Genomic DNA, 576716 nt, shown 5'->3' on the forward strand with positions numbered 1-576716 from the left:
GCAGGTTTCAGCCTTGACTCAACCACTTATTTACTGTTTCGAGTTGGCACTTTATTTAAATCTCTGTGCTTCTCTTTCCTCGTTTCGAAACTAGTAATGGTAACAACAGTGGCTGTTATCATAGGGCTGCTGCAAAAACTAAAGGAGAGTACAGATACTTAGGATAGTCTGCATGAGGAAAAAAATAGAAAAGGTTATGGAAAATACTCAGAGATCAGCAGCAGATGGAAGGTAGCCGGGGTACAATACTTATTTCTCCAATTAAATTATAAACTCGTCCAGGTATTGTCCCTTGCTTCCCCTAGGGATCTTTTAGGCTTGTCTTCATTGGTTATCTCATTCTGGTATGTTATGAAATGCTTGTCCCAGCAGATGGCAGAAGAGGACTGAGTCAGAAAAACCATCCAGGGCATTTCAACAGGCACAGCGAACCAAGTTAAAGCATTCACACCTCCGTGTACAGGCTGAAATAACTCTAGACTTTGATTTCCTGATCATCATGGATTTTTCCTAAGTTTGGTCTGGAAAATCATGAGAGCAGCAACTGTATCTAAAATACTCAAGAACATTCATGGGCTTTCCTGGTGGTCCAGTGGTTAGGAATCCTGCATTGCAATGCAGGGGACACGGGTTCAATCCCTGGTCCAGGAGGATCCCACATGCTGCGGGCAGCTAAGCTGCAACTTCTGAGCCCACACACCCTAGGGCCTATGCTCTCAACAAGAGAAGCCGCTGCAACAAGAAGCCAAGCACTGCAGCTAGAAAGTAGCTCCCACTCTCCACAACTAGAGAGAAGCCTGCACAGCAGCAAAGATCCAGCACAGCCGAAAATAAAAGTAATATATAAATAAAATTATTAAAAAAAAAAAAAAAAGAACATTCGTTCTCTGAACATCTCTGAGATACTGGAGACCCTCAGTGTTCTGTGTGCTCAGTGGTGTCTGACTCTGCGACACTTTGAACTGTACTCCACCAGGCTCCTCTGTCCATGGGATTCTGTAGGCAAGAATACTGGAGTGGGTTGCCATGCCCTCCTCCAGGGGTTCTTCCCAACCCAGTGATCAAACCTTTGTCTCCTGTATCTCCTGAACTGCAGGTGAGTTCTTTACCTGCTGAGCCACCGGGGAAGCCTCTGGAGACACGCAGATGAATACAAAATATCCCCTGCCCTCATCCCCACCCCCAGGGAGTTCACAGTTAGCTGAAATCAAGCAAGGAGATGACAGCTTGCATTTTGCCGGTCTGTCCCATCATGACAGCAACTGTTTGAACGTGACAGGATGCCAGGTTTGGGTTGCCTGCTTCACACCGTCTTAGAGACATGGATGGCCATCTCTCCCCAGCCCCACTGTCTCCAGCTCATCATCTCTGGCCCCAGTTACTGCAACCACCTCCGAACAGAACCCCCTTCTAGTCTCAGTTTTATCTCAAACTCATCCTCAGGGTAAGCTTTCTGAAATACAAATATAATTCTACTATACACCGTCTATGTAAAAAGATTCAATAGCTCCTCACTGTCCTCATAATAACCCCCATACATTTTATCTTCCTTATAAGGCTTTGCATAATCTGACCTCCGCTTTCCTCTCCTGCTTCGTCTGTCTTCCTCTCCCCAGCAATGTATCAACCCAAGAAATTACTTTCAATTTCCCAAATGCTTTTTATTCCCTGCTGGTCTGAGCCCAAGTTGTTTTTCTCTCTGCCTAGAATACCTTAAAACTAAAACCCAGGAGGCAAAAAAAAAAACAAACAAAAGAAAACAAAACTTAGGATTTCCTTGGTGGTCCTGTGGTGTTGGAGAAGACTCTTGGACTGCAAAATCAAACCAGTCAATCCTAGAGGAGATCAGTACTGAATATTCATTGGAAGGACTGATGCTGAAGCTGGAGCTCCAATACTTTGGTTGCCTGATGCAAAGAACTGACTCCTTGGAAAAGCCCCTGATGCTGGGAAAGATTGAAGGAGAATGGGATAACAGAGGCTGAAATGGTTGGATGGCATCACCAACTTGATGGACATGAGTTTGAGCAAGCTCTGGGAGTTGGTGATGGATAGGGGAGCCTGGCGTGCTGCAGTCCATGGGGTCACAAAGAGTTGGACATGACTTAGTGACTGAACCGAACTGCGGCTAAGACTCTGCAGTCCCAGTACAGGGGACCAGGGTCTCATCCCTGGTCAGGGAACTAAAATCCCACATGCCGCAACTAAGAGTTCACATGCCAAGATCCCCCATGCTGAAAATAAAGATCCTGCACGCTACAATAAAGATCAAAGATACCACGTGCCGCCGCTAAGACCCAGTGTAGCAAAAATAAGCTAATAAATACGTATTTCAATAATATTTTTAAAAAACTCATTCCCTCTGACCAGCTATTCTACTTAATCTGGCTAACTAGTATTTATCATTCAGGTCTCAGGGTAGATGCTATTTCCTTTGGGAAATGCTCCCTGATAGCACAAGACTGGATGGACTAACCCTCCAGGGTACCCCATCCACCCTCTGCTTCCATTTTTGTAGCATTTGCCATAGTTCTTTATACTAAAAATGTGTATATAGTCCCCTGACGACTCTAAACTCCTTGAGGGCGAGGATTCTCTCTTGTAACGTATCCACTTTTCTTGGCACAGTTCCTAGTACACAGCAGCACACAATCAAAATAAATTGAGTAGATGAATAAATACATCATAAAACACAGTTGACACCATTGAAGGAATCATAAGATTCTTAGGATTTGAGATTTTAGGAAAGCAGATCTTCTTGTGTATGCCAGCCGCAATTCCTTTTCATCAAGTTGTCAACCATACACCCTCAAGACAGGTTGTTTTGAGGGAGATAGTCTGGAGACAGATGATTTAATCAAGCTTTTCATCTATGCAAAGAAGTTCTATAAACTTCAAAAAATAAAAGTTAAAAGCAGGACTTCCCTGGGAATGCAGTGGATAGGAATCTGCCTGCCAGCGCAGGGGACATTGGTTTGATCCCTGGCCCAGGAAGATTCCACATGCGGCGGAGCAGCTGACCCACGTGCTACAGCGCCTGAAGCCCACACACCTGGCACCTGTGCTTCCACAACAAGAGAAGCCGCTGCAAGGAGAAGCTCCTGTGCTGCAACTAGGGAGCAGCCCCTGCTCTCCACAACTGGAGAAGGCCCACCTGCAGCAACGAAGACCCAGTGTGGTCAAAAATAAATAATAAGAAGTAAAGCAGTGTCTACATGTTTAAAAAAAGTAGCAATACAAAAAATTAAGAATTACAAAATTGTAAAAAAAATTTATAATTTATAATAAAATTATTTTTTTAATGTGTTATAAAATAAATAAAAGGCAAAGCAAAGACTTTAATGAAGCGACTACTCCTCACCGAGTTTCCTGCATGGGCTGAGGGAATACACAAGGCTTGGTAAAGGAGACTGACTAGCAGTGGTGAAAAGCTGTTACCACCCCCAGGGCCTCTTGAGACAAGAGGAGGAAATACTGTTAAGAGTCCAGTGAGAACAGGAACCCTGGCGGAAGGGCTGCTCAGTGGGTGCTGTGCTTCTGGAAGGATGCAACTACAGCCACAGGTCGCCAAAACTGGAAGACAGCAGAGAAGAAACACCCAGGCCTCTTTTCACTCCACCATTCATCTCCCCCAACACCCTGCCCTGCCCTCGACAGCTCTCATTGGCTGAGCCTGCAAGCCCTCTGGTAAGGGAGCTGAGTGACGCAGTCCACGTGACTTAGCAGGACTGAGCACGAATCTGGAAGGGGAGGAAAACAAAGAATAACCCACATCCTTATCTAAACAGGCATCGTTGAGAGCAGGACTGTATCTTTTCTGTGTTCTTGGGAAAATGTAATTAAATATAAAATATAGAGTTTAGTGTTTAATCTTTTCAATCCTTAAATACTTATAAAATACAGAGAAGTCCAGAAATAAATATAACAGATACTCACATACCTATTCAAATTCAGATGTAACACATGAATTTTTTTGTCATGATTCTTTCAGAGTTGATATCATTGTTTAAAAAAAAAATTGCAGATGAAGTTGGGAGCACCCTCCTTCCTGCCTCTAATCCCTCCCCTCTCCAATCTGCTCTGGAGATAATCACTAAATTGGTATGTATTCCTCCATTCACAATTTTGCTACATACACTTGTATCTATAAACGATATATAATATTGTTTGTATAATTTTGTAATTTACAAAGTGATCCATGCTGTGTGTGTCCTTTTGAATCTTATTCAAAAGCAGAGACATTACTTTGCCAACAAAGGTCCATCTAGTCAAGGCTATGGTTTTTCCAGTAGTCATGTATGGATGTGAGAGTTGGACTGTGAAGAAAGCTGAGCACTGAAGAATTGATGGTTTTGAACTGTGGTGTTGGAGAAGACTCTTGAGAGTCCCTTGGACTGCAAGGAGATCCAACCAGTCCATTCTAAAGGAGATCAGTCCTGGGTGTTCTTTGGAAAGAATGATGCTAAAGCTGAAACTCCAGTACTTTGGCCACCTCATGCGAAGAGTTGACTCATTGGAAAAGACTCTGATGCTGGGAGGGATTGGGGGCAGGAGGAGAAAGGGACGACAGAGGATGAGATGGATGGATGGCATCACCAACTTGATGGATGTGAGTTTGAGTGAACTCCGGGAGTTGGTGATGGACAGGGAGGCCTGACGTGCTGCGATTCATGGGATCACAAAGAGTCGGACATGACAGAGCGACTAAACTGAACTGAATAAACACTTTCACTATTTTTAATAAATTCCTTTAATAACAATATATGCCAGCAAGAATCATAACAATTTCTACCCAAATTGTTAAATTTCTAATTCTGTTTCAATAAAAATGTTCTCTCCTAAGGTAAAAAAAAAAATTTTTTTAGGAAAATGTTTTTGTCAAACTTTATATTAGTTTACATGTTTACTAATTGCCTTGTTTCTTATTTCTTTTTTCTGCGCTATATTTCCTTCTTCTGAAAGTGCATCTTTTAGTAATTCTTTCAGCAAGAAACTGAATGATCGTTTTAATCATTCTGTAAGTGCTTTCTTGTATTGTTTATTTTGGCTGCATCAAGTCTGAGTTGTGGCGCTGGATCCCAGCTGCATCACGTGGGGTCTTCACTGCAGCACGTGATTCTCTAGTTGCGGCGTGCAGGCTCAGCATTTGCGGCGTGCAGGCTTAGTTCTCCACAGCATATGTGAGATCTCAGTTCCCTGACCAGGAATCGAACCCAAGCCCCCTGCATTGTAAGGCTAATGCTACACACTGGACCATCAGGGAAATCCCTGTGTTTCTGTCTTTCCAAATGTGTTTATTTCGCCCTCATCCCTGAATGACAGTTTAGCTAGGATAAAATTACTGCAGTGAAAATTGCATTCCTTTAGCAGTTTGAAAACACAGTTCTGTTGCCTCTAGCCTCTACTCTTGTTGATGAGAAATCTGCTCCCCACTGATGTATCTCCTTTGTAGATAATCTGTCTTGTCTCTCTGGTACTTTGTTTTTGTTTTTTGGAATGTTTGGAAATAGTTTCAAATTAAAGAAAAATTGCAAAATAAAAAAGTATTAAAAATATTTGTATACCATTTCCCTAAATACATCCACTATTAACCTTTCACTCCATCTGCTTTATTGTTTGTTCTCCCTATATATCCATACATACACACACACTCACACATGTAGCACATATTTTTTTTCCTGAATAATTTGAGGATAAGTCATGCATATCATGCTCTTTATCCCTAAATAATTCAATGTACATTTCTTTAAAGACATCATCTTGGATAATCTCAGTATAGTTATCAAGGTTTAAATGATACATTTTTATTTAGTCTTTCATTTTTGTTCTGATTTTCTCAACTGAGCCAGTAATGTCCTTGACAGCATATTCTCCCCTATCCCCAGTCTAATCTCAGGTACTACATTTAGTTCTATTTTTGTGTCCTTAACCTCCACGAGTCTCTACTGCTTACATATCTATAAATCTGGACTGTTTCCTTGTTCTTATGACATTGACAGTCTTATTACACCCCTTCCCCAGTTGAGTGTTCCTCTTTGTGGGGGGCCTTCTGATGTTTCTTCACTAGATTCACATTATACGTTCTTGTCCGGAGCTTGATTACAAGTGATGTACACTCAAGAGTATCACATTTGGAAGCGCATCATACTCGAAGAGAAAGAACGTTTTCTCTTTGTGATTTTAACAAAATGTGCAAACTTCAATTGATTTTATCTTAACTGTGACTTGCTATGATTCAACAACCTGAAGATTCATATTTTATTGGTGTTTTCATTAAGCTAAACCCAGAAAGCTATAAGAAAAAAAATCACTTTATTCTTTCTTCAGTCTCTTCAAGCTTTCTCTGCAGTTCCTTCCCCATTCCTACATGAAATCTTAGATAATAACTTAATAAGTACTTAATTTAGGATGGTCCAACATAATATCAAATGATAAACTTATTCAGAATCAAATCTTTCTTGCCATGGCTCAAGAAGCAGGCGTCTTTTCCCACTGTTGGTCAAGGTGCAGCTCTATCCCTAGAGTACAGCCGCTGTTTGTCATTCTGCTGCCAGTCAGGAGCACCTCCAGCCATGGCCTCTTGATTTTAGATTTCTCAGGCATCAGGTATATATATTCCCTAGGATCCTCCATCTTCAGGAGACACATGTCAAGCTTTCCAGATACCACCACTGAAGTCTTGGTTTAAAATGAAGGGAAAGTATCTTCCTGCTTCTTCTCCTTAAGTGGTCATAAGAACATAGCATATCAGTGAGTCTTTCCTAAAAGCTCCCTCCCTAAGTCTTTTCACCTGTAACTTCTTATATAGATCCAAAGGAGACAATTGGCTCATACTATCAGAACTAGTTTTGCAAGCTATTAGCATGTCCTGCATTTGTGACCAAGAAGCAGCTAACTTTAAAATCTGGGTAATACTCACGACCTACTGAGTATGTTCTTGATCTTTCGATCCCAGGAGATAATAAAAATGGTCTTATTTTCACATCCAGCTAGTCATGTTGTTGTTGTTCAGTCGCCAGGTTGTGTCTGACTCTCCGCAACCCCATGGACTCCAGCATGTCAGGCTTCCCTTTCCCTCACCGTCTCCTGGAGTTTGCCCAAATTCATATCCAATGAATCAATGATGTCATCCAACCATCTCATCTTCTGTCACCCTCTTCTCCTTCTGCCTTCAAATGTTTCCCAGCATCAGGATCTTTTCCAATGAGTCAGTTCTTTGCATCAGGTGGCCAAAGTATTGGAGCTTCAGCTTCGGCATCAGTCCTTCCAAAGAGCATTCAGGGTTGATTTCCTTTAAGATTGACTGGTTTGATCTCCTTGCTTTCCAAGGGACTCTCAGGAGTCTTCTCCACCACCACAGTTCAAAAGCATCAATTCTTTAGTGCTCTGCCTTCTTTGTCGTCCAGCTCTCACATCTGTACATGACTACTGGAAAGACCATAGCCTTGACTATACAGACCTTTGTCAGCAAAGTGATGTCTTTGCTTTTTAACACAATGTCTAGGTTTGTCATAGCTTTCCTGCCAAGAAGCAATGATCTTTTAATTTCATGGCTGTAGTCACCATTTGCAGTGATTTTAAAGACCAAGAAGACAAAATCTGTCACTGCTTCCACCTTTTCCCCTTCTATTTGCCATGAAGTCATGGGACCGGATGCCATGGTCTTAGTTTTTTTAATATTGAGTTTCAAGCCGGCTTTTTCACTGTCCTCCTTCACCCTCATCAAAAAGCTCTTTAGGTCCTCTTTGATTTCTGCCATTTGATTGGTATCATCTGCACATCTGAAGTTGTTGATATTTCTCCCGGCAATCTTGATTCCAGCTTGTAACTCATCTGGCCCAGCATTTTGCATGATGTGCTCTGTGTATAAATTAAATAAATTGGGTGACAATAAACAGCCTTGTCATGCTCCTTTCTCAATCCTGAACCAGTCAGTTGTTCCATACTGTTGCAGTCACTGTTCCAAGTGTTGCTTCTTGACCTGCACACAGGTTTCTCAGGAGACAGATAAGGTGGTCTGGTATTCCACAGTTTTTATGAGTTTTCCATAGTTTGTTGTGATCCACATAGTCAAAGGCTTTAGCATAGTCAAGGAAACAGAAGTAGATGTTTTTCTGGAATTCCTTTGCTTTCTCTATGATCCAGCAAATGTTGGCAATTTGATCTCTGGTTCCTCTGCCTTTTCTAAACCCAGCTTGGATGTCTGGAAGCTCTCAGTTCACATAATGCCAAAACCTAGCTTGGAGGATTTTGAGAATAACCTTACTAACATGGGAGATTAGTGCAGTTGTCTGGTGGTCTGAACGTTCTTTAGTACGGCCCTTCTTGAGTATTGGGGTGAGGATTGACCTTTTCCAGTCCTGTGGCCACTACCGCGTTTTCCAAAGTTGTTGACATGTTGAGTGCAGCACTTTAATAGCATCATCTTTCATGATTTTAAATAGCTCTGCTGGAATTCCATCACCTCCACTAGCTTTATTGGGAGAAGTGCCCTCTTGACTTCACACCTCAGAATGTCTGACTCTGAATGAAAGACTATACCATCATGGTTATCTGGGTCATTAAGATCTTTTTTGTACAGTCTTGCCTGGAGAGTCCCAGGGACAGGGATGCCTGGTAGGCTGCCGTCTCTGTGGTTGCACAGAGTTGGACACGACTGAAGCAATTTAGCAGCAGCATCTGTGCATTATTTCCATCTCTTCTTGATCTCTTCTGCTTCTATTAGGTCTTTACAGTTTTTGTCCTTTATTGTGCCCATCTTTGGATGAAATGTTCCTTTGATATTTCCAGTCTTCTTGAAGAGATCTCTAGTCTTACCCTTTCTGTTATTTTCCTGTATTTCTTTGCACTGTTATTTGAAGAAGGCCTTCTTGTCTCCTTGCTGTCCTCTGGAGCTCTGCCTTTAGTTGGGTATATCTTCCTAGTTAGCCATGCCTTTCATCTTTTCTGGGAAATTCTCAGTCTTTATCTTTTTCAATACTGCTTTCCCCAATTCCTTTCTCCTTTCTTTCTGGAATTTTAACTGGACATGTAACACAGGTCCATCTCATTCTATTATCATCCTATTTCAAGTTCATGACCTCTGTTTCATTTTTTCCCACCCCATAATTTTTCTGGGTGGCATTCTGGGTAATTTCTTCACAAAAACCTTGTAGTCCACTGAACATTCCTTCAGTTGCATTTAACCTATTATTTAACCCTCACCACAGAGGGGTTTTTTAATTCCAACAACTATTTTTAATCAATAGGAGCTTAATTTGCTTTTTTCCCAAATATACCTTTTCATTTTTCAGAGTCCCATTCTCCCATTTCACTTTTTTTGTCTAAAATCTATTTGATTCTTCTAAAGATTCTAATGTTATCATCTCTCTCAGACAGTTACACAATTTTAAGTCCCTAGAGTGCTAATCCTTCCTCAGTTGTGCCAACCAACCCCTCCACATGATGGATAGCTTCACCATGTGAGTTGTCATTTTTTTGTCATGTGTGTGTGTGTTGGCCGCTCAGTCATGTCTGTGTGTGTGTGTTAGTTGCTCAGTCACATTTGACCCTTTGCTACCTCATAGAATGTAGACCGCCAGCTCCACCGTCCATGGGATTCTCCAGACAAGAATACTGGAGTGGGTAGCCGTTCCCCTCTCCCAGGGATCTTCTTGACCCAGGGGTTGAGTGCCGGTCTCCTGCACTGCCGGCAGATTCTTTTTTTTTTTTTTTTTAACCCCGGGTGGGACTGCAGGCAGATTCTTGACTGTCTGAGCCACCATGCACCTGAGGTTATGAAAGTGTCCCTTCAGAGGAGTTTGCATTTGCTTCTGTTGACTAGTCACAATTCATTGGTCTGGAGCCATTCTATCTATAACACTCTTACACTGTTACAGCTACAGACTATTTGGATTCAACACTCACATGTGGCACAGGAAAGATATTTCTTTTTTTCACTGAAGACTTTTTTCCTACCCAGAATATTAGGCATGGATTTGCTTCCTTACTGCTTTTGGGGAGATGATAGGAGGAGGTTTCTGTTTCCTTTTTTGGAGAAAGCAGCCACTCTCTGAGATCTGATTATGTGCAGGAGGCTCAGTTTTAGTTATTTGTGTCATAAGCCTCCTGTCACTGCAAGGGAGTTTAATCCCTTCCCCCAAATTCCTGGGGTCCATATCAAAGGCTGGTCTATTTCTAAGTCACTGTAGCATTGGCTGGTACACCTAATGCTCCCCTAATGCTCTCCTCTTCATTTCTGCCATCTCATAATTCCATTTTTTTCCTTTGAGTTTGCTGTATTTTTACTTTTCCCAATGTTTTATTCCAAAAGTTTTCAGTAAGTTAAAAGAATAGTATGCTCAACATTTATATGCTCTTTACTTAGATTCATCTTAGGTTAGAAGAGAGAGGGAGACTTCCTGTTTACTGAAGTACCTGTTAATGCTTTTGTCAACTTTTTCTGTTGAGCTCCTTTTCTTAACTGATTTATAAGAATTCTGGATGCAACTCATTCATCAGTTAGGGGTGTGGTGAATGCCTTTTCCCACTCTGTAGCCATGTGTCTTCACTCTCTTAATGGTACCTTTCAATACATAGACGTTAATTAATGAACTTAGGCTTATCAACCTATTCCTTTATGGTTAATTGAGATGTCTTTTTTTATTCTTCATAAGAAATTGCTCTTTACCTTTATTCTACGCATTTGCAATAGAAGCTGGGGATACCTCTTAGCTCAGTCCAGCGTTTTGCCAAAACCTACTATACAGCTTGTAAGGAAAACTCCATAGAAAGAGCAATAAACAATCAAGGAGCTTAAAGTTTATCCCTCATGACACCATCTAGAGTATTAGTATGACCTACTGACAATGACGTACCCCTCGTGTTGTGTGTAGCTCTGAGTTCAATCATTCTGTCACTCTACTACATGTCTTCAAACAAATTAAATATCAACTAGTTTCCCAGGGGCTTTGTTAGTTCAGACCCCAAATTTACATCATACTTAATGAGAAAAAATTTAAGCATATTTACCTTTGGATGTACTTCCTAGGGTAGGGATTAGAGAAATCTGTTGTCAATATTATTCAGTTATTATGACTGATGAAAAAGTTTAAAAGAGAAGAAAGTTCCTTCACTTCCAAGAATCTGTTTTCTCCTCCAAAGGATGATCCTATAATTTATTATCTAAGACAAGACATTTTGATAGTGAAAGGAAGTGCTCTTCATTGCTATTCTGGAATAACTGGCATAGACTGGAATGGTCCCCGGCACCTCTGCATGTGGTTGCTCTGCCCATTTGTAAAGTGGGGGGGCTGTACTCGATGATCTCAGAGATTCCCTGGCCTCACATTGTATTACCATAGGAGGGAAAAAAAGGAAATAGTTGCATTTCTTTAAACTCATTTCCTACTCTGATAAATAGGGATGTTGCTTCTTCTGTTACACAGCCTAATTTTTAATAATCTATGCTATAGTGAAAATTTTAATAATTTAGATAAACGTTCAGTTTGAGAAATATAAAATTAAGACAGGCTAATGTTCCCTTTTGCTTTTTTACTGAAAACATATAAGCAAACTCCAGCATGAAGTCTGATCATGGCTCGTAGTGAGAGGGCCAGTCCTGTGTCCGGAGTGTTCTCTGTCTCCTGGGTCTATCTCTGGTGTGTTCACTGGGAACCCAAGTCCCTCAGAATCCCAGTTCTTACAGCTGTGTTCTCCATGGTGCAGACACCTCTGGCAAACTTTAAAGTCTCCTCACAAACTCCTATGAAATAATGTTAAGTGAAGAAAATAGAAGAGGCACAGAGACCAAAAAATGAAAAAGTCCAGAGAACAGAATAAAAAGCATAGAAACAGACAGCAGACGCACTCCCATATGAATGGGAACTTGGAACTTGATAGTGATGGCGTTTGCAACCACTGGGGAAAGAAAACGCAGTTTAAAATACAGTACTGGGCGTCTCCCCGGTGGTCTAGTGGTTAAAAATCCACCTTGCAATGCAGGGAACTCAGGTTGAATCATTGGTCAGAGAACTGAGATCCCACATGACAGAAGGCAACTGAGTCCATGTGCCACAACTAGAGAGCTTGAGCATTGCAACGGAAGATCCTGTCTGTAGAAACTAAAAGCAGACACAACCAAATAAATAATTATTAAAAAAATAACATATAGTACTGATGTATTACTAATCTGTTGCTGCATTCAAAATTATCCCCAGATTTAGCAGATTAAAAGAATACACATCGATTTATCTCACAGTTTTGAGGAGTCAGGAAGCTAGATACTCTTAGCTGGTTCCTCAGCTTCCAGGATATCCCTCAGGAAATCCTGCTGGTCCAGTGGATAAGAATCTGCCTGCCAGTGCAGAGGACACAGGTTCGATCCCCAGTCCGGGAAGATTCCACATGCTGCAAAGCAACTAAGCCTGTGCGCCACAGCTACTGAGCCCACGTGCCTCAGTGACTGAAGCTCTTGCCCCCGAGAGCCCACATTCCACAACAAGAGAAGCCACCGCAATGAGAAGTCCATGCCCCGCAACAAAGAGAAGCCCCCACTCTCTACAGCTAGAGGAGGCTTGCACACAGCAATAAAGATCCAGGGCAGCCAAAAATAAATACATAAAGCAGTGTGTACATGTCAAAAAAAAAGTCAAAGTGGCAGCTGAGGCTGCCGTCATCAACTCAAGTTTCCACAGGGGCAGGACGCACTCCCAAACTCACCCAGCGGTTGTTAGCAGGATTCAGTTGCTTGCAGGTATGAGATGAGGATTTCAGTTCTTTGCAGGATGTTGACCAGAAACCATCCTTGTGTCCTGGTCATAACGTTCCTCGCCACCACAGCCTCTGGCTTCCTCAGAAGCCAGAAAAAAAGCAACAGGCTAATGTTCCAAAGCCTGTCTTAGTTTTGTATTTCTCAAACTAAAAGTTTATCTAAATTATTAAAATTTTCATTATAGCATAGCTTATTAAAAATTAGACCATGGAACAGACGAGGCGACATCCCTATTTACCAGAGTAGGAAGTGAGTTCAAAGAAATGCAACTATTTCCTTTTTTTCCCTCCTAGAGTAATAGAATGGGAGGCCAGGGAGTCTCTGAGATCATCAAGTACAGCTTTCCACTTTACAAATGCAAGCTAAGAGGGCAAGAAAGAGAAAGTGGCAGCAAGAGGGAGAGTCCTAGCAAGGTAGAAATCACAGTCATTTGTACCCTGATCGTGGCAATGACATCTCATTACTCTTGTATTCTATTTAGGAGAATATCCTCATATTGTCAAATTCTAGTCATGAGGTCTAGCCCAAATGCAAGAGGAGGAAATTACACAAAGTAACAAGTACCAGGAGGTAGAAGACATTACAAGCTATCTTAAAAGTCTGCCTACCGCTGGGTCTTACCATTAGTCCAAAATTCTTCTTCCTAGTTTTTCCCAGGAGACCTAGCAATGCAAACTGGACTCTCAATGACCCCTTCTGCTATCCTTAGTTCCACATGTGGCTATCCAGACACACCAGTTCCTACTTTCCAAAGTTATTCTCCTATCCTCTTCCAGTCACGCCAGCAGATTTAGCCTGTGCTTTCAGAAAATGAAAATGGCAGACAGACAAAAGGAAAGCCTATCTCAAGTTAGAAAAAGCATTAAGGATGCTGCTGGTTTCCAAGAGAAATTCTATCCCCTTGTGAAAATAAAATCCTTGTTCTGCTTGTCCAGTCCACTTGACCCAGAGCCCAACAAAGGAATATTCCTGTTCACACTCACTGAAGCCGCACTGTCTTCCTGAAGGAGTTACTTGGCCCTAGGCTGTAGCTCAGCTCCTACAGAGTGACTTAAAAGGAAAACAGCAGTTCTTGGTCCAAAGCAATAAGGAGACAAGTGAGTCATAACAGTCTGGATTCTCCACCAGCATAAGCAGCTCCGTGAATCGCCTCTATAAAAACCCTGCCTTTCTATCCCAAGCTGTTCCAAGTGCCAAAACCTTCCATTCAAGAGTTTTATAACTCAGCCCTGTGCTCACAAATGTCACTGCACATAAGAGGGCCTTTGATCTCTAGCCATACCCAAGCCCATAGTCTGCAGCGAAGCGTGGTTTGATAACTATCTGAAGAGAAAAGCGCTTGGGTTTCCTCTCGTTTCTTTCTATTCTACTTTTAATAGGCTGCTTAGCTTCAGGCATGTGCCCTCTGCCCTCCTAGCTTCCATCTCAACCAGAAGTGAAACAGGCCCATGGTTACGTGCTCTGAGAGCTCATGAAATAACAATGATGGTAGCAAATACTCGTAGAGGGCCCATATGAGCCAAGCGTTGTCTTAAGGAGTTTATATAGGCAATCCTACGTAGGAGGTTTTCACAGAGGAGAGGGAAGCACAGAGAGGCAGTGACTGCATGACAGTTAGTAAGGGATTTGAAACCAACCGGTACTTCCCCAAAGTATGTTTGCTGCTTTACTGTACACAAGCCTTCACTGAGAAGGCAAAATATGAAGACAGAAATGTGGGTCTATTTACTGTATGATCCTGCAATCCCACTCCTGGACATACATCTGGAGAAAACTCTAATTTGATAGGATACAAGCACTTCAGTGTTCACAACAGCACTATTTACCGTAGGCAAGACATGAAACAACCTAAATGTCCATCAATAGATGAACGGATAAAGAAGATGTGGTACATACACACAATGGAATACTACTCAGACATAAAGAAGAGTGAAATAACGCCATGTGTAGCAAAATGGATGCACCTAGAGATTATCATACGAAGTGAAAAAAGCCAGACAGAGAAAGACAAATATCATACAATATCACTTATATGTGGAATCTAAAAATAATGATACAAATTAACTAATATACAAAACAGAAATAGACTCACAGACTGAGAAAACAAGCTTATAGTTACCAAAGGGGGAAGGGTGGGGAGAGGGACAAATTAGGACTTTGGGATTAACATGCACATATTACTATATATAAAATAGAAAGCCAACAAGGTACCTACTGTATAGCACAGGAAACTCTACTCAATATCTTGTAATAATCTATAAGGGAAAATTTTTAAAAAGAATAGATACGAATATGTATAACTGACTCACTTTGATGTACACCTGAAACATTGTAAACCAACTCTACTTGCATTTAAGAAAAAAATAAAGAAACTCACAATATGAATTCTTTTTTTTAATGTGAGTTTCCCTTTAATAAGGAAGAAACTTTGAAATAAACTCCTTAGCTGTAAAAGCACTTTCTTCTTCCAGGTACTGTATCAGAAATGCCTTCAGTAAGAAGACTAAATGTACAAACCTTTGAACTAAAGTCATGAGCTGATTAATCAAATTGAACTGAAGACTAAACTATGCTTCGCGATGTATCTGAAGCAGCAGATTTCTTCTGTTGAAGTTTTTCCCTCCTGTTCAGTATAAAGATACAGGGCTCTATTATTGTCAAATTTCTTTAGTAGAAGAGGCTTTCATGACTCATCTGAATTAGAAGCCTCTATGTTTTTAAACTATGTTTTGTTAAGTGTGGAAATTTATGAAGTATGGCTAAGTCAGAACAGAACAGCAGTTCATAACTAAGTCCTAAGATGTATCATTTCAAGCATAACTACATTCAAAACTTAGATATTGAAAATTAAGTCCAAGAGAAGCTTCTATCTACAAAGAGCTGCTATAATGAAAACTACCTTCCTACTCTCAAGCCAGGTTAAAGGATGGATCTAAGCCCCTTCCTGGGAATAGGAGTAGGCACGTGTACTGTCCCCGGGCCCAGGGTTGGTCACATGGTTGTAACTGGGCCAATAAGAGCCCCATAATTTTGCTGGAATGATTGAGGAAGACTGTTTTTGGTTTTTTTTTTAATAATTTTGTTTATTGATTGATTTTTGGCTGCAGCAGGTCTTCATTGTAGCGCCAGGGCTTAGTTCCCCAACCGGGGATTGAACTGGCATCTCCAGCTTTGGAAGCTGGGTTCCCAACCACTGGACCAGTGGGAAATCCTGAGGGGGGTTTATTCTGGACTTTCTAAGCAGGTGAAATACAAGCTGTCGCTGCTCCGGGCCATCTCACTGGGGACAGCCTGCCTGTGAAGGGAGCCAATGTGGAAGGAAGCAGATAGAAACAGACGTCCTAATTTTCTTGGAGAATTTGGATCCAGGTGTACCTGAATCTGGAGAAGGCAATGGCACCCCACTCCAGTACTCTTGCCTGGAAAACCCCATGGACAGAGGAGCCTGGTAGGCTGCAGTCCACGGGATCGCTAAGAGTCAGACACGACTGAGCGACATCACTTTCACTTTTCACTTTCATGCATTGGAGAAGGAAATGGCAACCCACTCCAATGTTTTTGCCTGGAGAATCCCAGGGACAAGGGAGCCTGGTGGGCTGCCGTCTGTGGGGTCACACAGAGTTGGACATGACTGAAGTGACTTAGCAGCAGTAGCAGCAGCAGCAGTACCTGAATCTCCTCCTATGCTGTGTGGTTCACCAAGCCTATAAATTTCTTTTTTTAAAAAATGTATTTAATTGAAGCACAGTTGATATATAGTGTTGTGTTAGTTTCTGGTGTACAGCAAAAATGATTCAGTTATACATATATACTTATATATATATATGTATTCTTTTTCACCATCTTTTCCATTCTGGTTTATTGTAGGGATTTGAATCTAGTTTCCTGTGCTATTCAGTGGGACCTTGTTTGCCCATTCTGCATATAATCGTTTGCATCTGCTAGTCCCAGATTCCCCATCCATCCCTCCCCCACCCCGAAAACCTTTGTGTTTAAATCTGTGAATTGGGATTCTGCCCTCTGCAACCCAGAGTCCTAAACAGGACAGAGGAAATAGGTCAGCTGCCACCTCCTGCTCTGTTACTACTGACACCACAGGCCGAAAGAAATGAACACTCGTGAAAGTTGAGCATTTCAAAGGCACACCCATATCTTGGGTGTGTCCACGAAAGCAATCCAACAGCCGTGCACCCAGCTGGAGCTGACTTAGCTCCTAAGAAGGCCCACCCTACGGCTAAGGGTCATGCAAAGACGTTCTAGAGAGATAATGCAGTAAACAACACCACACACACACACACACACACCCATTAGGCAAGAACACCACGTACGTTCTTCTTAAGGGAAATAACCACAAGCAAAGGATGGTTATGAGTCAGTAACTGGCTATAATTAGGGGCTTTTCCCCCAACTAGTAATATCTGAATTAAGGTGGAGAGTATAGCACAGCCCAGCAGGCTGTAAAGAAGTAACCACATCTTGCTTGATGTTTCCATGACTCAATTCCTGAAGAACAGGTCCCTGCAAGTTAGGGGGGAAAAAAAAAAAACCTTCATAGGAGAGTTTAGTACCTAAGTAATTGGGAGTTTCCACCTCTATCAGAGTCAAAATAATTCCACCTTCAGTCGTCCAGTTTGGAGCCCAACATCTCTCAAGCAGCCACTCTAGAAATGTCCCATCTGCTGGACTTTAAGTCTGTTTTTTATTTCAAAACCTTTATTAATATATGTATAATACACAGAGAGGACTGTATAGAAATTATAGGTACCCTTTAAAATAACAGACCCTTTAAAATAACGACAACCCATCCACCCCCTGGGTTACGAAGCATATTGTGCTCTGTCACTAAGTTGTGTCCGACTCTGTGCGACCCCAGGGACTGTAGCCCACCAGGCTCCTCTGTCCTTGGGATTTCCCAGGCAAGAATACTAGAGTGGCTTGCCATTTCCTACTCCAGGGCATCTTCCTAACCTAGAGATCGAATCCACGACTCCTGCATCTCCTGCATTGGCAGTTGGATCCTTTACCACTGAGCCACTTGGGAAGCCCTAAAAAATATATTACAAGTCATTTTAAACACCACGGTGTGTCCCTTTCTAACTGCATCCTGTTCCATGGCACTCAGGCTTCCCTGATGGCTCAGAGATAAAAAAAAACTTTGCTTGCCAATGCAGGAGACATGGATTCAATTCCTGGGTCGGGAAGATCTGCCATAGAAGGAAATGGCAACCCACTCTAGTATTATTGCCTGGGGAATCCCATGGACAGAGGAGCCTGGCAGGCTATAGTCCACAGGGTCACAAAAAGGTCAGACACAACTTAACGACTAAAACAACAACCCTGTCACTCTTGAGAGAATAACCACGATCCTGATTTTAATGAAAACATGCTTCTGCATTAAAAAAAAATAACTGTGATGTGATTGTACATCTCCCTATACAACATATTATTTCATTTTAGAAAACTCAGTCTAAGCGTACCCTGGAAGGGGCAGGCAATATCACCTGTTTTAGATGAAGGCACCCAAAAAAGCAAAGCTGAACTGAGTTTCTGAGTCATAGTCTGGCTGTAACTTCCACCCTTTCTGGTGAAGGTAGAAAGGCCAGGTTTTGTTGGTGAGTCCTCAGAAATGCAGAGCTTGCCAGAGCTGGGGCATTGGGCAGGGCTGAGGTGTGGCCAGGCACAGGACATCCAGCATCTAAATGGACTATTGAGTGCTTTCTGCTTCCAAACCCAGTACTTATCACCAGCTGTCAGGAGGAAGTGGAAACAGAAAATTTCTGTACGGTGAAATGAATGTTCTCAGCACATCTAAGTGGTTGTACATGTAAGCATTTCATTAGTATGTGGTCAAGATAAGCCACAATCAGAACAGAATATGAAATTCCGACATGTTGTTCTCAAGTTGAAAAAAAGAGGAAACGGCAGTGGTGGTCTTGCTGATGGCAGCCCTCACCTGACTCTCAGGTCCACACCTCCCCCCTGCACCAGCTGGCTAATCCCGTGCAGCTCGAATTCGGGAATCTTCTCTCACCATCCTCCAGGGGACTCCTTCTCAGATTCTCTAACTGGATACCCTAATTCTTCTGTCCCATGTCTTTCCTGATTTGTTCTTTCATTTTTAGTGCAGTGCATCCTTCTTGAGATGAGCTTCTTGAAAAAGGTTTTGCTATTGTTCAGTCCCTAAGTCATGTCCAACTTTTTGTGACCCCATGGACTGCAGCACGCCAGGCTTCCCTGTCCTACACTATCTCCCTGAGTTTGAGCAAGTTCATGTTCATCAAGTGGGTGATGCTATCCAACCTTTATGAAAAAAGGTTGCATGAGACATAAAGGTCTCAAGACTGTGTGTGCCTGAAGATGTAAAATCGTTGAGTCTCAAACTTAAATGATAGTTTAGGTATAGAATTCTAGGATGGATATCATTTCCCTTCAGAATTTTGAAGGCATGGCTCTATTATCTTCTTACCCTCAATGTTACCATTGAAGAGTCAAAAGCCATTTTTGTTCACAATCCTTTTAATTAATTTATTTTTTCTCTTTAGAAGCTTGTAGAAACTTAGTATTTGTTGCCAATGTTCTGAAATATCACAATATGTGCCTTGTAGTTAAGTCTGTTTTTATCCATTTTGCTGTACATTGAATGGACCATTCCAATCTGGCTACTTATGTCCTTTAATGCAGGGTAAATTTCCTAAATTATTTTCTGATAATTTTGTTTTCTCTGTTCTCCCATTCTGGAAACTCATATTATTCAGATAGCGCATCTCCTAAACGAATCCTTTAATGTTCCTATATTTTTATTCTTCTTCCCATTTCTATATTTTTACTGCATTGGGGGGTGATTTCCTTTTTTTCTGTGCGTCTTGCACTCAGTCTCTCAGTCATGTCCAACTCTGTGTGACCCCATGGACTGTAGCCCACCAGGCTCCTCTGTCCATGGGAGTCTCCAGGCAAGAATACCAGAGTGGGTTGCCATGCCCTCCTCCCGGGGATCTTCCCCACCCAGGGATCAAACCCACGGCTCCTGCACTGCAGGCAGATTCTTTACCGCTGAGCCAATGGGAAAGCCCTCCTTTTCTTCTACTGAGTTTTTTTTTATTTCAATAAGCACATTTTGTCCTTTGAGTGCTTCTTTTTTATAACTTCATGTTCCTTTTTCATAGATGTGGTATCCTCTCCTTTCCTTCTAAGGATTTTAAATATTGATTTTTTTTTTTTTACTACATTCTTCTCCCTGTCCTGTCTCTGTATTCCCTAAGTTCTTATTGTTTCCTTTTTTGTTCATGTCAGCCTATCACAATAGTGACTTGTCTTAGCTATCTAATGTCTTTTGACCATCTACTCTGAATAACCAGGAGTGAAGAAAACCTGCTTGGAAGCTCTGAGCATTTGATGAGCTTTATTGACTCTGAGCTTCAATGTGGGATTGTATGGATGGTCCCTTTGGGGTATAACCCTGATCTCAATTTGTTAGACTGGTCAATATCTCGAAGAACAGCCTTCTAATCTCCTCCTGCCTGGAGGCAGACCCTTGTCCAATATTCTGGACACCAATTAGAGGAACAGGTCTCTTCATTCTGAATTTATTGTACGTACAGTCACTTTTGGAGTAGGAAATGGCAACCGGCTCCAGTATTCTTGCCTGGGGAATCCCATGGACTGAGGAGCCTGGTGGGCTACAGTCCCTAGCGTCACAAAGAGTCAGACATGACTGAGCGACTGAGCAAACACATACAGTCACTTAATTACTCTGTTTCTGGTACAGTGTTGACATGGTGTAGTGCCCCCACCCACAGATATGTCTGAAGTACCCTATGCAGAGGCCCTCTGTTCTAGCCTGAGACTAAATGTTCAGATCTCTGTCAGGATAGATAAAGGGCAATCGTGAGTGACAGGGCAACATAGCTTTACTGTTCACAGTTTTTCAAGTTCAGAGTCTTCAACTTCATTTCTCTTGCTCGAAGTAATTTCTTCCCATTGACTGCTGAAAAGCTACCCATGAATGTAAAATATGGTGAGTGTTTACATTAAGCCATTCTGCAAATGCCTTTTGCAGAACCACCCCTACAAAGATCGTGAGAAATGTGTATGAACACCTTCTCCAGCTGAGGTAGAATTCTTGGCTGTAGGTAGGAAAAAAGAAAGTGAAGTGAAAGTCGTTCAGTCATGTCCGACTCTTTGCAACCCCATGGACTATACGGTCCATGGAATTAATTCTCCAGGCCAGAATACTGGAGTGGGTTGCCTTTCCCTTCTCCAGGGGATCTTCCCAACCCAACGATTGAATCCAGGTCTCCTTCATAGCAGGCAGATTCATTCCCAGCTGAGCCACAAGGGAAGCCCAGAAAAAAAGCATTCCTAGGTTAAATGTTGCTGGAAAAATCTCTCTCATTATCCAAGACAATTCCATCTGTAATTGCTTCCCATGTCTTCTGTCGTCAAAAGGTCTTCCTGTGGTTTAAAAAAAAAAAAAAAAAAAGCTTTTCTAGGGATTTTTTGGCTAAGTAGTCCAGGTCCGTATAGACATGGTTAAGATGTTCGTGTACATCATCTCATTTGTTCCTTATAACAACAGTCCTGTTAATTAACAAGGTTGGGTATCATGATTACTGTTTTTACTATTATTGTTGTTGTTCAGTTGCAAAGTGGTGTCTGACTCTTTGCAACCCCTGGACTGTAGCCCACCAGGCTCCTCTGTCCACAGGATTCTCTAGGCAAGAATACTGGAGTGGGGTGCCATTTCCTTTTCCAGGGGATCTTCCCAAACCAGAGATCAAACCCAGGTCTCCTGCGGCTACTGCGTTGGCAGGTGTGATCTTTACCAGCTGAGCTACTGGGAAAGATCCGTTACTGTCACCCTTTCAGAAGTGAAAACAGGCTCAGAAAGGTTGGAGGACTCCTCAAAGGCCAGATTACCTGCAAGATACTTTCTTTCCTCCCCCACTCCTGCCAACTATGAACAAGATCAACCTTCAGAGCAGCAAGAGAGTTGAAAGCTGTCTCACCATGGCAATTCCCTTCGGTCTCTGTGAGTGATAGCTTGGTGGCTTCCAGAGTCCATTGTGATTAGGCTCAATGTGCCAGCATATAGTGTATCCAGATGAACCAAAAGGCAAGATTGAGATTAGATATAGCAAGTCATGCAAGGACTTGGGCATACTGGGCTCCTGGTTGCTTCTAAGGAGCTATTGCAGCCAGGACAATGGGAATCTATGGCAGTGCCCATGTTAATAATCCTGTGGTTTGTACTTGAAGGAGCTGAGTTCTCTGTGTTTTCTAACTTAGATCTCTAACTACACTCACTACCTTAGCCACACCAGTGGGATTCATAGCAAGTCAAACTTGATTCACAGAGGGTCAAATTTGTTAAGTTTTAATAATTCTGTTCATAACTTATGATTTTAATGTTTTGTTTTTGTTTCAGCTTTATTGAGTGTGTATGTGTGTGTGTGTGTGTGTGTTTCTGTGTGTGTCTATACTCAGTTTCTTAATTATGTCTGACTCCATGTTCCTCTGTTCATGGGATTTTCCAGGAAAGAATACTGGAGTGAGTTGCCATTTCCTCTTCTGGGGGATCTTCCGCACCCAGGGATCGTACCCGAATCTCCTGTGTCTCCTGCATTAGGCAGGTGGATTGTTTACTACTGAGCCACCAGGGAAGTTCTTGTTACATATAATTGACAAATAAAAATTATATGTATTTAAGGTATAAAAAGAACTATACAAAAAAGACCTTCACGACCCAGATAATCACAATGGTGTGATCACTCACCTAGAGCCAGACATCCTGGAATGCAAGTCAAGTGGGCCTTAGAAAGCATCATTACGAACAAAGCTAGTGGAGGTGATGGAATTCCAGTTGAGCTATTTCAAATCCTAAAAGATGATGCTGTTAAAGTTCTGCACTCAATATGCCAGCAAATTTGGAAAACTCAGCAGTGGCCACAGGACTGGAAAAGGTCAGTTTTCATTCCAATCCCAAAGAAAGGCAATGCCAAAGAACATTCAAACTACCGCACAATTGCATTCATCTCACACACTAGTGAAGTAATGCTCAAAATTCTCCAAGCCAGGCTTCAACAGTACGTGAACCAAGAACTTCCAGATGTTCCAGCTGGTTTTAGAAAAGGCAGAGGAACCAGAGATCAAATTGCCAACATCCGCTGGATCATGGAAAAAGCAAGAGAGTTCCAGAAAACATCTATTTCTGCTTTATTGACTATGCCAAAGCCTTTGACTGTGTGGATCACAATAAAATGTGGAAAATTCTTCAAAAGATAGGAATACCAGACCACCTGACCTCTTTGAGAAATCTGCATGCATGTCAAGAAGCAACAGTTAGAACTGGACATGGAAGAGCAGACTGGTTCCAAATTGGGAAATTAATACATCAAGGCTGCATATTGTCACCCTGCTTATTTAACTTATATGCAGAGTACATCATTTAAAATGCTGGGCTGGCTGAAGCACAAGCTGGAATCAAGATTGCCAGGAAAAATACCAATAACCTCAGATATGCAGATGACACAACCCTTATGCCAGAAAGTGAATAAGAAGTAAAGAGCCTCTTCATGAAAGTGAAAGAGGAGCGTGAGAAAGTTGGCTTAAAACTCAACATTCAGAAAACTAAGATCATGGTATCTGGTCCCATCACTTCATGGGAAATAGATGAGGAAACAATGGAAACAATGACAGACTTTATTTTGGGGGGCCCCAAAATCACTGCAGATGGTGACTGCAGCCATGAAATTAAACGATGCTTACTCCTTGGAAGGAAAGTTATGACCAACCTAGACAGCATGTTAAAAAGCAGAGACATTACTTTGCCATCAAAGGTCCATCTAGTCAAGTCTATGGTTTTTCCAGTAGTCATGTATGGATGTGAGAGTTGGACTATGAAGAAAGCTGAGCGCTGAAGAATTGATGCTTTTGAACTGTGGTGTCGGAGAAGATTCTTGAGCGTCCCTTGGACAGCAGGGAGATCCAACTAGTCCATCCTAAAGGAAATCAATCCTGAATATTCATTGGAAGTACTGATGCTGAAGCTGAAACTCCAATACTTTGGCTACTTGATGCGAAGAACAGACTCATTTGAAAAGATCCTGATGCTGGGAAAGATTGAAGGCAGGAGGAGAAGGGGATGACAGAAGATGATATGGTTGGATGGCATCACCGACTCAATGGACATGAGTTTGAGTAAATTCCGGGGGTTGGTGATGGACAGGGATGCTTGGCATGCTGCAGTCCATAGGGTCGCAAAGAGTTGGACACACCTGAGCAACTGAACTGAACTGAACTGAAAGGCGTAAGAAAAAAAAGATACATGCAACAAGTAAAGCCAAAATTATAATCCAGGTATCCTGCCCCACGGGTACCGCTGTCTACTACCTCTGTACTACCACTGCTGCAGATAAATTAGTATGGTCTTTGGGATGTAGCCACTGAAATTTTCCCAGGCCAATTTTACAGAGGAGAAAAATTGTCATGCACCTTGAATAAAGGTTGTAAGCTCTTTTCACAATTGGTACTTTCCCTGGGAGGCAGAATATATGAATGTTTCACTTCAAGCCCCTGGAGCTCTTGCCTTTGAACTACAGCATTGAAGCCATCCTATGATGTGGTGACTGAGGTGACAGCATGCTCAGTGGAAATTTATCCTGCAGACAATTACTGTGACTTCGTGGCCAGACAGGCGTTTCCATTTTCCTCTGTGCCTCAGCCAGGCCGGCGTTGCCCTAATGTCTGACTTCTTCATTTCCAAATTAGCATGACCAGCACCAAAAACAAGTTGCAACCGTCCTGTCCTTTAATTTTTACCTAATTACAAAGTATATGATTAGTATTAGGAAAGGCACAGATTTTACGGCCCTTCCAAATCCCTGGTTCCTTGAGTTTAACTATCTGGATTTCACTAAAGATATATACCTAGAAACATCTAATGAATAGGGCATGTCCAAAAAGCCATGTGTAAATTACTTTTTTTGCATATATTTCCCCATAGGGTAATTGTATTGTGCTTTTTAAAGGCATGACTAAGCCAAGAAATAAGTTGGTCCCAGGTCAGCACACCAAAGCCTGCTAGACTTGTTTTTAACCCATAATCTACTTAAAGTATAGTGTTAATACTAGAATATCAGATACATTTGGTTCTGAGCACTTAGTGTTGGTTTTTTATCTATTTTTAATGGAAGGATAATTGCTTTACAATATTGTGTTGGTTTCTGCCATAGATCAACATGAATCAGTCATAGGTATACATATGTCCCCTCCCTCTTGAACCTCCCTTCCACCTCCCACCCCTTCCCACCCTTCTAGGTTTTATAGGAAATCACATTCTTCAAGTAGAAACATCTCTAACCAAAATAAGGAAAGGCAAGAGCTCTAGTAATCAGCCTTTTGTGTCTTTTATCACCACTGGGGGGCTGTGCCAGGCAGCACGTGGAATCTTCCCCAGCCAGTGAGTGAACCCACGCACCCTGCTCTGGGAGCACAGTCAAACACTGGACCACCAGGGAAGTCCAAACTGTGTTTTACTGCATATCAGCTCATTCCATTTTCAGAACAACTAAATCTCCAAATGGTTAGTAGTATTTAGTGTGCATTAATAATACGTTCAAAAGCACATAAGTAACAAGTGGTGAAGCCAGAATTTCAACCCAGGTTTATCTGCTCTTTCTTCTAGGTTTAGGTACCACTCTAGATTTATGGTTCAAATATTCTGAACTGAGAACAAATTGTGCCCACTGGGGTGACATGAATGAAGGCTGGTATCTCAGTCTATAGAGCAGGGCATCTCAAACTTGACCATGTACCAGAATCACCTGCAAGGCTTGTTAACCAAGATTTTCTGGGCTCCACCCACTCATGTGTTTCTAATTCAGTAAATCAGAGTGGCATCTGAAATTTCACATTTCAGACAAGCTCTCAAGTGAGGCTGACACTGCTGGCCCAAGGATAAGAATTCATTGTTTTGCCTAATAAGTCATCTCAACAAATAGCCAATCCCTGAAGCATTGACCTTCATAGCTGGTAACATGGAATGAAATTCACTTAACTCTTGAAGATCTATAATTATGGTTAATACACAATCAACCCTGAATATTCATTGTAATTGCTGAAGCTGAAGCTCCAATACTTTGGCCACCTGGTGGGAAGAGCCAACTCACTGGAAAAGACCCTGATGCTGGGAAGGCTTCAGGCAAAAGGAGAAGGGGAGACCAAGGATGAGATGGTTAGATATTATCACCAATTTAATGGACATGACTCTGAGCAAACTGGGAGATAGTGGATGACAGATGAGCCTGGAGTGCTACAGTCCATGGGGTTGCAAAGAGTCAGATACGACTTTGCGACTGAACAACAATGATTCCTTAAAGTACTCAGACTTCATTTATTTGAAATGTTCCTTTTGTTTAAATAACAATATTTCTCTTTTTTTTTTTTTTTCAGTTTCTGCCAGACAACCTTTTATTACCTCAGAAAAGCAATGGTAGGTACTACAAAATATATTCTGACCAACTCTCAACTTTCTGAAATTAAATATGTATAACCACTGTAAGGTTTTAATGAACAAAACAGTTAAACACAAACTTTCATATGCAAAATAGATTACTATATAACTGGCAACAGCAGAGCCAAATACTAAATTGTCTTGTACAGATTTCAGTGGATAAAAAAATATTTTTGAAACTTACACCTTCCTATGATTTTAAACCAAGAACAAAAAACATGGTTTAAGTCTTTCTTGATTCTAGGACACATTACAGATATCAGCTTTTGGAATATTAACAATAACCAAAGGACTTATTGAGGGGTACATGGTTGTTTGCCCCACTTAACGTAACCCAAGTCCAGTCTTAATATTTGGGGGTTTTTATTCTATCAGTTGTCACTTTCTTAATATTTGGGGGTTTTCCATTCTTTATCATTCATCACTCTTTGCATTCAGGGTCCACTCCCTCCACTTCACATCTTTGAGTTTGCTGTTTCTTCTCTACTGTGGATTAGAAAACTCATACGTTGTAAGAGGCAAGACTAAGAGAAAACAGCTCTGACAGAGGTCCTGAGTTTCTTGCCTATGAATCAAGTGCTTTAGTGTCCGGCCGTTGTAACTTCATTTTTTTTTTTTGGTTGTGTTTGTCTTCGTTGCTGTGTGAGGGCTTCTCACTGTGGTGGCTTCTCTTGTTGCAAAGTACCAGCTCTAGTTGCGGCTCTTGGGCACTTGAGTGCAGACTCAGCAATTGTAATACCTGGGCCCCATAGCATGTGGCATCCTGAATCGGGGATCGAACCCGTGTCCCCTACATTGGCAGATGGGCTCTTCACCCCTGGAGCACCAGGGAAGTCCTATGACTTCATTTTTGACAAGCTCCCAGGCGATGCTGTTGCTGCTTGTCTGGGGACAAACTTTGAGAACTCTTTAAGGCTTCCCTAGTGAGTCGTCTCTACAAATATCTCTTACTTCTTCTAAAATATTTTCTCACTGAGGGCCAGTTTAACAGCTTTCAAGTATAAGTCCACTTTGAGAGGATGCTTGGCCGAAGCCTTCCAGCTCCTTCCTTTCTTCTTCTGGATGAGCTCTTTCAGGACCCTACTTTTATCTCCTGAAATTTTCCAAACATTTAATATAGGATAATATTCCCTGGCCATATATTTGTGACATCTATTTATTGATCGAATAAATAATATATCAATACACAAATATTGTTGAGCATTCCCTGTAATAGCAGTCCGCAACCTTTTTGGCACCAGGGACTGGTTTCGAAGAAGAAAATTTCTCCACGGGCTAGGGGGTGGGGGGTGGGGGTTGATTTCAGGATGATTCTCATAAGGAGCCCATAACCTAGATCTCTTGCATGCGCAGTTCACAGTAGGATTTTTGCTCCTATGAGAAACTAATGCCACAGCTGATCTGAGAGGAGGCGGAGCTCACACAGTAATCTGAGTGATGGGTGCGTGCTAAGTCACTTTAGTCATGTTCAACTGTGACCCTATGGACTGTAGCTTGCCAGGCTCCTCTGTCCATGGGATTCTCCAGGCAAGAATACTGGAGTGGGTTGTCATGCCCTCGTCCAGGGGATCTTCCCGACCCAGGGATCGAACCCTCATTTCCTATGTCTCCTACATTGACAGGCAGGTTCTTTACCCCCAGCGCCACCTGAAGCAATTGTAAATACAGATGAAGCTTTGCTCACTCACCCACCGCTCACCTCCTGCTGCGCGTATCCACTCCTAACATACCATGAATCAGAACTGGTCCATGGCCCCAGGGGTTGGGGACCTCTGCCCTGTAAGACAGGTACTATTTTGATACTTTCATTTGTCTCCTTTAATCCTCACACCCATTGTATGACCTAGGAATGAACAGCCCATTTTCTAAGCTGAGGAAACTGAAACTCAAGGAGATTAAATGATCCACTCATTCAAGGTCATATTTAGTAAATGGCATAGCTGGAATTCCAACTCATATCTTCAGATCCCAAAGCCAACATGCTTTACAACAGACTCCAGCTACTGCCCCACTGAGAATAAACTGGAATGCAGAGGAAGCTGGCAATTTATAGTTTTAAATGAGACAAACTCATGGCAAACATAATGGCCACTCTACCCCACACCCGTGGCAGACAGTGTTATTTCCTGCTGCAAATGGAATCCTCAGAACCCTTTTCAACCTAGTGTCTCTAGTAGCCAGAACCAATCCACTGGAATAGGCACAGAGTACAAACCGATACGCCTTAGCGTCACTAATTTGGACATTTCATTTTGTGGTATCCCACTTAGAAACATTCCACCTAGGAAGTGGAAAATAAGATGCTATTTGAAAAGACAGATAAAGCTAGAAAAGATAGACATTGAGTAGAACTGACAGAATATTCTTTATCTTAGATCAGTGTTTCTCAAACAAGGGCAATTTTGGTCCCCAAGATGTTATCTAGGAAATGTCTGGAGACTTTTTTTGTTGTGACAACTGGGAACTAGTGGCGGGGGCGGGGCAGGTGCTACAGATTTCTAAATGGTAAGAGTACAGATGTTGCTAAACATCCTATAACACCCAGGACACTCAGGTTCTCCCACAACAAATATTTATCCAGCCCCAAATTTCAACAGTGCAGCAGCCAAGAAACCCCGCCCTTGATCACAGCATAGGAAGAGAAGAGTGAGCAGAGCCCCTTGCAAATGCCTGCTGTATCTCTCATATTAGTAAAATAAAGTTGAGGGAACTGAAACCATGGTTCCAGGTCTCCTTCTGGTTGCTCTTACACAAAGTGCAGAGGCCACACAGGGTTCAGTGACAGCTAAGCTGCAGATCCTTTCATTTTCTTCCAGCCCAGATAACCTGAAGAAGCCTAAGATGTTACCCATACATCCTGGATCAACATAGCTTCTGGCTTTGCTTTCCCAGTTTCTCTCCAATCAAGACAACAGGAAAGAATATTTAAAAGAAAAGGGAAAGTGAAGGGCAAGGGGAAGAGTAGACCAGACTCTCCAAGGAAAACTCCTCCACAGCCAGTTCTCCGTGCAAGCGCGTCCACACTAAGCCCACGAGCATTCAGTCCTTTTGTTCCTATTTTTCCACAACCTCACCATTCTAAGGGTGGTGTCCGGAGCAGCAGAATCGGCACCACCTGGCGTCTCCTTAGAACTATAGAATCTCAGCCCTCCCCAGACCTCCTAACACAAAATCTGCATTTTAACAAGATCCTCCAAGTGATTCGTGTGCATATTCATGTTTCAGAAGTACTGCTCTAGGGTTTCCAACAGGCAAAATAAAACTGCAAAGTGAACAGCTGCAAAACAGATGCAAAGCAAATCACGTGGTGTAACATATGACTTCTCCAGGGGATTTATGACCCTCTGTGGACAATAACTTGTAATACAGAAAACAGAAATTTGAAGTAAGAATATGCACAAAAAGTCAATGCCATGTTATATCTTTGTAATTGCCCTAAAGGGATCCATCTTGGGTTCAAGAAAATGTAGTACTAGTACCTTAAACAGTTTCACATACCCAGTGAGTATGCAAGCGTTTGGGTGGTTTTTTTGTCTTTTGTGGTTTTTTGTTGTTTCGTTTTTTGTTTTGTTTCTCAATAGGGAACAAAGATAGGATTTACAATGATCTTCCAAAAATCAGAGGATTTGATTTGATCGTTGTGTCTAGCACATTTCATAATACCAGAATTTTGTAACAACCGGCAGAAAAGAGTCAGTGCTGCATGTTTTTAAATAACCTAGAAAATAGATTAAGGCGAATGGAAGCAGTTCAACTTCAGGTCCTCTTTCAACTTATTCAAACAGGCTTGCTTCACTCATTCAAGAAATACTAGGTCCCAGGATCCGTGCAGAGGAGGGCCTGAAGGCATGCAGCGACCAGTGCTGCAAAGCATTGCCTGAGATTAACCGCAACAGACAGCCCCTGGATAACTGAGGGGGAGAGGGGAACCGAGCTGGGAGAGGAGCGGGAGGAAGGGCGAGGGGAGGAGCTCTGGATGCAGCGTGGATAGGCGGGTGGAGCCCAGAACGGCAGGCGAGGGGCGGGTGGGGTCCAGCCTGACTCACACGCTTGCCGACGGGACCCGCCACAACTCCGCCGGGTTAGGGTTTTCCGAGGACCACGTCACGCAGTCCCGCAGCCTCTTGCCCACGTACCCGTGGCCGAGTTGCACATGAACCATCATGCACAAGGGTGTAAACTCGGGAGTGCAGGTGTAGGAGAGGCCGCTAGAGGCCGCGCGCTGTCCCTTCCCCGAGGAAGCGTAGGGCCGGGGCAAGCGTGTGTGTGGCTGGCTTTGTTCCGCCCAGCACTGCGGTTCTGTCCTAACCTCCGCGCTCCGCTTGCGACTCTCTCGGCGTTGACCTGCGAACGATCACACACCAACCTCGACGTCAGAGCACCCCGTGACCCCCGCATCACAAGGCCGGGCTGGGATGCTGGGTGGTCCCTCGGAGCCCCTCCTCCGGCTCCTGGCTCTCTTCCCAAGGCTTCCCCTGGGGCAGAAAGGTTGATTCACTGATAACAGGCATCGGTCCCCTCACTTCAGGCAAGCGGCCTCCTTCCACCCTGCCCCCCGCCCCGGGGGAGGCACTTGAGCCCTGGGACTGCTCCCCAGAAAGTCAGGCAAGAGTTGACTACAAGCAGAGCCGATGTAGAAGAGACAAACCAGCAAGGGAATGAAGCAGAGGTTTCTAGAGGCTGCCCCGCCCAAAAAAGTGTTCAGGGGCCACTGAATTCTTAAGGTCACCGAACATTTTTACTTGGCGAGCCAGGACTCAGATAAAGTCACGACAAGGCAAGCAGGAGAAGGTTGCACCTAAACTGTTTCCTGAGAACCTCGGAGCCAGTGGCTCACAGCTCTGCTCCAAAACAGAGAAAGACCCTGGCACTCCCATAGGGAAGGAAGCTCATCCAACATTTGTGGGCACTCCTCCAGGCTCTGGGCTTTCTGCTTACTGTTGCTCAGGGACCTAGCAGGCCATGGGGGGCAAATGTAAATATCTTCATTGCCCTGAAGTCAACATCCAGACTGGAAGATGTTAAGTAATTTTCCAGGATCAGCTGGTAACAAAGTGGCAGAGAATCATGCTTGTTTCTTTGATTTAATTTATAAACTCTAGTGGGTTTCCTAGGTGGTGCTCAGCGTGAAGAGTCCACCTGCCAGTACGGGAGACACAAGAGATGTGGGTTCGCTCCCTGGGTTGGGAAGATCCTCTGGAGCAGGAAATGGCACCCCTCTCCGGTATTCTTGCCTGGAAAATTCCATGGGCAGAGGAGCCTGATGGGCTGCAGGCAATGGGGTCACAAGGAATTGAACACAACTGAGCGACTGAACACAGCACATAAGCATATAATACAGTCACATCTTTCAAAATCATAAAGGCTAGAAAGAGATACAATAAAAGTCTCTCATCTAGTTAGGGAGTTGGGGATGGACATGTCTATACTGCTATTTTTAAAGTGGATAGCCAACAAGGACCTACTTACTGTCTAGCACAGGGAACTCTGCCCAATGTTATGTGGCAGCCTGGATGGGAGGGGAGTTTGGGGGAGAATGGATACATGTATGTGTATGGCTGAGTCCCTTCCATGTCACCTAACTACCACAACACTGTTAATAGGCTGTATTCCAACGTGAAATAAAAAGTTAAAAAAAAACCTCATCCCCACTGACCCGCAAATATCCAGTTGTCCTCATCTTGTCTATTTTGCCACATACACAGGTGACCACTGTTGTGTGTCCCTCGTCATAGATACATGTTCAGCATTTCTCTAAACATATACCAGTTAGTGAGAACTATATAGTCTTATTTTTCTTCCATGTGTACACAAGCATGGTACACGATATCTATTGCTCTGTGCCTTGCTTCTTTCACTTCACAAATTATCTTGTAGATCTTCCCACATCAGTGCATGAAGACCTTCCTCATTCTTTTCCTTTTACAGCTGCACAATATTCCATTGTACAGACATACTACAGTTTAATTAACCAGGGCTTCATTCTTGGTTACTGGGTGGTTTCCAATGTTTTGCTACTGTAAAAAAAAAAAAAAAAAAAGTTGCAATGAATTTGTTTTCCGTTGTTAAGTCCCGTCTGACTCTTTGTGTCAAGAGGAGCCCGCCAGGCTTCTCTTCTCCCTGAGGTTTTCCAGGCAAGAATACTGGAGGGGATTGCTATTTCCTTTTCAAGGGCATCTTCCCAACCCAGGGATCAAATCCACGTCTCCTGCATTTGCAGGCAGATTCTTTACTGCTGAGCCATCAGGGAAGTCCTGCAATGAATAACTTGTACCTACGTCATTTTGCACATGCCAGAACCAGGAGCCCACATCTTTCTAGCTCTAAGCAGTTTATGTTCCCTCCACTCCAAAGCTGACACAGGATCAATTATATGCCAGCTCTGATAGATAAATGCTCATATCTCTGTCTTCCCCCAACCCCCAATCTTCCTATTTTCCTTTTCTCGTTGTGAAGCCTATTTCCATTTGCAACAGCTACAGAGAGTCTGGACAGAGAATACTTGCCATTTTATCTCTTTCTGTGGTTGCTTCATTTCATTCTTCAAATACCAAGTGTGACTGTAACTGGAGATAAAATCTGCAGATGTTGTTCTGCATAAACATGGAATTTCTGCTACCAGTTGGATCACACTGTTTCATACATGTGCCAGGCAAGTTCAAAGCCTGCATACCACAGCCCACACCAGGCTTGGATCCCAGCTTGGAACTGGAAGGAGGATGAGCTTGAGGCAGTCTACTGCTGAGAGCCAGCATCCATCATCATTTCTGGCTGTTGACTTAAAGGGACATGAAATGAACAGCAACATCAGGAAGGCCCAAGGAAGACTGCCTTCCAGAAAAGATAAAGTGTATCACCCAGCCTTTCATCCTCATCATCTGTGGTCATTTTGTCATCTCTTTTTATGTTTAGATTTCAGGTTTGCCTTTGAAGGTAGCTTTTTGTTTCTCAAAACAGGATATGGCGATTAGAGAGAGTACTGGGCAAGGTGGGTGGGGCAGGAAAAAGAGAAGCTGGGTTTTTTTTTTTTAATGCATGTGACTCCAGCAACTGTCTGCATAGTTCACCAAGATGGGTTCACCCTGTTTCAGATGCAGGTTTGAGCCAAGTCCTCGTTCTGGGGAGCTTGCTGCACACCAGTAACTGTGTTGATGAACGGCAGAAGACCCAGATGCTCTGGTCTAAAAGGAAAGTCAGGCCCATACCAGATATTATGAGTGCAGAACAAGAGATCAAAGTGACGTGAGCCGTGATGTAGTAGAGAAGTACGCCCAGGGTCTTATCGAGCTCAGAGAAGAGGCGCTTAACCCAGAGTAGGGAGATGGGGAGATAGGGCAGCAGTTCAGGAAGACTTCTTTGGGGAAATGGTGCTGAACAGAGTCCTGAGGAATAATAGGAGGAGCTCCAGCAAAGAACGTGAGCAGAGAAAACAGCATAAGCAAAGGCCCAGACGAAGGAAGGAGTAGGGGCCCTATCAACCTGATGGAACTTTATTATTATTATTACTATTATTAATGTGGACCATTTTTTTAAGTCTTTATTGAATTTTTTTACAACACTGCTTCTATTTTATGTTTTGGGTTTTTTTGGCTGCGAGGGATGTGGGTTCGTAGCTCCCAACCAGGGATCGAACCCCTGCCCCCTGAATTAGAAGGAGAAGTCCTTACCACTGGACTGCCAAGGAAGTCCCTAAGTTTTTTGTTTGTTTGTTTGTTTTTGTATTTTTTTTAATGGGATAGCAAGCTAGTAGCCCACATAGAGCAAGTTTCAAAGGTGAAAACTGAGATAAATTTGAACTCGATTCTACAGTCCTTAAATATTAGCCATTCCTCTGTTCTTACCTTAATTGGATGGATCTTCAGCAATAAGCTCCCCCCAAATCTTCCCCAACCTCAGAACACATCAGGCAGACAGAGTTCCAGGCAAGCCTTTCTCAATTGCCTCGGCCCTTCTGTCTCTTATCTCTGACCCGTGACTGTTTTCTTGTAATCACAAGGACAGCCAGAGTTTGCCTTTTAAAAACTGCCACCAGCGCTCTGAACTTAAGGCAATTCCTTTATCTTTCCTTCCAGCTGTTTATGCCAGGACAAGTCAATAGCTTTCTGGAAGCCTGTTTGACAATACTTTACCTCCAAGAATGGAGACACTGGAAAGCTTACAGAGCCAGCATCATTCTGTGAATGGAACAGGTGACGTTATCATCAGCATAATCTCCAGGTATCATATGTCCAGGTATTGGTGGATATGCTAGATTTGGTTGAGGAATGCATGTGTTAGAGATTCTCTGCAAAGCATGGTTTTTCAGATGGTCTTCTGATAATAATAATACCAGTAACAGTAATTAACATGAATAGAGCACTTCTTATAATCCAGGTACTGTTCTAAGCCCCTTAAAGATCACTCTTTAATGGTTTTATCTGCTTTAATCCCAAGACTTCCTTCTTAAAACCTGACACACTGCCTTATTAAGATTCAAGTGTCTTTGGGTTCAAATCCCAGCTCTGCCACCTACTATTTTTTGTAATATCTTTAAACCTCAGTTTCCTCATCTATAAGTGAGGGTATTAATACCTTCCTCCCAGAAATAAGTAACATAATATAAAGTACCCGAGACATAACAAGCTCACTGTGAATGTCACTTCCTTTCCCCCAAACAGCTGATACTGTTATTGAAAATGCTTCTAGTCTCCTTTCTTTTTATGCTTCTGTTTTCAATAATTTCAGACAGAAGACATAGTCAAGTGTTTTTTGACAATGACATAATTATATCACATTATTCTTCAACACAGAAGAAAGCAAACCTATATATTTATTTATTTATTTATTTATTTGCTTCTGGGGTCTATAGTTCTTTAACAAGACTATGAATACAAGGATAGAATATGTGAGGACAAACCCTAGTGCCAGTTAAGGACACATTTCCTAATCTGAACTCCACCCATTCAGGGATCTGAGCCCTATCCCCCCCCCCACCACCCCCACCCCCATCCCCACCCCTGCCCTCATGAAGTCATCAGAAAAGGAAAGAACCGCTTGGGCTCTGAGATCCTGTCCAATTTTAGCTCTAGGTGTTAGGGTCATGTGGAAGTGGCAAGTTTTTGAAATGCTGACATGCTGACACTTAAGTGCATGGCTGGATCCTGTTATAGCTCAGAGAAAGTATATAAAGAACCTGGCCCTGGGTGAGATTTCCAGAATGAAATAATGCCCAGCATGATGTAAGTGGTAAGGCTTAAGGATGGAAAGCCTGGGGTTCTCAGCTTCACACTTCTCAGCTGTGTGACCTTGGGCATGGATGAATAATGTATTGTCACCTTAGACTCCATCTCTGGGCTCACCTATGAAATGGAGATAATAGCATCCTTCTCATGGCATCACTGTGCTGCTCAACTAATGTCCATTCGCTTCCCCTTTGTGGTAAAAAATTTACTCCACACAAATCTACAGGGACTTCCAGCTCAGCCCAGCTGCAACCCCGAACACTTAGTAAATCGTTGTAAGTCCACTTCCACATACTGTTTCGTGTTTTTTTAAGGGGTCTGTGCTGGAATTATTTCCAAGCTTGCAGCATTTGTCTGCCTGTGGAGAAGGAACAGGTTTCCTCTTAGCTCCTACTCGAATAGTCTCGCCTCAGTTGGCGAGAACTATTCCACGTGAACCATGGCACAGCAGTCACTCCATCACGCCCTCTGCTTCCCATCTCATTTCCACCATGACAGGCTTTCATCTTTCTGGAAAATGCCTCCGTCTCCAACTGGGACTCTCTTAGTCCCTTTATTGCCCGTGACGGGGACTCTCAGCCTCTATCTGTTTCCTCCTCCTTGGCCTTTGCTTTCTCTTGCATTTCCTGAGGCGTTCCCCTCTACTTTCAATGACTTTCTGGATTTCTCATTTGCTTTGTGTTGTTTTTTCCTTTGCTGCTGAGAGGGTTGAAATCCCACTGTCTCCTTTTTCTGTTGCTCATCCTGCTATATTTATTCCCTCATTCCTTCTCTCAAAGTAATGCAAGGAAGAACTGCCTTGAACATACCTCACAACCATTTAACTGGAGACATTACGGTGAAGAAATATAAGGAGCCAAGATGACAGAGAGGGAGTGCATGGAGTCAGTGTCTCTCCACACCTAGGATACTCACCAGACGCTGCTGGGGGACCTGACCTAGAAGGGTACAATGAGAGGGTGGGAGGGAGGCACAATGGGGAAGGGATACATGAATACATATGACTGATTCACGATGTTTTACGGCATAAACTAACATAACATTGTAAAGTAATTATATTCCAATTTTTTTAAAAAGAAATACAGAGAAAACAGAGCTTCAACATGATGGGCTTCCCTGGTGGCTCCTGATAATAAAGAATCCATCTGCAGTATAGGAGATCTGCATTTGATCCCTGGGTGGCGAAGATCCCTTCGAGAATGGAATGGCTACCCACTCCAGAATTCTTGCCTGGAGAATCCCATGGACAGAAGAGCCTGGTTGGCTACAGTACATGAACTCACAAAGAGTCAAACACGACTGAGCAGCTAAGCACACACACATATACAAAATTATAAACATTTTAAATGATGGGATAATCAATATTAAAAATTTCAATAAACTTACATCTTGGTAGAAATAAGTGTTGGTGAGAATGTGGAAAAAGAGGAATCCTTGCACATCATTGCAGGGAATGTAAGTAGGTGCAGCCACTGTGGAGAATAGCATGAAGGTTCCTCAAAAACATTAAAAATAGAACTACCATGTGATCCGGGAATTAATTCCACTCCTGGGTATTTATCTGAAGAACAAAAATACTGATTTCAAAAGGTGTCTGCTTCCTATGTTCATTGCAGCATTGTTACACTAGCCAAAATATGGAAAGAGCCTAAGTGTAAATCGGCGAATGAATGGGTGAAAAAATGTGGTATATGTATTGAGCTATTTAAAAGTGAAATCTTGCCATTTGTGACAACATGGATGGATCTTGAACGCATTATGCTAAGTGAGATAAGTCAGAAAGACAAAAACAAATACCACATGATCTCACTTATATGTGGAATATAAAGAAAACCAAGCTAAATTTATGGAGAAGGCAATGGCGACCCACTCCAGTACTTTTGCCTGGAAAATCCCATGGACAGAGAAGCCTGGTAGGCTGCAGTCCATCCGGTCGCTAGGAGTCGGACACGACTGAGCAACTTCACTTTCACTTTTCACTTTCATGCATTGGAGAAGGAAATGGCAACCCACTGCAGTATTCTTGCCTGGAGGATCCCAGGGACAGGGGAGCCTGGTGGGCTGCTGTCTATGGGGTCGCACAGAGTCAGACACAACTGAAGTGACTCAGTAGCAGCAGCAGCAAGCTAAACTTACTCCTTGGAAGGAAAGTTATGACCAACCTAGATAGCATATTGAAAAGCAGAGACATTACTTTGCCAACAAAGGTCCGTCTGGTCAAGGCTATGGTTTTTCCAGTGGTCATGTATGGATGTGAGAGTCGGACTGTGAAGAAAGCTGAGCGCTGAAGAATTGATGCTTTTGAACTGTGTGTTGGAGAGGACTGCAAGGAGATCCAACCAGTCCATTCTAAAGGAGATCAGTCCTGGGTGTTCTTTGGAAGGACTGATGCTAAAGCTGAAACTCCAGTACTTTGGCCACCTCATGCGAAGAGTTGACTCATTGGAAAAGACTCTGATGCTGGAAGGGATTGGGGGCAGGAGGAGAAGGGGACGACAGAGGATGAGATGGCTGGATGGCATCACCAACTCGATGGATATGAGTTTGGGTGTGGACAGGGAGGCCTGGCGTGCTGCGATTCATGGGGTCGCAAAGAGTCGGAACTGAGCGACTGAACTGAACTGAAGCTAAACTAAATGAACTCCATGAGAATCTTTGTATTCTGACTAGATGTATGTGTCTCCAGTCATTTTCCCCCGTTTTTCCTGAACTGAAACCCACCATGGCTTCATTTGCATCCCATGCACAGTGTTCTCACTCAATTAGCCTCCCAGAAGGGACCCTGATGGTGATGGTGATGGTTTAGTTGCTAAGTCATGTCCAACTCTTACAACCCTATGGACTGTAGCCTGCCAGGATCCTCTGTCCACAAGATTCTCCAGGTTGCCATTTCCTTCTCCAGGGGATCTTTCACATCCAGGAATCAAACCCGGGTCTCCCACATTGCAGGCAGATTCTCTACTGACTGAGCTACGAGGGAATCCCTAAGAGAAGCCCTAACACCAAATACAAAACATATCCACACATCCACACACTTCCCTTTCACCCCTCTGAGTTCTTTGCACCCAACCCAAGTAGTTGTTCAATGTACCTTGTCCTTAAATATGGCTTTATGACAATCTTCTGTTGTTAAATAAAACATCATTTGTGGCCCCATACCCTTTTTCCCTTGTCATAGGACTGTGTTATGGTTACCCTCATCCCCTCCACAATGCCAACACAGAGCCTGCAATGCAGGAGACCCCATTTAGATTCCTGGGTCGGGAAGATCCGCTGGAGAAGGGATAGGCTACCCACTCCAGTATTCTTTGGCTTCCCTTGTGGCTCAGCTGGTAAAGACTCCACCTGCAATGCGGGAGACCTGGGTTCGATCCCTGGGTTGGGAAGATCCACTGGAGAAGGGAAAGGCTACCCACTCCAGTATTCTGACCTGGAGAATTCAGGGTCGCAAAGAGTCGGACACGACTGAGCAACTTTCACATGTTTTTTCCCTGTCGTAGGACTGTGTTATGGTTACCCTCATCCCCTCCATAATGCCAACATAGAGTGCCTGACTCATGGCAGGTGCTCAATGGATGTTCATTTCATGGATAACTCTGACTCAGCTAAATTTTGTTTCCCTTTTTTCAGAGAGAGTCTGGAAGTCTCTGAAGAGGTAGCTAAAGCTTAAAAAGAGAAAGAGAGACAACTGACTAATGCTATAGGAGTCCTGTAGTCTGAGAGAGGAAAGGCCTAACAGTAGAGCCTTCACAATGGTAAATCCCTGTTTTCAAACGTATCCACTGTGTGTCTGGAGGCTGGAAGGAAGAAGACTTCAAAAACAGGAGAACGAATTATGAAATGAGATCAACAAATCCTGTAACTACAAAACATTTACTCAGACAGGCCTCCTCTCTTATCCTAGAGACCAGAAAGGAAATAACTCCTCCCTTTGGAAAATAGGACTCGAACTTGCAGAGACACCCATGGCCTTGGCCCAGAGCTCTAGAAGACCTAAATATATACTATATCGGAGGCTGTGTGCACAAGAGGCAGCCCATAAAAGGTGAATTTATGGATGTGAGAAAGAGATTGACAAGTGTTCTGTTCTAAACAAGTCATCAACTTCCAGATTCTAGACAAGCAGAGCTTCCCTAGAGAACTATAATAATAATATCAACCACAGACATGTAGTAAATTCTTTCTGTGTGCAAGGCATAGCTGTCAGTCTTTCCATGTATCAAGTCATTTCATCTGCATAATTGTTTTTTTAATATATTTTAATTGGAGGATAATTGCTTTATGTTATTGAATTAAAGTGTGTTAGTCACTCAGTCGTGTCCAAAACTTTGCAACCCCATGGACTGTAGCCCCCCAGGCTCCTGTGTCCATGGAATTCTCCAGGCAAGAATACTGGAGTGGATAGCCATTCCCATCTCCAGGGGACGTTCCTGACCCAGGGATTGAGCCTGGATCTCCTGCATTGCAGGCAGATTCTCTCCCATCTGAGCCATCAGGGAAGCCCACAGCATTGAATTGGCTTCTGCCACATGGCAGCATGCGTCAGTTGTAAGTATCCATATGGCCCCTCCCTCTTGACCTCGCCCCAGCCCCTGCCACATCCCACCCCTCTAGGTTGTCGAGCACCATGTTGAGCTCCCTGTATTGCACAGCACCTTCCTGTTAGCTCTCTGTCTTCCACATGGCAATGTGTACGTTTCCAGTGCTGTTCTCTCAGTTCGTCCCACCCTCTCCTTCCCCTGCTGTGTCCAAAAGTCTGTCCTCTATGGCTGTGTCTCTATTCCTGCCCTGCAAATAGGTTCGTCAGCACCATTTTTCTAGATTCCATATGTATGCGTTAGGATATGATAGTTGTTTTTCTCTTTCTGAATCTTTCCGAAATCTACATCTGCACAATCTTTGATGTAGATTATTTTATTGGGTTGGCCAAAAAGTTCATGCGTCTAAGATGATATGGAAAAACCCAAACAAACTTTTTGGCCAGGCCAATACAGTCTTCACTTTCTAAACGAAGAAATTTAAGAACAGGAAAGTAAAATGACTTCCCCAAGGTCAGACAGCTAGTGAGTGGTAAATGTGAGACGTGGAGAGAGAAATGTAAAGACTCGGTTTAGAGAAACTTGGGTTGGAATCTTGGCCCCATTATCTGTTAGCTGTGTGACCTTCTGCAAGCTACTTAAACTCCCTGAATCACATGCGCCTCATTGGAAAAAATCAGGTTAGCTGCATCATCGGGTTGCTGTGAAAGTTGGGTGAGTCCTGGAACTTTGAGTTTCCTGTAATTGAAGGACTAGTCATTTGGATGAACCCTCCTACTGAAAATAACTAAGCATGCTGGATAAATTTTCTTTTCATCTCTACAAAACCATCAAAGAACAGATAAAATATTTTTTAAAAAGTTCCAGACCTAAATCTAAAAGGCTGCAAGAACTCAAGAGAAGTAAGCAGAGGGTCAGCACCACTTTTCTTCTGAAGGCATCTGTTAGTCTGGATCATCTGAGCTGTGAAAATGAGCTGTGGTTTTACTGGCTTCTCAGGACAAGGGGGAAAGAAGTCAAGGCCAGGGATTGCCAGAGCTTCCACAGGCACTTTTTCAAAAACTGGTGAAACTGAAGTGAACCAGCCCTTCCCATAATACCCACCCTTGATTGCAGAGAGTGAGGTCTTGATGTTCAGCAAGAGTCAGGAGGAAAGAAGAGAGGACAACTGTCTCTAAGGGGTTGTCACCATGGGCTGGCATTTTTGCAGATGCACTGCCTAAATCTGCATTGCTGGTGGGGTTCAAAAGCTGTGCACTTAAAATTGTACTGCCTGGGACTTCCCTAGTGGCCCAGTGGTTGAGAATCTGCCTTCCAATACAGGGGACTCTGGTTTGATGCCCAGTTGGGGAACTAAGATCCCATATGCAACTAAACCCGTGTGCCACAACTAGAGAAGCCCAAACACTCCAACGAAAGATTGTGCAACTAAAACCTGACACAGCCAAATTAATTAGCTAATTCATTTTTAAAAAATTAAAAAAGAATACAGTGAGAAAATGGGAGGAGAGGTAAGAAAAGTAGGGTGGAGGACGACAAAGGCAGACACAGTTTGTGTTCTGTGCTCCACTGACTGGCTCCCGGTTCTTCACGCAATCACCTACATACACCTGCTCAACTCTGCACCAGCGGGGCCTTCCACTGTAGGCATCCCCATGGTCTCTGCAGTTGGATGGCCCAGGTTTGAATCCCGACCCTGCCACTTCCTGACTGCATGATGTTGGGTAAGTCACTTAATCTCTCTGTCCACTTTTCCCATCTGAATAAAGGGGATAGTCACAAAACTTCCTTGTGGTTTATTGTAAGGATCAGATAAGTTCATGTCTAAAGAATGTTTACAGCAGTGTCTGGCATAGAGGAAGTATAACTATATGGTAGCAGGGAAGGTGCTGATAATTAGGATGATTTTTTAAAATTATTTGGCTGCACTGAGTCTTAGTTGCAGCATGTGGGATCTAGTTCCCTGACCAGGAATCAAACCTGAGCCCCCTGCTTTGGGAGCTCGGAGTCTTAGCCACAGGACCGCCAGGGAAGTCCCTTAATGAAGATCTTCTGAAATGATAATTTGCCCCTTATTTAGTTGGCAAGATTTTATTAATCCTTTACAATTTGGGTCACATTACCTGCGCTGTCAGGCCTCTCTGTCTTGGTGTACCATAACCTCCACATATATATCTCTCCTGGGATCTTTATCCCAGCTATTTGCAGTGTCTGATTGACTTCTGTCTCCCCATGGCACTATCAGCTACTTCATGTGGGAACTAAGTCACATTTCATTGTATTCCCAGCTGCTAGTACAGAGCTAGACACATAGTAGATGCCTAGTTAATATTTGATGAGTGAAAGAATGTACTGATGATTTCCCTTGCCGTAGTGGAACAACTTCTCCTATAGGAACTTTCTTTTTTTTTTTAGTCTCCTGTCATTTATTCTGCCTTCACTTGAAACAGAAAACAAAATTCAGCTTGTTCTCCCATTTGAATTGTTTCTCTGGAATGCAGTCTTCTTACGAGCAGTCCCAGTATCTTATCTACTTAATTTAGATCTGCATGAGACATAGATTGTCAGGAAAATGACTAAACTACCATAAAAATGGTATTGGCAAACAAATTGCGCCCATGAGTCATGAGATCATGAACTGAGGTGTTCCTAGATTCTTCCTGTGGGGATGTGGACTTGAGTTGACTTCCTGGTGCTGCTTTGTTCATGGATCAGAAGGCTGGCTCTACAGTCCCAGATCCACTCCATTTTGACTTTGAGCAAAATGTATTCTCCCTAAAGTTCACTTTCCTCCTCTGCTAAATGGGTTTACTAATACCTACCAAGTAGAGATATCATGAAGCCAAGAAGGTCATGCAAGACATGTGAAGGGGCTTTATCAATGGCCATGTGCTTTAAAAATGTAAAAATGGCTGATTATATTTGTGCTAGAAAATTCCCAGTCATATTCTGGGTGGCCGGTTCTCACCCTTCAGTGGATGGCTTCTCGCAGAAGAAGCTTTCTATCAGTTTTATAAACACAGCAAAGAGCTTCACCTGGGAACAAAGAGACCTCATAAAACTCTAGAGACATCTCTGTTTGGAGAGTTTGGCAAGTGACTGAGCTTGGTTCCAGAGAAAATAGCCCTGAGGGGACCTGATCGGGGAGCACGTAGGAGAGTTCATGCTTTCCCCATGACTCGACTCGCTCTGACGCATCCATCCACAGTAACAAGTGGAAAGAGGTCGTAGACTCTCCCAGCTGGATGTTTGAGAGCAGAGGGAAGCCGCTGTGAAATGACATGGTGAAAATCAGCTCTGAATGTAAGAGAACAATTTCAGCTAGAGATTTAAAATGATCTTTCCCAACCAAGAAGAGTCAGATCGCGGTGGGGCAAGAGCGTTGGAGGCATCACAGGACATCACCTCCAAGTCATTAAAGGCCAGACTCTGCATCCTGAATTTAGTGATGTATTTGCTCATCCTCATTGTTACTTTCACAGAACTCTTTCCTGCCCCTTTTAGAAAGTCAGAGAAATTTCATAAAGGAATGAGGCAATTTCATTTTGGTATTGCCTGGGTCCATTAAGACCATATCCTGCAGCCAGGAAACAACTCACACGTTCGTGAAATTACAAGATACTAGAAGTTGGAAGGAATTTGGAGAACATTAATTGGAAGCTGAAACCCCAGGGTGAAGTGGCACACCCATGGGCAAGCAGTGAGTGGGACCAGAATGCGACATCTTCACTCCCAGCCCAGGGCGACAGAACCACATCCTCTCAACCTCCTAGAGCAGAAACCTCGAGAATCCAGCTGCTTCCGTTTGCTAGCTGTGGTCCAGAGATAGGGTGGATCTAGGTTCTAAACGCACTCTTTTATCTAAACAACCTAGGAACGCTGCCAAGGCAATTCATTCTGAAACCTGCTACCTAAGTAGGCTACATGATGTCATCATCTGTCTAGAAAAACTTCCAGTCATTACACTCATTGGAATTGCATCAAGCATCAAATATATTCACCCACTCAGTGTTTCTCCTTACCAAGCAGGCTTTTTCTTCTTCGTAATTTCTTCCAAACTGTCCTAGACCGTAAAGGAGCTGGAGAAGACCACCAAGAGTTGCTGACAGTGCTCAAGATCCCAGTTTAACTTTTATTTAACTGAAGAACAGGAAAAAATAAATTCAAGTACTTCTCTAAGCCAGATGTGTTCCATTCATCCCAGTTAATCTTCACAAGAGTTTGATAACTACAATTGCCAATTAAGGAGAATGAAGCAGGAGGTAAAATAACCTCCAAGACACAAATTCATTGAGTGATAAGGCCAGTGTGGAGTCCTTCCATCTCCAGTGGTACCTGATCTGTCGTACTGAAGGTTAACAAACACAGTGCAGTTCCTGTGTGTGCGTGCTAAGTCGCTTCAGTTGTGTCCAACTCTGTGCGACCCCATGGACTGTAGCCCGCCAGGCTCCTCTGTCCACGGGATTAGGGCTGCCATTTCCTTCTTCAGGGCATCTTCCTGGGCCAGGGATCAAATCCGAGTCTTATATGTCTCCTTTATGGAAGACCAGTTCTTTACTCCTAGCGCCACCTGGGAAGTCCCTGAATCATACCTGGATTTAACCTAAATTCAAGTCCATTCTGGGCAAGATAAATCTGTCCTTTGTGCTCTAGAGAAAAGCAGTATGCCAACTTCACCAAACGCTAAACTAGTCTAAGATAATTTAAAAAATAACTCTTTAGTTAAGTGATTACTGTGTTTCAGACACTGGGCTAAGCCTTTTAAATTACTTACTGCCCGGCAGTCATAGAAGAGAATTACATGACGGGCATGCCTCGTTTATTGCCCCTCACTTTACTGCACTTCATATGTAGATACTGCGTTCTTTACAGACTGAAGGTTTACAGCAGCCCTGCATCAAGCAAGGCTACTGGCACCATTTTTCCAACAGCATTTGTTCACTTCATGTCACTGTGGCCCATTTTGGTAATTCTTGTAATATTTCAAAATTTTTCATTGTAATTATGTTTGTTATGTGATCTGTGATCTTTCCTGTTACTATTACAAAAACTTATGACTTGCTGAAGGTTCAGATGATAGTTAGCATTTTTTAGCAATTAAGTATCTTAATTTAGTGCTTCTCTGGTGGCTCAGTGGTAAAGAATCCACATGCGGTGCAGGAGATGCCGGTTTGATCTCTGGGTCAGGAAGATCCCCTGAAGAAGAGAATGGCAACCCACTCCAGTATTCTTGCCTGGGAAATTCTATGGACAGGGGAACCTGGCAGGCTACAGTCCATGGGGTCACAAAAAAGTCAGACATGACTGAGAGACTGAACACACACACACAGAGAAAAAAAGGAAATCACCCCCAAAATGTAATTAAAATGTAGAAATGGAAACAAGAATAAAAATATAAGAATATTCAAGAAAAAAAAAGAATATTAAAGGATTAATTTAGGAGATCCGTGACAGCGATTAAAAAATAACAATTTTTTAATTAAGGAATGTGTTTCTTTTTAGTCATAATGCTGTTGCACACTAACAGGCTGCAATCTAGTGTTAACGTAACTTTTATATGCACTGGGAAACAGAATTTCATATGACTCGCTTTATTGCAATATTCGCTTTATTGCTGCAGTCTGGAACCAAATCAATAGTATCTTCAACCTTTGCATGTAATTAGATCATCCCTACTGTTGTTGCTGTCCAGTCACTCAGTCGTGTCCGACTGTCTGCAACCCCATGGACTGCACCATGCCAGGCCTCCCTGTCCTTCACTATCTCCCGGAGTTTGCTCAAGCTCATGTCCAGTGAGTCGGTGATGTCATCTAACTATCTCATCCTCTATCATCATCCCCTTCTCCTCCTGCCTTCAATCTTCCCCAGCATCAAGGTTCCTATTGTTAGAAGTCTAAATTACCCAGCCAGTAAGAAACAGAGCCATATGCCCAGAACCAGCATGCCATGATGTCACCTAGTTATAGAGAATAGCAGAGAGGAAGTTCTATTCAGAAGCTTTGGCAGGCTTGGGAAAATGAAACTGCAGACCAGTGTCCAGACATAGAAACCTTGTCTTCGGCATCCTCTATCCTGGACTGTGAGGGTAACAATCCAGTGACCTAAGCTCCAACAAGAGGCCACACCATGACTTGCTCTATGCTGAAATAACAGCACCTAAGAGACTTCTCACAGACTCGATGGACATGAGTTTGAGCAAGCTTCGGGAGTTGGTGATGGACAGGGAAGCTTGGTGTGCTGCAGTCCATGGGGTTACAAAGGGTCGGATACGACTGAGCGACTGAATTGACTGAAGAGACTTCTAGCTCTTGTTCAGTGCAACCCTACCCAGAGAAAGGTAACCTTGCCCCCTTGTAATAGTCGCCAGAAAGTTCACACTTCAATAAAACTACAGGGATGGTCCCCACCTTGTATGGATGAGAGTTTCAACTCTTCTTCCAACCAGTCTGTCTGGGGAGACTGTTTGGATTTGTTTTGGTTACCAGCACTAGTAACAGGTCAAAACACTGACTTAATTGACCTCATTCAGTTGCCTAAGAGCCTCTTGACTTGTTATCTCATTATCTCCATACAATCTTTCCTTCTGTGCAGGTAAATGGACATGTAGGAGATGTTTCATTCTTTCTCTAGGCTTCTGCTGGGGCCCTTTCTCCCTGCTAATCTCTGTCTTTAGAAACTTCCCTGGTCTTCCCTAATGGTCCAGTAGCTAAGACTCCACACTCCCGATTCAGGGCACCAGGGTTCCATCCCTCGTCAGAGAACTAGATCCCACGTGCCACAATTAAAGATCCCGTGAAGCCAAATAAATACATTTTTTTTAGGGAAAAAATAAAAGGCAAAAAAAATCTCCCTGACTTTTCACACCCAGCTCTGGTCACACCTTCATTCTATCTTGGCATTTGGCAAACAGGCTATTATTTTTTGTTCACGAGTTTTTAAAATTGCTTCTTTTGCATGTTTTATTTCTCTTAAGTCAGAAGCTTCTCAAGGGCAAGGATCTTATCTTTTATTTACTTGGTTTCCCACCCCTGACACATAGCATTCTCTTCACACATGACAGATTGCCTGGCCACCTTTTATTTCCTCTGGCCCAGCCTCCAAAATAACGAAAAACATCACACAAGCAAATAGGGGAAAGGTCTGGGCTTTCCAGTCTATAGAAAAATAGATAATTCTCTCTGGGCATTTCGTGTGAGTTTCTTGATTGCTAATCAGATTTCACTTAAGCATTAGTGGCTTTCAAAAACAAACAGAATTAAGACTTACTGAAGACCTCTGTGCCAGGTTCTCACACACATTATTTCAGTTATTCTCACGACAGCCATAAAGAGCAATAAATGTTTTTCTCATTTTGGAGATGAGAAAAATGACTCTGAGATATTTAAGTTATTTTCCCAAGGCCTTCTGGATTCAAAGCCCAATCTAATTCCAAACCCTATCGTCTTCTACTCAACTGCACAGCCCCCAGCTACGCCCCAGGGCTGACTTGCCCGACCTGCTCATTCCTCTTCATTGACAGGCTTATCTGTAAGTTGCATAACATCGACTCCGAGGGAGAATGATAATGGCCTCCTGATAAAAGGGAGTAGGGAAGACGAAAAAGTTTTTCTGAGACTCCACTGTGTGCCAGGCCATATGCTAGCTGCTTCTTTTTCTTCTTTGATAATCTTGTTGTTCAGTTGCTCAGTTGTGTCCAACTCTTTGCGACACCATGGACTGTAGGCTACCAGGCTCCTCTGTCTATGAAATTTTCCAAACAAGAAAACTGGAGTGGATTGCCATTTCCTACTCGAGGGGATCTTCCTGAGCCAGAGATCGAACCTGCATCTCCTGCATTGGCAGATGGATTCTTTATCGCTGAGCCACCAGGGAAGCCTCTTTGGTGTCTTAGCTGTTCATTTTTTCAAAATGCTATTTGATGAAGTTTTTTAGTTTAATATCGTTGAATCCATCAGTCTTTTCCATTATGATTTAAACTTTTTGTATCTTGTTTGAGAATTCCTTCTTTACTTTCATGATCATAAGATATTCCTACAATTTCAAGTTTGTTTTTTTTTAACAGAGAAGATTCAACTTTGACTCTTTCATGCTAGATCTGTTTCTTTGGCCGCTTTTGTTGTTATATTCACACAAAACGGCCTGCTGCAGAGAATCCTGCCCCTTTGCCTGACTGTTAAGCTAACATGCTTTCATTCAGAACCCTGGCCACCTATAGATGGCAGGAAGGAAGGAATGAACATATTTCCCCTGCCTGAGGCTTGCCATTCTAGAAGTACTTGCTAGAGTAAATGGATTTTTTACTTTGTTTTCTTACCTCCCCCCATCTCTGATACATGAAAGAACCTGGCATCTGGACCCTGAAGTGAAGTGAAGTGAAGTCAGTCGTATCCGACTCTCTGCAACCCCATGGACTGTAGCCTACCAGGCTCCTTGGTCCATAGCATTTTCCAGGCAAGAGTACTGGAGTGGCTTGCCATTTCCTTCTCCAGAGGATCTTCCCCACCCAGGGATCGAACCCGGATCTTCCGCATTGTAGGCAGACACTTTACTGTCTGAGCTGATTATTTTGAGACATTACTCTGCCATCTTCTCAGTCAGTTGGCTTTCCAAATAAAGTCGTATTCCTTGCCTCAACACCTCATCCTTGGATTTACTGGCCTCTCTGGGGCAAGCGCTGCCAGCTTAGACTCGGTAATACGTTTCCATGTATCCCCTCCCCTTTGCACTGCCTTCCCATTCAGATCACCACAAAGCGAAAACATGGAATGCTTCACATGTTCAAAGTTCAAGGTTGAAATTTGCATGTCATCCTTGTGCAGAGGCCACGCTAATCTTCTCTGTATCATTCCAGTCTTAGTATATGTGCTGCCAAAATGAGCACTATGCCAGCCCCAGCTTCTTTATACACATTTACCCTTCCTAGTCACCTCATTGTGCAAATAAGAAAACCCAAGCTCAGGAAGTCACATGACTTGCCTTGATTACCCCCACAAGTGTGTGTTAAGGTCCAGGGGGTTAGGACCATCTAACCCAAAGCACAGACATGGAACTTCCAGGAAAACAGTGATGCTCTACTAAAGTAATGGGCTCTGGGACTTCGCTAGGGGTCTGGTGGTTAAGAATCCACTTGCCAATGCAGGCAATATAGGTTCAATCCCTGGTCTGGGAGGGCACATCCCACATGCCTCGAGGCAACTAAGCCCATGCATCACAATTGCTGAGACCGCGCCCTAGAGCCCGTGGTCCACAATGAGAGACACCATTGCAACGAGAAGCCTGCACACCGCAGTGAGGAGTAACCCCTACTCGCCGCAACTCCAGAAAGTCCACGCAAAGCAACGAAGACCCATCACAGCCAAAAACAAATAAATACATTTTAAAAATAATAATTATAAGAAAAAATAAAGTAGTAGGCTCTGTTTTCAGAATTTAGGACTGAGATTTTGGCAGGTTGTCAGGCCCAATCAGTAACGTGGTATTCCATGTAAGTGGAATAAAACTCTGAAAGCCACAGACTGGTGACATTGATGATGTCAGGCACTTATTATGATAATGTGGCTCTCTGAAGACCACAAGAGGAAATGCATGCGGTCCCAAGCCAAAACCACACAGCCAGCCATCTTCCAGGGGCTGACTGCCCATGAGTGTGCTGCCCATACATCTGTATGGTGGCAAGAGACCCCAGAAACCACCAGTCCCACTGGATAAGTTTAAACAGCTATCCACAGGCCATCTCTTGGGGAGAAATCTCTTCCGAACCATCCTTTGGACATGGAGTTCACTGGATCAACATTGCACACAATGGAATAACACAAATCATTTTAAAATCAGAGATATAGCGAATACTTATTGCATTCTCTGCTTAGCAGTCATTCATTTCCTTCCTGAAACACCCCAGGTTTCCTCTGAGCCCCGCCCTTCCCTGCTGTCAGTAAGCTGACTCTCCCAAGGACACCAGGGGCAGGCAGGTGACCAGGCCCGGCGAATCAGAGCGTTGTGTTCTCTTCTGGATCACAGTTATATGTCCAGATGAGCCTGCAACCTATGATACCCAATGAGACTTTTGCTTGTGCTGTAGGTAGGAGACCCTCTCTTTCCTTCTGGGTTTTCACCTGGCAGGATGTTGACTTAGAATTGAGAGCAGCCAGTTTTCCTCTGTGCAGAGCTAGAGAATGAAGTCACCACAGAGGAGGGGCTTCCCTGGTGGTCCATTAGTTAAGACTCCATGATCCCAATGCAGGGGACTCGATCCCTGGTCTGGGAACTAGGATCACACATGCCTCAAGGCAACTATATATATATAGTAGAGCTAAACCATATATGTACATATTCATATATATATAGCTCTACTATTAAAAAAAAAATCACCACAGAGGAAAGCAGAGATACTGCTGTGGACTGAATGGTTGCACTCCTGTGCCAAACTCGTATATTGAAATCCTAACCCCAGTGTGACGGTATCAGTTAATGGGGCCTTTGGGAGACGTTTAGGAGCCCTCATCAATGGGTAAGGCTCAATGCCTTTATGAAAGAGACTCCAGAGAGCTCTTTTGCTCCTTTTGCCGTGTGAGGACACGGTGAGAAGACAACCATCTATGAAGCAGGAAGCCAGCTCGCATCAGACACTGACCTGCCAGCACCTTGATCTCAGACTTCTAAGCCTCCAGAACTGAGAGAACTGAATGTCTGCTGTTTAAGCCACCCAGGTGGACTTCCCTGGTAGTGCAGATAAGAATCCACCTGCCAATACCGGGGACATTGGTTCGATCCCCGGTCCAGGAAGATTCCACGTGCCGTGGAGCAACTAAGCCCGTGTGCCACAACCTCTGAGCCTGTGTGCTCCAGCTAACTGAAGCCTGAGTGCCTAGAGGAGCCTGCACTCCACAGCAAGAGGAGCCACCAAGATGAGAAGCCTGAGCACCGAAACAAGCTTACCACAACTAGAGAAAAGCCCATGAGCAACAGTGAATACCCACCACAACCAAAAATAAACTAAACAAAATAAGCCACCCAGTCTATGGCATCAATATTTCTGTTATAGCAGCTCGAACAGAGTAAGACAGATACAAATGAAGAAGGTCCTAATGACCTTGCTTTGCGGTTGCACCCTACGGGTTGCGTCCTAACGACATTGTTTGACCCTTAAAGCTGACCTTGACTTTTCAATTTCCTGAGCTAATAAATTCCCACTTTTTTGCTTAAGTCAGTTTGAATATATTTTTGTATTACTCGCAAGAGAAAAAGTCCTGACACAATGTCTTTTAAAAACAGAAGTCCCTCTCAGGGGAAAAAAAGTCCCTCTCCCTTGAGTTTTGGGGGCCTCAGAGTTAATGACAGTGTGATAGAACTGAATCTTTTTCATATCTTTGCTTAACTGTCTCCTCAGTAAGGCCTTTCCTGACTAGTCATTTCGATTATGACTTCATCCAACCCAGTAACCTTGTCCCCCTCCCTGTTCTGTTTTTAAGTTTTCACCATGCAATACACTACTTATTTTACTTGTTTTCTTTGTTGTCTGTCTTCCATAACTAGAATGTAAGTCATAAAAGTGGATTCTTTTTAGTCTATTTTATTCATTAAAGTCTCCCTTGGGCTTCCCTGGTGGCTCAGATGGTAAAGAATTCTCCTGCAGTACAAGAGACCTGCATTCCATCCCTGGGTCGGGAAGATCCCCTGGAGAAGGGCATGGCAACCCACTCCACTGGAGAATCCTATGGAGAGAGGAGCCTGGGGGCTACAGTCCATGGGGTTGCAAAGAGTCGGACACAGTTGAGCAACTAACACACTAGACTCAGACAGACCTGGGTTCAAATCTGGACTCCCCAGTGAATGGTTCCTTGCTCTACATAAGTTTTGATGAGATTCAGTTTCTCACATATAAAGTAGGGTGGGGGTAATAATCGATACTCTGAGGATTATTGTGAGATCAGATGAGATGATAAAATCCTTGCTGACATACTGTAGGCTCCCATTATAGGTTACCTACACATAGGGCAACCGACCAGAATGAGAAAGAGAAATCACTAAAATGATACATCAAAAGATCCTGCTCATCCTTTGTGAATCCATGATGACTGAGGAACAACCAAGGGTATGTATTTGACTTAGTATCACAACCAAGAGCTTTGTCCACTGTTAGCATGTCTACCTGGTTTTAGAGCGACTGATCCAAGAAAGAAGGCTTTGGATGGTGTGGGAATTCCTATGGGTCACAAATGATAAATTGCTGTCTCCTGGCAAAAGATGATGTGACTTGTATTATCTGCTTATGTATTTAATGCTGTGGATTGAATGTTTGTGTCCACCCTGAAATTCCTGTATTGAAGCCCTCTCCCCACAATGTGACGGTGTTTGGAGATGGAGCCTTTGGGAGGTGATTAGGGTTAGATGAGGTAATAAAGGTGGTGTCCAGGCTTCTCTAGTGACCCATTGGTAAAGAATCCACCTGCCAGTGCAGAAGACACCGGTTCAATTCCTGGTCTGGAAAGATCCCACATGCTGTGGGGCAACGAAGCCCGCGAGCTACAACTGCTGAGCCTGCACGCTTGAGCCCACACTCAGCGACAAGAGAAGCCACCGCAGTGAGAAGCCTGGGCAGCACGACTACAAGTAGGCCCTGCACACGTAACTGGAGGAAGCCGGAGCACAGCAAGGAAGACCCAATGCCATCAAAAATAACAAATAAAGTACATTTTATAAAAAAATAATAAATGGCTTCAGTCTTAATAAAAGGCTGAAGCAGACGCTCCAATACTTTGGCCACTTGATGCGAAGAGCCAACTCATTGGAAAAGACCTTGATGCTGGGAAAGATTGAGGGCTGGAGGAGGAAGGGATGACAGAGGATGAGATGGTTGGACAGCATCACCAACTCAATGGACATGAGTTTGAGCAAACTCCAAGAGATGGTGAAGGACAGGGAAGCCAGGTGAGCTGCAGTCCACGGGGTCACAAAGAGTCAGACACAACTTAATAACTGAACAACAACAAAGGAGGGCTTGCCCTTTATCTCTCTCTCCCCCACTTCCCCATCAAATGAGGACGCAGAATGAGGTGACCATCTGCAGGTCAGGAAGAAAGACCTCCCAAACACCTGACTGTGCTGATACCCTGATCTCAAGCTTCTAGCTGGCAGAACTGTGAGAAAATAGATATCTGTTGCTTAAGCCACCCAGTCTATGACATTTGTTATGGCAGCCCGAGCGGACAAAGACACTTGGGTACTCTTCCTTTCTTGTTGCATACACAAAAAAATGAGAACCTGTGTAATTAAAAGTAAAGTGAGAATAAAAAATGCCAGGGGCAAGGAAAGTGCACATTAGCAAAGAAAGTGTAGAGAAAGGGGAGGAGCATGTAGTTCATTGGGTAATAGAGAGTTCTAGCACTGAGATTTACATTTCTATGAGCTTCCAGTTGGCCAAAGAAAAGACATAGAGGGAGACATTGTAAGGGTCAGCAAAGGGCAGTTTCCCATTGGCTTAATCTCTAGGGGGTTAGAAACTTCTAGAGTTCAAGAGCAGCATCAATTATTTAGCAGTATATAAGGTTTGGCTACTTGACTCCATCATTATATGATTGGGGCCTTAACAAGCTCAGGTGAGTAGATTCAAATGAACATGTTGAACTTTAAGCATTGCCAAGGGAGCTCCCTGGCAGTCCGGTGGTTAAGACTCAGTGCTTTCACTTCCGAGGCCCAGGTTTGATTCCTGGTCAGGGAACTAAGATCCTGACCAGAATGTGATGTGGCATAACCAGAAAAAAAATGAAGAAAAACAATTGTTGAGAAGTTATCCAGTAGGCTGAGGCTTCCCTGGTGGCTCAGATGATAAAGAATCCACCTGCAATGCAGGAGACCCAGGTTTAATTCCTGGGTCTGAAAGATCCCCTGTAGAAGGGAATGGCTACCCACTCCAGTATTCTTGTCTGGAGAACCCCACGGACAGAGGAGCCTGGGGTTGGGGGTGGGGGGGTGGGGTGGGGAGGGGGCTACGGTCCATGGGGTGGCAAAGAGTTGGACACAACTGAGTGACTATTACTTTCACTTTTTCTATCCAATAGGCTGCCTGCTTTGGCTTATCACATTTAATGAAGTTTCTCTTTTGGTAGCAACTTCTTTATTATTTTTTATAAGTTCAAAAAAAATTTATTTGGCTGCACCAGATCTAAGTTGTAGCACGTGGCATCCTCAATCTTGTGGGATCTAGTTCCCCAACCCCCTGGAACCCAAACCCCCTACATTGAGATCGTGGCGTCCTAGCCACTGGACCGTCAAGGAAGCCCAGGAAACTTTTTAAAAATAGACTCCTCTTTGTCCTATGATAATGAATGTGAGTTTTTTAAAGAACAGTTCTCACCATGGAGCCCTTTAGATCCTATCCTAGTTACTCCATGAACCTTTCTGCAACTCACTCTCCTCGTAGGAATAAGCAATCCCAGCTCAGGAAGGTTAAGTAATTTGCCTGCAGGCTTCCAGCTAATACGTAAAATAATGGGAACCCAACAGCTTCTGCTCTTTTCATTCCATCAATGTTCCTCACGCTTTATTCCTGTATGTGTCTTCTTCACTATCTTTGTCTTACCCTCTAACATGCATGATTGTTTAACATTTTTCAGCAAATTAACTCTCTGTATTATAAGTTTAATTTTTCTTTAAGCAGTATTCATGAAATTATGAATTTGATGTGCTTGTTATGTGTATGTTATATTAACAATGTTATTGTGTGTGTGTATGCTCAGTCGCTTAGTTATGTCTGACTCTTTTCGACTCATGGACTGTAGCCCGCCAGGCTCCTCTGTCCATGGGATTCTCCACGCAAGAATACTGGAGTGGGTTGCCATTTCCTCCTCCAGGGGTCTTCGGATCCAGGGATTGAACCCATGTCTCTTTTGCAGATTTTTCATCACTGTTCCATCTGAGAAGCCCTATATTGACAATATTATTAATACACATTAATTATATAACCTATTAATTTTTAAATTTAAAGTCATGTGCATATGACCTAACATATTCCTCTAATGGTGTGCATATTCAACCTTTGGAAAACCTTACACAGTGTCCAGAAGTGGAAAAATGTGAACATTTCAATGAACAATACTGTGTGTTGTTGCTGTTCTGGGTTCTAGAGTAAAAAGACCAATCTTTAAGCAAGGCTCATCCACTGTCTCTGAAAGCAAAAAAAGGCTGAGACCCCAGAATGTTTTGAATAGCTACAATGTTATCACAAGAGACGTGGTTAGACAAAGACTGCAGTGAGGGGATACAATCACTTAAATAGCTAGGTTTTTGCTCTTCTGTTCAAAATAAACATTTCTTAATAGTTACACTTCAAGCAATGCCATGAATAAAAATCAAACAAAAACCTTTGGACTTTGATAACTACAAGCAGACTAATAGCAAATCATATTTAAATAAGGCCTTCATAAGTGCATCATGATGAAACAGAAGCAATAAGGTTAATTAAGTCTTTATGTTCTATTATATACCTAGGGAACCCAGCCTCTTTAGATTAAACAATATTAAAGATAGAAGGGCATGTGGTAAGTTGCATTTATCCTCAGTGTATCAACGAAATACTCTTCTTGGATTTTCACTGGTTGCTTTTAAAGTTGGTTTGAGCAGTAATCCCAAGAAAGGAATCTTTTGATCTAACCAAATGAAGGAGTAACCCGTTAGCGCTCAAGCAAGAAAGACATAGGACTTCCCAGGTGGCACAGTGATAAAGAATCCACCTGCCAATGCAGGAGATACTAGAGACTTGGGTTCGATTCCTGGGTCAGGAAGATCCCCTGCAGGAGGGCATGGCAACCCACTCCAGTATTCTTGCTTGGGAAATCCCATGGACAGAGGAGCCTGGCAGGCTACAGTCCATGGGGTCACAAGGAGCTGGACATGACTGAGTGCACTCACACACAGAGGAAGGCATCATCTGTTCGTGCAGTCAACAGCTACTGCATGGTTGCCTAGTGAAGCTAGGTATTGCACTAGGCTCTAAGATACCCTAATAAGATATGGTCCCTGACCTTGGGGAGCGCATAGCCTAGTTGGAGAGACAAACAAATCAAACAGAATGATCATGCTGTGTTGTGTGGCTACAGGTATTGGGTTGGGCAAAAAGTTTGTTCGGGTCTTTACATAAGATGGTACGGAAAAACCTGAACAAACTTTTTGACCAACCCAATACTAGGGGGTCCCAGCAAAAAGGAATTATATACAGCCTGAAGGAGTCAAGACAGGCTTCACAGAGAAGAGAAAGGGGCAGAGCTAATTGCTTATGGATGAACTGGAATTAGCGATGAGGCAACTCCAGGGAGAAGGACTAAATCACATTTGGGAAAGCACCTTAGTGAAGGACTACAGGATGGAGTTGAGGACGTGTATGGTGAACAAGTCATTCAATACGGCTTGAATGAAGAAGGGGAGAAAAAGTTCAAGCTGGAGATGGACCAGGTGATGACAAGCCTAACTGACTAGTTTATCCCGAGAGCTATAGAGCCATTCGAATGGGGTAAGCAGAGGAGACTTGGGTTGCCTGATGGCGGCTGCCAAGACTCCTCTGTGAGGGCTGCTCATCTCCATTCTTGGGACTTTCCCTGGACGCATTTGGCAACAGGGCAGCAGCTGCAATTCCTGACGGCTGGAAAACAGGGTCTCTCTGGCATGTTATTCGGGCAAGTGTAATTACGGATAATGGGCCTCAATTTGCCATCAGGAATTTGCACAGTTGGCTCTGTCACTGGAATTTCAGTATTTCACGTTGTGCTTGTGTACCAGAGTTAGACAGCAGGAGAAGCAGAAGCGGCCGTGGTTTCTCAGCAGTTCCGTGCGTTGACTTTGGAAATGGTCCCGGGCCTTTGTGAAGCAGTGGTCCTTCCTTGAAGAGCAAGCCTTGCCCTGAGCAAACCCATCCCCCCAGAAAAGGTTTCCAGCCATGCTCCTCAAGCACCGGGTCTGGAAGCTGAGCAGACAGGACCTGCTGGTCCAGCGAGGCCGAGGTCCTCTCCTGGAGTCCGCAGCTGGTAAGGAGGACTACGTCCGCTAAGATCCTGGTCTGTAACCAGGCTGACACACAATTTAAAAAAACAAAAAAGATGCTTTGAATGTGAATATTTCAGCTCCACTTAGGGCAATTGCCTTGGAAACTCTTGCTTCATTACTGTTTTTCTTCTTTAGGCTGCCTTCTGGGGCAGGGTCAACCAATTTTGTTTTCTACTATTCCAATTTTGTGTTCTGTTCTTGTCCCAGAACTGGCCTTACTATCCATTCTACACATATTAATATAGTATTTGGCCATATATCAAGTCATGGTCTAAAGGCTTCATGTGTATTAAGTCATTTATTTCTCGTAACAAAAGTATGTGATAAATACAGATAAGGAAGTTATTATACCCATTTTACAGATGAGAAAATGAAGCCCATAGTAGGGGAAATCAGATTTGAACCAGGCAGTATTGTTCCAAAGTCTTACACCAAACTTCACTTGAATTTCATACATTCCAACCTGTGTTTTCTTAATATCTGAGATTTTTTTTAGTGAGCAACTTTTTTTTGGTGCTAGGTATTTTACATGTGTGACTTCCTCCAGACAACTGAAAAGGACAGATACAGCTAACTGAACTAAGCCATAGTGATTTAAGCAACTTGCTCGTGATTATGCTGACAGTAAGTGGGAAAGCCGCTGGCCTCTGAGCCAGACAGAGCTCCTTATCCCCCCATCTATTGCTTCATTCTCTCTTGTACTGATTGTTTGGGGTATTTTGACAACTTGAGTCTGCCCTAGGACCGAACCACCATGATGACCCTAGACACAGCCCAGGCCCCACTCAAGGGGAGGCTATGACAATCCACCACAATCTCAGAGAAAGGAAATAGAAACCTGCAGTTACTCTGTGAGGCCTCATTCTCACTGCTTTAAAGGGCCTTTTAATAAACACAGCTCTAACAATTATAGTCTCCATTTATGAAATGCTTTCTAATGTGCCAGGAGCGTTATATATGATACTCCTAAGCAGCATGACAATCCTACAAGGTCAATATTATTACTGCTATTTTACTGATGAGGAAACAGAGGCTTAAGGAAGTTAAATAATTTACCCACCATCACCCAATTATTCAGATATGCTGACTCCAATATCCAGACGTTTTCTCCTGTACTGGCTTCTTGCGAGCTAGATTCAGAATAAACCTTTCCAAGGGCTTACAGAAAATACAGAGGGTGAAAGAAAATAGATTTAGCACGGATTGGGGACATTTCTTCGTTTATTTGGCTTTGCCAGGTCTTAGTTGTGGCACGCGGGATCTCTGGTCGTGGCATGTGAACTCTTAGTTGCGGCGTATGGCATCTAGTTCCCTGGCCAGGGATTGAACCCGGGCCCCCTGCATAGAGAGCACGGAGTCTTAGTCACTGGACCACCAGGGAAAATCCTGGGGGATATTTCTTTTTTTCCTTCCTTCCTCTCTCCTATCCTCCCTTCTTGCTTTCCTTCCTCTTTTCAATTAAAAATGACACAGTGGTTAACAAAGCTAACAGAAGCCCTGGACTTGGCCTCCTGTCATCTTTAAAATCCAAGTTCCACCCATGCACAATTATGACCGCTGACAATAAAATCCCAACCCAGTGTGAATCAGCACAAAGAAAAAGCAAAAGAGGGCAGGGCTGGGGCTTGGTGCTTAGAGTTAGCCCCAAAGTTATGAGTCAGAGAAGTCTTAGGATAACCTCCTGCCAAATTAATCCCAGGCCAGGGCTTGCCAAGGTGCAGCTGCTCTCACAAACTCCAGAGGACCAAAGTGGACTGCCCTGGGGAGAAAGAGCAGTTCTACTGGGCTGGAGAGAGACCACTGGACAAGTCATAGAAATTGTTGTCATTGACTGAATCCCATTGGTGCTACTGTGGCAGAAGACGGTCCTACAGTCACATAGGTGGCGGTGTATCTGTTTAATTCTCCTCTGCACTGTACCCAGATACTCGGTAAAGGTGTGTATAATGCATTCAAAATGGAGGCACAGATTTGTTTGTATTACTAATAGTGTTTGCAATGTGGACGAACCAAAAATAAAATGTCAACACAATGCTTGCGTGCTATCCTAAAAACAATGGCATGGATTTGTGAAAGCAAAAGTCGCTCAGTCCTGTCCAACTCTTTGCGACCCCATGGACTATAGCCCTCCAGGCTCCTCTGTCCTTGGGGATTCTCCAGGCAAGAATACTGGAGTGGGTTGCCATGCCCTCCTCCAGGGGATCTTCCCAATGCAGGGATGGAATCCAGGTTTCCCACACTGTGGACAGATTCTTTACCAACTGAGCCACCAGGGAGGCCCAAGAATACTGGAGTGGGTAGCCTGTCCCTTCTTCAGGGGATCCTCCCAACCCAGGAATCAAACTGGGGTCTCCTGCATTGCAGGCTGATTATTTACCAATTGAGTTACCAGGGAAGCCCCCACTTGGGTTTATAGAGACCTAAACAAAATGAAAAAATGTTTGTCATAGTTTGTCCTTGGTCTGGGTTCTCCACATCACCTCCAGGTCCACCTCTCTCTCTGAATCTGAACTTTGTGAGTAAATTCTTGGGTCAGAAGGTGTCAGAATCACCTTGTGCTCCAACTTCAGACAGACCTAGGCTTTTATAGAGAGACTAATCTGCACTTCTTTCAAAACACAGAAACTAGGAAATTTTCTCATATCCTTCTAGAGAAAGAAGAGGGAATTATCCATCCATCCTTGTGGAAAGAGAAGAGGACTTTAGAATCATAAAGATCTGGAAGCAAACTCTGCTATTTACCATCTGCATAAGCATTGGGCAGTTTATTGATCTGTAACAATGAAGAAAATGAGACTTAACCTTGGAAAGTTGTTGAGAAGACTAAGTGAGAACGTACATGTTAAAATGCCCAGGATGATGGCTGGCTTGTAGTTAATTAGATCTTCATCACCCAGTCTCCTTGGCTGACCTGTGCTTCTTTCTGTATTCCCAAGTCCTTATGAGAGTCCTAGCACCATCTATTCTTTATGATACAGGAATCGTTGTTCAGAAATGCACCAAAGGCCACTCTAGGATTCTCTCTTGTATTCCAGAAACAAAAACGGGCAATTCAATTGTGCTTTTATTCCATAAAATGATGAAGCACATATTCTGGGTTAGGGACTGAACTAGGAGCTGGGGATGTATAAATGAGCTGTGGACCTTGGTTTAGAGGGGGAAAACAGACGAATCAGACTATACTTGGGATATCAATAAGGACAAAAGTAGAGTTTGTGCATATCCCAGAAAGAGTATTTAAATGGGATTCTCAGGAACTGCTTGAGGGTGTGTGTATGTGTGTGTGTCTGTTGAGAAGTTAGGCATGAAGGAGAGGGGGGCAGGTGGGAACCTAAAAGGGCAAGCAGGAGCAGACCAGGTGAGGTAGGCAGGTGGGATTGGCTCTGCAGGTAGAGAGAACAATGCCAAGGCAGAGTGTGAAACTACCTTGGATTCTGATGATCAAGGGGACCAGAGCATATTAGGGGGTGGGGCCCGGACAGGGGGCGGGGTCAGGGCAGTGCCTGGAGAGTTGGGCAGAGGTCAGATTGCAAAGGGCCTGGGGAGCTATGCTATGCAGTTTTTGGCTTTTAACAGGACATGTACAGTGAGTCCTTGAAGCATTCCAAGTAGAAGGGTAACATGATCACATTTGCTTTTCTAAATTGCCATAACAGGGACTTCCCTGATGGTTCAATGGTTAAGAATCTGTCTTCCATTGCAAGGGACCTGGACTCCATTTCTTCCAAAGTAGGAACTAAGATCCCACATGCCATGAGGCAGCTAAGCCCCTGCACAGCCACTAGGGAAGCCCATACACTGCAACTTCTGAGCCTGAGTGCTCTAGAGCCGCAGCTAGAAAGAAGCCTTGTGCCACAACAAACACCCAGCACAACCAGAAAAAGTTGCCATGACAACTTATGCCCACATATTTAACTTGTTTTTAGGAACTTATGACATTACCTACCCCACTACCCTTCCCAGGCTTCCCAGGTTGCTCAGTGAGTAATGAACCCACCAGCAATACAAGAGACACAGGAGATGCAGGCCAGATTCCTGGGTCGAGAAGATCCCCTAGAGAAGGGCACGGCAACTCACTCCAGTATTCTTGCCTGGAGAATCCTGTGGACAGTGGAGACTGGAGGGCTACAGTCCATAGGATCGCAAAGACTGAATCAACTGAGCAAAAAAAAAAAAAAAATCCCACTACCCTTATCCCATGGAAAGAGAAAATTATATCTTCAAAAATTAAAATTTTCAAAGAACCACATGCTAGGTGGGATTTTGGTTTTGTGTTGAGGGTGCTGTTGGGGGTGGAAAAGACTGGGTTTGAATAGGAATATTGACTTTATGCAGCTTCCCAGGTGGTGTTAGTGGTAAAGAATCTACCTTCCAATGCAGGAAACACGGCTTGGATTTCTGGGTCAGGAAGATCCCCTGGAGGAGGAAATGGCAACCCACTCCTATATTCTTGCCTGGAGAACCCCATGGACAGAGGAGCCTAGCGGGCTACAGTCCATGTGGTCACAAAGAGTCAGACACAACTGAAGTGACTTAGCATGCACACATCACATCCCTTCCCGGACTAGTGATGAATCTGTGTCTCGGGTACAAGAGGCGGATTCTTCACCACTGAGCCACCAGGGAAGCCCCGAGTCCATGGTTCTTATAAAATGAACAGGAGTTTTGAGATTTTTACCAAATCTGGAGACAATGATATTTACTCTAACAAATGAATTCTCAGAGGCCTCTCCAGAGTGAAAAAGCAGGAGGGCTGTAACCCAACCCTGAAATTTATTAGCAGAATCAGTTTACGACTGTCAAGTCTCACTCTTAAGGCACCCCAGTGCTTGCCTATTTCTGGCCCTAACTAACTGAAGCTGTTAGCTTCTCACTTTCAAAAGCATTTAGCTCATTCAATTAAAAAAAGATTATGATTATGAGAAGTCTAATCATAATCTGAAAATCTGATGACTTCATTTTTTTTGGTAAATCCACAACATTCGTGATGACTTGTTTTTAATCATTGTCACTTCTCTTGATCAAATCAACTATCAGGGTTTTGGCGTTTCAAGGGCAGTTTATCCTACCAATCAGGACCCATTATCTGAGGCTCTGTCTCTGTAACTTCAGTACAACACGCCCACATATCATAAAAATCCCAACCTCAACAGCAGGCAAGATCTGGAAAGCAGACTTAGAAAGTGGATGAAAAAAGAAAGCACAAACTTTCTGTGTTGCAATCCTATATTGCCCTCATTCACTGGAAGGCTTTTCTAATGTCACATTTGTCTTGGCAGATGAAGTGTCACATACTAAGCAGATGATAAGTGGCATAACTCAATGGAAGCATTTGGGAGAGCAAGTCAGGAACAAATAAGTAGCTGGAATGTGTAACCACCAGCTCAGACAGGCAAGGTCCCGATTTGGCCACCCGGCTGAAGTTAGACGGGTTAGAGCTTACTCTCTATTTTTTTTAATTGTATTTATTTATTTTTGTCTGTGCTGGGTCTTCATTGCTGCACTGGCTTTTCTCTAGTTGTGGAGAGCGGGGGTACTCTCTGGCTTCAGTACGAGGGCTTCTCATTGCGGTGGCTTCTCTTGTTACAGAGCATGGGGTCTCGCGAGTGCCAGCTTCAATAGCTGCAGCTCCCAGGCTCTAGAGCACAGGCTCAGTCGTTGCGGTGCACAGACAAGTGGACCCTTTACCACTGAGCCACCAGAGAAGCCTAGGTTTGAGATTACTTTTAAAATCAGTCTCCCCAGGAGTGCGCGCATGTGCACGCACATGTGTGTGTGTGTTACACAGCTGTTGTCTTTCTGTCACTGAATACTTAAAGTAGAAAATCAGGAGGTAATGTCATACTTAAAATGAAGAGAGAAACTAAGATCTTCAAGAGAAAAACAAAAGGAGGAAAGCAGATTTCCAAACTGACCTGATATCCACTTCAGGAGACCGGCTAAAATTACTCCAGCTACAGTGTCTTGTGTCCACAGGCTTTGTCCCTAATGTACGCTGAGGCCAAGGCCTCTGCAAGCAGCGTTTCTAGTCACAGCTCAGCTAGGAATTATACACCCTCCGGGGTCTGCAGGTCAAGATTTAAGCGCATGAACAAAGGACCTCTTCAAACTAACGTGACAGAGACCCATCCCGTCCGAACTGAAGCCAGAAAGGGGAAAGAAAACAAAATTAAATGGTTCTTTCATAAATTTCATTCAAGTTTCACAAGCTGAGACACAGATGTGAAATTTAAAAAACATTCTCCGATGCCTTCATTCTGGATGAGTAGGTTTCTCCATTTAGGCAGTTTTGGCATTTGCGAGGCACTTGCTTTGTGTGAGGGTCAACGAGTGTGGGGACAGGAGAGAGAGAAGAGGGTGGTGGAGGGCCAGCTTTTGGCCTGTACCTGGTTCCAAGGTTTCCTAGGTTCCCCAGATCTTGGTTTAAGTGCTCCATTTAACTGTGAGAGCAGCTCCCAACTTAAAATGAGACCCAGGACTATCTTCCGGTGTGTCAGTTACTAATCTGACTCTTCCCTAATTGGGAGCTTCACAGAGGTGGTGTTCTTGAGCTAATTCTTAAGACTTATCCAGGCAGTGATGCAGTGGAAGAGTTTTGGGGTCGAGGCAGCTGTAGCAACAAGGGTGGGAAGGAAAAAACCAGAGGAAATGTTCTGGACATGTGAAGATAAAGGACTGAAAGGACTTGGCATCAGTCTGGATGTTCGGGGCAGGGCAGAGGGAGATGTTGGAGGTGACTTGCAGGTTTAAGTCTAGTGGTGACGTTTATTGAAGAATGGAATAATAGGAAAAGGGATGAATTTGGAATGGGAGGTGGTTGTGACAGATATCTGTTGATTTTGCCTTCCCAGCATCTATCTCACATCCTTCTATCCATGGTACTTCAATCTTCCTTCAAGCAAACGCCCATCCTGTATCCTCTATTTATGTGGTTCAGGTGTAACTGACGCCATCTTCAGTTCAGTGGGTAGACGCATGACCCAGGCCTGACTAATCAGGACTTCATCTCCCAGGCCATCAGGACTCTATACTTTTATATAAAATTGCTAATAGATGCTAATGTAATGGTGGGATGGTGGAACTTTGAGCTGTGTTCTCATAGTGATTTATAAGATTAAGAAATCACCAAAAATAGGTGGATGGTGTGATTACAGGGGAGCTAGGAGAAGGCAATGGCAACCCACTCCAGTACTCTTGCCTGGAAAATCCCATGGACGGAGAATCCTGGTAGGCTGCCGTCTATGGGGTCGCACAGAGTTGGATATGACTGAAGCGACTTAGCAGCAGCAGCAGCAGCAGCAGGTCTACTTCAGTGACCTGTTTGCAGTACTATGCTGCCAGTGCTATTGATTCGGGGATGAGCATGTGATCAAAGCTGAGCCAATGGAAGATAGTCCTGAGACTTTTGATCAAAGTGTTGGGAGCTCTCATCTCAGTGGGGGTCCAAAGCTCATGAAATGGGGGCCTGGAGCTTCTGGTAGTTACATTGTTACTATAAGAGAAGAACTTTCTGAGAAAGAACCCAAGATAGAAGAGAGCAGAGCCGGGAGAAGGATGGTGAAAGACAAACAAGGTGATGGGGAGGACAGATGTCTGCTAATGTCATCACTGAATCACTTGGAATCAGACTCGTTTGGAGTCTGTCACTGCATTTAATTCTCCTTTTTCTTTTTTTCCTTGAACCAGTGAACCAAAAAAGTCTTAATGAATATAAAGATGTTATTTTTTCCTCTTTTTTTTTATTTTTAAAATTATGAATGCAATATAACACATTTACTGGAGACTTGGAAATTACAGAACAAATGTACATAGAGTTCCACTTTATAGTACAATTATTTTTTAAGTAGGTAAATTAAGAGTTTTAGCTGAAGTTTCAATATCAAACTCTCAAAGATTAATATAATAAATATACAGAAAAGTAGAAGAATACAGTAGACTTGAAAAGCACCATGAACCAATTCAACAGAGTTAAGATTTATACAATTTTCACACAACAGTAGGATACAAATTTTATTCAAGTTCCCATAGACTGTAAACTAGGAGACATTGGAACATATTCAGGGACATAAAACAAGGCGCCAAACTTCACGGTCTAAAGGTATTGAACTCGTACAGAGTCTGCTCTCTTATCACTGTGGAAGTATGTTAGAAATCAACGTAAGGATGCCATTTTAAAACGTTTATTTATTTTATTTTTGGCTGTACTGTTTCTTTGTTACTGTGTGCAGCCTTTCTCTGGTTGCGTTGCATGGGCTTCTCACTGCAGCGGCTTCTCTTGTGGAGCTCTAAGCCTGTGGGTTTCAGCAGTTGCAGCTCTTAGGCTCAGTAGTTGTGGCAAACGGGTTCAGTTTCTCCACAGCACATGGAATCTTCCTGGACCAGGGATCGAACCTGGTCTTCTGCATTGGCCGGTGGATTCTTAACTATTGGACCACCAGGAAAGTCCTGAAGAAGCGATTTTTGGACAGATCTATTTTAGGTTCTGGGAATCACCCAGACAGTTCAAAAAACAGAGCAAAACTAGTGCCGTGGACACTTTCCTGGAGCCTGAAGACAGGGTTTTAAGAGTCGTTCATATGGTTAAAAACAAAAAAGCAGTAGTAAGAGCTAAGTGTCACATTTTTGCTTAGTGCCAGGTATTGTTCTAAGGGGCCTTGTATTTATTCTTTCATTTCACCTCACAGAAACTATGTGAGTAAAAAGCTGTTATTTGTATTTTACTGAGGAGGACATTAGTACACACACTGGGAAGGGAAGTTAAGTAGCTTGCTGTGGTGGCCAGACTCCAAGACTACTCTCATGAAACCTGCCTCTCCTTATTCATGTCATTACTCCCTTCTCCCTTCCCCCTAGCCCTTGAGCAAGTCACCTACTGACTTGCTTCTATGAATAGAGAAAGACAGAAGTGATGGTGTGTGACTTGGAGACAGTCATTAAAATAGTATAGCTTCTATGCTCCTCTCTCTCATCACTCATCTCGAGGAAAGCCATGTTGTGATCAACCCCACGAAATGCCTCATGAGGTGAGAAACGGAAGTCCCTAGTCAATGGCCATCAGAGTGAGTTTGGAAGTGGATCTTCCATCCCCAGTCAAGTTTCCAGAGACTATAACTTCTACTGATAGCTTCACCTCTTGAGAAACTCTGAGCCAGAACCACTCAGCTAAGCCATTCTCAATTCCTGACCCTCAAAAACTGTGTAGATAGTAAGTCATTATTTGTTTTAAGCGGATGGGCTCATGGCTAATTTGCTACACAGTAGCAGATAATTAATACAGATTTTGGTACCAAGAATGGGGTGCTGATGTAATAAAAATCTAAGATGTCCACATTGTTTTGGAAATACAGCTTGAGTGGAAACTAGAAAAGCTGTAAGGATTTTGAGGAGGGTGTTAGTGAAAGCTTCAGTTCAGTTCATTTCAGTCGCTCAGTCGTGTCCGACGCTTTGCGACCCCATGAATCGCAGCACGCCAGGCCTCCCTGTCCATCACCAACTCCTGGAGTTCACTCAGACTCACATCCATTGAGTCAGTGATGCCATCCAGCCATCTCATCCTCTGTTGTCCGCTTTTCCTCCTGCCCCCAATCCCTCCCAGCATCAGAGTCTTTAAGGGCCACAAACACACAATTTGTAGAATTATGGACTTCGAAGAGCCCATCAGTAAAAGTGTAAAGAAAAATGGAGAAAACCTTATTAGAAACTGTATAAAAGGGAGTCTTCATTATGCATAGCAGTGAGTTTAGTAATATCATTGTCTTCAGTGATGTGGGTGGTAGAAAATGTAACTGATTAACTGGGTGATCAAATTAAGGAGATTTCCAGCCAGTGTGTTGAAGGTGCCACCTGGTTTCCTCTAGCTGCTTATAATAAAATGCAAATGAGAGGGATACACCAATGGAAGGATTGTTAAACCAAAAAGGAACCGAAGGGTTTGACGAATCACATCGTGAGTAGATGCCAAATGATATCAGCATTTAAAAATGGCTTCCGAGAAAAGATCAAATCCAGAGTACTATTGGGAAAACCTGGTCCAGAGATAAAGCCCAAGGTGTGTCTGTAAAATGCTTTGTTAATACTTGGAAAGCTTAAAGGTTTTGCTCACAGTACTATTCAGGCAAACAAAAAGCCCTCTAAGATGTTAAGGGTGTGACTAACAGGTCCTCTCAATCAAAGAATAGGACTTCTTAGAAGCTTAAGGGTATTGTCTTTCCCTAGGATTTAAAAGTAGAGAAGAAATATATCAAAGAGATTTGTGAGTGTGGCTTTATTTTACTAGAGTGGACCCCCAACAAGATAGCAAAGGATGGGAAGCCTGGCATGCTGAAGTTCATAGGGCCGCAAAGAGTCAGACACAACTTAGTGACTGAACAGTAACAACAGCAATCAGCAGAAATACCATGAGATTGGACTAAAAAAGGTGAAAATTGTACAAAACGTAGAAAGGATCTTGGGCTCTTGAAATTCAACAAGACAGAACCAAACTGAGGAAACTACTTGGTTTCAGATACACGCTACATTTCATTAAAAAAGGAAAGATAACTCAGACCATGGAACCAAGAACTATGAGAAACATTCCTGGGCAGAGATAAGACTGAGTCCAAATCTAGGTATCCATAGTATTTTCCAAGATGGATTTCAGAATTGCTATGGGCCAGTGATGACTTTGTGCCTCCTAATTTCTCCCTTTTTGAACAGGATGTCTGTAACCAATATCCTATACCTGTTATGCATTGGGTGTGTACTCTGGGGTGGGGGGAGGAAGATGACTTGTCTATTTCATAGAACTCACAAGTTTAAAGATTAAGAGCTACGCTCAAGGAACTATACTTAAGGTCTACACCTGAGAAGCCATATTCATACCCAGACTTCATTTAGGTTATGAAATTCTAGACTTTGATGTTACAATGGTCTAGAGCCTTCTGAAGACCTTAGGATGTGATGAGTATATTTTTCTCAGCCTTGGGATATAATGAGTACATTTTTTATGTGAGAAGAATGTGAATCAGTGGGAGATAAGAGAACAGACTCTAAAAGCTTCCAAAATGACTCCCAACGGAGCTCCTAATGGTCCCCATCTCCTGGAAATCAGTCCTTCGTATAATCTCCCTTTCTTAAATGTGGACTGGACTTAGCACCTTGCTTCTCTTATTTATGTATTTATAGCTGCTCAGGGTCCTCACTGCTGTGTGCAGGCTTTCTCTAGTTATGGGTGAGCAGGGGCCACTCTCTAGTTGCGGTGAGCAGGCTTCTCACTGCAGTGGCTACTCTTGCTTCAGAGCACAGGCTCTAGGGTGCTTGGACTTCACTAGTTGCAGCGTGAGGGCTTAGTTGCCCCACAGCATGTGGAATCTTCCTGGAGCAGGGACTGAACCTATGTCCCCTGCATTGGCAGACAGATTCGTAACCATGAACCACCAGGGAAGTCCCAGCAAGTTGCTTCAGATGAATATAAGGAGGAAGGCATGTTGGTGCGTGACTTGGAGACTATGTCATAATAAGCACTGTTGCTTCTACTATCTGTCTCTTTCTCTCTGTGTGTCTCTCCTGTTTTCTCTGTTTCTCATAATTCACTCTGTAGGAAGTCATACAGTCAGCATTCCTATGGAGAGGACCAGGTGGCCAGGAACTGAAACCTATGGCCAACAGCCAGGAGACTAAACTTGGAAGGAGATTGTCCAGCCCTAGTCCAGAGACTGTGGCCCCAGCAGCCAGCTTTACTGCAACCTCAAGAAAGGCCTGGAACCAGAACCACCCATCTTAGCACTTACAGAAAATGGCACCCCACTCCAGTACTCTTGCCTGGAAAATCCCATGGACGGAGGAGCCTGGTAGGCTGCAGTCCATGTGGTCGCTAGGAGTCAGACACGACTGAGCGACTTCACTTTCACCTTTCACTTTCATGCATTGGAGAAGGAAATGGCAACCCCCTCCAGTGTTCTTGCCTGGAGAATCCCAGGGACGGGGGAGACTAGTGGGCTGCCATCTATGGGGTCGCACAGAGTCGGACACGACTGACGCGACTTAGCAGCAGCAGCAGCAACCCTCAGAAACTGTGCAGGTAAAGAATGTTTTGCTATTTTATAGCAAATCTTGGGATCATTCGTTACACAACAATAAGCAATATACTTGCCAAAGGCATAAACTCTCTGATTTCATATAAATGAATATTAGGGAAGGCAAATCTAAATTGTCTGGGACCATAGGTGGTGGTGGGGCTTGACAAGATGGGTCACATGAGAACTCTTGAGGATCATAAAAAATGTTCTATTTTTTTTGTTTATGAGGGCAGTTACACACCTTGTCACACTAGCTGAATTGTACACTTAAAATGGGTTTTATTTATTAAATGTTTATTTTCCATAAATAAAATTGACTTTAAGAAAAGAAGGTTGTTAATGAGGAAATGGAATCAGTGACTATAGGTGAAAAAATATAATGGGGAAGGAAAGAAGATGGGACAATGTCTTAAGAATGTATTTGTGTTGGGATTTATCTTTTAAGGTAATAAAAACTTGAATAAGTTCGAAGGCAGAGGATAAGGACTAAAGGTGTAAAACAAAAAGTTTAAATTATAAAATAAAGTTCTAGATGGGACAAATATAGCTTATATTAAGTAGGATTTGGGGGCGGGGGGTGGATAGTGAAAAACTTCCTGGAAAAGGAAGAGTTAGAAGCTTTGACAGGGACTTGGGTTCAGGTAAAGAACTCTAATATAGTTTTTGTGCAAATTGACACTGGAAGTCAATTATTTTTGGATTGTCTTCTAAGGTGTTAAGTCTTATTCTGTAAGCAACTGGGAGCGATTATAGTCTTTTGATAGGGGAAGCAACAGGTTAGAGCTGTGCTTTAGGCAAACCACTCTGTAGCAGAGAGAAATATGGACTAGATGGGAGATACCAGGGCCAAGGAAACCCATTACAAGACTATTGAAACCATTCAGTCACAAGTTGGCAGCTGATCACGAGAGAAGCAGAAAAGAAAACTTGGCTTTTTGATTTGTAAAAGAGATGCATGTGTGTTAAGTTGTGTCAGACTCTTTGTGGCCCTATGGACTATAGCCTGCTAGGCTCCTCTGTCCATGGGATTCTCCAGGCAAGAATACTAGAGTGTGTTGCCATGCCCTCTTCCAGGGAATCTTCCTGACCCAGCAATCCAACCCGTCTCTTACATCTCTTGTATTGGCAGATGATCTGGGAAGCCCTGTAAAAGAGATAGAGGAATATGAAAAGGCAGAATTTTGGAAATGATTAGATGGAATTGAGGGAAGGGAAAAGCAGAAAACGGAGCAGTTGAGGAAGAGAAGGAGACTTCACTTTTGGAATAAAGTCTGAGGTTCAATAGACTGTCCAAGTGAAATGGTGTTTGCAGTGGGTGGGACTGCAAGTAGAAATCTCACAGCAATAATTGGATTAGGCTAGAGTTGAGATTTAGGAAGCATCCGTTTTCCTTTATTGATGAAAGAATCAAGACTCTGAAATGGATAACAGTGTGGGTGTATCAGTCATCTTGGGCTACTATAACAAAATACTGTAGACTGGAGAAGGAAATGGCAACCCACTCCAATATTCTTGCCTGGGAAATTCCATGGACAGAAGAGCCTGGTGGGCTTCGGTCCCTGGAGTGACAAAGAGTCGGACACGACTGAGTGACTAACACTGATGATAGACTGAGTACCTTAAACAGGAGACATTTATTTCTCACAATTCTGGAGGCTGGGAAGTCCAAAATCATGGTGCTAGAAAGTTCAAAATTTGTTTGCTGGTGAGGGCCCTCATCCTGGCTTGCAGATGGCTGCACATCTCTGTATCCTCATAGTGGACAGAGGAGGCTCTGGTGTCTTTTCTTCTCACAAGGGCACTAATTCCATCATGGGGGCTCCACCCTCATGACTCTTTATATTTAATTATCTCCCAAAGGAGATATCCCCTTTATCTGATATCTTAATGTTACTTCCTCTATCTTCAACATGTGATTTTTAGGAGGCTCAAACATTTGGTTGACAACAATGGATAAATCATAAATAATGCTTCAGACTTAACCACGTGGCTCAGTGATAAAGAAAGAAAGGGAAAGGGAAGTCATTCAGTTGTGTCAGATTCTTTGCAACCCCCTGGACTGTAGCCTTCCAGGCTCCTCAGTCCATGGAATTTTCCAGGCAAGAGTACTGGAGTGGGTTGCCATTTCCTTCTCCAGGGGATCTTCCTGACCCAGGGGTTGAACCTGGGTCTCCCGCATCACAGGCAGATGCTACTGCTTGCTAATTTAGGAGACACAGGAAATGCGGGTTTAGTCTGTCAGGAAGATTCTCTGGAGTAGGGGATGGCAACCCACTCTAGTACTCTTGCCTGGGAAATCCCATGGACAGAGCAGCCTGGAGGCTACAGTCATGGGGTCACAAAAGAGTCAGACATGACTAAACATGCCCACATACTGTTCTTTCTGGAAGATGAATTGAATGAATTCCAGGGATCGTTTCTCAAAATGTTTCCTTAATGCAATATGAGATAGTAATGCATTTTCCAAGAGAAATTGGTTTCATGATGAAAGAAGTTTGAGTATTAAAAAAAAACTAAACAGATTTTTAAAGGCAGTTCTTCTCAGAGTCTTCATACGTAATGGTACTATGCACAGTGAATTCTCAAGAGGACAGGACTACAGAATATAAACCATTTCTCATATTAGCTTAAATAGACAGTGGTTTTTCTTAGGAAGAGTTCCAGAAACTAATGTTTTAAGGACAGCATTGTAAAAAGAAACTAGTTTAATTATATGAATATAACATCACCTATGTAGTATTCTTATAAAAACAAATAAACCACCCTCTTCTACCAAGGAGGGATCAAATCCATTTATGCAAGAAACTACAAACAACGTAGACTCCCGAAATAAGTCAATATCATGGAAGACAAAAAGAAAAAAAAACGGAGGGGGGAAAAGTTTCTAAATTATGTGAGTCTGTGCTTAGTTGCTCAGTCGTGTCCAACTCTTTTCAACCCCATGGACTATAGCCTGCCAGGCTCCTCTGTCCATGGGATTCTCCAGGCAAGAATAGTGGTGCGGGTTGCCATGCTCTCCTCCAGGGGATCTGCCCAACCCAGGGATCGAACCCAGGTCTTCCACATTGCAGGTGGATTTTTTACCATCTGAGCTATCAGGGAAGTTCTGATATGAAAGTCTAAAGAGCTACTGTTAATAAATGCAATGAATGAGCTTTGTTCAGATCACTTAGGGGACAAATAAGCCCAGCTGTAAAGATCCTTATTGGAACAACCGGTAAAGTTTGAAAATACACTGTCATTAGATAATACAAAGTAGAGGAAAAATAAGATTCTGACTCAGTTACATTCTATTCCCCAGGTCTTTCCCAAAGTACTTTGGTACCTGGGAATCTATAGTGTAAGACCTGCAAACATGACAGTCATAAGTGGTATGTGCCACGTGCTCAGTCGTGTCCAACTCTTCTGTGACCATATGGGCTGTAGCCCACCAGGTTCCTCTGTCCATGGGATTCCCAGGCAAGAACACTGGAATGGGTTGCCATGGTCTCCTCCAGGGCATCTTCCTGACCCAGGGATCAAACTCGCATCTCCTATGTCTCCCGTACTGCTGGTGAATTCTTTATCCACTGATGCATCGGGGAAGCCCAAGTAGTATGTTAGTTCCACGTAAAAAAATAAAGAAAGAAAAGGAACTTCCCTGAAGACCCAGTGATTAAGCCTCTGCACTTCAAATGCAGGAGGTGTGAGTTCAATCCCTGGTCAGGGACTAAGATCCCACATGCCCCTTGATTGAAAAAAAAAAGAAGAAGAAAAAGAAAAAAACTATTTTAAGCTGTACTGACACTGTAGTTATTGGGAACACTTGTGTGTGCAAATAAAGACTTCTTTAAAAACCCCATACAAGTTAGGGAACAATATTGTATTAAAGATAAAAATCTTTTAAAAATCTGCCCAAGAAAACCTAAGTTTTTGCAAGATCGTAAATCAACTATGCTCCAATAAAAATCCGTCCCCCCCCCCCCAAAAAAACCCCCCAGTTTAGGTCTCTCATGAATTGCTGGCGTCCTTTTTCATTAAATAGTGTTTAAGGCTCAAAAAAAAAAAAAAAAAACCCTTGGTGTTTCTTTAACTCCAGCTTCACAAACCTACCATTATAAATAATTGGGGATAATTATGAGAGCAGCTGAATAAACTGGAAAAGCCCAGGCACAAAGAAAAAAACCATAGGATGAAATGTGCAGTGCTGGAGTCAGCCCATAAATCTCTCTGCAATCAGAATAACAGTTCCCCGTCTTCTCCAAACTGGAACGTATGTTTAAAGCAAACACCAAAGCCAACCTAACCAGATCAAAATTATGCTACCCCCCAAAGTGAGTCTGGTTTCCTTTTACAGTTATAGGGAGAGAATCTCTGGGCCCTCAGATTAAATTCCCCTGACTCCAAACTGAGAAATATGGCAATAGCTTTTGTTGGAGGGCAGAATGTCCCTTAATCCTAAAGCTTTGGGGGCTCCCTTTTCTTCCATCAACCCAGCAGCCCCCCAACTCTTCTCCCCTGGGAAACACAATGACTTCAGAAGCTTACTTTGATACCGTGAGCAGACTTTAGCAAACCTGTTGCTGGAAGGGTCATATGGAGAAAAGCAGGGGTTCCAGAAATTAAATAAATTGTCTATCACTAAATGGTACATCTGGCCGATATTAATTAAAGACTGGGAAGCCCTTTGGGGCAAGAGAGTAGGTGGCTGCCACATATATTGAGAGAGAGATCAATACATGACAATATGTACTTTTTGTTGGAAATTACCATTAAGATTGTGACAGAGTCCAGATTTCCTGAATTTCTCTAAATAGCACTTTTTTTTTTTTGCGTGATCAGGTCTACTCCTAGAGTCTTTGCTTATTGTCTGTAAAAAAAGAAGTGAAGGAGGGAATTAAAGCTGGCAGAGCACTTGCATGGCACCAGGCAATGTGCTAAGGGGTATGCGGAGACTGTTTTCATGTATTGGCCATTGTGTGGCTAGTGGGTGTGGGTGATCGCTTTACAAAGAATTTGAGTGTCCAGGATCTGAAGCCAGCCCTGGGATGCTTCTAAAGTTCTGGTCTTTCTGTCTAACACAAGAACTTAAATCAGGACTTAAATCAGCACGCTAACACCTTCAGCGAAAGAGGCGTAGTGAAGACATTACGGCCTTTGTTGTTCAGCTGCTCAGTCGTGTCCGACTCTTTGTGACCCCGAGGGCTGCAGCACGCCAGGCTTTGCTGTCCATCACCATCCCCCGGTGTTTGCTCAAACTCATGTCCATTGAGTCAGTGATGCCATCCAATGTCAGGGTCTTAAATGAGTCAGCTCCTTGCATCAGCTAGCCAAAGTACTGGAGCTTCAGTTTCAGCATCAGTCGTTCCAATGAATATTCAGGGTTGATTTCCTTTAGGGTTGACTGGTTTCATCTCCTTGTTGTCCAAGGGACTCTCAAGAGTCTTCTCGAACACCACAGTTAAAAAGCATTGATTTTTTGGCGATCAGATTTCTTTATGGTCCAATTCTCACATCCATCCATGACTACTGGAAAAACCATAGCTCTGACTATACAGACCTTTGTTGTATTATGGCCCAGGCACATGTTATGGTTGGAGCAAATGCCCAGAGGGACACTCTATCAGAATCAGTCAACCTGAGCTGTGTTGTCCAGCACAGTAGCCACAGCCACATGTGGGGTTTTGAACATTTGAAATGAGGCTAGCCTGAACTGAGATGTGTTGTAAGTATAAAACACATATTGTTTTCTTTTGAAGACTCAGTATGATTTAAAAAAAGAATACCTCGGACTTCCCTGGTGGTGTGTGCATGCGTGCTCAGTCAGGTTCAACTCTTTGTGACCCCCATGGACTGCAGCCCACCAGACTCCTTTGTCCATGGGATTCTCCAGGCAAGAATACTGAAGCGGGTTGCCATTTCCTCCTCCAGGGGATCTTCCTGACCCAGGGATCGAAATGGTGTCTCCTACATCTACTGCATTGGCTGGCGGATTCTTTACCACTAGCCACCTGGGAAGCCCTCCTTGATGGTGCAGTGGATAAGAATACACCTCCCAACACAGGGACACAGGTTCAATTCCTGGTCTAGAAGATCCCACATACCTCAGAGCAACTATTAATAAGCCCGTGCACCACAACTATTGAACCTGTGCTCTCGAGCCCAGGCGGGATCCACAACTAGTGAGCCCACGAGCAGCGACTACTGAAGCCCACGTGCCTGGAGCCTGTGCTTTTCAACAAGAGAAGCCACTGCGATGAGAAGCCCTTGTACAGCAATGAAGACTCAACGCAGCCAAAAATAAACAAACTAAAAAGGAATACTTCTTCTCAGCCATAAGAAGGAACGAAATAGAGCCATTTGCAGAGATGTGAATTAACTTGCTGCTACTGCTAAGTCGCTTCAGTCGTGTCCGACTCTGGCGACCCCATAGACCGCAGCCCACCAGGCTCCCCCGTCCCTGGGATTCTCCAGGCAAGAACACTGGAGTGGGTTGCCATTTCCTTCTCCAATGCAGGAAAGTGAAAAGTCAAAGTGAAGTTGCTCAGTTGTGTCCCACTCTTAGCAACCCCATGGACTGCAGCCTACCAGGCTCCTCTGTCCATGGGATTTTCCAGGCAAGAGTACTGGAGTGGGTCGCCATTGCCTTCTCCATGAATTAACTTAGAGACTGTCAAACAGAGTGAAGTAAGTCAGAAAGAGAAAAACAATTATTTTATAATATCGCTTATATATGGAATCTAGAAAAAGGGTACAGATGAACTTATTTGCAAAGCAGAAATAAAGACACAGATGTAGTGTCTGTGTCTACTTATGGATACCAAGGGGAAAGGGTGTGGGATGAATTGGGAGACTGAAATTGACACACATACAATACTAGTATAAATTAGGTAACTAATTAGAACTTACTGTATAGCACAGGGACCTCTACTTAATACTCTGTGGTGATCTAAATGGGAAGGAATTCCAAAAAAGAGGGGATATGTATACATATAGCTGATTCACTTTGTTGTACAGCAGTAACTATCACAACATTATAAAGCAACTATACTTCAAAGAAAAATTTAAAAACAAACCAAAAATTAACCCTTTCTAGTTGAAAATTGAAAAAAAAGAATATCTAATTAATAAATTTTCGTCTGTATCACATGTTGAAATGACCATGTTTACATTTGTTTAAATATAATACCACTAAAATTGATTTCATCTGTTTCTTTTTAAATGTGGCTACTAGAAAATTTTAAATCACAAATGTGGCTCACCATATATTTCTACTGGACAGGTTTGGGCTTGATATTGAGAAAGAAAATTTCTCTCAACCACCCAAGAAGTGAAAAAGTGTTAGACGGCAATACCTGCCGCCTGGAGCCCAGTTTCTCTTCGAGATTCTCCTGTTCCCCACCCTCATCGTCAGTTTAAACACATGGTATGAAGGTGATCTTCCGAGATAAAAATCTGTTCTCATCCCGGTTCCATGGCTTAAAATCCTTCGGAGTTTTTGCCCTGGCCTTTCAGGCCATACTCTTTAGCAAAGCAGTGTAACCTGGCCTTGGCTGACTTCTTCCAGCTTCACTTTTTACCCCTTATTGCTCTAGTTTCCTGTGTGTGTTGTGTTTCTGATACCTCTTCCTTTTCCTGGGAATGTCCTCTCTGCTTGCCACACATACCCAAACCTCCTGCACTAGCTATATCAACCACTGTCCTTTAACTGGTGGATTGTCCTCCAAGACCTAGTTTTACAGTTGCTCCTGTTGGTGCCTCCCCTGAACTTTCACCCTCTTAAGTGTTCTTCTCTAAGCCCCCTAACACCCTACATCTGCTTTTGTGGAGGGTGTTCTGATTTCCTGCTGGGTCGATCGTCTGCCTCCCTCATTTGACTCAGTTCCTTAAAGCCAGGAACCTTGTTCTTCATCTCGAATCCCAGGACCAAGCCTAAGCCTGGTACCCAGTGAACATTCAATAGCTACTTGTAAGTGAATTGAGAAGCAGGTCAGAGAACTGACCAGGGATCATCCACTCCCAAATGGTGTATCAATTAGAACTCTTGTGGATGCAAGTGACAGAAACCTCCACTCTGACTGGTTTGATTGTCTTACAGGATTGAAAAGCCTGTGTGTTGTTCTAGCTTCAGGAATTGCTGGATTCGGTTGTCCAATCATTGTCACTGAGATGTTGGTTTTTTTTTTTTTTTTTTCTATTTCTCTACCTCTCCACTGTGCTGGTTTTCTGTGAAGAGATTCTGTCCTTAGGGCAACGAGATGGCTGATAAGCTTATCTTCCAGTTTCCAGTTGAGAAAAACAATGTTAGCCACCTTGATAGTTTGAACAGAGGGTAGAATTTGCTCCTGCTGCCCCTAATTGGCCTGTCTGGGGGTCATGTGCCCAAGTCTGAACTAATAATTGTTGACCTGTGGATGAGAAACATTGATTGGCTCAGGTTGAATCATATGATGAAGCAATGGAATTGAGACTGTGGTGCCGGTGACTTCACCCAAGCAACAGACTGAAAGCAAAAGCTCCTAAGGGCAGCAGCAGGGTACTCTTTGTATTCAAAGGGGGTAAAGGGACCGCTGCAATGAAAGAAGAGCCCCGAGGCAAGTTGGTTCCAGAGTGCCTCCTTTTGCACAAGTAGACGTTTTCGGGACCACGGATCTCAAGAGAAATTCATCTTTTTACAACGGCACTGATTTTGTTTTTTTCCCTTGCTTTTGCATTTTCAAGGGACCCTGTAAAATGGGGGTTATTCTTGTTAGATGTACAGGTATCATGTGCTGAGCTGTGCTCGTTCGTTTCAGTCGTGTTCAACTCTTTGTGACCCTATGGACTGTAGCCCACCAGGCTCTGTCCGTGGGATTCTCCAGGCAAGAATACTGGAGCGGGTTGCCGTGCCCTTCTCCAGGGGAATCTTCTCTACCCAGGGACTGAATCTGAGTCTCCTGCATTGCAGGTGGATTCTTGACTGCTGAGCCATCAGGAAAGTGAAGTCGTTCAGTCATGTCCAACTCTTTGCGACCCCATGGACTGTAGCCCACCAGGCTCCTCTGTCCATGGGATTCTCCAGGCAAGAATACTGGAGTGGGTTGCCATTTCCTTCTCCAGGGGAATCTTCCCAACCCAGGGATCGAACCCAGGTCTCCCGGATTGTAGGCAGATACTTTAACCTCTGAGCCACCAGGGAAGCCTTGTGTAAATCAACTGGAGAGCTATGTAAGTTGACTAGAGAGACAGGTTAGAGATAGTTGAGAGACACAAAATCCTACTGCTGCTTGATAAGACCCTGGTATCTTTCCTGGCTTGAAAACTTACTCAGGAAAGTGAGAGAATGACTGAACTCCAAATCTCTTTCTGGTGAAATGGGGCACACTGAATGGAGACATTTGGTGTCCCTCGGAAGAACAAGTCTTTAGTATCAGGGACTGTCAGTTCCAGGGCACCTCACAGTAACTCCTTCTGTACAAATTCATTCATGCAAAACTTCTGAGTGCCTAACTATTCCCATTGGCAGTCTGTTAGGTAGGAGAGAGAGAGAGGTAAACAAAACAGATTTTAGGGAGCTCACATTAGAGAGAGCCAATAGAAACACAAATAAGATACTTTCACACTGAGATAAATGCTATGAGTAAGTTTGGGAGATATGAATGAGAGGGACTAAGAGTGAGTTATTTTAGATAGATGTTTTCTCTGAGGTGGGATGAGAGCTGGTGCCTGGAGGATGAGAAAACGCCAACCATGCAAATCACTATTTAGGACTTCCCAAGAAGATGGAGAGTGTAGCTGGGAAATGTGAAGTAGCGCCTTGCTCCTCAAGGGGAGATCCCAGACCAGCAGCATCAGAATCACCTGGGAGCTTATTAGACATGCTGAATCCCAGAACCCGCCCCAGCCCTACTGAGTCAGAATCCACATTTAATGAAGTGGCCCAGATGATTCGTAGGCATGGTAAACTTTGAAAAATGCTGGACTCTTGATCTTTTCTGCAGCTCACTAGGAAGGTATAAAACCTGCTGAGGCAGGGAGTAGGGAATACTGCTGTCAGCAGCCACTAGAAACGGGAACATTTGCTGCTGCTGCTTCTGTAAGAGACCAGCCGGGCTGCTGGAGAAGATCATGAGGTTTTCACGTGTTAGAGTCCTAGAGGTTTTCTAGGTTAGTTCCCTTGCTTTACAGGAGACTGAGGTTCTTGGAGAAGGCGTGACCTGCCCAAGGTGGGCGCCTCTGGGCAGGATCTAGGATCTAGGAGTTTCCTTTCTCTGGGCTACCTTTCAAATATTGACAGGACAGATTAGAGTGAGAATGGAGGAGGGGATGATAAGGTGATTGGGAAATACTTTCACATGCAGCACTGGAAAACAGCTGGCCTTGGTGTTTCATTCTGTGAGGCAGAACTAAAAAAATATACATGAGAACCAGGTTCATTTACAGGGAAGCAAATTTCAGCTCAAGGCTAGGAACCTTTCTAAGATTTAGAGCCAAACAATTGAAAGTGCCTCATACAGGCAGTCAGTTAGTTCAGTCTCTCAGTCATGTCCGACCCTTTGCTACCCCATGGACTGCAGCACATCAGCCTTCCCTGTCCATCATCAACTCCTGGAGCTTGCTCAAACTCATGTCCATTGAGCCGGTGATGCCATCCAACCAACTCATCCTCTGTTGTCCCCTTCTCTTCCTGCCTTCCAATCTTTCCCAGCATCAGGGTCTTTTCCAATGAGTCAGTTCTTCCCATCAGGTGGCCAAAGTATTGGAGCTTCAGCTTCAGCATCAGTCCTTCCAATGAATATTTAAGGTTGACTTCCTTTAGGATTAACTGGTTGGATCTCTTTGCATTCCAAGGGACTCTCAAGAATCTTCTCCAACACCACAGTTCAAAAGCATCAGTTCTTCGGCACTCAGCTTTCTTTATGGTCCAACTCTCATATCCATACATGACTACTGGAAAAACTATATCCTTGACTAGATGGACCTTTGTTGGCAAAGTAATGTCTCTGCTTTTTAATATACTATCTTGGTTGGTCATAGCTTTTTTCCACGGAGCAAGCGTCTTTTAATCTCATGGCTACAGTCACCATCTGCAGTGATTTTGGAGCCCAAAAAAATAAATGGTGTTTATTTATTACTGCCCGTATGGGAGACCGGAGAAGGCAATGGCACCCCACTCCAGTACTCTTGCCTGGAAAATCCCATGGACGGAGGAGCCTCGTAGGCTGCAGTCCATGGGGTCGCTAGGAGTCGGACACGACTGAGTGACTTCACTTTCACTTTCCACTTTCATACATTGGAGAAGGAAATGGCACCCCACTCCCGTGTTCTTGCCTGGAGAATCCCAGAGACGGGGGAGCCTGGTGGGCTGCCGTCTATGGGGTTGCACAGAGTTGGACCCACACCCTGTGCCGTCAGGTGTTTTAATGGCGTTTAAAAAAATAAAGTCTCTCACTGTTTCCCCTGTTTCCCCATCTATTTGCCATGAAATGATGGGACCGGACATGCCATGATCTTAATTTTTTGAATGTTGAGTTTTAAGCCAGCTTTTTCGCACTCCTCTTTCACTTTCATCAAGAGGCTCTTTAGTTGTTCTCTTTCTGCCATAAGGGTGGTGTCATCTGCGTATCTGAGGTTACTGATATTTCTCCCAGCCATCTTGATTCTAGCTTGTGCTTCATCTAGCCCAGCACTTCGCATGATGTACTCTGCATGGAAGTTAAATAAGCAGGGTGACAATATACAGACTTGACAGTACTCCTTTCACAATTTGGAACCAGTCTGTTGTTCATGTGGGGTTCTACTGTTGCTTCTTGACCTGCATTCTTGATTTCGCAGGAGGCGTTTTCCTTCCCAGGGATTTGGGGTGGGGAAGGCTTGTCTGGGGCGAGGGCTGGTGAGAAGCCGACTGGCTGGCCTCAGATTGCTGGGGCCTATGGACAGGACCGCGCAGGGTGTGGGGCTGGAGGCGGTTGGGGCCCATTCCTGAACGCCCCCGCCGAGACTGGAGAAGAAAGAGCCCGGAGCTGCAGCGATAACCGGCCAGAGGCTCTGTCTCCCATACAGGCAATAAGTATCCACAAAACCCCCACTCTGGTAGGAGCTTGACTGGATCAGGGTTTCACAAAAGATAGTTGTTTGCATCTTCACATTTTTGTGGGCCATATCATTTGTAAGTATTTTAAATTGACATAAAAATATGAATATGTGTAAAGTACACTAATCTTCATTGTACACTGGATGAATTTTCACCGTAAGTCTATACCTTTGTTATCTACCATCCAGATCAAAATACCAAACGTGCCCAGCACCTGCCCTACACTTTTCAGCCAATAATGCTTCTCTCTCTAGATAACCACTGTTCTTGCTTTGATTACAATCAATTTGCACATTTCTGAACTTATATGAAGTTCATATAAAGTGTGTCCATTTTTTACTTAAAGTTTTTCTCTAAGTAGATTCATTTTTACAACTTATCTAAGAAACAACATCAATGAAATCGTTTGATGTGATAGATGTTTCCCCCCAATATACACTAAAACACACAACTTGCAAAATGAGCTTCTTCGTGTACCAAGAGACCACATTTTGCTTCTCAAAAGCCGCCAGATGATTTTTTAGGTCCTTGCAACTTGAAGATTTGAGGTGAAAAGCCCAAAGTTTATGGAATACCCTGTCACAATCCCAATGCCATCATAGGCCAGCGACTCATCTAACTAAAACACTTGTTGAATACCTAGCAGCGACTCTCAAGGCACTGCACTCCACTCTCTGGAAAAGACCCCACTTTCTGATTTCCAGGGGAGGGAAAGAGAAAAGTAAATCATTTCAGGGTGTGTTATGGTAAGTGCTGCAGCTCAGGTGAGCACCCTGACACAGAGGAAGGGCGGTTTCCGGAGTCAGGGAGCAGAGGAGAGGGTGGGTGAGCATATCAGTCAGCACCTCTACCAGCCACCCGACTTTGATCACTTTGCCGCAGCGCAGCAGCTGCGGTCAACCTCAGCCTTCCTTAGCAACCTGAGGGGCCGCACAGGCGCCTTCCTATTAGCCGGGAGGGGTTTGATGGGCAGCTCTGCCGCGCAACCCCGGAGCGCGGCTCCTGGCGCCGCGCTCACTCACGGGCGGGCTCGGAGGCATTACCGCCCCCCGGGTGCCCCGCCCACCTCCCGAGCGGCGCGCGGCGCATGCGCAGGCGGTTTGGGGGATGTGTGCAGGGCTATCGCCGAGCCGGAGTAGCTGCGGAGAGGCTCCTGGGCTCCGCCGAGGTCGCCGCTCCCGCTCCTCGCTTCGGCCGCCGCAGTTTCCAAGCAGCCGCTGGGGGAGCGGCAGCTTATTGTCTTTCTCCGCGGCCAAGGTGCGGAGCTGCTCCAGCTCGGCCCGCGGGGGAGCCCCGGGAGCCGCACGGTGAGAGCGCGACTGAACTCGGCGGAGTTGGGGGAAGTTTTGCGGTTAGAGGAGGGGTCGCGGCGGGGAGCGTGGGCCGCTCCGGGCTGGGGCGCGGGGCTACCCGGGCGCGGCCTGGGATGCATGGGCGCCGGGGATCGTTCCCCGGCTCTCCGCGCCTCCGCCCGGGCCTCCCCATCACGCATTGTCTGCCCTCGCCGCTCCCGCAGCCCAACCCCGGGGCCGCCTCCGCTCCCGGGCTGGGGGGGCGCGGCCGATCCCGCCCGGCTGCGATGCCCCACCTTCCGTGAGGCATCACCGCGGGGCCCGGACCCCCGGTCTTCCCCGGGTCGGCTCCTCCGGGAACGGGGGCCGCAGTCGCTCCCCCGCGGGAACTGCGGCTGCTCCGCTGGTCCCACCGGTCGGGGAGCCGGCGAACAAGTGCCGTGGACGCGAGGGAGCGGCTCTCGGGGGCCGCGGCGAGCGGTAAACACGCCGGGCCTGGCCGGCCTCGCGGGGGCGCCCTGGGCGCTTGCTCCCGGGGGCGCGGCCGGGGCGCCCGCGAGGGGTCGGAGACGTGCAGCCCGGGGGGAACCCGCCTTGGGACAGTCGCCTGAGCTCCGCTCTCGTCGAGTTCAAGTGCAGCCAAACTTTGAAACCAAACAATACTTTTTTTTTGGGTAAATACCACTTACTGAACCCCTCTCCCTTCCCCACTCTCCCCCCCACCCCCCGCCCCCAAAGTCAACCAGTAGGTTAAACTTTTAAAATAAATATGGGGGAAGTCCTCAAGAGTTTTTCTATCAGAAGAAAGGATAGGGTTGTTTTTTTTTTTTTTCTTTTTGGTAATAGTGCTTAGAGCAAAATGACTCCATAGCATTTAGTTTTCTAGATCTTACCTGTGAACTCAGGAGTTCACAGATGTAAGTTGGATTGAGCAATATTTGGTGTTCAGTCTTAGCTTTAACACTCCTCAGTGAAGTTATTTTGAGAGTTTGTTGCCGCAGGCATACGGAACTAAAGTGAAAAACAGTGCCTTTTTTTCTCGTTCAGCAACCCCCTCCCCCGTTTTAGTTAGTTTCATAAGTAGCTTTTTCTATTTTTTTTTTTTTTAATCGTTGGATCGCCCAGATCAGGATAAACGATGGAAAAATCACTTGGAAGAATCATTTTCTGCAAGTTTGTAAAGGAGCTGTGATAAATCATTGTTACAGTCCCATAGCCTTCCGTGGTCTCTTGGGAATTTGCAGATGGCAAGCCCTGTCGTCAAGCTTTGGGTGCTTCGTTCTGCTGAATTCAGTTCATTTGGCTTATGAAGTCAGAATGATTCTGTTTAAATCCCCACGGTGGATCCAGCGTAAATGTCTGTTAGATTGCATGGTGGAAGAAAATGACCAGAATGTGTTTCTATCAATTGTTTGTATTCCTTTGCCGTCTAGTAAATTAACAAGAAAACTTCGAACCAAACACCGTGCGGGTCAGTTTGCGTTTCAGTTGGTTTCTCCTGCTGAGTGACCGATGTGAGGTGTGCCCTGGGTTTTTCTGGTTTCCTTGGCCTCATTTTGCAACTGTGTTCACCTGACAAAGCTAAAGAAAAATGTCCTGATGGCATAAGCTTGGATTTTTGAAGTACAGCCACAAGTTTGGTTTTAGGAGTCATAATCCGTGCCCTTTGGGTTTTCCTTCCCAAAGTTGTGCAGGTTTAGGTGGCTTGTGTGTAGGGGTGGGGTGGGGGCTGGGAGGAGGGGTTAACAGAGGTTGGAAGGAGTTGTCAGGGAGGGACAAAATGTAAACAAACACTGCTTAGAACCTTAGGTGACAAGCAGATCTGTTCCTCTGCCTCTCTGATAGCATGTTATACATACCTTTGTTTTAGGGTTTCTTGCACTTCATTATTTTTGCCTGACGACTGGCAACTGCATATGTGGTATATATATATATATGGACTCCTCTTCCAGCCTGTTAACTCCGGAGGGCTGTGATGAGTCTCAGCTGTGTGCCTCCTTGCCCAGAAGGAGTCTTAACACAGCGCAGGTGCTCAGGAGGTATTTGTATTGGGTGAAGTGGCTTGGTTGGTGCTTCACCCGAACATGGGACCCAGGGAACCACTGAACCTGGGGACTCGTTAACGGTGGCAGCTTACTCGCAGGCCTGTAATGCGATTTACTGTACTTCATACAAGGATGTCTGACCTTTCCTGTTAACCCGTTAATTACTTCTTGAAAAGAATCGAGGTTTAAATCGTGTGCTGTGGATTTTGTAAACTGGTTTCTGATTGGGAAAATTTCTCCCCTTTTTGTTAAAATGACTAAGACTGCCGGACACATCCATTCACTCCCCTGCCTGTTGATACCTCTGTTGTGACTTGGGGAGGTAGCACAGTGTCGAAGAATGCACATTCTTTGGAATTAGGTAAACTTGAATTCAAATCCCCACCCTTCCGTTGACAAGGTGGGTAGCCTTGAGCAGGCAGGTCCCTTATCCACTCTGAGCTTCGGCTTCCTACCGTGTAAGGTATAGTAACATACTTTAGAGCATTCTTAGAAATAAATGAAGCTGTGTGATGATCTTCATAGTATGCCTGTTATCTGGTAGCTGTACTGACAGTGATTTGGGTACTTTTTTGTATGGTTTAAACCATGTTTAAAAGTCTGATGCATCTGAGCATAGTGGTTTAGCTGTTTTTCATAGAGGGAACGCTTCTCAGGGCACTCAAAACCAGTGCTATGGGACAACCCAGAGGGATGGGATGGGGTGGGGAGGGAGGTGGGGGGGGGTTCACCGTGGGGGACACATGTACACCCGTGGCTGATTCATCTTGATGTGTGGCAAAAGCCACAATTCAATTAAGATAAATTTTTTAAAAAGAAGAAATACATCGTGGCTGTTGTGGAATAATATTTGGTATTCCTACTGATACTAGTATATATAATTATTTGTTATGTTCTGCTTTGTTAACTCTATAAGTAAAAGTACTGCCCCTAGTATAACAATTAAAAAAAAAAAGAGGGAATGCTTCTGGGAATTGAGTCTTAAATGCAGTTTTTTAGAAGGTGAAGTTGAACTGAACGTTAATAGAATTAGCAGTTTTATTTTTATCTTCTAAATCAGTTGTTAATCTTTGAGTGGGCCTGGCAGTTTGGCTCAGTAGGACAGAACTCTGCATTTATAGTGTTTAGGAAATGGTCAGAAATGGGTTGTTTTCAAGACTTGGAGTAGGGTATCTGAGTTAGTTAGTTCCAGCTCTTCTTCCTTATTTTACCTTAATTTTGAAAAATAGTTGATACGGATTATGACTACATTTCTCACACTTGCTTAAGATGGAACTGGCCTGTGGGTTAACAGGTGGTATTACTTCCTCTTCAAAAACACTTTTGAAGGTGCCACCATCTGTGGGAGGAAGCAGTGCTTTAAATCAGTTATACCAGCGTATTTTGAAAATTCACAATACCAAGTGGAATAGATACATTCTAGAAATATTAACCTGTCATGGCATTTCTGTATATTGAATCTTATCTTTCCATTTTTTAATAAAATAAAGGCAAAAAGTTAATCCTGAAGGATTACAGTAAACCTTTAAATATTATATTTGACCAGACTCACAGATTGAGGGGAAAAACCAAAGCTGACAAAGCTAGATGAACCCACTTGGACTTTTGATAATCCCCTTTTAAAGTTAATGTTGCAGTGCACTTGAATACACAGGGTTATTACTGATGGGGACAAGCATCCGTTTGGAAGCTGTGCTCCCGTCACTGTCAGGCTGTCTTACCCGCCGTCCGTGGGGAGAGAGGAGGAAGCTCTTGGTGGAAAGAAGTTGGCTTCCTTCACGTGTCTTCGCATCTGTGGTTCTGTAGCCCACCTCGGGGTTGATGGGGACAGATTGAGTAGAAGATGGGTAGGTAACCCATTTTGGTCCGTCCTTGCTCAAAGAAGGCCCCAGTAGACCTGATACCGAGATACGATGATTGTTACGAATGTTTGTGTAGGACAGTGGTGTGTTTTCCTTTTACTTATTCAGAGCTGTGTTCAGAGCCCTGGAAAGGTGGATATCAGTGTGCGTGATGTGGCTTTTGGGGTGGGGAGAAGGGAACAGTGTGAGGGATTTACCATTTATGTCACTCAGTAAGCTCTCCTATTAGTAATCAGTCCTTTTGAATTTTTGCTTATGATCCTATCGTAAGCCTGTGTTTGGCCACAGAAATCGTCTTTACCACTTCAAAAGGCTAATTATTCCTGAATGGTTAGGAATTAAGTATGTTGCACTGTAATGAGTTAGTCTTTTAGACAACTGAAGATGTCAAGCAAGAGAAAAGTACCTTGGAGTTATGCAATGTAGTGTTCCATCAGCCCAAGGTAATTGCTGGTGATGTCTGCTGAAAGCATGTGATACAGGACCGCGTGGCTGACTTCCTGAGCTTCACCAATTATTGGCAGTGCGTCCTTGAGGAGGCCACTTCGTGTGTCTCAGACTTAGCATCCTTACTTATAAAATAAGGACAAATTCGATATTGTCATCTAATCTCCTGCCCTCTACTGTCAATGAGAAACTCCGGAGAGAAAACACTATACAAGTGCTTTGTCATGTTGTAGTTTTGTTGGTTGGCTACTGGTTTGGATAAAATTCAAATCTTAGTATAAAATGGGAAAACATCTAATGAAGTTTGTTGATTTTTTTTCTTTGTAAATATTATACCATTTCTTTTGCCATTCTTACTTAGGAAAATGGATACTGCTCACTTTTGCCTCTTTACAGATTTCCTTTTACAGCGTATTTGTTATGGGATATTTTTCTAAATTCAGTGCTTGCTGGGAGACCCACATTACTCTGAAATCACAGGAACTGACATTGGATCCCAGTACTTGAAGTCAGGTGAAACCACAATAAACAGTGAACAAAGAATGGCAGAGTGTTTCAGAAGGGTACAAAAGAAGCTAGCCTAGTCACTGTCTGATCTTCACTGACTCATTTTCTTAAAAAAAGGTTTACTCCAGTCAGGGAATGTGCCTCTTACGTGTCAGATGTTATACAGTGTGTCTTACATTTTATATATGGCTGAGTTGTGTGGCATGTAGGATATTAGTTTCCGGACCAGGGATTAAACCCTACATTGGGGGTGTGAACTCTTAACCACTGGACCACCAGGAAAGTCCTACATTTATTTCATTTTTGAAACAAATCAATGAGGCAGGATTATTGATTCGTTTTAGGAGGGCTTCCCTGGTGGCTCAGATGGTAAAGAATCTGCCTCAATGCAGAAGACCCAGGTTCGATCCTTGGATTGGGCAGATCCCCTGGAGAAGGAAATGGCAACCCACTCCAGTATTCTTGCCTGGAGAATTCCATGGACAGAGGAGCCTGGCGGGCTACAGTCCATGGGGTCGTAAAGAGTCAGACATGACTGAGTGAGTAACACTTTCAGGAGGAGGAAACACCCAAGAAAATGATTTGACAGTGGTCACATAGTTTTAAATTTTGGTGTTAAAATTTGAATATCTGAAGTCACTTTATTCTGGCTGCAAAGGGCATGCTTTTCATATCACTAATATCACCTGAAAAGAGTACAGTTTGTAAACAAATCAGGTTTATTGAGTTGTTGTTTATATGATAAAATGCACCCATTTTAAGTGTATAGAGTTTGACACGTTTTGACGAATATATTCATGCATGTAACTTAACAGCACAATAAAGGTATAGAATGTTGCCATCAATCCAGAAAGTTCATTGTATTCTCCAGAGAGTTCTGGCTTCGCCCCTCCCTCTGCTGCCTAGCTCACCATAGGCAACCACTGCTCTGCTCTCTGCCACCAGTTTTGTTTACAGACTATGGCCCACAGACCAGATCTGCCCTACTGGTTTTTTTATTTTTTTATTAAGCTTTATTGGGACACAGCAGTGTTGCTTTGTTTCCATATTGTGTGTGGTTGCTTTGGTGCTACAGTGACAGCAGTTACAAGACACCCTGTGATCCACAAAGCTGAAAATATTTACTAATCTCCCAGAAAAAGTTTGCTAAGCCTTGTTCTATGTAACTAATTATAATGATGACATTTGAACAATTCTGTAGTATTCAGTGCATATTCAACTTTTCCTGTTTGTCCTCCAAATAGCTTTTTGTAGTTAATTAAAAAAATCAGGATATTATTCCATTGCGTGTGTGTGTGTGTGTGTATATGTGGGCACACGCACATTCGGACATAGTTCTATAAATAGTGTCGCTGTGAACATTGGTGTGCATGTGTCTTTGAATTAGAGTTTTAACTTTTCAAGTTAGTTGTCTTCTTATTATCCTGAAAGTAAAAAGACTTCGCTCTGTATTTTTCTCCTAGAATTTTTATAGTTCAAAATTTTACAGTTTAGGTTTATGAATCACTTGAGTTAATTTTTCTCATGGTGCAAAGTGTGGATTGAGATTGATTTTTTTTTTTTTTTGCATGTGGGTGTGTAGTTTTTCCAGCAGTGTTTTTTGAAAAGACATCTTTCTCCACAGAATTGCCTTTGTACCTTTGCTGAAAGCCAGTTGATCATGTATGTGTGGGTCTGTTCCTGGATTCTGTCGTATTGCTCTGTCTTTCATTATTCTTTCACCACACTGTTGATTACTGTATCTATATAGTGAGTCCTAAAATCAGGTAGTATGAGTTCTCTAATTGAGTTATTTTTCAGAATTATCTTTGATTATTCTAGTTGCTTTGCCTTTCCAAGTACGTTCTATTTACTTATTTTTATTTATTTTTTGGCTGCACTTCAAAGCTTGTGGGACCCTAGTTCCCTGACCAGGGATTGAATCTGGTCCCTTGACAGTGAAAGCGTGGAGTCCTAACCATTGAATCTCCAGGGAATTCCCCCCAAGTATATTTTAGAATCAGCTTGTTGAGAAGAATCCTGCCAGGATTTTTGATTGGCCCTGTATTGAATCTGTAAATCACTTAGGGTAGAATTGACAGCTTAGTCATATTGAGCCATGAACACATGGTTTATGATGTTCTATTTATTTCGACTTTTTTTTTTTTTGTTAGTGTTTTGTAGATTTTAGTAATTGGATCTTGCATGTTTTTAAAATAAGATTAATATGTATTTCATATTTTCTCGTGGTGTTGTGAATGATGCTTTTAAAATGTCAGTTTCCTGTTGTTGATTGCTAGTCTGTAGAAATAGGATTGACTTTTTTTATGTGACCCTTTGTCTTACAAACTTGCTAAACTTACCTGGGCTCTTGTTCGTAGACAGTAATGTCATTGGCGATACGGGGAGTTTGATTTCTTCTTTGCAGTCGATATGCCTTTTATTTGTTTTTCTTTATTGAACTGGCTAGGACCTCCTGTGTGATGATGAATAGGAGTTTTGAAAGTGGACTTTTTCCTGATGTTAAGGGGAGAACATTCGTGTTTTCCCATTAACATGATGTTCTTTATAGTTTTTGTTTTTGTAGTTGTAAAGGTGTTCTTTATCACGTTGATAAAGTTCTGTTTCTAGTTTGCTGAGTTTTTATCACGAATGGGTACTGAATATTGTCACAGGCTTCTTCTGCATCTGTCGAGGTGATCATATATTTTTTCTTCTTTAATCAGTAGATATGGTGAATTACACTGCTTTTTCAGTGTTGAACTAGCCTTGTATTCTTTTGATAATCCTCAGTCATGATGTATTTTTAGATATTGTTGAATTCAGTTTGCTGCTGTGAATCTTTTTTATTTTCTTTTTTGTCTATTAATGTTCCTTTAAAAAGTTCTTGGTCATATGTGTAATACTCATATCATAGTTGATAAAGTCCTAGCTCATTAATTCCATTATTTGTTTCTATAGGCCTTTTCTTTTTTCATTTTTGGGTCACATCTTGGTAATTTCTTGTTAAATCCTAGAAATGGTGAATTTTAATTCGTTGGTTGCTGTCGACTGGTCCAAGTTAGATCAACCCTGCTGCTGCTGCTGCTAAGTCACTTCAGTCGTGTCCGACTCTGTGCGACCCCATAGACGGCAGCCCACCAGGCTCCCCCGTCCCTGGGATTCTCCAGGCAGGAACACTGGAGTGGGTTGCCATTTCCTTCTCCAATGCATGCAAGTGAAAGTGAAGTCGCTCAGTCGTGTCCGACTCCCAGCGACCCCATGGACTGCAGCCTACCAGGCTCCTCTGTCCATGGGATTTTCCAGGCAAGAGTATTGGAGTGGGGTGCCATTGCCTTCTCCGTAGATCAACCCTAGCTGTATCCTTTTACTCTAAGACTTGTTTCGCCCCATTATTAAGGCATGAAGCCACCATAGTTTTCATTGAAGAATGGTATGTTCTCTGTTCTCGCTGGTCTGAGTCTCTGCCAGCCCTGTGTGAGCTCTGGGGTTATGTAGCATATAGTCCTTGGGTCATTCTTTGCCTGCCCTTGTAGATTTACAGTATGCACACACAGCTTGTTATTCGTTATTAGACTCAGGCAGGCCTCTGTGCTGAATTCTGGAGATCCTTCTTCATGCAACTCTCTCCTTTCTAGTACTCTGGTTTTTAGCTTCCTGAGCCTTCTCATGCTCTTGGACTTCCTACTTGACAAGCCTGCCTTGCTCTGCTTGGGCTCCTCAAAGCACATGGTCCAGGATGTGCCTCCAGGCTGAGAAGGCTGGTGCATGTGTGGAGTTCCCCTCTTCCCAGTCCTGTGCTGCTGGTGGTCCAGTGACTAAAAGACGTTGCCATTTTGCCGTCCATTTTTTTGGTTGTTGGTGGGGGTGCGAGCAGGAAGGAGTCTGGATCCAGGTACTCCATCACGGTTGGAAATTGAAATCCTTTGAAAGAGTATAATTTATTGATGATGCTTAAAATCTCCTTACAGGAGTCTCCAAGTCTTTGTGGGTGTAAATATCAAAGAAATATTTGTTAAATGTCTATGTAGCTAGCCTTTACTCTGTAGGGAATACAGAAGAAGTCATGTCCATCTGTTTGCGACCCCATGGAATGTAGCCTGCCAGGCTCCTCTGTCCATGGGATTTCCCAGGCAAGAATATTGGAGTGGGTTGCCATTCCCTTCTCCAGGGGAATCTTCCCGACGTAGGGATCGAAGCTGGATCTCTTGCTTGGCAGGCGGATTCTTTACTACCTCTATAGAATATACGTGAGATTAATCAAAGATGTGAAATGCTCTAGTGATGAGCAGAAAAGTGGTGTGATAACTTTCGTATAACGATTCGTTCTTTTACATCTTTGTTTCTTAACCTGTATTTATATTTCCTTCTATGGCACAGGATGGAGTGAGTCAGTGGGTACAGAGTATTGGCTCTTTCAGATGTGTTTGGCGACTTATTTGCTCTGTGGCTTTAGATAAATTGTCTCTGAAAATCAGCATTCTCTTTTGTAAAATAGGCACGTGACATACCTTGTTGGGTTGTTTATTAATTTATTCAGCACATGTGAGGGGATTTCAGTGACAAAAGGCAGTTGCTTCCATCAAGGGGCTGACATCTTAGCAAGAGAAGCAGAACATAAACAGGTAGAAGGCCGGTCGTGATAATTGAAGGAAGAAGATGAAGAGCATTCAAAACATTGGGGGAGGATGTCAAACTTTCTGAGATGAGGTTTCTGAGAGAGACCCGAGCGAAGTGACAAGAGCAGACCTGAAGGGCTCTGGATGTTCCGAGTGGAAGGGGCAGCAGGGGCAAAGGACTTGAGGGGAGAGTATGAACAGGGAGGCGGAGGATGGGGCCAGAGAGAAGAGCGATACGTATGCAGGTATACACATATATATACATAAAATATACATGCACGTAGTTGTTGCTGCTGTGGAGTCGCTGAGTCGTGTCTGATTGTTCCCCATGGACTCTCCAGACTCCTCTGGCCCTGGAATTCTCCAGGCAAGAATACTGGAGTGGTTTGCCATTTTCTTCTCCAGGGGATCTTTCTGACCCAGGGATTAAGCTTTGTCTGTTTCCCTGGCAGGCGGGGTTAAGCAAGATCTGTTCAGTCGCTCAGTCGTGTCGGACTCTTTGCGACCCCATGAATCGCAGCACGCCAGGCCTCCCTGTCCACACCCAAACTCATGTCCATCGAGTTGGTGATGCCATCCAGCCATCTCATCCTCTGTCGTCCCCTTCTCCTCCTGCCCCCAATCCCTCCCAGCATCAGAGTCTTTTCCAGTGAGTCAGCTCTTTGCATGAGGTGGCCAAAGTATTGGAATTTCAGCTTTAGCATCAGTCCTTCGAAAGAACACCCAGGACTGATCTCCTTTAGAATGGACTGGTTGGATCTCCTTGCAGTGCAAGGGACTCTCAAGAGTCTTCTCCAACACCACAGTTCAGAAGCATCAATTCTTTGGTACTTAGCTTTCTTCACAGTCCAACTCTCACATCCATACATGACCACGGGAAAAACCATAGCCTTGACTAGATGCACCTTTGTTGGCAAAGTAATGTCTCTGCTTTTGAATATGCTATCTAGGTTGGTCATAACTTTCCTTCCAAGGAGTAAGCATCTTTTAATTTCATGGCTGCAATCACCATCTACAGTGAGTTTGGAGCACCCCTCAAAAATAATAAAGTGTGACACTATTTCCACTGTTTCCCCATCTATTTCCCATGAAGTGATGGGACCAGATGCCATAATCTTAGTTTGCTGAATGTTGAGCTTTAAGCCAACTTTTTCACACGCCTCTTTCACTTTCATCAAGAGGCTCTTTAGTTCCTCTTCACTTTCTGCCATAAGGGTGGTGTCATCTGCATATCTGAGGTTATTGATATTTCTCCCGGCAGTTTTGATTCCAGCTTGTTCTTCATCCAGCCCAGTGTTTCTCATGATGTACTCTGCATATAAGTTAAATAAGCAGGGTGACAATATACAGCCTTGATGTACTCCTTTTCCTATTTGGAACCAGCCTGTTGTTCCATGTCCAGTTCTAACTTGCTTCCTGACCTGCATACAAATTTCTCAAGAGGCAGGTCAGGTGATCCGGTATTCCTATCTCTTTCAGAATTTTCCACAGTTTATTTTCCACCCTGTCCAACACCAACTCCTGGAGCTTGCTCAAGCTCATATCCATCGAGTTGGCGGTACCATCCAACCATCTCATCCTCTGTCATCTCCTCTCCTCCTGCCCTCAGTCTTTCCCAGCATCAGGGTCTTTCCCAGTGAGTCAGTTCTTCGTATCAGGTGGCCAAAGTATTGGAGTTTCAGTTTCAGCATCAGTCCTTGAATATTCAGGACTGGTCTCCTTTAGGATGGACTGGTTGGATCTCCTTGCAGTCCAAGGGACTCTCAAGAGTCTTCTCCAACACCACAGTTCAAAAGCATCTGTTCTTGGTGCTCAGCTTTCTTTATAGTCCAACTTTCACATCCATTCATGACCACTGGAAAAACCATAGCCTTGACTAGATGGACCTTTGTTGGCAAAGTAATGTGTCTGCTTTTTAATATGCTATCTAGGTTAGTCATAGCTTTTCTTCCAAGGAGTAAACATCTTTTAATTTGATGGCTGTAGTCACCATCTGCAGTGATTTTGGAGCCCCAAAAAATAGTCTGTCACTGTTTCCATTGTTTCTCCATCTATTTGCCATGAAGTGATGGAACTGGATGCCATGGTCTTCCTGTTTTGAATGTTGAGTTTTAAGCCAGCTTTTTCACTCTCTTTCACTTTTATCAAGAGGCTCTTTAGTTGTCCTTCGCTTTCTGCCATAAGAGTGGTGGTATCTGCATATCTAGGGTTATTGATATTTCTCCCAGCAGTCTTGATTCTAGCTTGTACTTCATCCAGCCTGACACTTCGCTGATGTACTCTGCATATAAGTTAAATAAGCAGGGTGACATATACATCCTTGATGTACTCCTTTTCCCTGTTGTTGTTGTTCCATGTCCAGTTCTAACTGTTGCTTCTTGACCTCCATACAGATTTCTCAGGAGGCAGGTAAGGTGTCTGGTATTCCCACCTTTTGAAGAATTTTCCACAGTTGTGATCCACACAGTCAAAGGCTTTGACATAGTCAATAAAACAGAAGTAGATGTTTTTCTGGAACTCTCTTGCTTTTTCAGTGATCCAAGGGATGTTGGCAATTTGATCTCTGGCTCCTCTGCCTTTTATAAATCTAGCTTGAACATCTGGAAGTTCACGGGTTCACATACTGTTGAAGCCTGGCTTGGAGAATTTTGAGCATTACTTTGCTAGTGTGTCAGATGAATGCAATTGTGCAGTAGTTTGAATGTTCTTTGGCATTGCCTTTCTTTGGGATTGGAATGAAAACTGACCTTTTCCAGTCCTGTGGCCACTGCTGAGTTTTCCAAATTTGCTGGCATATTGAGTGCAGCACTTTCACAACATCATCTTCCAGGATTTGAAATAGCTCAACTGGAATTCCATCACCTCCACTAGCTCTGTTCGTAATGATGCTTCCTAAGGCCCACTTGACTTGCATTCCAGGATGTCTGGCTTCTAGGTGAGTGATCACAGCATTGTGGTTATCCGGGTCATGAAGATCTTTCTTGTGTAGTTCTTCTGTGTATCCTTGCCACCTTTTCTTAGTATCTTCTGCCTCTGTTCGGTCCGTACCACTTCTGTCCTTTATTGTGCCCATCTATCAGTGATCTTTAAATGTGATGCAGGGGTGTATCAGGGCTTCCCTGATGGCTCAGATGGTAAAGAACCTGCCTGCAATGAGGGAGACCAGGGTTCTATCCCTAGATTGGGAAGATCCCCAAGAGGAGCGCATGGCAACCCACTCCAGTACTCTTGCCTGAAGAATCCCCATGGATAGAGGAGCCTGTTGGACTACAGTCCATGGATTTGCAAAGAGTCGGACATTTCTGAGCGACTAAGCAAACACACACACACACAGACACACACACAGGGGTTGTGTGTGTAATTTTTACACACAAAGTAGTTTGGAAGGAATTTATCACAGAGTGTTAACTGTAGTTTTGTTTGTAGAGTGAGATGACAGTAGAATTTTTTTTTTTTTACCTCCTAAATGCTTTGCTATATATGTATCTATCTCTGTATATGTTTTAATTTTTCATTTTCAAGTAGAGGTGATGCTTGGGAGCGTCTGCCCGCTTGGTGAGTCTCTGGGCTGATGCAGTTTCTTTGTTTGTGGTTGTTCACACTTCGTCCTCCACAGATGGGTCTTTGACTGTGGTCTGTTGTCTTGAAAATTTGAGCCGTTGATCTCCAGCGGGGACGTCAGGGGAGAGTATGGGTGGTTTTGATAGAAGAGTTCACAGCAGCTTCTGTGAAAATTGTTAGCACATGTTCTCCCCACCAAGCTAGTTGTGGCACCAGTTGTTCAAAGGGGATGTTGTGTTGTGTAGTGTTCGTATCGTGGTGGGCAGGTCACTTCAGGTGAATTGACTCAAGCTTGAATGTTTTTCCCTTAAATCTGAATGATAACTTTCAGTACCAGCTTAGATCGTTAGAAGCATTCCTTTTCCCAGGTGATAACAGTGCCAAAGGTGGAGTTTTTGCAGATTTGACATTTTCTGTCGTTGATGAATCACCTCTGAAAATACAGCAGTAGAGTTTGAAATATGTCTGTAAATCAGTCCACGTACCTGGTGTTGCCCGTTGAGTTCTGCCCTGTTTAAGGTAGTCGCGTTTCTGGAGGTGGAGAAGAGACCCATTGTGGCATTGTGCGGGAATCATTTCTTTTACTTTTATGATCTGTCTGGAGGACAGCGGGTTTTTTTTTTTTTTTTTTTTTTTAATCTTGCGTTCTTTGTGCGGAGAGGCTGGGCTCTTTGTATTCACAAAGGAACTCTGCTTGTGGCTTTGTCGTTTGGGAGTTATTTAGGAGGAAGACGGGACAGCTCAAGTTTGAGAAGCAGAGTTCTAATTGTTCACTTGGTCACATGCAGCCTTGGGGCCTGGCCGAGGTGCTTTCTGCCTTTGAGGATTAAGAATGTATATGGGTCAGTGGACAGGAATGACCAAAAGTTTTTGCCTGGGTCCTCCTGCTAAACGAGTGCTGTGTGTGTGCTTAGAACCTAAGCTAGTGTGTATTTAAAGGACTTTTTCATTCTAGAGAGATCTTTTGCTAAAGATCAGGCCATTTCCCAAGAAGTGTCTTCTAAAAAGTGAAGTCACTAAAGAGAAGAAGAAACTGGTACTGGATGCCTGCATATATATTACTGTGTGTTGATTTACATTCTCTCAATTCTTGACGGTAATCCTGTAAGATAGGTTTTATCCTCCCTGCCTTTTTGATGAGAAAAGTATGGTTCAGAGCTTTGACTTTGCCCCTCTCAGGTTAATGGACTATAATTTTCATCCAGGGCTTTGTGACTATAAACATACTCTAGTTTTTATTATATATGGCATAAGTCACATTTTTTATTCATTCTGATATAATTATACCCAACACAGCTGGCTTAAAATTCCAGCTTGTTCTTGTTGTAAATAGAAATCATTGTGGTCTGCCTTTCAAGTTTTCCTAGAATTCCTAAAAGCTTGCTGGGCTTCCATGTTTATACCTTGAAAGTAGCAGAAACTTGCCTGGAGAATTGTATTTTACTTCAGATGCAGGGGCTTTGTGGATCAGCATTAATAATTAACATTTACATACTCTTTCACGACTTCAAAGTGTTTTACAAACAGTTAATTAGTTCATGTTTAACCTATATTGGAAGTTGAAAGACCAGTTTTTTAGGTTCATTTTTAGCACTCCTGAAATGTTAGGAACATAAGCCTTCAGTAAGAAAAATGTAGGTACGAACTGTGAAACATGAAACATGTCTCCCGAGTCCCTTAGTTTTGCGCCCAGCTTAGCTCACGCCAGGAGTGTTTTTTGGGGTGGTATGCACATCTTTTGCTTAATGCCAGGGGATGGAATTATGTGGACTGTTAAATACAGGGTGCAAAGATCTGGATGATTCTGTGAACTGTGGTGCAGCTTTCTTTCCTGCAGTCCCTTCGATGTGAATGGTCCTTAATTCCTGTGGGGTTTTGAAGTGATTGCGAAGTGACTGGCACAGAGACTCTGGCAAGTGAACAGAGTCGTAATGCGTGCTAATTTCTGGGAAAAATTCTTTTCCTTTTCACTCCTGGCTTAGGAGATAATAACTCTGTAACTAAAGACCTTGCTAGTCTCCTCACTTGTCACGCGATTCCTTCTCCTCCCCCAATAAAATGGCATTTAACCCGGCAAAGTTGTATAGCTGCAGAAAGATTGGAAAGGAAGATGATAGTCAGTTCAGCTGTGTTTCTGTCACCTAACTAGCTGTGTGACTTTGAGCTGGTTACTGCTCTTCTGCCCTTGAATTCTTTTGTTCTGTGAATAGTGTGTTGAAGTCACCTTTCATTGAGTCCTCGCAGGGTGGCTGGCAGGATGCTACAAAACATACGCCCTTGGACATGAAATGGAACAGGTGGCATTTTCACATCAGTGAAGATTCTTCAAAGTTGCAGTGTGACTTCGTTCTTCCTACTTCGGTTTAGATAATTAATTTTCTTAACTATTGTTGCCAATCACCCTGCTGTACTTTAAATATCTCCCTTCCACCGCCCTTTGTCTAATACAGAACAATAAATAGAACCCTTTGGTAAATATTGTGTCTGCGTTATTTCCTTAAGACAGGATGTGCAAGTTCCTTGTCATCATTGCTTTATAGCCCTGTCAGTCAGAGGAACCTGTTGATGAATCCTTGTTGAGCTGATCTTGCCCGAGAAACCTTAGTCTGTGATGACAGAAAGGAGAAGGATTCTGAGAGCTTGGCATGTATACGTAACAACGTTTTTATTATGGATGTGAATCTGTCCTTTTAATGAGGCTAGGTAGGAATGGCCCTGAATTTTTTAGTCTGTCAAATCATGTTTTTCAAATCTTTTTTTCCACTGCCCTTTTCCTTCACTGAAAACTTACAAGTGAGATGAGTTGGCCTTTGAACCTTTTTATAATGTTAAATACACCCAGGTTTAAGCTTTTCATCCTGTTTGACCTAAATTTTTGGTAACTTGGAAGGAATGTTTGTTATACAGCTGAACCTTACTGTGAACTTTGAGCAATTGAGATTGACTTAGAAATGTTGGAACCCACCATGTTGTTTTAGAGGATGCCTGCAGGGTAACATGTTAATTAATACTTTTTTGAAAAAGGAGTCTTTTGGGGCCAAGTTTTGTATAAATTGGGCTTCACTGGTGGCTCAGATGGTAAAGAAACCGCTTGTAATGCTGGAGACACAGATTCGATCCCTGAGTTGGAAAGATTCCCCTGGAGAAGGTACTGGCTGCCTGCTCCAGTATTCTTGCCTGGAGAATCCTGTGAACAGAGGAGCCTGGTGGGCTACAGTCCACAGGGTCTCAGAGAGGCAGACCCAACTGAGCAACTAACACTTGTATAAATTAGACAAGATAGAAGTTTTGGAAACTTCAGATGGTTCTGCAAAAGACCCTGTTGCTGGGAAAGATTGAGGGCAGGAGGAGAAGGGGACGGCAGAGGATGAGATGGTTGGGTGACATCACCGACTCAATGGACATGAGTTTGGGTAAACTCTGGGAGCTGGTGATGGACAGGGAGGCCTGGTGTGCTGTGGTCTATGTGGTCGCAAAGAGTCAGACGTGACTGAGCGACTGAACTGAACTGATGGCAGGTATCATAAACTACAGAAATAAATGAAGTTTTCTAAGATACTACGCCAGCAACTAGGTGAAAAGAATGTTCTTCCTGTTTTTTGAGTATCTTGGATTGTACTGTTTTCGGTGCGTTCTTTAATTTTTATGTATTTTCTTTGCCCTCTGTTTTCCCTCTCCCAGTTAGTTCAATAGGATTCCTTGTCACATTGCTCACTGACTAGGTGGGCACAAGGTAAACCCACGTATCTGTATTTCCTCCTCGATTATAAGGTCGGGGAGGACAGACTGTATCTGCTTTGTTCGTTGCTGTATTCCCAGTACGTGGCATTGTTCATGACACATAGCAGTTAGTTACTCCTCAGGACATTAACTATATATTAATAACGTGCTTATTATTGATATCGGGTTGGCCAAAAAGTTTGTTTAGTTTTTCTCATATGATGGTATGAAAACTGAATGAACATTTTGGCCAACCCAATATTAATAAAATCTATTTTTTGAGACTAAATGAACAGATTTCTTTTTTTTTTTTTTAATCCCAGCATCAACTGTAGTTTGATTATGGTGAGTTAAATTAGCCTTTTGGGGGGAAGCGGAGGGCACTGTGTTAAATGGAAGATTGACCAGCGCTGTGACCTGGCCTGGCAGTGGTGTTTGTTCAGCTCTTCCTTGTTTTCTCTGTCTGTCGTTTTATATTTTAACCTGTTCCGCAGCTTCGTCACTGTCATATTCGTGTGGCTCACACGCGGGTGTAGCTGTGGGTTGCCTGCCTAATTTTTTAAAAATGTGTTTAAAAATCATATTCACAATAGAACACAATTGATCCCTGCAGGCCGATTACTCAGATTCTGGAGAATTAGTGAAATTTTGCCATTCTCTGCCACATCCCTTTTAAAATTACATACTGTGATATAATCTGTATAGAATAAAACAATATGTTTACTCCAGTTGTTTTGAAAGTTCCTACCAGACTTATTTTCTTAACAGTGAATTTTACATCAGACTTTCACTCCAGTGTTTAATGCTTGTAAACCATGAAATGTCTCTTAAGTCATGGCATGGTATGTTTCCAGGATACAGATCAGACGACTTTAACTCAAAGCTAGTGAATGCTGAGTAGGATTTTTTTTTTCCCTTTCAATAGAATCATTTCAGAAATAGGATCATAAACCTTCTATTAAGCACTTTTGTGTGCAATCTGAGGTTTCTGTGAAATTAGACATGGAAAATTAAACAGAGCTGCACAAGTTACTGATCTTTGCAGTTTCTGAGTTCTCCCTTAGGTTTTTTTCCCCCTTCAAATACTAGTACAAGAATGTTACAATCTATACAAAATTATTGTTGGATTCATATCAGTAGCTTTTCACCACCCCCCCGTAGAATTTAATGGTTCTTTTTTTCTTTTGAGAATCTATTTTTTCTTCCTAAAATGCATTCCTATTTATTTTGATTTTTTTGTGAAGGAAATACTTTTCAGGTAATTGAATATCTTCATAAATTTAGTACTTCCTTAAGAATTCATTTGGCAGTGTACATAAAGGTAGTGTTGATTTTAGAGTTGCTTCCTAATTCAGATTGTCATCTTAGAAGCTTTCATTTGAAGCCCGAGAACAATTGATCCACTGTTTTTCATGGCCCCTGTTTGTATACATTCTGTCCTTAAGCTCCTGAATTCTCTGAAATACCACCCCCCTGCCTCTACCCCCCCCCCACCCCCAGGTGCTATTTGGGTGCTTTGCCAAAAGCACTTGTGGCTGGCTGTCTAGAGATTTACCACTTTAATAGTTTCCTCTCTAGGATACGTGCCTGTAAACGGAGAATTTTCTTTCCTGAGTCTGAATAAAAGTAATGATTTACCTGTGAGATACCTCAGGACCCAAACAACCAAAGGAAACTCGGAGGAAAAATTGTATCTGTCCTGTCCCTTCAGTCTTGATGCCTGTGGAAATGTACAGGGCCCTGTTGCGGAAGACAACAGCTATCATTTAGTGGGAGCCTCTTGAACTGGATATCTTATGTTTATCAGTTCTCACCTCTGCAGGGTGTTCGTATGATTTTGCCAGAGAAGGAGATTGAGGTCCAAGGAGGGTAATAAATAAATTAATTGTATTAATAGGTGTACTTAATCAGCAGACATTCAGGGTAACTTACTAGGTGCTGGGGGTCCAGGGGTGATCAGAAATAAAGACAACGTTCCTGTTCTTAAAGTGCTCTTGATTTTGTTTCTTAATTAACGTGTGATAGCAACAGTAATAGTAACAGCTGCCGTCATTTGTTACAGCTTTCCCTGTGCCAGGCTTAGTCCTCTGTGTTCCTTACAGCCTTATTTCATTTTAATCCCCAGAGCTCTAAGAGGTGGGGTCAGCTACGCACAGTTAATGGATGAGAAGACTTGAGGCTCAGAGGGGCTGGAGAACTTGCTCAGGGTCTCACAGCATGTGGAAGAATTAGGACTTGAATGCCGGTCTCTGACTTCAGGGCCCAGGCTCTTCATGCATCAAGAACATTGCTACCAAGAGTTGAAATAAGTAATTATGTGAAAGGAACATCCACTGTGAGCTCTGATTTTGGCAGAACTTTGTGTAACTTTGACTTTGCCAGTAGATTTATTTTTAAAGTTCAGTTTCTGGTATATAATCTCTTATTCTAGAAGTCATCAGAGTTTGCATGATTCATGAGAGAGATTTTTTGTTTTATTTTTACTAACAGCAGTAATGTACAGTCCCTGCAGAAATTAAGGAATTATCCATAAACAAAAAAGTACACATAAGAATAAATGACACTGCCTGGAAAATATTTTGGGTACAACTGGTGTTTTTCTTCCCAAACTAAATTTGTAGAAGGTGTATGTGCATTTATGTATACCATATGTGATTGCATTTTATATGCTCTTAAGTATAAACAGATTATTAAGTATATTTCACAACTATACTTTTACACAATGTCAAGTGAATATAATGGCTATACAGTATTTCATTGTATGGATTTAGGTTTATCCTCTGATCACTCATTGCCTTTTTAATTTTTTTTTCCATTTTTTGACCATGTCACACCTCTCATGGGATCTTAATTCCCTGATCAGGGACTGAATCCATGTCTTTGGCAGTGAGAGCCTGGAGCCCTAACCAGTGGATCATGAGGGAGTGCCCTCATTACTTTCTTAGGAGTGGTGTTTCTTTTCTCTCCCCTCTGTCCCTCCCTTCCCCCTTTATCCTGTTGTAAACACTGCTGTGATGAACAGCCATGTACATAATCTTTGTATTCTTGTTTACTTATTTCTCACAGAAGTGGAATTGCTAGAGCAAAGACTGTATGTTTCAACAGCTTTTAATAAATATTGTTGTCTACAGAAAGCTCATTATCATTTACACTCCCACTGGCAGAGAATGAGTGCCTGTTTACCCTTTACTTCTCATCCTTTCTTTTTTGCCTGCACTGTGTGACTTGCAGGAGGTTAGTTTCCCCAAGCAGGGATGGAACCCAGAGATTGAAAGCTTGGAATCCTAACCACTAGGCCACGAGAAAACGAACTCTCCATAATCTTAAAGCTGTTGTTGTTGTTTTAATCCAGTGTTTAAAAGGAAGTTTTAAATGCCATGGTAAAATTACTAGTAGAAGTACTGAACTACGGGCAACCAATTATAAGTAAAAGAACTCTATTTCTGAAAGAATAGAAAGAAGCTCGTGAAACATACTCCCTACTCTCTTAAGCACTGAGAGTTAATCTAAGTTGGTTCTCAGTATTAAAAGGCCCATAAGGGAACTTTCAAATAAAGTCTCTGATGGTCATGTTCTTCGGCAGCACCTTAATTAGCAGTCCTAATTAACTCCAGGAATGAGGTGCAGACGTGTTTCAGATAAGATTTGTAGAGATGATATAGAGTTAGGTAACCTTCTGCATACTTCACAGAGAAGCCGCGGGTGACAGAGGGTGAGATGGTTGGGTGGCATCATTAACTCAGTGGCCATGAGTTTGAGCAAACTTTGGGAGATGGTGAAGGACAGGGAAGCTTTCTTGTTCAGGCACTCAGTGGTGTCCAACTCTTGGCAATGCCAGGCTTCTCTGTCCTTCACCATCTCCCGGAGTTTGCTCAGACTCATGGTGTGCTGCAGTCCTCGGAGCTGCAGAGTCTGACGTGACTGAGCGACTGAACAACTAACTACACAGTGATCCATGAGAGGATCTGTGGCCATTTTGGTGCACATCCAAATGCATATAAAAAGCTTTAAAAATCAATATTGTGTCTAACAATGGACATGCAGAATTTGCATATGTGCTCCAAATCACAGTCATGTGTTGACATTGTGGTTTAACCAAGAAAATAAAAATCAAATTAAAAATTGGTCCATGCTCTTGACGTACTAACATGGCCACATAGTTTTCTGTGAGACAGATGAGTTAACTGGTCTCACCTATGATAACAGTGATTTTTAATAAGGTAACATTTGTCAGAATTTTCAGTACTATAGGTAGGAAGAATCAGTTGCATAGCAAGTTATAAGTCAGGTAGATTGTGTAAGTTGGTCTCAGGCACTGTTGATACATCAAAGTGTGTCAGTTCTGTTGGGCATTCTTAGCAGTATCATGTGGCTGATCTTTAGCCTAGTCCTGGTTATAGAGAAAGATTTGCTGGTTGACTTAGTAGATAAATCATCCCTAGAAGAGTTGATTTATGAAAGCTCTATAACAGTGTTGCCTGGAACCTGTAGATTGTTATTCAGTTGCGGGTGAACAGCTGTGATCTTCTTGGAAACACCCAGTTTTTTATGTAGCATAGCTGATTCTTGAACTGTTCAGGTTTCATCGATATGTCTGGGTGTTTTGGTTTCATAGGAACCCTGTTAAGTGGCGTTTTGAGGACATCTTCTCCGCTGACCTGGATTTTCTGAGGGCTACTGCTTTGGAAATCTTGCGGGGTCAGAAGAGTTTTCACCTTCTTCTTTTCCCTGTTACAATCACATTGCTTGGACTTGAGTCTTAAAAAGTGTGCCATCCTGCATTCACTGTTTTCTCCCCCTTGGCAACTTGAGTCATTTTAATCCTAGCTTTTTCTTGACACACTGCCCTTTGGGAGATAAAAAGGGGAGTGACAACATTTAGCAGATCAGGCGAGGACTAGGATCTCAGCCTGTAACATTTCAGAGGATTTGCCCCTGGAGCCTGGGTTACTTTTTCTTTCTTGGCCTGTGGTTTGGGGCGTTAACCTAAAAGGCCTGGTAATACAGCAGTGCTAGGAGTTACGTGTTTCTCTGCAGTTGTTCTGGGACACATGGCAAGGTTACTGGGAACAAAGTAGTGAGAGAATAGACATGATATAAATAAACTGATTTACCAAACAGAAACAGACTCAGAGAACAAGCTTACGGTTGCCGGGAGGAAGGGGTAGTTAGGGAGTTTGGGGTAGACACGCACATACTGCTCTATTTAAAATGGATAACCAGCAGGGACCGCTGTCTAGCACAGGGAACTCTACTCAATGTTATGTGGCAGCCTGGATGGGAGGGGCATTTGGGGGAAGAATGCATTCAGGTATATGTGTGGCTGAGTCCCTTTGCTGTCCACCTGAAACTATTACAACATTGTCGATCGGCTGTACTCCAGTACAAAATAAATACAATTTTAAGATTAAAAAAGTATTAGCAGAATGTAATGTGAGAGTAATAGAGTAATATAAAATTAGTAAGAAAGTAAGGATGTCAGATATAAAATTTGAGAATCAAAACTGTTGGACTGTGATGTAGGTAAAGGTAAATTTTGATGCAGAGCATTCTGTAGATGAGAAAAACTTGATTGTTAAGTGGACAGACAGGAGATTCGGGATTCAGTAGATTTGGGTTCCAGACTTAGTTTTTTTACCGACAGTCTGGGGCAAGTCACTTAGACATACCCGTCCTGTCCCCAGTTTCTGCCATTAAAAGTGAAGTGCATCCATTTTTGTTTTTTAGTTTATTGTCTTTTTTCAAAGATATTCTCAATCCCTCGGGATTCCTTAGAGTTACATCAGGGGTCCAAGTAGGGTTGGGGCGGCCATGAGAAAGAGACCAAATTGTTCCCCATAGAGTAACTCCACTTGAAAAAATTTTGTGGGTTTCTTCTGACAGTTCCTTTGAAGAAGGTCCCATTGCCAACATCAATTTGGAAACATCTAGACTGAAACATGTTGAAAATGCCGTTGGATGCTAAGAAGCAGTGTTTCTGAATACTCTTGCATAGTCTCTGTTCTTGGTGTGACTCTCAGAGGTAGGGAGATGCTGGTTCCGGTTCAGTTGTGAAGTCACTGTGCAGAACGGTGGATAAAAGTGTGCTCTTTGTCTCTGCTGTGATGCCCCCTTTATGTGAGAGGCTTCTCAACTACACAGTTAGAAATCCAAAGTGCTTTTTACCTCTCCTAGCTTGGAGAATCTTAATAAAATGGTAAAGAAAACCGTATTCCGTGCTTATCAAAACGTTTGTACTGCCTGCCGCTTCTTTGAGCATCTGCCTTATGGCGTTTCATGTAGGTTGTCTCCTTTAACCCTGGGGTGGCCCTCTGAAGCAGCTGGGGTTAACTGTGCTGTTGGTGTGGACCATCCAGCTTCACGGAGACCGTGTGGCTTGGCCAAGCTCCCGCAGTTAGCAACGGGGAGAGCTGGGGTTTGAAAGTAGGATTGCGCTTCTAAAATATGTGCACGCGTTGTTGTTAGCTTGCCTCTCCTACATTTAGAGTAGACTTGTAGCCGAAGAAATTGTAGCACCGTGACTACTCATGGTTACTCATTAGTGAAATCAGGCAATGTAAGTAGTTGGCAGCTTTCATTGTTTTTATTTGTTTTTGCCTCGCCATGTGACTTGTGGGATCTCAGCTCCCTGACTAGGGGTTGAACCTGGTCCATGGCAGTGAACGCTTTGAAGTCATGAGCACTAGATCTCTAGGAAGCTCCCTTGCTGTTCTTAACCTGCTTTGGATTATGCCAAGGACTCTTAATCAGAGGGCAGAAATGGTTTGATCAGACTGAATATATATATTCCTTATCCATTATCTCCTTCCAGATAAGGAATAAGTGAGACATTTATCAGATTAGAGCAGGATGAAATAGTCTGTATGAAAGCTTGGAAATGATTCCTGAAAGAATAATAGATGTGAAGACAAACAGACTTCTGCAGTAGATGATGCTGAATTCTTTTATAGATTACATTAGTTCATAATCAGCGTGAGATTCATGATATCCATAAAGCTAGGGAAATTTGGTGATAACTTGATGCCTCGAGAACAAGTTTACTGTGATATTACTTAATTGCGAAGAAACTAGGCTTTTTTTTTTTTTTTTCCTTCAAAATGTAATAATTGATTACTGGGCATTGTAAAGACACCACCTGGTGATGCTGCTCACCAGGGTTTCTAGCTCTTCCTTACTCATGTGAGAAGATGGATCACCCAGTCTCAAGTCCACCTGTGACCGGGTGTCCTGCTGCAAGCAGTGAAATTGAGCAGAAATGACACACGTCACTTTGGGACGAAAGCATTTAAAAGCCGCTGTGAAATCTTCTCTCTTTCCCTGCTGTTGGGATCCCGCCACGTGGCTAGTGCAGAGGGAATGCTGAGTTGAGAAGGACAGTCTCTGTGAATTTCCTGGGACCCGTGCCGATGAGCGAGAAATGAACTTTGAGTCCCACCTGCACCACCGTCGGGCTGTCTGTGTACTGTAACCTGGCCGGTGCTGATGTGACTGCCTGTGGGTCACTGCATGCGTGTCAGTACTGACTGGTGTAGAGGACTGCCGAGGAGAGGCGCTGACCGAGAGCAGAGCCAGGTTCGTGCGGACGTAGGGGAACTCGGTGACACAGCAGCCAAGCTGCTCTTTCAGCTGTCACCCATTGTATGCTCTGTCAGTGTAATGCTTCCAGAAATACAGCTTCGGTGCTGTCACTGCCCTGCTTGAAAACATTAATAGCTCCTCAGTGCCCACAGAATAAAACCTCAGTCCGGCCCACCACACGCTTTGAACCTGTTCTCTTGCCGTGTTGAACTGGACATGCCTTTGCCCATTCATGCGTTTGAGACACCCTTGCTGGTCACTTTGCCTGCCTGTGCTGAGATCTCACTCTGGGAACACACAGAATGTTCCTTACCATCTCCGCATGTCTAGATTTGACTCGGCTTTTACATGCGCCTTGAAGGATACTTCCTGTTGAAACCCTGCTTCATTCTTAGTAGTGGTGTAGAGTTTCTCCTTCTGACTTCTCAAGCCTTTCAGGCGTGCCGCTGTCCCGTGTTGTGTTTTTCCGCTGCGTCTCATTCCCTCTCCTGGGGGTTATGGCACACCTTTCCCTAGCTCCTAGCATAGGGTAGGGACTCAGTGATATTTACCGAGTGAGTGGCTGTTAGAGGGTGATTGTGTTGAAAACTCAATGATTAATTTGCTTCTGTTTGACAAGTGGTGTTATTGTTCGTTACTTTGCCTTCTTTGCTTGCGCTTTCCGCCTCCTGGCTTCTGGGGTTAAGTAGTAGGACCTTATGTGGCAATGGCATTAAAAAAAGAAAAGCATATCTACAATGCTGTATCCTAGAACACACTGGACACTGAGTCTTCTTTGCCATTGTGTGAGGTCTGTCTTGTGTTTTCTTAAAGAGTTACCTTAGCACTTCTTGATGTGACATGTGGGATAATTCTAGGGCATAAGAATGTGTGGGTCAATGTTTTAACCAGCTCAAACTTTTTTGTCTTGATGTTTTGCTGTCTCTATTGACGATCTCCTGAAAAATACGTGCCACTGATTCAGAATTTTGAAATGGGTGGTGAAAAAGACCCAGATCCTCCTCTGGTTTGGCTGTTAGCTAACTGTGGTAGTTTTGGTCATGAACTTGGTATCCACAGAACAGGTGGGCTGGACAAGACTCTGTGATTCTTTTTCTGATTTTGCAGAGGACCAAGTACTTTGAATTCTGATCTGGTGTGGATGCAAGAATTGGAGACAGCATCCTGCTACAGTTGGGACAGGATGAGGGAGCCTGTGGATTTATGGATTTATTGAGTGCTTACTCTGTTCTGGATGCTGTCTGTTCACTGTCTTGTGAGGGAGTTTTTATTTCCATGTTTCAGTTAAGGAATTGGGGGCTCCAAGAAGCTGTGAGGATCCTTGTGTAGGCCACACAGCTGGTCAGAGCGGGATCCAGAACACTGGTCCAAATCAGTCTCACTCCAAAGCCAAGGCTCACTTACAAAGCCTGTTGTAAATTGCAGGCAGTTCTTGGTTTTGCTAACAGAGTGGCCTTTGGGGCAGAAAGAAGGAGGGTCTGGATGTGTCTTGAAGGACGCACTGCATGTTGCATATGATAGTTGGTAGAATAATCTCAGAATACAAAGGAGAGTGACTGGATAAACTCTCTTTTCCTGGATCTTCTGTTACCCTGTGTACCTTGTTAGAGTGGAGTCATGGCCTTTGTTCTTGTGCTTTACGTCCTGAGAGAAGGAACTTGACTGAAGTCCCCACAACTTCGTGTGGGTTTTAAGTTTTGCTTGCTCCTCAGTAGTGTTTGCGACGTTGGGCTGCATACAAAGCCTTTTCGAAATGTAGTTTTTGTGTGTGTAAAATGGAGTAAACAATACCTGCTATAGCATGCTGCTGGATTCCGTCTGTAGTTGCAGCTGTTATTGGGGAAAAAAGTTTTCAGCACAAATCATGGTCCAGGATGATGGAAGATAAGAGAAGACCTACGCAGAAGGCACTGACTTTGGCCGTGTGCTTTCCTGTTAAGAAGTAAGTTATTTGTGTCTTCCTGTTTCAGGACACAAGGGTTTCCTAGTGCCATAGTAAGTTGCTTGCAACTTGTTTCATTGCGGAGTATTGTAAATACAATTAAATGTAATAATCAACATCTCAGAGCAGAACTTAGACACTTTGAGGGGAAAGTATATGAGCATGAAACTAACTTTCTAGGGGTAAATTACCTGGGGATTCTGTTCAGCAGACATTTGAAGCATCCTGTTATGTGCCAGGCCCTGAAAGAACCAATGGAGAGTAAGACACAGTCTCATGTCACTAAAAGCGCATCTCTAGAGGGTAAGCATCTTGCTCACAAGACAAAAATTAATGTTATGCCAGTTGTAAGTAGTATTAGCACATTGAAGAAAATGAGCAAAATGAATGGAACCAGCCACTAGGAATGCAAAGATAATTTTTTTTCTTGACTGCGCTGCACAGCCTGTGGAAACTTGGTTCCCCAGCCAGGGGTGGAACCCACACCCCCTGCCTTAGAAGCCTCGAGTCGTAATCACTGGACCACCAGGGAAGGCCCGCAGATAATTTTTGAGTGAGATGGAAACTTATGGTATGAGAGTGATACCTAAAAAGCTCTAAGGGACACAGGTGAGGGGTGGGATATTTGGATTGGATCTTAAAGCGTGCATGTAGGAGTTGGCCAAGCGTGGGTTGAGGAGAGAAGGAATAGAACAGTGGCCCTGTGGGACAGCGTCGGGTCAGAGAAGCACAGCCGGCCCTATGCTTGCGCAGTGGGTGGCGTGTGTCATGTGGGTGGTTAAGGTAGAATGGGTGGAGTGTCTCCGTGTCACGCTAGGAATTGAGTTTGTCCTCCTGAAGCTAAAGGGAGGAGCCTCGGTTTTTATTTTGGATGATTCGTTCTGGGAGCAGTATGGGTAGTGACTTGGTGACAGGGGAGCGCTGCCCCCAGAAGAGGGGGAAGAGACAGTCAGCATTGTCTGTGGCAGCAGTGCTGAGGGGCTGGGTGGTGCAGAGAGGAGAGGGGCGTCAGCAGATCCACTGGGCGTTGTCCAGGTCGCGTGGATTAAGCTTGGTGAGTAGGTGGTGGGACGGAGTGGGTCCAGGGTGACTGGACGGTTGCAGCTCAGGCTGCGGGTGAATGACTGTGTACTGAGCGGCCTGATTCACCCTGGCATGGTGGGTATGGAGGAGCAGGTTTCCTAGAGGAGGTGACATTGGAGCCGAGCTTAGATTACCTCTTTCCTTGGTTTTTGTTCTTGCTTACACTCCTTTAGAGGTCATTTATTCATCCAGAAAACACTGTCAGTTCACTGTGTGCCAGTGATCTTTATTTTTTAAATTAAAGTAGTTTTGGTGAAATACACATTGCGTGAAATCTGCGATCTTAACCATTTTTAGGTGTGCAGTTTGGTGGTGAGTGAAAGTCATGTCTGACCCTTTGTGACCCCGTGGACTACACAGTCCTTGGAATTCTCCAGGCCAGAATACTGGAGAGGGTAGCCTTTCCATTCTTCAGGGAATCTTCCCAACCCAGGAATTGAACCCAGGTCTCCCGCATTGCAGACGGATTCGTAAGTGCATTTACGTTGTTTTGTAACCATCGCCACCATCTGTTTTCTGAAATGAAACTGTACCTATTAAACAATAACTACTTGTTTTCTCCTAACCCCCAAGCCCCCACCATTCTACTTGCATCCTTTTAGTTTAGCTGTTCTGGGTACTTTATGGGAGAAGGCAATGGCACCCCACTCCAGTAGTCTTGCCTGGAAACTCCCATGGACGGAGGAGCCTGGTGGGCTGCAGTCCATGGGGTCGCTAGGAGTCCGACACAACTGAGTGACCTCACTTTCACTTTTCACTTTCATGCATTGGAGAAGGAAAGGGCAACCCACTCCAGTGTTCTTGCCTGGAGAATCCCAGGGACGGGGGAGCCTAGTGGGCTGCCGTCTATGGGGTTGCACAGAGTCGGACACAACTGAAGCGACTTAGCAGCAGCAGCAGCAGGTACTTTATATAAGTAGAATCATCATAGCGTTTGTCTTTTTTGTCACTGGCTTGTTTCACTTAGCATCAGGTCCTCAAAGTCCACTTGTGTCTCAGAATATCCTTCTGAGGCCGAATAGTATTCAGTGTATGGATGTACCGCGTTTTCTTTCTTCATTCATCCACCAGTAGACTGTTCAACCAATAGAGTTGCTTCTGCCCGTTAGCTGTTGTGAATAATACTGCTGTGGACATGGGCATGCAAATATCTCTTGAAGTTCCTGCTTTCAGTTCTTGGAGTGTATACACCTATAAGTGGAATTGCTGGATTATATGGTAGTTCTATTTTTAATTTTTTCAGGAACCACCATACATTTTTCCCATGGTGGTCAACACTGTCTCACATTCCCATCAGCAGCGCCCAATAATTCCGATTTCTCCACGTCCTCTTGTTTTCCCCCCCCTCAGTAGTAGTCATTCTAATGGGTGTGAGGTGGTATCTCATTGTAGTTTTGATTTACATTTCTCAAATAATTAATAATATTCAACATCTTTTCATGTATTTATTGGCCATTTGTTTATCTTTCTTGGAGAAATATTCCAAGTTCTCTGCCCATTTTAAAAAATTGGGTTCTTTAAATTTTTGTAATTGAGTTGAAGGAGTTCTTTATATATGCTGTATATTAACCCCTTATTGACTGCAGCCATGAAATGAAAAGACGCTTGCTCCTTGGAAGAAAAGCTATGATCAACCTAGACAGCATATTAAAAAGCAGAGACATTACTTTGCCAACAAAGGTCCGTCTAGTCAAAGCTATGGTTTTTCCAGTAGTGATGTATGAATGTGAGAGTTGGACTATAAAGAAAGCTGAGTGCCAAAGAATTGATGCTTTTGAACTGTGGTGTTGAAGACTCTTTAACAGTCCCTTGGACTGCAAGGAGATCCAACCAGTCCATCCTAAAGGAAATCAGTCCTGAATATTCATTGGAAGGACTGATGCTGAAGCTGAAACTCCAATACTTTGGTCACCTGATGTGAAGAACCGACTCCTTGGAAAAGACCTTGATGCTGGGAAAGATTGAAGGTGGGAGGAGAAGGGGATGACAGAGGATGAGATGGTTGGATGGCATCACCGACGTGAGTTTGAGTAAGCTCCGGGAGTTAGTGATGGACAGGAAAGCCTGGCGTGCTGCAGTCCATGGGGTTGCAAAAAGTCGTACATGACTGAGCGACTGAACTGAAACCCCTTATTGAATATGTGATTTATAAATGTTTTCTTCCAGTCTGTTCTTGTGTTTGTGGCCTTTGATGCAGCCAGTATTCTTTTGGGTTTAGTCACTCTGTTGTGTCTGACTGTTTGTGACCCCATGGACTGTAGCCCACCAGGCTCCTTTGTCCATGGGATTCTCCAGGCAAGAATACTGGAGTGGGTTGCCATTTCCTCCTCCAGAGGAATCTTCCCAACCCAGGGATCCAACCCACATCTCCTGCATCACCTGCACTGTTGGCAGGTTCTTTACTGCTGAGCCGCTGGGGAGGCCCGGCATTGCACAAGCAGCGTTGGATAAGACTGCTGGTGTGCCAGCCTGAGCCTTGGCGGGGGTGCTCAGGTGAGTTTGAGTAGTCATGGTAACTGGAAAGTTGTGTGCTCTGAGTGAAAAATAATGTCGGTTTTACTTAACGTTCTCCATGAAGCAGGAAATTTTCACTTTTATCAAATCTCAGCCTTTATAGTACCTTTCTCTCCCCGCCCCCACCAGTGCTGCGTGGCGTGCGGGATCCTAGTTCCCTGACCAAGGAATCAGACTTGTGCAGGTCAAGCCTGGAGTCCCAGCCACTGTGCCACCAGGGAAGTCCATATGGTACCCCATAGATAAAGGATTCATTCAGAGTGAAAGACCGATGACTTTAATAGAGGGCTTACCACTAACCTATGAGGAACTACCTACCATTGTCAAGTTTTAGTATAATATCAAAGGAAAATACTCACAATTATTTGAAAAGGCTAAAAAACTCTTTTCCTAGCTGTGGATCTGAAGCTGAATTTTTTTTCATATACTTCAGTCAGAACTTCATATGTTACGTCGTTTGAATGCAGAAGCAGACATGAGAATCTAGTAGTTATCTTAAGCCAGATGTTAAAGAGATATAAAATATATGCGAAAATATAAAACAAGCCACTTTTTCATGAAACTTATGTTTTGGGGAAATACAGTTATTTTTCATAAAAGCAGGTTATTTTAATATCTCATGATTTCGTTCTGTATAGTGAGTTTGTTCTGTATAAAGTTTGAGAACACTGACTGTAGGTTACAGGTGGGAATTAGCTTCTGAGGGAAATCTTTAGATCCCGGCGTATCTGGAAATCCGTACAGGAGCCACACACAAGAAGAGAGAAATAGTTTCTGTTTTATTGTGCCGAGTTTCTGGGCACTTAACATGTGTCTGGCCCTGCGCCAAAGTACCTATATTAATTACTTCCTCTAATCTTTATCTTGCAGTGCATATATTTCCCCAGTTTTACAAATCAGGAAGCAGAGGCACAGAAAGACAGAGAGGTTAAGTCATTGGCTCACACTTATTCAGGAGGTTAAGTAGCAGAGCCAGGCTTTGGGGCTCGCTCAAGTCTGATTCAAAAGCCTGAGCTCTTTGCGATTCTCTACCACCGCACAGAAAGCTGTGTGTCATGAATCAGTACCATAAACATGCTGCGGATCAGTTATTGGAATAAAAGTGCATTATCTTTTTTGGGGGGGCTGTGCTGTGGCAGGCAGGATCATCTTAGTTCCCCGACCAGGGGTCAAGACGAGTGACCCCCTGCAGTGGAAGTTCAGAGTCTTAACCACTGGACAGCCAGGGATGTCCTGAAGAGTGCATAATCTGGAGATGGCTCATGGAGGGCTCCGGCTTGGCTAAAGGTCCTGCCTATGGTTTGTTTTTTTGGTTTGTTTTTGAACCCAGGCCGTAGTCTGCTGCTGTTTCATGGAACCAGATCCTTAGAAGGTGAGCAGAATTTCACAGCAGACCCTGCCTGGAAGGCTGTAGGCTTTGTGTCTTTGTTTTATTTTGCAGATTGGTTTATTTTTGGCTGTGCTGGGTCTTCGCTGCTGCACATGGGCTTTCTCCAGGTGCTGCGAGGAGGGGGCTCCTCTCTGGTAGTGGCTCCCGGGCTCTAAGCACAGGCTCAGTAGTTGTGGCTCACAGGCTTAGCTGTTCTGTGTCATGGGGGATCGTCCCAGACCGGGGATCGAACCCGAGTCTCCTGCACTGCCTGGCTGATGTTTCACCGCTGAGCCACCAGGGAAGCCCGGCTTTATGTCTCATAGGTAGTAGTCTTTAGTATGTGGTATAGCTCAAGGTGGGGGAGACTCAGGGCGGCTGTAGTTCAGAGACCCTCGCTTGGGCTAGTTGCTGCTCCTGGTTTCACTCAGGGGTACAGGAAACTTTGGTTTGGTTTGGTTTAGTCACTAAGTCATGTCCGACTCTTGTGGCCCCATGGACTTTAGCCCACCAAGCTCCTCTGTCCATGGGGTTTTCCAGGCAAGAATACTGGAGTGGATTGCCATTTCCTTCTCCAGAGGGTCTTCCTGACCCAGGGATCTTCTGCATTGCAGGCAGATTCTTTACCGACTGAGCTACGAGGGAAGCCGCCAGGAAACTTTAGGTCATCAAAGTGTCGTTTTGGATCAGAGGTTGGTTTCCCCGCTGGCAGAAGAGGAAACGGGAATGGGGTTGAAGGCGGTAAATCAAGGATAGTGCTGTGTGTCTGATTCCGGGCTCTTGGGTGTTACTTGCTGAGAGCATCGGGTGACCTCAAGACAATCAAGTGTGAAAGCAGATTGACAAAAGGGGGAGCCAGCGCACCCAGGCACCTCGCACAGGAGCTGCATTGTTGTGGTTTCCATTCCGGATGTGTGCGGCCCGCTCGTTGGGGATCACCCGCAGATCCCTTGTTTCTGCCTGGTGGGACGGTTTGCTGCCGGAGAGGGCGTCACCAGCGCTTGCACTCTCACCTCGGTGTCCCAGATGCTCGAGCAACTGGGCATGCTACTGTTCAGATACTTCAACATTGTCTTTGTAAACTTGTTCTGAAATTAATTAGAGGAACAGTTTTATTTATGCTCCACATTGTAACGCTTTATTAAAGAGTGTGTATATTTTACTTTGTGCCTGTGTGCTCAGTCTCTCAGTTGTGTCCAACTCTTTGCTACCCCGTGGACTGTAGCCCACCAGGCTCCTCTGTGCGTGGGATTTCCCAGGCAAGAATACTGGAGTGGGTTGCCATTTCCTTCTCCAGGGATCTTCCCTACACAGGGATCGAACCCAGGTCTCTTGCGTTGGCAGACGGATTCCCTGAGCCACCGGGGAAGCCCCATATTTTTTATACTCTATTATAATTAGTAAGCTCTCATTGTTTTCTTTCTTTTTAACCCCCTCCAAGGAAATGGAAATGAGTATCTGTTTTAGCCCAAAAAGTCCGGAAAGGAGGTGTACTTCTTTTTTCGTAGTTTGGTCTTGACCAACTCTAGCTTTATACCCAGGTTTCTCATACTGTGCCTTCAAGCCAGCCTTACTTTTGCTCAGCATTGCTGTGGCCACATGTAATTGGAACTTGTCTTTTGGACTTTTGTATTATGTAAATAGGCTTTTACAGGGGCAAATTTAAACTGTTGCGAAGATTGCCTATTCATTTCTAAAACTGTATTTTGTGGTGGAATTGAATTGCTAAATTGTGTTGAAGGAGTTTTAAAATGAGGGGAAGACAAAACAAGAACTTATGAATAGTTGCACAGTTTAAAAAAAAAATGAAGAGGAGGAAAAGGAACATTGTGCTTTTTCTCCTCTGAACTGGTCAATAGCTATTTATTCCAATGATCATTAACAGAAAAGATTCCCAGACATAATGAAAATGAGTTTTAGTGAGATGTAGCTGATTATATATAGAACGAAGATGGAAAATGTACTATAAATACAAACGATACGGCTTCAGAGTGTTCCTTTATTTAGTAATTTGGGAAGAGTTAGGGAGCTCCAGAGTTGGATAAGCAAGTTGGTGGACTCCGTGTTTCGTTAACTCTTATGTCAGAATGCCTTTTCTTCATGTGGATGGGTTTCTAAGATGAATGGTTAATTTGTTCTTGGTTCTTTTCAATGACTGTCTTTGAGCAAATGACAAATTGAAAAGATGTCCTAACTCTGAGACTCTTGGCATCTGTTTGAATCTTTTTCTTCATCCTTCCCGTTGTATTTGGGAAGTATATGACTGGATGAGACTTGCATGGCCTGGGAGGAGGGTTAGTTTTCTGTTTTCTAAAGTTGATGCCAGGCTTTGTGTTACATAGGTTTTCAGCTTTTTGATGAAGGGAAAAACCTACTTGGGAGAAAGGCTATATTATGTGAGCTTTCTTGGTTGAGTTCTCTGGAATTGGGATGTTTCGTGTGTTAATTTAGTTTCAGATTTGGGGTGGTAGGGAACTTACTCTAGAAGTCTGATCATTTTTTTCTTTGCTTGGTCTTCTGTGAAATTTCAGAGAGCAATGACTTTTTAAAGTGAGATATGCATAGATGGAAGATTAGCTCCGAAAATGTGACAGGAAGTTTCTGAGAGAACTGGTGCTTTGACTAAGCTTGGAATTTGTGGCTCGAGATAGTTATAAACAGAAAGATGTTGAGTCGGTATGGTAAAGGGCAGTAGAAAGATTTGAACAAAGGTGGAGACATGATAGAACAGCTGTGTCTGCTTTGAGAAGGGAAGTAGAGATGACTTTGAACAACACTGATTGGAACTACATGTGGATTTTTTCAGTAGTAAATATTATAGTATTACATGGTCCACAGACATCGAACCGTGGATACCGAGGAACATATATGGTGGGCCGACTATAAGTTCTGTGTGGATTTTCAGCTTAGCCCAGGATCAGCGCCCCTAACCCATGCTTTGTTCAAGGGTCAGCTGTTGCAGTCTGAAACCTCGAGAGTGTTAAAGAAGAATAGGATGAGATTATCCTTTTATAAACTCAGGAGTTCACTGGACTGCCAGATACTTAAGAGATACTATTCTGAACAACTATTTGTTGTGCAGTTTATATTTAGCTCTGTGATATGTGCTTGGGGAAAGAGTCACAAAAGAAATATATGTTAAAATTACCTCAGTAATTTTGGAGGGGTACTTTGTAAGCAGCCTGATTAGCTTTGGGTTTAAGCCTCACTTGTGGGTAGCCAGGGACTGTGGCAGACTGGTGCCTTTTTATTCATTCTGTTAGTCTCCCCTCTCCCTGCTATTAGTTCACTTGGGAAATCATCCATCTCCTTAATGTAAAATCACACCTTATACCCCTCGCTGCGAGTACCATAGTCACGGCTGGTAGCCACAATAATTCAGGACCTTCAGTGGTCAGTGAGTGTGCCCGAGGTTCTTAATTTCTTCTACGGCTGACTAGTTTTCAGTGGGGAAAAGGAAATCTGAGAGCATTTGGGTAATTGGCTGTGACCTGCAAGACATATGAAGTATCACATCACATCATGATAGATTATGGGAACTCTGGTGTCTGTTGGAAAGCTAGAGATAGCGTCAAGGTCATTCTCCAGAAAACTGACCCATCTGAGGACCAGTGTGTTCGCTTAGTCCGTTCTCACCAAGACCACAGTTTCCTTGTCTCTTCCTCTTCTTCCTTCTCCACTTAAAGGTAAATTTTAGGCATTCTACACACAGGCTTCCTTAACAGTTTACTGGAACAGGGAAGATGACCTGTCCTCCTAGGGTTATATACTTACTAGAATTGGCATTTGTTATCTGTGGTGGGGTTTGATATGTTGGTATCGTAGAGATGTGTTAGATTTCAGTATGAGATATGGGATTTTATTCACCAAACGGTCTTGCTTCCCTTCTTCCCAGAAGATTTTATTAATGCTTAGCTTGAACAACTTAACTTGATTTTTGTAATAATTTTTTCTTACAAGCTTGCTCATTTACTAACAGCAGGTCACTTTTTCTTGCTGTTTTTTTTTTTTTTTTTAATGCTGAGTTGGTCCTAGAGTAGTATTAGAAATATTCATGTTCATTCTAGGTAGGGGTGAGGTCTTTCCTCCCTCCTAAATAGATACCAAGTAAGTTCCAGTAGTTTTAGACTTTGAAATTTTAGAAACCTCATTTTGTGTGAGATTTTGACTGCTTTTTTTTGTCTTAAAATTGTTGTGTATGACCAAATGAATCTTTCTGATATGTTTTGATAAAATTGGAACAGCATTCAAACAACAGACCTTTAGGTATTTATGTAAAAATAAACCAGAAATCACAGAAATATGGTTTTGGAGCATTGGTCAATGTTGCTGAGTTAATCAGTATGGTTGAGGGGTATTTTTCAGACACAGAAATATTGAAATGCAATGACAGGTCACACAGTGTTAAAAGAGCAGTCCTTTGTTAACCCATTGACAGGCTTTTTGTGATGCTTATTTGAGCGCAGTGGTGTCAGAGGCAGGATGTGTTACGTATGTTTGTTTGCTTGCTGCCGTTCACTGCCTTTCTCCTGTGTTCTAGCGGTTATGTCCTAAGTACCCACTCACCCACCAGTGAAGAGGATGACATTATTGTAATTTCATAGAAGGAGGAATTAAACCCAAATATTGGTCAGATGTTCAGATTGCACAAAACCAAGGGAGTTATTGATCTTGGGAGTTAAACCTAAATCTGTCTGGCTCCAACTTAGCACTGTCTGATAGAAGTACAAAGTGAGCCTCATGGAATTTAAAACTGTAGTAGCAAAAAACAAGTGATGTTAATTTTAATATTTAACTCAAAATACACAAAAATATGATTTCAACATATAATTAATATGGAAATTGAGATATTGTACCTTTTTTTGGCACTGAGTCTGAAAGTCAATGCGTATTTGACACACAGAGCACATCTCAGTTTGGACTGCCCCCCCTCCTTTTTTTTAATGGGGACCATTTTTAAAGTCTTTATTAAATCTGTTACAATATTGCCTCTGTTTTTCTGTTTCGGTTTCTCGGTCCTTGGCCCTGAGGCAGGTGGCATCTTAGCTCCCCCCCAGGGATCGAGCCTGCAGCCCCTGCACTGAAGGGTGAGGTCTTAACCACTGGCCCACCAGGGGAGACTAACTGCCTGGTGTGGCTGGTGCCCCTGGACTGGATGGTGCAGTCCTAGCGCTTGTGATGTTGCTGCTGTTCTGGTTCAGCGTCAGCCCAAGCTGTGCATGTTTTTGATGTCAGCTTAGAGCTACAGTCGTAGCATTGACTACTCAAGCGTGTTTCTGGAGGTTTTCAGGAATTCAGTCACATACTTGTCCTTAATAATAAAGACCACAAGTGGCTAAGAACGCTTTTAACCACAAAAGGGGAACAGCTGAAATAGTGTACATGGGTTTAAGGTAGATAATTAAATTCAGCAGTCTACTTTCAGTGTCTACTGGGTGTCAGGCATTGTTACATGTTTAGAGATTAAAATAAGAAAATAGACTCTTACTCAAGAATCTCACTCCCAAGAGTTTAATTAGAACAGTTGTTTCCAGAAAGAAAAAAAAAATTTCCCCATCTGATTGGTATTGATGGGAAGAGTCCAACTGTGTATCTCTGTGTGCATTTTAAGAAAGTATTACCTTGAACTGAAAGGGTTAAATTGCGAGCCCCAGAACAAGTTTAAAAAATGCTGTTCTCCTTCTGATAGTCTGTGGCTTGCCATTATGTTGCCACATTTCTGTTCCTGATAAATTGAACTGTGGTCATGCTGATTAACTTGGTGTGCATTTCCCCCTAAGCTTTTCATACAAGTATAGTCTTGAGTGTGATTGTATGTCAGTACTGAGCTGGATATCATCATGTGGAGGGTTGTTTGGTTGCCAGGTAGATGGAAGTAGAGGTGCTTCATCATTTACATTTCAAGAGTTGGTTGCATTCTGGTTTACTTGAGTTGGGAAGGAGAGTAATGTTTTTCCAAATTCACTCTTTTTTCTGGTGAGGGGAAAGGGGAAATGAAGAGAAACGATGAATTAATCAGCACTTAATTGTTGTAGCAAAAAGTCAAAAGCTCTTAAAGATGATATACGTCTTTCGTCCGTGGTAAACACGCACGTGTGTCATGCTTCGCTTGCTAAAGGCCACTGCCGCCAGGTGCATAGGGCGCTGAGAAGGTCACTTCATGTTCCCTCTGGGGTTATAAAGTGCAGCGGATGGGAGAAAGAAGACATACCGTTTATATTGCCATGTCACTTCTGGATGCCCCGGGGTGTCTGGCCCTCGAAACAGCGTCTTTACAGGGCAGTGGTAGCTTCAGTACGCAGACTGTTGTCACTTCATTTTTATGATGATCTGCAGAACAGCTTCTTGGAAAGTCTCAGTTTAGTCCAGTCTGACCCTTCCTGCTTGAAGGAATGGATGTGGAGACCATTGCCCAGCTAGTCAGTTGACCATCTGCTGAGACAGTAAAGGCCAGTACAAGTTGGAAGTCGATACTTAAAACGCATGCGGTGACTGGGATGTGGAGCGGGGAATACCTCACTTTACCAGAGTACGCCGCCAGGAAATGCTGCTGAGGGTAAAAATGAAGGGCTAACGAGTCCACTCTGTTACGTAAAAGGAGAAGTTACCTGAACAGCATGGAATTGTAGGAAGAGAAGCTGAAACATAGAATAATTTTTCTTTTCACTCCTTTCTTTTTTTTTCTTTAAGGGACTACACCTAAAAAATGAGATTTCACACTTAATAGGGTTATGACTCACTGCTAGTTTTTCACAGATTAGGAATCTTGAAATATATGGAAGTCTGCAAGCCATTTCCATTCTCATTAAACAAAGGTGCAAATGGACAGTGACTCAGAAATCCTGACGATAATGATTTTGACTATGTTTATTTGGTTTCTTAAGTTTTTAAAAAATGGTAGCTGAAAAATATATAGCACAGCAGTCTCATAAAGTAAACAAGTCTTTTGTGAGATCCCTAGGTGTCAGAGCCTGACGCACATAGAATTGAGGTCAGTTAAGGGAGAATGTTGCTTTAGATTGCCTTAGAGCTCTTGTAGTGTGCTAGAGACTCTTAAAGGGTGGGCAGAGCTAAACCTAAAAATAGATGGAGGCTTATCTGCACATTTGAACTTTTGGAGCAGCTGGAGCGGGTCTCCCTACCCCTCCCAGCCGAGTAATTCTCACTCTCCGTTAGCAGCTTCTTTGAGAAGTCTTCACGGGCTCTGAGGGCATTTTTGAGAAAGGTGTGAAAGGGACTTGGGCTGGGGCGCAGAAAGTGGATTGAGTAGCATGGAACGTGGGATGCTTTCTGCCACTGTCAAATAAGAGCAAGATTTGATGGGAGAAGTTGCAAGAGAGTAGCTGATGTTTTGATGGCGGAGAGTGTGTGTGTGTGTTCACGTTCACATTCTTTTTTTCTTTTCCCTTTGCCTCTCTCTCTTCCAGTCTAATGCTCATTTTTGTATAGACTTTGACAATGTAATGGACGAGACAAAGACTCCCCTCTCAAGTGAGGTGCATGGAGGGTCCTGGAGGGAACTTCTTCCTTGGTAGGTTTATTAATACTGTTTTTAAACCTTTGAATCAGAGCTTGTTTCTCAAGTTACGGCTTTTCAGTTTGGATGCACTGTTCAACAGCTGCATGTTGACTAAGGGCCTCTTTGTTCTAGTAACGCCACTGCCACTGCTCTGTGAGTGAGGTCTGCCCTCCCCTCACCCCCTTTTCATATCCACCTCCCAGAACACCCTGCCTGGCACTAAAATAGGAGCTCCTCCAGCACACATCAGTGTTCCTGAGGCCTTTGTTACACTGCAGCTTGAAGGACTGGCGTGAGTAACACACGTGATGGTGGGCCCGACCATTGCTTCTCTCCGCAGATGGTTTACCCAGTCATTTGAATGATTACTATATACCAACCAGTGTGTGTGGTCCTGGGGATCTTCATTTTGGGGACCTGTTCTCACCCTCAGGGTGTTTGTATTTTAGTAGGAGAGGCTAGACTAGTCACCCAATGACTAGAGTATGGAGGTGCTATGTTGCGGTTTGAAAGTGTGCTTTGGAGAGTATAGAGGGGGGCCACTTTGACCCAGTTTTTCCATGCACTGAGAGCATTGGTGATGGTTTCCTGAAGGTGATGTTTCTTCTCTCTTGTCCTGAAGGAGGGGGAGGGTTAGCTGGGGGAGAGTTGGGTTGGGGTGGGGCAGGAGAGGCTTGGAGGCGAGGAGGCCTGTCCCTTGCGGAGCAGAAGTGCTGTATTGCTCTCAGGCTGCCTACCAGTTTGACTCCTGTGTAAGGAGTAATGGCTTCGTTTGGCTTTCACTCGTCTTGTAATGTGAACAAAGTTCTTCCCAGTGGCACAGGTTTAAGAAAGAATAAGTTCTTTATCAGTCTCCAAGCTGAGTTGTGCTATTACTGTGAAATATACATCGAATTTCAAGGCTTAGGAAATAAAATAGGTAAAATGTACCATTTATTGTTTTATGCGCTATACATGTTGAAATGTTAATATTTTGAATATATGGAGTTAAATAAAATGAATTATTAAAATTAATAATTAATAAGTTCTTTTATCAATCCTGCTTAACCTAGTCAAACCAAATCAGTCATTGCATCCTTCCCATTATATTCCTGTACATGATTTTAAATTAAGGAGAAAACCCATTTCCGCTATCTTATGGGTTAGAAGTTGTGTTATTGTACACTTATATTGGCAGCAAGTCCACTGCAGGAATGTGGGTGCTCTGTAGTCAAAAGGATAACTGAAAAATGCTTAGTGTCATATTTTCCTATATGATATTGATACCTTATTAATTCTAATACAGTGCATAGCCAGTGTACAAGTGAGCTACTTGAATATTGTACAATGTTGTATGTTCGGGTTTATTGTATTTTTATTGAAATTGCCTTTATGTTACTTATAATGAAAAGCCTGATTACAAGCAGTAATTTGGGGAGCATGTTTAAATTATAAAAGATAAAAACTTTCAGTTCTTGGGAAGTAATTTGTGGAGTATCAGACAGTATTTTGTTCATTTAAAAAAAGTCCTCTAGAGACTTTAGCCCTTGGAAGACTTGTCATCTTCATTTCAGGACAAAGCCTCTTTCAAAGTATTAATATTAACTGGGAGGATAGATATGTTTTTGGGGGTGAGAGATAGTTTTGGTTTTTAAAAATAGCCCCAAAGATATTTAGAAACAAGATTCAATAATAAATTGCATAAGAACGGTTTTGTGCAAAGAAAGAAAATAAGAGACGTATCTATAAATATCTAATGCTATTTGAAGATTGTTGTAAAGGAGAAGATCCAAAAATGCTTTGAACAATGGCCAGTGCTGGTGGAATAAGAACTGTTGCTTCCAAAAGGACTTTGAATGGGACGATCCATGGTTCATTGTTCTGTTTCCAGTTTTGAGTGCTTGGTGTACTAAATGGCTAATTTGGAAAGAAAGTGTGGTGGTTCTCTCGAAGGCCTCCCTTTTCAGTTAGAATTCTTTGTTATCAAAATCTTTTAATATTCTGTATTGGTTTACTGAGCAATATTAATGGGTAGTTTCCTTAACTAATGGAAATGTAAGGTTTCACTGCTGTGTGGGGCCTTGATAATTATTAAGCCAAGTGCTAATTAAAGCAGAGGAGCAGTGTTCAGTGATCATTAAGATGAGAACTTAATCATCTTACAGTGAATGAATGAGCCTTTACTGTTGGGGGCCTCTGACATTATCATCAAGGATCGTATGAGACTAGGTAAAAATCTAAGAGTTAAGTTTTTGTTTAGGCAGTTTCACTTGTATGTATTAAGTTAACATAGTCTGTGAATTTTTTTTAGCGTTAACTAACAGTTGTACATATTGCATTGGCAGGCGGATTCTTTACCTGCTGAACCACATTTTGTCATTTAAAGTCCTAAGAGGAGAGACTTCTAGCCACAATTCTATCCCCACCCCTAACGGTTTTTTAAAGGGCGGTGCCCTGCAGGAGATTTTGGCTTTCTTCTCTGCCAGACCCTCTCCTTCATCACCATCTCTGAGGAGTTTTCTTTTTGGTAATTCTTGTGGACATCTCTTGTGTACATCGTTACTTTGAGTAGAGATTTAGACTGCACGTTTGAATTCCTGTTTCAGCACGATCTTCTGGTTTACATTAAAACCTTGTTCTTCATGCTTTAATAGTAGAGAATCCTGGTCATCAGAAATGGTAGGATTTGTTTTTCTTCCTTCTCCCAGTATAGGATGTTTGGAGAAGGTTATTCTATCCTGAACTAAAAGCCAGTTAGGGTGGTTTTAGACAGGGGCATGAGAGGCACGCAAAGATAATGACTCCTTTAGGCAAAAATCTGTAGCTGTTTGCGTTTTTTTGTTTGTTTGTTTTTATTCCTTTGAAAATCCTAGTGAAGTAAAATTGCTTTTAAAGTAAAGCGTTTGGCATAAATGTTTGGTAAATGCTAAAATATAGTTTTAAAACTTGAAGACATCACCGAAACCGTTTTGTCCAGTTTGTTCACTTCATTGATGAGAGAACTAAGGGTCAAAGGAGTGAAGAGAGACTGAAACAGCCTGCCAGATCTGATAAGACTAATTATATAGAAGTATGTGTAAAGATCTGCATTTGGGTCCAGAAAACCAGTTGTGCAGGTATAGATGGAGGAGGTCTTGATTTAATTAGAGTATTAATTGACTATAATAGGCATATTTTAGTCATGAGTGACATGGCCATCAGAACCTCTGAATTCACCTTGAGTTGAAATAGTCATCTTGAATTGCAATAGTAAAAGCATGTCCCAAAAAAGACTTTGGTGGTGTGTTAGAGAGAAGACCGCTCCTGAAGACTCAGGCTATTCAGGTACTTAGCTCTGGGTTATCTGCTTTCAGAGAAACATCGACAGATGAGTTGTCTGACTGTCCAGTTGATACTCCTGAGCGCTGCCTGAAACCAGGCGCCCCAGGCAGCTCCCCAGGCGATTGACTTCGGGTGGGGTTCTGGCCACCCGAACAAGGCTGGCTTCTTTCTTGTTTTACTTAACAAGATTCTCTAGCCTTGTCTACTGCCTTAGGATCACAGTAACGCCTTTTACTTTTCTCCAGGATTGCTTAGGACCTGGTACCCTGATTTAAAGCTGTGACGGATAGAAGATTGTTTAGCAGTGTCTTGTGGAGTCAGGCCCTGGACCTCAGTGAAGATGAGGCCTCTTTGCTTTTTTGGGGGGTGATGGCTGGGGCGCACGTTTTAAATGGTCACTGTGGGTTTGTAGTTCTGCTGTTAAGGTTTTATTTCCAGAAAGGACTTTAGAGATTCCTGGACATTACCATTACCTTTTAGCTTCCCCGGGGCTATGCATGTATCAGAGATGGTAGCTGAGGACAGCACTGAGGAATGACACAGCTACAGGAGTCAGAACACGACAGACACCCAGAGGACACATTCACATGATGCCGAAATGACCACACAGCCCTTTTCTGCAAGATAATCATCGTCTTTTATTATCTGACCTTACGAATTTCCACCTGAGGAGGAAGGGAGCTAATCTGCATTGAGCATCTGGATACGAAGCCAGATGCTTTACAACTATCTCTTTATCTTCTAATAATGGTCTTACCCCATTTACAGGGTAGGATAAAGAAACTGGCTCATGAACAGAGTCACGCCAAGTAGGTACTGGAATTCATTTGTGTCTTGACTCAAAAGATCTTCAGTTCAGTTCAGTTACTCAGCTGTGTCTGACTTTTTGCAACCCCATGGATTGCAGCCCAGCAGGCTTCCCTGTCCATCACCAACTCCTGGAGCTTGCTCAAACTCATGTCCATCAAGTTGGTGATGCCATCCAACCAACTCATCCTTTGTTGACCCATTCTCCTGCCCTCAATCTTTCCCGGCATTAGGGTCTTTTCCATTGAGTCAGTTTTTCACATCAGGTGGCCAAAGTATTGGAGTTTCAGCTTCGGCATCAGTCTTTCCAATGAATATTCAGGACTGATTTCCTTTAGGATTGACTGGTTGGATCTCCTTGCAGTCCAAGGGACTCTCAAGAGTCTTCTCCAACACCACAGTTCCAAAGCATCAATTCTTTGGCGCTCAGCTTTCTTTATAGTCCAACTCTCACATCCGTGCATTACTATTGGAAAAACCATAGCCTTGACTAGAGGGACCTTTGTTGGCAAAGTAATGTTTCTGCTTTTTAATATTGAGTCCCGTTTATTTTATGAGCAAGGAAGACAAATTAGTATATTTTTCTTATTTAGAATGGCCTAACAACCACCATTCTTTTCTATCCAGTTTTTTTCCTTTTATACTTCTTAGGCCCTTTATCCATGTTTTCCCTTTTTCCCTGGTGAATTTTCTTGAATTTTTAATGTTTTTGAGTTTCTAATTTAGAATTTTCCCGGATTATCTTCCCGCTTCCTGTCTCCCTTATAAGACGAATGGTCCATCTGGGAGTTGTTTTTCAGGCCAGGGAAGAGGGAAGCTTGGGAGGTAATTCCCTAAACTGCTTCTTAATATTTTGTTTTTATTGGCCTAATTTCCTTTATTGACTGAGCATCTGGTATGGACATGATGTGGCCCGACATGCCCTCTGGAGATTTAGGATTTAGTTTGGGAGCTAACAGGCTTACTGGTGGCTCAGTGGTAAAGATTCTGCCTGCTAATGCAGGAGACATGGGTTCGATACCTAGGTTGGGAAGATCCCCTGGAGAAGGACATGGCAACCCACTACAGTATTCTTGTCTGGGAAATCCCATGGACAGAGGAGCCTGGTGGGCTGTAATCCAGGGGGTAGCAAAGAGTCAGGTGTGACTTGCCGACTGAGCACATACGCACGCATTGGGAGCTAATGTGGTAAGTGAAGGCACTTGGTTGATTGTCTAACAGCCAAACAACCCAAAACCAAACAATTGTTTAGAAGGGGAAGGGGCATAACTTAATATAGATATTACAGAGAGGCCGTGGTTCTCAATCCTGACTTAGGATCAGAATATTGGGGAAGATTTTAATTCACTAGGTATGGTGTAGGGCAGGAATCGGTGCTTCTGATATGCACAGTGATTTATGCCATTGAGGAGAATCTCTTGTATCACTAAATTCTCAGAAACAGGTTTGTCTTTCTCTTCTGAATAAACTTTTGCATTTTCCTCTAGCCTGTACTTTAAGTTGAATCCGGGTGAATTTTGGCTTATTCCACTTGTCTAGTTTGTAGATCTGTGAATGTGATCTGTGGCTCACTTAACAGAATTTCCAGAGTAGGGTAGAGGTACATTCCGTCTTTTAAGGAGTTAAATGTAGAATGTAGTGAGGTAGACTTCGTTTATTTGTATATCTTTTGGGATTAAATTCATCTGTTTAATAGCAAAGCATCATCATATTCTGTAAAGTCTCATTAATTTGGACTCTTAATTTAAATTTGTATTTTGGAGACAGACGGCACCACTGTTTACTGAGTGTGCTGATTGCATGTTTTAATATTGTAGCAGGTCAAATAGAACCTCTTTTTGATAATTTATTGCTTCCCAATTTCCATTTATCTGCATTAAAGTAGTAAAGCTTTCTAAATTTAGTCAAAACTATTAAGGAGCTTATCTTTCCAAAGCAGTTTGAAACTGGTTGAAGTTGTGAACTGTTTTCTGTACAGAAATGTGCTGACACTTTCTCTTTAATTGTAGAGAGATGCTGTGTATGACTCAGTCTTTCCAATCAGGGGAGATAAGTGATATGTACGTTAGTGGCTATTGGTGGGTTTGTTTCTTAAAAGCAGTACGTTGTGTTTCACTGAACCAGCCTGTCTGATTTCCAGCTGTAGAGCGTGTCTTGCAGCTCTTAGTCATTCCTGCACTTGGGCTTGAAGTGGGACTGTGGGCCTTGGCCGTGCTTCTGTTTTTCATCCTGTTTTAACATGTCTGACAGTCACTGTTGATCTGGCCGCCTCCATTCCTGTTCCTAATCATTACACGTAACAACTAGCATTTGAATACTTACTGTTTACCAGGCTTCGTGCTTGATGGCTTTACACTTCCTAGCTTAACATTCATAGTAATATTAACACCTGTGTGCATAGTACTGTTCGCCATATTTTGCTCATGAGAAAGTTTTGTGGATTTAAATGTTTGCCTTAGGTCATAGAGGTAACAATTAATGCAGATTCACATCTGTGCTGGGAACCCGGAGTTGGAACTTGGCTGTACCAGGACCACACTGGTCTTCATCTTTGGTATTCTTCTGCTCAAATTGCTAAGCATCAGTGCTCCTTCAGGAGCCGTCTCCTGGTGACACTAACAGGGAGAGATTACGGTCAGTGACTAGTCAGCCTTTTTTTTTTAAATGATCACTGGGGATTGTGATTCCAGGGGGGATGGAATAGCCAGCCACAAGTGTATTACTTCCCAGACATTCACACTGATGGGGTCGAGGGTCACGCTTAGTCCAGGACAGTCACCATTAGAAAGTTGTGTAGAAGTACGTGCTCAGTCCCTCAGTCGCGTCCAGCTCTGCGACCCCATGGACTGCAACCCACCAGGCTCCTCTGTCCATGGCACATTCCAGGCAAGAATGCTGGAGCTGTTTGCCATTTCCTTCTCGTTTAGTAGAAGCATATTTGTTATAAATGTAGGAGTTGGGTGTATCAGTAAACTCTGCACTGCCACTGGTTATGCCATTGTAATGGTTAAGAACTCAGCTGGGGAGCTGAGCTGTTTTACATTCATATCTTAACCTCTGCCAGTCCTGTGACCCCAGGCAAACGATGCAACCTTTCCAGTCCTCGGTTTCCTTACCTGTGAAACAAGGGTATTACTAGTACCTTCCTCCAAAGAGAGATTTTGAGGATGAAATAAGATAGTATGAGTTACCCAGAGTATTTTGCAAATAGTAAGCTTCACATGAAAAGACTGATGCTGGGAGGGATTGGGGGCAGGAGGAGAAGGGGACGACAGAGGATGAGATGGCTGGATGGCATCACTGACTCGATGGACTTGAGTCTCAGTGAACTCTTGGAGTTGGTGACGGACAGGGAGGCCTGGCGTGCTGCGATTCATGGGGTTGCAAAGAGTCGGACATGACTGAGAGACTGAACTGAACTGAAGCTTCACATATTGCCTTCCTGTTGTGAGCCAATAGGAGATCATGGTATTGTAGTACTAAATTTAAATTATGTAAAAGCTCTGAGGTGGACATGATCGAGTTTGTCCCTTAGGGTTAAGCAGACTCATGTCTGTGGCCTTAAGGTCTTCTGTTTTACAGCCTTAAATAGTCATTTCAGGAATATAACAATTCCAAGTTCTAAAGTATTTTGAAACACTTTAGAGTGGCTTATGTTTAAAAATATTCTTGTTAATATGATAGTGAAGTAAATGGTGAGGAAAAGGATTACTAGGTTCTTTTAGTAGACTGGCTGTAGGATAGCTGAAACTCGAAAAAGATGAAGTAGAGCTGTTGTGTGTTCACTTGGAGGGCTGCAGGGAGGAGCTATGCGCAGTGACAGTTACTGACCAGAAGGAAGGGTTGATGGAATCGTGCCAGTTGTGGGGTTTGCTGTATGAAAAAGATGCCTTTAAAGTTAAAATGACTTTGAGAAATAGCATTTATCTAACCAAACTCGGTCTTCTCTGTAATATTTAAACACATCATACATTTTCAAAAGAAAGCCATTAAAGAAAACTGTCTTGCCATAAAAGGTGGGGATGGGAAACCATTTACTTCTTAGCAAAGTCCTCTGAGCCACGCAGAAATTCACTGTAGGATCTCCGACTTAATGATAACTTGCAAATGACTTAATTGGTGATTTTTTTGGTTTCAATTTCCATGTTTGAAATTATGAACATAGACTGTTTAAAACTGTTTAAGGAGCAGCATACTTATAGTATATATTGTGGTCAGTCCAGGGAGAAGGAAACGGAGAATGAAGTAGACAGCAGAGCGCTGGGAGCTGTTGGCTAACTCTTCTGTAGAGTGGTACGTATATTCATAGCCTTCATCAGATGAGAAAGTGACAGAGTGCAGTGTCACCCCCATCTTCAGGCTTTTTGTCAGTTAAAGGATAAACTTGTGTAGCATTTTTACAGTTGCAGAAAGAGTGACAATTTTGCTGGTTGTATCTGAATCAGCTGATGAGCTGGAGCAGGACGATACCTAAGAATCTTTCCAGCTCTAGGATTTTTATGATTGTTTGTCATCATCTGATGGAAATAATGACTGAAATAGCTGAATACTTGAAAATTTCGAAAGTTCAATTGATAGACTTTTTTTTTTTTTTTAAACTAATTCTGAATTTGGTTAAGAGGCAGTTTAGATCAGGAGCTCTTTCCAACTCTGTTTCTGGAATTCTGTGTTTTTGAGTATTGAATGTTGCATACCAGATTAGTTCTCTCTCTTTTCCTTTTCAGTAGACTATGTACTTTACTTAAGAACAATAGAAAACAGCTTTACTTTTAGCTGTCTTAACTCATTCTAGCCTCCTTTCTAACTTAACCTAACTTCATAGTTTATTTTGGCTGCAAAATCCTGCCCACTTTTTATCTGTTGTAAAAATGTATTTTTCCTTCAATGAGGGGAAAAAATGCAAGCGAATGCATATTTATTTTGGATTATCTTTTCCTCCCATTATTTTCATAACCCCTTGCCATTGCCTCTGCCAGTTTTAAAAAAAGTTGATTGAATTTGAGGGTAGCTGAAGCACTTTTTAATGTAGGAGTGGTTTGTGAAATGTGGGAGAATTCTAGCAAGTTCCCTCTCAAAGCATCATCCAGTAGCAGTTTACTGGTGATAGAGTACAGCTTACTAGTATCCCAGCTTACTATTCTGGAATAGTTCTAGGTTTTGAAAGAGTCTGCTAGAGTTTAAAAGACACTTGCTCCTTGAAAGGAAAGCTATGACAAAACTAGACAGTGTATTAAGAAGCAGAAACATCACTTTGCTGACAAAGGTCCATACAAAGCCGTGTTTTTTCTAGTAGTCATGTACGGATGTGCCAGTTGGTCCGTAAAGAAAGCTGAGTGCTGAAGAATACTTTCAAACTGTGGTCCTGGAAAAGACTCCTAAGAATCCCTCGGACTGCAAGGGAATCAAACCAGTCAATCCTAAAGGAAATCAACCCTGAATTTTCATTGGAAGGACTGTTGCTGAAGCTCCAGTGCTTTGGCTGCATAATGCGAAGAGCCAACTCATTGCCGAAGATTCTGATGCTGGGAAAAGACAGAAGGCAAAAGGAGAAAGGGGTGGCTGAGGATGAGATGGTTAGATGGCATCATCGACTCGGTGGGCGTGAATTTGAGCAAACTCAAATTTTGACAGTGGAGGACAGAGTAGCCTGGTGGGCTGCACTTGAGGGGTTTGAAAAGAGTTGGACACGACTTAGCGACTAAATAACAATAAGAACAACTAGAGTTTTACTTTAGTGTAGAAATCGGGAAAAATTTGACATCTGAAAAAGACCTAGGTGTATGTAAGCCTCATTATACAACTAGATTTTCGTTCAGTTTGCAAATTTGGACTTTATGAAGCTACTCTAAGGTGAGAAAGATGGTTTACAATCCTGCCAGTGTTGCCGCAGAAAGATCTGTATAATGCAGAATCGTATTACTCCAGAACAGCAGAAAGCTATTGAGAGAGAGCTCTGGGAAGATTTCCAACAACTCTGCTTCTTATGCTTCAAAGATCTGCCATCATGTGCTCGTGGTGGCACTCTCTCCTCCCCCGTCACCTCCCAGTTATAGAAGTGGTGCATAGAATTTGGTCAGTATATGAAAGAGTTGTTAATCACCTAGGTAATGTTCCATTACCTAGAGATAGTTAAGATTTTGGTTTTCTTCTAGCCTTTTTCTTCCTTGTATGTGGTTTAAAAAAAAAAAAAACATACTGTTGATCAGATTATATAAACTGTTTTCTGCCTTTTTTCATTTAATTGTGTGTTCCCATGTAATACAGTTTTGACTATTTTAAGGGATCACATAATTCTATTGCTTGGAGTTAACATATTTAACTAATTCTGTTAGTAAAAAAAAAAATTTTTTTTTTTCCAAAGTAAGTTTTTCCTCAATTTGATCCTTATTTCCTTGTGGTACAGTAAAATTACCAAGTTAAACTTTGAGAGTTTTCAGGTTTCTTTATACACATCATAAAGTTGTATCTAAAATGCTTTGACTGCTTTATATTTCATACCTGTCATCTGAGTAAGGGAATATTTTGCCGCATCTTTGTCATCAACAGGTGCTTTTGTTTTTCTTTCTGTTTCTTGTTTTATAGGTGGAAAAAGGCAGTGAAGTTATACCTCTTTTAGAAATGCTGTGATTGCCTGGTCAGTTCATAAGCTCCTTGGCCTTCGTTTTGGTCTGAACCCAGTTCTGGGGACTTCATGATCATCCCTTCAATATCGTTACCTAAGCTTGAGTGTGTGTGTTAGATCACATCTGGAGTGGGTTCAATAAAACCCTGCTCCCACTGAATAGTTAAGGGTCTCCCGCATTGGAGGCAGACGCGTTAACCTCTGAGCCACCAGGGAAGCCCTTGCATTCACATCACTGAATAGTTAAGCAAACATTTGCAAATTTTCCATGAAGGAAAAAGAACACCCAGCAGAGCTGTCCGTGTGGATGGTGTCCTGTGCTGATCCCTTGTATGGTTAGCAGTTGCTTTTGGAGAACCAGTTTGTGCATCCAGAAGAGCCAGTCCAGACTTCTCTGCCCGTCCCCTCATGTCTTTGCTTTTGACTGGAACTCAGAGGTTCGAAGCTAGTTGACAGGTTACATACAGACTTGCTTGTTCAACTTCAGCTCCGTATTTACTAGATCTATTTTTGTTTTATAGGTAAAACTCTGTATTTCAGTTTCTCTCCTTCTGGAATTTCGTCCCGTGTACTGAAATGCTTCACTTATTGTAACTGACTGTATTGTAAACTCACGATCCTACCCGGGGGGGACTTGACTTTGATACTGTGGAGAGCACTGGTGCAAAAATCTTCAACAAGCAGTTGTCTTAAGAATAAAAAGAGCAATTCTTCTAAATTCATTGGTAGAAATGGTCCCATCTGATATCAGATGGGTGAATCTTTTCTTAAATTCACTAGTTTTCAGTTACCTTTAGGTTGGTCAGGCGCACTCACAAAGATGTCAGTAGGGTGGTACATCAGAGTTCTCACACACTTTTCATTTGTCCTAGGAAAACTGCTTTCTCAGTCATGCACTTATTCTTCTCATATGCAGTTGGAAGAAGGTTACTTGCAACTCATTGGCCAGCCTCTAGCAAAGTAAATGATGGCTATTCAGAAGCCGAGGGTTAAGTTTAGGAATGGCTTAGTGTGGTGGAAATCGGAAAAAAAAAATTTTTTTTTTTAAACAGTGGTTTAAACAATGCAAGTAGATTTCACTAAAGGGACTGCAATAGCGGTTGTGAGAGCCAACAGTATGATAGCAGGAGGAACTGCAAAAACATACTTCAGTCTGAGCTCAGGCTCATGCCATTTGCAAGTCTGAACGTTCTGTTCAGGTCTTTATGTGGTTATGTTTTCACACATGTAAATCATCAGGAGTGGGTTGCTGGGGTAGGCTGTTTTGCAGAGTGGCTATACTGTCTGACGTTCCCACCAGCAGTACTAGAGGGTTTCATTTTCCCCCCACACTGTTGCCAACAGTTGTTCTTTTAAAGTAACGGCATTTACTCTAAATTTCATGTGATTGGTATATGGACTCTGTTAGTCGTTTTCATTGTAGCCGTCTGGTGGGTGTGTATTGGTAATGGTTATTGATGGTGAGCATTTTTCCCTGTACTCAGTTGCCATTTATTTTCTTTGATGAAGTACCAATTGACCATTAAAGTTTTTGTTAAGTTTTAAGAGTTCTTTGTATATTCTGGATACAAATCATATGTTTGATTTGCAGATATTTATTCCTTCTCTGTGGCTTGTCTTTTCATTTTCTTACTGATGTCTTTGGGAGAGGAAAAGTTTTTAATTCTGAATAAGTCTAGCTTGTCACGTATTCTTTTATGCGTTCTGTACCTTTGACGTCATATGTAGGAGATCTTTGTTTTAGCCAAAATCATGAAGATTTTCTCCTACTTTTCTTCCAGAAGTTTTACACTTTGACTCTTTGGCTTTTGCCTGTGATCCATTTTTGTGTGTGACGCAAGCTAAGGGTTTAAGTTCCTTTTTTTTTTTTGCATGTGGATACTCACTCCTAGCGTCGTTTGTTGAGAAGATTCTTAATAGCGGCTTTAAGCTGTGTTGCTGCCTCTCAGTCTGGGATTCACGAAGGAGCAGCAGCCTTCAAGGAGGGAGGCAGTTTGTCTTGAGTCTTGGCCTTGTTGTGAGGAGATCTTGTACCATAGTTTGCTTGATTCTGATTTTGTCTATTAAGACATCCACAGTCTTTGTAAGCAGTAGAGTTTTAGGCAGCTTGGCTTTAGTTAAGATGATGCTTGCTCTGTTATCCTCTAAGGGTGATTATGGAATCTTATTTTAACACACAATTTGGGTTGGATAAGCCTGGGATAGTACAAGCTAACTTGCACATTTGTTAAAACTAGTTCTAATAGGAGAGTGATGAAACCCTACTGAAAACATTTTTTCTTTTTCAAAACAGTTGTTTCTAACTGTGTAAGTGAAATAGCTTATTACAGAAACTTGGAAATTATCAAAGTATAAAGAAAAACATTTCTTTCCTCACCACTATCAACCTGGTTTTGGTACCGCCAGTTACTTTAAATTTCATGTGGTTGGTATATGGACCCTGTACAGCGTAGTTTTGGGCAACAGTATTTTGGTCTCCTGATGAATTCAGGCCTGTCTTCTTGCATTTCTCCTGGGAAGTGAACAGATGAAGAACTAATGCTTGGTGAGAATCTGTTGTGAGCCAAGCCTTGTACCCCATAAAGCTCCATGAAGTATTAAAATTACATGATGTGTTATTTAAAATATTATTAAATTTTAAACAATTCAGCTTTAAAAATTTATTCCCCCTCTCTGACTTCCTTACCTCCCCTTTGCTTTTTTAGTCTTGGGTTAAATTATTTGCCCAGTGTCTTTCAGTGAGTGTGATCAACCTGAATATCGGGGGGAAAGTATGAGCATCATTCATTTAAAATAGTTAACCTGCATTTTCTTTCATGGTTGGAAAAGTTTTAAAAGCAAGAGGATGAAATAGTCCTTTTGTTCCTTTTCTTGTCCTGCTCATGTGGCCTCCCTTTTATTGTTGTCTGTCAGAATTAGAAGTTCCTGGTCTCCTTATGTCCTGCTCAAATTAAGGCTTCCACTCTCTCTGCCACTCCCTGCAGCTCCAAGAGCCTTAGTTCTAACTTTGGTATTTGTTAACTAAATAGAAAGATAAAGAAGAGAGCTAGGATTTTTAACAACGAAAATCTCTTGAATTGGATTGATTTCATCAGTAATTTTAGTTAGCATTAACTAATAACTAGATGTTGTCTACCAGGCAAGCCTCTCCATTTCTTCATCTCTAAAATGAATCAGGTACTCCCCATAGACTTTTCTAGCGTACGTTAGCTAGACTTTTGTGTTAGTGGAACCATGAAATTTAATACATTTCTGTTGATAGGGTTGGGAGTAATTGCCATAAGGATCAGTATTGAAAGAACCTCTGTCTTTTCCTGCGTGTGTGGGTGCTCAGTTGTGTCTGAGTCTCTGTGACCCCACCAGGCTCCTTTGTCCATGGGATTTCCCAGGCAAGAATGCTGGAGTGGGTTGCCATTTGCTCCTCCAGGGGCTCTTCTAGACCCTGGGTTTGTACCCACATCTCCTATGTCTCCTGCATTGGCATACAGATTCTTTACCAGTGAGTCACCTGGGAAGCCCCTGTTTTCTCCACAGTATCCTTGATTCTCAAATCATCATACTATTTGCATTGGAGTTAATGGGTAAAAAGTGTCAATTCCAGGGTACTCTGTGTCGGATACTTGTAATCTTGGAGTCTCGTGTTTCTTCCTTCTTGTTTAGGAGGTATTTACGACTGACTGTCAAGGCCGCCTTGACAGCCAGAACTTCCCATTGACGCCCTCATTTTATCAGGTAGCATAGGTTACTCTAATCTTTTGCTTATGCTGTTGCCATGGTATCCTGTCTGGAAACAGAAAGGTGGTTGATAAGTTTGTACAGGAATCCAGATTTTTCCCCCTCATTGACATTTGCCAGCAGATATATTTTTTTTTCTCTCGTGATTCAGGCCAAGGCCTGGGGGTATAATTAGTGCTAAGGGCTGGGGGTGGGCTGGGGGGAGGTGGCATGTTTGGACTCTGGACAGTTAAAAGCAGAGTCTTTTTATTAACCCACTCTGTTAATCACTAAACTGTTTTGTTGGTGATTTAAGACTTTCTGCTTGAACCATCTGCTTGTCATAGGAATTACATTTATTCCTGACAAATGTTATGTTTGAGCTGAACATATAGGACTAAGACTGGAGCATCTTCCTGCTTCTTGGTGTATCAGACTCATTAAAACAAAACAGAAAGCAACCAAAGACAGTGGGCTCCAGCCACTCTTAACATATTTAGACCAGTGAATCAGAGTGAACAGTGATAAAAGGTGGTTCTGGAGATGCGGAAGAGAAATTCTAAAGGAAATAAGCAGGGCTCTTATTCTAGTGCCAGTGAACCTCTGACTTGGTTGCAGGAGGCATCCACATGGGAATAGGAAGTTGTTGAGAGTAAAACCCTCAGTTTGCACTGATTGTTGTTTTTGGTCTTCACGTGTTCAGAAGAACTGGGGGAAAAAAAAAGCTGTCAGTGGTTGACTGAAATACCACCAAGCTCAACAGTGTCTGTCTAGGATGTTGGAGGGGAAACGCGGAATCTGGTTCTACCTTTTTCAGAAGACACCGGCCCGTGTAGGCTTTGTGGAAAAGGTATTACAATTTAGGTACAATTTAGTGAGGTTAACACGGAATCCTGCAGCACGTTCTGGTGATGGGATTTTGTTCTGGGCGGGCTTCTGCTTTCCATTTTTGAACCTCTTCCTTTCCGGCCACGTTCTCTCCCAGCCCCTGTGCCCTGGAGTATTCTGTTACCACAGAATAGTTAACTGTTCCTTTTTTTTTTTTTTTTACAAAAAAATTAGCGTCTTTTTTATTATTACTGTTTTGACATGCACACACTGCTATATTTATTTATTTGTGGTTAATTTATTTTTGGCTGTGCTAGGTTTTTGTCGCTGCGCACAGGCTTTCTCTAGTTGTGGCCAGTGGAGGCTACTCTCAAGTTGCAGGACAGAGGCTCTAGGGCGCCCGGGTTTCAGTACTTGAGGCACACGGGTTCAGTTGCTCCGTGGCATGTGTGATCCTTTGGGACCAGGGATCGAACCTGTGTCCCTTCATTGGTAGGCTGGTTCTTATCCACCGGGCCGCCAGGGAAGCCCTAGTTAAGTCTTCATGTGGCACAATCATCAGGCATCAAAGGCAGAGCGTGTTTGCACAGCGTCCTGCATACTGTGTTCCCGTCTCACATCTTGCCTTCTCTTGCAGGATTTGAGACTTGAACTCTTCCCTACTTTTCCCTCACCTTCCACATGCTTTCTCAAATCTCTTGTCTTCTGATCTCTGATAAATACTGGGAAATATCATCTGATCAAGACAGTTCTCTGGTATGAGCCTCTTTGAGGTTATTTACATTGTTTTAATTGGCTCAGATGGTAAAGCGCCTGCTTTACCATGCAATGCGGGAGACCTGGGTTCAATCCCTGGGTCGGGAAGATCCCCTGGAGAAAGGAAATGGCAACCCACTCCAGTATTCTTGCCTGGAAAACTCTATGGACAGAGGAGCCTGGTAGGTTACAGTCCATGGGGTGGCAAAGAGTCAGACACGACTGAGCGACTTCACTCACTCACGTTATTTTAAAGATGTCGGATAGTTTTAATCAATACTCAGCATAGTTCGTGGACCTTGTTTTTGAAGTCCGCACAACACTGAAGAAAGTGGTAACAGCTTGGCACTTTACCATCTCTAAACCAACATTTCTAGAACTCACAGTGGAAGTTACGGGTTATAATGATACTCCTGAGAGTCAGCCTAGAGAAAACTTGATTGATATGTTCTTTTTTTGGAACAGAAATGTAAACTAATATATCTTAGAATTTTTAGTGATTGTTGATGCAGGAAATTTGTTATTGAAGGTAGTCTGTATCTTGAAACATCATTAAATTCTGTTTTCCTGTCTGCTTGTCATATTATGAAGATAGTTTATATAGAAGTATAGTCTGTATAAATTCATGTAATTACATCTTCCTTTGGGCTCCCAGAGCACTGTAATTTACCTTAGACTGACTTGGGATGAGAGATACTAACTGTGGAAAAAGAGCCAGTTTATAATTAAATTAATAAAGGTACTAATGGGACAGAGCCAAAGAGTATTTACATTTGTCTTATTGTAAATGGCGCTACCTGATGTTTTTTTCTCTATGTATTTGGCTTGCTGCTGCTGCTGCTGCTGCTGCTAAGTCGCTTTAGTCGTGTCCAACTCTGTGCGACCCCATAGACAGCAGCCCACCAGGCTCCCCCGTCCCTGGGGTTCTCCAGGCAAGACCACTGGAGTGGGTTGCCATTTCCTTCTCCAGTGCATGAAAGTGAAAAGTGAAAGTGAAGTCGCTCAGTCCTGTTCGACTCTTAGTGAACCCATGGAATGCAGCCTACCAGGCTCCTCCATCCATGGGATTTTCCAGGCAAGAGTACTGGAGTGGGTTGCCATTTCCTTCTCCAGTGCATGAAAGTGAAAAGTGAAAGTGAAGTCGCTCAGTCATATCCGACTCCCTGCGACCCCATGGACTGCAGCCCACCAGGCTCCTCTGTCCATGGGATTTTCCAGGCAAGAGTACTGGAGTGGGGTGCCATTGCCTTCTCCGTATTTGGCTTAGTTATAGAAATACCATAATTGATGCGCAGCCTAGAATTGCTAGAGTTGCAATGACAGCAGGATCTAAAGATCTTGATACAGTTTGGTGCTCTCGAATTTGACCTTACTGTGAAGAAAGCAAGGAAGCCTTGGGAGGGTTTCATCAGAGAATTGCCACACAAATCGTAATCACATTGTGGAGAAGCTGAGCCTTGTGATAACTGGTGGTTATGCTTAGTGGTAGGGATAACAGTAGGGAAACTATATGGTCCAAGAGCTAGGGTTAGGATTTGGGTAGGAGGAACAGATACGGAGACAGTGTAAGCTCCAGTGCTTTGGCCACCTGAAGCAAAGGGCCAACTCATTGGAAAAGACCCTGAGGATGGCAAAGATTGAAGGCAAAAGAAGAGGGCAGCAGAGGACGAGGCAGTGCTGAGATAGCGTCACCAACTCAGTGGACATGAGTTTGAGCAAACTCGGGGAGATAGTGGAGGACAGGGACGCCTGATGTGCTGCAGGCCATGGGGCTGCTAAGTCGGACACGACTTAGAGACTGAACAACAGCAGCAGCAGAGGTAAAGCAGAGCTTGTTGAGAAACTGTAGGAGGTGAAGGAGAGGGAAATCAGAGCACGGGAGAACTTGAGGGGAGGCCATTAATGCAGGGGAAGGACGGAGTGAGAGTGTGGGAGATGGGTTGGTAGGGAGCGTTCATGGGGAATAGGATGTCTGGCAGGCTGTTGGCAGTTAGGAGGGTGTGGAGCTTTTAAGTTAGAGCTAGGGAGTCAATGTCAAGAGCACTGTGCATGTGAGTGATGGTTGAAACTGAGGGAGCGGGGTGGGAAAAATATTTGTTGGCTGCGAGAGCTGTCTGGAGGTAGCGAGTTGTTGCCTTTTCTTCCTCCACCTTTTGCCCAGCCCTTCCTAAAGCGCTGGGCTCTGATGAGAATTCAACTTAAAATCCATCGTATCGTTAATCATTGTATAACTAGATGACAGCATAAATATTTGGGTTTCAGAATGTGCTCTGTGGAGGCAGTCCTGCCTGATGAATAAGAGCGTAAACTCTAGAGCCAGAATGCCTGGGCTGTCTACTTACTGGTGTGTGACCTTGGACAGTGTCTTCCACCTCTGTGGCTCCACTGCCTCTTTTGTAAAGCTGAGATAAAAATGATTATCACAAGGGTTAAATGGTTTCTTTCGTTAAAGCCCTTATACCAGAGCTTGATATGTCATAAGCTCAAGCTGCACTTAACTAGCTATTGTCATCATACACTTTGATATGTGTTCTAAATGATTCCAGTGGTGATCCGGTACATTCAGAGTCAGTAACTCGCAGTTAAAGATTACTCTCCCCAGATCTTTTTCCCTTGCCAGTAACTTTAAAAACTAATGCACAGAAATGGATTTGAATTTCTTTTTCTCTTTTCGCTTGCTGCGTTTTGGGCGAAGTTGGAGCAGCTCTGTGTCCCTCTTGGTTGTAGATGAGATAGGAAGTGTAGCCACAGCAATAGTAGATCTTGAGCCTGTTGCTTTCTTCTCCTCCCTCCTCATTCTGCTCTTTCTGTCTGTGTGGATGCTGCTGTCAGCCCCTACATGGGCTGTTTGGGGCTTGAAGATGAGCTGCTGTTCATTGAACTTTGTACTTTTAATCCTCCAGTCAGCTGCTGGAATCACTAGAAATTTCAGAAGGAGGCCGGTTAAGTAAAAGTAATATTTTGTGTTGGGCAGACTGGCCTTGGTAATGTGGGAGGTTGGGTGGGTGGTCAGGGTTTGAGTCCCACCTGGTTCTACTGTTGAACACGTTACCTTTTAGGGCCTTATTGTCCTTCTCTATAAGAGAAAAGGGACGGGGTCTTCATTATTAGCATTTCCATCGAGCTCTGATAATGTCATTCCTAGAAACAGGACTCAAAAGTTAAGTGTATCCTAGCAAGATGGCACCCCATTCCAGTACTCTTGCCTGGAAAATCCCATGGATGGAGGAGCCTAGTAGGCTGCAGTCCACGGGGTCGCTGAGGGTCGGACACGACTGAGCGACTTCACTTTGCCTTTTCACTTTCATGCACTGGAGAAGGAAATGGCAACCCGCTCCAGTGTTCTTGTCTGGAGAACCCCAGGGACGGGGGAGCCTAGTGGGCTGCCGTCTGTGGGGTCGCACAGAGTCGGACACGACTGAAGCGACTTAGCAGCAGCAGCAGCAGCAAGAAATGTAGAAAATAAGAAAGCGGATGTAACAATGTTTAATGTTTTATCTTTTTATTAGCGGATGTCACCATAGCTTGATCGTCTGGTGCAGGAAAGAATCAGGTTTGGGGAAAGGCACACGTTCACAGCTTCGTGGTGTTTGAGGGGAACATGCTTAGTATTTTGGCATGTGCTTTTGAGAGGTGTACCTGAAATGTGGGATAGTTACTCAATGTTAGCTCAGTTTTCAAGGAGTTTTCATGAAGACTTTTTCTATTGTGTTGCTCAACTGGTATTTTTCAATATTGACTCAAATGGAGAAGTCACTTAAACAGTGCTCCTGGCAATGTATACCATTAATCAGTTAATCAGCACCTGGGGATCCACTGTGTAACTGTCATAGAATCGAAAGTCTCGCCGGCGCGCATGAGTCTGTGATTCTCTCCTTACTCCTCTCAATAACTGGCATCACTGTCAGTCTGTGTCATGTGACACAGAAATCTAGAAATCATCCTTGATCCTCCCTTTTTCTTACTCCCTGTTTATATTACATTTATCAGCAGATCCTGTGTTTAGTATCCATGTATCTGTCATCTGCCCCCTTCTTTCCATCTTCGTCACTCTCCCTCTAGCGCTGGCTGTTCCTGCTTACCTGAATTACTGCACAGCGTTCTAGCTGGAGTCTCTGTGTCCACTTCCTGCCTTCTTTCACGTCTTCCCATTACATAAGCAAGTGAGCCTTTTAAAATAAAAATCTAATCATGACCCTTACTTTTAAAATAGAGACCAAAGTAGTTGGCAGTAGGCCCTATATGGTCTGGCCTCTACACTCCTTTCCAGCCTCATTTCAACCCACTGAACGCTCTCCGAGGCTCATTTCACTTTTCTTGTTTGATCTCCTAACAGCTGTCAAGAAATTGAGCCAGATTACTATTGATAAAGGAGAAATTGTTGGTTATCCAACGTCACAGGTCTTTTTCTACATATGTTGACAAGGTGGGTTTCTTCTGTCTTCTCTCTGTTCCTTTGGGAGTTTTGATGTCAATTCTGGGTGTTTTTGAAGTAGAAGTGTGGGGTTCATTTAAACCCATATTAAATTTCATCTCAGTACATTTGGTCTCTCATGTATTTCTTGGTCCACCCTTTTAGTCTTTCAGGGTCTGTGGATCTTCAGTCTTAACTTTCAGTATATCAGTGTTCTTAATGAATCTCAGGTAGTCAGTATATTGGATCGTTTTATCATGAGCTATTTCAAGCCCTTGGTAAAAGTGTTCATCAGAATTGGACAGAGGCAGGGTAGGGAAGAGTTGCAGTTAACTCTAATAGAACCTTGTTCCTTGTAGTCATTTGTTTGGTTATTCCTTTTGCTTTGTTGTTGAAACTCTTGTAGGGTTAGGATGGAAACAGTGGATTGTGGGGCACATTCTACCCCTCCTAAAATGTTTCCTCAAATTCCTGGAACATGCTATAGCCTAGAAGCATACCCTGTGGCTTCCGAAATACAGACAATATCATGTACCGGGAGATGGAGAATTTTAGTCACCGTTTGCTTATATCTGAGGCTGCCAGATTTCATTTTGTTCACAGCATTATCATGGGAGATTTGGGCAGGTGTTTTGTTGAAATTCAGACCCACTATCAATCCCTAGGATGAAAAAAATGATGCTAAAAAAAACAGAAACCAAGCCACAAACTGTCTTGGGTGTCTTAATTGTGGCTATATGCTGGGTGTATTTCCCCAAGGCTTACAAAACATCCCTTTAACAATCTGTGTCTGATATTGAGATAAAATTCAATAGATTACAGTTTATGGAATCTGCTTTCTTACTGCAAACTGCCATTGTCTGTGTTTAATCTCCAATCTCTTTTATTCTTTTTTAAAAAAAATTTATTGGAGTATAGTCGAGTAAGTGTTGTTTCAGGTGTACACACAGAAATTCAGTGATACATATACATGTATTCACTCTTTTTCAGACTCTTTTCTCATGTGGATTATTACATCTCCTTTATTCTTGCATCTCCTTTATTTTAAATAGTCTTTCAGGACTTGGGAAGTCTCTCTTTCTAGCCTGGGACAAACTGCTCTAAGTCAGACACTCTTACAGTGTCTCCCTGTCTTGGGCTGTTAATTTTTGTCTTTGCTATAAGTAATGAAGCCTGACGTTCATTCTTATCGGGAGAAAAGGAGGAAGTAAAATGGATAAGGAGTTCTTTTGTGTACTTCCTTTTGTACACCACCACCTTGAACAGTGGGTCTTAGATCTTCCATCCTTGTCTTGTTTCAAACATAGAAAACCTGAAGAGCCTTTTTGTAGTCCCAAGGCATTTTCCCAACCTTCAGGTCATTTTTGGAGTAAAGAATTTTAGGCTTTGTGCCTTTCTACTCTAAACAGTTGTAAGTTCACCCTTCTTGTTGTAAGCAAAAAATCAGAAGTGTTTGATTGTTCAGTCACTCGGCCATATACACTGAACATTTTAGTTAAACAGGCCTTTCTGCTTTGGGGAGGAGATGACAATTAATAAGGTGTTAGAGATGAAAGCTAATCCTGACCACTCCTCCTTCATCAGAATCCAAATAATCAGGACCGCGCTGCCTCAGAATCTGGGGGAGACTGCCTCATTTTCTGTTTTCTTCTTGCTCAGGTTGGCAGCTTTCTTCCCTACACTGAGTCTGTGGCTCATGTAAGACCACTGCCTGTGAGCTCCTGTTGTAATCAATTCCCTCCGAGTTCCGTGAAGGTTCCAGCTCTGGGGAGATGCTCCTCAGTCCACACAATACTGTAATCTATAGTACCTACTGTGTGCCAGGCATTCTACGTAAATTTGCTTGCTTAATCCTCCAGGAATTCGAATTCTCCAGGTCAGAATACTGGAGTGGGTAGCCTTTCCCTTCTCCTGGGGAACTTCTCAACCCAGGGATCAAACTCAGGTGTCCCACGTTGCAGGTGGATTTTTTACCAGCTGAGCCACAAGGGAAGGCCAGGAATACTGGAGTGGGAAGCCTATCCCTTCTCCAGAGGATCTTCCCAACCCAGGAACTGAACCAGGGTCTGCTGCATTGCTGGCAGATTCTTTACCAATTGAGCTGTCAGGGAAGTCCAGTCCTCCCAACAGCTTTGTAAGAAATGTATGGCCCCCCTTTTATTGACTCAGGACTGGAAGCTTAGAGAGATTAAATGAGTTGCCCCAGACCTCATTGAAATAATCTGTTTGATACTTGTGTGTTTCTATCAGTTTTTAAGAAACTGACTTACCTGAAATAGTAAGAGGCATACCTGGAGTTCTAACCTAGGTCTGTTTGACCTCCAGAGTAAGTGATTTTTCTTACTGCTGCTGGGGGCCTACTGCATGCGGTATGTTGCTTTGTAGGATGTGAGATGGAAGCGAACACATTCTTGGCCTCTGAAGACATTTTGAAGAATAATGGCAAGGGGAGCCATTAGGAGTTTTAGGGGAGGCTCTACCTTTCTTTTGGAGAAGGAAATGGCAACCCACTCCAGTGTTCTTGTCTGGAGAATCCCAGGGACGGGGATGCCTGGTGGGCTGCCGTCTATGGGGTCGCACAGAGTTGGACACGACTGAAGCGACTTAGCAGTAGCAGCTACCTTTCTTTGGGAAGCAGTGGGCTGAATCTGTGCTGATGAGTGTGCGGAGTTGGATCCGTAGTTGACGCAGCTGGATGTTACCTGTCTCAGCACCGTGTTGTTGCAGCCGTCTGTCTGTCTGTCACCCTCTGCTTGGTCACGGCTCAGGCCTTGTCCACTGCCGACCTGCGGGGTGATAACAGAATGATTGGCCTGTATTTTAGGCTCTTCCATTTACAATGTCTGTCTTCACATACAGAACCCCAGCCCCTGGTGGAGGGTGACTTTGATTTTTATCTATGTTGCTAAATTGTCACGAATGCCCTGTTTGACTTTTCTAAGCCGAGGGGTCAAGAAAAGAGATTTGAATGTTTGCCAAATAGAAGTAGGTTAATGGACGAGGCCTCTGCCTTAAGCAGTTTTGAGGAAAATACTAACTTTTAAGTATTCCTTAAAAATAAATATCCCCTTTATTTTTGGTGATGCTCATTATGGAAATCTGGAATATGCAGAACGTATGGACTTATTATGGAAGTATTAGAATATGAAGTAGAAGAAATGAAAATTACCCATAATCGCACCTTCCAGGAATAATCACTGAACGTTTGAGTCTACTCCCTCTGTCCCTGCTATATGTCTGAGAAAGCTGCATTTCTATATTCCGATTTTTATCACTTTACATTATAAGGAATTCACACACTATTGAGTTCCTCATATGGTTTAAATAACCTTAATCATTTTCCTGATGTTAAATAGGTTATTCTAGATTTCTTTTGTCATGAAGAGTTGGACTTGACTGAAGTGGCAGAGCGCGCATGCACGTGATTGTCATGAACTCCATTGTCAAGAGCTGTGACTTGTCTGTACTAAGGGTGCTGCGAAGCCAGCATGTCTAGTTAACTCGTGTATTACCCCCAAGTTACCACCTGCTCATCTGCTTTTTCCCTAAAAGCACCATCGTACCAGTCGTCAAGGTAAAAGTAAGTCTTCCTAGACTCCTGATTAGTCTTCACTACTAAGGATATCTGATCACTAAATTCTAGCTAGGCTGCCTTTCACAAAATCTGTTTTCTGCTTGCCATTCTTCTTGTTATGTTTAAACTCACTAGTTTTTGCCAGGACAATTGCAGTAGTCTCTCAACTTCCTACTTAGAGACTATTACCTCTTCAAGGCTATTTTCACATAATGGCTGGAATTTACACTTTGGCTCTTTTATTGCTTACAGGCTTTAATAGGGTTCTCATTGCCTGGAGAGTGAAGACTGAATTTCTTAATAGTCTAGAATCGTTTCTTCATATCTTTCTGGTCTTACCTCCTGTCTGTCTCTCTTTCACACCCAAACATACCACGACACGTACTCAGTCAACAGACACTCATATAATCACAGTGCTTGTGTGAACTTTTAATACGCATACCATTTGCACATGCTGTTGGTCTGCTGGAGACTACACAGCTCCGCACATAGCTTGTTGTGGTTGTTTAGTTGCGAAGTTGTGTCCGACTCTTTTGTGACCCCATGGACTGTAACCCGCCAGGCTCCTCCCTCCATGGGATTCTCCAGGCAAGAATACTGAAGTGGGTTGCCATGCCCTCCTCCAGGGGATCTTCCCGACCCAGGGATCGAACCCACGTCTCCTGCATTGGCAGGCGAATTCTTTACCACTGAGCCACCAGGTTAAGCCCCTCAGCTTTACGTTTCTTACAGGATAGAGCTGAGTTCACTCGTGTCACTGTTCATGCACCGTGGCAGCCCATGCTGGCCAGAAGCATCTCTCTCGCTTCATGTTTACTGAACCTTTTATGAGACTGCCTATGATAGACAGACTGATGGCCCCCCTGAGATGTCCACATCTTTTTCTGTCTGTGAATAAGTTACCTTACGTGGCAGAAAGGACACTGCAGATGTGATTAAGGACCTTGAAGTGGGGAGAGTACTTTGAATTACCCAGGTGGGCCAGTCTAACCACAGGGGTCCTTAAAAGCATAGAACGTTTCCTGACTGTGGTGTGTGTGTGTTAGTCACTCACTCATGTCCGACTTTTCTTGACTCCATGGACTGCAGCCCTCCAGGCTCCTCTGTCCATGGAATTCTCCAGGCAAGAAAACTGGAGTGGGTTGCCATTTCCTTCTCCAGGGTGACTGGCGAGAGGGGGATTGAATAAGGGTCAGAGAAGTTCGATTTTGTTGACTTTGAAGGTGGAGGGAAAGGGCTGCAGCCGAGGGATACAGGCACCCTCTAGAAGCTGCAAAAAATGATGGGACACATATTCCCCGGGACCCTTCAGAAGAGGGTACAGTCCTGTCCTCGCGCCACTTTGGTCTGTAGCCGGGGAGAGCCATGTTACTGGATTTCTAGCCTACAGAACTGTAAAGTAAGACTTTCTGTTGTTGTTTTACATCACTAGGTTTGTGATAGTTTTCTCATGGAAGCATGAGAACTATCACCCATCGTGTCTCATTGTGCTATATGTCTGCTTTCATGTCTTTTTCACCAGGTTCAGCTCTGTGAGAGCAGGACTATGTTGATTTCACCTCTGTCCTCAGCATGTAGCACGAGTGCCAGCAGGCTGAGCACACAACTGGCTGGTACAGCGGCGGCGCTGCTCTGTCAGGCCTGCCTCTGGCGACCCCACGGTCTGGAGCCTGCCAGGCTGTCCGTGAATTCTCCAGGCCAGAATCCTGGAGTGGGTAGCCATTCCCTTCTCCGGGGGATCTTCCCACCCAGGGGGTTGAACCCGGGTCTCCGGTACTGCAGGCAGATTCTTCACCGTCTGAGCCACCAGGGAAGCGGTACTTGTGTCCTTACATCTTCTAGGATTTTTGCCACATAAATCGCCCAAGCCACTTTTTGAGTTAATGTTTTCTCATTTTAAATAGTTTTTCTGTCTCCTTTTCCCTGTTAACTTACTTTTCTCCTGCTCCTGTTTTCTCCTCTAGCTCTCTCTTTTTTTTAATATTTGGTCAGGGGCAGGAGGGTGCACACAGCGTGGCCTGTGGGGTCTTAGTTGCCCAACCAGGGATCAAACCTGTGCCCCAGCAGTGGAGGCGCAGGTTCTTAACCACTGAGTCACTAGGGAAGTCCTTCCGTTCCTGTTTTCTTTAACTATGGTGGTTCCTTTCCTGTTTTGTTTTGTTTTTTTTTGCTTCCAGTACAGTCTGTCTTACATCATTTGCAGGTGACAATTTAGAATAGCGTTGTCCCTTAGGAGAGATACTTGTATAGATACAGTCTTAATCAGTCCTTCTTTACAGGTAATGTGTACTTCTTTCTCACAAATCTGAACGGAAATTTTACTTAAGTAATTTCTATAAATGAAACAATCACTGATTTTCCCACTCTTTTTGTTAAACTGCATTCCGTGTAAACCTAACATGAATTTCCGGTCCACTTAGCCTGTCATTTATCAACCATAAATTCTTGGTAAAATATAGGAACAGTATAAGGGTACTAGAGAGCAACCAACAGAGTGGATTCTGTAGGGCAGTTGACTTGTGGAAGCTTTCAGTCCGTGGGTGATTTCTCATTTTTAAGTTCATAGGAAAGCCCCAGTATTTATATTTTTGGCTTGTATCACCAGAAGGCACAGTTCAGAACAATCATAGCCATTGAACAGGAAGGAACAATTCAGGAGAGGAGAGAGCCCAAGAGGAGGTGCCCCAAATTCTATGTAGAAATTGTATTCAGACCCTGCCTGACCCCTGATCCGTGCATGAACAGGGCAGCCAAGCTAAGGCTTAAACTGTAGATGGGGGTTGCCATCCAAGAGGCAGAAGTTTGTCGTCTGAGTTCAATTAGCTCCCTGCTAAAACAAACAACAAAAACAGATTCTTTGGAGGAATTACATAATTCCAAGCCTCCGTAGTATCCAGGATATGTTCTAAAATTACTCAAAATGTGAAGTAACAGGAAAGTGACCCATTCTCCAAAGAAGTCTAATCAGTGGAGATTGATCCCAGTATGTCCCAAATCTTGGGTTGAGGGGAGGAGGGTTTTTAAGCAGCTGCTGTTACTATACTCAGTTATGTACAGGGAGATCTACTTGTAATGGAAAACTATGAAATCTCAAAACCAAAATAGAACATATGAAATAAAATGTTTATTTTATTATATGTCTGAAATAAAAACTTTACAAGATAAGTCTAATGAAAGAGGATAGACCAAAGAATCACCGAACTTTTAGATCAGCCGGAAGAATCCGAAGACCAGAGAGCTGAAAGATTGAAACGGAAATGAACAGAACCACTGAGCCCTGGGGCAGTTTTTAAAGGGCCTGTAATACGCGTGCAGTTGAAGTTCCATAAAGAGAAGAGGAGAATGGGACAGAGTTATTTGAGGGAATATGGATACCGGTATTGACTAAATTTAGTGAATTAACCAGAAATCATTACTGTTTGACATTGTTTGTGAGAAGAAAGGGAAAGGGGATGATGGCCGTAGAGCCCAGGAAGGATTGAGGTTGTCTCGCCCTCCTGTCTCCCGAGTGTCGGGTCTTACCTCACCTGACTGATGTCATCCCTAGGGCGTTTGTTTCTGGGCCTTTCAGGTCTACACCGTCAGGAGATCAGGAGGTTAAGTTGCAGCCAGGACTGAATTGCAGAGTGGGACGATTGGGTGGTTTTTGAAACTCGCGAGGGCTGCTTTCTTGGGGAGGTCTGCAGTGAACACTGGGTCCTTTTGTGCGTGCACTTTGCCTTTCTTCTTGGCTTTCCTTTCCTGCTGCCCTCTTGTTTCTGAGAAAAGAGCCCGATGCACATGAGCTGGACTGGCTACGTCAAAGGCAGTGAGTCCTGTTGGGATCCCAGTCAGCTTTGGCAGAGTCCAGCCACGAGGGAGACCTTGGTCGGGTCTTTGCTTTCCTCTCCTAGATGCCGATGCTGGGGGCAGGGCTTGGACTCATTTGGTAATGAGTCAGTGTTAAAGTGCCTCGACTGAAATGTGGAAGCCACAGTCCTGTAATTCTGACCTTAACCTTTAAAAAAAAAAAAAAAGCCTGCTAGCATGCTCACATCCAACTAGTGTGCACTGGTGAGACCGTGCTGATTGTTCAGCCGAAGGGGTCAAGTCTGGCACGAGGGCTAGGTGCTTCTGCTAGGCTTTATCAGACTAGTGAGTTCCTTGGCCATAAATTTCCCAACCTCGGCCTGTCTGTCCCTCTAGTTCCCATGTCCATCCATGTGAGTACAGCAGTATGTGTCCTATATAGGCGTTGGAGATTTGGGGAGATAGTGTGGTCTAAGGATTAAAAAGGAGTTTTGGAGTCAGACTGACCCAAGAGTCTACTGGTTTTGTGCAGGATGTCTTTAGATAAGTTCCTTGAACCCTGACGTCCATTTTCTTGTAGAATAGGGATAATACTCATCGAAGCTTAAAATAATCTGTATATGCTAATTAATTTAATTTAATTGATTTAAATAAGATAATATGGTAATAGGCTTCTTGGTTTCATCATAGCTGTTAGGTCATCTCTAATTTTGTACATTTTTGTGTAATTCTGTTTTATTAATTAATTTTACAGGAGGACTCTAAAACCGATAGTTTTTCTCATTCTTACCTATCTTTACAGAGAGCTGACTGATGATGTTCAGAGGTACAGTTGGGTTGCCCAAGAATATGCAGTGATTTTGGAGCCCAAGAAAGTAAAGTCTACCAATGTTTCCATTGGTTTCTCCATCTATTTGCCATGAAGTGATGGGACCGGGTGCCATGATCTTTGCTTTTTGGATGTTGAGTTTTTTTTAAGACAGCTTTTTCACTCTCCTCTTTTACCTTCATCAAAAGGCTGTTGAGTTCTTCTTCACTTTCTGCCGTGAGGATGGTGTCATCTGCGTACCTGAGGTTGTTGATACTTCTCTCTTAATTCCAGTTTATGCTTCATCCAGCCCAGCATTCTGCATGATGTACTCTGCATATAAGTTAAATGAGCATGGTAACAATATACAGCCTTGATGTAGTACTCCTTTCCCAATTTGGAACCAGTTTGTTGTTCCGTGTCTGGTTCCATCTGTTGCTTCTTAACTTGCATACAGGTTTCTCAGCAGATAGGTAAGGTGATCTGGTATTCCCATCTCTTGAAGAATCTTCCAGAGTTTGTAGTGGTCCATATAGTCAAAGGCTTTGGCGTAGTCAATAAAGCAGAAGTAGATGTACTCTGCTACCATTCAGATATAGATTAAGTACAAACCTCTTTCAACCCAAGGACACTGTGACTATTAAGCAGCATGTATTAAATAACACAGCGGATCTGTTTTAATAACCATGCATATAAACTTTGGCCAGGACACCTTCGATCCTAAACAGAAAGTCTCAGAATACTAGCCTGGGGATTATAGTTTGTTATATAGGGGAATAAACTGATGCCTAGAGAGATTAAGTGGCTTGTACAAGGTTTTTCTAAATTCTTACCTAGCTTACAGATTTTTAAAAGTAGCTTTTCCCTGTTCAAAATAACTTCTCTCCTGCCTCTCTGCCTTTGCCGTTACAACTAATGAAGTCGGTGTGCCCTAATCAGTTTTTTGGAGATATTTGTCTTCCTGAGTTGTAGGAGTTCTTTATATATTCTGAATGCATGTCCTTTGCCAGATATGTTTTCCAAAGAACAGAAAGAAGTTACTGATTTTGTTAGCAGTTATCGTTGTTTTTTTTTTTTTTCTCTTGTTAGTGTTTTTTTGTGTTCTGTATAAGAAATCTTTGCCAAACTGAAGGTCACGAGCATTTTCTCGTGTGTTTCCTGTGAGAAGTTCTCTCTCTCAGATTTAGGTTTGCGGTCTGTTGGAGTTAACTTCTACAGCTGATGTGAGGTAAGGGCTGACATTCACTGTTTTGCTTATGGATACCCACTTGTTGCAGCACCATTTGTTGGAAAAAACCCATCTTTTCCTTCCCGAATTACTTTTTGTGTGGGCCTTTTTCTGGGGTATCCTGTTTCTTTGGTCTTTATCCCTCTCCTTAGACCAGTACTAACCCTGTGTTAGTTAAGATAGCTTGATAGCTTTGTGGTTAAGTCTTGAGGACGGTAGTGTAAACCCTCCAACTTTGTTCTTTTTCAAAATTCATATGGATATTTTAGGTCATTTGCATTTTCACGTGCATTTTCAAATCATCTTGATTTCTGTAATGAATACTGCTTTTTATTGTTTCATTGGAAATGCATTAAATCTGGAGCTCTATTTGGGGAGAGTTGGCATTAAACTATGATGTGTGTATGTTGGGGTTTTTTTTATGTTTTAAAATATCTTATGTATTTTTTGAAAGCATATTTTAAATTACAACATTTTGTTCAATTTATACTTAGTATTTCATGGTTTTGGTACTATTATAGATATTTGGAGTTTCAACTTCCAGTTGTCTGTTGTAGCATGTAGAAATACAATGGATTTTGCTAATGAGGTAATGTCATTTTTATTTTGTTGATGTGGTGAATTTGCAAAAGCTAAACCAACATTGTATTGCAGGATAACCCAGTTGGGTCATTGTGTATTATCCTTTTTCGTATTTCCGGACTTGAATTAGTAGCATTTTATTATTAAGGGTTTTTGTGTCCGTGTTGATGAGAGGTTTGGCTTGTATGTTTTTTCTTATAGTGACTTTGTCTGGTATTAGTATCAGGATAATGTAAGTAAAGGAAGTTAGAAAACCCCCACACACCCCTCCACTTTTTGATATTGATGTCCTTTTTTTTTTGCTTATCTTTTTGTACATGTCACTGATGTCATCTGGGCCAGTTTTCTTTGTGATACATCTTAGCTAAGAATTCAAGTTCTATAATAGAAATGGGGTGATTCTGGTAGATGTGCTGCTCATGGTAGTTTTAATTTTCCTGTTCCCTGATGACTAATGATACTGAGCATGTTTTCATGTGCCTCCTAGCCATTCATGTATCTTCTTTAGTGAAAAAGGGCCATTTTTAGTTGGGCTCTTAATATTGAGTTGGAAGAGTTCCTTAGAAATCCTGGATGTGAGTACTTTATCAGATATATGATTTGTGGATATTGTCTTTGGCTTCTTAGAGGTAAAGCTATGAATCTTAGTCAAATATGAAATGAACATGTGTTGAAGATTTTATCTAATTCATTTATTAATGAGGTATCCAGCAAGATGTTAAATGTGATATGTGATTGCACATATCTAGTAATTTTTTATTGTATATTACACATTCTGGATGATATGTTTAGAGACTTCTCTGTTTTTTATCTTCTTTAAAGTGTTAACTTGTTCTGGCAGGCAGCTAATTGAATTGGACTTAAACTCCTACTTTAATTTGATCTCTGCTCAGTTCTTTCAGCCTCAGAGATTTGCTTTTTGCCGGAAATCTTGCGACTCAGTATATGTACAATTCAGGGGTCTACCAAGGATTTGGGGAAAGCTTATATGCAGATTTTAAGAATGCAGCTTTCTGCTCTAGTTCTGTCTACTGTCTTAAGGGATCTAGGAAGTAACCATCATTGAAAAGCAAAGTAAAAGTGAATCTTTGACTCAGGGCTTTTCTCTTTCTTCAGCTTTCTGTCTGCTTTTATCTCCTTCCAGTGCCTTGAAACGGTAGCTTTTGTATTTTAGTCAGTTACAGTTGCTTATCCAGGAGCACATCTTCCCTGGTGCCTTAGTAATGAATCTGGCTGCAGTGCAGGAGATTCAGAGACACGGGTCCGATCCCTGGGTCGGGAAGATCCGGTGGAGGAGGAAATGGCAACCTGCTCCAGTATTTTTGCTTGGAGAATTCCAAGCAAAACTTGTAGCCCACAGAGGAGCCTGGTGGGCCACAGTTGATGGAGTCACAGAGTCAGACTCGAGTGAGCTGCTAACATGCTCACTTCCACTTTTGTGAGAGGAAGTGAGCAAGGAAAGGTCTTTGAGAAGGGAGGTGATCGAGAAAGGAATTGGATAGCTTAGGTAAGGGGGTTAGTAAGGTGAGGTTGCATAGAGTCAAGACACTGAAGCCACTGAGCATGTATACACGCAGGCGCAGTGATCTAATATAGGGTAATTGGCTTTTATTTTTTTGTCAACTTTTTAAATAGTGACACTCTTTTTCAGTCATCTGCAGTTAACTTTCCATAGTATATATCTTTTAAAGAGGGACTGGAAGCCTAACTCAAGACTTCAGATTTTTGAAAGTGAAATAAATAGGTTGATTTGCTCTGTAAGATTTAAAAAATGTTTTCCTTGCTTCCTGTCTGTTTTGACCTGACTCCTTGAAGGGCAGAGCTTGTCTTCATAAGTGCAGCTGATGCTGGCCCTGAGTGGGGTGTTTCGTTGTGTTTGTTAAAGCTCCAGGCCTCAGGCTGTTAGCCCATAAGGAGTGTCTCCTTGGAGATTTCATAACTGAGTTTTTAGATTCCCCAGCCCTTTGGTGTTCTTTTTTTTCTCTTGGACTGGGTGGGGAAGTATTCTGTGGGTGGCTGCATTCTTGACTTGCTCCTTGCTCTGACCTGGGATAGGCATCAAGGTCTGTAATGGAAGGTCGCAGAGCCTGTCTCTGGTCTGTCCATTTTGCTTTTAACTGCTTTGTGTTTTAATTTTGTGTTCACTTGAGTAGCAGACTTCAAGACTGCTAATCAGATGTATGAAAAGTCAGTGTATGCGCCAGGTATGGATGGTATGGATGGTATGGTTCTCACTGGTACTTATGGCTTGTAGGACTTAGTATCGTACCAGCAGAAATGGGGCTCTTCACTGGGACTGCAGTTTCAAATGGGAAAGACTTCCTGTTCATTCTCTTGAAGCCTGGGCGTTGGTTTTGAAGCTTGATTATTTGCTTTATCAGAGTTTTGTTGCATTTCAGGGAAAACATTCTCAGACGTTCCTGTTGCTTACGTAACAGGAGCTGAATTTTGGGGGCCAACAGATTTTAGCTGGCGGATGTTAGCCTGTGTTTGTGTAAAAGGGAGTTTGTCCATTCCCCACCGATTCTCAAGCTTGTAAACATTTCCATTTGGAGGTGGGTAGGAACATGTTGGTCTGTTGAGTTGCATTACTTGTTGGGTGATTGCGAAGCTGACTTTTCCTGTAGGCCATTACCTACTCCTGTGGGAAAACAGAATAAGGCACGTCTATAAAGTAGTCGAAAATGGTTGAGTTTTGCGGGAGATGAAACAGATGAATTAGTTACAGAGAAGTGCTGAACAAGTATGTCTTTGCCTTCTTCCTCTCCCATCAGTCTTTTATTGGTGAGGCACTGCTTCTACCACCAAGCATTTTCCATTTAAATTCTTCTCATTCTCACGGGGTTTAGTCCCCAGCTCACAAAATCACCTTTCTGCCTCCTTGCTTGTAGACCTAAGGTACCCAGTGTTTCTATTCATGAAGTTACGATGTGTTAAAGAGACATGGATCTCTTCACTTGTGAAGTGGATTAATGTGAGGATTTGTAGGTGCTTGATGCAGTTAGAAACTCTTCGTTAAGCGCCAGTAAAGATGATGGTGATGGCAGTTAGCTCTGCATAGTTGTTAAGCTGTAGGGTGTCAGGAATGTAGAATTTATGGGGTTTGCCTTTTGGGTGAGCCAACAAGAACAGCCGTTGAGGAATGAAGTGGGAGAACCGTGCGGTACCTGTCAGTGAGGGACAGACACACTGCGTGCTTTTGGTGAGTGTGAATTCGGCAAGCCAGTGCGTGCTCCTTACCACCCGTGTTATTCCCAGCATACTCTTCAGAGAGAGAGAACGGGGGAGGAAGGAGTATTTTTCTTTTCAAACGCCCTTGGTTGAATTTCAGAAGTGGATTTCAGATGCCAGGAAGCAGCTTGTAACGAGAGGATGAGGTCAGTTGGTATAATTGGAGCTAGTTGATAATTCCTTTACTCTGTTCTCTGAACATTTAGTGTTTCTATTTCTGTAGAAACACATGAGCTAGAAAATGACTAGGTCTCTCCATAGATACGTCGTGTGTCCAACTGGAGAGGGAGGCGCACAGGACGAGGGAGATGAGGGTCAGAGCCCAGAGCCAGCCTCAGCCTTCATCCCTGCTGAGCCTGCAGTAGGTCCCGCGGCCATTGTGTTCTGTTTAAAAGCCTCTGAAGGTTATTTTAGAAATGCCATCTTCAGTTTGATTGTACCAGCACTTGGGCAGGGGAACAGAGGGGAAGAAAGAGGAACCAGGAATATATTTTTAAAACTCTGGAAAAAAAAATCGACCTATGAGCTTCTACCTCAAGGGGCAGGGGCTGAGACCGCTATCTTGCGGTTTTCACCATCTTACTTCCTGCTCTGCCACAGAGTCAGCTGTTCCTGGCCCAAGTTTGCTGGTTGAAATCACCCTTTTCATTTTATTCAAGTCACTTAGAGGGAGAGGCGGCACCAACTGAGGTTTCAACTCTAGGCTTCCAAACAGGTGGTTAGTTGAGCGGCCTCCATGTCTCAGAGATTCTGCTGTTGCTGCAAGTAAGGAGTCAGGGTTCTGCTTTGCAGTTGCCTTCACCTTGCCTGGCTTTCTCGGTGGGTGTCCGGAGCCAGGGGTGCTGGCTGGGTTCGTGCCTGTGAAGGACGGTGTGTATAGAGAGAGCACCTGTTCTGTCACCACTGTACAGAAAAGCTGCCCACGTTTGACTGACCTCAGTGCCCTCCCCTGGGGGCCCTGTTACTCTGTCCGCTCAGTCCTTGTATTCATCAGGGGGCGGGGTGTTTAAGGTGTTACCTCTTCCCCCTGCCCCCCTGGGTCTTTGCAGCAGCCGTGGCTGTTGAGTCTTTCGGAGCAGAGTCCTTGTCCGTCTTCTCACCTCGACAGATCCAGCACCAAGCCCGCTGTTGCTGCAGTGGGGTGGGGCCCCCGGGGGCCTGTGTAATTTATGCGGAGAGTCAGAAAGTCAAAGATCTCAGCTCTCAGGCAAGTTTATTTGGACTGTTTATAGTTTGTTGCTCTGTCCACAGTCCCTTGTCTAGAGTACACTCACATTCTTGTTGGCGTGAACTCTTTCCTCTCGGTGCCTTTCCCATGCCTTCTGTCTGGCATCCTTTCCGTCCGTCTTCGCCATCCCTTCCACATCAGAGTGGCTTCTGGACAGGCTGGGCCCTTGACACCTGTACAGGGACCTGCTCACCTACCCCACCCCACTCCCACTTAACAAAACCTGCAAAGCCACAGTTTTACTTTTGGGACAGTACGTCAGGCAGCCTTTTACTCTTTTTCCTCCATGTTAATTTACCTTTTGATTGTAAAGATTTTCAGGAAAAGCAGCCAAGTGAAGCATTGATGGTGATCAGATTATTAGCATTTGGGTCATTCTGTGATAATATTGATTGTATGAAACACACACACATACACACACACACACATTGTATTCTGAAATGTAAAGGAAAGGTACTGTGTAGTAGAGCTTGACTTTCTCTAGCTGTTTTTTGTACATTCTAAATATATTAAGTATTTGAAGTTTCACAGTGCATAGCGGTACTGTCTTTTTGTACCTTAGCTAGAAGCATCAATTCATTGTCATGCATTCTGTTATGCGCCACTTGCCTCCACACATAGCTAGAAATGCTAAATGTTTTAAAGCAACGGTTTTCTTTTTTAACTTAGTTCAAGTGGGGAAATTAATTTTCCATTTCTTATTGTGTAAGTTATTAATATATGTGATCCTCTACGAGTTTCCTTTTAAGAGGAATTCAGAAAACTCGAGATTCAGGGAGTAATCTCGGAAGTTTCTCTTAGCCCTGTTATTTCTAATTCCAGAACAAGTGTAATATCACCTAAATTTAGCCGGGCAATTAACATTTGAAATCGTTAGCTTTAAACCGTTTTCAGTGAACTGATCAAGTGAGGAGAATTTGCAGAGCACGTTGTCATTGATTTTCGGTTCAGCCGAGATCTCCTCTTACCAATTCTTTACCTTAGTTGTCAAACACCTGTGTTTGTTTTGTGACGCTGTGTGTCCAAATTGAAAGTGAGTTGGCTTTATTAACATCCGAACAGAATTAGACACAATTCTTTTAAAGCACCATTTTCAAAATGCATAGGCGCTTCCTCCTCTATTGTGGACCCCGAGAGTGCAGTGTTACACTCACCTTGAGCGTGACTTGGGGAGAGATCACTGAGAGAGACCTTCCCATAGAGTGACAGGGCCGGGATTGTCAGAACGTGGGTACGTGTTGGTCTTCAAGTAGCTGAATTCTCTGCTGAAACTGCTGATCAAGTTATCACAGGTTCTACAGTATGTTACGGTTCCATGTGGCTTCCAGATTGTTAGAAGGAGGGGTGATAATTTTCATGTGCTTTTAGTTGACTGGCCCTAGTTGTTTCTTCCTAAACTAAGTTTATCAGTAATTAAAAAAAAATTACTCTCTGCTCATTGTATGACATAAAAACAAAATGACTCCCCAAGGGATATTTTATGAATAGAAATTCTCCTTTAAAAATGAAAGTCTTCACTTAAGTTAATAGAGTGATTTTTTTTTTTTTTAAACCCACTGCTGCTACTGCTGCTAAGTCACTTCAGTCGTGCCCGACTCTGAGTGACCCCATACACGGCAGCCCACCAGGCTCCCCCGTCCCTGGGATTCTCCAGGCAAGAACAGTGGAGTGGGTTGCCCTTTCCTTCTCCAATGCATGAAAGTGAAAAGTGAAAGTGAAGTCGCTTAGTCGTGTCCGACTCTTGGCGACACCATGGACTGCAGCCCACCAGGCCCCTCCATCCATGGGACTTTGGGCAAAAGTACTGGAGTGGGGTGCCATTGCCTTCTCCGAAACCCACTAGAGGGCTGCTGAAAAGTATTGGAGTTTCTTTGACTCTATAAAATTTTCATTTAATTATGTAATACACAAATTTCTTTTACTCGAGGTCTTTATTGTTCAGAAACCTTCCCTCCCATTTTGCGATGGTTAAACAAACAAACGGTGTGTTTTCAAATACCATTATTCTCAAATACCATTATTTGAAGACCTACTACTGGAGAATCATAATATTGAAGGCAGTTATTTATCCTCGCCGTATGAGAGCCATTTGAACAATTTAAAAGCTAACGTTGACATCCTTAGCATCTGCTTCTGATACACTCTTCTGCCTGCCCCTTGTGGGAATGATCCGATAGTTCTTTTGTCACGCACTGTGACCAAGAAGGCGGTCTGCGGGTCACTGTGAAATGATTTCTAACCAAGTAGCCACTCCAGGCCTTGGGATTTGTCCAGGTGAGGTCCTCCAGCTTAGTAATGTCTGCATTTGTGTGTGCGCCCGCTGGCCTGGATTTAGTCTTTCCAAGTAGTTTATAACTGGTTTGGCCCATTGGATTGCTTGCTTTTTGGATGATACAGGTTGGGGAGGATGAAGGAAGTAGAAAGGCCTGAACTTGGCAGTCTCTTTACAGGATGTCTCTTTTAACCCCTGCTGAGGTTAATTTACATAAAACCCAGCTGTGTGTGTGTGCGAAGTTTTCTAAATTTAAAGTTTATTCTTATTACCATAGTGATAAGATTGTCAGCACTCCTGAATTTACGGTCTTGCTCTCCTCTATCTGGGCGTCCTGGCAGCTCACAGTTCCGTTTCCTTTGGGTAACAGGATGCAGCTGGTGGCTGGATTCTCACCTGTGGAATAGCCCTTCGGAGCTCTCTCCTCCGTGTAGGTCTCTGCAAAGCAGCAGAAACCATTTTTGCGGGAAACCACAGGCCTGTGTTAAACACCAAGGGAGCATTGAAATAACATGTGTGAGTGTTCCTCTTCCCGAAGGTACCAATCACCGTGGAGCGCTGCCTTCTGCCCTCCCCTTGGCTTTGAGGTTCTTATTTAGTTAGCTGATGCTCACTCCCCCCTTCTCTGGTCTCTGTTACCTCTCCGGCCAACTGAGCAAGTTGAACCAGGCTGGATTTCATAATGAGCTACTAGGTAAGCCTTCTGGGACTTTCAGATATTTTGGGGAAGATTGATTTTTGTTCTTACATGCTGTGGACCCTTGGCCATCAAATGGTATGGGGAAGCTCATTCGTCTGTCTGTGATGGTCATGTCAGTCAGGCGTCTCTTTAGTATTTACTGGGTGCTCAGTACCGTGCCAGATGCTGTCAGGAGCTGTGGTGGTATGGAGGAGGAGTGCTCCAGAGGACTCTGCTGTGTGGCAGGCCAGCATAAACAAGCCGAGGGGAAAAGGCAGGCATGGAATAAAGGGGGAGAATACCAGTGTGTGACTTACTGCTGACTGTGTGGATTAGCCTATCAGCAGTAATCAGCAGGGCGGAGGGCATTATCTTGAGCCAGAAGAGTGAGCACTGGGCCGAGGGTGGAGCATGCAGAGGGGGTGTAGGAGCTGCAGGGCTGCTGTGGGGGGAGAGCAGCGCTCAATAAGGCGGCACAGATAGTGCACCGAACAGTATTTGGAGAAGTCAGGGTGCGTCTCTGGGGGAGCCTGGATGACCTCTCGAGGTCACCGGGGCTGAAGGGCATATTTAATAGAGTGCGGTGTCTTTTGGGGTTCCCATTTCTCTCATCAGTACCCTTCATTTAGGATTCAGGGTCAGCACGGCAATTAGGATGGCCCAAGAGAAGTGCTCCTTGAACGCGCTGTGAGATTAATGCTGAGAAGACTAAAGACGTAACTCGTGCCAGGCAGTAACGATAGGAACGTAATTTATTGAGTATTTTCTCATTGCTTAGTATCGATAAACATTTCATGTGCGTCTTTTATTCTTAGGTTTCCCCATTTTACACATGAGACTAAAGCTTGGCAGTTAAATAGCTTGCTGGAGGCAGTGCAGCCAGAAGTGTAAGAGCTGTACAGCTCAAATCCAACTCTGTGTCCTCCTCTGAATTGTATTGCCTTTCTCATTTTTATTCCTGCAGTATTTTAGTTGTTTTTGTTGTTCAGTCGCCATGTCAGGTCCAACTCTTCGTGACCCCATGGACTGCAGCATGCCAGGCTCCCCTGTCCCTCACCATCTCGTGGAGTTTGCCCAAGTTCATGTCCATTAAATCAGTGATGCCATCCAACCATCACATCCTCTGTCGCCCCCTTCTCCTGCCTTCACTCTTTCCCAGCATCAGGGTCTTTTCCATTGAGTTACCTGTTCGCATCAGGTGGACAAAAGTATATAGTATTCTAGTAGGGGCTGCTAAAGAATCCTTAAATGCTAGAAGGTTGTCTTCCCAATCTAGATGGGCACTTTTCAGCCATCTGTTCCTTTAATATCTTTATTATTCATCCAAGTGGCTTATAGAAAGACGGGGGAAAATAAATATGATGCTGAATTTTTTGCAGAGGAAATGTGCCGAGCTTATTAACCTCCCATTTGGCAGCTGCCCGTCCCAAGTGGCCCGCGTGTGTGTGCGGATGTGGCATCTGGGCCTGATCCCTCGGGTTCAGGGCTCCCCCTTTAGAAGAACAAACATGGGTTAAATGTACTCCCCAAACTGTGATCACTTCCTGTTTTTAGGCTTTTCTCTCCCTTTCTTGGTAGCTCAGTGATAAAGAATCTGCCTGCCAATGCAGGAGACTCGGGAGATCCCTGGATCGGGAAGATCCCCTGGAGAAGGGAATGGCAGCCCACTCCAGTGTTCTTGCCTGGAAAATCCCGTGGACAGAGGAGCCTGAGGGGCTACAGTCCACGAGGTCACAAAAAGTCGGACACAACTGAGCATGCACGCAGTGCTCCTTTTTATGAGGCCTGCAGATCTTAGCACCGTTGCCTGGAACTTCCTAAAGAGAAGAGGCTGGTGCCCCCAGAGAACCTTCTAGGAGGTAAGAGATGGCTTACCACTGTGTAGGCAGAGAGGAAGCTGCAGAGTGAAAGCAGCATTTTAGGAAGATTGAGTCAGAGCCGCACATGGAGCATGGAGAGATTTTCTCAAGGTGATAAGGCCCGGCGCTCAGGTCTACAAGCAGAGACAGGCAGACTGGCGGTGATTCCTGCCTGGGGAAGGAGGTGATGAGGGCTGCTCTGGGACCCCTTCTAATTATAGAGTTCATGGCTCACAGGGTTTGGCTCGGTTTTGGGGTGAGGATCCCAGGGCCCCTGGACATTGATTGGAAAGCCGGTCTTTGCCTGCTGCACCTCGGGGAAGCCACTGTGGGGTTCTAGCCTGGCCTTCCTGGTTGTAACCCACAGCAGATACGTGGACTCTCAGGGTTTGAATTTAGGCTACAGGAGATTACCTTCCAGTGGTACTTTTTATGAGTCTTTGAACCTGAGTTGTGAATGATCAGACATTTGAGCTGAGCTTAAAAAAAACAGAAGACAAAGCAAAACCAAGAAAATGATAGTAATAAAAAAGCAGAGATTTGTTGATGCCGTGTCATCGTACGGCCGTCATTTCTTTGGGCTAGCACTGTGTCACAGTGGTTTGTGTATTTTCTTCTGTCTTCCTTCCTCGGCAACTTGGAGGCATGTGAATTTACACAAGTGTCTCTCCTGACTTCTTCCCTCACCTCCTGCTTGCTCTTCTCATTCTTCTGTATAGTTGTAAAGAACTAACTGCGCTGTCTTGTCTTTGGCTATTCTGTTCTTGTTTTCTTTCCTTTCTGTGTTACACATCTCCTGCTGTGTCTACTTAGTTAAACCTTCCCTAGCATTGACTGAAGCGACTTAGCAGCAGCAGCAGCAGCATTGGCCTTCTACAATAAGCTATGTCTGGGCTCCACCTTCTAGAGGGTTTATAGCTCCTTCCTGATCCTTGTAAAGTTTTTATTGCACTAATCATAATGTACTGCAAATTAAGTATTTAAGTGTGTGTGTCACTTGTGATACTGGTAGGGGCCATGTGTTATTTCCCTATCATGGATCGCAGCCTTGTCGTGGCGAAGGGGCTTGTGCAGCTCAGTGAAGCTTTGAGTCATGCTGTGCAGGGCCACCCAAGACAGACGGCTCCTAGTGAAGAGTTCTGACAAAACACGGTCCACTGGAGCAGGTATTATTGGCCAGTCACCCCAATATTCTTGCCCCATGGACTATAAAAAAATATGATACTGGAAGGTGAGCCCAGGTTGGAAGGTGTCCAGTAGGCTACTCAGTAATTCCAGCTGAGTTATTTAAAACCCTAAAAGATGATGCTGTTAAAGTGCTGCACGCAGCATGCCAACAAATTTGGAAAACTCAGCAGTGGCCACAGGACTAGAAAAGGTCACTTTTCATTCCAATCTCAAAGAAGGGCAATACCAAAGAATGTTCAAGGTACCATACCATTGTGCTCATGTCACATGCTAGCAAGGTTATGTTCAGAATCCTTCAAGCTAGATTTCAGAAGTATGTGAACTAAGAACTTCCAGATACACAAGCTCGGTTTTGAAGAGGCAGAGGAACTAGAGATCAAATTGCCAACATTGTTGGATCATGGAGAAAGCAAGGGAGTTCCAGAAAAACATCTGCCTCATTGATTATGTTAAAGTCTTTGACTGTGTGGATCACAACAAACTGTGGAAAATTCTTAAAGAGATGAGAGTACCAGACCACCTTACCTGTCTACCTGAACATCCTGTATGCAGAACAAGAAGCTACAATGGACTGGCTCACAATTAGGAAAGAGTACAATAAGGCTGTGTATTGTCACCCTGCTTATTTAACTTCTATGTAGAGTACATCATGTGAAATGCCTAGCTAGGTGAATCACAAACTGGAATCAAGATTGCTGGGAGAGATATTAACAACCTGAGATATACAGATGATATCAATCTAGTGGCAGAAAGTGAAGAGGAACTAAAGAGCCTCTTGATGAAGGTGAAAGAGGATAGTGAAAAGGCTGGCTTAAAACTCAGCATTCAGAAAACGAAGATCATGGCATCTGGTCCCATCATTTCATGGCAAATAGATGGGGAAACAATGGAAACAGTGAGAGACTTTATTTTCTTGGGCTCCAAAATCACTGTGGACAGTGACTGCAGCCATGAAATTAAATGATACTTGCTCCTTGGTAGGAAAGCTATGACAAACCTAGACAGTGTATTAAAAAGTAGAGACATTGCTTTGCTGACCAAAGTCCATATAGTCAAAGCTATGGTTTTTCCAGTAGCCATGCATGGATATGACAGTTGGACCATAAAGAAGGCTGAGTACTGAAGAATTGATGCTTTTGAATTGTGCTGGAGAAGACTCTTGAGACTCCCTTGGACAGCAAAGAGATCAAACCAGTCAATCCTAAAAGAAATTAGCCCTGCCTGATAGCTCAGTTGGTAAAGAATTTGCCTGCGATGCAGGAGACCCCAGTTCAATTTCTGGATCAGAAAGATCGCTGCAGAAGGGATAGGCTACCCACTCCAGTATTCTTGGGCTTCCCTTGTGACTCAGTTGGTAAAGGATCCACCTGCATTGCGGGAGACCTGGGTTAGATCCCTGGGTTGGGAAGATCTCCTGGAGAAAGGAAAGGCGGCCTATTCCAGTATTCTGACCTGGAGAATTCCATGGACTGTGTAGCCCATAGGAGTTGCAAAGGGTCGGACATGACTGAGCAACTTTCACTTTCACTTTATTCATTGAAAGGACTGATGCTGAAGCTCAAATACTTTGGCCACCTGATGCGAAGAGCCAACTCATTGGAAAAGACCCTGATCCTGGGAAAGATTGAAAGCAAAAGGAGAAGAGGGTGGCAGAGGATGAGATGGTTAGATAGCATCACTAACTAGTGGACATGAATTTGAGCTAACCTTGGGAGATAGTGGAGGACAGAGGAGCCTGACGTGCTGCAGTCCATGGAGTCAGAGTTGGACATGACTTAGCAAGTGAATGGTAGCAAAGCTGTATTTGTCCCTAAAGCTCAGCATCTAGCTGTCCGTGGACTATTTTAAGGGCTCAGTAATATGAGATTATCTACCATTATTAAGTCTTTACCTGCCAGGCAGATGTTATAAACATATATATAGAAAATGAGGCCCCAGTCACTAAAGACTATGGTGTGCTTACCCATATGAATTTTAGAGCAAGTTCTAAGATGAATGTGAGAAAATCAGAGTTTGAAAATTAAATTTCTTTATTTTAATTGATAAACCGTTGTGACAAAGTTCTGATTTGTTTTATTCCACGATAATTCCTTTGATTGTGTGTGTGTGTTTGCCATAAATTCTGGGTCATTCTGCCTACTGGGTAATGCGGCACTGATAAAGAATAAATCAAATGAGTGCGGCTGTTGGGTTTTTGTCTCAGTTTGCTGTATCCTTTTGTTTTCCTGTTGAGTATTGCCCTCTGTTAGACTCTGTGTCCTGACAGCCTCTCCGAGGCACCCCCTTCCCCTCCCACCCCTCTTCTGACTAGTGCTTTGCTTTTATCTTGGTGTGTAGTAAGCACCGTGTCATGAGAGGGTGGGATAGAGCAAGGCTCACTGTGCCATGACAACCAGACACCTGATCTGAGTCTCAACACTGTTTCCAAAAGTGTGGGCTGTGATTTCAAAGGAAAACATCACAAGGTTAGGTTTTTTGATTTGGACTCTGATGGTGGAAGTAGGCAGGGAGGGGCTGGGCAAGAATTGGCATTATCTGAGAACGTGCCAACAGATGATCATGTGCCCTGAGGTTTGAGCATCACTGCTTAAAGCTCACTGCTCAGTTAATCAGTGAGTGAATCTTTAAACAGAAGAGCTTGGACATATACGAGACTTCCATAAAGTTTCCTCAGTTCCTTATTCAGAAAATATACTTGGTATGTGTAGTATTTTTTTTTTTTTTTTGGTAGAACTTGACATCCTCACCAGGAAAAGCCTATCTACCCCTTTACTGTGCTTCCTTTTCTGTTGTTCAGAATTCCTGGCTCCCGCCCTCAGCCAGTGCATGATATGTTTATAGCCAGCAGCCCAGACTCCTTAGGAATGAAGGAGAGAGTCTTTTGAATCTTGTTGTTTTCCTTGAGGAAGACCTGAATGTTGACCGTTCTGCAAGAATCCAGAGTATGCGTTGTCATTTCCATGTTAACCCCCACCCAGATGTTTGTGGGTTTTGAAGGATTTATTCTAGCCCAGTCGTAGCCAGGTCCCTGGCCATGGAAATTCATCTGAAGCACACTTTTCCATGGAAATACCCTGCAGGTAGAAATACTCTATCTATGCCTGGCTGCATCCCAAACAGCTGTCCTTGCCTTAATGAGACTGGGGTGGTTGTGTTTAGGGGGCAGTTTGCACATCTTTTTTGTGGATTTAGATGCTTCCCTGTTGTGAATGGCAAAAACCAGGCCGAGTTTGTTAGGCGTGGACAGCTGGTCCTTAGGAAAAGAGAGTTTTCAGTATAATTACCTGCTGTGGTGTTGGGGGCACCTGTGACTTGCCCGCTGCCCCTCCTTGAACATTTGGCTTTAACAGGAGCACCTGTTAAAGGCTTCTTTGGTGTAAAGTGTAACTGTGACCGAAGGATAGTGAGTTTGGTTTATGTTTACAGACGTATGGGTGCAGACGTTCTTGTTTTAATTGCTTTGCTTTTTATCAGCTCTAGGGACCTCTAGTAAAGCTGGTAGATTATTCAGTTTGACATTGAGGGGAAAAAACAGGTCTTTTTACTCCTTTCTGGTCTGTTGTAACAGGGGACTTATGCCTTTCCTGTATTGAGACGTGCTTTTTTTTTTTTAAGATGGAAAATATCTTTGAGACATATAAAACTGTTGAATGAGGACATAATGTTTCTTTGGATTATTGAGTTGGTTTTTTTTTTAGCTTTTGACCAGGAGTTGGCATTCTGTGATCCACTGGCTGAACCTAGACTTCTGCCTCTTTTAGTAAATAAAGTTTTATTGGAACATGGCCACACCCAGTCATACATATGGCAGCAGAAACCCTGTGCCTGCAGAGCTTAAAATATTTACTGTTTGACTTTTTACAGAAATGTTTGCTGACGCTTATTAAGGATTCCAATTTTTATTTAGGTATGTATTTTTTCTTCGGGGTGGGGGGGTTTACCTGGTAAGATTTTGCATTTGTTTGCTCAGGCACATTGCTTGTTGGAAGTGCTTTCTGTCCTGTCCGTCCCGTAAACTAGTCAAACAGGCTTATTGTGATCCTGTGTAGTGACTGAGTTTCTGCACTGTCATTTTTCAGGTAGAGCGAGGTGCAAAACATTCCAGAACTTTTGGTAAACTTGGTCAGCGCTGCACGCCCAGTGCTGGTATATTCTGATGATGGGCTGTGCTTTGCATCCTGTGAGGAAAAGGCTGATACTAGTGTATGTTAAAGGACAGGAAGGGATCGTTGCAGCAGTCTTTGCTTCTCTAATCAGCAGCACCCTGAGACTTTTTTTTCCTCTTGCTCTCTTTTATATTTTTAATAGGAGGATAATTGCTTTTTATTGTGTTGATTTCTGCTGCATGAATCAGCCATAGGTAGACATATGTCCCCGCCCTCTTGAACCTCCCTCACACCCCTCTAGGTAGTCACAGAGCACCTGATTTGAGCTTCACCGTCAAAATGGGAGAAAACAATTGCAAATGAAACAATTGACAAAGGGTTAATCTCCGGAATATATAAGCAGCTTATGCAGATCAACAGCAGAAAAACTAATAGCCCAGTCAAAAAATGGGCAGAAGACCTAAACAGATATTTCTCCAAATAGATGGCCAGTAATACATGAAAAGATGCTCAAGGTTGCTCATTATTCAGTTCAGTCGCTCAGTCGTGTCCGACTCTTTGCGACCCCATGGACTGCAGCACGCCAGGCTTCCCTGTCCATCTCTAACTTCTGGAGCCTACCCAAACTCATGTCCATCGTGTCAGTGATGCCATCCAACCATCTCAACCTCTGTTGTCCCCTTCTCCTCCCAACTTTGATCTTTCCCAGCATTGGGGTCTTTTCCAGTGAATCAGTTCTTCGCATCAGGTGGCCAAAGTATTGGAGTTTCAGCTTCAGCATCAGCCCTTCCAATGAATATTCAGGACTGATTTCCTTTAGGATTGACTGGTTGGATCTCCTTGCAGTTCAAGGCTGCTCATTATTAGAGAAATGCAAATCGAAATTACAATGAGGTATCACCTCACACCAGTCAGAAAGCCCCTCACCAAAAAATCTACAAATAATAAATGCTGGAGAGGGTTTGGAGAAAAGGGAACCCTTTTGCGTCGTTGGTGGGAATGTCAATTGATAACAGCCATTATGGAGAACAGTGTGGAGATGCCGTAAGAAACTAGGAATAAAACTACTTGCCGGCAGTGTGGGAGACCTGGGTTCGATCCCTGGGTTGGGAAGGTCCCCTGGAGGAGGGCACAGCTACCCCACTCCTGTACTCTTGGCTGGAGAATCCCATGGACAGAGGAGCCTGGGAGGCTGCAGCCCATAGGGTCACAAAGAGTTGGGCACGACAGAGCACGCACACAGTGAGGGGGCATGGACGCAGCCTCGATGTCCACCCTGAGACTTCTTGCATCTGGGTGTTGTGGCAGGGTGTGTAGATTTGCATGATTGACACAGCTGCATTAAAACTGGGGGAGCCTGTTTTGACATAAAGTGAACATGTTCCATTTATACAGCGGCAAAGTGTTTGGTTTTTATTGGAGCATTTTGAAATAAAACTCAAAATGTGAGAATAAATACTCTTACTGCGCTTGTTATTACTATTATTTCATACACACCCAAGTTTATGACTTCCCCAGAACTGTAACAGGTTACTATGGAGTGGCAGAGTTGGTAGACATACCTAACACCATGTCATTTAAATCTTTGCATTTTGATAGTTCTTTTTCTTCATGGTCTCTTTCAAATGGCGTGCAGCCTTTACTGGCCCCACAGCGTCAGTCACGTGTTGTGCTTGTGAAGTTATTCACTAGTTTGATATCAGAGACAGAAAACATTTTAGGATTTTCTCTTAAAATTCCTTGATCAAATGATTGGATAGACATGGTGCTTTTAATTTTCCTCTTGATAAAAAGTCTGTTGACAAAGCAAAGACTCCAGTGGTCTCCAAACTGGGCTTGGGGTATAGGTTGGTTTTCAAGTGCGTTTGCTCTGACTGAGAAGATTGCCTTCCTGTACTACGTAGTCTCCTTTTTTAGAACACAGTTCTCAAGTAAATTAAGTCTGTTTAAATGTGTGAAATAAGTTGATGCACTGTATATAGCGAGTGTTTGATGGTTTAGCATCAGAACTCTTGAGTTCTCGGTTTTAGGACCAGTTTGAGGGTCTTTTCATCTATTAATTTGTATTACTTGCTTTCTTAATCTCTCTCGCTGTGGGGGTAAAACTCACCCCAGGAGGCCTTCCCTCGGCCCCGTATTTAAAACTGTATCCTGCTCATTGCCTGTCCCCTCTTCACTGATGCTTTCCCGTGGCTCTCACTAGTGCTTTCTCTCTGCTGGTCCTCAGATAAGCTCTGTTTGTACTCTCAATGCCTTGAGCAGGGTGCCCAGCACACTGTAGATGCCCAGTGATGGTTGAATTAACGAAGTCGAGGAGAGTCTGTGCTGGCTGTAGAATGAGGGCTAGAGGCAGGCAGGGCAGGTCGGTTGGTGACATCAGACTGGGCTTGAATTCTAGGTTCATCCACCTCTTATGGTGATATTAAGTAATTCAATCATTGAAAGGAAACACCCCCCTCCCCAACCAGTGAGATGGGAAAAAAATGGGGAAAATAGTATTTTTTAAAAGGGGATTAAAATTGGTGTTGGAGGGACTTCTCTGACGGTCCAGAGGTTAAGACTTCGCCTTCCATCGCAGGGGTGTTATGGGTTCGATCTTTGGTCAGGGAGCTTAAATCCCACATGCTCGTGGCCAAAAAACCAAAACATGAAACAGAAGAAAAATGGTAACAATTTCAATAAAAACTTTAAAAGTGGTCCACATTAAAAAAAAAAATGATACTGGTTTTCAGTTCAGTTCAGTTGCTCAGTCCTGTCCAACTCTTTGCGACCCCGTGAATCACAGCATGCCAGGCCTCCCTGTCCATCACCAACTCTCAGAGTTCACCCAAACTCATGTGCATTGAGTCGTTGATGCCATCCAGCCATCTCATCCTCTGTCGTCCCCTTCTCCTCCTGCCCCTAATCCCTCCCAGCATCAGGGTCTTTTCCAATGAGTCAACTCTTTGCATGAGGTGGCCAAAGTATTGGAGTTTCAGCCTCGGCATCAGTCCTTCCAATGAACACCCAGGACTGGTCTCCTTTAGGATGGACTGGTTGGATCTCCTTGCAGTCCAAGGGACTCTCAAGAGTCTTCTCCAGCACCACAGTTCAAAAGCATCAATTCTTCGGCGCTCAGCGTCTTCACAGCCCAACTCTCACATCCGTACATGACCACTGGAAAAACCATAGCCTTGACTAGATGGACCTTTGTTGGCAAAGTAATGTCTCTGCTTTTGAATGTGGTATCTAGGTTGGTCATAACTTTCCTTCCAAGGAGTAAGCATCTTTTAATTTCATGGCTGCAGTCACCATCTGCAGTGACTTTGGAGCCCCCAAAAATAAAGTCTGACACTGTTTCCCCATCTATTTCCCATGAAGTAATGGGACCAGATGCCATGGTCTTCGTTTTCTGAATGTTGAGCTTTAAGCCAACTTTTTCACTCTCCTCTTTGACTTTGATCAAGAGGCTTTTTAGTTCCTCTTCACTTTCTGCCATAAGGGTGATGTCATCTGCATATCTGAAGTTATTGATATTGGCTATAAAGCTCTATAAATGTTAGTCCTTGCTTTCCCCTGGTTTGTCAGCATTGAAGAAGCGTAAAGGCAGTCTGAATTTAGCAATTGGATGCTTCTAGGGTCGTTACCTTGATGACTTCTGACAGATTTATTCTTCCAGCAGCCTGTGTTGCCAGCATAACAATGAACTGTCCCTTTGACCAGTGTGGGTGGACAGACAGTTTGTCAGCCCTCTTTAATCCTCATATCAGAACAACTTGTATGGGTTCTGGCTTTGAAATAAGTTTAGGCGAGTCCACGATTCCAGATAGTTCAGAGGGCATCATGAGACCTTTCGCCCAGGTGCAGTGGGCGTGTCAGAGAAGTTTGTTTGGGTTCCTTGTACACAGCAGTCATTCTGGGTCTTCTGGCAAATCAGGAAACATCGGAAGGCTGGTAGGTCACTAGTCTGTCTCCATAGATTTCTCCAAACCGTACAGGTCTGGTTACAAGGTGTTACTTCTTGTTTTGGTTTCCACTGATGTTTCTTCTGTTGGGATGGTCAGCAATACTTCATACGTCAGTTAAAGCAAATGGATTTGGTTCGTGCATTTACAGATTCTTTCAGTCTTTTGTCCCAGGCAAGTCTGAACAGGACCTAGAAAGCTGATTAAAAGACTAGTGAGCATGGTGCTTAATTTTAAGTTAAATGGGTATTTAACGCGTTGAGAAAGTACTCCGTCTTCAGTCTTCCTTTTCTCCTGTTTTTTTTTTTTTAATCATCCATGCTTGCTTTTTGAATCTGTTGGTTAGAAAAACAAAGTTTTCCTAAAAAAAAAAAAAAGAAAGAAAAACAAAGGTTTTCTAAAAGAGTTCACTATTGCTCCATTTCTCAAGTTTGGTTTTCAGTGTGGATTTTTGTAGGTGATTTTAGCACCAAAGGGTACAGAATCATTAAATGAAGCCTGGCAGGAAGGAAAGAGTGCCCTAAGCCGTGTGTGTGTGTGTGTGTGTGTGTGTGTGTGTTGGACGCATCTGTTATTGTGTGTGTGTGTTGGGCGGGTGGAGATGTAGACTAGAGGACAAACAAGCCTCGTGTGTGTGTTGGGAGGGTCTGTTTGTGTGTGTGTGTGTGTGTTGGGAGGGTCTCATTGTGTGTGTGTTGGGAGGGTCTCATTGTGTGTGCGTGTGTGTGTTGGGCAGGTCTCTTATTGTGTGTGTGTTCGTGTGTGTGTGTGTTGGGTGGGTCTCATTGTGTGTGTGTTCGTGCGTGTGTGGGTTTGGCGGGTCTGTTATTGTGTGTGTGTGTGTGTGTGTGTGTTGGTGGGGTGGGGGTGTGGACTAGAGGGCGAATGGGGCAGGCAGGGGAGGTGGTCACACCCTGTGGGGCCACCTGGCTGTGGGCACGTCTTGCAGCAGAGTTAATGAAACCCATGGCCTGCTACTGGTTGGAGATGATTGTGCGTGGGAATCTGGTTATGATTTATCTTTTTCCATAGAGGTGTGTGTTAACTGTTTTTGGGGTGAGCCTTTGATTCTTAGACTCACAACCTGACTAAATTGGCCGATTTGTAAAAAAGTTTTAATACTGAAAGGATTCTGTTATTTGAGCTATGTGTGGTTGCTCAGGCGTTGCTTTTTATTCTAAAATTTGGTCTTTGATTTCTAATTTACGTTGTTGGCATTTTGATTATTAGGTTTTTGTGATCTGGTCTGGCATCTTGCCAAGTATGGGATTTTATCTTTTTCTTTTTGCACCTTGAATGCTGTTCCTGTACTTTTTTTTTTTTTTAAATACTGCTAGATCGTAATTGATCAGTCCCCTATTATGAGCAAGACACTCAAAATCTATTAGAATGGAATTACTTGGGTCTTCTTCTCTGATTCTTATGAAGATGGGATTAGCTTATTCTGAGATTGGTTTATTTAACAAAAGATTTGTCTGTCTGAAGTAATTCTGGACTAGGATGACTTTAGCTTAGATGAAATCCTGGTCAAATCACCAAGGTGAGCTTCTCAGTATTCACAAATGTATTATATAATGCTGTAAGTCTTCTCTAAAGTTCTTCCTAAGATTTTTGTGAGAATTCATTTAGAGGGGTAATGACAGGGAATCCAGCCACTGATTTTCAGGAGACCAACAGCTTCTAGTGGATGGAGGCCACCTGTAGCCCCTCCTCTGAGAGGAAGAGGGCTGTCTCGTGGTCTCCCCTCCTCCCTGAGTGCCCTAGTGGTAACTGGGGGAAGCATCTTATGAGTTTGGGAGATTATATAAAAGGGTAACTTGCACACACACTGTTCTTTTTTTGGTAACTGCTTTTAGTATCCTGTTGGTTGGTTGTTGAAACATCTCCTATGACTGCAAAGACTTGTGTCTTTGTTTTTCAATCAGAACTTCTTTCTCCCCACTTGTAAAGATGGAATCTGGGCCACAAGGCATGCTGCAGTCCTTGAACTTCTGTTTCCAAACCTCTGAGGAAAGCTGGGTATCTGTAACCCCAGACTCCTGATTTTGCTCATGTGACCTTGCTTGACATCTAGGACTTTTCCAGTGGGTTTTAAATTTTTGATGATAACTTTTAATTTGATTCTCATCTATTTCTCTCTTTTCTGTTCCAGTGTCCTGGGTCATGAAACTTAATCCACAGCAAGCTCCATTATATGTGAGTAAATCACCAGATTTCATTTTATCCTTACTTCTGCTGTTGAATTTTTATAATAAACTCAAAAATGTTCTCCTGTGATTATCAAAGGAATGTTGAACCATCTACATATGAATATATTGACATAATGCACATCAGAAATTGAATTTGATTTAGTGAATATTAAATGATGAATAATACATGATACTGAGTGGAGAACAAGTCACACCTGTAAGCCTTGTGTGGTAGACTGATCGGGTAGATATGATGCATGTATAAAGCAGTCGCATTGCCCTGCAAAATGACTCTACAACTTCTTTTAACCTACAGTTCCTTTCTGTAGAAGCAGTGTGTCGAGCTTCCTCCTGCCGTTGCCGTTACTCTGTGCCACGACTAGGGGGCGCTCTGTCACTGGCAAAAGGGCTATTTTCTTTTAAGAACCTGGGTGAAAGCCATCATCTCCTTAGAAAGTGAGGAGGTTATAAGATGAAATGGATAAATGAATGAATTGAGGCTGAAAAAAGTAAATTCTAGGTGTTTTTGTTTGTTTAAAAAAAAAAAAAAACTGTTTTAAGAGTGAGTTAGCCGAATTGAGGTGATGAAAAGTGCCTGGTTGGTGAGCAGCTGTCTTAGAGGTGTAGCTCGGCTTGTGAGGGGCCGGGGGATTTGCTGTTCGCGTGGTCTGGAGAGGTGATAAAAGGTTTTTTGATGGCACAGGACTTCAGGCAGGACTTCAGGCAGATCCTTAATCATGAAGGTTAAGGATCGTTCATTGGCTGAAAATTGCTCAGAGTTTGTTGAGGACACAGACCAGAAGGTAGAGGGTTGGGTGGCAGTGAGCATGGTGTGCGGTGAGCAGGCAGAGTCTGGCCCCGCTGGGTTTGTGTTCATGGGGATGCGAGGCAGATCTAAAGAGGTGGGTGATGCTCAGCTGTGGAAGCACACTAAAGTGTGCGCAGTTTATTTCATGACCACTGAGGGGATTTTAATAATGTTCAAACTGGCTGTTCCTGTTTTGTGTTTATTTTTTTAATCATGCTGTGTTAGTAAAAGTCATATACTTTCCTAACATAGAGCAGTCATATGATTGCTCTTCATACAAAGCAAAACACGTGTTCATAGGCGATATCTTGCGTTCTTAAATTCCTTCCAGGCCACTTGGAGACCATTTATTATGTTCACCAATGGGTTTGCACATGAATTGAATACCTTGGACGTAAGAAAACAACTGAGATAAAGTTCACACACTGTAAAATCCACCTGTTTAAAGTGTACAGTTCCACGGTTTTAGTGTATTCACGGTTGTGTCATCTTCAGGGCGCTTTTCAGCAGCCTAAACAGAAACCCCACATCCCTTGGCAGCCGCTCACCAGTTCCCCCTCCCTCAGCCCTGGGCATCTGCTTTCTACTTCCTGTCCTTATGGTTTTACCTGTTCTGGAAATTTCATATAAATGGAGTCATGCAGTATCTGGCCTTTTGTGACTGGTCTCTTTCACTTAACAGCTTATATATAAGGTGTATATCAGAGTGAGTATAAGTACTTTGTTCCTTTTTATTGACAGATAATAATCCATTATATGGACACATTGTGTGTTATTTATCCAATCCTCAGTTGATGGGCATTTAGGCTGTTTCTACTTTTAGGTGAATGCTGCTGTGAACAGCAGATTTTTGTGGAGGTGCCCAACTTTATTCTTCCCCCATTGATTTTTCTTGGGCACTTTTGTTGAGAATCAGTTGGTTATTAAATGTAAGGAATTACTACTCAATTCTGTTCCTTTCATTTATGTCATCCTTCATTGGTTAAGTTTCTTTCAACAGTGATTGATAGTTTCCAGTGTACATGTCTTTAATTTTTGTAGAATTTATTCCTAAGTATTATATCTTTTTGATGCTATTGTAAATGATACTGTTTTCTTAAATTCATTTTTAGATTGCTCATTGCTGGTGTAGAAATGTAGTTGATTTTTGTGCATTGATCTTTTAATATACAGTCTTGCTGAACTTGTTTATTAGCTAGTACTTTTCTAAGTGGATCCTTCAGGATTTTCTATATCCAGGATCATGTCAGCTGCAAATGTGCTGTGTGCGCTAAGTCGCGCTTCAGTTGTGTCCAGCTTTGCAACCCTGTGGAGCATAGCCTGCCAGGCTCCTCTGTCCATGGGATTCTTCAGGCAGGAATACTGGAGTAGGTTGCCATGCGCTCCTCTGGGGGATCTTCCCAACCCAGAGATGGAACCTGCGTCTCTTGTGTCTCCTGCATTGGCAGGGGGGTTTTTACCACTAGCTCCACCTGGGAAGCCCTGTTGAAAATAGACATAGTTTTTGTCTTTCCGGTCTTTTTATTTTGTTTCTTTTTCTTGCCTAATTGCCCTGAGGAGAACCTTCAATTCAATGCAGAGTTGAATAAAATAGTGAGAGGAGACATCCTCTCTTGTTTCTAATCTTAAAGTGAAGGCATCCAGTCTTTGACTGTTAACATTAGTATGACGTTAGCTGTGAGTTTTCATACGAGACTTCATCAGGTTGAGGAGGTTCTCTTCTATTCCTAATTTGAGTATTTTTATCATGGAAACTGCTGAATTTTGTTGTTGAATATTTTCTTCTGTCTGTTGAGATGTATTGTGTGGGTTTTTTCTTTCATTCCATGATTGTATTACGTTGATTGATTTTTAATCATTAAACCAGCCTTTCTTTCCTGGGGTTAATCTCATTTGGTCATGGTGTATAATCCTTTTTGTGTGTTGCTAGATCTGGTTTGGTAGTATTTTTGTGTCTGTGCAGGTTTTCTCCTGGTAGTTTTTGTCTGCTTTTGGCTGTTGAATGAGTTTAGTTACGGGCTGATACGACTGCATAGTTGTGGCAGGCAGAATAATGGTTCACGTGTGTCCACGTCTTGATTCCCAGAACCTGCGAGTGTTTATCTCACGTGGCAAACGGGGCTTCACAGATTGCAGTAAGTTAGAGATCTTGAAACCAGAGTTTATCCTTTAATTATCTGGATAGCCCAGTGTAATCACGGAGGTTCCTAAGTGAGAGAGGGAGGCAGAGATTTGTAGATGCCACGCTGCTGGCTTTGAACGAGGAACGGTCCATGAGCCAAGGACTGCAGCCTCTCGAAGCTGGGAAAAGCAGGCGGACAGCTTTCCCTTAGGACCTTCAGAAGGAACACGGACATCCTTGTTTTAGCCCAGTGAGTGCCGTTCAGGCCTCTGACCTTCAGAAGTATAAGATAGTAAAACCTGTGCTGTTTTAGCCTCTGAGTTTGTGGTAGTTTGTTGTAACAGCAGCAGAAAGCTAATACAGTGGTAGTTTGGGAAACTCAGTAGTGTGCGGGATAATGTAGAAGGAGCACGCAGAGGCCGAGAGGTCAGTTAGAAATTTTCTTTTCTTGCCATCATTGAATCTCAGAAGTTGAGAACGAGAGGCTATAGATGATACCTGCTTCAACCTCTCCATTTTAGAGATGAGGAAATGCATTCTGAAAGATACCGTGGTAAGGTCACGTAGCTCATTGGTGGTAAATTGTGATTTACATCTGTATTTTGGGGTGCTTAGTCATAGCAATCACTGTAAAACTTGTGAAGCATAAAAAAGCTTCATTCTGTTAGGGAAGCAAGACTCTTAAAAATCAGTTCTGAAGAATATACTTAGCGCTCTTATATACGACTTAGGTGTTTAGTATAATTGGACAGGCTCTGCTGGGAAGACCATTTTCAGTGAACTAAGGCAGGGCTCAGGGGTTTCCACTGTTTGGGTGAAGCAAAGCATAGTCATGCCCCTTTGAGTTTTCTAGTGATCTAGCATCACAGTTTCACTTTCTGTGGTTTCAGTTACCTGCAGTCACCATGGTGATAATATTATATGGAAAATTGCAGAAATAAACAATGTATGTATTTTATCTATTTATTTATGACTGCACTAAGAGGCATGCAGGATCTTACTTTCCCGAGCAGGGATCGAACCCACCCCCTACATGGAAGCACAGGATCTTAGCCATTGGACCACCAGGAAGCCCCATGATTCATAAGTTTGAAGTTTCCCGCTGTTGCGAGTGGTGCGGTAGAATCTTGCACCGTCCTGCTTCATCCTGTAGGGGACATGGATCATCCCTTTTGCCGGTGTGTCCTGCCCGCTGGTCACTTAGCGTCTGTCTGGGTTATCAGATCATCTGTGGTACCTCGGTGCTGTGTTCACGTGACCCTTACTTTACTTACCAGTGGCCCCAGAGTGCAAGAGTAGTGAGGCTGGCAATCCAGATACACTGAAGAGGAGCCTTGAAGTGAAAAGGAAAAACAAAATTTCATATGCTGAGGTTGCTAAGATCTTTGATAAGAATGAATCTTCTGGCCATGAAATTGTGAGGAAGGAAAAAGAAATTCATGCTATTTTTGCTTTCGCACCTCAAACTCAAACATGCACAAAGTGTGATAAGTGCTTTAGTTAAGATGGAAAAGGCATCAAATTTGTACAGTAAGATATTCTGAGAGGAGGAGGGATATACCACATTCACCTCATTTTTATTTCAGTGTAGAATTGTTATTTTGTTCTATTTTGTTATTAGTTATTGTTAATCTCTTTACTGTGCCTAGTTTGTAAACTTTATCACAAGTGTGTGTGTGTAGGGGAAAAAACATGTTCCATATATATATATATATATATATATATATATATATACATACATACACACACACAGAGTCAGGACTGTCCATGGTTTCAAGCCTCTACTGGGGGTTGGTGAGTGTACCCCCGGGATGGGAGAGCTGCCGTAACTGTTAACAAGGCAGTCTGTTGGTGAGGGAGTCAATTCTCTGCACCTCGACAAGTACTAAGCAAAATAATAGTGTGTGTTGACATTTTTCTTGATGATTTGAGATATGCTAGGGTGTGTGTCATTAACAGAAGAGAGAAAACTCCTAGTTAATAAGGAAAAATGATGTACACTGAGAATAACTTTTACCTGAAAGTTAAGAAAAGTAGGCTGGATTCCAAATATTCCAAATAAACATCTTAACCAGGCTTTGCATAAAAGCAAGTCCACAAAAAGCTGCAGTAGTTAAAATGTAAGGAATGTCCCAGATTTCACAGGTAGCAGCACTGTCGAATGCTTCAGTGAAGCTATTGTAATGGGTGATTTTTGTGGACTGTTAATGGCGGAACACACGGAACCTGGAACTTCGGGTGCCAGGAACTGTAACCTGGCTGTGCCTTGGTTTCCTTGCCTGTCAACTCTCTGATTTCGCAACTACACCCTTTGTGTTAGATCAGCTGGTTACGTTACCAGGTCAGGTGTTTGCCTCAGCCTCTACAAAAATACTGATGATTGCCAGATGGATGTTTATAAGAATCGCAGTTTCAGGACTGTTGAGTGGTGGTGTAAAAACTTGGACAGGTTTAGTTACACCCCTCTAGGTGGTAAGGGCCTGGATTGTTGGAAAGTGAAAGTGCTGGGCGTTCAGACGTGTCCGACTCTTTGCGACCCCATGGGCTATAACCTGCCAGGCCCCTCTGTCCATGGAATTTTCCAGGCAAGAATATTGTAATGACTGGCCATTCCCAGGTCTCCAGGGGATCTTCCTGACCCAGGGATCGAACCTAGGTCTCCTGCATTGCAGGCAGATTCTTTACCATCTGGATTGTTTAGTGTAAGTAAAAATGAAGAGGCAATGGCAGGCGCAAGAAATATTGATAAGAAGCAGTAGATCGGAATTCTTTAAAAACGAAAGAATGATGGTGGGTTGAGAACTTGAATGTGAATGGCAGCCTGTGCCATTGCCAGATGTGGAAAAAGGAGGCAGGTGATGGCTTTGTTCTTTAAGCATGTTTGAGGGCATGTTGATGTTCCATATACAGCAGGAGATGTGGGCTTGGAACTGTGGGCTGAGAAAGTTGGTTTCGAAGTAGAGTTTGAGTCATTTGTAAGGAATTGGTACTTTTGACTCTAAGAAGACACGAAAGATAAAAGAGTGAATAGAATTAGGATGGTGGACTGTAGCAAGAGAAGGTGAAGTTGAGTCGAAAGATGAGTTCCAGAAATCTGGGCTGCATTTGAATTTTTGGCCTTTTATCCCTGGAATTCTTAAATTTCAGTCACACGTTAGTACTGGGAGTGAATTTGGGGTTGGAGCTGGGGAGTTCTTAGATGCCTGCTTTGTGAGGACCCCTTTTCGGAGGCTGGGAATTTAGCCAGGAACAAAGCGGAAGGCTCTTGGGCTGCTTGCATTATAGTGAGGAGAAGGCATAACTCTTAAACAAGAAAATGCCCGGAAGAACAATTTCATGAAAATAAAACAAGAGGATGTAATGTGGCTGTGTCTGAGTAGGGCCTCTTTTAGGGGTGCTCGGGGAAGGGGTTTGGGAGTACCTCTAGCTAGGGGGCAGAGTGGACTGGCCATTTAGGCTTAGACCTGAGTGACCGGTACGAGCCAGCTGTGTGTGGATCTGGGCCCAGTGTTCCAGCCCAAGGCAACAAGTGCAGAGCTCTGCAGCCAAGGCTGGGCTTGGGCGGAGAGGGGGCGGGGTGTGTCCTTTCCTGGAGGAAACTGGAGACTCAGGGAGGAGACAGGGAAAAACCTGACCTGGAAGGGTTTCACAGACCCTTGGGTGACTCCCACAGGCCTGCCATCTCTCACAGCTGAAGCCCACCTCTGAGTGTCCTCTGAACCCCAGCCTCTGGCTCACAGTCAGGTCTGGCCTGTCAGGGACAGTGGATTTATCGTAAGGTGGAGCGCTGGGCCCCAGGCAGACTGCATTCTTAGGCAGTTGAAGCATATTGTTTTGGATTCCCCATTTGAGGAGAAACAGTTTTTTTTAAGATCCCGTGTTTTGATGTAAATGGAACATCCTTGAATGGAAGAATGTTTTAAAGGAGATCCGACTCTCATTCGTCCGAGGACAGTGGGATTAAAAGTTTCTGCTGTTTTCTTTCATGGATGATTCACTTTTGGGGAGAAAAGGAAGTCTTTCCAAAAACCTGCTGTTGTGAACCTTCATGAACGACGTGTGACGCGATTTCACAAGTGGATCTTTCGGCCTCTGGTTTTCTGTGACTGCTTCACCAGCTGGCGTAGCACTCAGCTGCATCTCCCATAACCTTTCTGGATGACAGCTCCTTAAAAACAAGAGTTCATATTTGTATACTGCCTCCAGGTGTAAAATGCACATTTGCACACAGAATATCATTTGATTCTCATTACAACCTTGTGTAATCCGCCTGCAGTGCAGGAGACCCCAGTTCAATTCCTGGGTTGTGAAGATCCGCTAGAGAAGGGATAGGCTACCCACTCCAGTATTCTTGGGCTTCCTTTGTGGCTCAGCTGGTAAAAGAATCCGCCTGCAGTTCAGGCGGGTTTGATCCCTGGGTTGGGAAGATCCCCTGGAGAAGGGAAAGGCTACCCACTCCAGTATTCTGGTCTGGAGAATTCCGTAGACTGTATAGTCCACAGGGTCGGACATGACTAAGCAACTTTCACATTCTTCTTTCACAATCCTGTGAGGGGAGAGGAAGCTTCCTTCTTACCCTCATAATACTTGAAGAAATGAGAATCCAAGATGGTTCATTTAGTATATGCTTTACCCAGAGATTGTAAATCTCAAACCCGTGGTCTTTCTTCCGTATACCAAGATGTTAAGCAAGGTTTGCTATCCATAATTGTTACCTAAAACATGACAAATCTCACTACGCTTTATGTGATAGAGACTTGCACAAATAGGCTTCCCTGGTGGCTCAGACAGTGAAGAATCCGCCTGCAGCCTGGAAGACATGGTTCGATCCCTGGGTTGGGAAGACCCCTGGAGGAAGGCATGGCAACCCACTCCAGTATTCTTGCTTGGAGAATCCCAAAAACAGAGGAGCCTGGTGGGCTACAGTTCATGGGGTTGCAAAGAGTCAGACGTGACTGAGTGACTAAGCACAGCACAACACAGACTTGCTCGAATAAAGTCCTTTTTAAACTAAGTAACCCAGGTTTAGTCTTCCATTTCTCACGTTTTAAAAACATTTTTAATGTTTTATTTGAAAGTGCACATTTACAGAAAAATGACACGAATGCAGCTTCACTTCCGCTCACCTTGTATTAACATGTAGGTGTGACCTAAATGTGATTTTCTTGCCATTTTCTTTATTACATATGTTTTTGAACTGTGTGAAAGTTGCAGGCATCATACTTCCCCCCCCTAAATATTTCAGCATGTATCAATAGTTCTTAAAGACTGAGACATTCTCTTTCATGATGACAGTACAGTTAACAAAACAGGTATCATAACGTTTATGTAATACTCTTATGTAAGTCCATCTCCAGATTTCTCTGATCATCCCAAAATGTCCTTTAAAGCATCCTCCTTACCACTTCTCCCCAATTCAAGGTTTAATCCGGGATTGCACCCTGTATTTATTTACAGTCTCGGAGGGATTGGGGGCAGGAGGAGAAGGGGACGACAGAGGATGAGATGGTTGGACGGCATCACTGACTCGATGGATGTGAGTCTGAGTGAACTCCAGGAGTTGGTGATGGACAGGGAGGCCTGGCGTGCTCCAGTTCATGGAGTCGCAGAGTCGGACACGACTGAGTGACTGAACTGAACTGAACCGGATCCTTTGTCTTTCCTGGTGCCGACATTTTGGAAGAGATCCTTTGTCTTTCCTGGTGCCGACATTTTGGAAGAGAATTTGGCCAGTTAGCTAGTTACTTTGCTGAATTTTTTCTGGATTTGGTTAGGAATACTACATAAATTCAAGTCAACTTCGCTTTTTTTGACAGAACAATTGCCTTTTCAAAGTTGCTTATTAAAAAGTAAAATAAAGATGCTTACTTGTTTCCCAGGTTTCATTATTAGATTTACCTTGTGTGAGTCCTGAATCAACAGTGCTGTCCTCTTTGCGATTAAAACCATTGCTCACAAGGAGACTGATAATGTCTTTATTGTGCACCTCTAACTTTTTACAGCTCTAAGGTGATGTGTACAGCATCCTTGCAAAGTGTAGCAAAGAATGTCTGACTTTCTACTAGATATGTGTTCTGTGAATAAATAACCTGCTCATTCCTTTAACCAGTTGAAAAGGCACGCTAGACATAGAGTCCCGAATCACTGTCTTTAGTCCTTATGGGACTTATGGTCTGAGCCACTTCTACAATAAACGACATACAGCAGATAGTTTCTCTAAGCATAGTATGTACCCTTTGGCTGTAGAGCCCTTTTCACTGTCAAGATAAAAGCATATACTTACCCCAGAAAGGATAGGGGGTGAGGGATGCTATCAGATGATAAAAGAAAAAGCCAGGCATATGAAACAAAAGTTGGTATTTATAAAACAAACCAAATAGGTCCCGCCACCACCCCCACACACGAAGCACTACCGGACCCAGCAACCTAGCAACTGGCCAAGAGCAACAGTAAATAAATCCTCCCCCAGACCAACAGCTGAAAAGGAAGCAAGGTTTTAAACTTCGGAAGGAGGAGGAGGAAAGGGTCTCTTTAAATGCCTCTTATCTAAGGCCCCCAGGCTTGTTCTAGAAGAAATCTGGGCAGACCAGCCCTGAAGGTTTTCTTCTGTCATCTGACAGCAGCCCTCACACCCTGTCCTTTCTGGGGCACATGGAGACAGTAGGGGTCAAGAGTAAGCAGATCTGGATTATTCCAGAGGAAGTCACTTCCTTTCCCCGCTCTGACTTTACTTTTCTGGAGAAAAAGCCGTGATGATGCCCCCAAGTGACTGCCCCACGGTTGGCGCCCCGCGTGGGAATGAACTTTGTGACCGAGGTCAGGACCGCAGAACAGTGAGATGAGTCAGGGGAATCATTGTATTTTCAGGGCGGTTGACCTCACTCCGCTGGAAGAGTGAAGAAACTGAGCTACTGCGAGACTGACGGATTTGCCCCAAGCTCCATGGAGGTCGTGATGGTTCAGGTCAGGTAGCAGGATCTGCAGGTAACTAGCCCAGCCAGGGGCGGAGGTTGGAGTTCAGGGTTCAGAGTACACGCTGAGCCCTTGTGGTAGAAGTCTGGGAAGACATGGGCTATGTGAGAGAAAAAAGGGAACAATGGGAATGCTGGAAGGAGAGAGAGAGATTTGAAAAGGTAGCACTGAGCTCTCTTTCAGAGTAGTGTTGGTCGCTCAGGTCGTGTCCGACTCTTGTGACCTCATGGACTGTAGCCTGCCAGGCAAGGATATCGGAGTGGGTGGCCATTTCCTTCTCCAGGGGATCTTCCCAATCCACAGATCGAACCCAAATCTCCAGCATTGCAGGCAGATTTCTTAACAAGTAAAAATAAAATGTGGGTTGTAACACTTGAGTGTAGAGAAGTCATTAATAACCATTCTGGTGAATTACTCAGGCAGATACTTATCTTTATCCCTAGATCTTCTACAGGAGGATGGGGGTGGCTCTTGAGCCCTGGACCTGTGAAAGGAAGAGGTAGCCAAGGCTCTTGACTGACTGAGGCATTTCTGTGTAAAGCACAGCTCCTGCAGGTTTTTGTTTTTTTTTTCCCCTGGTTTTCTGTGTTAGAATAATGTCCTTACTGGTTGCCAAAGTGTTCCAGTGGGCGTTGGGCACTTGATGGTTAATGAACCTCCAGAATGGATGGCTTGGCTCTGACACTGACTCAGAAGGTTTATCTTGGATGCTTGATGATTCACTAACTAGAATCACCGTAAGAACACATTTAAAGAGGAAAAACTTGGGGTTAAGATCCTTCAGTTATAAACTTGCTGGTGTCCCCAAGATTTGTGGTCAGGTGAACCCATCTCAAGGTCTCCTTCAAGAAAACCAAAAGCTCCCATCCGAAAACTACATACTCCTTTAAAAGCAGAGAGATACATGTAAGATACAGGTTATGTATGGAATACTTATCATTACCTGCCTTATGACTGGGATGAAACCCACATTTATTAAATTTTCAAGGGGAAGAGCTATTCTAATTGCAGAACAGATGTTTAGAACCCCAACAGATCTGGTTTATTATGTCCTTTCGCATTTCTCTTTTAACATAGCACTGAATGTTTTTGCCTGTAACTGCTTCTGGGAGGAGGAAAAACATCCTGATGTATCTTTGGCAATGGATTCCTTTCTCCATTTAAAACTTACAAAACAAAACAATATCCAGTGATTATAACTATTTCTATTAGAATAGGGACCAAATTTTTAGATGATGTCGCTCTCTGTTCTGTCAAGTAAGGGGAGGGTGGGTTAGGATACAGGTATTGCTTGAGAATCATTGGAAAAGACCCAGATGCTGTGAGAGACCAAGGGCAGGAGGAGAAGGGGGCAACAGAAGACAAGATGGTTGGATGGCATCACCGACTCAATGGACATGAGTTTGAGCAAACTCCGGGAGATGGTGAAGGAAAGGGAAGCCTGGCGTGCTACAGTCTATGGAGTTGCAAAGAGTGGGACACAACGTAGTTACTGAACAACAGCAACTGTGTGTGTGAATCAGAACTGACCTCAGTGCCAGAAGATGAGAGTCCACATGGAGATGTCATGCTGAGAAAGAAGGGGGTTTAACGTGAACAATTAAAAGTTTGTTTTTGCATAAGTATAGTTGGCATACATAATGACAGTTGAGAAAAGTAAAAGTGTTAGTTGTTCAGTTGTATCTGACTCTCTGTGACCCCATGGACTGTAGCCCACCAGGCTCCTCTGTCCATGGAATTCTCCAGGCAAGAGTACTGGAGTGGGTAGCCATTCCCTTCTCCAGGGGATCTTCCTGATCCAGGAATCACACCAAGTTCTCATGATTTGCAGGGGGATTCTTTACTGTAGGTTACCTCCAACTTTAATGTCCTCGGTTGCTCTTTGGAGGGAAGAGGATCTACTTGGTAGTGGCAGCATTTTATCTCTTGCTGATAAATGTGTTTCCCTAGCAGGAGGTGAAATAACAAGGCTGTCCCTCTTGCTTGGCTCTTGTGTTACATGTTGCTCCTACAATGAGAGCTTTATCAGCTTTCTGATCTCTTAAATTAATTACCTGTCTTTGCTTCAACAATACACGTCTGATGGGTCAGCTGCAGTGTTTTGTAGACTGGAGGCTTCCCAGCCAGGTCTGAGTACTGATGGGTCAGCTGCAGTGTTTTGGTAGACTGGAGGCTTCCTAGCCAGGTCTGAGTACTGATGGGTCAGCTGCAGTGTTTTGTAGACTGGAGGCTCTCCAGCCAGGTCTGAGTACTGATGGGTCAGCTGCAGTGTTTTGTAGACTGGAGGCTCTCCAGCCAGGTCTGAGTGCTGTGTTTTAAATAATGACAGCTTTGTCACTAGTGCCAGAAGAAGTAAGGAAGTCAAGTGTTCCTCAGTTTAGCTTCTGATGACTTTACAGAGCAAGAGCTTCAGTTTCCTTCTGTTGGGCTTGTTAGCCCATCTGCAGCAACTCACTTTGAAGTTTACAGATTTTGCATCTGCAGATAGCGTTTTCTTCTTTTTCCTTGGCATTTTCCGAGCAGGTGGAGATACATAAAGGCCAAAAGCCTTCTCAGGGTCTCTCTGCAGGGTGCTTTTACATTAACTTGGTGTTTCCCAAGCATCTAGATATTTGGGGAGCGGAATGGTGGTGGGGACAGGGCAATAGAATTAAATTTTCCATTTGGTTCCAATGAAGAGAAGTCTTGCTTTCCAAAGAAGACCAAGTTGTAATGCTCTATGTCCGTACCTCACACATCAAGCCGTAAAGCACTTGCTAAGTGAATGGAGGACATGGTCTTCGAGGAATAGATTCTTTCGCAGGAGTTCACATGCGTGAGGAGTTAAATGACAGTATAGGTAATATGGGCTCAGATGCTGGATTTGTTACACAGGCAGTGATGGTTCATGGCAAGAAGAGGGATGAGATGTTGGCAGAAATGATAGGAAGGCCTTCAGGAAAAATGGGGTTCCGTTAGCCTGGACAGATGGAGAAAGGAAAGAGCAGAATGAGAGAGGGGCATAGAGTCTGCGAAGTAAGGTGTGGACATGGCATTATCAGGGGTGGTCGGGGCCTGGCTTGACTGGAGAGGACAGTTCCCATGGTAGAGTACGTGGAGAGGAGATTGCATAGATCTGCTCTGTTCATTAGGGTAGCCACTGGCCCCGTGGAGCCATGGAAATTAATAAAAGAAAATTTTAAAATCAGTTCCTCCATTGTAGAGAGCTTAGCTGCCATGCTGGCTAGCAGCTGCCACGTTGGACAACGCAGATAGAATATTTCCATCAGTGCAGAAAATTCTGTTGGGCAGCACTGATAGAGGGAGTATGGCATTTTACAAGCAGGATAGGGAACAACTGGAGGTCTTCTGACTAGGCAGGGGGTCGCACGGTGGAAGCAGTGCCCAAAGGACATGGAGGAGTGGCATGGAGAGAGCAGAGGAGGACCGCGGGGGCCTGTCGAATGGGTGGGCCTGGTCACCGTTTGAGCGTGCGGGATGCACGGAAGGACGGGAAAGTGGTTCCAGAGAGCAAGTGGATTTTGTCTGACAGAGTGGCGGAAAGCATCAAAGAGCCACAGATATGACCTAAAAGAAAATCCTAAAGGATTTTCCTAAAAGAGGAAGAGGGATAATGTAGAGCAGCGCTAGGGGTGCCATGATGGATAGAAACCTTAAATATATAGGTAGTTTTTAAAGACACCCATCTCCTTTATTTTGTGTAACATGAAAGCATATGATTGTGTGGCTTCCTCTGGCGTCTCTGCACCAGCACTTGGGTTGGTAGCTCTTTCCTTTGTTTGCTTAGAAAGAGGAGAACAACACTTACTGAGTACCTTTCATGTAAGGTGACTTACATACGTTATCTCTTCATCCGCCTGAGGCCCGTGTTATAAGAACGGTTTCACTCCCAGTCCCTTAAATTGCTGCCACCCTCTCTTAACCTGGGAACTCGAAGCCTGATGCTTGTATCACATTCTACATTTAGAGGTTGGCATCAGTACTGGATTCCACTTGCCGTCGCTTCTTCAAATGTAAGCTGGAGATCTTGTAAACATTGTTTACTAAGGGCAGTCATTGGTGTGAGGAGTTGCCCAGACTGACTTGCAGTTGAATTGTTCTAGAGCACTGGTTCTCACTGATGCTCATGTGGTCCCACCAGCATGAGCATCACTAGGAGCTTCTTAGAAATGCAGATCTTCAGGCACCATCCAGACCTACCAAATCAGAATGCTTGGGGTGGAGCCCTACAAACTGTGTGAGTGTATGTGTTCGCCCCCCACTCCCTTATGTGAGAGGCTTGTGGAATCTTGGTTCCCCGACCAGGGATCAAATCCTCATCCCCTGCAGCAGAAGCACCCCCTCTTTGCAGCCCCATAATCCTAACCTCTGAACCATCAGGGAAGTCCTCATTAAAAAAAAAAAGTTTAATGATAGTTTTCATGTAAGTGAAAGTCGCTCAGTCATGTCTGACTCTTTGCGACCCCGTGGACTATACAGTCCATGGAATTCTCCAGGCCAGAAAACTGGAGTGGGTAGCCCTTCCCTTCTCCAGTGGATCTTCCTAACCCAGGGATCGAACCCAGGTCTCCCGCATTGCGGGTGGATTCTTTACCAGCCGAGCCACCAGGGAAACCCTGTTCCTGTAAGTTCACTGATAAAAATCTCAGACTGTAGACTGTAAACAATTCCAGTTATTTGGGTGTGGTGGTCATTGATTCCGCAACCTTCTGAAGTGTTTCATACATAAACTGGCTGGCACATTACCCTGCAAGCCACTTTGAAATAAGCCCTCCAGATGATTCTGTTGCAGCCCAGTGTTTAAGCATGAACCAGTAAACAAAAAGGATGGTTTTAAAAGCCCCGTTCCTGCGGATAAAATTGGACAGAAACTTGATACTTGAATTGTTTTTGCTGCTCTCACGTCAGCTTCTGTCGCAGCACCTTGCACATACAGGTTCTCAGTGTTTTTGGTTAAATAGAGTTAAAGCTGTTCAGGGCTTTCCAGGTGGTGCAGTGGTAAAGAATCCACCTGCAGTGCAGGAGGCGCAGGAGACTCAGGATTGATGCCTGGATCCAGACGCTCCCCTGGAGAGCAGGGCGTGGCAACCCAGCCCACTTGCCCGGAGAATCCGTGCCCAGAGGAGCCTGGCGGCGGTGGTCCGTGGGGTCGCAGAGAGACACAACTAAGTGCACGTGTGGACACACCGCTCTTCCAGAAAGCACTTGGCTGCATTCATGGGCGGTAATAAACGGTAATAAAGGTCTGATTAGGGTGAGATTTGGGGCGGGGGAGTGGTAATATTTAAGATCCCCAAGGGCAGACCACTCAGATGAAGCAACCCAGGGGACTTTGTTACCTGGAACCAGTGACACTGTGTCACTTTGACCTCTGAGATAGGTCAAAGGAAACTTGGGAATGATGCTCAGTGAAAAACTGCATTTCAGTGTAAATAGTCTAATACTTCTGTGTTGTGTATGGTCTATTTATTTGGAACTCTGTGTTTTATTCTTTCTATACTAATCTCATTAGTTTGACAAGCCTGTGATTGGGAGGAATTGTTTTATTTTACAGGTGGGGAAAGATTTATATTTTAAAGTTTTAGTACAAGCTATTAAGTATAAGATAAGCTATAAGGATATATTATACAAAACGGAATATAGCCAACATTTTATCATAACTGTAAATGGAGTATAACTTTTAAAAATTGTGAATCATACATTGAGAAAGGCAATGCCAAAGAATGCTCAAACTACCGCACAATTGCACTCATCTCACACGCTAGTAAAGTAATGCTCAAAATTCTCCAAGCCAGGCTTCAGCAATACGTGAACTTGCAGATATTCAAGCTGGTTTTAGAAAAGGCAGAGGAACCAGAGATCAAATTGCGAACATCCCCTGGATCACGGAAAGAGCAAGAGAGTTCCAGAAAAACATCTATTTCTGCTTTATTGACTATGCCAAAGCCTTTGTGTGGATCACAATAAACTGTGGAAAATTCTTCAAGAGATGGGAATACCAGACCACCTCATCTGCCTCTTGAGAAACCTATATGCAGGTCAGGAAGCAACAGTTAGAACTGGACATGGAACAACAGACTGGTTCCAAATAGGAAAAGGAGTATGTCAAGGCTGTATATTGTCACCCTGCTTTTTTAACTTCTATGCAGAGTACATCATGAGAAACGCTGGGCTGGAAGAAGCACAAGCTGGAATCAAGATTGCCGGGAGAAATATCAATAACCTCAGATATGCAGATGACACCACCCTTATGGCAGAAAGTGAAGAGGAACTCAAAAGCCTCTTGATGAAAGTGAAAGTGCAGAGTGGAAAAGTTGGCTTAAAGCTCAACATTCAGAAAACGAAGATCATGGCATCCGGTCCCATCACTTCATGGGAAATAGATGGGGAAACAGTGTCAGACTTTATTTTTTGGGGCTCCAAAGTCACTGCAAATGGTGATTGCAGCCATGAAATTAAAAGACGCTTACTCCTTGGAAGGAAAGTTATGACCAACCTAGATAGCATATTGAAAGCAGAGACATTACTTTGCCAACAAAGGTCCGTCTAGTCAAGGCTATGGTTTTTCCTGTGGTCATGTATGGATGTGAGGGTTGGACTGTGAAGAAAGCTGAGCGCTGAAGAATTGATGCTTTTGAACTGTGGTGTTGGAGAAGACTCTTGAGAGTCCCTTGGACTGCAAGGAGATCTAACCAGTTCATCCTAAAGGAGATGAGTCCTGGGTGCTCATTGGAAGGACTGATGCTAAAGCTGAAACTCCAATACTTTGGCCACCTCATGAGAAGAGTTGACTCATTGGAAAAGACTCTGATGCTGGGACGGATTGGGAGCAGGAGGAGAAGGGGATGACAGAGGATGAGATGGCTGGATGGCATCCCTGACTCGATGGACGTGAGTCTGAGTGAACTCCGGGAGTTGGTGATGGACAGGGAGGCCTGGTGTGCTGCGATTCATGGGGTTGCAAAGAGTCGGACACGACTGAACGACTGAACTGAATTGAACTTATATTGTACGTCAGCTATACTTCAGTGTAAAAGAAAGTTCTAGTCTATTCATTATAAGATTTTTATTGTCCTCTTTGGAATTTGCTATGACAGCAAAGGTCCATCTAGTCAAAGGTATGGTTTCCCCAGTAGTCATGTTTGGATGTGAGAGTTGGACTATAAAGAAAGCTGAGCACCGAAGAATTGATGCTTTGGAACTGTGGTGTTGGAGAAGACTCTTGAGAGTCGTTTGAACTGCAAGGAGATCCAGCCAGTCCTGAATTTTCATTGGAAGGACTGAAGTTGAAGCTGAAACTCCCAGAACTTTGGCCACCTGACGTGAAGAACTGACTCATTGGAAAAGACCCTGATGCTGGGAAAGATTGAAGGCAGGAGGAGAAGGGGTTGACAGAGGATGAGATGGTTAGATGGCATCACCGACTCAATGGACATGAGTTTGAGTAAACTCTGGGAGTTTGTGATGGACAGGGAGGCCTGGTGTGCTGCAGTCCATGGGTTCGCAGAGAGTCGGACACGACTGAGCGACTGAACTGAACCCAGGCACTGGATTCCCTTTTTGGTCTGTGGGATCCATCGATCTGATTGTGGACTTATTTTCTGCCATTCCTGTTATCGTCTTCAGCTAGTTAAAAGCCTGGGGTGATCTTAACTTCCGCTGTGCATTGACTGTGCATTCCTCTCTACTCACTTCCTGCATTCCTCACTTCTACTCTGATTAAAGATGATTCGCTTCTTGATCTCTTACTTGCTGTAGTTTATGCGTATGCAGGAGAAGGCAGCAGAAATGCAGGTTGTATGAAAATGGTAATCCTTAAGAACGAATTTTTGCCTCGCTAAAAAGTTTGTGACACATTGACTCCATGTGTTTGACTTAGTGTGAATAGAATGCTAGATTTCTAATTAAAAAAATAAGTAGGCAACAAGCAGTAAAGATTTACTGTGTTGCATAGGGAACTATAATCAATATCTCTTAATAACCTATAAGGGAAAATAATCTGAAAAATAATATATGTGCATATGTATAGCTGAATCACCTTGCTGTGCACTTGAAACAGTCAACTACACTTCAGTAAAATGTATATATTAGGGGAAAAAATGGTAATCCTAAGGGGCCTCATTTTTTGTTGCTCTTTAATTTGGGGGAGGGCTGAAAACATGTATTTCTAATCAACTTCTGGGTGATGCTTTGGTTCTGGGACAACACTTGGAGGGCCCGGGTCGAGAAATGTTAACTTCCTTGTAGGTGTGAAGTAGATAGGGGGAAAATTCCTGCTCTAGTACTAATCAGCTGTGGGAGCCTTACAGTCTTCCTCTGTAAAATTCAGCAGGGTAATGCCAGAATTATAGGTTTTCTGTGAAGGCTAAATGCGATTTTAAAAATGACAGCCATGGGCAGGAGGTGGGAGGAAGATTCAAGAGGGAGGGGACATAATGTGCACCTCTGGCTGAAAGTGAAAGTCGCTCAGTCGTGTCTGACTGTCTGCGACCCCATGGACTGCAGCTGGCCAGGCTCTCTGTCCATGGAATTCTCCAGTCCAGAATACTGGAGTTGGTAGCTGTTCCCTTCTCCAGGGATCTTCCCAACGACAAACCTAGACAGCATATTAAAAAGCAGAGACGTTACTTTGCCGACAAAGGTCCGTATATTCAAAGCTGTGGTTTTCCCAGTAGTCATGTATCATTGTGAGAGCTGGGCTATAAAAGAAGGCTGAGAGCTGAAGAACTGATGCTTTTGAACTGTGGTAAATTTTGTTGTTATCTGAAATGGTAGACTATTTCTTCTTACTACTTTATGATTTTTAAGTATTGTGGATCATTCAGTGTCCATATAGCTATTTAATATCAGAATGTTTAGTCAGCTTTAAGAAAGCTTCATAATTTACCTTTAAAGCTAATCAAATTTTTAATTTTTTTCTACATTTCTGTGTTGACTGCTTTTCAGAGGATGTCATAAAACCAATCTTGCCATCCAGTTAAAATTCTTCACCTGTAATTAAATTAAAAAAAAGTAAAATTTATTACTTTCTTTTACTTTGAGAAATATGTTTTACTAGAAGAGAGTATAAAGCCAAGCAAAGACATGGAGATTCTGAAATGTGGGGTATTTTTGTTTACTTTGAATGAGTGAGGACCTGTATTTGATGTCTGCTGTATGCTAGGTACTTGTTAATATACTAGTACTTTGGATTAAACGGTACCCTAATCTCTGTAAGACAGTGATGCTGGTTTGTTACAGTTAGCACTTGATGAAAGAGCCATTATTAAATTATTTCATGCACTTCAAAATACGTGAATATAAAATGCAGTTTCTACCCTTGTGGAGCTGACAATTTTGTGGTTCCCCAGAAGGACTTGAGTGGTTCCCAGAGAATCCCAGAGCTGACAGCCACTGAGGCTGGAGTTCTGAGTCATAGGACTTAAGGCCCATGGTCTTCCCTCCAGAGTGATGCCCCCATTCTGTATTTGCATCTTCCCTCCTAAAGACGGTAAAGAACCTGCCTACAGTGCAGGAGACCCAGGTTCAGCCCCTGGGTCAGGAAGGTCCCCTGCAGAAGGAAATGGCCCCTCCTCCAGTTTTCTTGTCTAGAGAATTCCATGGACAGTCCATGGGGTCGCAAAGAGTTGGACATGACTGAGCAACTACCGCTTTCCTAAATCTTGGTGTGGTTGACAGTGTCCCCGTTTCCAGCTTTGATTATCTCTGTTCATGGTCTTGTGGTCTGTCGTATCCTGGGCTGGGAGTGAGATCTGAGCAGGCGCCCTGGACCCGCTGGGCCCCCCATGGAGACATTGCCCGTTGCACAGACAGGAAAGGAATTGGAGGCCTTGGCCTCCATGCCAGGAGGGAGGCACAGTGTCTGATATCAGCAAGCAGGCCATTCACCCGAGGAAGGAGACCAGGTGGCTCCTCAGAAAAGAAAGGCGGGGCTGGTTTCATGCGTCCCCTCCTGGGCATCGCCGGCCAGGTGAGAGGAGGATGTGACAGGTGAAGGGAGCCGTGTGCCCATGCGGTGAGACACCCGTAGTAAGAGTCAGGCTTCAGCCGCTGGTGTGTCCTGTCCGTGTGTTGTGTGCTTGCAGTGTTTGTGTGGCGCTTCCCTAGTGGCTCAGTCGGTGAAGAATCCACCTGCAACTCAGGAGACCCGGGTTCGATCCCTGGGTAGAGAAGAAGGGCATGGCACCCCATTCCAGTATTCTCGCCTAGAGAATCCCACGAACAGAGGAGCCTGGGGGGCTACAGTCCATAGGATCGTGAGAGTCGGACACGACTTAGCAACTAAACCACCACTAACAGTGGGAGGGGCTCTGGGAGGCAGAGGTGGCTGGGGAGCAAGGGCCGTGTTGAGGGGAACCTCGTTTCCTGCAAGTTGAAGGGAAGCAATCGTGAGTTAAGACGTCATCCTGTTGGTCGTCCATGAGTCTCAGGGGAGTAACTTGACCAGACTGTATTTTGGAGATTTGTCCTGTTGCCTCATATTGTTTGGAGGGTGAGTCTGGAAGCCTGGAGACCCATTTTCATAGATGCCTTTAGAGGAAAAAAAAAGAGACCTGACCAAGAAATAGCCAAGGAAGCTACACAAATAAGTGTGGGAGGTGGGTAGAGCACAAGTCCAGTTGCCAGATTTTAATGATAGAATGCCCCCACTTCAGTCCTCTGCTTCCTGGGAGGGCAGAGAAGGAAGAGAGAAAGGTTCTGTCAAGAATTAATTTTAAAAAATCCTCATGGTGTCTGCATTTTAACCAAAGACCTGGTCCTGTTAGCAAAGGGGGACTGTCTCTTTAAGTGTTGACCCAATTACTCGAGCAGTTCCAGAGAGTTGTGAAACATTTGTGAGAGGGTGAGGCTGTTTTTTAAAGCCGACAGCCAACACCCTTCAACCAATTTAGCTTTGCTTATTAACAGGAATAGACTGAGAGGCAGGGCTGTACATTGAAACAAAAAGCTCATCCTCTTAGAATTGTAAAAAACTTCTTTTTAAGGAACACTTTCCATTAAGGGGTCCATACACTAAATGATTTCCAAACTTTTTGTAATTTTGATTCCTTTACCAGCTGAAGTTTCAAGATGCTTCCATGTTCAGAGAGAGTAGTCCCTAAAACCAGTTCAGAGCACTCTAGACAAATTGAGCGCCATCTACTGGTTTTATTTTGACGGAGTATGTCGGTGGTGCTTGGAAATCTTATTTATGTATATCTTAATGTTGCAAAATTATGAAGCTGAAAGACAATATGAATTTTGACCATAATTAGTAATAATAATTAATAGTTTAATGTTAGCATTGGGAAGGGGAATGCCTTTTGGCTGGAATATAGACATATGATCAAAAATGAAAGCAGGTTATAGGGATTTCACTGACCAGTACCTTTATCTGGCAAAAGATTAGCCTGGTTGAAATAAAAACTAACCTCAAATGTCAAATAAAATGGTTAACAGTACTTTCTAACATTTGTTGTTGTTCAGTTGCTCAGCCGTGTCCAACTCTCTGCAGCCTCATGGACTGCAGCACGCCAGGCTTCCCAGTCCATCACCAGCTGCCCGAGCTTGCTCAGACTCATGTGCGTTGAGTTGGTGATGCCATCCAACCATCTCATCCTCTAGATGCTGTAGTGTTCTCCCCAGATGCTCCACCACTGTTGAGTGAGTGATAAGGATGACAGAGTTAGCGTTGGGTTTAATTTGTGGCCTTTTACATTTTGTTTTTGAAAAAGGATGACATGTTTTTGGTTCAGCCCAGCAGACATTAAGCACTTGCGATGTCTCAGGCCTTCTGAAGAGATGTTGCGTGTACAGAGATGAGCTGGATGAGGGCCAGCCCCAGGTCCACTGTAAATGGCTAAGCGTTCAGAAGACCCTTTCCTCCCTGGGTGATCCGTCCTGAGCCACGAGCAGACCTGGACGCAGCCACTTCCCTGCGGAGGCTTTCCTCATAGCCGCCTCAGGACAGAGTATGGGTGCCTAGAGACGCTTGTGTTTACGCTAATTACAGCACTTCCCGGGTGGCCTTCTGTCCATAGGCATGTCTGTCTAGGCTCCTGGCGGACAGGAAGTGTTTATAATTCTAGTGCCAGATGATACCAGAGACAAACTGGATTAAACACAGGCACTGTGTGCTTGTTGAGCATCAGTGGATGAGTAACTTAAGGCTTTGGTAATGGGAACAGAGCAGAAGGGAAGGGAACGAACACATCAATACTGGGCTGTTAAATATCCTTCAGCTGTTTAACTTGTCTATGTGATGGATGGACTGGAATAAAAATTTATACTAGCAGTAAAAAGTTATGAACCAATAAAACACACTCAAGGAAATGTTTCAAGTAATAAAATATTTTTAAGTATTCTAAGGCTTATTTACATATCAACATTAAAATTTCAAATATTCCTATTTTAAAAATAACCCCAATAACTGATGGCTAGTGGTCCTGTAGTATATTTGATAGCAATAAGTCCTCTGAAAGTCCTTTAACTTTCATTAGTTCAGTCTGGTTTTCTACCTCATTAGTACAGATCAACGATTGTGAGTAATATGATCTTGGAAAAAATACAAAGACTTTTGTAGTTATTGAGGTTATTATTAACAAAATGGTTAAAGTAAAGAGAACTTTGAAATATTTTTGATGGTTAGAAACTAACTGCATCACGAATCTAGGAAGTGATATTTATTTTAGTTGTGAGCTCTCTGGAGTATGCAAAATGAAAAAACTCTCAGTATTTTAAGTTTTTGGCTAGAGAGGACTCGATTGTGGCTGCCATTAAACAGAGAGAAATACGGTAAGTCTCGTACTCTTTGTTGATGGCATTTGAGTTTGAGTTCCTGTTGGGTCCAAAAGATCTTGTTTCTGGGGTTGAGGGCCTGGAATAGTATGTTGTGAAAAGACCCATTTAAGGCTGGAAAAAAAATGAAACAGTTCTTGAGTTTGCTGCTTTCCTGTCTTCCCAGCTCTTCTCCCCCATGTGTTCTGAATTGCTTAAACATCATTGCTTTTAAAGCTGGGAATCCTTTGGTCCTCACCTCTTCTAGCATCACTGATGCTGTGTTCCTGGATGGCGTCTTTTCGCTGGCTGGCCTTTCCTTCCTCGGCCTGTTTCTCCCTCCCCGCCCTCCTCTACAGGAACTTGGGGTCTAGGCCTTGGCTCTCTGTTACCATGGCGACCTCGTTGCTGGCAAGGCTTCTCAACTTAGTGCGGTTGACTCTCAGATCTGCCTCACCAACCCAGGCCTTTTCTGATACCCTGTCCTGCTTGGCCAGAGGAACCTGGCAGGCTGCAGTGCTTGGGGTCGCAAAGAGTCGGATGTGGCTGAGCATGTCCTGTCTATAGAATGTCTACAGCTTCCCCTCCGGCTGGCAGATGAAACTTGGCATTTAAAGCTTATCATCCAGTTTCTCACAAATCGTTCCCACAGCCCCCTCCCATTTTTCCTTGGAGAGATACCCCTTTTTTCCTCCTAGTGTGCTTCATGTCTGTTCTCTTCCTCTGTGTCTATTTGTCCAGCTCCCATCGTCAGCTGTCATATTTCATCAAATTATTTTCAGCCACATGCCTTTCTCACATTTATTTCTTTTTAGGTCATCTTGGTGCGAAAGTAGTTTAACTCCCTTTTGCTCCCTTGCACTGTGTTTTTGTAATGTTTTCCCAGACTGGTTTCCTTGCCTCTGTTCTCTTTTTCCTTCTTAGAATACTTCTGTGAGATAAACCTTTCTAGAACATTTGCTACATCCAATTTTCTCCCAAAACATGCCACTCAAAGCTGTTTTTTCTTTCTTTTTCTTGCCTACACTCAGGTTCAAATATGAGTGTTTTGGCTTGCCATTAATATTCTGTGTAAACTGATACCTGCTCCCTTCGTCCATTCATGTAAGTTACTCAGAAACTTCTTGTTGCTACAAAGGCACTGTGTGGCGTGCCCTCCGAGACACAGTTCTTGCTTCCCATAAACTTTAGATGTTGATGAGACATACGTACAACATAGTGGACTGTGCGTGCATGCGTGCACAGTCACTTCATTCTTGTCTGACTCTCTGTGACCCCATGGACTGTAGCCCAGGCTCCTCTGTCCATGGGATTCCCCAGGCAAGAATACTGGAGTGGGTTGCCATACCCTCCTCCAGGGGATCTTCCCGACCCAGGGATTGAACCTGCAGCTCCTGCAGCTCCTGAACTGTGGGTGGATTCTTGCCGCTGGGGCACCGTGAAAGCCCTGGTGTGCTAAGTGCACACTTACACACGCTCTCTGGCTTCGTCACGCAGCCGGTGTGCCCGGGTTTGAGGTTGCCCTCAGTTTCAGCTTGTCTCGCGCCTGAACTCCCTCACGTCACCTCTGGGCCCTTCTGTCTCCCTTGTTTTCAGCACCCTCTTCCTTCTGCCTGCAGACCTTCGGGTGTCTGTCGCTTGCTATTGAACGTGTGTTTCTTCTGAGAATTACCTCTCTGCGTTTCTCTCCTTTCTGCCACTTAACTCTGTCTCCAGCACTAACCTTAGTGTCAGAATCGTGGAAAGAATACAGACTTTGGAGTCCTACTTGGATTTGAATCCCAGCTTTTAGCCTTTCCTAGCTTTGTTCTTAGACGTTAAAGTACTTTGGGCTGCTCTTCTCATCTCCAAGAAGGGTAAAGATACTTGCCTTGCAAATTCTTGGTTGAGTTTGCAAAGCAACTGGTTCTGCCTCTGACCTGCAGGGGGCACTCAGAAGATGGTTGTGCTGAGCCCGCATGCCTGTCTCCGGTCCCCAGGCTCCCGTGTATTTATCGTTTGTAGAAAACTAATTTAGTGATTAAAATGGTTGCTGTGGTGTGTTAACTATTTTCCCTCTCTTGCTGGGTGAGAGGCATTTGTGCGTGGGGGTGGGGGGTGGTCCACACTCTCAGCCTGGGCTGGAGCACCAGGGGAACTGTATAAACAGAGTTTGCTGTCGGTATAGACCTTGGTCCACATCTGTGTTGATAGAGCTTGCCATATCCCTAGTCTGTGAGTCCTTTAAAACTTTATGAATTAAACATTTCCCCCTTATCTTTGTTTTAAAAACTTATACATGGAAATAATTTGAAATTCATAAAAAGTTGTTTAAAAAAAAACAAGCAGGGCAAAGAATACCCAGATACTAGTCACTCAGGGTAATTAAGTCTCACACACACTCTACCCCATTTGATTTATCATTTGTACTCTCTAGCTAAAAACCTGTACACACTCACAGTGTATCCTTTACTGTCTTTTGCTAAAGTGCCATGTGGAATGGATTTTTACCCCTTACATGCTTCAGTATAAATTTCCTAAGACAGGAGCTTTTCTCTTATAAATCGTAGTAGAGCTAATTACTCTTTTTAGCTGTCATGTCTCTCTTAGCCTTCCTTATCTGAGACAAGTCCGCAGCCTCTCTTTATCTTTTATGGCATCAACCATTTTGCAGAATACAGTATCCCTCTCCTTTTTTTTTTTCTTTAAACTTTATAGTGGAGTACAGCTGATGAACAGTTTTGTGATCGTTTCAGGTGAACATCAAAGGGACTCAGCAGTCCACATACACGTGTCTAATCTCCCCCAAGGTCCCTTCCCATCCAGGCTGCCATGTAACGTGACAGCCTGGGGGGAGACACTTTTAAGGCAATGTAAATAGCTTGTTCCTCATCAGAATTTCCCCCTAAATTGAGTACTCAGTGAAGATTTTTGCCAGACTCAAGCTCTCCCATTATGATGGCATAATGGTAGTAATTTCATTACTTTGACATTCTTCCCACTTTGACCATCAGCCTTCCTCATTCCACTATACACAGGCGTTCACCTTTCTCCTCTTTATTTGTCTATTGTTAGTATAGAGTCATGGCTTCCTTCCTTTTGTTTTTTTTAATTGTTTATAATTCATTACTGTTCTTAATTGACAATTTGGTCTAAAATTGTACCAGATTTGGTCAGAGGAAGTTACGTCGACATGCATCATGTCAGCATGTCCCTGTCCTTTTTTGGAAGGAGGGAGGAGGACATTTCCTTACTTTCTGTCAAAACAAGATGTTCCAAGCTCATCTTGTACATGCCCTTGACCTAGACCTGGAAACAGCCACTTCTTCCAGCAGCCTTGGTTCCTATTAGTGGAGAATGGTATTAGTGACCAAGATTAGTGCAAGATGTTAAGAAAACAATTTTAAACAGCCTCAGAAATGGAACTTAATTTTGCACCTTTTTGAATATCTGGCCATATAAATTATTTGAAAAATTGTTTCTTGAAAACTTACTTTAAAATGATTTCAAGTTTACAGTAAAGGTTTAAGAATAGTATAAAGAAATCCCATATGCCTTAAACCCAGCTTCACCAACTGTGAACATTCTACCTCATTTGCTTAATCATTCTCTTTTCCCCACCCCGAATCATTTGAGAGTAACCTGTAGACATGTTCCTTTACCCCAGATACTTCACTGTGTGTTTCTTAAGAACAGGGATCATATAAATCACATCACGGTTACAAAATCAGGAAAATTCTAACATTGGTACAGTGTTAAATGTGTGTAAACCTCATTTAAATCTGGACACATGTCCCATTAATGTCCTTAATAGCAGTTTGCTGTTCAGGATCCAGCCTAGGACCATGCACTGCATTTAGTTGGAAAGTCTTTTCAGTCTCCATAACCTGAGTCTTTCCTTAGTGACATTTTTGAAAGGTTCAGATCAACTTTTTTTTTTTAAATAGCCTCTCAGTTTGGTTGTGTGTGATGTTTTCTTCTGACTCAATTGAGGAACGCTACAATGCTGTGTCCTCAGTGGGTAGGATCAGGAGACAGGTGATATTAGTTCATTTAATTTTTTTGTGTCACTTGCTTCAGCTGGCAAAAGAATTACAATATGATGTTTTGAGTGTTTGTTACATCTCTTTTTAATATTTATATAATTATAAATTTTTATCATTACTTTTTTTTTGCATTTCATCTGGCATTTAATTACGTGTCTGTTTTTTTGTTTGTTTTTTAATTTTTACAGTGTTGTCTTGGTTTCCACCATACAGCAACGAGAATCAGCCATAATGACGCACATATCCCCTCCCTTTGTGCCTCCTCCCATCCCGCCCCACTGGGTCATCACAGCGCCAGGATGGGCTCCCAGTGTTATTCAGCAGCTTCTCCCAGCTATCCGTTTTATACATGATAGCATGTATATGTTGATACTAGTTTCTCCATTCAAGAAAGCAGATATCATATACTTCTAATAATGGCCATGTTTAACAGCTGACTTGCAGGATTTCTGAAAGCATGATGCACCCTTACAGGCCTGTGCGGGCCAGCTCCAGCATGCATTCCACTGCAGTGATCTTGCAGCAGAAGGGGCCCACCTTCAGGAACCTTGTGACTGACAGTGTCTTGCTGTCTTTGAGATCAGCGCTGTCCCTACTTTTGTCATGCCTCCCAAAGAACTCTGTCTGGCTCACCCACCTCATCTCCACCCAGCATCTTGCCTGCTTCCAGGCCTTGTTTGTCCCCACACTGGGAGCTCCTTCCCATGCCTCAGTTGCTCTTCTCTGCCCCATTTCAGTTTGTCCCTCGGCACGTTAACGTCCCCAGTTAAAGGAAGGCCCCAGATGTGACTAGTATCTTGGGGCAAGGAGAGTCTCTCAGCAAGATGGTAGGTCTAATGCAGAGACAGAATCCTTTATCTAGAAAAGAAGATCTATTCTTAGGACTCCAGGATAGAAATCTAAGTGGAAAATAAATTTTTTTTTCCTGCTTATTAATAGGTAGGTACATAAAGATGATTTTAGTTCTATTAATACAGTTTATCTACTATGTAAATGACTTAAAGATGGGAAGCGAAGACCATAGCTACCATTTAAAGCCACGTAAGTGATTGATCCGTGGCATTTAGAATTATAATGCGTTTGTATATCAGGGATCACCTGTGAATTGCACAATGAGGCCTGGCGGCACTGACTAACTGCACTTTCCACTTTCCATTAGTTCTCGTGTCGTCTGTCAGCGAGACTAGTTAGGACTCTGGAGAAACAGTCAGGTTCAAGGATACATTTCTCATGAATGAAAAAACATGGGATTATTTTTGTAATAACACGCCATGGTTTTTGAGTTCAGATTACTGGAGAGGTGCAGATGTAGATGCATTCTCTCCTTGGGATTGGGTCAAACTAAAATTTTGATCAAGAATGCCTTGAAAGTTTTCCTTGTTAATAAGTTCATCTGTTATAGGTAAAAACACAACAGACGTGTTAACTGGGTAGCAGCCGGCTTGACTGACCTGTCTGTCCCCCCGGGGCCTGCCCTTCCCCTGAGCAGCAAGATCCATTACCCGGGGATCTCTCAGGGAAGGTGTGATCAAAGCGGCCACCTCAACTGAGCGTCTTACTTAGACCTGTTTTGCACTTTTATTTTTTAATCGCCTCTTTTAAGGCCATCTCGAGTAGTTCTAAGTGGCTGGTTACTACTGCAGTAGAACAGGAGTCATGCGGCTGAAATGCAGAGTCCAGATGTTTATCATTTGCTCCTAGCAACTTTATCAGAGAGCCGCGAATATTCCTTCAAGAACAGATGCTTCAGTTCCAGGTGCCTTCAGAACCTAAACTTCAAGTGATTTTGAGGTGAATTAGGGTTCTGTGTTCACTTCTATTTCATACTGTGGGTAGCTAACTCAGTGTTTAAAAAAAAAAAAGAATTAGAGCTATGAAAGCAATTTAAAACTTACTTTTGTCTTGGGAATGAAAAAAGAGGTTGATCCTGAAAGCTTTGTTAAAAGGAATTTCAGCTGCTTATTAGCCATCCTTTCTGACCACAGTTAAGAGAAGGCCTCAGGTGTCGCTAGCGTCTTGGGCACAGAAAGTCTCATGGCAAGATGGGGCCCTTGTGGAGAGGACCTTCTTGATACTGAAAAAAGATGTATTCCTAGAATTTCAGGTTAGATATCTAAGTGAAGAAAGAAAAAAAACCACTCCTTTTTTTTCCCTGTGAAAGTCCACATTGTAAATAATTTAGGCATGCAGACTGTGTGATCTCTTTTGCAATAACTCAGTTCTTCAGTGGGCTTCCTTGATAGCTCAAGTGGTAAAGAAGCTGCCTGCCAATGCAGGAGATGCAGGCAGGAGACTCAGGTTCCATCCTTGGGTCACAGAGATTCCCTGGAAGAGGAAATGACAATCCACTCCAGTATTCCTGCCTGGAAAATCCCAGGGACAGGAGCTTGGGGGCTACAGTCCACAGGGTCACAGAGTCAGACACAATTTAAGTCAACTCTGTGATGGCCCATTGTATTGCAAAAGTAGCCATAGACAATGTGTAAACAAATAACATGACTGTGTTCCAATAAAACTTTATTTATGGATACCGAAGTTTGAATGTCATAGAATTTTCCCATGTTAATACGTGTGAGCCACATACAATAAGAGCCACACACAAACAAGCAGAAGGCTGGACTTGGCCCATGGCTTATAGTGCCAACCTGTGCTCTAAAAAATGAAACTTTAGAACTTTCAGTAACTTTTTTTTTTTTTCAGGTTATTGGCAACCCACTCCAAGTACTCTTGCCTGGAAAATCCCATGGGTGGAGGAGCCTGGTGGGCTGCCGTCTATGGGATTGCACAGAGTTGGACACGACTGAAGCGACTTAGCAGCAGCAGCAGTGATATTTCAATACCTTGAAAAACTGATTCTTCTTTATATGCTGCAGACATTTTAACTGGTTGTAGTTTTATCATGCCAAAGGATAGTTTACCAGCCTCAATTTTTCAAAAATGTTTCCAAAATAGGGGCTTAGGAGACCTAAGCGTGTGTGTGTGTTTAATCGCTAAGTCATGTCCAACTCTTTTGCAACACGATGAACTGTAGCCCACCAGGCTCCTCTGTCCATGGGAATTCCTAGGCAAGAGTACTGGAGTGGGTTGCCATTTACTTTTCCATATATATACATATATATATGTGTGTGCTGGATCATAGAAAAAGCAAGAGAGTTCCAGAAAAACATCTATTTCTGCTTTATTGACTATGCCAAAGCCTTTGACTGTGTGGATCACAATAAACTGTGGAAAATCCTTCAAGAGATGGGAATACCAGACCACCTCATCTGCCTCTTGAGAAATTTGTATGCAGGTCAGGAAGCAACAGTTAGAACTGGACATGGAACAACAGACTGGTTCCAAATAGGAAAAGGAGGTCGTCAAGGCTGTATATTGTCACCCTGTTTATTTAATTTATATGCAGAGTACATCATGAGAAACGCTGGGCTGGAAGAAACACAAGCTGGAATCAAGATTGCCGGGAGAAATATCAATAACCTCAGATATGCAGATGACACCACCCTTATGGCAGAAAGTGAAGAGGAACTCAAAAGCCTCTTGATGAAAGTGAAAGTGAAGAGTGAAAAAGTTGGCTTAAAGCTCAACATTCAGAAAACGAAGATCATGGCATCTGGTCCCACCACTTCATGGGAAATAGATGGGGAAACAGTGGAAACAGTGTCAGACTTTATTTTTCTGGGCTCCAAAATCACTACAGATGGTGACTGCAGCCATGAAATTAAAAGACGCTTACTCCTTGGAAGGAAAGTTATGACCAACCTAGATAGCATATTGAAAAGCAGAGACATTACTTTGCCAACAAAGGTTCGTGTAGTCAGGGCTATGGTTTTTGCTGTGGTCATGTATGGATGTGAGAGTTGGACTGTGAAGAAGGCTGAGCGCCGAAGAATTGATGCTTATATAATGTGGTGTTGGAGAAGACTCTTGAGAGTCCCTTGGACTGCAAGGAGATCCAAGCAGTCCATTCTGAAGGAGATCAGCCCTGGGATTTCTTTGGAAGGAATGATGCTAAAGCTGAAACTCCAGTACTTTGGCCACCTCATGTGAAGAGTTGACTCATTGGAAAAGACCCTGATGCTGGGAGGGATTGGGGGCAGGAGGAGAAGGGGACGACAGAGGATGAGATGGCTGGATGGCATCAGTGACTTGGTGGATGTGAGTCTGGGTGAACTCCGGGAGTTGGTGAGGGACAGGGAGGCCCGGCGTGCTGCAATTCATGGGGTCGCAAAGAGTCGGACACGACTGAGCAACTGATCTGATCTGATCTGATATATATTTCCCTTTCCTGGTAGCTCAGCAGTAAAGAATCTGCCTGCAGTGCAGGAGCCACAGGAGACACAGGTTTGATCCCTGGTTTGGGGAGATCCCCTGGAAGAAGGCATGGCTACCCACTCCAGTATTCTTGCCTGGAGAATCCTATGGACTGAGGAGCCTGATGGGCGCTAGTCCATGGGGTCACAACTTTTTTTTTGGCTGAAAAATACGACTGAAGCAACCTGGCACCTCGTGTGTGTGTGTGTGTGTGTGTGTGTATGTGTGTGTGTGTGTGTGTATTTATTTTCAACCACTTAAAAATATAAAAACCTTTCACAGCCTGTGTGTGTGTATTTATTCTTTTCAACCACTTAAAAATGTAAAAACCTTTCCCAGCCTGTGCAAGAGTGCTGGACTTGACCGATGGCTCATACTTTTCCAACCTGTGCTCTAAAAAATGAAACTTTAGAACTTTTAGTAACGTTTTTTTTTTTTTCAGGTTATAGTGATACTTCAATACCTTGAAAAATTGATTCTTCTCTGTATGCTGCAGACATTTTTTCTGGTTGTAGTTTATTTTGCCAAAGGATAGTAAACATTTTAGCAGCCTAACCTTTTCAAAAACATTTCCAAATCAGGGACTTACAGGTCCTACAGTTCAGTTCTGAATAGTGTCTGGAGTCGGCGGTAATGCTGTGGTACCGACCCTGCTGTTCCTCTGTTAGGGTGCTTGGGAACTTTCCGGTTCGCCAGTCTTAGTAAGTTACAGCTTATTTGGAGTTCATTCTGACTTCTTACAGCAGACTGCAACCCCTATTGGACACAGGGCACTGCACAGAACCCTGGGGAAAAAATTAGAGGCACTTAGGGCTGTGGGAACTACTTGGAATTCAGAGCATTCCTATTACTAGCCTTGATCCCAAGTTTGATTTTAAGATGTTTGGTTTTCATTATGTGCTGAAACAGTACCTGCTTCTCTGTTCTGCTGCTGGACGTTAAGTTGTGGCCATAGAGTGGCATGATTCTTTAATTGGCTTTATTACTGCTAAAGTAGAAAGGGGAAAAATGCTGTAAGTAATGAGAATTCTCTCCCCTATATAATGTTAAAATGGCCTGACTTTCTCTTAATTAGATTTTCCATTGCACATCATTACAGATGTACATAACCTAAACCTCAGTGCTTTAAAGTCCTTTGTTTATGGTTACAACATAAATTATATAATGTTTGGGAGAATGGTAATTAGGACTCTTTCATAGAATAAATTTAATTTAGCCACTGATCTCAGTTAAAAAAAAATTATAAAAATTGCTGAAAGAGGGAATTCCCTGGCGGTCCAGTGGTTTGGGGCTCAGCTTCTACTGCAGGGGCGTGCATTCAGTTCCTGGTTGGCAAACTTAAGATCCCACATGTTGCGTGGTGTAGCCAAAAAAAAAAGTTGTTAGAAGATTATTGAAAATGATAGTTGCAGCCCTATGGACTGTAGCCCGCCAGGCTTCTCTGTCTATGGGATTCTCCAGGCAAGAATACTGGAGAGGGTAGTCCTTCCCCTCTCCAGGGGATCTTCCCAACCCAGGGATTGACCCCGGGTCTCCTGCATTGCAGCCAGATTCTTTTTTTTTTTTTTTTTGCAGCCAGATTCTTTACCAGGAAGAAGATTATCAGCAAATGAAGGATGAAGATGTCTTAACTTCTAAATAGTTGCAGAGTCACAGGCAGAGTTACCGGGATTAGATTTATGGCTTGATGGAGGGGTGGGATAAAGAAGAACAGCAATTCCAGATGGTCCGGAAACACACATGGTTGGAAAAGCAACCCTCCCATCCTCACAGGTTGAGAGTCTTATCCTAGGCTGAGTGCTGAATGTGTTTCAAGAGTTCTCACATATTAGCTGTAAGAAGAGAAGGTATTATCTCCATTTATATAGTCAAGGAAACTGAGATTTAGAGGATTTAAGTAAAATCTTTTTAGATGGAGTTTAAACCCAGATTGGTCTTGAGCCCAAGTCCTTTGTACTCCAGCGCTTCCAGGCCAGCTCTTGAGAGGCGCTCCATGTTCACTGGAGAACGGGTGGACTTGGCAGTGACTCCTGGGATGTAGAGTTCAGAGAGTTATTGCCGCAAACAGAACACAGAGGTGAAGGGGCACTCGAAGTATAAGGATGTAGCTGTTTAATATACTTCATCCGTCCTCCCTGCCTTATTTTTAGATTTTCCTGGAATTTTTACAGAGCTTTTTAAGGGAGCCGTTTTATGTTCTTTTAAAAAAATTTTCCGAGTAAATATCCCATTATCTTGTTGGTTTACTCGTTTTTCTCATTACCTCCACTAAAATGTAAGCTGAAAGAAGACAGACTGTTCCGTATCCTTAGTGCCTAGACCACTTCCTGGCACATTTTGTACTGTATAAACTTGCTAGAGTGGGTACAGTTTGTATGATACATTGATTTCCCTTTCAGTTTGATGTTTTGTAAAAATCAACTCCCCAAAAGAACCTTGCTAATGCAGACCTGCTCTCTCTTCCCCTTTCCTAGGGCGATTGTGTTGTTACTGTCCTGCTCGCGGAAGAGGACAAAGTTGAAGATGATGTAGTTTTTTACTTGGTGTTTTCGGGTTCCACCCTCCACCACTGTACAAGTACTCGGAAGGTCAGTTCTAATACGCTGGAGACCGTTGCTCCTGGTAAGTATTTGAACACAGTCTTCATCCGCCTTTATTTATTCTGTGTTCTAGCATAGAGTGATAGGAAGAAGGAATCAGGGTGATGAAACTGCAGTTGGATTTTTGTTTTAAATACACTTCATTTTGTTTATTTCTTGCTTGTTGCACAAAATCTGAGCCTAACTAAAAATAATTGAAATAAAATGGTGTCATAAATTAGAAGACAATTGTTAAGATCAACAAAAATTTTAATTTATTGGAATGTTGAAGCAAAGTAAAATACATTTAAGAGAGAAAAGTTCACGCGGTCACTGTGGTTTGACTACAATTCTGATTCTGACTTTCCTTGTGGCAAAGGAAAGGTGAATGCGATTACTAACCCAGTCCTTCGTATCTGTGAGGGGAGGACTGTAAAAACCAAAGTTCCCCCAAAGTAACAGATTGTAGTTCATGGTGAAATGAATACTTAATCACTGTTGCATTTATCCATTTAATGGAATTAAAAGGAAACTGTTTACTTGTTAAAAATCCTTTGCAAAGTCATTATATCATTGCTTATGCCACCAGAAGCGGCTTTTGACTGATCCCAGGCATCTAAAGGTATATTGATTGTGTTTGGAAATGAACTTATTCTGTCTTTCCTCAAGCTTGCTTTGAAGTTAATAATTGGTTAAATTTCATCTGAGTGCAAAAGAGGGGAGATTTAGGGGGAACCCATAAAAAGTGTTGACAGTTGAACCATTGGCTTTCAGAGAACAAAATGGACTTAGTTCTTACTGAAACTTTTCCTGTCTTCAGTGTTTTTACGTAACATCGATTCCACTTTTTTTGAAATTAATCATGTAAAAAACTGCCAGCTTTTGATGGCTGCTGTGCTGTTTTACATAAGTTGACTTCACTTGTGATACCTGCCAGGTCCTGGAAGTTACACCACATTCATGAACTGAGATTCTGACATTTATCCTCCCATATTTATCCTCCTACTTGACAAAAGTGATTTTGAAAATACAGGATTTAAAGATTTAGGCAAATCCTATGTATATTCTCCCTCAGAGTTCTAGGGACAGGAGATTGAGCAAGACGTCCAGGAGAGGTGCTGATTGTCTTTTCTTCCCCCTAAAGAGTATTGTGCACCTTCCTTGTAATGTGAAGCCCCAGTCGTCTTGTTCCTGTGATGGGTATCATGTCAGAGGGTCTGATCTGGAACCTTGCTGTCTGCTGAGCGGGAGCCACCCAGTGTCACCCCTGCTAGACACATCTGCGTGTGTGACAGTGAGAAACAGCCCTCAGATGGGCATTAACAGAGTCAGTCAGTGCCTGACTGCGCTCTTATTAGGAAAGGAATGAGGATAATTTATAAACTTACTTTTCCTCCTGATTTAGAAGTACTGTAGCAGTTTGTGTGTTTGTGGATGTGTAGATGTATATGTGTGTGTGTGTGTGTGTGTGTGTGTGTGTGTGTGTGTGTGTGTGTGTGTGTGTGTGTATAGGTAGATAAGATAGATGGCAAGAAAGCCTGCAAGCAGATACCAGGAGGATGGGCTTCTCTGGTGGCTCAGACGGTAAAGAATACATCTGCAGTACAAGAGACCCAGGTTGGATCCCTGCGTTGGGAAGATCCCCTGGAGGACGGCATGGCAACCCACTCCAGTACTCTTGCCTGGAGAATCCCCACGGACAGAGGGGCCTGGCGGGCTACAGTCCACGGGGTCACGAAGAGTTGGACGTGACTGAGCGACTGACCCAGAGGAGGGCCAGCTGTCCTCGCTGGCCTCGGCCACCGCGGGGCCCCGCCTCTCGGCGCAGAGGGCCGGCGCAGAGGGCTGTGCCCGGCGGCCCTGACACCTTCATTGTGAAGGTGCTGAAGTTAGTGTGGGCTGCAAGCAGTTGCTGTCTTCGGTTCACAAGTCCATGGTATCGTATGACAGCCAGGAGCTCCTGGTTCTTACCAGATCCTTATATACTGTCCCCAGCCTGCTTTTCTGACTTGTTTCCATTTCCCCCCTTGCCTTTGAGCTACCACCTCTGTAACAGGTCTCAGGACCCCTTCTTCCCAGCCCCACACATTGCTGGGTGTCCTTTGTACCAGTTGACTCTGGGTGCCCTCGTTCTGCTGGCTCCAGCCCGCCAGAATGGATGTTGTAGTCTGCTCTTTCTCCCTAATTTGGTCCGAATCCTCAGTACCTTCCTGAGCCCTTTGCTTGGGGCTTGGAACCCCAGTGCCTGGCCTCTCCTAGTTGGCCACTAAGCAGCTCTCCTCCCCTCCAGTTATGATCTTACCTGGTGCCGTCTTCTCACAACGTGCCCCTCTGCTCCCCGCTGGCCTGCATATTCTGCAGCCCACCTGATCCAGTCAGGCTGCTGCATGAGGCCCTTAATCACAGCAGAGGTGACAAAGGATTCGAGTCCTTGAAAGATCCCGTTGTACGAGCAGGCCAAATGAAGAGCGAGGTGCCCTGTGAGCCTTTGATGTGTGTACTGGGGTCCCCGTGAGCCTCCCTCCTTGCTGAAGGAGGACCTCTGTTAGCCACTGAAGCAGGAAAGACTTCTGAGTGGATCTCAGTACTCTGGTCATCAGGCCTGTGATTTTCCTCTTCTCTTGTCTTTTTCAGCTGCTGTTGTCCAGATTGGCTAAGGAACTGTGGTGGAGGAGAGGGGAGAGATAGGCAGATTTGGGGGTTAATAAGCTAGTTTTGAATTTCTTGTTTATATTACAGAGTTAATATTTTTGTGTAGAAGTAAACGGCCTTAAATCTGCCTTGGGGGATTTCTTTGACTTGTTTCTTATTTTCCTTGAGGTCTTTACTCAGATGATCACCTTCTCAATGAGGCCTTTCCTGTCCACTTTATAAAGTCTAGCCACTCCATTTTATATATATATATATATATATATATATATATATATAAAAACCTGCCTTCTCTACACACTCCCTGGTCCCTTTCCACGCTTCACTTTTCTGCACTGCACTGATCAACTTCCAACTCATTTATACGTTTTATTTATTTTCTGCTTGCCTCTGCTGGAGTGTCAGCTTCACCAGGGCATGGATTCATGTCTGTCACGTTCTCTGGTGCATCTGTGAGTTCCTCCCACTTGATGAGACTGGGTTTCTACCATGTTGAAACTCATCCTGGTTCTTGGAAACTGCCCTGCTAGAAAGGTTGTACATACATTTGTTCACACACACCCCACACACATACTTACACACACACACACACAGACACAATGCCCCCTGCCCCCCCACCCCACCCCTTTCTTTTGAAAACTGCCAGAGGACTCTCTGGCTTCTTGCGTTGCTTCTTGTCTTGGGGCAGGAGCCTGTTTTCTGTCCAGAGCTGCATCTGATGATTTCTGTGTGTCCTATTGATGAGCTCAGACTTTGTGCGGAGCGCGGCGTCAGATTAGTCACAGTTCCCCGTGGGGAGTCCGCTCCTGCCCTGTGCGTCCTGGTTAGAGGGGGACGCGCCCGGCCTGTCCGCAGCAGCTGCTGTCGGGACGATGTCCCTGCCCCAGCTCCCGTGTGGGGCTCACTCCTCGGGTCCTAGTCGTCCGGCCGACCATGGAAGAAAAAGAGCTTTGTGTCTGCAAATGTCAAGTTGCATGCAGATTGCTGGCTCTGGTTTTTCTTGGAGTCCTCCGTGTGCTTCCCTGGCACTGCTGGGTAATAGTTTAGTTTTTATGAAAACGAGATGATTGATTGACCTTCCTAAGACAGCTACTCCTTGATGTTCATTCATCTGTGACCTTTTATGATTTTGGTGGGTAAGGAAATGAGACATTTCTTGATAGTCCCCGAAAAAAAACCTCTCTGACTCCAGATATTGAGATTACAGTCCATCGCGCCCTCCCGGCCCTGTTTCTTTCATATTTTCTTAACTTTTTGGCTTTTCTGATGATAAAATTAACAATGAATTGTATATGTATGTTTACTTATAAATTGTAAAGGCATTTTCTTGCCTTACCACCATAGACAGGCTGTAGACATGATACAGTCCCTCCTTTTTAAAAAATGAAATTATGTTAAGATTAGTAGCATCTTGGGACAGTTAATTGGAGCCTTTGGAAACTTTATCTGCCTTTAAATTGTTTTGCTGTTTTAAAGTCCATGTGTAATTTTTAACATATATAGTAATTTTTAAGAAAAACATATGAAGACTTTGGAAATTCTGTCCTCTCTTTCAAAAGTAAAGCTGTCTTTGTGCTAATTAACACTAGACAAAAAAAAGTTTTATAGTATAATACTACATTCAAAATACCTATGAAATTGATTAGTTTAAGAATATAATTTGCTGTGAAACATACGTCTAAAGACAAAAGGTGTTGCCTTTGTAATAAATAAAAATAAAATACCTCTATTCTTTTCTCTTCACATAAAACAAATCCAACCCCAAATCCCATTTTAACAAAACAGTGATTCTCCTTGTGGGATGAGGTCGAGATATTTTCTTTCAAAGGCTGTAGGATGAGTAAGTAATATAAAGAAATCTGATACCTGCTGAGGGTAATTCCAGGGGTTATGAGGTGCTTTCCTGTGCTCACTTTTATTAATTGAATGTGAAGATAGACCAAGCAAGCAGTAACTGCAGGATGGAAAATAAGACAGGGTATTCAGTGGGTGAAGCCTTGTGAAGGGCTTTGGTGCAGAATCTGTCATGACATGAAATCCTAGCATCGCCCCTCATGTCTGTCATTTACTTTTAGAATTCACAGCGAAGGTTCTTGTTTGACAGGAAAATAGCAAACATTCCTTGACCCAGGATTTGACTCAGCTCTTTGGTATCTTTCCTTTCTTTCTCACTTATCAAGGGAAGTTTCTATATAAAGCAAATTTGTTATTGAAAGGAAAGAGAAAAGTACATCTACCATGATCAGAAGTCCTAGGGGGCTTAATTAAAAATCTTTGCTTACAGCCGAGGTCTCAACAGGTAGCCTGCAGTGAAACTACCGTATCTCTCAGTTCCTGTGAACTGGCAGGAACAGAACTGGCTCTGTTTCTGGCAGTAGATGTCCAGAGGTCTCCAAATCAAATAACACTTGAGAAGAAGTTCCAGGCTTTTATCTGGCCCAATCAGAGATGCCCTCGCTTTCTGCCAAAGTAATCAGTAACTTTTTCACTGGACTCTAAGTCTCCCTATCCTAAAATACTACTACAAGGCTATCTCTAGACAGACGTGATTTTATATTTTAAAAGACTTAAATTACTGTCCAATGCTAATCAGTGTACATGGCTACTTTTGGGGAGGGCCAGGTGAAGGTGTCCAGGTGAAATGCCTGTGTGGACCCTGCACCCTCTTGAGCTATTATGGACACGGCACTGGGATGGAGTTCATGCATCACAGTGGGGCTAGTATCCTCCCAGAGGGGTGAGAATTGGTTCTTAGGTGGTTTAAAAAAAAATTTTTTTTTTAACTCTTTTTCCAAAAAAAAAAATAATGACTTTGTTTGCTTATTTATTTATTTTTGGCTGTGCTGGGTCTTTGTTGCCACAAAGACTTTCTCTAGTTGCAGTGAGTGGGGGCTACTCTTGTTGTGGGGTGCAGACTCAGCAGCTGTAGCACACAGGCTCAGTTGATCTGCTGCACGTGGAGTCTTCCTGGACCAGGGATGGAGCCCACATCTCCTGCATCAGCAGGCGGCTTCTTTACCACTGAGCCACCAGGAGAGCGCCCACTTCCCCGATCTCACTCTTCACATATAAAGCCCAGATATAACATACAAATGTATGGGATGTCTGTAGTATTAAAATTTCATGGGGTGGGGATGTCAGACAGAGAGAAATGTTTAGAAAAGCTGCTTGGGAGATGTCAGTGACTAAAAGATTGAGCATACTGCCTTGGAGTAATAAGGTAGATTATAGTCCACCAGATTTTTAGTGTCAGTTCGGCCCTTTCTCCTCCCAAATGTACATGATTGCTGTGCCTGCTGTTTCTCCCTCTCCTTAACTGCTTCTCTACATACATACAGAGAGCTTTGGTACCTTTATGCACATCTACTGTTAGACCACTGAAAACTAGCAGTAGGTACATACTTTAGCAAATAGTCCTCTCTCCTGTTAGAGTGTGGGTCTGAAGATCAAAAATTTCCTTTAACTGTGTAGCCACTCCAGAGGGAAGAAAAAGACACCAGAATTTCAAATCCTTTGCCAAACTGAAGTGGTAAAGTGTATTCTTTTTGTCTTCTCCACCACTGACTGCGAATGCAGACTTTGTCATAGGAAACGGCTGAGGCGCTCTGGGCTTGGCTTGCCCAGCAAGCACTTCCAGGGTTCCCTTTTGTTGGCGCGCAGGCAAAACAAAGTCCCGATTGTTTCATCCTCAAAAGAGAAGGCCCGGATGGGATGTGTGCCACTTTTAGCCTAATAGGAAATGAAGTAATTGTTGGGTCATGCTTAAGCACTTTTGTTTATCTGTAGCACCATTTTGTTGTCATGGATATAGGTGCTTCTTACAGTGATAAGGAGCCTGTGGAAAAGCTCGCTGACCTCAGGAGCACAACACCTCCTGACCTCTGAGCACAAAAAAAGGATTAGATGCTTTTAAGAGGACCACGAGCAGTTAAATTTTTGTCTCCCGCTCAGGTGCTCCCGGTTGTATGGGAGCACATACATTCTTCCCCCTTTATATTTTCAGTTCTCCAGTGTGTCAGGGGTAGCATTTAGCTCAGAAGCTGTGTTGGGCTTATGTGGAATCTCTTGGTACAGTAATAGAGATCTGTTTGCCTTGAGTCACCTGAGTAGGAGCATTTTAAGAAGAGTGAAAAGCTGGCTTAAAACTCAACATTCAAAAAATGACAATCATGGCATCTGATCCCATCACTTCGTGGCAAATAGATGGGGAAACAATGGAAACTGACAGATTTTATTTTCTCGGGCTCCAAAATCACTACAGCCGGTGACTGCAGCCATGAAATTAAAAGATGCTTGCTCCTTGGAAGAAAAGATATGACGAACCTAGACAGCATATTAAAAAGCAGAGACATTACTTTGCTGACAAAGATCCCTCTAATCAAAGCTGTAGTTTTTCCAGTGGTCATGTATGGATGTGAAAGTTGCACTATAAAGAAAGCTGAGTGCTGAAGAATTGATGCTTTTGAACTGTGGTGTTGGAAAAGACTCCTTGAGAGTCCCTTGGACTGCAAGGAGATCAAACCAGTCAGTCCTAAAGTAAATCAACCCTGAATATTCATTGGAAAGGCTGATGCTGAAGCTGAAGCTCTAATATTTTGGCCCCCTGATGCAAAGAGTCAACTCACTGGAAAAGACCCTGATCCTGGGAAAGATTGAGGGCAGGAGGAGAAGGGGATGGCAGAGGATGAGATGGTTGGATGGAATCACTGACTCAACAGACCTGAATTTGAACAAACTCCTGGAGATAGTGAGGGACAGGGAAGCCTGGCATGCTATAATTCATGGAGTTGCAAAGAGTTGGATACAAATTGGGGACTGAACAACAACAATAGCTGATAGTATTAAAATAATTTTAACTACCAGTAGTAGTAGACACCTGTTTCTGTAAGGTGCTTGCTGTGAATATGGCCATCTCAAACCTGATACTTTCTGACTCTCCCCCTAGTTGTTAGTCTACTTCATGACCTCTTAGAATTCACTCAGTAACGGTCAGACCTCTCCCAGCCCATGGTTTATCCCATACTTCTGATGTAAAACTTATCAGACCTGATTGTGTTATATTCAGAAGTCAGTGTCAAAAAAAAAAAATGGAATTGAGGTTTAGGCCTTGTTTCTTTAACAGTCTGTCTCTCTTCTTCCCCTCTTTCAATTCTCTGGAGGTCTTTCCCTCAGAAGGGTCTCAGTGGAATTTCCAGTACTTTCCCCTCTTTAAAAGGACTTGTGGTTTTCTTTCCTCTCTCAGTTACCAGGAACTTGAGTGGAAGGAGAAACGCCATGGAACTAGCTGAAAACCTTGTTACTCTTCCTTATGCTGCAGCTTCTGTTTTCATGTAAAAAGGAGTTAAATTGTGGTCATTATGTCAGACTGGATATGGTTTCCCATCCCATCCCTTCTTTGGCCATGAAGATGTAGACATTGTTAATACCTTGTATTTTGTGTGTACAAAGGTAGTCCTAAGTTAATGGCCCCAGAAAATAGTTGAGTCTTTAGAGCTAATTTGTGGTAGTAAGATATTTTATGTGGGTAGATGTAGTGATTTCAGTTTTATTAATGGGTCCGTATTATCATATAACCTTTGCTTTTGAAAAAAATTTTTTTAATATATATATACCTTACCTGAAAGGTCATAGGGATAAAAACCAGTTCTGTGAACTCACATCATGTGAAAACATGATGTGAGAGGGTAGCCTTGTCAGCCTTGCAGGGTGGTTTTCCAGATGTAGGGGAGGCCCTTGGTTCGTGCTCAGTAGTAACGCTGCCAATTGACTGAAAGTTTAACAAAGACTGTGCCAGGACCCCTCCGTTCTCCAGTCTTCTTTTAACCCTCGAAGCCTATAATCATACGAAACAGATTCCAGATATATGGCACATTGTACTTAGCATGATTCAGAGTTTCTCCTTCAGATTGTGAATTCATATCTGAAGGGGGAATATCGGGCACGCGGTTGGATGACTTCTGAATGTCTGTCTCAGGGCCTTTTCTGACATTCCGCCGCCCCTGGTACACGGTTTTGTTTTAGTTCCACAGAGCAGACCATAGTGTGTCCATCCACCTTCTAACAGCTAAAGCAGCAGAGAGAATTAGGGTGCTTCTGCTGCCGAGCTCACGCGTGCGTGCGCGTGTGGACACACACACACACCCGTAAACTGCGCATGCACGCACACACACACACACCCTTAAACCTTGTATTTCTGCCCCCTTTGTTGTCCCCACCCTATTAGCCAAGTAAACAGTCGTTTTGGCGGTTTTAGATTTCTGTGCAGATACATTAGTTCTGCACTTTGCAGTTTTGGATTACGTGGGTATTGCTTCACCACGGCCTTTGGTTGTGAGTGTGTGTGCGTGCGCGTGTGCGCACGCGTGTGCCTGTGCAGGGGAGTGTGAGATGAAGCTGAAGATCTGGACGGTGGCCTGGCGCCTGTGTTTATGCAGGAGGTGACTTCACAGAGCAGTGCTGATGTTCACAGTAGTGGCCGTGTGACACCTGGCTCCCAGGTGTCCCGGACGCCTCTGCCCAGGCTTGGGGAAGGAGATGGGTAAGAAGGATGGGTGGGGCAGTGGGTATTATTACTGTAGGTTAGGTTAGTGTAAGATCTCTCCTAAGAGTGTATTTAAGTTTTGAAGGTAGAATTCAATTTGGATCCCACATTATTCACGTGCTCACCATTGAACTGTGAAACCTCAAATTTTAGCTTTTATTGACATTCATTCAGTTACCTCGAAGGACTGTCAGGAGTTTTAAAATGAGCTTTGTTGTTGTTCTCTAGTCACTGAGTCTTCTCCAAATCTGTTGTCACCCACTGCCCTGCCAGCCTTCTCTGTTGATGGGATTTTCCAGGCAAGAATACTGCAGTGGGTTGCCATTTCCTTCTCCAGGGGATCTTCCCAACCCAGGGATCAAACCCGTATCTCCTGCATTGGCAGGTGGATCCTTTTACCGCTGAGCCACCAGGGAAGCATATATATGTACATACAGTCTATGTGTATATGTTCATATATAGCCTATGTGTGTGTGTATTATATGTATGTGTGTGTATATATATGTGCACACACACACATATAACCGTTCTCTTTCAATAAGAAAAATAACCTTGAAGGGCTAAGCGTGAGCCCCCTGGGAAGCCCTGAATAAACGGGAAATGCTCTCATTACTGGTGAGATTCGTGAGTGAGAACCATCACATTGTTCGGGTCCAGTCGCTTCTCAGTATCTGCAGGGCGCTGGGTTCCAGGAGCCCCACAGACCCCAGGATCCACAGGTGCTCTGGTCCCTTCGTCCACCCTCTGTGTCCGTGGTTCCATCAGCCAACCATGGATCGTAAATATAGTAGCACATATGTGGGGAAAAAATACACATTATCAGTGCACCCATGCAGTTCAAACCTGTCTTGTTAAAGGGTCAGTTATAGTTATTCTGACTGAAATAGGTATTGTCCGTCTAATTTGGAAATGAGGCTGTGTGTATGTTATTTGGGGTGATAAGTATTAAAGAATTTGAGAGGAGTCTTCTAAATAATAGGTCTTCACTTTGCAGATGAGGGTACTCTCTAGATTTAAAAGTGTTAGCGAGCTTGTCACTTTCCTCAGACCACACAGTCTAGGAAGTAAGAAACTAGGTTTGAACCTGGGTCTGTCCTCTCACGAAGCCTCTAGAAGTAGCCTGATTAGTAATCTTACTGACACTGTCTCTTACAGTAATTATTCCATCCTTTGGACTCTGCTTCCATTTTTATGTTTTTGAAACCATTTCCTACTCCTGGAACCTGAGTTTCTCTCTCCCCGCCTTCTGCCTGGTGAAACCCACAGACTCGTACAGCTGGAGGAACCATAGCGCCTACAGAGGCTGCCCCCTCACACTGTGAGGCCTGGAGAAGCAGAGATGCTCTGAGGTCAGGCAACTTAGGAGTCTCAGCCAGGATTTGAACGTGGAGTCTTCCATACTTTCCCACTGGTTCTTCCATGGTAGCACCGTTTCCTCTTTAAACCTTCTTGTCTCAGTGTAGGTGTAGGGGCAGACGTGAGAACAAGGAAACTTGGGTTCAGATTATGATTCTACCACTGGTAGGAGCTTTAGAACTTTGGAGCAGATATTTAACCTTTTTGTGCCTTGATTTCCTTGTCATACAAATGGGGATTATAGTGGTACTGCTGCTTAGAGGGTTGTGGTGAGGGTTAAATGGGCTGTTATTTGGAAAGCACTGAGAATGGTGCCTGGAACAGAGATTATTGGTGATAGCGATAATTACTATCAGTATTATTAGTGATAGAGGCAGGAAGGAAGGATGCGGCCCGACTGAGCATCTAGAGTGTTGAGGGCTGCAGTGAAGAACCTCTGGGGTTGAGAGTTGGGAGCAGGACCCCTATCAGAAGAGTCCAGGGTTTAAGACTTCACCTTCCCATGCAGGGGGATCCCTGGTCCCTGAGTTAAGACCCCACATGCCTCACAGCCAAAGACCCAAAACATAAACAGCAGAAGTAACAGTGTAACAGACTCAATAAAGACTTGACAAATGGGGGAGGGGAAAGGGGGAGGTCCTTAGCTGCAGAAGTCAGGGTACAACAAATTCAATAAAGACACATGCAGGGGTGGGGTGGTGGGGGAGGTCCTTAGCTGCCAGCTTTCACCCACGTGTGACATTGTGAAGTGCACTGGTCCGCTCCCTTGAGTGGCATGGTTTGTGTTTCTTTAAACCTCTGGAGGGCTTAGATCCCTGTGGTTAGCTGCTGCTGCTGGGGGGTGGGTATGTGTGTGGATGTGGATGTGGGTGTGTGTTCAGCTTCTACTCACAGAGTCCTGAGCTTGGTGGACGTCCAGATAGATGTTAGTGATTTTTTCCCCTCTGACTAGGGATTGAGTCTGGACCTGAGCAGTGAAAGCACCGCCTCCTAACCACTGGCCCATCAGGGAACCCCCCAGATGTTAGTCGTTAAATGTAACACAACAGTTTTGAAGAAGTATTTTCTGCCAGGAGAACCACCCAAACCTTAACTACCTGAACCAGCTGATTTGTTCCTGCTGAAGTTGTCTTATATAATTAGGCTGGCTGCCCTGCAAAGAAAGATGAATATTTTTTCCCCCTAATTTCATTTTGTGTAATAGATGTATACATTCAGCGTATTTGTTGAATTGAAATGCATATCTGAGTATACATACAGAGCCAGGCGCATGCGGGCAGAGGATGCTTGATTCCCACAGCCTTTCTAGAAGGAATTCAGCTGGGAAGGCATTGGGAGCAACTGGTCGAGTTATGCATTTGTATGGAGACTGATTTCCGGGGTTTGTGAGCCTGTTCCTCTGGCTTTAATAGGCATACTGGCCTGTCATTCCAGGTATAGGGTGGGCTCCTTGCAGACAGGGGCGTAACTGTCACTGTTACTTCTTTATTTGTAAGCAGTGCTTTACAGAACTCTCACACCATGATGTTTAGCATCAGACCTGATAGATTCTGCTTCATGGTTGTGTGAATCTGGGCAGTTTATCTCTTGAAGTCTCAGTTTTCTCATCTATAACGTGAGGACAGTACACACCATATAAATTTGTTGTGTTGAGAAAATGACACATCAGATGCCTGGTGTGTCATAGGTTCTTGGTTAGTCAGTATTTGTTCCCATCTTTAGATTACACACCAGTGAGAGACTTTTCATCACAAAGGAAAGCCTTTAAAGAGGCTCCTGGGGGGAAAGGGACTTCCTTGGTGGCTCAGATGGTGAAGAATCTGCCTGCAATGCCAGGAGACCCAGGTTCGATCCCTGGGTTGGGAAGATCCCCTGCAGAAGGGAATGGCAACCCTCTCCAGTGTTCTTGCTTGGAGAATCCCATGGACAGAGGGGCCTGATGGGCTACAGTCCATGGGGTCACAAAGAGTCGTACATGACTAAGCGACTAACACACACACCGTGGGGGTGGGGGGAAGTCTGTAGAATATCGATTTACTTCTCTCGTTGGTCACATGGGGAAGAAAAATGATTGTTTTCTCTTTCAAAGACAGCAGAAAGCTTAGTTTGCTCTGCCGGGTGGGAAGCCTCTGTTGGCTGTGCCTGTGGTCTGCGGAGTGGCACTCAGGGACCCTCCAGCTCATCCAGAAGCCAGGATGGGCTCTGCATGTGGGTGGTCTCTGGGAGCCTGGCCCTCAGGTGCCTGCAGTTCCTCAGGCAGCGCACCAGGGGGCGCAGCTCACTCAGAAACACCAACTCCAGTTTATTTTCTCATCAGAAAGATATTTATGGAAGAAATGATGATGTTAGGAGCATAGTTCCAACCAGCTGAGATCAGTGCCTGAAGGTGGAGGAAAAGTGTGTTTTGATGAATACATTCCGCATCTTGGAAATGCATAACATTGCTGAAAACCCCAGGGAGATCTGACTTTCCAGGAATGCCTCCCTGCGGGAACAGTGCTCACACCTTCCCGGTCTAGACACCAGTGGAGCTCCCTCGGGTGGCAGGTAGCTTGCTGCCTGACGTCAGAGCTCATGCATTCTCTGCCCCTCTGGGCAGTGGGCACCGTGGTCTCTGGCCCTGGCATTGCATCATCCCTGTGCAAACCGGGCGATTTCTTTGAAGTTCTCTTTGCATTACAGGAAAGAATGGGCATCTCAGAGCAAAAGTTATTTCCTCTGCCTTGAATTGCTTCATAATAGTGAGGTGAAATCAGGTCGTGTGCTTGGTGCCTGCTCAGTCGCTTCAGTCGTGTCTGACTCTTTGCCATCTTATGGACCGTGCCCTGCCAGGCTCTGTCAGTGGGGTACTGGGGCCTCAGTCCAGTTCCTGCCGGGTGACCTGTGGAAGTGACTTTTTCCCTGCTGGGTTTCCAGATCCAGGGCTGCTCAGGAGCCTTCCCACTGGACGCTAGGCCTCATCGCAAGGTCCTTGAGCTTTCATTCTTTAATTTGTTCAAGTTGAACAAATTAGTGTATATTGAGATTTTCAGAGACTGTTAATGCCAAACATTATACTGCCAGCATGGTGGCAACTGGAATACAAAATTAACCTGTTATTTGGTAGGGGAACCAGGGCTTTCCAGGTGGCTCCGGGGAAGCACCTGCCTGCCAATGCAGGAGACAGGGAGACGCGGATTCAGTCTCTAGGTTGGGAAGATCCCCTGGAGAAGGTAATGGCCACTCACTCCAGTATTGTTGCCTGGAGAAATCTCATGGACAGAGAAGCCTGGTGAGCTACAGTCCATAGGGTCGCAGACAATCAGACATGACTGATCGACGGAACAACAACAGGGGAACCAATTGATATTTGCAACTAGCACTTGTGAAAAATGAATTAGAGATGGAGTTTTGTGAAGTGTGGAAGATTGCTGGCAGAGCTTGGGGGAAGGAGGGGGTTCCTTTCAGGAGGGGGAATGTGTATGTCATGCAGGAAGAGCTGATTGCCGCCGCTGCCCTGTCTTTCAGGAGGAGGGCTCTGATCTGTCTCCCTGCTGCCTGTGTCTCATTAGGTCATGACTGCTGCGAGACAGTGAAGGTGCTGCTCTGCGCTTCCAAAGAGGGCCTGCCTGTGTTCGTGGTGGCGGAAGAGGACTTCCAGTTCATCCAGGACGAGGCCTATGACGCAGCCCAGTTCCTGGCCACCAGTGCTGGCAACCAGCAGGCCCTGAACTTCACCCGTTTCCTGGATCGCTCAGGACCCCCGTCCTCGGACGTGAACTCCCTCGATGAGAAAGTTGCCCTGGCCTTCAGGCACCTGAAGCTGCCAGCGGAGTGGAATGTGTTGGGGACAGACGCAACTTCACACGGTAAGGACCTCGGATGACCCGCAGCCTTTGAGCTTGGGATTCTTTGTTTTTGGATGGGGCTGCTTTCCTTTGGGGATGCTCCTCCCGTCTCCACGGTGGCTGCATAGACTGCCATTACAGGAGCAGAGTGGCCTCAGTGGCGCCTCTCCTGGGTCCTCCTGCCGAGTTGTCAGGCCCGTTCTTGTCAGGAAATGACCCCACAGAGGGCTCACTCAGAGCGGCAGCTGTCAGAGTAGCTGGTGGCTTGATGCCCTTCCGTGGCCCGGACTTCACACTTGATCTCCTGTGTGTAGAGAGAGGCCCGTCCTTCATGAGGAGGGCAGCAGAGGAACGTTTGACACTTCTTTCTAAAGATCAAAGACAGGATTTTCATTATTGTATTCTCAAGGTGTCTAGGGATTCCATGAGGCTGGAAGAAGGAAAAGACAGGGAGGGGCATGCAGGGGAGCTAACCAAGGCCTGGAGCGCCCACCCCACAAGTTTGTAACCAGAGTGCCCTCACTCTGGTCTATTTCATCTGCTCCGGACTCCACTTTTTAAAAAGCAGTGAAGTAGTAGGTATCTATATATGTTCCTCTTTTTCTGACAGGGGATTTCCTGTGTCATTATTCTTGCGGTAAATGACACCTGTTAGATGTTGTGAATGTTTATGTGTGTAAACACACACACACACACACACCCCCGCCCCCGATGAAGCAGCATATACCTGGAGTCCAGCGAACAGCGTCATCTTTCCCTCCTGAGTGCAGATCTAATGGAAAGATTTATGAGTTACGCAAAGATCAGAGCGTTTGCTTTGTTCCTAACAGAAACTGAATGGAAAGGCTGACATCAGTCCACTTGCCGGAAGGGGTTGCTTATCCTCTCGACTCTTATCTCTGGAAGAACAGGACAGTCACAGGACTGCCCTGGAGTGTTCCTGACTTTGGTTATTGTGTTATGAAGGGGTCGCCCAGAAGGCCCCGGCCCCCCCCCGCAGGCAGGCAGACCCTGACTGAGGAGGAGTGCCCAGCGGGGCTGATCCGGGAGGGCGCTCAGTTCCCCACTCTCTAGACCCACCAGATAGCTGTGTTCTTCTCATGGAGGAAGGGCAGCGAGGTTTTGCTAGCTTTAGTTCTCTTAGACCCACTGAATTTAACCACTGGGGCGGTGACCAGCTGCAGGAAGGGACCCCCACTGTCAGGGGCTTCCTGTCAAGACAAGACCGGGCACTCCTGCCAGGTGAAATGCAAAAGGAACCTTGGATGCTCAAATGAAGGGAAAAAGCATTTATCCTTTTTCTTTTTAACATAGTGCCTAAGAAACCTCTGCATTACTGAGATCTAGAGATCAGAAGATTTGCCATTATACAGGACAGTGGGCACTTTTCCAGAAACCTAATGTTCAGACATTTCTAGCTCCTCCTGTCCCACCCCCCCATATTGATTTGTTTGTTTGTTGATTGCTCTGGGCCTTCATCGTCTTGTGTGGGCTTTCCCTACTTGCGATGAGGGGGCCACTCTTCGTTGTGGTGTGTGGGCTTCTCTGCGGTGGCTTCTCGCTGCAGTGGCTCCTCTCACTGCAGTGGCCTCTCTTACTGCAGAGCACGGGCTTAGATAAGCTTCAGTCGTTGCCGCATGCAAGCTCACTGGTTGTGGCTCACGGGCTTAGTTGCTCCGGCATGTGGAATCGTCCCAGATCAGGGATCAAACCCCCACCCCTGCATTGGCAGGAGGATTTTTCTCCAGTGCTCCACCAGGGAAGTCCACTCCTGCGGTTTCTGTGTTGTGATTGGAATGATTATTCTGGTTGCCATTCATAAATCAGTATCAAGAAGGGTTGCATTACTTATTTATGGGGCATAAAGTTGTTTTGTGTGGTTTTGCTTTGTCTTGTTTAAAGAAGGCACAGGAATTGGATAGTTTGTTCATGTCACCTGGTTAGAAAGAACTGTAGGAAAAGCACAGGTCTGAGACGTTAGACATATATCCTTCTCTTCTCTGGGTCTTAGCATCTTTGTCTTTAATAGGAAGCTTTCCAGATTTAGTATTTTTATGGTCTTCTGTGTACTTCTTAAGTTTCTGTTGTACAGGAAGGCTAACTCAAATTTGGGCACTTAAGGAAATGCCTGAAAACCACAGTAAGGCGCTGTTGCACATTTTCAGGATGGCCAGGTGCTCGTGAGGACACACAACCGCATCACAGACCTTGCTGGAAGAGAGCCGCCCCAGCAAACGGTTTGCGGTCTCCTATGAAGTTAGATTTATTATGTGACCTAGCATTCCCACTTTTTGCTCTATGTCCTAGAAAAATGAAAAGTTACATTTACTTAAGAAATCTTTGCCCTAATATACCTGTAGCAGCATTATTTACAATCACCCCAAGCTAGAAACAACCCAGATCTCCCTCACTGTACACACAGACTGTGGTACGCCCATGCGATGGAATACTACTCAGCCATAAAAAGGAGTAATCTGTTGACATGCACATGAACCTGAATGCGTTTTAAATGTATTGCACTAAGAAGTCAGATTCCAAAGTTACTCTGTGACTCAATTTATATGATTCTCTAGAAAGGGCCCTGGAGAAGGGAATGGCAACCCACTCCAGTATTCTTGCCTGGAGAATCCCATGGACAGAGGAGAGCCTGGTGGGCTACAGTCCAAGGGGTCACAAAGAGGCTGACACAACTGAGCAGCTTTCACTCATTCACTCACTAGAAAGAGCAAAATTGTAGGGACAGAAAATAGATTAGTAGTTTCCAGGGGCTTGAAGTAGGGGAAAGGTCTGACCACAAAGGAGTGTCCTGGGGAAATTCTTTGGGTGTTGGATGGTTGTGTGTCTTGGTGGTAATCCTGGAAATCCTGGAGATTTCCATGGACAGAGGAGCCTGGCAGGTGATGGTCAGTGGGGGTTGCAGAAGAGTCAACTAAACAACAAACAAAGCGTCAATAACAGGTCCTTGCTTATTGTTGGGTGGTGGTGGGTTGAGTCGCTCAGTGGGTCCAACTCTTTCTGATCTTGTGGGCTGTAGCCCACCAGGCTCCTCTGTCCCTGAGATTTCCCAGGCAAGAATACTGGAGCCATTCACTTCTCCAGGGGATCTTCCTGACCCAGGGATGGAACCTGGGTCTCCTGCACATCTCCTGCATGCAGGTGGATTCTTTACTGCTTGAGCCACCAGGGAATGGGGACAAATGCAAAGAAGGAGTCTGCTTAGAGCAGAGAGTTGCACATCAGATGCTTTTTGAAAGATGTTTAAAGGAAGAAGGTAAGTCAGCTTGGTGCCTGGGGTAATCACGCAGCTAAATAGAGCACTTGTTACATAACAGCACTGCTTCCTGTTGAAAGCTGGGTGTTTACAGGTGTTCCAGCCTGATACTTACACAAAGAAGTGAGGGAGGATTTATGGTTAATCCTCCCACTCGAATCGTTTAGATGCATTGCTTTTTAACTTTTAAGGCCCAGGTCACTAACTCCTTTGGAAATAGCTCCGATTTTTCCAGACGGAAAAATACACATAGGAACCTGCCTGCAAAATTTTACATATTGTTTCAGGAGTCAATCTCCCTGAACCACAGGCATTAAGAACATGACATTAAGAACTCTTGGCTTTAGCAGGGAACTCAAACCCGGGGCTCTGTAACAACCTAGAGGGGTGCGATGGGGAGGGAGGTTCTAGTGGGAGGGGACATATATGTATACCTATGGCTGATTCCTGTTGATGTTTGGCAGAAGCCAACACAATACTATAAAGCAATTATCCTTCAATTAAAAATAAATTAAAAAACAATAAAAGAACTCTTGGCTTAGGCTTGATATTATGAAGTGGAAAAAGCATAGGTTGCAGGGTCAATTTGTTAACATCCTGGCTTCATTCCTAGAGTGTGTGCAGAATATTTAATCTCTCTGTTTCTCAATTTCTTCATCTGTAAAACGGAGGAAAATATATCCTGGAGTATGTGCTAGTTTGTAGGCTTTTAAAAAATTTATTGTTATTAAACTTTTTTTTTTTATTTAAATTTTGGCTGCGCTGGGCTCCCTAGCTGTGGCATCTGGGCTCTGAAGCACGCAGGTTCGGTAGTTGCAATGTGCAGGCTTCTGCAGTTGCAGAGCTTTGGCTTAGTTCCCCGGCAGCATATAGGATCCTGGTTCCCCAACTGGGGATTGAATTCATGTTCCCTACACTGCAGGGTGGATTCTTAACCAGTGGACCAGCAGGAAAGTTCCAGGCTCTTCATTTTTAGCACGCCATGACCAGTATCTAGTAACCTTTTGGACAAGACAGTGATGAGCTCTGATGTGGGAAAGCAGCATGTTCTATAAAAGGACTTAAAAAAAAAAAAAAAAAAAAAAAAACCTCTTTGGAGCAGAATGAGATTTTTTTGAGCCTATTTCTAGAGTCTTTCCTTACCCATACATCATCAGGAGGGAGTTTGTCCTCTTTATCCTCCTCAGTGTTCTTTACTTCCTAGTTACGTGAAGCACTGGACTTTTTTTGCCTTAGTTCTGCCTTAAAGGCAAATAATACGGGTTCATGTGGGTGGAGGGTGAATGGTGGGGTGGGAGTATCTTCCCTCTGAGCTACCAAGTTTCACTGAGTTGTCTCAGGTTTTCAGCACCTGTGGTTAGTGAAAGGGTGAACTAAGATGGTTTTTCCCCTGAAAGACCCTCGTACAGTAGCAGTCAGCACAATTTGCTGGTAACAGAAGGTGGGCCTCGAAAGCCCTGCTCTGAAGAAAGCAAAGAGGAGCAAGGTCCTGGGGGAAGCCTACCTTCTTATTTAGTCGTGGTGTTGTATAACTAACCGGGAAGATCTGATCATCTCTGGGGTGGAGAGAAGGGTGAGCCAGGTTTCAGCCAGTTTGCACTAAACTTGTGTTCTCAGTTCTTTGTATCTGGTGTTTGGTTAGTGAAACCACAACGGTAATCATTTGGGGTTTTAATTCCCATACCTTTTCCAGATTGCTTGATAGCTTTCCATGGAAATTTTTCCTTAGCTGCTCTCACTAGACTTTTTGTATGCTTTCACCTATTCATAGCTGCTAAAAAAGAAAATAAGCAAAGATATTTTATAATATATAATAATAATCTATAGGATTGACTCCAAGACAGGTGTTACCTCATTATGGAGCACTTTAGCTCCAAAAGGTTTTATTGCCTCTCAAACCTTGATTCCATTACAAGGTCATGCGTGGCGTTTTTCCAAATGCCCATTTCTCGCATGGGCCTGCTGCTGCCCATCCCCACTAGGCATGAGAATTCCGGCATCACCCTGGACCTGAGGTTTATTTGAGGAGACCAGAACAGTAGGAAGAATGGAGATTTTGGAGTCTCCCAGATACACATTTAAAGGGCACTGCGAGCAGGCTGGCTCCAGCGGTAGGAAAAGCACATGTAGCCTTGGATTACCGTTTTGTTCACAGAAGTCGGGACCCTTTGCTTAGACAGAAAAGCTGATGACTTGAAAAGGTGCAGCCGTCTCTCACGAGGCACAGCCCCTTTCTCTGCCGAGCTGAGTGTGAGGGAGGCTTCCAGCACATGAGTAGATAGGAAGCAAGACACTTCCTCCTGCCTTCTCCATGGGAAGCTGGGCCCAGGCCCACAGACCTATTTTTTTTTTCCAGTTGAAAATAGTTGAACAGGAAAATCAACCAACCAGCGTAAGGCCCTTGAAGTAACTGAAACAGAAAGGGAATGGAAGAGGGTCATGAGTATTCAGATGGTGGCCTCTCTAATTTTCATTAAGAAACCAAGAAAATTCAGAAGAGGTTTTTCATTTGCCCTTTAAGAGATTGAAGAAGTCAGACCCATTATAAAATCAGAGAAGGAAGCTATGAGGGAGAAAAACATACAAGTTTAATGATTGTGTTAATCAGGGTTGCCCAGAGAACCAGAACCAGTAGGAAGATGATTTCAGGGAATGGCTTGCACAGTTGTGGAGATTTAGCTAAGCAAGTCCAAAATTTGGAGGGCGAGAGTAGAAGAGAAGATCGGGGCAAGCTGAAACCCACCAGCGTGAGCCAAGGCTGTCCTCCCTGGACAGGAGGGGAAGTCCCACGCTGGATGGACTGCACGGCCACAGGCTGACACCGTCCTCTTCTGGCAGGGTTTCTTCTCTGTCCAGGGGAATCTCAGCTCTGTCATTAAAGCCTTCCAGCTGGTTTGGTTAGGCCTTCCCAAATTAGCTAGGATAATCTTCCTTATTAAATCAACTGATTAGGCTCTTTAATTACATCTGCAGAAAAGCCATCACAATGAGGGCAAAGATGGAAGGGAGTTGTCTTAAATGATGCAAGGACAACCAGAATGCCATAGCATAATTAAATTCAGATTGGGGACAAAGGACCCAATTGACATCATAGGAAATGCAGTTAGTGATCTGAATAGCAAAGTTGAGCAGCTCTCCCAGTTACAGAGAAAACACAAAGATCGCAAGAGAGAAAACAGAACAGAGGTCAATTCCAAATTGTAGATCTTCTGGATTTTAAACTGAGATGAAGGGAACAAAAGCAATGATGAAACTGTGTGTTAGATAAGAAAAATTACTTTTGGAGGAAAACAAGAGAAGGTGCTTCTTAAGCTACAGCATGAGAATGCTTGTGTGGTTTTTTTTTTCTTTTTTTCTTTTTTAACAAAAAGAGATGGGATAGAGTAACGGAGAGGGATCGGTTTCTAGACTCAAGACAGAAGCATCTTCAGATCTTGCTGATTTTTGCTGTGGGCAGTTATTAACCTGTCTTCATCCGCGGAAAGAGGATAACGAGGCCTTATAGGGTTATTGTGAGAATGGAAAGAGTGAATACAAAGCACCTAGCCCAGTGCATGGCATTGAGCAGCCTTCACCAGATATTACTATTCTTATTACCTGTTGACTGCAAAGAGGGGGCGGCCTAAAAGCAGACGTGGCACCTGCTCCTAAGGACTGTAGGATGAGATTTGGGGTCCCCCCAGGTGCCGGAATCGGGATGCCAGCTTCAAGCAGGTGTATTGTCTTGTTATTGGAACTCTGCCTTTTGAAGGCTGAGGTGACTCAGAGCACATGAGGGATGAGAAAGACTGGGGGTGCAGAGGAACTGCTTTAAGGAGGTGCCATCTAGTGAGGCCGGATTAACCAGTCTGTAAAAAATCATCGAGTTCCCTGGCAGTGCCTTACTCACTTTTTTGTATTTGTAAGGGTGTCAGAGTGCTTGCAAACAAGCACAAGGCACAAGTCACGTGGTGATACTTGATCTTTTCTGAAAATTCTTTCCGTCCTTTCTTCTGGCCTGGCCACCTGCTCTGAGTTGCTTATTCACATTGGCACCCACACGTGCACTGGTTCCTTCCATAGTGTTGATGTCTTTCCAGCCTTATGCCTCTGTCACCCATCATATAAACCATTTAGTATGCTGAGTTCTGTAAGGACAATGTAAAATATGAAAGATGGTTTTTGCCTCCCAGGAAACTTAACCTGGCAATGAGACTAGACTAAGGCATGTGTGACGTTAGAAGACAGTGCAGTTCGTATACAGTTGCAGGGTTGCGATGCATTTATTCTTACCCTACTGCTCACATCTGAAGCATCAGGGACTTAAATGTAAGGGGAAAACACTGGGGTCCAAGAAGGGTGAGCGTGCCTGGTGGGGTAGGTCGAGACCTCCGGGAAGCTTTGGAGAATGAGAGATGGTAGTGCAGCTGAGGGGGCAAAAGCAGGCACAACCCCAGGGCACCATTCCCATTCTGAGTGGAATTCCCTGGGGTCAGGTAAGCCCAGCCTCATCATTCCAAGTCGGACGAGGTGCAGAGAGTGTTGCCAGTGAACCTGGATTGTGATTGGAGGTCAGGAGGGACAGAGCAGAGAGCGGGGAAGGGCAGGAACGCAACATTCACTGAACACCCGCCGCAGCCTTCACCTGACCAGCGCCTCGCCCATTCCTGTGACCTGTTACTGCGGCTGTGGGAGCAGAGGTGGTGGCACCCCACTCCAGGGAGGCAGGGAGGAGAGCTCCGAGAGCTGAAACAGGTTGTGTCCAGTCACACGGACAGTAAATGCCAGATGGGAACCCAGGTTTGCTGACTCCAAAGCCCTCCTCATTCTGCCACTTTCAGAGTGACTCTGTACCAAAAAGGGGCCTTTGCTTCAGGTGAAACAGGCACGTAGTTTTCCTTCTGAGATTGTTAGCCTATCCTCTTGGAATTGGTCTTTCTTATTATGCCAGAAGATGCATTTCTTTCTTAAACAAACAACAAAAAACGCTGCCACTGCCAGCAATTTGATTTGCCCTTCATGTGGGAGAATAAAAAGACCTGTGTGTACTTAACAAGCAGAACCTGTTTTTAGTGTTTAACTAGCCAACTCCTCTCTGGGTGATATTTTTTTTTTAACTAATTATACTTTTTGATACACCCATCTAAGCCCCAACAGCTATTCCCCTTGGATCCTGATCCCCATGTAGCGAGGCTGCATTCACTTCTTAAATTTTTTCTGTCTGTCTTCCTCCCTCCCTCCCCTCCCATATGTGTGCAGTCACCCTTAACGTCTGCATTAAATCAGAATATAGAAATGGTTCCTCTTTTGTAGGACTGTCTCCTATAGGAGATTTGGCCTCTCATCCTTTTTTCCTAGCTTCGTTTTTGTCTTTGAGAGATGATTATACTCTGCCACGGTAAAATTGTTCATGCTATATGTTGAGGCTTAATGGTATGCTCTCAGGGGCTTGGAGGCAGTGGCACTGACCTGAACCATCCTTTTCTTCTTTTGCTCTGGGTTTTCATGTTCTCCTCCCTGATCTTCGTCTTGTCCGCTGTCTGCAGATGGTGGCCCCCGAGAGACGTTGATGCATTTCGCCGTGCGGCTGGGGCTGCTGAGGTTGACGTGGTTCCTGCTGCAGAAGCCAGGTGGCCGCGGAGCTCTGAGCATCCACAATCAGGAAGGAGCGACACCTGTGAGCCTGGCCTTGGAGCGGGGTTATCACAAGCTGCACAGGCTCTTGACCGAGTAAGTGCGCCTTCTCCCATTTCCTCCTTCTGGGCCGGCCCCACCCCCGCATTCACAGTAACCCCGCCCACGTGGCATCTCCAGCCTTAGCTGGGAAGTAAACCCTCAGCTCTGTGCCTTGCCTTTCACTGGAGGTCGGTAAGCTTGCTCCTGCTCAGCACTTCATTGTCTGAGAGGAACACACGTAAGTCACCTTCCCTTTTCTTGCCTTTCCTCAGCTTTCTCTGCCCTCACTGTTTCTTGCCTCTTAAATTTTACTGAAAACTCAGAATAAGTCTGGTCTGTAGGGGTAGCACTCTATGATCCAGGGCATCCAGTTTCCCCAGCTTAGTCCAAGAGGGAACAGACTTTCTGTGCCATATATTTTTTTCCCCCCTGATATGTCTTTAATTCTTGAAAGAGTTAACTCGAAGCAAATACTTGTAATAATTGCATATAGAAAGTATGCTGAACCACTAAGTTTTGGTTTGAATGTAATTTCTATAAATAAAATTGAGAGCAGTGGTCTCTTCATACAAGGAGCAGTAAAAAGCAACCGAGTTGTCCTGGAAACGTGCTGTCGGAAATCCTGCCTGTGTGTTTGTGAGTCCAGTTGTTACACATTCTGACTCTTCAGAGAGTGTTTGGAAGGAAGGCCGTTCGTCAAAACATTCAAAGAGTTCGTCTTCCTTTTTTCTTGAGTAAATAGAAAAATAAATGCATTAGGACAGCCAACACTTTTTTTTTTAACTTCTTATTTGGTATTGGGGTATCCACAAAAACAGTTGTGATGAGTTTCAGATGAACAGTGAAGGGACTCAGCCATCCATATACATGTATCCATTCTCCCCAGCCAGTGCTTTTCTTTGGAGTATTTATAAAAGACAGAAAATGTCAACTATAATTTCTCTTATTTAATGTATTCTTTACTGCTTTATGATCATCACCATCTTTTCCACCGCATGAGCAAGAATCAATCCCATTGGATCTGTGTTCTTTAGCAATCGAGGGACCCTTGAAATTAAGTCAGTCTTTGCAAATTCTCAGGTATTTTATCCATGTTAGGTTCGATTTAGTTGCCTTTTATTTTTTATTATTCTAAACTGTGTGTGTACGTGGTGGGGGGTAGTCTGGAAGGGCCCAGAGGAGATCTCAATGTAATGTAACTTCCTGTTATACAAATGGGGGTGGGGGGTTGTTTGTTTTTCTTTACCTGCCCCATGGTTAGAACGTCCCCAGTCACTCCAAACAGGAGGTTCCTTGCGGAAAGCTTTCTGATGGGTGCCTCCGATCCAGTGACAGCAGGAGGGGGCACACCTCATGTCAGATGAGCTGTGGATATTTGAGCTCTTCCTGGACAGTATTCCAGAGGGCAACGCGTTCCGTTCCCTCGAACTTCCCATCTGGCTATGACTGGATTCCTTCTGCTTGTCTGCCTCACGGCCTCCGGAAGACAAGCCTCGTCCCAAAAGTTGAGACCATCAACTCCATATTACTGCAGTGAAGTTCAAGTGCAGTTTTCTCCAGATTTAGTCTTAGAGCACAGAGGTTTTGCTGGGAAGCAGAGTTGGTTACGGATTGCCATCCAGATGGGGAAATAGAATGATTACAACAGCTTCTTTATATGCCGGGAGAGGATGTCACAAGACCATTCTTGCAGCACAGCTTTAAGGAAACTAGAGTGTGTGTTTTTGGAGGAGAGACTTTGCTTTGCTTTATACTGCCACCTCTGCTACATGTGAGACAGCCGCTTCGCTCCTTTCGAAAGGGAGTAGGTAAGGGAAAGCCAGCTTGAGAAGTCTCGTCCACAGTAGGGCAGTACAGCAGGGCTACAGCAGGGCCGTAGGGGCACCCTGTCACAGATCTAGCTCTGAACTGAGATTCTTCTGGCTGTTACTGTTCTGCAGCCTAGAAAAAGTGCCAAGTCCTAATTGTTGTTCAGTCGCTAAGTCGTGTCCCACTCTTTGCAACCCATGGACTGTAGCACACCAGGCTTCCCTGTCCTTCACTATCTCCCAGAGTTTGCTCAAATTCATGTCCATTGAGTCAGTGATGCCATCCAACCATCTCATTCTCTGTCATCCCCTTCTCCTGTCACCTTCAGTCTTCCCGAGCATCAGGGTCTTTTCAATGAGTCGGCTTTTCACCGCAGGTGGCCAAAGTATTGGAGCTTTAGCTTCAGCATCAGTCCTTCCAATGAATATTCAGGGTTGATTTCCTTTAGGATGGACTGGCTTGGATCTCCTTGCAGTCCAAGGGACTCTCAAGAGTCTCAAGAGTCATAGTTAGCAATTTAAGAAATGATCAGGAGATGATTTTTCTACATCCCTCACTCTTCCTGTGATGTCAGTAGACTCTTCTAGAATTTCCAGCATAAAGAGTCAGGAGAGATGAGATCATCTTTAGCAGATGAGGAAGCTGAGATCCAGAGTGGCAGAGTGAGGGGATGAGAATGACAAGGTGGCTGAGCCAGAAACAGAAGCCGCATCTCCTGGGAGGCTGGCCAGAGTGGCTGGGCTCCCCGCTAAGATTCGGAGAACCCAAGAAGAGACTTCCTGGGATCCACAGCCTTTGAAATTAACAGAAGTTTATGCGTGTGTGTTTCTGAATAGAGTTCATTTGTGAAATTCGCAGTGAGATTTGTGGGAAGTTAAGAATTGCTGCACTGTGTGATGGTTATCTTTCTTAGTAGTTCACTAAAATCTTTAGACTTGGGTATGCTTACTCCTTCTCCCTTTCAAATTGTAAATTCTCACTTAGGCCTGTCTCTTACCCTCCCATTCAGTTAATATGAAGTTGAAGTATCGTTTGTATCCATTTTATATTAATTGTAACTGTTTACAGTTTAGCCTTAGCTGAAACATCATGTTCATTTCAGTCCCTTTATACCTCTCCCAAGAGAAATCTGTTGTTTTGATTCTTTGCTGCTTATACCGAGTGTTTTGAGCGGGGAACTGAAGGGTGCTGTGCTGATTTGGGTCCAAGTTCTTTCTGCATTTGTGTCCCTAAGGCTTATTTCCATAATCTGTTTTGAATGACTTGAGTCATTTCTATGTCAAATGTGCTTCGGGTTAAAAGCTTTCTCTTAAGTAAGACTCATGTCTATAGGGAACCTCTGTTTAGGACATTTTGGGGAGTTCCCCTTTTCTGTAACCTGTAGCTATTAATTTTCACTTTGTTCAGTGACAGGGAAGAGAGAACTTTTGTTGACTTACAGCTCTTTTGCTTTAGTTTTTATTTTGACTAGGGCTTCTCAGGTGGCTTGGTTGTGAAGAACCCGCTGGCCAATGCAGGAGATACAGGAGATGTGGGTTCAGTCCCTGGGTTGGGAAGATCCCCTGGAATAGGAAATGGCACCCCACTGCAGTATTCTTGGCTAGAAAACTCCATGGGCAGAGGAGCCTGGTGGGCTATGGTCCATGAGGTCACAAGGGTTGGACACAATTGAGCACACGTCTTCATATTTTGATCTACATTGTGAATATGGATGCATTTGTAATCTGAAAATTCACCTTAAATAAAATGTTACCAGTTTTGCCCGAGAAATCTTACTCCTGGAAGAGGAGCCTGCACGTCTGCACGGACTTCTTTTAGGTGGGTGCACAGTCCTCTCCCACGTTTGGAGGAGCTAGTTGCACACCCCGCCCAAGGTTCCTCAGTGGTGGGCAGAGCGGGGAGACAGCCCAGGTCTTCAGGCTCTTAGGTTAGGATGCTCGGGAATGACGGCGTTAGAGAAACGTTGCATCGGCATCGTCTAACAGGAGCATGTTACAGCTGGGAGCTACCTGATGTCTCGTTCATTTAGTGACAAATAAGCAACCTTCGGACCTGGGTCACTCGTTAGAGCTGAGACCCAGGGGCAATTCATGGTAAAGGCAAAGTGTGCAGACTTTGGGGTCAGGTCTAAGTCTGTGTTTTGGCTCTGCCATTTTTAGCCGTGGTACTTTGGACCCATGAAGTCACTTTTCCTCTCTGAGCTTCAGTAATATCTACTTCCTAGAATGATGGCTGAGGGCTGGGCGTATACAGTGGCAGAAATCAGGGTTTATTGATCACACAGTTTATGGTGGTTTGGGGGAACACATAAAGGGGCTTTAATTATATATCAGCTTGAAGAGAGACAGTGTAGTATGGTGGGATTGCTTAGGGATGAAAAAGTTAGTATCTGCATTCCCCCAGTTAGTGCACAAGTGACTCAGAAAAAGTCACTCTCCCACTTGAGTCTCATGTTTCTCCTCCCTTATGGATAATATCTCGTCTGTCTACACTACAGGTTGTTAGAACCAAGTGAGATTTGTGCAGATGCCGTATTAAAGTCAAAGGGACTCTGGATGAAAGTGTCCCGTGTAGTCATAAAATCACGGAAATGATTTTCACTGATCAGTGAAGCTCACCTTCCCGTTGATTGATCTGCCTACACTGTCCTTTTTGTAATGTTAATTATAGTTGTCTGTGAATTACAGTCTGTAGAGAGGTCGGGAGTGTTGTAGCGGGGCAGTCTGGTTTTGAGTCCAGGCTCTGCCTGTGTAGAGCTAGAGCTGCGTGATGCTGGGTGATCCACTCAAGTAGTGTCTCAGTGCCTCGTTTATGGCATGGGAAGAGTAAGAGGGACCGTCCTCAGGTAGTTGCTTTGAGAAAAGAATGCATAGCGTTTCAGGGAGCGGGGCACAGCACAGTGGCTGACACAGATGTCATCTACCCTTTTCTTATTTTCCCTTTCCTTCCTTAATTGTCCTTTCCTTCATATATTAAGAAAAATATGCCCAAAATGTTGGACGTCTTTTAAGGCAGCATTTGAACACTGCTGTTTGATAAGAGTCTGAAATTATTTCCCAGTGTATCAGATACCACTTTAAAAGATGAGCGTAGCTCTGATGCATACAGTGATGTCGGCGCCTCCGGGCTGTTGAGCTAGATGGATAAGTGCCATCACCCTTACAGGAAGAGTTATTTCTTTGAGGAATTTCCACTCCCCAGTGTTGACATAAAAGTGCTGAAATATTTTATTTGCCCAAAGAATGAGTTTGAAAGTATTTGTCCTAACAGTACTTCACCTCCTTTTCCGTATCAGTTCAACAAATCTGTATTTGTTGAATGCCTGCAGTGCCCTAGAAATCACAGTTGGTACGTTGCAGGTCATACTTCATTTTAACCTTATTACAGCCTTGTGAAATAGGTTTTATCTGTTTTATAGATGAAATATAGAGGCTCAGAGAATTGAAGTAACTGGCCCAAGGCTGTATAGAAACGGTGGAGCTCCTGGTACACACACAGTGTGGAATTGCCAGGGTCCCATACTTCCCTCAGTGCAGATTTGACAGGAGGAGGGAGACTTGGGAAGGGCCCCTGGGATGCTGGGTGAGCATCACTCACTCAGGGACAACCAGCTTTCCGTTTAGTCCCAGCCCCTACATTCCCGAGCAGAGCAAGATCCTCACTAAAATAACCTAACGTTTATATTTCCCATCATATGGTTTTAAATCTATTTTTTGGTTACCCTTAGGCTACCGTTTTGCATTTCAATTCTCCCAACAGCCTAATGAGTGGGTAGGGTAGGCATTGTTGTCCCCGTTTTATAATCGGGGGAACTGAGGCCAGAGAGGTGAAGTGAGCGGCCCAGCGCCACGAGGCTGCACACCAGGTGCAAGTCCAGTGTGCCCGGCGGGGGTGGCACGACTGCGTGTGCAGGGCAGAGACCCGGCCTGGCAGACCGAGGCCCTCAGCGGGTGGTTCATGCTGCAGCGTCCGCAGCGGTGACCCCGCTCTGAGAGTCTGGGGATGGGGTGCCCACACCCATCTTCTGACATTTGCTCTTGAAACCCGAGTTCAGGGTCAGGTGGTAGATTAACTGGCACTCAAGTGTACACGTTTCCCAATGGGACGCAGTCCTGTTGAGCAGGACGTCCTGTGAACACAGTGGTTGCCTTTTCAGGGTCCTCTTCAAGTGCTTGGCAAGTGGGTCCTTGGTAGCCTATCAGCTGCAAAACAAGTGTGTAGGCTTTGCTTTTGCTTAGGAGGAGAAAGGATGAAACAGGTGCACAAACTTACATTCAAAATGATGGACAGAGCAAACGATTTTTTAACTTTACATTTCGCTGGCCCAAGTCCTATCCAGCCATATGTTTGTCTGTCCATCCCTCCCTCCCTCCCTCTGTGTATCCATTCCCTCATCCTCTTTTCTCATTGTGTCTCCTGGGGCTCCTTTGTGTTTTGGTCAAGATAGGGTCGTGGAATTGAGTGGAAACTAGGCTGGTAGCAGTAACTGAGTGTTGAATCCCTGCTGCGTTGACGCTTTACACTGTGTTCTTACTTAAAACCTCTTAGCAAGTGTCTAAGATAGAGTTAATACAGGTAGTATCAGTATTTTTTCTACAGATGAGAAGACAGACCCAGAAAGGCTAGTTTGCCCAAGGCCATGTGGTTAATAAATTGGCATTATTCACAAGCTTGTGTATTGGTTGTTTTAAAACTCTTAATACAATTTTGTGAGGAGGTGTTTTTGGTAACATTGTCAGACTTTTAACCAAACTAATGAATCATAGATTTGGTTTTCAGTAACACCCCTTCCTTTTTTTGGTAAATTTCTAACCTGAAGCATTTTAAGAATTTTGACATTTCACTGTTTTCTTTTTTAAAAAGCCATTCAGCTACTAATCTCAGGATTTCCTTATCTGGCAACCTGCTGGCAAATTGCAAAATGAACTTTCTGAGGATAATGTTTGTATTTATGTAACAATTACACTGGTTACCATTTATTATATTTGTGTCAGGCATTTTGGGTAAAATCTCATATGTTTCTCCTCTCCCAAACCCTTTGGGGGTGGGCACGTTGTCCTCAGGTCGCAGGTGATCACTGTCACTGGCAAGTAATGGGGCAGTACTTTGAACCCGATGGGAAATCTGAGCTAAAACCCATGGTCTCTTGTACTGCCTGGGTCTTTCTAAGAAGGTGAGTGGGTCCTGCTAGTTGGTTGGAGCAACAGAGCCATTCCACGTGTCTTGTGACTCCTACTGTGCACTTCTTTTCCCCGCTGCAGTATGCATGCAAACAGTCCCAGCCTGTGTTTATTCTTGGTGTAACATTTACACCTCAGAGGTTTTCTTCAAAGAATTACGAATTTACACAGCTTAATTAGTGGTGACAAAGTTCCTGTGGCCAACAGCACGTGACATTGAAAGTATTTCTGACTTGACTACAGACCCAGGTGGAAGAAAACATGGACCCAGAGCTTAGGGCCTGATGGGTGTGAGGAAATGAGGATCCGCTGGCACTCTCTACCCTCTAAGGAGCACACACCTTTAGTATATTACACATTAGTTTCATCTGATGAATTTTGAAATTTCCTTAAAGGCATACCAGTACAAAGAATGACTTGACCATCTTACCTGCATTTATTATTAACAGAAATGGAAATTATTTTTAAGCAAAGAAAATAAGGAATGTTGAATAAACCTATGTGGCTAAAATCAGTATTTGGCCAAAGCTGACTATCACTAGTGTAGAATAAAGTTGTCTTATACACGAATAAACATGAAACAGTATAAAAAGTAATTCTATGTGTTTACTAACGTTTAATGGTTTTAAAAGTCTTATAGTGGAAAAGCAGTAATTTCTCAGCATCACCAGCTTCTATCTGCATTGCTCTTGATTCCTTAACAGCATACTCACTTTCTGTTGACACACCAGTATCCCTAAACAGGTAGGTGTTAGAAAATTATAATTCAGGAGAGTTCTTCCAGAGCATGTTTTCTAAGAGGAATTTTGTACCTAGGATTCTTGATTTAGTGATTTTCAAAGGTTCTTGAGCTGCTGAACTTGGTTAGCATTAGAAAAGTCATTTTGGCAAGGTTTTGCTCAACGGTTTTATTGTCCATACACACTTTATACACCGTTTATAAAGGGCTTGAGCATCCCCGGATATAGGTATAGGTGGGGGGTCTTGGAACCAACTCCTGCAGATGCAGAGGCATGGGTGTGTATTGTGATGTCCTTGAAGTATTGTTAATAAAGTCTGTTGTTTTGACACTTGGTTAGCAAAATGTATTTGAGGTACCTCATTTTTTCCTGTTATTTCTTTATACATTTATATCTGGATTGAGGATAATTTGTCATAGTGGCTGTACATGGTTTTGGCATGTCTCCTCTTTGTAAAATTTGGAGGTGGCAATGTTGACTTTTCAGCTTTTATTTTGTCTAAGACATGAATCATTTACAAATAGAATCTTCCTTGAAAGGCACATGGCTTAAATGGAATGAGAGATGTGCAACTTAAAGCATTTATTCTAGTGAATGTTTATTTGGTGTTATGAACAAGTTAGCAAACAGTTAATCAGAATTAGAGTTTTTATATATCCTAACATAATTCTGAAAGAGATGGGGAAACCAGACCACCTGACCTGCCTCTTGAGAAACCTATATGCAGGTCAGGAAGCAACAGTTAGAACTGGACATGGAACAACAGACTGGTTCCAAATAGGAAAAGGAATATGTCACCCTGCTTATTTAACTTATATGCAGAGTACATCATGAGAAACGCTGGGCTGAAAGAAGCACAAGCTGGAATCAAGATTGCCGGGAGAAATATCAATAACCTCAGATATGCAGATGACACCACCCTTATGGCAGAAAGTGAAGAGGAACTCAAAAGCCTCTTGATGAAAGTGAAAGAGGAGAGTGAAAAAGTTAGCTTAAAGCTCAACATTCAGAAAACTAAGATCATGGCATCTGGTCCCATCACTTCATGGGAAATAGATGGGGAAACAGTGTCAGACTTTATTTTTGGGGGCTCCAAAATCACTGCAGATGGTGATTGCAGCCATGAAATTAAAAGACACTTACTCCTTGGAAGGAAAGTTATGACCAACCTAGATAGCATATTGAAAAGCAGAGACATTACCTTGCCAACAAAGGTCCATCTAGTCAAGGCTATGGTTTTTCCAGTGGTCATATATGGATGTGAGAGTTGGACTATGAAGAAAGCTGAGTGCTGAACAATTGATGGTTTTGAGCTGTGGTGTTGGAGGAGACTCTTGAGAGTCCCTTGGACTGCAAGGAGATCCAACCAGTCCATTCTAAAGGAGATCAGTCCTGGGTGTTCATTGGAAGGACTGATGCTGAGGCTGAAACTCCAGTACTTTGGCCACCTCATGCGAAGAGTTGACTCATTAGAAAAGACCCTGATGCTGGGAAGGGTTGGGGGCAGGAGGAGAAGGGGATGACATGGCTGGATGGCATCACCAACTCGATGTACATGAGTTTGAGTGAATTCGGGGAGTTGGTGATGGACAGGGAGGCCTGGCGTGCTGTGGTTCATGGGGTCGCAAAGAGTTGGACACGACTGAGTGACTGAACTGAACTGAAGATAATTCTTCCTTGTATCATTTATCTTTCTGTTAACAGTAGTGGCTTAGAAAAGGTAAGATGATCTTCATAAAGTTATCTAGCCAGAGCACTCTTTTAATATTCATATTAACTGTCAAGCTGTGTCTCTAACCGTCTGAAACACTGTTGTGTAGTGCATAGTGGCATTAACAGTTTCCACGATCACTGATTATTATAGTGTTTTACTCTTAACAGTAAACACATGTATGCTCTAATTGGTTATTAGAATTTTTGCGGCAAGAGTGTATAAGGAGATGTGCACTTTATGTACTTGATCGTTAATCACATACATGTTGGGTAGGCATTCAGCTGTTTGGCCTTAAAAAATAGCAAAGCAGAACTTGAATGCATCCCTGTTGTTTGTCATCTGTGAACCTGTTTTCCTCATCTGTAACATAGGAAGTCACAGCGTGTATCTCATAGGTCTGTTCAGATTAAGCGAGAGCATGCCTGTGCAGTTCTCAGGAACTCAGCCCGTCGCTTTATTTGGAGAGCTAGGAACGAAGATCCACCAGCAGTGAGTCGAGCACTCAGCTTAATGTGAATGTGACACCTCTCCGCACCACCACCCAGCTTCTAACACATCTTTTCCTAGTCAGGTTCACTGCACAACTGTAATGCTATCTCGTGAAACAGCAGGGAGCCGAGAGTCCTGTTTTCTTCTAGCGGTAAAGTGGTTTAGGGGTGGCTGCCTGACCGTTACCCCACAAGCAGGGTCTCCCTGCTTTTTTCTTTTAAATGTCTAATACTCAGAAACTGCCTTCTGGTTTGCTCATTAGAGTCACACCACCCGTGGCGTCCCATGGAGTCACAGTGGGAGAACCAGATGCTATGCTGGTAACACTTCACAGTCACGGTCGTTTGATCTCACAGCAAACCTAATATTCCCACTCTACAGACGGGGAAATTGAGCTGCTGAGAAATTGAAGCGTGACTAGCCCAAGATCCCACAGCTGGTAGTCTGAGTAGGGAGTCAAACCAAGTCTGTCAGACTTTCCAACTCATGTTCTAACCATTGCATTATAAAACTTGTGTTTTAAATTATTCATCAGCATAGAATCTGAGCCAAATTGTTGATACAGAGTAGTTGTTCAAATGATGGGCTCTTCTTCTTTTGTGCTGTTCCCATTCTGGTCATTACGGGCAGGTGGCTGTACTGTGTCAAAAAGGAAGAAATATCAGTGCTAAGATTCCTAGAGAATCTGCACATGTGTGTGAAGCATAAGTTGTCCAGCGGTGTGTTGTTAACACCTAAGGTAGTAGCTTTCTGTTCAGTTTAAGATGGATCAGTGCTCGCCCTCCCCCTCCCGCCTCCCCTCTGCTGGCGCTTGTCTTCTCTCGCTCCATCTCCGTGGAGCTGTGGTTGACGCCGTAGGACTCCTTGAGGTCTGGCACTGTGAGGGTGATGTGGTTTCATGGAAGATATTGCAGTAACTCTCAAATAAGGAACTAGGTGCTGCACTTCCTGTCAGAAGTAGACTCAGCAAAACACGCCTTTGAGGAGGCCCGACCCGGCCGTTCCTCCTCTGCTCTTAAAGCCAGGACCCAAATAGGATGGGCTTGCGGTACTCGTGGTGCGTGGGCAGCCGAGAGTGAGTATCATCTTCCAGATGGGTGCACTGCTGACCTTCATTGTTCATGCTCTGCCATTTGATGGGGCCTTTTGCTGTATCTCAGCAAGTATCTTTGAGCTTCCTCCCCAAATGACTCGTGTTGTTAGTACCGGAAAAATGTTTTTCTCTGCAGTTGATTTACAGGGTTTTACATGTGTGTTAGCGTCAAACTGAACTTTGTTTGTGAGTTGCGACACACGGGGTGAGAAGGCGGAGGTTGATTGGTGGTTGACTGTTGTGTAACAGCTGGAACGCTGGCATATTAGCCGAAGTTCATTCTGGGCTCATTGAATTTTGTCGTACCACGTACACAGACCTTGAGGTTTGGATCCAGCCATGGATTCTCCATGCTTTTCTACAGTTGAAAACTTGCTATGGATATTATAAAAATTTTGACAGAAAGCCTACTATACCCGACTGTGGTGATTTAGTCGCTAAGTTGTATCTGACTCTTGGGACCACATAGACTGTGTAGCCTGCCAGACTCCTCTGTCTTTGGATTTCCCAGGCAAGAATACTAGAGTAGGTTGCCATTTCCTTCTCCAGGGGATCTTCCCAACCCAGGGATTGAACCTGGGTCTCCTGTGTTGCAGGAGGATCCTTTACCCACTGAGCTATGAGGGAAACCCCTACTATACCCGACATCCGACTAGCTTCTGGTAAGTATTATAGTGGACTTAGAATTTTCAGAATTTGAATGTGTCCTCATAATTTGACATGGGCTTTTCTCGTGGCTCAGACGGTAAAGAATCCACCTGCAATGCAGGAGACCTGGGTTCCATCCCTGGATAAGGAAGATTCCCTGGAGGAGGAATGGTTACTCTCTCCAGTATCCTTGCCTGGAGAATCCCATGGACAGCAGAGCCTGGTGGGCTACAGTCCATGGGGTCGCAAAGAGTCAGACACGACTGACACTAACACTTCGTTTCACTTCATGATGGGACATTGTTGGGGGGTCAGTATCACTGTGGATAGTCTAAAGCGGTACAGAAGTTTTGGAATCAGATCTGAATTAGTACAGATTCTGGGTTTTTCACTTACCGTGGACTGGGGCAAGTTATTCCTGGAGCCTCACTGTCCTCACAGGAAAAATGGGAACACAGTAGCCTGTGTGTCAGAGTCGTTGCGGAGGTTAGAAGTCAGCGCTGTTCACCTCATACTGCACTACTAGACTTCCCTCGAGGCTCAGACGGTAGACTCTCCCTGCAGTGGAGGAGACTCGGGTTTGGGCCCTGGGTCTGGTAGGTCCCCGGGAGGAGGGCATGGCAACGCGCCCCAGCCTGGGAAATCCCATGGACTGGGGAGCCTGGCGGACTGTGGTCTCTGGAGTCACCAAGAGTCTGGCACGACCAAAGCTGCCAACACCAAGTAACCATGCTACTGGTATCACTGATTTTTCTCCTGCCCCGCCGCCCCGGTTGCTTACTCCTTCCAGTGTGTTCTCACCCCACTCGGAAGACAGTTCTTTTTCCTGCATGATCGGCGAAGCTCTGTGAGATCTGAACCACGTAGAACCCTCAGACCTCGTTTCGTAACGTTTCCTTCATTCCCGTCGCCTTCCCTGCACAGCCACATCGGCCTCAGCCGCGCTGGCCAGCTGCTTGCTACCTCTCAGGTTCTGTGTGCTTGCTGAACCCTTGGCCTCATGCATTCTGTCCCGGCAGCTTCACATGCTTGCTCTTTCATGTGGTTCTGATCAGTTGCCGTATCTTCTCAGACCATTTTCTGGCACCTGTCTGCAGAGCCAGTGTCTCCACTCCAAGGAATTTTCTGCCATAAGCACCTTGTTTTATTTGCTTTAAAGCCCTTACCTCTAACTGTAATCATACCCCTCTACACTGTAACCTCCAACATGGTAGGAATCTCGGCTATCTCATTTATTCGTCAATATTATTTCTCGCACCTGGAAACATAATAGATACTGCATGAGTATGCATGTTTGAATAAATGAAAAAATATATAGCCTAGACCATCTTCTGAAAATGTATGTGTTTTTATTGTTTGTTTTTGTTTTTTAAGATAATCCTGAACTAAGAACTTAAGAACAGTACAGAAAAGACTGAATTCTTGTAGAATGCATTTGTAACACAGTGGACAGTAACACTGCTGCTACCTGTAGTGTTATCTTTTCAGTGGGCTTCTGGAAGCGTTTCATTTGGTATTAGAATGTTTGAAAACAAGCATTCATATAGCTCTTACTACATTTTCATATATAGAGAAACAGTATTTTTGTAATTGCTACACGTAGAACCCAGTTTGGTCCTATTTAATAGGATATAGATTTTCATTTTAAGGTTGTACAGAGTAAGGTAGAATTCTCTGTATATTTATACTGGAAATATCTTCCGGGATCTTTTTATATGCACACCATTTTAGAGAATATGTGCTAATATGAAAATAGTTCTGTTAGGGTACAAGTATTCAGTAGAATACTCTCAGTACCTTTTTAAAAGGTGATCCAGAGAAGCATTTAGCTTTTCTTTTAGCTCATTAATCCACATGAGTTACTATACTAAATTGCTTAGGAATAGATTGCTTGGAATGAATATATATATATATATATATATATATATATATATATATATATTTAAATCATGTTTTAACCCTCAGGCAGCCCTAACTCCGTGAAACCTTGTTTGGTTTACCTGAACTTTGTTCTCCATCTACATGTAGAACATCAACCTTGTCACCTGGAATATTGCGAATATTTATAACGAAAGAACTCCGAAAAACTGAGTCCTACCATTCAGTGTATGGTAGTCCCTCAGGACCTGCCACTCATACCAATGTCCATGAATGCTCAAGTCCCATAGCTGGCCGTCTGTATCTGTAGCTCTGTAGCCTGTTTCAAGCAGCTGTAGATTGTGTAGTACTTCAGTGGATTTATTGAAAAATATTCGCATGTATGTGAGACCTGTACAGCTCAAACCTGAGGTGTTCAGGAATCAGCTGTACCGTTTTTACTATGTACTGTGATTAGCTTCCTGTATTTCACATTTTATTAAAGGAAATCATGTCATTGTATTAGTGAAAGAAGCTCTTTGTGACGTGCCTGTTAAAGTAGATTTTTAGATGCTTTTGGTTTTCTAAAAATAATTATTAAACACTGGTTGGGACCAAACTTTTAAAAAACTCTTGAATATCCTTGAGTTAGTTTCCAGGCCCATGTGAAGTATTCCTTGGGGGAAAAGGAAATTTGTCCAGTGGGTCTGTAGCTGGTACCACATTCCATGTTTCTGTACATGCCTTGATGTTTCTTTCTGCTGCCACTGGCCTGTCTCCCCAGGGTGTGTAGATTTTAAGAATGTGAAGTGTGGTTCCTGGCAGACTGGAGGGATCGCTGCAGTTCAGCATGGGGAAGGCCCTGAATTGGGGCTGATCTGCCAGCTATTTGCCCTGCTCCATGACGAGATTAGTATAAAGTACATTGAGAGTATGTGTTTAGAAACTTTTATAGTAATCTGACATGGGCTTCCCAGGTAGCACAGTGGTAACAAATCTGCCTTCCAATGCAGGAGATGCAAGAGATGCAGATTCGATCTCTGGGTCAGGAAAATCTCCTGGAGGAGGAAATGGGAACCCATTCCAGTGTTCTTGCCTGTGAAATTCCAAGGACAGAGGAGCCTGGCAGGCCACAGTCCATGGGATCAAAACGAGTTAGACATGATTGAGCAGCTGAACACACACACAATAATTAGAATAATTGTATATCTGTTGAATCTGTTAATCCTTTGGGCGTAAGTTTTTTGTATCTTATACGTTTTGTTTTTACCAGTAATTTTTAGAATTTTTATTTTTGTGATGAATAGGAAATTTTAAAAAATCTGACCCTTCATAAATAGTTTTGAGTTCTCACCGAATCTACTTACTTTGCAGTGCTATAAATCAGGGAGAGTGGATCAATGTTTTATGGTTTCTGTGTAAGGAGCAGAGTTTCTGGGAAAAAAGTAGAGGAGAGTTACCAGGAAAAATGTCACATGTAGGCCGTGACCAGTCTATTTTGACTTCATTTACTTGTCTGATTGCTTCTAAATAAGATTAATCCATTTCATCAATTGAATTATGAAAAGTGCTGAATAAGGGCAGTGGAACTTATAAAGATAGACAAGATCATTAGAAGTTTGTCAGACTCAAGTATGGGTTCCTTTCTTAAATTTTCTTTTTTTAAATGACCGTGACATACTATAACGCAGAAGGCAATGGCACCCAACTCCAGTACTCTTTCCTGGAAAATCCCATGGATGGAGGAGCCTGGTAGGCTGCAGTCCATGGGGTCTCTGAGAGTTGGACACGATTGAGCGACTTCACTTTCACTTTTCACTTTCATGCATTGGAGAAGGAAATGGCAACCCACTCCAGTGTTCTTGCCTGGAGAATCCCAGGGACGGCGAAGCCTGGTGGGCTGCTGTCTATGGGGTCGCACAGAGCCAGACACGACTGAAGCGACTTAGCAGCAGCAGCAGCAGCAACATACTATAAAGTCACATGAACGAAGATGAGTCCTGCCCAGATTAATGAACAAAAATTAGTTTTTCTTTTTCCTGAACTGGAAAAGCTAGTTTGCAGAGTGACAACTTGTGATTAAAATTACTGGTTTGTATAAGTAAGGCAAATAGTCTATCTTTAGAATCATGAAATCTTCACTGTTTGAAGCCTGTTAGTCAGCTGATTTAATGGTCACTGTTACACTAAAGTTTGGGATTCGTATTTAGCTCTTAATCTTTCTGTCATATTGAGTTTCAAATGCTTGTCAGAAAACATGGATGTGTATTCCTTTCCCTCTGTTGTGAATAGGTTATTTAAATCAGTAAGGTTTAAATAGGTTATTTTAAATCAGCTTAAAAATACTGTTTTGTAAGCATTTCTGTCATGCTAGAAATAGCAGTTGTTTAATAAATAAATAGCATTTCCATTTCCGACTTTGAATTTAATTTTAGGCAACAGTGATAGTGTTCTCCCCTTTGAAATAATTCCCATGTGCCTGTGCTTCTCATTCTCATTAAGTAACATCAGGCGCTTTGTAGACAAAGGACATGTGTCTGTGTGCTTAGTCATTTAGTCATGTCTGACTCTCTGCTGCCCCATGGACTGTAGCCTGCCAGGCTCTTCTTGTCCATGGGATTCTCCAGGCAAGAATACTAGAGTGGACAGCCATTCCCTTCTCCAGGGAATCTTCCGGACCCAGGGATCGAACCAGGGTCTCCTGCACTGCAGGCGGATTGTTTACCAGCTGGGCCACCAGGGAAGCCCAGACAAAGGAAGTAAGTAGATATTAAGCCAGTGACTGTTGTGGAATAGGCAAAGGACCATAAGTTCTGTGAGCAATCAGTGGATCAACCCAAGTCATATTTAAATAGAAATCTCTCTCACTTAGCTGACGTAAGTCATCTGGGGGAGAAAGGGGCTGAGCAAGAGAGGATGCATTGAGCAAGGACAGGTCAGTCCATCTGGGTTGCTTCTTAGCGGAGGGTCTGTTCGAAGTGCCTGTTGTTGTCCTGGGGACGGATTAAATATGACTGTGTCAGAGTCCAGGCCGAGACTTCTGTGTCATGGTTAATTTCTCCACGCTCCCTTAAAGCGGCCTCGGCGACGCCTACCCTGAGCGGCCTCTGTCTTGTGACTTAGGCCAGAAGCAAGGAAGATCCCAGGGAGGGAGAATTAGCCTTTTTTAAACAATTAGGTTAACATAACAAAATTATTCATAATGCTGCCACTGGAAGACAGGTTTATTTCATTGTCAGATATTCCCTTCCACATTGCACAGAGTTTCTTAAATATCCGGTTTATTTAATTGTCAGATACTACCTTCCATATTGCATGGCGTTTCTTAAATAGTTGTAGCTGATACTCCATTATATTCTGATATATTTTCACTTTATGATACGTCTACCTATTTCTGTGGTCTTTCTAATTATTTTTGAGGCTCTCTAAAGTATTTTGTTTATCACGAGTATTCAGACCATTTAATGTTGAAATGTTAACTTTAACCTTAAAACCAACAGAAATTAACTAATGAATGCTGCAGTAAACTTATTTTTTTACTTACAAATTTTTACCTCTGTTAAATTATTTCTGTAGGATAAATTCCAGGGAATAGTATGATTAGGTAAAAGGATATATTAACATGCCAGTACTCATAGCAGTCTTGCCAGCCTTAGCTATACTTTTGTTTTTTAAATGAATCAACACCTATGTGGTGTCCTTAGCTGCACATTAGAACCACATGGGGACTCTAATTGTACATTACAGTCTCCTGGGAACCTTTAAAAAATATTGATGTCTCAAGGCCTCCTCAAGACTTTATTTTATTAGTGTGAGGTGTGATCTGGACATTAGGATTTTTAAAAGCTCTCCAGGTAATTCTGAAATGCAGTTAAGATTAAGGACTTTAGTTAATATTGCATCTGAAAATTAATTCCTGAGAGTTTGTTGAATTAGGTTGGTGGCTTAAATCTGATCAAGAAGAATCAACATGAAGTATCAATAGCTTGATCACATCAGTAAATACTTAGATGTTAATCTAGTGTAAACTTTATTTTTTTTTACTTGGGGATGTATTAGGTCTTGATGTATACACAACTAGTATCATGGTAGGATATTAAAAAATATTTTTCAGGATCTTGAAAGCAGTGAAGCTAGAAAATGGAGAAATTTGGCCATTAGAGGAACACGATATTCTACAAGTCATGGAACCATGGAGTAAGAGAGCCCAGGTCGCCCCTCAACAGTGAAAGCGATGGAGAAAAATGTCCACAAAAGTCATGGACCACACACTGTACTCTGTGTCCATAGTGTGTCGTAATCCAGAACTCACATCTCTCCAAAGCTTTAGCCCTCAAAGTCCATATGTTAAAAAGTATTTAGTTTGTTTCATTGGTCTGCATTTTCCAGTGCAAACTAGGCAGCAGAGATAGTTTTATGTGGTGGTTTAGAATGTCAGCCCAAATTCTGGCTTAACTGACTGTTAGGCACATTATTAAATTTCTTATGGTTTTAGTTTCTTCATCTGCCAATCTTCCCTCACAGGGTAGTTAGAAGAATAAGTTAGGTGATGTATGTAAAACACAGCTCAACATTTGATATATTGTTGAATAATTTAGCAGTAAAGGAGTGATTATGGTTATACCCATTGCTTGTGGAAGAAAATAGAATCCAATATTTAATGAATACTTAATGCATACATTCTGGGGCTTCCCAGGTAGCTCAGCGGTAAACAATCCTCCTGCCAATGCAGATGTGGGTTTGATCCCTGGATCGAGAAGATCCCCTGGAAGATGGCACAGCCACCCAGTCCAGGATTCTTGCCTGGGAAATCCCATGGACAGAGGAGCCTGGCAGGCTGCAGGCCATGGGGTCACAAAGAGTTGGACATGACTGAAGCAACTTAGCATGCTCACACCAATAGATGGGTAGCGTTTTGTCCTTTGAAGCAATGATTTATCTGTCCCTTCAGAGAGAGTGCGTTCGTAGTGATCCCAAACCATTTGTCTACAAAGTATACCCCTACTCTTCTGCCCTGGAGTGAAATCCCAACAAATACTGGAGTACGGGCCATGTGTCGGGAGATGGAACAGGGCAGTGCGACCCGGCCAGTCAGAAGACGGGAGGGCCTGGCCCTCCTTAGGGGTTACAGGGAGTGGAGAAGGTGCAGGACAACACGAGAGATCTTTCAGCTCTCAGAGGTGGGAGACTTCTCTAAGAGTCGAGCTGGACTTTCCAGATAAAACTCAGGGTGCCCAAGAATGGTTCGAAAACAATATATTAACAGGATGCTTGAAAGGTTCCCATATTCACAGCGTCAGTCCTTTATATCTTGAAGTCTGTTCTGGGGCGTGATTGAGTGTAACCCAATGAGAGGTCCTCCGAGACCCACAGTAGCCTGTGATGTTGTAAGGAAGTGCCGCCTGCACTGCGCCGCTGGCGCCGCTGGTAGTGAAACGCCCTTTGCTTGGCTTGCGGCGGTGGTGTCCTCATGGGGTGAAAACAGAGAGGTCACAGAGATCTGTCGCGCTCCCCTCCCCCTGCACCGTTTACACGCCTTCATCTACAGATCTTCTTTCTCTCATTTTTATTTATTTGTTTGTTTTTCTTTTCAAAGCCTCATCTGAGGCTCTGGCACCTCTTCATCCACCAGCTGAAATAACCAGAAATTCTAGTGAATTTGCGGGTGTGTTTTTCTGTCCTGCCAGACTTGATGGCATAACATCCTGGTGTGTGTTTTTGAGGTAAAGTTTAGATACCCAGGCGTATCCTTCTTCACGGCAGAAATACAAGGCCGAGGCCCGAGTGACTGACTCAGTGCTGCAGAATCCCATCTGCCAGTGCAGGAGACTCGGGTTCCATCCCTGGGTCAGGAAGGTCCCCCTGGAGAAGGAAACAGTAACCCAGTTCACTATTCTTGCTGGGAAATCCCATGGACAGAGGAGTGTGGCGGGCTACAGTCCATGGGGTTGCAGAGAGACACACACACACACTTCTCCATGGCCAGAATGTCAGTGTAAGCAAAGGGTCAAGTCAGTTACCAACTGTAGGCATAGAGAGGGCTTCTAATCAGGAGAACGGGTAGTATTACCTAGGAATAAGGAAAGTGAACTTAAACTGGGAAGAAAGCCTGTCCCTCGGAACTGAGAGCGTGGGGAGGAGCCTCCAGCCCACCTCTGCGGGAGAGCGGCCGGGGAGGCCTGGGCTCTGCCTTTCCTGCCCACTCTTGGCCCATCGGCAGAGCAGCTCTGTTTCTGCACGTGTTTCTGTTTGAAACTCCTCAACTATATAGAAGTGGGAAAACCAGTGTCTCGGGTGACTTGTGTTGCAGTTTATCTCAAGCCTCCGAGCTGGCCTTTTTCACGTGTATCTGCTGCCCGTGTGTTGAAAACTAGGGGCTCACAGGCCAGTGTCCATATGAAGTTAAGCAGATGACGTTGGGACTGTTTGTTTATTTGAACTGTTTGTACCTCCCCTACCAGTATTTAGAGCAACAGTTGACTGTGTGTATACTCTGTGTTATTTCTGTTAAGATACGTATTTTTCTAGTTTGTGTCATAATTTAACTCAAAACCATTATTTTCCTCCTTAGTAATACATTAAAATGATGTTGTTATTACGAGGAACAGCATTGTAAAGTCAATGAACTGTATTTAGTGCATAATATGCCACACAGGGGTAAAACCCCCATGAGAGTCTTTCTGTTTTTTGTTTCCACAGAGGTGGCAGTAACAGCAGTAAGCCACATTGTGGTCACTGGACAGGAATCCGTGTTTGACCTTAGAACAGTATTTGTTTATCCTTGAGAAAGATATGCTTATCCTGGTAGGCCTGGCATATAGCAAAGTGCCTGCCATTTAGTAGAAGCCCAAGTTCAGGAAGTTGACATGTGTTCAACTAAGGTGTGAGAAGAGAAAGAAAAAGCCAGAGAAAACAGTGGATGAATAGGAGGGTTCTTAAGGGCATCAAGTGAGGAAAAGTTTTTAAAAGAAGAATCAGGTCACCACTTTGAGATTCTATGAAGCTCAGACTCAGTGGGGGAAAAAGTCACTGGATTTGGGGGTTTATTTTGTCAATGGAGACCCAGGACAGAGAAGTCTTAGTAGCCGTAGGAGAGGCGATGGTGGTGGTGTTTAAGTCATGCCAGACTTCTTTGCGATGCCATAGACTGTAACCCTACTCTTGCCTGGAAAATCCCATGGACGGAGAAGCCTGGTAGGCTGCATCCATGGGGTCGCGAAGAGTCGGGCACGACTGAGCGACTTCACTTTCACTTTTCACTTTCATGCATTGGAGAAGGAAACGGTAACCCACTCCAGTGTTCTTGCCTGGAGAATCCCAGGGACGGGGGAGCCTGGTGGGCTGCCGTCTATGGGGTTGCACAGAGCCAGACATGACTGAAGCGACTTAGCAGCAGCAGCAGCGGACTGTAGCCCACCAGGCTTCTCTGCCCACGGAATTTTCCAGGCAGGAATACTGGAGTGGGTTGCCACTTCCTCCTCCAGTGGATCTTCCCAGCTCAAGGATCGAACCAGCATCTTCTGCACTTGGCAGGTGGATTCTTTACCCCTGTGCCACCAGGCAAGCAGCCAAGGGAGAGAGAAGGCTCCAAATGGCAAAGCCTTTAATTAATTGTTTTAACGGCCAGTGGGGAGGCAGAAGGGAAGGGGTTGGGGGGGGGTGTTGTATGCAGATTAGAGGGGTTACAGCAGAGATTCTCAATGCCAGCATTACTGGTAGTTTGGGGCCTGATGACTGTGTTGTACCGTAGGGCGTGGTCCTGTGCCTTGGGGGACAACCGCCGCTCCCCGACGTGTGGCAGTGAAAAGCACCTGCAGACGGTGTCAGATGCCCCCTGGGCTGGTGCAGGTTGGAGTGAGACTGCTGCTGGCACACACTTTGCCCTTTCTCGCCTCCGCTCCGTTGTCTGCTGGGGTGTTCATGGTGCTTGTAGGCAGATGGGGAAGGAACCGCTCCAGAAACAGGTGGGAAGCTACAGGCATCCAGGGCGCGATGCCTGAATTGGTTACCAGAGGGCAGTTGGTAGGGGACCAGGGCAAACATACCGTTCGGAGAGGTGCCCTGGAGTTAGAGGAGCCGCGCAGACGTGTCTGATGTTGGGCAAGGGTGGACTTAGTCATGTTAGTTCACGGCCATGAGCTGCTCACTCTGAACAGAGAAAAGATCACCTGAGGATGGAGTAGATGAGGTTAATGTTGGGTCTTTGAGGGAATCACACAACGTTTTGGTAACCCCTGTGGGGATGGATTAACACACATGAGTAAAGCGATCCAGAGCAGCAGTGAGGCCTGGCTGAATAGGGACTTTAAAAATTACTTAAGACATTAAAATCCTAGAGAAGAGGACTTCCCTGGTGACTCATTGGATAAGAATCCACATGCCAGTGCAGGAGGCACAAGTTCCATTCTTAGTCTGGGAAGATCCCACAGGCCACAGAGCAACTAAGCCTGCATGCCATAGCTTCTGATCCTGCACTCTGGAGCCCGGGAGCCCTGACTACTGAAGTCGTTTTTGTGCCTAGAGCCCGTGCTCTGCAACAGGAGACGCCACCACCGTGAGAAACCTGTGCACCACAAGTACAGGAAACCCATGCAAAAGCAACAAAAACCCAGCACGGCCAAAAATAAAAAAGAAAGAAAAAGTAAAGCAAAAATCCCAGAGAAGAAATAAACCTATAACCCAACCACTGTAATACTGTTTTAATTTGTGCACTTTACTGTTTATACTCAATGCTTTTTGCCTTTTTTATTTTGCTGAATATAGATTTCAATGTTACTGAACTGTTATTTGAATTATAGTTAATGGCTACAGAATAGTCTGTAGGGCTTCCCTAGTGGCTCAGTGGTACAAAGAATCCACCTGCCAATGCAGGAGAGACTCAGGAGTCACGGGTTTGATCCCTGGGTTGGAAAGATCTCCTGAAGTAGGAAATGGCTACCCAAGTATTCTTGCCTGGAAAATTCCATGGACAGAGGAGCCCGATGGGCTACAGTCTGTGGGGTTGCAAAGAGTCAGATGCAACTGAGTGGCTTTCCCTTATAAGACCACGCACACAGGTAATACTGTGTAGATATTTTCTTTAATCAGATAGCCCTCTAGTTACTGGCTTGGTTAGGTTGTATCCAGTTCTCAGTAACAATTGTCCTTAATGTTGTAGCGCACTTTCTTGGAGCCTTGCTGGATTTTATTTGTGGATCCAGTAAAGGCTTTATACAGTGCTGAATGCAGAGCAGAAAATGTGTTGGCCTCAGGGTCACTTCACTGAGTTTCTCCCTGACCCACCACATTTAAAACTGCAAACCCCATCTCTGCTTCATTTTTTCCACCACCCCTGCTATCTCTAGAACACTGGGTGTTTTATCCTGATTGCTCTTATCTCCCTTGCTAAGTCCACAAACTCCCACAGGCAGGACAAGGATTTGGGGTCGGTTGACCGGCACAAAGAATGCTGGCACGTAAATACTTGCCAAGTGGTGGGGTTTACCCTGACGGACAGGCAAGGTGGGTTTGAAGAGTGTCCACAGCAGCACATATTCATGGAAGCCAGTGGGAGGATAATTGCACTAACTCGTACTTGGTTTCCAGGCGGGCTCGAAAACAACAGCTGTCCACGTGGCTGATGAACTGGGGGATGTAGGGTTAGCGCTGTGGCGGCAGGTGCGCATTCCTCCAGCAGGAGAGAATGGGAAAGGTAGGAGGTAAGCAGACTGTGGTTCCAGCAGGGAGTTTCCCAAGGTTTCCTTACGACAGAAGAAGTAGTTTGAGAATTAATAGTGACATGGTTGGTAGAAAATGCCGTTTTGCCAGGAGTGGACTGTGTCGCTGTTTAATTGCCTCTGCCTTGGCCAGCAGCCCCCTCTTGGCTGGGTGTGTATTTGATTCACACCGTATGGTACTGTATAAGTTAAGTTGTGTTTTCAAAGAATTTTTTTTCCTGATCAGAGCAAGGTTGTATGTGGTAATCTGAGTAAGCAGATAGGCCAGTCATGTCTGAATTAAGCAGAGCTAGTGACAGTGTCACCTCAGCCTAGGTGGCACAGTGGTAAAGAACCTGCTTGCCGTTACAGGAGACATAAGAGACACAGGTTCAATCCCTGGGTCGGGAAGATTCCCCTGGAGAAGGGCATGGCAACCCACCTCAGTATTATTACCTGGAAAATCCCACGGACAGAGGAGCCTTGTGGGCTACAATCCTTGGAGTCTCAAAGAGTTGGACATGACTGAGTGACTAGCAGTCTTACTTGGTAAATAAGTAAGATATTTAGCATGGCATATATTAAGCAACCGTTGGGAGTCTTGCTTGAGTATGGAAATTGTAATAGTTTTCTTCTGAAACAGCTTTAATTGTCACCTTCAGCCAGTATCTGGCTCTCCAGTTTGTTAAAGATTTTCTACTATAACATATTTTTAGTTTCCAAATTCCATGTATTTCCTGGTGAATTGTACGATTTAGTGGACGAAACACTGGATTGACAGTTGAAGTAATGTTTCCCTCTCATATTTGTCAGTAGGTGACATGTCTGTTATGTCTTAATTCGTTCGTTTCTTCCTTTTTAAAACATGATAGTGATCCCCAACACCACTTTCTGCCTTCTTCCAGAATCTCTGGGACACTTTGTCAACATACTGGTTTATTAGAACCATGTAAAGAGATTTCATGTTTTGAGATCTGTCCCAGAAATGCTTTTTTTTCTTACCCATGCCTTTTTCAGCTTTATTTGAATATTGAGGTGTATCTGCAATGATGTGAATTGAGCTGAGTTGGTCATCTTTTAAATTTAAAAAGTTATAATTTGTGTTATTGGGACCAAGTGCTTTATTCAAAATAGGATTTGATAATTATATTGACAAGTATAGTATGATAAGACGTTATAGTATTTTTCTGTACATAGTTTTGACTTTGCGAATTTTGAGGATACAGCCTCCACTTGTTTTTAACAAAAATTGGACTGACCTTGCATAGATTGGAGCAATTAATTTCTTCCCTTCTCAGTAAAATTGACCACAATTAGCATGTACTGTAACCCATTTTAAGACAAAGGCTTAGGAAAACTTGCTTTTTTTTTTTTTTTCTTTCTTTTTTTGAAAACCAGAGGAAAACCATTCTTACATTTCCTCATTGTTTGTTTGTGAGCATAATATTAACTCTTTCAGAATCCCAGTCTTCTCTTTATCTTGATCAAAGAACGTCCTTAGGAAGGAATCCTGCAGTTGCCGTTTAGCCCATGTGTGACTTCTTGTGAAGTTATGTTTCAATTACTTGGGACTGTGCAAACCAGCTTTCTGGAGCAGAGCCTCAAAGAGCAGTGAGGTTAGAAATTTTGCATAAGAGAGAATTTAACCTATCCCTGAGAGGCTGACTATATATGTATATTATATTAGTATGTTTTTATATATTAATATATATATTACAGTGTATTTGCATGTATTACATAGAGAATATACATATGTATTGGAATTTCCCATGTGGTGCTAATAGGGAAGAACTCGCCTGCCAATGCAGAAGACCTAAGAGATGTGAGTTCAATCCCTGGGTCAAGAAGATCCCCTGGAGAAGAAAAGGGCAACCCACTCCAGTATTCTTGCCTGGTGAGCTCCATGGACAGAGGAGCCTGGCAGGCTGTAGTCTGTGGGGTCGCAAAGACTCAGACACAACTGAGCGACTGAGCACACACATGCATGTATACCTTAACCAGTGTTTGCTTCTTTCCAGGGAGGATGCTGGAGAACCAGACTCCTGGAGCAGTTTGTCCTACGAAATCCCTTACGGAGACTGTTCTGTGAGGCATCACCGAGAGCTGGATGTCTATATGCTAACCTCCGAGTCTGAACCACACCAGGAGCCCCCACTTCCTGGAGACAGTTGCACTGGACATATTTTTAAACTTATGAACATCCAACAGCAGCTAATGGTAAGGAAGAAAATTTCCATTTTCAGTCTTTGGTACCCTCACCCCTTCCCCCAGTGAGCTTTGCCATAATTAGAACATAGCCGTGCTTCCCTCAGAGATTGTGAAACCTGTAGAGCAGTTTTAGCTGCATTCGAAGTCAGCATTTATAGCGATAGAACTTAGCACTGGGGAAGTACAAGAGGAGACTGGGAAACTTCTTCATTGGTTTTTGCCAGGCTTTTAAAATAATGAAAGATACACATACACATTGCCGACAGAGAACTGTGCAACAACTAGAGCTAAAATTTTCTGGCTTAAAAGGAAATTTGTTTAACACTGTGAATTTGTTGGTTTAACTTTATAAAACAAAATGAGCTGAACTGTTTCTGAGATTGTTGCTAAAGAACAGGAACCAAATTTACTTAGGAGCAGTCTTCCCTCAACTCTTTCAATGAGTGATGACCATGCTGCTATATTTAAATTGATAGTTGTGCAGTAAAAAGATCACTAAAAAAATAAAGATTTTTATAATCCACTCAAGCCTTCAAGATAAAGTTGTTGCCAGACATAAAAACATTACAGACTCCCTGGTGGCATTTATTATGGATAATATACACGTCATGTGGATACATCTCTCTTGGCCGTAACATCTAAAAGGCTAAGTTTAGATAATTTTTCCACCCATTTTATTTCAGAGTTGATTTGATTTGGAAAACTCTTGGCAGTAATTTCATTTAAGGTCACCTGGGGTCAGCTTCTCTGGGAGCAGACCTTATTTCAGAGACGGGCGGGCCAGGACACTTCATGGCAGGGTTGCAGACGCACTCGCCTCTGCCTCTCTGGGTTGTGTTTATTCCAAACCAGGTGTCAGTTTATTTTCCTCTCTGGAGGTGGCTGAAAACTCAGGTTTTCTGTAGAGCTCTTCTACTGGGTGAATGGTAGTCCATTCAGAGACAGCAGATTGCAGATGCCACAGCTACCCGCAAGATGTGGAAATAGTTTCCTGGAAACCATGAGAAATTAGAGCTATGAGAAGATACATGTGTTAGGAGCATCTAAAATTTCTCAGGCCATACCACTTTTTTCTCCAGATCCCCATTCTGTCATGTTCGCCCTTTGTTAAATTCCATGACCCATTTTCAGAATTCCTTGGAGTTGGTCACCATCTCAGGAGGAAGGAAGCAAGCGATTTTGAGTTCTCTTAAAGAAGCGTAGCATGGCAGAGTTCAGTGCAAATCTGTTTTTCTCGTACTGTCTTATTAGAAGGACCTGAGTGAGCTTGACGGGTTTTACACCTCCACATGTGAACTTTCACATGAGACCCAGCGCGCAGACAGGAGCAGGTGATGATCGAGGACTGGAGGCACAGGGCCCGAGTGGGCGGAGGAGTGAGACGGCGGCACACGGTGTGTGCGAGAGATTATCCTAACAGAGCGAATGACGAGTGAAGAGCGAACCAGGCATTTCAAAAAATAGTTCTGGGAGCTCCCTCGTGGCTTAGTGGTCAGGATTTCAGGCTTTCTCGGCTGTGGCCCGGCTTCAGTCTGTGATCAGGATGTGCAGTGCAGCCGAAAAATAAATAAGGAAAAAAAACCATGTAACTCAAAAAACAGTGTCATTCTAAGGGTTCCTGAAACTTAGATACAGAGGTAAACCCACTCTAACGATCAGACGTATTTTGTTTCTCTCCATTTTTTTCCTAAGCTTTGTCTAACATGTGCTTGTGGCTTTTACATAATTTTAACTTTAGATTAACTTTTATTTATTTTCCAAAACATTATAAATATCTTTTTCAGATTTCACTGTAGTCTTCACTGTTAACGTTTGGAATATATGACAGCATAGCGATCCGTATCAGGTTATTAGCCACGATTGTTCTAACCATTCCCACATAGTTTGTCGCATCTGTTTCTCAAGTTGCAAAGACCTATTTTTGAGATGACCTATAAAATATTCTCAAAGCACAGTGCCATCTGAGAATAATGAAAAATTCCCTATTGCTCGTTTGATATGTTATTTGTTTAATATTCAGTAGTAGAGGAACAGAGGAACTCTTTATCAGAAAGTGAAAGAAAGAATTGAATCATGCTACTCTTTTGAAATTATTATAGCCCCATAACTAAAATAGTTACCCTAGATTGAACAGAGCCTGTTTTGGAGATTGAAGGATGCTGTGTAACTCCTAGGTAAGAATTCAGGGCATGGGAGCATCTGTCTGTTCCTTGTGATTGAAGAGAGAGTTTACCAGACTGGTCAGGATTTGTTTTTACTTGTATATACAAGGCAGGAAGGAAGCTGCCTCTGCCCCTCTAAAGGCCCTATAAAAGGTAGCTTTTTCAGCTGCTCATTTGAAGATCAGTTCTGTGCTTTTTTAAAATAAGATTTTTTGAGGCTCAGTTTTAATCTGCTTTCTAAAATAAGTCAATAATGTAGAAAATAGCCATATTGTATTTTCTTGGCATCTTTATCATTCTGGCAGTTATGCAGCTATCAGAGGAAACTGAGGTCAGAGCCGAGGGAGCGTTTATTGGCATTTATTAGGTTGGCTCATCCTGTGACTTTAGAAGGGCTAGAATGCTAGTGACTTGTCTCCCATGTCAGTGACATCTTTTTCTCATGGTCAATTTTTTAAAAAAAAAACATCTTCTATTTCCTCCTAGAAAACAAACCTTAAGCAGATGGACAGTCTCATGCCCTCAGCGGTGACAGCACAGGAGCCTTCAAGTGCCCCCTGTGACCAGGATGCAGATGGTCACTTTCTTCCCCGAGAGTCCGAGCGCACAGCCAGCCAGCAGCTTGCCTCTCCTGAAGCTGCTGAGAGCTGTCAGCACTGCCGGGGGAGCTCCGTGGGGCAGACTGAGAGCTCCTGTGATTTGTCAGGTGCGGCCAAGGAGGAGGATACAGACCCTTCCTGCAGGAAGAAGAGCACAGGCGTGGAGAGAACAGGAGGTGAGGTGGGGCCAGCACCTATCACAGACCCTGGGGCGGCATCTGCTCCTGACAGCTGCATTCAGAGCGTGCCTGATGGCAGAGGAGAGGACCCAGAAGGCCTTCTGTCCTGTGGAGTCAGAGATGAAGAAACTACGTCTTCGGCAGTGGCCACCGACCTGGGGCCCCCAGGCAGCGTCCTGCAGTGGGGCGTGGCCCAGGCCTGCTCTGGAGGCAGGCTGGTGGTTGCTTCACCAGCAGGTGCCAGCGCCCCCCAGGCTACGGGAGAAAGGGAACATGGTCTCATGCACCCCATTGCTGCCATCGTGGGGAGCATGCTTGAAGTGGAAGAGAGAATGAAGAAACAATTTGAGGACTCCGGTATCAGCACTGCTGGAGACTCTGACGGAAAAGTCACAGACGAGCCTGTGTATGGAGCCAGCATTCTAGACCGCGTCTGGACCCCCCGTTCCCTGAAGGCTAACAAACCTGCAGAGTTGATCCTTGGAGTTAGTAATGGCAAAGCTGCCACTGACCAAACTGCAGAAACCGAAACTTCTAAAAGCTATACAGAGAGAGCTCACACTCCAGGAGCCCAGAACCCTCAGTTAATTCCAGCTGCTGCAGGCGACGAGGTTTCAGAAGGGCTCCGACCCAACACTCCCTTAGCCAGCATGTGTGCATCAGGGTCACCCTTTGATTTAACCTTGCCTGGGCTGCACAAAGATGTGACACCTACCCCGAAATCAGAAGCGGAGTCATCTGGTGTTCACAGCCAAGACAGCGAGTCACCCATCTGCTCCGCAGCTGGGGGTGATAAACTTGGCACAGCCCCTGGGTGTCAGCCAAGCACAGGGACGTCTGGTGGGGTGTCGCTTGCAGAACATTGTGACGACACAGCCCCCCAGCCTGAGAGCACAACCACAGGACAGCTTGGCACACGGCCCCTGCCCCCTGCCAGCTGCCCGAGCAGCCCACAGGCCAGCTCCACCCAGAGCACCCTAGACACCCCAGAACGTGTGGATGCTTCTCCTCTCCAAGTTTCAGATAAAGAAAGCCAAGGAGAAGATCTGAAAGCGGAGACATCGTCAGCAGATCCGGCTGAGGTGGTTCCACACCCACAGGCCGCTCCCCCCGCGGCTGAGAAAGAAGGGGCATCATGCCTGGCTGTGACACCAGGCGGGACTGTCTCTCTGGCAGGCAGTGAATCAGTAACCAAAGATGACGCACTCTCGCTTGTCCCCTCCCAGAGTGAAAAGGGAAGAGCAGCCCTCCAACCACACACAGGTGGTGGAGATGGGCCTGACGGAGACACAAGACGTCCGGAGGAGCAGCCTCCAGAAGGCGGCACAACGGGCCTGGGCCCACCCCCTGCGACCCTAGACCCCCCGCCTGGCATGGGGAACACTGGTCCCGGAGGACTCGCTGGGGAGCAGGAGTTCCCCTCCCCCACAGTGGCCCCCGAAGCCCCGGCCGTTGAGGGGGCCACTGCCTCTGCCCTGCTTCCTGGGGGTCAGGCCACTGCGACTGAAGGAGGAAAAACTCAGGTGGTTCCTGAGGGCCCAGGAGGCGAGGGTAAAGCCAGGACCTGTCCCACCACTGAGGATGGCGCTCTCTGCTCTGGAGCATCGCAGGAAGAACGCAGACCACCGCCTCCTGTGCCAGAGGCGCCGGGGGTCCCCGAAGAGCCTGGCGCAACGGCCGGGGCAGAGGACAGAGTGCCGCAGCCCAGCAACTCCCTGGGCACACCCTTGGCCCGTCTTCATGCAGAAGCTAAACCCAACAAGGAAGTGGCCCCAGCAGCCTCCCGGCCGACGGGAGGTGGGGCTGCACAGAGCCTGGTGCCACCAGGAGCCGGTCTGGCTGCATACTCCAGCCAGGACGCCCCAGGTGCAGAGCCGAGCAGCTCAGCTCCACCGCCAAGTCTGTTAGCAGGTGGGCCCGAGGCGCAGAACTGCAGTCCAGCTTCTTCGGCTCTGGATGTTGAGGTGGAAAACACCCCGTGCCCAGGGAAGAGCGCCGGGTGTGAGGTGAGTGGAGATGCAGCGCTGGACGGTGCCCGGGTCCGTGGTCTACAAGAAGCCCTTGGGGCCGGGACAAAGGATATATCTCACAACGCCCCAGACACCTCGTCCTGCCAGGAGGAGAATATGATCCTGGGTTTGCCTGGAGCTTCAGCAGCCGCAGGCATGACTGACCCCCAGGGCATCGCGCCCCTGGAGCTGGTGGCGCCTCCGGGTGGGGAGAAGAAGCTGGAGGGAGCAGACTGTGGCTCTGTTGGCCTGCAGGAGGCCCAGGGGGACAGTAAGGCGCATCATGACCCGCCGCAGGCTGCGGGCGGAGAGCGCCCCCCAGAGATGGGGCCCTCGGGTGAGCCAAGGGGTGCCCCCGCTCTGCCTTGCGCTGTCTCCACCAAAGCCCTGCATCGGCCCGAGGGTGCCAACTCCATCGAGGAGGCTGCCATCCGCATCGTGGATTCCGTCATAGAGCAAGTCAAGGCCTCCGGAGCACTGATGACAGAGGGGGCTCTCGGGCACGGGTCACCACCCAGGCCTCCCAAGGCAGGCCCAGGGACGGAGCCCACAGCACATGCTTCCGCTGGGGAGACGAGCTCCCTGCAGCCTGCAGAGACCCCGCCGGTGGACAGTGGTGGCAGAGAAGCCTCTGGGAGCCTTGAGCAGTGCTTTGCTGGAAGCGAGGAGCCAGAGATTATTGTGCCTGTCCAAGGACCTGCACCAGAGACAGGTAAGCCACACAGAGTACACAAGCAACCGTGTGAGGGATAGATTCCCTTCAGAGTCTCTGGGGTGTGCTGGTAAAAATACAAGTGTCACTGCTGTTTAGAGGCCGTGTGTTCACTGGGTCGGTTGCCAGGCTACCAATCAACACCATCCAGAGAGACACGTCATGTCAGACTGGGACAGATTTTGCTTCCTGTATTCCAGAGCCCTGGCTTGATAGCTCAGAACCTACAAATGCTCTGTCCGTCCCACCGAAGCAGCTGCAAGTTTCCTAACCTGGAAAACAGTACTGCGATCCCAGGTGCTCCAAAATGATAAAGGGATGGAGCAGATGTTTTGAGTCATGTGTCTTAGTGCTTTTTCTCGAGAACCGTGATACACAGTGCCGACAAAGTGTGTTTTATTTACAAACCTGAAAGTCCCTTTCTTTGCCCACCATCCTGGTCCGTGTCCTGAGCACATTTAGAGTCAGGGTGGTTTCAGAACAGCTGGCAGTACCTTTCTACGCCGATGGCCCAGCATCCCACATGGTGGCATCAGGTCATTGGTGGAGGCTGGGGGGACGGGAACGCCCTACTCTTCCTGCCCGAGGAGCAGGCCTCCTGTTCCATTGCCGGTGGCTCTTGGGCAGCCAGCCGTCTGGGAACTGGGGACCCCGCGCCGCGCAGGGCCTCGGACACAGGATTTCCGCCCGAGCCTGGTCTGCCGCGCTGCTGTCACAGGGCAGACGTTGTGTCTGCTTATCTCGGGGAAGCAGCTGCAGCGAGCAGATTGCTCACACGGCAGCAGCCCCGTTCCCTCTGTGGGTGACCATGTCCAGAGAGAGCAAAGAGAAGCCACTGGTGCTCGGTGGAAAGAGACCAGCCGCATAGAACTTCTTATTGGGGGTTGAGGCTGAGGCTTAAACTGAAGTCGGACTGAGTTTTGACTCTTGACGTCATTCAAGTTCAGTTGAGTTCACACTTTGAGACCACCACCTGTTCCCAGAGATAGAGGACCTATCTCCATGCTCACCCCCAGACTTTCATAGGTAAGAAGCCTATTTTGTTTTTATCATCCAACTGTTTTTGCAGTTCCTTCTAAATTTTGAAAAACCCCTTTACTGTAGCTGTGTGTTAAGCGTTGCGGGGGTGGGGCAGGAAGAGAAACGAACGAACAGAAGGCAAGAAGTTGCTTTGGAAAAAGCCCTTTAAACACAGTGGCCATTTCTCTTGATAAAGGGTTTTTAACCATTTATAATCTGTTTTTCCAGTTGAGGGATTTAAGAAACCCATAGTAGTAGTTTTGGTGGCGTCAGGCTTTTTGTTTTCTTAATATCTTGGATTGTTAGCCATGAATAAATTTCTATCACTGTCAGTCTCAGGATTTAAATAAGAAGGTCTCTAATTTTTTAAATAAGGCACAACAGCAGGTCTATTTTGGGGGCCCTGGCAGGTTGACATTTCAGAAGAATGGGAGTGGCTGTAAGCTGATGCCCGGCTATGTTCTTTTCATTTGGGTGCTGCGTCTTTGGCCACACGGGCTGGAATTATTTCTCTTTCCGGCTCAGTAGTCAGAATTTAACCCAAGTAAGTACAGACTAAGTAAGGTTGTGTCCAGAGTACCTTATGAGAAAAGGCAGATACCAAGAAGAGTTTCAGACTTTGATTTTTAGTAGTATACAAATATAGTAAGGATGCTATGGAATTGCATCTAAGATTTTAAGGCTGTAGGAAGGGAAATGAGACAGAAATCCAGTTTTAACAGTGTGGGTTTGGAGTGGGTGGATGTGTGTGAGAGAGGTACTTCTGATGCCTCGAGGAGTCATGTGTGTGTGCTCCATGCTGATGGCCTCCAAGGACAGGAAAAAGTAGCCAGTAATAAAGCAAGGGGTGCTTTTTTCAGAAAATAGCCAGGACTGGGGAAAGTCCCTGGTCGTGTTGCCCCAGAGAAAAAGCACCCAAGTGTGATCTCAGACCAAAGGGTATTTTCTAGGAAGTTTACATTCCACTTATGAATTTAACCCTACTGCTTTGTAAGTGGGCAGACATCGGTGTAACTGCTGGTTTGGAAGGGCCCACATAGCATTGGCCTCTGTTTTTATTATATACTGCCGTCGGCAGAGCCAAATAGAAATCGAGAGGAGGGAATCACATACCTTCAATTTGAACGAGAGGTCGGGGCCCAGTACGTATCAACAGCACTGCCTGCGGTGCTTTGGGAAGTTAGGATTGCATGACGGAGCCCCGCCAGTCCTGTGGGGGCTGCCGGCACCCTGCAAGTCCCAGTAAGCTCTGTTTACTGCTGTGACTGGGTGCTGCTTGCCAAGATACATATTTTCAGGTGATGGATATTATCATCAGGTAGTAAGGATTTATGAGAAATCATATCTCCAAATAAATGAAATAAAAATCAACACCTGCCCCCCGACCCCCTCCAAAAAAAAAAAAACCCTTGTCTTACTCACTTAGAAATGTTTTAATCAAGGAATATTTAAGGGGATTGCTTAGTCAGATTTTTTTTTTTAAACTTTAATCACATATTATGAAATGGAAGACAGATTTTCATTCTTCGGACAACAAAACGTTTGCCTTTTTTTTTTTTTTAATTGCTAGTAAGATCATGTAATTAAAAATAAGGGCAAAGAAAGGAGACTCACAAGTATTCATTTATAGTAATGTAGCTTTCCTAAATCTAAAGTAGAGCTTTATACATGTCACAGTGTGCTATTAGACTACCATAATTTTTCAGATTTATTTTTAATTGGAGGATAATTGCAATATTATGTTGGTTTCTGCCATTTGAATCGACTGTGAGTATACATGTGCCCCCTACATCTTGAGCCTCTCTCCCACCTCCCAGCCCTAGAATAGTCTTAATATACTTCATTATTATATACTGAGTATATACTATACTATATAATGTAGTCTTTGGTGAAAGAAACCTCTGTGCCCTCTGTTGTAGGGAGCATTTTTCTCTGCCAGAGTAGTAGTGTCACTAGATTAATAATCATAGAAGATTTTCAAGATGAAATCGAAATGATAGTTGTATTTGGATTATTAAGATGAATTTTGACTGTTCAGCCATCAGAGTCCCCTTTAAAAAAAAAGTGTCAAAGCTTAAATTTGTCTCAGGCATCATTCTATCACTTCCTTCCTGTATTAGCTTGGCCATATGGTGGTCAGGGAACAAAACCGCTACCGTATGGTCTGTTAAGCATCAGTCTAAAGAAAACATGAGGAACTTTTTCTTAAGAAAAGGACCTGCTGGTTTGTAATTGTGTTTTGGTTTGGAAAGAAATAAAAGATAAAGTCCAATTTACTCAGGATACTTTAGGTGGATGAGTGTGTGTAGTATGTTTTTAAAAGACTCTTCCCAAAGGCTGTATTTCATTCTCAGTGGCTCTTTTCTTCTTGCCGTGTGCAAGTATGTCTTGCCTCTATGATAATAAGATGGACTGACTACTAGCTGTAGTTGTTAATCGGTTCCCTTAAAGCTTGTGAGTTTTCTTTTCCATGTGCAAGTAAGCACCACACTCAGAACCATCATGAAAAGTTAATAGTGAAAATGGAAGTTCAGTAGGCATTGAACAAGATCTTCCCTTAGCTACAAACCCACACAGAGGCTGGAGAAAACCACACAACCCTGTGATCAGGGCTCAGCACAGAGCCAGAAATGACACCAGCTCCCAAACAATACTTGCTGTTTAATGCCAAAAAAAAAAAAAAGGCAAACAAAATGCATGAAACCTGGAGCAAGTTGTGTAAACAGAAAGGCCCAGGGAATCAATTTTTCAAATGCACTTTGTAACCACCTTGCTCTCCCTAGAAATGCCCGACACGAAAGCTGAAGATGAAGTGGATTTTCTGAGTAACACCCAGGAGAGTTCAGTTTCTGAAGAGGTGGCTCTGGGAAACAGAACCTCTACGCCGGAGGTGAAACCAGGCCCGAAGACCCAGGCGGTGAGTCTGTGCGAGCACAAAATGTGTTTAGCCTGCTCTGCTGTGGCATTGTCGGGGGGATTTTTTAAATTCACAGTAGGATTTTTCCCCTTCTCCCTTATTCCCTCCTTTACAAATGTGGACGTGATGCAGTGAGGCTTTTACACAGCGTCGCTTTAGAATGGATGTCTTAGATCCCTGCAGGGATCCCTGGGAGGTTGTAATGAAAAGGGTTTTTTCCCTGTGAGCACAAGACTTTCCAGTTTGTCATGAGGTTTAACATGTCTCAAGATGGGAATTACCACAAAAAGGGATCTACTGACACTTGTTAAACCTGACTCTTCTTTCTTTATATAGAAACTGATAGCGAAGATGATATTTTAATTTGAAACCCAATACTGACGGAAATAGAAAATATGTCATTTTTAATGATTAAAGAAAATAAGGTTTATTACATTTTCATAACAACTATTGAGACATAATTCACATAACTGTACAGTTCACTCATTCAGGTGAAGTGCACGGTGCAGTAGTTTTTTACCATATTTACAGAGTTGCACAACCGTCCCCACTGCTCAACTTTATAACATTGGCATCACGCCAGAAAGAACCCCATCCTCACTAGCAGCTCACCCCTGCCCGCCTGTCAGTAGTCACCAGCCTCCTTTCTGTCTCCAAGGATTCGCCTCTTCCAGAACATCATGCAAATGCAGTTCCAGAACATGTGGCCTTCAGCAACTGGTTTCTTTCACTTAGTGTATTCTTTCAAAGTTCATCCGTGCTGTAACATTGATCAGTATTTAATTTCTTTTTATTGCCAAGTAGTACCCCATTGTATGGATGTACCATATTTTTTTCTATATTTGGATTGTTTCTACTTTTTGGCTGAATAGTTGTGAATAGTAACTGCTAACGAACTGTCCATTTGTATGGACATATGTTTTTATATGCTTAGTAATTATTGTGTTGGCTCATGTGGTAATTCTATATTTAGTATTCAGTAAGTTTTCAAAAATGATTTTTTTTTCAGAGTCTTGATTATTGTTCTTGTTTGAAGCTGTTAACTTGTAAAACAAGAGAACTTGTTTGAACTTGTTGAACAGTGCTAGTGCTCTAAGCTTTAGATGCCATGATTTTCTTTTTTTAAAAAGCAACAAAAGCAAACAAAAAAACCAGCACACATCTTTGGCTGGAAAATCAAGATACTGGAGTAAATCACATTGCCCATCAGAAAATCAGCCATCCTTGTCTAGACTTGAGGGTGTGTTTTTTTTTGCTCTTCAGAGGGCTAAGTATTTTTCATAGAATTACCCCAGTTAGCTAAACAGAACGGTACCCTTCCAAACTGTTTCAAGTGTATGGATTGGGATAAACAAGCTTCATTTTGTTGGAGTGCAGTGGTAGGGAGGTGCTGGCTGTTCTCACCCACCCCTTATTACCGATAATATTCATGACTAATGCCTGGGTGGCTACTTGTAGGGCAGGCATTATTCAGACAAGTGTTGCTTTTGCCCCTGGGGAAAGAAAAGAGAACACGCCCTGCATGGGTAACATGTGTCTTTGTTTCCAGAAGCCCCTGAAAAAGGGAAGGAACAAACTCACATCCTTGAATTCAAATACCTCTGCTTCTTCGTCCTCCATGTGAAGTCCTGTGATTAGTGTCCTGTGTACAGCCTGAGGCTGGCCACAGACCCTTTGCTTTCCTGTGAGGATAGCTCTGTCCTGACTGTATCTTAACCATTACAAAGAAGAGAGCAAAACTCTGTTTTGAGTTTTTGTTTGTTTTGTATTGGGGGTATAGCTGATAAACAGACAGTGTTGTGATAGTTTCGGGTGACCATTGAAGGGACTCAGCTGTACACACAAATGAATCCATCTCCCCTAAACTCCCCTCCCATCCAGGCTGCCACATAACGTTGAGCAGAGTTCCGTGTGCTAGACAGCAGGTCCTTGTTGGTTATCCATTTTAAGTACAGCAGTGTGTACATGTCCATCCCCAGCTGCCTGACTATCCCTTCCTCCCATCCTTCCCCCTGGTAACAGTAAGTGTCTTCTCGAAGTCTGTGAGTCTGTTTCTGTTTTGTAAGTAAGTTCATTTGTATCATTTTGTTTTAGACTCCAGATATAAGGGCTGTCACTGGATAGTTCTCCTCTGTCTGACTGACTGAAAGTTGCTCCTTTCCTCATCTCTTTTCCTCTTCTCATTTTCCCTCCAGTTTTAGAAGTTGAGAGAGAGGACACTCCTCTGGTTGGTCATCAGGCGTCATTTTACAGATAGAAGAAGTAGACCCCCAAATAGTCCCTTGGCTAGCTTAAGGTCAGGGCCTGCTAGAATGGGAGCTTCTAGTTTGGTTCTAACCTAGAATCTGCCCAGTGGGGTGCTTTCCTCCCCAACTCTTAGCCCAGGCTCCTTATCCTAAGGAGCCTCAGGATTCAAGAACCATGTAATTTGTCTGCTGTTGCTGGGGTATCTTTGCTTTGTGTCTGCCTGTGCTCCATGTAGTTAGAGAAAGCATACTTTAATGGGATTTTTAGTTCATGAGGATCTTCAGGTCTAGCGCTCACAGCGTTCTTACAGTGTCGTGAAATCTGACCTCTGACCTGCCCTCCCTTGCTGTGGATCGAAAGCAGGAAGCGTGGACACACATTTTGCATCTTCCCGTATTTTGCATCTTCCCCTGTCGCATTTTCTCCTTTTTTCCCCATCTGACTCTCTGCATGTTTTTTGCCTGGAGGGAAGTTTGTGAACACTTACAAAGGACAGAGAATAAATACATCAGAGTTTGTGGGAGGTACAGTTTCTGTAACAGCTAATCGCCTTTGCTGTTGCATGTGAAAGCAGCCAGAGGCTGCCTGTAAACAAGCGTTTTACTGACAGTTCCGATAAAAGCTTCATAGAAATTTGCATTTCTTTTTTAAATTTTTTTCTTTTCTTTGAAATTTGAATTTCATATTGTGAAATCATTTCATATTGTAAAATCATGTCATATTGTGAAATGATTTCATGTCATGAAATACTCTTTTTTGAATGTTTTCTTTCGTCACTAAAAAATGTAAAAATCCGCTCTTTGGTGTGTTTTTTTTTTTTTTTTTCAATGTGCTGTACAAAAATGGATGGTGGTAATCTGTCTGCCCCTGCCTTTAGAATATGTGTGCCTCAGTGGATGAGAAGAAAGAGAAAGCAAGTAGAATTTTTTCTCTTCTGAGTGGTCTCAGCCTGTGGGGGAGCTTGTTACTAAACCGCACAGAGGAAGTAGAGAGTTTCATGTCTCTCCCAAGTGTGTCTTTTGACTTGGTATCTCGACTTCCTTGTCCTGTTTGTCTTCTGGCCTTAACCTTCTGGAGCCTGGGCTTGCAGTCTGAGATTGTGATGGTAGTCGAGGGCGGAGTGGCACTCGTTTAGGATTATTTAATTTGGTCTTTCAGACACATGCCCAGTCTGTGTATTGCCCTTGGGAATAAACCAGTCATTGCCTCAATGACTCATTGTTTCTCTGAATCAACCTCTTCCAAATGTAAAACAGGAAAAAATCTGTGTGTCTTAATGCTTTGCTACTGTCTTGAAAACCTGGAACCTTTGCGTAAGGAATAAAGGATGCATAAAGGAATCGGGCAGTGTCAAGACTAGTGCTTGTGTGTCCGCAGAGAAAGCACATGTGTATTCAATGCTTCAGGTTTCTCAGCACGTGATACATGGTCCTGACAGATACTTCCCCGTTGAATCAAAAGTAGTTCACAATTCCAGAGGCCCGGTTTTACACGCAGAGTGGTCCATTCCCAGTAGTCATTTTACCACCATTTTATATTCATGGTTTGTCCCTACGTATTGCCAAAGCTTTAATACTAGTTACACTTTCAGTTCAGTTCTTCTAGATTACCTTTTGTTGTCCTTTTTTCCCCTGGTGAGTTAATATCTATCAAGTACGTGGAGCTCAACATGCAGTAAGTACAGCTTAGCATTCTTATTATTAATTAGTTTCATAACTTCATATTCCAGTATCCTTTTTACTCACTGAAGTAACCAGTGACTTACAGTGGTTCCTAAAGCAATCAAACTGCAGATTCTGCTTCTTGAACATTGTTATAAAAGCTTCAGGAGTAGCAGCTAGCATTAATTTAAGTTGGGAGACAGGGTGCTGGTTTTAGTTCTGAGATCTTTAGAAATTTGAATGGACCTTTAGAAATTTGAATGGACCTGAAAGATTATCTGAAATATGAAGGAAAGAAATGGTTCCTGGAAAGTTAAGCAACTAGCCTCATTTCACAGCTAGTTAACTCTGTACGATAGACTGAAACTCGTTTCTGTATGGGTAATGTTTCTGTTACACTGTGGTTTTCAGAAAACTCCTCCTGAGGATATACATCTGGGCAGTTCAGCTCACTTTGATTTTTCATGTTTTAAACAAACAGCCCTGAATGATGGATACACACATGAAGATTCTGAAACAGTTGCGTCATAGTCTCATGCTTTCAATGATAGTCGGAGAAATTCCTTTGACTACTTTCAGTTCAGATCAGATCAGTCGCTCAGTCATGTCCAGCTCTTTGCAACCCCATGAATCGCAGCACGCCAGGCCTCCCTGTCCATCACCAACTCCTGGAGTTCACTCAGACTCACATCCATCAAGTCAGTGATGCCATCCAGCCATCTCATCCTCTGTCGTCCCCTTCTCCTCCTGCCCCCAATCTCTCCCAGCATCAGTCTTTTCCAGTGAGTCAGCTCTTCGCATGAGGTGCCAAAGTACTGGAGTTTCAGCTTCAGCATCATTCCCTCCAAAGAAATCCCAGGGCTGATCTCCTTCAGAATGGACTGGTTGGATCTCCTTGCAGTCCAAGGGACTCTCAAGAGTCTTCTCCAATACCACAGTTCAAAAGCATCAATTCTTTGGCTACTTTAGCACCTACTTTTATTTGCTTTAAAAGAAGTCTCGTGTTCTTCTTATAATTTGTTCACCTGTAGCTAAATACCATCAAGATGGTATTTGTCCAAAGAGTTTGCTTTTGCTGAATAAATAAGATTTTCCTGACCTGCTATTTATTTCCTAAAGAATGCTGTGCAGAGATGACTCTGAATATTGAGTCCAGAACAGAAAGCCCCTGGGACCGTTCACCTTGGGGATGTGCTGCACAGAGGCCAGGAAGGCGTTCTGACTCCTGCTTGCCTGCCCTAGTGCTCCAAACCAGCGTACTCCGTGTCTCCTGTGATCTGTTCAGTGTATGGCCAGGTTAATGAGGAAGGACTGTCTGTTCATTGAGGTTATTTCTATAATTCCTTTTCCAAATGATCATTGCAAAAGCTTGTTAGCCATATGGAAGAGTTAATTCAGCGAGCCAGAGTGTCTTGTCAGGATGCCGATGGTCCTGGCAGCCAAACACTCAAGAAGAAATACATTCAAGCCCAACTATATAAAATCCCGTATGTTGAGTGTTAGGTTACGGGGAAAGTCTAGTCTTCATTTAACACATCCCGCAATCAGAACCACTCCCTGTAAAAAAGAAAAAAACAACTACATGGCCAAACATTAAATTAGCTTAATTTTCGTTAATTATTTTTACAACAGTGTTAATATTTGTTTCTTCATGGTTTTGGTAAGGGCAGTGTTAGACTATTTTAAATCTTTTTGAATTCTCCCTGTGCTTTGATTATTTTCCGTGTTTTCTTCCTCTTGTCTCAAGGGGGCGAGCTTGCATTTCCATACCTAGGCCAGGAGCCTCTAAAAAGGGGTTTGTTTTTTCGAGTGTGGCTTTTCACAGCCTTTATGCTGAGCTACGGCAGCTCTCAGACTATTTGGTAACTGACTGGACAGGTCATAGCACTGATAACACAGGAGGGCTCACACAGCCTACCCTGTTATTTGACAGTTTCCAGTTTTTAAAAAGAGGCTTTTGAAAATGTCTGTGCTATCATATTTACATACAGAATTTTGTGGAGTGTCACCCAGGAAAAAGCAAAGTGGCCTCGCCAATAAGTCTCCTCTACGTATATTTGATGTTTAAGAGAACTGGCACCCCCGTCCCTGTGCCTCCATTGCCAGTTATCTTTTCTGGGGTCCAAATCTAGAGCTACCTTTAGTCACAGGGAAACTTACTCCTCAGCTTTTTCTTATAGAATTTTTAGAGATACTCTGGATGTTTCTTCTGACATGGACTTAACAAGAAATTTGTGCAAGTATTTGAGCAAACTCTGGGAGATAGAAGAGAACAGAAGAGCCTGGCTCGCTGCAGTCCATGGGGTTGCCAAGTCGGACACAACTTAGAAACTAAACAACGACAACATATTATTCTAAAGAAGATAGTTGCCAAAAAGAAGTGCCTTGAAGAACCCCAGATCATAAAGCCACAAGTGGAAAAACCTGCAGCCTTAGTGTAAAAGTATCTGTAGGTAATATTTGTAAGTTCATATGTGTGTGCTCAGTCACACACATATGAAGAGTATAATTTAATGATCTGTAAGAATATAATTTAATATCTGTAGATAATATATGTAAGAATATAATTTAATGATTTAATTTAAAACAAAATAGCATAAGTTTTCCCTTTTCTAAAAAACTGAGGTACAGTTGGTGTACAGTGCTTCATTTTAGCTGCTTAGCAGTGATTCACAATTTGTAAAGGTTTGTGTTCCATTTAGAATTATTAAAAACACCAGGTGTGCTCCCTGTGCTGTGCAGTATGCCCATATAACGTATCTTACACGTAGCAGTCTGCACCTCTTTATCCCCTTGTCCTGTCGATTCCACATGTAAACGATACCATGTAGTATGTGTTTTTCTCTGTTGGACTTAGCTTCACTTAACGTAATTCCCTCCAAGTTCCTGTACATTATTGCAACCGGCAAAAACTCATTCCTTGTTACGCTGAGTAGTATACCAGTGTATATGGCCATGCACTTTTAAGTGACTATTTGGTCTGTGAAGAAGGCTTAGGTCCCTGTTGATAATGTGCATAATTGGGGCAGTTATATTCTCAGCTGAGATTTTGATTGTGTGTTTTAAGAAGAGGCCTCGCTGGTTGGCCTCCATAAAAATAAAAGGTGCACACTGTGTGTGGGGTGGCCTGCTCTAGCCAGGAAAGGGTTCAGAGGTACTCATTGCTCGTATCTTGGTCCTCTTTGGCTGCTCAACTTTGTGATGGGGCCTGTGGCTTTAATTTCAATTTACTTATTCATTTAGTAAGCCTTAAGTGAATGTGCCTTTCCCTCTCAAGGAGTTGCATCGAATATGTAGGGAAGTAAAAAGAGGTTAGATATTGTCCCTGCCCCCGGTCCAGTTAATACAGCAGGCATGCACGGGCACGCACACTCTGGTCACTGTACGTGAGGTGTGCCGTAAGGTGCCTTCAGGGGGCTGTAGGAGGAGTTCACAGAACTCAGGTGCGTTCTTCCTGAGACGTGCTTGTCTGGATGTAGTGATGTTTCCTTAGTAAAACCTTTTTGTAACACTTGTGGTCGAAATATTCACTACAAAGTAGGGATGGGTTCAGGGGACTTGTGATGTGCTCCCCAGCTTGATACTCTTTATTGCTTTCACAGTGTGCTTGGCCCTGTGGGAGATCTCAGAATTGCCAGAAATGCCCCAGTTTCCATTTAGGAAACTGAAAAGTAGCATTTACCAAAAGAAGTACAGGAGTCGGGGGAGAGAGTCACAGGCAGTGTTGGTGAGATGTGGGTTCAGTGACCCCCGGGTCAGGAAGAGCCCCTGGAGGAGGGCATGGCAGCCCACTCCAGTGTTCTTGCCTGGAGAATCCCATGGACAGAGGAGCCTGGGGGGCTGCAGTCCACAGGTTCGCAGAGAGTCAGATGCAGCTGAAGCAACTTAGCACACATGCGTGTATAAAGAATGGAAGTATTCAGTAGTGTGAGAACCATGTAGGAATTAAAAAGAGTAGTCTCTCTGTTTAAGCATTTCCATTCTTTGCCTCTTTCATGCAGTGATATAGCCACTCTTCTGCCGTTCTGAGAATCCTGCATGCCCTCATCTTGGCCTAAGGACCCAGAGAATTGTAACATGGTCTTAAGTCCGCACCGCACGTGTAGTCTTTAGTTGATGGTGAAAATACTTTCCATAAAGTTCAGAACAGAAAATACTATTACGAACACATTTAAAATGTCTTCAGTTCAAGCCTTAATAAGAAGTCCAGCTAAGCCAGATGTTTATTACGTTGGTCTTCCTTGTCTGTGTAGCAGTTGGCATTCTGTTCTGAGTCATCAGACCTGATACATATTTAAGAGTTTTGAAAACCTAATCATTCTGGGGTTGGAGCTTGGAGTCAAACTGTAGTATTAATGTAAGAATGCAATAGATTTTTTGTCTTTGGTTCCTAGATTTCTATTGAGATAGTTAGAAGATTTCTGGAACTGTTTGAACTACTTATGATAGGAATAATTAGAATCAGTATATAGCTTCCCAAAGTGGACATTGTGGAAAATATTTGAATGTCTAAATTTGACTTGGAGCTTTCACTTACGTGAGATAAACAGTAGTTCCTCCTTATCCGTGGAGTGTATGTTACCAGACCCGTTTGGACACCTGGAACCGTGTTTTGTTCGCTCAGTCATGTCTGACTCTTTGCGACCCTATGGACTGCAGCGTGCCAGGCTTCCCTGTCCTTCACTGTCTCCCGGAGTTTGCTCAGACTCATGTCCATTGAGTCAGTGATGCCATCCAACCATCTCATCCACTGCTGCCCCCATTCACTTCCTGCCCTCAGTCTTTCCCAGCATCAAGGTCTTTTCCAGTGAGTTGGCTCTTCGCATCAGGTGGCCAAACTGTTGGACCTTGGGATAGTGCCAAATCCTATACCCTGTGTTTCTTGTACACACATGTGATAAGGTTTACTTTATCAGATACAGTAAGAGATGAACAACAGCAATAATAAAATGTCATGGTTATAACAATATACAGTAATAAAAGTTACATGAATGTGATCTCTCTCTCAAAATACCTTATTGTACAGATTTAATGTCTTCTCCATCTTAACTGAGCACTTACCATTGCACTATGCCTGTAATTCTTGTAATTTGAGATGAGACAGCAAAACTAGCACTTTTTCCTTGTTCCTGCTTCACAGTTTCTCAGAAGATTGATTCTTAACCATAGATCTTAGCAACTTCAGCATATGGTTTGTTGTTGTTTTTTTTTTTTTTTTTCTTCACCCGTTATTAAGTCTGAAACTTTCACCTTTTCGGGCTTCCCTTGTGGTTCAGCTGCTAAAGAATCCACCTGCAATGCGGGAAACCTGTTTGATCCCTGGGTTGGGAAGATCCCCTGTAGAAGGAAACAGCTACTCACTCCAGTATTCTGGCTAGGAGAATTCCATGGACGGTATAGGCCATGGGATCGAAAAGAGTTGGACACAACTGAGCGACTTTCACTTTTTTTTTCTTCACCTTTTCATTTAGAGCACTTTATACCTTTGGTAGATCCAAATTGCCGGCATCACTACTCTTGTGCTTTGGGACTCCTGAAATAAAATAAGGGTTAATTGAACACTGCAAAGTGATACTGAGAGTCATTCTGATAACCAGAAAAGCTACAAAGTGGCTGACGGGCAGGATTTACTCTTCTTGATTGCAGTCTCCTTGAAGAAAGCTGCTGCTGCTAAGTTGCATCAGTTGTGTCCAACTCTGTGCAACGCCATAGATGGCAGCCCGCCAGGCTCCCCCGTCCCTGGGATTCTTCAGGCAAGAACACTGGAGTGGGTTGCCATTTCCTTTTCCACTGCATAAAAGTGAAAGTGAAGTTGCTCAGTCATGTCCGACTCTTAGCGACCTCATGGACTGCAGCCTACCAGGCTCCTCCGTCCATGGGATTTTCCAGGCAAGAGTACTGGAGTGGGGTGCCATTGCCTTCTCCATGAAGAAAGCTAGTCCAGTAGAAAAATGGGCTGAATTTAGAGATACCTCACCACCCCTTTGGTTGGTTTGCAGAAATAGCAAGCATGGGATCATAAGATGTGTAGTGGGGGCATTTAAAGGGCTTTGCTCTTTGCATTGGGATTCTGCCATTACAGGAACCCCAGATCTTCTAGCACACGTTGCTCTCCTTATAGAATCTTAGTGTAGGGCGGCACAGTGGCCTCTGTCATGCAGTCTCTACCCTGTAGTTTGCAAGGAAGTGACTGGAGCCCAGAGTGCTCCATGCTCAAAGGGCTTGCCTTTGTTTGCCCCAAACCCTGGAGCCTGGCCTCTCACTTCCTGCCCACCTCTACCGGCGAGACCACCTCGTCTCCTTTAAGTCCCACGCTAAGCTGAGGCACCCTGCCAGCCTCTCCAGGCCTGGCTCCCTCTGCTGGGGCAGTCCTTAAATAGGACCAGCTCTCCTGGACAGTGGCCCTCTTCTGTTTCATGGAGCCCTTGTGCCATCCCCATACATAGAGAGAAGTCGCAGGATGGGCATAGCTGAATCTGCACGCTGCTTCCTGTGCTGGGGTCATCTGCTGCCCGGGGGGCTCTGCAGCTCTGCCTTCAGCAGGTTGCCAGCTCGTGTGGATTCTTGGAGGCCCGGGCTGGGGCCTGGTGCTGAAATCACAGTACCGGGCCGTCTGGACAGGTGTGCGGGTTGCACCCCTGTGGCCTTCCCCTCTCCGGAGCGTGGCATCTTGATTTTGATGCATGCTTGTCCCGTGTTGCCTTCCCTGTGATTTCATGCAGATCATCATCTACCGAGGCGGGGGATCTTTGGATCTAAACAAGCACGTGTGAGCTGGTCAGGACTCCACGTGGGTCTCACAGTGTTTGTTTCCTGGCTGCGTCCTGGTGGACGAATGGTGTGAGATGGGGAAGGGCCTTGGGCTCCCCTGTGAGTGCCGAGTCCTCCACTCAGGAGTTGCCCCTGACACCCTGGGGAGAGCACAAAGGGAGGATCTCCCTTGCAGCGCCCTTCATCTTTCTGTTTCTATGAAAATAATAATTTCTGGAAATGGGCTTGTGGGCTTTTTCATTTCTGACATCAGTTTATTTCTTTGCCAGCCTTCCTCCTTACTTTGCCACCTCAAATTCTTTTTTTTTTTAACCCAGTCTTTTATTTTGTATTGGGGTTTGGCCGACTTTACAATGTTGTGATATTTTCAGGTAAACAGGGAACAGGACTCAGCCATATATATACATGTATCCATCCTCCCCCAAACTCCCTCCCATCCAGCCTGCCGCGTAACACTGAGCAGAGTTCCCTGTGCTGTATGGTAGATCCCTTGTTGGTTACCCGTTTTAAATACAGCTGTGTGTACATGACCTTCCAGAGTCCCTAACTATCCTTTCTTCCCCTCTCTGCCCTCAGCAACCATAAGTTTGTTTCCGAAGTCTGTGCGTCTCCTTCTGCTTTGTAAGTAAATTCATTTGTGTCAAATTCTCACATTCATTTCCCCATTGAATCATCTACAAGCCGAGCACCTTATAGGCGGTGGGGTCTAGAGGTCTTGGGACAAGGGTTTGGCATCAGGCCTCCCCCACCCGCCCCCCATGCCAGGCTAGTGGCATGGGTGAGAAGAGCCAGATCACCACCTCTGCCCCTGGCTTCTTGAGGTCGCACCAGAACCTTGTCGCGTGTGACCGCCCCTCTGGGCAGCAGGACATTCATTCCAGGAGACGTGGGAGATTCTTCTCTCGTTCCACCCCTGTGAGGCCAGGGCTGGTGGAAGGCCACAGCTTGACTTCTCAGTGGGGGCCGCGTGGGGAGAACGTGTGTGTATCCATGCCTGAGTTCCTTCCTTTTAAACATATATAACGGAAGATTCCAGTGGTAAATGAGACTATGGGGATGTGTTCCCTTCCTACAGGCCTGACTTAACTTGTGCATTTCCAAAACTAAATCAAGCCTTCCATTGGCGAACACCTCCTGTTTTGTGTGTTGAGCTCTGTAATAGAAGCTGGGGGTGCTGTGATGGTCAGATGAGTAGGACATCCCACCCCTCAAGAAGCCGTGTTGGGAGAGGCAAAGGAATGAGCCACTAGTTGGCCCCTGAGGCCAGGGAGCTTAGAGAAGGAGCCGTCTTTCGTCGAGGCCTTTTTATACCCGTGTCCCTGCAGTTCGCTTTGGTGCCATGATACCATCAGCCGTTCAGTGGAGTTCTGCCGAAATGATTCACATGGGGATTTTTCCCCTGTTGACAGCCTTGCTGGCCTTAAAATAAAGAGCCGGTCTTTTCATTCCAGTTCCAGAAAGTGATGCTCGTGTTGTCGGTGTTTTGCCAGGGAACAGTTCCTGTCTCCAGCACCATCGTCCAACAACGCGATGGGCTGCGTTCCTTCCTAGGAGTCATTAGACTTCCCTAATGAGATGATCCAGAGGAAGAAAATAGAGCTCTGGCCCTGCTCCCTCATTAGTGCTGTGTCTGCCTCACATCAAGCTCATTGAATTGTTTTTCTCCTTGCCTGAGACTGTTCTTTCCTCCTTGGCTCAGGAAGAGGGTTGCAGGCCAGGCTCTCTTGACGTGGGACCTTGATGCATTTGCTCTTGCAGCAGAACCCAGTGTACAGGCTGAGCAGAAATCACTCTTTCATGGTTGCCATATAGTGTGGACTGTACTCTGAGGTTTGTTTTGCTTTTGAAGTCCAAAGAACGTGTCCTGCAGGCCTTGAAAGAAAGCTCGTCACTGGTGCACTCCACCCGCGTAGCCCCCCAGGCTCGGTGAAGCCAGGGGAGGTTCCTGAGAAGTGCTGATGCCGATGACGGACACCTGCCGCTCCTTGTCACCGTTTCCGTGTTTCTCTACCTATTCGCTTCAGTTTTGGTGTCATACTGGAAGCTGCTGTTTGAGCTGTCCTTGGCGGGGTCGGGGCCGGGTGTGGAAACCTCCTCAGTGCCTAACAGTGCTAAGTTTTCTCATCTTTACTTCCCGATGGGGAATTTTTGCCTTTATTGCCACACGTCTATCTCATGGCATGGCTGTTTAGTAAAAGCAAGATAATGCACGCCCTTTCAACACGATAATCTTTGAATCAGTCTTACTGTTCTTTGAAACTTAATGTCCCCGTGGGTTACCACCTGTTATTGGTGGGCAAGCATGAAGGTGCCCTGAAAGTGATTGATGTGAAAAGTTGCCTTGATCCTTCCTCCCTCAAGCTAGTTAGTGCTAGCGGGGAGCAGGAAAGAGGGAGGTGGCAAAAAGGAAAGGGAAGATGAAGGAGAGCTTTAATGTGGGGGCTGAGGAAGCAGAAGGATAATGCAGCCTGAGTCTCTCTTCAGCATCTGCAACTGTCCAAGGCATGAAATGGTAACAGCTGTGAAAAGACCCGGGTTGTCTAGTCCTTCTAGCAGTTGTTCATGAACGTTCTTGTAATTCATCACCCCAGGGTAGAGGAGATTATAAAATGAGATATTAAAAAAAGAAGGGCTGGCCGATCCTTGTGAAAAGGATTTTATCACCTAACCAGTTAGCTTAATGGAGGATGATAATTGCACTAATTTAGCTGAGGAAAAAGTGGGAATTGTCAAAATATTTTTTAAAGCAAGATTTTTAACTTTTAGATAGAAACTGGTCCTCAGAGGAAATCTCAATAACCATTGCTCAGTAGAGGCACTGCTGGGCCACCTTTAACGTAATAGATAGGACTTTATAAATATCGGCATCCATTTTCACCAAACAAGTATTTCTTTGGGAACTTCTTTTTAATAAAGGCTAATTAAGACATGTGACAAATGCTTGTCATTTTTACAAGATGGCCTTTTAAAGAGATATAACTCCTCCTACCCCCTGTTCCCAAATGTGTATATGCGCTGATGACCACAGGGCATAGCAGAGCTGAGACAACTCGACTATGGCAGCGAGAGAGGAATCTGTGAAGCCTCCTAACGTGCCTTTAGCATCCATCCCTTAGAATTGTGTCCTCAACATCCATTCCTTAGAATTGTGGCTTGCAGCTCCTCATACCACCTGCCCAGGAATGAAGACCACTCTACAATTAGATGGTAGCTTCTCCACTCTGGAAGCTTGGGCACAGCAGTCTTTTAGAAATGGCAGAGTTTTCAGATCGCTGGAGGTAAAGCCTCAAGTTCTTGAGCTTCTATTTAAAAGTCTTTGCTGTCATGTATTTCTGAAATACCCGTGTATTTGACAGGCTTGTTAAATTCTGAAAAAAATTTACCCTCTTCTTGATGGCTTGCCAGCATCATCATGACTCTCATTGGACTGTTTTGTCATAAAGGTGAGCATCACTGGGCACTGGTCTCACTGGCAGTTCAGAAACTTGGCTGAAGGAGTTACTCATATCACTTTACAGCTTGGTCAGGGCCTCAGTCTCTCAAAAATGGAATTAGCCATATGGTCTATGAGAAAGTGCCTTTCAGGTAAATTTGTTTGCACGTAGCTCATGGAAATAGTCTTTTCCTAAAGAGTTTTATTTGCTCTTCAGAAAACCATCTCTGCTTTTCATTCCTGCTGGAGTTTCTCTCAGTTCATCAGCTTCATTCAACATATTAGGGAATTGTTGATTCCTCACTTCACGTACATAAAACTATAGACATTGGCTTTCATATAGTCTCTGTTTTGCTTTCTTTTTTTTTTTAAATATATTTTATTGAAATACAGTTGCCTTACAGTGCTGTGTTAATTTCTGCTATACAGTGATTCAGTTACACATACATGCATTCTTTTCCATTATGGTTTATCACAGAATATTGAATATAGTTCCCTGTACTATAAAGTAGACCTTGTTTATCCATTCTGTATCCCAAACTCCAGATCAGCCCCTCTGCCTCCTACCCACCCTCTCCTGCAACCACAAGTCTTTCCCTATGTCTGTGAGTCTCTGTTTCACAGATTAGTACGTCTGCGTCGTATTTTAGACTCCACGTGTAAGTGATATCCGGACATTTGTCTTTCTCTTAGTTACTTCACTTAGTGCGATAATCTCTAGGCCCATCCATGTTGCTGCAGGTGGCATTATTTTCTTTCTTTTTTATGGCTGACTAATATTTCTCTGTGTCTGTGTATGTACGCAGACCACATCTTCTTTATCCATTCATCTGTTGATGGGCATTTAGGGTGTTTTCCATGTTTTGGCTCTTGTGTATAATGCTGCTATGACTGTAGAGGTGTCTGTATCTTTCTGAAGTCTCGTTTTGTCTGGGTTTATGTCCAAGACTAGGGTTACTGGACCTTATGGCAAGTCTGTTTTTAGTTCTTTGAGGAACCATCATACTGTTTTCCACAGTGGCTGCACCAAACTGTGCTTCAAGCAGTGCGGGAAGGGAAGGTTCCCTTGTCTCTGCACCCTCTCCAGCGTTTGTTATTTGTAGATGTTTAGTGATGGCCATGCTGACCAGTGTAAGGTGTGGTACCTCACTGTCGTTTTGATTTGAGTTTCTCCAGTAATTAGCCATGCCGAGCATTTTCTCACGTGCATTTTGGCCATCTGTATGTCTTCTTTGGAGAAATGTCTGTTTAGGTCATTTTTTGATTGGTTTGTTTATTTTCTGTTGTTGAGTTATATAAGCTGTTTGCATATTTTGGAAACTAAGCCTTTGTCCTATTCCACAAACTGTCTTTTTGTTTTGTTTATGGTTTCCTTTACTGTTCAAAAGCTTATAAGTTTGATTAGGGCCCATAAGAGTCATATCTTTAAGTCTTCAAGTCTTTAAGCCATTTTGAGTTTATTTTTGTGTTTGGTGTGAGGGTGTATTCTAACTTTATTGATTTACATGTGACTGTCCAACTTACCCAACACCATTTGCCGAAGAGACTGCAAGCTAGAAAACTTTCATCCCAGATTCCTTCGTCTTAGCCCAAATTAAAAAAAAAAAGTTTTGGTCAAATTTAATTTGTCCCTTCAAACTTCTGGTTTAAATATTTGTGCCCTCATCTTCTCTCACCTGGGCTCTTTGGTTTCCTTAGCACTCATTTCTTCCTGCCTTACAACTCAGCTGTTCTTGAACTTTTTGGTCTCAAGATTCGTTAATACTTCAAGAAGTTATTGAGGACTCCAAAGAAATTTTGTTTATATGAGTTATATCTATAAGTATCTACTATGTTAGAAATTAAAACTGATACATTAAAATATTAATTCATTCGCGGTAACATCGGGGCTTCTCTGGTGGCTCAGACAGTAGAGAACGTGCCTGCAAAGTAGGAGACCCGGGCTTGATCCCCTGTGTCAGGAAGATCCCCTGGAGAAGGGCATGGGAACCCACTCCAGTATTCTTGCTTGGAAAATCCCATGGACAGAGGAGCCTGGCTACAGTCCATTGGGTAGCAAAGAGTTGGACATGACTGAGCGAGTAACACTTCCACTACTTCACTTTTCAACAGTAGTAAACTTACTACTTGTTAACATAAAGAGTATATTTTCATGAAAAACAACTTTTCCAAAACAAAATTAGAAGAGGTGACATTGTTTTACTCAAACTTCTGGCTCAGTAGAAAACAGATTCTCACATCTCTTACACATTCAAGCCATTGCAATAGGGGAAAATCCAGTCTTTCACAAATATAGTGCATGAAAAGGAAGGGAAATTTTAATAGTATCTCACAACTTAAAAAATCGCACAAGTGATCTTCCTTAGGACAACAATCATACTTCCATAACAGAAGGATTTTATGTCAACTTCCCGTTGTCACATAGTATTAGAAAGATGTGTACCTAAAGCTTGAAATTGAATGCTAGTAATAATGTTTACAGCTTCCTCAAGGATGTTCTGTGTGAAAATGTTGTTTCTTTTTGTTTTTTGTACTGGGAAGAAGTACAAAGTGCTGATTCACTTTGGTACCTCTGCCTTAATTTGTGCTGAGGCCTGTCAGTGCAAATGTCAGTACAGCAAAGGGGCAAATGACTGTGAAAATAGTTTCGACCCCACGGGTGCCCTGAAGAGGCCTCCAGGCCCTTGAAGGTTTTGCAGACCATACGTTGAGACCCACTGCTCCGGGTCATGTTAGAGATGCTTGCTGAACTTAGTGGTGTGGCAGGGACTTCACAGTCCGGCTCCTTGGATTACTTGGACGGTCCCGTCAGCTCTGCTGTTCCACAGGCCAGCTGCCAGCCATGCCAGACTCCTCTCTATCTACCAGGTATTCAGAGTGAGATGCATCCTGGGAACCTCCCTGGGTGCTTAGTCTTTGATTCTTTGAGACCCTTCTCGGAAGGGCTGTGTCGTCCTGCACCACAGACCTCTTGTGTAGCCTCCTCTTTGCTCTTGGTGCAGCTGCTAGGAACCAAGAAGCCTGGCAGTACCGCCCCTCCTGCCAGGGATGCTCTCTTAGCCATTGTTAGGGACCTGCCACAGCGTCCCACGCACGATGGGTGTTTATCATGTACGATGCCTGGTGGGTGACTTAAAAGAAGAAGGAACCCAGGAAGTAGTTTGACAAGGCATATTTTCTAGTTAATTGACAGTTTTTTTGTAAGTATGACTTCACTGGACTGAAGATTATACTTCACTTATCAACATCTCTCCTTAGGGCACTGTTAAAACCTTAAGTAGTTCCCTTTCTTTTGAAATTTGATTTCCTGTTTCTTTGTGTTTTTTTTCCTCAATTTTTTCTTGATTTCCTATTTCTATAGCAAATATATTTGAGGCTTTTACATTTTGTTAGTACAGCTTTAAAAGGCTGATTTAATCAGGATGCCAGGCGTTGCAGCTAAAAATTATGTGGAGAATAGGAAGTTTCGCATTGATAACCCATTAACACGAGTATTTGGGATGGAACCTCTACGTAGAATTGAGAGTGACCTTTGTAGTAACACAGAACACAAGGGTTTTCGTAGGGTTTATCAGTGTAAGAATGACATAGAGCCGTTAGAATTCAGACCCAGGGGAAGTCTACTTGTATGAAAGAGAAATAGTAACAGCAAGCCCATTACATAAATTGTGCTCTTCAGAATACTAATGCTGTTGCTTCCCAGGTGGCTCAGTGGTACAAGAATCCACCTGCCAATGCAGGAGACAGGAGACACAGATTCAGTCCCTGTGTAGGGAAGATCCCCTGGAGAAGGAAATGGCAGCCCACTCCAGTATTCCTGCCTGGAAAATCCCGTGGACAGAGGAGTCTGGAGGGCTGCAGTCTATCGGGTCACAAAAGAGTTGGACAGGACTGAGCAAATGAGCACAGACGCAGTGCTTATTGTTAGAACATCCTCACAGGGGAGGCCAGAGAGAAGGGTTAATAATACTCTTATATGTACAGACTGCAGGGACAGACGGGGCCAGGCCTTCCGTGTCCTTCCTGCTGAGTGCTGGGAGCGCACGAGGTTGCCCTAATAGTACTTCATGTTCTTACCTGTTGCTTACACTGTCTCCACAGGCTCCCTGGTTGGCTAGATGTGCTACTCTTGACACAGTGCATGGCCAGTCAGTGATGTGCAGTATTCTGGGGCGTTAAAGTTACATGCACAAACACACACACACACACACATGTGCGCATGCCTGCATACACACATGCGTATCTTTGGAGAAAGTATCAAAATGCTTCCATGAAACTTGGTCCTGAATTGACTGTTGTGTACATATGTTTATATAAATTGTATACATTTATTGTATACATAAATTGTATATAAATTGTGTACATTATGTTTATATAAATATGTATAAAATACATAGTGAGATATCAGGTGAAAACTATGAACAAATGAAATAATAACCCGGAATTAATATATATTTAGTTAGATAAATCTCTAGCAGGGATGATCTTACAGAAGCCACCCAAACTGCAATTATTTAAAAAAAAAAAAAAAAATTCAGGGTAGGCAGAGGATTCTGTTCTTTTACTTACTGATTAATTTCTGACGTGTCCCATTTATTGATGAGGTTTAACTAACACCATCTGTTTGTGTTGACCAGAGCAGACATCTCTTTGATACAGGAGTGCATGTTTCTGTTTCAGAAATCCATGAATTATGTAAATTTATGAATAAAGGAGCTTCTGAATCTAGGTTGCCTGCCCCAGTTTGATCTGCTCCGAGAATGCGTGACCTTCCCTCAAAGTCCCTCTTCAGACAGAGAGGTAGATACTGTTTCATTCACATGGGAACTGTTTGTTGAATGCTCAGTAAGCCCAAGAAACCTAGGAAAGCCCAAGTAAACAGATCTCCTGGTCCAGGAAACTTGTACTGCAGAGTCCTAGAAGACGGTGATAACCAGTGTGTGGGTGACTTAAGTGTGGTAGGAAGGCTAGCACAGTTATGATAGGGTTGGAGAAAGGACAGGCCAGGTTTTTGACTGAGGTGGTCAGTGGAGGCATCGGGCTGTGATAGCACTTGAAGGCGTCTTCTGACTGGTGTTGCTTCCGTGGGGAGAAGCTCGAGGGAAGGAGCATGGACTCAGGCAAGTGTCTCGTCTCACCTGAGCACAGGGGGTGAGTCTTCTGGGGGCAGGTGAGGGGAGAGACCCTCGAGGCTGGCGTGGTCCTCAGCTTTCCTCCCAGTCTCCTCTGAGAGCCACGTGCTCTCTGTCCCAGCGGTCACTGGTATTTTGGCCGTCTGGAGGGGGACTGTTCAGGGACATTTTCAGTTCAGTCCAAATTGGGCACTTGGGGATTGGCCAGGAAAAAAACATCTATAAATATCTGTCTTTTTCTTCTTTCCCTTACCCTCACATGAAGAGGCTTTTTTCTTTTTTTCTCCCCCAAGGCTAACTCTTAAATCTGGGTTCCCAGTCCTGTCTTGACCTTAAAGTTTACAGAACCGCTTCTCCCTAAAACCGCTTGGCTTTCAGGTTCAGATACTGAGACATTCCTTTAGTCTTAGCTTCCGGGGCAGCTCCCCACCTTCTCCACTTAGCAGAAGAACGAAAGCCTGACTTTTCCCTCTGGTTTGCCGTCTCGTGATACACAGTATTTTCAGAGGGAACACGGTGATCTGAATCAAAGCAGAAGCGTTGTTCTTTCAGCTCTACCTTGAGTGGGATGTTCAGTTCCTGCTTTTTTCCTATATGCACCCTCCTGTTGTTGTTGTTCACTTGCTAAGTCGTGTCTGACCCTTGGTGATCCCCTGCACTGCAGCACATCAGACTCCGCTCTCCTTCAGTGTTTTCTGCGGTTCACTCAAACTCAGGTCTATTGAGTCGGTGATGCCATCCAGCCATCTCGTCCTCTGTCTCTGCCTTCTCCGCCTGCCCTCAATCTTGCCCAGCATCAGGGTCTTTTCCAGTGAGTTGACTCTTCTTTGCATCAGGTGGCCAAAGTATTGGAGCTTCAGCTTCAGCATCAGTCCTTCCAGTGAATATTCAGGGTTGATTTCCCTTAGAATTGACTGTTTTGATCTTCTTGCCCAGGGGTCTCTCCAGAGTCTTCTCTAGCACCACCATTTGAAGGCATCAATTGTAAGCTGACTTAGATACCTCCTTAAAAAATAAGGCAAAGATGCAATAATAAAAATAAAACTATCATAGCAACTAATACTTACATAGTATTCACGCCACAGGCATGAATATACAAAATGCTTATGTGTATTCTTTTTTTACTGTATGTCTTTTTATTTTTATCTCCCGTCAGTAGTGTTAAAAAGTAGGTTTTCTTCTTGGAGGGTTTTTCTCTTTTCCCTTTGTTTTGTCTTTTCGACAGTTGATATAAAAAGCAAGACAGTTGATATAAAAAGCAAGTTATACTTCTTCATTTTTTTGGAAGGCATGACTGTACTGGGTTTGCCTGGGAGGGCCAAGGGACATTGTCCATGGGAAGCTGAGTCACTTTTTGGCTCGTCTGACTGACTCTGCTGGAGCTGTTCTTCACTCTGTGAAGTGAAAAATAAGAATAAGTCAAGTGATTTCCTAAAGCGACACTTTTTCATTTTATGTGGGATTCAAATTTTTCCTAAAGGTGTGATTATTTTGAGCACCAGTTTTCATGTCTGGCCAGGACTTCTATCCTTTGTGTAAAAACTCTTCCAGATGGCTCACCTTTTGTGTATAACACTGACCAAGACTTCTCTCGTTTACTAACTAAATCTGGTCAGCCTTTTGAAAAGTCCTAGGATTATGATTGTGGCAGGAAACGGATGTATAATCAGTTTCTCCTCTAGCTCTCGGATGTCTAGGACCAGTTTTGGAGAGACTGGGAGAGATTTAAGAAGTACTCGGTTGCCCTCAGCATGCTACTTAGAGAGCAGCGTGCAGCCACAAGGAAAAACACAGGCTGGAACTCGTGACAGCAGTGCAGCGGTCTGAGGACACCATGGTTCACAGTGCAGAGTTATAAGGAGAGTCAGAGGTGGCAGAGAGCGTGACTGTTAATAGAAACGTGGGCAGGTGGAGAGACCAGGTAGGGAATTACAGAAACCACAGTTGTCCTAAGAACCAGGGTCACTGAAGTAGGAAGAACCCTCACATCCTACTTGTGGAAGCTCGAGAGACCAACTGTCTACTCATCTTGAGGACCGACAGCAAACGAAGTTGGATAAGGATCATGGCGTGGTATCCCCTCGAACAGGAGATCTGAGGAGGCTAGAGACTTACAGATTTTCTGAATTACAGTGCAAATTGTGCCGCTTCCATGCTGTAGCACCTCTGGTGGCTCCCTGTGGCCTCTGAGTAGCGTCTCGACTCTTTAGCCGGGCATTGGGTGCTTCTGAAATCTAGGCTGTGAACGCTTGTCCAGACCAGTATCACAGCACTGTCTTGAGTCTGATGCAGGTAACGGACGGCTTGCCAGTCCTTGGTCATACCTGCTGCACATCAGCACTTGTACCTTCAATCTCTGTCTGCATCGGGGTTGCCTGCCTCCTCCCTCCCTTTTTCTTTGTTTCTGTCCCTTCATGTTAAACCACCACCTTCATGAAACTTTTCTGCCTGGTCAGCTCAGCCAGAGCTCCGTACTCCTTGCTGAAATCTGCGTTTCATCTGTACTACCCAAGTTTTCTCTTATGTACATTTCATGCCATGGTCCCTGGTTTGTTTCCTTAAGGTCCCGAAAGCGTCTCATCCATCTGGACATCTCTCGTGACACCTCACAGAGCCCTGTAACTGCAGCCGATACTTAAGTATTGTCGAACAGATAAATAATCTTGGCTGATATTAGGTAGTTGGCTGCTAGTTGGCCGTGGCACGCTGGGGATGACGTCGTCCCTTAGGAAACGATGGTCTACAGTTGTCAGTGCTGTTTCCCTGACCTCATTGCCTTTGTTTTATGAAATGAGGTCTGTTCTTATTTTCATAGATGATCATATGGAAAGGGAGTTTCTCAGTTGTTGGCCGTTCCCTTCTGTTTCCATTTCCTTGCCAGACACCGTCCACCCTGCTCTCTCCTCAAGCAGTAGTTTTTGTTCATGTTCCTGACCAAGACGCAGTCCGTCCACTCAAGGGTTCTCCTTCGGTCTCTGACACAATCTCTCGGACAGAACCGACATAACGGGCATAGAACTCACCTTGTGTCAGCGGTCCTTTTTCTCTGCTGATGCTTCATTTCCTTCTCAGAAAGGTTTTTACGCACTAAGGTGTATTCCCAGGTTAGCCATCCTGTAGCAGCCATTCTTTAAGGATTCATTAAGGCACTTTGTCTGAAGAGTAAGATGTCTCACGAGATAACTGGAGGAAGTGGAGTATATGACAGAACTTAGAATTTCCCCTGTGAAATGGTAGACATTCAAAAGAAATTGCAGTTCAGCCTTCCTCACTCCACTACGGCCCCAGAACTTGCTCTCCCCAACCAGGGTCCACGGAGCATTCACAGAGCAGAACCCCGCTCTCTTATGACCTGACTTTCTCGCAGCATCGGGCTCTGTTTACCACTCTTGCTCTCTGGCTCCTCGATGTCACACCTCTGTGTTGATTTCCATCATCCGTGTGCCCATCCCAGCTGTTCTCCTGCGCCCCAGACACAGACGCTGATGCTCCATCTGAAGGCAGATGAGCTTATGGTAGCCTGGGAGTCCTCTAGTCGGGCATTTCTCACACACATTGTTTTTACTATTTAATGTCCGTCTGGTTCTCTATTATATTCTCAGTGCCAAACATAGGTGTTCAGTGAATATTTGTCTCATGATTGAACTAATTTCAAAAAGCTTGTTGAAGATTCAGGACAGTGGCTCGTGAGACGTTGTAGCGACCACAACAGTATTCTTCCATGTAGAATTTGTTGCTTGTTTAAATGGCTGTTGATACTAAACTTGCCATTTTTGGCATCTGTAGCAGTCTAGGTTTTTAAAATATTAATGTATTTTAAAGCCACATTCTTTGGGACCCTTTGAAAATTCTAAAAATGTTAAATGTTTACAAAATACCTAGTACACTTTAAAGAGGAAAATGTATAAAGTGGGGTTTACAGTAAAATCTCGTGATTATAGTATAGAAGAGGCCTGTTTTGATATGTCCAACAAAAAGGTGTGGGAAGTGACTTACTTCACCACAAGCTTATATTTGTCTAGCAGTGTGGTATGTCTGTTGAAAAGAAAGGCAGTTTGATCTTAGTCGTCCCAGTGTACTCAGCACCAGAGGGTTTTTGTCTTGGTGTTCGCATCACACAAAGGACACCCACTAACTGAAGGGCCCTCAGTCGGGTACCCTGTAGCATGGGGAGCAGTTGTGGGAACCACGAGCCAGAGGAGAAGCTTTGAGGAGGGTAGTGAGTCATGATGAGTATCTTCAGATACTCATTTAAAAGCTGCCATAAGAAGTAACTTATGTTTGTTCCCTGGTGGCTCAGAGATTAAAGGGTCTGCCTGTTTATGTGGGAGACCTGGGTTCGATCCCTGGGTCGGGAAGAAGGAACTGGCAGTCCACTCCAGTATTCTTGCCTGGAGAACCCCATGGACGGAGGAGCCTGGTGGGCTACAGTCCACGGGGTCGCAAAGAGTCGGACATGACTGAGCGACTTCACTTCACTTCACTTCATGTTTGTTCCCAAGAGGAAAACTGAGAACAGTACAGCCACTCATTCTGAAGGAGACCTGGAGACAATTGTCAGTAAAACTCTTCGTCTCTATGCTGGATGTGTGCATTCTGATTTTTGTAACATTAACATAGTGAGAAGCTATTTAAAAAACTAAACGTCAAGTATTAAAACGATGGCAAAGAAGTTGAGTCCAGTTAGTGTAATAATACACTTTTTCTACTGGTACTTTCTAAAATTAGGAACCATTTGTCATTTTTATTGAAAAAATAGTCTTTTTCTGTCCTTTTTCATTTTTGTAAAATCAGATGTGAAAATGCCAATGATTGAAAAAAAAAAGAATGCCAGTGATACGAGAAGTGAGTTCTAGTTTTGTTTCCTGAAACTTTGACCTATGTTTTCTCCCTGAGAGTTCTTTCTTTCAGTTTAGGGGATTACTCAAGGCAAAATAAGATGCATGTGGAAAGAAAAATTTCTCAAATCGAATTTAATGTAGACTCATTCGTTGTGTGACCTCGTTGTGGTTTAGTTGCTGAGTCGTGTCCAACTCTTTGCGACCCCATGGGCTTTAGTTCACCAGGCTCCTCTGTCCATGAGGTTGATGCTCCAGGCAAGCATGTTGGAGTGGGTAGCCATTTCCTGCTCCAGAGGATCTTCCTGACCCAGGGATCAAACCTGCGTCTCCTGCGTTGGCAGGTGGATTCTCTACTACTGAGGCACCAGGGAAGGCCACATGGCCTGATACACCCGACTTAAACTCGGTGGTACTTTTCTGCATCTGTAAAGTAGACAGTGACATTTCACCCTTTAGCTTTTTATGAAGAATAAACGAAATGGTACATGTGGGTGCAGGTGGCACACAGGAAGCACTCAGTAAATGTTATTAATAAGTCTTGCCTCCAGAAGACCTGTCCTAGAGGTTACATTGTCCATCACCACTTTTCCAGACGAAATCTGGTCTGGATGTCTGCCTTTCTCCCCTCCTCCTTCCTTTTCTATCATCAAGCTGCTGGTAATTTTAGTAAAATTTAACATTTGTGTGCTTGTTCCATGAGACCTATTTTCCTGTGAGGTGCACAGGTTGGTGAAGAGACGTTTCTAAAGCTCTGTCTTGCTCTCTTCCATCTTAATTGCTTCTTGCTGCTGCCATCAGCTAACTTGTGTTCACATTTCTTCTTGGAAAAGGTGAGGAAGGATTAAAGCAGAGGGACTGCCAGGTAGAATTGCTGGTTGGCTGGTCGCCGCCCTCCAGGTCTTCCTAGTCCCCTTTCCTCTTTTAACCTTCCGGCAACCTCCAGAGCTGGGCGTGGCAGAAACGCAGGGGAGGGGGCCTCTGCCTTGCTCTCCTGGATCAGCAGCGCCTGATCAAACACCCAAACTGAAATGGAAAAGGAAATCCTCTGTGGGCGCAGTACAGTTGCTATAAATCCTTCTCATCTTCTCTCAAATACTCAGGTATCTTATATGAAGCAGACTTAGTTTAAACAGTCTGGAGTTGCTCAAGTGGAGGCTGTTAATAAGAAAAAACAGTATAAATGTTTTATCTGTATTTTAGTAAATTTTGCCACCAACAAGTTTGTAGGTCTTGATGACTATTTTTAAGTTAATGAAATCATAGATTCGTGAAAATTGACGACTCTGCTAGTCGCTTCCTTCCTTTTCATTTCATGTGAAAAGTGGAGGTGGGAAATATAATTATGCAAGAATATACTGCATGTTTTCTACAACAGGTTTTGAGAGAACATCTCAATTCCTTTTTCTTTCTCCATTGCACCCACATCCTGTGAGTTATTTGGCAAGTGATAAAGATTTGTTAGTCTCCGGCTGACCATAGCAGATCAAGAAGGAACTTCAGATATGACCTAGTGTCCAGCCCTTCTCACTCCCCAGTTCTGGAAACCTAGGTCCAAGAGTCAGTCTAATTATCCCAGGGTGCGCAGTGAGATGTGACAGACCTAGGGATGGAAAGAACCTTTCATATTCACCTTGTGCTCCTGGCAGAGACACATAAACATGTTAAATTGATCATTGGTGTGTCTTCGAGCCAGTGACAGGCTACTGCTGTATGTTCAAACTTTGAGGTTACAGAACAGATGTTTCAGCAGCAGCAGACACCCCACTCTCTGACCACAATGTTTACTGGCCTTTGTGTTCTGTTTGGGTCCTCAGTATACCCACTAGATGGTGTCCTATTTCAGAAACTTTGCTATGGGGCTGCAGGTAGGGTTCTGCCCTCACTAAAAAGCAGCCAAATAGCGCTGACCCATAAGAACGTTTAAATAATTTGGATAAGGTGTTAGATCTTGGAATTAAATATCGAAGGAAAATTTAACTCACGAACAGAAACGCTCTAGTTAAAGTAAAATTCATAAAAATATTTTTATACTTTGTTTTCTGGAATCTTTAAGATACATCAGGCCTGTGGTATGAACAGACTTTTAGCACTGGTTGCTTCTATTGAAGAATGTAGGCCTCCTTGCTTGACTTTGAGTAAGCTCCGGAAGTTGGTGGTGGACAGGGAAGCCTGGCCTGCTGCAGTCCATGGGGTCACACAGTCCCCACGACTGAGCGCCTGAACTGAACTGAGGCCTCCTTGTTGTGGCTGGAGTGTGGGATGGAGGGAGATATAACTAATCTTGTGAATAATTACTATTGTGAAAAGAGGTTGTAAATAATAAACGTATTTTACTCTTTACGTTGCCAAAATTAAAGGAAAAGAGACGTATCTTCAAAACGAAGCTTCATAGGTCTCAGCTTTGATTTGGAAATAAAACGATTGGTTTCTGAGTTTCAAAATCCTAACAGAATAACTGCTCGGCAGTTGCAGATGTTTTTGATAAAAACTTGGAACTGTCAGATCAACAACGAAAGCGCAGGACCGCAGACTCTGTCTTCTGTGGCGAGTATCGAACGGATCCAGAGGGACAGCAAAGCAGGCTCGTGTTCCCCACCCAGGGCATGTGTTCCCTGCCCAGAGGATTTGTTCTCCAAGAAGGAACAGAACACGCAATTACAGTTCCAAATCCTCTTAACATGTTTATGTGTACCAAGCAGCTAGGAAGTCTCAATTTACAGCCTGTAGCGCAAAGCCAGCATCTCAGCAGAAATTAAAAAAAAAAAATTAAACTGTCTCAAAACGGTAACCTGAGCCATTTCAAACAGTTGTATTACTGTGAAACAGATTTCTTTTAAATTTCTTGAGGGCAGAGATTTTGTTGTTTGTTTCTCTTGTTTGCCTTTGTTGCAAGGCAGCATACATGCAGATAACAGAATGCAGAGTATCTGTTCAATCAGTAGATTATCTGCATTGAAGTCAGTAGTTAGACGAGACTGGGAATAGAAAGGCTTTATGGTGATTAAAGCATCTATGATCCCTAGGGAGAAGCCTGGGAACCTTGGAAGCAGGAAACATTTGATTCTAATTAAAACAGAAGGGAGCGGCAGTGGGGAATAAACCATGTTGAGGATAGAGGGGAGGCGGCTCCGTCTTTCTGTGGGGAGGAGGGAGAGTTCTGAGTGACAGTTTGGTGAAAGTTCGTACAGGAAAAGATAATAAACCATCCATTTTTCCCTGCACCAAAACCTAAAGGATCTTTCCATTCATATCCTAGACCACATAGTTTTCAAAGTCGTCGTAAGTCGCCGGCCAGGTTCCCACCCTTTGGGTAAGCCCGAGTTAGAATTTTATTTACAGCTTTCTACTCTCTCTCCAATCATCTGTTTTCCATTGTCACTCATGAAAAGCAACATCTGGTTCACTGTCCACGTTGGTAGCGTCACAGCGCGATGCTCACTGTGGGCGTATGGGCAAGGGGAGGGCCCGTCTGCCCCACCCCGTGGATGAGACTGGGATGGACGGGCTGCAGGCTTTGAGCTGGTTGAGCCACAGCTGCCGCGTGTCCGGGGGAGCAGGGAGGTGCGTCCTAGTGGGGTTTGCTGCCTCGCTCTCCTTTGAGCTGGTCAGCCACTTGACGGCCTGGCCAGAGGGCATGGTGAGTCACCAGCCCATCTCTGCCTCTTTTATTGCTCCTGGAAAGCCTCTCCATCAGCTCTGTTAGATACTGATGGAAATTTCGGTATTAAATCTCTTCTCCTTTTGCTTGTGGCGTTGGAGCCCCCTCACCCACACTGGCAGGGCCAAGCCAAGGACTCCGCCTGTGGCCCCTTGAGGGAAACGTCAGCAGCCTGACTCTCCTAGAAGGAGAACATCCTTTCAGTTTTTCCATCTCCACTCCCTGCCACCCCCACCCGCCCGTGTCCTCCCCAGTTCTTTCTCCTCCTTTCCCATCCAGATCATTTCTGACACCAGCGAGAAGATGAGTTCTGGGGCAGGTCCGCCTCTGATGATCGTGGCTAGGGTGGGGCCAGAGGGTGGGCGTGTGGAGTGACAGAGCCCCCACGGGCTCGGTCGCGAGAGGGGGAGAAGGCCCTCCAGGGGCTCCCCTTGGCCCCGCCAGTGCGGCTGACACGTGTGCCCGTGCACCGGTCCCTTCTCCTCCTCTCCTCGTCACTGGTCTAAAAGCACCCCTCCCTCCCACCCACCCCATCACTCCCTTCCTCTCTGCAAAAAAAAAAAAGAAAAACCTAACTGCCCTCTTGATCTCTAAGCCTTGCCGGCCACTTCCGTAAGCCCTTGTGGGTCCTGGAGACATGTCCCTGAAGGCTCAGGCTAGCATTTTTCTCACGTTAAATCACTGGTTTGCGCCTGGCAGGGTGCTGCAGCGTGCGCCCGGGGCAGTGGCCACTTCCCTGACTTTGGGGGACAGAGAAGCGTCTCGTGCTCGCCTGTGGTGTGCAGGATGCCCGCCCCACCCCCCCCAATCCCCACGCCGCCCCGACCTCACCCGGGGCGCGGCTGGGGGTGCTCTACAGAGCCTGTTTCATAGGAAGCAGCGGGAGAGGAGGAGGAGGAGGAAGCCGGCTGGAAAAGGAAGCTTTGTTTTTCTCCTCTTCATCTGGGGATGAATCATGTTCCCAGCACTGCCTTTAGGTTTTCAAGCCTCGAAGGCTGCTGGTGCTGAGCCGAAAGGGCCAGTCGTGACGTTCCTGAGGGAGGGAGGGAAGAGGGGCCCGTGCCCCAGAAGGGAGGGAGCATGGGGGGGAGGAGCGGGCTCTTTTTTTTTTCCTTCCTGCTTTCACTCCGCTGTCATTAGACTTTTCAGCTGAAATCAGAACCAAGCCCTGCTGCCTGGCGAGCAAGAGGCTGACTAGAGACTCTTTCTCTGAACAGAATCTCAGAATTTCAGTTTGCTTGCTTTTTTTTTTCCCTGTGAAGGAAATACTGCTTTTCCTTGCTTTTGTTTTTTAAGCAAGAAGAGGTTTTCATGAGAAAATTTTGTCCTGCCATCCCTGCAAAGTAGAGCTGTCTTCCCTTCTTCTCTGCTTGTCTTTTCCCGACAAGGCACATACTGGATTTTTTCTCGCCTGCTCTGGGTTGTTCCCCGCCACGTGCGTCGGCCGGCATGCGTAGCCCGTTAAGCCTTCATTTTTCTCCTGGAGTTATCGCCCGTGATGGAAACAGTCTGTGCTTCTCTCTCCGTCAAGATCTGACTAAAGTATAGCATCCAGGGGCGATTACTGTGGATACTGTGAGTTGGGCGTGCATCACCCCGGGGCTCAGGCACTGCCAGGAAGTTCTCCGTCCGGTGAGGGACTTGGGGTCCTGTGTGGTTTGACCCCCTCGAGGTTTTCTTCATAGAGGAGTCCGGACGGCAGAAACCCCCTCCGGCTCCCCGCTAGAGGTTCAGACCTGGGGGCTTGCGGGAGCACCCCGACCCCCCAGGTTACGGTGGGTCCCGCCCCTGCATCTTGTGTCCTCTCTGCTGCGTTTGGACAAAATGTACGAGCGGCACAAGAGGCGCTACAGCCTGTGTGACATCTCCAAGGTGGACAGGACCGTGGATGTGGTGCTGCTGAAGGTAAGGGCCTCCCGTAGCTGCCTCCTGCCTCTGAATCCAGTAGCTGGGGCCCTGGCCACCCTGTACTGGGAGAAGAGCTGAGAGGCATGTGTGTGTGTGTGTACAGTGGGGATTGTGGAGTTGGGTTGGTGATTTTAAGGTTCCTAGCAGAATATCCCACTCCAGTGTTCTTGCCTAGAGAATCCCAGGGATGGGGGAGCCTTGTGGGCTGCCGTCTATGGGGTCGCACAGAGTTGGACACGACTGTAGCAGCTTAGCAGCAGCAGCAGAATATCTGACCAGCAACAATGGGGGCTTAAAAATCATCGAGTCACTTAGGTGTCAGCGTCATTTTACTTGCTTTAAAGTGGGTTCTTCTGCTCAAGAGAACCTCCTACTCTTGTAAATCGCAGGTGGAGCACTTCACCGTCAGTTGCTCTTTTCCAGAGAGGTCTGTCCCCAGCGTCCCCACCCCAGGCCCCATCTGTAGAGGCATCATTATCTGTCGGTCTCTCCCCGTCTGCCTCTGTCTCCCAGTCTGTCTTTTGCCTGAGTTTTTTTTTTTTTTTTTCTCTTCTCTTTCTGTTCTTTTTTTTCTCTCACAACTCTTGGGGGGAAGATAGTACTTATTTCCTTTGGAAAGATCTCCACTCAGTCTGTTTATCAAAGTGGCACAGTGGCCGTTTTGGCTTGGTTTGACTGCTTTACAGGTCTGGCCTCTGACTGTTAATTGCTGTGTTTGTTTTCTCCCGTTAGTGATGCTGGCTGTCTCAGCAGGATGGGGGCGGGGCCTCTGGCCAGCTAATTGCTCACAGAAGGCATCCTTGAGTCTAAAATTAGTAAGAACTCCTCCAGCCATAAGGTGGGAGTCTGGGAATGTTGGACGACTCAGGGAGCACTTTTTGGAAGTTTAGCCATTTTCTGGCAAAGGCAGGGGAAACTGGAAACCAACCAAGTGCTTCAGGGTTGCCAGAGAACCTCAGTACCTGAGCTGATGAGGGTGTGGAACCAGGGGAGTGCAGGCACAGGAGGAATGTATTGTCCCGGGCAGGGAGGTAGGGGTGCTTTCGCATTGATTGACCAGTTCAGTTTATTACTTGAGACTCCCTCGTTTTTTCCACTCATCCATTGAGGCCAAGCATGGCTCAGAAAGCTAGACACAGATGCCAGTGAACTGAGACCACCCTTCGGGACACCGATGAGGGGCTGGGTGGAGGGGTTGCGATCGTGGGGAACTGCCGTCTGTCCGCCATAATCTCCATCATCTGGTGCTCTGACTTGCCAGGCCGAGGCTCAGAGCAGTGGGCAACTTGGCATTTTGAACTTGATCCAAGATCTTATTCATGTTAGTTCCTCTGAAATGTGAGCTCCGCTATGAAGTGACAGTGATGTTTTTGTTTTTGTTGTTTCTGTCCTCCTTTGTTTAGAAGAGTCTAGTTGTTAGGACCTTTACGAGCTTGACTCTTTATGACATTGGGCTTCCCAGGTGGCGCTAGCCTGCCTGCCAGTGTAGGAGATGCAAAAGACGAGTGTTCAATCCCTGGGTCGGGAAGATCCTCTGGAGAAGGAAATGGTAACCCACTCCAGTGTTCTTGCCTGGAAAATCCCATGGACAGAGGAGCCTGGCGGGCTACAGTCTATGGGTCACACAGAGTCAGACATGACTGAGCGCTTTGCATGCTTTATGATGTTCCCTGTCTGGGGAAAAAAGGGAAAGAGGAGAGGGAGGATAGAAAATCTCAGTCTTAGTGTCACAGGAATGTGGTGCATTTAAAACCGTGCTGAAATACGTAATACTCTCCACTCTCCCAGGCATGAGAGCCCTTAGTAGTGGAGCTAACTCAGCACAGGCTTACTGCCTTCACAGATGCTGTTCTACAGTTTTAACAGAATGCTTTTATATACGTTACTTGATCTGAGAGGATTGGTCAGGCAGCAGTGGTCCCTGAACTCCCACCCCAGACTCCTTTTCCTAGAAGAGTTTGAGGCGTCTCCTGAGCCCGGCTGAGGAACGTGAAAGACTTGAGTGATGTGATGTTTTGGGTTTTTTCTCCGCACAAGGCCACAGCTCATAAAGGATGTAATTTTTTTCTCTCTCGCTCTTTTTTTTTTTTTGGATGTGCCTGTATTTGTATTCTTTTTTCTTTTTTTGCACCATACAACCTTTACATAACCAAAGAGTTTCAGTAGAAGAAACTTCACTTCTCAGAAAGCAGGCATTTATTACAAATAAGGAAGCACAAAAAGTCCTGAAAATACGCTATTTCCAGGTTGAGATGAGATGGGCAGCTTTGGTGCTGATTCTTTGCTTTGAAGACAGAGAAGGTCACATCACTGAGAGATCTACACAAAAACAGTATTAATGATTTGTTCAGTGTTGGGCATGGTGCTCGGTCCAAGGGGCACATGGGTCTTCAAAGTCTCCATATTGCTTAAAGACAGGTAACAGATGGAGAAACAAAAAGTACACATTACTGTAAGTGACTTGATGGATATAAACAGTGTGCACTGTAAGAAGTGCACACGATGGGGAGACATTTCAGGTAGGAGATCATTCTGAGGTTCTGGCATTTGAAAAACTGGTGTCCAGAGAATTAGAAGATGCCAGCCGCTGCACCTAGGGAAGGCGTTCTGGAAAGGATTGGGGAGGTCCTGGGGCGGGGAAGGATGGGGGAGGCCGAGGTGATGGGAGAAAGCTGAGCAGGCCGGGCCTGGAAGAGCCAGGCCTTGACCGCCATCGGGAGGGGTTTGCTTTGCTTGGGTATGTTACTTCTCAACTTATGTTTTCAAAAGATCGTTCTGGCACGTGGGAGTCACTCAGGCTGCCATTATGGTAGGCCCGGCGTGATGGAATGGCTTTGTGGTCTCCAGTGGGCAGGCACTTAACCTTTATATCCCTAGTATTTGTTTCATCTTATGGGGAAAAACATTTTCGGATAGTCGGTAATTTTCTCACAGCTCATCCTAGGTAATAGGATGCAACCCCAGACGTGATTCTTTTCAAAGCTCATGTTCTTTCTTAGTCCCCTAGACTTCTTCTTTGAGTTGGCCAACACTTTTATTTCATGAATGTGTGTATCTATCTATATGTATATTTTAAAGTTTTAACTGCTACCACTTTTTCAGTATGAAAAGTTGATGTCATTCACTTCTTTCCCAGTGTGGGGATTCTTTCTACAGCACTTTGAATTCAGATATGAATCTACCATTGTTAGCAGCCTTTCCCCCACAATTTTTTTGTTTTTTTAATTCATTCAGCAGTGGCCTCCTCACTTCTTTCCATTTTGAATTTGTTTTTTAAATCAGTGTTTTTAAAGGTGTATTATATTGGATGTGTGAGCTACTTAAGTTCCCAAGTGACCATGTGCTATGTTCTCACTTCCCTTTTCGGTGGAAGATTTTTTTTTTTTTTTTAATATACCGAGGAGTTTGTAATTTTTTAATCTATTCATTATGTCTAAGCACTCAAAACAGTGTCCCTAATTTGTGTTAAATGCTCAGTAAGTTTTGTTAGTTGAATGAGTTCATCTGTTAAGATTTGTAAGTATGGGTTCATAACACGTCATGGTATGTGAACTGTGCTTAATGCGCTGGGATGGCTGGGGTAAAGAACAGAGAGATGAGTTGGGATAGTCATCACAAAATCCGGACCATGACCCTGTCCTTCTGGTGTCATAACGTTTACAGCTCCATTCCTTCCCACTGGCATCCGAATAATTCACTGTGAATTAACTTGAAAATCGTATCGTCTGTTATGTGCCCCTCCTTTCTGAGACTTTGCATTCTGACTCGTTCCCTTCGTCAGTTCTGTTCAGTGACTTTCATGGAAGCTCTTCTGCATCAAAGCCTTCCCTTGGGATTTTTCCCAAGGCTGGGTACACTGGTCTTTATCCTCACATCAGCCGTTGCTTCCCATCATCAAACCCAATAGATACTGAAATCTTACCTTCTTCTTGAATTTTTTTTTCTAATAGTAAAGTAGGTTAATCGGAGAAGGCAATGGCACCCCACTCCAGTACTCTTGCCTGGAAAATCCCATGGATGGAGGAGCCTGGTGGGCTGAAGTCCATGGGGTCGCTAAGAGTCAGACACGACTGAGCGACTTCACTTTCACGTTTCACTTTCATGCGTTGGAGAAGGAAATGGCAACCCACTGCAGTATTCTTGCCTGGAGAATCCCAGGGATGGGGGAGCCTGGTGGGCTGCCGTCTATGGGGTCGCACAGAGTCGGACACGACTGATGCGACTTAGCAGCAAAGTAGGTTAATAGTGTTCTTGGCTCCGCTGTCCCAGTACACACATACATACGTGTCACTCCTCACAGTATCCCCCCGTGCCTGTGTGACTTCTGGCTGCTTATGGTAGGTAAATGGCTAGTAACTATGAATCATGTGCAGAATGGGATACGGAAGAATCTGAATCATTGGCAGACACCCTTTGGTATCAATAGGCCCATTTTCCTCAGCACCTTTCAAAAGCCTAGATCTGTGTATTTTTGTCTGGGGGTCGCACAGGGCCCTCATTGCAGGAAGAGAGCTCTTCATTTGCTTGTGCGGGATTCTCTAGCTGTGGCACACGGGCTCTGTCGTTTGCAGCAGGTCTGCTCAGTGGTTGTGTTGCCGTAGTTGCCCCTTGGCATGTGGTAATCTTAGTTCCCTGACGAGGGATCGAACCCGAGTCCCTTACATTGGAAGGTGGACTCTTAACCACTGGACCACCGGGGAAGTCCCTCTAAAGCCTACACAAGTTGGTGAAAGGAGCCTTTGTCTTAACACAGTTCAGTAGCTAACTCATGATCACATTAAGAGACTGTTCTTAACACAGGAGGACATCACACCAAGTGTCAGGAACTTGCTGCAAAACTAGCATGCCAAAGACAAAGAAGTCAGAATCCTAGATCAGCTACTGACTTTAACCCAGGGACCATTTCTGTTTCACTAGTTTTATTACTTTGGGTACTTGCAAAAAATATTGCCCACTAGTAACAACATGATTCTTCCTGTTACTGATGATTTACTGACAGCATACTTTGTAACTAGTAAGTCAGAGTAGCAGATGAATGGTGAAAAGGTTTGCAGCCCTGTTTTGTGGACACTGAGTGACAGTTTGTACAGAGGACGACGACCCCCTCCCATCCGTGATGTTCAGGCAGGCCACCTGGCCTCATCAGCGCAGGAGTAGTTTGTCTGTAAGCCCAGCGTCATCTTCCAGGAAATACACATCCTTTAACAAGTCTACTTGCTCAAAGACACTTCCATGCCGCTTCAAACAAAAGACATTAGGAGGCAAAAGACGACTGAAGGCAGCTCTGCCTGTCTGCTCAGTTACAGTCTGATTCCCTGAAAAGACTTTTGACTCAAGTGTTGGCTCCCCTGTCCGGATGGTGGGGTTTCTGCTTCCTTTTGTTCAGCCTTGTAACTCCAGCTACATCTCCTGAGACATTTGCAAAGGAAGTAAATACAGGCAGTGGCTGGGAAGGCTGGGTGTAACCATGAGCTGTGTTATTAGGATGTTCAAATATAAACAGTAGCAGAAACACTGCCAAAAACAAGGCAGTTCCCTCTCCACTGAAAATATGCACGGCTCTATTTTCTGACTGATGGGAACACAGTTTAGGTGTGGTTTAGATCATTCCAAGGGACCCGAGGCTTCATGAAAGGCGTGAAAAACTACCAGGATGGTCAACATTTTTTTTTGCATCAACTTCTCCCATCCCATGTTCCGTATGCACTGTAACTCACCAGAACTTTGGACGCTCGGAGCCTGTAATGTCCACAGTCTGACTGTCGTGGAGATACAATGTGGACAGAGTTTGTTTTTTAGCTAAAGAATCACAAATGGAGTCAGAGCCAGAAAGTGGTTTTGGGTGGCGTATTCCTCCAAAAGATGTGGATATTTAATGGCACAGTCTCTGTTTTCCTCATTTCCAACTGCTTGCTAAACAAAATTTCAGAATCATTTTGATCTACTCCTCCTACCCATTTAATCAGTTGCCAGTCTTGTATTTTGGTATTAGTTCAAAGATTCCGTAGAGCAGCACCTGGATAAAGGGCCTTATTGTTTCCTTTGTTTTCCTCTTAATCTCAAATTATTAGCAGTCTCAACACTGTCGTTTCTGGTCCATCTCCTAATTCTGCTGGCAATCAGATTTCCTGCTAAGCCTAGTCTCAAGATGGCTAAAAAGAGTGTCAGTGGTACAGAGAACAGTCTGTCACCCAGTAATGTAGAAACCTGGGTCTTAGCGGTCACCTTTTGGAAAGGAGACTACCGTGAGAAGAGATGTGTTACCGTAAGTATGATCAGGGCCTGGCATTTCCTCTGGTCTGTAGCAAGCGCTCTGAAAACATCCCAGTGGAGCCACGCGGGGTGTGTGGCCTTTAAGTTATCTCATTGTATGAGTGAGAAACAGTGGAGCTGTTGAAAAACAGACCTGAGACGAGGGCAAATGTATCGGTCACACCGGTGTTTCTGAAACCAGGCAGGAGGAGGGAGAGAGGTTTTGTAATCCAGTTTCTGCCTCTTAAATGGCTTGCTTGTGTATACTCAGCGCAGTACTTGTCACACGTGAGCATGATCTGCTTGGGGCTGCTGTCACTGTGTACAGGATGTGGTCGAAAACGCTGATGCCCCTTTTGACATTCTTTCCACACTCATGTCGGAGGACTCTGTCCTCTGGTTAATGGCACTGACCACGATTGGTAGCATCTGGCCCAGATTACCAGCGCTGCCTCCAGCTGTGGGCTGCCCGACAGCTTTTCTCTAAACACGCTCGCTTCTTGGAACTGCCGCACACCCACTCTGTTGTTGTAAGGAAATACATAACATTGACCACACTTGAGTGTACAGCTCAGTGGCATTAAGTACGTTCACATCGTCGTGCAGCTGTTGTGTCACCACTGTCCAGAACTTTTTCGTCTTTGCAAACCGAAGCTCAGTACTCGATAAACAGTAACTCTTCGTTTCCCCTGCCCCCAGTCCCTGGCAATCACCGTTCTGTTTTTTTGGCTCTAGAATTTGACTACCCTAGGTATCTTATGTAAGTGGCATTGCACAGTATTTGTCCTTTCATGACTGGCCTATTTCACTGATTATGATGTCTTTGGGGTTTATCCATGTGGAAGCAGGTATCAGAATTCTCTCCTTATTTTAAGGCTGAATACTACTCCGGTGCATGTATATACTACCTTGTGTTAATCCATTCATCTGTTGATGGCCAGTTGGGTTGTTTTCCCCTTTTGTCTATTGTGAATAGAGGTGCTGTGAATGTTGATATGAGCACCTGCTTTCCGTTCTTTGCGGTGTGTGCCCAGAAGTGGAACTGCTGGGTTTGGGTCGTATGGTGATTCTGTTTAAGTTTTGGAGGAACCCCTGTACTTTTTTCCACGTTTTTACATTCCTAAGAATTTACGTGCACACAGGTTTCAGTTCTCTGCATTCTCACCAACACGGGTTATTTTCTGGAGGTTTTTTGTTTGTTTGTTTTGGAGTGTGTGTGTGTGTGTGTGTGTGTGTGTGTGGTTTAAATACAGTGTGTGTGTGTATGTGGTTTAAATACAGCCATCCTGGTGGGTGTGATGCAGTGTCTCCCTGTGGTTTTGATTTATTTCGTTCCGTGACTGCACGCTCGCTGCTGCGCTGTTTCTGTCTGCACGCAGCCAGCCTCCCGGTTTCTTCACCTGCCGCTGTGGATCACCCGCACGAGCACCACCAGCAGCGTGTCTTTCCTCTTGGCACGTCCATGCGGCTCCCTCTCCATTTCACACTTTTCTCACCACTTTTTACTCGAGCAGATGAAACTAGCGCCAGTCTTTCTCTCAATATTGATGACTTTTAAGCATCTGAAAGGCATCTTGACACTTCAGACTCAACCTAGTCAAAGAGAAGGCACCACTACCGTCTGCTCTGGATCTCCTGTCTGTCTCTAAGCGTGGAGTCTTTATCTCTCTCTCATTTCTGTGGATTCTGCCCTTTGTACTGGCTCACTGGCCTGCTGCTTCCTCGGTGTCCCACTGGGGCCACACGTCCCCAGCCCAGGGACGCACCCTCCAGACCAGAGGTGCCTAGACTCCTCTTACTGGGCTGTGTCCTGGTTGTTCCATGCTTTCCTTCCTTGCTTGCCTGTAGAAAGGAAAACTTCCTACAGTTTTCCTAGGATAATACCGATTTTTTCACTCCCTTGCTTATGTAACTGGGGTGAGGGGCTCACCTTGGTGGAGACTCACGGCTGCCATGTCTCCCATTCTTTCCTCAGTCGTACTTCTGACCACCCTTGGGCTTTTCATACTCCTCAAAAACTTGTAAGAAGAAGTCTCTACTCTTGAGTTGTGAAGCCGTCTCCAGAACCACTGACTGGACACACACACGCGTGTTTCTGGGAAAGAGCGGTCCCTGGCTTCCCTCAGATCCTTGAAGGAGTCTGTGCCACCGAAGGCCACGAACTCCAGCTCTGAAATGTCCTGGCGGCCTTGCTCAGCCTCTCTTTTCCATGGCAGGCAGGACTATCCAGTCTGGAGTCCGTGGCTGTGGAGACCTGATAATCCATGAGCCCATATGGTTATATGCATTGTCCTGGGATGTGGAGGCAGGTACAACCCTTGACGCTTTATAGTTAGTTTATTTTTGGCTGTTCTGGGTCTTCGTTGGTGCACGGGGGGCTGCTCTCTAGTTGCGGGTTTCTCACTGTGGTGGCTTCTCTGGTTGCAGAGCACAGGCTCTAGGGTGCGTGGACTTTGGTCCTTGCAGCACGTGGGCTCGGTGGTGGCAGCTCCCAGGCTCTTGAGCACAGGCTCAGTAGTTCTAGCAAATGGGCTTAGTTGCTCTACGGCACGTGGGATCTTCCCAGATCAGGGATGAAACCCGTGTCTCCTGCCATTGGCAGGCGGATTCTTAGTCACTGAGCCACCAGGGAAGTCCATCCTTAACATTTTAAATGAAAGAAGATTCCTCGTACTTTTAAACTGTGGGACCCATTGTGTAAATTGTCACCAGGATCACGATTTGTCTTTCTCTTGCTGTCCTTGACACTGTTTCTTGCCTAAAGTGGGCATGGTACTCCCCAAAAGCTGACTGGCCAGCTGTGTGGTTTAATCAACAAGGTAGCAATAGGAAGAAGGCTTCTTGGGCTAGATTTACTCACTCTTTCCTGGTGAGGAAGTCTCTGATTTACCTGAAATCATACTGATTTTCAGTGTAGGTTTTAGTTTGAAGTGTTTGTGAATGAGTCCTGATTCCACAGAAGGAACTAGCTGGAGCTGCATAGCTGTCAGATTTCCTGAGGTTTCCTTGAGTGCTTGGAGGCGGTGAGCCTGCTCAGCACGTCGTTGGTAATTAACTGTTAGTGACTGAAAACGCAGGCTCCTGAAAGCAGACAAAGCCAAGACAAACAAACAAAACATTTCTTTCAGTTACAGCATTTTGATGTTCTGAAAATTGGCACCCCCAGTTTCATATTTGAGTTTTCTCATTATGATACTTTACTTTCTAAATGTTTTTGTCTAATTTAAGCAGTGACTCTCTTTTCCAGCCAATAATCTCCAGAGATGTTAAATGCTCCTTTGCCAGATTTTTTCAGTTTCATATTGCTATTAAAAATTGTTTAAACAGTTGTTGAATTCTGAGACAAAGTGAAGAACAAGAAGAGATACTTGTAAGGGTGGGGAAAGAGCACTGGACTGGGAGTGAGGAAAAATGAGTCCTCACTCCACCCCTAAACGTTCTGTTACCTCCTTCAGGTCCCTTCACCCGCTGTGCCTGCCCCCCTTTCTAATAGATCTGATAAAGGGAGTGGGGTGATCATCTCAAAGGTTCTCCCTTTAGTTCTATATACAAATCATTGAGGATAATAAACTCAAAGATTATTCATTGAGCATCTGCTATCTACTCGTGGGGAGATCTGTGGAATTTTTAAAGGTAGGATTCACTTCTCAAGGAGCTTACGGTCTTTTGAGCAGATGCAGTTACCAGTACAGTATAGTTCGCACACAAATCTACCATCCCCAAATCTAGCCTCACCCAGCGTGTGGCCTCGTCTCAAAAATGGCGACGTGCCTCCCAGTGGGACAGGCAGAGGGTCCCATCCAGGTGACAGTAGTCTGCAAACTTGAAAGTACAATTTAGAAATATAATGGGATGTTTTACAGTTTTAATTCTGGTATCACCTGTCTTGTTTCAGACTCTTCTTTCCAAAGTCACCATAAACCTCACGGTTGCCCAATTCAGTGACTTCTTTTTAAAAATGTATCAGTTCCAGCTTCTCAGCAGCAGTTGGCACTGTGGTCCTACCTTCTGTCTTCAGCCCTCGGCTTTTAACTTCTGTGAAACTCCAGTTCTTCTGCTTATACAGGGTCTGGCCGTCTCTGGCCCCTCCCCCACATGTATTGTGCAATAATGCCTGTGTAAAGTGAAAGAGAGGAGTTGTTATCTGGCCCAGTGTTTCTGTGTGTTACATTTGTGACCTGGGCAGAAATGTATAAAGAATTTCAGATATAGTTTGGCGTTAGAGTGTCTCATTCAGTCTGATTCCCATTTCTACTGATCATAGGACACTTTGTCCACACTCATTTCAGTGGCTCATGTGTGCAGAATGCTGTGGAAGAGTTATTTACTTAATTTTTCCACATCTCTCTCACACCCACTGAGTTCTTAGAGGACTCAGTTCTTTTACTACTACTGCTTTTAAGGCTTGACACAAATGTTTTGATACATTGAGGATATTTAGTACATTTTTATTTAATGAAAGAAAGAAACAAATCTGAGGGTGTTCAGCATTAAGTCTTTGTAGAGTCTTCCTTTTCCTAGAAAGTAATCAATAGGTTAAAAAATAGTTTCCATTTTAAAAGAAAAGTTGGAAGTATGTTTCCAATGAGCAGTCATGTTTAAAACCAGCTGAACCACATGATCATCTTTGATTTACTTTTATATAGTTTGTTTCACTTTTTCTATTTCCTATTCAGTGCTCTGATTTCATTTAGTTTGTTTTCCAGTTTCTCCATCTTTTTTTTTTTTAATTTTTTTTCTCAAGCCTCTATCAAGCTTAGTAGAAAAGCTTTTGTATACATACACATACATAATATGTATAATATATATATTTTTAGAAAACTTATGAATTTTTGCCTACTAAAAAAATTTATGACATTTTGATTCTACTTAGTACGAATAGAATGCTAGATTTCTAATTTTTAAAAAAAATGCAACCAGCAACAGAGGTTTACTGTATGGCACAGGGAACTATAGTCAGTGTCTTGTAATAACCTGTAATGGGAAATAATTTCAAAAATAATACACGTGCATGTGTATAACCGAGTCACCTTGCTGTGCACCTGAAACGCTGAAAGTCCACTGTACTTTGATAAAAGAGAGAGATTTAAAAAAAGGGAAAGCTGAAAGTGTATCTCATACACTCAAGTGAGATACCATTCACACCCGCCAAGTTGGCTACATCTAAATAGGTAAGAGCAGTAGCAGGTGTTGGCAAGGGTGTGGAGAAATTAGAACACTCGGACATTGGTGGTAGGAACGTCAAATGGCACAGCCACTCTGGAAAAGTCTGGCAAGCCCTCAGACTTTATTAAACGTAAAGGTATCATCGCTTGACGTAGCTGTCCCATTCTTGGGTGTATACTCGAAGTGAAACATGTCCAGTGCTCGTATATGAATATTCATGACAGGATTATTCATAACAGCAGCCCACATGTCTATCAGCTGAAGAGTAAATAGAGTGTGGGCATGTCCATACAGCGTTATGGATTATTAGGCAGCAGGGTACAGTACTCATAAAATGCTGAAACACAGATGAACCGTGAAAGCCAAGTGCAAGAAGCCAGCAAGCAGAGGCGTCAGAATGTACGCGTCCGTTTATACAGAACGTCCAGAGGAGGCAAATACACAGGGACAGAACTTACATTAATGGTTGCCTGGAACCGGGAGGGCAGGGGTTTGGGGTAGGGTGTGACTACTGATGGATGCAAGATTTCTTTCTTATGCCATGAAAATGTTCTAAAATTAGATAGTGGCCATGGTTTCACAGCTGTGTTAAGATGCTAGACCACTGAATAGACTACTTAATAGTTAAATAGGTGAGTTTTAGAGAATATGAATTAGGTTTCAACTTGTTCAGTCGCTAAGTCGTTTCTGACTCTCTGCAACCCCATGGACAACAGCACATCAGACTTCCCTGTCCTTCAGTATCTTCCAGAGTTTGCTAAAACTCTTGTCCATTTAATCAGTGATGCTATCCAACGATCTCATCTTCTGTCACCCCCTTCTCCTGCCTTCAGTCTTTCCCAGCATCAGGGTCTTTTCCAGTGAGTCGACTCTTTGCATCAGGTGGCCAAAGTACTAGAGCTTCAGCACCTGTCTTTCTGAATATTCAGGGTTTATTTTCTTTTAGCATTGACTGGTTTGATCTCCTTGCAGTCCAAGGGACTTTCGAGTCTTCTTCAGCACCACAACTGGAAAGCATCAAGTCTTTCATGCTCAGCCTTCTTTATGGCCCAACTCGCACATCTGTAAATAACTACTGGAAAAACCATAGCTTTGACTATACAAACCTTTGTCATATATTTCAATAAAGGTCTTAAAATGCAAAATTGGACATATACACACACAAAATGTAATGTGGTATGCTGGATTGCCAGCATCCGTTGGATCATCAAAGAAGCAAGAGAGTTCCAGAAAAACATCTACTTCTGCTTTACTGACCATGCCAAAGTCTTTGACTGTGTGGATCACAACAAACTATGGAAAATTCTTCAAGAGATGGGAATACCAGACCGCCTGACCTGCCTCCTGAGAAATCTGTATGCAGGTCAAGAAGCAGCAGTTAGAACTGGACATGGAACAACAGACTGGTTCCAAACAGGGAAAGGAGTACATCAAGGCTGTATATTGTCACCCTGCTTATTTAACTTAATGCAGAGTACATCATGCAAAATGCCGGGCTGGTTGAAGCACAAGCTGGAATCAAGATTGCCAGGAGAAGTATCAATAACCTCAGATATGCAGATGACACCACCCTTATGGCAGAAAGTGAAGAACTGAAGAGCCTTTTAATGAAAGAGAGTGACAGTTGGCTTAAAACTTAATCACAAAACGAAGATCATGGCTTCTGGTCCCATCACTTCATGGAAATAGATGGGGAAACAATTGAAACAGTGAGACACTTTATTTTGGGGGCTCCAAAATCGCTGCAGATGGTGACTGCAGCCCTGAAATTAAGACGCTTCCTCCTTGGAAGAAAAGCTATGACAAACCTAGATGGCATATTAAAAAGCAGAGACATTACTTTGCCAACAAAGGACCGTCTAGACAAGGCTATGGTTTTTCCAGTAGTCATGTTGGATTTGAGAGTTGGACTATAAAGAAAGCTGAGCACCGAAGAATTGATGCTTTTGAACTGTGGTGTTGGAGAAGACTCTTGAGAGTCCCTTGGACTGCAAGGAGATCCAACCAGTCCATCCTAAAGGAGATCAGTCCTGAATATTCATTGGAAGGACTGATGCTGAAACTGGAACTCCAGTTCTTTGGCCAGCTGATGCGAAGAACTGACTCATTGAAAAAGACCCCGATGCTGGGAAAGATTGAAAGCGGAAGGAGAAGGGGACGACAGAGGATGAAATGGTTGGATGGCATCACCGACTCAATGGACATGAGTTTTAGTAAGCTCCAGGAGTTGGTAATGGACAGGGAGGCCTGGTGTGCTGCAGTTGCAAAGAGTAGGACACAACTGAGTGACTGAACTGAACTAGCTGATCCTGGATTGGATCCTGGAACATTAAAGAACATTAATGGAAAAAGGAATGAAATCCAAAGTCTGGAGTTAATTAACAATAATGTTCCAGTGTTGCTTTCTTTCTTTAAGTTTTAAATTTTTTTTTTTAAACACCAAAGACATTTTGTATTGGGGTATAGCCAGTTAGTAGTCATTAAAGAAGATTCAGGAACCTATAGAAAAGTTAGAGTGGATATTAGTTGTCTCTTTATGATCACTCAGGCACAACCACTCGGTGAAACATTGAATCAGATTAAAGCTTTTCGCCACATAGGTGTCATCAGGAGATTTTTGGCCGCTGCTGCCTTTAAGTATATCAATACTATTTAATATATACTAATTGTCAACTGAACTGAACTGAATTGTCAAAACTGATGGAGTCTGAGATTTCACCCTGCTTGCAAGCTACCAAGTCAGCCTGACAGTTTCATGGCTGCTGTCTGAAGTCAAAAAACACCCTGAGCATCAGCTTCTTGTTGGTGCTGCTTGCTGCCCTGCTCCCATGGGGGCAACACGAGGGGCCCGGGGAGATGCTGTGTCACAGCTGAGGAACCCCAGCCGTGGGACCCCTGCATTTTTGCTGTGTGCAGTAAGCCTGCCTCACTTTTGTTCTGACTTCACACCTCTGTCATCACACAGAAAGAAACAGTATCTCTGTCTCCGGAGGCTGTGTGATATGTATGGATACATTCTTAACAAGACAGCCTAGAATGAAAGCACAGACAGTGTCCTTTGCTCAGGAGACACTCACAGGGAGATCTTTGAGGAGTTGCCTCCCGTCACTAGTATGTTCTCGTCATTGTTATTCAGAAATCAGTGTATTCCATTAAAGAGATTTGATTTAATTTTAACTTTCTTTCAATATTTATTGTATATTAAATGATACTCTGCTAACTTTTTTGTTAAGTAATACATTATTTTTTGTATTATTTATATATTTATATGTTATTTTGCAAAATGTGTAACTCATTTTCTGTAACACACAAATGCCTAAAATGACATGAAAAGTGAAGTCAGTTCGTCCCTCAAGTATTGACAGTGAAGAAAATTCTGTTTACTCATTGGCCATAGAGTAATGTCTGAAAAGGTGATGAAAACATTCTCACATCAAGAGTTTTAACAAAGTTTCCTAAAATGTTGACCGGAGAGGTGTTGAAGGTCATGGACTGGGAGAGAGCAATGTCATCATAATTGAGAGCTGCTCAGTGTTCTTCACTGTTGTTAAAGGGTCTGCTTTTAAAATTTCTGTTATCTATTTAAAATTTGTTGCTGTGTTCATGGAGCAAAAGTACAGTAATTATGGACCCTTGCTTTTCCTGTTGACAGAGAAACTTAATTTACTGGAAGTGAAATTTGGCTCATTTCAAGTGAGGTGCAGTTCACAGTCAGAAAATCCTTCTCTAAATGAAAGGTTCTGTTTTGTTTTTTAAGGAAAATTTGCTGTTTCCATTCTTTGAAAGATGGGGATTGGGTTTGTTAAGGTTACTGAATTTGAGGTTTCTTCCTTATACACACTCAAATTGCATTTTGAAAAGGGATACTTTGCATAATCCTAGGGAACCTGCTGAATATTCTTTTCCATTCAAAGATCACTTTCAAATTTTTGGCATCATTCTGTAACACACCAGGAGCTGAAACAGTGATGATGTTTCAGGCTGGTCCCAGCCTCCATTCGTCTCTACTGGGAAAAGAGCTGAAACGAGTCAGTGATTTGGTGTTTTTGTTTCCTGTGGCTCTAGGTTTGCATGGTTTATTTGCAAGCAGTTTAATTTCTTGCATTTGCTCTTTGTCAGGCAGTTGTAATTGGACAGAATGCCCCATAGCTTTCTACCTTATCTCGCTTAGCATGTTTAGGAAACCTGTTGTTCTTTCTCACCCATATACTTTAGCATCTTCTCACCAAAGATGAGAAATTGACAAATGTAGGTCCTTCAAGCCTAGTTATTCTTTGGCAAGAGAAATAATACAAACTTCTTCGAGCTAGTGTGGGGATTAAATAAAATGATATATGTAGAATTCTTAGGATGAAAGGAAATAATGTATGTAGAATTCTTAACCTGATATCCAACATACAGTAATCCTTGAATAAACGGGAATTATTTTTGCATTTGTTTCTGACTTGGATGTGAGATATGTATTTCAACATTTGATCCATTTTACCTGTTAGCTTCTTTTTTCTTTATTTCACCCTTGGCCGCACCATGATCTCCTCTTTGCATGTCTTTTTCTGTTTTGGTTTTTATGCCTGACTTTTACTCAGTCTCTCTTTCTTTCCCTTCAGATAAACCGAGAAAACTGGTGTACCATTGAGCCGTGCCCTGACGCAGCATCTCTTCTGGCTCCCACGCAGAGCCCAGGTAAGTGGGGATTCTCCACCTTCCGGTTTGCTTGAATAACTACATCCAAAATGTCCCTCTTCCAGAGCCACCATCCCACTCTCATGCAGAATGTTGGCGATCTGTCCTTCATGAGCATCAGTGGGATAAGTGAGAAGAGTGTTACGTGATTTGGGTTTCTAGGCCTTTTATCTATCTCACAGCTGAAAATGAACATGTAATTACCTAAATTTCATTTTAGTAGTAAGTTTCCATAGGTGACTTTATAGTTGATTAATTCATCTGTGAAGGCATATGTGCTGTGCATATATACGTACATGTGATAATGGTTTCTTAATATGATAAAACTATAAATATATGTTATTAAGGACTAATCCCAGGTCTCTTGATTTTGGCTGCACATTGAAATTACCTGGGGAGGTTTAAAAATACACTGATGTCTGGGTCCTACCCCCTAGCGATTCCAATTTAATTAGGCTGAGGTGTGGTCTGAGCATCAGATCTCTAAAAGAGCCTTTGGTTCCTCTCCTGTGTAGCTTAGGTTGAGAATCATAATCTTTGGAAATACTGTCAGCAGTTGAGGCTTTCCTTAAGCACCCACGAGGTATTAGTGACAGTAGATGAGGGTAAAAGACCTTAAGACCTTGGTGGTTAATGACACAGTACATGTTTTATGGTTGTTAGGAGTCCTGACTTCTTACCCAGGTTGAGCCTCTGATTCACTGTGAGGCAGGGTTTGTTCCTGTGTCTGTGCTCTATTGTCATCATCCCTGAGGCCTACTGGCTTTCCTTAAGGGAAGGGTCCAAATGACTGGTGAGTCACTCAAGTACCCTATGGCTGTTCTTGCAGCTGGTAATTTGCATTTTGGGCTCTTGAGTCTGCTTTACCCAACAAAACCTCTGTTAACCTTTTAATTTTTCCTGACTTGCTTTAAAAATTACTGAGTTCTCATTTGCTGGTCTTTTTTAGAAACAGTTTAGCTGTGGATGTATGGCAGTAGGAAGAAATTTAAGAACAAGATGGTTCAAATCCTCTTCCTAAAGAGAAGTTTCCTGCTGATTCTCAACCCTCTGACTTTGCTCCAAAGAAAGTGTTGGAAACAAATATGAGAAGAGTTTTTTTTTTTTTCCTATTTTTCTTTCATACAGAAATTAAAGAATATTATTATGCTGTTGTGTTTAGGGTCTCCAAATATTTTAAGATTGACCTTGTTCACAGATGTAGCTGACCCATTCCCCATCTAATCCCCTAGAATCTTCTACTTGAAAGTATACTACTCACTCTGTTTTAGTTCCTTAGCTGTTAGGGGCTTTTTCTAGAAGTGTAATTGCTCTCAGCCACTCAAGCCGTGAAGTTGTCTGCCCTGTAGAGGTTGCCTCACAGTTAGAATATTCACAGGAAGGTTCTCCACATGCCACAGTTTATTTTTACTCCTTTCAAGAGGTGAATTTGAACCCCTGAGCATTTTCCCCAGGGCATAATCTTAAATATTGTTGACTCTTTCCATACCCCACCCCCTGAAAGACTTTGATTCTTTCGAATCTTTTTAAACCTCAGTTTAACAAAATCCTGAATTATGCTCTTGAACTTGAGGCCTGAGATTATGACTGTAGGCATAGTTTCTTGTGAATTCTAGATATGTTCAATCATGCAGGTTTCTTTCTTTTGCTTTTAAACTCAGCTCAAGAGAACAATAGTGTTAGACTAAATAAGATAACAACCTTTATTTAACGTCACTTTGTATACTCTTGAGGCTTCCCTAGAGGCTCAGATGGTAAAGAATCTGCCCACAGTGTGGGACAGCCATGTTTGATCCCTGGGTCAAGAAGATCCCCTGAAACAGAGTCCATAAGACTGTTCCATACATCAGTGTCTCTTTTGCTGTCTTGTACACAGGGTTATTGTTAGCATCTTTCTAAATTCCATATATATGCGTTAGTATACTGTATTGGTGTTTTTCTTTCTGGCTTATTTCACTCTGTATAATAGGCTCCAGTTTCATCCACCTCATTAGAACTGATTCAAATGTATTCTTTTTAATGGCTGAGTAATACTCCATTGTGTATATGTACCACAGCTTTCTTATCCATTCATCTGCTGATGGACGTCTAGGTTGCTTCCATGTCCTGGCTATTATAAACAGTGCTGCGATGAACATTGGGGTACACGTGTCTCTTTCCCTTCTGGTTTCCTCAGTGTGTATGCCCAGCAGTGGGATTGCTGGGTCATAAGGCAGTTCTGTTGCAGAGGGAGAGGGTGGGAAGATTTGGGAGAATGGCATTGAAACATGTATAATATCATGTATGAAACGAGTTGCCAGTCCAGGTTCGATGCACGATACTGGATGCTTGGGGCTAGTGCACTGGGACGACCCAGAGGGATGGTATGGGGAGGGAGGAGGGAGGAGGGTTCAGGATGGGGAACACATGTATACCTGTGGCGGATTCATTTTGATATTTGGCAAAACTAGTACAATTTGTAAAGTTTAAAAATAAAATAAAAAAAAAAAAGAAGATCCCCTGGAGGAGGAAATGGCAACCCACTCCAGTATTCTTGCCTGGAGAATCCCATGCACGGAGGAGCCTGGTGGGCTAGAGTCCATGGGGTTGCAAAGAGTGGAACATAGCTGAGCAACTAACACTTTCACTTTCTTTCACTTGTGTAATCTTCAGTCCAGGATAAATGCATGCTTATTTAAGTAGAAATAAGTGCATATGGATTACGGTTAACATGGGTCAGCAAAGCCCAGTGAGCGGGCTGCTGCTAAGTTTTCCTTCCCCAACTATAATTTGTTTGCATATGTAAAATTTAAGCCCGAGTGACCTGATAAGCACTTTGAAAGTGCACATTACATTTTGCTTACTTTTAAAAAGGTGGTTGCTCAGGGCACAAAAGTAAGAGACAGACTTATAAACGGGTCATAGAATAGGACTGACCCACCGCAAAGTGTCGTGTCCTCACTGGACATTTGTCAGATCACAAGTTAGGGTTAATGAAGCGTTAACCCCTTTAGACGTGTGTATCATACTGTGCCTGCTGTGTGCCGAGGCGCAGATGTCCGTTACTAAGTGTGTGAATTCTTTCTCACCATCACTACAACTATTTTAGGGAGGGACACACTATCCTATTTCATTGGTAAGGAGACTGAGTCTTAGAGGTCAAGAATGACTCTTGCCTGGGGGTCTTTTAGTAGTCAGATCCTGATTTAAGCCGCACCCACCTCACTCTATCTAAACCCCATGATGGTTGTTCCTGTTTATACCTTCCTTATGCTCCACCTTATGGATTAGGAAGAAAGATTCCATTCGTTTTGAAAACCTGCCAGCATATGTGAGATGAGGGGCCTCGAACTTCCATCTGTGAGGGTTTCATAACGCCTTCAGGTCCTCTTCTCTCCCTTTTTCCTTGTTTTGATCCTCTTCCCTCCGCCCCAGCTCGACAGTCAGCGTTGTATCCCATCCAAGACTCGGGTTCGTTCCCTGGGTGAGGTGTTCCTCCCGGGACTGAGTTTGGATCTTCCCTGTGAATTTTCCATTAGAATGTCTTGAACTGCTGCGTTTTCCAGTCTGGAATTTGGACGTGGTCTGTTTGACTGCCAGCTGGACAGCGAGCGGCTCAGCGTAGTTGCTGTGACAGCCCTTTCTGCTTCTTGGGCAGCCCCCTCCCCCGCTGTTTTCCCCTCAACCACAGAGTGGAGTTTTTGATTTTTCCAAGTGGGGAAAGCCAGGATGGTGGGGGGTGGGGGGAGCAAGTAGAAAACTCACAGCCACCAACTCCACCTAAGTTAGTACATACTCTAACTGTGAAGGGGGGGAAAAACGCCCAAAATTCTAGAATACCTGTGATTTCCAGGCTTTTAAAAGCAGGGCTAGTCCCATTGAACTAACACACACAGAAACAGTTTGGACCAAGATTGAAATGGACTACTTTTCTACTTTAAATAGAAACATTTCCAGATTAATCTGTAAGCCCTGCCTCAATTCCTGTGGGATGATTTATGTATTAATACTTTTGTGTTGAAATTGCCTCTTAATATATTCATTTCTACCCCAAGATTATAAACTGCCCCCTACCCTCCCACACACAAACATGAGGCAGCGCTTTATTTGGATAATCCCCAGTCCCCAGTCAGATGCTTCACCAACAGAAAAGGTCATTTTGTTGACAAGTAATTCATGACCTGTATCAGTGCAGTACCTTTTTGACCTTGTCTTAGATTCCTGGTTAATCCAGGGCTGATACTTTTTTTAATAAATTTATTTTTTAATTGAAGGATAATTGCTTTACAGAATTTTGTTGTTTTCTGTCAAACATCAGCATGAATCCAGGGCTAATAATTAATCACTTAATTAATGATCACTTATTATTTAATTTAGATAAGATAACCTTTCTATTCTCATCTCTGAACACTGACATGTACACACGGTTACCGTCTAAGCATATGTGTGATGTGCGTGCATGCTCAGTTGTATCCAACTCTTTGCAGCTTCATGGGCTGTAGCCCAACAGGTTCCTCTGTCCATGGAATTCTCCAGGCAAGAATACTGGAGTGGGTTGCCATTCCCTTCTCCATGGGATCTTCCCAACCCAGGGATTGAACCTGCATCTCTTGCATCTCCTGCATTGGCAGGCAGATTGTTTACCGCTGCGCCACTAACGAAGCACATTGTCTAAGCATAGACTCTAAGAATTAAAAGAGACACTAGCACATCTCGTTCAGCCTCTACTCCCTCTTCTGTGTAGACAGTTTTTTCGAGACCTCTTGCCACAGGCACACTTTCTTTGCTCCAGCCCTTCTAGTGAATGACCCTGATGACTTCAGGTGTCGGTCAGTCTGTGGACCGGAAGCCCAGTTACAGTGAAGCTCTGGTTTCACTGGGCGAGCCTTCAGCCGTCCTCAGACACATTTTCTTCAAGCTCCTCTGCAGCCTGAATGTATCTCGGGCATTTCCACTCTCGTGACCTCATTGCCACGTTTATCAGTGTTTCAGTGGGGTTTGTTTAGGAACAGACACTGCCGTGGAGGTGCAGCACTGGTGGCCCCCACTGGCCGTGGCCAGACCCTCCCCATGTTGGACTTGGGTACACTGTCTGTCATGCCTGTGCTTTGTCTGTAAATAGGGCCTGAAGCTGTTAGTGTCTTTCGTTTTGCCATCACCTTGTGCTGTCAACTCCTCTTGAATTTCCTTTCAAGCAAAACCTCCAGGTAGAGTTCTCTTGAACTGCCCAGCAGCCGGGTTGTCTGCTGTGTCCCTCATCACTTAGTAGCACCTGAAGATTTGATAAACTTCCATGTGTTTTCCAAGTCACACATCATGCCAACTAGAATGGAATCGCTTCATCTTTCAAAACTTCCTGAAGGAGGTTGATATCTTTCTTGGTATCACTATGTACCAGTGTTTTAATTTCTGTTGTTACCAGGTCACATGTCCCTTTTGGATACAAAGTTAAGGGAGAGAATGAGTTAAATACTGAGCTAATTTAGGTATACTAAGCCTTTGGAATTCTTTGAGGTACCAGTACAATATTTCTGTCAAGGTCCCCCTCTCTCTGCTTCCCGCCCCCTCTGCTTCCCCAGAGTTCATATCCTAGTTGTTGAACTGAAAACAGATTCTAGATTATGTATTTTTCTTCATCACATTATTCATCCAATACCAGATCTATCTAGGACAAGTTAAATAGTTATATTTCAGTTATTGCATAATAAAATCTATAAGTTTAATACACTGGTATGCTTATTAGTTATGCTTCCTCTTTGTCTTTCATCTTAGTATTTTGATAAAGTAACAAGTTTCCAGAAAGAACTTAAGTCTCAAAACAGAAATTGCCCGCAAACCCTATCACATAGTTTCCTAACGAAGAACTTCAGATTTTGGTAGCAAAAGAAATAAATTCTCTAACTACCAAAAGGAAAAGATGTATGTTTAAATACATAGGTGTTATTATAGTTCTACATCACTGTTGCTGTGGTTTTTTCTGTTTTGTGCCCATGATTTATATGACAGACTCAGGTTATCAACAGAGAATTGAAAGCAACTAAATTTGTGTCCTTTACAGATTCTTAATTGAAACATGTATATTATGATATGTGAAATAGATCGCCAGTCCAGGTTTGATGCATGAGACAGGGTGCTTGGGGCTGGTACACTGGGCTGACCCTGAGAGACGGGATGGGGAGGGAGGTGGGAGAGGCGTTCAGGATGGGGAACACCTGTAAACCCATGGCTGATTCATATGAATGTATGGCAGAACCACTGCAATATTGTAAAGTAATTAGCCTCCAATTAAATAAATTAATTTTTTTAAAAAGAAAAAATATAGGAAGGGAAGGAGATTAGGTAGTTGATCAATTTAAAACGCTGATGGATGGAATGAAAAGAAACAGATATTTTTTTTTTAAAGCAGTGGTTGAATGAACTTTCTTTTTCAGAATGTGACAGCTTCCTGGATGTTGGACTGGGCCGAGAGTGTGCCTCAAAACCAGGTGTCCTTAAAAGAGAATCTGGGAGCGATTCTGACCTTTTTCACTCGCCCAGTGAAGACGTGGACAGCATTGTCTTCTCCAAGGTACCGTCGGCCTCAGTGTGCGACTCTGGCTAGCCATCATCTCTTACATGATCTCAGTGACTTGTAAAGGCTCCCTTTTGGAGAATGAAGCTCCAGGTGGCCGGGCCTTAGAAAGACACCTTGACTACTTTCTTTTCTGTAGAGTCATGGCTGGTTCCATGTAGGTTGTGAAGCTTACATTGAGCCCTAAAGAAATGGATGTTCCTTTCAAGTGAGTTAGAAGTCAGATGACAGTGACTACTTCTCAGGGGGCAGGAAGGACCACAGGACAGACTGTAAGACGTCATGTGTATAAGCTCACCACAGAGTCCTGGCTGGTTAATGTGTTTAGGCCTGAAGCTCACAGTTGAGCTTGGTGAGGTCAGCTCTCCTTATTGCCTGCTTAATTGGAACTTTCTAGACCTCTGCTTGGGAATCCAGCTTTCTCCCTGGTGGAAAGCCAAACCCATCCACATGAGTCACTTCACGTTTTCATAGTAGTTGAGGCTCCAAGGCATGCTGTCTTAACTTAGGTTTGTATCTAGTTGCAGCAAGGTCCGTTTTGTCTCCTTAAGAATAGAGGCTTTTCCTGTAGCCGGGTCAGCGCACGGTATTGTTAACCTGCTGCAGGGGGCTGTCTTAACAGAGAGCTGGGGAGGGGCAGACACAAAGCGGCCCTGCCGACGCCCTTGTGAGGGTGCGGGAGCTCGTGAGAGAAGCGGCGGGAGGTTGGGTCAGTGGCTCATCAGGTCCCCAAGGCAGGTTGGTGGTGCTGGGTCTAAAGCTACACCAGAGGCCTTCTGGGACTCTCGTCCAGAATGCATTTGAGCCTCTCTGACTGTACCTGCGCTTTCCCTGCCTTCTGCTCAGCAGCTCTCGTGTGTCCTCTGGGCCTCCCCTTACCCTTGGCCTCTTTCCACAGGGGACATTGGGAAGACTCAGGGACTTCAGCATTCCTGTCGTCATTCCTTGTAGAAGGGGGAAAAGTAAAGTAGAAAAGTCCACTAACTTGGCAGAGCTATCCTTCTCTGAAGTTATTTACAGAGAAGAACATCAATATGATCTCTGTTTTTTTAACCAACAGAATTTAGGTAGTTTCCAGGGTTTTTTTGAGGTTTGCATTTTAAGGACTCCTAAAAGTGTCTGCTTCTCCCCAAGGGGAATACCGTTCTCTAGGTGCCTGCCTCTCAAAAGGCATTGGTGAATGCATTAGATATCATCTCTTAATTCCAGTTTTAGAATGGAATCGTTGGTAATCACACGGGGCCCTGGATATGTGAGGATTTGCTCAACATTTATATACGGGGGACAGTTTTCTCAGTAAAAAGCTTTTTAACCAATTGTAAAGTTTCCTCCGTGAAGAAACACTTGCTTGAACCTCCTAGGTGCCTGCCAGCTTGCCCTGAATGTTGCCATCTCTAAGCTGAATGATTTTCCTAGCTGAGGAGAATTAGCATTGACTATATGTTACTTAATTATTCCAGCCTGCCAAAACCGTTTAGGTTTTGTTCATAAAAAATGGCCAGCGCTCGATTTTAGGAGTTTTTTCCAGGACGACAGCACAGATAGCATTTTTAAAAGTTGAAGCATATCCCTGACTAAACTTTGGCCAGCATCCCATGCCGGGGTTCCTCAGGAAGTCCAGACATGGCGGAGACGTGCCCTGCTCTTCACGCTCACGAGAATGTCTGGTGGCCGGGGGTGAGGTCGGAGGGTCCTTCCTCTTAGTGTCTCCACCCTGCCACAGCGGTTGGTGACCAGGAAAGGTTTTGCAACCACGTTTTCTGTAACATTCACAAAACCAGAGGTTTACATGTGAGAGGAAAAGGAGACAGACAGGCTAGTGTTTCCAAGGTGCTTACTTCAAGTGAGGCACTGAACAGAAGTTTTTTACGTAGGTGACCTCATTTCATGCTCCCAGCGGCCCTGCAAGGTGGGTGGTTTTATCCTCATTATACCCCTAAGGAAGCAGAGGCTCTGGTTGGTAAAGAGGTTGACTCAACATTACTCAGCTAGTAAGTGACAGAACTGAGATGCGTCGCTGGGCCCAACTCTGAAATCCACTCATTGATTTTGCTGTCTCCACGCACCTGCTTTGGTAACCAGTGCCGTATACACAAGCATGGCAGTGGTGGCAGACAGGCCGTCAGCTGCTTCCTTGAGGCCTGCCCCTGTGGTCATCCGCACAGCGTTTGCTGTGAAGCATCAGACCCTCCCGGAGTCTCTGCAGGCTCCAGCCCTCCCACACTCCTCCTCTAAAGACTAATGTGTAGGCAAGGCATTGCACCATCGTTTTCTGTGGACCATGAGTGTGCATTAGGTCACTTCCTGCAGCCACTTGTGTGACTTTAGCCTCACAGAGGGCTCTTTAACATCAGCCCACAGTGCTTGTCAGAACTTTCCACCTTAACCTCATGTTTCCACTTGGCATGCCGGCCTCCTGGCAAATATGACTCTTTGGTGAGTGTTGCGAACTTCATGTTTTTTTTCTGATGGATATTTGCGGGTTCCTAAGGTCTTGGCTTTTCCATAGATCAGTAGCATAAAAATTTAATTTTTGCTTTTAAAGTGAGAAGAAATCCTAGGGTTCTTTCTGGCCCTAGCTAAGAAAGAAAATGTGGTTGTAAAATACATGATCTGGGCCACTCTGTTATCCAAAAGGATAATTGAAGTCCGCAGAATTATACTAATAGTTGCTGCCTCTTTTTCCCAAAGATAAAGCCCTTACACCTTGTTTTTTTTTTTTCCCCAAAATCATAAGACACTACCCACAATTGATTAAGAAAAAGCAAAGTGACTTCGCCAACATGCTAGCTCTTAAAAGAAAATCCTTTATTTCATATGCTGTCAGAGCTGTCAAGTACTTAAACATCAAGCCAAAAATTTACCTTATATTTTTTAAACTTTCAGATAAAAGTAAATATATTTACAGAATCCAGAATAGAAAACCTGTAAACTCTTAAGGCACAAGTGTTGAAATGATTATAATTTCAGAACTGTGAAGTGGGGCTGATGCTTGCCATCAGTATAGCGCATAAATGGATTAAGTGATTGGCACATACTAGGCATTTAAATATATGCTTTTATTTTTAAGGCACATGCCAAGTGCTTGAGTATACTATAACAGATAACTTATAAGTATTTGAATAAATGAATGAAAATTAAAGAACTAGTATTTTGGTAGTGTTAAGGGTAATTCCTTCAGGTGTAGTAATAAGATACAACGTGCATAGCTGTTTCTAGATTTCTATATATACAAGTGTGTATAGTGTTTATACCTCTCCATAGACATATCTGTATCATACCTGCAGGGTGTGATTCTGGTTAAGAAAGCCAATCAGGCATTCCCCCCCCCCCCCCCCCCAATACTCTATTTTTAAAATTTTGAAACAGAAAAGTAGGGAGAATTCTGCAGTAAATACGCACCACCTAGATTCTACAATTAACCTTTTATTATTTACTTCATAATTGTGTATCTGCCCCTCATTCTTTCCATTAGGTCATCTAATTTCTTTAATACACTTCAAAGTTATAGATATCAATACACTCCACTTCTCAATACTTAGAATTCAGTATTTGTTTATAAGATTTGTTTTTTATAATATTTACATAAAATGAAGTACACGGTCCGGAGGGTACCATTCAGTGACTTTGCTTCCAACTTTACTGAGTTATAATTGACAAATAAAAATCATATATTTTAGGTGTATGAATCCTAGCTGAACCTAGAATCACCTGGAGAGCTTGGAAAGGGAAATAGATGAAGAAAAAAAGAGTCTGTCCCTCAGAAACTTGAGTTTATTATGTAACCTCACTAAGCTTCAGGTTTCTCATCAGATGCACATAAGAATAGCTACTAAATCAAACAGTTGTGAGGATTAAAAGAAATCATACATCTAAATCTCTTAGTAAAAGCCTCACAGTGGTGAGTATCTAGTACATAATTGCTGTTCAGATTTATATAATAGTTATACTGCACATGTATTTTAAGGAGAAGGCGATGGCACCCCACTCCAGGACTCTTGCCTGGAAAATCCCATGGACGGAGGAGCCTGGTAGGGTGCAGTCCGTGGGGTCGCTAAGAGTCGGACTCGACTGAGCGACTTCACTTTCACTTTTCACTTTCATGCACTGGAGAAGGAAATGGCAACCCACTCCAGTGTTCTTGCCTGGAGAATCCCAGGGCCGGGGGAGCCTGGTGGGCTGCCATCTATGGGGTCGCACAGAGTTGGACACGACTGACATGACTTAGCAGCAGCAGCACATGTATTTAAGAAATAGATTCTCTCAAGCTTTTTATAAACATCATTTATTTTAGACTTCTGTGTTAACTTTTATTTATGTAATTATTATGTAATTTCATTTTCCCTAATTTATTTGGCCTTAGATTAAGCAAAACCTACGTGTGCTTGGGTCAGTCTGTCAGCTCAGCCCTGCCCTTGAAGCCGGAAGGCCAGTGTTGGAAAGAGCCACTGCCCTGACCCCTTTCTGTGCCCGGAGGGCGTTCTCTCCATCACCTAGTGGGTTTTTCTAGCCTGATCACCACTTGCAGATATTCATAATTTTATTAACCCCAAGGAAAGAGAAGCTTATGGTAGAGGGGAGAGTTTTTGTGTGTGTTCCATCCTTCTGTATGAAGGAGGAAAAGCAGTTATGAAAAGAGAGGACTAATTCGTTTGTCAGCCTCAGGTACAGACATAGTCTTCGTTTCCCCAGTAAGCTTGCTTTCTTGCACGCGTGTGTGTTAGTCTCTCAGTCGTGTCTGACTCTGTGTGGCCCCTTGGACTGGATCCCACCCGTCTGCTCTGTCCGTGGGATTCTGCAGGCAAGAATACTGGAGCAGGTGGCCGTGCCCATACATGACTCCATCACCCCTTCCTTCCTGTGTCTACACTTCAGCGTCTCATCTGCTTCTCTGCCCTAACCCAGTCTTAATACTCATCTCAGTTGTTTTCGGCCATCTGCTTCTAAGAATTAAAAAATATTTAATATATATACATGTATTTTCGTTCTTATATATTCATTGTGCTGCTAAGTCACTTCAGTCATGTCCGACTCTGTGCGACCCCATAGACGGCAGCCCACCAGGCTCCCCGGTCCCTGGGACTCTCCAGGCAAGAACACTGGAGTGGGTTGCCATTTCCTCCTCCAATGCATGAAAGTGAAGTCACTCAGTCGTGTCCAACTCTTAGCGAGCCCATGGACTGCAGCCTACCAGGCTCCTCCGTCCATGGGATTTTCCAGGCAAGAGTACTGGAGTGGGGTGCCATTGCCTTCTCTGATATATTCACTGTATTTATATGTAAATACTTATGTATTCAAATGTAATATTTATTCCATATAAATATGTGTTTATATATATATGTGGGATTTGGGATATTAGTCCTCATTTATCCCTCCTGAAACTCTCAGGAGGAATGGTGCCATTGGTCAGTTTAACTGGTACATATGATTGACATGGATTCAAAACTAAGTTTTAAAATATTTGTTAGTTAAACTGATTCCATGGCACCATTCCTCCAGGCCATCAGGAATAATTTTCTGAGTCTTGAAAGTCATTTAATTAGCAGATGTTCTAAGAGAAAAGACCTATCTAAAGAAAGACAGACAGACCAGCTCAAAAACTCTTAGAAGGGCTTAAATACTAAGCATGAAACATTCTGTTTTGTGTTAGAAACCATTCCCCCTTCTAATTTATAGAAATAGAAAAATAGCATTCCCTAAGATCTGGTACTTTTTTGAGGAAGGAGAAGAATGGTGTAAGTCGTGCCTCTCCCATCTGCTTTTTGGCAGCTTTCTCTGAACTCTTTAGCACTACAGATTCAGAGACTGGAAAGGGAACATTGCAAAAAAAAACCCTGAAAAGTTTAAAAAAACCATGTTTTTCTCTTTTCCTCCATTATCCATGATTGAAATAGGTAATGTTTGTCAACAGACATTATATTAATTTCTAACTTCTTTAGATCTAAGGATTATCACATGACTCGTCCCTAGACACATACCTGGCTGTAGAAAGACCATGGCCATATTCCAGGTTTGATTTCTCATTACACCACTGACTACTTTCTAGTCTGCAAAGGTAGTGTAAGGATGTGATGAAGTTGGGAAACTCTTGAGAACACTAAAAAAAAAAAAACCTGGAAAAGAGTATTATAGCCTTCTTTAGATTCAATCTAAAGTTAAAACCATTTGCCTCAAATACTTACTAAATGAGCTCTCTCTTAACTTCTGAATTTGTCCTATTTTTCCATTTTCAAGGTGCAACTACCGGCTCATAAAAATACTTGAGTGTAAGAACATTATACTGTCTGAACCTCATTCTTAAATCAGAATCAGGAATGCAAAACTAAAGAAATCATGCAGTTACTATGAACAAAAAAAAAACAACTCCCTGTCTTTTAGTTTGTGGTTTTTGTTTTTTAAAAAGTTAAGATCGGAGTTAAAAGCACACGCCAGGAATAAGACCATGTTGACCATATATGCTAGGCAGGTTTCTCCTTTTTAGAAAGAAGTACCTGCTCTCCCATCTGCAAGTCATTTCCACACTGGGAAGAGCTAACTTGTAAGAAGAATGTGCGGTACATGGATAAATGGAAACTTTCACTTCTTTTGAAGCCTTGCTTGTGTATCTTTACCAGACTTGTCACACATTTTTCTTTTCTGTTGCCCATTCTGTTTGTCCCTCGATATTGCTTTGAGAATTAGACATTTAGGCAGCTTTAGTTTCTAGGGCCGCTGTAACCAGTTACCACACATCTGGTGGCTTGAAACAATATAAACCTGTTCTTCCATAGTTCTGGAGGCAGGGGTTCCTAAAAGCCATGTATCCGAGGGGCTGCGCTCTCTTCTTATGAGGATACTACTCCTTTGGGATTCAGGAAATATTCTCATGTGAAGTATGATCTCATCTTAACGAACAACATTTGCAAAGACCCAGCCAAATAAGGTCACATTCTGAGAAGGATGTGAATTTGAGGAGGACACTGTTCAACCCAGTCCAGTGAAAAGCTAAGACATCCTAAAAGTGTCTTCTGGAGTTGCTATTCACGACCATTTATATTCTTCCTCTGGATGGAGAGTGGCCCCAGGAATAGAACATGTAGAATGCCCAGGTCACTCCTCACTAACTTGAAAGGAGTCACGACAATTTTAAACCAAAACTTACCCTATTTTAGAATCTACTCAGTATAGCTTTCTTTTACTATAAAATAAAAATATATGGCCCAGTGTGGCCCAGTGAAAGGAACACTGAGGACTTCTGATACAGACTTTGAGATCTTATTTCCTACAGGGTCTTTTTGTTTTTTAAGTGATGAAGATAGTAATAGAACAGGGCGTTTTAAAAGTTGAAATCAGCTTGCATTCAGTTCTTGCCTCTGCTGTACTTGGGGGAGCCCAGGAAACAGTCTGGGCCTCAGAGTCCTGACTGTCCAGCCCCTCGCATCTCCCTCAGTCTCATCCCTCACTGATTGTTTAAAGAGCAGTTAAGCTGGGAAGCTGGATTCTAGAGAGTAGAAAGAAAAAGCTCACATGAGCTGGTGAGATTCAGCCCCAAGGCTGTAAAGACTGCTTTGAGAAGGTAGAGTGCTTTTGAAGTGTTTTGTTAAGACTTTAAAGAGTCAGCCTCTTTAGGAGTTATTTTCTGTTTCAAGACTAAAAGGGCTCATGAGTTTCTATAATTTTTAAAATCTGTTTTGAAGAACTGTAAGTTTCTTTACTCCTAAATTAGGGAAATACTGTGAAGAAGGGGGCGGGGGGATCACAATGTCTGCTTCTGTTTCCTGCTCCCTGTCCCATGAGAATGAACGCACAAGAAAGATGCGAAGACAGTACAGTGCCCCCCGTGTGGCTGAGAGGGTGAGCGTGCAGCTTTTAGACACTTCACTTGTCTTCTGGTTTTTGGATGCCGCAACGCTCATCTTCCCTCACCCGTCGCATGGTGTGTTCTGGTGCTTTTCAGCAGGTAGAGCTTGTCAGACTGCTGGATCAGAATGACACAGTTCCTGGTAGGCTCTAGAAGTTGGCCAGGAAAAGAGCACCATCACTCTATCAAAGACTGCAGAGAACTGATTGTTCTAGGTACCATTTGGCTTGATAAAACTCAGCCAGTACTCAGTTGAAGGAAAAAAGGGGGGATAAATTTCTTGCATTTAGGTGTTTGTGGCCCAGAATTTGGACATTTGTGGCAGACTTTAGGTGGGATCATAAGCTGTTCTGCATTTTTGAAAATGCCACTGAAAACAGACTTGCTTTTTGAATATAAACTTCAGTATATCACTGTTGTAGCCAGGCGCACTATCTTGTTTTTAGTTAGCTTATCTTCTGCCATCTCCATTCTACTCTTGAGTTCATTCAACTGTTTTTATTCTGATTATTGTATTGTTCAGGTGTCATAATTGCCAGTGGATTCTTTCTTATAACATATTTCTTTTTTTTTTCAAAAGAATTTATAATTGCTAGTGCAAGTAGTTTCATGATGACTAAAAATATTTGTTGATAATCCCAACATGGAGAAGGAAATGGCAACCCACTTTAGTATTCTTGCCTGGAAAATTCCATGAACAGAGGAGCCTGGTGGGCTACAGTCCATGGGGTCACAAGAGTCAGACATGACTTACTGTCTAAACCACCACCACTAATCCCAACATATAAAGTATTTTCTGTTGACATAATATGATTGCCTTTGTGATCCAATTTGTGTTTTCTTGGTTGTTGATATGAACTAGTATTGATTGTATGCTGGACATGTTTGCTAACAGAAGACTCTGTTGTTTGTTGTTCAGTCACTGAGTTGTGTCCAACTCTTTGAGACCTCATGGACTGCAGCATGCCAAGCTCCCCTGCTCTTCATCACCTCCAGGAGCTGGGTCAAACTCATGTCTATTGAGTTGGTGATGCCATACAAACAAAACTTACAAAATTTTTGGTAAAAATAAATTTAACTTTACATGGTATGAATTTAGAGTTTTCATACATCAGAAACCTCAGAGACATAGGTTCCCTTCATTTCAGTTGATAGTACTGACTGAAAATAACTGACCGGAATTAGATCTTTTCCTCTGCAAGAAAGGGAAGACCATATATTTCCCATTTTGCACCTCTAGTAAAAGGGTAGAAAGAGTATGGACCTGGACTGTACCTTTACTGGAGGCTGTTTGAGTCCATCTGTGATTGTGCTTTAAGAAAGAAAGCTGTTTGGCGCCAGCTGTGATGTTGCCTGTCCTACCCGCTGTAAAGGCACTGACTCAGTGGAGAGTAGCCGAGGCCTCTTGGTCCTGCCGTTTCCGACCATACGTGCTTTCTCTCCACTGCAGCCCGAGGAGGAGCAGTTGGCCTGCGATGTCACTGGATCCAGTTCCTCCACCGATGACACGGCGTCCCTGGACCGACATTCGTCTCACGGCAGTGATGTGTCCCTCCCCCAGATTTCCAGTTTGAACAGGTCCAGAGACCCGCAGTATCTCAACGGCTTCAACAGCCATGGGGTGGGAGCTGAGGGTCGAGAGAGCGAGAGCGAGCCTGCTGGCTCGGGGGAGATGGAGGAGGAGGAGATGGACAGCATCACCGAGGTGCCCGCGAGCCGCTCTGTCCTGCGAAGCTCCATGCGCTCTCTGTCCCCTTTCCGGAGGCACAGCTGGGGTCCCGGGAAGAACGCAGCCAGCGACGCAGAAATGAACCACCGGAGGTGAGGCGGCAGGCCGTTTGTCTCGTCTCAGTGTCTGCTTGCTTTCAATTTGGTGTTACCGTTAGGGAAAGTTTTCAGGAGATACCATGGTATAGAAGAAAGAATATAGGCTTACCTATAGGAATCAGGAAAATCTGTGTGCCAACTCCAGCTCTGAAACTTACTACCTGGATAACCTTGGGCAAGTTACCTGACCCTTCTGAGCTTTAATTCTCTCATCTGTAGAACGCCTGCCTTTCAGAGTATTTGTAAGAGTAAAGATTACAATGAAATATGTAAGCCACATAGTGAGTTAAACACTGGTGTAACGTCTGTTTAGGCCAGATTTGTTCATAAAATTGAGAGGTTAGAAAATTTGAAGGGAATAATTTCGTGTCAATTTTCAATTAAGAAATAAACTTGAAATCTTATAGTCTCAACACAAGTTTTTTCACAGTGCTTCATAGGATTTGCCATCTGTTTCTAGTGTAGAAAGTTTTGATAAAGTCTAAATTACCAGTACTTAACTGTTAAAGCGATCATAATTATTATTAAATTGTTGCTGTTATTCCACATGTCGTTCAGCCTGGGGGTCTCTTGTGGCACTCCGTGTCATCCTTTCGGTTTGCCAAGCAGGCTATGTGAAGATGTGGATTTGGTTTCTAGCCACTGGCTGCCTAGATGAGCTTAAGTTTGAAGTTTGAAGAACAGGTGCCATGATGCCTACTCTATGTGTAAAAGTGTGCCTCCTCCAAGGCTACCTTCTAAATGAGGACCAACAGCCAGGGGAGGAGGCTGACAGTTGTAAAACAGCTGATATAAACAGTTCACCTGGAGCGATTACTGGCTGGTTTGCTTTTTAAAAATTCCTTGACCTCCTAATATTTTGGCTCAGATTTCATAGCTGTAAGTACATATAATCTGATTACATTCATCCACTCCTGTTTTTTTTATTTGGCCAACATGTATTAAGCACAGCAGGCATTCCTAGGTTCTGGAGGCCCCAAGGTGAATGAAGACCTATCTTCATATAGTACCTTACACCCTCCTGATTTGCTACCCTTTTCAGATTCTTTTAATAACACATTGTCTCATGTAATTTTCCCATCCTCTTCATGAGTCAGGTGGGATTATCCCCATTTTTGCAGGTGAGACTATGTAGGTAGTTTAAACCATTTACCCAATGTCAGTGGAATCCAGGTTTCCAGTCTCCTGGTCAGGCAGTCTTTCTACAACTCCATTTTATTCTGGGGTACAGTTCAGGATGCAAACCTTACAGCTTCATTCAAGCTGTAATTTTTTTTTTTAAGCATTCATATGGGAAAATAAGGATGGGGAAATGATCCCTACAGGCAGAATTCCCTTCCTGAGGCAAGGGAATCTGCTTGACGGGATACACGTGTCCTAGATGACAACAGCATTGAGAAAGGAGGATTCCTTTTATATGGAATCTGTTTTCCTTTATAAACCACGATGGATCTCTTTGCCATGACTTTAATTTCCAAGCTAGATGTGACAGTATGCATCATGTTGCTCCAGTGAGGAAATTGAAGCTCAGAGTAAAAGATTTGCCCAAGATTACATGGTGATTTTAGGATAGAGCTGCAATTAGAACCCTATTACCTAAATTGCTTGTATTTTCAGCCTATATAATATCATGGACTCTCCTATTTGCAGTTATCATTCAGAATTGCCTGGTACCACTGTCCTAGTACCTCTGGAGATAATGGAATGAGAGTTAGGGGTCATTTTCATCAGTTTAACTAATTTTTACAGTATTAATCTGCATAGAGAATTACCTGAATTTTAAAGTGTTTAAGAAAATCCTGTTAAAGTTATGCTTGGCTGACCTTTAGAAAAAGTCCTTTTGCTTTTATAATTTAATAAACTTCATTCCTGGTCACCTGATTGTTCCCTCCATGCTCCAAGGAGTTAAAGTAGCCCTTCTCAGAGATTATCAGGCCTTTTTGGTGATGATGTTTTCTTTATTCCACTTTCTTTGATTCCCTTACTCCCAAACCATTTCTCTTTGGTGATTGTCTCTTCCTAGTGTGATGTTTGTGTGTTTCACTCATTTGTATCCATTTTGTTTGACCTGGACACTGACCTCTTCCACCATTCATTTTCAGTTCAATGCGAGTTCTTGGGGATGTTGTCAGGAGGCCTCCCATTCATAGGAGAAGGTACAGAGCTCACTAACTTGATGGACTAACTGTTTGCCTCTGAGCTTATTTTACTAACAAGCATCTCATTCTGCTTCATCCACGATTTAACAGTCTAATTTTAAATAAGTCCTGTCTGCTTTAGACAAATAAAATACAGGTACTTATTAATTGCTAACGTCCATCCTGTATAAAACGGTTTCTCGAATTTGAAGTTTTTTCCTGTTCTACTTTTATTTAAAAAAAAAAAAGTTAAAAAAATATTTTTTCCATCTTGTTTTTTTTGGTGTTCAGATCACTTTAATAATACTGTCTCCCCAACTTTACCTAAGGAGGAGTCTAAGAAGTGTCTGTTGTGCATAGGTAATGGACCCCAGGGAGTACTTATTCTTTCTTTCCCAAGAAAAGGGGGAACTGAAAATAGACGTGTGCTCATGTATCAAGCCCTAAACTATTTTCAGCACATTCTTCAATAACGTGATGAAAGCCTTTCTTCCTCAGCCACTTGGGAGTCTCCCGTCCACTGTTGATGTGGTCCTGATTTCTCAGGGCTCCTCTCAGTCTTTCAATCGCATACTGGTTTTTGGTCACATAAAATTTTGAAGCTAAAAATTACAGTGATTTATCAGCTGAAAAGTCACTTTTAGTCGAAAAGTACTGATTTACTTTAATTTTTTCAAATGCTGAGTTTTTATCAGTACATTTCCTGTACAGGAGTCATTTGTGCCTTTTCCAATTTTTGGAAAAAAATTTAGAAATCTGAAAACGATGGTTTGATTATGGTTAGTGTCTCATATTAGGAGATACTTGTAAAGAGAGATTTTAAATTATTAGCTGAGGCTGTCTTTTTAGGAAGTGGGCGGATAATGATCTTTGTTGCCTACCTGGTCTTTTTAAGTGGGTGTTTCCTTTAGTTTCAGATTTTAGGCACACAGTTGAGCTCAAGCACAGTGTAGTCACGAATCTCAGATAATCCTAAGCCTGGTTACGTTTGTCTCCAGGAGAACAAGTTATTAAAGGCCTTTTTCAGTAGAAGTATCTAAAACCTTTAGAGATTTATTTGGCTGACTCTTCTTTAAACTCTTCAATATGGACTTACTAAAAACATGCCCTGGATAACCCTGGAATGACCCGTTGCTGGATGCAGCCCAAGTTACCATGGAGTCACAGCTGGCATAGCCACTTCAGTGACGGTTTCATCTTTTGTCGTATTTCTGTATGAAGAATAGGAGTTACGATTTTAAGTTTTGTGTTAAGCCTTAGCTACTAAAATGGGAAAATCTCAGCAAGTATTAAAAGGTAGGGCATCAGGATACTTTTTTTTAATCTGGAACTATCTAAATCTCAAAGCTAAAGAACCATGAAATGTTACTCCCCCAGCTGAGGAATTGAAATTAGGATGCTCTGAAAAATACTCTTACTGTTGTGAAAGGAGTTTCTGTGACCCTAGGGCTATCTGCAGCTTCCTCCCTGGATCCTTAGGTTTTTCTGACGCTCCTTCTGTCTCCCTATTGTTCATCTTCTTTATCCTAAATTTCATCCCACTCTCTCACATCATTATCATTTTCTGAGAGTAAAGGGATGTTTAAAATCCATAGAAACACGTTGTTTAATTTTTAATGAATGATAAATTGGCATGTATATTCACTTTCTAATTTTTTACACGTTCTGTTTTTAGTAAATTAGCCATGTAGATATAATATGCCTTTTTAGTAACAGCTTAGCGGTATAAAATTAAGTTAATACTTTTCAAAGAACAGACTTGTGAATCTCATGTGTGTTTGTAAACTGTATCAGGGCTTGCTTCCCTAAGTCAGTCTGGTCTTGCTTAGCAGACTTGTAGAGACATGTCTCAGCTGTGTACTTCCACTCTCTGCTTTTTTGTACTTTTGAGCTTTGTACTATTAATATAATCTGATTTTAAATGTTTTACCTTTTAATTTATTTTAATGGTATTATTTTAAAGATTTACTTTTAGAAGATCCATAGGGTTAGCTCATATTTATTCTTCCGTCATTTTCCTTTTTTTTTTTTTTTTCTATCAAAACCTTCCACTTGTCAGCACAAAGTTATCAGCTGTATGTATTCAAAACAAGGTGGTTTTTGTTTTCTAGGTTTTTTGTTTGTGTTTTTTTTTTTAGCTTTCTTTTTGTTTGTTGTTTGTTTTTTTTGGTGTCTGCAGGTCTTCCCATTGAAGGTTCAGGGAGCAGATTAGTTTTATTGTTATCTCCCTTCCGAAAACAAAAGCATGTCACTTAGAACTTTAAGGCCGAAATAGTAGCAGTGTATTTTTTTTTTAATGATAGCTTTTATTAATCAAAAATCCTGACCTATGGATGCAGCTCCTTTTACAGAGTACCTGATACTCTGAGTTGGTTATTTTTTGTCTGCTTATGTTTCCTTATCATTTCCAACCCCAGATTTTCTGTTCCTACTGCATGAGAATAAATATAAGTGCAAAGATAGTCAAGGAAATAGATGACCAAATGGATTTTTTTTTTTAATCTTGTGGGAAAATAGATACATACCTAAAATTATGGGACCCTTTGGTCAATACTATAAAATTCCCTTTCAAGGAAAGTCATCCCTTCATTATCATTAAAATACAGGGAAATAGGACCATTGTTATATGCTTTATCTTTAGCATCCAAGCCTGGTGAATAGGGTTTGAAGGTGGATGATGATGTTGGGTATCATTATGAAAGATATATGAATTTTCTGGCTTAGATTCATCCTTAATGGAAACACGGGAGAAAAAAAAACCTGACTCAGTGAGCCTACCCCAGTGCAATTTGTCATCATTCCTTTTAATGAAGGATTAGAGATGCTGTGGTCAGGAGATGATCAAGTGGATTTTTTTGTTGTTGTTGTTACATGCTTTATCTTTAGCATCCAAGCCTAAATGGGTGGAGGAGTAGTGGGCAGTATAGAGAGCGTGTCCCCAGTAGTGGGGTTGAAACACTGCTGTGAGCATGCCCACAGCATGGGACGCCACAGGGAGTGTGGGTACTCTGTTCAGGATTTGCTAGTAGGAATTCTGGGGTTTCCAACACTGAACTTGTTAACCTGTAAAGAGTTCACGTAGTCATTTCTAACACATTATGTAGATGGACATCAATAGAAGAACTGTGTTTTTTGTTCTAACCATTTTCTAAATTCTAAATCAGTGTTACATTCCTAATTTTTTGATGATCAGAAAATCCATCTGTCTCTAACTGTGTCCCTTCTTTTTAAACCCAATAATCCCATCCCTGTTTCCTCTTCCATTTCTGTTTCTGCCTTTGATGTCATCCCCAGTATGAGCTGGTGTCCCTCTGGTGTGCAATACTCTGCTGCCCTGAGTGCTGATTTTAATTACAGAAGGTATGGTATTGTTGCGTGTCCAGCCACCAAAGGGGGAATTGTAGAACACAGCACTCGAGCTTCCGGCTTTGGACTGGCTGTGTGGCTGGAATGCATGTGGCGGCCTGCTTTCTTTGTGAGCGCGGTGTTGTGTTGCCTCTGCTGTGGGCATCCTGTCCAGTCCAAGGGGTGCAGCCTCGGAGCTGGATGGTGTTCCCCGATGCATTCTGCTTGTCTCAAGTGGCTATAGATTCGGGTGTTTTCTGCACAGGCTTGTCTCCATGCTGTGGTAGACCACTTCTGTCTTTGTTTTCATCCATCCCAATTCCCAGCTCCTAGGAATTAGCACATCCTGAGGAAAACAAAAACAGAAACAAGGCAGCTACTAAGATGCACTCATTTCTTAATTACGCTTCCAAATCCAGTCATCTCTTTAGATTCTAAGCTCACAGATTGCTCATCATTACATATTCTTCTCTTAACTAAGCAGCCAGATTTAATCACTTACAGGATTAAATGTTGTGGTATAAGCGTGGGATCTGGCTTTCTCAGGCTTTAGAAATAATTCATAACAGAAAACTAAATTTCTTCTTCAATTAGTCTGTCTTCTTACCCTTGCTGTTGAAAATGAGTTTTACAGAGACATTTACTTGGAGTTAGTCATGATTTCTATCATCATATTGAAATCAGAATAAAATCCATTGTTTAATTTATAGAGGCATATGGTTTCAGTTCATAATAAGTGATTCATAGGAAAAAGGGCAGATAGAAACCCTTCTAGATGGCATACAGCAGTTCACTTTGAGCAGAGGTAACGAAAGAGCTTCATTATGCCTTCCAACACAACTCCACATGCTTGTAACTGAGGGCATGGTGCTCTCCCCCTGCATTCTGAGAGCCAGTAGGCACACACATGATTTATTCTGGCTAGCATCCCCAAGGGTGAAAGCTGGCCAACCTTTCTCCATAGCCTCACAAAAAATGCTTTTCACTCTGCAGACCACAGTCTTCATTCCAGGGATCCCATTTTCCATCTCAAACCTTAAGTTTGCTTCCCCCCCCACCCTGTCAGTATCAAGGAGAAAGATACAAACCTCTCTTAGACACTGTGCCTTTTCAGCTTCTGCCCTTTACGGTGGTGTCCCGTGTGCCTTCTGCAACTAGCGACTCTCAGGAACCTGCCAGAGCGGTGCTTGTTGGGGCAGGTGTGCACAGATGGTAACGCGCCTGTGTGACATGGGGTTTCTGGGGTGGACGCATGCCTGTGAAGCTATAAAGGTCACCTAGACTGTCGTGGAAGGTGAAGTTACAAATGTCACCTGGATTGTAGTCAAATGTGAAGTTACAAAGGTCCGTTTGACGGCTGCAAAGGCAAGTCTGGATCTTCCCTATTTTCCTCCAGAAAGTCACTTAATGTTCATATTTTCTCTGTGCCATTTAATTATTTGGCATTGGCAGGCTTCAGAGTCTGGCAAAAATTGATCACATCAGATCAAGGGTAAAAAAAAACCCACATAAATAAAAGATCTATAGATAATACAGTTTATCCATATGGTATATTGAAAAATGTCCAAGAAGATGACTTGAAGTACCTCAACATTTGAGTAAATTGAATGAGGTTTTTTTAAACAAACAAACAAACCAAGTGCAGTATATTTCTCAGCCAACCAGTATTTAGGGGGAAGGGCAGGGGGCACCCATTTGGCCAAGCCTTGCAGACAGCTTTGCCGGGTGACAGAAAGTTACAAGCAAGGGAGACGCAAATGCAGGGGCTTTGTATCCTCCTTGCTTTCTGAGTCTCAGAACGAATTAACTCTTGTGTCTTGTGTTCAGTTTCAGTCTAGAAGGCTTGACAGGAGGAGCTGGTATTGGAAACAAGCCGTCCTCATCTCTAGAAGGAAACTCATCAAACACCAGAGAACTCAGGCACCCTTTCAGTGGCCAGGAAAGGGGTGACTCTCTGGTGTCGCTTTCAGAAGAGGATCTTGAATCAGGCCAGAGGGAACATAGAATGTTTAATCAGCAGGTAAGGCTGAAAGAGGTGTATGTTGCTAATTTGTGGGGGAAAGATTGGTTTCGTTTCCCTAAATACATCCTCATGTTAGGAACAAAGAAGGCAAGACTTATGTTCACATAAGGTTAGTAGCTATAATTACACATATAGTCAGTGTTGCAAACAGCAGTTTTTAGCACTTAATGCTGCTTGAAAGTGAAAGTCGCTCAGTCATGTCTGACTCTTTGCGATCCTGTGGACTATACAGTCCATGGAATTCTGCAGGCTAGAATGCTGGAGTGGGTAGCCTTTCCCTTCTCCAGGGGATCTTCCCAACCCAGGGATCAAACCCAGATCTCCTGCGTGGCAGGTGGATTCTTCACCAGCTAAACCACAAGGGAAGCCCAAGAATACTGGAGTGGGTAGCCTATCCCTTCCTCCAGCATATCTTCCCGACTGAGGAATTGAACTGGGGTCTCCTGCATTGCAGGCAGATTTTTTACCAACTGAGCTATCAGGGAAGCCCAACGCTAATTAAAGAATACCATTAATCTGCATAGATTTAAATATTTCAGCAAAGCAAACTTTTAAAATTAAGAAGATATTAATTTTAAAACTAACACCTGGATGTACTTCTGAGAGTATTCTGGGATACACTTTCAAGTGAAATTTTTTCTAATTAAACAAAAAAGTTAAAACGCCAGTCTCTGAGTAGGTAGCTTTCATTTTAGGTAGAAGTGTAAGGCATCGTTTCAAACTAAACAAACAAAAATTTAAACAACCTGTTCTTCGAATCAGTGACTAAGGTTTTGTGTAGAAATCTAGTTTTTTACTACATCCTGCTACATAGCAATGAAGTGACCAAATATTTTAAATCTAGCACCAGGCGATTTGGTGATTAATATATCACTTATGGTCATGTGAAGGCCCAGAGGAAATAAAATCGAAGGCCTAAAGGAATTTTGCCTCCTTTGTCCCCTCTTCATGGCTTCTTGGAAGTTAAGAAAAATAACAAGAATATGGAGAATATAGTTATCGAAGTAGATGGTGTCTATTTATTCAACCCAGTGGTAACAGGAAAAGAGGGGAAAAATAGGAAACAATAAATTTGGTGACTACAGAGAGCATCTCTGACAAGTACGTCTGAGAACATGTTGTATTTTATATGTAGAGAGTCCTTTGGAAATCACTTGTAGGACCAGGTAAAATACCAAAACTTGAGTTTACTTAGAGCCAGTAAATCCCCTCACATTCTGCTTAAAATTAAGCCTTTGTGTGTGAGCAAGTCAAGCCCATATTAAGTGACTTGCCTGAGGCCCCATAACTGGCTCTTAGCTGAACAGTATTAGACTCAGAATGGCAGGCTTTTAGCCTCCCTGTTGCTTTGAAGTAGATGACATTTGATGAGGAAATGAGAGCATTTCCGTTTTCCTACTGATGTTTATGTGATGACCTTCTCCTGAGCTGACGTTCTGGAGTCTGAGTGATGGCCTCTCTCCAGTGAGTGGTGTCCGTGTAAGTGGCCTGTCTGAGTCTGTCGAGATGAAGTGTCGACCCTGTAGCCCCTGGTGTGCCCAGCTGCGCAGGGCTCTGCTCACCAGAGTCTTCCATCTCGTGTGCAACCTCAGAGTAGATACTTGAGCCGCTTGTATGCCTGATGTGCACAAGTCGCCAGCAGCCAGCTTCCTGCTGAAGATCTCTGCCTTTCAACTGACGTCATTTTTCAGACCTCACAGTTGTATTTGAAACATAGCAACTGTTTGCCTCAGACTCCATGGTTACCCATGGAACAAGCTCTAAATAATGAGAAGTCTTTGGTGTAACTGAGTCAAGTTCACCCTAGTAACGAATTTTCATTGCTTCCCTTTTAGCACATACAGATTTCAGACTGCTAGGAAGGGAAGGGATGATAATTAAAGTTAGCAATCAGGATGGCCTCTCTCCAAGCAAAACAAGAGTAGTCCCACCATCACTGGAAACGGGTTTTGTTGCAGGATCTTCTGCAGTGGGTCTGATTACACACTGAAGTGGCTGTGAAGTTACTGAGGGATTGCAGTTACCCACATGTTCGCATATAAGCATTTATTCTCAGAAGAGGAAGTGAAAACAATTTAGGTTTCTATCCAGATGCAGAGCCTACTTTGCTTGTTATCTTAAAACCTTTTCTATTTGTATCTCTGTTTGCAATTTTTTAACATCAGAATGATATTACTGGTATCCTACTATATGTGTACATGATATTTAAATTTTCAAAGGGCAAGCACTATACATAGTCTGATATTTCCAGTGAAGTTATTTTTATCTGATTGTGCATTCAGTAGACGTGTATTAAGTGCTTACGAAGTTTGAGACATCCTTAGATGTCCCTCTTAGAAGGGATACAAAATGACCATAAGCGGTAGATACTCTAACTGTTCCCATTTTACAGATAAGAACATTGAGGCTCAGAAGAGCTGGATTGCTTCTCTGAAGTTGAGCAGCTGTTTTGTGGCCTACAAAGCTTGTGGTCTTTTCCTCTGTACTGCCTTATTTCCTTCTGCTGAGTTGGAATGTCAACTTTTGTACTAACCTAGAAATATAAGAGCATGAACTGAGAACTGTTTTACCTTTATTTCCTTCACAGACATGTCACAGATCTAAACAACAGGGATTTAATTACTGTACATCAGCCGTTTCTTCTCCACTGACAAAATCCGTCTCATTAATGACAATCAGCCATCCTGGGTTGGACGGTGAGTATGCTACTTTTTTCATTGAATATATTCAGAACATTTTCCCTTTCATTTATTTTTTTTGCTTTAAGACCCTGTGACGTTGCCTTACAGCATTTGCCTGACTCTTCCCCTGAATGAATGACTGATCATTTACAGAAAAGGTGACAGAGAATTCAGTTTGGAGACCTTCCTCCTTTTACTACATAAAAATCTCCTTAACACATGAAATTCATTGTATTCTGGGCCTAAACCTGACAAACATTATTTTTTAAAACTCTATTTTGAAATAATTTCTGGTTTTTAAAATAGTTGCAAAAAACAGCACTAACACTCACCACATAGTCTTCACCTGGAGCCTCCAAAGTGTTATTTTAACACTTGTTTTATCCATCTTGCTCCCTTCCCTGGCTTTATCACTTTCTTTAAAGATTTTTCTGAAACACAGGAAAGTAAGTTACACATGTAATGCTCTTATGTCAAAGACACTGTCTTGTATTACCATAATACAGATACCCAAACAGTATCCAATACGAGTTCCCTGAGCTTTTCAAAAATGTCAAGCTCATGAAGGACAGAGAGAGACTGAGATATGTTTTTAGTTAAGCAAAGACCAAAAGGACTACAGCCAAAAGTGATTACTGAAACTGTATACAGATTCAAGATCGATGAGCTGTGAAAGTTACGTAGAGACGTCTGGCATCCACAGGCCCAGAGCATTTGCAAGTCAGAGATACTCAAAAATATACTTGAATTGGATCCAGATGTTTGCCACAGACAGGTGTCTTTGGGAAGCCCCACTTTTTTTTTATTTTCAAAATAGATTTTTTTTTTTCATGAGTAGTTGCAGTGTTGAATCTTGATACGAAGATTAAAATTCTCATCAGAGAGAGTGTGGTGTATTATATTCTTTGCTGAGAGATCATGTATTCAGGAACCTGAAATAAAGGATATAAAACCCTCCTGCTGTTTCTTCACCATCTCCTGATATAGAACTCATCTTAAATGGGATGTTCTGTCTCAATTCATGACTTACTAGAGGCCTCTTAAAGGGATGTTCTGTCTCAATTCATGACTTACTAGAGGCCTCATCTTTTTAATGTCCACAATGTCGTTAAGGCATAAATGGATGATTGTATTAACTTCATTTTCATTTTAATATGATTAGTAGTTCAAGTATCAACCTGGCCTGTTGCAGTAAAGGTGCCTAATAGTGACTTATTTGCAAAGATAATAGATACAGACTCACAGAGTTGTAACTGAAGTCGTTGTTCCTGTTCTTGTTTGGATCTTGGTTTGGTTTGCTTTTGACTTGGCTTTGGATCAGTGGTTCTGCTGGTATAGAAGGGACATCATTCTAACTGAACAGTTTATAGTGGCTTTGAACTCGGAGTACTAGAAACGGATAACCCGACAGTCAGTGAGGCCGTTCAGCCCCGTGTCCCTCCTCCCAGGGCCTGGGGGAGGGCCTGCGTCTCTATAGCCACAGCTACCCAGAACCAGCAGAAGGTGGCCAGTGTTTGGTGACACACAAACACTCTTATTTTTCCTCCAGAAAGCAAAATGGTTTTGACTGTGCTTTCAGTTGCTAGCCAGACACTCTGAATGGTGCGGCTCCCCCTCAGGAAGCACAGTCCTTGAGCGCCAGGAACTCTGGCTCATCTTGTTGTGGGGACCAGGCAGCTGAGCTCTCCGAGCGGGACTGAGCTCCATGGTGGTGGCTGTCCCTCCCCAAGGGGGACTGAGCTCCGTGGCCGGTGGCCGTCCCTCTCCCAGGGGGACCAAGCTCCGTGGCCAGTGCCCATCCCTCCCTTAGGGGACTGAGCTCCATGGCTGCTGGCCATCCCTCCCCCAGGGGGACCGAACTCCGTGGCCAGTGCCCATCCCTCCCTGAGGGGTCTGAGCTCTGTGGCCAGTGCCCATCCCTCCCTTAGGGGACTGAGCTCCATGGCTGCTGGCCATCCCTACCCCAGGGGGACCGAACTCCGTGGCCAGTGCCCATCCCTCCCCGAGGGGGACTGAGCTTCGTGGCCAGTGGCCGTCCCTCTCCCAGGGGCACCAAGCTCCGTGGCCAGTGCCCGTCCCTCCCTGAGGGGTCTGAGCTCCGTGGCCAGTGCCCATCCCTCCCTGAAGGGTCTGAGCTCCGTGGCCAGTAGCCTTCCCTCCACAAGGGGGACTGAGCTCCGTGGCCATTGCCCATCCCTCCCTGAGGGGTCTGAGCTCCGAGCTCCATGGCTGGTGGCTGTCATGGATAGAGCTTGGAGCGAGAGAGTTCAGCCCTTTCATCAAAGTGGAGGCCACTCATTCTGATTTCTAATGTACATTTCATGTAGATTTGAATGATGAACTGGCCCTAACTACTTCCCTAAGTGAGCACAGGCTATAATTGGAGGGCTCATCCACTCTTAATGACAGTATTTCTCTTAAGTCCCTCCTCATGTACAAATGAATTAATTTCCCAACTTTTTTTTTTTATTCTGCTCTGGAAACATAAATTTTTTTGGCAGATATAAAAATTCTGGCTGTTAAACAGAAGGCTAATAAAACTTCTTTCTTGCATGCTATGCCTCTAAGCCTCAGGATAACTTGATGGTTGGTTTCTGCCACACATGCAAATCTTCACTCTAAATCTCTTAAATACCCTGCATGATTCACCTTTGGTCATGGTCTTCCCTGTTGAAAGTATCAGAATTAAAACCTACCCCGTGGTTTTAAAGCCTAAAGTGTGTGGAACACTTCAGGTATTTTAACTAATGCTTTATGGTAAGCATACTTAGTGGCTGTGTGACCTCGAGTCCTTCAGCTGTTCAGCAGGGCTAATAATGGGGTAGGGCTTAAATGTGTATTTATTTTAAATGTGCACTAGCGTGTTTCCTGGCTTGTGGGAAGCATTTGTTGTCACTGTGGAATGAGTGTGTTCATCATCCAGCAGTGTAGGGGTCTGTTTTTCTCTAACCAGGGTCTAAGCAGTGGTGAAGAACTGGAACACGATCTCTCGTTTGTCTTTAACTGGCTGTGTCTTACAAACAAACCTGCTTGTCTCAGTACAATATATTAATACTTCCTAAACTCAGCATTCTCTCACTGCTTCCCAGCTTTTACTTGTGTTCTAGATTCTCCCTTGAAGGAAGTTGGCAACTTTTCCCACAGCCTTTCCCAGCTGCTACCATTTGAGCTTTTGTGCAAACGTCCACTAAACTGTTGCCTGGACTGTCACTGGGTCACTGGCCAGATTAGAAAGACAGACAGACTTGGCATTATTCCCAAACTGGCAGGACACTGCCCTCAGAGAAGCTGCTCCAGGAAATGTGTTCGAAGCCTAGGGTTGAGTGTAGACTCCCAGCTTGCCAGGAGACTCTGATGGTTTGTCATTAGAACTTAAGAATAAACTTTATGTTTGCATACACAGAATAAGCCAGTTATTACAGACAATCCTTTCACAAGTCTGTATTTTTAAACTTGTTACTGTTTGCACCCAGAAGATGCTTACAGACAATAAACTGTGGGGTTGATTGGGGTTCGACCCCTGGGTTGGGCAGATCCCTTGGAGGAAGGCGTGGCAGCCCACTCCAGTATTCTTGAGAATCCCATGGACAGAGGAGCCTGGCGGGCTACAGTCCATCAGGCCGGAAAGTCAGGCTCAGCTGAAGCGACTTAGCATGCACACACATGCACTGCTAAGCGTGTCAGTGGGGAGAATGATACCCATTGGACCGTGAAACCTCCTGGGCTTCCTACCGGGGTTTCATTTTGCCCTTCATTTCACATGGCTTGTTGTCACAGAGAACGGTGTCCCCGGGTGTCACTTGCCCGTGGGATCGTTCTCAGACCTTCACGCAGGATGGGTGAATTGGCCAAGTTCCTGGGCACGCTTTGATGGTAGTGCTCGCTTGCAATTGACAACGAAAGCTGAGTGGGTCTTAAGAACCAAACTGTGGCATTTGATGTATAAAATGTACCAGATCTTCAACACGAAGTGACCCACATGACCAAAGATCAGAGTGGGCCTCTCGGCAGCTGGGCAGCGGTGGCAATGAGGGTATTTTATCTCTGCTTTCTGTGCTTAGTCTCTCTTAACTGGACAGTGGGAGGAGACTTTATTGGAATACATTTACTTTCTAAGGGTAGTTCTATTTGGAGAAGATAATATTTGACAAATTCATCAGAACAGAAATTCGGTCAAGCAAATTGACTTTTTAAAAAATATGTGTTTATGACTGCGTGAGGTCTCAGGCAGCAAGCAGGATCTTTCATTGTGGTGTGTAGGCTTATAAGTGCCTCAGAAGGTAGGATCTTAGTTCCCCAACCAGGGGTCAAACCCGTGTCCCTGCATTGCAAAGCGGACTCGTAACCGCTGGACCACCAGGGAAATCCCGAGATTGACTTTTGATATTGGCCTTTTGATTAAACTATGAGGCTGGAATATATTCATGGTCATTAAATTTGAGGGCATTTTAAAACTGAATCCCTGTGTTAGCAGAACATATTCTTTCCATACATGTTGAAGATACTCCTTATTCCTATAAGTAGGTTTTTCTTTATGATCCATGATCGTGTGACAGAAGAAGGGATACTCTGAGATTTGGGTAGTTAAGAGAGGTTATTTTCATTCCTTATATATGCTTCGCATTTGGGAACACTGCAGAACACACACTAAAGTGGTATCTTGCTTTTGCACTGGACTGCCACTGCTGAATCAAGCCAACGCACGTGAATTTGTGGCGTTCTTTGCACTCTGTTAGGAGCTGTGGCTACACCCTGTCGTCTGCCATCGCTCAGCATTTGTCTGGGGTGTGGAGTGTCTTTTGTGCTGGGTAGGTACAGGGTTTTTTCTTTCATTTTATTTAGGATGTTGACCTTACAGAAAGCCTGACAAAAGGAAATTCATTTGTTCATTTGTTAAATTAGTCAATGGTTAAGAACCTGTCCTTTGCCAGGCACCAGGCGAGACAGTGAAAGGAGAGGCGTGACCTTCCAGATAGGGTTTCTTTTCTCCCCACACTTCAGCTCAAGGACATGAGAACAGTTGAGTGTAGCAGATGATGATATATGCAGCAGTTGAAAGAAACATTGGGTGCTCAGAAGCCCCAGACTTGAGGGGTCAGAGAAGCCTAACTGGGTACCATGCTAAGTCGCTTCAGTCATATCCGACTCTTTGCGACCCTTTGGACTGCCCAGCAGGCTCCTCTGTCCATGGGGATTCTCCAGACAAGAATGCTGGAGTGGGTTGCCGTGCCCTCCTCCAGGGAATCTTCCCAACCCAGGGATCGAACCCAGGTCTCCCGCAATGCAGGTGGATTCTTTACCGTCTGAGCCACCAGGGAAGCCCTGGGGAGAAGTGATACCAAAGTCAAGACCAAGAGGAAATCACTGAGTTTGTTAGCAGGTGGAAAGCTAGACTGAGGACTCTGGGCTTCTTGTCTGAGGACAAGGGAGTGATTTTTGTTAAATCAAGTGATTCTGACACTGCAGAGAAACCTCACTGAAGACCGTGTTGGGAAGGAGAGGCTGGTAGGTGAGTAGAAGGCTCTTGCAGAGTTCTGATGAGAGCAGATGCTGGTCCAAAGCAGGTACAAACCAGTGGCAGTAGAGAAGTTGATGTTCAGAGAATTCTAGAAGACAGAATTAAAAGATCTGAGTGAGAGGCAATAAAAGGATTCAAGGATAGTGTCCAGGTTTCTGTCCTATATGACGAGTTAGATGTTAGGTACCACTCACCAAAGGAAAGAGTAAACGAGGAGGAACAAGTCTGGAGGAAGGGGCTGAGGTGATGTATGTGCTTGTTGAGTTTGAGCTGCTGTGGGATGTCTGCCCACAGGTAGGCAGTGAGATGAATGAAGCTTGAATTCAAAGGACAGACCAGACTTGAAAAGAGAAAGCTGTGAGTCATCACTGCATCACCTGCAGATTGTACTTGAAGAGGCAGCAGTGAATGAGGAGGTTTGGGGTGGGCGGGAAGAGAGCCGATACGGAATCCCGAGGAACACCACCATGCAAGGCGTTCCCTTACCTTGAAGGGGTGGGTGGGGGGAACTCCAGCTGTAAATGATGGCTGTGAAAAGTAGCCCACTTCCTGTTTTCATAATCTAACGAGTACGTGTCTTTGTTGGGTGCATTTTCTTAAGCCGCATTACATTCTGCATATTGAGAAAGAAAGGTGGAAATGTGAATAGATGGTGCCAAGAGGCCTAGACAGCCTCCGCTGGCATCCTTCAGGCCAGTGGCATGGTTCTCGGCACCGTGGTCTTTGTTCTGGTGTGATCCGCAGGCGCTAATGTCTTCTGTTAACCTGTTCCTCAGCCCAGCGGCAGATGCGGCCAGCGCGGCGGATCTCGCTCTCCGTCAGCATCTCACCTCTCCTCCTTAAGTCTAAAACTCTCTTTTCTCTTGGCTCTTCTTACTCCAGTGATGAGGAGGAGGAGTTGCATAGTAAGTAAGCAACTTTGGGGTCCAGTGGCTGCTCTCCAGGGCCTGACCAGCGCTGAAAATGCCGTAGGCTTGGTACTAAGAGACTGGGGAGCTTTTATCCTCTTGCATGTCACCACTGCTGAATCATTCGCCTTCATGCTTTGCTTTGAAAATGAATTTGGATAAACAAATAAAGTTTTTGTCTTGTATACCACCAATGTTGACTGATCCAGTGCCCCAGTTCCAGGGCCCGAGACATCGTCCCAGAACAGAGATACCTGCAAAGGCATAAGGGGCTCCCACCCCACCTTGTGCCTTTTGTAACGCTGCGTACTGACGTCTGGAAGCGTTCCATTCAGTCATGTAAATTTCATTGTCATTGTTTCCCCTCTTTTGTCTCATAGGACAAATACTTAGATGTCCATCTGTGACATTTAAAAGTCACTGTCAACCTTTTTTCTTCTCACCTTTTTGTCCCCCACCTGTGTCAGTTTTTTATTTGTTTGTTGGCAGGGCGGGGGCGCTGTGCTGCATGGCTTGTGGGATCTCAGTTCTCCAGCGGGGTACTGAACCCGGGCCATGGCAGCGAAAGCTCGAATCCTAACCTCTAGGCCACCAGGGAACTACCCCAGACCGTTTCTTTAAGAATATCTGTTCTTTGAGATTAAACCACATGGATTAATTGGTTGGAAGAAGTTCCTTTGGAACTTTCAGTTTTCAATGCCTTCACTACACTGTAGGTTTCGTATTATTATATCATTGCTTAATAATAACCTAGTTTAGTATTAGTTTTAGTAAACTCAGAGAGGAAATGAATCCCGACCCCCATGAAAATTACTCTTTTCAGTTGTACGAGATTTCTAGACGATTCCAGGATTGCTGTTTTTCATGGAGAAAGTACTTGCTATATAAAGCTAAATAACGAATTGTTTTCATTTCATATAAACCATATTAGTCTCAGGCAATTATAAATATGATTAAGCATCCTAATTCAGCACCATTTGCTGATCCTAAGTTTGAGCAGTATTTATTTAATACTTAAATATTAAGATTTAATAGTTAGCAATATCAACATCAAAGTGACGTTTTTGCATTGTTCTTAAAGGAAAGTGGCTTATGCATAAATGAATATCTTATATGTTCAATACTTTTTCACAAGTAAAATGCCTTTGGTATAGGCACATAAGATTTTCGTTCCATACCAGTTGTCATAGGAGGGAAGTTGTGAAACTCCATCTACAACTTTTGAGTTTTTACAAATTCTCAAGGCTGTTGAGTATTTGTAATATGCTTGGAAATAGGTTAGCATGACAAATAAAACTAAGTTTCCAATAGTATTTCTTCTACCACTAATATAAAATTATGACCAGTTATTCAGTCAATCAGCACTGGTTACTCAGTTAATCCAACATAATGTCATCGTTAAGTATAGAAGCTCAAAGAAACCCTTGAATCAAATATCCAGCATTCCTCAAAATGTGTTCCTTAAACTCAAAAATACAGTGAGAATTATGGGGTAGAGGGATGGGGCGGGGCAGGGGGAAGGGTTGGTTCTCGACCATATAAATTTAGGAAACTATTTTAAGCAGGTTTCAAAGGCTTATGTGTATCTTGTGAATTTTGAAGGTAGTGTTCAATATGCTGTGATTCCAAAATGTATTAACCAGGTAAACCACAGCGCAAGACAACGTGTGACGTCTCAGGAGACAAGTGTTCCGTGGAACACGCTTTTATAAATACTATGTCCGCCTAACAGCTCCAGTCCTGGAATGTCACTGTATTAGATCTGCAGGTTGTTTCATGCCTTAAAACAAAAAAGGTCTCGTTGAAATATGCTCTTTACTTGCAATAGTACTTAGTAGGCTAAATTCAATGACAGATTTCTTCACTTCTGTCTGTAATTATATCATGGAAGTAACGTTGGTTATATCATGTTCTTAGATGCTCTGAAAAATTGACACTTCGGAAAAGTCAGAAGCATTTATTTTAGAAACATTGGTGAATTAATCACTGTTTCAGAACCATACCTGAGAGGTTATAGTAAATGAATTAAAATGAATTGAAGTATTTTTTAGCAGCAAGAAAGTTGGAAATCCTTATAGGAGTTAGAGATTCTCACAGTATTTGTTGAGTTCTTAGTTTATCTGACAGAAACCTTCTGGGAGCTTAGTCTTGGCCAGGCTCTCTGCTGGTTGGTGTTTTTCTTTATGGGTTTTGTTTTTACTTTGTTCATATTACTAAGGTGGTAACTTACTAGGTAATTGATTACATGTACAGCAGAATCCTGGCAGCCTGAGAGAACTTGATGGTCCTTCTATCATTCAGAGTTCCTTAAGTATAAAACTTTTAAAGCCCACAATCTAAACCACACTCTTGACTTTTGTTTAGGTAAATAAAGGCATTCTGAAGTTTAAATGCTGATGTTTTCACCAGATGATGCAGAACTGGAAGATAGATCCCAGGTCTTACTCTTCCTCTCTCCTGGCTGTTGTTATTGTGCATCATAAATGAAACAGAAGGAGAACCCCAAACAAGTAAAAGGAAAAACTATAAAAGCGATCTTTTGAAGCCGTTTTTAAGTTTCTAATGCATTATTTACACATGTTGGCTACATGTTAGTAATGACTTCACCTTTGCATTTCTATTCAAAATCTGAAACAATTTGGGAGTTCTTAAAAGTTTCAAATGTTGATAATCTGGTAGTGGAACATTTTTCAAATCTCTGTCAAATTGAAGTTTCAGTAACCTCAAGGAAAACAGTGTGTTTTGTCCACATTATAACAGTAGTTACACAGAGCAACCTTTGTCTACCTGGAATCACACACAGAAGGTGTTTCTATACCTGATCTCCTGAAACTTGGAAACCATTTGTCATTAACCTATCATAGGTAAAATAATGGTATCATTACTTCTGTATTTGTTCTGTTTAATGCCCTGTCTTATTTAGCTATTGATGTAATGACTCATTTCAGTTTATGGTCTGATGGTTATGGAAGGAAGAAGAATATATCTGCCCTACTCATCTGATCAGTATCAGTCTAGAAAGACCCTTAGCATCTGTTTTATCTTCCTTATTTCAGAGATGAAGAAATGAAGTCTGGAGATCTCACCCCAAATTAGTGGCAAACCCTAGACCTTATAAGTTGGGTCTATGCTCTTTTCTGTTGGTTTCCTAATGCTCTAATCCATTTCTAGGAATGCTCAGGAAAATGTCAGGCATATATTACTGTTAGTATAGATATATATGAACACAAGATTAACAGCATGCAGAAAATGACATGTCATTTCCTGTTGTATATTCCTCCTCTGACAGCATCTCAGAAAGATGGCCTATGGACTCTGATGAACCTTCATAAGAACAGGAATTAGACATACATTTGAGCATTTTTGTTGTTTCATTTTGGGGTTTCTTTGGTTACTTGAATCCTGGATTTAAAAAAATTTTCCCCATGAGAAATTCACTCCCAGTTGCTGCCAATTTCCGGTTCTAATTTGAGGGTTTCATTTTTAATTTTTCCTTCTTCCAAACCCTCAGAAGGAAAAGCACCCCACACTGGCTTTCAGAGGCTGTTTTTGCTTTATCTGTGTCAGTCATAAAAACATTAAACATTTTATCTGTTATCCAGGTAAAATGCTTTTGTTCTAATTTTTTTCCTGCTGTTCTTGTTTTCTAGGTACACGGCCCTTCCACAGCACCAGCTCTAATCTCACTGGGAGGTACTATATACGTTTATTTTGCTGCTCCTTTTCTCAAGATGAAATAAAGGAAATCCAAAATGTCTTCACACATTTACGCAAAATAAGTTAATTGAACTTACTGGAATTTTACTTCCTTGATTGATAAATTTGGAATATTGGTTTTTAAATTTATGTCCTGGATAGTTTTCTACCTTTATTCGTTGTGGCATCCTATAGATAAAGATGATTGGTTGCACTTATTCACATAAGGATACACTTGTATTAACTTTATGAACTTTGCACTCATTGCTTACGGGAATCTTTAATTTCTTAAGTCCAAGAACATTTTGTTCCACAGTGTGTGTGTGTGTATTGGTATTCACGCAGTATTGCTGCCTGCTTAGCCCTTGTAAGCTTTAAAGCTATTTTCTTCTGTGAAGGTTCAGACAGTACGCATCTTTGTCCAGAGAAGTGACTTGGTTTTTAACAGCAGGCAATGGCACCTCACTCCAGTACTCTTGCCTGGAAAATCCCATGGACGGAGGAGCCTGGTGGGCTGCAGTCCATGGGGTCACTAAGAGTCGGACACTGAGCGACTTCACTTTCACTTTTCACTTTCATGCATTGGAGAAGGAAATGGCAACCCACTCCAGTGTTCTTGCCTGGAGGATCCTGGGGATAGGGGACCTGGTGGGCTGCCGTCTATGGGGTCGCACAGAGTCGGACACAACTGAAGTGACTTAGCAGCAGCAGCAGCAGCAGCAAAAGATTGCTATTTTGACTCATTGTTTATTATTCAAGCTTACGAGATTAAATATTTGATTTTAAGCATAATTGGGGTTCTGATTGTTGCCCTGCAGTGTCTTATAAGTTGCCTTCCTTTTCACAAAGGCATCAGTTGTGACCCAGTAATCCAGAACTCTGTCGATATGAGTCCTCTTGTTTGCACTCAACCACATTCTGCTTACTCTTTGTTCTTTCTAGAGCAGTGATTTTCATTTCCCCTTTGTCTTAGTAACAGACTGCTTTATATTTCAAGCAGTATTTTAAATATAAATAGACGAGCTACTGAACAGGACCCATGTGGTCCTGCTTGTCTCTGCTCTCACAGAAGCCCTCGGGGCAAACACTACTTTTCCAGTGGAAAACTTCTAGCATAACTGTTCTGGGACCCTAGGAAAAGTAGTTTGAATGGATTTCTGTATAATAGATGATGTATTATGTAACAGTTCTACGTAGGTGTATGTGTACACAAATGATAATGTGTACAAGGGCCCCGCACTCTTTGAGGAACTCAACCTTTGTGAATTTCCCAGGGTCTGGAGATACCATCATGGATGGGCTTGGGAAATAGGTGTCCTAAACAAGTAGGTCAGCACCTCCAGGTCTCTGTGAAACTTCTGCAGTAGATCTTTCTGCACTCAGTGTCAGTTCTACCGACCATTCAGTATATTCCCTCCTTAAATCGTGCATAACTGAATTCACATATTGACGGTCCAGTGTGCCAGAAACCTAAATAAAAGGTGTGGTCTCTGCTATGAGGGAACTTGTATATGCATTCAGTCATAAAAACTCCTTGGTTTGCATCTGTGGCTTTCTTTTTAGACACCTGTTTAATGCAAAGAAGTTTATACATTGGGTTCTGTTTTAGGTTAAGCAATTTCAGATAAAATAATTAATGATGAATTGATCATTAATTCTAATCAACAATTAGCATCAGATCCCTGAAAACCCGTTAGTGAAACACTAACAACCGACATAAGAAAATTTAGCCAAGTTTTCGCAATAGGACATAAGCATTGTGGTGTGCCCTATTGTTGGGTTGATATTATTATATAAAACCTTTCAGCAGCTCTGGCCACTTCTTACTCCTTTTCCCATTCGCACCTGAGCATATAAGTTGCCTGTGACTTGTAGCCAAAATAATACCTGACAATGGCGGTTACAAAGAATTACATGTAGAATGTTTTAATTTTTAAAAAACCATCTTCTGTAATCTTTTTAAAAACTCCTCTGTTTTCTATTTAGTATAACAGAAGAGAACTTTAATTTCCTGCCACAAAGCCCCAAGAAAGATTTTGAAATAAAGAGCGGAACCAAAGTCAGTCGTACGTTCAGCTACATCAAGAACAAAATGTCCAGCAGTAAAAAGAGCAAGGTAAGTACTGCTGTGGGCGTTTCTGGGTGACCCCCTCAGCCAGCCCTCAGTAGGCTCCGGGCACAGCACACACCCAAAGACTAATTAACACGGTGGGGTCTTGTGGAATTGAGTTGAGAGATGCTGGCTGCAGGAGGCTAATATCTGAAGAAAACTAACAGCAAGTAAAACAACAATAAGAGATAACACTACCAGTTGAGTTTTTACTGTATGCTGAGAGCTTCCCATGTATTATCTTGATTTAATCCTTTCCACACACTGTAAGGTAGATATTATCTCCCTTTATTAGGAGTAAGGTACCTCACCTGGGAAAAAAATCAGAAATAAAAAGTACCTGTAGTAATTCCACATTAGAGATGAATACTCTTCTAATATTTTTTAAATGTATTTTTAGAAAGAAAAAAAAAAGAGTTAACTTTCTTATACTAATTCCCATTGCTAAACTGGAAGATTCTGTTTCAAATCAGTGGGGAAAACTTTCTGCCTCTCACTTTGCTACACTCTCTCTATTCACCCATCTAACCTCCAACAAAAGAAGTAGGAAACAAATTGGGACTCAATTAAGGACTTCTTGCCCAGGAATCACTTTGTATCTGTGGTTATATGCATACACACAGGTACATAATTACCAAGTTTGTAAATGAGGTAAGATCTCTTTTCTTTCAGCAAATACTAGGTTTGGTCATCACTCAAATTTTTCCAGAAAACCTGCCACCACAATTTTGTTTTCTCCTCATTTCACCTGCCCAGGTGCAAAATGGACAGAAAGTAGGCAAACTGAAAGATGAACGAAGAGTCTAGCAAACCGTTTCTAGAGTAGTCTCATATTTAAGCGTTAACCTCATGCTTAGCCTTGTTTTTATAATTCAAAACAGTTAAGGTTAAAGAGGGCAGAACCCTTATTATTCTTTGTGTGGCAGCAGGGCTCAAAATAGAGCCGTGTCTGTCTTACCAGCTGGCCTGGCCACTGGTTGGCATCAACAGAAGGCTGCCTTGAAAGAGCAGTGTTAATTGGCCAGGAGTGTTTGAATGGGGCCAGCGTTCTGCTAGGTGCTGACGAGCAGGTGGAGGAGCCAAAGCACACAGTCTTTACCCGGACGATTTTTACCATTTGTTGGGATGATTTCAAGTGTTTCTCTTGCCTTTTATTTTGGTTTTAAACCGTGACATCTTTACTCCAAACAAACTTTTAACCAGAAGACCAGGGTGAAGTGAAGAATTCCCCCTTTTCCACCCATCTCCCTCGTGACGCCAGCTTAGGGGCCGAGTAGTGAATCCGCCACTGACGGCGTTGGCAAGGCAGTACAAGCAGATACAAACATCTCGCACCAGTCTCCTTATTTCACCAACCGAGGCACAGAGAAGTACGCTTCAGGTCACAGGCCAGGTCATATCTTGTGATCTGACTTCTGCCAAGTAATACTGTTCATTTCATATTCACTCTTCAGCGGGAGTGAGCTGCACAATGTCTCTTTCCTTTAATTTTGTTAATAACCTCAAAGGACTGGAGTCTGGAGTTTGCTAGGAGAGGGCTGAAGAGAAAGGGGGCAGGCAAAAAGAAGGTGGTTTGTGTGCAAGTGAGCCCGTCAGCAGCAGCAGGCCGTCTTCAGGTGACCTGTCACCTCCCAGCTTCTCTTTGTCAGAGTGACTGCACTCTTCTGCAATGAGACTGCTTCCCCTTTCAGGCTCTTGGCCCCAAGATTTGGTCTCTGGCAGCTTGTGCTATCTCTAGCGATGGAAATTCTCCAAAGTTACAAATCTGTAACCCTGGATTGCGATCCATTTCACATTATCTGGGTGCAGGCACCTCTTTAGCCACATTATCAGTTTATTAAGAAGCATTAAGAGTCACCTTTGATCGTTGTTACCAGCTCACTTCAAATAAGATTGTTTCGTCCTCACAAAGGATAGCTCAGCTTTTGTACATGTACCAAAAGATAGTAAGAAACAGGAGAATTGGTGAGTAATGCATTTTAGGATATTGTTGTTTAGTGACTAAGTCATGTCCAACTCTTTTTGCAGCCCCATAGACTATAGTCCACCAGTCTCCTCTGCCCGTGGGATTTCCCAGGCAACAATCCTGGAATGGGTTGCCACTTCTTTCTCTAGGGGACCTTCCCAACCCAGGGATCAAACCCACATCTCCTGCATTACAGGGGAGTCTTCACCACTGAGCCACCGGGAAGCCCCACACTTGATGTTAAGTCGCATTAAATACCTTGTCTGTCTTTGCCATTGTACCCACAGGAGGGCTTTTCCATTCAGAAAAGTTTGATTCTCTAAAAGGATAACATAAAAATAAGTGAATATTTTCTTGGTGTCATGATGCTGGCTCTACTGTTTTTCTTACCCATTGAATAATGTTACTTCTCCATAATGCTTAAAAAATTGAAATGCTACTACAGATGTTAGCACTAGTTTTTTAGTGTAAGCACTCTATATATAATATACTATATGTATAACATAATACATGCTATATATATCTTTTTTTTTTCATATCTGTAGCCATGTGAGTATGAGAAATTTGGGGGAAATTGAGTACTGATCCTTTATAAGTCCTTCCAAGAATTCTCATTAACTGGCATGAGTTAATAGATAAATATGTTGAGTCGTGTGTGTGTGTGAAAGAGGGAGAACCTAAACAGGAAATAAAACAGGAAGACTGGCAGGCAGTTTCTGCTTTTGTGTTTTAGTATCTTTAAGAGGTAGTACTGTTTCCTGTTAAGTGAGTCTGCTTGCTGCAGACTCATAACAGACACACACATATAATATATATGTGTATATGTGTGTGTGTGTACATATATATAAAATGTCCTCATTACAGCGGGAGTGGGGTATGACCCGCTCTAAACCATCCTGTCACGTCGGTTTTTTTTCCCTAAGCTTTCCTCTTTGCAGATGAGTAGGAGATGGTCAGAGATGTTTGAGACAAATTCTTAATCTGATTTGAAGTAGGCCTTTTTGGATGCAAGGATTGGATTCCGGCACAGATGTTAATCTACTCCCCGGCTTCATGACAAGACATTCAACTTCACCTCCCAGTTCCCGTGAAGTGTCTAAAAAAGAACTAAACATCTTAGCCTTTCAAAGGTGCCAACTAGGGTAAGGTAGTGTTTGCCAAGACTTAAAGCAGTGTTAGATATCATCATCTCTCTCGTTTCTTCAGTTGCTTAATCAAAGCATGCCTCACAGTTTTCCAGAGAGTTCTTTTTTTTTTTTAATCATAATTATTTGTCTAAAATGGTAGGTTTAGAAGAATCAAAATATCATTTCCCCTCATAGTATCCCAGTGTAGTTGTTCTTGCATTATTCCCATTAAATATTATTACTTTCCATTTCCCCAGCACACAGGTTTAAGGCATTTTGTCAGGAGTTAAACCTGGAAAAATCAAACTTCAGAAAACAGCCAATCACTGCCTTTCCATAGGCGGCTTCACCAAAAAAGTTTTCTTTAGAAATGTATGGCTTTTCAAATGAGGACATCTGTTTAAATAGATGTGTTCCTTAACTTCCAGCATTGAGAAAAATATCTGCCTCAATTTTGCCAGAGCTCCCGTCTTGCCACTTAAGCACTGCCCGCACCGCGTGTGCAGGGGAACTTGTCGCGTGTCGTGCCCTGGGTCCTCTGTTCCCCGGGCGGCAGGCTGCATCGGCAGCATGCAAACGGTTAAGCTTATCTTAAGGAAACCCACAGCCTCAGCCCTCCCCCGTTCCTTTTCTCAACCAGTCCCCAGCTTCCTCTTACTGTTTCTCTAGTGGTTGCTCTAATGGTAGCTCAAAACTGCCAGGCCCTGCCCCTCCGGCGTGAGCCCCTCCTCCCGTGAGAGCATATTTCCTGGCATGGGGGTCGAATCATGTCGGCAAAATGGGGCCGGTTTCATGAAGCACCCCTCATAACAGTGAGATTCATAGGACCAAAGCATGGGGAGGTAAGCGCCTGACTTCTTACAGCACTAGCTTCCAGCCAACACAGAGAGAGACAGTGGAGTTTGTTGTTTCGTTTTGTTTTTATCCTTGGAGGAGCTGGTTGGGATTCTCGCAAAGGATGGGGAGATGATGTGTTCAGATTTGAAGAGAGTGGCAAGGCTTGGGAGAGTAAGCTGGCTGCCACAGATTTTCTTAACTCTTAGAGCAACTTTTTTCAGCTTTCTTGAGCAAAAAGGTCAGGTGCTTTTCAGTTTAACATTTTGTATATGAGAAGTCTTTAGCAAAATTTAGTTCAAAGAACAATTATTAGAAAAACTCAGTTTCTTCATACTGATTTTTATTAGAATTTTAGATACTTTAGCAGTTAACAAATTTTCACTCAGAACAGTTTCCTGTTTTATAAAGTGAAGTGGTTTGTTTTTCCTCCCTTCCTCTCCTGTTGTTTTTTATAGTTCTAAAGTATAGCAATTTGATTCTTAGATTTTTATTATATGCATGCTATTAACAAAGGACTTTACGTGAATCACAGACTTAACAAATGTTCACCATTTCAGTATAGCAGATGGGTTCTGAATACAGAGTCAGAAGACCTGGGCTTTTTATTTTAACTGCAGAGCATTTGCTGTGTGACATTCTGTGAGTCCACAAACGTCTCTAGTCCTTGGCAGTAGAGTGCAGTGACAAAGAGCTGAGCTTTACAGTTGGCAGATCTGGAAGTTAGCTCCAGCTTGGGCAGTTACTGGTGTGTGACCTCTAGTACATGAGCCATCTCAGCCTTGGCTTCTCGAGTGTTACATGGAAATCATAGCTGGTCTTTGCATGCCATTGGGTTGTTAATGAGAAATTTCATGATAGTTGCTTTCTGCAGTGTTTGGCGCATAATGATTGTTCCAACTCTTGCCTGCTATTATCTTTGTTATTTATCTTTTCAGTTAGGAAATGGGAGGCATAACACCCACCCTACTCACTTCAGAGTCATTGAATCAGATGAAATAATGTAGATAGAAGGCTTTGATTGAAAATAAGGCCTTTGGTAGTTGTCAGGATACCTGACTTCGGGGTATCTCTTTTTTCAGGAATTGTTTTGGATGACAGCAATACTGTTGTTATATGCCCTGGAAAATGAGTACCCTAAAGTTGGTGAGGACGACCACTACTAAATGCGTCCCTCCTACCTCTGTAAATTGCAATTCAGGGTCCAGTTAGTTTGAAAGAAAATTATTCATTTGCTGTTGATTAACCAGCCAAGTGTCTGTCTAACCGTGTCTGGGAAGGACCTTTTATGAAGAGTGTATGGTTAGACCACACGGTCCTCATCTCCTAAGGGTGGTGTGTACCTGAAATGCCCCTGACCGCTTTGGATATTTTATTAAGGATCTAGCACTCATGAGTATTTCTTTGCATTTTTAGGGTTTAAACCCCTCCTCCTCCAGTTTGAAATCTGGGCCAAAGCTGAACCTTGAAGCTCTTAATTAGTAAGAACAGCAAATGTCTATGTGGGGGATAGTTCATATTTCTGGCTAGAGTAGGGGAGGCAGTTAGCAGGTATGTGCCCTCTCTTGAGGGTATGTGATGGGTGGGAAGCAGTTGTGGGGAACCTTGAGTCATTTTTCACGCTGCCCAATCACCTCTCCCTCAGGCTGGTCCCAGAACCATCGCATCCTTTCTTCTGCTCCCCGCCCTGCAACTGGGCTCGGTGTGGCTGTTTCAGGAGGCCTCAGGGCCACCGCAGGCTGCTCCTCTCCAGCGGCCCATGCTGGTCCCTTAGGCAATGAACGTGTCTCTTGGCATAGCTTCCCTGGTGGCTCAGACAGTAAAGAATCCACCTGCAGTGCAGGAGATCTGGGTTCAATCCCTATGTTGGAAAGATCCCCTGGAGAAGGCAGTGGCAGCCCACTCCAGTATTCATGCCTGGAGAATCCCATGGACAGAGGAGCCTAGCAAACTATAGTCCATGGGGTTGCAAAGAGTCAGATACAACTGAGCGACTAACACTTTGACTTTTCAAGCCAGGGACAAAACTGTTCAACCTGCCCAGTCCTCCTAAGGTTTTTCTAATGCAACTCGAATGCACACAACTTGATAAAATTTTTTATGTCCAGGACAGCATTCCTAACTTTGATTCAAAACATTGACTAGCCACTGTTGACCACAGGTAGCCCAGTAGCCTTCTAGAAGGAGAGGCCTTCCAGTGTTTGGTTAACAATGTAATGTCGGTTGTTTTCTTTGGCAGGAAAAGGAAAAAGAGAAAGATAAAATTAAGGAGAAGGAGAAAGACTCTAAAGAGAAGGAGAAGGACAAGAAGAGTGTGAACGGGCACACTTTCAGTTCCATCTCTATGGTGGGTCCCATCGTCTGCAGCCAGTGCATGAAGCCTTTCACCAGCAAAGACGCCTACACGTGTGCAAGTAAGAGATGCGTGTGTTCCTGTGCAGTAAAACGCTCCAGGCTCGGAAACCTTCGTTTCTAGTTTCCTGTCCTTCCCACCCCTTATCTGTTCCTCTTTGATGTGGAGAAGTAGCCCTTTTTCTGTCTTCCTTTAAACAACATTGGAGACACACATTCCAGATAAGAGAATACAGAGCCCTTAATGTTGCTCAAAGAGCCGGATTTCAAATATCCCCTCCTGTTGTCCCTAAGCCACTGCCTTATTCCGGAAGTCCATGTCAGCATGAAAACCGTCTCGTAGCCTCAAACCCCAAAGCCGCCCCAGCAGTCCCTTGTCAGCCACTTCGGCTCGCTTTTTACTCCAGCACTAACCATTTGCAGTCCATGGGCCGTACGGAAGCAGGCTGCAATTTGCAGGCCCTTGCTATGAGGCACTGCGTCTCAAAACGCGGTTGCACACAAAAAGGAGTAGCGCTCATTGTGCGCACCAGGGAAGGTCAGGGAGGCCGCTTGTGGTCAGACGTGCTGATGCGAAGGCCAGTCATCCGGAAGGCGGAGGTGATGGGCGTCCCGTTACACCTGTAGCCACTTTGGACCGAGCGGTGACTAACCCAGTCCCCCAGCAGCACTGCCCAGACCATGATGTCACGACCTGGTCTTGATTTCAGTCATTTGTGTGAAATATCGCAAGCGACTTGTTAACTCAAGATAGTCAACTTACTGAAATTTGAAAATTTTTAAAACTGTATCTGAGCAGAGTCAAGAGTTACAATAATAATTTCCAGTCGCTTGCTTCCTTCAATTTTAGAGGCAGAGTGGAGTGACAGCTGGCACAGAACCTGTGTTATGCATGCTGCAGCTGTTGTGCTTTTTAGACAACTGGTGTTAACACACACATGTTCGTAAAATGCCTTTTATGGATGTATTTTACTCCAGTTGTTGTCTCAGCCCTCTTTGTTCGACTGTCCTGTTTTTCCTAAAGAAAGCCGCTGGGGAGCTCTTGTGTCTGTATTCATCCTCGTGGGCAGACGTCACACACATTTATGCCCTCTGTCGTGTGTGACTTACCAGGAGATGGAGGACTCTGGCCCTGTCACGTGGTCCACGCAACCTCGAGGAGATGAAGGGCTGCCACTGCCCAGTGTGTCCCCAGCACGTCAGTCTGGAGCTCAGGCTCTAAAAGGACTCATTCTTAGTACACCAGTCCCTTGTCGCCAGGATAATTTCTTAGCTGCTAGACACAGTTTCTCAGTATTGGAGTGACTTGGTTGTCTGGGGCAGTGATCACCAGGTCCTTTTTGGTATGCTTATCCACAATTAAAACATTCTTAGCCTCCTACACGTGACTTCCCAGGTGGCACTAGTGGTAAAGAACCCATGTGCTAATGCAGGAGATGCAAGAGATGTGGGTTCAATCCCTGGGTCGGGAAGATCCCCTAGAGCAGAAAATGGCACCCCACTCCAGTTTTCTTGCCTGGAAATTCCGTGGGCAGAAGAGTCTGCTACGTGTGTGTGTGTGTGTGTGTGTGTGTGTGTGTGTGTAATGTAAAAAGATTACATATGTGTCCTATATTATACTTCCAAAGAGCTCATTCTAGAATGAGAAGTCAGCGTTGCCATTTTCTTGTTTGCTGATCAGTTACTTTTAATATTCTCAGATGTACAGTTTCTGCAGGAGTTTGTCTTTTAGTTGAAACTACATATAATTTATAAGTGATATTATTGAGCACAGGTAAATTTGCATTCATCGCAAGGTGCTTAAAGTAAACCCAAGGAGGACGTCGCTGTTCACACCCCTGACCTACCATCCCAGCACCTCTTCTTCCCTCCAGAATCCTCTAAGATCACACATACCATGAGGCTGCCTAACAGCATGGCGGAGTGAGCCACCCATGTGTGTTAAATACTCCACTTCTCTTTTAAATCTGTACCAGTGAGAGCTGTGGAAATTTCCTCCTCCACTGCAAAGAATTGTCTCTGCTGTGAAGTGCCTGTTCTCCATGGCAGGAGTGTTGGCCTCAGAGAAGAATGGGGAGAGACCACATTTCTTGGTTGGCAGCATGAAATTCATATTCCAGCAACTCCCAGCAGTACAGCAGGCCGAACACCTGCTTTCTGCTATGAAACAGTTCTTAAAAATGCCTTTTCAACAAAATAAGTGTTTAAGAAAACTAGTACCTAACTGAGCACGCAAAAAAGAAAATCCCCAAGCAGTGCACATCCTGTTCTTCCGTTAGGGACTTGATTTGTTTCAACCATTTAATAACTGTCAGCATCTTCTGCTTGCGTTTGCTAATGCTTCTTCTTCGCGGTTTACCTTCCTTACATGGTATCTGGGGTTTCTTTTGTCATAAGTTCAGCTTCAGCTTCATAAGGCTTTCCCCTCCTGTGGGAATCTCGAGTCCCTGTTCTGTCGCAGTGACCCTGTGGTGCCGCAGTCCTGCGTCTGTTTCAGTGGGATCCTGCAGGGTTTCATCATTGCCAGATTGGAATTCCACCAAACCTCTAGACACAGCTCCCTAGCTCAGGGTTCTAGGAGATACAAATGGTGTAAATCCGGACCGTGGATTCATAGGTAACACAGAATTCTCACTCCAGATCCAGGGGAGGGCAGGTGTGCATGGCTTTTTCCAGGCCCTTCAGGGCTGTTACAGTCTTTAGTTTAAAGCTCTTGACTATATTCAGGGGTCTCAATTCCAGCCGCCACTATGTGCCCAGAAACCACGTGTCTGAGGGAGACGCTCTCTGCTTCTTAGAATACCACACAACCAGCGGGTGGATTTGAAAAATAACTGAATAAAACTAACAGTAAAAATAAAACTAATAACAAAAAATTTAAAAATAACAATAAAGGTAGCTCTTGAAGAATCTTCATGGAGATTTTTCACATATTTTAGTGTTCTGCATCATTGGTGGGTTGCTGTGATTTAGATTTTATATACATAAAGGAGCAGTGGCTTCAGTGGTGGGGAAGAGCTGAGTGAATATTCTAGGAGATCTTGGTGACCTCAGACTGAATTTCTTATTTTACTTTGAACTATCAATAAGTCTGGTGGCTCAAACAGTAAAGAATCCGTCTACCAGTGCAGGAGACACAGGACTCTTGGCTTTGATCCCTGGGTCAGGAATATCCCCTGGAGAAAGGAATGGTTCTCCACTCCAGTGTTCTTGCCTGCAGAATTCCATGGACAGAGGAGCCTGGTGGGCTCCAGTCCATGGGGTCTCAAAAGAGTTAGACCTAACTGAGTGACTAACACAGCACCAATAAGTATGCATTTGAGTTCCTTATCTTAAATGAATTTATTCAGCAAAAATTAGTTGCCTGCAAGGCACTGTGTAATTCATTCAAAAGCTGTTTGCCAGCAAATATTCTTTGAGCAACCTGTGTGCCTAGCACCTTTCTCTTACTCTTTTTTTTTCCCCCATGAGTATGACATGTAACACTGTGTAAATTTAAAAGTGCCAAGTGTTAACTTGATGCATTTATATATTATAATCTGATTGGTGTTAATGTTTCCATATTTAGCACCTCTGTCACATCACATGATCCTTTTTAGTGGTTGGAATACATAATTAGAAACACCTTTCTCAAGTTGCTTATTACACAGTGGCTTAGGATAAGAGTTCTAAAGGTGTAATCCTTGGTACTTACTCATTGCAGCATTATTCATGTTGTGGAAAACTTCAAAGGAGCTAAATATGTAACAGTAAAAGATAATATATTCTTTAGGTGGCATATTAGGCCAGTGGTAAAAATGGAATAGCTCAAAGGTCATCAGCAAAGTTTTTCTGTGGGGACTTCCCTGGTTGTCCAATAGCTCTGAGACTCTGAGCTCCCAATGCAGGGGACCTGGGTTCGATCCCTAGTTGGGGAACTAGATCCCACGTGCTGCAACTAAGACCCTGCACAGCCAAATAAATTAATTTTTTAAAAAAAGCTTTCTGTGAAGAAACTGATAGTTAGGACACTAGGCTTCGGAGGCTATTAGGCGTCTGTGGCGATCACCCTACTCACCTCTTGTAGCAGAAAAGCAGCCACAGACAAGACATAAATGTGAGCATGACTGTGTTCCAATGAACCTGCTTTTGCAAAACAGGTGTGAGCTGACCTCAGCCCCCAGGCTGTGGTTTCTCAGCCAGTGGAATAGATCTGCAGGTACCGACAGATCTCCACGACATTTTGGAAACTTGAGAGGCAATAAATGGAACTGTGTGTATGATCCCACATTATAGGAAACAGATAAGTAAATAGTAATTGTTTATGTAGCTATATGAGATTGTCTATAAGGATATACACCAAACTGTTAACAATTTGAAAAGGAGGTTAGAGGAGAGATTGAAGGGGACTAAGTTTTTTTTTTTTAATACTTCTGCATTGTTTGAATTTTTTAAGACTGTACTTGAATATTGGCTCTCTAAGTTAAAAAAAAAAAAAAGTAGATGTCATCTCAGTGGTAGTTTCAAAGGTTTTTCTGCTTGTCAGCTGGTCTCTGAAGAAGGCACAGACTATGTTGATGTTGATTGAAGAACATAATGGCTTTGAGCAGTTAGTTGGACAGAAGATCAGAGTTGCTGTGTCACTGTCCTGGTAGCTCCAGTGTGGACGAGAAGCAGACCCCACCAGCTCTCAGTTCTGAGTTATGATGTGAAATACTATCAGAAAGTTGAGGGACAAAAGAGCAGGAAAATCTTGTTTGAAGACCCAAAGAATGCTTTTCTTTGTGCTATTCTCTGCTGACTCAGACAATCAAGAATCTGCCTGCAGTGCAGGAGGCCTGGATTCGATCCTTGGTCAGGAAGATCCCCTGGAGAAGGGAATGGCAACCCACTCCAGTATTCTTGCCTAGAGAATTCCATAAACAGAGGAGCCTACACTCTGTGGGGTCTCCAAGCATCAGACATGACTGAGCAACCAACTCTTTGACTTTCATAGAGAACCATAGGTTTATGGTTATAGTGAGTGGATGACTCACTATATACATCCCCGAGTAGCTCCAGAAAACTTTTCAATCTCAGTGCAGCCTGGAGAAAGTTGTCTGATGTTGTCGGTATGTGAAGCTTCTTACTACTGTCACTGGTTTTTGCATACACGTTATTTTCAGGTGAGAAGAGTTGAATTATTGTTAGTCTGTGTTAGAGTACAGTGACTCAGAATTGAACCTGTGCCTGGCACGCGACTGCTTTGTCAAGAGCAGAATATCCACTCTGATGGAGGAGAATGCACCTCTTGTAACCAGGCATCTTAAACCCACTTTTGTTCCCTCCATACCTTTCCCTGTTAAATAGAAATTCTCTTTTACTGGACTCACTCCATGATGAAATAGAGCTGGGGCACCTCAGACTGTTGAAGTGCCTACACTGTTGGTGGTAGTGTCTACAGGACTCCCCCTGGAGAGGGGACCCGTGTAGCTTCTGGGAAATGTCTGTGGCCCAAGGACACTGAGCCACCCACAAAGAATCACCTGTAGGGGGCTGAGACTGATGGGGAACAACCTGACTCAAGAGATTTGAGGCTTGTAGACTGGAGTTCTCAGCCACCGGTCTTTGTAGCAATTAAATAGCTCTATAGGACGGTGGTTTTCAGAATGGTTTTTGTGGAACTGGTGTTTTGGAAGTTCCACAGATAGTGGGATTTATATATTTTTAAAACTAATTTACAGCCTACTGTAAATTTTTCCTTCCATCTTGAATTAATTGAAGAATGTAATATGATTGCAAGGCAAGCCATTTTTTTTTTTTTTTTTAAGAAAACTACTAATATTTGTACCTACCTATCTGTGAAAATGAAGATACTGTACTCTGTATTATGCATGAAAAGTGAAAGTGAAAGTCGCTCAGTTGTGTCCAGCCCTTTGCGACCAAATGGACTGTAGCCCACCAGACTCCTCTGTCCGTTGGATTTCCCAGGCAAGAATGCTGGAATGAGTTGCCATTCTCTTCTCCAGGGGCTCTTTCCGACCCAGGGGTTGAACTCAGGTCCTCCCTCCTGTATCACAGGCAGATTCTTCACCATCTGAGCGACAAAAATAAATACAGACATAAATTAGATGCTGAGGTAGATACGTGAACAGCAAGTATAATATCCACCTGATTGCTTATATTTTGATCCATCAGAACAGCTTCACTGTTCTCTTTCATTGCAAAAGTAAATGTTGAGATTATAGTTCAAATATCTGTGCTAAATATTTTACATATTTGATGGCACACAATATAGCACTATTTTATTAAGGCTTTTTAAATATGGAAGATCAATAAAATAATGGGTTAACTACTAGTTCTATGTTAACAGTGTTTATAATAGTAGGTGGAGGTTTTTTGTCTTAATTTGTAATTTTAATGTTGAGTCACCCAAGTTGTCTGTTTCTTCTGGAAGCAGACAATTTCATGGAGTCCAGTGTGTCATCGGAGAAGGCAGTGGCACCCACTCCAGTACTCTTGCCTGGAAAATCCCATGGACGGAGGAGCCTGGTGGGCTGCAGTCCACGGGGTCGCTAGGAGTCGGACACAACTGAGCGACTTCACTTTCACTTCCCACTTTCATGCACTGGAGAAGGAAATGGCAACCCACTCCAGTGTTCTTGCCTGGAGAATCGCAGGGACTGGGGAGCCTGGTGGGCTGCCGTCTCTGGGGTCGCACAGACTGGGACACGACTGAAGCGACTTAGCAGCATAGTGTGTCATCACAAGAGTCTTCTGTTTGGAGAATCTGTCAGGGAGGAAGTATTGTCCTGATGTCCTCTGCCAGCAGTTCTTTGACTTACAGAAGTCACTTGATCTAACTACAGATGTCACAAGTTATCTTAGGTCTGCTTAGCGCAATAAGGAAGAAGAGTTAATGTTTTTAGGTTTAAACTGAGAGAATCAGACGACAAAAAGGAACTGTTGGATAGGGCCTGGTTACCCTAGTATATACCTAGGTGCAAAAATAACATTTTCAGTTTGTATACCACCCCACCTCAGAAACCTAGGGTCTCCCAGTCTCAACTGTAGCTTTGCAGTTCGTTCCAGGGTTAGTGTTGAAAGAAGCTCAACGTTCAGTGGTGGCCTTAAGATCTGTGTGTGACAGGGTGCAGCCTGCCACTTGTAAAAAAGAGGAGGAAAAATCAAGGCTTGAAAGCAAAGGAAACAACGTGTCGTCATCTTCCCCAAGGAGCAGAGGTAACGGGCTGCTTCTCTGCAGCTTCCTGAAGAACAGGGCCTGCAGCGCCTGTTGTGGGTGTGAAGCACCATTTGTGATCTTGGCAGGAAGTGGAAACTATGAGTAATTTGAGGACTCAGAATCTTTCTTCGCTTCCCTCCATCCCCTCTCATGTCCGGGTCTCTTCCCAGGAATCTCAGGAAACAACAGCATCCCTCCAGTTCCTTTACCTCCTAGGAAGCCCTTTCCTTGGTTTAACATAATCCTGTTTGCTGACCCTGGAGCCTCAGACCCCAAGTGGCTGCTCAGTTTTGACCCGCGGTTTAGAAAGATCAGCCACCTGGTCCATCGTGGTCGGTGTGGTGATGGCTGATGTTGGTCTTTGCCTGTCTTTCAAACATCTCTAGTCACTTTAATACATCTTTCTGCATGCAAATATTGAGAGATTGAGCAGGCTGGAACTTTTAAAACAAGTCAGCAACTCTTGACTTCACTGGAAAACACCTGGACCGGTCTGAAGTCATAGTCGTGGTGAAAGCTGAGTTCCTTTGGTGGACTTAGGTGGAAATGGTCAAGATCACAGACGCTAGAAATAGCCAAGGGGCAGGAGCAAAGCCTCCCTGAGGTTGGTTCCTCTGCAGTTTACTCTTGGAAAACAAACACACGGTGAAAGCAGAGTTCCCCCTTTGTCGGGAATAAGTAATTTAGGAGAAACTTGGCAAGTTTGTTTTAACTCAGCCAAAACTCGACTCTTATTTTAGGATTTTGGTAACTTGAATAGAGAAAGGAGGAGAGCATCTTTCCACTTCTTCCCCCTTGCAGTTATGTAAAGCTTCCCTTGAATAAGTCAGCTGTTCTTTCCAGCCACCACGAATAATTTGGTCTCTGGAATGCCGCTGGAGTCCTTCAGCGCAAGGAATCCACTACATTCGGGTTTTCAGATCTTGCCAGCGGTTCCGTTTTGTTTGCTTTAAACACATGCAAGATGATAACTGAGATCACTGTGGATTTATTTTCTGTTGTGTTAGCAGCTTCTGAGTACTTTTGTGGTAGGTTGCTTCTCCTGATTAGAAGAAAAGAAACAAGTGGACCAGCCTCAACCCAAGTAGGAAACATAAAGAGTTCAGACTGCTTGTGATGGTCTGGTTCACCTTGAGATTTTGTCCTGAAAGGCAGCTCTCTGGACAAGCAGTTTTCTCACATTTAGAGTTCATCGCTTAGATAGTGAAATACATATAACCGGTGAAAGAATAGAAGTGTGTTTAGGGGAAGGGACGGTGGAAGAGCCTCAGCAGTGAAGCCAGTTCTTATCCAAGCACAGCACTTTGGGTGTTGCTTTTTGCTGATTTGTTTACCAGCATTCTTACAAAAACTGCTGTTAGGTGAGCCCTCCAGCTACGGTGATGTAGCTCTCTTTTGTGGCTTTGGTCTTGTTCCGTATAACCAGCGCTGTGGTTATCACACCAGCTACCGAGAATATCTTACAAGTCATTTGTATCTACGCTCTATCAGTCCAGACCAGGCTCTGTCTCACAGTCCCCAGAGAGTTTAAACCAGAAGTTGCAGAAATCCTTTTTGAGCATGTATTTCTAAATTTATCAGTATTTAAATGTTTTTCTGCTGTTGTTGTTTTGTCGGTGAGTGTTGACGTGATAGCAAAAAATTGGACCTTGCTCTCCTTAAAGTTAGAAAAGTCTCTCTAACCCCTAATCTTTAGAAGGATCTGAGAATTCTCCTGCACGTGGATGCTGCTGCTCAGACTGGTCTCCAGGAGGAAGAGTGGTCAAAGCTCTTCAGCACAGCCCTCCCAGGAAAAGTGCTGCACGAGCCCTTTCTTCAGAAGCTGACACGACTCGGGAAGGTGAATCCTTCCTTTAACAGGCAGGCCTGGAGTGTTCACGCCACTCTCTCATTTCATTTCAGTTTGGCCTAGCCTCTCCTCTTAACTCTTCTTTAAAGCTGATTTTCTTAGGCCAGTCTGTCTAGTGGGTTGTTGGATTTCTCTGCTGAAGGTGAATGGGTGTATGGTGTATAACAGTTCACCAAAGCTCTGGTGGCAGAGTTTTAAAAGGTGAAGCAGCAAATAGATGCGTGCTCACAGCCCTGTGGGTTTTCCTTCGTATTCTTTTATTTGATGCCTCCATGTAGCCAGGAAAGAAGCTACAGGCTGGGCTGTTTGCTTTTAAGTTCAGAGCAGTCTAATTAGGGGTCGGCTCTGTTCCCGTAAACCACGGTGCCAAGGCCTTCCTGAAGAACTTTGAAGAATGAAAGCATATTGCTTACTGCTCTTAGGAAATCTTTTTTTGAAAAATAAATAAATAAAAGGCCAAATAATTATTTGATCTCCCTAACAACATGGTATAGAGTTTGTGACAGGAAGCTTGAAAGTGATATTAGATTGTCTTCAATTTGTATGTTCTTGGTAATCGTCTGTTTTCCAAAACAGAGGTTTTAACCTCAAGATTGTCAGTTGGGCCAAAGTTTCTAAATCGCCCACATACACCGCTAAATCCATTACCGTGAACTGAGTCCAGGACAGCTGGGTAACAAGTTGAGTGGTTTTCAAGTAGGTACTCGAGTGTGTTAAGCAGACATGCATGCAGACTGTTTATGTCTCAGACTTGTGGCCATGTTATAAAGTGTGTTGAAGCTTCAGCTGGGTTGTGGCTTTGGGGACGTGTGTCTCAGTTAACTAGAACAGTGGATTGTGTGAAAAGCTGTTTACCAGAAGTGCACTTTAAAAATACTACTTCTGCTTTTATGGTACGTCAATTGGAGTTGTCCTTTAAATTTCAAACACTGGTCTGAGAACTTGAATATTCCTAAAATCTATTTAAAAGTAATTGCACCATTCCCGCTATTTAATTCTCTATAGGGTGATGAAACTATGGGTTTTGTGAATTGCCTGTTCATAATCTTTATACCATTTTTCTATTTGGTTCTTTGTCTTACTGTTTTATACATTTAAACATTTAAACATTTTTAAGATAGGGTTGTTAGATGTGGCACTCCATTTTAATTCCATTTCGAAATCTGTGGTTTCTTTGGCTGTGATATGAATTCATTAGTTTTCCTCATATTTTTTCACCCATGTTTCAAAGTATTATTTTGTGTAAGTAAAATGTTATGAAGAAGAGGTTCTCTTTGGACACTTAGGCGAGACTCAGAGAGAGCAAGGAAGAATGGGGTTAAAGACAATGTAGAGAAAGACAAAAAAGCAGGAAGGGGAGCTGAGAAGCCTGTGCACGAGGACGCGTCGGGTCGGCAGGACTGGGCCACGGTCTCAGGCATCTGCGGGGCAAGGAGGGGAGACCATCACGGCACGGTACATGATAGAGGCAGGTGTGGAGTTCCAGAAGCTCAGAGGTCACTGGGGGTCTGCTTCCCTGGGAGAGTCAGAGAAGACTTCAGAGAGCTGAGTCCTGCCAACCCAGTCAGGGAAGGAAGAGTGAGCAAGGGACACAGTTGCAGGAAAGAGTTTGTTCAGAGCTCAGAGGTGTGACAGAACATGGCAAGGGGCTAGAAGTGTACACACACGATGGGCTTAATCAAGCTGAGTAAGGAGTGTGGCTCAGATGGCAAGGTATCTGCCTGCAATGTGGGAGACCCAGGTTTGATCCCTGAGTTGAGATGATCCCTGGAGAAGGGCATGGCCACCCACTCCAATATTCTTACCTGGAGAACTCTGTGGACAGAGGCGCCTGGTGGGCTACAGTGCATGGGGTCGCAAAGAGTTGGATAGGACTGAGCAACTAACACTTTCACTTATCCTAAGGATGATGGGGGACCATTAAAAGAGTCACTCTCTGAGAGTCTCAGAGTCTCACTTTCTGAGAAGTAAGTGGGAAAAAATTTTCAATATAAGTCAATAACGACAAATTTGGTCCAGCTCACTGTTTCCTCTTTGACCCTTTCTGGAAGGCCATTGGCTCATGGGGCTTAAAGCCTTTAATGAAAGTTCACCAGAGTCTAGATCTGGAACGTGAGTTTCATTGCATGATGTGTAGAATGGTGTGAAGGCATTGGAGTCTCAGGAATTATTTGGATTTCTGTTTGCGGTTCTTCTCTTTTCTGGGAGCAGTATGATGATTTCTTAGTCAAAACGTATCCTTATTTCCAAATAGCAGAGAACTTGACAATTTAACAAGGGTCAGTGATTTCCAGTTCTTGAGAAAAGTATCCTCAAAAGATTTCCTTTTCGCTGATTAGAATGAGTCACTCCCCAGGGGGCTCTCTCTGCAAAGGCTTCCTTGTGCCCAGAAAGGGATGTTGCTGAGAAACCCTGGCATTAATATTCAGGGATGTATAACCCTTTCATAACTGCTGACCTCTGGGGCAACTTCATGACTTAACGTGGAAGTGTTCATAATCACAAACAGTAGAAACTGCCAGGAGCACAGCATCTATGCGGCTCCCTTGCAGTGTCATCCTGGAGAAGAAGTGGAAGCAAGAATAGAGTTCTGACTGAGAACCCTCCAGGTTGCTTCCTCTTGTTGATTCCCTGAATAAACCTTTCCCAGGAGAGTCTCTCCTCATGCTGACATTGGGAAATGAACTTGAGTGCCTCTTCTAGTTGAAGAGCATCAGAAAAATGACTGGAGAGTCAATTTCTCATGGGGTGAAGCTAGAAGAGGTTACTCGACTCAAGGCTCGGTAGGCCGGAGAGTGAAAGGCCCAGAATAAAGCTTCACTCCATCCCACTTCCAAACTAGTTCCTGCTCTGGGCCATCCTGTTGACCAAAATAGAGTTGCTCCTGGTGGCCTCTTTCATGGGGTCGTATCTATCTGCCATGATTCCTCCAGAGTGAACTTGCCCCAACCAGGCCCTAGTGACGATTCAGATGACTAAGAAGTTGAAAAATCTTCTGCAGCATGAGCCTTATAGAACATTTTGAAGTAATTTACTTTGAAAAATCATCTCTTTCAAGAGATGCAACATAAGGAATCTTACAGAAGCTCAGAGAAAGGGAACTGCGGGCAGGGGGCAAATGCAGTCTTTTCACTTTGGAGATCTGAGGAAACTGAGGCCTATGGGGGAGGAGCCGGCCTGGAGTCACAGTGACTAACTCGGGGAGCCAGGACCTGAAACACACTTAGTGTGACGGCTGTGCCTCTAGAGCTCCTTTTAGTGTTCGAAGTGCGTATTTGACCTACTGGAATCAAGACTGTGACAGGGCATTTGGCTTTTGTATAAAATAAGCGTAAAGTCTAAAACAGACATTGGAATAGGCAGCATGAGGCAGGCACTGTGCTAGGGAGACTTAAAGTTTCATCAGTAGATGGAGAGACCCTGCCCTGAAGGAACAGTCAGTGGAGGAGAAAGTGTTAGTCGCTCAGTGGTATCCAACTCTTTGTGACCCCAGGGACTGTAGCCCACCAGGCTCCTCTGTCTGTGGGAGTCTCCAAGCAGTAATACTGGAGTGGGTTTCCATTCCCTTCTCTAGGAAAGCTTACTGACCCAGAGATTGAACCTGGGTCTCCTGCATTGCAGGCAGGTTCTTTACTCAGTGGAGGAGAAAATCGTAGGATCATCCAATCCTCTGTGACTGGTGGTGTTAGGAAAGAGGCCTATAAACCTAGCAGATGTTGAGGAAGGAATGGAGAAGGCCCTGGGGTCTGGGATTCTGGCCTTTTCCACACTCATATCCTCAGAACCCGGGCATATAAGTCAGGAGAGCATCCTGCCCTTGGTTCAAGGGTGACCATTCAAGGACCTGTGGTCCTTCCTAAGTCAGAATGGGAAGCGTTGCCAAAGGGCAGTGTCTGTTGACTTTCTCGGGGAGCCTTGCCCCGGGGAGGCTGTTGCCGTGGGATCCCCACAGACAGATCTCTTACTTGCTTTACTTGCCCTTCAGCCTCCTGGCCCAGCTCAGTTTATGACTTCATGGCGGCAGTACAAGCTGGTGCTGGCCCTCTTGAGGCCCTGAGGGCTGGGTTTTTTCTGTCAGCAGCCCTTGTGGGTCTAGGAGTTGAGATGAAAATCATGTACTCAGCAGATCGTGGGCGCTGCTTCATCTTTCAGGAAGTCTCCCACTTTCTCTTGAGTCAGGGCTCCTGGAGGTGCTGAGGGGTGATTCTGATGCCCTTTCTCCTGCAGCTCTTGACCCGGGGTGTTGCAAAAAACTCAGGGTGGATAGGAGTCCAAGTCAAAAGGACACAAACAGGTGGGTTTTCAGATTCATACTCCATCTTTGACGCAGTCGTAAGCCCCTGTGATGGGGGTGTATTTACATATCATCTGTGGGTGTTCTTACATGTTTATGTTAATGTCTGTGTGTGTGCGTGCATGCATGCGTGCTCAGTCGTGACCGACTCTTTGCAATGCCATGGACTAGCCCACCAGGCTCCTCTGTCCATGGGATTTCCCAGGCAAGAATACTGGAGTGGGTTGCCATTTCCTTCTCCAGGAAGGAACTATATGTACGTATAGTCCGTATCACTTGTGTATTATTTGTGACACAGACTCACATGTCGACGGCAGACACTTTCACTTTTAGTCTTGGTAGCCTCTCAGCTTCCTGCCCGAGAAGTGCCAGGTTTCTCATTTTTATTAATCGGAGATCACATCTGCTCTTGTTTCTCCTCCTCCTAATGATGTCACACGCCTGCTTCCTGGAAGAGGCTGCAGTCTGTGATCCTGGGTAGCCACACTCTGATGTGAGCGGCTTCCCCGGCGCCCCATAGGCTGCCGTGGCAGTGAAGATCCGTGTGGCCTCTAGTCTCTGTGTGTTTAATGTCACCTGGCGTTCTGCTTTCTTTTCAGGTTGTGGCGCCTTTGTCCACAAAGGCTGCAGAGAAAGTCTGATCTCCTGTGCAAAGGTCAAGATGAAGGTAAGACATTTCTGCCTGAACCAGTGAAATCCTCAGAGTTGGGAGACTTGGGCTTAGAGTTTCTGTTTGTCTTTTCATCATTTGCTACCTCCTTTGAGACTGCAGTAACCCAAAATGTTTCATCTCTTCTTGACACACTCGGGAATTTGTGGCTTTCAGAAGAGGAAATGCTTTCAGAACTTGTCCACGTTAAACACACGTCTCGCTGTGGTTGTAATCTGTGTCACCTGTACAGTGACTTTCTTCTTAACCATGTTGCAGACCTGCTCTGCTCTTCACACTCCTGCCTTCCTTCCTGGGGACCACGAGGGCAGCAGGTGGAAATCAGGGGCTCCGGTGTGCCGACGGCGGGGAGGGCAGGGTTTTGAACCAGCCTGCCCGGCATCCCTTTTCTCCACAGGCTCACGTAGATCACACGACAAGAAGGGAGGGGGATGGTGGTCCAGGCTCTGATATGCACGTCACATAATAACACCCAGCGCTCGTCAGAGGCCCTTGTAGAGCACGAGACTGGGGGCAGATGGGCGTTTAGGTGGCCCGTGTGGTTTTTCAGTGTTTCAGTCAGTCATAACTGTCTCTGCTCTTGTCAGAAGAGTGCTCTCCAGCACCATCTACACTCGTGTTGAGCGTGCTGTCTACTTCCAGTAACCAAACACGTTTATCTAGTGAAGTGGCCTCAGACTTGAGAGTCACCTTGGGGGCTTGTTATAAAACGACACTGGGCCAGTGACCCCCCTCCCAGAATTTCCGACTCTGGGTGGGTGGGGCCAAGGAATTTACCTTTCTAATAACTTCCCAGAAGATGCTGTTGCTGCTGGTCCGAGGACCGCACTTTGAGAAGCACTGAACTAGTGTAAAGGCGACAGGCTTCTGTGCCCTGGATCTTACTCAGCCCGTGGATGTAAATTATGTCCAAGGGCTGAACTTTTCTTTTTTTCCACAGTATTTATCACCTTCTTGAGGCTTCCCTGGTGGCTCAGACGGTAAAGAATTGGCCTGCAGTGCAGGAGACCTGGGTTCAATCCCTGGGTTGGGAAGATCCCCTGGAGAAGGGACTGGCAACCCACTCCAGTATTCTTGCCTGGAGAACTCCATGGACAGAAGAGCCTGGCAGGCTGTAGTCCATGGGGTCATCAAGAGTCAGACGCAACTGAGTGACTAATGCAAAATATCACCTTCTTAGGGTCTGTGTATTTATTACATTTACTTTCTGTGATCTGTACTTTCCCCCCACTGGAATGTATGTAAGCATCAAACTTGGCAGGCAGTCTGAAGTCAGGAGCGTTTGATCCATTGGCAGCTCTGAGCCTGTAGAACAGAATCTGGGCTGTAGGTCCTTAGATGTTGGAGAGGCGAATGGAGGTGACAGCCCCCTGGGCTGAGTGGCTGCCGCCTCCTCCGGGCAAGATGCACAGGCCCAGGCTGCTGCCTCCCGCCCCCTCCAGCATGCCTCTGTCCTTGTCGTCTGACCCCATGGGCCTTTGAATTTGTGACCTCTGATATGAATGTCATCATTGTGACTGTGCCAGAGAAAGACAGCGACGGGGACATAGCCTACCCTGTGTAAAAGAGTGTCATCGAAGAGGAGGAGTCCCATTCTAAACAGACCCTTTTCCACTAATGATTTGTCTCAGACGAATTGCTTCAACCCGTTTTCTCACATGGTGTCTCTGTTCCATGCCACAAAAAAGTCTTAAAATTAGCACTTTCCCTAAGAATTATTTCACACCTTATACATAAATGCTGATCACTGGAGAGATGGAAGTGAAAAGGGCACAGATGCTGCTCAAGGGAACCAGCGTTGTGGGGATGATGGACGCACAGACAATGACCATAGATAAGGAAAGAACTGGAGGGGGTTACGCACAGCATTCTGAGGGGTGCCAGTTACTGCCTCATGGGAGGAGAAGACGGAAGCTCATGGTGGCTCTGCCCCTGAGGTCTGTCCTTGAAACAGGAGACTGCCTGGCCTGTGAAGGGAGAAGAGCGTTCCAGGCAGAGGAGACGGATCTCTCAGAGTTGCAGGCCGGGCAGGCTCAGGCAACAGCCAGCGCTGAGTGGCTGTGTGAGTAGGACCCTGAGGACCGTTGGCAGGAACAGGAGCAGCTGGCTTTGTGTTCCAGGCCTCTTGAGACTTGACAGAAGATAAGTTGTAAAATTCATCAAAACTTGTGAAATTTATTGACATTTCTTTCTCTTCCAGCAGCCCAAGGGGAACCTGCAGGCACACGACACGTCCTCGCTGCCCACAGTCATCATGAGAAGCAAGTGTGAGTGGTCCTCCTGCCCCTCCTGGCTCCCCTGGGCCTCTCCGGTTCAGGACTTCCACGTGCTTCTGTCGTGTCCCTTTGTTATTCTTAATCACGGTTTGAAGACCTGTTTTGTGGTAACTTAGAGAAGGCTGCAGTTCCCTTGACTGAAAGCTTGGTAGTCTGGCAGTCTACCATCAGACCCTCTGGAAGGTCTTAGAAGTCTGTGTGTGTGTGTGTGTGTGTGTGTGTGCATGTGTGTGTGTGTGTGCGTGTGCGTGTGCGCGCATGCACGCGAGCTTACAAGGCAGCACCTGAGCCTTGTTTATTTAAGCGAGTGACCCCCATGTTTTTTGAAGCTCCTTTTCCATGAGTCAACAGTGAAACTTGCTTTCGGTGTTCTCAACATCAAATGAGACCTTGCTTATTAAACTCCTTGACAGACCGTGAAATTATATAGTTTGGGGGTGTTTTTTCTTTTTTCTCTTTTTTTCAAGGGTTACACAGATTGAGTTCATAACACTTTGTCCCATCAGCCTATCTTCTCCATTCTGGGCAAAGCTCCACTTTGGTTTTGCTGAATGTGTTCCCCTTTTCATCCTCCATTCTCTGTCTCTCTCTCTGCTTTCTCCTCATTAGTACACACTGTGGTCTATTTAATGCAGACCTCTCTAATCTGCCGTATCTTCAGACATATGTGTACCTCTGAAAATATCTCTTATTGTTTTGTGTGTTGAATTTAAATTAGACAGTATGACTTATGCTTTTCCCCTCAATATGGTTTTGAGATCTGCGTGTGATATTATATGAAAGCTATCATCTCAAATTGCTGCGTGGTATTCTTTCAGAAACATACGCCACATTTTAATTACCAGTTCCCCCAAAGACTTATCTCCACCCACTGCCATAAATAACGCAGTAATGAATACCACGTTAATTAGCTCACAGAACCCAGTTGAGACTCGCCCCCAGGCTGTGTTTTTCAAGGCCTAGCTCCTGGATCGATTATAAGTGCCAGTTTTGGGCCCTACCCAGAGCTACACCACCAGAGAGTCCAGGGGCGGAGCCCGGTGCTGTTTCAGTAGATGCTCCAGGTGATGGTGATGTCCACACGTGAGTGTGAGAACCGCTGCCCCAGGCCCGACTGTTCTGAGCGCTTCCAGACGGCTTGGAACGGCCACTCAGGCTGTGCTGCCGGCGAGGGTGTGGAGTCCTGTCAGACAGAAGTCTGGTTATTACCCATCTTTGCATGTAAATTCCTAGACGAAAGTTATGCCAGACTGTCACCCACTTTAACCAGTGATCCAACCCATCCCAACACCTTTTACAAGCCTATTCTTACTAAATTTTTTTTTGGCTCTATGACATTTATCTCTTCCTTCAGAAATCTGCTTTCTTTCAAATCAGATAAAAAAGGTCTTCCCCAAAGCTACCTATAATATTGCCTCCAGCCCCGCCCCGTGTATTCTTATTCCGCTTTTACCCACCAAGGTAATGTAGCAGTAAGAGTCCAGGTGGCGGACTCAGATTGTATGGGTTTGAGTCCTAGCACCCCACTTAACAAATTACTAACCAGAGACATATTAATACATCTTTTGTTACCTGGACATTATGACTTGGTATCCACCTACCTCACAAATTGCCAGCCACACCCGTTAGTTTCTGCAAAAATCCTCTAGTCAATAATGTGTTAGCAGCTGCTAACCTCAGACAAACCTTTATGGCTCCCGCCCACCCCCCCGTACCTCGTGTTCCTCCTCCGTGGAAGGATGTAGTGGTATCATTAGGCGGTCGTCGGGTTTAAGTGAGGTGACGCCCATGAAGCTCTTGGCGGTGGGCTTCCCTCAGTGGGAACGTTCCCGCTGCCATGGCCTTCGCAGGTGAGGATGCCGGGGCTCAGAGGCAGTGAGCAGCTTCCCTGAGCGGGGAAGGATTGGTTCCCAGCAGCCGCAGAGCTCTCTCTCACCTCCCCCCACACCCATGTCGCCTGAGGTGCACGTTGCCCTTGGCAGTCATGAGGCTCTGTGTGACCTGACTGGGCTCTGCTGCTCCAGCCGTCTCCCCGGTCCGCATGCCCACACCCTGCCTGCCTCCTCTGCTTGTCATCTCCATTTCACGTTAGCGCTGTGCGAGCGTTCCTCCCTTCCTTCAGACAGTCCTCCTCCTCAGAATGTCCTCTTTTCCCATCCGCCTGTCCACATCCTCCCTTCAGGGACTTCCCCATTCAAGGACTGATGTTTCTCCCTCCATCTGATGGGGTTTTTTTTTTTAATTATTTATCTTTGGCCATGCTATGTCTTTGTGGTCGTGTGGGCTTTTCTGTAGTTGCAGGAAGCAGAGGCTGCTCTCTAGTTGCGGTGCACGGGCTTCTCATTGTGGAGGCTTTTCTTGTTGTGGAGCACGGGCTCTCGAGCACAAGGGCTTAGTAGTTGTAGCGCTCAGGCTTAGCTGTCCTGCAGCACGTGGGGTCTTCCCGGACCAGGGATCAAACCCCTGGCTTCTGCAGTTGGCAGGCAGATTCTTTACCACTGAGCCCCCAGGGAACTGCTCCTCCATCATATTTTATCTGCTCACTAGCTTCCCTCTGAGACCCTGAGGTACTCCAGTCCCTCACACTAGAGCCTGTTCGCCTCTCTGCCTCTTGCCTTTCTTCCCTGTTGGGTGAGGCCCCCCACCTCCTGGTGTTGTGCATATTTCCTGTAAGAAGGGTCTGGTCATGCAGTCGTGTGGCAGGTTTCTGATGATTACATCACCTTCTTCTGAATAGAATCTGAATGGCTTTATCCATTTTATTAAGTCAAGCACATCCTGTAATATGCTCCTAGGGCTGGACGGATAATGCTGCTCGCGTCTAGGTCAGGAGCTTCATTATCATGGAAAAATCATCTGTTGCCCAGATGTCAGTATGATTGCCTGACCCGAAATCAGAGCTCCAGTGTCCGCTTTGGGCGTGTGCAATGGCCATGAACTTGGGCAAGCTCCGGGAGATGGTGAGGGACAGGGAGGCCTGGCATGCTGCAGCCCATGGGGTCAGAAAGAGTCGGACATGACTGAGTGACTGATGAGCATGAGAAATACTCAGTTATGAGGTCAAATTAGCTGGGTGACATCAAACCAGGTTGCATTTTCCTCCTCTGTAAATTAGAGGAATTGGTCAAAATCTGTGTTCTCAGACATTGTACAGAAGAAACTCTTGGGAAGCTGGTAAAAAACATCTTAGACTCCTAGGTCCCACACACACAGGACAGACAGGGCTGGGAATTTGCATAACTAAAAAGCCCCTCACACGAAAAACACTGGCCTAGGTCATCTCTGAGGCTGCTTGTGTCCTTAAGATTCTTTCAATCTCCTTTTCCCTTTGAATTAGTTTAAAGTTTTAAACACATGGTGCTTTCACATGATTCTTTATCCTTATGGCCTCATTTCCATCACACTCCACAGGTAACTCCATTTCTTATGTTTATCTTTTCCAAGTTTCTTAAAATGAAAGCAGACACCAATTAGGATTAAACGTAGAAATGGTCTGTGGTGCACTTTATGCTGCACTTTGATTTTCTCTTCCCCGTTAATATATTATCGTGCAGTTTTGTGTCATTTCATGCAGGGTGTCCTCGTTTTTATGGTAAAGCTTCATAGTATCCACCAGTAGGATATACCATGATTTATTAACCGACCTTATTTTGGTAACTCATTTTGCTTTTACTGAACTTTGCACTGAATACCTTTGGTCATATGTCATTGCAAGTGTAAACAAGTAAATCTTGTGGCACGAACATGTCCTGAAGGAAACCACTGGATCAAAGGTATAGGCATTTGCAGTTTCAGTAACTGTCACCACATTGACCTCCATAGAGTTTTTGTCTCCAGTTAACACTCCCAGGGTGGCTCTCTTTTAAAGCGGTCAGTTCCTGTTTGATACTTGTCAGGCGGGTCCGTGCTGGAGGGCCTGAGTCACTGACACTTCGGGGGTGTCCTCTCCCGTGCAGCCTCCCAGCCCAAGGAGCGCCCTCGGTCTGCTGTCCTCCTGGCCGATGAAGCCATTGCCGCCCCAGTGTTTGCCAACAGACGGTCCCAGCAGAGCATCGCGCTTTCCAAAAGCGTCTCCATTCAGAACATCGCTGGGTAAGTGGGGGTGTGGAGACAGCACAGTTGACATCAGGCGATGAGAGCATCATAATTTATACCATGTGACAAAAAGATGCTCTTGGGAAAGAACGTGTAACCTATCGAGTTGGTGCATAGCTGAGTAATAGAGACAAGCAGGGTGAGGGCTACATTTGATGCAGCCATTCTGTAACAAGGATCCCCATTGAACACCATCTCAAGTAAGGTTTCGTCCATGACCAGTCCTGCCTTTAAAGAACCTGCCTTCTAAGAGGATGATTTTTTAGATCAAAATAAGAAGTGGAAATAGGAAAGGAAAAAAAAGATTTAATGCTGAATGTTGGGCTGCAACCACTTACATTTTCAGATGTCATACTTTACTATTGGTCAGATGAACCTGGGAGGAGAGGGTAGTTTTATCTTTTTTTTTTTTTTTATTTCTATTTTCCATCCTTGCGTCTTGCCCTTCAGTCGTGAGTGAGTAATGGGCCGAGGATGGCAGTAGGCTCCCAGCCCCTCCTCTGCCCCGAGCTCCTCTGTGATCCCTACGGAAGCTGCCGTGACCCCTGGCTATGGAGGCCCCGGCTGTGTGTGGTTAGTACAGGGCTGATTGTGATGTGGCTGGCTATTCGGGGTCAGGTGCCTGCCTTCCCACCAACTAAAGAAGTCACTTCAAATGTAGGGCTCAAAGTGTCCCTGGCAGCTCTCCTCACCCACACTGGAGGAAAATTCCCAGCTGAAGGATGCAAATCTCCTTTTGTCTGTGTTTCCTAACCTCTGTGCTGGATAATGGTTCCTCCTCCTCAAGGAAAAAAAAAAAAAAAAATCCACGTATTTTTATATCATTCTGTCCCAGTGGTGTGATTATCTTCTTTTCAGAGTTGTTAAGTTCATCTCAATTAGTTTATATTATGACTTTTAAAAGTTGGCCTTTAAATAAAATTTAGTTTTAAGTGACTCTGGTTTATCTCTGTGCCATACCACAAACGTAAACCAGGTGCCTGATGTGCTAGCTGGGATCGAGAAAAGTCCAAAGAATATGGTTTAGCGTTAAGTGCTGGCTCTGTAGGTGTTTAGGGAACACGAGGAAAAGGTGTTGTGGTTAGACACGAGTTTCAAACAGAGAAATTGCATTTATAGTGGGTATGCAGTTTGAAAGAAGAGTATTCTTCTTGTTACTTAGGGTTTAAAAAATAAAACTGTAAGGTTCAAAAAGTTCATGGCTGCAGTGGTATTTCAAAGCCTCTCTGACCTCCTTCATAGTTCGTGTTGCACGTTGCCAGGTACCTGACGTAAGTAATTTGCCTTTGACGTCATTTTGTAGTTTTTCAGAGCTTTGCAACCATGGCTTCTCAGAATACACCCAACAGTATGTGTTTCTTTCTCTCCCTAGAGTTGGCAACGATGAGAACATATCGAACACCTGGAAGTTCCTGTCCCACTCAACAGACTCACTGAATAAAATCAGCAAGGTCAACGAGTCCACAGAGTCCCTTACTGATGAGGGTAAGCGGAGGCCACAGCCTGTGTGGTGGGCGTCTGCAGAGACTGTGCCGTTAGCGGGAACGCAGGCACTCATGGAGTGATGGTGCCTGCTCTCCCAGCTCCTGTGATGCTTCTCTGAACTGCCTGTGCAGCGTCAGATGCTTTATAGCGAGCTGGTGGACCTGCTTATTCAGTTGTTGGGTACTCGTCCACTTAAGGACGCCATTGAGTAATGTGGTCAGCCTCTGCCGCAGACACTGCTTCTTCCCCTAGACTTGCGTACATGTTCAGTTCACAATTGTAAACCTTCTCTCTTAAACAAGGAAAGTCACCAGGACCCTTCTAGCTCTTGCTTTACGTAGGAATCATGTCTTAATCACCTTTAATTTAGGTGACTTTTTCACCCTTAACCAAAGTCGAATATAGTGTACGTCACTCTTGAACAGAAAAATGCTCCTTTCTAATAGAATATATATATATATATATATATATATATATAGTGAATATCACTGTCTTAGTGCAGAGTGCATAATCTCATGAAGTTATTATCACCCTGAGGAATGTCCACCAGAGGTTTTTTTAGAGGTCACTGATGCAGGACTCTGACACCGATATTTTTCTTTTTCTTTTTTTTTTTGAGGAGTAGGTACAGACATGAATGAAGGACAGCTAATGGGAGATTTTGAGACTGAGTCCAAACAGCTGGAAGCAGAGTCTTGGAGTCAGATTGTAGACAGCAAGTTTCTGAAACAGCACAAGAAAGATGTCGTCAAGCGGCAAGAAGTGATTTACGGTGAGACTCCTCATGTGCTCTGCTGAGGTTTATTGCACTATGGCAAGTCAGTTTTCAAGTATGTATTATAGCACTATGGCAAGTCAGTTTTCAAGTATGTATTATAGCCATCTCCAGGATTTTCTTTAAAAGGTTTGAGGTATAGAGACATGATCTTATTTCTGTCCTTCCCTCTCTCTCTAAAATGATCTTCTTGAATTTTATTGAACATTTTATTGAGTATGAGTGCTTATTTATGCAGTATTCTTAGAGATCCCCTGTGACAGCACAGTTTAATTCCTCAGCTGCAGCAGAAACTAGACTAAATACAATTCCTTTCTGGGAAATGGGAGCACAGTCAGTTATGGAAGGTAACTTTGGAAACCACCATTTGAGAGGGATGGAGTTCAGGATGCCTGTCAGAAAGCAGCGTGAGGTCCCATGAAAAACAGGAACAGTATGAAAACTCTTCAGGGAAAAGGCAGCTCTTGACCCAGCCTTAAAGTTTAAGTTGGGCCGTAAGCAGCCTTTAGACAGGCCCGGGCTCTCGGGAGCAGGGGAATCGGCGAGGGGGCATCCCTGACGGTCCAGCCCTGTCGCCCCCCAGAGCTGATGCAGACGGAGTTCCACCACCTCCGCACCCTCAAGATCATGAGCGACGTCTACAGCCGGGGCATGATGGCCGACCTGCTCTTCGAGCAGCAGATGGTGGAGAAGCTCTTCCCCTGCTTGGACGAGCTCATCAGCATCCACAGCCAGTTCTTCCAGCGGATCCTTGAGCGGAAGAAGGACTCCCTGGTGGATAAAAGCGAGAAGAACTTTCTCATCAAGAGAATCGGGGACGTGCTTGTGCAGCAGGTGAGCAGGAGCAGGGCCCTAGGCGCTTAACACACACACACACAGACACAGCAGGGCCCTGGGTACTTCTCTGTCACACACACACATATACACAGACACACACACATAAAGACACACAGACACATACGCACGCACACCCCCAAACACACATATACACACATGGGGACTGGCAGCCAGGTGTTCTCGTCCCTGAACTGCCTGTGATCTCTGTGAGCTTGGGCGGGTGGTTCCATGTCTCCAGCCCTCAGTTTTCCTTTTTTGAGATTGAGGGCAGTATTCTCTTTTAATGCTATTTTAAAATTTAAAAGCCATGGGTATATAAAGTACCCAGCGTACATGCTAGGTATGCAATAAAAGTCAGATTTCCTTGCTTTTGGGGGGTGTTTGCTTTGTGATCACTTAAAACGTCTCTGCTTTCAGCTTCTCTGTTGGTCAGGGGGAAAGGAAAGGCTCCCGTGAAGCTTTGGGGTGAGGCTCAGGCCTTGCCGACTGCAGAGGCTTAGTCCAGCAGGAATGGCTGCTAGCGCGTGTCGCAGGGACCACTTACAGAGACTCAGCGGCTGCCCCGCAGTGCGCGTAGCTTCAGATGAGGTAGCACACACGGGAATTAGAGAAGGGCCACGCGGAACTACTGGGGCTGCTGGCCCAAGCTAAGTAGGATAAGCAGCCCTAGGTGACTTACCATGGCTGTTTCTGACAGCTTTCTGACTTACCAAGGAGACATCCTTAAGACTGCTTCCTCATGAAAGACTTCTAGTGAGTCCCTTCATTTTATTGCTATTTTTATGACAATTGGGAGTTAGAACATGTTTTGCACAGTACATGGATACTTCTGTGTTTATTTTTTAAATATCCATATCAGCTTTATTGAACTGTAATTCATAAGCTATGTGATCCACCCGTGTAAAGTGTGCTGTTCAGTGGTGTCTAGCTTATCCATGGATTTGAGCAGCCGTTACCAGGGCCAGTCGTAGAACGTTTTTATCATCAGCACCCACCCGCACTTCCCCGACTTCCCCTGCCCTAGGCAACCACTGATGTACTTTCTCTCTGGATTTGCCTGTTCTGGACATTGTATATAAATGGAATAAAACAGTATGTTGTTCTTAGTGACTGGACTTTTCATATGTGAGTACCACATTTTATCCGTTTATCCTTTGATGGACACGAGGATTAGTTCCCCTTGGTTGGGGGCTGTTGTGAGTAGCGCTACTGTGAACATTCACGTGCGTGTTCTTATATGGACATGTGTTTATGGCCAGGAGTGGAACTGCTGGGTCATATGGTAACTCTGCATTTAACTTCTTGAGGAACTGCCTGTCTTCCAAATCTTCTGCAGCATTTCACTGTTCTGGGGGAAGTTATGAGGAAGATCCCCTGGAGGAGGAAATGGCGCCCCACTCCAGTATCCTTGCCTGGAGAATCCCATGGACAGAGGAGCCTGGTGGGCTGCAGTCTGTGGGGTCGCAGAGTCAGACAGGACTGAGCCCCCAAGCCTGAGCACAGCGAGGAAGCCCTCCTGGGTTATGCGAGTTGCGTGGGCCCCGGGCACATGGCGGTAACACGAGTTCAGAGCCCTGAGTGGTGGCGTAACCTCTGCCTGCTCTCCTCTGCAGTTCTCAGGGGAGAATGCCGAACGCTTAAAGATGACGTATGGCAAGTTTTGTGGGCAGCACAACCAGTCCGTGAACTACTTCAAAGACCTCCACACCAAAGACAAGCGCTTTCAGGCCTTTGTGAAGGTAGTGACGTGAAATGTGGAACTCCCCACCGTTGCCCAGAGCCTGTCCCTGTGAGGTTTAGCCCGAGCCTTCCCCTCCGGGTCGTTCCTGACATTCGGTCTCCTCCCTTGCAGAAGAAGATGAGCAGTTCGGTCGTCCGGAGGCTGGGAATCCCCGAGTGCATATTGCTTGTAACCCAGCGGATCACCAAATACCCGGTTTTGTTCCAGAGGATACTGCAGTGTACCAAAGGTGAGTCTCTCTCTTGAATCAGTCTTACTTGCCAGTGGCCTGTTCCCTGTCTGTCCAGCAGAGGCCCTGTAGAAGGACTCTTCCACATCAAGGAGGACTAAAAGAGAAGCCTGTGTTTTCTCTTAAAAATGGTTTTCTTGAGTACAAACATGAAATGTCACATCACCAGACGTAGAGTGAATGAGAGCAAGAAGGGAAGGAACCACTAGGTGATCCTAGCCAAGAGTTCAGTGGCCTGCAGAGCTTGTCACTTGTCTCTCTCGGCTGGGAGGGGACACTCCCACCTCACCTGCAAGTGCAGGGATCGCTGCTGTTTCTCAGTTAATCAGTCCCTGCTCGCTTTTATCTCTGCTGGCCCTGCTCTGCCACAGCTACATTAAGGATTAGGTAAACAAAGACCTAGATTAAAAAACTGGAGGCTCCTCTCCCTCCCTAAAGATGTTGGATTCCTTCCATTTTAGAAGGTAGCTTGTGGGACTTCCCTGGTGGTCCAGTGGCTAAGACTCCTCCCTCCCAGTGTAGGGGGCCCAAGTTTGATCCCTGGTCAGAGGGCTAGATCCCATATGCATCAACTAAAGGTCCCATGTGCTGCAACTAAGGCCTGCTGCAGCCAAATAAGTATTTATGCATCGATATATGTACGTATGGGGCTTCCCTGGTAAAGATGTAAAGAATCCACCTGCAACACAAGAGACCTGGGTTCAATCCCTGGATGAGGAAGATCCCCTGGAGAAGGTCATGGCAACCCACTCCAGTATCCTTGCCTGGAGAATCCCCATGGACAGAGGAGCCTCGTGGGCTACAGTCCATGGGGTCACAAAGAGTCGGACAGGACTGAGCAACTAAGCACAGCACATATGTGTATGTAGAGAGAGAACGTAGCTTGTGAGTGCACATCATCTGTCTCACTGAAACATCTAACCTTATTTAGAGTTAAACTCTGACTGAGCCAGAGGTCGGCACATGACTGCAGCGTGTCGGCCTCGCCCTGCCCACAGAGCATGGACAGTGCTGTGGGGCACGGAGGCAGGGCACCCCGCTCCTGCCCGGTAGGGACCCAGCTCTCCTCTCCTCCTCAGACAACGAGGTGGAGCAGCAGGACTTGACGCAGTCCCTGGGCCTGGTGAAGGACGTGATCAGCGCCGTGGACAGCAAGGTGGCAAGTTACGAGAAGAAGGTTCGTCTGAACGAGATCTACACAAAGACCGACAGCAAGTCAATCATGAGGATGAAGAGCGGTCAGATGTTCGCCAAGGAGGACCTGAAGCGGAAGAAGCTGGTGCGGGACGGGAGCGTGTTTCTGAAGAGCGCGACTGGGAGGTTGAAAGGTGAGGCCCGCTCACGTCTGAGGCTCCGCACGCTCCAGGGGCGAGCAGGCAGGATGCAGGTGTCCCCAGACCGCTTCCAGGCACCCTCGTCCGGGCGTTCCCCGGGAGCAGCCGTCATTCAGTCCTTAGTCTTGTATTAGAAAGGCCTGGGCAGAGCTGGCTCACAAACCACGCCGATACAGTAAGGCAACAAGGATCTGGTGCAGTCAGGGGCACGAGAAGATTTTTCAAGAGCAGAGAGTCAGCTTCATACTCAGATGCGAGCTCCTAAGGCAGATGTGATTCCCCATGAGAGACGGGCAGCAAATTTGGGGTTGGGGTCTCTGGCAAAACCACTGCCAGGAGGGAAGCACCATCAGCTGCCCCATTCAGAGGTTCTCTGAGATTAAAAATACATCGTCGATTGTTCTGAAGAAATGTTAGAGGAATTTCAGTTCCTGAGACCTTAGAGAAACGTTTAAGTCACAACTCAACTTATTATTAAACTTTGTTGTTCATATCTTTTATTTTTCTCTGAGAAAAAGAGATCATGAAAGATACTCATTTCCTGTTTGATCTTTGTTTTGTTTTTAAATGATCAGCCCCATCAAGTTAAGGAAATTAGGAGGTCTGTTCACTCATCTGTGCATCTGGTCTGTTGGGTTTTTTGTTTGGTTTCTTTAATAATTTTCCTCATCAAACCCGTATCCTCTGGGTCTGTCTGGTAACTCTAACCTCACCAGCAGCCTTGAGTACCCCCAGCCTGCCTCCCTGCCCTCAGTGAGCTGAGCACACAAAGCCGCCCACTGGCAAAAAACTCAGGGGAGGGAACCTGCCAGGGGCTGGTGATGCCGTAGGCTGCCGACAGCGCCTGAGTGTCCTTAGCCAGCTCGGGTCTCCCCCTGCTCAGAGTGAGGCATGCAGGTGGCTGACTCAGGACACCCTGCTTAGAAGTTGGGCTCGGACTGCAGGCATTTAAAGAGGTTCTTGCCCTGCGGTGTGATGGCTGCTGGAACAGAGGCGTGAAGGAGCGAGGAGAGGGGCCTTCGAGTCACATCTTGAAGGATGGAGAAGAGGAAGCGTGAGAGCGCGGAGCCCTGGGAGGGGCAGGCGGGCGGGCAGCAGAGTGAGGCAGGAAGCTGGGGGTGGACACGTGCCCAGGCGAGGGACTGACTGTGACCCCAGGGGCGGGAGGGGCTCACAACGGAGGATTTGAGCAGGACAGGGGTGGATTCGAGTGTGGCCGGAGGACAGCCGGAGCCCGGCGGGACCACCGACCGAGCTGAGGACAGTCCCTGGTACAGGGACCCGGGGGAGGTCCTCCAGGCAGGGTCACTTCAGAGAGAAGAAACTCCCTTCCAGCCCCCAGCCAGCTCTGCATCCCTGCTCCATGATGCACTGCGTGGTCCCCAGGGCTCCCTCCTGTGACACCCTGAGACCACAGCCAGGGGCTCTGGCCTCCCCACCACGGCGAGGCCGTCTCCACCGCCACCTGGTCGTGAAGTGCCGGTCCTCTTGTGAGAGCAGGCTTCCTAGAGCGGCCACTGCCTGGAGCCAGCACCCTGTTCCTTCTCCACGCAGCAGTTGATTCATTCGTTCCCGAAATAAAAAATAATTGATTCCAGCTGTTGGAACGAAGTCCTGGTCCAAGCAATAGCAGAACGATAGGCTTCCCGGCCCAAAATGTCTCCAGCGGTGAGAGGAGTTGGTTTCTAGTCATTTTCAGCCCCCAGTGAACTTGTGCCAAGAACAGCCAGTCCTGTGTCGAGTAACCCTTGAAAGGGGATGGGATTGTTTTTCTCTCATCTATTGACACTGGTCACATAAACTTCAGGATCAAAACTAAAGTTGAAAACTTATGTGTTAGAACTTTTTTTTTTTTTGGCAGACACCTGAACTATTTAAAAGTAAACTTTAAAAAAAACTAAGTTGTCAAAACTAATAGTGCTGCATGGAAAATTACTGTGGTCTGCGCTGAAAACGAGACCTCCCCAGGACGCGGGCCTGCTCGCCTCTGTTCCTCGTAGCTTTGCCGTAAATTACACAGGGGGCACCCCCGTCTTGGCAGAAGTGGTGGAAAAGGCCAGGAGGGGCCTTGACCACCCAGAAGGGGGCTGCAGAAGTCAGCCTGTTGTTTTCCCCAGGGAGTCATAGGCGCCCCAGCCCCTTTACTGGCTGAAGGTGGTACGGATAGGGGCCAGCCCACGAGGTCTCAGTAGACGACTCGCCTCCAGGGATGTCCCACTTTGTCCTTAAGGGGGCGCTGGGAAATGTCACTGCATACTCCTCGAGAATTAGAGCAACTGTTGGTGGCATTCTTTTGATTTCTGGATCCAACTAGAGATTGATTTATTAATTTTGAACACCAAAAACATCTTGTATTGGGATACAGCCAGGTAACAATGTGGTGGTAGTTTCAGGTGGACAGCAAAGAGACTCAGCCACGCATATGCATGCGTTCTCTCCGAAACCCCCTCCCATCCAGGCTGGCACAGCACGTTGAGCAGCGTTCCCTGTGCTAGACAGCAGGTCCTTGTTGGTTATCCATTTTAAATACAGCAGTGTGTACATGTCCATCCCAAATGCCCTAACTGTCCGTCCCCCGCCCCCCACCCTGCTCGGCAAGCATAACCAGTTAGAGATGTTAATTTGGCTCCTGTTGCATCTCAGCTGAGAAGAGCAGGCCATCTCTGTGGCACGGAGAGGTTGAGGTTGCTGGCGACATGTTGGGCCAAGCAGAGCATGGTGCTCGGTGTACCTGAGACAGTGTGGGTGTTGGGGGGCCCCCTTGTCCTCCAGGGCCTGTGGAAGAAGCCTGCCTTTCATGACGAGACTGCAATAGTCCTCTGCATCACCTCCTGGCAGCCTTCCTGTCTGCCATCTTACGCCTTTCCCCTTAGCGTGATCAGAAGCCGAGAAACACTGTGACCAAGAGTTATTTTGTGGAATGTGTTGCTGTAGTCCTGCTTCCCAACTTTTAAAGTATTTTATTCTTAAAGACCTTGCCTTGTGGGATCCATCTTTCCAGCACTGAGTGCTCAGACCTTCTCAGAGCAGGGTATTGGTGATCGATCCCATTTCAAAATGCCTCTAAAGAATCTAGTGGCCAGATGTGGACCCTGCAGAGGTGTCAGACCCTGGCCTGGGAGGAGCGTGATAAAGCGCCGTGTGGGTGGGCTGCTGGGTTATCGTCTGGTCGCGCACCCTGGAGGGGCTTCCTTGCCCACTGACCATGGTTCTCTCTCCTCTCGCCGCTCTGCAGAGGTTCAAGCAGTCCTGTTGACTGACATCTTGGTCTTCCTTCAAGAAAAAGACCAGAAGTACGTCTTTGCATCATTGGTAAGCTGAACCGCTCATCTGTGCTGTTTGTAATTAACAGTATTCACAACCGTGAGGGTAGGTGGTGAGTGTTGCAGTTTTCTGTCCACCTTCCTCCCCTCCAGTTATGTTTCTGCTCCCTCAGAATCCTTCTGAGAGCCTTCGGCATTTGATCCAAAAAGAAATCTGTCGTTGCAGTATTTCTCATGTATTATGTCTTACAAATCGTTCCCCCTTATAACCTTGCCAACCAGAGTCTGACAAAAACCAGAAAGGACTCGAACCTTGATAGCCTTAAATTTTTGTTTCTTTTTTGGAAATCATTTCCTGTGGGATAAAATGTGAGTGAAATAACGAGCTATTTGGTTTTTCTCCTAAATCTGCCATCGTTTGTTAAGCCATATGCTTTTGGGGGCGGGGCGGGGAGAGAGAGAAACAAGATATCATGTATTAACCCACATGTTTGGAATCTAGAAGAATGGCACGATGAACCTGTCTCAGGACAGGAAGAGAGACACAGATGTAGAAAGCGGACCTGTGGACACAGCAAGGGGAGGAGAGGGTGGGCTGTGTGGAGAGCGCGGCACTGGCCTATACCCACTGCCCCGTGCAAGCCATAGGCTCCTCAAGGGCGTCTAGTCCTCCCTGAGATGGAAGCTGTCTCAAGAGTTGGGTTGTCGCGTCCACGTCTTTCTAGCTGTGCTCTCCCCACTTTCCAGGACCAGAAATCGACAGTGATCTCTCTGAAGAAGCTGATTGTGAGGGAAGTAGCGCATGAGGAGAAAGGCTTGTTCCTCATCAGTATGGGGATAAAGGACCCTGAGATGGTGGAAGTCCACGCCAGCTCCAAGGAGGAGCGCAACAGCTGGATTCAGATCATCCAGGACACGATCAACACCCTGTGAGTCTCACCCCGCCCTCCGGGATCACTTGATGGACGGGCCGCCATCGGGGTAACGGGCCTGTGAATAACGCGATGTTCTGTTGCGGTCGTGTCAGGAACCGAGATGAAGATGAAGGAATTCCTAGTGAGAACGAGGAAGAAAAGAAGATGTTGGACACCAAGGCCCGGGAGTTAAAAGGTGAAGCTGGTGGCAGCGGCCCAAGGGCCTGTTAGGGAAGTGGGGTGCGGGGAGAAGGGGGTGCAGTCACACGATGGGGGGTGCGGGGAGAAGGGTGCACAGTCACACAGAACCCCTGCAGATTTTCAGTTGATTCCAGAGCTAGCCGGATGGGCACGAACCAGGGAGGGGGATAGCTCGTCACAAAAGAGAAACCAGGTCTGAGCCGACGCAGGTCCTGCAGGAACACCCTGTGCTGTGAGCATGGCCCGTGGGAACGTGTCTGACACTAGATCATGGGGATGTTGGTTCTCTGACTCCAAAGTGTCCATGGGCCCTGGTGACAGTCTCGGTACTATGTAACGGAAGAAGTTGCTGGAATTCACAGGCACATCTAAGATTAAAACAGGAAGGAGAGAAAGGTGCTTGAGGGAAGGAATTTCCCAGTTAATCCGTTTATCGGTCACCCCCGCCACGGTGCCCTGAGTTCCAAGTGTGTTCGGGGCGAAGTCTGCTTCCAGGTGCAGTTTGACCACTGTCTGTCGAGGCCTGCTGTCTCGTGTGGTCTTGTCTCCACCCCTGCAAGGCTGTACTCAAAGCAGGTGAGAAAGCTGGGCCCACGACGGCGGAGGCGCAGGGCCTCACACCCCGCTCCCTGCAGAGCCAGGTTCGGCTCTGTCTGCTGAGCTGTTCGTGCGTCTTCCCCTTTGGCGCTACTGAGTGTTCTAAAAGAAGTATGTGTTGTGCTCTGGAAAGAAGTAAGGCCAAGAGTCAAGTACATGTAGGCTCCCGAGGAGTTCAGTTCATTCTCTTTCAACAGTGAGAGGAAAAAAAAAAAAAATGATGAGCAGATTTAGACTGGAGCCAGTGTCTCATTGTTATCTCTTCCTGTGAGTAGGATGGCAGAGATGAGAACCACTCGCTTTTTAATTGAAGGATGATTGCTTTACAGTATCGTGTTGGTTTTCTGCCATGTACATGAGCATGAAGGGAACATTCTTCTCTTCACATGCCTGAGGCACCTGGCCAGCCACAGTGCTCGGTGCTGGGGGTGCAGTGATTCCTGAACCGGAGTCCCTGCCGTGAGGAGGACCTACATAGATGGCGGGCCCTGTGGGCCACAGGCATGTAGAGAGTGTATGGGACCTGGGAATCTTGCCTGTAGTCGGTCTCACGAGAAACTGACACGTGAAGCTACATCTGAAAAAAGGGAAAAAACACCAACTCAGCAGATGAAGAACAGGTGCAAAATGAAAAAGGAGTGAAGGTCTAGTGTGTCTGGGAGTCAGGGCTGAGTGATGGGAGACGAAGCCTGGAAGCCACCACATGTTGAAGTTCAAGCAGGGAATGATAGTTTTTTAGCAAAATGTAAGCAAGTTTTTTTGGAGAAGGCAGGGGCACCCCACTCTAGTACTCTGGCCTGGAAAATCCCATGGATGGAGGAGCCTGGTGGGCTGCAGTCCATGGGGTTGCTAAGAGTCGGACACGACTGAGTGACTTCACTTTGACCTTTCACTTTCATGCATTGGAGAAGGAAATGGCAACCCACTCCAGTGTTCTTGCCTGGAGAATCCCAGGGACGGGGGAGCCTGGTGGGCTGCCATCTATGAGGTCATACAGAATCAGACACAACTGAAGAGACTTAGCAGCAGCAGCAGCAGCAGCAAGCAAGTTTTTTAAATCGGTATTGATGCCAGTTGGGAGAATTGCTTGCAGGCGCTGGGAGAGCCCACTAGGAGTGGGAACACCAAGTGGGGGACTTTGGATAAGTTGGGTGAGAAGTGGGCTGGAGGCGAGTGAGAGATGAGGAACCACTGGGGGTGGTGGGACAGAATGTGGAGAGAAGTCTCCCCCTGGTTTCCAGCCTGGGTAACCGGGGGGTGAAGGTGCTGTTGACGGAGGAAGAGGCCAGGGCTCCAGGGAGGAGGTGGATGGGGTGGTGGGCGGAAGCGGAGAACAGAGGCTTCTGATCTGCAGAGAACTAGGCGTCTAAGTGGAGGTGCCACTTGACAATGAGACTCAGCAGTCTGGTGCCCAAAAAGTGAGTAGGACTTGGGTGTCTTGTGTGAGTTAATGGGCTTCCCTGGTGAATCAGACAGTAGAGAATCTGCCTGCAATGTGGAAGAGTCAGGTTTCAGTCGGGAAGATCCCCTGGAGAAGAGAATGCAGCCCACTCCAGTAGAATCCTGTGGACAGAGGAGCCTGGCAGGCTACAGTCCATGGAGTCGCAGAGAGTCAGCCACGACTGAGCGACTTAACACTTTGAGTTATCAGCACATGAGAAGTAACTGAAGCCATGGGAGTGGATGAGATCCCTGAGAAGGAAGTGTGTAAGGTGTGGAAGGCAGTCCAGGGGGAGCCGGGGGACCAAGTGCAGGTCTGTAACGTGCCAGAGAAAGAGTGGGAGGAAGAGAGCCAGCCTAGCAATGACTGAGGGCCCGGGTGGGCAACAGGTTTACATGTCGCTGGAGAAGAGGAGATGGAAGACTTGGTTGGATGCAGGTGTGAAAGATCCCCTTGGAGAGAGCAGATGCAGCGACGGACAGAGCCGGAGAAGAGTACAGGGGCTGAGGAATCAGCAGGGCGATGGGAGAGTGGGGCACAGCGCACACTTGTTACATTGGAAATTCTCAGGTTTGCCTCAAAAGACCCGGGATAGTTTTCCAAGTAGACATGACGGATAAAAAATCTGATACTGCCCTCAGGATGAAACAGGAAGCAGGCGTGGGGGAAGCTGCATTCCTTGTTGTCCCGGGCGTTGCCACGAGGTGGCGCGCGTGTCTCAGTCATCGCCTCTCGCTGACCTGTCAGATGACCAGATCCCTTTTCCAAATGCCCACAGAGCAACTTCAGCAAAAGGACCAGCAGATCCTGCTCCTCCTGGAAGAGAAGGAGATGATTTTCCGGGACATGACTGAGTGCAGCACACTTTTGCCAGAGGACTGCTCCCCAACCCACAGCTGTAGAACCCTCTTCCGCTCCAACACAGAAGAGGCTCTCAAAGGAGGACCTTTAATGAAAAGTGCAATAAATGAAGGTAATTTACATTCAGCATCGCTTACCCCCCCCCTCCCCCCCCCGCCCACAGTGGTTTGCATGTTAGCATTATCTACCATTGAGCACTTTTTTTCGTTGTAAAAGGAAACACAAAACACAGAAAACAACTCAAAACATGTTTTGCTTTAGTAGGTTATTTATCAGGTGAGCATCCTTATAACTATTTCCCAGGTCCAGAAATAAAAATGTGGCCAGACCCCTAAAAGCCTTTCTGCATCTCCTATCCCCGTCACAGCTCTCTCCCTCCCTCCTACAAGCCATAGGTATTATGACTTCTAGAGTAATTCCTTAGGTTTCTTTATGCTTTTATGTGGCCATGTAAAATCATATATGTGGTTTTAGGCATGTTTATAGACGCTGTGATTTAGTTGTGTCTGTGGTTTTTGATACTCATTTTTAAGGTTCTTTATTTACAGTCCTCCACCCGCCCCACTATCCCTTCTTTTCCACACAGCTTATCCGTGAGCTTTTTGGCCTACAAGTTTCTCTTTTTTGGACTTCATTCATGCAGCGGTTCTGTTCTTCTGCCTTCTGGTTCCTTCAGAAGGTGCTCTTGGGGGGTTGGGGGCTCAGTTGCTCAAAGGTGAAACGCCTTTGGCAAGCTGAGTTCCCGTAGTGTTTCATCTGGAGACACAAGCTGTCTTTTTTATTATTTTTTGTAACATGTAGGAGAAGCACGATAAAAGGATAAATCTTTTTCCCCCTATTATTTACCAGTTTTCAAAATAGTGAACTGACTTATGGTCATTCTCTGAAAATGACCAGTACTTTTAAAATATTATTATAGACTCATTGATTTAAATATATCTGATGGGCTTTGAGCCATTGCACTTCTTATCGTTATTGGAAAAGTCTAAAAGGGCCTCCCTCTCTGCCAGCGTGCACCTTTTCGTGTTGCCTCTGAACACTTTTGACATGACCCCAGCGGTGTTGAGAGCCGCTGTTTGTTAAAATGTTCGGGCTCGTCTTGTTTTCTGCACATGTCTGGCATTAGCCTTTCTCTGAGAAGCTGTGGTTTCTTCTAGTGGGAAATGATGTCTCAAGACCATTGTCTAGGTGCTGGGGGTGGTTGTCACTGCTGGGGTTTTCACTGTTGGTAGGTTGGGCCTTTTCAGGGGACCTCTTGGGTGGAAATGTGTATGGGGGGTGGTAATGAATTACACCGATATGTATTCAGTTCACTTGTGAGCTGCAGTGTTTTACTTGCGTGCTCAGTTGTGTCTGACTCTGTGACCCCGTGGAGTGTAGGCCTCCAGGCCCCCTGTCTATGGGATTACCCTGGCAAGAATACTAGAGTGGGTTGCTGCTTCCTCCTTCATGGGGTCTTCCCAACCCGGGGATCGAACCTATGTCTCCTACAATGGCAGGTGGATTCTTTACCACTGAGCCACCTGGGAAGCCCTGTTTTTACTTAATCTCGTCTGTAATACACCTGTATCTCTTTTCTTCCATACACTGAATCCTCATTCTTAAGGATACATTATAAAGTATCCTTTATTTACCCTAACACACAGGCACTAATACTACTGTCACGAAATAGGACTCTTAAACGCCATGCCGCCCACCCCCGCTTTGATCAATGGTACTTTGTCTACACTGTCAACTTCCAGCCGTTGTGTACGGCACGCTCCCCTTTTCAGACCCGTAGTCTTCATTCTGCAAGAATCAGCACCAGTTCTCATCAGCGTCCCTCCAGTCATCTTGGATGTCTGAACCTTACTCTTTAGTTCCTCTGAAAGATTCATGAGGATAATATTCCCCACGTCCTTATATACTGGTGATAACTTGTGCCTTTATACTAGAAAGTCTGTTCTACTGGATATAAAATCCTCAGATCCCAGTTTCTTCAAGTACCCTAATTCTCAAATGTGTTACTCATTTTTCTCTGACGTAAAACATTTCAGAGTCCAGTTGTAATTTGATTTCCCCCATATATAAGTCACATGCTCTTTGCCTTGATGCCCAAAGGATTTTTTTCCCCTAAATCCAAGTCATTTTGCTAGAATATGCCTTGGTGATGGTGATTCTGGAATGATGTTCTCAGGTTTACAGCGTTCTGTTTTGATTTATAGTCGCAAACTTTTCAGATTTCAGAGATGTGTTCTTACAGCTCTTAGTGTCTTTGCTGTGCACTGGCTTTGATTTTCTTCCTCAAGAACTCCCACTGTCCATATTACTGGATCACCTTTGCCTGTCTTCAGCACTTCTTGCTTTCCCAGAGTGCTTTTTTTATATCTTCATCTTTTTAACATGTAAATGTATCCTTTCAGCTTCTGTTCTCTTAACTCATTTTCTGTTGGGTTTACTTGCTCTCAGAGTCTAGTTTAGATTTCAGAAAGGGGTATTTTTTCCCTTTTGTTTCCAATTATTTGAGTTTTGCCGCCTCCCTTCTGTGTCTCTCCATTCTGACTAGGGTCTTCCACATCTTGAGTTTTGGGGGTTTTTTTACCTTGTTAGCACACTTACTTTACGGACATGTCCTTCTGATGTGCTTGTATTATGTATACGGCAGCTGCACCCCTTTTTCTTTCTCTCTCTCTTTTCTTAACTTTGTGTGGGATTTGACTTTGATATTTTTCTGTCGCTCATTTTCGTGTAAAAATTCCAATCCCAAAGAAAGGTAATGCCAAATGATGTTCAAACTACTGTACAACTGCCCTCAGCTCACACACTAGCCAAAGTCATGCTCAAAATTCTCCAAGTCAGGCTTCAGTAGTACGTGAACCATAAACTTCCAGATGTTCAAGCCGGTTTTAGAAAAGGCAGAGGAAACAGAGATCAAACTGCCAACATCTGTTGGATCATAGAAAAAGCAAGAGAGTTCCAGAAAAACATATACTTCTGCTTTATTGACCACACCAAAGCCTTGGACTGTATGGATCACAACAAACTGTGGAAAATTCTTAAAGAGATGGGAGTACCAGACCACCTGACCTGCCTCCGGAGAAATCTGTATGCAGATCAAGAAGCAACAGTTAGAACTGGACATAGAACAATGGACTGGTTCCAAATAGGAAAAGGAGTTCGTCAAGGCTGTATATTGTCACCCTGTTTATTTAACTTATATGCAGAGTACATCATGTGAGACACTGGGCTGGAGGAAGCACAAGCTGGAATCAAGATTGTCAGCAGAAATATCAATAACCTCAGATATGCAGGTGATACCACCCTCATGGCAGAAAGTGAAGAGGAACTAAAGAGCCCCTTGATGAAAGTGAAAGAGGAGAGTGAAAAAATTGGCTTAAAGCTCAACATTCAGAAAATGAAGATCATGGCATCCAGTCCCATACCTTCATGGGAAATAGATGGGGAAACAGTGGAAACAGTGTCAAACTTTATTTTCTTGGGCTCCAAAATCACCGTATATGGTGACTGCAGCCATGAAATGAAATGACGCTTGCTCCTTGGAAGAAAAGCTATGACCAACCTAGACAGCATGTTAAAAAGCAGAGACATTACTTTGCCAACAAAGGTCCATCTAGTCAAAACTGTGGTTTTTCCAGTGGTCATGTATGGATGTGAGAGCTGGACCATAAAGAAAACTGAGTACCAAAGAATTGATGCTTTTGAACTGTGGTGTTAGAGAAGACTCTTGAGAGTCCCTTGGACTGCAAGGAGATCAGACCAGTCCATCCTAAAGGAAATCAGTCCTGAATATTCATTGGAAGGACTAATGCTGAAGCTGAAACTCCAATGCTTTGGCCACCTGATGTGAAGAACTGACTCACTGGGAAAGACCCTGATGCTGGGAGGGATTGGGGGCAGGAGGAGAAGGGGACAACAAGGATGAGATGGTTGGATGACATCACTGACTCGATGGACTTGAGTTTGAGCAAACTCCGGGAGTTGGTGATGGACAGGGAAGCCTGGCATGCTGCAGTTCATGGGGTCGCAAAGAGTCAGACTGAACTGAGCTGAAACTTTTAGGCTCAGACAGGTTTTTTCACTTCACTGGCCTCTTCTGTTGTTTTCCTGCAGTGTTTTTAGAAGATGACAGTGGCTCTCCTTAGGAGATTCCTGGCCTCTTTTCTCCTCCTTTTTCCACACGGACCTTCTTTTTCCTTCATCTCTGTTGCATCTCTCCTGCTCAATTTCTATTCCACGTTCAGCTCTTTCTCCTTTCTGTGGGACACTACTGCTCTAGAAGAGAACCGTGGCTGGTCAGGTTTGATAATTCAGATGCTCAGACTTCCCTATCCCCCTGACGTCACTACGGGAGGGGCAGAAAGCCTGCACTTTCCACTGCTGTTCTCAAATTGGCACATCTCACTTCCTGGAGATTTCTTTTTGGCTACTTCTGGTCTGACTGCAGGAGCCGTGCTCCTTCCAGTAAATTACTCTGCCTTCCCTGTATTGTGCTCACTCAGTTGTGTCCGACTCTTCGTGACCTTTTGGACTACAGCCTGCCAGGCTCCTCTGTCATGGGGTTTTTCAGGCAAGGATACTGAAGTGGGTTGCCATTTCCTTCTCCAACTTTCCCTGTAGCCTTTTTACATTTCCTAGATCTCACGTGAATAAGGCTGGAGGTTTAATCTCTGCATTTCCAACAGAATCCAACTACAACACCTGTCCTTAGCTGAGAGCTTTCTCTGAGCAAAGGAAGTCTTGTAGTCAGCTTTGGGCTTTTCTGATCATCTTCACTGTGCATACAGTGTGTTGATCAGGAGGTTTTCCTTTTCACATTGCAAGAGATGTCAGTGTTGTGCGCTTCCTGTCTCCCAGTGGAGATCCTGCAGGGTCTGGTGAGCGGCAGCCTAAGAGGCTCGCTTGGGCAGGTCGTCAGCAGCCCTGCGGAGCAGGAGGGCATGGTCGGCCCCGTGTCCCTGCCCCGGAGAGCGGAGACCTTTGGAGGGTTTGACAGCCATCAGATGAATGCTTCAAAAGGTCAGTGGGGTGGTGGTGGTGGTTTTTAATATAATTGTATTTATTTATTTTTGGCTGTGCTAGGTCTTTGTCCCTGCACGGGCGTTTCTCTAGTTGCGGTGGGCTGGGGCTGCTGCCTGGTTTGGTGTGTGGGTTTCTCACTGTGGTTTCTGCGGAGCACCGGCTCTCGGGTGCACGGGCTCAGTGCCCCGCAGCATGTGGGATCTTCCTGGATCGGGGATGGAACCCGAGTCTGTTGCACTGGCAGGTGGATTCTTGGCAGGGAAGCCCCCAGGTCAGTGGTTTTAAGCTCATGTGCTCTTCTGGGCAGTCCTTCACCATCAGGACGAAAAACCATCTGTACTCAGTGGCTCCATCACCGCTGTCCTGCTCAGACAGGGAAGGTTTTAGTGAGGTCCTAAGTATCCAGCTGCTGGAACTCAAGGACCTCCATCTGTGTTGAGTTCATTTTGAGTAATAAGAGGTTTTCCTAAGATCTCAGCTAAGCTATAGCCAAAGGGGCAATAAGACTGTTTTTTTCCTTTCTGCTCCTAGTTCTTCTGTAGCAGTAAAACTGTTTAATAATCACGTGGCTGCCCTTCTGCTGGCATTACTAAGATTCGGGAGTATTTTGTACCTAAGCTGTGTATGTAGTATTTTCTTGACTAATCTGTTTTGCAACTTGAAAAAAGTACTTGTTTGTTTGTGCAGGAGGTGAGAAGGAGGAGGGAGACGATGGCCAGGACCTTAGGAGGACCGAGTCGGACAGTGGTCTGAAAAAGGTATTTCTTGCTAAGAGACACTGCCTCCCTGCATCCTCCCGGGCCCTTCCTCTAAGCGCATTGTCTTGAAATTAGTCCACTGTGATCGTGTTTTGGACGCCCAGTTTGCTCTTTTAATTTCCTACTTCATCTTGAGAGGAAAGCACGTTTCTAAGCAAACAGCACCGTTCTGAGCCCCATGTTCTTGGCCGTCGGGCCTCTCTGGTTCTGGACATCACGTTCCGGCACACAGCTCCCCCGGCTGGACCGGTTCCACTGAGAGCCTTGTTTAAACACACACCACCCCCACCTGAACTCATTGCAAGGCTTCCGCAACAGTTCAGTGTCACCTCTTCACTGCCCCAATGTAGAAAGAACGAACATGGGACGTCACGGCATAAGTTAGACACACACTGAATATAATTTTTGCCTCAATCTTCATTTTCTTTACATGCACTTTTTTTTATTATTATTTTATAGGGTGGAAATGCTAACCTGGTATTTATGCATAAAAGAAACAGTGAGGTAAGGACACTCTGAGCTCTTTAAAGGAGTATGATTTTGTTGAAGTTCCAAGGTTGAGCCTGTTCATTTCTGCTTTGCCTTGTTGAGCAAACTATGCTGTCGTCGGCCCCAGGGCATCGTCCTGTCGGTTTTTTGCCAGAAAATTGCTGCCTCCTAAACCAGCCTCTGCTCCTCTGTCCTTGAGAAGCCCCTTGCTTTCTTTGAACGTGGGCCACGAAGCGCCCACAGTGGCTTCTCTCCATCCACACACGCTGAGCAGAATTTGTCACCAGCTTGGCTGTAACTTTAACCTGGCACCCAAAGCTGCAGTGTGAAGCGTGACAGAGGAACTTGTGAGTGATTCTGCACTGTGGCTCCAGTTGAGTTTTCTTCTCTGAGCACTGCTTCTGACTCCATATGTCACTCTAAAAGGTAGTCCAGGCGTCCCCTGGCTAGAGACCAGGCTCCCTGCCTTCCGCCGACCCTGCGGGGTAACCCAGGTCTTTCACCGTCTCCCCATCTCCTCGGGTTCCTCTGAGGAGATCCTCTTGAAGGCTCCAAGCTTAGTTGACTCTGCACATGTGACACTGTGCAGCGGGAGCTGGACCCGGGACAGGGAGGGGCGGGGGTCCCTCTCAGGGTGTGCTCTGCGCTTCTCCCTGCTTTTCGTAGAACACCTGAAAATCCCTGAGGGGCTTCGTTTCAGAATGTCAGCTGCAGGGACTCGTTCCTTTTTCCCCTAAAACCCAGGCAGCGGTTTGTCTTCTGTGTTGGCCTGTTAGTCTGCACACTGTGACACCCTGAAGGAACCCCCTTCAGTGAATGAAGTAAACCTGCTTTCACACAGACTGCCCCACTCCTGTGCTGCTTAAAAAGCAGCCCTTTAGTTGTTTTTTCCACTTGCCAACTCCCCCCGCCCCACCCCACGCTGAGTGAGAAGAGTTGGGTAAGAGATCGTAGGCTAGTGGCTTCCAGGCATTCCAGCCCGGACTGCACACTGCGGGTGCTCAGCCAGAGTCAGCTGGCCAGCTGGGACTTCTTCTCTCTGTTAATTAAGAATAAACTTAAATGAGGGGCAAAAAGTATTCTCCAAAGAGCTAAGCCTAATAATTAAGTTTTTGTGTTTTCAAATAACTTAAAAGGAATACATGATCATGGGAGAAGATTGGAAAAACATCCAATAATGTAAAACAGGAAAGCAATAAGTAAATATCCTACCGCTGAGAAATAGATAGCTACTATTATTAAATGTGTGGTGTTCTATCTTCAGCCTTTTCTTCCACAGGACATGTATTTATGTGTCTAAGTTTATGTGAGTGTGAATTGCATAAAAATAGTTTTGCACAGTTTGTTTCAATACTCCCTGGAACTTCATATCCTGCTTTTTTTTCTCTTAACACTCGAGAAGCATTTTCCTGAGACGTTTGTACAAAACATGCTATTTAACAGCTGTATATTATTATGCTAGTTGCCATAATGTAATCTTTCCAATGATCAATTCTTTCTCTGCTTTTTTGCTTTGTAAATGATGCAGCCAAGAGCATCTTCATACTTGTTTTTTTTTTGGCAAAGCTGTGATTATTTCCTCAGCATGCCATCCTCTGCCTAAAAAGGTTACACTGCATTGAACCCTGTCAGTACAAGAGGATTCATCCATTCTCATCATGCTTTCACCAACACTAGGAATTCTTTTTTAATTGACATTTTGTTGGCTTGATAATTTTATTATCAAGTAGTTATTTCTTAATTTTTAATAACTTAATAACTACTTAATAAAGTAGTTATTTCTTAATTTTTGCATTCTTCTGACTTGAAATAAGGTTGAATCATTTTTAATATGTTACATATTCGACCGTTTGTATTTCTTCTTTTGTAAATCGCAGGTTTATGTTCCTTGCCTGTTTTTCTACTAGGATGTTTTTTGCTTACTGATCTGAGAGCCTTTTTTAAATCAAAGATTTTGTTTAACAGTTTGTTTTTGCCTCATTCTGTTCACTGTCTTCTTTGCCAGATTTTTATTATACATTTTTACATAGTAAAAGTTGAAATTTCGTGTGTGTGTTCTTAATTGCTGTCTTTGAAAAGCCTTCCCCGTTTCAAGATGAAAAAACATTCTCATATTTTCTTACAGCTCACTGAATTTTTTTTTCTGTGAGGCTGGATCCCAACTTAAGTTCTTCCAAAGATTTACCCAATTTCCTCAAAATACTTGACTGAATATTCTTATCTTCTCCATTGACTAGAAGTGCTTCTTACACTAAACGTGTGGTTTGCTTCTGAGCTTTCTGTTGGGTTAAACTGGGATGTGTGCCATCTTTGTGCCAGTCATTTTAAATAATTGGAGCTTTAGAATACTTCTCACTGTGCGTAACTTGCCCCCACACACAGTTACGCTTGTTTGATCTTATTTTGCTTCTCTTGGCTACTTGGGCGCTGGCTTACTCTGTGTGGTGCTTTCAGTTTGAAAATGCTTGAGTCGCAGGCCCCTTGCTGTGGGGTAGGGTGGGTTCCTGTCGGGTGACGCACAGGCTGCTGGGGTCTGAGGTGACGGCTTGTTGATTGCTTTTGCAGCAGGTCATCCAGAGCGTCGTCCATCTCCACGAGCTCCTCAGCACTCTGCAGGTATGTGCCTTTTCTCCTTTGTTCCTTCACTTCCTAGTTGAGACGGAGACCAACACGGGTGTGGCTGGCCTGGATCTTGGAGGTTTATACGTTTCTTATGGGTAAATACAGCCCTCAGACAAGAGAGACTGGCTCTCAGGATGAGAAAGGTTCCAAAATGCAGTGGTTAAGATCCCAGGCGGAGGGAATGGCAGCCCACTCCAGTATTCTTGCCTGGAGAACTCCATGAACAAAGGAGGCTGGTGGGCTTAGTCCATGGGGTCACAAAGAGCTGGACATGACTGAGCAACTTAGACTACGCTGCAGAGTCTCACTGATCTTCTAAGACTAGAGTTGCTGAGCAGATGGTGGATGGCAGGTACCCAGAGCACAGTTAACAGCCATGCCCCAGAGCCAGGGGGTGTGGGCCTTCACAGAGGAGATGCTTCCAGTCTGGACGGCCTTTGTAGGTATACGACTTTTTGCACCAGTGGTAAAGAACCCGCCTATCAGTGCAGGAGACGCGAGAGCAGGGTCAATTCCTGAGTCGGGAAGATCCCCAGGAGAAGGGCATGGCAGCCCACTCAGTATTCTTGCCTGGAGAATCCCATGGACAGAGGAGCCTGGCAGACTCCAGTCCATGGAGTTGCAAGGAGTGGGACCTGACTGAGTGCACATTCATACACAGTACCCTCAAATTCGGGTCCCTTCCTTTCTTAAAGATCTAACCAATCCAGTTCATACCTCCTCCCACCTCCAAAGGCACACAGCACCCCAGACAAGGCCACTGACTGCAAAATCGAAGTCTTGGCACCACTGACCTTCCCATTTGGTTGCTGCCCAGGGTTATCCTAGAGTACTTTTCCCAGAGCAGCTTAGAAAGCAGGGGAGGGCTGGAGTCTGGGTGTGGGCGCCATCCACCCTCGAGGCAGGCTAGGCACACAGTCCCCTCTTGTGGGCATTGTTCCCCCTCGTGGGCATTGCCCCCCTGGTGCTCATCACCCCCTGGTGCGCATCGTTCCCCCTCGTGCGTCTCCCCGCAGGGCGTGGTACTGCAGCAGGACAGCTACATCGAGGACCAGAAGCTGCTGCTGAGCGAGCGGGCGCTCACACGGACGGCGTCGCGGCCCAGCTCTCTCATCGAGCAGGAGAAGCAGCGCAGCCTGGAGAAGCAACGCCAGGACCTGGCCAACCTGCAGCGGCAGCAGGCACAGCACCAGGAGGAGAAGCGGCGGCACGAGCGCGAGTGGGAGTCCCGCGAGAGGGCGCTGCAGGAGCGCGAGGCGCGCCTGGCGCAGCGCGAGGACGAGCTGCGGCGCAGCTGCCAGGACCTGGAGCGCGAGCGCGAGGAGCTGCAGCAGCGGAAGGGCGCCTACCAGGGCGATCTGGAGCGCCTGCGCGCCGCCCAGCGGCAGCTCGAGCGCGAGCAGGAGCAGCTCCGACGGGACTCGGAGCGGCTCAGCCAGGTACCGGGCGAGGACCCTCGGAGTCCTGATGACCTCGAGGGCGGGATGTGGGGACACAAAGGGAGGCCCAAAAGGGCGTGGATGTGTGTATATATATGGCTGATTCGCATTGTTATACAGCAGAAACTAACCGCATGGTAAAGCAGTTATCCTCCAATTAAAAAAATTACCCTCCGTGTGCCCAGCATGGAGGAAAGTAGGCAGATAGAATATATAGTATATAAAGGCTGATTTTATTGAATCTGTTTATGCGTCAGCAGAGGCGTAGGTGAGGAAATGAGTCTTTTTCTCCTTTTTGTCTGTAAGGGGTTTAGAAGTGCATGAAGGGTTGTAGTTTGGCCAGGCCACTGAAGGGGGAGTACCTGGCCCTTGGCCGGAGCCTGGCCCATTTAGGCTGGGGTAGCCTCAGTGTCTGTGAGGGTGGCGGTGAGCCATCCAGGATTTGGGGAGCAACCCCTCTGCTCTGTGCCACGTGAGAAATCAGAACCTAAAGGACCTCGTAGCTGAACAGAGACAACTCACTGCAGGCACCAGACACACGGTGCCTGAGCTCACAGAGCAGTAAGGGCTCCGATGCCCGGGTTAGTGAGAGAACGCTTGTGGTGGGGTCAGTGGGCCTCAGCTACAGGGCTGGGCCCATCCCAGCCACAGAGGGGAGAGAGGATATTCTTGCTCGGGGCCGCTCAGACATCTGGGCCCTGCTTCATTCCCGATATGCCTTGCCACTGTGGATGCAGCCTTTTCCTGCAGCCGCTGCTGATTCAGGAAGGCCTTCCATATGTGGGGAGCACACTGACCCCCAGGTTTGTTTCAGTGGTAGTCCCTGGCTATTCTAGAACAGGGAAGCCAGAGCCTCCTGGGTATCCTGATACCCATGTTGCCATTCGTTTGATTGATTGACCTTGAACAGTGAAGGAAAAGCATACTGCCGTCTTCCAGAGGGGGATAGTTAGGCTTCGTGCAGAGGTTTCCAGGTGTGTGGGGAGCACGGGGGCTGGGCCGTGCTTCGTGTGGCCCAAGAATGTGTTCCCCAGGGAAGGCTGCCTGGAGAACACAGAGTCTATCTCTCTAATCTTCGGTTTGACCTTTGACCAGGATCTTGGTGTAAGCACGTGTCTAACCTGAACAGACTTCTCTAATCTCTTAGCAATGAAATAATTATCCACTCATGCATTTAAATCAGTCATCGGATAAGCAGCTCTTCCTGCCTCTCCAGGGGATGGGAATTGTGAGCTGCCTCATCCAAGGTGCTACTCATTCTTTACAGTGCTAATAATAGAAGTAGTCAAGGTATCAAAATGGTCATTTAGCACTTTCATAGATCCTGCAGGGGGTTGGGGGCAGGGAATGGAACTGAGAAGTTCGGGGTCTTTATTTCAAGTTCTCCAGAGTCCAAGGCAGTGAGTGTGCACAGGTCTGACACACCAGCATCCCTAGTGACCTTATGCATCGCCCACTGAGCAGTCACTGAGGACGCTGCCAGTCCCCCAAGTCACATCCCTTCTCTCAACCATGCACAGGTTTCATATCAAAACACCAAGCTGCTGCGGATCCCATCCTTCTCTCCGAACCCTGAGGAGACCCCCTCGCCACCTGCACCTTCAATAGCCAAATCAGGGTCATTGGACTCAGAACTCTCAGTGTCCCCCAAAAGGAACAGCATCTCTCGGACACACAAAGAAAAGGGGCCTTTTCACATGCTGAGTTCAGCCAGCCAGACAAACAAAGCACCAGAGGCTCAGAGCCAGACCCCAGTGTCCACATCCACCCGCCTGTTCGGGTTAACTAAGCCAAAGGAAAAGAAGGAGAAGAAGAAGAAGGGCAAAGGAAGCCGCTCACAGCCCGGGGGTAAGTCACACACCAGGTCTCCTTCAGGCCGCACCGCCCCTGGGGGCTCTGGCAGCACAGGAGGAGTTACAAAGAGGTGCCTGCCTTTCAGGGGCGTAGAAGCTGACCCCCATATGTCTCACCAGACCCACTTGTTCTGCCCATAGGGGACTGTTGGAACTTACTCTGAGAACTGAAATTCAGGGAGCTTTTAGGAACCCACTTTGTGTGGCATGTGTGCAGAGTACGGAGCGCAGGCTCCTTTCTCACGCTTCCTGTCCAGATGAGGAGCAGAAACTCGGTGAATCAGTTACAGGCCTCCCTGCCTTTCGGCCTGGTCCAGTAATAAGTACTTCAATGGAAAGCTGAATTTGTTGCAATCTCAGAAGATACTTAACCAGTCACTAACATTTTTATTTAAAGACACAAGGTGAGATACTTGTATAAAGAAATTTGTACTGTAAAGGAGGATGATTTTTTTTAAAGATTCTGTATATTCATATGCAAGTACTTTCCCTTACCACATAAACATATTTAAACGTAAAAGATGCAAATTGCTTATGTGCTCTTGTAAAGTTTAAGGCTTTACATAACATTTCAAAAAGCAACAGAACTGACGCTGTCTTCTAAAAGACCCAGGAGGAAAAAGAAAAGTAACATACTAATAGGTGCTTGGTGAGCGTTTTCCGAGGGCAGCTTTAATCCTGCAGGAGATATGAGGCAGGTGTTTTTGAGCCCAGACAGCCAGGAACCCTGCAGCTCAGGATTAGCTGACGTTCCCGCCAGCGCAGGGCACACAATCAGACCACACGACACAAGGTTGAGTCCTTCTCATCAGGGTTGGCTCTCCCTTCTGTGCGGGAGGGTGCAGAGAAATCCCTGTTTCCAGGCTTGTCTTCTGTCGAGTTCAAGGATGTATAGACAGAGGACATCATTGAGGACCTCATTCACTGTATCAGTGGAGGGGGCGCCGCAGCAGAAGTCATCACCCACCTGCCCAGCGTCTGTTTGCATCCCGGGGGACTTGTGTTTAGGGAAGAGAGGCCAGAATTTACCAATGAAAAGAGCATTTTTGTCTGAATTTCTCTCTCCCTCTTGGCTTCCTTTTTCCAGATGGCCTCGCGTCGGAGGTGCCCGCGGAGGGGGAAGAGATTATCTGCTGACCGGTCCCGCTGCCGTCCTGCCCGGTGACATCCACCCCCAACATCCTGTGTGCACTTCCCCCCAACTGACGCCCGCGCCCCGCGGCCCTCCCCACTGCCCTGGGGCCTGGGCCCGAGGGACAGATGGTCCTGGGGGTCAGGGTGGGGCAGGAGGCCCGGGATTGCGACCCAACCACTGGCCGGCCCTGCTGAGGTCACATTACAACGAGGATAGTGGCCCCGGAAGTCCAGGCGATGGTTGTGGACATGTCAGGAATGCCTCGAGGCCGAGAGGGTGTTTCCGAATGTGGTCTGAAGCTCTGGCTGCCTTTTGATTTGGGGGAACAGAACCAAAAATCAAACAGCAAGTAGTTTGCGCTTTGTCTGAATGCGTATGGTACCCATCTGTATAGACACGTGGAATACGATGGGACTGTGCGTGAACTGCACCAGACGCCTGGCGGGCTCAGCTCCGCACAAGGGTGTTGACCCCACCACTCGGTGGGTGCACTCCGAGTCTCAGCCGCTGGTCCCCCCAGGCTGTCTCCCGGGAAACCCACCCGTGCATACTTCACCTGCCTCTTCTGCGTGTAGTTCTCATTCAGAAGGGACAGCAAACAGTTGTGAAAACCAGTGAAAGAAGGCTCGATGTCTTTAAAAAGCAAATGATCCTGAAACACCTTGATTTTGGTGTTTCGGTTACTTTGGGGAAAAAAAAAGAAGTCATCAGATCTAAAAGAAATCCTGTATTGGCTTTCCAAGATGTTTGCCCACGGATTCTGGGCACAGAAGAAGTAAGAGAGGCCATCTTCCCGTCACCCCCGCAGAGTGACACTTTCCGGTCATCACTGGCCATTCGCATATGACCATGACCCCCTGGCCATCCCCCTGGGGCCTCGCAGTGGCTCCCCAGGGAAGCCTTTGCTGCCTGTGCCCCCGCCAGGGGAGAGGGTGGCCTCCGGCGCTCCTCTGCCTGCCCTGAGGCCACCTGCCTCTTCCTCCGGGGTGGGGTGACCGCCCTATCCTAGACAACTGGGCGTATGGAGTAGTTCAGACCAGGAGAAGAGCTGGCCCAGAAGGTACGGCCTGGAAGGGTCTCCTTCTGTCGGGAGGCCCGGCACAATTGTGGTTTCTCCAAGTTCTGCAGTCTAAAGTTCTGATGGTTACTGTGCCCTGGCCCTTGAAGATGCTACAAGCGCTGTCCGCTTGTTCTTTTCCTCCTCTCTCCTTTTTCTGTGTTTTCATCTGTATTCCTGGAGGCTCGTCACCAGCCTGCAGGTGCAGAGTGATTCCCCTGAGGCCCCGCACCTGCCGCGCTCGTTACCCCCCTCATTGTGGGGGAGGGGAAGACCCTGGAAAATGCTGTGCTTTCCACGTGGCCTTTGATTCCTGCCTTCGCCGCTCAGGAGCGTGGGTCTTTGAACATAACCTTTTTAAAAACAAACAGGTCTGTACCTTGGTGCTTGTTGATGAGTTGCAAGCTGGCCTTGCAGATGGAGATATCTATCTTTCAGTTTATTTGAAAGAGGTCTGGTTTAAAAGTTTTAGCTTTAGATTTATTTATTTGTGTGCCGGGTGCATGTGTGTGTGTGTCCGTGTGTGTGCGTACGTGCGTGTGTGTTAAGGGTGAACACACCAGCCCAACGGTTTTGACTGTGTCCGGTCAAGCAGCCCACGCTGCATCCTCACTCCTCCAGGTCTGTCAAAGTGCCTTGAAGGCCCAAAGGAAAATTAAGGGTGGGGGGTGAAGTCCCTTTCTTTCCCTCCTCCCACCCCAACCTCATTCTTTGACCAAGAGAGGTCTTCTTCCTGAGAGTTAAAAAAACTCGCCACCCATGGGCTTCATGTGCCTCGTTTTATCACGGCGATTTCTTACCCTTCAGAAAGGCTTTGAGAACCAGCTGATTTTTGACTGAACCTCGATATGCACCCCCTTAACCCTCCGACCAAAGACCCTGAACATCAGAAAGTTAGGTTGCCTCCGCCGCCAGTCCCTACAGCTCCGAGGATGGCCAGCCTGCCATGGCCTTGCTTAGACCCCCAGGGAGCTCAGCGCTCTGTCCTGGTCACTGGTTCGGGGGGCCCACGTCCTCCTCCCGGCGTCTGTGTAGGTCCGACCCCCCCAGCCCTGGGTGCGAAGCCAGGGCTTGGTGCTGGTGGCCGTGCCCTCACACAGGCTCTCCACCAGAGGCGCCCGGACAGAGTTTCCGTCACCACACAGCTGGATTTCAGTTTCAAAGTGTCCTTCGTTCCCACCTGGTGTGAAGTAGCGGTTGCCTCGGCTGTTTGGTGGCAGTTTTCTGAAACGATTAGCCCTCCGCCTGCACCCCACCTGGTCGGGTTGTGGTTGGACGAGTTTCGAATCTGAATCCCAGGACGTCTTCCCCCTGACCCAGACCCGTGCTTCTCCGTGCCTTGGCCCCTTCTCCCCTTCCAGTGTGGGGTTTGGGGAGCCACCTGGGATTGTTGCTGCTCCTGCTTTTGCTTCTGACCTCGAGGCCGCCTCCGCCCTCGAGGCCGCCTCCGCCCTCGAGGCCTGACCTGGTTGCTGAGGTTTCTTTCCTGTGAGAAGGGGCCGCCTCTCAGGGCGACTCAGACTCTGCTCTCTGCAGCGTCCCCAAGCTGGGAAGGCAAGCTTCTCAGCTTAGGGAATCAGGAGCCTGACCTCCCTTGCGTTTAGATTTTGGGGAGCAGATGGAGACACCACCCAGGGTCCCAGAATCGAGTGAGTCACCTGGAAGGAGGCTGCGCCTTCTCTCAGGACTCCCGTCATCTCAGTGGTCGCTATCCTAGTCGGGCGACGTGTGCACTTTAAACGCTCCCCGTGGTTGGCTTCACTCCGCGACAATCAGCTATTGACTGTTTTCTTTGAAAATGGAGAGAGTTAACAACAGCCCAGTTGCTGTCATTCAGCCTTTGCCAACATTCCCCCCTCTACCGCTATGAGAGTGGTCTGTGGGGAGGAACTCCTTAACGAGGTTTTGGTTTTTATTTGGAAAGGTACGAACCTTACCTTTTATCCTCTCACGTCTCAGGGTAATACCACTAAAAGTTGTTCTTTGCAGACATTCTCCTGTTACTTGCTGTCTTCCCGAGCCCCTAGTTGCAGCAGTAGGGAGCACGCACTGTAAGACCCTTGGGGTTTGTTTGTTTGGAGGGTGGGTGTTAGTGTGTCTGGGTTTATAAATAGGCCCCACCTTAACTAAAAGATAGCACCATTAGCCTTAGGGCCAGACCTCCAACCTGGAGGGTGTGGTTCACAGCAGTACTCTAATTCATCCCTCAGACCCCAGAGTTCTGTTTTCCAGAGCCAGTTCTTGCTCCCAAGGATCTGTTGTCAGCTTGGAGCTGTGGTTGTTGATGCAGCATTGATGGGGGGCCCGGTGTGCCCCGCGGACAGCCATGTCCAGGGGCTGGTTGTGAGGGAGAAGTTGGGAGAAACGGACTGGAAAGTGGGCTTCAGCAGCCAAAAGAGGGTGGTTCGGAGGGGACCCCAGCCACTGCTGAGGATTCTGGACATGCTTGGACTGCAGACGCCCAGAAAGAACCCTCTGTGTCGCAGCGGCGGTGGCTAAGGCTTGGCGCCCGCCATCCCACAGCAGGGCCGTGTGACATGCTCACCGGCGGCCCCGGGTCACAGCCCTGCCTGGCGCTGCTGCTCCGGTCGACCCTCAGAGACAAGGAAGAAGGCCAGCGGTTCGTTTGGGTTGGCTTTGTTTTCTTCAGTGTAGTGTAACATTCCTAGTTAACCTGTGCTTTGAAATCTCCTGCCTGCTGGCCAGGTTTTAGGACGAGAAGTCTTTCAGTGCTGCCGTTAAGAGGGAAAAAACAAAAACAACAAAGGCTTCTTTCCATGTACCAGTCGAATTTAATTTGTCAGAAGCTTAGCCGGCCTTGAGTTCCTCCTCCATCTTGCGAAGGTTTAAAGACGGGCAGACCCAGCTGGCTGACGTGTCTCCTGCCGCGGACGGCGGCCGCCTGCTCTGGATCCCCGGGCCGCGCCGGGCCTCTGCTCACCCCGCCCGGACCTCCCCGGGCTCCAGAGCTCTGACGGGCCACCGCGGTCAGCGTTCCGTCTGAGGTTCCCGGCGTGTCACCCCCCTGACGCACAGGACACCCCAGGACATGCAGGAGGCTGGTTCCCAGACACCTGATACCTCTGCTGTCTTTTCGTCGTTTTCAGATGCTAAATGGACATTTCTGTGCTGAATCCTATTAATTAAAAGGGGGTTAAAACCCAGATGCTGTATATTAATTTGTAATTATGTATAAAGTAAAAGCAGTTTTAAACTGTAAAGATTTTTTTTTTCAGTGTGTTTCCTGGAATTTTGCCACAACATACTGGCTTTGTATTTTATTTATCTTCCTTTCTAGTTATCGGCTTCAGACCCTTGTAAAGCCCCCCTCCACCTTCCAAAAAAATAAATAATAATAATAATAAATGTCCTTTAAGTCTCAGTGGTGACTCTGATTTATTCCTGTCCGGGTGAGCCTCCTGGAGTGAGTCCCAGGGAACTCCTGTTCCTGGTGAGAGGCCCGCCCCCTCCCCAGCTGTGAGGGAGCCTTCGACCCAGTGAAGCCTTATTTCTGTATCTTTGGGAAAGACCACCCCGGAGCACAAAGTGGTTCCTGGGGAACTTAAGTCCCCCCGGAGCCCAACCCTAGCTTGGAGGCACCAAGAGTCAGAACCGTTGCCCGTCAGAGAAGTGCGGTGAAAAACGTCCTTGTTACAGATCCTGCTGCTGTAGGTCCTACTGTGTAAAAAAGATGAATGTCAGTTTACCTCCCTGCTGACTTTTTTCCAGCCCGTCCCACCCCCAAACAAGGCAATTGCCAAAAACACGAATTCAGGGAGAAGAATCTCCCTGCATGTAGCTCCGAAGGGATTTACTGGGTCTGATCCTCAGAAACTGCTGGAATGCACGGTAGGAGCTGCTGTACCTAACCCTAACCCGCCTGCAGGCGACTGTGCTGCTCTTCCTGCTCGCTGGCACCTCCTGGAGCCGAGCCTGCCCCCGTCCCCGCGAGAGGCCCCTGGGTGCAGCTGGTCACCAGTGTGATGCGGAAAACAGAATCAGCCTGGATTCGCAGCTCTGTGCTCCCAAGCTTCCCGTCCCTCCCCACACAGCAACAACCAAAAAGGAGAAAGTCCCGCCGGGTTGCCAAGCGCCTTCTCTCATTCGGTGAACTTGGACGCGCCTGGATTTCTAAAGAGTCTTGTAGCCCTGGCAATAGCTGCTGCCCCAGAAGCCAGGGAACAGAGGTCCCTTCTCTCCGCCGCCCACCCTCGGCCGTCAGGGCAGCTGCAGTGTCTGGACACCCCCAGCGGGGTGGGAGAGTGGTTCCCACGGCCCCATGCTCCTCTGCTGCCCTGCCCCCACCAGCTCCTGGCTTGGGTCTGAGCCAAGGACAGGCTCCCATCGCCCGGAGGCAGGAGAGGGGAGGAGGAACCATCCTTTGTTCAAGGAGAGGCCAAAGGCACAAAGCTGGGCAGGCTCCATGAGGACCAGCCAGCCAGCCAGCCAGGTGCAGGGTCCCCGCCTGCTCCTGAAGGAGAAGGGGCCACTTCTACCCAAGGACCCCCACCCCCGCACCCCACTCAAAGGGAAACCCAGCCGTGCACCCAGGAAGCGAGTGTGCTAACTGCTGCGGCAGGACAGAGACAAGAGTCATGAACAAAGCCAGCAAGCAGAAGAAGAGCCTGCTGGGCAGGGAGGAACAGGGCCCCTCATTGGAACCGGAAGTAGAAGCAGATCCAAGGTCAAAAAGAGGATCAGAGTAGTGTCCCTGGTGGCTCAGTGGTCAAGAATCCGCCTGCCAACGTAGGAGACGTGGATTCCGGGTTCATTCTGTCCCTGGTCTGGGAAGATCCCACCTGCCGCGGAGCAACCAGTAAGCCCGCACACTCCAACCATTGAGCCTGTGCTCTAGAGCCCGGGGACCGCAACTGCTGAGCCCACCTGCCTCAGGTCCTGAAGCCCGTTTGTGCCTGGAGCCCATGCTCCACAGCAAGAAAAGCCATCGCAGTGAGCAGTGCGCACACTGCACCTCCGCTCACCACAACCAGAGAAAGCTTCTGCAGCTACGGAGACCCAGCACAGCCAAACACTTTAATTAAAAATCTGAACGCTCCCTCTCTTAGCACATTCTTGGCTCAGCCTGGGGCCACGACCACCTTCCCAGCAAGTCCCCCTGCCTCCCCAGCCACCCCTCCCATTCCAGGCTCCTTGGGAGATTCCTTCTTCCTTGGGCTTCCCTGGTGGCTCGGTGAAGAATCTGCCTGCAATGCAGAAGTGGGTTGGGTCCCTGGATTGGGCAAATTCCCCTGGAAAAGGGAAGGGCTACTCCAGTATTCTTGCCTGGAGAATTTGCACACCTCCCCCACCCCATCCCCATTCCTTCAGGGGCCCCAGGTCACGGCCAGAAGGTGGCCCAGAGGCAAAACAATCCAGGTGGACCATGTCCTCCTCGGAGGCCCTGAGAGGAGTCCCCAGTGGACAGGGGTGGAACCCGGTGCACCCCAGACTTGGAGGCTGTGGGCCCCACCGGCCTCCCAAGTCCTTCAGTGTCCCAGTTGACCTGGGCCATCCCCAGGTCCCTCTGGACTGTTGTCATCACTTCCTCAGACGGCTGCAAATGGTCCCACTCAGGTTTGGGCTGCTCCTCCCTCCAGGAACCTTGAGAGACTTCCTTTCTTCCTGGGAAAGCGTCTCTGGACCCTCCGGATGGAGGTAGGAGGAGGGGAGGGGAGAGGGACCCAAGAAGGGGAAGGGCCTTGAGTGGCAGGACTTGGGGGCACAAGGAAGTGGCAGGCTGGCTCTGCAGACCTGCCGAGAACCAGCCTGCTTCTGTCTGCCTCCATCTGTACATCCCCTCCAGGGCCTTGAATTTCCCACCCCACCCCCACGGTTTCAGCTTTGGAGCTGGGTGGTTGCCTGGACAACCGGGCTCCCATCCTGGCCCCATCCCTGTGTCCAGAGTGGTGGGGCCCCAGTCACCTGAAACAATGCTCCCTCCACCCGCAGGAGCCTGGCAGCTGTGAGGAGCTGGGGATGGGGCCAGGCTGGGGTCCTGCGCCATTGAGGGGACCTGGACTGAGTCTGGGGGCCACAGGGTGAGTGGGAGAACAGGCGCAGACTGCAGAGTCTGAGCTCAACATCCAGTCTTGCCATCTGATGGCCAAATAACATGGGACAAGTTATTGATCCTGTTTGCCCCTGCTCCCTCTTCCATGCGGCAGCAGCCAGGGTGTTACTCAGAATTGCTGTGACAGTTTCACGAGAGGCTAGATGCTGATGATCCCCGAGCCTGTCACCCGTGGCTGTAGGAGGAGCCTGTCCCAGCAGCTGCGGCACCAGAATCCCATCCCCGACTCCATCTCCACATCTGGAGGTGAGCACCCAGAGGTGGAGACCACCTTCCCATCACCTGGCGTGACTCAGGGCTCCTTGTCTCTGGGCTTCTGGTTTGGAATACCTGTCACTTCCTAGAGGAAGACTTCCCAGACAGCCAGGGCAAGCCCAGCCCCTCCTTCCTGCCTGTCCCTTAGCATCCAGAACCCACCTGGAATGCCCGGCCTTAGGCTAGTGTCCCCTCCCCCTGGCTTGGGCTGGGCGAGCGCAGGAAGCCAGGTCTGGAAACAGATCCCCTCGAGTTCATACCCTGGTGCCCCACTCCTGTGTGTCCTGGGCCAACATGCTTAACCTCTCTGAGTGCTGTTTGTCTGTAAAACAGGGATGAAGGCACCTACCCCCATCCTTTTATTGTAAAAAAAAAAAAAGCATGTTCTTTCTTTTTACTTGGCAAGAAGAGACAAGATAAAGGCGTGGATCTTGGGATGTGCAGATATGTGGGCCTGGTTGGAAGTACTTAACTGTGACGCCAGGGCTCCTATAGTGTTTCAGATTCTGGGTCAAAGAAACTTTGCCAGTGTCTCGTTTTTGCTTTGGATGACCTCCCCGTGGAAGGCCCAAGAGTGAGGGGCGCTCACTGGCTGGAGACCCACAGGTTTCATACCCTTGAGGCTCGTGGAATTAGACCAGCCCAGCCAGAGCCAGCGTCAGGCCCATCCTGCCAGCGTGCAGATACAAGGTTCTCCCTTAAGCCCAAGCTCCTCAAACCAGTCTTTAGATCCCTGCGTTTGAACTAGCTGTCTGCTTGTTAAAAATGCATCTCCCTAGGCCTAACCCAGGTTTAATGACTCAGAGTCTCCAGGGAGGAAGCTGGGGAATTTGCAGGGTTCACGAAATCCCTGGGGATAGTTCGAGAGACCCCGGGTGCACCCCCAGACTCCCCCCACCCAGGAGAGGTAAGTGTGGGGAAAGGGAGGTGAAAGAAGCTCCCATGTCCCACCCTTCGAAGCAGCGAGGTCCTCTCCACTCTACAAACGGAACTTCCCTCCATGGAATCCCACTCTTGTTGTGCAGGTAATTCTCCGTGAACATACTGGCTGTTGACAAGTCTGTTGACAAATCATGGGAGCTGCTGCTCAACCCTGGGCTGAAGAGACGGGCTTCAGTCTCTCCATCTGCAAGGTGGGCCCCCTACAACCCTGCCGGGCTGCTGAGATGACAGGGCAGCATAGAATCACGGCGCCGGAGATTCTTCTTCCCATTGTGTGTGCCAACCTTGTCACTGGAGGGCTGGGTGGCCCTGAATGTGTCACATCCACAAAACAGGTGGTTGGACTAGAGCCAGGCTCGTGGCCTTGCGCACATTGGACTCATCAGCGGGTGGGTGGGAGGGAAACCACCCCGCCCAGAACCTTGGAGATGGGGGTCTGAGCATCCCGACATTAGAGCAGTTCTGGTTGGTTCCTGCGTGTGGCTGAGGTTGAGAGACTCATTGATCCCCAAGCTTGATCCCAGAGATCAGCTCTGTTCTGCAGACGAGGCTCCCTCCCTGGGCATCTCAAGGAGCCACTGGGATGGACAGGGCTGGCTCTGGCTCTGCTGGGGGTCTAAGCGTTGAGCAGTCGGTGCTCCAGGCCCGAAGGGGGACAGCTCTCCCCTTGGGCCTTTGACTCCCGCCAGAGGCTGCCAAGGGCTTCCCTGGTGGCTCCGCAGTAAAGAATTTGCCTGCAATGCAGGAGACTCAGGTTTGAGCCGGGAAGACCCATTTGGAGGAGGAAATGGCAACCCACTCCAGAATTCTTACCTGGAGAATCCCATGGAAAGAGGAGCCTGGCGGGCTACAGTCCTTAGGGTCGCACAGTCAGGCACGACGGGGCAGCTGAGAACAGCACACAAACAGGAGGGTGAACACGAGGGAGCAGGAGGCTGAAGTGCTGCCCTGGGGAGCTCAGCCGCACGGGGCCAACAGGGGCCTCCAGAAGCAGTGAAGGTGGGGTTAGAGAAGACGGCACCCAGCCCACTCGGGGCTGAGTCAAGTGCCTCCTACAGGTCCCAGCTTCTGGTGCCCACCTCCAGCTCACTTTCCCCCAAGGATTCTAGACCATAGGGCCGCTTCTTCAGCCCCACCTGCCCTTTAAGAGCTTCACCCACAGCCTCTTCACCTACTCTCTATCCCAACCTGATAGGAGCCACTCCTCTGCAAGGATGCTGTCTTAATATTTGGGGGCTGGGGGTTAATTGTTGGATAAAATATTGAGATTTATTTTTAAAATATTTTTAAACACCTATAATCCCATCAGCCAGAAAAAAAACTATCCACTAATATTTGATCATATTTTCTTTGTACTCACTTTTTAAAAACTGAAGTATAGTTAATTTATAATACCGAAAATATTGAAATATAGTTAATTTATATGTAAATCAGGTGTACATCATAATGATCTGGGGTTTGTTTCTTTTGCCAAATGATATTCCATTATAAATTATTATAAGATATTGACCCTATTCAGTTCAGTTACTCAGTCGTGTCTGACTCTTTGCAACCCCATGAATCGCAGCACGCCAGGCCTCCCTGTCCATCACCAACTCTGGGAGTTCACCCAAACTCATGTCCATCGAGTCGGTGATGCCATCTCACCCTCTGTCGTCCCCTTCTCCTCCTGCCTCCAATCCCTCCCAGCATCAGAGTCTTTTCCAGTGAGTCAACTCTTCACATGAGGTGGCCAAAGTACTGGAGTTTCAGCTTTAGCATCATTCCTTCCAAAGAACACCCAGGGCTGATCTCCTTCAGAATGGACTGGTTGGATCTCCTTGCAGTCCAAGGGACTCTCAAGAGTCTTCTCCAACACCACAGTTCAAAAGCATCAATTCTTCAGCGCTCAGCCTTCTTCACAGTCCAACTCTCACATCCATACATGACCACAGGAAAAACCATAGCCTTGATTAGACGGACCTTTGTTAGCAAAGTAATGTCTCTGCTTTTGAATATGCTATTTAGGTTGGTCATAACTTTCCTTCCAAGGAGTAAGCGTCTTTTAATTTCATGGCTACAGTCACCATCTGCAGTGATTTTGGAGCCCCAAAAAATAAAGTCTGACACTGTTTCCACTGTTTTCCCATCTATTTCCCATGAAGTGATGGGACTGGATGCCATGATACTATGCAGTAAATCCTCAATTGCTATCCGTTTTATTTACTCTGTGTGTGTGTGTGTGTTAGTCTCTCAATCACGTCCAAACCTTTGTGAACCCCATGGACTGTAGCCCTTCAGGCTCCTCTGTCCATGAGATTCTCCAGGCAAGAATACTACAGTGGGTTGCCGTGTCCTCCTCCAGGGAATCTTCCCAACCCAGGGATCGAACCTGGGTCACCTGCATTGCAGTCAGATTCTTTGTCATCTGAGCCACCTGGGAAGCTCATTACTTACCTGTTTTGTGTATAGTGCTTTGTATCTGTTAATCCCATACGCCTAATTCCTCCCCTGCCAGTCCCATCTGTGAAGTTTGTTTTCTATGTCTGTCAATCTGTTTTTCTATATCGATTCATTTGTAGTTTTTAAATTCCACGTGTAAGTGATGTGGTATGTAGTATTTGCCGTTCTCCATCTTACTTCACTAAGCATTACATTCTCTTGGTGCGTCCGTGTTGCTGCAGATGGCACTGTTTCACTCTTCCTTACGACCGGGTGGCAGCCCACTGGGCACATGTACTGCACCTTCTTAAGCCGGCCGTCTTTGGTGGGCACTGGTCATCTCTGTGTCTTGGCTGTTGTAAGTTGTGCTGTGTGAACATTCGGGTGCATATATCCTTTGGTTTGGGGGCTTTTTTAGTTGCAGCGTCCCAGATCTTTTTCACTGTGGTGTGCAGGATCTGTAGTCACAGGCGTGCTGCAAGGGTCAGTTTAGTTGCAGGGATCTGATTTCCTGATCAGGGATCAAACCCAGGCCCCTGCATTGGGAGCACAGAGTCCTTGCCACTGGCCCACCAGGGAAGTCCCACATGTATCATTTTAAATGAGAGTTTTCATCTTTTCTAACTATACTCCCAGGAATGGGATGGCTGGATCACATGGTAACTCTGTTTTTATTTTTAAGGGTCCTCCACACTGTTCTCCATAGTGGCTACACCAGTTTACATTTGCACCAACAGTCTTTGTACACATTTTTATTTATCAGAGTTAAAGTCATGTTCTATATAGACACTTATATCCTACTTACTTCATTTCAAATTTTCATATGAACATTGGGTACCTAATATTCCACTTTGTAGATCTGTCACTGTTGGGAATTGAGGTGTTGCCGACTTTTCACTCTTACAAATAACATGCAGGGCTGGTTTATACCACCGCTTTTCCCCCCGTTTCAAAGTAAACGTGTTTATTAGAGACAAAGGGGAAACTATTAATAAGTGGGATAAATAAATAAAACTTAATTATGGTAGGAAGTTCTGCCTCCAACCAAGATGGAGTAATATTGACCAGATTTACTCACCTCCTAAAACAACCAAAACTCCAGATGAAATATGTGGAATGACAGTTTAAAGGACACTGGAAATCAAACAACAAAGTCCAGGTACCCCTGAGAGACCAAGGTCCTGTCTGAGCCTACTGTAAGCCTTGCAACTGCCCTGACTTTCCCAGCTGCAGCCAAGGATGAAGACACAGGTGGAATCTGGAAGACTCCCCAAGTTGAGGGGATGGAGCTCAGACTCATGAGATGGATCTGGCAGGACAGGGGACTTCCCTGGTGGTCCAGAGGTTAAGAATGTGGGGGCCACAGGTTCGATCCATGGTTGGGGAACTAGGCCCCTGCACTGCAACTGCAGAGCCCACGTGCCACAGCTCGAGAGAAGTCCGCATGCCAGCACAAGGCAGCAACGACAGATCCCAGCAGTGAGACCAGTGTGGCCAAATAAAGGAACCTGCTGGCACTAGTGGTAAAGAACCCGCCTGCCAGTGCAGCAGACGTAAGGGAAACGGGTTCAGTCCCTGGGTCGGGAAGATCCCTTGGAAGAGGGCGTGGCAGTCCACTCCAAGATTCTTGCCTGGAGAATCCCATGGACAGAGGAGCCTGGCGGGCTACAGTCCATGGGGTTGCGCAGAGTCGGGCACGACTGAGGCGAATGAGCACAGCACAGAGGATTAGAGGTGAAGTGCCTGTGCTCACGCTGGCCCAGGTGTAGCGCCTGCCCCCACCAGCTGGCCGGTAACCCATTCACAGGGCACAGGGTAGAGGACACAGGACCTTTCTTAGGAAATAGGGACTAATTGGCCCTACGTGAAGCACTGCTCCAGTTCTGCCTAAGTCTTGAAAAGCCAGGCCTGGGCTTCTCAGATGGCACAGTGGTAAAGAATCTGCCTGTCAATGCAGAAGATTCGGGTTCGATCCCTGGGTCAGGAAGATCTGGAGGAGGAAATGGCAACCCAGTCCAGTATTCTTGCCTGGAGAATCCCATGGACAGAGGAGCCTGGAGGGCTACAGTCCATGGGGTTGCACAGAGTTGGACACGACTTGAGCGCACACACATGCAAGAGGACCAAACTGTTCCCAAATAACTGAGCCATGTCCCAGAGCAAAGTTCAGGAATATCTAGGAGAACATCCAGCCACAACAGTAACATTCAGTGTCTGGCATCCAGAACAATGACTACACATGGAAGAAAAAATTTAATTCATAGTGAGGATGAAAATCATGTAACCTAAAAAAAAAAAAAAAAAAAGAAAATCATGTAACCTGACACAGAACTGACACAGATGTGAGAATTACCAGACAAGGATGTTAGAAGTCAGTGTAACTATGTTCCATAAATTTAACAAAAGGAAGTAAAAACATGATATTCCAAAGGCAACAACATATTGTTGAAAGAAATAAAAGAAGACCTAAGAAAGTGGAAACACATCTGTGTCCATGGATCAGGAGACCTAACATTGTTAATAGGCCAGTATTCCCCAAATTAATCTATGGGTTCACACAGTCCTTGTCAAAAGCCCAGCAGCAACTGAGATTCCCTTTAGAAACTGACAAGCTGACCCTAAACTTCCTATGGGAATTCCATCGATCCAGAACAGCTACAACAATCTTGAAAAAGAAGAGCCAAGTTCGAAGACACACACTTCCCAATTTCAAGACTCACTACAGAGTTACGGTTATCAAGACAGGGTGTTACTGGCTCAAGGACAGACACAGAGATCTATCCTTAAGCCAGCAGAATAGAATTGAGAGTCCAAAACTGGGCTGTCACATTTATGGTCAGTGGAGTTTTGAAATGGTGTTACTTCTCTGTTTTGGCTGTGCTGGGTCTTCGCTGCCGAGCACGGGCTTTCTCTAGTTGCGGCGGGGTAGCGGCCGCTCTCTCGTTGTGGCGCCCGACTTCTCACTGCAGTGGCTTCTCTTGCTGCAGAGCACAGTCTCTAGAATGCGTGGGCTCAGTAGTTGTAACACATGGTCTTAGCTGCCCCGCAGCATGTGGAATCTTCCCTGACCAGGGATCAAATCTGTGTCCCCTGCATTGGTGAATTCTTAGCCGCTGGATCTCCAGGGAATTCCAGTGATCAACTGATTTTTGACAACAGTGTCAGGACTATTCAATGTAGAAAGAGCAGTCTTTTCAATAAATCCTACTGGGACAGCTGGATACCTACATGTGAAAAAAAATGAAATTAGACACACACACTACCCCCCACATACACCACACATAATAAGTAACCTGGTCCCTGTGGCTCAGATGGTAATGAATCTGCCTGTAATTGGTTCTCCGTGGGTCAGGAAGATCCCTTGGAGAAGGAAAGGGCAACCCACTCCAGTATTCACACCTGGGGAATCCCATGGACAGAGGAACCTGGTGGGCTACAGTCCGTGGGGTCACACTGAGCTGGACACGACTGAGGGACTAACACTACTGTAAGAGCTAAGAGAAAAACAGGGTCAGGTCTTCATGACGAGGTTAGGCACAGCCTTCGTAGATCTTCATGACGAGGTTAGGCACAGCCTTCGTAGATATGAGGCTAAAACCACAAATGTCCAAAAATAACAAGATGGGCTTCATCAAATTTAAAAACTTTTGTGCCTCAAAAGCTACCACCAAGAAAGTGAAAAGACAGCACAGAGAATGGGTGAAAATATTTTAAAAACTGTTAATCTGACACGGGAATTTTATCTAGAATGTATCAAGAACACTTTCAACTGAATAATGAAAGGACAAATGACCAAATTTCAAAATGGGCAAAGCCTCTGAACAGACATTTCTCCAAAGAAGATACATAAATGGCCAGTAAGCTCATGCAAAGGTGTTCAACATCATTAGTTATCAGAGAAATGCAAATCAAAACCACAAAACATGAAATATCAATTCACACTCACTAGGAAGGTTATAATAGTTAAAAAAAAAAAAAAGAAACCAGATAACAAGTGTGCAGGAGGCTGTAGAGAAATGAGAACCCTCGTGTGCTGCTCCTGGGAATATAAAGTGGCGCAGCCGCTTTTGAAATGTTCTGACGGTTTCTCCAGTGGTTAACCATAGTGTACGGATACTTGCTACGAGGATGAGCCTTGGAAACATCGTGCAGACTCAGAGCCCAGTCACAGAGGACCACGTACTGTTTTATTCCATTTATACAAAACGTCCGGAGTACAGGGAAATGCAGGGAGACCCACAGTTGCCTCGGACCGCGGCAGCTGGCGGGGAAGGAGGGTGACTGCTCATGGGGCTGGGGTTTCTTCTGGGATGAATGAAAATATTCTAAAATAGACTCTGATCTTGGGCACGTCACTCTGCATACACTAACAGCCCCTGAGTTATACCCTTGGTGTAGGACTTTGGTGGTGATGGATGTAGCACGACAGTTGATGACTGATGATTTCATGGGTATATTCATATTTCAAATGGTATAAAATTGTACAGTTTAAGTATGTGCAGTTTATGGCATATCTATTACACCCCATAAAACTTTCTAAAAATCACCTACAGTGAGCTTCTAGAAATAAGCACACTTCATAGTTTGATATATCCTTCCAATTTATTTTATAAAATGAGATAAGCCTGCTCTTTTTCCATTTGGTAATGTATCATGATCGTCTTTCCACATCACTAAAAGCTTAGGAAATATTTGATGGCCACATAGCCTTTTATATTCAATAATGCAGTAAAATTTGTTGTTATTTATTTATTTTGGTTGCACTGGGTCCTCTCTGCTGCGTCCAGGCTTTCTCTTGTCGTGGTGCACGCATACATGCTTAGTCGTTCGGCCGTGTCTGACTCTTGGGACCGTAGCCTGCCAGGCTCCCCAGTCCACGGGATTCTTGCTGTGAGGGGGAGCTACTCTCTAGCTGCGGTGTGTGGGCTTCTCATTTTGGTGGCTTCTCCTGTCGCCGAGCACAGGCTCTAGGGTTCACAGGCTTCCGCAGTTGCGGCACGTGGGCTCAGTATTTGTAGCTCATGGGCTCTAGAGCACAGGCCCCATAGTTGTGGCACACGGGCTTTAGTTGCTCCGAGGCGTGTGGGATCCTCCCCGGGCCGGGATCGAACCCACGTCCCCTGCATTGGCAGGCGGACTCTTATCCGCTGTACCACTAGGGAAGTCCAATAATGCAGGAAATTTATTCCAGTCAGGGGAATCCAAAATGATCCTTCTGAGCCTTTCTGGCTTCAGGGGCTCTTCTACCCCAGGGAGCCCAGAAGGCAGAGAGAAATTCACCCGGGCCCCGTGCCAGCATAGGGCGGGCAGCCCAGGCAGTGATCAGCAGACTTTCAGGGTCATGTGTCCTGAAAATAATTGCAGAACAATTAAAAAAAAACTTCTTGCGTTTTTAAGTTGATCTCTAAAATAATGTCACAAGTTTAGTAGTTACAAAGTTTAGAAGTTGTCACAGTATTTATGTGCTTTGAGTAGATTCAGGGCTGAAGATTTAAGCTGTCTGCTTCATAGGAGACGTCTACCACGTAACCTAATCAACAAAGCCAGTCCTTACTGGCAAACTGGCCAATTCGGATTTTGTCCGTCGCCCCCGCCCCCGCCCCACCCCCCCGGAAGAAGTTTGATTTTTTTTTTAACTTATTTATTTATTTGGGGCTTCACTGGTGGTTCAGACGGCAAAGAATCTTCCTGCAATGCTGGAGATCCAGATTCAGTCCCTGGGTCGGGGAGATCCCCTGGAGAAGGAAATGCAATCCACTCCAGTATTCTTGCCTGGAGAATCCCACGGACAGAGGAGCCTGGCGGGCTACAGTCCATGGGGTCACAAAGAGTCAGACACGACTGAACGGCCAACCCACATGTATTTACTTGGCTGTGCCAGGTTTCAGTTGCGGCGTGCAGAGTCTCTAGTTGCAGCTTGAGCCCTTCCTGAAGGAAGTCAGCCTCCGGAGGAGAAAAGTCTCTGCATCAGGAGCCAGAGTGGGTTCCTTAAGACTCTGCTCACTTTCCAGGCAGGAGCTGAGGTCCTATGACTGCAGGAACTGTTGGCTCCTGAAGTGAAAATCCAGGCCGCGGCAGGAGGAGGAAGCGTGTGTACCAAGACGAGGGAGATGGTGGCCTCAGTGCTGAGGCTCCCAGGCGGCTCCTGCCTTACTGCAGCCAGGGTTCAGGGGCAAACGTGGATTTCTGATGGGGTTTCCTGTAACCCTTCCCACACCCCCAGAATTCTGGAGTGCTTTCTCCTTTCTGATAATGCTTTTCCTAACACGTCCCCCAAAATGACTCTGTTGGAAATGTCTCCAGGGCACTGGACACTGTGGAAGGAGGTCTTTATTTTCCTGAGGAGTAAATGAAACTTCTGGATAAGGGTATCCACAGACAAGGGGGGCTGCAACCTGGGCCCCCGCTGGCCTGACTTCCAGTGCACCCCTACACCACCTTGCGCCGTGCACCCTGGGGGCTCAGGTGTGGGGACGGCACACACCACCTGCGGGGCCGAAGCACAGCTCAGCCTCCCCCGGGAGGGGCCGGGGGCCAGGGATGCTGTGGCCCGCCAGAACATCGGAGCACAGCCTGGAGAACGGCGGGGAGCCGGAACCCCAGCCGCACTCAGCAGCCCGGCCTCTGGGGTGTTGTCTCTTCGTTTGTGTTACACTCTCATGTCTGTCCCTGAGAACTGGGGCTGGAGAGGGGAAGAGACAAGACCCCTTGTCTCAAAGATATTGCGAAGCTGAAATGAGCCCCCGTGAGGGAGAGAAGCCACCTGGTCTCAGAGCCCACTTTCCCCTCCGTGCTGGCCTTCGGGTGAACTTGGGGATGGCAGAGCTGCCCGTCTTCCTCTCCTGGATCCCCACCCCGGAGGGTGCTGCTCGGGCGGGACCACCCTGGGTGTCGCAGGTGACGCAGGCAAAGAACTTTACAATCGTGGGCGTCTGGCTGGGGCGGGGGTGGGGCGGGCAGAGGTGTGATGAGAGCACGTGAGTGGGCCTGTCACCCACAGGGAGGGCAGGACCCCGGGAGGGGAACAGGCCCCCACCTGGAGCAGTGCCTGGTATGGGATGGTGCCCCCTGCATCAGATGAATTGGTTGGTTGTGTAGTACTGGGATGTCGGGAAGCTTCTTCTGGGGTCCCAGAGCAAGGCCCTTCCTCTCTCTCTGTTGCAGAAAGGCCGAGGCAACTCCCTTCTTACCCAATTCAGCTCAACAAGCCAGTGACTGAGTGCCTGCCCCCGGGGACCTCCCCGGGCGCGTTCAGACAGGAGTGTGTGTAATCGACCCTGTGAAGCCACCACCTGTCCTCCTGACAGACGCGGGACCAGGGAGGTGCTGGGGTCCTCCCATGGCCCTCATGTGGCCGGAGGCCCGAGAGCCCCCTCCTCTGCTGTGACCCCAGGGCTCTGACCTCCAGCTGCCACGCCCAGGTCAGCTGCAGCCCCAGAGCCAGGCTTCCTTGGCTCGGGGGCCCTGGAAGGCCAGGGGTCGGCAGAAGGGCCTCAGGAGGACCGATCGACTGTCCTGGTCTCCAGGGGGGTTTTCCCACATCCTGAGACCAAGACATGCAGTTGCCCTGGACACAGGCACAAACGCCCACGCTCTCTAAACCAAATGCTCCCCAGGAAATCCCATTCCACCCCACCCACTTGGTGCTGAGGCTCCCTGGTACCACCCGGGTCCTGACTGTAGTTGTTTCACTCAGCCTTCTTCTGAAGGCCTTCCCACCCCCCACCCCCCCCACCTGCCTCTGCAGCCCACCTAGAAAAAAATGCCCTAAGCTAGACAGGACAGACACCTTAGCTCCAGATGACAAGCAAGCTCCCTGATGCCTGGGGACCCAAGGTCTGCATCCCAAAGGGATCGAAGCCCCCTGCAGAGCCTGAAGCTGGAGGACTACCCCCCCCCCCCACACACACACACAACCCCCAGATCTCTCCCAACCCAACTCGATTTTTAAGGAAAGGAAAAAATACGCATGTTCTTATACAAAGCCCCTTAACAATCCTTCCAGGCTTCCCTGGTGGCTCAGCAGTAAAGAATCCGCCTGTAATGCAGGAGATGTGGGTTCGATCCCTGAGTTGGGATGATCCCCTGGAGGAGGAAATAGCAACCCACTCTACTATTCTTGCCTGGAGACTCTCCTGGACAGAAGAGCCCGGTGGGCTACAAAGAGTTGGACACAATTTAGCAACTAAATCACCACCACTAACACCACCACCAACACTTCCAGGTAGGTAAAAGGATTCTTTATTTTACAAACGAGAAAAACGAGTCTTAGAGAGTCTCTTGCCCAAGGCCAGGCTGCTGAGGGCGATGCCGGAGATCAGGCCGGATCTGCTTGAAACCGCAGGCGATGTGTACGGATACGTGTGTGGGAACGAGCCAGGCTGGGGTCTCAACTCAGGGAAAGGTGCTGACCAACAGGAAGCTTACGGTAAGAGTTAACAACGGCTCACCTTTGTGGGGCTTCCCCCAGAGCTCAGTTGGTAAAGAATCCGCCTGCAATGCATGAGACCCCAGGTTGATTCCTGGATCAGGCAGATCCGCTGGAGAAGGGATAGGCTACCCACTCCAGTATTCTTGGGCTTCCCTGTTGGCTCACCTGGTAAAGAATCTGCCCGCAGTGCAGGAGACCTGGGTTCAATCCCTGGGTTGGGAAGATCCCCTGGAGAAGAGAAAGGCTACCCACTCCAGTATTCTGACCTGGAGAATTCCGTGGAGTATACAGTCCATGGGGTCTCAAAGAGTCGGACATGACAGCGACTTTCACTTTCATCTTTGTGGAGCATTTCCTGAGTGCCAGGCACTGTGTCAGGACTTTGTCTAAGACTCATATGTGTTCAGTTCTCCTAAGGACCCGGTGAAATGGCCAGTACAGGAGACATAAGAGATGCAGGATCAATCCCTGGATCAGGAAGATCCCCTGGAGAAGGAAATGCAACCCACTCCAGTATTCTTGCCTGGAGAATCCCATGGACAGAGGAGCCTGGCGGGCTAAGGTCCATGGGGTCACAGAGAGTCGGACACGACTGAAGTGCCCCAGCACGCACACAGTTGAAACACAGGGACCTGGAGTGTCTGCTGCAAGGCTCGAGTGTGTGAGAGCCACAGGGTCCTGTCTGTCTGGAGCAGCGGGACAGGGGGACACACGAAAGCCAAAGAATACAAAAGCCGGTGCTGGAGGGTTATCCCCGAGCCTGGCGTCAGATGTACGTGCATCTAGGAGGATGAAGAGCACGTGGTGCGAACTTCTCCACTTGGATCCTTCACAGTCACTTCTTACGAAGTGGCCAGGAGGCCCTGGCCTGGGCAAGCACCTGGCGACCAGGTGAGCGGGCACAGGAAGACGGGCTGCATGGACCCAGCACCATCCCACCTGCAGGCTCTGCCCTGGCCCCGGGGGAGGGCTCGTGGCTCTGACTGGCCCTTGGGTCCTTCCCAGGATCAGGGAAATGGGATCCTGGCTTCATGGACCTGTTACGGATTCACACACTGTACTCAGGCTGCCCAACAGGCACAGCTGGCATGTCTCCCACCCAGGGTCCAGGGCTGGCCTCCTGCGGTCAGGGTGGATAAGGCTGGAAGTGAGCCCAGGAGCAGCTCTTGCAGCCGTGGCCTCCCGGGGGCACTGAGGGTCAGGAGAAGGCTCAGTGAGTGAGCACCGCCCTGGGACCCCTGGATGGGGTGGCCAGCACTTGGGCACGTCACCTGAGGTCTGGCTGGGGCCCCTGGAGCAGGGCCACATGAGCCGCCGGGGAGGAGAGGGACCCCCAACTCCTGCCCAGGCCTGCCCACCCGGGCCCTGGAGTGGGCCTCAAGGCCGGGCAGGCCCTGCCATTCCTGTACCGGGCCCTGGGGGGCGGGAGGGTTGCCAGGCGGGGCTGGGGCCCCTGCTGGCCCTGCAGGGTACAGTGAGCCAGGGCCACAGGCTCCTGTCCCATGGGACCCTCCAGCTCCTTCTATAATGGAAAAGGAAATATATTTGAGGTCTCGTATATATTTGAGAAGAGGGCATCAAAGGATGAGATGGCTGGATGGCATCACCAATGCAAGGGACATGAACTTGGGCAAACTTCGGGAGACGATGAGCGACAGAGAGGCCTGGCGTGCTGCAGTCCACGGGGGTTGCAGGGTCGGCCACAACTGGGCGACCGAACAACAATATGTATCTGGGCTTCCCAGGTGACTCAGCAGTAAAGAATCCTCCTGAAGTGCTGGAGCCGCTGGAGACGTGGGTTCGATTCCTGGGGTGGGAAGATTCCCCTGGAGGGCTCTTCAGTATTCTTGATGAATACAATACCCACTCAGTATTCTTGCCTGGAAAATCCCATGTACGGAGGAGCCTGGTGGGCTCCAGTCCACTGGTTACAAAGAGTCATTCACGACTAAAACGCCTCAGCACGCACACATGTACACACACACAGATAAAACACGTGGATGTACAACTGAACCACTTTGCTGTGCATCTGAAACTAACACAATATCGTAAATCAGCTACACTTCAGTTGGTTTTTTTATTTTTTCCCAGACGTCCTTCTTTCCTCACTGTAATTTATGGGCTCAGGTATGCCAGGATGCATGTCTGGTTCTTTTGCCCTAAGCATGTTTGCCCCAAGTATTTCCACTGCATAACTAATTGGCCATAAGGCAACTTTGTCCAAGAAGATAAAATAATGAAAAATAAGGGGGACCTTAAAAAGGACATAGTAAAACATGAGAAATGAACAACAAAGTTAAAAACACTTTGTTGTGACACACAAAATATTTGAATATATTTAAAACGTGATTCATGGCAATAGTGCAGAAGTAACTGATTTGTGTGTTGTACCTAAGCACTTATCTTCCAAGTCATACTATTTTATACATTTTTTTGACTTACTCATTTGTTTTGCTGACATCACACTTTTTTCATTCAAATCTCCTCCTTCGTTAAGAAAGATATTAAATATCTGTTTTCCAAGCACTAAGAGCGTATTCATAGGTGAGCTCTGTGTTGTGTTGTGAAAACTTTCACTGCTGTTTCTGGCATTTTGTCACGTGTCCACTGATAGATGTTCCAAAGTTCTGGAAATGTAGCTTCAACTCTGCGTCTTCAAATCACAGAAGGATTTGCAGGCCGCTGTGTTACCATCGCCTGGTGCAGCGGGTGGTATGGCTTCACCTCCTCACTTCACACCCCCAGTAAGTTTCATCACTCGTCCACATTGCGTGTGTGGTCGGCTGTTCAGTCTTTGCGACCCTCATGGACTGCTCATGGGATTTCCCAGGCAGGAATACTGGGGTGGGGGATCTTCCCGACCCAGAGACTGAATCCATGCCTCCTGCATTGCCAGCAGGTTCTTCACCAATGCACCACCAGGGAAGCCCCATCATGGCTGTATCGGTTCAGTCGTTCAGTCCTGTCCGACTCTGCAACCCCATGGCCTGCAGCACGCCAGGCTTCCCTGTCCACCACTAAGTCTGAGAGCTTACTCAAACTCATGTCCATCGAGTCAGTGATGCCATCCAACCATCTCATCCTCTGTCATATATGTCGTGGCCATATATGTAGCGGTTTTATCCATGATTTTTTTAAAAAACATTTGACTGTGCCGGGTCTTAGTTGTTGCTTCAGGATCTTTAGTTGAGACATGTGAACTCTTGGCTGAAGTATGTGGGATCTAGTTCCCTGACCAGGGATCCAACCCAGGCCCCCTACATTGGGAGCTCAGAGTCTTGCCACTGAACCACCAGGGAGGTCCGTCATCCATCCTTTTCAGACCCCGATGTCTACCTGTCACTGCATACATCATTATGAAAATGCTAAATGCCAGTGGTTCCTGAAAATTCCTAAGATTTATGTAATATGTAAATAGGAGGATTGCATCAAGGGATAAATGAAACCTGTTATGAAACTGTCAACCAGTTGTTGTCCTTTCTACACCAACACTGCCTTATGGCCTGTTAGGCCGTGAAAATGCTGGGGACAGAGATGTTGATGGCAAAGATCCTTATGGAGTACATTTCTGGAACCTCCGGGAGGGCCCCCTGGCCCAGGAAGGCCTGACTGAGGAGCAGGGAGGGGAGGCAGTGGGCGCCCCTCCTCACCCTGGGGAACTCGGCAGCTCCAGAGACACTGACCCTGCTGTTGGAGGGTGTTTAATTTTGTCATTCGTCTCTCATGCTTTGTCATGTCCTTTCAAACATTCCTCTCTTTGTTGTCAGTCACTCAGTCACGTCTGACTCTTTGTGACCCCATGGACTGCAGCACGCCAGGCCTCCCTGTCTTTCACTATCCCCTAGAGTTCACTCAAACTCATAGCCATCGAGTTGGTGATGCCATCCAACCATCTCATCCTCTATCATCCCCTTCTCCTGCCCTCAATCTTTCCCAGCATCAGGGGCTTTTCTAATGAGTCAACTCTTCTCATCAGGTGGTCAAAATCTTGGAGTTTCAGCATCAGTCCTTCCAGTGAATATTCAGGGTTGATTTCCTTTAGGATGGACTGGTTGGATCTCTGTGCAGTCCAAGGGACTCTCAAGAGTCTTCTCCAACACCACAGTTCAAAAGCATCAATTCTTCAGTGCTCAACTCTCACATCCATAGCTGACTACTTGAAAAACCATAGCTTTGACCAAACAGACCTTTTAATTTTCATTATTTTTTATGGCAAAGGTGCCTTATGGCCAATTAGTCCTGTCCTCTTTCCTGCCTCAGAAGCCACAGCCCTTGAAGGCTCTGATGGTCCTCTTGGGACTGAGGTTCCCAGGACCCCTTATCCCATCCCGGATTGGAGGGCTCCTGCTTGCATCCCAGAGTCGGTCTGGCCCCTGGGAAGCCAAGGAGCCTGGAGTCAGGCTGCAGGGCACAGACTGGATGCATATCCCACCCACTGTGATGGCGGTGGCCATTCTGACTGTATCCAGGGCTCCCTGGTGTTTGGTGCTTTACAGAGCTTGACCTCAATCCCTTCCGTTAACCCCGCCATTGGTAAGCCTCTATCAGAGAATCAAATGGTTTATCCGAGCCTGCACACAGATGAGACAGCTGGGACCCAAACCAGCGGGCTTAGCCCTGAAGGCCACCTTCTGCCCACTGCAGCCTGGTGCCTCCCACCAGTGTGAGCCTGTGACGAGCAGCTTTAACCTCTTGGCCTGTTTCCTCACCAGCAGGAAGGGGACAAGGATGCCCACCTCCAAGGGGGGTCACTGTGAGGATTAAAGGAGGTGATGTAAAGCACTGGTCAGGGGCCAGCAGAGTTGCAGCTGACGGATGCCAGCACATGCAGGGCCGGGCTCTGTCAGGGGCTGATAGCTGGACTCACATGTCCTGCTCAGAGAAGAGGCAGCAGGTCCACACAGGCAGGTTCCACTGCACACCAGGCAAGTAGATGGAGATGGTATTGTCCCTTGATAGCCTCTCTCCCCTTTATTCAGTAATACAGGTTTACTGACACTTCCCAGTCTTCCTTGGGAGTGTGCAGAAATTATGTGTCCTTAAAGAGGCTTACTGGTTATATCATAATCTTCCCCTCCTGGTGCCTGGAATACAGATGAGATGGCACAGCCTAGGTGGCCATATTGGGCCAGGAGGTAGAAGCCTCAATGCAAGCTAGCAGATCCACAAGACAGGAGGAGGTTGGGCCCAACCCTGTGCAGCCACTCTGGTCTTGGCTTCTTTTCACTCACAGCACAGCTGCATAACAGAGAAACACACCTCCACTTCCTGTCTGGGCTTTTCCTACAGCAGCCTGACCCAAGGCCGATCCCAAGTGTCCAGATATCGGGCCTGGGAGGAGATAGTGCTTGCCTTGGCTGTTCTCAGCACTGCAGCAGGAGCGAACAGTGTGATGGGGCCAGAGTGTCTCCCAGGGGTGGCCCTGGAGGCCGCACAGGCAGCTCTGTTCCTGGCTATTCTACCAGCACTGTGCTTTTGAGATCCACTCATTCATTCAAGTGGTGATCAGTATTATGAGAAATGTGCTGTAATACCCCAACTTCAGCATCCGAAGCATTACTTCACAATGTTAAAGCCCAGTTTTGGCTCCGGGGGCTTGGACACCCTGAGGTTGAGAGCAGAGGTGCCCTCACCCTGCCCCAGGGTGCACCATGAGGTCAGGTCACCCACACACCCGGTGGTGTGTCTTGCCTGTGCCTACAATTTTTTTTAATTGAAGTATAGTTGAGTTATTGTGTTGGTTTCAGGTATACAGAAAAGTGACTCAGCTATGTATGTTATACATTATACAGAAAAGTGACTCAGCTATGTATGTTATATATTATACAGAAAAGCGACTCAGCTATGTATGTCTGTGTGTATACATTATACAGAAAAGTGACTCAGCTATGTGTGTGTGTGTGTATACACATTTCCAGATAACTTTCCATCATAGGTTATGATGATTATTACCCTGTCCTATACGGTAAATCTTTATTGCTTGTCTATTTTATGTAGAGTAGCTTGTATCTGTTAATCCTGTACTCCAAATGTATTCCTCCCCACCCCTCTTTCCCCCTGGATGAGGGCAAGTTTGTAGCTTGTATCTGTTAATCCCATACTCCATATGTATCCCTCCCCACCCCCGTTTCCCCCTGGATGACGGCAAGTTTGTTTTCCACTCTGCGAGTCTGTTTTGTAGACAGATTAATTTGTATTATTTTTTAGATTCCACATAGAAGCGGTACCCTATTTGTCTCTTACTTCACTTAGTGTGGTAATTTCTAGGTCCATCCATGTTGCTAAAAATGGCAATATTTCATGATTTTTTACAGCTGATTAATGTTTGTTCATATAGACCACATCTTCTTCAGCCAGTCATCTGCTGGTGCACACCTTGGTGGTCTCCACGTCTTTGACTATCCTAAATAGTGCTTCTGTGAACACTCGGGTGCGTGTATCTTTTAAAATTACTTTTCACCTTTTCTGGATCTATGCCCAGGGGTGAGACTGCTGGATGATATGGTAGCTCTATTTTTAGTTTTCAAGGACCCTCTATACTGTTCTCTGTGGTGACTGTACCAATTTCCACCGACAGTGTAGGAGGGTACCCTTCTCTCCACACCCTCTCTAGCCTTCATTTATACTTTTTGATCATGGTCCTTCTGACCCATGTGAGGTGATACCTCATTGTGGTTCTGAATTGTATTTCTCTAGTAGTGATGTTGAGCATCTTCTCATGTACCTATTGGCAACTGGCACGGTCTTCTTTGCAGAGATGTCTAGTTAGGTTTTCTGCCTTTTTTTTTTTTTGACTGGGTAGTTTGTTCTTTTCATACTGAGTTGTATGCGGTTTGTATATTTTGGATATTAACCTCTTATCATCTGCATTGTTTGCAAGTATTTTCTCCCATCCCATAGGTTGCCTTTTCGTTTTGCTGATGGGTTTCCTTTGCTGTGCAAAAGCTTTCAAGTTTAATTAGGTATCATTTACTTTTTATTTCTTTTGTCTTGGGAGACTGATCTAAGAAAATATTGCTACAATTTATGACAGAATGTTTTGCCCATGTTTTCTTGGAGTCTTAGGATGTCATCTTCTATTTTGGTCTTTAAGCCATTTTGTTTCTTTTTGCATATGAGGTGTTCTGATTTCGTGTGTTAGTACACGTAGCCGTCCAGCTTTCCCAACACCACCGCCATTGCCCATGTTTTCTTGGAGTCTTAGGATGTCATGTCTTTTATTTTGGTCTTTAAACCATTCTGTTTATGAAATGTTTTTTGTATATGAAGTGTTGTAATTTCATTTGTTAGTATATGTAGCTGTCCAGTTTTCCTACCACCGCTGAAGAGACTTTCCTGCACCGTACATTCTGGCTTTTCTTGTAGATTGACCATAGGTGTGTGGGTTTATTTCTGGGCTATTTTAGGCCTTAGGTTTGTGGGGAGTTTGACCTCTTCCTTTCCAATTTGAATACCTATTATTTCTTGTTTCATTCACCACAGCTAGGACTTTCAATACTGCATTGATAGAAGTGGTGAGAGTGGGCATCCTTGTCTTGCTCAATTTATTTAGCAAGGTTTTTATCTTTTCATCACTGACTGTCGTATTAGCTATGGGGATGTTATAAATTGCTTTTATGATGTTGAGATATGTTCCCTCAATACCCACTTTGGTGAGAGCTTTTATCACAAATGGATATTAAATGTTATCAGATGCCTTTTCTCTATTGGGTGATCATGTAGTTTGTGTCTTTGGTTAGTGGGGTGTATCACATTTATCAGCGTATGTTGACCCATCCTTGAGATCTGGAATGAATTCAACTGGACCATGGTGTATAATCCTTCTCTGTACTGCTGAATTCTGTTTGCTAATTTTTTTTTTTTAGGACCATACCATGTAGCATGTGGGATCTTAGTCCCCCAACCTGGGATTGAACCTTTGTCCCCTCTATTGGGAGCGAGGAGTCTTACCCACAGGACCACTAGGGAAGTCCCTGAGTCTGCTGATTTTTTTAAGTATTCCTATATTTTTATTAGTCTTATTTATTGATCTTTTTTTTCATTGCAGCAATGGTGGAGGATAAAAAGTACTTTCTCCACGTGCAAAGGGTGTCCAAATGACAGCAGCTGCTGTAGGAAGGACATCTTTCTGTTGGTGAAAATTTCTGAGTGCTTGGGCTAGCTGAGGGTGACCCCAGCAGGATGCCTGCAGTGAAACTCGAAGTGAATTCCAGTGTCTGGAACCAGCCCGGCACAGCCCAGGAGACATGCTGGGGAGGAACCCGCCCTGTCCACCCTCAGCTGGCAGTTGCACCTGGCCCAGGAACATTCAGTAAAAGGTAACCAAGCCCCTGTCTCCTGGTCCCCAGCCCCAATCCCAGGCCAAGAAATGCACACCAGAAAGATACGGAGCAGGCCACGTGCCAGGGGATCCCAAGTGAATCCCTGCAGCCGTGATCCCGATACATCCTTCTCTTTAGACTGCCAGTTGTCAAGGTTTGCTAATATTTTGTTGAGGAATTTTGCATCAATATTCATCAAAGATATTCATCTGTAAATTTTTTTTAGCGGCTTTGTCTAGTTTTGGTATCGCGGTGATGGTGGTTTCATAGAATGACTTTTGGATTGTCCCCTCCTCTTCAGTCTTTTGGGAGGGTTTGAGAAGGATCAGGATAAATTCTTTGTTTGGTAGAATTCCCCAGTGAAGCTGTCCAGTCCTGGACTTCAGTTTGCAGGGAGTTTTTACAATTACAGATTCTGTTTCACTTCTAGTGATTGGTTTGTTAAAACAATGCTTCTTCTTGACTCAATTTTGGCAGCTGTAGGTCTCTATAAATGCCCGTTTCTTCTGTGTTGTCCAATTTGTTGCCACCTGTCCACTGGATTCCCTCATAGCTTAGTCAGTAAAGAATCTGCCTGCAATGCAGGAGACCCGGGTTCGATCCCTGGGTTGGGAAGATCCCCTGGAAAAGGAAATGGCAACCCACTCCAGTGTTCTTGCCTGGGAAATCTCCTGGACAGAGGAGCCTGGCAGGATACAGTCCATGGGGTCGCAAGAGCCGGACATGACTTAGCGACTACATCAGCGCCAACTAACTGTTGCTAGTATTCTTTTTTTTTTTTTTTGGTTCCTAGTGTTCTAGCATGATGTTTTTGTGTTTCTGTGATACTGGAAGTTATTTCTCTTCTTCCGTCCTATTTGGATTATTTGGGTTTTCTCTCTTTCTCTGGTGAGCCTGACTAGAGGTTTGTCAATTTTATTTTTTAAAAAGTAGCTCAGTTTCACTGGTTTTTTTTTTTCATTGTTCTTTTTAAATCTGTTTTCTCTCTGAACTTTTTATTCCCTTCCTTCTGACTTGAGTTTTGTTTAATCTTTTAGGTTGCTTGAGAGTCTCTAACTTCTTCAGGAGGGCCTGTATCGCTATGAAATTCCGTTAGAACTGTTGCGCTGCGTCCCACAGATTTCCTGAGATCGCCGTCTCACTTCTTTTGTCTCAGGCTGTTTTCTGATTTCCTCTTTGATGTGATCCTTGAGCGGTGCTTCTTCAGTAGCATGTTTAGTCTCCATGTATTTATTTTTTCCCCATTTTTCTTTCTGTGATTGATCTTGAGCTTCATACCCACTGTGTTCCGAAAAGATGCTTGAAGTAATTTCTATCAACAATCTTTCTTAATGACTTCGGCACTTCTATCAGCTGCTCTTTGAACTTGGGGTCTAGTAGACTGGTGAGGTCCACTTCATTATTTGTACTTTCACAGGACTTCTTGTTCTTTTAATGGGGATTAGGTCCTCTGCTTTTTCATTTTACTTTCGTCTCTATACATTTAGAAGGAACACTTGCCGACTGTGGTCCCGAAGGGGTCTTTTCCTGTGGGAGCATCCTTGTGTAGACTGTGTGAGTGCAGTATTTTAGGTGTGAAGGCCACTGTTGGAACAGACGCCAGCCTCATCTTGCCCCAAGGTGTGCTGGCCACCGTCCCCTTGATCAGGGTGTGTCTGGCGTCCAGAGCCTGCGGTGGGACATTGGACAGGGCCTCCTCTTTACTCTGTGGTTGTCACAGCCCTGTCTGTCCCACCTTCTTGAGTTTACAGAGCCTGATAGCTATGAACACGTGTGAAAGGAGCGCAGGCAAACAGGGGCATTACTGTTGTAACTGATGCTGGACACTCGAGTAGCGATGCCTCCCTTAACGCTGCTTGTGTTACTTTCACACAAATTAGCGTTAACTGGGGGCTCACAGCACACAAACGCGGCAATCAGGGGAATTACATCTTTAAGTTGACACTCATGCAGGGGCTTTTCAGGGAAGGAGTACTCAGCACGCCACAGGAGAATCAATGTAAGGCCTGTGGTGCTGAAACGACCTGAGGGCAGGAGGCCCTGTCCTCTGGGTGCCTGTGGGTCTTCCCCAGCACAGCAGGCCGTGAGCCCTGACTGCTGCAGCAGACATCAGCCTGCTCATGCCTTGCGTCCCCCAAGACTGGCCTCGGCACCCCAGGAAGGCAAGATTTCTCAACTCTTTTATTAAGTTAGAAATGGGTAAAAACAACACAACTTGTGGAGAAAGCACCACTATGAGGTCCTTTGTGCTGTCAGACCTGTGCTTAGCGCAGCAATCCAACAGGCCGGGGCTGCCACCTCCCGGGCGTCTCAGGCTGAGGCATCTCCTGGGACCAGGGCCCCGGCTTCTGGGTGGCTGAGAGGAAGCACTGAGAGCAGGGGGTGGCCTCTGACAAAGACGGGGGCCGTGGGGTCCCAGGAACCTGGAGACGTGCCTTCTGCCTTTCCCCCAGGGGAAACTGATGGCCTATGGCTGGTGCACATATGTGGGCGAATTGTGCCCTAAAGATGCCCTTGGGGCCCCAGGAGACGCCCACAGGCCCTGTAAGGGGGCAGGGCCAACTGGAAAGCAACCGGCCCCATGAGTACTACAGCCTACTTGGGAGCACCAAGCCACACGGTGCGCACGGCATGCGGCCTGGGAAACCACCTGTCTGGCCCCCACGGTGCCCCAGGGCAGCCAGGGAACAAGCCCACACCCTCTAACACTACGTGACGGGAGCCGCTGGTAGGAGCCGACCTTTCCAGAAACCCAAGGCTGCGGCTGGACCTGTGAGGAGCCCAATACTTGGGAGGTGGGAAAATGAACAAAGGCCTGGCAGTTCTCTCATGACCATGGTCACGTTCTGAGCTCAGGGGACACATGAGCCAGACCCCATCACCAGCTGGAAGGTTGAGAGGCCAGCGTCACGGGGCTGTGTCATCCTCCAAGCTGAGTCCAGCCCTTGGTGGGGTCTGTCGTGGGCACCCTGGAGTCCCCCAGTGGTCTCCAGCTCACATGTGCTCCTGGGCTGGGCAGGTATGGTCCCACTCTGGGGTCAGTGTGCTCCTGGCAGGAAATGGGGTCATCGCTGCCTCTTGGGCTGGGCTCTGAGGGGAGGTGATGGGAAGCCCACAGGCACGTGCCACCCAGGGCCTCTGCACACCTGTGTCTGCACCCGGGGCATGGCTGGTCTGACGGGGAGATGGTGAGGTCGCTGGGGGTGAGGCCTGACTCTCAGGAGCCTATTTAACACTGGTGGCCTGGAGGTCATTTGCTGAGAAAGCCTGGTGGTTGTCACTGAACGGTTCTCTCCCTTAAGACTTTCTCCACAGCACAATCCAGTCTCAGCCCTGATGCACCCATTCCCAGGGGCGTCCTGTGTGGGGAGACTTTACAACACCGCCAGGGAAGCCTGGAGCCCAAGACTGTGCTGCCCGCCCACCCCAGCCCACCCAGCCCCCTGCCCCAGTCCAGGATGCCCTCAAGGCTTGGCAGATGTGTCTTTCTCCTCCAGGCCGAGAGAGTCCTGGTATCCGTCCACGCCCCCTGGAAGGTCCTCTCCCCCCACAAACCACTGCAAAGCAGGCAAGGCCTCAGCCAGACCCACAGGACACGGAGACGGCTCTTCTTCCCTGAAGCTCAGAGCAGCCCCCGAGGCCGCCACTCCCAGGGCTGGTGGGCCGGCTTCTGGCGGCTCAGAGCGCTGGGCCGGGCGGAGCATCCCCTGGACAAGATCAGGGCCACGTGCAAGAGCGAGGGCCGTGGCCGTGGGGCGGGGAGAAACGCGCAGCGTCTGCAGAGGAACGAGAGAGAGAAAAGGTGAATCCCCACTGCCCCCCGTCCTCACCTGGGGCTGGACGTGATCGCAAGGCCACGTGGAGGGGCTGGGGCTCAGGCCCCGGCCAGAAGGCCTGGACTGAGAATGGAGCTCGCCCGTCTACAGCAGTGTGGCCCGGAACAGGCCCATCACCTCCCTGAGCTGTGCTTTGCTCACCTCCATTCAGCTTCTCCAGACACACACTCTGCACACCGTCAACCCAGCAGGCAACGTGCCAGGCCCAGAGAAAGGGGATGGCAGACACAGCTACCATCTCCGTGGATCGTGCTCCAGCGGGAGAAACTGCAGGCTTGTACGAACAAATGTATACAGCCAACACACACAGAAATGCTATATGTGGGGGAAAAAACAAAACTTAAAAAAGAGATGAGAGCCATTCTGCACCAGGAACGGCAGTCTAAAGTCCTGGGTGAGAGCCTTCTGCATCTGCAGCCTATGAGCAAGTGAAACTGAGCTCCACTCAAAGGAAGAAAAAGCCAACAAAACACGGAAGAAAGCAAGTGCGTAAAACAGCAGCGGAGACAAAACAGCAGAGCAGAAAGATGTGCACTCACCCCTGCTTACGAAAACACCAAAATTACAATTAACTTCTGAGCAGGCATCAACAACAAAAGGCTGGGGCCTACCGAAGAAGATACGTTGCGTCCAAAGACAAAGCAGCCACGATATGACAGCAGGAGGGGTGCAATCTCGATACAATCAAATCCCAGACCCGCGAGGAGGGCAGCTCACAAACTGGAAATTATTACAGAAGTTGTCCTGCGGGAATGAAAGTTCTGAGCCCCCTGTCAGGCTCCCCGGTCTGGAATGGGAGGGGGCGCCTCAAGAGAACCTGGCTTGGAAGGCCAGCAGGGTTGGACTGCAGGAATTCCACAGGACTGGGAGAAACAGAAACTCCACTCTGGGAGGCTGCACGGAAGGTCTTATGCACATGAGGGCCCAGTTAAAAAAACAAACCAGTGACCTCATAAGAGCCTAGGCCAGACCTACCTACCTGCTGGTACTGGAGGGTCTCCTGTGGAGGTGGGGGGCAGCTGTGGCAGACGGCGGGGACACAGACACTGAAGGCGGTCGTTCTGGGGAGTACTCACTGCCGTGAGCCCTCCTGGAGGGCGTCATTTCCTCACCGGGACCTGACCCCACCCAGCCCCGCCCATCAGCAGGCAGGTTGCTTAGACACATCCTGAGAATGCAGCCGTCTCTTCGTGACCCTGTGGACTGTAGCCCAGCAGGCTCCTCTGTCCACGGGAGAATACTGGAGTGGGCTGCCATTTCCCTCTCCAGGGGATCTTCCTGCCAGGGGTTCAGGGATTGAACCCACACCACCTGAACTGACAGGACTCTTTACCACTGAGCCACCTGGGAAGTGTCACACTACATTTAAACTGATGAAAAAATCGACAACGAAGAATACTCTACCCAGCAAGGTTCTCATTCAGATTTGATGGAAAAATCGACAGGTTCACTGATGGACAAAAGCTAGAGAATTCAGCACCACCAGACCAGCTTTGCAGCTCATGATAAAGGAACTTCTCAAGGTGGAAAAGAAAAAGCTACAACTAGAAACAAAGTACACATGGGAAGACTCCCTGATAAAGGTAAACTACAGTGAAGGTAGGAAATGAGGAAGTGACCTACATACAAATATGACATCAGCGTGAGAAGAGAACACAAATGCAGGATGCTGGAAATGCATTCGAGATGAAAAAACCAGCAACTTACAACAACCTTGTTTATATATAGGCCGCTATATCAAAACTTGAAGGTAACTGCAAACCAAAAGTTGACAATAGATAAACACAAAAAAGAAAAAGGAATCTACACACAACACTATAGTCATCAAATCACGAGAGAACAAAATGGGATGAAAAAAAATCTACAAAAACAAATCCAAAACAATTAACAAAATGGCAAAAGGAGAGTATACATGCTGTCCACAGAGGCCCACTTCAGACCTAGGGCGCCTCAGACCAGAAGTGAGGGATGAAGAAAGGTACCCCATGCAAATGGAAACCAGAAGCAAGCTGTGGTAGCAATCATCATATCGGACAAAACAGACTTTATTAAGTCTGTTACAAGAGACAATTTTCCTTATTGCAAAATTCGGACTTAAATTGAAAAAAGTAGGGAAAACCAATAGGCCATTCAGATATGACTTATCCCTTATGATTATACAGTGGAAAAGACAAATGGATTCAAGGGATTTGATATGACAGAGTACCTGAAGAACTATGGACAGAGGTTCATAACACTGTATAGGAAGTGGTGACCAAAGCCATCCCCAAGAAAAAAAACAAAAAGGCAAAATGGTTGTCTGAGGAGGCCTTAAAAATAGCTGTGAAAAGAAGAGAAGCAGAAGGCAAAGGAGAAAAGGAAAGATATACCCATTTGAATGCAGAGTTCCAAAGAATAGCAAGGAGAGAGAAAGCCCTCCTCAGTGATCAGTGCAAAGAAATACAGGAAAACAACAGAATGGGGAGGACTAGAGATCTCTTCAAGAAAATATGAGATACCAAGGGAACATTTCATGCAAAGATAGTCACAATAAAGGACAGAAACAATATGGACCTAACAGAAGTAGAAGATATTAAGAGGTGGCAAGAATACACAAAGAAACTATACAAAAAAGATCTTCACGATCCAGATAACCATGACGGTGTGATCACTCACCTAGAGCCAGACATCCTGGAGTGTGAAGTCAAGTGGGCCTTAGGAAGCATCACTATGAACAAAGCTAGTAGAGGTGATGGAATTCCAGCTGAGCTATTTCAAATCCTAAAAGATGATGCTGTGAAAGTGCTGCACTCAATATGCCAGCAAATGTGGAAAACTCAGCAGTGGCCACAGGACTGGAAAAAGTCAGTTTTCATTCCAATCCCAAAGAAAGGCGATGCCTAAGAATGTTCAAACTACTACACAATTGCACTCATCTCACATGCTAGCAAAGTAATGCTCCCAATTCACCAAGCCCGGCTTCAATAGTACATGAACTAAGAAATTCCAGGTGTTCAAACTGGAGTTAGAAAAGGTGGAGGAACCAGAGATCAAATTGGCAACATGTGCTGGATCATAGAAAAAGCAAGAGTTCCAAAAAAACATCTACTTCTGCTTCATTGACTATGCTAAAGCCTTTGACTGTGTGGATCACAACGAACTCTGGAAAATTCTTAAAGAGATGGGAATACCAAACCACCTTACCTGCCTCCTGAGAAATCTGTATGCAGGTCAAGAAGCGACAGTTAGAACTGGACATGGAACAATGGACTGGCTCCAAATCGGGAAAGGAGTACGTCAAGGCTGTATACAGTCACCCTGCTTATTTAACTTGTACATCATGCGAAATGCCAGGTTGGGTGAGCACAAGCCAGAATCAAGACTGCTGGGAGAAATATCAATAACCTCAGATATGCAGATGACACCAACCTTCTGGCAGAAAGCGAAGAGGAACTGAGAGCCTCTTGATGAAAGTGAAAGAGGAGAGTGAAAAAGTTGTCTTAAAACTCAACATTCAAAAGACAAAGATCATGACATCCGGTCCCATCAGTTCATGGCAAATAGATGCGGAAACAATTGGAAACAGTGAGAGACTTTATTTTTTGGGGCTCCAAAATCACTGCAGCCATGAAATTAAAAGACACTTGCTCCTTAGAAGAAAAGCTATGACAAACCTAGACAGCATATTAAAAAAGCAGAGACATTACTTTGCCAACAAAGGTCTGTGTAGTCAAAGCTATGGTTTTTCCAGTAGTCATGTATAGATGTGAGAGTTGGACCATAAGGAAAGCTGAGCACCGAAGAACTGACGCTTTTGAACTGTGATGTTGGAGAAGATTCTGGAGAGTCCCTTGGACTGCAAAGAGATCAAACCAGTCAATCCTAAAGCAAAGTAGTCCTGAATATCTTTGGAAGGACTGATGCTGAAGCTCCAATACTTTGGCCACCTGATGCCAAGGGCCAACTCACTGGAAAAGACCCTGATGCTGGGAAAGATTGAAGGCAGGAGAAGGGGACAACAGAGGATGAGATGGTTGGAAGGCATCACCAACTCAGTGGACGTGAGTTTGAGCCAGGCCCCAGGAGTTGATGATGGACAGGGAAGCCTGGCGTGCTGCAGTCCACGGGGTCACAAAGAGTCAGACACGACTGAGCAACTGAACTAAAAAAAAGAATTAATGCCACCTGCAGCATCATGAATGCCCCTAGAGATTCATGCTAAGTGAAGTCAGAGAAAGAGAAATATCACAGGATATAACTTACAGATGTGAAGAAGTGATACAAATGAGCTTATTTACGGAACAGAAACAGACTCGCAGACTTGAGAGAATGAATCCGTGGTTACCAGAGGGGAGGAGCTGGGGGTGGGCAGAGGTTGGGAATTTGAGACTGACATTACACACTGCTATATTTTAAAATGATAACGAGGGGCTCCCTGGGGGCTCAGTGGTAAAGAATCTGCCTGCCAATACAGGAGACTCGGGTTCGATCCCTGGTCTGGGAAAACCCCACATGCCACAGAGCAACTGAGCCTGTGCCGCAGAGCCTGGGAGCCACAGCTACCGAGCCTGCACGCCCTGGAGCCTGTGCACCAGGAGAGAAGACTCTGCAGTGAGCAGCCCGGACCGTAACAGAGAACAGCCCCGACTCCCCAGGACTACAGAAAAGCCCACACAGCAACAAAGACCCACACAGAACGTGTGGCAGAAACCAGCGCAATGCTGTAAAGCAATTCTCCTCCGAGAAAGAGATTTCTTTTTAAGTAATAAAGTTAAAAGATAACCAACAAGGATCCACTGTATAGCCAGCACAGGGAACTCTGCTCAGTATTCTAGAATAACCTAAACAGGAAAAGAATTTGAAAAAGAATCCATATAAGTATACAGATAACAGAATCACTGTGGCACACCTGAAACTAACACAACACTGTTAATCAGCTGCACTCCAATGTAAAATAAGAGCTTTAAAAATAATGGTAAAAAAAAAAAAGAGATTAAAACAAGAACTTGTACTGTGGCAGAGGGTGTGGGAAGGACACCCCTAGACCTGCAGGACAGAGAGGAGTTTGCTCGAGAGGCAAAGAGCAGTCCAGGCAGGAGTAGCATGTGCAGAAACCCTGGGGTGGGAGTCCTGCACTTCTGAGGCAGAATGCAGGCCAGTGAGGTGGAAATGCTAAGGTGGGGAGGGTGGACATGGTCAGAGAATGGGGGCGGGCGGTGTGCAGACGTGGCCACGGCTAGTCACGCCATCAGGAGGGACAGCACAGCTGCGGGCAGCAGGCAACACACTCGTTCCTGCACTCGACAAATGTTCGCTGCACAGCCTGTCAACCCGGACCCCACAGGACAGATGCAGTGGTGAACGAGCTCAGACGGCCGCAGAGCTCACACTCCAGCGCTGGCCGCTCCAGTGCGGGGTGCTCTGCTCTGAGGTTCACGTTTCCCTGCAGAAAATGAGGCGAGATACCTGCCTCCCAGAGAAGGATGGAGCCATGTAATGCATGTGAAAGGTTTAGTGTAAAACGTCCCGGGAGCAGCAAAGAAAGCCCAGCTGGCCAGTACAGTCAGTTTCTATAGCCCAACCCGCAGCGACAGCTCGGCGTAATCTGGCCCGGCTCCCAGCAGGGATGTGGCCGTGTGTCCGTCCAGGAGGTGGGGTCCCTGGCCGGAGCTCAGCTCCTGGGCTGCTCACCTCATGGAGAAAGGACACAGCAGGCCCAGAAAGGAGCTGGAGGGGGTACGGAGCGGGGAACACTCGGGACAGTGACGCAGGGCTGTCCACCTCTGCGCGGTTCTAACAACAGGTTCTCTGAGGACTTCCCCAGTGGTCCAGTTGCTGGACTCCATGTTTCCAAAGCAGGGGGCCCGGGTTCAACCCCTGGTCAGGGAACTCGATCCTGCATGCCACAACTAAGAGCTGGCAGGCTGCAACGAAGATCAAAGGTCCCACGTGCCGAACCTGAGGGCTGCCCTGGTGGTTAAAGATGAAACTGAGACCCGCGCAGCCAAATACATAAATAGATATTAAAAAACAAAAACAGGCTCGCTGGGGTACTGGGAACAGGGCTGGGGCGCCGCCAAGGGTCTTCCCCACCCCGACGGTCCACACCCATCCACGCACCAATTCCACGCCAGATGCCACTCTTACTCTGGCCAACTGAGTGCCACGGGCTCAGAGGTGGCCCCAAACCAAGGAGGCAGCCTTGTGCCAGGAGACATAGATGACGCCCCCTCTGTGACACCCAACTGCCGGAGAGGGCCTCATGGGGAGGCCTGCCCCTCCCCGTCAACCCACACACTCAGCCACCCGAGAGGCAGAGACGACACAACCGCAGGCAGAGCCTCGGTCCCAGCGACGGCATCCCTGGCCTTGCAGCTCTGGGTGTTTCACCTGCGCGTCTGTCAGTCTGACAGCTGTGAGAGAGCTGCGAGGGCAGGGAGCTTACGTCTAGTCCTGAGTCTGGACTTGCTTAAGTAACAGGATCACGAACACAGTTCCAGCCGGCGCAGGGACCTGTGGACCTTTCTCCTTCAGTGGGATGCCGCCCTCACCCCCATGGCTCTGGAAGGCGGACTCCAGCTCTGCCGAAGCTGCTGGAGCCCAGGAGTCAGCAAGCTCCCAGAAGGGTGTGCTGGGCAGGGCGACTGCTGTTTTCTCGGTGGGGTTGGTGAAGGCCCCCCAGTCCCTCCAAGCGCCTCACTAGCCAGAGCTCCTCACGGGCCCCGAACACCTGGAGATGCTCTAAGGTGGTGAACCCAAAACTCGGGGGCCTGGGCCCCCCATCCCCGGCCAGCACACAAGGTGGACATGGACTTCCCCTCAGGGCAGGGCGCCACTGCTGCCCCAGACCAGGCTCTGACCCGGGGGGAGCCCCTCTAGGCTGTCCTGAGTTGCTGAGGAGGCGGCAGAGGAGCTGGGGGGGCGGCACTGCCCAGGCCTGCACCCACTCCGAGGTCACTCGGGCCGCCCTGAGTTTTGGCAGCTGCCTCTCTGGGACCTAGTTTCCTTATCTGTGAAATGGACTACATTAAAAAAAAAAAACGTTGCCTGCCACATCAGTAAACAAAAAATGCTGCAGCCCTCAGCCATCACAGCCTCCCCGGACTGGGCACCCGGGAGACTAGGAAGGGAAGGCAAGGGCGCTGGCCCCAGGAGCTGAGGTGCGCATCAAAGGGATGACCTCAGAGAGCCCGGACTCCTACATCTTCCCATACATAGGAAAGAATTTTGTGATATCTGTGCTGTGCTTCATCACGTCTGACTCTTTGCGACCCTATGGGCTGTAGCCCGCCAGACTCCTCTGTCCATAGGATTCTTGGGGCAAGAATACTGGAGTGTGTTCCTAGTTCCTCCTTCAGGGGATTTTCCCAACCCAGGGACCAAACCCAGGTTTCCCGCAGTGCAGGCGGATTCTTCACCGTCTGAGCCAGCAGGGAAGCCCAAGACTACTGGAGTGGGTACCCTGTCCCTTCTTCAGTGGATCTTCGTGACCCCAGGAATCAATCCAGGGTCTCCTGCATTGCAGATGGATTCTTCACCAGCTGAGCTACTGGTTGTCTTTAATTAACAGTTATCTTTTCATGTTCGGACTCCCTGGTCTTTGTTGCACAATCTCCTATATACTCTGGCTTCCCCTCCAACCTCTTCAGAGTGGTCCCTCAGAGCTGAGATGCTGTGGTCTGGGCTTAAGTCCCAAGTTTTGTCTGCTGAACAAAACATAATTCTCAACCCTTAGGTTATGCACTGTTTTTCCAGTCAACAGGACCCGTGTCCACCTCGCAGAGCAGACGTGGGGTCAGCAGTCACCCCACCACCATGCACAGCCGCCCCGCCAGCCCCATGACCACCCTTCGCAGTCCTGAGGATCACCCAACGGGGGGCCTGGCAGGCGGCCCGCAGCCACCAAGGCCATCCCGGCTGGCATGGGACCACACCATGCAGACGGACGGACGGACGGACGCGGGGTGCTTCATCCCCCTTCAGCACAGCCCCGAACCCGAGCTCTGGGGTTTCCTCCTGGCCACCACCTCTTTAAGGCCAGACAGGATGTGCTGAATCCGCCCTCCTGTGGTGGCGGGGTGTGCCCCGGAATTCGGGCAGGGGGATCACAGGCTCGGCCTCTCCCAGAGCGGGACTGGAGGGCGTGCCTGCCCACACCCACCCCTGGCGCTGGTCCCCCACAGTGCCCAGGAGGAGAAGACAGATCCTGGCAGCCTGCATCTCCGCCCTGATGCTTTAAAGACAGGCCAGAGGCAGGCAGGGTCAGGGCAGGAGAGAGAACAAGAGAAAAGAAGGACCATGCATGGTCCACACTTGGCGGGCAGCCCAGAGAGATGGGTGCCTACCCTAGCTCCAGGAGCCTCCTGGCCACTGTCACCTAGAGACAAGGATCAGACTGCGACCCGGGAGCCAAGGGCTGGCCCTGGAGATCTTGCCGGCGGTCAGCTTTGAAGAGCGCCCCACCCCCATTGCCAGGCAGCACTCAGGTGGACTGCAGCGGGCAGCAACTGGTGCCAGGGCGCAGACACAGGGATGCTCGGGGCCTGGGCCTCCAGAGCCACCTGCAGGCCTGGGGCCCAGCCAGGGTTCAGATCACGCTCCGGCCCTCACCAGCTGTGGCCTGACACGCCCACCCCAGGTCTCGGTACCAGCAGCACCTCCGACACTTACGAGAGGATGGAACGAGCTCACGGCTGAGAAACGGAGCCCTTGGAGATGACTGGGGGAGTCACCCGGCGTGGTGACGGGGGGCTGCAGAGCAGGGGCTCTCCAGCTGGTGGTCCCTGGAGTCTCTGGTTCAGGGACCAGAGAGGCACTGCAGGCTGGACCCCAGGCCGGTCCGATGCCTGCAGGAGGGGCTGGAACAGCAGCACAGGGAGGCGGGCACTCGGGACACACTGGTACAGACCCCCTTCTCTGGCCCCGGCACTGGGGGTTCCTGGCTGGCAGCCAGGCTTTGGGAGGGGTGGTCCATGCTGGAGGGGGCGGGGGCAGCAGGGGCAGTAGTCTCTGCTCATCCCGGCCTCCGTGAGCCTTGCCGAGGGTGCTCGAGCCCAGCCTCTCACCCACCACTGCTGTCGGGCCCCTCCCACTCCCACCCCCGCCCCCGGCCAAGGCCCTCAGGACCTGAGCCAGGGCCTTCTGCGTGCCTGGCAGCAGCAGACGCGGGTGGCCATCCTGCTACAACTGCGCCATCCACCTGGAGCCAAGGGTGGGCCGGGCACACCCAGGCATCACCCTCCGCCCCAGCGCCCCTGCTGGGTCCTCGTCCACAGAACCTGCCGCAGGTTGAGGAGCGCCTAAGAGACAAGACCTGTGCGTCTCTCGGCCAAGGGCGCAGAAAGGGCAATCCCGACCGTGCGGGAAGGACCCTTCCAGAAGGAGGGGCTGGCCCACGGACATCCCAATCCAGAGGCCGTAGCCGCCCAAAGCATTCTGAAACCATCACCACCATCCCAGCCTCATCACAACCTCAAAGGAAAGCTGACTCTGAACCCGGCCCCTCACTTGATCTCTTCTACTCAACCAGTGTGAGGAATACAATTTTTATCCCCATTTCCCAGATGGCAAAGCTGAGGCTCAGGGAAGTTGAGCAACTGGGGTCAAGCAGCCAGCAAATCAGAGCTGAGGATCCACTCCTGCTTCCCTTCCCCAGTCCCTGAAACAGGGGGAAGTCCTGGGAAAGTAGCAGGCTCATGCGGTCCTGCTGATCTCCCCGCCCACCCTCTCCTATTTGGGAGGAACTGCCCTCCAGGGCCCCAAGGACAGGCCAACACCAGACAAGGTCACAGCCCCTGGCCCTGGGCGGCCTGAGATGGGACGAGGCGTCAGGGCCCACAGACCACAGGTTTCCAACAAGGAGATGCCAACGTTCTCTTTGAAGCCTGCTCCCCAGGGGACCAAGGTCTGTGGCCGGTCAGTTTTCTCCCAGAGAGGAAGAGAGCAGATTCAACAAACAAAGCAGAGAGACCTTAAAGGAGAACAAAGCCTGTTCCCACACAGGCCACTCTTTTACAAGGCCTCACACCCTGTGTGGATCTGACCTCTTTGAGGGGGCCAGCCTCACCTGCCTGCTGGGGATGGAGCCCTTTAAGGGCCTCGAAGGCCTGGCTGGATCTGACTTAGCAGCTGAAACATCAGATTCCATTCAGAAGCCACCCGGCCAAGTACGACTGCCTCTGCCTGCCTCCGTCGCGTGGTTTTCAGTATTCTTGTCAGCAGCCGCCAGACCATTGAGGAAATGAATTTTTAGCTCAGGCTGGCCCCTCACACTGTTCCTGTGACCTGAACAGCGTGGGGCCAAGGGCTGGCTCCTCCGATCTGCAGGAGCATGGCGCAGCAGCTGTGGGCAGGGAGAGGCTGGAACCCAGGACAGCCTGGGGTGGGCATCAAGGCACCCTGGCATGACCTGGCATCTGATCCCACCCTCCCCTGAGCTTCTTGGAGCCCCCAGGACCAATGCCTTCTGCCTTCCACCCACCGGGGGTCCCGGGACCTCACCGCCCCAAGGGACAAAGACCCGGGGCGAGCTAAGAGCTGGGACGTGACCATGGACGACCTTCTCCAATGCCCACCAGTCTACACCCCGTCCCAGCCCCTGTGCCCCTGCCAGGCTGGCTCAGGACACCCGAATCCAACCTCAGCGCCAGTTGGATCACCCCAGAAGGGCTGCAGGAAAGCACCCCCCACCCCAGAAAGGGCCCCGCCAGGACAGGCTGGCCTCCTTCCCCTGACTCCATCCGTCCTGCACCCTGGACAAGCCCCTCCTGCCAGCCCCCTGCCCCTCCAATGCTCACAAGGAGCGCTTGACCGTGTCACCTTGCCCCTGGCCTCCACGATGTCCTTCCTGTTTCACATGGTGACTTCATGGAATGATGTCACTGAGATCAGAGCGTGTGGTAACCCGGGGTAACTGAGGCAGCCCTGCTGGGGGCTGTTCCCATGCTCGGAGGAAGGCCTCCTCTCCATCTCGTGGAGGGATGGGAGGAGAAGAGAGGCTCCCTCGCGCACGGGGGAGCACACGGCTGCCCCCAGGAGAGGCTGGGCCCAGGGCCCTGGCCCCACCAGATGCCACAGCGGCGTCCGGCCCCGCGGTGCCCGCGCCCACCCCCGAGTGCCCCGTCCACTCCCCTCCCGCTGCTCCTCACGGGCCCGCCCAGTGGGGTGCTCGCCCTGACTGCACTCTGGACTCGCCTAGAGCTACTCCAGCTCTGAGCCCTGGGCCCCAGACGCCCCAACTGCAGTGGTCTGGGCTGAGGCCTGGGCTCAGCATTTGCGGAGGACAGAATTGGTGGCCTTGCCCAAACAGAGGGGCTTCCCTGGTGGCTTAGATGGTCAAGAATCTGCCTGTAATTGACCCAAGTTCAGTCCCCAGAGGTCCACTCTTAGCTTCCGGGAGGTGATCTGTGTCATACCCGATAGGAGGGTCTTTGTTTAGAGTGACGTCCGTGTGACCTAGGGGGGCTTTGGGTCATGCTGGACCAGCTGACTTGAGAGTAACCGTGTGGCCAAGCAGTCATGCCCACACGATGGGGCCTTGATAAAAACTCTGGACACCAACGCTGTGTGAGCTTCCCTGGTGGGCAGTACCGTGCATGTGCCATCACTCACGGATGCTGTTAACACACGGGGAGTGGATGGGGTGCTCCGCGTCTGGACCCCTGTCCAGGGCTCTGCCCCAGGCATCTCCACCCTCTCCTCTTAATCCGCATCCTTTCCCCGTAATTAAACCATAACTGGGAATATATACCTTCAGCACATTCATGAGCGCTTCCAGTGCTGGATCTAAGACGGCTCTGGGGAACCCTCACTTCACAGCTGGTGGCTGTACACCCACACGTCCTTGGAAGCCCCGTTCTCTGAGGGTGCCCTTGCATGGAGACTGTGCCCCCAGACTTCAAAAGTTAGCCTAGACGCCACATATTATGTGTCCACAGACCCCCGATGACTGATCTACAGCCAGACCCCAGGAACCAGTCTAAGACGGTTGCCCCCATCTGGCAAAAGGGTTACAGGCTTTGCTCAAGATTAACTGTCAGTAAGGAGCAGGGGGGGGAGGGATGGTTCTGGCTCCAAAGTAGAAAAAAGGGGTCCCAGAGGCCCCCCAGTCACCTGATTCCTGACTGACCCAGCCTCCCCGGAAGATGCAGCCTTTGCCCCGAGTGGGTTCGGGCGGGGAGTGGGGCTCACCTGGCTGGCTCCGCACCTCAGGCGGGCAGGTGCTTCCAGGTGCTGACGAAGGCCGTGGGGATGAGCGAGTAGGGCACGGTGGTGACGCAATTCCACGTGTCCGAGGTGGGGTCGTAGCAGTCCAGGGTCTTACACCGCTGGGTGCCGAAGTAGCCCCCCACCACGTAGAGCTTGTTGCCTGATGCCAGGGCGTGGCAGGACATGCGCTTGGCGGTCATGTCCCCAATCCGCGTCCACTGGTTGCTCTCGCAGTCGAAGCGGTAGGCCGAGGCGGCCGTGAATTCTGTGTCGCCGCCCATGATGAAGATCTGGCTGCCCAGCACGGCGGCCGCGGTGTACCGCCAGGGCTGCGGACACTCGGCCTTGATGCTCCACCGGTTTTCCGACGGGTCATAGCACTGGACCTTGGACACCATGTCCCGGTGGATGCTGGTGCCCCCGAACACGAAGAGCTTCAGCTTGGCGCTCACCACCGCAGCGTTGCTGACGCCATCCCTCAGCGGGGCCACCATGGTCCACTTGTTCGCCCCGGGGTCATACTTCTCCACCTGCTTCAGCGAGACCGACGGCGAGGCCGGGAAAACGCCGGCCAGCGACGTGTGGCCCCCGACCACGTAGAGGCAGTTCTCCAGCTCGGCGGAGCCGTGGCCGAAGCGGGCGATCAGCATGGGCGCCGCCTTGGACCACTCCTCGTGGACGGTGTTGTACACCCACACGTCCTTGGAGACCCCGTTCTCAGAGCCCCGGCCCCCCGTGACGTAGACCTTGCAGCCGATGGCCGAGGCGCTGAACTCCTTGCGGGGGCTGGGCAGGTCCGCCTTCGGGATGATCTCCTTGGCCTTGTGGTCCACCTGGTAGATCTTGTCGCACATGAAGGTCTGGCCCCCGAGGATGAGCAGCGTGTGGCCGGCCCGGCGCGGCCGGGCGCAGGGGCTGGTGACCACGCCGTCGTTCTGCAGGATCCGGGTCTTGCAGCGCAGCGCCTCGTCCACCAGCAGCCGCGTGCGTTCATCCGCCATGAGCAGGGCGTCGCCGGACGCGGCCTCCTTCAGACAGTCGGAGGGCAGCAGGGCCAGCCGCACGCCGCGGAGGAGCTCCGGCAGGTGGGCCTTGCGCTGCTCCAGGTCGTGCCGGACCCACTGCAGCACGGCCTCGAAGACCACGCGCTCGTCCTCCGCCTCCAGCTCGTCGCTGGAGACGAGGTCCAGCAGGGTGTCCTTGGAGAGGCTGTTGAAGTCGTCGCTCTGGCGCACGGCCTCGAAGTGCACCAGGCACATGCGCCAGGAGAACTCGTAGAGCCGGCGGCACTGGTGGGCGTCCGAGAGCAGCATCATGCCCAGGCAGTTGGACGGGAACAGGTTCTTCTCCAGGAACTCGGCGGCCGCGTCCCGCACGTCGTGGAACTGCAGCATGTCACCCGCCTCCAGCAGCGACTCGGCGTTCTCCTCATTGATGACGATGCGCGACGAGTAGGCGAAGTCCAGCAGCAGCTCCAGCACCTCAGGGTGCAGGTTGTCTTGGAAGTTGACCGTGTCATCGTGGCTCTCCCGCAGGCCATGGCTGAACATGGCCTCGAAGTAGCGGCTGGAGGCGGCCAGCACGGCGCGGTGGCAGGGGAAGGCGCGGTCGCCGGCCCAGAGCGTCACGTCGGTGAACATACGGTGCTTGCGCAGCGTGTTGAGGTGCGCCAGCACGCAATCGGGGTGCGAGGCCTTGTGGAACAGCGTGATATTCATGGAGCCCGTGCTGCTCCGCGACTTGCGGGTCTCGTGGACGCTGACCGACATGCTGAGCCGACCTGCTGGGCGGTGGGGAGGGGTAGGGATGAGGCCACAGGTGAGAGGGGCCAGGCCCCGGGGCCCCCCGCAGCATCCCCCAAACCCAGCCGGCCGGCCCCCTCCACCCCTGCTCAGCTCTGCCACACCCAGACCAAGCCCCGCCCCTCAATCTGACGGCCAAAGGATAACTCCGGTGGTAAAACCTGAGGTTCATCTCTGAATAGGAGCCTGCCCAGGTGACTTTGACCTACAGTCATCTCCCATGGTTGCAAGAACATGCCACGGTGTCCCCGGCCCGGTTAAGAAGACAGCAGGTGGGCTCGCGTCCCTGGTGGCTCAGTGGTAAAGAATCCCCCTGCCAATGCAGGAGACATGGGTTGGATCCCCGAACCCGGAAGACCTCACATGCTGGGGAGCAACTAAGCCCGTGCACCACAACTACTGAGCCTGCGCTCCAGGGCCTGGGAGCCTCAACTACTGAGCCCACGTGCCGCCACTACTGGTGATGGGCCCCAGAGCCTGTGCTCTGCACCAAGAGAAGCCCCCGCAATGAGAAGCCCGTACACTACAACTGGAGAGGAGCTCCTGCTTGCTGCAACCAGAGAAAAGCCTGTGCAGCAACGAAGACCCAGCACAGCCCAAAATAAATAAATTTGAATAAAAAAGAGGACAGCAGGGCAGTGCTAAGCAGCATGTGCTCTGGATACATTCCTTGGCTCAGAGATGCTGCTGCATGGCCCCATTCTGCAGCCAGGGAAGCCAAGGCTCAGAGAGGCACCCTGGCTGCCTGACTCCCACAGCCAGGATTCCCACGTGGGCTGTCCAGTTCCAGCCCAGCAGCCACCCCGTTGGCCAAGGAGACTCAGATTCGTGCAGGGGGGGCTTTTGCAAAACATCCCCGAGGAGCCACAGAGCCCAGGCAGAGCCTCACGCCCCGCTCTGCTCCCCGCGGGGCCCTGTCCTGAGCCGGCCGCACGCAGCCGCGGCCACACTCATCACCTTTGCCCTTGGAAAGCACGCCATGAACCACTGTCAGCCCAAGTGCTCGGTGTAGACATGCTCTGCAGATCCAGGGCTCTCTAGAGGCCTCTGGACCCAGCTGCGATGAGGCCAGCTGGCCTGTGGCTCACTCCCTGGACACCTGCTCCATTCTGAATCCCAGCGGGAAGTCGAGACAAAGCCCTGGGTGACAGCAGGACACTGAAGCAACCCGGGTCTGCCTCAACCACCACAGCCAGAACACCTGCAGCCGGTGGAGTCTCCCTGGTCCCGACAGGCAACTCTGGGCTCCTGGGCCGCAGCGAGCACCCCACACGCCCCAGTCTGCCCATCTCTGCTGGGCCAGGAACATGGGGCTCAGGGCACTGGTCCCCGGAGCAGACATGGGCTCGAATGCAGGGATTCCAAAGCACTTTAATTAATAAAGTCTGGTCAATGACACGACCCCAGACCCCACTATGGTGCTGTGGAAACGAGGCTCAGCCAACAAGCAGGCAAAACCCTAGGCCTTGAAGTGGCCAAAAGCAAACTGCATTCAGCATCCTGACCCCAGAAGTCTGTGCTTCCAGCTGGTAACAAGGCCAGAAAAACGTGTAACAACCCCCGACCCCTCCTCACTCCAGGTCACTCTTGTACTGAAGCAATGACCTGTGACTTTATTTTTTTGGGCTCCAAAATCACTGCAGATGGTGACTGCAGCCATGAGATTAAAAGACGCTGCTCCTTGGAAGAAAAGCAGTGACAAACCTACAGCGTATCAAAAAGCAGAGACATCACTTTGCCAACAAAGGTCCGTATAGTCAAAGCTATGGTTTTTCTAGTAGTCATGTACGCATGTGAAAGTTGGACCATAAGGAAGTCTGAGCATCGAAGAACTGATGCTTTCGAACTGGTGTGGTGTTGGCGAAGACTCTTGAGAGTCCCTTGGACAGCAAGGAGATCAATCAAGTCAATCCTAAAGGAAATCAACCCTGAATATTCATTGGAAGGACCGATGCTGAAGCTCCAATACTTTGGCCACTTGAATTGTAAAGCTGACTCACTGGAAAAGACCCTGATGCTAGGAAAGATTGAGGGCAGGAGGACAAGGGGGCGACAGAAGATGAGATGGCTGGATGGCATCACAGACCTGATGGACGTGAGTCTGAGCAAACTCCAAGAGCTGGTGAAGCACAGGGAAGCCTGGCGTGTAGTTCATGGGGCTGCAAAGAGTCGAACACGACTGAGCAACTGAACGACGACGACCTGATGAAGGAAGGCGGTGCTCCAGCTTCGGTGGACTGCCAGTTAGAGTCCAAGTGCACGGCTGTCTCCCTTGCTCCCTCCTCTCCTGGCAAAGAACCAGGGAAGCCACAGTGACGTGATGAGAGCTGCCCGGGCAAGGCCCCAGCTCCCTGGCTGGGCAGGGAAGACACCGGGGCTGGGCCTGGCCTCGCTGCTCTGGCCCCCGAGCTCCAGGCAGACCATGGGCCAGTGGCCCGCCAGGAACACGGCTGCACAAACCAGCCACTGTGGCCCACAGGGCTCAGGTGAAGAGCTCAGGCTCAGGGGTGTACTTGTCCGTGTGCAGTCTGCAGGAGTGGGAAAATGCAGGACCCCACGCCCAGACTATACACAGTGGTCCCCAAGCTACCACCCACCCAGGGCACCACTCTCTCTGCAACTCAGTCTCCTCTTTTGTAAGACAAAGCCCCTGCCCTGTTCAGGCCTCCTGAGAGCCCCTCACTTGTTGGCAATTATTTACAGAGCTTGACCTCTGAGCCTGGCCCTGGGACCGGGCGTCAGACACGACAGGCTGTGCTGACCTGGCCTCACAAGCTCAGCAGCAGCAACCCCCAACCAGGTCTGAACTGCCCACCCTTGATTCCAGACCGCACAGCACGGTCCCTGCACCTTGTGTGACTGCTTAATCCTCATTCCTGCTACTGTCCCTCAATCATCGGACACTTTCCCAAATGTGGCCGTCCACTGGGGCTTCCCAGGTGGCTCACTGGTGAAGAATCCGCCTGGCAATGCAGGAGACGCAGAAGACCTGAGTTCAATCCCTGGCTCGGGAAGATCCCCTGGAGGAGGAAATGGCAACCCACTCCAGTACTTTTGTCTGGAGAATCCCATGGTCAGAGGAGCCTGGAGAGCTACAGTCTGCAGGGTTGCACAGCATTGGACACGACAGAGCACACACATGCGTGCAACTGGGTGATGCCATCCACCATGCCTCTGGTGCCAGGGCCTTTAGAGGGACGTGGCCTCTGATCTGGGGGCGCCTGGGGGACTGGCTCCAAGGTCTCTGATTCAGGGCCCTGATGGTGAGGCTTGACCTCAGTTCCTGCTGTCCCACAGCCCCACCTGCTCCGGGTCCCTGAACACCTCTGCCCGGCGCCCCGCCCAGCCAGGAAGCCAGGCTGCTTCTGAGCCCCACTGGAGTGTGGTCTGGAATGCTGTGGGTGCGCAGCTCCTCCTGGACTCACTTTACAGACAGCGCCGGGGTGGAATGCCAGCCGTGTGACCAGGATGTCACCAGTACCTGCTCCTGTGGGGAGTGGGGGCGGGGGGCTTGGAGGCTGCTGTGCACAGGGCCCAGCCCCAGGGCCAGCCAGAGAGTGGACAGCCCTGCTCTCCCCACGTGGTGACACATGGACACACACACACTCTAAGCCGCTGGGCGAAGGCCCTCTCAGGCTTTCTGGCCCCGTGCGGCCCGCCTCCCTCTGTCCCAGACCCTGGTCCACGCTGGGGCGGCCGGGCAGGGGACTGTGGGGTTGGGCTAGGCCCGCCTCCATCCTGGGGTGCTGTGCACAGGACCGCCCTGGAGGGATCCAGGTGGAGACACCCTGGTGGGGGGGCGGGGCTTTAGGGGCAGGACAGAGCAGGACTCCAAGATGAGAAAGTGCCCCAAAGCACGGCAAACCCCGACAGAGTAGCCACGTGTGCCCGGAGAATGAGGTCAGGTGACCTCTCCGAGGGCAGTGCTGAGTGGGTGGCCAGGGCCCAGAGTTGACTTCTGTCCCACTCAGCTGAGGATGCCTGCCCGCTGATGCCAACCCCCTCCCAGGCCAAGATCCTGAGATGCACAGATACACCCAGTGGGCTCCAGCCCCCAGATGGCGGCCAGCCTGGCTCTGCGGAGCAGAGCCGGGAGCAGGCTGCCTACCAGGCCAGCCGCCTCCCTGTCTGCCCCACGTCCTCTCAGGAGATGCCGGGACCTGAGCCAGCCTTTTAGCAACAGCCCCGAAGCCCCAGGATTCCAGGGAGCGAGAGGCCCACTGGCCCCAATTTACAGACAGGAATACTGAGGCTCAGACACATGGAGGGGACCACAGTGTTCACCCAGGCCCACAGGTACCCAGGGCTGCCCTTCAGCTCTGGCCAGCAGTGTGGGAGGTCAGGCTTGGGAGCCAGGGGTCCCCCAGGGCTGCGTACCCGACCCTGGGCTCCCTGCCTCACAGCTACAAGATCCCCAGAAGCCGAATTGTTCCCTCCACTGTGACATGTCTGGGGAAGTTCTCAGTGTTCCCCCAAACCTGCGAAACAGCACCAACACGCTCCCTCATGCTCAAATCCCACCCCCGCCCCCCACACCAGTTCATACAAGCCCTGTGGCCTTACCTCCTACACGAATCCCTGTCTGACCCTCCCCACCACCCCCGACTCACAGAACCCCCACCCCAGCCTCTGCTTTTGCTCGGGTCTGAATCTACCCAGAGACCACAGTTATCCTTTAAAAAGCACCACCTGGATCACACCACACCCAGCTCTAGGACATCTCAGCAGTCTCAGTAAAATCCCAGGTCCCCACCGTGGCCTCTGGGTCCTCACATCCTGCTATTTCCCAAAGAGCTGCCCCTCCAGCTGTGCTGGACGTGTCCCTGGCCTCAGGACCTTTGCATGAGCTGCTCTTCTGCCTGGAATGCTCTGCCGTCCACCTCGCTGTCCCTGAAAGGCTTGCTCTCTCTCCTCCCCACACCTCCCCCACTTACAGCACTTGTCACAACTTACAATCACAGGCTTATCTGCCTTCTGTATCTCCGGCCCCTGAGGCAAGGACTGTGTGTGGTGCTAACCGATGGGACCTGGCACAGAGTGGAGGCTCAGCCGGACTGGATGACCAAGACGAGCTGCACACGGAGCACGAGGCTCTCCCTGCTAGCATCCGCTGCAGTGCTCGCACGGCCATGCTCCGGAGAAGATGCAGGCTGAGGCAGCTGTGGATGCTGCCAGGCCGACTGTGACAATGGATCCGAGTGGGAGACCCTTGAGCCAGCAAGGCACCCCCTCCTGCTTACCCTGACACCCGCCTGTTCTCAGGAACCACTCTCTTCCCGCTCCAGGCTGTTTAGACATGGGATCCATGGGATCTAGGGCTGGCCAAAGCCGCACATCCCTGGGGTCCCAGCACCTGCCCAGCCATGGTGACAGGTCCCAAAACCAGGAGGGGCCTGGAGACGCTAGTCTGCGGTGCTGACTCAGCCGTGGGGTGACATGGCATCCATCCCCGGGGCCGCCAAGAGGCTGAACACAGGCCGGAAGTGCAGTGCCGCCCCAGATGGGAGCTGTGCACAGGAGGAGCGCGGGGGCTTGGTGACCACCGACCTGAGGCCCTCTGCCCCTTCCTTCCCGTCCCGGGCCGCCAGGAGTCCCAGTGAGTGCAGGACTCACTGGGACTGGGGGACAGGATGCTGGCCTTGCCAGGGGGTCTCAGCGGGGGAAGTCCTGCCACCCCTCCCACCACCAGGGGAGGCCACCCCATTCACCAAGAATGGGTTTCACGAGATGATTACCAGTGACTGGTACCAGTGACACACACAGCCCTGTGCTGGGGCTGGAGGACCCAGAGCCGGTGTGAGACAGGAGGTTCCCAGTGGCGGGAGGGGTGAGCGCCGAAAGTGTGGGCCAAGTCCAGCGAGCTGGGTGCCTGCTGAGCAACACCATGGCCATCGCTGCGGCCTGGACCACACATTTGACCTGAGGGATGCCCAGCGTGCCTCTGGTCACTGCCACGTGGGTGAAGGCACAGAGGAAGGAGTGTTTTCTGGGGCCCATGAGGACATGGCTGCCCTTGAGGAGGACTATGAGGAGGCTGGCGTGGATTCTGTTGGGAGAGGGAGAGGAAAAAGGGGAAGAATATTAAGCACCATTCCTCTGAGCCCTGCAGCGTGCCATGCTCAGAGCTTCAGCTTCAGCATTAGCTGACAGGTATAAAAACTTTCCAACTGGACTGTCTTTGCTTTCAACTGTGATCATGTGTTGCTTCTCCATGAGTACCTGTAAGACTTCTGTCCTGTCTCAAAACTAAAGATTTTAAGAAGGGGTGGGGCGGGGGGGAACAACAGTATGTTTGCCAAGTCAGGTCTGTCCTGGCTCTTGGAAGCCTGTCTCCGTGGCCCCCTGCCTTCGGAGGCCCCAGTAAGTCAGACCCTCTCGAGCTGTAGGCATCTCAGGATTATTCTGATGACCTAAGCATCACCCTGGGCTTTGATGGATACAAGGCACATCAATTACCTGCACAACACTGCCAGGCTCCTGACGAGCAATATATCATCCCACTAAGAGGTATCGATCCAGCTCCTACAACAGCTCCGCTCCTGTGACCACAGGCTTTCCCTGCAGGGAAGCGGTTAAAATGCACCACACTGAAGGCACGGGACCGATGGCAGGGGACCAGGTCGGGGCGCTCACCTCCTCCTGCCAAACACTAATAATACATCTGCAAGCAGAGTGACTCACGCAGAACACCTACCGAATGCCGCCATAAGGCCACAGACTCCTCAATGGGAAAGAAAACCTCCGTGTAACCACACAGGACCCAGGGACAAAGAAAGGAACTGGAACAGGGCCTGTGCCCCAGGGTCGGAGCTGTGGAGGAGGAAAAGTCCCTGCAAGCTGGGGAGTCCTCTCACTGGCGGGGAGACCAGACTAGTTGGAGGGGGAGCTTCAGTGCCGAGGAGGAGGAGAGCGTGGCACCTGGCTTGCAGAAGGCACTGCAGACAGTAACCTGCATGGGAGGTGGGCACCACTGCCCAGAGCTCCCCCGCCTGAGGCACTCATCTGCTGGTGCGGGGGGCGGCTGGGTGCTGGCTCAGGTTTCAGTCAGAAGAGGACAGGGGCTGGCTGCGTGGAGAGGCTGGAGTGTGGCAACTGAGGGTATGCTCGGGAGCAGCGAGGGCCCGCCAGAGAGGTAAGGCACCCAGGAGAGGGCCAGACCATCATAAGGGCATCCCTCCCTGTGACTGCTCCTAGGCAACAGGACGCCGCCTGCAGGAGCTCTGGGGGTGGGAGCGAGTTGCTGCTCTAAGACCCGCAAGCAGGCGCCAAGCGCTGTGCCCGCTGTCCTAGGAGTACACAGACGGCAGCTGCCCCAGGAGACCCATGTGGTGGTGGTGGTTTAGTTGCTAAGTCTTGTCCGACTCTTGTGACCCCACGGACTATAGCCCACCAGGCTCCTCCGCCCATGGGATTCTCTAGGCAAGGATACTGGAGTGGGGTGCCACTGCCTTCTCCAGGGGATCTTCCACACCCGGGTGTCCTGCACTGCAAGCAGATTCTTTACCAACTGAGCTACCAGGGAATTCCCAAGGAGACCCATGAGCAGGCTCCAAACCCTGCTCCCGCTGTCCCAGGAGTGGCATGGACACAAGCTGCCACTACGAGACCTGCAAACAGACGCCAAGCAGTGCCCACGCCATCCCAACAGTGCACAGGGGCCTCTGCAGCTGCACACCCACGTCAAGGGGGGAACGGCCAGCACAGGCAGGAGAGACAGCAAGCATTCAGTGAAGGAAGGCTCTCGACTGGAAAAGATGGCAGAGCAGAAGGACTCAAGCTCACCTCCTCTCACAAAAACCTCAAAATCACAATGAACTGCTGAACGACCATCAGCAGAAAAAGACAGGAACCTACCAAAAAAAAAAAGACATTTTACATTCAAAGACAAAGAAATCGCCACGAGATGGCAGGAGGGGTGCTTTCATGACACCATCAGATCCTGCAGCCTCCAGGTGAGCGACCCACAGGTTGGGAAGTAATTACATCACAGAGGTTCTCCTACCAGAGGGTCCTGAGCACCTGGTCGACTCCCCAGCCTGAGGGTCTGGCATCGGGATGAAGAGCCCTCAGAGCACTTGGCTTTGAAGGCCGGTGGGGCTGCAGTGCAGGAGAACCACAGGACGGGAGAAACAGAGACTCCACTCTGGGGGGGCATACAGGGTACACTGAGACCCGGCCCAAAGCTCCAGAGGAGCCGGGGCTGGGCCGACCTGAGTCCTGGAGGGCCTCCTGGGAAGGCAAGGGTCGGCTGTGGCTGACTGCCCGACAGGACACTGTGGCAGAGGCCCGGGAGAATACTGATCCGCGTTAGCTCTCCCAGAGGTTGCCGTTTAGGCATCAAGACCCGACCTTACCCAGTAACCTGCAGGCACCAGCGCTGGATCACCACAGGTCAAACAAATAGCAGCACGTGAACAGAGCCCCACACATGGACAGACAGGCCGCCTAAAGCGGTGCTGAGCTCACATCACCTCTAAACACACCACTGGACACAGCCCTGCCCACCACAGCGACAAGACCCAGCTCCACGTACAGTGGACAGACACCAGGCCTTCCCACCAGGAAGCCTGAACAAGCCCCAGGACCAGCTGTAAATGGAAAGTAACCTTTAAAAATTGTATAAAAATAACAATAAACAAAAAATCTTTAAAGATTAAAAGCAGAAAGGACCACAAAATGTACCTCTGTAATAGAATGCTGTACCTAAAATTAAAAAAATTTTTTAACTAAAAAAAAAAAAAATACACTAGAAAGAATTAATAGCAGAATAACTGAGGCAGAAGAACAAATGATTGAGCTGAAAGACAGTGTTGGAAATCACTGAAGTGTAACAGAATAAAGAAAAAAGAATGAAAAGAAAAGAGGAGAGTCTCAGAGACCTCTGGGACAACATTAAACACACCAGCAATGGCACTGCAGGGGTCCCAAAAGGAAACGAACAGACCTGAGAAAATATCTGAAGACATAAGAGCTGAAAACTTCCCCAACACAAGAAAGGAAACGCTCAAGTCCAAGCACAGAGTCTCACACAAAATAAACCCCAAGAAGAAAAGAATGAGACATATATTAATCAAACTGAAAAAAATTAAAGACAAGGAAAAATTACCAAAAGCCCAAGAGAAAAGCAACAAATAACGTATAAGGGAATCCCCATAAGGTAACAGTTGGTTTTTCAGAAGAAACTCTGCAAGCCAGAAGGGAGTAGCACAATATATTTAAAGTGATGAAAGGAAAAAAAATACTACAACCTACAACCAAAAATACTCTATCCAGCAAGGTTCATCATTCAGATTTGATGGAGAAATCAAAAGCTTTACAGAAAAGCAAAAGCTAAGAGAATTCAGCACCGCCAAACCAGCCTTAAATCCTAAAGGAACCTCTCTACGTCGAAAAGAAGAGACCCAAGTACAATGGAGTCAAGACGATTACAAATGGGAAAACCCATCAGTAAAGGCAAACACGAAGGCAAACGAAGTACATTAAACATCTACACATTAAACATAGTATCAAAGCCAGCAATTGTGAGCAGATGAGAATACAAATGCAGGATACTGGAAATGCTCTGGAAAAAAGAGGCCAGCAACCTACAACAGACTGGCACATAAATACCAAACCTGCAAAAGCAAAACCCCCCAGGAGCCACAAACCAAAAATCTGCAGTAAATACACACGCAATGAAGAAAAAGCAATCCAAATACAACACTAAAGACAGACATCAAATCAAAAGACTACAAAAGAAGAGAAGAAATAAGACCTACAAAAACAAAACAATCAAAATGGCAAGAAGAACATGCATATCAATAATTAGCTTAGATGTAAACAGATTAAATGCTCCAACCGAAAGACATCGGCTGGCTGAATGGATACAAAAACAAGACCTGCCTGTGTGCTGTCTACAAGGGACACACTTCAGATCTAGGGACAAATACAAAGTGAGGGGACGGGAAAAGGGACTCCACGCAAACGGAAATCGAAAGAAAGCTGGGGCAGCGATACTCGTATCAGACAAAACAGACTACAAGAGACAAGGAAGGTCACTACACAATGATGGAGGGATCAATTCAAGAAGACGTAACAGCTGTAACAGCACCCAACACAGGAGCTCCTCAACACACAAGGCAAACACGAACAGCCATAAAGAAGAACTTGACAGTGACACAGTAAGAGTGAGGGGCTTCTCTGGACAGACACCTAGACAGAAAATCAACAGGGAAACACAGGCCTTAAATGACACATTAGACCAGATGGACCGAACTGGTGTTTATAGAACACTGCATCCAGAAAGCAGAACACCCTCTCTTCTCAACTGCACATCATACATTCTCCAACACAGAGTCACATCTTAGGTCACAAGCCAAGCCTCGGTAAACTGGAAGAAAACCGAAATCATATCATCGTGCATCTTGTCCAGCCACAATGCTGTGAGATTAGAATTCAATTACAGAGGCAAAAAACTATAAAAAACACAAAACCTGGAGGCTTAACGATATGTTACTAAACCATCAGTGGATCACAGAAGTCAAAGAGGAAATCAAAAGATACCTTGAGATTATCATATCACAAATATGATAATCCAAAACCTATGGGATGCAGCAAAAGCAGTTCTATGAGGGAAGTTTACAGTAGTACAGTCTTACCTGAGGAAACAAGAAAAATCTCAAATAACCTACCCTTATACGCAAAGCAACTAGAGAAAGAACAAAAAAATCCAAATACCCAAGGTGACCAGAAAAGAACAAAAATACCCAAAGTTAGAAAAAAAGAAATCATAAAGATCAGAGCAGAAATACATTTGATCGTAGCTCAAAGGCCCAGAAATGATAAAGAACAGAAATAAAAGAAATAGATAAGAAAATAGAAAACAAATCAATAAAAGTAAAACCTGGTTCTTTGAAAATATAAACAATTGATAAATAAATTGATAAATTTTAGTCAAACTCATCAAGAAAACAAGGGAGAGGGCTCAAATCAATGAAAACAGAAATGAAAAAGGAGAACTTAAAATGAACATCACAGAAATACAAAAGATCATGAGAGACTATTACATTTATATGCCAGTAAAATGGACAACCTAGAAGAAATGGAAAAATTCTTAGAAAGATACACACTTCCAAGACTGAACCAGGAAGAAATTGAAAATATGAATAGGCCATTACAAGTACTAATATTGAAACCATGATTTAAAAACTTCCAACAAAGAAAAGTCCAGGACCAGGTGGTTTCACAGGTGATTCTATCAAGTATTTAGAGAAGAGTTAATACCTACCCTTCTGAAACTTGTTCAAAACACTGCAGAGGAAGGACCAGATCCCAAGCTCACTTTACAAAGCCACCATCACCCTGATACCAACGCAGACAAAGACATCACCCCCCACCCCACCGCCAAAAGAAAATTGCAGGCCAGTATCACTGATGAGGGGCTTCCCTGGTGACTCAGATGGTAATGCATAGCCTGCAACGCAGGAGACCCAGGTTCAATCCTTGGGTTGGGAAGATCCCCTGGAGAAGGGAATGGCTACCCACTCCAGTATTCGTGCCTGGAGAATTCCATGGAAAATGAACACAGACACAAAAATACTCAACAAAATACTAGCAAACTGAATCCAACAATACATTAAAAGGATCATACACCACCATCAAACGGGATTTATCCCAGGGATACAAGGATTCTTCAATATTATACGCCACATTAACAAATGCCATCACACTCGAGTGTTATATACCACATTAATAGACCGAAGAATAAATACCACATGATCATCTCAGTAGATGCAGAGAAAGGTTTTGACAAAATTCAACACCCACTTATGGTAAAGACTCCGAAGAAAGTGGTTACAAAGAAAATATACCTTGACATAATATAGGCCATATATGACAAACCCACATCTAACATCATTCTCGATGGGGAAAAACTGAAAGCATTCCCTCGAAGATCAGGAACAAGTCAGGGATGTCCACTCTCACCACTTTTATTCAATGGGGTTTTGGAAGTCCTAGCCACACCAATCAGAGAAACAAAAAGAAATAAAAGGAATCCAAATTGGAAAAGAAGTAAAACTGTGATTGTTTGCAGATGACACGATACTACCATACACAGAAGACCCTTAAGATGCTACCAGAAAACCACTAAAGCTCGTCAGTGAATCTGATAGAGCTGCAGGATATGGAATTAACACAAAGAAATCTGGTGCATTTCTATATACTTGGCAGCCCACTCCAGTCCTCCTGCCTGGAAAATCCCATGGACGGAGGAGCCTGGTGGGCTGCAGTCCACGGGGTCGCTAAGAGTCTGACATGACTGAGCGACTTCACTTTCACTTTTCACTTTCATGCATTGGAGAAGGAAATGGCAACCCACTCCAGTGTTCTTGCCTGGAGAATCCCAGGGACGGGGGAGCCTGGTGGGCTGCCATCTACGGGGTCACACAGAGTTGGACACGACTGAAGCGACTTAGCAGCAGCAGCAACAAAAGATCAAAAAGAGAAATTAAGGAAACAATCCCATTGACCACTGTATCAGAAAGAATAAAATACCAAGGAATAAACCTACACAAGGAGACAAGAGATCTGTAGACTGAAAATGAGAAGACACTGATGAAAGAAATCAAAGATGACACCAAGATAGGACAAATGACACCACCACCAAAGGCAATCTACAGACCCAACACAATCCCTAGCAAATTCCCAAGAGTATTTTTCACAGAACTAGAACAAAAATTCTTAAGTTTGTATGGAGACACAAAGGACCCTAACAGCCAAAGCATTCCTAAGAAAGAAACACAGAGTTGAAGGAATAAGACTCCCTGACCTCAGACTATACTACGAAGCTATCGTCATCAAAACAGTATGGTGCTGGCACAAAACCTGACTAGATCAATGGAACAGGATAGAAAACTCAAACATGAACCCCGGTACCTGTGCTCAGTTGATCTATGACCAAGGAGGCAGGAATAACAATGGAGAAAGGACAGTCTGTTCAGTAAGTGAAGCTGGGAAAACTGGACAGCTACATGTAAAAGAATGAAATCAGAACATTATTTAATGCCATACACAAAAATAAACTCAAAATGGATCAAAGACCTAAACGTAAGGCCAGACACTATAAAACTCTTAGAGGATAACAGAGGCAGAACACTCTTTGACATAAATCACAGCGATATCTTTTTGGGCCCACCTCCTAATGAAAATAAGGACAAAAATAAACAAGTGGGATCTAATTAAACTTAAATGCTTCCGCACAGCAAAGGAAACCATAAACAAAATGAAAAGACAACCCACAGAATGGGAGAAAATACTTGCAAACAATGTGACCAACAAGGAATTAATCTCCAAAATATACAAACAGCTCCTGCTGCTCTGCATCCGAAAAACAAACAACTCAATCAAAAAATGAGCAGAGGATCCAAAAAAGACATACAGATGGCCAACAAGCACATGCAAAGATGCTCAACATAGCTTATTATTATTAGACAAATGCAAATCAAAACTACAATGAGACATCACCTCACACAATAAAAAAAGAATGAATATATGTGTATGTCTAATTTAAGCATCCTGCTGTACCCCTTAAACTGACATTATAAATCAACTATACTCCAATAAAATAAAAATATATAAAAATAAATGTTTTAAAATTGCCCCCTCCTCCAAAAAAAAGGCACCAAATAATAAGGGGTCCAGCTCATCCCTTCCCTGCTCTTTGGAAAGTTACCCAAATAAACAAGGAAGCAAGCCAAGGGGCAAAACATTCAGAAGAAAACTTGCCAAGCTCTCCAAAGATTCCAGTGCCACTCTCAGAGAAAAAGGCACTGGAGGAGACCAGAGCTGCATTTTGGAGGTCACTCTTTGGGAAGCCCAGCTCTGTCTTGGATCACTCACCCTTCCCCACCTTCCACCCCAAGCCAGGAGTCAGCGATTTTCTGAATGAGTGTGTCAACTCCATCCTTCCAGGCCAGAGGGAGCTGGAAAAGCCCAGGGCCCAGCTGAGGGGCTGCAGGTAATGTTCTCACCCGCTCATTCTCCACAAACTTTCTGAACAACTCCCACGTGCCAGGCAGGGAGACAGGTTCCTGCCCGAGCGGGGCTGCACTCTGGGGTTGGCAGTAGGGAATGGGGCAGACAAGACCTGGCATCAGTGAGCACACAAACCAGGGAACAGGGCACTTTCATGTCCTTGAAGTTCTATGAAGAAAATAAAAGGTGGTGGGCCACCAGGCAAGACGATGACGGTGGGTTCTTTCAGGCCCCTCTGAAGAGGGGACGCGTGGGCTTAAACTTGAGTGATGCACGGAGCCAGGATGCACGGAGCCAGGAAGAAAACTTGCCAAGCTCTCCAAAGATTCCAGTGCCACTCTCAGAGAAAAAGGCACCGGAGGAGACCAGAACTGCATTTTGGAGGTCACTCTTTGGGAGGCCCAGCTCTGTCCTGGATCACTGACCCCTCCCCACCTGGCAGGGAAGGGAGGCTTCAAGTGGAGAAGCGGTAGGTGCAGATGCTGGGCAGAAACCACCAGCCCTACAGGGAAGAGCAAGGCCAGGGATGGGCAGGGACACCATCACACAGGGCCAGGGACTTCCAAGCCCTGGAGCCACACGTGCGCGTGAAGGATTCGCCGCAGACATGCCAGCTGTAAGAAGCGGACCCCAGCCCGGAGAGGGGAGGGGCAGCATGCAGTCTGGAGCCGGATCTCCCGCACAGGAACAGGGCCCCTGGAGACAGCCCAGCCCTTCCTGTGGGAGCCTGGGAAAGTGAGTTCACCTCTCTGGGCCTGTTTTTCTCAGCCACAAAAGTAACGATGAAAGCAGCTGCGGCTTCATAGGTTTGTTGGGAGAATTACAGGAGACAAGCATCGGGATGGCCGCGCCCTCACCCTCTCACCCAGTCGGCTGTTTTATTACTGCTGCCATTACCACTGTCAAGGAATAAACTCAGAAGACTTGCTCCAGCCGCAGCCTTCACTTCTGAATAAAGGGCTTTTTCACTGTCTACTCTGTTCATTTTTAAGTTGATTTTTTTTTTTTTTTCTTAACAAGTATGCAGTATTTTTGTAGTCAGGAAAAACTCTGAAGGTTTTCTTCAAGCCTGCTGGGTCTGGGTTACTTCTAGAACTGTGATAACGAAGGATTCCAACGCTATAAGATAACACACCCATGCAGGGCCGCATGCTGCAGCCAAGGTCCCGGGAGGGGGCTTCCGAGAGGACACCCCGTGATGCTGCAGCCCAGGTCCCCGCTCTGCCCACACCTGAAGGACACACGCACCTCGGGGAGCTCTTGGGGTGCAGGGGCAGCCGTCTGTTCAGGTTTCAAGTGGAAAACAAACTAAGCACCTCATGAAGCAGGCAGATCTCACTGCTAATTGAAAGTAAAATCAGTAAGATCGCTGCAACGGAAGCAGAGCCACAGATCCTAGATACAAGTGAACTGTCAATGGGGCCTTTCCCTAGATACTTCTACTTTTCAATGGCCCTTTCTTTGAAAAAAGAGAACCAAAACAAAAACTATACATCTGTTAAAAAGTTGGACATACCTGCAACAGTTTTAAAACTGTTGATGTTTTCCACTGTGCATTTATTTATTTTGATCTTGTTTTTCAGCTTGGGATTGTGAAGGTTTCAAATCTGCAGGGAAGTCCTGGGAATTGTGTAAGGCATGCCTCCTGGTCTCGCGTGGTTATAGCGTCTGCTGGGTGCTGCTGCGCCCCGCCCCGCGGCCTCACCCCATCCTGGCCTCATCACAAGCCCTGGCCCTCCTGCAGGGCACTGGGCTGGCTGTGGGGGCGGTTCTAGAACACAGTGAGGCTCAGCCAAGTGGTGAGGCTGTCTGCCTCATACACAGCCCGGCAGTAAGTGGGGCTTCTCTTCGGGTAGCATAGAATGTCCTGTGTCAAACAGCAACCCAGAGAGAGAGGCGGAGGCCACCCCTGAGGTCACACCCACAGACAGAAGCCCAACCCTTCCACACCCTCTGATGAGGCACCCTGTGGGGCAGCCAGGTACCTACCTGCCGTCCTGAGGTCGTGAGCAGCAGTGCCGCCGCTAAAGGGTCGCACACACGTGCACACACTCACACACACTCCCAGGCGGGTAGTGACCCTGTCCACCCACACCCAAAGTCAGGAAGGGAAAGGGGGTCCCAGAGGAGCGGGCAGACACCTCAGGGCATTCTCCACGTGCTCCGGCCTTTTCACTTGATGCACACGATTGTTATGCACACTTGAAGTGCAGCCACTGAGCTCTCATGATTGATATAGCCAGGCCCAGACGGACACGGTCTCTGGTTGTCAGGGCTATTATTCTGAGTTGACAGATGCTGTGTGGATGGACACCAGCTCCACTGGGGTGGGTGGGCTGCCCCTGGAGGAAGGGTCTGGGTGGCACGCTGCCCTGGCATTTCCCAGGCAACAGGCTTTCTTCCCAGAAGAGGCAGAGGACAGGAGGTAAGGGGTCAAGGCCTGTGAAAGGCTGCTGAAAGATGAAGCAACACCTGTTGCAAACAATCAGCAGGGAATCTGGTTGGGAAGGGAGCCAGATGGAGTGCCTGACTACCATGTACCCACACTGTGCTGGGCATCTTACATGGAAGATTTCATCCTCATAGCCAAGCCTGACAAGGTGATGACTCGGTTTTAATCAAGATGGGCTGGGCTGGGCTGCAACAACCAACACCCCCGAGTCTCAGTGGCGCTGGGGGGAGAGAGATTCCTTGCTCATGCGATGTGCTCTGTGGGCTAGCTGGTGGTGGGGGCGAGGGGTGGAGAGTGCTCTTCTCATCACTGTCACTCCCGGCATCCCAAACGAGACCATTATCACCAGTCACCATGCCACTGGGAAGAGAGAGAAAGCTCTGGCAAGTGCGGCACTGGTATTTGGCTTAGGAGGACACACATCACTTCTGCCCCCATCTCACTGGCCAAAACTAGGCTTCCCAGGTGGCGCTAGTGGTAAAAGAACCTACCTGCCAATGCAGGAAACTTAGAGAGACATGAGTTCGACTCCAAGGTTGGGAGCATGCTCTGGAGGAAGAAATAGCAACCCACTCCAGTATTCTTGCCTGGAGAATCCCATGGACAGAGGAGCCTGGTGGGCTACAGTTCATGGGGTCGCGAAGAGCCAGACACGACCCAAATGACTTAGCACATGCAGTTACGTGGCTTCACTCACCTAGAAGAACATCAGAGGTGGGATCCTACCACACGGCCTCTCAGTTCTGTAATTTACAAATAAGAAAACGGCAGCTCAGAGACGAATGGGGATTACAACGGTACTACTACTACTACTAAACCACGTGATGAGCACCGACTGTGTACCAGGCTCTGTGCCGAGTGCTTTTTACAGGCTGGGCCACTGGGCAAGATGTGGAATGACGCCCTGAAATAACTGCCACGCGTCCAGCCCAGCAGATGCAGCCACGGAGGGTCAGCGCCCCTGCTTCTGCCCAAGATCCCCTCCGCTGGGTGTGAGCTCCACGAACCAAGTGAGACGGGCCCACAGGCACACCCCAGATCTCAGCCATTATTACTGAAAAGACAACACAAAAGAAGAGGCAAAATACAAAAGATGAAGATCCCCGGGAACCACAGCCCCGACACAGACACAGACGTTCTCATGGGGGTGAGGCAGTCAGGAGGTGGTGGGCTGGAACACTGTCCTACGGAGGCAGCCACTGGCTCTTGGAGGACTGAAAAAACTCTTGTGTGTTTCAGGTACGAAGCACAGACATACAGTGTGAGCCGCTAGGTCGAGTCCGACTGACTGGGGCCTCCTGCGTGCAAACACTGGGATGAACCTGCGCAGTCTCTCTGCCTGGCTGTAATTTTTAATGTCTGCGCAGTATAGAACCACCCTGACTAATACATTCATCCATAGTTTTGAATTTGTATCCAACAACGTCTTTGTGCTGTGGTGTGCTTGGTTGCTCAGTCACGTCCGGCTCTTTTGCGACCCCACGGATTGTAGCTCACCAGGTTCCTCTGTGCACAAGATTTCCCAGGCAAGAATACTGGAGCGGGTAGCCATTCCCTTCTCCAGGGGATCTTCCCAAACCAGGGATCGAACCCAAGTTTCTTGCATTGCGGGTAGATTCTTTACGTCTGAGAAACCAGGGAAGCCCCCTCCCCCACTGCCTTTGCTTGCCCTGAACTGTGAATTATGCTACTCTCTTGAGGGCTTCCCTGATAGCTCAGTTAGTAAAGAATCCTCCCGCAATGCAGGAGACCCCGGTTGGATTCCTGGGTCAGGAAGATCCTCTGGAGAAGGGATAGGCAACCCACTCCAGTATTCTTGGGCTTCCCTGGTGGCTCAGCTGGTAAAGAATCCAGCTCCAATGCAGGAGACCTGAGTTCGATCCCTAGGTTGGGAAGATCCCCTGGAGAAGGGAAAGGCCACCCACTCCTGTATTCTGGCCTGGCGTATTCCATTGACTGTATAGTCCATGGGGTCACAAAGAGTCAGACATGACTGAGCAACTTTCACTTTGAGATAAAAATCTTTGGAGAATTATTACAGACGTTTGATGTCAGATTGTCCTAGCAGCTCTGTTTACCCTGCTTCATGAAAGCAACCTGGCAACAAAGAGGCTTCTTTCAGCTTAGACAGGGATGGCTCAGATGCCTCCAAATTCAGTGGGGCAGGGAGACGCTGCCACCTCGGCTCCACTGCTGCGTCCTGCTGCTCCTCAGCTCACTGGGGCCTCCTGGACCATCTCTGGCCCCGAGACTGCGGGTCTGCAAGCCCAGCTGTTGCTGCAAACAGGAGCAGGGCCAATGAAATGGACGTCCCGGCTCTCAGAGGGGACAAAGAGCTCGGCGCTCAGGTTCGCCCATCTGTTGAATTTGCTTGTTTCCTTTCAATTATCCAGAGCAAGACAGAGCGGAGAAACAAAGCTGGGAGCAGAGAACAGCCCCCGTGCAAAGCAAACATCGCCACCCGGTCCTGGGTTCCTCCTTCGGCAGCAGGACTGGTTGGGCCCTTGGCAAACAGAGGTGGTGCGGGGGCTGGGGATGGGGAGGGAGGCTGTCTCTCTTCCTGTCTGGCCCCCTGAAAGATCTGCAGCGGCCCACAGATGGAGCCATTAAGAGCACTCTGGCCTAGATATCACTTTCAGCAAGCCACCTGGAGTGACAGCCTGGGAGGAAAATGAACATACAGAAAAAGTCAGAAGAGGGGAAAAAAAATAGTCAAGCACCAGCCACTTACAGGTCATGAGCTGCTTTCTCCCGGTGTTCCAGAAGCTCCTTCTAGTCCAGGCTGGCAGTGTCGAACCAGAATGGGAAGGTGCCGCAAGCGTCAAAGCCCAGGACACAGCTCTGGGTGTCCCCTCCCATGGGGAGGGCGGAGGGCAGGGGTGTGTGGCTAGACAGCGCTTTGGCAAGATGTTTCAAAAGGACAGAAGCACGTGCCCTCTGCCCAGCCTCTCCACACCCAGGACTCCTGCCCTCTGTTGCCTTTTGGCTACAAGCAAAAAATTGCAAATGCCTCGATGTTTATGGGTGAGAGGCCCAGTTAAAGAAACGGTGGTTCATTCATACAGTGGAGTACTACAGGACTATATTATATATATACACACACACACACAATAAGCAACTGGCTTTCTCTGCTAAAATGAGATGTGCTGTGAATAGGAGGCTGCCTCTTATATCTGTTAAAAATCGACTACCTAGTCACACACACAGACCCGTAGTACACACACACCTGTTGGGTTTGCACAGACTGTCTCAGTAGGCTGAGCAAGAAAGCCAGTTGACAGTAGGTACTGCTGGTGAGAACAGTGAGGAGAGTCTTCGCCTCACAACCCCAAGAACCTGCTGGATGCTACGCCAGACCCAGGTCACTTTTTTTTTTTTTTTTTTTTAACCCTGCTGTGAGCGAGTGTTTCTCCCAAGCCCCGTACAAGCCTTCTTTCACTGTATTCCTATGGCACCTCTTCGAGGCCATCATTGTCCCCCTTACACAGATGGGAAAACTGAGGCTCAGAGAAGGTAAGAAATGTGCACATGTCCTCAGTACTCAGAGCTGTTTTGCTCCAGAGTCCCTGCTCACACAGGGCACCCAGTATGGCACGCTGTGATGACCTAGATGGGTGGAACGGGAGAGGTAAGGGAGGCTCAAGAGTGCGTGCGTGTGTGCGTGTGTATAATTGTGACTGATTTGGGTTGCTTTGTGGCAGAAACCAACACAACATTGTAAAGCAATTATCCTCCAATTAAAAAATAAAAAAGAAATAAAAGAAAAACCTTAATGAACTTTTGGGCCAACCTAATACCTTTTTCAAGCTGGAATCAAGATTGCCAGGAGAAATATCAATAACCTCAGATATACAGATGATACCACCCTTATGGCAGAAAGTGAAGAGGAACTATAAAGCCTCTTCATGAAAGTGAAAGAGGAGAGTGAAAAAGTTGGCTTAAAGCTCAACATTCAGATAACGAAGATCATGGCATCTGGTCACATCACTTCATGGGAAATAGATGGGGAAACAGTAGAAACAGTGTCAGACTTTATTTTTTGGGGCTCCAAAATCACTGCAGATGGTGATTGCAGCCATGAAATTAAAAGACGCTTACTTCTTGGAAGAAAAGTTATGCCCAACCTAGATAGCATATTGAAAAGCAGAGACATTACATTGCCTACAAAGGTCCATCTAGTCAAGGCTATGGTTTTTCCAGTGGTCATGTATGGATGTGAGAGTTGGACTGTGAAGAAAGCTGAGCACTGAAGAATTGATGCTTTTGAACTGTGGTGTTGGAGAAGACTTTTTCAAGTCTCTTGGACTGCAAGGAGATCCAACCAGTCCATTCTAAAGGAGATCAGCCCTGGGATTTCTTTGGAAGGAATGATGCTAAAGCTGAAACTCCAGTACTTTGGCCACCTCATGTGAAGAGTTGACTCATTGGAAAAGACTCTGATGCTGGGAGGGATTGGGGGCAGGAGGAGAAGGGGACAACAGAGGATGAGATGGCTGGATGGCATCACCTACTCGATGGACGTGAGTTTGATTGAACTCCGGGAGATGGTGATGGACAGGGAGGCCTGGCGTGCTGCGATTCATGGGGTTGCAGAGTCGGACATAACTGAGCGACTGAACTGAACTGAATACCTTTTGCAGCAAAGAAAGGACAAAGGTTTTAATGTGAAATTTTAATCTTGAGAAGTTAGCAGGCTTAAAGAATTGCAAAGTTAGCTTCCAAAACATCGTAACTGTGTTTCTGTGCTATACTAAGTCCGTTTAATAATACATTTGTATCTATACAATGTTCATGAAAAGTGGAAGTGTTAGTTGCTCAGTTGGGTCCAACTCTTTGCGACCCCATGGACTGTAGCCCGCCTCTGTCCCTGGAGTTCTCTGGGCAAGAATACTGGAGTGGGTAGTCACTGATCACCCAGTGATCGAACCCGGGTCTCCCACACTGCAGGCGAACTCTCTATCATCTGAGCTGCCAGGAAACTGCCGTACACAAATCACTGCTCAGTAACCAGCAGCACTGTCTTCCCTGTATTTATCCAAGGGAAATGAAACCATGTTCACTCAAAAACCTGTATACAAATTATTACAGCAGCTTTATTCCTGATTATTAAAACTTGGGAAAAAACAAATAAACCAAAAAACCCACCAAAAAAACCCAAAGTCCCTGCTCAAATGGCACCTCATGAGCTGTTGAGAAAGAAGAAACTTCCTGGCTGCAAAGGCTGGGTATGCCTGACCAGGAAATGCTGTTTTTAATGAAAGGCACTTGATTTCTCAAGTGCCTCGCTGCCACTTGGCAGACGTGAGCCCTCCTTCCTGGGCCTCTGGAGAGGAGGCAGGGTGAGGCTGTGTGCTCGCAGTTGGCCAGGCCCCATGCCACCCTGAAGAATGCGTGACACAGACCTGGCCTGCGATAACAGGCTCTCTCCTGGGCGTCTGCCTTCCTCCCTGCCTGGGGAGCGGGGACTTCGGTCTGGGACCTCCCCGCTGGCCAGCGCTGCCAGCAAAGCCACCTCTGTACTGCAAAGCTTATGCCAGGTATTCAGACATTCAGTGCCTCAGCTTCCACATCTGTAAAATGGGTGTGAAGATAATCACACCAACCTCGCAGGATCCCTGAGGGACTGAAGGGGAAAACAGAGGAACAGAGCTGGGTGCTAGGCTCATATCCGGCCCCCAGCTTGCAGGGGCTTTGCCTTGCACAGCTGTTCTCAAATGGTTTGGTCTCAGGGTCTTTTCACAATTTCAAAGTGACTGAGGGCCCTAAGGGGCTTCTGTTATGTGGTTCAACCTACTGATATTTATCACATACAAAATTAAAATTGAGACAAAATTGAAATGTATACTAGTTAACTGAAAAATAATAATAAACTTGCTATATGTTAGCATAAATAAGTTGTTTTTCATAAATCTAATTTCAAAAAATTTTTGTATTAACAGCCAGATTCTCTATCTGCTTCTGCATCCAATTTATTGTTAAAAGTGTTTTGTTTTTTTTTTTTTAATTGAAATATAGTTGATTTACAATATGGTACTAATTTCAGGTGTTCAAAGTGACTGTTACATATATATATATAGTAGATTATTTTCTATCATAAATTATTTCAAGATACTGAACGTAGGTCCCAGTGCTATTCAGTAAATCCTCATTGCTTATTTTATATATAGTAGTATGTATCTATGCATCCCATACTCCTAAACATTGTAAAATATTTTCATTGAAGACTAGAAGAAAATACAGCCTCACCTGGATGGGGAGTTGGTAAAGGGAGGAGATTTTAAGAGCCTCTCCAGATTATTGTGGATATTCCTCTTTGACAAAACGCTAAGACTTGTTGAGCAGTACTTGCTCTGCGGCCTGTGGGATCTTCCCAGACCAGAGATCGAACCCGTATCTCCCGCATTGGCAAGCGGATTATTTACCACTGAGCCACCAGGGCAGCCTGACCAGCAGTTTCTTAAAGATCAACTGCAGTGTGGGACTTGAGCCGTGTGGTGAACATACATACTCTGACCTTCCCGTCTTCCGGTCTGTCTTGCACTCTGGCTCATTTACCCATGCATGATTTGGTAGCTTCGTGCAATGGTTACTTGGAAAACACTGGTTCACGGGGTTTTGCACTTGGAGAGAATGGGTGAAAAAGGCAAATAATATCTGGGTGTTACTATGAAAACAGCTTTGATGCCGTGGACCCCAAAACAATCCCAGGGACTTTCTAGCACTATGCTGTGAGAAGCAGAACTTCCGCACCCTCCACGTGTACCATGTTTTTAAAATAAGAACTCGGAAAAAGAAACTGCCGTGGAAAGTGATGGGCAGTGACAGGGCAATCATCTGCTTGGAGGGGCTCCTAAGAGCCCCTCCCCAGCGTGAGGGCACCGGGCACGCCAGGGCCGCCCTCTGATTCCCACTCGCCAGCCTCCCCTTGGGGCACCCAGGCCCCTCTGCTCCTCCCTCCATCCGCAGATGCTGTCTTCTCGCCACAGGGCCCCTCATTTCCCCCCAAATAACAGTTCTTGGCGGTTTGCAGAGGGCAGGGCCTGAGACAGCAAACTACAGGGGCTGGCGTGGGCTGCTGCCCTTGGGCTTCGCAGCTGATAATTCTTGGTCTCTTGAAATTACACATGTAATGTGTATTTATAGCCAAATACATGGGTGCCCAGAAATTGCAACTCATTCATAGATACATTTTTAGCATACCGTTTGGCCCCACCAAGTTCCATTAAATCCTGCTTCCCGGGTCCCTTGTGTGGCTAGTTCTTCCAGAAACAAGGGGCGGGCCTGGCCACTGCGGCCTGGGCTGCCCCTCTCCTGGCACTCTGGTGCCAGACGCTTGGTTCTGGACCACCTGCTCAAAAGCCTCCAAGGAGGCTCTGACGTCCAAGTCTCGTTCACTGTTCCCCAGCCCCTCGCCCCCCACCACTCACTGGGGCACACACTGGACTTTAAAGCTCTCTCCTCCCCCATTTTCCTGCTCAAGCTCCACTCACTCTCTCCGTAAGCCTCCTGGACTTGATATCTGTCTGGCGTGTAAGGACTCCGGACACAGTATTAGGTCGGCCAAAAAGTTCACTCAGGTTTTTCTGTTCCATCCTTCAGAAAACTTCAGACAAATGTTTTAACCCAACCCAACAGATACCTTACAAGTAATTTCGGAGCGCCTGCGAGCTGCTGGGCCCTGAGCTGCACCAGGAGCACAGCAGAGAGTCAGGAGAACACTTTTTGTCTTGTCTCCTGCGATTAGGGCTTCCCCAGTGGCTCAGCAGTAAAGACTCCATCTGCCAATGTGGGAGCCCCAGGTTCAATCCCTGGGTCAGAAAGATTGCCTCGAGAAGGAAATGGCAACCCACTCCAGTATTCTTGCCTGGAGAATTCCATGGACAGAGGAGCCTGGTGGGTTACGGTCCATGGGGTTGCAAAGAGTCGGACACGACCTAGTGACTAAACAACAATAGCTCCTGCAATTAACATTCTAGTAGCTGTTGGCCTAGGCAGTAGCGCTGTGACAGTTCTTCTCTAGCCCAGCAATATCTATTCCTTCAGAGTATCGTGTACTCTGCCTTTATTTTTATCTCCAACTCATTGAGGACGGTATTCTGTGTCTTCTTTGCTGCCTGGAGTACATCAGATGTTCAGTAATATTGCTGAGCAGGGAAGAAGATGAACCACAAATACCCACTGCAATAAAGTTCAAAAATATCCGAGTGAGTGGCCCTCAGTATCTGCTGTGCTAACCTGCAGTGTGATAGGCATGTTTCACACTTAAGTATTTTAAAGGTTGGATGGGAAAGAGCAACCTTCCTCCGTGTTCTAAAGGGTGTTCTGCCAATCACAGGACTCAAACTGGAGATGCTGGCCGCAAGCACCTGATGGGGTGGTGAGGTGCTAAGGCCCTGATTTTCCATCCCAGCACTGCTGTTTCTACCTGTATGACTGGCCCAAGGTACTTACATTCTCTGAGCCTCAGTATTTCCATCTGGAAAATGGTGGGGGGCGGGTGGCGGTGGTGGGGAAATAACTGTTCCTATGTCAACAGCTATCTTGAGAATTAAATGAGACAGTCCAGGGTCTTCCCTGGTGGTTCAGTGGTTGGGAGTCTGCCCTCCAATGCAGGGGATGAGGGCTTGATCCCTCCTTGGGGAACTAAGATCCCACACGCCACAGGGAAAGACCACACACCACAACTAAGACCCAACACAGCCAAATAAATAAAAGACAGCCCATGTAAAGAGCACAATGAGACACACAAAATTCACTCAAGAGTACAGAGGTTACTAATACTGCTGCTATCATAATCCCTGTTGGCATGAGCCCTTAGCAGAAAAAGTCAAAGACGACTCTCTCCACCCCTGTGACCATGTTACTTACATGGCAAAGTGAGTTGCAGACATAACTGATGATGTTACTAACTAATTAGGAGTCCTTAAAATAGAGAGATGCTCTGGGTGGGCCTGACTTAATCACATGACTCCTCTTAAGCAGAGTCTTCTCCAGCTGACTGCAGAAGTGGACGTCAGAGATCTGAAGCAGGGAAGGACCTGAGGGTCCTGCTGGCCTGGAGGTGGGGTGGGGTGGAAGGGTATTTGGCATGGAGTTAAGGAGCCCACTTACTGACAGCCAGGGAGGAGAGGGACCTCAGTCCTACAACCACCAGGAATTTGAGTCTCCCAACAACCTGAATGAGCCTAGAAGCAGAATCTCCCTCCCACCCCCAACCCAAGGCCTCAGGATAAAAGCCCAGTCCAGCTGGCACTTGACCCTGGACTTGTGACAGCCTAGGTGGAGAATTCAGTTGAGTCAGTCCAAGCTTCTGACCCAGAGAACTGTGAGCTAATAGACAGGTACTAAGCCACTAAGTTAGTACTGGTCTGTTAGGCAGCAACAGAAGCTGACATAAGCCCTGCCTGTCCTCTAGCCGTAATGCATATACATTAAAAACATCAGGTGGGGACTTGCCTGCTGGTCCAGTGGCTAAGACTCTGAGCTCCCAATCTACGGGGCATGGGTCTGATCCCTGGTCAGGGAAGTAGGTCCCACATGCTGCGACTAAGATTTCTCCTGCTGCAACGAAACATCCTGCACGCCACAACAAAGACTGAAGATCCCGTGTGCCACAATGAAGGCCTGGCACAGACAAGTAAATATTAAAAAAAAAAAAATCAGGTGCTGGTCCAACGTGGACAGCTGGCGCTTTCTGGGTCCTTACTGCTACACGGGCGATGCTCTGCAGCAGGCTCTGTCTAACCCGCCCCTACCCCTAGCACTCAGCAGTGTGGCTATCACACGGTGGGTTCTAAATAATTTCATTTGATAAGATTTCAAGTCCCCGGGCAGTCGGGAACAGAATGACTTACAGCTGTCCAGGCTGGCTTCACCACCGTGCGACCCATCACAAGGTCAAGGTGCCCCAATCAGGGCACCAATCTGGGCAAATCCCAGCAAAGGTCTCTTTCTGGCCTGGAGGAAAAACCCCAGACACAGCAGGCAGTTCAGAGGAAGTCACCCAGCACCCAGGGTAGGTATGTGTCCACAGCAAATGAGTCTCACTTTACACAAGCACGGACCGTGCTGCGGTCCCGGCCTCAAGCTGTGGCAGCCTCCCAGGGCCCAGCTGACCAGCCAAACCCTGACATTTTGCTTGTATTGTAATTGTACCTTCCTGTAAGAAAGTCCTAGTTGGAGTGGTAAAAATAGCAGCTGCAACTTCCTGCGACACGGACGGGCCAGTCCATCCCACTGCCTGGAACTGAACCTGGGGACTCCATCTGACTCCGACTCCACGAAGCCCCTCTGAGCTGGGCTGGGCATGCAGTGAGGAGGCACCTAGCCAGAAAGCCCTGCCCTGCCCCCGCTGACTGCCAACTCCTGCGTGAGATGCTCCCCTCACTCTCTCCATGAAAAACCCAGCCCCAATAACTGCAAAAAGATCTCCCCTGGTGGCTCAGTGGTAAAGAACCTGCCTGCTAATTCAAGAGATGCAAGTTTGATCCCTGGGCCTGGGAGATCCTCTGGAAGAGGAGATGGCAACCCACTCCCTTATCCCTGCCTGGGAAATCCTGTGGACAGAGGATCCAGCCTGCTACAGTCCATGGGGTCGCAGAAGAGACGGGCATGACTTGGTGACTGAACAACAACAAACAAAGGTGGAAACACATCTGCAGCCACGGCCGCCGCTGCCTCTCCTCCTGCTCACTGGCTGCAGAGCTAAAAAGGCAGGACGCCTCCTGACCAGAGCCCTCTGGGAGTGCCACTGTCCCCTTGTTCATATGCTGTCATCCTGCCCAGTTCACCTTCCTGTCCATGGCCCTGCAGCCGTCCCAACCAGGTCAGGCTGACGCCTTCACCAGGCCTGAGGTCCCACGCTGCTGAAGGGGAACTGTAGCCAAGCCTGGATGCTGCTTGCTCCCCAAGACAGGGGCTCACCATGTCACAGCCCACTTGGGGAAGGACAGGAGAGCCTGGCTGGATGTCCCCAGGCTCCTGAATCCCAGTGGAGATGAATTTCTCCAGGGACTCCGGTCCACCAGCTTCCCTACCTCCCCCACTGTGGGGCCTGAGGTTCCAGGCCCCATCTTTCCTTCATTAGGCCCCACAGTTTCCCCCCCTGTCTCCACATCAAGTACAAAAGCTCTTGGGTCAATCTTTTGCTTATTTTAAAGCCTCCCATTACAGGAAAACAGACAAGGACCCCCAAAGTAATAAACATGGCAATCCACAAAGTTCTAGGAGCCCCAGCCTTTGGCCTCCGGAAATAGTAACAGACTTGATTTTCTTGGGCTCCAAAATCACTGCAGATGGTGACGGCAGCCACAAAATTAAAAGATGCTTCCTCCTTGGAAGAAAAGCTATGACAAATCTAGACAGCATATTAGAAAGCAGAGATGTCACTTTGCCAACAAAGGTCCATAGAGTCAAAGCTATGATTTTTCCAGTAGTCATGTACGGATGAGAGTTGGACTATAAAGAAAGCTGAGCGCCAAGAACTGATACTTTCGAACTGTGGTGTTGGAGAAGACTCTTGAGAGTCCCTGGGACTACAAGGAGATCAAACCTGTCAATCCTCAAGGAAATCAATCCTGAATATTCACTGGAAGGACTGATGGTGAAGCTGAAGCTCCAATACTTTGGCTACCTGATGCAAAGAGCCGACTCACTGGAAAAGACCCTGATGCTGGGAAAGATTGAAGGCAGGAGGAGAAAGGGATGGCAGAGGATGAGATGGTTGGATGGCATCACTGACTTGATGGACATGAGTTTGAGTAAGCTCAAGGAGACAGTGAAGGACAGGGAAGCCTGGCATGCTGCAGTCCATGGGGTCTCGCAAAGAGTCAGGCACAACTTAGCGACTGAACAAAAGAGAAAGGAGGGATCAGTCTGTGTTGATCAATGCCCCTTTCTGAGCCTTTCCCTGGACCAGCTAGAGAATTTTCTCTACCCTCCTGGGCTGGATGAGGCCTCTTCCATCTCAGGGATGCAAGGCAGACATCCCACCTAAAGCCACCCCAGCCCCTCCCTTGGACACACTAGCTGCTTAGAAACACTCACATCCGTTCAGATATTCCAGGCTCCAGATAGTCGCCTTTCACTAGCAAAACCCATGATGTCTGCAGAGCTTTTCAGCATAAAATGAACTTTCCGGAATGTTTCCCCATGCACAACACGGAGCAGCCTGGCAGGGGGCAGGGATTAAAAGGGCCTCATTTCACAGATGAGCACGCAGGGTGAAGGCTAAGTCCCTAGCCGTGGTCAGGAGACCAGCGAGAGGCAGAGCCAGCACTCGCTAAACCTTGATCTTCTGGAAAAAACAATGATGGATTACAAAAAAACCGGAAGTCTGAATAAACTGGATCATTTTTTTTTTTTAAAGGAATATGAGATCATTTTTACCAATCACATTAGCTAAAAAGGAAAATGTAGATAATAGCAAGTATGGGTGGAGAGGTGGGCTCCCAGACACCATCAGTAGGAGAGTAAACTGGCTTATTAGTCTTTGCAAGAAGCATTTAGATTAGACAATGAAAATTTAAAGATCAGAAAGATACATGATCAAGACGTACATGAATTCATGGCTTGTATGGAGGGTTTAAAAAAAAAAATCAGACACAATCCAAAAGTCCCCTATTAGGAGACTAAAAGAAAAGAAAAGATAGTGCTTTGGCCACGCTGTGGAATATTACGCAGCTGTGAAAAGGGAACAAGATCCACCCACATACTAAGTGATAGACACTGGAATACTGAGTGTGATCCAAATTACATAAGGACAAAATCTGCATAAGAAAAGGGGGACAAGAAGGGTATGCCCCAAACTGCAGACAGGTACCAGGGACCAGGCTGGTTTCATAGCAGGTTCCACTTCTTCTGATACTGTTTGTTGATAAAGGAATCCACCAATGTATGATTGACATTAAAGGTAATAAAACATCTTAAAAGGAACATGTTTTCTTGGCCTCTGTACAAATCAGAAGAGCAGCTTATCTCTGGGTCTCATCTCAAACCCCTCTCCAGCACACAATGTTCACAGCCTGTGCACTTGTTTGACACCCTCTTCTTCAGATCCTCCCACGGCTGCATCTTGCTGTGCTGGAGGTCTCGGCTCAACGTTGTCAGCCTAGAGGAGCTTTCTTTAGGCTCCCTAATGGCACCCCACTCCAGTACCCTTGCCCAGAAAATCCCATGGATGGAGGAGCCTGGTAGGCTGCAGTCCCTGGGGTTGAGAAGAGTCGGACACGACTGAGCGACTTCACTTTCACTTTTCCCTTTCATGCACTGGAGAAGGCAATGGCAACCCACTCCAGTGTTCTTGCCTGGAGAATCCCAGGGATGGGGGAGCCTGGTGGGCTGCCATCTATGGGGTCGCACAGAGTCGGACACAACTGAAGCGACTTAGCAGCAGCAGCAGTCTAAGGGGATGCCCCACCTTGATCCTTTTCCTCATGCTGCCACCCCACCCCACCCACCTCCTACAGCCCAACCTCAGCTCTATTTATTTATCTATCTGTTGTTTGCCTCCTCCAGTTGAATGGGGGCTCCAGGATGGTGAGGACCTTGCCTTGTTCTCTGCTTCACCGCAGAGCCTGGCAGAAAACAGCTTGCAAAAAAACACTCATTGGGGACTTCCCTGATGGTCCCATGGTTAAGACTCGGCCTGCTAATGAAGGGGACACAGGTTTGATCCCTGGTCGGGGAAGATCCCACATACCACGGACCAACTGAGCCCGAGAGCCGCAAGTACGGAGCCCATGCACCGAGAGCCCATGCCCTGCAAAAGAGAAGCTACCACAGCAACAAGCTGAGCACCACAACTAGAGAGTCATCCCCACTCCCTGTAACTAGAGAAAGCCTGTGTGCAGCAGCAGAGACCCAGCACAGCCAAAAATAAACAAAATTTTAAAAATTCACTGGCCACATGAAGAATCGGGACACCAACGACAGTCCATTTCCTCGTGTGTCCTGTGGCTCTGGTCACATCACTCACAGCCTAGCGTTGAGCCATAACCACCCAGCTAGTTGTCTCCCAAGCCAGAGGCTGAGTGGAATTCCAAGGACAACCGTCTTTGAAGCTGACTTTCCCCTCCCAGTTTCTAGTCCAGGGTGAGCCATTCACAAGGTGCTAAATACATGTTCACTGCCTGAATGGAGCTGTACCTCTTGCTTTATCCAATTTCCAAAGCTGCAAACAACACGGGCCTTCACTCGCGGATTAAGGAACTTGCTGCCCAGGGTCTCGCAAGCCCAGCTGGGACGCAGCAGGACTTGAACACTGGATGGAGGATGCAATCACCATGGCTTTCGAGAAAAAAAGCTCCCCCGTCTCCCGGCCCTCACCCCAGCCCAGACGAAGCAGAAGAATCTGACCTGGCCAACTGCAAACCTGGCAGGCACCTCGTCCTGGAGTTTGAAGGGGCCGAGCCTTCCTTATCTTAACTAGGAGATCAATTCTGGTCAGCCGACGTTGATCTGCGGTCGGCCTCTCCTTCAAGGAGTAGGCAGAAAACCAGCCAGGCTTCCAGTTTCCACCCTATCCCTTGCAAGCTACTCTGAGGGGAGGCCGCCAGTCGGAGGCGCCTTCCTGGCAGACAGAAGTGGGTGGGGAGCCACACCGTAGCCAATGTGGGCCTCCCTCTGGCGGCGTCTGACACAGTTCTCCCACGGCCCTGCTCAGTCCCCGCCACCCGCCTCCTCGCACGAGGAGCCATCAGACTGGCCTTGCAGGCACCTCCTTGGCAAAGTGCGGGGAATGCCCAGGGGACACCTCCCAGGCAAGATTCACTCCATCTGTTCCAGAGTGGAGGGAGCAACTTCAGTGCACCCTCACCTGCTGCCCTTCACCCCTGGGCCCCAGACTCCAAGGGGCCAGAGGCAGGGCACAGCCCTGTCCCTCTGGAGTTACCGAGAAAGTCTGACTCAGTTTCCACTCACCCAGAAAGAAAAGGAAGTGGGGCGCTTGCCTACCACCCCCCCTTTCACTCTACAGATGGAAAAAATGAGGGCCCAGAGAATGAAGGTGACGTGCCCAAAGGCCCAGCACCCGTCGTCAGAGGCAGAGCTGGGAACCAGGATGCCAGGCTCCTGCCTTCTAATTCAGCTCCCTCCACTCTACCAGCTGCCCCTCGCCCCTCCTGCCCAGGAGAGCTATGCAAGTAACTCGTGCCTTATAAAATGACATGATACCAAAAATCTTTTTTGAGATTTAACAGCAAGACATTTAATAGAAGCACTGTACAGAAGAGCATCCACCCAATTTGCAGAAGAGCAAATCGAGGCCCAGAGAGGTAAGCAGACCTACAGGAAGTCACACAGCCAGGCAGCGGCAGGGCAGGACCCCCAGGCCCCACCGTCAGGGCTTTATCTGCCGACACCTTCCAGGTGCGAGGGTTCCAATTGCGAGATGGCCGGTAAAGAGGTGGCCTTGGTCTCGGTCACACTGAAACAAGGTGAGGCCCAGAGACCCTCTTCTAAACTCTGTCCAGCCCAGGGGTGCAGGAGATGATCGTGGGGAAAGGAACAGCTTAGGAGATCGTTGTGTATTTGCAGAAAATGCACTGGAATTTCCCAGCTTAACTGGATTTCTGAGACCACAGAGCTGGCACTTCTAAAAACAGGTTGATGAGCCACACACGCCTACTGTTTTTCATCCAAAAGTGTAGTGACAGGACTGGGAAGGAAAGGTTTACCAGTAAGAAAGAACAGAGTCTCCTGGCACTAAAGGGAGCGGGCAGGGTGGGTGCAGGTGGCTGGGGCCCCAGGAGCAGGTCGGGTTCAAAGAGCCCATGCTCTTCTCCCCGCTCCCCAACCTGGTGCCGAAGAGACTTCGTAACAGGGAGCCCTCCCAGCCCCGAGTCCCCGTCTGACCTCCAGCCCCACATGCCCCCTTCCCTGCTCCTAATGAACGGCTGAGGGACCTGGAGTCAGGCTGGCCAGGTGAGCACCTGAAGGTGACAGGTATCAGCTTCAGCCGATTGGGGTGGGAGGAGTGTGGCTCAGGGGCCAGGGGATCTGGGAAAGGGACTGGAACCTGCTGGGGAGGCGGGACTGACTCCATTACCTGCGGACAGACCCAGGTTCCTAAGGGGAAAGGCCTGCAGGGAGGCAGTGTAAAAACCTCCGGACACACACTCCCCATTGCCACCCCCGCCCCCCAGATGTCTGGGAAAACTAAGTGTTTTCTGGCTGGGAAAACGCTTCAACAGCCTGGGCTGCCTAAGGCAATTCAATTATGAAATTTACCACATTAGATGAAAACCAGCATCTCAATCAGCCAATTCATTTGTGTCTGGTCACCCTGTTTTCTCGTGCCAGACCTGCTGGCCCCCTCCTTTCACGGGCCACACCCACACTGAGGGCTGGTCGGTCCAGAGCGACTAAGGGCTCAGGGGACAGGCTGGTCTTGGGGGTTCATGGGGTGGACTTCCCAGGATTCCCTGCGCAGAGAGGCTACATCCAGGAGCGCCCCCCTCATCTTCCTGGGGGACTCCTGGGCCAGACCACCACAGTCCCAGGTTAACCTTTCCACTGCCTCCCACCTACCTGCTCTCTGCCCTCAACCTGCGCCAGCCTGGAGGCTGCCAACGAAGCGGCCTCTGGGAGAAGCGTGAATGGGTCGGGGAAGGTAGCCCAGGACCTGCTTTTCTCATCTTTACCCAATCAGAGCATCCTCTCTCCAGGAAGCCTTCGCCACCCGTGCTCCCCTCCTGTGCCCCCCTTAGATCCCCTCGCTGTCTCTCTCACTGGGGGTACCATGGGCACCTCCTAACCCCACGTGGCAGCACATCCTGGTCCAGGGGGGCTCCCGGAAGGCATGGGCCCAATCAAGCCCCTTCAAACATTAATTAACACATGAATGAACGCACCACCCACTAAAGGACACTCCCTCTGTGCCCCTAGCCCATCACAGTGAGAGATGGAAAGACCCAAGCCTCCTTCCCCTGCAGCCCAGGAAGTCCGAGGCCCGGGTAATGTGGTCTTTCTTCCTGCTCTCCTCTCCCACACGGAGCGCCTGCAGGTCTAAGATGCTATTAAGGGGCATAAGGCTGCAGAAACCGCCTCCTAGGGGGAGTGTGCAACTCGCCCCCAGCTCCTTTCTGGGCACTGCAAACATAAAACCGGTTGCAGCCCCAGGACCAAGGTGTCTACCATTAACTACCTTCCTTTTAACAACCTCCGTGGAGTCACTTCCTGACAAAGGGAATGACTCAAGGCGGAGACAGCTGCCCGGCCTGTAAGAAGACTGACTCGTCATCCTCAAAGGCAGGTCTTGAGGATTCGAGGCCCCCATGTTAAGAAGAATACCAAACCTGCCCCCTGGGTGGGGTGGGCTTTGGGTGCTGCTCCTCCCAGTCCTCAAATGCAAGCCTTAACAACACCCTGGAGCAAGCAATCAGAACAGCACCTGGGCTCAAGGAGCATCAGACCCATCCGTGAATGGGGCGATTGAAGCCTTGGGTCTGAAAGGGCTTGACCCCAAGTCACAGTCACCGGAGTCTGGCCCATGACAAGCCGCTGGGGTTCCCGCCTCCTCTCTTATGGCCATTGGCAACTTCCCTCCCTCCAGCACGCTGCCAGAGTGAAACCAAAAGGCCCAGACACCTGGCCTTCTCCACCCTGAATCAGCAGGGAGGGCCAAAGCTCAGGGAGCCCTGACCCAGCCCCAAAGCAACCCAGCAGGAACAAGAGCCGCTGCACTAAACCTGCGGGGGTCCTGGGTCGGTCCCCTCCCCAACCCCTTTGTTAAGGTCTCTATAAAGATTCCTCTGCTCAAAGAGAGCGGAAATCAATTTGGCGGGGACGGCTTTGAAACACCAGCGCAGAAGTGTACGGTGCCCCTCAGGGGCACGGACTCCCAACCCGAAGATCCCTCAAGCAACCACAAGGGGGAAAAGGAGTGAGTGCGTGCCCAGGTGCAGCGGGGTCCCGGAGCCAGGGCGGAATGGAGTGAACCGGACAGCCGGGCCAAAGGAGGCTCGCTCTGCACCGCTAGGGTGGCGGCCACCCCGGGCGGCGGGACTTCGGGCGGGTGCCCATTCCTCGGCGGCTCCAAGCTCTCAGCACAGGACAAGGGGCCCTGTCAGGTGGGACGCAAGTGGGGCGCGGCTCGCGTGGACGATCTTTCCCGTGGGGAAGCCCCTCGGCCCTCTCTCTGCACGAGGCAGGCAGCCATCTGGCCTCTCGGCGTCAAGTGCGCGGGGACTACCTCGCAGAGCCCGGGCCGCTCACATCCTCAAAGACAGGCAGCCTCATCTTTCCAGGATCGATAGTAATTTTTTAAAAAGAGAGTCTGCGGACTCAATGAATCAAGCACTCCCGGGGGGGAGAGGGGGGGGCGGGGGAGCTGAAGCTCCCGCGCGCAACATCCTATTTGTAAAACAATTCATTCCGTCGCTCAGAGCTTTCAAGCAAATAACCTCTCCGGGTCCCCAGGCACGCACGAGACCGGAGGAGCGGAGCTGGGAGAGGTGCTTCTCTCCAGACCTCCACTCCCGACCATTGTCCCCGGCCCCGAGACCCCGTGGTGCACGAGGGGATTCCGGGGGTTCGAGCCCCGGGGCGCTGCACCCCTGGCAGGCGAGCCCGCAAGGCTCACTCTGCCCGGGGGGGTGCTCACACGGCAGGGCGCGCAGGACCCGGCGCCCCTGGTCTCGGCCCCGGGGCGGGGTGGGTGGTGACAAGTGCCAACGCCGGGGCCGCGAGCGCAACTACACCGACTCTCGTCCCCAGCCCGGCCCCGGTACTCACCGCTCGGGGCTGCTCCGCCCGCCGCGCTCAGAGGCCGCCCCCCAGGCCGCGCGAGCGCGAGGTCCCTCAGCCCTCGCCGCTGCCGCTCCCCTCCCCCGGCTCCCAAACGCCGCGGAGCGCGCCGCCGCTTTGCGGTTCAGCCCGGGCGCCGCCAGCAAACTTGTTTCTCTGGCCTTCCCGCCCCGCCTCCCGCCCCGCAGCCAATCAGAGGCGGCACCTCTGTGACGGACGGGCAGTCGAGCCCGTAGCTAAGTCCTCCAGGGGAGAAAGGGGTGGGCGCCGGGCCGCGCCGGCTCCGCGAGGGGGCGGGGCAGGCAGAGGAAAAGGACTTCGACCAGATTCTTAAAGGGGCAGGCGCCGGCCCGCCCCCGCGGCCGGCCGAAGTTGGTGAACAAAACCCGACGGGTGTTCCGGGGCTCTCCTAAGGAGCGAGCTTTGTGGACTGCGAATGCCTCCTCTGTGCCTGCTCTTCGGAGACATACTTTTAGTCATGAAAGCGTTAAACAAACGTTTCTCTTTTATGCTGAGCTTGCCTCAGTGTTTTAGATTTTCTTCAGCCACTGAATCCCGTCTGTACTTGGAATAAGCATTTTTCAGGGTACTTCGGATCTTCTCCCAGTGTCGTTTCTCACCGAGTTCCTTTTGTAAGCTGACCGGCAGGCATTCATTCATTCATCCGTTCATTAATTCACTCCACAAACATTGCTGGATGCCTGAGCGATGAGCTAGGCTCAGAGTGGGGGTTGGGGGGGGGGGCGGGAATTATAATTTCTCCTTCTTGCTTCCTGGGTTTGCACCACTTTAGGCTGCTGTGTATCTAACTTCTTCACCTATAAAGTGGCGGGTTAAAAAGTCCTCATGGGGTTATTTGAGGAATGAAAAGAAACAAACTCCTATAACAAAATTAAGTGCACAAAAAAATGTCCTTTCGTTCCGCCCTCCCACTGAAAATGGATCATTCAGGTATGTCACTTAAGGATACCAAAAGCCCTGGTGGAGCCACGCATGGGGTGGGGAGAATTCCCAGGAAGCAGAGGTCACACAGACGGGGAGCACAAGGAAGTTTATGGCGGAGGGAGGTCGATTGCACAAAAGATCTGTGTGAGGGGTGGGATTGTGACTGGTGGACACTGGGAAGGAGACCCCCAGGGCAGGAAGCCATTTAGATTGAACAGAAGAGATTCCAGGCTTCAAAAGCTGTTAGAGGACAGGGGAAGACACAAGGCATTATGGGACAGAAGCCTTACGGTGTAGAGCAAAGGGTTTGAATCCCGGCTCTACTCTCAAGAGCTGCTGAGGACTAGAGACAAGAGTGCTCAGGCTTTCTGAGTGATGGGTTCTTATTGGTGAAAGGAAGATTCTAGAACCTATTTTGCAGGGTTATTGTAAACAGATGAGAGCCCACGTGCAATGGGCCTGGTACCTAATCAGTGCTCAGTATATCACAGATTTCCGCTTCCCAGGTGGTGCAGTGGTCAAGAATCCAGATGCCAATGCAGGAGACAAGAGAGACTCGGGGTCTATCCCTGGGTAGGGAAAACCCCCTGGAGGAGGAAATGACACCCCACTCCAGTATTTTTGCCTGGAAAATCCTACAGACAAAGAAGCCTGATAGGCTACAGTCCATGGGGTCAGGAAGAGTCAGACATGACTGAGCAACTGTGCAGTTACAGCATATACGTGTAATAGATTTATGTCTCCACTGGGCCTCAATCTGGAGACAGGTCAGACACAAAAGTTCTGATAGTCAAGAGCAGTCTTGGCCAGAGGTAAGAAGTTAGCCAAGTGTGTGTTAAGGTGCCTTCCAAGGGGAAAAAGAGGCATCAAAATAACTTGTCCATTAAAGAAATGACACAGATCACATTTGTAGTTTTAGCCTCCTGCCAATTTTCTAGAGCTTGCGTCTTTATATAATTGTCAGTTGGATGAAGCTCCACATACCAAATTGATTCTTAGCAAGTTCATAACCATTGCTTATTATTCCATCGAGGTTCTCTGTGAAATTATAAGTGCCAACCGTCTAAAATCTGGTCCACATTATCATTTTTCCCCCTCCTCAACTCCAAGCTTAAATTAGGTACTGGAATAAATTAAAATTAAATGTAGGCAATGGAACAAAAATCAGACCAAGAACACGTGTTGAGTCATTGCATTTAGATATGATTTGAAAGGAGCTGAGAAGATGGAACTTGCTTTGCCATCTGTCTCAGTCCGCACTGCAGACCCTGGAGCACACCCACCAGCACAGCCCCTTCCAGCCTATGCTGTTATGACCCAAGTAACAGCGGTGTACTGGTTAGTCCACTCGACTGCACAGGGAGTCCTGGGAGAGCAGGGATCATGACTGACTCTGTAGACAACTTGGTTCCTCACACAAGTGGCCCACATAGTTTTGAAATACTGTGAATAAATCTCATGTCAGAATTGAATTTTGCCACAGTATAACAGAAAACCTAAAATAACTGTGAATTTTAAACAGATAGAAGTTTGTTTCTTTCTTAACTTAATCTAAAGTTAAGTAATCTATGACTCGTTGGCAACTCCACAGTTATGAGGATTATGGGCTCCTGTACTTCCATTCTGCCATCCTTAATGCTTGGTTTCCATTTGCTGAGCCCTCGTGATTCAGGATGGCTGCTGGAGCTCCAACTGTCACATCTATCTTTCAGACAGCAGGAAGGAATAAGAGTAGAAGAGCAGGTGTGTGCCTCCCGGCCGCATTAGCTCCACTGAAGCAGGCTGTAAAAGTTCCACATAATACGTCCATTTACATTTTATGTAGACACTTATATGGGTACACTGCCTCTCCAAACAGAGTCGTGGTTCTTTTATCAAGAAAGAGGGAACAAATTCTTGGTGTCAGCCAACAGTCTTGGCTCACACCTTTTTTCCCGACCTGGCAATGCCACCTGTCCAGTACTCCAGTAGTTCAAAATCTAACATCTTAGAAATTCTGAGATGATGTGCAGAATTCAATACATATTTGTGAATAGATGGCTAAACTCTTGGTTCTTCTACCTCACTGGATGATAGTCTGGTGATAGTTTCCTCTGGTGATTCCTCCTCACTTCCCAGATGTCCAAATAATTGGAGTGCTTGGGAAGTGAGTGAAGATAGACAAAACCTCTTCCCTAAATATGCTCGGATCTACGTGATTTCATCCAGGGCCAAGCCTTATATTCACATAAACACTGGCAGCTCTCGATCTGTCGTCCCACCAAACTTCTCCAGGAACTTCAGGCCTACAGGTGCATCTGCTTACTCAACGGCTGGGCTTGGATTCTAGGGACACCTCAACTTGGCATGCCCCCTCCCCCATGAGCTCCTGATGCATTACCTTGCAAAAGACATTTTGCTCCTTCAGGGGGCTTCCCCATCGCAGGAAAGGATAATTCAATATTTTGCTCGAATGAAAAATCTTGGCACCATTCTGTTTTACCCCACCTCTAAATCTGTGTCCAATCTGAGTGATTCCTACCACTTTTTCTGCCAGGCTTATCCAAACCACCATCATTTCTCCTCCCCTGAGCCATCTCAGCAGCCCCTCAAAGCATCTTCCATCTCTGCTCCCTAGAGTCCATTCTCAACACAGCAGCTGGAGGGGGATTTTTATTTATTTATCTTTTTAAACAGGTATACTAGCATATATGGGCTCCTCAGTGGCTCAGATGGTAAAGAATCCACCTGCAATGCAGGAGACCTGGGTTTGATCTCTGGGTCGAGAAGATCCCCTGGAGAAGGGAATGGCCACCCATTCCAGTATTCTTGCCTGGGAAATCCCTTGGACAGAGGAGCCTGGTAAGCTACAGTCCATGGGGTTGCAAAGAGTTGGACAAGGTAGAGCGAATAAGTGAGAGAGAGCTTGACGGACAAGCAGCCATGACCCCTGGGAACTGGCCGTGCATGCACAGCTAGGCTGTGCTGTCTTCCAGTTGAAGGTAAATAATTGGCAGAACATCACCATCAGACAAGGTCTCTCTGTGATCGCACTGTGTCAAGACAAAAACAAGACCATAATCACATCTGAACACTGCAAAACATGAGCACCATCCAAGCCACAAAATACTCAAATCTGTGTCTCCTGGTTAATAGGAGTGACCTCTGTTTCTTTATGACTTACAGCTTTGGCCTCCACCTGGTCTCCTTCCTTTTAGATAAGGTTTACTAAGATACACCATCATGGACTCATCACTGCTTTCTGACAGCACACAATTCAGACCAATGCCCCCACTTCCCCGGGCTCTCTCCCAAACTACCCAGCCAAAGCCCAAATCCTACTCTAGGTTCCACCTAACACCCTTGGGCCGAGATGCCCTCTGTTCTCCCATGGTATGTGGGCTCCCTTATTGCAACAAGTAATAGACTCAACTTGTTCATCTATAGGTATTCCTGATTGACCATGCAAATACACAAATATTGGCAGTACCGCCCCCACCCCACACACACTTTACTTGGCATGGGGGTATCTAACTGGCTGCCTTCTCTCCCAGGGTGTAAATTCCCTGAGAACAAGGGTTTGTAGTCACTGCTCCATTTCTAGACCTAAAGAGTGCCTGCACTATAGTAGGCTCTCCATACATCTGTACTGAATGAATTCAGAATGAATTGAATGTAGCTTTAGCAGCAGTATTAGCCACCATTAAGTCAGTGGTTTCTGATCTCAGTGTTGGATAAATTCAATCAGGCCTTGCATTTTTGGTCAAGCTCCCCCAGAATGGAACTCCTGGTCAGGTGGGCCCCACCTAGGGCAAGGCTGTGGCAAGAGATGGCTTTGTCAGCTTTGGTTCCCAAGGGAGGGGCCGGGAGGCAGTGACGGCCCTTCTAGGGGAGCAGCGGGGATCAAGGTCACTGATGAGTCATCGTTTCAGCTCTGGGAGTACAAAGGAGCTGGGCAGGGCTGGGGCTGGCAGGACAGAGGCTGCAGGAGGCGGGACAGCATCCTGCCCTCACTGGTGGCAGTGTGGGAATGCATGAGGAAGAAGGACTCTGGGTTTCCTGTTCCTTCCAACCCAAGATGCTGTAGCCATTTGGCAATCTCCATTCAGCAGTGCCCATAAAGCCCACAAAATTGATGCTTTTGAACTGTGGTACTGGAGAAGACTCTTGAGAGTCCCTTGAACTGCAAGGAAATCAAACCAGTCAATCCTAAAGGAAATCAACTGTGAATATTCATTGGAAGGACTGATGCTGAAGCTGAAACTCCAAAACTTTGGCCACCTGATGCAAAGAGGTGACTCACTGGAAAAGACCCTGATGCTGGGAAACACTGAAGGCAGGAGGAGAAGGGGGCGACGGAGGATGAGATGCTTGGATGGCATCACTGACTCATGGACATGAGTTTAAGCAAGCTCAGGGAGCTGGTGATGGACAAGGAAGCCTGGCAGGCTGCAGTTCATGGGGTTGCAAAGAGTCGGACACGATTGAGCGACTGAACAACAACAAATGAAGCCCATTTCTCACGGGCACTCTCCCTACACTGCCGAAAAAGCCCCTTTTCCTTAATAGAGTGGGACATTGACGCTTCTGTATCAAGCAGTGCATCCTGGCAGTGTGGGAAGGGCAAAGGAGGAATGCCTTTGGTCAGTGGGCACATGCAGAGACACTGGGGAAGAGGTTCCGACATCCAGGCACCAGCAAAGGAGAAGCCAGGCGGAGGGGCTGGGAATGAACCGAAGGAAGGAAGAGGAGAGAACATTTCAGAACAAACGCCTCCTTTGAGAAATGTTGGCTGGGGCCTTAAACCCACTCCTTTCCTTCTCTCAAACCAGAGGCAAAACACAGTATGCAACAATGGTTCATAAACAACTGTTGAAGATGCAAAGCAGTGTGCACAGCGTGCTATCTCTGGGCTGAAGTGGGAGGAATCAGAAAGGGCGCTTGTCCATGCATGGATGCAAATAAAGATGCTCTGGGAGGACTTGGAAAAAGGAGCCCAGTGGGTGAGGAGGGGAGGTGGGGTTGGTGCGGGGTAGAGGTGTTGACAGTCCTGGAGAGTTAGAGAGTTTGATTTCTGAGCCGTGGGAATCTATCGCCTCTCCAAAAATATCATTTAAAAACTAGTCTTGGGCTTCGAAATGAAATAGAGCCACGTGTTTCTATGCTCAGATTAGGATGGGAGAAAAAGTGTTAGTCACTCAGTCATGTCCAATGCTTTGTGACCCTATGGACTATAGACCTCCAGACTCCTCTGTCCATGGGCTCCTCCAGGCAAGAATACTGGAGTGGGTTGCCATGCCCTCCTCCAGGGGATCTTTCCAACCCAGGGAGAGAACCTGGGTCTTCATCATTGCAGGCAGATTCTCTGCCATTTGAGCCACCAGGGAAGCCCCAGGATGGGAGAAGGGTAAAGGAGATTTGTACCCTAGGTATATGGCCTGGAATCAGGTTTTCTTTGTATGACAAAGAATCATGTTTAACAAGAAGGGAGAAAGAAAAGAAGGGAGGGAGGGAAGGAAAAACAGCATTTGGAGATTGCAGACTCAGCTGGGCTTGTATCCTGGCTCTGCTACTTATTGTGTGACCATAAGCAGGATATTTTGCCTCATCTGAGCCTCAGACTCTCCATCAGTAAAGTGGGAACAGTACTGTTAGCACTGCTGCTTGTTCCCACTATAGCAAGGGTGCTTGCTGTGCCGTGCCATGCTAAGTCGCTTCAGTTGTGTCCAATTCTTTGCGACCCTATGGACCGTAGCCCACCAGGCTTCTCTGTCCGTGGGATTGTCCGGGCAAGAATACTGGAGTGGGTTGCCATTTCCGACCCCGGGATCGAACCCAGGTCTCCTGCGGCTCCCACATTGTAGGCGGATTCTTTACCGATGAGCCAGACGGGAAGCACACATAGGGAACTTAAAAGGGTTCAGTTAAGAAGAAAAATCTGTGAGGAGCACCTAGCCCAGAGTCTTGGCCCTAATAAACCATCAATGATTTGCAGCTGGGATTTGTCAAATGCTGAGAGATATTCCTGGGTGACTTACCCTAAGTATTGAATTAATTGTAATTATCATTCAGTAATACTAAACTCTGCATGTGGTCTCTGGTGACTCCCCAGCTGGATAGGTGTGAGCCCTGGACCTCTCACTGGGCACCCCTGAAAATCTGTTCCATTTAGGGGTCTGATCCCTCCCAGTTATTTGGATGGGGGCCTTCCACCCCTCAGGACCTCTCTCAAACATGCACATAAGCAGTGCAGGGTGTGGCCAGGACTGGACTGCAGGATTCCTGAGTCTGACTCCAGAAAAGCTTCCCCAGGAAAACAGCCAGTGTGCCCTGTGGGATTTTATTCCACACTCAAATGAGTCCCTGCATAGCTGAGTGGGAGTGGCCTGTAGAAGTTGTTTAAAAGCTGCAGGCTTTGTTCATCGGTGTGCTGATTTGAAAAATGTCGATCAAGCACCCAGCAGGTTCTAGAACAACGCTGGGAGCTGAGTAAATCTGAAGGGAGATGGGGCACAGAGGTCAATAAATCATTGTACTTGTCCTTAAAAATAGCACAAACCAGACCCAATGGGGGCAGAAAATGCACACATTGCAAAATGAACCTGACAATTCCACAGAGATTCAAATGAAAGGCTGTGGCAGAGCTGAGGAGGGGAAGATGGTTTTTGGAGACCGTGTTTGCCCCTTACAGATGTGAGAGTTGGATCATAAAGAAGGCTGAGCAGTGAAGAACTGATGCTTTCAAACTGTGGTGCTGGAGAAGACTCCTGAGAATCCCTTGGACCATGAGGAGATCAAACCAGTCCATCCTAAAGGAAATCAACCCTGAATATTCATTGGAAGGACTGATGCTGAAATTCCAATTCCACCACCACCTGATGTGAAGAGCTGACTCGCTGGAAAGGACCCTGATGCTGGGAAAGATTGAAGGCAAAAGGAGAAGGGGACGGCAGAAGATGAGCTGGTTAGATAGCATCACCAACTCAATGGACATGAATCTGAGCAAATTCCGGGAGACAGTGGAGGACAGAGGAGCCTAGCTAGTATAGTCCATGGGGTCATGAAGAGTTGGACAACAAGAGGCTGAACAACATTTGCCCTGGGCTGGCGGAGTGAGGAAAATTCTACAGGGTAGAGAAAGCTTCCCAAGGTATAAAGGCCTGACATGAAAAACCTTTGGAGAGAGATTTCAGAAAAAAAGAGGAGCCCCAGGAGGAGTTTGTGGGAGGGCAGGGAGAAGGGAGATGGGTGGTGGAGGGAAAGGAGAAAGCACCAGAAGGCAGGGAAGAGTGTGACTAACTCCCAATTAACTGTCCTGCATCAGAGCCTACTCAGGCCCATAACAATGAAAATTCAGGACAGGAAAAACCAGGCATGAGAGCGGATAAACTGTTCATGTGTATTCACACAAAGGCTTACTGCACAGCACTTAAAGGCAATGAGGTATCTTTATGTGTTAATATGGATACATCTGGAGAACATGATGTTGAGTGAGAAAAGCAATCTACAAATGGATACATAGGTGCAATCACATTTATGTATATTATAAAATCTTCCAAAGCAATGCTATAAAGTATATAGTGTTTGCACATTATTGTTTATACTATGTAAATATAGAAACACCATGTATGCATATACACACAATATGCTTTGGGATAACAAAATGTTTTGAGAACCTCAATGATGTGGAAGGTTTTCTGGGAAAATATAAGTTATTAAAAATACCTTGAAGAGGTATAGAAAACAGAAAGGACTCAATGACAACAAAAGGGGTTTAAAAAGTTATTAAAAAGGATCAATCCACTAGGAAAATAGAATATATATACCAAACAACAGACCCTTAAGATAGGTAGAGTAAAAACTGATAGACTTGGAGGGAGAGACAGACAAGTCAATTATAGTTGAGGACTTCAACCCTTCCCTCTCAGCAACTTACAGAACTACTAGCATTCTTGGGACTTCCCTCATGGTCCAGTGGATAAGGCTCCAAGCTCTCAATGCAGGGGTCCCCGGTTCGATCACTGGTCCGGGAACTAGAGCCCACACTCAACTAGAGATCCCACCTGCCACAACTAAAATCCACCACAGCCAAATAAATAAATGAATTAAAAATACCTGTTAAAAAAGAATTACTAGATACCTGGAGAATTCCATGGACAGAGGAATCTGGCAGGATGCAGGCCATGGGGTCACAAAGAGATGGACATGACTTAGTGATTCACAACAACTACAGTTGTAATCAGCCTTAAAATCAGAGATACAGGAGGTCTGAACAGCATAATCAATCATCAGGCTCTAATTCACAGTTATAAAACATTCCACCCACCATCAAAATACAAGTTCTTTTTCAAGTGCCCAAGATACATTCACCAAGATATATGATCTCCTGAGACATAAAATAAACCTCAATAATTTTTTTAAAAAACAAAATCACTTTAATAAAAACATAGATAAATAAAATGAAATCACACAATGTTCTCTGACCATAATGGAATCAAACTAGAAATCAATAACAGACAATTAGAATATTTCTGTACATGTAGGAATTAAACAACTCAGTTCCAAAAAACCATGGATCAAAAAAGAAGCCTTCCCCTGGGGGGTTCAGCGGGGGGTGGGGGGTGGGGCGGGGAAATAGAACACACACACACACACACACACACACACACACACACAATCTCAATAAGACATCTTTTCAATATTAAAGTCCACAGAAGTCCAGATCAGATCAGATCAGTCGTGTCTGACTCTTTGCGACCCCATGAATCGCAGCACGCCAGGCCTCACTGTCCATCACCAACCCCCAGAGTTCACTCAGACTCACGTCCATCGAGTCAGTGATGCCATCCAGTCATCTCATCCTCTGTCGTCCCCTTCTCCCTCTGCCCCCAATCCCTCCCAGCATCAGAGTCTTTTCCAATGAGTCAACTCTTCTCATGAGGTGGTCAAAGTACTGGAGTTTCAGCTTTAGCATCAGTCCTTCCAAAGAAATCCCAGGGCTGATCTCCTTCAGAATGGACTGCTTGGATCTCCTTGCAGTCCAAGGGACTCTCAAGAGTCTTCTCCAACACCACAGTTCAAAAGCATCAATTCTTCAGCGCTCAGCCTTCTTCACAGTCCAACTCTCACATCCATACATGACTACTGGAAAAACCATAGCCTTGACTAGACGGACCTTTGTTGGCAAAGTAATGTCTCTGCTTTTGAATATGCTATCTACGTTGGTCATAACTTTCCTTCCAAGGAGTAAGCGTCTTTTAATTTCATGGCTGCAGTCACCATCTGCAGTGATTTTGGAGCCCAGAAAAAGAAAGTCTGACACTGTTTCCACTGTTTTCCCATGAAGTGATGGGACCAGATGCCATGATCTTCGTTTTCTGAATGTTGAGCTTTAAGCCAACTTTTTCACTCTCCACTTTCACTTTCATCAAGAGGCTTTTTAGTTCCTCTTCACTTTCTGCCATAAGGGTGGTATCATCTGCATATCTGAGGTTATTGATATTTCTCCTGGCAATCTTGATTCCAGCTTGTGTTTCTTCCAGCCCAGAGTTTCTCATGATGTACTCTGCATATAAGTTAAATAAACAGGGTGACAATATACAGCCTTGATGAACTCCTTTTCCTATTTGGAACCAGTCTGTTGTTCCATGTCCAGTTCTAACTGTTGCTTCCTGACCTGCATACAAAGTTCTCAAGAGGCAGATTAGGTGGTCTGGTATTCCCATCTCTTTCAGAATTTTCCACAGTTTATTGTGATCCACACAGTCAAAGGCTTTGGCATAGTCAAGAAAGCAGAAATAGATGTTTTTCTGGAACTCTCTTGCTTTTTCCATGATCCAGCAGATGTCGGTAATTTGATCTCTGGTTCCTCTGCCTTTTGTAAAACCAGCTTGAACATCAGGAAGTTTGTGGTTCACGTATTGCTGAAGCCTGGCTTGGAGAATTTTGAGCATTACTTTACTAGCGTGTGAGATGAGTGCAATTGTGTGGTAGTTTGAGCATTCTTTGGCATTGCCTTTCTTTGGGATTGGAGTGAAAACTGACCTTTTCCAGTCCTGTGGCCACTGCTGAGTTTTCCAAATTTGCTGGCATATTGAGTGTAGCACTTGCATAGCATCATCTTTCAGGATTTGGAATAGCTCAACTGGAATTCTATCACCTCCACTAGCTTTGTTTGTAGTGATGCTTTCTAAGGCCCACTTGACTTCACATTCCAGGATGTCTGGCTCTAGGTCAGTGATCACACCATCGTGATTATCTGGGTCGTGAAGATCTTTTTTGTACAGTTCTTCTGTGTATTCTTGCTATCTCTTCTTAATATCTTCTTCTTCTGTTAGGTCCTTACCATTTCTGTCCTTTATCGAGCTCATCTTTGCATGAAATGTTCCTTTGGTATCTCTGATTTTCTTGAAGAGATCTCTAGTCTTTCCCATTCTGTTGTTTTCCTCTATTTCTTTGCATTGATCACTGAAGAAGGCTTTCTTATTCCCTGTAAAACTATTGTAAGCAGAGAAAACGAGGTCTTAATAAGAAGCTTTCTGGCATAATGAAAAGAGGATTGAATTTCACGCACACCAGCTAGTAAATGCCTCATGTTTTCTCCTCACAGGAGCAGAGCAGGTCTTCAGGAAGCTGACATGTGGCTGGACTGACTGTCTACTACATTCACTTCTTCCCACATAATTTCTTCCTGACTCTCCTCTAAGGTCAGTGTGATACCTTTGAATTGCTTCCAGATGCACACTTGAGTTTGAGAGCAATTCTACTTTCTTGGTGTTTTTCTTTTTTACACAGGACATAGCTGAGAACTGTCTGTAAACTGAAGTTTTTCATGGCATCATTGTATTAAGACTGGGTCATGGAGAATGAATAAAGCACACTCTATTAAACCTTATAGGACTGAATGAAAACAAAAAATACAATGTATCAAAATGTGTTGGGATGACACAAAAGCAGTGCAGAGAGAGATGCTTTCAGCAATGAATGCTTATACTAGAAATGAGGAAAAGTCTCAAGTTAATAACCTAAGCGTCTACCTCAAGAGTCTAGAAAAAGAAAAGCAAAATAAACCCAAAACAAGAAGAAGGAAGGCATAAAGACAAAAGCAGAAATCAATGATATGGACAATAGAGGAAATCAATGAAACAAAAATCTGGTTCTCGGGGAAAAGATCAGTACAACTGATAAGGCTGTAGGAAGACTGATGAAGCAGAAAAAGACATAAATTAACAATAAAAAGAATTAAATAGAGGATATCACTACAGATTCTGTCAATTTTTTGTCATTCAATAGGGTAACAAACTTTCTACCCCCCTTTGTTAAAAGAAAGAAAAAGGGCGATGATTTTCCAAAAATCAATGTAGAATGTTACAGAAATAAACATTAAAATGTTACGTGAAGTAAAGTGAAGGGAAGCTCAGTCATGTCTGACTTTTTGCGACCCCATAGACTGTAGTCTACCACACTCCTCAACCCGTGGGATTCTCTAGGCAAGAATACTGGAGTGGGTTGCCATTTCCTTCTCCAGGAGGTCTTCCCAACCCAGGGATCGAACCCGGGTCTCCTGCATTGCAGGCAGACGCTTTACCATCTGAGCCACCAGGGAAGCTCAAATAATAATAATTCAAATAATTAATTAAATAATTAAAGTGTTAAAGAAATAATTATTACAGAAGTTATAATGCTTGAGGCTCCAGAATAACAACAACTTTAAAAAATCACTGATATCATCCTTATAGGATACATGCCTTGGTGTGCCTGTGAACACAAATTTTAATTTTTTAGTGCCAAACAAGTCCAAGATAAAAAGATTTTGCATAATGGCAGTGCTATATAATACAAGGTGCTTGTTGGCATATGTCATCTTTAAACTGCATTCCACAATCTATACTTCTTTTGTAACATACAATAGACTAACAAACTCTTTGTTTTTCTCTTTTAAAAATGAGGGGGCACTACAGATCTTTTCGGAGAAGGCAATGGCATCCCACTCCAGTACTCTTGCCTGGAAAATCCCACGTACGGAGGGGCCTGGTGGGCTGCAGTCCATGGGGTTGCTAGGAGTCGGACACAACTGAGCAACTTCACTTTCACTTTTCACTTTCATGCATTGGAGAAGGCAATGGCAACCCACTCCAGTGTTCTTGCCTGGAGAATCCCAGGGACAGGGGAGCCTGGTGGGCTGCCGTCTATGGGGTCGCACAGAGTCGGACACGACTGAAGCGACTTAGCAGCAGCAGCACAGATCTTTTACTACAAGGATAATAAGGTTATACTATACTGAATAACTTTACAGTGATAAATTTGACAACTTAGTAAAAAGGACCATTTCCTCAAAAGAACCCCACAAACTACCAAAATCCAAACAAGAGGAAACAGACAATCTGATTAGTCTTGTAACCACTAGAGTAACTGAACTAGTCATTTTAAAAGTCTTGAAAAAAAAAAATCCATCCTCAGATAGATTCACTGGAGAATTCTACCACACATTTAAAGAAGAATTAATATTCTTCTATATAATTTCTATATAATTCTATATAATTATAATTCTATAATTTCTATATAATTCTATATAATTTGTATATAATTCTATATAATTTCTTCAGAAAACAGTCAAGAAAGAAACACTTCCCAACTTATTTTATGAAGTTACTATTACCTTGATACCAAAAACAATACCAAAAATGAAAACTGTAGACCAACATCTCTCATGAACTCAGACACAAAACTCTTTGACCAAATACTAGCAAGTAGAATTTAGCAAAATATAAAAAGAACTATATACCAAGGCCAAGTGAGATTCATTCCAGGTATGCAAGACTGGTTCAGCATTCAAAATCACTCAATGAAATCCACCATATCAACAAGCTAAAAAACAATACTCATATGATTATAATTTGTGCTTAGTCACTCAGTCGTGTCTCACTCTTTGGGACCCCATGGACTGTAGCCACCAGGCTCCTCTGTCCATGGAGTTTTCCAGGCAAGAACACTGGAGCAGGTTGCCATTTCCTTCTCCAGGGGATCTTCCCCACCCAGGAATCAAACCTGTGTCTCCTGCATCTCACTGCATCCAAAGGCTGATTCTTTATTGCTGGTGCCACCCAGAATCATGACACAAAAGCATTTGATAAAATCCAATACCCACTTATGATAGAAACTTTCAGCAAGTTTGTGACAGAAGAGAAATTCTACAGCTTGATAAAGAACCTCTACAAAAATCCTACAGTTAACTTTAAACTTAACTGTGAAAGACTGCCTGCCTTCCCTCTAAGATCTGGGACTAGGCAAAAGGTGTCCACTCTCACCACTCTTACTCAGCATGGTACTGGAAATGCTAGCCAGTCCACAAATCTAAGAAAAAAATAGATGAAAGGCATAAAGAGTAAGAAAGAAAAAAGAAAATTACCTTTATCTATAGATGTCCTAACTGTTTACACAGAAAATCCCCGCCCCAACCCTCTGAGAGCTAATAAAGATATTCTCACAATACCATTCAGTCAGTCTAATGAAAATGAAATACTTATATTGTACACTTAACCAAACGTGTACAGGATCTGAATGTTAACAACGGCAAAAGGCTGATGAAAAACATCAAAGAAGAACTATGTAAATGGGAAGACATACTGTGTTATAGATTGGAAGACTCAATAAAGATGCCAGTTCTCCCCAGACTGACTGATAGGCTTAAAACAACCCTTATCAATATCTCACAAGGTTTTTTGCAAACGAAGATAAGCCTTTTCTAAAGTTTATATGGAGGGTTTCCCTGGTGACTCAGTAGTAAAGAATTTGCCTACCAATGCAGGAGACACGTTCAGTTCCTGATCCCGGAAGATCCTATATGCCATGGGACAACTGACCGTATGTGTCCCAGCTACTGAGCCTGCACTCTAGAGCCTGTGCTCTGCAACAAGAGAAGCCTCTCCAATGAGAAGCTCACGAACCTCAACGAGAGAGTAGCCCCCGCTCACACAGAGAAAAGCCTGCACAGCAGTGAAGACCCAGCACAGCCAAAAATAAATAAACATTAAAAATTAAAATTTATATAGACATACAAAACAAAAGATAGCCTAAATAATTTTTAAAAGGAAGAATAAAGTGGGAAAAATCAATCTACCCGATTTCAGGACATTGCGTAGCTACAGTGTTCAAGGCTGTGTGTTAATGACAGAGAGATATACTCAAGGTCATAGGGAACCCAGATACAGACCCAAACAACTATGCTCAACTGTTTTTTGACAAAGGTGCAAAAATAATTCAACGGAGGAGAAAATAGCCTTTACTAAGATGGTGCTAAGACAACTGAACATCCACAAAGAATCTCTTTTCACCTAAATCTCACACCTTATACAAAAATTAAGTCAAAACAGATCATAGACATAAACATAAAGCTACAAACTTTAAGAAAAAGCAGGCAAAAATCTTTAGAATTTAGAACTAGAGACAGAGTTCTTAGACTTGACACACACAAAAAAAACGTGATCCATAAAAGGAAGAGTTGATAAACTGGATGTCACTGAAATTAAAAACTTTTGTTCTGAAGAGGAAACATTACACAGTGGGAGAAAATACTTGCAAAGCATATTCAACAAAGGAGCAATTTCTAGATGTATAAAGAACTCAAAACTCAACATTAAAAGACAACAACCACAACCAATCTAATTAGAAAATGGGTAAAAGACATTGAAAAGGGTGTAAGATGGCAAATAAGCATGTGAAAAGTCTTAAACATCATCAACCATCAGGGAAATGCAAAATAAAACCATGATGAACACCTGAAGATAATAATTATTGTAGACAACTACATCTCAAAGGGAAAAAAATCCACAATGAGCTATTACCTACGTATCAGAAGGCGATGGCACCCCACTCCAGTACTCTTGCCTGGAAAATCCCATGGACGGAGGAGTCTGGTAGGCTGCAGTCCATGGGGTCGCAAAGAGTCAGACACGACTGAGTGACTTCACTTTGACTTTTCACTTTCATGCATTGGAGAAGGAAATGGCAACCCACTCCAGTGTTCTTGCCTGGAGAATCCCAGGGATGGGGGAGCCTGTTGGGCTGCCGTCTATGGGGTTGCACAGAGTTGGACACGACTGAAGAGACTTAGCAGCAGCAGCAGAATGACTGAAATAAAAAGTAGTGACAACACCAAATGCTGGCGGGGAAACAAAGAAATGGGCTCACTCTTACATTTGCTGAAGTGAATATAAAATGGTACCATCACCCCCGGGAAACAGTTTGACAGCTGCTTATAAGGTTGGATATGCACTTACCATTCAGCCTATCAATTGAGCATTTATCCCAGAGCAATGAGAACTTACATTTCCCCCCAAACCTGTATGCAAATATTCATAACAGCTTTATTTGTAATAGTCAAAAACTGGAAAGCATTCAGATGTCCTTCAGCAGACAGATGGCCACACGAACTTCGGAACGTCCGTACCACGGAGTACTACTCAGCAACGAAAAAGGAACCAGCTGTTGCTACATGCAATGACGTGAATGAATAGCCAGGAAATGATGCTGAGTGAGAAAAGCCAATCCCAAAAGGTTACACACTGTATGATTCCATTCAAGTAACATTTTTTGAAGTGGGAAAAAAAAAAAAAGAAATGGAGGACATAATAGAGGTTTCCCGGGATTAGAAAAGGGCAGAGTGAAGGGATGTCAGGAGGTACGGGAGTGATTATAAAATGGTAACATGAGGGATCTTTGTGGTGTAACTATGTAGTTACTGGACTGTTGAGTAGCTGATGGTGCTGGTGGATACATGAATCTACACAGGTGAACTTAGATAAACCTACACACACACACACACACAGTGTAAGTAAAACTCAGGAAATCTGAATAAGACCCTGGATTACAGAATGACAATATTCTGGTTCTGATACTACAAGTTTGAAAATGTTACGAATGCGGTAAATTGGCCAAAATGCACAGGGAATCTCTCTGAACTATCTCTTATAACTGCATGCGAATCTACAATCATTTCAATAAAAATGTCAAATTAAAGAGTTGCTATTCCTTTTTCGATTCCCCTTCCTATTCCTATTTCTCATCCTCAGATACACTTGGGGCCTCTGTGGAAACTAAGGGCCACACAGTTCACTGTTTGAAAATCCTTACTAATGTAATGCCCTAATTATTGAGAATCATATCTGTGAAAATTCCAAATGAAACACTGACAAACAAAATTCAACTTCAAACAATTATCTGCTATGATGATGAAGTAGGGTTTGTCACAGGAGGGTAAAAATGGCATAAAAATAGAAAATACTATAATAAGATATAGCATACCAGTTGATCCAATAAGAATTCCACATGCTATTTGAGATACTAAAAAAAATAGTAAACTTAATACTTACTCCTGATTTTAAAAATTACTTATGTAATTGAGGTACGCTGCGCTGTGTCGCCTCAATCACGCTGACTCTTTGAGATCCCATGGTCAGTAGCCCGCAGGCTCCTCTGTCCATGGGATTCTCTAGGCAAGAACACTGGAGTGTGTTGCCATGCCCTCCTCCAGGGGATCTTGCGACAGAGGGATCAAACCCGGATCTCTTACATCTCCTGCATTGGCAGGTGGGTTCTTTACCGCTAGCGCCACCTAGCCCAGAGAGATTCCCTGTGCATTTTGGCCACTTGGGAAGCCCAACTGAGGTATAGCTGATTTCCAATATTGTGTTAGTTCCAGGTATACGACAATGTGATTCAGTATACAAACAAACATTCAGCATACATACTTTTATGATATGTATGCATATGCATACACACATATGTAAATACATATATGTATGTACTTTTTCAGATTCTTTTCCATGACAGGATGCTAAAAGATACTGAATATCTGCTATACAGTAAATCCTTATTCCTGATTTTTTAAAAAATTGCTAACGAAAGAAAATTTCCTTAACCTGATCAGGTGAGGAACTATCCCCAGCTCTTCATGACATGAACTTTGGTTGGGAAAATATCAACTTTGGGACTGTTTGGTAGGGACCAGTGTGGGGACCAATCACAGGCAAGGATTCAGAGCAGGGCTGGCTGGAAAGAGGTGCGTCACAGGAGAGGAACTTAACGTTGGCTTTTGCCATGAAGATAGAAGAGAAATTGAAAGTGACTCCGAGGTTCAGAGGGTGAATCAATGACCAATTTCAGACTCAGAAACGGAGTAGAGGAGGAAGAGCAGATTCGGGGGGTAGGGAAGAAAATTCCTGATTCTGTCCATCTGTCTGTAACTCCACAGGTGCTGCAAAGTGTGGAGAAATACTATCTCCTCAAAGAGCCCCCACTGCTTTAGACTCAAGGTCTTCTAACACCCAGGGGATTTTTTAAACCATGAGCAAAACTTAGATTAATCACACGTTCTCTAATAAATGCTAGAGTTTGAGAATATGGATTCTAAAGTCCAAGTGGCTGCTGGAGAAATCACAAAGTGTGGTCTTGCATCCCTTAAAAACAACTCTATGACACAAAAATTATTAGTATCATAATTATTGGGCTTCCCAGGTGGCGCTAATGGTAAAGAATCTGCCTGCCACTGCGGGAGATGCAGAAAATACAGGTTTGACTCCTGGGTCGGGAAGATTCCCCCCGAGTAGGAAGCCCATTCCATATTGTTACCTGGGCAATCCCACAGACAGAGGAGCCTGGTGGGCTACAGTCCATGGGGTCGCACGGAGTCTGACACAACTGAGCACGCACACATACACACACATCATCATTATCACTACCATCCCCTGCCCATGAACTAACAATAATGAGAGACAATCCTGCTTTTCCTGAGAAAAGCTTTCAAACTCAAAAGATAGGGAGGAAGAAGGAAAGAAATGCCCTTTTGCTTCAATCCTGGGGGACTGAGTAAGAGAACTAAGTATGTCGGGAACATTTTAGGGGTAAAGGGAAGGGTTCCAGGAGGACAGATGACAATGGGCTGGGGCAGGGGACCCCAGCCCCCAGTCCACGGCCACACAGCAGGAGGTGGGCAGCGGGACAGCTTCATCTGGCTCTCCCCACCCCCACTACCGCTGCATTTCCGCCTGCACCATCTCCCCACCACCACCAGACTCCATTCCCCATCCACTGAAAAACTGTCGTCCACAAGCCTGTTCCTGGTGCAGAGCACTGGGGACCCACTTGTCCCCAAATTTATACCTTAGTTATGGGTGGGGCTTCCCTGATGGCTCAGATGGTAAAGCATCTGCCTGCAATGCAGGAGTCCCGGTTCCATCCCTGGGTCGGGAAGACCCCCTGGAGGAGGGAATGGCAACCCACTCTAGTATTCTTGCCTGGAGAATCCCATGATCAGAGGAGCCTGGTGGGCTGATGTTCACGGGGTCACAAAGAGTCGGACATGACTGAACGAACGACTAACACTTTTTTCACTTTAGGCACGGGTGATGTAACATTGAGAGCCTGTGAGCCTTAGAGAAACCACGTTTCTCTGGGGTACAAGAAATGACAGAGCAAAGTTTTCTTTACTTGAAGTTTGTCTAGGCTCAGGCGGCAGATTTAGAGTGGGATTCGGTTAGTGGAGGAAACAGGAGTAGGAGTTGGGGATGGAAGAGGCCTGGGGAATCGTGACTCATTCTCTAATATCAGAAAAGCAGAGGATAAGAAGAGATCCTCAAAGAGCCTAAAAAAACATTTACTGGCATTTATGCAGATACTTCTTATTCTTTCAAAGTAGTTTACTTTCTATGATCTCATTTAATCTTCAACTTGTGAAGTTCCCTGCAAGCCCACCTTGGAAATTCTGGAGGCCCATATATAAGACTCCAGGCTTCACTGGTGGCTCAGTGGGTAAAAAATCCGCCTGCAATGCAGGAGACCTGGCTTCAGTCCTTGGGTTGGGAAGATCCCCTGGAGAAGGAAATGGCAACCCACTCCAGTATTCTTGCCTGGAGAAATCCGAGGACAGAGGAGCCGGGCAGGCTATAGTCCATGGGGTTGCAAAGAGTCAGACACGACTTGAGACCACCATATGAGACTTCAGAAGGCCACTGAGCGCTCCGAATTTTAGAGACAGCATCTTCCCCCTGAGCACATTAAAATGTATCCATGAGCCACACTAAATGTAATTCATACAGAACCCAGGAAAGGCTGAAGGGAGTTGAAATTGACTAGCTGCTTAGGTTCCATTCTGTGGACATTTAAATACATATTCATATTGATATTTTCAAAGAGAAAAATTATTTTGGCCACACCACTTGGCATGTGGGATCTTTGTCCCCTGACCGGGGATCAAACCTGTACCCCTGCATCGGAAGTGTGGAGTCTTAACCACTGCACTGCACTGCCTTTCTGTGTTTTAGAGTCCATGCATTTCCCCTGGTTTCCAACATGTCAGTAGGTCATTTAAACCTTGTCAACTTTAGTTAAGGAAACCAAATTGCCTTGTGGGTAAACCGTCCAGGAGCTCTAACATGCCAGCACAGGCTCCTAAAGCCCAGGGAATGTCCTGGCAGAACGTGACAAAGAATGTGGAGCTGAGGGTTGCAACATCAAACTTGGAAGGCTTATCTCAGGCAAACAAACAAAATGGTGCTGTGGGCAAAATGAGTGGAGGGTGAGAGGCAAGGAGCTGGGGCTTTGGGTGGGGAAGTGGGTGATATATTCAATAGCTTCCAGCCAACCCCAGGGGCTTCCCTTGTGGCTTCAGCTGGTAAAGAGTCTGCCTGCGATGCAGGGGACCCAGGTTTGATCCCTGGGTCGGGAAGATCCACTGGAGGAGGGAACAGCTACCCACTTCAGTATTCTTGCCTGGAGAATTCTATGGACAGAGGAGGCTGGTGGGCTACAGTCCATGGGGTTGCAAAGAGTCAGACACGACTGAATGATGAACACTTTTTCACTTTTCAGCCCCAGGGGAGCTTTGGCCCAATTCCTCAAACAATGGACAGGTTTCTTTTCCTGTGGGTGAGAAAGGCTCTTCTCCCACTTGACTGACACGGGTGTAGAGCAGAGTCTCCCAATGCCATGTCTGAGTGGAAGGAAAGGAGAGCCAGAGGCTCCATCATGCAGTCTGTAAAGTTTCTGAGCTCTTCCTTCAGATTCTGGCCTCCAGGTACACCGCGAGAGTCAGATTTCATCCAGGGAGTATCCTCGACTTTTCCCCAGAAGGCCTTCAGAGTGGTCTGGTGGCATTCAATCTACCACTCATATTTATCTTTCAGTTTACAGAACAGGTCTTATCACCTTTTCAATTACGCCTCCCAGGAAGGAATACTACCATAGACAGGACCTGGGCTAGGCTGGAGGCAATGAACGAAATGAAACAGAAATGGAAATTAACAGCTCAGAGCCCATTTGGGCATTGAGTGGTTTTACTTCATTTTATCTTGACTTGGTGTTTTGCTTTTCAGTAATTAGTGTTGAGCTGCTCATCTGTGGGCTCCATAGTTGAGCGATATTTGGTGTTTTTGGTACTTTTGTAAATGGTATATGTTTAAAATTTTCATTTTCTATTGGTCTGTTGCTCCCATGTGGAAATAAAATTGATTTTTTAAATGGACCTTTTCCTCCCATTGTCCCTTATAAATTCACTTATTAATTCTAACAGTTCATCTATAGATTTTTTGAATTTTCTAAGAATACAGCCTTATTCTCTGTGAATAATGGCTTTATTTCTTCCTGTCCAATCCTTATAGCTTTGCTTTCCTTTTCATGCTTTATTGAACTGCCCTGGAGGGTAACATTGTAGACAGAAATGGTGCTCTTGGCAACTTTGTTTCCTTTCTGACTTCCAGGGGAAAGCATTTGATACTTCACATTTAAGTGTACTGTTTGTAGGGTTTTTCCTTTTTGATGGTGAGAATTTCCCATTTTATTATTTTAAAAAGTATAGTTGATTTACAATATTATATTAGTTTCAGGTGTATAGCATTGTGATTCAGTATTTTTGAAGGCTATACTCCACTATGTTATTACAAGATAGTGGCTATAATTCCCTGTGCTATACAATGTATCCTTGTTGCTTGTCTATTTTAGATATTATAGCTTGTATCTGTTAATCTCACACTTCTAATCTGTTCCTCATCCTTTCCCTCTCCCTTTGGTAACCACTATTTTGTTTTCTATGTCTGTGAGTTCGTTTCTGTTTTACATTCACATACATTCGTGTTATTTTTTAGATTCCACATATAAGTGATATCATACAGTATTTCACTTTTCTCATACTGTTCTCTAGGTCCATCCGTGTTACTGTAAAGGTAGAATTTCATTTTTTTTTCCTTTTTAGTGGTTGGGTAGTATTCATTGTATATACATACCATCTTTATCCATATCTTTATCCATTCACCTGTTGATAGGCTCTTGGATTGCTTCCATATCTTGGCACTAATAAACAATGCTGCTATGAACATGTATGTTTTTGAATTACTGTTTTCATTTTCCCCCCAAATATATACCTATGGGTGGGACTGCTATATCATATGGTAGCTCTATTTTTAATCTTATAAGGAATCTCTGCACTGTTTTCCATAGTGGCTGCACCAATTTACTCTCCAGGTTTTGTAGATACTCTGTATCACACCCTTCCTATGGACCGTCTGGATGCTCTGCCTCAGACGTCCTTTCCTAGCTGTTGCTGCAAGAAGCCTCTTTTCACGGGCTCTGACTGCCGTCACACGCCTTGACAGCACCTTCCTTCACAGCTCCCATGTTATGCGACTCTAGTCTTGAGCCAGAGGGCTACCCCACTGATACTGAGGTGGGAGGCTTTGTGATTCCCTGCTGGGTGTCCCCACAAGGGCAACTCTAGGCTGGTGGAGATGGAGCCAACTGATCAATTCTTCCCTTTTCCCCCCTCCTAGACAGACTGTGCTGAGAAGCGGGTGGCCCCACAGGGCTGTGCACATTAATAGGCAATGGCCAGCTGGCAATACACCCTTGTATTGGCTCTTTCTCCCTCCTGCCTCGCTTCCCCTCCCCTCCCTGCAGCACACTCTCCTTCCCACCGCCCCCCACCCCCAACATACACACTCTAGCTCCTTCAGATGGCCTCAGGCTTGGCTGTCTGGGAGGCTCAGACAGAGACAGTCCTAAGAGGTGTGACCCTAGAAAGCAGACAGATGTTTGGAGCTGGATTACTCACCAACTGAAGCCTTGAGGATCCCGTTATGAGTGATAAGAGGGTGTGGTGAACACCTGGCATGCAATGGCATTGCGATTATTAAGCCTTTAACCTGTGGCTAATTTGGGTAAAATGTGGGTGGAAAGTAAGGCCTCTGCTGATGCAGTGGCTGTGAGAGCTGGATGGTAGGAAGCGAAGAAAAGCATGAGGGTGGTGGCACACACTGGCTATTGTTAACAGCAGAAGTCTTAAAAAAAAAAAAAAAAAAAAAAAAAAAACCCCGATAAATCAGGGCAGCCAACTGTCAACTCCAGGCATGCTCTCAAAGTGACAAATGAGAAGCTTACCGCGTAAAGCTGCAGGAATCCGTAAGGAAAATCAGTTCTCTCATATTTTATCTCCTGTGTCTGGGAGCTATGTTATGAGCTGTATGCACAGTTAAGACTGTTATATTTTCCTGATGAATTGACCCTTTTAACAAAATGCCCTGTTCTGATCATTAGGAGTGTTCTTTCTCTTGAAGTTTACCTCGGCAGCTCTTTTCTAATTTACCTGTCTGTGCCAGGTCTTATACAACACGGGGATCTACTTCCCTGACCAGGGATGGAGCCTGGGCCCCCTGCATTGGGAGTGTGGAGTCTTAGCCACTGGACCACCAGGGAAGTCTTTTTAGAGTCACACCAGCTTTCTTATGCTTAGTGATTGTGTGATGGATCTTAACGTATCCTTTTACATTCAGCTTGCCTCCATCTTTATGTTTCAAGTGTGTTTCCTACAAATAATACAGTTAGGTTTTGTTTTTATTGAGTCTGTCAATTTCTGGCTTTTAAGTGAGGTGTTTAGGTAAACGGTTTTTACAACTGCTTTTATCATGCTATTCTTTAAAAAAAATGTTTCTATATCCATATTTCTTCCTTTCTTATGCAGAAGGTAACATACTCTAAATATTGCTCTGTACTTTGCTTTCTCCCCCCGTTAATGTGATGACCTGGAGGGATGGATGGGGAGAAGGGAGGGAGGTTCTGGAGGGAGGGGATGTATGTATAATTAAGGCAGATTGGCATTGTTGCAGGACTTCCCAGGTGGTGTTAGTGGTAAAGAACACCCAGGTCGCACAGAGTCGGACACGACTGAAGTGACTTAGCATAGCCAAAGCAGGAGATGTAAGAGATTCGGGTTCAATCCCTAGATTGGGAAGATCCCCTGGAGAAGGAAATGGCAGCCTGCTCCAATATTCTTGCCTGGAGAAACCCATGGACAGAGGAGCCTGGTGGGCTACAGCCCATGCGGTCTTAAGTTTATAAGCAACTTCCTCATTTCTCTTTGTGGTTGTAAAGCTCCCCATTGTTTTGAGGTACTATTGTTTCTTTTTTTATAAAGATTTTTTTTTTTTAATGTGGACCATTTTTTTAAAAGTCTTTATTGAATTTGCTACAATACTGTTTCTATTTTATGTTGTGTTTTTTGGGCCCCCAGGCATGAGGGATTTTAGCTCCCTGACCAGGGATCCAACCCCAAACCCCTGCATTGGAAGATGAAGTCTTAACCACCAGACCACCAGGGAAGTCCCTTGATCTACCAGTGTTTATTCAACGCATTGCTATGGATGATATTTGGGCTCAGTCAGTTGCTATTACAGAATATCCTTGTGCACGTGTCTTTTTCATACTGCTTGAGTAGATGTGCGGAAGCTGACCTGCTGGTCAGAAAACACATACAGCTGTCCTTTCCCTTGGAATTGCTAAATTCCCCTTTGGAAGGATTATGCCCTGTTGCATTTCCTAGGTGAGGCTTCTCGAGGAAGATGATCAAGAGATCTGTTGTTCATTATCCGGGGTGCCTAAACACCAGAACACAGAGTTTCTTTTGCCTGGAACATTCCATTTCTTTAAGGAGAAGCTGTCTGATGGTTTGCGTGGGGGGAGTATGTATTGTTTCCAGGTGCCAGTGTTCCCACATGTGCGTGTGTGAGGCGGTGAGTCCACACACATATTCTATAATTTTCTGTTTCAGTCTCACATTTCACTTGCACCAAGCATTTCTGAATCCCGAGTCTCTCTGTCTGCATGACACGATGGGAGCCTCTCGGAGTGTAATAGCGTTTAGGATACTCTTGGCTGGGACTTCTTCTCACCCAGGAGTTACTCTGGTGTCTCAGTGGGCTCACTGTCTTGCAGGACTCTGCTGAAATCTCTTGCTTCTTTGTATCCCATCGCCTCATCTTTTCCTTTTTTTTTTTTTTGTAATTTTTTCCATCTCTTTTCTATTGGGTGTTTGTACCTTTAATTTAGTACCATTTTATTGGCTTGAGGCTGGAAAGGAGATGCATTGGTGGTATGATTTCACCACTTTGATCCAGAAGTGCACCAAAAATGTACAGAAGGTGATGCTGAAAATTTGCAGGATATGAGGGAGAGAATTAGGAAAAGAGAGGATTTTCTAATAAGGGCTTCTCTGGACCATGTGTTAAGCTGTACTTTCTGGTTTTTGAGAAACACGAGTGAAGGATTTGACTTCTTCTGAAATTGCTTTTGGTTCTCAGATGGGTATATCATTGGCTGGGCCACCCATCTTCTTAACACATAAAGGACTAATGAACAACTGAGTTAATTCTGAAAATTACTATAGCAGATCACATGCTTAACATTAGGGTCCTGCTAAAATGTTTGATTCAGTCATCCTGTCTCCTGACGCATAGAGGATGTTTGGAATTTATTACAGAGCAATAAAACAAAAACCTCCCAAACAAAAAACCACAAGGAATCTGCAGAATTCTGTTACACTTCTGACAATCTACTGGGGCCTCTATGTAAGCCCTAAGCTTTCTCAGACAACTTGCTTCTCCTAAGGCTACGAGATGAAATGCACGTTTCTTATTAAGGACGATACACGTCTCACTCGCAGTTAACGATCTAACTACCATCTATCCAGGATCATACTTGTGTCAGCTGCTCTGCTAGGTCCTGAGAACAAGATGGTCCTTGTTGTCAGGGAATTTACAGTCTGGTGGGGGAGGAATGGGAGACAGGCCACAAAGAGATAATTATAAAATGTTGTGATATATGCTATTATAGTAAAATGTACAGAGGAGTCCAGGATTTAATTATCATAGTTAACAATGTACATTTTTATACACGCTTACTTTGACAGTGCATACATTAAAACTGGAGAAGTACAAAGAAAATTGGCTAGGTTCCTGAGCAGAGATGACTTAAAAACTTAGAAGGCAGCCTGTTGTAGTGGAAATTTGTCTGTACTTGGTCTCCAAAGGTCTGGGTTTGATCCCCATTTCTACCTTTTGTTTCTATTAAAAAGTCCCTTAACTGTCCCTGGGTGTCAGTTTCTTCATTTTTAACAAGGGGGGAGGTGGTGAACTTCCCTGGTAGTGAAGTGGATAAGAATCTGCTTGCCAATGCAGGGGGCACAGGTTCGATCCCTTGTCCGGGAAGATCCCACATGCCTCGGAGCACCGAGCCCGCGCCACAACTATTGAGCTTTCACTCCAGAGCCTGTGCTCTGCAGCTAAAGCAGCCACTGCAATGAGAAGCCCACACACTTCAACGAAGAGTGGCCCCCACTCTCCTCAACTAGAGAAACCCTGGGCAAAGCAATGAAGTTCTAATGCAGCTGAAACTAAACTAAATAAATACAAATAAGGAAGGAGGGACTTCCCTGGTCCACTGGTGAGGACTCTGCGTCCACTGCAGGGGACATGGGTTCAATTCCTGGTTGGTATTAAAACCCCACATGGCCAAAAATAAATAAATAAATTAGAATAAGATAAAAACAAGAGGAAGGTTAAATGATGGCTGAGACCCTTCCATGTTGAACATCCCAAGGGGTGAATTCCAGCTCCTCCCTGATGTGAACCCAAAAGACTAATGAGAATGTCAATGACTGCATTGCTGAGCTGGGCTAGATGAGTCCAAGTTACCAACAGGGTCTTTGTTAGGTGGCAGTGTTCGATGTGCAACGTACCTTTTGGAAACTAAACTTGACAAGTTTAATGGCAGTGGGGCTACATTGCTCCTCATTTCTGAAAGCAGAGTTGCAATGCTGTCAGGACCTCACACACAGAGCAGAGAAAGCACACACTCCCAGATGTTCACGGGCTAGGGCAGTTTACCAATTCCAGCTTAAGCTGGGGAATCAGAGGCTACTGTAAATTTGTGGATGGTGGCTCAAAGAATCGTAGGGAACCTGGCACTCAATATGAGTTAGTTACTTAAAAGAGAAAATGTATATTTTGGTTCAATAAACATTTTTGAAAATTTAGCATCTATGTTGCCCAACCAAGTTCATGCTCAGGTCTATGGGAAACTCAGAGGTGAACCCAGGTCTATTTCACATCAAAGTATTAGCATTCTACCCTCTGTCTCGACGAATTTACCCACTCTGGTTACTTCCTGGAAGTAGAATCACACAGTGTTTGTCTTTTTGTGACTGTTTCAGTTTTCACACTGCAATTGAGAAGAGAAAGACTCGCAGAGACAAAGACTGAAGCAAGCACCATTTTCTTTGACCACTTCTTGAGATCCGCAGAGCTGAAAGCCATCAATTCACCATTCCAGGCAGACAGCACGGGGTAAGGACCATCAGATTATTTACTTTGTAAGCTGTGCTATTAGTCCTTTCAGGAACACAGGAGTCCTTCCTGTCTTTGACATTGCACATTGCCAAAGTCTTCCATCGGCCAGCCTAGATTTCTGGCTTTTTAAGATTCAGTGTTTTTTCTCTATTTTTTCTACCCCAGTTTTCATCAACAGATACACGCAAACGTACTAAGGACAGATGAACACGGTCCAGAGAAGCCAGTATTTATGGACTAATGCCTTAAGGGTGTCTGCAGTGAGCACTTTTTACCCTAGAAGTTCTCCTTTACCCCATTTCCCGTCGTCGTGGCCACTTTGGGAGCTATCATCCTGGTGCCACGTCACTCTCTGCAGCCACAGCTGATTGGTCTAGATTTCTTTTTTATTTTTTATAGTTTTTTGATGAGGACCGTTTCTGAAGTCTTTGTTGAATTTGTTACAATACTGCTTCTGTTTCATGTTGTGATTTTTTGGCCACGAGGCATGTGGGATCTTGGCTCCCCATCCCAGGGATTGAACCTGCACCATCCGCATTGAAAGGCGAAGTCTTAACCACTGGACTACCAGGGACATCCCAGTGGTCCAGATTTATCTTGCAATAAGCTGGGCTAATTCAAGTTCTTTCCCAGAGAAATCTACTGGGGAGGTAGAAAGGAATGACTCTTTTTTTTGAAGCTTGATTGATGACTATCCAATCTGCAAGTTCTTGGTGGGTCGGTGGATTAAGGCGTAGAGGGGCTGGTCTGTAGCCAGAGGGAAAAGAGAAACCAACGTAAGCAAGAAGAGGGTATATTTGTTTCCAAGGGCTGCGGTAGCAAATTGCTACAACCCATGGGGCTTAAAACAACTGAATTTGTGTCATAGTTGGAGGTTAGAAGTCCAAAATCGAGACACCAGGAGAGCCATACTTCATCCGAAGTCTCTAAAAGAGGATCCTTCCCTGTCTCTCTTGTAGCTTCTGTTGGCAGTCCTTGGTGTGTCTGGGCTTGTAGACACATCACTCCAATATTTCAATGTCTGTCTTCACATGGCATTCTCCACTGGGTGTCTTTATAACATCTTCTTTCTGCACTTGTTTTCATATTTTCCTTTTTTTTTTTTTTTAAAAAGAGATTTTTGTTTTTGTTTATTTTTGTCTGCATGTGGGCTTCCTTGTTGCAGTGCATGGGCTTCTCACTGTGGGGGCTTCTTTTGCTGCGGAGCACAGGCTCTCGGGCTTCAGTGGTTTTGGCTCCCAGGCTTTAGAGCACAGGCTCAGTGGTGTGGCTCCCGGGGCTGGTTGTTCCACGGCATGTGGGTTCTCAGTCCCCTGAGCACAGAAGGAATCCATGTCCCCTGCATTGGCAGGTGGATTCTTAACCACCAGGCCACCAGGGAAGCCCTCTCCATGTCTTCTTATAAGGACCCCAGTCGTTGGATGAAGGCTCAACCAAGCCCAGTGTGACCTCACCTTAATTTTAACTAATCATACCTCAAAGATCCTATTTCCAAATAAGACTGCATTCTGAGCCTCCAGGTCAACGTGAGTTTTTGGGGATACAACCCAGGTACACAGCGGGTGGCCTGAGGGCATCTGGAACCTTGATTTCAATGTGTTCTCAAGGCCAAAACCACATTCCAAGCTTTGTGTGTTCTCAGACAGGCCCACTTTCTGACAATAAACTCTCATTTGTGTTTAAACCTCCTTCAAGTTAGGTGACTGCTGCTGTTTTTGTGCTGCTCAGTTTGTGACCCTTCCTGGGATCTTCCCAACCCAGGGATCAAACCCATGTCTCCTGCATTAGCAGGTGGTTTCTTTACTGCTGAGCCACCTGTGACTGTTACAGACAACCGACAGAATTCTTAATATGCATAAAACAATACAGACCCCAGTTGTCACAATTCTATTAGCTGCCACTATAGATAAATAAGAGCTTTTTTACGGGCCCCAGTAGGGGTGGGCGCCATATTAATCAACTGGATGCAGCATATACAGCGTGTCACACAGGTGTCTACATGGCCAACCTCAATTAAGCCAGCATCACAGGAGGGTCATAGGCAGGACAGGCGGGGACACCTTCTCCAGTTCTGCTTCTCTGTGAGTCTCCTGGCTTCTCACTTCTCCATGTGTCTGAACCATTCCTAGGCTAGGGTCCCTGCGTGGTCAGAGGGTGGCTGAAGCAGGTCCAGGTATCATATTCGGGTACAAAGTTCCGAGGCAGGAAGCGTCCCTCTCTCATTTATGTGTCTCTTTATAAGGGCAAGGAGAATTGTGCCAGGAGGCCCTACCAGGGACAAGGTTCCCACCCCTAGCCTGCCCCTCCGCCAAGTGGCTTCCCTTACCCCAGTCCAGAGGCTCCTGCCCCAGCCCCACAGATCACAGGAAAACTGGGCTGAGGCTCCCCCTTGTAAGGGCTGGGTTCAAAGGAGACTTACTTCCTGCCGCCAGAGCTCAACGGCTTTCCACAAATTAACCTAACAAGGCCTGGGGTACCACTGTGGTAGCTCCTTTTAGAGGCTGCCGTGGCTAGAGACTGACGGCAAAGAACACATCTGGACTCCCTTGATGGTATAGTGGATAAGCCTCCACCTGCCAATGCAGGGGACACAGGTTCGATCCCTGGTTTAGGAAGATCCCACATGCTGAGGAGCAGCTAAGCCCATGAGCTACAACTACTGAAACCCATGTGCCTAGATCAGAGAAGCCACCAAAATGAGAAGCCCGTGCCCCGCAAAGAATAGCTCCCACTTGCCTCCACTAGAGAAAGCCCGCGGGACAATGAAGACCCAGTACAGCCAAAAATAAGATGAATATTTTTCTTTTTTTAAAAAAGAGATTTCTTTTTCAACTGCTTACCACCTGATTTCATGAGGTTAAACCAACTGGCCTGGCTGGAATCACCCTCTCAGTCTCTTTTCCCAGCTGAAAAGGTAGTGGACGGGATTCTCTGCTGTGGAGCGTACGTGGAGGGCATCAGAAGGGCTCTAGCCAAGATATGCAGCAGGGCGTGCACAGTGCAGGCCCTGGGCCATGGACTTACAGCAGGGAAGCGTGCCCCTCCTCTCACGGGTCTCCTAAAGCCACCTTTCAAAAAGCCACTTCGGAGTTTATGCAACCAGCAGGAAAGCTGATTGAGCTGTTTTTCACCCTTTGTGCTACTGACGTCAGAGGCACAGATCAGAACATTGGTGGGATGCTACCTTCTGCCACTTCCTGCCAAACTTTGCCTACAACACATGGAATGGGTGTTTAGGCGTGATCTGAAAAAATCTGGTGGAAAGAGCCCTACAGCCATGTGGGATCTGAGGACCAGAAGTTTGCCAGTTGCCCACTCGACATTCATTTCTCGCCCACCCGCCCTTCCTCTCTGGATCAGAACGCCCATCTGTCCTCCTTCAGTCAGCTTTGGGTTTTGAGGGGCGTTCATCTCAGCCCCAGCCTGAGGGGAACAATCCTGATAGATCCAAGTTAGTCATGAAGGCCCAAATTCTTTGCTGATGGTGGATGTAGATAAGGGCATATGGCATATTTCAAGCCAACAAGCCTTGAAAGGACGTCTGTTAGGAACTCCTGGGACAGTTAGAAGAGACACAAGGGAGAGATGGGACCTTCCCAGGTGGCTCAGGTGGTAAAGAATATACCTGCCAGTGCAGGAGATGCAGATTCGATCCCTGGGTGGGGAAGATCCTCTGGAGGAGGAAATGGCAACCCACTCCAGTATTCTTGCTTGGGAAGTCCCATGGACAGAGGAGCCTGGCGGGATACAGTCCTTGGGGTCACCAAAGAGTCAGACACGATTTAATGACTAAACAACAAAAGGAGAGATAGCCTCTTTCTGGCTTACACCCCCTCCAGGACATTTCCCGCCTCCCAGAAAGGGGAGAGAGACTTTTCTACTGATCTCATGGAATCATCGAACAGCCAGTGATATGGCTGTGACCACACCCGATCCACCGGTTTATATTTAAGGAGTGTGGGGTTCAGACAGGACAAGGAGTTCAGTTCACACTTCCAGTGAAGGGTTTCAGAGCCCAGTCGGGTCCTGAGAGGACGAAAAAGGAGACGATCTTGCGATGGAAGAAGAAAGTCAAGGGAGACCCGGACCCCTGCTTAGAAGGGCAGGCTGAGCAGTCGCCTCAGGAGGGGAGTGAGTGGCTGCACTGGTGTTAGCAGGAGGCTTTGCGCTGGGAGGACAGGGGGAGGGGGACGGGAGGTAACCAGCGCCCTCTGACGGCCACTTCTGGGAAAACACGGCACGACCGAGGCCGAGCTCTCCCACCAGAGCAGCAGGGCGGCGGCTGAGAAGTGGGCAGAGACTTGGTTGCATTTACCGTTGAGGGACGCAGTCCTGGGGAGGGGAGGGCGAGTTGCGGAGGCGGGTGGGTGGGGGTGAGGGAAGCCGGCACGGTCAGGAATCAGACTGAAGGAGCGAGGCCAAGGAGAGACTGGGGAAAAGCTACAGTGAATTGGAGGTCCTGATGAGGGAGAGCTGGACCAGCAACCAGGTCACGGGGTGGACTCTGAGGATACCCGGTAAACCGCAGCCGAGAGGGGAGCCCCCTTTGCATATTTAGTGTGAAGAAGTCTCATGATCTGGGATCCGATTCTCCATTTTATAGCCAACTCTAGGGTGGGGTTGCAAAGAGTCTGAGAGCAAGCACACAAATTTATCCAGGGTTGGGTAGGGGGGACGGTGGGGTAGAATCCCAGAGGCGCCCCCAGGTGGAGATGACGTGTGCGGACGTGAGCCTGGTGCTGGTGGCGTCCCTTCCCCCACGTGGGAATCAGGGAGAGCTGCTGGGGACTTTGCACGCAAGAAAGCCGGCTTCCCTCCTGTTTGAAGCAACAAAGAACCTCTGGGCCAGATGGAAAATCAGTTCCTTTTTTGGCGCGGCCTAGGGACACCTTTAATTGCGAGTTGCAAGACCGGCCCTTGATGGAATTTGTAACGAGGCCAGGGCCGTATGGGAACATTTCTTGATGGAAATGAGCATCTGCTCTCTATAAGAAATGCAAATGATGCCTAATTGCGCCTTCAGAGAGCTGTGTCCCATCCCCAGTGCGGTACCCGCAGGCGGGTAAACCTGACCAGGCTTCAGAGTCCTCAGCTTTCTACCCCAAGACAGAAGCAGTGCAGAACCACACTGGACCAGGCTCCAGGCAGCCGTCCAGGGGTAGGGGGCGGTTGGGGGGGGGGGTGGTGCAATGCCTGCTGGGTTCCAACATATTCCAGGTCCTGGGCAAGTTGTTATCATTTCCTTTGATGTGGGCAAAACCCATTTTGGGGTCTGCTGCTTTACAGGCAAGGAAACCAGAGGTCGGAAAACTGATAGCATTTGCCTGATGTTGTTCAGTACAAGGTAGGTCAGACGCCCAGGATGGATGACGGAATGAAAAGCCCCAGAGTTTCCCTCTAATGTGTACTGAGTGCCTAGGTCACATCTTCAGCGGGCTTTCTCTTATTCTGTCTGTCTCCTTCTCTCTCCTGTGACGGGCTGAAGAAAAGGGGTCTGCCTAGGCCAGCGGTATTCCTTACTGGTGAACACGCTGTTTCCTTCCCCAAGCGTCAGAGATATCGTATCACAAAAAGCACTTACAGCAGGATGGGCGCCCTGGCATAGAAAGCAGTTGAGACCAGCAGTCCCCAACCTTTTGGGCACCAGGAACCTGTCTCGTGAAAGACAGTTTTTCCATGAACCGGGAAGGCGGGGGGTGGTTTCAGGATGATTCAAGCACATTCAATTTCTTGTGCATTTTATTTCGAATCTAATGCCACCGCTGATCTGATAACAGGTACCAGTCTGGGGCCCAGAGGTTGGGGACCCCTGGTCTACAGGAAGCAGCCATTCCCTCCAGGAAGATGAAGTTCAAGAGTTTCTGCATTATTATTACCATCATCATCATCATCAGATTTGATGGCCCTGGAGTCAGGATTACTTACCTTGTACTTCCGCAGCTCGTGGGAAAGCTCAGCATAAGTCCTGGCTCCAGAGTCAGCTTGTGTAGAAGGGAAGTGACCTTCTCCCTCTGTGCTCGTCTTCTCATCTGTAAAATGGGATTATAGCTCTCATCTCAGGTGTTTGCTGCTTGAGTTATGTGCTTCTGTTTTTAGAAGTGCATTTGGCCCTGTAAGCATTGCCTTATCAACCATAGCTTTTATTAGTTTTCAAGATCTCACAGCCCTGATAAGGGTTTGAGAACTCCCTGCAGGTCCTGGGAGTGTGATGTGGGTTCCTGCTCTTGCTTCTGCAAACAGAGATATCAGAGTTTTTATCTTTTTTACATAGTAAGATAGGTCGCCTACAATATATTTGAAAACTGCCGTAGATGATAGGGTTTCCCAGGTGGCGCTAGTGGTAAAGAACCTGCCAGCCAATGAAAGAGACATGAGACAGGGGTTTGATCCATAGGTTGGGAAAGTCCCCTGGAGGAGGGCTTGGCAACCCACTCCAGTACTCTTGCCTGGAGAATCTCATGGACAGAGGAGCCTGGCAGGCTATGGTCCATAGGGTTGAACAGAGTCAGACACAACTGAAGTGACTTAGCATGCATGCACATGCTTTAATGATAGGAGTCATAGAACTTCTCTGAGCTCCCAGATGGTAGAGAATTTTTCTTACTTATTCAGTGTTGTGGGCTATAAAGTCATATGTTGAAGCTTTAACCCCAGCATTTGGAATGTGGCCATATTTGAAGATGACATCTTTAGAGAGGGGATTAAGTTAAAATGAAGGCTGGACCCCAATCCAGTAGGGCTTCACAGGTGGCGCTAGTGGTAAAGAACCTGCCTGTCAATGCAGAAGATATAAGAGACACCGGTTCAACCCCTGGGTCAGGAAGATCCCCTGGAGTAGGAGCTGGCAACTCATTCCAGTACTCTTGCCTGGAGAATCCCATGGACAGAGGAGCCTGGTGGGCTGCAATCCATGGGGTCGCAAAGAGTTGGACTCGACAGAGTCACTGAGCAACAGACAAAGCAACTGAGATTTAGAGTCGTTAAGTGACTTGTCCAGGGTCACACAGCCAGGAATTTCAATCAACTGCACGAAAGCAAAGTCTGGGCTTTTTTTTTTTTTTTTTTTTTTCTGGATACAACATAGCATCACAGACCCAGAGGTCTATATTGTGTTTCTCAGGCTAAATAGACAAAAACTGCTCACTGAGGGAATGCAGACCAATTCCTCCCTGCTCGGGGTCTGCTCTGGGGATCCCTGGACTGCCTCATCATGAGGATTCTAGACACTGAGCTCTCTGGACACAGACATCCTGTGAAATACAGAACTCACGAGCCCTGAGTCTGTGACTGTGACACTGGCCACATTTACACTGATGCCCAAATGACAGAACCCTAAGTCATTTCTCTCTCCAAACAAGAATGTTACTCCCCCCACGTGTCCTGCCCCATCAAAGCGCCTCTGCTCATTTTGGGGAGGCCTCAAAGGGAGCCTCACACATGCCCAGGCTGCCGGGGGCACCCTCACTCAGCACCCTCACTCCCTTCCCCTTTCCTGTGTTCTGGTCTCTATTTGTCTCTTCTTCATAGCTTTCCCACTGTGGATTATTAACCATGTTCTGGTTATAACCACATTACTATTAATCATGAAAGTGGACCATCTCAAGAGTGATATTCATGCCAATGTCTGTGCCAATGAGGCGCCCCCAGTGTCCAGAAGGCCCTCATTCATTGATGGAATCTCACAGTGACTCTCTGGAGAGATGTGGAGCTCCCACCCAGAGGTCCTGTCCAGAGGGGTAGGTGGACACAGGTACTCTGCCCTTCTCTACTAAATTCCCACCTCCTGATGCCATCTAGCCATAGCTGCACTCCCTCCCTCCCCTGGCAGATCAGTGGATGCATAGAAATCTTAGTGGCCAAGTTGTTATTCTCTATACAGGTCTCCAGAGGATTTTTTTTAAATTGCACAATCCTAGCAGCACATCTGGGGCTTCCCTGGTGGCTCAGTGGTAAAAAACCCACCTGCTGATTCAAGAGATGCAGGTTCGATCCCTGAGTCAGGAAGATCCCCTGGAGAAGGAAACAGCAACCCACTCCAGTATTCTCGTCTGGAGAATCCCATGGACAGAGGAGCCTGGTGGGCTACAGTCCATGGGGTCACAAAGAGTCAGACACACCTTGGCAACTAAACAACAGAAACAATGTCAGTCCATCTAAGAATCATGGACCCCGACAAGATGCGAATCTGTTCACTCACGTCAGACTGAGCGCACACACATACACACAGCACTGCATACATGTATAAACGCGCGTTAAGACCATCACAAACTAACAATGCACAAGGGTGAAGTTGCTTCATACACTGGAAACACCTGTGTGTTTCTCTATTACGCCACGAGCACCGTATGTAAAAAGGGACAAGTACTGGGAAGATGCAGAATAAACGTATGAAGAAGTTCTTAGCTTTTCTTCCTCCTCCCCCACCCCATGCATCTGCTCCCCTCTACCCCAGGTACATGCACCTCATTTTATTTATTTTCATTTGGCCATGCCGGGCCTTCGTTGCAGCATGTAGGATCTTTAGTCACGCCATGTGGGATCTAGTTCCCTGACCAGGGACTGAACCTGAGTCCTCCTGCATTGGGAGTGTGGAGTCTTAACCTCTAGACCACCAGGGAAGTCTCTGTATCTCATTTTAGAGATTACACTCTCTGTCCATATCTGCACACTTATTAGATGTCCATTTCACACACATGATTCACTCCAGCTTCATGGCTGCCCTGGGTGGGCTTTCTCTCTGTCTTATGCATCACATCAGGAGACAGACTCAGAGAGGCTGAGTGAGGCCTTTGGTACCCAGTAAGGAGGTCTGGAGACTTCCCACAGGGCACTAGTGGTAAAGAACCCGCCTGCCAGTGCAGGAGATACGAGAGACATGAGTTCAGTCCCTGGGTCAGAAAGATCTCCTGGAGAAGGAATTGGCAACCCACTCCAGCATTGTTGCCTGGAGAAGCCCATGGACAGAGGAACGTGGCGGGCGACAGTTCATGGGGTCACAAAGAGTTGGACCCTTTGCATGCTACTGAGCACGCATGGAGGTTTGGAGTCTGAGGCTGACTCCTGCTCAGGCTGCTCTAACAAAAACCCGCTCTAAGGACCCAGGGCCTTAAACAACAGATGTTGATTTCTCACGGTTCTGGAGGCTGCAAGTCCAAGACCAAGGTGCTGGCAGGGCTGGTTTCTCCTGAGACCTTTCCCCTCGGCCCTCAGATAGCCGCCCCCCACTGCGTCCTCACAGGGGCTCTTCCCTGTGCCTGTGCATCCTGGGGGTCTCTCCCTCTTATAAGGACACCAGTCAGATGGGACAGGGCTCCACCCTAGTGGCCTCATTTAACCTTCTTACCTCTTTAAAGTGGACTTCCCTGGTGGCTCAGACAGTAAACCATCTGCTTACAATGTGGAAGACCTGGGTTCAATCCCTGGGTTGGGAAGATCCCCTGGAGAAGGCAATGGCACCCCACTCCAGTACTCTTGCCTGGAAAATCCCATGGATGGAGGAGCCTTGTGGGCTATAGTCCATGGGGTCGCAGAGAGCTGAACACCACTGAACATGACTTTCACTTTCATCTCTTTAAAGGTCCTGTTTCCAAACACAGTCACATTCCATGGGGTCACAAAGAGTCGGACACGACTGAGTGACTTCACTCACTCACCTCTGTAATGGGCTTCCTTGGTGGTTCACATGGTAGAGAATCCGCCTGCAATGCAGGAGACCCAGGTTCGATCCCTGGGCTGGGAAGGTCCCCCTAGAGAAGGAAATGGCCACCCACTCCAGTATTCTTCCTGGAGAATCCCATGGACAGAGGACCGTGGTGGGCTACAGTCCATGGGGTCGCAGAGAGCTAAACACGACTTTCACTTTCATCTCTTTAGAGGTCCCGTCTCCAAACACAGTCACTTTCTAAGGTTCTGGGGATGACCAATCTAGGGGCCGGTTCAGTCCACAGCTCCTAGGCCTGTGCTGTCTGAGTCACCAGGCTGCCCTGCCTGACTGGTCTGGGTGGTGTGGGTACTCAGCCTGAGGGGGACCTCGCTCTGAGCCCCTGGAGCTGGGCTCCAGCAGCAGCTCTCCGCCCCCAGGGGCTGCTCCTCCCTGCCCACTTTGGGACGCCGCTCCAGCACTCCTTCCGCCTGGAAGACCCTTCCTCTGCTTTCACGCCTCCCCGCCCCCCATCTCCACGTGTCCTACCCGTCCTTCCAGAAGATTCCACGGCTGTCCGCCATGAAGCCACTCACAGAGGCGTCGGCCGAGTCCTGACCTGGAATGCCCAGCGGAAGGGGAGGGGAGGGATGGGGTTTAAAAGCTGGCTTGCTCCTCATTTACGCTGGGAGTCTGTCCCAGCTTATCACGAGCCCACGCTCCTACCGCTCGCTGTGTCAGGCTGGTAAACCGAGAGCCGAGTTACTGGAGCGAGCCACAGTGACTTTACGGGGAAAGCCCAGCTGACTGAGAGGACAGCAGACCAGCGTCCCAGAGAACCATCCTCCCTGAGTTATAATTCAGGCTTCATTTATACTTAAAAGCGGAGCGGGGAGACCTGGAAGGTGGAGGGGTAGCTATATGTTAATGCCTTCCTGCCTACAACCAATCCTGGGTGGAGCTGGTGGAGACGTTTCTTGTGAGCTGAACAAAGGTGTTTTAGCTTAATGCTCATTACCTGGGAGGCAGGGTTACCAGAGATGGGCCATTACGTATAATTAACGCTTATAGGCAATATCCCTTTAGTGATTAACTTGTATTAAAGGTTCTGCCCCATGACAGGACCAGGGTGCTGGATGTGTCAAGGTGGACTCCTTCTAATGTACACAGGACTCCTATGGGCTGTGTGTGTGTGTGTGTGTGTGTGTGTGTCTGTGATGTACACAAGACTCCTGTGGGCTAGGTGTGTGTGTGTGCATGCACGCTCAGGCATATCACACTCTTTGTGACCCCATGTACTGTAGCCCGCCAGGCTCCTCTGTCCATGGGATTCTCCAGGCAAGGACACTGGAGTGGGTTGCCATTTCCTCCTCCAGGGGATCTTCTCCACCTGGAGACCAACTCCATGTCTCCATCTCCTGCTTTGGCAGGTGGCGTCTTTACCACTGCGCCCCCTGGGAAGTCCAAGGGTTTGGTGGGGAGTGCTAAACAGCAAGAGACTTCAGGAGTTGGAGACACCCCTTTAAGAAAGGAAATAGGCAGAGATGTCCTGGGATGGGATCCTTGGTGGGAGCAGACACACCGGCTTTTGCTGGGAGTTACTAGAAATTACCCCCAGCTGATAGCTTCTGGGAGTGAGAGAGGAGAGCCAGAGAGAGAATTGCACTCTGAGTTAAGAGAAGTGTGTGAGAGGTCCCCCATCACTCCCACCCTCCTCTATGAAACCAAACAAAAATCAAACCAATGTCACTGACTTGGTTTAAGCCATTGCAATAGGCAGGATACTCCAGATCTGAAGATTTGAGTGTCTTGTAGGGGAGAGTAGAAAAGTCCTGGAGCCTGCCCTGCTGGTCCAGTGGGTAAGACTTCACTTTCTAATATACGGAGTGCGGGTTTGATTTCTGGTTGAGGACATAAGCTCTCACGTGCCTCGTGGTGGGAAAACCAAAACATAGAAGCAATACTGTAACAAATTCAGTAAAGACTTAAACAATTGTCCACATAAAAAAAGAACCTTAAAAAAATACCTTAAACTTGTCTAGGGAGGAGCAGACAAGTTGTCAATGGGGTGGGTGTACAACTGGACTTGTTTTTGTAATCAGGGGGGCGGCTCAGTCAGCCGGACAGGAAGTGTTGCCTCTGTGTCTGGTTAGTTTCAGGCGGACCAATAGTTTGTGCAATCACAAAGAACGTGAGGTGGGAGGGGCTGTGTCTGGCCCCATCACAGGTAGTAAGTGGGGCATCTGTGAGTCTTATGGAAGTCATGAGAGAGCCTGACAGCAAGTCTTATCTAAGTCAGAAGGGAAAGACAGTTCTTTGTGGTATGCTTTCTGTTTTCCAGAATGCAAAAGGATGGAAGGACTTTGGAACATACAAGTTTGGGGGGAAACATCTTAACCATCTTTGTTTGCTGGAAGAACGGGGTTTGGGTAAAGTTCAACATTGTCCAAATCTCCCAGTGAACTTGCCTGATGGATGTTATCAGAGTAATTTGATAACAGGCTTGGTAGGACAAGATGCCCTCCATCTCTGCTCAAAAGTGCTGGGAAATCACTCTAACTGGGAAAAAGTAGGGGTGGGAAAACTTGGGTCTCAAGACACTGATGTTCTTTTCTTTTTTTAAAATTTATTTGGCTGTGCCAAATCTTAGTTGCCACTTGTGGGATCTAGTTCTCTGACCAGGGATCAGACCTGGGTCCCCTGCAGGGGCAGCGTGGAGTCTTAACCACTGGACCAGCAGGGAAGTCCTGGTATCAGTGTTCTGAAGGATTCTTTTCTCTCTGCTTCTGAGCAGAGGGTGCTAGAAGGTGGGGAGAAGTTCTCGGTGGTGTTGGAGACAGGGAGGCTGCTGCTGCTGCTGCTGCTAAGTCACTTCAGTTGTGTCCGTCTCTGTGTGACCCCATAGACAGGGGCCCACGAGGCTCCCCTGTCCCTGGGATTCTCCAGGCAAGAACACTGGAGTAGGTTGCCATTTCCTTCTCCAAGGCAGGAAAGTGAAAAGTGAGAGTGAAGTCGCTCAGTTGTGTCCAACTCTTAGCGATCCCATGGACTGCAGCCTACCAGGCTCCTCCGTCCATGGGATTTTCCAGGCAAGAGTACTGGAGTGGGGTGCCATTGCCTTCTCCAGGAGACAGGGAGGAGAGGGTGTCATTAGGAGCAGACTATAAAAGAGGGACGCTGGAGGAGGGCATGGCAACCCACTCCAGTATTCCTGTATGGAGAATCGCTATGGACAGAGGCGCCTAGTGGGCTACAGTCCACGAGGTCGCAAAGAGTCAGACACGACTGAAGCGTCTTGGCAAGCACGAAACTGCAGGTTGATTTATCTGCCCATTTGTTTGAATCCTCCATTGATTTCACAGTCTGTAGTGTTTTTTCTTCGTTAGCAAATAATTTTACTGAGAAATCGAGTGAAATTTCAGTGCAAAGAGTCATTTCTTGCTAAAGGGCATCTAAAATATTAATGAAAAGAAACTTCAATTAAAATAGAGTCGGAAGACCAGATCAGGGAGCTCTCAGGCTCTATAAAGAAGAACGAACTCCCTCTAACGGGACACAGGAACTCAGCCAATGAGAGGCCATCACAACCCAGCCAATGAAAAGCCACCGACTACGTTACAGCCCGCCCACTTCCTTTCCCAGCTGTGCAAGCTCCTCTTGGTTTTTGCCAGGGGTTTGCATGTGGCTTACTGCAATTCTTTTCTGATCCTAAATAAACCTATTTTTTCTGGAGAAATAACTGGCAATCTTTGTTTTACCTCAATGGAGCCTAAAGTCTCTGAATCTATATCAGACTTGAGAAAGTTTGGACTTGAGGGCAGATTTAAAGTGGGTTAGAAAGAGGCTTATAAAGGCCATTTGTCATCAGCTATCAGAAACCTTGGAAATGTGCCTATCCTTCCACACAAGACTTCCATTTCTAGGAATTTATCTGAAGGATATAGTCAGGTAATGTTCAAAGATATTCAAAGTGAAGGAAATGTCCCTGTATTGTTTATACAAATGAAGAATTGGAAGTCCAGTAACAGTTTGCTAAATAAATTATAGAAATATCAACATAATAAAAATATGTGACCATTAAAAAGAGAGCAATAAAGGACAGAAATGGTATGGACTTAATAGAAGCAGAAGATATTAAAAAGAGGTAGCAAGAATATGCAGAAGAACTATACAAAAAAGATCTTCATGACCCAGATAACCATGAGCTGTGATCAGTCACCTAGAGCCAGACATCCTGGAGTGTGAAGTCAACTGGGCCTTAGGAAGCCTCACTATGAACAAAGCTAGTGGAGGTGATGGAATTCCATGTGAGCTATTTCAAATCCTAAAAGATGATGCTGTGAAAGTGCTGCAGTCAATATGCCAGCAAATATGGAAAACTCAGCAGTGGCCACAGGACTGGAAAAGGTCAGTTTTCATTCCAGTCCCAAAGAAAGGCAATGACAAAGAATGCTCAAACTACTGCACAATTGCACTCATCTCACACACTAGTAAAGTAATGCTCAAAATTCTCCAAGCCAGGCTTCAGCAGTACATGAACTGTGAACTTCCAGATGTTCAAGCTGGATTTAGAAAAGGCAGAGGAACCAGAGATCAAATTGCCAACATCTACTGGATCATCAAAAAAGCAAGATAATACCAGAAAAAAAATCTACTTCTACTTTATTGATTACACCAAAGCCTTTTACTGTGTGGATCACAATCAACTGTGGAAAATTCTTCAAGAGATGGGAATACCAGACCACCTGACCTGCCTCTGGGGAAATCTGTATGCAGGTCAAGAAGCAACAGTTAGAACTGGACATGGAACAACAGACTGGTTCCAAATCGGGAAAGGAGTATGTCAAGGCTGTATATTGTCACCTTGCTTATTTAACTTCTATGTCGAGTATATCATGAGAAATGCTGGGCTGGGTGAAGCACAAGTTAGAATCAAGATTGCCCGGAGAAATATCAATAACCTCAGATATGCAGATGACACCACCCTTATGGCAGAAAGTGAAGAACTAAAGAGCCTCTTTGTGAAAGTGAAAGAGGAGAGTGAAAAAGTTGGCTTAAAGCTCAACATTCAGAAAACGAAGATCATGGCATCTGGTTCCATCACTTCATGGCAAATAGATGGGGAAACAGCGGAAACAGTGAGAGACTTTATTTTTGGGGGCTCCAAAATCACTGCAGATGGTGTCTGCAGCCATAAAATTAAAAGACGCTTGCTTCTTGGAAAAAAAGCTATGACCAACCTAGACAGCATATTAAAAAGGAGAGACATTACTTTGCTAGCAAAGTTCCGTGTAGTCAAAGCTATGGTTTTTCCAGTAGTCATGTATGGATGAGTCATGTGTGGACTATAAAGAAAGCTGAGCACTGAAGAATTGATGCTTTTGAGTTGTGGTGTTAGAGAAGACTCTTGAGAGTCCCTTGGACTGCAAGGAGATCCAACCAGTCCATCCTAAAGGAAATCAGTCCTGAATATTCATTGGAAGGACTGATGCTGAAGCTGAAACTCCAGTACTTTGGCCCCCTGATGCGAAGAACTGACTCATTGGAAAAGACCCTGATGCTGGGAAGGATTGAAGGGAGGAGGAGAAGGGAATGACAGAGGATGAGATGGTTGGATGGCATCACCGACTTGATGGACATGAGTTTGAGCAAGCTCCAGGAACTGGTGATAGACTGGGAAGCCTGGCGTGCTGCAGTCCATGGGGTCACAAAGAGTCAGACACAACTGAGAGACTGAACTGAACTGAAGAAGAGAGCATGGACATATATTTGTTTACGCAGTGTAAGAGAAAATTTGTGCCGCAGTTGAAAACTAGGCACTGTGGGAAGCACAGCCACTCGGTTACCTGAGTCTTTTTCTGGCTGTGCTGGGTCTTCATGCTGCCCTCTGGGTTTCTCTAGTTGTGGTGATTTAGTTGCTCTGTCTGAAGCATGTGGGATCTTCCCGGACCAGGGATCGCATCCCTGTCCTTTGCATTGCGAAGCAGATTCTTAACCACTGGACCAGCAGCGAAGCGCCTGGGTTAACTGATTCTGATTCTATGGGGTTCTTCACGTTTCATGGCCTTTGGGCTCTTTTGTATCCTCACAACAGATAGCCGTGCAAATAATTATAGACATGCAAATAAATTCTGTCCAGTGGAGGTTCATTTGACTAGCCCCTCTCTAGTGGAAGAACCTACTTTCGCATTCGTTTGTAAATCCATTTCAGTATTTCTCAGAAATGTCTCTTTCTTTTTAAAATCATTTATTTATTTTGGCTGTGCTGGGTCTTCGTTGCTGCATGAGGGCTTTCTCTAGTTGCAGAGAGTGGGGGCTACTCTCTAGCTGCCGTGGGAGGCCTTCTCGTTCCAGTGGCTTCTCTGTTGCAGAGCTCGGGCTCTTGAACACGCAGGCTTCAGTAGCTGCGGATGGTGGGTTCAATAGTTATGGCACTTGGGCTTCGTTGCTCTTGTGGTGTGTGGGATCTTAGTTCCCAGATCAGGGGTGGAACCTGTTCCCTGCATTGGCAGATGGGTTCTAAACCACTGTACCACCAGGGAAGTCCCTGTCTCTACTTTGGACTTCTCCTTTGTTACCTCTTAATGGTTCCCTCATTAGTAACGAATTAAATAAAATGTTAAACATGTGTTCATTTTATATATGTAGGAGAGTCATACTTTCATCCTTAGAAAATTATCCTTTAACCATTGAAAGCTACTCATGATCATTATTAAGTAACAAAACAAGTTACAAATAATGTACCTTATATTTTTAAAGAAAAATGGCATGTGTGTTAATAGATGCACAGAAATAAAAAAGTTCAGTGCAGTATACATCAAAACTCAGGACTGTTTATTTCAGGATGGGTTCATGGATGAATTTAATTGTCTCCGTGCTCATCTTATTTCTCAGGCTTAACATGTATTACTTGTGAATACAAGTTTTTAAAACCAAAGAAGCACCAATCGAAATTTGGGACATACCATCCTTTCTAACCAAATTTCCATGGGATTCAGAACTCCTCTCCTCCCAATCTGGCAAGTCTAAAGTCAGGAGGTGACTTTTCTGGCAGAATCCCTCTTCCTTTCTAGGAGGGGATAAGGTGGCTGACATTTGAGAAGCCCCATGGGGCTTGGAGCTTCACACCCAGAGGCTCTGGGTTGGTCTGTTGGGTGGAGAGATGGGGGCATGGGGTAGAGGCTTCTGAGGACAGTATTTGAGACTTCGGGTCTCCCCAGATGGCGCTAGTGGTAAAGAACCCACCTGCCAATGCAAGAGAATTGGATTCCATCTATGGGTCGGGAAGATCCCCTGGAGAAGGGAATGACAACCCACTGCAGTATTCTTGCCTGGAGAATCCCATGGTCAGAGGGCTGCAGCCTGCTGGGCTGCAGTCTATTGAGTCGAAAAGAGTTGGATAAGACTAAAGTGACTTAGCTCCTAACTCGGTAAAGAATCTGCCTGCAGTGCAGGAGACCTGGGTTCAATCCCTGGGTGGGGAAGATCCCCTGGAGAAGAAAATGGCAACTCACTCCAGTACTCTTGCCTGGAAAATCCCATGGACAGAGGAGCCTGGTGGGCTGCAGTCCATGGGGTCGCAAAGAGTCAGGCACCACTGAGTGACTAACGCTTTTACTTACGCAACTTAGCACCCATGCAGGCTCTGGTTACACAAAAAGGAAAATTTGACCAAACTACTGGTTTGTATAGAGTGGCTTTGAGTAATTATGACTTTAAAATACTGAGGTATTGATAACTTAGGTCTGAATCTTGGTAACTAGGGTACCAGATAGATGGTCTCTGAAAGTGTCTCCATTAGATGAAGCTATGGGAGAGTTCAAAGTTAACATTCATTTCTCCACCTCTTCCCCTCTCCGTTTCCCTCTTCCTGCCACCCGAAACCCCACATGAAGAAACCCCACGGGCAGACCTGGGTGGGGTGGGTAGCCTCCTTGCAGATGCTGGGTGAGGTCACTGGAAGCCACCACGAAGTGCTCTGTCAGCCCTGGGGACGCAGCTACTCCGAGTCCCTTCGTGGAGGGGTGGAGGTTGGGGAGAAATGTCAGTACCCCCAAAAAAGCTGCTCTGCCCGGGGAGAACCAGGGAGTCTCTGCCGGGAATGACGTCTGTATCCTTTGCGCTTCAACACCCGTTGTATTTTCAGACTGATTCATAACTATGCATACATGCACGCTAAGTCGCTTCAGTCGTGTCCGACTCTGTGCGACCCCAGAGATGGCAGCCCACCAGGCTCCCCCGTCCCTGGGATTCTCCAGGCAAGAACACTGGAATGGGTTGCCATTGCCTTCTCCAATGCATGAAAGTGAAAAGTGAAAGTGAAGTCGCTCAGTCGTGTCTGACTCTTAGCGACCCTATGGACTGCAGCCCACTAGGCTCCTCCGTCCATGGGATTTTCCAGGCAGGAGTACTGGAGTGGGGTGCCATCGCCTTCTCCAATTCATAACTAGAACGACATAAAAGTGATGGAAGGCATTTCGCACTGTCTGACACTTGCTCAGTGTTACTTTGCTCCCTCCTTCCCTTCATCAGGATCTGCGGGGAGACCGTCCCGGTCGAAGGGCTGTTTCCTGTAGGTCACGTCGTCGCAAGGGCCGTGGGCTCCAGGGGAGGAGCAAGGTTTCCCGCCGCGCGGTCCTCGCGGCCCGAGTGCGCCCTCTGGCGGCGGCAGTCCCGCACGTTCTTCAGCGGCCAAGGCTCGGTTTAGCCAGAGGCTTCCCTGCAAAGCCCACAGCGTTGTCTCCGTCAAGGCCAGCGCACAGCGGGAGCCACGTCAAGCCTAGGTGGCTATCCCGCTTTGGACCGAATCACTCGGCAGGACTGTAAGGTGACTTGCTAACACCATCAGACAAGAAAGAAACTGGAGAGGGAAGCGGCAAGCATTTGCAAATTCTTAAAAAAAAAAAAAAAAAAAGTGGTACCTCTTCCTTCCTCAAAATTTCATTACTAAAAATTTCAAAAATAGCTAAAAGTGCAAAGAATTTTACAGTGGATAGACATGCATCTATCATCCGGACTCTTCCATTAACATTTTATTCTACTTGTTTCATTGCATACATACCATCACCCACCACACTCCAGACCCATCAAAATGGTTTACTTTTCTGATGCATTTCAAAGTAGGTTGCAGACAACCTCCCCCAAAACATCTCAGGCTTCAGTTTCTAAAAAAAACAAATGGAAGAGGTTGCTAATATTTTTTTTGGGGGGGTGGGCTGTACTGTACTCTTCCATTTTCATGTTTTGTCCTTGTAACCCTGTAAATGAGTTATTTATTTATTAAGTTCAGATAATGGACATATAACATTACTTTAGTTTCAGGTGTACAACATAATGGTATTTGTATATATTGTGCAATAATCACCACATTAAGTCTAGTTAACATCCATCACCATAGGTAGTGACCGATTTTTTTTTTTTTCTTGTGATGAGAACTTTTTTTTTTTTTTTTGATGAGAACTTTTGATATGTATTCTGGATTGAATTCTCCAGGCAAGAATACTAGAGTGGGTTGCCATTTCCTTCTCCATCTATTCTGGTAGCAGCTTTCAAATATACAACGTGGGATCTTCGTTCCTCGACCAGGGATTGAATCCATGACCCCTGCGGTGGAAATGAGGAGTTTTAACCACTGGACCACAAGGGAAGTCCAGAGACAGGAATTTTTAATCCCAGTTTAAAATTTTTATTTTTTATTGTTTTATTTTTTTTTTGCCTGTGGTGGGTCTTGCTGTGTACTGGCTTTTCTCTGGTTGCAGTGAGCAAGGGCTACTCTCTGGCTGAGCTGCTCGGGCTTCTCACTGCAGTGGCTTCTCTTGTGGAGAGCACACAGGCTCAGCAGTTGTGGTGCGTGGGCTTAGTTGCTCCCGCCCTGTGGAGTCCTTCCAGATCACAGATTGAACCCATATGTCCCGTGCACTGGTAGGTAGACTCCCAACCAGTGAAGCACCAGGGAAGTCCTTTTTAATCCCATTTTACAGGCATGGAAACTGAGGGTCAGGAAAAGTGAGTCATTTGACAGAGCCGTGATTCAATCCATGTCTTTCACATCAGATGTCCTCCCTGTTTGTCCTTTGATGGCTTTACATTTTCCTTGGAATTTAGCAGAACTCCTCGTGCACAGGGCCATCCAGGACTGGCATCATCTGTCCCCTCCCGCCCTGCCCTCCCCAACACCCTCCACCCTTACCTGGAGGTGCTTTCCCAGACTACCCTGTATAGCCTCCGCCCCAGGGATGCTGGCTCTCAGCACCTTTTCTTTCTTGCTTAACACTGTTCACCATCAGGAATTACTGTGTCTTAACATTGTTTTCTGATCATTATCTGATTCTCCCAGGGATGTAAGGATTTCCAGGACCCAGAGGTGGGCTCAGCATGTGTCAGTCCTGAAGGAAGACATTCAGGAAGTGGATCAATGTAGAACGCTGCTCAGCTTCCTGAGTTGCTAAGTCTCTAAGATATGAGACCTTGGGACATTCAAGCGTCAGTCTACAAGGTTCCCAGGTGGCGCAGTGGCAACAAATCTGCCTGCCAATGCGGGAGATGCAAGAGACACAGGTTGGGGAGATTCCCTGGAGGAGGAAATGGCAACCCACTCCAGGGTTCTTGCCTGGAGAATCGCATGGACAGAGGAGCCTGGTGGGCTACAGTCCAGGGGGTTGCAAAGCGCTGGGCATGACTGAGTGTTCACACACACACATACCACAAACACTGTTGCCATCTTGCTTCTTGTCTGAAGACAGCAGCTCAGGGAAGGGCACACTTGAGCAGGGGGCCTGACCAGACCTCCTGGTCCCCACTGTCCTTCAGGATGTGCAGTTTTGTGAGAGTGTTTTCCGTTATTTGCAGCTGAAGGAATCCTTTGTGTTTAGCCGTTCACTTAGCTTGCACCCTCACTTTGCTTAGCATTTTATTTCATTTAATTTAAAAAATCGTCAGTGTGTCATTAATGAATTTTGGTTTAGCTGGGCTGGGTCTTAGTTGTAGCACGTGGGATCTTCGATCTCTGTTGGACATTTGGGATCTTTAGTTGAGCATGTGGGATCTAGTCCCCTGACCAGGGATTAAACCTGGCCTGCATTGGGACTGAGTCCCAGCCACTGGGCCCCCAGGAAAGTCCCTGCTTAGTATTTTAGTATTTCTAGACTGAGGGCCTAAGAACTGATGCTTTCCAATTGTGTGGCTGGAGAAAGACCCTTGAGGGTCTGCAAGGAGATAAACCAGTCCAACCCAAAGGAAATCAACCCTGAATATTCATTGGAAGGACTGATGCTGAAGCTGAAGTTCCAATACTTTGGCCACCTGATGTGAAGAGCTGACTCATTGGAAAAGACCCTGATGTTGGGAAAGATTGAGGGCAGGAGGAGAAGGGGATGACAGAGGATGAGATGGTTGGATGGCATGTTGACTCAGTGGGCGTCAGTTTGAGCAAACTCTAGGAGTGCAGGACAGGGAAGCCTGGCGTGCTGCAGTCCACGGGGTGACAAAGTCTTGGACACAATAGCAACAACAGCTGAGCAGATACAGCCAGTGGCCCCACTCACCTCCTCCCAGGATGTCCTGGTGAGGCGCAGCCTGAGCCCCATTACAGGGCAGCAGAGGCACCATTGTCCCCCCTTTGCAGTGAGGAGACCCAGGCCCAGAGCGAAGTGACTAGCCTACAGTCCCAAGGTTCAGCCCTGGCAGGTCTGGGAACAAGACTGTGTCTTTCAAAAGCTCATACCAACTTTTAAAAACAGTGTGTGCTTTTGACTTTAAATGATACGTTTGCATAGAATGAAATCAAACAAAGAAAACATTTAAAATCGAGTTATGTTGGTGGATTCTCTCTTTAGGCAAAGCAGACCAAAACGGTCTCAGCATTTTTGGGAGGGGGTCTGGCTTTGACAATAGATGAAATGTGGAACGTGTCACAAGTTTGCGTGTCCCCTCCACATGGGCCTCGGTCATCTTCCCGTATGTTCCGAGTTTAGTGTGTGTGTGGCTGAGGCGAGCGCAGTATGGTGGGTTTTTTTAAAGGCTTATTGAGATGTCATTCACACACCGTACAGCTTACTCATTCCAAGTGGACAATTCAGTGGCTTTTGAATATTCAGAGCTGTGCAGCCACCATCACAGGGAATTTTAGAGCATTCATCACTCCAAAAGTCAGCCCCATACCCTTTCGTGCCATCTCCCCTCCCCGGGCCCCTGGCAGCTGCTCATCTGCTTCCAGTCTCTACAGAGTTGTCTGCTCTGCACGTTTCTTGCACGGGGTCGCATGCCACTTGGTCCTTTGTGACTGGCTTCCCTCGAGCAGCAGAAGGTTTCAAGTTCATCTGTGGGTAGCGTGTATCAGTACTTCATTCCTTGCCACGGCTGAATAGTATTCTATTGCATGGATACATCGCATCTTATTCATTTGTTTACTGGGTTGTGGGCGCTCGGTGTGTTTCCACTTTTTGGCTCTTATGGATAACGCTGCTGTGAACTTTCATGCACGTTTTTGTGTGGACATACGTCTTCATTTCTCTTGGGTGTGTATCTATGAGGAGAACTGTTGGGTCATGTGATAAATCTCTGTTTAACCATCTGAGGAGCCTCCAGACAGTTTTCCCAAGTGGTTTCACCATCGTGTGTTCTCACCAGCAATGTCTCAGGGTCCCAGTTTCTCCACATCATCACCAACATTTCTTACTACCTGATTTTTTAAAGTTTTTTTTTTTTTTGGCTGTGCCTCTCGGCTTTTGGGATCTCAGTCCCCAACCAGGGATCAAACACGGGCCAAGGCAGCAAAAACTTAGAATCCCAATTGCTAGACCACCAGGGAACTCCCTACTGTCTGACCTTTTGATGACAACCATAGCAGTGGCTGTGAAGTGGTAATCTGGTTGTGGCTTTGATTTGCATTTCCCTGACGGCTAACGATGTTGAGCATCTTTTCATGTGCTTAATGGCCATTTGCATATCTTCCTTGGAGAAATGTCTTTTCAGATGCTTTGCCCAGTTTTTAATTGGGCTATTCATCTTTTTATTATTGAGCTGTTTCAGTGTGGGTTTTAGCAAAGGGATATGGGGCTGGCTGAATTTGCTCACTGTCTGAACCATCTGGAGACAGGTGGATCCGAGACCACTGTCTCTCATCTTAGAAAATCAGATATTTCTTTTCTTTTTTTAAAAATTTTTTATTGGAGTATAATTGCTTAATAATGTTGTGTTAGTTTCTGCTGTACAGCAAAGTGAATCAGCTATGCTGTGCTGTGCTTAGTCACTCAGTCATGTCTGACTCTTTGGGACCCCAAGGACTGTAGCCTGCCAGGCTCCTCTGTCCATGGAGATTCTCCAGTCAAGAATACTGGAGAGAGTTGCCATGCCCTCCTCCAGGGGATCTTCCCAACCCAGCGGTCGAACCCAGGTCTCCCTCATTGCAGGCAGATTCTTTACCATCTGAGCCACCAGGGAAGCCCAAGTATACTGGAATGGGTAGCCTATCCCTTCTCTAGGGGATCATCTTGATTCAGGGAGAGAACTTGTGTCTCTTACGTCTTTTGCACAGGCAGGCTGGTTCTTTACATCAGCGCCACCTGGGAAGCCCATATATTTCATAGTAGTGGACATATGTCAATTGCAATCATTGATCAAGTAGATCAAAGTTCAAATAAAGGAAACTGGAGTAGGACACGCCTAGCCATCGTCACACCAAGGAAGAATGCTGTCTGGCTGTGTGACCTTGGGCGAAGGACTTAACTTTTCTGAGCCTCTGGTTTGGGTCTGTAGTATAGGCTGGTTCTCTCAATGTGTGCGTGTTAGAAGATTCTCTCCCTCAGCACTCTTTCTGCGGCGGGTGCTGCAGTAAGTGCTGCTCCAGGATTAATGAGACTAATGCTGCTTCCCTTCTTCTCCCGCCTTTCCCAGCTCAGCTCCGGTTCTCAGAGCTCAAAGGCTCAGAGCACTTGAAGGTAAGTCACTCTTCCCGGGGGGCTTCCCTGGTGGCTCAGTCAGTAAGGCATCCCCCCACAATACAGGAGACCTGGTTTCTATCCCTGGGTCAGGGAAGATCCCCTGGAGAAGCAATGGCAACCCCTCAACCGTATTCTTGTCTGGGAAATCCCATGGACAGAGGAGCCTTGTGGGTTGCATGTGGTCGTGAAGAGTCGGACACGACTGAAGCAATGGAGCACACACGCGTGTGTCCTCATGTTACAGATGAGAAAGAGGAAAGGCAAGGAGTTTAAGGGATTTGCCAAAACACACCTAGTGAGTCGTCAAGTTATCCAGACTCCTTGCTTGTTCCACCACACCATGCTGTCTCAAGGCGTTACCATGGGCGTCTGTGTTTGTGGATTACATAGTCAGTTGACCTGGTCCTCGATGAATTAGGAGTCATGAACCCTCCTCTGATAATTCAAGCCATGACATATTCCAAGATAAGATATGAAGGGGTAGGGCCCTTACTCTGCAGTCTTTGTGCATCTGATCTTCACTGATGTGTCCAGCACTGTTAATCCCTATGTGACAAATACAGTGAGCCCTGTTCAGTCCATGAACTCATGCTGCCCAGAACATCATTTAGACTGTTAGCTATAGTTGGGGTTTCTTAAGCCGAACAGTGCAAAGCCCTGAAGATATGCAAAGCCCTGAAGATACATGTGACCTGACTCAGCGGCTCAGTCAATAAAAACAATCACCCAAAGAGGCAGAGTTATGCCTCTGAAAATTCACAGTGGTCCTTCCACTTCTTTGGCCACTCTCTTCAAAGCTTCACTGCCTTGATTCCATTTTAGCATTTAATTTTCCACCTTTCTTCATAAGGGCTTCCCTGGTGGCTCAGACAGTAAAGAATCTGCCTGCAAAGCAGGAGACCCAAGTGTGATCCCTGGGTCTGGAAGATCCCCTGGAGGAGGGCATGGCCACCCACTCCAGTATTCTTGCCTGGAGAATCCCACGGATAGAGGAGCCTGGTGGGCTACAGTCCATGTGGTTGCAAATAGGCAGACATGACCGAGCGACTAACACTTACACTGTCATTTTTTTTCACGGAGAAAATTCGAGTCACGCGTGCGCTCTCCCCCAACTCCTGTCCACTTCATCTCTACCCAGCTCAAGTGCATCTCCGCTTGTTCTTGCCTCTGCCTCTCTAGTCAAAGGGGAAGAAGTATTTATTCCTCCTCGTAGATGCATCAGTCAGGGTCCATGCAGGAAGTGGAATTCATTCAGATGATTTGAACGAGGAGACTTTTAAGGAAGTGTCTAATTGTAGAGGGTGGGCTTCCCAGGTGGCTTAGTGGGACCAGGGAGGCACGAAGACTCAGACACGACTTACCGACTACAAAGCAAATTATAAAGAGCGCTTGTGGACAGGTTTTAAAGAAACAAAGAAAAGATGTCAACACTCCCAATAATGAAAGTCACCACCTCCCTAGGGTTGAAGACAGAGTCTGGTGGTCAGAGACCAAGATCGAGGGGCCAGCGAGGCTACATTGCTCCTCGTGGCTTCAGAGGAGCCTCTGCTTCCTTGCCTTTTCCAGCTTCTTGACGCCACCTGTGTCCCTTGGCTCATGGCCCCCTCCCTGCGTCCCTCTAACCTCTCTGCTCTCACCACATTTCCTACTGCTGACTCGGGCGTTCCTGCCTCCTCTTGTAAGGACCTTTGGGATGACCCTGGGCCCATCCCCATCATCCAGGATCATTTCCCCTCCGAGGATGCTCAGCTTAACGCCACCTGCCCTAGGTGTTCATCGACAGGTGAATGGATAAAGAGGCTGTGGTGTGTGTGTGTGCGATGGAATATTACTCAGCCATATAACGGAATGCATTTGAGCCCGGTCTAATGAGGTGGATGAACCTAGAGCCTTATTATACAGGGTGAAGTAAGTCAGAACATGAAGGACAAATATCATATATTAATGCATATCTATGGAGTCTGGAAAGATGGTGCTGATGGACCTGTTTGCAGGGCAGCAGAGGAGATGCAGACATAAGGGACAGGCTTGTGGACACAGTGTGGGAAGACAGGGTGGGACAGATAGAGAGAGTAGCACTGAAACATATACACTACCATATGTGAAATAGTGGGGATTTGCTGGGAGACACAGGGATCTAAAACCTGTGCTCTGGGACAACCTAGAGGGGTGGGATGGGGTGGAAGATGGGAGGGAGGCTCAAGAGGGAGAGGATCTGTGTGTACGTACAGCTGACTCACTTTGTTGTACAGCAGAAACCAACACAGCGTTGTAAAGTAATTATACCCCAATTAAAAATAAATTAGGAAAAAATCCCTTCTGCCGCGTTCCCTTTGCCACGTAAGATCATGTGGCCACAGGTTCAGGGAATTAGTCGATGAGCATCTCCGGGGGCCCTTGTTTGCCTACCTGAACCAGCATCTTGCCATGCCGGCCGCACTGGAAATGTAGGCATTGCTCTACCCTCCCTGCTTAGGACAAGAGTGAATGAAAAGTTGGTCCTTTATATGATCTTGCTGCATGAAAAGTGAAAACTGTTAGTCACTCAGCCGTGTTTGACTCCTTGTGACCCCATGCACTATAGCCCACCAGGCTCCTCTGTCCATGGGATTTCCCAGGCAAGAATACTGGAGTGGGAAGCCATTCCTTTCTCCAAGGGATCTTCCCAACCTAGGGATCGAACCCAGGCTGCATTGCAGGCAGATTCTTTACCATCTGAGCCACCAAGGAAGCTTGCCACGTGGAAGGGAATTCACAAAGCTGGAGTCTTCCTCCCTGGAAGCTTTGCTGTTAGTGTCAGGGAACAGTGCTGGGCACTCTCTGCGGGCCACAGCGCAGTTCCCCTGAACTTGAGTTGATGCTCCACCTGACTTCTGCCCTGGTTGGGGGGGTGGGGAGGGAAGCGTGGCAGATGGATGGACTTCACATCACCTCGACTTCTTTTCCTGGGTCTAATCACTTTCATTAAAATCCACCACACGTTTCCAGTGTATTAAAAATATATTTGGTGTTAGGCTGTGCATGTCTTCAAAACCTGAGAAAAAACCCACGCTGAACCAGTAATATGGTTTTACATTCCCCTCGTTTGCAGGAAATAGAGTTCTGAGCAGTTCAGGCTGATTTATCCAACCTCAGAGAACAGACATGTTCCAGAAATATCCCCGCTCTGCTGGCCCTCCCCCTGGCTCTCTGAACTGCCTTGGCATCTATTTACAACTCCAGGAGTGGTCTTGCCTGCTAATTTCTGAGTAGGATGGGAAGGCAGGAGCCAGGGTCAGCTTGCCAAGGCCTGCCTCCTAGTCCAGGAAAGTCCTTTTGGGTCTTATATTCTGGGTTTTGGATCCAGCCTTTCTGGATAAAGTGGGGAAAGATATGCTGAAGTGGAAGCCGCATTTAGTGACAGAGGGGAGATGAATGTTCGTGGAAATGTTTGCACGCAGTTCCAAATGAACGTGTTTTAAAAGATTTATGTATCAGTTAAATATTTTGACAGCGAAGCAAAAATAACTGTGGAGACCCCCTCCATCTGGCTTCCCCCCGCTCCTGTTTACTGCATGAATATTTACACGGCTGCTTTGGAAGTTTCACCGATTCGAGGATGAATGTACAGAAAAAGAGTCTGTCTCCTGGCCAGAGTAGGAGACAACTTTTTAATCCTGAGAGTTGAGGATGAGGGAAAACACAAGTCCAGGCCACCCTCAAGGGGCTTCATCTCCTCTCCTTTTGTGTCCGAGACTAAAGTCACACCCTCCACCCTTCCCACCAAATTCCTAATGAATGCTTTGCTGTTATTCTTACTAGTGGCAAATGTGATTGTACTTGCAGGGATGTGAGTGGCTGCGATCGAAAAACTTTGATTGGCAGCTAGTGCCAGGGAGAGAAAATGTTGCTTGTGCTTAAGGAATTTCAGCCACTTCCCTCATGGGTCAGTGGGTAAAGAATCCACCTGCGATGCAGGAGACACAGGAGATGCGGGTTTGATCCCTGGGTTGGGAAGGAGGAGAAAATGGCAACCCACTCCAGTATTCATGCCTGGAGAATCTCATGAACAGGGTCGCAAAGAGTCAGATGTGACTGAGCAACTCAACAGAGACAGAAAGAAAGAATTTCAGGTCTATGGACCAGAAAAGTAGCACATGGAACTTTTTACTGGAATGCAGTGGCACCCCACTCCAGTACTCTTGCCTGGAAAATCCCATGGACGGAGGAGCCTGGTAGGCTGCAGTCCATGGGGTCGCTAGGAGTCGGACATGACTGAGCGACTTCACTTTCACTTTTCACTTTCGTGCATTGGAGAAGGAAATGGCAACCCACTCCAGTATTCTTGCCTGGAGAATCCCAGGGACGGGGGAGCCTGGTGGGCTGCCGTCTATGGGGTCACACAGAGTCGGACACGACTGAAGCGACTTAGCAGCAGCAGCAGTGTAGCTTACATAGAGCAGGGTGGGCAGTCAGGGAAGGCTTCCTGCAAAGTTTTGAGGTAGAGCTGAGGAGTCTAAGAGTCAAGGAAGAGCTGGCTTGAAGGTTCCACCCCTTTAGGACCCCTGACCCACTGGGTGGGCCTCACCGGAGTCCCTGTACCTGCCTCCCACCATCTACAAGGCTCTCTGGCCAGGTCTCACTTCCCGATCTCATCTCAAACAAAAATGCTGAGAAGCAGAATTTTTTCCTTTTTTGAGGCTAAACCTCATTTGGTGGCAAATCCTGCCTGAGCTCCCATGAAGCTCTTGATCATCTTTATTTCTCTTTTACTCCTCCTCCTGAGTTTCACTACAAAATTCTGGGTGTGGTTGATTACAGATGACATCCCAGACCCTGCTGCAGATAGTAGGAAATAAACAATCTTTAGACTGATTACTTTCCTAAAACCAACAAATTCAGAGTTCCAGTAGCCCACCAGGCTCCTCTGTCAGTGAGATTCTCCAGGCAGGAATACTGGAGTGGGTTGCCTTGCCCTTCTCCAGGGGATCTTCCTGACCCAGGGATTGAACCTAGGTCTCCCGCATTGCGGGCAGATACTTTACCATCTGTGCCACCAGGGAAGCCCTCTGGCCCAAGCATTTTGACTAAGGGATTGTGGACCTGGGTCTTTCTTGCAGTAAATGCTCTGACTTTGTTGAAAAGTCTGTCTCCCCAGGAGCCCATGAGTTTACGAGAGGAGGCTAGTTTCATCTTTATATGCCAGGACCCTCGATTGGGTCATGTCCATAAGCATGAAAAATATTGGTCGACAGATTACTAATCGGAGATGTTCACTGAGGGTGCCCCTCTTCTATGTACCGCCAGGGAGGATGACGGGCTGAGCTGTACAGGGTGGCTTTGACCATGAGATGTAGCGCAGCTGGATCAGGCAGATGTGGTACATTGTGCCCTGGTGGTGGGGGTGGGTGGTCACAGCCCTAAACGGGCAGGAAGGTAGGCGTGTGGACCCTGAAGACCCACCCCTCCCCCGCCCCCAGACTCAGGAAAAAACAGGGGCAGGAGACCTTGAATTTATTGATACTAACTCTCTGCTCCACGATGGAATGAGAAGGCTTGAAAGGGAGCGGGACCCTATAGTCCTTGCCCTCCCCCATCATATCCTCCGCCTGCCTTTTGTCTGTGGAAAACTTTAGTCAAAGAATAAGTTTAATCAGAGAAGTGAGAAATGTGGAAGCAAAGGAAAACAGTCAGAGGAGACTAAATGATAACAATGTAGCCAGTTAGCTTAGTCAAGGACCTTTAGTTCTTCCTCAAGGGCTATAGATAAAATTCTGAGCCATATCCTGTGAGCTGTCATATAGATACTAAAACACCAGGTGGAGGAATTTATCTACACGATGACCAGACAACAGAATGGGAGAGCCTAGAGATCTCTTCAAGAAAACGAGAGATACCAAGGGAACATTTCATGCAAAGAGGGGCTCAATAAAGGACAGAAATGGTATGGACCTAACAGAAGCAGAAGATATTAAAAAGAGCTGGCAAGAATACACAGAAGAACTGTACAAAAAGGATCTTCACGACCCAGATAACCATGAAGGTGTGATCACTCACCTAGAGCCAGACATCCAGGAATGTGAAGTCAAGTGGGCCTTAGGAAGCATCACTACAAACAAAGCTGGTGGAGGTGATGGCATTCCAGTTGAGCTCTTTCAAATCCTGAAGGATGATGCTGTGAAAGTGCTGCACTCAATATGCCAGCAAATTTGGAAAACTCAGCAGTGGCCACAGGACGGGAAAAGGTCAGTTTCCATTCCAATCCCAAAGAAAGGCGATGCCAAAGAATTTTCAAACTACTGCCCCCTCCTTCTGTCTCTAAAAGATCTCCCTTCACTGGTTGCCAAGGGGTGGGGGAAGTCAGCCTTTGCACAGATGTCCCCAGTTGCTTGCATCTGAAACAAAGCAAACTTGCCTTTCCACCAGCCTGGCCTGTTTACTGGCTTTTGAGCAGCAAACAACCGGATCCAAACACTCTTTGGTAACAAGTTCATTTAGAGAGAAACAAAGAAAAAAGGTCCTCCACCCCGCACATCCAGGTTAGTGAAGTAGAAGCCACACTGGCTGAACAAATGAATAAAGTGATAAAGGAGGGCTTAATCCTTTATTTTAAATCCCTGATGAGTTTTGTTCTCCTACATGTCAGGGATTGGTTTATCGTCACTGTACGTGACATTCAAGGGACCTCCACAGCGGCTCCTGACTTCTCTAGAGTCAGTATGGAGTAGAAGGACAGAGCATTCAGAAAATGAGGTAGAACCCTTGTGCCAGGTCTGACATCAGACACTATTTCTGCATGGGGGGAGCAAACAGCTTCGAAAAACTTGGTTGAATGAGTAAACTCATAGGGAAAATGATCAGCCGTGTGGTTACCAGAGACAGGAGTAGAGGGAGAGGGGAGTAGATGAAGGTGCTGAAAAGGTACAGATTTCCCGTTATAAGATAAATAAATGCTGGGATGTAATGTACAACATGATGGATATAATTTATAGGTAATTAAGATATATAAGGATGTATGTTACACAAAATCGTTAAGAGAGTAAGTCCTGAGTTTTCATCACAAGGAAAAATACTTTTTTCTTTTCCTTTAATTTTCAACCTATGCGAGATGATGGACGATCACTACGTTTATTGTGATAATCATTTCATGATGGATGTGAGTCAGCCAACACCTTGAACTTACACAGTGCTGTACGTGTGTCAATTACATCTCAAATAAAAGCAGAATGAACAAACCTTTGGTTTAAGTAGATATTTGTGGAAACATCCCTAGAAATCTTGAAGAGGAACACTAGAGAGCGAAAAAAGAAAACAGGAAAAAAGAAGGAAAAAAAACCTGTCATCCAACAGCGTGGTTGGGGGACTGCAGGATAACCTGTAACCCACTAGGTGGCACTGCGGATCCACCCTTGAAGCACTCAGCGCCTGTCTCTATGGTAACAAGTTTACAAATTTATGGGGAGAATTGGCCTCGTCCTCTGGGTGTGTGCGTGGTGTAAGAAGCAGTTTTGAGTGTTCAGAGAAGTCAGCTCTGTGCAGCAGGGACTGTTGATATGTAGGTGTCAAAGAGAGACAGAATCACGGAAACTTAATCATACTGTGCAAGGCGATGAGGTACGTGAGAGCGTAGAACTCACTCCTTCTAATACATTTATAAGTCGCATAAGTCGCTCCTTCTCATACACTTACAAAGCACCTTCTTACGGCTTTCCCTGACTGTGATGCTCTTTAATGCACGCGACTTGGAAGCAGGGATCCGAGGCAGGCTGGGAGCCTGGGGGTGGGCTGCAGGCTGGATTTGCTTTTGTGCAAGATAATACTGCAGGAGGTCAGCCCCGGGGGGAGCTGGGGTGGCTTGAATTGTGGGTGTTCTAGGGTTTTCTATTACATAAAATATTACGTAAGCCCAGACAGCCAGTTCTACGTGTTATTTCGTGTCTAGGCGTTTAAGATCGTTCCCTCTTGAATGTGGGTATCCAGGCGTTTATGATCGCTCTCTCTTGAATGTGGGTATCCCAGCTCTCTGTATTAAACGTTACCAGAATGTGGCTCTGCTAACCCTCCAGACCCCTGTTGCTTGATCATAAGCCCAGCTCCCTGGTCTTTGTCTCCCTGGTGCTGTAGTTTCTCACCGGCAAGGTGCCCGTGGCTCCCTATTTACTGTGCACTCTCTGACTTGGATTCTGGGCCAAGAGGGCAGCAGCTCTGATGCCTGCAGGGCCGCAGACATACTTCCCATGCTGACAGCGAGTAAATAAAAATGCTGCTCTGGAGAAACCCCTTCCCCCCAATCCAGTTACTTAGTAGCCAGAGAATGTTTCTAAAAATATATACATATTTGTTTAATATTAATTGATTGATGATTGCTTTGCAATACTGGTTCGATTTCTGCCATAGGTGCAAGAGAATTTTTTCAAGGTGACCAGTTTACACCTGCAGAGGGCTTGCCTTGGTGTAGAATTTGTGTTGGTTTTTAACAGTAACAGGAGGAGAAGGAAGCCACAGAGGATGAGATGGTTGGATGGCACCACTGACTCAATGGACATGAGTTTGAGCAAACTCCAGGAGATGGTGAAGGACAGGGAAGCCTGGCGTGCTGCAGTCCATGGGGTCACAAAGAGTTGGATATGACTTAGCAACTGAACAACAGTGGAGCCAAATCGTTCTTTTTCTTTTTTATCTTTACCACTGAGCCTCCAGGGAAGCCCCCCAAATCATTCTTTAATTTTTGTTTTCATGGAGAGAGGGAAAAGAGGAAAGAATGAAAAAACAGGACCTGAGTGATATTTTTGCAGACCTTTCTTTGTAAGAATATGCTCGTCTTGGAGTTTTACCTGGATAGCTGTTCTGAATATTTCACAGAATATTTTTAAAATTGAAAATATTTTGAAGTAATTTCAGAGTTAGAGAAAAGTTATTTAAAAAGTATAAAGAATTGCCATGATGGCAGTGGTTTAGTTGCTTAGTTGTGTCTGAGTCTTGTGACCCCATTGACTATAGCCTACCAGGCTCCTCTGTCTGTGGACTTTTCCAGGCAAGAGTACTGGAGTGGGTTGCCATTTCCTTCTCCAGGGGGTCTTCCCAACGCAGGGATCAAACCTGCGTCTCCTAAGTCTTCTGCATTGGTAGGTGGCTTCTTTACCATTAGTGCCACCTGGGAAGCCCCCAAACGAGGACATCTTCTCATAAAACCATAGTATAATTACCAAAAGCCAGAAATTAACATCAACACAATACTGTTATTTAATTAACGCGTGCTTAGTCGCCTCAGTCACATTTGACTCTCTGTGACCCCATGGACTGTAGCCCGCCAGGCTCCTCTGTCCAAGGGATTCTCCAGGCAAGAACACTGGAGAGGGTAGACATTACCTTCTCCAGGGGATCCTTCTGACCCAGGGAGTGAACCTTGGTCTCCCACATTGCAGGAAGATTCTTTACAGTCTGAGCCACAAGGAAAGAATAATGAACTTTATCAAAATTTTGTCGATTTCTCCACTAGTGTTTTCCATTTCATTTTCATTTAATTTCATTTCAAACATTTTCCCACAGTTCCGGACCTAATCCAGGATCACATATTGCATTTAGTTCTCGTGTATATTTGTGTCTTTAAAAATGAGTAAATTTGTTTTTTACTTGATAGTGGCCTTTGATTTTTTCCTTTTCTTGCTATTGTGAGTCAGGGCCTTGTAATTGAAAGTTTTTCTGCTTCTGGGAATCATGGATGTATCTTAAGTGGCTGGCAGACCTGGTGATGGAAAATATATAAATCCAGTAAATTCCCTGGTTGTTGAAGGGTTAGGATCACGCTCTCAGTGAGGAGGGCCCGAGTAGTCAGGGAATAAAGTTCCCACAGACTGTGGGGCATGGCCAAATAAACCCCATAAACTGACACAAACCTGAAGTCAGACCTGCTAGTTCCTAGCTGTGTGACCTTTGGAAAATTGCTTCACTTCTCTGAGCAGCAATTTCCTCTATAAACTGTAGATCATAATCTGAGTCTTGGAAAGTCAGTATGAGGATAAATGAAATAGATAATATCCAATGAAAACGTATCCACTGCAGGGCCTGGTGGAAGAAGCTCTATATGCACTTTCTTCCATTCCCAGGGGGAATCCTTTTATATCATATTAAAAGTATTAAAGAATGCTCAAAATATTTGAAACTGTGTTTTCATTTTCTTAGATTTAAACCACAAAGTAGTTTAAGTAAACTTTTAAAGACTGTTCATTACCTCAACTTTTTCAACCATTGTAAACATTTAAAAGATCTCTATAACATTTTTTTTTGGTATATGTTAATTCCAAACTCCTAATTTATCCCCCCCTCTGCTTTCCCTTTGGTAAACATAAGTTTATTTTCTAGGTCTGTGAGTCTAGTTCTGTTTTATAAGTTAATTTGTATCACATTTTGATTCCACATATAAGTGATATCATATGATGCTTATCTTTGTTTGACTTATTTCAGAAGAGGAACTCAAAAGCCTCTTGATGAAAGTGAAAGTGGAGAGTGAAAAAGTTGGCTTAAAGCTCAACATTCAGAAAACGAAGATCATGGCATCTGGTCCCATCACTTCATGGGAAATAGATGGGGAAACAGTGGAAACAGTGTCAGACTTTATTTTTCTGGGCTCCAAAATCACTACAGATGGTGACTGCAGCCATGAAATTAAAAGACGCTTACTCCTTGGAAGGAAAGTTATGACCAACCTAGATAGCATATTCAAAAGCAGAGACATTACTTTGCAAAAGGTTCGTCTAGTCAAGGCTATGGTTTTTCTTGTGGTCATGTATGAATATGAGAGTTGGACTGTGAAGAAGGCTGAGCGCCGAAGTATTGATGCTTTTGAACTGTGGTGTTGGAGAAGACTCTTGAGAGTCCCTTGGACTGCAAGGAGATCCAAGCAGTCCATTCTGAAGGAGATCAGCCCTGGGTGTTCTTTGGAAGGAATGATGCTAAAGCTGAAACTCCAGTACTTTGGCCACCTCATGAGAAGAGTTGACTCATTGGAAAAGACTCTGATGCTGGGAGGGATTGGGGACAGGAGGAGAAGGGGACGACAGAGGATGAGATGGCTGGTTGGCATCAATGACTCGATGGATGTGAGTCTGAGTGAACTCCGGGAGGTGGTGATGGACAGGGAGGCCTGGCGTGCTGTGATTCATGGGGCTGCAAAGAGTCGGACACGACTGAGCGACTGATCTGACCTGATCTGATGATAATTTCTAGGTCTATCCATGTTGCTGCAGATGGCATTATTTTATTCTTTTTAATGGCCGAGCAATATTCCGTTGAACCACATCTTCATCCATTCACCTGTCAGTGGACACTTAGGCCGTCTCCATGGCTCCGGTAAACAATGCTGCAGTGGATATTGGGATGCATGTATCCTTTTGGATTAGAGTTTTCTCTGGATGTATGCCCAGGAGTGGGACCACTGGATCATACGGTAACTCTCTTTTTAGTTTCTTAAGGAAACTTTATACTGTTTTCCACAGTGGTGCTTTTTTTTTGTCTACACCATGTGCCTTGTGGGATCTTAGGTCGCTGACTGGGGCTTGAAACCAGGCCCTCACCGGTGAGAACGTGGAGTTCTAACCACTGGGCGAAAGAACTCCCAGTGGTGCTTTTATAAATGAAAGTTTTTGTTTTGAGATAATTGTAGATTCACGTGCAGTTATAAGACATAATTCAGAGAGAGCTCATGTACCCTTTATCCACGTTGCCTCCTTGGGAACTTCTTGCGGAACACTGGAACAGCCGTCTCCGGAAATTGGTGATGGACAGGGAAGCCTGGCGTGCTGCAGTCTGTGGGGTCACAAAAAGTTGGACATGACTGAGCGACTGAACTGAACCGAACATTAACACAGTAGGGCACACAAACTTCTCCAGGCCAGAAAGTAGTCAGACTGGTTTGTATTTCCACTAAAAGAGCAATACTTGAGAAAAAAAAATTTTTTTTGGAAAACCTTTTCAAAACTTGAAATCAGAGATTCTTATTTTCCAATAGTGAGAGTATTAAAAAGAAAACAATTCTCAAGAAACAAGATTGTTGAAATATGAAAAATTCCCAACAATTGATAAGATACTCTGGAGCAGGATCTCTAACAACATGCAATGTTGAGGCATAATGATTTTTCTCATAATTGCCAATTCTGTAAAAGTAAGAAAAACAAATCCAGGAGGAATTGTTTGGCAAGTTTCATGAATCTAGCTTAAGTTTTGCATTTTTGGTGCACTTCCTTCGGTTGCAGGACCTAAGAAAGGCAGCATCAACCCCAAGTATAAGTGATTATAGAGAAGCTGTGATTGGCGGATGGGCGAGGGGCCATGAATGAGCCATGGCTCCCACTGCAGATTTAAGTGATAATACTTGATGTAAAAACTCAAGTTACGCCAGGCAGGACATTTAGCACATAAGTGAATAAATAAACTGTTTATAAACTGACATTTGACTCTTTATTCCACATCCCTAGAAAGTTTGGGTTTTCAGGTTGACCCCCACACTTTTTTTAAATAACATATTCTCACTAGGAAAATGGAAGATCACTTTGCGTTTGGCTGTCAGGGAAAGTTTTCCGCCCTTCTTGGCTGTGGGATAAGAATTTAACTATGTCTCCTCTGGCCATTTAACTTCCAACACAGCCAAGGCAGTGCTAATAGAAATAAACGTGGAAGCAGGGCAGCAGGTTGGGAGCTGATTTGCATTAGAACTTCCCTGAATACCTCGAGTTTGCAGTTTTTAGGATGCCCTGAGTTGACCTGCAGGAATGTAATTTAACTAGTTTGCTACCCATTTAAGCCTCAGGCATGTTCAAGCTATATGTTTTTTTTCCCCCCATCAGGATTCTAACAGTGTAATTTATTTTCTCCATTAGTGTTCACTCCTGAATGCTGGTTCAGATGCTTATTGGGAAGACATGGAACTGCTTGACAGTGTGGGTTTTGGCTTTGCTAAAATTAATTAAATTAAATTAGTGGCCCCAGGCACTGGATGGTGGTCTTTAAGATTTTCTCCTTTGTAAGCAGGAAGGTAACTGGCTGTACTCTTCAGTATCACTGGAGGTTAGTGAGTTGACACAGCTGTGGTGGGTGTGTAGGTATAGGTTGGCACAGGTGGTGACACAGGTAGGTGGTAGCTTGGCACAGGTGTGTCCTGGGCTTAAACAGAGTCCCCAGAAGTTGATCATCTGCCCCTTGCCTGCAGACCTCGGGTCCCACCCTGGGCTCTGTCTAGCCCTCCCTCCTGCTGAAGTGGGCTCACTGGAAGATGGAGAAAGAGCTTATGTCTCTTGGTGTTAATTTACCATAGTGTTAGTCGCTCAGTCGTGTCTGACTCTTTGCGACCCCATGGATGGAGTCCACCAGGCTCCTCTGTCCATGGGCTTCTCCAGGCAAGAATACTGGAACAGGATGCCATTTCCTTCTCCAGGGGATCTTCCTGACCCAGGGATCGAATCTGGATCTCTGGCATTGTAGGCAGATTCTTTACCAATTGAGCCACCAGGGAAGCCAAAATCACATCCCACCGTCCCTGGGTGGGCTTGAATCACCAACATTTTGTTTAACAGCTGAATGTACTAACCGATTGCACCGGAGTTCCCATCAGGATGTCTGTGTGCAGGTGTGTGGAGGGGTGTGTGTGTGTCTAGCAGCTGAGTCCTTTCCTCAAAACCCAGTCTTCTTTTCCCCAGACTGGCAGACAGGTGGGGACTGTGATCATCTGGCCAGCCTCTCTGCACCTGGCCTGCCCACTCCAGAGTCCCCGCCCTGCTCTCAGCTGGACATCTCGGGCACCTGAATTCCCTTCTGCCTTGAGTCGAGAGGTCAGCCTCACCTAGGGGGACCCGCAGCCCAAAAGAAGCTCTGCAGAGGTCTGAACCCTATATGGGAGACAGGCTCAAATCTTTCCCTGTAGGATGCCTCCAAGCTCCAGGCACATCAAGGGAGTGGCTGCCCGGGCATCTGCAGTATTCAGTGCCAGTCCTCAGGTGACCGCTAGGGGACAGTGTGGCCCGACTCCTGCTGCCACCTGGTGCCCCACGGCCCAGCCCCACTGGTTGAGCAGTGCTGTGTGCTGCAGTTCAGAGCCATGGCCCGCAGCTATCGTCACCACCTACACCTGCTGCTTCTCCCCCTCGACCACAGCCACAGGTCAGAAACGCTTTCTTGCCTCTGAGCCCCGGAACGTCTCTTTCATGGGACTCCTGGGGGCTGAGCAACCAGAAATCTCACTTGGCATTTGGCATATTCTGGCATTTCTTGCAATCTTTTAGTGTAACTTATGTCTACATTCAGTTTTATGTTTCCAGAGGGAAGAGTCCGACTCTTTACAACTCTATGGACTGCAGCCGACCAGGCTCCTCTGTCCATGGGATTCTCCAGACAAGAATACTGGAGTGGGTTGCCACAACCTCCTCCAGGGGATCTTCCCAACCCAGGGATTGAACCCATGTCTCCTGCCTTACAGGCAGATTCTTTACCACAGAGCCACTGGTGAAGCCCCATCTCTGGGTACACCCAGATATTCCTAGATCCATGGCCCTCCGTCCGGTCTCACTCCTCAACTGTGTTCCTCACCCTCTGTTTCCTTATCCATCAAATGCGGACAGTACGCATACATATTTGCCTCACTACCCACAAAGGACATGCTGTTTGTGGTTTAGTTGCTAAGGCACGTTTGACTTTTTGTGACCCCATGAACTGTAGCTCACCAGGCTCCTCTGTCCATGGGATTCTCCAGGCAAAAATACTGGAGTGGGTTGCCACTTCCTTCTCCAGGGTATCTTCCCGACCCAGGGATCAAACTTTGCCCCTCTGTCTCTGCCTCTCTTGCATTGCGGTGGTTTCTTTACCATCTGAGCCTCTGGGGAAGGACCCATGAAAATGACATGTTTTCCCCATAACCTCTTCAGGGGCTGAAGGATTAAAAGAATAAACACAGCAGTTAGGAGTTGAAGGCTTAGGAGGCAATCAGGCATCCCTTTTGAAAGCCTCTTGTCTCTGGGATGACCACTTTGATGACATCACGAGCTGTGTATACAGCATGGCTCCTTGGCAAGTGTAGGGGGCTTCTCGGGGTCACTGATGGGCGTGACGACCTGCTCATTACCCTAAACGTCTGAGCTAGGTTGTGGTTCTTTGACCTTGTATTATGTCTCAGTTTTATGCTTTTCTAAACCCTCTCATATATATTTTTTCCCATTAGTTGGTACCCAGCCTGTTGTGGCAGCTGGGACATTTGCTGGGGAGACCTGCCTGGAGTCACTGAACTGATGGTGGAAGTCAGGATGGAAAGGGGATTGTTCTCTAGACACCTTCTGTCTTCTTCTCACTCTCACTCCTGCTCGGAAATGGATGCTGTCGGGGACTTCCCTGGTGGTCCAGTGGCCGAGAGTGCTCCCAGAGCAGGGGGCTGGGGTTTGATCCCTGGTCAGGGAACTAGATCCCACATGTAACAATTAAGAGTTCACATGCAGCAACTAAGACCTGGCACAGCCAAATAAATGAATAAATAAATATTAAGAAGAGAAACAAATGCTGTTTTCAGGGCAGGAGGGCACTGTGGGGCAGCGCCTTGGGCACCCTGGCAGTGCCATGCCTGTGTTCCCATCACCCACAAGAGTGGCCAGTCACTGCGTCATCTGGTAACTTCTGAACTGGCCTCGGTTACTCAAAGTGTGGTCCGTGGATCAGCAGCATCAGCTGGAGCGCGTTGGTGCTGCAGCGTCCCAGCCCACCCCAGGGCTGCGCCGGAGCCCAAGGGGGCTGCCGTCCTCCCCATGAAACCTGTGTGGTCAGCGCGGCCTGTTGAGTGAATGGTCATCAGTCATGGTATGCGTGTCGGTGGTTGAGGGGTCCCCCTTCCCAGGCCCTCAGTGATAGATACAGGGACCCCCAGGTAGGCAGCTCTCTGCTCTGAGCTCAGGGGTCAGATTCATGCATTACAACCCCAAGGGCCTCCTGGAGCCCACTGATCTGACTTTAGGCCCACGTGGAGGTCACTGAAGCCCAGCAGGGCCCACAGCCTGAGGACACTGTGTCTGTGGCCTCTCCCCTCTCACAAGGCCACTTCTGACCCTTCATTCTCCTCCGGCGGGGGGGCAGTCTTCCCCAGTGCCGACCCAAGCCAGACACTCAGCAGAAACCCTAGTCATTTCCTCTAATGCGAAGAGAAAGGCGCCCACTTTATTAACAACATAAATCCCAGAGGGTCTGCATCAGTCTTAATTGCTAAGCACGGAGGGCCCACGTGTTCATAAAAATGCTCTGAAGAGGCCCTGGGAACCCCTGTACCACCCCTGGTAGCATCCTCCTGTAAACACACCCATGTCCTGGAGTGGAGCACATTGTCTTAGAGAGAATGGTGTCAGCTGGAACCAAGCTGAATTCAGCCTAATGCAAAATTCATGCCAAAGGATGGATGGCAAATGAAAGATAGTTTATTAATCCAGCTTATTCAAGGCTCCTAAGAAACAGTCGGGTGGCAGAAGCAGCCCATGAATATTCTTGATGCTAATTGGGATGGTGCTTCCGGCCTCTGCTGGGCGGAGGTGGGAGGGGGCAGGTTGGGAGGCAGTGTTCACAGTCCCCTTTGGGAGGCGAAGAGTTGGGCCTGGCTGTGAGCGGCCACCTCCAGACTGTGGCCCGGCTAAGGGAGCCATGTCCCTGCCCCATCTGGACCACTGGATCACGGCCCCCTGCGACACGCACCGTCAGTTGTCCCCCGCATTCCTCCCCGTGGCTGCGCACGCGTGGGTGAAGCAGGATCTGTATGGAGCTGCCCCTGATGAGGAGTCAGGGGCGGGGGGCACACGGCATGGGCGGGGGCCTGGCATCCCAGCTCTGTGCCTGCCAGCCGCGTGGCTTCAGGGACACTTCCTGTCCCGCTTGGCTTTAGCTTCCCCTTTTCACCGTGTTCTAGGGGTTCCACGAGGTAGGTGTGCAGAGTCCTGGAAGGGGTCTGGTGAGCGCTCGGTACACGGTAGCTGTGTCACGTCGATTCCCACGGTGGTCCCACTGACCTCCATCCTCTGAAGGTGGCCTGGCCTACTGACTTGCTTTAAAACATTTTTAAAGACTTTTAAAAAATGTGTGTGCTCAGTCGCTTCAGTCGTGTCTGACTCTTTGAGACCACATGGACTGTAGCCCACCAGGCTCCTCTGTCCATGGGATTATCCAGGCAAGAATACTGGAGTGGGTTGCCATGCCCTCCTCCAGGGGATCTTCCTGACCCGGGGGTCAAATTCGAGTCTCTTACATGTTCTGCACTGGCAGGCGGGTTCTTTACCACTAGCACCACCTGGGAAGATCCTTTTTAAATAAATATTTAAGAGTCGTTTCGGAGAAGGCAATGGCACCCCACTCCAGTACTCTTGCCTGGAAAATCCCATGGATGGAGGAGCCTGGAAGGCTGCAGTCCATAGGGTCGCTAAGAGTGAGGCACGACTGAGCGACTTCACTTTCACTTTTCACTTTCATGCATTGGAAAAGGCAATGGCAACCCACTCCAGTGTTCTTGCCTGGAGAATCCCAGGGACGGGGGAGCCTGGTGGGCTGCCGTCTCTGGGGTCGCACAGAGTCGGACACGACTGAAGTGACTTAGCAGCAGTTAAGAGTCGTTTTTAAATTTTCATTTGTTTGGCTGCCCCAGGATTTAGCTGTGGCGTGTGGGTTCTCGTTCCCTGATTGGGGATGGAACTCAGGCCCCCTACACTGGGGGAGTGGAGTCAGCCGCTGGACCACCGGGGAAGTCCCTAAGAGTAGCTTTAAGGTCTCAGAAAAGCTGAGAGGGAGGTGCAGAAATGTCCATAGACACCCTCACCACATGCAACGTCCCCCACCAGAGTGGTGTCTTTGTCACAATTTATGTACTTGCGCTGACGTATTGTCACCCAAAGTCCATAGTTTGCATGAGTTCACTCTTAGTGTTGTATGTTCTGTGGGTTTGGACAACTACTTAATGATACGTAACCATCATTATAGTAGCAGACAGGGGATTTCTTTTTTTCGGTTGTGCTGGATTTTAGTTGCAGCAAGCAGGATCTTAGTTCCCTGACCAGGGGTCGAACCCAGGCCCCTGGCATTGGGAGCACAGAGTCTTAACCACTGGACCACCAGGGAAATCCTGCACACACAGCATTTACACCGCCCTAAAAATCGTCTGTGCAACACCTATTCATCTCTCCCTTCCTTCTAACCCCTCACAACCACTGAAAGGACCTTTTTACAGTCTCCACAATTTTGCTTTTTTCCGGAGTGTCTTATAGTTAGAATAATACAGTACGTAGCCTTTTCAGATAGACTTCTTTCACTTAGTAATATGAACTTAAGGTTTCCTCCTCGTCTGTTCATATCCTGATGGCTCATTTCTTTTCGGTATTGAATACTATTTCATTCTCTACGTGTATCACGGTTTTTTTTTTTTTTTTAATCCATTCACCTACTGAAGGATGTCTTGGTTGCTTCCAAGTTTTGACAATTATGAATAAAGCTGCTATAAACATCTGTGTGCAGGTTTTTGTGTGAACATATGCTTTCAACTTCTTGGGAAGAATGCCAAGGAGAGTGATTGCTGGATCATATGGTAAGAGGATGTTTAGTTTTACAAGAAGACGAAAGCTGTCTTCCAAAGTGGCTGTACCGTTTTGTGTTCTCACCGGCAGCGAGGGGACATTCCTGCTGCTCCACAGTGTCACCAGCATTTCATGCTGCCCGTGTTCTGGAGTTTGGACATTCTAATAGGTGTGCAGTGGCATCTCGTGTTGCACAGTGACTTGATCTAATAAACAGCACTGCAAAGGTGATGGAGTACCCCCTCTGTGATTAGATCACAACAGCCACGACTTTCCTATTGTTAGCTCTCTCTCTGGCCCTCCTGTTGCTCGCTCTGTTTACCAGCTCCATGCGGCAAGGATCAGGAGAAGGTCTCCAGGCAACAGCCAGTGAGGAACGGAGGCCCTCCATCCAAGAGCTTGAGAGGAACAGAATCCTGCCACCAATCATGTGAGTTTGGAAGCAGATCCACCTGCCGGCTGACTTACCGATGAGTGCAACCCCGGTGGTACCTTCAATGCAGCATGGGAGAGACCCACACCCAGAGGGCCCAGCTAAGTCACACTTGCATTCCTGACCTACAGAAACTGTGAGAGAACAGATACTGGTTTTCAGACAGCAACTTTTGGGATCTTTTGTTATGCAGCAGTAGCTAACAGACACAGTAGCCCCCAGAATATGTTTATTATTTTAACTGTCCTAACTCTGGTTAATGATATTAACGGGGGCACAGCTAAATCATAGAGAAGAGGAATTTCTAGAATACTGATTTCTCAGCCCCCATGCTGACTTAGTTCACTTGGGTTGAGCCCCAGAGGAGGCTGACATGCACCCCTAGCAGGAAAAAAATGTTATTACAGTTCACGGGCTGACTATTGCAAAGAAGCAGGGAGCTTTGAAAAAATGCTGAGTTCTGGCCTTGTTGTAGAAGACTGATTCAGTAGACTAAGAGTGAGACCAGGGATCTGAAGTTCAAAAAAACAACCTCAGGTGTTTCTCACAATCATGTCGGGTTGGAAACTCCTGGCTTAGGTGATATTTGCATTATTTAGCTAATGTGCACATTTTCTGCAGTGTCTGCCTAATATTAAAACAGTGGCTTCTATTCCTGACTGCACACTACGATCACTGTGGGAGCTTTTAAAAGAATACCTTACCTGGCGCCCCACCCCAGACTAATTAAACCAGCGTCTCTGGGGTGGGGGGGCTCTGGCACTAATATTTTTAAAAGCTCCTCTGTTAAATCTAATGTGCAATGAGGGTTGAGATCTTCTGTTTTAAACCTTTAATGAACACATAGAATTTACTCATCACCTGCACTTGGAGGCTGTGTTTGATTATTGTCTGTTTTTAGTCTTTCATAGAACTGAATTTTTTATTCAAGATGTGAGTTTTCCAGCCTAATCTGTGTAAACCTGTTGGGATCTGTATCTCCCTTTGAGCTGAAGGCTAGAATTCCACCAAGGTGGCTGAAGATGAGGCTTGCTTTAAATAGTTTTTTGGGCAGCTTCACCTATTATTGGTTAGGTTTGTGGAAGAACTGAACCTTTAGGTCTTTTCCACACACACTGCTCTTGAAATAGTCTCCTCTATTAGGTATTTTGGTGGTGATTCTTTTGATGGTTGTGACCAGAGAGGCAGTGAGCCTGGGTCCTGAGAGCTGGTGGGACGACCCTTTAGGGCAGGTCAGTAAAACAAATGGGCTTCCCTGGTGGTTCACTGGTAAAGAATCTTCCTGCCAATGCAGGAGGCATGGGTTCGATCCCTGGGTTGAGAGATACCCTGGAGAAGGGAATGTCAACCCACGCCAGTATTCTTGACTGGAAAATTCCATGGACAGAGGAACCTGGTGGTCACGACTTAATGACGAAACCTCAACAAATCCATTCACAGATGCTGTGAAGTACATTTAGGAAGAACTTTGCTGCATGCTCTTGGAGACACCCTCGGTCTCAGAAATGCATGCGTCACCACTGGAACAAGGCTATGTAGTGTGGAGTGGGGCGAGGTGTCAGGCAGACATTCTATTGCCTGTTAGCTACCTACTAGGTGCTTGCCTGATTTTTGTGATGATTAATCCTTTAAATATTGGTTCCCAAACTATGCTACCAAGATCAACAACATCAGCATCACCTGGGACATAGATAGAAACGCACATTCGGACTGCTCAGTCATAAAAAATGATGAAATAATGCCATTTTTGGCAATCCATGGACCTAGAGATGATCATACTAAGTGAAGTAAGTCAGAAAGAGGAAGACAAACATCACATGATATTCCTTATATACGGAATCTAAAATATGATCCAAATGAACTTATCTACGAAACAGACTCATGGACACAGAGCACAGACTTGTGGTGACTGAAGGGTGGGGGATGGGAGAGGGATGGACTGGAATTTGGGATTAGCAGATGCAAAGTACCATTGATAGAATGGATCAAAAACAAGATCCTACTGTATAGCACAGGGAGCTATATTCAACATTCTATGATAAACCATAATGGGAAAGATTATGAAAAAGAATGTATATATATATGTATAAGTGATTCACTTTGCTGTATTGCTATGGAGAAAGCAATGGCACCCCCCTCCAGTACTTTTGCCTAGAAAATTCCATGGACAGAGGAGCCTGGTGGGCTGCAGTCCATGGGGTCGCTAGAGTCGGACACAACTGAGTGACCTCACTTTCACTTTTCACTTTCATACACTGGAGAAGGAAATGGCAACCCACTCCAGTGTTCTTGCCTGAAGAATCCCAGGGACAGGGGAGCCTGGTGGGCTTCTGTCTAAGTGATTCACTTTGCTGTATAGAAGAAATTAATACAACATTGTAAATCAACTATAAGATGCACATGCGTGTCTGACTCATTGAGACCCCGTGGCCTGTGGCCCCCCAGGCTCCTCTGTCCATGGGATTTCCCAGGCAAGAATACTGGACTGAGTTGCCATTTCCTCCTCCAGAGGATCTTCCCAACCCAGGGATCAAACCCACCTCTTGTGTCTCCTGCATTGGCAAGGATATTCTTTACTATAGTATCACCTGGGAAGCTATATTTGAATAAAATAAATTAAAAAAAAAAAGAAACCACTCCTTCTTAAACCTTAATCTTGGACTTCTAGCTTCCAGAAATGAGAAAGTAAGTTTCTGTTGTTTAATGTCCCCCACCAAAAAAAAGAAAGAAAAAAGAAATGCTCATTTTCGGGCCACGTGGGACCTGGTGAATCCGAAACTATGGAGGTGGGCCCCAGGGTGCCTGTTTTAAGCCCCCAGATCTTCAGTTTGAGAAGCACTGCCTAAAACATCCTCAGTCCTTTAAATAACCGTGTGTTATCATTCTCATGTAGATAATTAACCCTCAGGAAGGTGCTATCTCCAAGCTGCCCCAAACAGGAAGTGGCCTCACAAAACTGAAATACACACCCAAGTCAGCCCAACCCCAAAGTCCTCAGAGCTCGCACCATATCCATCCTGCCTTGCAAATAAAATCCAGAGTCTACTTTTATTTCCAGCTTCTCCTAACACTCCTTTTTCCCCCCAAGGCAGCCCACCCCTTCTCCCTTTTGTAGTCATCTCTCAGTCAAGGAAGCCTTCTCTGCCTTGCTTTCTGAGTTTTGTCTGTGAACTAGTTAAGAGGTTTGAAGAGGTGGTATCAACAGTTGTTGTCACTCAGTCGCTCAGTCGTGTCTGACTCTTTGTGACTCTATGGGGTGCAGCACATCGGGCTTCCCTGTCCTTCGCTATATCTTGGAGAATGCTCAAACTCATGTCCATTGAGTCAGTGATGCCATCCAACCATCTTATTCTCTGTCATCCCCTTCTCCTCCTGCCTTCAACCTTTTCCAGCATCAGGATAGCAACAGTGCCTGGTATCATTCTGAGTAGTCTTTGCAAACTAGAAAACAATGCCAGCAAGTCAATCTTTTGTGCAAATGGCAGTGAAATCCCACTAACTGGCTCCCTGGCTCTGGTTTTATACAGTAAAGTCAATGACAATTCTGTTAGTCTTGGTCATTTTAAAGGCAAAAGACACTGGGCATCTGGGGAGTGGGTTCAAGGATGGAGGCTGTGTCTCACTGATGCTCAGTCCGGAAGGAAGTCAACAGAAGTGCTTAAACCTTTAGTTTCCAGCTCATCGGCCACCAGACCACCGGGAGGAGGAGGGCAGCTCATTAGCATAAGGTGACCCTGAAGTTCTGGCTTTCAGCCTCTCCAAGACGCTGAGATCCACGAGATGGCAGCAGCCACTAAAGCATCACACACGTTGTCCCTGCTTCTCTGGGGATTTCCAAATTAAAGAAATATATATATCTGCAATCTGGAGAAGACCATGAAAGATCCTTCATGCCAGCCCTGCCTCCATCCTTCCAGAACTGTCTGAGCTTGAATCAATGTGAGCACCCTGGTCATAAAGTGATCAGGGAAAGGAGCTCCTCCAATCTCTTTTGTGTAGTCAAAGGACTTATTTGTTTACATATTTCCCATCCTCCCAGTTATTTTTTATTGCAGCATAATTACAACCTCCTAGTTTTGTATTCTAAAAAATTCTAACCTATAGACAAGCAGGAAGATGAACACCTACTTACTCTTCACTCCAGTCGGTCGATTATTAACATTTAACTACATTTATCTCCTTTCTCTCTCTCCCATTTTGGTTGAAGCATTTTAAAGTAACTTGCAGACATTCTGCTGTTTCACCTCCCAGCGATTCAACGTGCGTCTCCTAAAATGAAGACATTTCCCCACACGAGCACGACATCAATGTGACCCTCAAAAAATTTATCCATACTTGAATATTTGTAGCTCAGTTGGTAAAGACTCTGCCTGCAATGCAGGAGACTCTGGTTTGATTCCTGGGTTGGGAAGATCCCCTGGAGAAAGAAATAGCAACCCGCTCCAGTATTCTTGCCTGGAGAATCATAGGAGGCAGGCGGGTTACAATCCATGGAGTGGAAAGTCAGACACGACTTAGTGACTCAACGACCACCATGTAATATATGGTCCCTACTTAAATAGCCCCTGTGATCCCAGGTATGGTCTTCTTTTTATTGGAGTAGAGTTGCTTTACAATGTTGTGTTAGTTTCTGCTGTACAGCAGTGTGAACCAGTCATTTGTGTACATATACCTCTCCCGCCCCCTCCCGCCCCTCTAGGTCATCACAGAGCCCTGAGCTGGGCTGCCTGGGTTCTACAGCAGCTTCCCACCAGCTGTAGATGTGACACACGGTGGTATCCGTCTGTCTGAGCTACTCTCCCAGTTCATCCGCCCTCCCCTCGCTTCCCCTGCCCCCAGTGTCCAGTCTGTTCGGTGCGTCTGTGTCTCTGTTCCTGCCCTGGAGACAGGCTCATCTGTTTCTACATTCCACGTGTGTGTGTTAATACACCATAGTTGCTTTTCTCTTTCTGTTCTTTGCAGGCATTTTCAGTCCTGGTCTGGAGTCCACTCAAGAACCATGCACTGCATTTAGTGATCATGTCTCTTTAGTTGCCTTTTTTTTGTTGTTTTCTAGAACTGTCTTTCCTCTTTTTGGGGGAGAACTTTCTTCCAGGATTTTGAGATTCTTTTGACAGTCCCGTTCGTTGGGCTTGTAGACTGTCCGTCAGCCTGGATCTGTTTTGTTATTCCTGTATGTTTAGATTCAAGGTCAATATTTTGACGAGAATTTGATCAGGTGTCCTTCCTGTTGCATCACCGTAACTGGCGTGTGCTGATTCCTGGAGATGCTGAGCTGGGGCCCCTGGCTGGGGTAGAAGACCCGAATTTCGGGTCCTGCTGTGCGACTGCAGACCAGACACTTAACCCCCTGAACCTGAGTTCTCTCCTTTGCAAAGTGAAGGGTTTGGACTTGAGAATGTGTGGATTCTTTTGACTCCAATACTCTCTGAGAGCAAGATCTACTCTTTGTGAGATGCTGATCCTAAACAAACCTGCTCCCTTTGTGCCTCACTCACCTTGTCTGGACCCCTGCCCCATGTAGTGAATTGAAAAGCAGGTGTTGTTAGGGAGAGTAGTGGGGTGTGTGTGTGTGTGTGTGTGTGTGTGTGCTCGGTCATTTTGGATTCTGGGACCTCATGGACTGTAGCTCCCCAGGCTCCTCTGTCTGTGGAATTTCCCAGGCAAGAATACTGGTGTGGGTTGCCATTTCCTCCTCCAGGGGATCTTCTCAACCCAAGAATTGAACTCGCATCTCCTGTGTCTCCTGCATTGGCAGGCAGATTCTTTACCGCTGTGCCACCTGGGAAGCCCCAGAACAATATGGAATTCCCTTAAAAAACTAAAAAAAGAATTAAACAAGCTGCAAACCACAGATACAAAAATAAAGAGTTGTTCTTACTCAGGGGCAAAGAATTCTTATTCCTGAAATGAAGTAATCTAAAGATTGCCTGTGTCTTCAGAACTTTCTGCAGCTGCTCCAGCAAGAAAAAGTAGCATTTTAATCCAGACTGCTTCTCTGGAAGCCTTGGAGTTTTGAGCTGAAGGGTCATTAAAAGACCAGATGGCAGAGAAACCTTTTAGGCTACTGTTTCCAGAAGCTCCATGGTTCAATTGGAAACCCCGGTGCCCTGGCAATGCCCTGCAGAAATGAAGATCAATGTTACCATGTGGTATCAATGCATCTGTGCTTGTCCTGGGCACAGCTGCCCACCTGCTTTGGAGATGAGGAGCAGAAACAAGGCTTGGACCGGTCACATGTCACCATAGCAACTGCTGTGTGTGTGCTGTCTTGCTACCCACCAACCAGCTGTGGGGCAAGGGTAGTGCCAGGAGCCCATGGAGGGGGCCGGTGAGGATGGCAGGGAGATGTGGGAGGGTCTGGAGCAGATGGCAACAACTTTTCCTTCTATTTTTCTCTCAATTTTTTTTTTTATTGAGACAGAATTCACATGGTATAAAATCCATCTAAAACAATACAATGGTTTTTGGTATATTTAAAAATAATGAAAATATTACCCCTACCTAATTCCAGAACATTTTCATCACCCCAAATAGAAACCCTGTAGCTGTTAGCAGTCACTCTCCATTCCCACGTACCCCTCCATGGATTTGCCTATCTGGGGCATTTCATATGCATGGAATCGTGTAATATTCGCCCTTCTGTGCCTGATGCAAATATGGCACAATGTTTTTAGATTTCATCCCTCTTGCAACATGTATCCGTCCCTCATTTCTTTTTTAGGGTTGAATAATATTCCAGTAGGGCTTCCCTGGTGGCTCAGTGGTAAAAGTACCTGCCCGCAATGCAGGAGACCCAGATTTGATTCCTGAGTTGGGAAGATATCCTGGGAAAAGAAATTGCAACCCACTCCAGTATTCTTGCCTGGGAAATCCCATGGACAGAGGAGCCTGGTGGGCTACAGTCCATGGGGTTACAAAAGAGTCGGAGATGACTTAGTGACTAAGGAACACTATTCCATTGTATGGATGTACCATTCTTTGCTTATCAATGCATCAATTGGTGACCATTTGGGTTGTTTCTATGTTTTGGCTCTTGTGAACGACATTGCCGTAAACACTCATGTTCAAGTTTGTGCATGAACATGTTTTCATTTCTCTTGGCTACACATCCAGGAGTGGAGTTCCTGTGTTCTCTTGTTTTTATTTCTGCCAGCCTGCAATATTTTTATGTTGCAACCCAGGCACATAAAGGGTGTGTAGGATAGAGTGGCATTGGGGCCCTCTGCCCACCGAGGATCCTACTTTTTTTCCCCTACAGTTAAGGTCTTTTACTTTCTTTACTCCCATCATGAGAGTGGTTAAATCAGGGTGGCAGCAACGGAGGTGGTGAAATGGTCTAATTCTGGATATGCTTTTAAAGTAGAGCCAACTGAATTTGCTATAGATTTGATAAGAGTGTGAAAGAGAGCCAGCAATGATTCACAGGGAATGTGCTCCAACAGTTCAGGCTCCTTGGTTCTCACCAAGTGACCTTCTCTGGGTGGAGCAGGCTGGTGCTTCAGCTGAACCTAAGTACCTTTCTCTTTGGGATTTCCCTGGTGGTGCTAGTGGTAAAGAACCTGCCTGCCAATGCAGGTTAGACATAGGAGACTCGGGTTCGCTCCCTGGATCAGGAAGATCTCCTGGAGGAAAGTATGGCAACCCACTCCAGTATTCTTGCCTGGAGAATACCATGGACAGAGGAGCCTGGCAGGCTGAAATCCATACAGTTGCACAGAGTTGGACAGGACTGAAGTAACTTAGCCTGCACCCACGAGGTATCTGCCATCCCTGGACCAGGGTTTGGGATCCCACCTGCACCCTCCCAGTGGTGGAACTAGCTCTGCTCAGGCTGTGCTGGGCTGGAGACATGGGGTGTGTGAGGTCAGCGTGTCCCCAGCTAAGGTTGACACGTGGTGGCCCCTTAGATGTGGCAAGTGAGATCTGCTATAAGGGATGAGGCAGCTGACCAACATTTGGAAAATGAATCAGGATCTATAAGATGGGGGTGAATAGGGTGGACAGCATGTTGACTGGAGGCAAGGAGGAGGAGGGCAGGCGTGGATGGAGGACCAGAAGCAGGGGCAGACAGGCACTGGCCATCACTTCCATTGGAAAACAGTCTCGAGCTTTTCTGTTCACAAGTCAATGGAATCATCATTGGGAAGGAAGGCTAATTTCTGTCTGGCTCTGCTCTAAGTCAGAACATGAGATCTAAACACTCATTATGGTCCTTCAGGGATGGAGATAAGCTCTCTCATTGGCCATTCATGATTAAAAGTGAATGGGTCTATCCAGAGAGTCAGATAGCAGGCTTGAGTCCCTTTCTCTAAGTATGAAAGAGTTATTTTTTCCTGGATCATGAAAAATAAATGCCCATTTTTCTTAATCAAGTCAGCATGAGGGATCTACGGAGGAAAGATCGCTGTTCTTGTGAGGGAGGATTTTTTGAATTTTCTGCAGCCAAATATTTCCAAGGTTGTTTCTACATGATTGGCTGGAGAAAACATTGAACTGGTGATACAATGGGGGTTCTGTAGGAGGGCCACCTTCTCAGTGGTGTGGGCCGGTGGGGAAAGGGGGCAGACCCTAATGGGGATCTGGAGTCAAGGGGCCAACATAGAGTTTATTATCATCAGGCATGTGTGTGAAAGTCGCTTCAGTTGCAACCTTTGTTACAGTTGAAATCTTTGCAACCCTTGTTGTTCAGTTGCTCAGTCATGTCTGGCTCTTTGCAAACCCATGGACTGCCACATGCCAGGCTTCTCTGTCCTTCGTCATCTCCCAGAGCTTGCTCAAACTCATGTTCATTGAGTCAATGATGCCATCCAACCATCTCGTCCTCTGTTGTCCCCTTCTCCTCCTGCCTTCAATCTTTCCCAGCATCAGGGTCTTTTCCAATGAGTCAGTTCTTCACATCAGGTGGCCAAAGTATTGGAGCTTCAGCTTCAGCATCAGTCCTTCCAATGAATATTCAGGGTTGATTTCCTTTAGGATTGACTGGTTTGATCTCCTTGCTGTCTAAAAGACTTTCAAGAGTCTTCTCCAACACCACAGTTCAAAAGTATCAATTCTTCGGCACTCAGCTTTCTTTATAGTCCATCTCTCACATCTATACATGACTGCTGGAAAAGCATACATGACTACTTCGACTTTATGGACCTTTGTTGGCAAAATAATATCTCTGGCTTTTAATATGCTAATATGTCTAGGTTGGTCATAGCTTTTCTTCCAAGGAGCAAGTGTCTTTTAATTTTGTGACTGTAGTCACCATCTGCAGTGATTTTGGAGCCCAAGAAAATAAAGTCTGTCACTGTTTCTACTGTTTTCCCATCCATTTGTCATGAAGTGATGGGATTGGATGCCATAATTTTCATTTTTTTGAATGTTGAATTTTAAGCCAGCTTTTCCACTCTCTTCTTTCACTTTCATCAAGAGGCTCTTTAGTTCTTCTTTGCTTTCTGCCATAAGTGTGGTGTCATCTGCATATCTGAGGTTGCTGATATGTCTCCCTGCAATCTTGATTCCAGCTTGTGCTTCATCCAGCCCAGCGTTTCGCATCACTATGTACCTGCAGTTGTGTCAGACTCTGCAAATGCCTTCTTTCATTTGAGTTCTCCTGGCAGCTCTGTGGGGCATCTTACAAAGGAGGAAATATCACACAGAAAATTAAGTATCTAAAAATACAGATCTGAGATTCAAACATGATTTTATCTGGTTTCAAATCCCAATTTGGGAATTAACTTGCTATCCTAGTCTGCCTTTAGTAACCATAAGTTTGATTTTGAGATCTGTGGGTCTGTCTCTGTTTCGTAAATAAGCTCATTTGTATCATTTTAATTAGATTCCACATGTAAGTGATATGATATGATAGTTGTCTTTCTCTGCCTGACTTCCTTCTCTTGGTATGCAAATCTAGGTCCATCCATGTCGCTGCAAATGGCACTGTTTCATTTTTTTGATGGCAAAGAAGATATACAATGGTCGAAAAACTGTGGGGCTAGTGGGTTGCTTGAAGGGGTGTTTTTTAGAAGCTCTCCAGTGGGGAAGAATAACGCTGGGCTTGGTTTGGGAAGGGGATAGAGATAAGAGAAACGGCCCTGTGGGTGGGCCAGCCATGGGATAGACTCAGGCCCGGGGAGCCTGGCTGTGTCCTGAGCATCCATTGCTTTGAAGCACCAGCCAAGGACAGAGTGGTGGAGACAGAGAGGACTGGAAAGAGTGGGAAGGGTGTCTGAGCACCAGATAAGAGAGTTCAGCGACAGGACTCCTTCCAGTGGGAACTGAGAATGCAAACCCGGAAAACAAGACAGAAACTTGCTTGAATCGACTTTTCAACAGCAAAGGGATTATTAAAACTGAGAATCCTGGGATGCCAAGGCTTCATCTTGGGTCCCCAGACAACGGGTCTATGACCGTCTGATTTGTTCCAGACAAATATCCAATTGTCCTTCCTGCCTTGATAAGGCCAGACAGGGGCTGAGTGCCTGTAGACAGGGTTGGTTTTCTTCCCCAAGTATTGTGAGCTGGCATTCCTGACCTTTGGAGAGCTCTGCTAGAACTTGCCGTAATGATGCTCTCCTTCCGTCGTCTGCCTGGGGCCCACTGTCAGATTGTGAACTTGGATCCATAACCATGACTGGAGACTGAGCTGACTCTAATGCATAAGAATTGTGTGACCTTGGGTAAGTTACCCATCAGGCTTATCTATAGAAATCGACAAGCTAATTTAAAAATGTATACGAAAAGCAAAGGACCTGACATACTAAAGCAGTTTTGAAAAAAGGAAATCCACTCAAAAGACAAAGGTAGAGGACTCCCCCACGTGATTTTGAGACGTACTATAAAACCACAGTAATCAAGACCGTGTGGTGTTGGGAAAAGGATAGACACATAAATCAATAGGCTCAAACAGAATCCAGAAACAGACCACACGTATACGGTCAACTGGTTTCGACAAAGATGTCAGGAAGTTCGATGGAGAAAGAGTGACCTCTTCAACAGATGTTGCTGGAAAAAAATTGGATATCTAGTATACCAGAAAAGAACTTTGAACCATACTTTGCACCCTATGCAAAAATTAGCTAAGATGAATCATAATAATTGTAAAGCCTAAAACTACAAAACTTCCAGATGAAAACATAGGAAAAATTCTTTTGTGACCCTGCATTAGGAAAGGATTTCTTATATAGGATACAAAAAGCATGAACCATAAAAGAAAACAAATAAGTTGGACTTCATCAGGATTAAACACTCACGCTCTTCAAAAGACACTCATTTCAAGAAAATGAAAAAACAAGATAGTTTGGAGACAATATTTGCAAAACACATTTGATAAAGAACTAGTATTCTGGTATTAACTTTGTGAATGAAGAACTTGAATAAAGAACTCTCACAATTCAAAATAAGAAAACAAGTAACCTCGTTTTTAAAAAATGGACAAAAGACTTGAGCAGATACTTAACCAAAGAATATGTATGGGTAGAAAATGAGCCCATGAAAAAATGCTCAGCATTAGTAGTTATTAAGGAAATGTAAATCAAAATCACAATCAGCTGTGAACTGCATCTTCTTTATCCACTGCTCTGTGGATGGACATTTAGGTGGCTTCGCTGTATTGGCTGTTGTGGATAGTGCTGCAGTAAACACTGGGGTGAATCTATCTTTTCATATTATGGTTTTCTCTGGGTATATGCCCAGGAGTGGAATTGCTGGATCATATGGTGGCTCTATTTTTAGTTTTTTAGGGAATTTCCACACTGTTCTCCATAATGGTTGTCCCAATTTACATTTCCATCAGCAGCATAGGGTGATTCTCCACACCCTCTCCAGCATTTATTGTTTATAGATTTTTTGATGATGGCCATTCTGACTGGGGTGTAGTGATGCCTCATCGTAGTTTTGGTTTGCCTTTCTTTAATAATTAACGATGTTGAGCATCTATTTGTGTGCTTTTCGGGCATCTGAATATCCTTCCCGTAAGAAGAATGAAATAATGCCATTTGCAGCAACATTGATGGATCTAAGACTATCATATTAAGTGAAGTAAGTCAGATAAAGACAAATATGATATCATTTAAATGTGGAATCTAATAAAATGATACGAATGAACTTATTTACAAAACAGAAACAGTCTTACAGATCTTGAAATCAAACTTATGGTTACCAAAGGGGAAACGGGGGGAAGTGATAAATCAGGAGATTGGGAATGACATATATACACTACTATATATAAGATAGATAACTAAGAGGACTTTACTGCACAGCACAGGGAACTCTACTCAATATTCTGTAACAATCTATATGGGAAAAGAATCTGAAAAAGAATCTACCTGCCAATGTAGGAGGCGCAGGAGATGTGGGTTCAATCCCTAGGTTGGGAAGATCCCCTGGAGTATAAAACGGCAAACCACTCCAGTATTCTTGCCTGGAGAATCCCCATGGACAGAGGAGCCTGGGTGGCTACAGTCCATGGGGTCGCAAAGCGTGGGACACAACTGAGCAGATATGCATGTATATATCATAACTGATTCACTTTGCTGTATACCTGAAACTAATACAACATTGTAAATCAGCTATATTCCAATACAAACTTTTACAAAATCACCATTGGCTGCCACTCCATACCTATTGGAATGGCTGACCATCCCCAGTCCCCACTAGTCTGGTCATTGTTGGTGATGATGTTAGACTGGAGCTCTCAGAGGTTTGATTTTTTTCCCTTTTTCTGGCTTGTGGGATAGTTCCTTGCCCAGGGATTGAACTTAGGCCGTGGCAGTAAAAGCACTGAATCCTAACCACTGGACTGCCAGGAAGTTCGCTCAGAAGTATCTCTGGGAATGCAAAGTCAAACAATCACTTTGGAAAATAGTTCAGTCGTTTCTTATAAAGTTAAAAAGACATATTTTACCACTCAGGAGCCCCTGCTAGGTGCTTACCCAAAGGAAATGAAAAGACTCACCCATGCAAAAACCTATTTGCAAATGTTTATAGTGGCTTTGTTTAAAACCACCCCAAACTGGAAACAACCCCGTTGTCTATCCATTGGTGAAGGAATGAAAAAAAAATGTAGTGAATCCATATATTGCAATTCTGCTCAGCAAGAAATAGTAACAGACTGCGGTACAGACCCAGACATGGATACATCTCAAGTGTATGATGATGTTTGAAAGAAGCCAGACTCGAAAGGTTACCTATGGCATAGGATTGCATCCCTATGGCATTCTGTAGAAGGCAAGTCAACAGGAATGGCCAACTCCTCAGTGGTTTCACCGAGCTAGGTGTGGTGGGGAGGGGACTGACTGCAAAGCTGCATGAGGGAGTTTTTGGGGGTTCTGGCAGGGTTCTGAATCTTGATTGTGGGTGTGGTTATTGCCAAAACTTAGAGAACTGTATTGGGCTTCTCAGATGACACAGTGGGTAAAGAATCCCCTTGTAACGCAGAACGCAAGAGATGAGGGTTTAGTCTCTCGGTAGGGAAGAGCCCCTGGAGGAGGAAATGGCAACCCAGTATTCTTCCCTGGGAAATCCCATGGATAGAGGAGCCTTTCGGGCTACAGTCTAAAGAATCTCAAAGAATCCAACGTGACTGAGTGATGATGCATGCATGTGTGCATAGAACAGTCTATTAAAAAGCTAGAATTTCACTGAGTATTAAAAACCTGACAAGGAACTTCCCTGGCAGTCCAGTGGTTAAAGCTTTGCCTTCCAATACAGAAAGTGTGAGTTTAATCCCTGGCTGGGGACCTAGTATCCCACATGCCTCGTGACCAGGACACATAAAATGGAAGCTATATTGTAATAAGTTCAATAAAGACTTAAACAAAACCTGACCAAAAATTAACACTTCTTGAAGTTGTATTTTCTGTCAATCAAAAACAATCAAATAGCTGCAGTTTCATGTGATGTGATATGTAACATGATAAATCACACTGGGGAGATAATAAATAGCAAGTCTGCATGGAACTTATGTAGGGGAGTGGGTTTTGTAGTCCATGGTATAAGAAGGATGATGCTGGCAGAGCCATCCGGCTGGAAGGGAATTCTCTGTTCATCAGAGTGACAGGGAAGTGCTGTCCAGGGCGCTGAATTTTCCTGAACTGAGCCTGATCATGCCAACACATCTCTGAGTCCATTTTCTGAAGCCAGGTCTCTCTCTGGACCTCACTGGAGAGGGAGCAGGACTGTATTCTGGACACCATCACTCCCGCTGGACTCCACACCTCACACCTTAAGGCCCTTCTGTCTGCCAACTGCCTCAGCTGCCAGTGAGCACACAGCCATTTCCTTGGAGCCGACAAGTCAAGAGCCAGTAATTCTCCGTCAGGCCGAGGCTACTCTCACAGCACACCACGGAATGGCCATTTCGAAGGGGTAAAGCGCAGGAAAGATCCTTAAAGCTGCCCTGAGAAGGACAGGAAAGGTATTGTTGGGCTGTCCCGTTACTGGATGAACATTCAGTGACGAGTATTACCTGGTTAGAGGTAAAAATCCCCAGTATCTTCGTATTTACCTCCTAGTGGATTTGATCCTTCCAGGGCAGACAAAGTCCTTGTCAGGAACCGCTTCCTTACATGAGGGTTCGTTGCCTGGAGAGAGTATGCTTTTGTCTTCAGAAAAGTAGGTCCATTTTTGAACTACTTTCTTCAACTTTGATAAAGGGAAAAGCCCTTTTATCTCCCTTGAAGTTCTTTTCTGCTCCAGGCTCGCCTTAGCTGGATTTGCAATATTCTCTGACCCCACCAAAAGCAGGCTGCCTCTTGAAGAGTCTCCAACAGAAACTTAGTATTAAGGCAAAGCATAGACACAACCCCAAAAGCTCTTCCTGTAATGAAGGAGTCTTTCTAAACTCATAAAATTATCTGATGGAACATGGTCTCAGGAAATAGAAATCTGTTTTGGGAGAACATCTGCTTTTATCATATTTTAGGGGAAAACTGAGGAAGAGAAGGAATTTGCTTATTGCTTTCCCTTTCCATGGCTTCTGTTATTTTTTTGCAAGAGACTTAGGATTTGAATTAATGTCTTATAGTTCTTTTTCCACCAACCTGAAAATTTCTCTGAGGTTTGTTTTTCTCCGTCTTCCCAGTGTATAGCAGTGTTTGAAATGTAGTAGGGAGAAGGAAGGAAATTACTATTTACTGCGTGTCTGTCCATTATACAGTTAGTTCTAGGGAGGTACTTTATGAGTGTGTGTGTGTGTAGATATAAGTGTATTGGTTAGCTATTGCAACAGTAATGCTGTATAACAAACCATCTCAAAGCTTAGCAGTTTAAAAAAGCCTCAATTTTTTTTTTCTGTTGCAGGGATTTTTAAATTTATTGACTATTTATTTTTTAAATTTAGCTTTTATTTTCTTTGGAGTATAGTTGACTTACAATGTTGTGGTAGTTTTTGGTGTACAGGAAAGTAATTTAATTATACATATATACATTTCTGTTCTTTTTCAGATTCTTTTCCCATATAAGTTATTACAGAATATTGAGTAGAGTTCCCTGTGATATACAGTAGTCCTTATTGATTATCTATTTTATGTATAGTAGTGTATATATGTTAACCCCAAACTCTTAATTTATCCCTCTCTCTCACCTTTCCCCTTTGGTAACCATAAGTTTGTTTTTGATGTCTGTAAGTCTATTTTTGCTTTGTAAACAAGTTCATTTGCATCATTTTTAGATTAGATTGTAAGTGATATCATATATTTGTCTTTCTCTGGCTGACTTACTTCACTTAGTGTGACAATCTCTAGCTCCATCCATGTTGCTGCAAATGGCGCTATTTCGTCCTGTTTTATGGCTGAGTAACATTCCATCACATATATGTACCATATCTTCTTTATTCCTGTGTCGATGGACATTTAAGTTGCTTCCAAGGAAGTTTATAGTGATACAATCTCGCCTCAGGAAACAAGAAAAATCTCAAACAAACAACCTAAACTTACACCTAAAGCAATTAGAGAAAGAAGAGCAAACAAAACCCAAAGTCGATCATTTGTTCTTGTCCATATTGTCTAGGCTTTGGCTGATCTAAGTTGAGTGGGGCTGGGGGTGGTTAGGTGGTTCCTTTTGCAGGTCTGTGAGTTAACCAGGATGGCTCTGTTCTGGGCTCTGGTCATTGAGGTGGCTCTTCTCCATGTGTCTCTCATCCCCCTGGGACCAGGAGTCCAGACAAGGCATGCTTCTCTCTTGCCTATGACAGAGGGACAAGAGACCAAGTGGAAGCACACAAGGCCTCCATGGCCCATGCTAGGGATTGGTGCACTGGGTGTTGAGCTCATTCACTCTGTCAAAGCAAGTGATGTGGCCGAATCTAAAGTCAGGGGATGGGGAGTCAGGCGGAGGAGGTGTTGGGCTGGGAGGGGGGCGCTTCAAACTCACCAGGCAAAGCATGAGCGAGGAACGAAGACTCAGGGCAATAATGCAGTCCACGACAAGGTTTCACCGTGACAACAACCCTGTGTGCTAGATACGCATTATTCCCATTTTACTAATGAGAAGACTAAGGGAGAAGAAGGCCAGGCCCGCGTTAAAAGCTTGTTCTCAAACAAACCAAAAAACAGTGCTATTCAGGATCTGCATTTAAAATAGAGCACTTGTTCCTAACTGTACATACATGTACACACACACACATCAGTTAGGATATATTTATATATTATGGAAAAATGTAAATATTATACATATTTTTAGTATGTATACATCACATAATACATGTGTATAAATATTATAGTTATACAAATATTGTAATAATTATGATGATATAATATATACATCATGTTTTATGCATATATATATATATACACATAGGCTTCCCTGGTGGCTCAGATGGTAAAGAATCTGCCTACAATGCAGGAGACCCAGGTTTGATCTCTGGGTTGGGAAAATTCCCTGGAGTAGGAATGGCTACCCACTCCAGTGTTCTTGCCTGGAGAATTCCACAGACAGAGGAGCCTGGTGGGCTATATAGTCCATGGAGTCACAAAGAGTCAGACAAGACTGAGCGACTAACACTTTCATTTTTACTAATACATATATAGTATCAATTTATTTATTATGTAGTTTATGACCACCTCGTTAAACTGTAATCCCTTTGCTCAATAAATATTACCACTTGAGGAAAAAATAAGTTTGTTCTCTTTGTAGCATTCTCCGTTCTCTCTTCCTAGTGTTTCCTGGAGCTCCATGAACTCAAAGCCACAAGCCCAGCTGAAAGTTAAAACAATTTAACCAAGGAACTCTGTCCTGAACTAAGCTGCCGTTTGTCTGCAGTCTCGCTTATGCACTTACCCTGGGTCTGTGCCATTGCCACGCGCTGGTAGAGTTCAGCCTTTGACCAGCTGGGCTGCTTTCGATGCTCGGTCACGCCCTGCTCTGCGTGGAGCAGTCAGACCTGAAGACGCAGGCACGGGGGGCCCCCACCGCAGAAGGGGCTCTCTGTCCACTCTGTTTCTTCTTGTCCTCTTTGCCAAAATGACCCCGTTTGCTAGAGGACAATTTCAAGCCTGCTCTGGGTGGATTTCTTAATCAAAATGGATTATGCCAGCGTAAAGGAATGTGTCCTTCTAGGTTAGCTGCCAAAGGCCCCAACCATTCCACTGAACTAGGACAGTCAGAAATACTCCTCTGTGTCTGTCAGCACCAACCCAGCATCTCCTGGTGGCCCTTGGTGGTGGTCTCACTGAAGAGCTTGTCAGGTCTGAGGAGGAGATCTGGGGGGAGGCAAGGCCAGCTGGCCAGGGCAATGCTGGTGACTCAGAAGGTGACGTTCTCCTCTCTGAGTCACCGAGGAGCTCTGTGAAGGGCCCTGTGGGAGTCTGCATTTTGCCAGATGCAGACATTGTGTTTTTCCTGCCAGCGAAGTTGTTTTTCTGCCTACATGGGTCACCAGCTGGCTGCTCTCAGCGTAGATGCCCACAGAAAAGTGAACTGAAGCAAATGGTCCCCATGACAGCCCTTAAGGCTCACAACGCACCTCCGCTCTGTGGGTGAGAAGCATCTGGAAGTCGGGGGTGGAGGTACCTCACAGGGTGCCCTGTCTGTCTGCAGACTTCTTGCATGTACCACTCACAGCCATTTCAAAAGTTTCTTTTTTAACTTTTCATTTTTTTCATTTATTTTTACATTTTTAACACCAAGAACATTTTGTATCGCGGTATAGCCGATTAACGGTGCTGTGATCACTTCAGGTGAACAGTGAAGGGACTCAGCATATACGTGTATCCACCTCCCCCAGACTCCCCTCCCACCCAGGCTGCCACATAACATTGAGCAGAGTTCCATGTGCTGTAAAATAGTCTTTGTTGGTTATCCATTTTAAATATAGCAGTGTGTACTGAACTTTTTGTTTTGTATTGGGGCATAGCTGACGAATAATGTTGTGATAGTTTTAGGTGAATAGTGAAGGGACTCAGCCAAACATGCATATGAATCCATCTCCCCCAAACTCCCCTTCCATCCAGGCTGCCACATCACACTGAGCAGAGTTCCCTGTGCTAGACAGTTGGTCCTTATTGGTTATCCACTTTAAATACAGCAGTGTGTGCATGTCCATCCCCAACTCTCTAACTATCCCTTCCCTCTATCCCTCCCCCTGGCAACCATAAGTTCGTTCTCTTAAGTCTGAGTCTCTTTCTGTTTTATAAGTTCATCTGTATCATGTCTTTTTAGATCCCACATATAAGGGATGTTGTACAATATTTCTCCTTCTCTATCTGACTTATTTCCCTTGTGCGACAATCTCTAGGTCCATCCACCTTGCTGCTAATTCCCTTATTTCATTGCTTTTAATGAGCCATTGCCAAAGTTTTGAACAGTTACCTCTGACATCCTGACTGGATCTCAGGCAAAACCTCATTTCCTGTCTCTTCGGACTCTCTCCACATGAGCATTGTTCCCAGCCATGTCTCTGAGGCAGCCCAGTAGAAGGAATGTTTCTCACCCAGGATGGGGGGGCAGTGGGCTGGGGGGAATGATGGAGACATCATTTCAGATAAACCAGCAAAATGCTTGTTTCTTGGGACAGCAATGGGTTTCAGTTTTGGAGAAATTTCTGAGCGACTTTGAAAATGTTGGTGGATGAATGGGGCTATTGTAATGCCAGTCATCTTTATATACCTGTTACTCACCACTGCTTGTAATAATCCCTCAGAAGCTAGGGATGAAATTGGTTTCTCAGTGATTCTTCTTTGCACTCTGGATAATTCCTATATGACTATTTGCAAGCCCTCCAAACTTTGGCAGAGTTCGTTGGTGACATGCTTCAGTAGGAAGACAAGGTAATTTTATTTCATTACGAATGTATTGCCTTCTGGGCTTCCCAGGTGGCGCTAGTGGTAAAGAACCCACCTGCCAGTGCAGAAGACGGGAGAGACTGGGGTTTGATCCCTGGGTTGGGAAGATCCCCTGGAGGAGGAAATGGCAACCCATTCCAGTATTCTTGCCTGGACAATCCCATGGACAGAGGAGCCTGGCGGGCTACAGTCAATAGGGTCGCAGAGTCGGATACAAGATAGCACGCACGCAGGGATTGCCTTCTAGGCGCTGGTTTAATGGGACGAGGGCAGGGAACGAGGAAGGAAGGAGGGAGGGTAGAAAGGAACCAGCACTTTCTGAGTGTGGACCAGATATTTGATACTTTCAGGGCAATGGCCCCATTTCATTGTTCCCACAAATCTTTGGGGTGGGTACTTGGATTCCCACTTCACAGATGAGGAAACTGAGACTGCATAAATGGAACTAGCCAATGATCTGGAAAATAACAAGTGGGGAGTCAAACCCAAGTCTTTCTGCATCCAAACCAAAAGCGAACCAAATGCTTGCTGCCACTCACAGAACACCTGTGCTCCTTACCAGTCTCCCTAGGCAGTGCTTTCCTTTCTTCCATCATTGAAACAACCAGAGCTTCACCCCATCACCTCCTGGACAAATAGCTATGACTTTCTCTCCATCTCATCTGTGCCTTTCAATATTCCACTCCTCAGACTTCCCCTGGAGTTAGATTTGGCTTTAAACACACAAAAAATGATTTCTCACTGCAGGTGGCCGAAGACTCTTCTCAATTAGCATCAGCTTTCCAGCCCCTCACATGGTTCCTTTGGCTGCTTCCAGCCCTTCGTTGCTGCTGCTGCTAAGTTGCTTCAGTCGTGTCCGACACTGTGTGACCCCACAGACGGCAGCCCACCAGGCTCCTCTGTCCCTGGGATTCTCCAGGCAAGAACACTGGAGTGGTTGCCATTTCCTTCTCCCAGCCCTTCATTAGCAACATCTAAATGATGCTGTACACGCAGTTCATATGCTGAAACAGGGCCACACACAGCCATTTAACCCATAAGGTGGAGCGCCTGACCTTGGAGAACTTTCTGTCCAGGGCAGCATGAGTTCCAAAGCGCAGGCCACAGGAGCACGACTCAAGGAAAGAAGCAGGAATATGGAAGGTAAACAAAACCTTTGTACCTTGTTCAGGTGAAGGAGTGAAACAGTGGCGTTTATTCTGGAAATAATATCCCAAAGCTGGCCATTCAAACGCATCTCCCCACCACCTCAAGGGAGTGTAACAAGACAAAATGGAGACATGGAATTAGCACAGATTTTTAAAAATTATTTTTTACTGGAGTATGGTTGCTTCACAGTGCTGTTAGTTTGTGCTGTTCAGCAAAGTGAATCAGCTATACGTGTGCATGTATCCCCTCTTTTTTGGATTTTCTTCTCATTTGTATCACCATAGAGCACTGAGTAGAGTTCCCTGTGCTACACAGTAGGTTCTCACCAGTTGTCTATTTTATACACAATATACATAGTGTATATATGTCAATTCCAATCTCCTGATCCATCCTCTGCCTTTCCCTCTTGGTATGCATACATTTATTCTCTACGTCTGGAGAGCACCAATTCCCTTGGCAAACTGGCCTTTGACCTGGCTCATTTTCCTCCATGCCCCATGTTTGACTCTATCATAACTTGTTCTCCTGTTCCAGCTGTTTTCACAATAACAGTGCCCAGAGGTCTGGTCCCTGAGCTGACTCTCTGTGATGGCCAAGGTGGCCCCCAGGATGTCTCGCCCTTGTCCTGTGGGTTACCTTCGTGGCTAGTGCCCTGATTTCTACTGTCCTGCGTGGATACCAGCTCTTCCTCTTCCCCTCTCCACGCTGAGACACCAGTGCTGACTCCTCCTCTGCCCAGCTTTCTATTTTTCCCATCTTCCTTCCACCACTCCATTCTCATTTCAGTGGAGGACTTGAGCTGGGGGCATGTTAGTGTTATTCTATTGGCCACTGGGAGCTGTTGAAGATTTGTGAGCACAGAGCTGGCTCTGTCAATGGGGACCTGGAGGTGGTGAGTAGGATGGGGACCCAGTCAGGGACATCATTCATGACGTTGTAATTGTGGAGGAAAGGACAGTGAGGGTCCTAAGCTAGGATGCCAGTGCTGGGGATGAACATGAGAGCGGAAATGCTGAAGGAGTTCCTTTCCCCCTGGGATTCCTAAGCCCCTAGGTCTTGGAAGGGAACTCTAGCCTTTACACTGAGAATATCCAAATTTTGACTTTTGAGTAAAGCTTGCCTTGGAAAGGATTCACAGGTGAAAGTTATATAATTCTTAGCAGTAATGTGGGTAATGGCTAGCTTTGTACAAAATAAAAGAGCTAGGAAAGAGGTTTTGGTCTCAAACAAAGGAAGGAGAGAAAATAACCTGAATTAATAAAAACAAAAGAAGAGGTCTCGAGTTAGGTTCAGAAAACTGGACAAGAAAGGAAGATCAAGACTTTTCCAGTGAGGGAACAGGAAGGAGGAGGGGCTGTGTGCTTTAGTGGAGCAAAAACTCATGCTATTTATCTATTTGTCTCTTAGTTGACACTGGAATTACTGTTAGGAAAGAAAATATTTTATTTAGGAGAATATCCTTCTCGGTATAGAAGATGAGGTAGATAATTTCTCTACATTGTAAATAAGCAACAGTGTGGTGATGGGGTGGGGCAGTGGGGAAGAGAGGAGCAGAGAGAAGATAGGAAGGGGGTGAAAAGAGACAGGAAAGAATATTAGGATATCGTGGTAGGTGCTGGGACTTTTAGGAATGGGGATAATAGGAGCCCCCTCCCCAGTGGTCCCGTGGCTAAGACTCCACACTCCCAATGCAGGGGCCCAGGTTCCATCCCAGGGCAGAGAACTAGATCCCACATGCTGAACTAAGACTTGGTTCCACCAAATAAATTAATTAATTAAAAGAAACAATGGGGATGATGTTACTCAGTTGGAAATGATTTGCATTTCTGAGACATGCTTCCCTTTCCCCCTTTCCCAGGACCTTTGGAAAGTCTGCTACTTCCAATGGGAGGTGTTTTATTTTTTTTTAAATCCACAGACACCACAGCTGTGCTGGGTCTATTGCCCAGGCTGATGCTATGGGAATTAGGGGGCTTCATTCAGGGGTAAGTGAGGTTATCCACCTGCTGACCACCTGATTTAGCTACAGGAACCTGAACTGGAAGGGACCCTTAGATTATGCAAACTTTTCAGGAACAACCAGAAAGCTTGGGAGAGGAGGATTTCTACACGGCAAGGACCGACAAAAGTTCTAGCGGGTCACACCTGGGCCTTAAGGGCAGGGAGACCCTACTTAGATTACCTGTGTTGGCTTTTCTGGTTTGTGGCCGGAGGGCAGGGTGAGGAGGGGGCGTCCAGATTGCCTGAATATGTTACACTAATTTGGAATAAGCAATACTGGATGCAGAGACCTTCGGACCAGCTCAAATGTGAAACCTGGGAAACTCGGCTCAGTGGGGGATATGAGGATTGGGGAAGTGAGGATTTTGGATCTGATCTCTGTGGGTTAGTGTGTCAGGAGGCTGCAACAGCAGCAGATACAGCCAACTGGAGCTCATGTCCTGGGTCTTCCAGCCACAATAAGGACGGCTTTCTTGAGATCCTTCCAAACTGCCTCGTTCTGAGATGTATAAGCTATACTCTGAATTGGGCTTCCCTGGTGGCTCAGCATTAAAGAACCCGCTTGCCAATGCAGGAGACCTAGGTTCAATCCCTGTGTTGGGAAGATCCCCTGGAGAAGGAAATGGCAACCCACTCTAGTATTTTGGCCTGGGAAATCCCGTGGACAGAGGAGCCTGGTGGACTACAGTCCATGGGGTTGCAAAGAGTCAGACATGACTGAGCGACTGAACAACTACAATATTCTGAATCAGTGCTGCTCCAACTCTAATGTGCCTCAGAGCTGCCTGGATGGCTCGTTCAGACGCTTTGCTGAGCCCCATCCTCAGAGTCTGGGAATGGAGCCTGACAATGTGCATTTCTCACAAACTCCACGCTGCCGCTGGTCTGGGAGCAACACCTGGAGACCCGCTGTCCTCCACCAGCATTTCTCAAACTTTACTGTGCATGGGGATCGTCTGGAGATCTTGTTAAAAAGCAGGTTCTGATTCAGTAGGTCTGGGGGTGGGGCCTGACAATTTGCATATTGACAAACTCCTGGGTGAGCTGATGCTGTTCACTAGGTGAGACACAGCAGGACCCTGTGGTCCTTGTCCCCCGTGTCCTCTGCCTACCTTTTGTCTGTGGAAAAACTTTAGTCCAAGAAGAAATTTAACCAGAGAAGTGAGAACGTGTGGCAAGTAAGGAAAATAGTCAAAGGAGACCAAACAGTACTAATGAAGTCATTAAGCAGAGTCAAGGACCTTTAGATAATATTCTGAGCCGTGTCCTGTGAGCTGTCTTGTAGATACTGAAACCCCCACTGGGTGGAAGAAGTTAACTATATGATGACCAGACTGTACCCAGGACAT

At 45.7% G+C, this 576716-nt stretch overlaps 2 protein-coding genes, 1 long non-coding RNA gene and 1 pseudogene across 25 annotated transcripts; 1 reads left to right on the forward strand and 3 right to left on the reverse strand.

Annotated features, from left to right (window-relative positions):
- Positions 1-48800: 48800 nt before the first annotated feature.
- On the reverse strand, positions 48801-48901 carry LOC113880248 (annotated as a pseudogene).
- A 33353-nt stretch (positions 48902-82254) lies between these two features.
- Positions 82255-406704, forward strand: AKAP13 (A-kinase anchoring protein 13). Of its 16 annotated transcripts, none has more exons than XM_027522117.1 (39): positions 82255-82469; positions 172281-172324; positions 205786-205933; positions 219988-220284; positions 229060-229243; positions 254433-254631; positions 257271-260283; positions 264087-264220; positions 309897-309972; positions 316383-316519; positions 325813-326183; positions 328292-328345; positions 331622-331687; positions 333500-333692; positions 336283-336391; positions 342671-342799; positions 346453-346495; positions 348485-348614; positions 354775-354949; positions 368831-368898; positions 371102-371168; positions 375134-375269; positions 376645-376757; positions 377377-377529; positions 378116-378366; positions 379983-380108; positions 380222-380339; positions 381419-381667; positions 384909-384985; positions 385684-385865; positions 385964-386046; positions 388868-389062; positions 393805-393966; positions 394657-394727; positions 395187-395231; positions 397782-397832; positions 398855-399277; positions 400798-401125; positions 402218-406704. In XM_027522117.1, the coding sequence occupies exons 2-39, from the start codon at positions 172292-172294 to the stop codon at positions 402265-402267; spliced, it is 8439 nt and encodes a 2812-aa protein (XP_027377918.1). In that variant the 5' UTR covers positions 82255-82469; positions 172281-172291; the 3' UTR covers positions 402268-406704. The 16 variants fall into 16 exon arrangements, with proteins under 16 accessions (XP_027377918.1, XP_027377922.1, XP_027377920.1 ...); XM_027522121.1 differs by having other exon boundaries at positions 397785-397832; XM_027522119.1 differs by having other exon boundaries at positions 377380-377529.
- On the reverse strand, positions 225534-229066 carry LOC113880105. Of its 2 annotated transcripts, XR_003507591.1 has the most exons (3): positions 228983-229066; positions 226278-226501; positions 225534-225944 (listed from the first exon to the last, which is right to left on the reverse strand). It is a non-coding gene; the product is annotated as an uncharacterized LOC113880105 (long non-coding RNA). The 2 variants fall into 2 exon arrangements; XR_003507590.1 differs by having other exon boundaries at positions 226278-229066.
- A 25220-nt stretch (positions 406705-431924) lies between the features above and the next one.
- KLHL25 (kelch like family member 25) lies at positions 431925-482918 on the reverse strand. 7 transcript variants are annotated; one of them, XM_027521066.1, is made up of 4 exons: positions 482784-482918; positions 464749-464794; positions 445767-447564; positions 431925-433538 (listed from the first exon to the last, which is right to left on the reverse strand). In XM_027521066.1, the coding sequence occupies exon 3, from the start codon at positions 447551-447553 to the stop codon at positions 445784-445786; it is 1770 nt and encodes a 589-aa protein (XP_027376867.1). In that variant the 5' UTR covers positions 447554-447564; positions 464749-464794; positions 482784-482918; the 3' UTR covers positions 431925-433538; positions 445767-445783. The 7 variants fall into 7 exon arrangements, with proteins under 7 accessions (XP_027376867.1, XP_027376870.1, XP_027376865.1 ...); XM_027521069.1 differs by having other exon boundaries at positions 445767-447567; XM_027521064.1 differs by lacking the exon at positions 482784-482918 and adding an exon at positions 466783-466929.
- Positions 482919-576716: the final 93798 nt, after the last annotated feature.

This window comes from Bos indicus x Bos taurus, chromosome 21, assembly GCF_003369695.1.
Source record: "Bos indicus x Bos taurus breed Angus x Brahman F1 hybrid chromosome 21, Bos_hybrid_MaternalHap_v2.0, whole genome shotgun sequence".
NCBI classification, from domain to species: domain Eukaryota; kingdom Metazoa; phylum Chordata; class Mammalia; order Artiodactyla; family Bovidae; genus Bos; species Bos indicus x Bos taurus.

Excerpts from the sequence above, each read along its gene's own strand:
- AKAP13 (XM_027522117.1), top strand. The coding sequence starts at position 172,292 with ATGAAACTTAATCCACAGCAAGCTCCATTATAT. Across the intron at positions 336,392-342,670 it reads CAGCCATCCTGGGTTGGACG|CCCAGCGGCAGATGCGGCCA; the intron begins GTGAGTATGCTA and ends CCTGTTCCTCAG. Across the intron at positions 395,232-397,781 it reads TGCATAAAAGAAACAGTGAG|CAGGTCATCCAGAGCGTCGT; the intron begins GTAAGGACACTC and ends TTGCTTTTGCAG.